Genomic DNA, 576,716 nt, shown 5'->3' with positions numbered 1-576,716 from the left:
GGTTTTATAGTTGTTTAATGCTCTGAGACGGGTGCAAAGTGAAGTTAACATATTAAGAAGCCAGGCGCTATAACACTGGTAGAAAAAATAGGCATCATAAAAGTGTACGCTGTTGCATTCAAATTTCATCTATGAAACACAAACCATTTTATTTACTCTGTGTGATTATCATCCAGTTGTTACTTATCACATGGTAACAAAAGACATTTTTTTACAGTTTGGTTAATGAAGCTATATTTCAAACAAGGCTGAATTTCAGGATTCAACAGGCTTTCCAAATCTATGATCTGGTCTCAAGTGAGCAGTTTCTAGGGAGGAAAAGGGAAAGCTAAGTTTGAAACAGTATGCTTGTGGAAGTAGTAGTGTTGTTTGTCTCCAATGCTAAAGGCTACAAGTACTTTGGACGAAATAATCTGATTCATTAATTCTTTTAAAGATGTTGTTGCATCTTTAGATATTGTAGTTTCACATCAACCATTTCTGCACCTTAACAGTGAAACACACATTAGAAAAGAGCCTTTTCCCACCTGCTTTCAGCTGCAAAAAAAAAAAAACTTTATCCTTAGTGAGTTGTCTCCGTGCACTAGGTAAGCATATTTTGTCTGATTTCTGATTTGATCATCAATCTCTGGTAGGGAGAGCAATCCTGAAGTCCTGTTGACTCAGATAGAGTCTCAAGATGCAGCTTGTCCAAGAGTCATGCAATGATATGAGAATCTTGGGATTAATTTAAAAATCATTCCTATCCAGCTCACACAGAGTCAAAGAAAACTTGAGACCTTCAGAGTCTCAAAACCAGGAGGCAAATCAAGCACAGCTTCAAACCTAATTATTAAGTTTAAATTTTAAAATCTAACACCTTTATTTTTGTTTTTATTCATTCAATATAATAAAGGTACTGTCCAGGTGGCAGCCCCTGCTGTGTGTCACCACAGAGAGGCAAGATATCACAGCCATGTGGAGTGACTTCTCCAAGAGTTACTCCTCCTCCAAGAGTTACCCCTTCACGTGATGGGGTAGAGGGTGCACCAGCCAAGGTCAGAACAAGCAGAGCAGAGCTTCAGCTCCTGCTTTAGCAGGCTCTCCAAGTCAGAGGAGCCAGTGTGCAGAGGGCAAGGCCCCCTGTTAGAGGTCTAAAGGAAGGTTATTAATTTCCTCCTGACAAGAAATGGCATAACCAAGAACTACATGGTCACTCACTGAGATATTATCTGATTTCTGACAAGCTTTTCTGCTACTAATCATTAGATGCCTTACGCCTCTTACCTAAGTGCACTCAACTGAAGTGCTGCATTTTGGAAGCTGGTTCCCCTTGGCAATCATTAGAGAAAGGCAGGTTCTTGCCAAATATTCCTCAAACCACCTAATGACCCCTCGGCTGCAATTATCTTTCCACAGACTGCACAGGCATACTGAGAAATTCATGTTTAGGTACCTGTTTTGTATGCCTGCATCCTAGCAGTTTGAATACCCTTACAGTTACTTACAGTTTGTAGGAAAAAGTCTTGTTTAGGCCTCCCTGATCCACATCAGGACAAGCAAAATTCTTCCCAAGACATTGGATTTGGCATCCTGTCACTTACATCACACACTTCTGACAAAGATAGCCTATCTTCTGCCTACTGATAGGGAGACACAGCATTGAAGTCAATGAATCTTTCATACAGGAAACTGTAATTCATCACTCACTAACATAATGTGGAACAGCCTCTACCCACTGCAAGTGTGATTTTCTCGCAGGTGAAAGGATGCCTATTTCATCATTGTGTCATGATATTTACACTTTTAGAGACAGCAATGATATTTTAAAAATAGGAAATAATGGATGTATGCCTCTAATAAAAACTGATAAGGAAAAACACACTCAAGATAATAACAATTTGTACCAAGTTTCTTCTGTTACTTATTTCTTTACATATAATACATCAGAATTCCTTCCAGACGAAGGCTGCAAGAGTCAGAGAGTCTGCGTACCGATACATTGCCCCAAACCCTCCCACCTCACTAAGACACCTCAGAACACTTCATCCAAGATCTGATACTCTCCGTGGAGGAAACTGGTTTTCCCCATAGACTACATAGGAGAACAATGAGATATGACATAATTTTAGTAAATACATTAAGTTACTTTTTTGATCGGTTAATTGCACAAGGACCAGGTACTTTTACAGACCTAGACCTATTTTACAATTTGAAAGGTTCCACAGTGATTTCAGTAGCTTTCGTATAGAATAACATCTTCGCTTTGCCATTACATACACTGACACAACACGTAATCCCAAATAATCACATGAAATCTCTTGTACTGTAGAGACTGCAAAAGGATAATAGATCAGCAACTGGATAATTGAGATCAAAATACAGAAATACTTATGAGAAAGTCATAAGGGGAAATGCCAAATTATGTTAAGAGTGGAGTTTAAAGTGATAGCACCAAGCAGCTAGATGCTCCCGCTAAAGTTAGCAGAAATATTTACAAGAGTAAGGCACCCAAAAACCAGACCATTTAGTAAGGTGTCAAGAATTAATTTAGAAGACAAACAGGACTGGTTTTCAAAAGCACCACTTGTTCAGGCTTTCTCTCCAAACTCCAAAGAAACTGCTAGAGTACAGCTGTTGAAAACAGGGCATTTAACTGGAAAACTCAATATGTATTTAAGGCACCAAGTCTCAGCCGTTTCTTAGCAATTTAGAAAACCTTTGTCCATTTATTTTCTTCTATAAAGCAAATAAAACCAAACTGGTTTGGCTGCCAAATGTGCTGGGGGAAAGTGAGACTCTCTTGAAACTAAAAGTTATCATCAGTAAAATATGGTCATATATTTTGTGTCCTCCCAAAACAAACCTAATCATTTTATATAAAACGTAGAGAAAACAAACAAAGTGTGGTGTGGAATGCTACAGAACACAGGTAAATACAACAATTTGTAAATGAGACTTGAAGCTCAGATCCAGTGAGGCTTTGGGCCTCACTGAATTTTTGTTTGAGCACAGTGGTGGCTTTTACTACTTCTCTAATTCACAGGACTGTGTCCTAGAGAAGGCACTGACAGCTATTTTCCTCCTGGGTATATCAGAGTAAGACAACCAAATGGCTTTGCAAGGGAACTTGCTTGAGTGCAGCCAGTGTGTCACAACAGACAACGTGTATGCAGTAAACACCATGACCTGTATGTACTGTCCTGATTCTCCCACATACATAAGGCTAGAAAAATATAGCTCTTATTTTTGTTGTCATCTTACACGTTGTTTTTTTATCTGAAAAGACTCTCATTACAGACCAGTAAACGCTGAGTCCGGGGATCTTCATTCCCTCTGAAGTGATAAATGGCCAATTCATAACAGGGTTGGTTTGAGAAGCAACAATCAGACACTAAAGTATGGTTTAGACAAACATTCCAGTTCTTATCGGTGTGCACAGACAATGATAACACAAAAACACTGATACCAGAGTATTATGTGGCTACCTCATCGCTCCTTACTAGGGGACACTGCCCTTCATCAGAGTCACCAACAAATCAATTGGTCATTTAAGAAGATGTCTGTAAGTGCTCATCTTGTCTCTTGCTTGAAATGTATTGCAACCATTTTTCCGTTTAGTTTCACATAAAAAGGATTTGCTGAAGCTGTGCAACTGGGATAAACCAAAGAACAGATTTACTAAAATAGCTTAAAAAAGGTTTAATATTGCAGTGGTGTCAACAAAGCAGATTTTAAAAAATTTCCTCCTGACAGCAAAGGAAAAATATCTACTCCAAAGTCACACATAAAGTGAATCCTTTTTTTAAAGTTTTCCACCTGTCTAAAGGTGAAAACAACATTCACCTGAAGGGCTTTGAGATCTACAAATTAATGTGGCACCATTAACTGTATTTTTAAAAGTGAAGTGACAACCAATATCATAAAATAAAAATATCTTCACCTTAGCAAACCTGTTGGAAGAAAAATATGAAAATAAATAGAAAAATAATGAAGCAATGCTTAGTGCTTCCACAGAGTCTCAGCTTTTGTAGATACATAGTCATTTTGACTCCTTCAGCAAAATCTCCATTCCTACCATTGCCAATTTATGACCCACTAAAGGTATCTGAAAGGTCTGAATTATTGGCTTCAAAACTGTAATTCTAGTGTGTTTTCTCACTGCGTAGGCAATGGAGAACCAATATTCATGAGAGTGGCTTTCCGAATATCTACCATCTATACCTCAAAGGACTAGAGCAACAGATCACAAAGTCTGAAAGTCCTCAGCAGGGACCACGGAAGCATCCAGTTGTAGTGTCAGGCTATCCACACCACTATTCAACTGATGGCTTCCAACTCACCTGGACAGCGAGACTCCAACATCATGTCTTTCTTATACTTCCCAGCACTAGTTTGTGGGCTTGAAGATGTAAGCTAACACCTTCTGCCTTCCATATGCACAAGGCTGCCCCATATGCCAGGTGCACAGTTCCCTTTCTGTAGTTAATATATAGATAATTTTGTAGCAGATTGTCTTCTCACACATTGTTTGACAAAGGCACTTTAAAGACCCCTCTGTACTATTTTACTTGCTGTAAGTGGAAGCTTGAGATTGTATCACAACTGTAAGTGTTGTTGAGTACAAATATTAGAAAATAAGTTTGGAAACATGTTACTAAAAGAATCATAGTCAAATAGTAAAACACCTAATTGTCATATATCTATGCAGGATTGACCACAGAAGCCTTACCACCACTGAATAACAGTTTTGGTTCAGTACTGGAGACCGTGAAGCACAAGTCACAACACAGTAGGTCTTCCTGAAGACAACAAAACCAGGTGTTGTCACAGGATAAATTGTCACATCTTGCAAAAGCACAATGGGAGTGAACATATTAAACTCAAGCATAGTCAAAAGGATGAACTATTACATAAAATCCATAAAAATAATGGCTTGCAAAGAAGTTTACGGGAGTCACCAGTTATTTAGCCTTTTATATAAGGGAAACGTGCTATTTTAAAGGTATCATCACTAAATAAGATTTCCTACATGCACATAATGTAAGAGATCCCGGACAATATTTAGCTCTGCAATATAATATGATCATAGTAATGATAATCCATTCATTTTTATCATTTTTCACAGATGTCTTCAGCATCATGGAACATGTGAACCCAGGTCTGGGGATCTGTCTATCCCATTAGTATGTCTATACCTAGTTCTTCAGTCCTGATCTCAAGACCTCACCAGCTGCCTGGACTGACACAGAACAGCTCTTACTAGGATTCCATATCTTTGACTGTCAAACCATCTGTAACCACACTGTCTGCAAAGACCATAAAGTATTTCAGCAAAAGACAAGGATTCTGTTTTCATGAATGACAAAATTATCTGTATTGAGGCAGCTGAGAAGGTGTGCATTATAAGTTCCATTGGGTTCAATATAAACTATTAAACTGGTATGGTAGCAGCTGAAAAAATATCTTTAACATCTCAGGAGAGGAAAGTAGATTCCTTGGCTGATGGGCAGTCTTTCACACCTGCCCATATCAACCACTTATTTCTAGAAATGCATTGCCATCTATAATACTACAATAGGCAGTGAGTATTAAGCAATGATCTTTACAGGGAAAGCTGCCCAAACTGTAGCTAAAGCTCTAGCACTGACTCTATTTCAACTTGGACAGATTCTTTGTTTCACAGCTTTTCTTTTTCTTTATTCCAGAGATGTTAGCTGAACCTATCTGTGCTCTAAGAGCAACATTTTCCACGGCAGATCACAAGTTTTAAGCCTTAGCAATGGCCATCAAACTTGGTTGGTTGAGGTACCACTCAGAGCCCACCCATGCAATGCAAGGACTGTAAAACAACCCAGCCTAAACCTATCCTGCAAATAGGAAAGAAGAGTTTGTACTTGCATTTATCTGAACTTCATAAGTAGTTCCTTCACTCAGTGGTTATTAAATCAACCTGAACAGCAGCGGAAATAGAATTAAATACTCAAGATTTTTACACTCACTATAGTTTATATCATTTTCATATTTGCTTCTAACATCATTTTTCTACAGGTTCCTCACTACCTGGTTTACAACAACAAAACAAATTAATTAAAGAAGTAATTCAATAAAAACTGAATCTACTTTAGACAAAAAGATAAAGGTTTTCATTTTCTCAAATTGGTATTTCGATATGGATAATTTTAAAGACTGAGACCTATTATAGATTGAAGGACCATACAAAGCTTTGTCCTTAGAATAATCAAGCTCCAGTGAATGTTCTGAAGAAAATGAAGTGTTAATAACAGCAGAGAGTGCAAAGCTATTATATATCAAGGGCCAAAGTCTCCAGCGCAATGAAATAAGCAGAGCATGTCTGCAAATTCAGGCAAGGTAAAGGCAAACATTTCTATTGCACATTTCTTTAAGAGAAGATCAAGAGCACTGAATCAATAAATCACTGAAAAGATTATTATTTAGTACAAGCTGAAGGTCAGTGCAGGTCATTCACACTAAAGCAAACAGAGTTTGTTAATTTAATCCAGCAGATTTGGCAAGGAAACCAAACAGGAATTTAATCAGCAACAGAAGGTGGTGAACATCTATGAAAATTGAATAATCATTGTGCCAGACAGTAAACATCATTATGGAAGGAAAAAAGAAAAAACAAAAGTGTCCCCTTTTCACTCTGTTCATTAACTTCTTCAAACAGGTAATAAATGATTTAAAACAACTGTCTCTGGAAAACAAAAACATCACATATAAGAGCAAACGGTCAATAGTTTAGCACATTTATGACGATATTAAACTTCTCTTAACTATTGCACTTCCTTCTCCTGTATTGTAATTCTTTCTTTAAAACCTGCATTGTGAAGTAATATTGCTATTGCTCTAATGAAAAGAGATTCATTTACTCTTTCAGCTCTTTCCATTTCACAGAAAGAAAAAAAGCAAAAGCTTTCAAATACATTTTCCTGTATTTTGCAAGTATTGCCAAAGATGAGATACTGAGATCTGAAGCTCTTCAGCACAGTATACGCTAGTATTTTATTGGGGCTTTAGATTATTTTTTCATTTTCACAATGCTGTATTTGCAACAAAGCTATCAGCATTTTATTTCAGAGATGAAGCTATTTCTATCACAAAGCTCTTCTCTAAGTCAGTCTTTCTGTTTCTACCTACATCTAATTAATTTGGGGTTTTCCCCATATACTTATTATATACTCGTAAGAGGATAAATTCTGACCTTAATAAGCAGAAATTCAGGTAAACTGATGTGGTAAAATAGTTCCTGCCTTCCACTGAAATCCAACTAAATCCTTGTGGTTTACAAAGGAAATTCATAAAAAGGATAGTTATATTCTAAATTAAAATAAATCGTCTGGTCAAATCACTCCAATGATCCTGTAGCCAGTAAAGTTACGTCAATCTGCAGAGACCTCATATTCACTGTATTTAAAGTTCAGACTTCTGCAAATATAAAGAGAAAAAAATCTGTATGTGAAAAGGTTTTTTTGAGACAGTATTCTCTTTATACTGGAAAACTTGGTAGTTCAGAAATCCAAGCTTATATATTGATACATCAGAGTTTGTAATTTCTCCATTTCTCCACGAAATGACATTTCAAAATTTGCATAATATTAATTACATCAAAATTTCCAGAAAACCTTTGATCAAAATCTTAATCTTCTATTTTTAGGGAAGATAATATTTTTTGATGTTAAAAACAGAAACACTTTTCTGTTCTAATGTGAAATCAGCAGATTGCTACTTATCTTAAAAAAAAAAATGCCAACCAAACAACTTTTTCTGAATGAAGGAGACAGCCAGCCACAAACTAAAATATGCAGGTTTTTCACCTCAGTTAAAATGAATGTGAGACTGGTAAAATAAATAAGAGTTTTGTATTAAACATTATAAATTTATATTGGTAGCTTAAGAAAACTTTTAAATTTTCAATGGATTCTGTTGATCTGACCTCACGCTTCTTTGGTTGCTTAAAAGGAAGCTAGGCAAAGTCAATTTTGAGGTTAAAAATCCCAGCACTTCCTTAATTTAGTGCATATTTTCTTTTGAATAACAGAAATAGGTATGGCGCTAGTGAGCAAAAATAAAACACGCTGAAATCACCTTTGATGATGCTCAAGGTGATGATGCTCTTTCATCTGAAACAATTTAAAGTACTGCAAGCATCTTGCTGTTTCACCACAGAAACAAGATTTCTGCTCAACCTTTTGGCAGTATTCAGTGAGCACACAGCCTAAATGAAATACTACTGATATAGCCAAGGATACGGAGCCAAATTTCAAGGTACTATTAACTCCTGCAAACAGGACCTCCACTTCTTTAATCAATTCACTTGTGGGAACCACACTTAGCATGTTGCCATCATGTGATGTGACTTTACCAAGTGCTGCTGAGACAAGCAGGGGGAATTGCAACATTTCACAAAGAACAGGTTTGTTTCTGGGGTATTGCACTGATTACACATTGTTTGCTTACATTTTTTCATGCTGTATTCCACAAAGAACCTGAAGCAGATCCACTGCTGGTGATGCATGAAGAGGACCATCTCAGAGGCAGAAAGCATTTCAAAGATGCCATCTGTCAGAGTGGATACTGCACAAATGATTTGTAGGGTACTTCCTCACTGCTGTTTCATTTCACATTGGGAAAGTACTTTTGAAGAGAATCTCCAAATACTGTTCCCTCTGTAATCTCTGAGAATGGTCTGGGACCAGATCAACTAGGGCACTTGGGCTGCTAATGAGGTCCAGGGCAGAGGACCAAGCACAGAGGCAGCAAAAACCTGAAGCTCTCTGCTGTGCAGATGTCAGGTCCTCAGCACCGACTGTCCTGCCTTGCAGATCCACTCCTGCTGTGTCAGAAAAATTGCAAACAGAAATACAGCCAGACTGTTTTGGTCTGTCTGGGATGGACTTCGACAGTAATCAATGGCTTCCTTCACAAATTCTGGAATTAACTTGCAATGGCTTTTTTGCGCAAAAAGCATTTGACTCAATAGGATGGATGTACTTTATCTACCATAGTAATTTCTCCAGTGTAAACATGGTGTCAGAAAATTGTGATTTTCTAAATAAATGAAACAACAAAAACGTAACCGATTTCATTGGAAACTGGGCATCTAAGTCCTGTGGGGAAAATCTTAAGTTTATCATGTGGTCTGTTCACTAAAATGTCTTTTATTATCATTTTTGCTGTAAAAGAAAAATGCATGCAAGGAAAAATGCTTTACAAGCAAACCCACTGCTTGCTAGAAATTCCTGGTGATTTGATACCCCATGCTGTTCACAGCTTTCTGCTAACAATGATAATTGAGTCAGGCCTTTCTATTACAAAATGCAAAGGCAACTGCAAACTTGTATTCAAGAGCATCAGCTATCAGTATGAAAAGTTTAAGATGCATGGCATTGCAAAACCAGTATCTGTCAGGGTAGGCAGCACCCCACTAGACATTTCCAGTTCTGTGTCTACATAAACATTTTTTAATTCAGTGTTGTACTTCACTCTATTTGCTTATAAAACCTTTCAGGTAAAAACAGATACTTCAAATTTTCCATGGTTTCAACTTAGAAAGTCTTAAAATATGGTGTGTAGGATAATTACGTAATCACTCAGAGTTAGAACAGAACATCAAGACTCAAATTTTGCAGAGTTTATAAATGTTTTGTCCTGCAATTACCATTTTTTCAGATCTGATGAAGTCCTCTTACCTTTGTCATAATAAAATATTTTAGAAAGTTCAGTTCAATGGCTCCATTTCACAAAAGTCCAAAGCTACATTTTGTTCCTGAAGTAAAATATCGCAAAAATAATGCTAACTTTTAAAACTATTTTCAAGATAAATTATTCATATCTGTTGAGCTGTGAAAAACTGAAAAGTTACAAAGGAAGAAAGGGGGATGTAGTGGATTTAGCAGAAATGCCACATGGTTCTTTTTTTAATGATGCTGATATTTTAATCCTAGAACAAGTTTTTGCAAGGTTCCAAATGTTGGTTGAGAAATAAAAACCTGCTAATTATTTTGCTTTTAAAATAATACATTTCATCCTTCAATATATCTTTTTAAAAGAAATCATCTGAATATCAATAAATTGGGGCTTTTTAAAAATACTGAGATTCGATAATGTAGATCACAGCAAATAAAAGAATCTCTTCATCTTATTTTGTTGGTTACTGTTCTTTTACAGAGTTCTGAACCTTTATGTATTTTCTCCCAGTATGTTTTGTTGAAGAGTTCTAAGGTTTTGCTCATGAAAATAAATTTGAGCACTGGGTCACCTCTGCATCTAACGGCACACAGTATGGCAAAAGGCTAACACAGTCCATGGGGATTGAAAGCTCAATGGACAAACATCACCTTAGTGGTTTTGAAAATCATATCCCTTAGAAAACATGTACAATCTAAACAGTGGCTGTGCAAAGTCTTACTTGCTTCACCTCTTGGAAAGAATGCCTTCAGGGATACTCTGAATCCATCAGATCTCAGCCTTTCCTATTTGTTTTCTGGAGAGATAATGGTATACTGATTTTTGTATATACTACTTTACAGCTGAGTGAAAAGGAAAATCTATGGAACTGGTTATATTTCTTTCTGCAAAATCCAGAAAAACTATAGTATAAAAATCATTTGACTACCTCTTCCCCTTCTTTGAAGGAGATAAGGTTGATGAGAGGTTACTATTCTGCTTCAACTTCCAAAAACAGAACAAGAGAAATATCCTTAGACTGGGGGCCTTAGACAGGGAGAAATCCAGACAGATTATCTTTATCTTTTGTAGAGCACTGAAACATTTGCCAGGATATCATACAGTGCAGAGAGATATAGAGATGATATCCTAGATTTCAGACAAAGTGGAAGAAGGGATTCAAGATGAATTTTCAGTTATCTTTCTGAAGGTTATACATATTCTATGTAAGAATCTGCTTAAACACATTAAAATAATTATTTTTATATATGTGACGTGGTGGATACAGATTTTGAGAAAGGGTTAGCCCTAGGAGGGGACCCTGGAGCACATCCTCCTGACAGTTTAATTCGTCTCAGCATAAACAGGGACAAGCCAAGGAATACATTTTCTATAGACTTTCCCTAACTTTTCTCCTGGACTCTTAACTCTGTTTGTGGGGGTGGAGTTATCCTAAAGTTCAACATAAAAGGCAGGAAAAGGTGATCTATGTAGCATCTTGCTCCATAGGTAGGAACTTAAAGGAGTTTTCCATGTGGCCAGTAGTTTGAGTCTTTGGAATGCTGTTGTGTGCCCTCTCGCTGTCTTCATGGCTTCATGTTTTCATAAGTCTTACCTTCTTGAATACCATGTAACAAAATTTGCTAACAAGAAGAAAGAAAGAACTTTGAAAAAGCAGAGGTAAGCTCACATGTGAAAATAAATAACAAGAAAAGCTCTGCTTGAAATGCACCAGGGAGACCAGAGCACAACAAATAATTTGTTGATCTCCAGTTATACAACTAAACCTACTGAAAACAGACAAACACTTGCAAGGTACTTTTTTCAAGTTGTTATAACAAGCTGTACCACTTTGACACTATTTAGTTGTTTCCAAAGGTTTAGAGACAATATTCTTATACTTATAAGGTAAGATAACACAGCCTATGTGTCATATATGAACTACACAGTGAGTCAGAGCAGTGTCTACCTGCCCTTATCTCAGAGAGTTCCTTACTGATAGAAAAAATCTAATCTTTTCTCTGTTGCTGTCTAAGGGAATCAGTTGTCCTTTCATGGTAGATCGTTCACTCTATAATTTAGCTTATAGGCATAATCACATGAATAAAAATGCAGCCTTAAAAGGTTTTGAAAAAGATTTTGCCTTCTCATGGAATGCAATGTCGAAGTACAGATAAGTGCCCTGTGTGGAAGCCCTATTAAGACAATACATGATTTTGATTTTGCATATATCCTTAGCTGTTCTACAGAACACTGAATTTAATTTAGTCCCAAATGTGAAAAGCATGAATTAATTAAGCAATATATTATATTAACACAGATATTTCCAATCCTATGTCTTAGCTTTTCATGGTAGAATGAGCATTTCCCTGAATTAATGTACATTGTTAATAACACTCTTTAGAAGAAATATATTTGAAGATGTAACAATTTATTTGAAGCAGCTATTCTAATAGTAACATTTAAAGGCCTGTACTAGTCATATGGATTGTGTCCCTCTTCACCCTGTGGAAGTTTAAGCAAAGCACAGGATTTGTTCAGGAATGGGGCAAAATTATTTTCAAGTTGTGAAATACCTTTCTTGATCTCCCTTATTTTATAGTTTTGAATGAAACATTGACGGAGAACCTGTTCAGGCAAATCCATGTCTGTAAAATGGAGATCTACCCACAGTTACCTTCTAACACTACTGGCAGGATTCTCTAAGTGTACAGGATTTGTCAAGATTATCGGTGTGTGCCTCTAAATGAGTTTCTGCTTTCAATACACAAGAAAGAAGTCTGAATTCAGATAGTATTACCTTGCTTCTAAACATGCCAAGTCCAGGGAAGCTGCAGTTTCAATCCTTAATGCAATTTAGCCATGCAGAAACAAATGCTAAAATGGCAGTACTCGATAGAAATTTTACACTGCACAACTTCTCAAATTTTGGCCCTTTTTAGTGGAAGCAAAATGGCTTTAAACTGGATAAAAGGGAAGTGGGATGATAACATATGCTGCAAAAAATAGTCGCTAGTCATGTTAAATCTAGCTGGGACATAGAGTTCCCTGGGACATGTATGACATACAGCTTTTATACTTCAACAACTCTGTTTTATGAGAAATATTTGCATTGTGATAGGAAAATGGAAGGAAAGAACTGTACATACATGAACAAGAAGAAATGGAGCCACCAAAGAAACAGAAATGGAAATAATACAGAAACAAATTAAAAGAGGTCACAAAAGCTCTAGCTATTGCACTCTGTAAGGGAGCAGAGTTATGAAAATAGCCCTTTCTGTGAAAGGTATTTACCTCCCAATCATTCTTCTCAACTGGGCCCATACGAAAAACAAATCTCTACTGAATACAACCTTTGGAGTTCAATGTGCACCCACTTCTGCCTACTTTGCCATTGGGTCCTAGATCATGTAGGGTCCTTCACCCCAATGTCCTTTATAAGACTGTACCACTGAAAAGCCTGCCTTTCTTCTTATAACCTCTCTTTAATTTCTGATTGCTTTCTTATGTTTTGATTAATCATTTTAAATGACCAGACTCCATTTGCTAGTGCAGACAACCAGCTCATTTAACCAACTGTTAATGTGCTGATTCCTTCTTTCATTTTTTTGTCCAATATAATATTTAATGAAGTTCAGCCTTACTTGATAGATAGCTTTTCAATTTCCTTCCAATTTAACAAGCAGCACTTCAAAGCCTTCCTTTGAACCTGGAGAGGTGGCTACACCCGAGCCTTTTTGCATACCTTAGGAGAGAGCTATAAAACACAATTTCACTGCAGAAGGCTTCCTTCTTTGCTTGTGCTGTGAACAACTCTTCTCTATGTCTATCATCTGTTTTATTAGTTGTGCTCCCTACCTTTGCCTGAAGTGTTGTTTATTTCAGATTCAATTTATCTACTTATTTAATTTACACCTGTTAGATGTGCAATTATTACTTGATTCTAGATCTTTTGGTGGCTACCATTATACTTTTTTCAGTTACAATGTGAACAGCTGGAAATGCTTGTACATGGCATATCTGAAATATCTGAAGATTTATTGGCTTTGCCCTTCTCATATAAAATAAAAGTTATCCCAATAGCAGGAAACTGGGATACCATATAAATATGGCTATGTCTTCTAGAGATACTTTGAAATGTTTTGAACAAATCCAGAGCATTTAATGGAAGAGATCAATATGGAAGAACATCCAGCATTTGTTTAAGTAAGAGTGATCCAGTTTTGTCTATCCACCTGCATAGCACAGGTGTGTGAGCACTGGAAACAATTTCTGTTTCTGAACAACAGTTTCACAGAGAGACCTAGCAGCAGAGAAAACCTCAGATGTAGCTCTTTCTGGTGTTTTCTACCAGCTGTCTTCAACGACTCCCACATGTGCTCTATCATAAACCCAAGGGACATGACAGCTCTCATTTTCTATGGAAGCAACTTAAGGACCTGAGAGGCTCTTGAATTCCATTCCAGCATCTGACTTTGCAGCTTGGGAGCACTGGATGTCACAATCCACGTGTCCCCTCCTGTGGATTTGCTTATCCTATAATAATGGGAGCAGGCTTGAAACTGAACTGAAGAGAGGATGGTATCCTGTAGAACTGGCATTAGAATTATCTCCACTTATCTATATGTTTTTAGCAACAGATTAGTGCAAGACATATCTATCTCAATCCACTTGAATTATAAGAGGATTTGCTTTTAAAAGACAAGATAACAAACAACACTAGTTTTGATCTTGCAAGAGAATACTTCAATCCAACGCCATTTCTTTTAAACTATTTAATGAGTAAACAGAACCTGGTGATTTTCTGAACCTAGCACTAAATTAATGTGTTCGCTCTTCACAAGTATGAGTGCCACCATGCAACACACCCAAAACAGCATAACATAACAGTATCCCTGTACAGGAACCAAGGTCTTCGTCATACAGACCAAAAATGATTTTTTGAAATAAGGCAGAATATGAAAAAAGTGTTAAGACTCTGTGTGTGTGTGTGTTATTCATAACCTTAGAAAGGTATCATCTTGCTCTGTATTCTAAGGGTGCTCAGCAGTGTCCATTTCTAAAAGTCTCATTGACTTTGAAAAAGGTTGATTTTCAATGAAAATAGTGCTGTTATGACATACCCGTGATACGATCACAGTGTACTGTAAATTATCACTCTTCAGGTTTCATAACTTCTTCTGTTTCTGCCATAACTGATTGTATTTGTGAATATTATTTTTCATTTCAATTGAAATTTTGTCATCCAATTCCAGTATTATCATCCTTTCTCATTTAAAAACCCTGTTAGTTGTTTTCTAGCATAAACTTCATGAATGGCAATTGAAGGATATAAAATGCTGTAAAAATGTTATGTTATTATTTGCTATTATTCCATTGGGCCTACAGCACCTTTCTTTCTTATTCCTCACAGTCATATTTCCTGCAGACTGCTTAGTGCAAGATAATGGAAATTTTTCCTGGATAATGCCAAATTTTCCTGATGTAAAGAAACCATTTTACTCTCTTCTGTGATCAACTAGATTCAAATATACATATGCAACCATGTTTAAACTCTCATCCTCTTTTCAGATGTCCTTTCACAATCTACTTATAATTAGCTACCTTCATGAGTTTTATTCTTTTCTAGCTCCCTTTAATTAGAACTTCCCCAATCCGTTCTGCCTGTTTAGCATTTGTCGATATCTGTATGACCACTTACTCTCATTAGAAGAACATGTGAAAGTGCATGTACAATGGTAGTTACTTTAACACAGTGAATTAGGGCTGCTGGGGCAACACTTGGTCTTGAAGTGGGGAAGGAAGCTGAAAAGACAATGTGCAGAGAAACACAACCTGAAATTGTCTGGCAACTAAAGGGCTCAGAAGACAGTAGATGGCATGAGAGAGACTGAAAGTTACTAACTGACAAATGAGGAGGAAATGTTTATAATGTTTATACAACAATATTTAATTGAAAGTCTGTTCAAGTAGAATGTGGAAAGCTTTCAGGGTCACTATCATGGTTTTTTTAGCATTTCTTCACTCATTAAGTAAATCTGAACACCTCGATGTCTGGGCAGTAGCACTCAAAAAACTAGCAGTTACCTAGTAAAGAGGGCCTCAGAATCCTTTCTTGTCTGTTCCCATTTAAATCCTTGGGAGAAAAGAACTCTTAACACCTATAACAATAAAACATCAGTCACAAATTCAATGTGAAAAAGGAATGAATTTTGTAGTGCAGTACTAGCCAGGCTAGCATGACCTTGATTTTGAATGAAATCCTGAGAGTAAGTTGCACCAGCACAGGATCTGAGCTGTATGATCTCCATGGACCACACTTAGATGAAGATCAGATAACTCTCTAGATGCATAGTAATGTCAACCATACAGGAGTGAAGGTGTTCTATGGGTCCAAATCAGAGAGATATCGTCATGTTTACTATATTCCTTCTCCAAAATAAAAAACAGAATAGGAAGAACACACAAAAACCTCTCCATTGAAATGGTGGAGCTATGGTGGAGATAACCAGTGGATGGACTCACAGAAGAAAAAGGAGTAACAAGATAGGAATGCTCCAGACAGAACAATCTGTAGCCAGTGGATAAGATATGAAAGGAGGAATCTGACATTCCATTTGACTTAAACTACAGGGGAAAAAAAAAAAAAAAAAGGCATTCCTGGATTCCCAGTAGGGTGTGACAATGACAATTGCACAATGTGTATATTTAAAAGGATATTGTGAAATCCAAGGCAAATATTGAAGAGGTTTCAATAAATTGAAATGGAGCTGTTTCATAGAGCTGCAACATAGTAAATATAAAATTCTAGCTACAGACAAGAAAAATTATTGTGCCACAATTCAATAATATTAATGGCCTGGTAACCTTGAAAAATTAAGACTTCAAATAAATGAGGTGATACAAAAATCCCACATGAATTTACTAAAGATAAATCATACCAGATCCTTTCTTTGATAACTGATTAAGACTAAGAACATATGACCAAAGTTCACTCCAACAAATTTTCTTATGTTCACTCTAAGAAGACTCACCAGTTAAATTGAAGACAGAGATTTAACTACAAGAATTGCAAGTAAGTAAAAAACTGGTTGAAAATTAATGAATTGTTCTGAAAAGTATACTTGTCAGGATAGTGGAATTCTTTGATAAAGAGTCACCATTAATGACCACAATATGGTGACATTTTCTGCTGATATAATGATTGAAAACATGATATGGGATGACTGGAAACTTACAGAAGAAGAAAATATGTACTAGGAAACAAATAGAATGCGTATAGAACAAGGTATAAGGACACACACAGAGGACATAACAAGTAGTTCTGCTATAAACTGGGAGCTCATTTGTGGGGAGGTATGAACAAGGAAAGAAAAGAACAAGGGTGTCTTAAACTAATGGTCAGGTTTAGGCTGAGAATTTGCCTCCTGGTGCAATACCTCCATGGAAAGCACAGCTATGATCCTAGGTTATATCAGATAGAGCCAGCATCCCTGTGGGAGTATGGAAAACTACTGCTATTTTTACAAGGTGTCACTGAGACCTCATCTAAGTGGACATCTTTCTTTTCAAAAAATATGAATGTGAACTGGAATGATGCCAAGATGATTAGGAAGCTGGAGAAACCAGTACTGCTAGAGAACACTATAAGGATTTGGCCTGTTTAGCTTAGCAAAATGAAAGTTAAGAGTGAGTATTAGTCTCCTCATCAGAAGGATAAAAAACAGAGGAAAAAATAATTGATGTGGACAAAAGGCACCAAATGCACTGGTAAAATGGATACAAAGTGGTTATAAATAAATTTAGTTAGGAAATTAGGGCAGGTTCTTGCCTACGTAATAGCGATGATTAAATTCAGAATTCAAAGCATATCATTTAAATCAATTTCTGGTCAAAGATATGAGAATACAATCACTTATCTTTGGTCTGCTGCTGCCTACTTCGTGTAATCTTGGGGAACGTATTGCACCCATGTTATCTAATGGTGACTACATCCACAAGTAGGAATTTTGTCTCCATAAGGACAACAAGTTAAACCCTTTAGATACAGAAAGGATAAATTTGGAACAGAGTAAGACTTAGACACAGGGGGTTTCAAGAAACTCATGTTTTAAAAATTCTGACACTTACTTGAGGCTCCTCTAATTCTTAGACCCAATTAGAACTCACCAGCAAGTCCTATGCTTTCTTAGTATTTCCATCTAAAAGCTACTACTGTGCTGTGCCAGGAAAATTGCTTGAAAACTTTGTGGGACTGTGATTCAATTTCTCTTTTATCTACAGAACACCTTGTGGACCTGCTCACCAAAAATACCTTTAGCAACCCTTGAGTGTTAACCAAAGCAAATCATTTAACCTGATGGATAAAGTGTCTGTCATATATTTTAAAGATATTGTGTTCATGTCCTGCTGGGGTTGTATTTTCATTAAAAATTCTTTATGTATTTCTTTCTCTCAGTGTCAAAGGGTTGTCAACATACCGATTTATTATTTATTAAACAATTCCAGCCCTCCTCTGTTTTTATCTTTATTTTTTAATCCAACGAAATGAATCATGTCAACACAAGAAAAAAGTATTAAAAATGAGAACAGACGAAAATAGTATCTCAGTGATTGGATGCCCATGTATTAAACACAGTAGTCCCTCTGCACTGATTAATACAGCATACACTAAAACAAACAGACACATACGGCAATTCAAGTCAGACAGAAAAATACACAAAGTGAAGAAGAGCAAAAGAAAACAGAGAAAAGGGAAGGAGACACATGGATTTAACTCCAGCTGTTTGTCTAAGTCTCTAACCATTAAACCCTTTTGACAGATTGAAAGGGACTAAGACTCCTTAACAACTTCTGTTCATTCAGCACTCTTCCTTGTCACATCACACAACCACCAAAAACTTAGTAATTGTCTGGTCTACAATATTTAGAGACACCGTTCATGAAGGTCAACAAGGTATATTACAATTACACCAGTATCCCACCAGAACTTTGGAAGACCGAGCATGAACAAAAAACCTACATGATATTTCCTCCCCTACACCTTCAACAGCAGTCAGCTGGTTCCGCTTTTATTTCATAAGGCCCCTGAAGTGGCCAAAGCATTAAAACAGTATTTCTATTAAAACGGAATGAGATACAGATGATGGTCAAAGACTGCTCCTTTAATCTCTTTGGTTGCTCTATTTCATTCCAAGTGAGCAAGATGTTTCTTCCGAATTGTCTTTACATTTTTTAACTTTATGTGTGTCTGTGTATACACATGCATGTGTACATGGGTGTTTATAAATAATCTCTGTGTGTTTATAGTCTTATAATTCATAAAATTATTTAAATATAAATATATTTCTATATTTCTAAATATAGTTCTGTGTGAACTTTGGCACGTGAGTGGAAACTAACACTCTATAGCTGGTAGTCTGTATATATAGTATCACATTCAGTAAGGAGATGATTTGGGTAGTTCAATGTCACAAATATTTTGGGGCTTTATTCTGATGGAAGTGCTATATCTAAATATATCACCTTATTTCAGTACATGGTAGACTTCTTGGCAGCTCAACATAGGTGGAATCCAGGCCTCGGTTACTAACCAAGATATATTTCTGGAGGTGTACACATATCTGTGTGGCAGCCAGTCTTTTCTCAACCTTTCCCTTCAATTTATAACTTGAAACTTCCTCCACATGGGATGAAGCCTAAACTGATGTTGATACACTAATCTGGCCTTTATCTGACAGGTTCAATGAATACTGAAGATCAACTAATATTCGAAGTCCAGATTCACAGTATAGATAATGGAACTTAAGCATATAGGCATCGCATTTGTGATAGAAAGTAGACACTGTATGGCCTGGTTTATTATAAATATGATACTACTTCAGCTTTAGAAGTCAAATGCTGACAGACAAGCAGATAAGGGTAAGAAGGCAGTTGCTATTTTTAGGGGTATCTCTGATTTTCTGAAATTCGTGTTGAAGTAGGAATATCCCTGAGGCCTTACTTAATCTCTGTAGAAATAATAATTTCCATCCTTCCTTTCTCCCTGAGTCTGAGAGGAAAAACTTTTATTTAACCAATTCTCAGATAGTACTTCGAGTAATAATGACATTGATTTAGCTATTTATATTTCTTAGCATTAATATCCTAGATATTTCAATGTCGATTGCTAAACCTCAAATTTGTATTTAATCTATTCCTTAACAAAGAATTTTCTGTAACATTTGCAGAAATATTAAGTACACGGTTCTCACTGCATTCTCTTCGTTTGGAAACAGGTCTTCATGGGTTTTAGAACCAGCACATTCTCTGCATAAAACTTTTTGTTCATTTGTTGCATGCGTAATTTATATAACACAACAGCTGTATTGCTCTCTGGGTTGTCCTCACTAGTATTGCCAGCAGGATCTGGAAGAGTAGCAAGGATTGTCCCCCTTTAATGAGAAAGATTCTGAAATCTAATTATCTATTATTTACCCTAATGAAGGGTTAGTACATAATAATTTATTCTGATTCCTAAGGGGAGCATTGAATCCTTTTCCTTCAAGGGTTAGGAAAAAAATCCCAAGCAACCGTCTTTTTTCAGTGTCCAGCAGCACCGCTACCGAACATTCCTTCAAGCACAATTACAATTATATTTATGAGTTGTTTGCTTCTTGCCAAGAGCGAATAAATCTGACCTGAATTACGTGTCTAATTAGAGTAATAAGAGATTTTTTTCAGTTTACAAGCCAAGGGGTCTGGCAAGAAGCTTTGTGCCACAATAGATCAAGTAAATTGAGCAGTAATTTGTGCCATTTACAGGTAGTTTCCAAACTTCTGTAATGAAGGTCCTTCAACTTTCTAAATTGTTCCAACTCTGTAGTAAATCCTGGTTTTACTTACCATCATGTCTTTTTCTGTGGAGGACTCACATGTGCAATGGCTAATTCTAGACAATGGGTTGATTGTATTAGCACTCACTTAACATTGGTGTGTTCACCAATACAATTTTTCCTTAATTTAATTTTAACATTTTTCTTTTTTAAAAAAGCCAGGTTCACAAGAGAAGATTCACAATATCTGCACCTATCTACAAAGTAATGCTATGTGCTTTGAATCCATGGGGACCTCTAAAAATAAATCAAAGACTGCACAAAGTTTGTGTTCTATCGTTGCAAAGAGACGGAATTAAAGGCTTTTGGTTTTGGAGGTGGAAGTTACAAAACAGAAGTTGAAAGCTACTGTCAAATGGAACTCTCTGACTTAGGCATGGTGACAGGCCAAATCCCCAGTCTTTTTTGAGGATAAGATACGAGTTAGTTATTGTAGCTTGACTCTACTTCAGTCCAATTGACCATAAGGTTAAGCAGACCGGATGACACAATCTTGAAGGAACTTGCTCCATTCCACACATTTAGTGGTGAGTTCTCTCCATGGCCTCCTGCCTTCAGGACAGTTGTTCACTGGACCAACTTCTGTATTTAACAACCTGCATACTAGCTCTTGTAGCTTTCTTAAAAACATGACTTCACGTGCAGATGGTCTCAAGGAAGCTTCTTCACAGAGATTCTTTTCATTTTTGAAGAGATTATAAATACTCAAATTCTCATCTTCACCCAGACTCCCCCTATAATGATATGTATTAAAGGTTAAAGCACAATAAAAGCTGATTTATGAAGATAAAGTTCACACAATTAATTACAAATTTGTAAACTGGATTGTAAATAGTAAATACATTTAAAATTACATACCTAAAGGTTAACAGCAAAATCTTTTCTCCTTAGGTGCTCAAGAAACAAAAATCACCAAAAAATTCTTGTTGCAAAAGCTAAGGGTGCCAAATTCATCAAATGACTCCATCTGCTGGGTGACTCCCTCCAATCCTGGATGATTTCTCTTAGACTGTGTATTCCTGTCCCTTTTTAATGCAAATGGAACATTCAAAGCTTGATCACTCTCCTTTCAAAGCAAGTGAAATATTCAGGGATTGGCTTTGATATTCAAAGCACTTCCTGGAATTATGACTCCCTCTTTTCTCTCTCCATTTCCAGTTTAAGAAGACCTTTATATTGCAATTTTAACATATTCTTTCTTCCACGGAAGGCACAAGACAAATGTTTTAACGCTTTCTTGACTTTACTAGCCTTCCTATGTTGCATCTCATAAAAAGTATAACTTATACAACAATTTGGCTAAGCTTTTGATTTCTGGGTTGTTGCTGTTGTTCTATGGGGACCATTCATGACACATTAGAAATATACATGTCCTACTCTGTAAGAGAGTACTCAGACCTTGTGGCTCCCTCCCACTCTTCACACATCCTAACCCTCCTACTGAATAGTCTTCCCTGGACTCTGAACTCATCTGTTCTAAATAAGATGCTGCAGCAATTCTACTTTTTCATAAGTCAGTGTCTTCCTGCATCTTATATTCAGTCATGTTCATTCAGCATTCATTTAGCACTGCCCCAACACACCCTTTTCAGGATCTGTCTGCAGGTACAGATTTATTCTGTACAGCCTTCTCTCCATCATGCTTTTCACATCCTTTGCTGAATATCAGCACTGCTGCCCATCTGCATCCCTGTTCCTCAGGTTTTGATGATAACTCTCAGAGGTGACACTTCATATCCAAATGTCTCCTTCAAGGCTCCCATTTAGGGATCATTTTCATCCTGTAGAATCTGCATCCCCTTATCTTCAATGTCTCTTCCCTTCAGCAAGTTGCCTTCAATTCTTGCCTCTGAAGCATCGTCATTATTCTTTTTAGCCCATGTCTTCAAAGAAGGGAACAATCCTTCCTCCAAAGTCCCCTCCAGCTGGGTCATGGTTTTTGGGTTTATTGGTGGGAGTTTGTCTATTAAGCCTTTTGCATAGGCTAATTCTGATCCCCCTTTATCTTTCATAATCATCCATGTACCAGCAGAAACTGAAAGTAGGAAGCCCGCATCACATCCTCACCTACCAAACCACTTTCTCAGTCATGACACACGGCCCCAAAACACAGACATCAAACCAGTCATGTAGACACAGATTTGCTCTCTTCCTAGGAATAAAACTTACACTGCTTGCATTCCAAGTACATTCCAGGTGAGCAAGCTCTTGGTCTTTTTTCTGCTCTCTTTTCTGGTTTCTGTGCACAACAAACCAAAAGTAGACTGCCAGAAATGTGAACACTGGTCTACTAATAAACATGTGTTTGGAGACATAGTTACCTTGTTTAACAGAAGTTACTCTTCAGCACAGACTCAGCAAACACATTGTGAAGCTTTTTGCATTGAGACCATCTATTACAGCACATCGATACATCTGTATTTAACCTGATTCTGCTTCTATTTTGTTCATTATGTTGAGCTAGTACACGAATAAATAAAAATATACCTCTAAAGAATCAATTGTGAAACCCGGAAAGTACAATTTCCTATATTAAATAATCACAATCTACATATGTCCTATTTTACATGAAGGCTTTGAGGGGATGTAGCTGTAAGATCAAAGCCTTTGTGGTCTCCAATATGTTTCTCTGGAATTTCAATCTTTGCAGGTAAGTGCATATTCTATTGAAGAAGTAAAACACAATGAGCAAAAATATTTGCATCTTCAATCAGGATTAGGCAAGCTAAAAACCAGAATTTCCATCCCAGAAGTCCTAATTGATCAAGAAAGACAACAATTGCTAATTGTACCATAAGCAAGCTGCAAAAAGTCATATTCTTCACTAATAAAATAACAGACCACTAAATTAAATGCACTTGGGCTTGAAACTGTCTTAGTGAATGTCTAGGTTACTTTGACACTAAATGGATTACACAAACTATTTTAGTGTTCACTACTAACTCCTGCCAGACTTACCAGCCAGCAATAGTGATCTAAGGCATCATATCATGCTTGGTGTCAGTTCAACTAAGCAAGGTATCAGGCATCTCGTGATCTTTTTGTGTTGCTTTTGCACACAAGTTTTGAAAAGGCTCCCATTTCAGGTCATGCTTGTTATGGCTGAAGCAAGATGGCCCTAGATAAGAGTCACCATATCTTTTCGCAGGTTTCATCAGAGGGACCTGGTTCAAAACACTTCAGAGACAAGTGATCTGGCACACAGATAAAGCCTAAGCCTGAAATTCACAAATATTTTTATTAGTTTATGGCATTACGAGGTTGAGGGCAACACTAACATATGGAAGATCTCAGTCAATGCTTCTCTACAAAGAAACCTGTGCAACCCAAGCTGTGGATCACATTACTTCAGGGAGGAAAAAAATGCAGAGCACAGATAAGAAACTGAATCAATATCCCTCCCTGCCAACCCACCCAGAGCAAATTAAAACTGCCTTCCCATTTTGCAAGCCACAGAGAAGAGTAAGACAGAATCATATATATTGCCTTGAAATGAATCCCCTTAGCACACAGCTAGAGCAGCACAACAAAATGTAATTTATGTCTTTTAGCACAAGCTTGACTTAGCAGAGTTCAAGGACTCAAGCAGATAAAAGTTCCTGACAGGACCAAAGGGCAAGAGATCACCCTTGTTCAGGTAAAGACATCCTTACATTTCCATGCACCGAAGAAAGGATAGAATAAACTTATTGTGGGAAAAGTAATGTGGGGAAATTAAGACAGAAAAGACACAGGGCAGATGCAATGGTGGCATTTATATAGGAATTTGGTACATTGCTTCCTACACTCTAATAAGGATAGCACCTATTCAGTAGTGGTATTTCGTCTCTTTAACAGTCTGTTACATTTCAGGCACATATCATCAACTTGTGCTATTCTTACTATAAGACTCAAAATTCTGCATGGTTCCCCAAGCAAAATTGTGAAGAAATGACCTGTCTGCAAGAAAAGCATCTACCAGACTGAAAAGGGCATACCAAGTTCACACAATAATACCTTTAGCATCCCTTTATAACTGTTCTTATGAGACATAGTGTATGAAATTACATTTAAAACAGGCTTTGATACAAAAGGGGTGTTAAATATGAAGATAATACCATATGAATTCTTCACTATAATAATCTCTAATAAACAGTCCTTGGTAGACCAGTTAAAGAAGAAGATATTGAATTGAGACACTGAAATGTCTTTACAGTGTCTTTATTTTCATTTTGTCTCAGGAAATTTGCATAATTAATTGAAAACACCATCAATGAGACAAATTAAAATATTGCTGCTTCTTTGCCTAGGAGATAAGTGTTTATTTAGCTTAGGTGGAGCAAAAATGTTCCCTTAATACTTACCAGTTGGGAAATTTAAAGGACATGTGAAACTTAAACGGCTCATGCTTGCATGTGCACAGATCCTGCATTTATGTAGTACCCAAGTTTCTGATACATGCATAACTATTTCTGACCCAAACCCACCAACGCTTTGAAAAACATGACCTGAAATAACATGTTCCAACCTTTTCACATCTTCAGTATGCTTTGTTTACTCAGAAGAAGATCAAGTAGATTACCTGCAAGTGAGACATTTTCTATTCCTGGAAAGGTCAGTATCTCTAATCTTGTAAGGGGATCATCTTATGAGTATGGGACACTGATATGTCTGTGCATCACCAGTCCATCTGTCCATGACTACAGGGGAGGATTCAAGCACTTCCACCTAAATATGAGAGTCTTATTGTATCAGTGTGAACTCATCAGTTAACGTAGTCAAATAAAGCTGGATTAAGTCATGATAGTAATGGAAAATAAGATAATTGAAGATCTTCAGACAGGAGGTAGCTATGGAGGATTGACTAGTGAGTTTACAAACTAAAAAATTAGCCCAGTTTCATACCTCCATCTGACACAGAAGCAGAGGTATCCCATGTTCCACCTAGAAGCAGAGTAACTCTGAATCTGGGTGCAAAAAGAGACTTGGCATTGTGTAGAAGAGGTGTAAAAGTATGTAAGTTCTGGTTGTTCTAGTTTGTACAAAGTGGAGAGCCCAATGATGGCTCAATTGGTTTGCCTGCCTGGGCAGCATAAGAAGAAAGAGGGAAATAAAAGAGGCAAAGAGTCACTGTGGCCTCAGGATGCCATAAAGGGTGCTCTTTGTAGCAATTCCATGTAGTCTCCTGGCAAAAAAAATACACTTGTTCTTTCCTAGAAAAAGAAATATTTCTGCAATTAAATAACATGTGTGTCAAATAAGATTCCTCAGGTATCACAGTTCAGGTGTCCTGTGTCTACTTCTTGCTGTCATTCATGCATACTGTATAGTCTCGAAATGCTGTTTTATCACCAGCACATCAATCGTCTTGCTAATTCGAAAATAATGTAACTAAACTGAAAGTGAATTACCAAGTTCTGCAAAAAGCACTTATTCAGGTACTGAAGTTCATTGCAGAAACAGCAGCTCTTCAGAACCACTGCATGATAAAGCACTACAATATTCATACAATTTCCAATTTCCTTTTAGGCAGAACCTTTTAACTACACCTTTCTCTAGTGCAGTCCTTTAATTTAAAATTGATTTCCCCATAAAAAAACGTGGTCTAATTGTATAAAAGTCTCCTTAGTGCAAAGAACAAGTAGTGGTATTCAGCATAAGCTTTTCAGTCTCAAAACAGCACATATCAACAGCCTTGCAGATTTCAAAGATATACAAATGAATGACACCATCTGAATACCAAAAAGAGCCTGGTTTATATTAGTCTAACAGCTAACAAGAGCTTGGTTTATATTTTGAGCAATATGCATTTGAAAACAACAGATCACTTCTCACTTAGAAATTGAATGTTCTTTTTATTTCGTTCTTTACCACCACTTCCCATGGTGTAAGAAGTAAAGTTTGCAATAGGAAGAAAGGTAAAGCCTGCTTTAGGCTCCCAACATGAAGTCTTATACCAAGGGTATAAGAAGGGATGTAAGAAATTGGACAAAAGTGTTTGTGATTGTTTAAAGCAGCATTAAATGTTAATAAAATTGGAACACTTTGAAAAAAATATAAATGCTCCTGTTGGCAAGAAGGGATCCAGCTAAGATAAGCTCTGCATAAAAGTACCTTCTTATCATTAAACATTTGTAATTGACAGCTCTAAATTGTTGTTTCCTTATCCCCCTATATGCTGCTTTCTTGGTTACAATATTATTGGCTGCTAATTTTATTTTTGTCCTGTGATAATGTAAGAGAGTTACTGTGAAACTAATGTGAACACACCGTGAGTTTAATGTGCATCTCTTGCTGTTATCGGAGAGGGCTGCAGGGCAGGCCTGCTTGGGTTTGCTGCATGGGCATGTTTTATTATGTAACAAGGACAGCTAAAGCTGGTAACAGCTTTAGATAACTATCTAATTGAAGATATTTTTCTGTCTGCAGGGGAAAGTAGAAAACATTCGCTATATACCTTGAGAGGGAAATAAACAGCGTGAACTAAGGAGGACGACCTGAAGAGAGATGTGCTTTGTACACAACAGGACAAGCTCAGTCATCAGTCCTTCGCATAACAGGAGTTATAGACAGAGACTAAATTTATTATCCAAAGATTTATTCAAATCAACCATTACCCAGAGATGTACATCCCAGTTTGAAGCTTTAACAGACACCAACAGCATTACCACCTCCTGACTCGGCTCCAGTTATTTGGTAAAAGTTACATTTATTTTGCAGATTCTCTGTGCTTTCAGGTGCCCAGTCCTAGGCACCATTTACAGCAGAGTCAAACTCTTTATCGTGGCCAGATCCAGACATACATCTCGTCAACCCTCAGCACTGCAGTTTTCACAGGGGGGAAATCCAGGCATGCTGGCCAACTATCAGCTATGGATAAAGGCAGTCAGTGTTGAATCTTGACTGATACTGGAATGTTTGGGAGATTTCTGTCCTTAGCATAAATTTTGAAGTGTTTTAAGGAAAGCTGTGTTTGAAATGATAACCAACTCACAGGATAAAAGGGCAATATTACTGTAACATTAATGGGACCTTCGATATTCGATAGCATTTTCAAAATCAGGACACCCACATAGGATTTCAAGAACTATGCTTTAGATTAAAAACCTTGAAATGTTTGTACTGATAAGTGAAACGAAAAGGGGTGTGCCTCATGAGTAAGATTAAGGGCAATATGTAGCCGGATACTCAGTTCCCAAAGAAATTCACTGCAATTTGGGCACAAGTGTCTTCTTGACATTTCAACTTACAAATTGTCTTTGAAGCTGCTCTAAAAATACCACAGATTGCTTTCCTTTCCCCAAAACAGTCTGTATGACTTCTCCTGGTTTAATTTCTTTTTTCACTATAAGAAACTCCATCCTTCTCCACTCAAATGTGAAAATCTCTCTGTTTTCATCCACATAAATTTCTTTCCAATTGGCTGGGCTTCTTTACTCCCTATACATATATCAAGATAAGAATTTCACATCACCAGTGACCTCATCCAAAAGCTTTAGATTAAGGAATTACTTCAAGTTCATGTGTAATAATAGCAATGCAACTAAATGCTTCTTCATTTTTTTAAGTTGAAGGTGCCTCACTCGACATGAACTTAATGATATTAATTTCAATGTGTTGGTCTCCACAGGTATTTAACTATATGTTTCTGATTTCTTCATCTCATTGACTTCATTTCATCTGCTCAGCGTTCATCAATAGTTCACAAATAATTTAATTAGGACAAGTTAGCTAAGTATTCACAATTGCTATAAAATACATTCCAAACTGAGCTACTTTAAGAAATCTATAGCTTTGCGTCCTTAGAAGAATAAGAAACCCAAACCGCAGAAGCTCTACAGCATCTTCATTTAATAGAATTTCTTTTTATACATTCAGAAAGAGATGTTGTTCAAGTAAACACATTTAGTGCATCTCCTGTCAGTGGCTTCCCCGGTTGTCTTGAATCATAGTAAGAAAAAAAATTCTTAAATAAATGTACCGAAAACTGAGAAACAGGAAAAGCATTCTCCAATTCCCAGTGTGAAATTAAAGGATTGCTCTTAGTAGAGTAAGGATTGATTTTCCCAGCTTCAATGTCAAGCTAATTTGTTTCTAATTTTAATGAGATTAACCTATACAAATTATCCTTTGGCCAGTAAAGGCTTCTGAGAATATAGCATCTTATAACACTGCAGCATTTGAACGTTTAACTTCCAGTTTTTACAGGCTTACAAAACAGTGGTTAGTATAAACTATACACAGTATCTTTTAGGATTTTGCAGTTTTGGGGTTTTTTTTAATTGGGGCCTGTTGAATGTCATGTGATGCCAAGGAAATCTGGGCTGCATGGCATGAAAGCTTCCTTGCAAAGAAATCTATCACACAGTGGAGCAAATTCCCAGAGGACAGTCTGTCAGTTTTTTAAACTGGCTGGATCAAACAGGCAGTAGGATGCTGGTGAACAGTGTTATTTATCCTATTTTCACACGGAGGACCATTCAGAGATTTCAAATAAATAAATAAATAAATCGTAAATACATAAATAAATAAATAAACGAAGACTGGCTTCTACAGAGTTATCACAATACCTTGTCATTTCCAGCCAAACAAAAATCAGGCCAAATCTTGAATATTCCCTTTTATTTTTTAACGTTAATTGCCCACTATTTTATTTCTTTACTTCCTTGTTTATATTCCAATGACATTGTAGCTGGTTTTTTACTATTTTTTTCCAAGACAAGTTTTTAATGTCTTATAGATCGACAGTCATCCATGGATTACAAGCTGTGAAAAGCAGCCACACAGATAAATGGAGCTAACTTTCATGATATATATTGCCCCTAGTTTCTATAATATATTTTACTAACATTCAGGAGGAAATGCATTGAAAAATAGACAGAGCCACAAAAGACATTTACAGGAATTTGACCTTATCAATGAGCTAGACCCAGAAACAAAATCTGAGTGCTTCAGCAATGACATTTAAAGATATATGTGTGTGTGTACATCACATTTTATGCTTCTGTTCAAATGAGGAACAATTTAAGAATGGAAAAGGAAACTAAGCCTTAGGGTATAACTACTTGAGGGAGAAGCTAACTTTTTAATTAGTATTTTCTATAGACCATAGCTAGAGTATTTAGCTGCAGTCATAACTAATAGACAATGAAGGAAAGCACATTTTTTAAGATAAAATCAGTTGCTGGGGTAGAAGAGTATGATGTGGTATGTGTTAGTGAACTGGATAAACGTTTGGCAGACACAGCTGAGGAAAGGCCACAGATCGTGTACCCACACCCAGAATATTGAACCAAACATCCTTACAGACTACAGCCGAGAGCACAGCAGACACAGATTTCAGCAGGGTCCAGAGAGCCCAAATGCTCGCTTAGCCCTCTGCTTCACCAGTGGCTCTCAAACAGAGCTAGAAAAGGAAGAGCAAGAGAAAGGCTGTTCAGACGCAGAGAGTGTGTGTGAGGAGTATGGATGAGCGGTGCCTTGGGTGTTCCCACCTCGATAGGAAGAGCCATCTGAACCCTCTCTGATCTGTTCTCCAAGCAGCAGGAGACCAGATCAAGGCAAAGCCATTCTTTTCCTGTCTCAGACACAGCTCACGTACGAGTCAATAGCAAGCTTTTATCCAGCAAGAAGTTACTTCAGTAAATCAAACTCCTTTCGGAGTTTTTATATTAACATGCAGCCTAACTAGTAACTTTTTTAGCAATAATGCTCTTGAAACTTAAGTGAATTAGGTTTTTCTCCTAAACAGTTTATTATTCAGATGCAGAATGGTATATTTTATGTGTCTTCACTGCCACCTTTTGGTCATGTTTTTTTTCTGTTTTTCTCTTTCAAAATTTATTTTTAATTTTATTTATTTTTAAATAACTACAGAAAGAGCAACATAACTAAACAAACAAAAGAAAAAAAAAAAGCTCAAAAGCATATCCAGAGCAAGGGAATGTCCAAGATGACACACATACAACTTTTTGGTATCAACATTTTCAAAACCTAAAATAAGAAATAAAGAAAAAGAAATAAAGAAAAAAAAAGTTACCAAACATCAACAGAGTTATGGTAACTTTACATGTGCCTGTTCTTAGTGCACAGCAGATGTGAGATATTCCAGCTTAATATAAACCACAAACTACACAGAGAACCAAAAAACCCCGGCCTTATACCTCAGGTGCCTCTGTGGAGTGTCAGCTCAGCACTCTGTGTGCTCATCATGGAAATCACAGCTACTGTGTGATTCTTCTGTAGTGTTCAGCTTTGGAGGAAAGCAAACATCAAGTGTGACATCGACATTCACTGAGGAGCTTCTGATGTAAGAGCTTCTTACGAAGGACCAAATACAAAGTCTGTTGAAGTGAGTGGAAAAATATCTTCCCTCAACCTCAATGATCTTTTGATTGGGCTTTCACCCCTACAAAAACTACATGCTATTTCAGTGTGAAATGGATTGGTGAAATATTGACATTCCATCAGAAGAAAGAAGGTCCTCTCAAGGAAAGCAGCATGCTTGATCACAGGCAACCTCCGGGAAGTGAGGACCACTGACTTGTTAAGTCACTTCAACTGAAAGCTTAACTGATGCAAGCTGAAGGGTCTTAGGGCTGTATCAGTCTGTGGGCATGTTCTGGCACTGTAGCTAATTTAGTAATAGTACTGGGGGTGGAGAAAAACAACTTGCCAGAGAACCTAGACTAGATAGGTAGAACACTGTGTATTTGTTTGTTGCTTTTTTTTTTTTCTCACCCAGAGCTTTTCTTTATCTTATTAGACATGGACTTTGCGCAGGTTTTTTTCAAAATGAAGTCATGTCCAAGTTTCAATTTCACACAAATAAAACAAAACAGATACATCAGGACAATGGGAACAGCTTCTTCAGTTTGTTTTTAGTCCTAACAACAACAACAGCAAAAATCTTCTGCTGAAGTTTTACTCTTCAGGCCATAGAAGGTGGCCAAGAAGGTAGGGTGGGGGGTGGAAGAAAAAGAAGAAAGTAGAAACTGTTTTCCAGAAACAGAATAATTCACCATTTCCAAAGTATCTTCTTCTGGAGAAGAAAGGTTTTCACAGGGGAACATCTGGCTATGGCCACGTGTGGAAAAGGCAACAGATGGGATAAAGAGTGAAAATATACAGGAAGCAGTTGGCTTTTTTTTCCACTGAGTCAAAATATAACTTTGTGTGATTCAGATAGATTGCTTGATAGACTGGGAGGAGGAGGAGGACTGCATGTGTAAACACACACACAAGCACAAGTACGCTGTTCCAATTAAGCAAGAGCAGTAAGGTCACCAAAATGTTCAGGATTTGCGAATGAAAATAGAGTTGGCCAACATGACATTAACAGGACATGCTATTTCTTGGGGCAGTTTTGCCACTTGTCCATGTCACCACATCTTAAAAGCTTTTTAGTAGAAAAGAGGGCTTGGTAGCACAAGGATTAACATTCCTCCTGTGGATTACACTATAAAGTGCTACTATTCCATAGTAAAAGTAAAACTAAGATCATTTTAATATAAAATTTAAAGCAGCTGCAAGCTTTCTCAATATGGAATAATCTAGTGGTTTACACATGAATGAAATTGTCCCTTAATTTACTGAGGAATTTCCACAGAGGATAGTCTATAGGGGTAAGTCATGTTCTCTTGTGAGGCAAAGTATGGAACAATTCCAGCAAAAGTAACATAAGACAACACTAGTGTCAAGCAGATTTGATGCTGAATCAAGTACACAATGGTTGAATCAGGCATCCCTACAAATCATTTTCAGATTACTAATTCAATTTCAAATACAAGCCAACTTCTTCCTCTGCTCCAAGGTAGTCCCATTCATTCTAAATCACATGCACTACTCTATACCAAACAGCTTCAGAGTTTTATTTAATATTTCTGACCCTGCAATATAACTACCTTCTAGAGCAGGAAGAAAGACTTGTATGAGGAAACAGTATTTCTTTTCCTCTTCCACAATTTATATCCTTTTTCTTCATTATAATTGTATGTATATATATACTTAGTACTGCTACAGGATTTGACTGATTTATGAAAATCCCTGCAACACCTGAATGTTCTGTGTAAACTTGTATTTGAAATTAATGTATTAGCAAGAAAATTTATTTCATCACCATTTTACTTTGCTCTGCTGATCTGCGAAATGATTTGCAACTCTCTTCCTTTCAAAGGCATTACAAAAAGACTGACCTGTCATTTTTTCTAGAATTATGGATAGCTATGCATGTTTTCTACAAATTAACTGTGCAAAAACATACAAAGGAAGCATTTGGTTTTTTTTCTTCAGGACCAAAGCAGTAATAGTGGGACAGAGTTCAGCATCAATAAAACCACAACTGGACAAAGTTTTGTAAATTTTTTCTATGACTTTGCAAGCACCTTTATTGAACTATAATCAATCCCTTCAACTATTTTTATACCAGCAACTTTTAGATAACATAGAAAAATGTATTTTGAATTATTTTTAAACAAGATAGTCAGGAAGAGTGAAGAAAATCAAGATTTCCAATTTCTGTCAACATAAAATAGCCCTTGTGCGTCCCAAAAGGTAATATTATAGACTACAAACCACAAAGAATACTAAATTGCAGCTTTTGAAAGTACATTGTTCTAACTTTCCCTTCTAAGTTTCGTTCTGGGAGTGTGTATTAGGACGAGTTCTCAGGTTTTCTGTTTTGCTGAAAGCTCTAAATTTACAACAGGTGACAGTCAGTAGAACTGGGAACAATTTAGTCATGAGTCACCCAACAGGACTGTCTTCTTATGGACAAAGATAAGAGATTAATGGTTTACTAAGCCAGTTTATTAAACAATATTTATTAAATAGTTCTATAGCAGCCATTTAGTGAAGTTCCTCAAGGATGCTAAGGCATCCTTAAGCGTCTCAGCATACTTGTTTCTTAGGTATGTGAAGCACTAAGACATCTGAAAATTAGACAGATGCCCTGCTGAATGGAATTCACAAAGCTCTAGGCAGTTGTAGGCAATGAGAAAAAAGTGCATGTAAACATAAGAGATCTCTTAAGTGATAGTAAAGGATGAGTAACAACACTCAGCCCTTTGTAGATCACTTAATAACATTCAGGAGCATAGATCTTTGAAGTCTCTATTTTTTTCATGAACTGTTGACTAAGGAAGTCAGGGCAATGTTGGTAGCCGATACAGATTAGGAAGGAAAAAAAATTGTAATTTATGCCAAAGCCAGGATTGTTACAGATCCATATTGACAATCAGGAAAATATAATAACAAATTATTTCAAGAAAAACTTGTTTCCTTAACTTTGTTGCTCTTCATGGATGCTCAGAATGAGTTTCTTTAAACCACTTCAGCTTCTGATATTGTTTGTGAAAATAGATAGGAGACATGACATATGCAATTTTTCTGCTGTCTAAGTAGTTTAAAGATTTTCTGGCTTGGCTATCATCTCTTTGTGAAGCTATTGCCAAGCTTTCATTTGGTAGCCTGCAATGATTAAATCCATGTCAGTGTCTGTCTGTGTTTCACTGCACTCTCCCTGCCTCCATTTTCCCTGAAATCTCAAGTAGAATTGGCAGAGGCAGAGTTCTCAGAGGGCCATTAATGGTAAGTCACCTTAAGTGAACAGCTCCAGTAAAACAAATGTGTCAAAGAGAGTAGCAAAATAGCAGAAAACCAGACTTCTACTCCAGACTTCAAGTAAGGGCAATAATCAAACAAAAATTACCTGAAAGGAGATTTCTAAGTACACTTCCTATTTTATGGATTTAGAGTTCTCATCAAACTCTTCTGCCCGTCACTCAACATCCATATTCAAGCTAGTGCACTGTCAAGTCCCATTCCTGAAACCATCCATAGTCATTAGGGTCACATATTGCTGCGGAGTTTGATATCAGTCTTTTCACAATTAATGCACCTTCTCAGTCACAGCCAATGAGGATTATTTTTCTTATGTTTAAATGGAATTTCCTGAATTTCAACTTGTGCCCATTGCCTCTTGCCCTGTCACTGAGAAAAGCTGGGCTGTTCTTTACTCCCTCCTGTCAGGTACTTATACACATAGATAAGAGGTCCCCATGCCTTCACTTCTCCAAGCTAAGCAGCCCATCTTCTTGTATGTCAGATGCTCCAATCCTTTAATCATCTTTGTCACCCTTCACTGGACTCATTTAGGTATGTCCATGTCTTGCTTATACCAGGGAGCCCTGAATTGTACACAGCACTCTAGATGTGGAGTGCTGAGCAGAGGAGAAGGGTAACCTCCCTTGACCTGCTGGCAACGCTCCGCTTACTGCAGTCCAGAAGACTCTTGGCCTCCTTTGTTGCAACGGTGCTCATGCTCATTTGGTGTCCACCAGGACCTCCAAGGCCTTTTCTGCCAAGCTTCTTTATGGCTGTTTGGCCACCAGCCTGTACTGGTGTACGGGTTTATTTCTTCACAGGTGCAAAATTTTGTTGAACTTCATGAGATTCCTGTTAGGCTGTTTCTCAAGCCTGCTGAAGCGACTCTGAATAGTAGCACAACCATCTGTTGTAACAACCACTCACTCTAGTTTTTGTCACCTGCAAAGCTCGTTTCTGACTGAATGGCTGTTGGATGGAAGCTTATTTTTCGCTGGAGCCTGCAGCATGCCAGAGCCTGCTGTTCTTGTCCAGCCTGAGCTCCCAGTCTCTGCTCCAGTCCTGCCTCATTTCCTGCTCAAGTTCTTCCTCAAGTCCCTGCACTGCTTCTGGAGCAGATCAGTGTCCCAGGCAGCAGCAAAAAGCCTAAACAAGGATCTCAGCTCTTGGATTATTTCTGACAATTAACTTTGGCTATCTGCTGCTGTTTGTAGCATGTAGTTATTCATGCAGTATAACTAGCACTTCTGGATGACAGGAACATTTTAATTCTGACCACGGATAGTACTTTCAAACAGTCAGAATCTTAAGCTAGGTAGTTTTGGACAAAAGATCTTTTTCTTTTTAAGTAATAAAACTGTCCACATTTTAAAATACTCTCTCTCTAAGAACTTAAAATTGATATAAAATATCAATATTAGCACTTAAATCATTGAAAATAATTCCAAATCTGGCAAAATGTCCACCTTAACAAGCTCTAATTCGCACAATTACTTCCATGTTGAAGATAAATGTGTAATTGTGTTGTCAGTCTTTGTATGCGAGCAATAATTCCCTTGCCAGTCAACCATAATACATGTATTAATGCTGTAGTGGAACACATAAAAAATCATTGCCCAAAATCTCATGGCAGACAACTTTGAAGCATTTATTGCTTTATTTAAATTAATGATAGTATTATTTAAATCATTAATAATGACTAAATTATTTAAGTAATTTCAAATGTATTGGTAGGTTCTGTTACACATTTATTTAGATTGTATCAAATTTATAACAACTGTCTGATCACTTAGGGGGGGTTTTAAGTACCTCAATACCCTTAACGTACTCTTTTAAGTATTTCTTACATCTGCTCACTTCTCAAAGACAACCTGATAACTAAGAAATGTCTTTTAAGTACTGACAAAACTTATTCCTTGTCTTCCTTCAAAATCCTTTTTAAAAGTAGGAAGTTGTTGTTATTACAATGACATCCAGCAGTTGGAAGTGCTACCATCACACTGGAGAGAGACCACCACAGCCTGCCACCCTAGCCATCATCATGTCATCAGGTTCCTAAAACAGTGTTCAGCCCTGCTCATTCCCTATGTGCTTGTAACACCCTCTCCTATGTTTCAAACCTGAAACCTACACTGTAGCCTGCAGAGAAAGTGCTGGTAATTTGTGGCTTCTGTTTGCCTGACATCTAACACTGTGGACTATGATGTGGTTTGTAGGCACTATGGTAACAGACAAAAACCTGATGACATAAATGCAAGGTATACTGTCAAAAAAAAAAAAAAAAAAAAAAAAATTACAAATGTTAACGATTTAAAAATATGATATTGCAAGCAGTAAGGTTTTCTGAAAAAATCCTGAGGTAGAAGGCAAATCTATCAAGGAGCCACAGCTATAAGCAACAAACCACACTAAACGTTTTCTTACAAGGTATGTTCCAAAGTGCCTTCATTTCAAATGACAGTTGTACAAATATTCTAAAAATTTATCTTTTTTAACTATTAGAGGTAATGAATATCTATACAAAACACAGCAGAAAATATACCACAACCATTACATAATCAGACTTACATACAGTGGTTTCCTGTAGGAAAAAAGCAGAGGCAGAAATGTAAAAGAACACCTGAACTGGAGTGGGTCGAATGCCTACCCACACGCCCAGTAATCTTTTACTCGGTAACCCTTCCCCCATGGCTCTGTTCCTCCCCCCCTATCCTTTACAGTTTACAGCCTTGAAGTACTGTAGCTTTTTTTGTTAATCTATATATAAATTACTATCACTTTTATTGTACATATTTTAGAGCAATCAGCTCTATACTCCAGTGTCATGCATGCAGGGAAATTGTGAAATCATCAAACCACCACAAGCAGAGAAGTATCGTAACTGCTTCAAGGGATAACAGTACAATTTTAGGCATTATATAAGTAAAAGTAACAAACACAATGAAAAAGGAAAGCATTACTTTAAGATTGCCATTATACACAAAGAATATCACTATGTATGATTCAATCATTTTTTCTTTTTCCTTAAATATCAATCAAATTCTTCTGTGTTGCTTCCAAGAAACAGCATGCATTATCCAAAAGGAATTCTGTGAAAGGTGTTAACTTGGGAAACTAGAAGTGCTTTCTGTACTTGTCTATAAATTATATGCTTGAAATCCAGAATGTAATTTCTTTTACAATGAATAAGAAAATGAAATACTGCTATTCTCCTCTAGTTTGAGTTGTTTTCAGCTCATTTAATTGAACTTTAACTGGAGCAGTCATGTGGTCTTTACTCGTATTTTCGACAGTATCTAAAAGTATCACTGTTAAAAAAATTATTTGGGTGTCATGGCTCCTATTGATTTCTCACAATTCAAGAATAGTAAGTAGTGCATAATTTTTTTTCTTATATGCATTGGAACAGATTGAACAGCTCTCTCAAACAATCTTGAGCCTCTGGGTTTTTTCACTGTATTTCCTTTCCCCAGCTTCCTGTAACTTGGCACTGATGACTTAAATCCTTCAGAGGAATTCTAGTACTTCAAGTAGTTTGAGAGCCACTTCTTTGAATCAGAATTTATGTGATAAATCCTGGACGTTAGACATTTGTTTGACTTTAACAATGTTACTCACTTAGAACAGTTGGTCCTTCATTTCACAGTCATGCAGCAGGGAATACAGCAGTGGTCTGTTTATATCTGATCTCTTTCTATCGTATTCCCTTGGATAAAGGAGCTTATTGAATGACAGCAAATCAAATATGTTGTCTGGTGTCCCTGTTCTCAGATGGCCTTATCCTACAAGGAACAAGAATTCCCCACCAGGTGCATCTGCAACTCCCACTCACAATATGAACAGAGGACTCTTATCACTTCCATTCCCAGCTCAGCTCTGCCGTATTTAGAAGCCAACACTGCAGTTTCTTATGCTGCAGTTTTCAAAATCAGGTTAGGTGTGACTGCATTTCAAAATTAATTTTCAAATTATTTCATAATTTTCCAAGTTCATACATGATTCTTTGTAGCATGTATTTTTCAATATTCCTTTTCAGAGATTTCTGGGGTTTGGAATTTTGGGTAAGAATCTCCTTGTTGACATCCACATATCTTCATGGCCAAAAATGTTAATGCAGTTAAATTTTGTGTCCACTGTCCCACCCAAAGCAAGACCCGTGCCAATATCAGATCAAGTCCTAGGCTGCATTAGGAAGAACACTGCCAGCTGGTTGAGGCAGGTGATCCTTCCCCTTTTTCCAGAGTCTTTGAGACCCACCTGCAGTGCTGTGTTCAGTTCTGGACTCCCCAATACAAGGAAGACATAGACATACTGATGTTACTTCAATGCATGTCACCACAAAGATGATTGAGGGATCGGAGCATCTCTCCTACAAGGAGAGGCTGAGAGAGCTGGGACTATTCAGCCTGGAGATGGGAAGGCTCAGGGAGGCTCTTAACATTACATAAAAATACCTGAGGGAGGAGGGAAGTAAAGAAGACAGAGACAGATTCTTCTCATTGGAGTCTAAAGAAAGGACAAGAAAAAATGGGCACAAACTGAAATACAGGAAATTCCATTTAAACATAAGGAATTTTGTCTGATCATAAGAAAAAAATAATATATATTTACTGTGGTAGTGATCAAATAACGGAATAAGTTGCCCAGAGAGGTTGTGGAGTCTCAGTCCTCAGAGATACTAAAAAAAAAAACAACAGGATAATGCTCTGAGCAACCTGTTCTGCTAACATTGCTTTGGGGTAGGGGAGTGGAGGGGGTGGACTAGATGATCTCCAGAGTACCCCTACAACTTCAACAATTCAGTGATTGTGTGAAGTCAGCCATCACCCTGTATAGCACAATTTTGAAAATTTCCATGATTCCACAATCCATCTGGATTTTCGCTATGCCCATGCTGAAGAATTTTTTCTTTATATCCAATATAAACCTTTAAGCTGCAATTTGCGATCCCTGACTGGCACCACCAACAAGAGCTGGGCTTCATTACCTTTTTACCTTCCCTTCAAGTATTTGAGGGTTCCTACTATATCAGTCCCTAGTCTGCTTTTCACTAGACTAACCAAGCCCAGCTCCTCCACATCTCTCCTCAGGAAGCACGTGCTGTTAAGCCCTTCACCACCTTGGTAACCCTCTGCTGAACCCCCTCCAATGCCATCCTGGAAACCCAGCCATTGTTTCAATAGCTGAACCAAGCCCATTTATTTAAATTACAGGGAATGGTTTCCACCCTTCCACACCACCTCCCCCCATGCAGCATCATTTCTGAGTCACCCAAGGGCATGCTAGAGTCATCTTGCTGACAGTAACAGTTACACTTAGCTTACTCAACAAGTTCAGAGCAAGACTAAGTGTTAGTATGATTATATGTAGGCCTATGTGTTACTGGAAGACTGCACCACTTTTCCAATCGTTTAGCAATAACTCCTCATCTAAAGAACAGCTGCAGAAGCACATGAATTGTCCTGACCACAAACTTCTCCCTGTATAAACTGTGGTGAAAATGTTCTCACAATTAAAGCACTGTCAGGCAATCTTCTCAATGATGCAATAGTATTTCTTTTTTTCCTCCAGAAAATGCAATCTACCATTCCCTCACATCCTTTGTCAATATCACTAGACAGACTCTGTCCAGAATGAAGGACTAAAACACAGACAGGTTAAGACAGAGTCACTAGAGTGTTTTTCAACTCTGGAAAATGGCCTGTAACACTTCAGCAACCACAGAAACATTACTCTTTCTCACCCAACTCATGCAATAGTTGAAGAATACTGACACTCTTCTAAATGTTTGGAGCTAACCAAATCTGCACAGCTTTAAATTTTTATCAGTGAGATCATTCCCATTTGGCATGTGCCAAAAGAAATTATGTCATTTTGAATAAATTCCTCATTCCTGTGGTGTTTCCTATCTTCAGTCTCACACCTCCTGCGTAGCACTTTGCATAAATAACAGTTCAAAGCTATCAGCATGCAGTGGAATCATCTACATGTGACAGTCTGTGAGAGGACTGCCATTCAGTTTGCTTTCTAGTAAGCACTCTAATACAAGTAGTACTTTGGATGATGTGGAAGTCACACCTTAGGATAGTCATGAATGCAAAATTTTTCCTAGCATCTGAATCTACTTCCACTTTGTCAACACCCACATAACATGAGCTTTTCATTTTTGTTCACAGACAGTCAACTAATAGTACTCAGGATGCAGACTCAAGAAGGGATTGCCTGGCCAGAGATAACTGGAGCATCTGTGCTGAGCAGCTTACTCTTACTTAACAGTCAGAGTCACTTTGGCTGACTTTTCAACTCATCTTCTAAGAATGTTTATGCAGAAACTTAGCTCTTGAGTGTCTTATAAGAAGGCTGGGGATATCTTAAGGATATCCCCAAGATGGGATATTCAGATGCTGAAATATCTCAGCATCTTGGGCTACCTTTTGCTCTACAAATGGAGTCCTCATAACACCAGCTTACATCAGGGCTTCTGAGGAGAGCTTTCCCATGGAGTTCACTTGGAAGAAGGGGATGCTTTTAGTCCTTTGGACTACAAATTCTCATGTAGTCAGTATGTGAGAGCAGCCCGGCACACCTTGTTTGCAGCCTCCTCCCCTGCACGCCCACCGCCAGGCGTCAGTCTGTGGATGCTCTGTCCTGGGAATGGAAAATAAAGCCCAAACAGACAGTGTAAAAAAAAGAGGAGAAAAGAAAATCAAACAGCACTTTCACAAAATAAGAGCATAAAAAAAGTCAGCATCCCTTGCAAAATAAGTAACTAATGGAAAGCACATGGAAAATAGCTTTCATGCAAAGCACAAATACTCTAATGAAGGTAACTATTAAATAAAAATAGAAGCTAAGGTTTTGTTTTAACACAGGAGAAGCAATTACTCTATCTTTTACCCCCTTTAAGACAATCTCCTCTTTCCTGACAGATGTAGCATTCAGCTGGAGTCTATGTTGACTTAACATATACTGAAAAAGAAAAAAAAATGTATTCCCAAGATATATAACAAAAGAGACTGAACTTGGCATCATTTACGTCGAGAAATCCTGAGGAAGATGCAATGAACACTCTGTAAAGAAACAAAACCATTTCTGAGACAGACTAGCCTTGTTTTCTGCAATGATGGTAAGCCACTAAATGCCGAAATATCCACTAAAACAGAGCTTTCATAAGATAATGATAGTTCACACTACCGTGTGACTAAACTTCCAGGAGACAACGAACTTTTCAAATTCACCAGCACAGAAAAAAAAAAAGGTACGAGGTCATGGTATTTGGGGGAAAAACGGTAATTTTTAAAGCGATGAGTGCACGTATGAGAAGCAGAATTTACTAAAACATTTTGACAGGCTGGGAGAGTGACAGGTTTGGAAGAAGTGGTAGGGAAAGGAGAACGAACCGAAAGGCGAGGACAAAGTGTCCCGGGTAGGGACTTGAACGGTGCATTTAGCTGGCTGCTGGCGGGGCGGGACAGCCCCTGGGTCCCTGGAGCGCCGCAGCGCCCTTCGGCAAACCCACGCGTGCGCGCCGGCAGGGGGAGCGGAGTTGTTGGCCGGAGCCCGGTTCGCGGAGGCGAGGGGCGCCAGGGAGGACAGCGCACCCCGGCGCCTCTTCCTCCCCCTGCGGGGCGGGGAGGCCGCAGGTGAATGCGCTCTTTGTCCCGCCGAGCCCTCAACAGACCCGCGGCCGGACGCTTCTTGGGGCGGCAGGCTCGGGCACCGCGGCCACGGGCAGTGCTGGAGGGAAGACCCCGAGGCCGCTCCGCTCCGCCGCTCTCCGCCGCGGCTCGGGACTGGGGACGGGACCCCGGCTCGCAGCGGCGCGGAGGGGAGCGGAATGGGTGCGGAAGGCGGGGCTGGGAGGGGAGGTGGAGGCAGCGGCCGGGCCCCCTTGGCCGCTCCCCTCCTCAGAGTCCGACAGACGCTCCGCGGCTGACCCGAGTGCGCTTTCGCCGACGGAGCCGCGACGCGGCCGGGCAGCGGCGCCCGCACGGCCCCACCGCCGGGGTCTGAACCCTACGGACGGAGCCGAGCCGGGGCGCCGGCCCTGGGCGGGAAGCAGAAGCAGCGCTGCCGGCGGCCGAGGTGGGTGAGCCCGGGGCGGCCGTTGGCGGAGCCGCCGGGAACGCGTTCGCGTGCGCCCGCGTGGCCGGGCTGCGGCCGGGTTCCGGCGCGGGGCCCCGCCCGCCCCGCGGCCGCCGGGCCGGGCCGGGCCGGGCCAGGTGACCCCGGAGGGCCCAGCCTCCCCCGGGCAGCGGCGCGAAGCGGCCGGGCATCCTGCTGGCAGCACACCCGGCCGTGCCCCGGGCGCGCTCTGAGCGAGGAGAAACGCCGAGGGGCGCTGTCCTGCTCCAACCCCCCGCGTTTCACTAAGTTTTCTGCAGCGCTCAGCAGAATGTTTGAAGAGCGCTGAGTTGATTTACTCGTGTCCCGGGTGCTCACACCGCCGTGCCCGCTGCAGCAGGCACTGAGCAGCGGGACAGTTATCCCTGGCCCTTTCACGCTGTCATTTTCCGGTGGCGCCAAGGGAGCGAGATGTGGTCACTGTCCCGTGCCACTCCCATCACCTCATCGTTATCATCATCGCCTGTTTATTTTACCCAGTTTTCTTTTTCCGTGGAGCCAGCCCTGAAACCACTTACTCAGGAAAACCTCTTACTGACTTTGGGTGACGTTTTTTCGGGGTAATGCCTGCACAGTGCGGATCCCCGTTGGCTCAGTGGTAGAATGAGCCTGTTTTCTCAGTACAAAATGCGATAGTGCACTCACAGCATTGGAAACTTGGCGTTGTGCAGCTGGACATCCTCTGCTCTCATTCACAGCTGCCTCCCAGAGCAGCAGGGGTGTGCACTGAGGATGGACATTGCTGCAACTGTTTTCTTTCATAACAGTTGTGACTTAGATAGGGCTACGACCGATTAGTTTCTGTCTCTCACAGGACTCCTAATTTTTTTTTTTTCTTCAGATGTATTCCAAAAAGACACATGCCATAGATTACTCCTGTCTGAAAATTCACAAGGCACTGAGTAGTAGAATTATAAATTTCTTGTATTTGGGGTTTTCCCAGAGTATTACTGTGCTTTGTTATTGGGTATACCCAAGAAATAATTTTATGTTAACTCTGGTATCAGAAGCCAAGTGGACTATTATAGTTCAGCACTTATGTTTCCTTGCATGCAGTTGCATGGCTATAACCCGTATTTACACAGAGGAGCGCATGCATTCATTCACACACACTTTCTTTTTTATTTGTGTTTTTTTTTCTGCTGAATAAACCATGAATGCTGTATTTAACATTTTATTAAACATTATTTCCTGAAAGAACCAATGAATCAGCTTTTAGGATCAGCCGCTGGCATTTTAGCTCATGAATTATTTTTTTTCACATCATGGTATAATTTACTACATCCTCATCAATACAAACCTTTAGCTAGAAACTATTACTGCACTGTTCATTTCTAAATTTTCTAAATTTAGCATGAGAATCAAGTGAGTCAAGTTCTTCCACACAGAGCTTCCCAATCTAAAACAGACTTCTGGATCCCCAAGATAGCGTGGTGGCCAGAAAAGGAGAGTTACAAAGTTGTCAGGATCATTGTGTAAGCTCATGTAGATTGGTGGTGTTAACAGTTGAAAGCTCAATGAAGATCAATACAGAAGAACAAAACAAGCAAACAACAAAACTAAAAAGCAGCAAAGATCTGAGCCACAAACTGTTTTAACAATTTTAAGAAAGGGGTTACCTAAAAGAGAAAAAAGTCAGCCTATCAGTTTACTTTATTTTTTTTTTTCCACACCAAACTTTAAAAATTAGGGGGTAGGCCTCAAAAACAGTGTGACTGCTCCTCTGGGTTCTTTTAAAAATAAATCTGAGGCTCGCTGCAGTTGTTATCAATTTTTTCCAGGTAAGTACCCTGTGGTGAGTTCTGTTTGTAAACTATTCTCTGCCATTGTAACAGCTAGAAATACAGTGCATTAAAACATACAGAAGCAGAAACTAGTCTTGGGACTGCAGGAGCTGAGGTTTTATGAAGATATCTGATACCCCAAAACTTGTGATAAAAACACTGCGACTAGCCCTAGGAATAGGGGGAAAAATAGAAATGTGCTTTCAGCAGCCTGTGCTTTCTTGTGTGCAGGATATACAAACCATCCATTGGCTGGTGTGGGAAAGGGTTAACAGTCTGACCTTCAGACAGAAGCTCTTGTTGACCCTACTCTGCAACACTTGGCTGAAAGGTTATGCCCAAAGGGAGAGCTTGCTAGCATGAGGGGAAAATCCGCAGAGAAATACCTAGCAAAAGAATACTTCTGTTTTAGGAGTCTGGTGGCCTGGCATAAAGCAAAGCCCCACAGCAGGCGGTACAAGACTGTAGGACTCATCCACTGAGGGAATCAGACACATTAATAAAAGGACAATTGTCAAAGTCTGACTTGTCCATACAATATCCCAAAAGGTGTATGAATATAAAAGAATCATTAGTTAGCAAAACAGTTTCGTATCTAGTAATTCAGCTGTTCAGTAGGAAGGTACATGAAGGAGCTTCCTGGTCATCACTGGCTTAAAGGTACCACAGAAAGTCACACCGTGCTTTGGCACGTTGAGCTCCCAGTGGTGTGGTGCTGGTGCCTCCTCTCCTGCAGTGTGTGACTGATGCATGCATGGGAAGTCCTTGTTGCAGGGTCCTTGCAGTCCTTGTAGTTATTTTATAGCCTTCAAGATACTGTCTTTCCTGCTATCCTAGGATTTTTAGAAACATCTGTTTATCCATTCTCTTCCTTTTTTTTTTCTGGATTCTGATTTCTTGTGGTCCTTAATACCTTCAAACCATTTCTGCTAGTATTAATACTTGTGAGTGATCAGTATTGCCAGTGTACCTTGGAACAGCATGAGTGAAGCTCCAGCTGTAGTTTCCTGACAGTCTCGAAGGGAGAATACTCCTCTGAAGCCAGGGAGTGACTGTCAGATAGACGAATGCTGAAACCTAAATCCTAAGCCTAAAAAGTATTAGGAACAACACATTTCCATGGGCTTCTTGCATCAGCAAGTCTCATGAACTTACCAAAATCCATCTTTGGATCATTTTACAGGTTATTTCTGTAAGTTGCTTCAAACTTCTTTGTTGTTATTTAAGAATTTTCCACCTGAATTAATGCATTCATCCCACTTGGCGACATGGGCGTTTAGCTTAAATACTATTTTTCATCAGTGATTTTGTTCTGTTGATTCATAACCTTTCTTAGTATCTGCTTTACTTAAAATCAAGCTGATTTTTTCTGTTCTCTTCTCAGAGGACAGACTTTCCCTAGCTTGTTGTACCTTCTCTGGCAAATGGGTGAAGGAGAGGGAAGAAAACATTTTGAGCGAAAACAGACCTCAAAGTTCCAGTAGGGCATTTCAAAACCTGTTTTACATCCTGTGTTTGTTTTGCAGGGAGTTTCCGCAATGGAGAAGAGGGAAGGTGATAATCATGCCATTGATCAGAGTGCAGGTCAGAGCATCGTGCCGAGAAGAACTACAGGAAACCTTAGCAATTCGGTAATGTCTTTGTAAAAATGTAGCTCATATGTCACACAGAATATTTCAGTCTTTATTTGATTTTGTCCAGAAATGCCATGTTCCAAATACACTGACATATCATCATACTTATAAAGTCTTGTCACAATAATGACATAAAAGGATAAAGATCATCTCATTCAATTTAATCACAGTCCATGCTAAAAAATACACGAAAGTGTTGGCCAGCAAAAAACTATTTGAGGTTAGTTGTTAGTTGCATTTTACCATATTAGCAAATCACTGTAGAAATAATTTGGGATTTTTATACAGGTATATAAAATTTGTATTCTGAGAAGTCTTCATAACTGCCACATTGCGTTTGATAAGTTTTCCACATCACATAAAAAGGTCCAGAAAAAAAGTCCATTCCAACAGCATTTGCTTCTGTGACTCCTGATGCACAGAAGTGTTCAAGCTACAACTCTCTATTCTAATGTAAACTGTCTCACAGGCTGTGAAATATGGAATTAGGCTTTACAGACTCTCTTCAAGAAACGGGTATCTCTAGGTGAAACTTCGTACAAATGCAAATCTCAGTTTGTATAATTCATACCAACTTCTGATTCTGCAATGCATGGACTACACTCTACTTTACAGATTAGGGAATAAGTTACTTAGGCTACACCTTTGCTATGGCAAAGAAATGTTTTTATCATCAGATAAACATGTATTAGCCATTCAGCTAAAAAATCCTAAAGAAGACCATGCCCTCTAATATTACTGTGAGGTACTGGTGGGAAACAAACAGGCTACCTTGTTTCTATTTAGGATTTTACAGCAAGATAGCAGTGTACACTTTTTATCTGTGTTAAAACACAACACCTACATATAATTGAAGACAAACGCAAGACTTGCACCCACTTACCCTTGCATGATTGACGTGTAGTACCTTGCTTGAACTGGTGTCTTAATGAGCTTCAATGTAAAATTTGATTCTTAAGAATAAGCCAGAAAATGTTGCTGAGATAGGAACATCTCCTGTATTCTAGCAGAATACTAACTTACAACTTTCAAACTACTAATATTTGTCTTCTGCAAAACAAACAGTGCCATTTCATTTTCTGGCGATCTGGACATCTGTCACATTAGCCACTCTAAAGCTGAGTCTTTGCAACATCAGTTTCACTTTATATTTCATTGAAATATTAAAGGAATTAGGTGTTTATTACCGAATGTTATCAGTTCTCAGTTTTCCACCCCTGAACAACTGTCTGCTGCATCAAGTGCGATGTCCTTCCGTTGGTACACATGTTTTCATTTTGTGTATCTACTGATCATGTACCTCCTCCATGAACTATAAACATGGGACAATCTTTAAATATATTATCTCAGTGTAAAACAGTTTATAATATTACACTAAAATTTTTTACTAGCTTAGCTCCTTCTAAAGTCTGTGACAAGTTCTTCTGTAAGACTACAATGAAGCCGTACCTGCTTGGCAGCAGAAAATTCAGCTTTTTAAGCTGAAGTGACTCGGTTTCACAAGGTTTCATAAAAGTTAAGAGGACACTATTACATTTGTGAAGGACAGGAAGAAGACCATTGGACTTGATGCTGGAGTTGACGGATGTGCAGCTGATCTAATATGCTGGATCCCAAACATTTCTAATTACATCCTTATTCCCCCAATTAAATGTCATTAAAACAGCAGTGACTGAATGAAATATTTTATTGTCTTGACTCTGGTTCCTGTTGTTGTGCATATTATTTGGGCTACATCAATAAGTCTGTCGCTGAAATTTGACATTTGAAATCTGTTGCTCGTATCATAAGAAGCTGTAACAATGCTTCACATAATGTAATCCATCTTCTTTTACCGTGTAGTTAACTTCTTGGAATTAAAATCTATTTTGAAATCACCACAGGTAATGAGTGAAGAATGCAAATTCTATGCTAAAAGTGCCTCACTCAACTATTGACTATGCTGTTTGAAGTGTTATGTTTTCAAGCTACCGTGTCTTTAATAGTGTGTACGTTTTGTATATGGTTTCAGTGCAGTATGGTGGGATAGCCATGACAGCAAATACTGTTATTACTGAAGTTTTTAATCTTATCTTCTCTCTTCTCTTCTCACTTCTCTTCTCTCTTCTCTTCTCTTCTCTTCTCTTCTCTTCTCTTCTCTTCTCTTCTCTTCTCTTCTCTTCTCTTCTCTTCTCTTCTCTTCTCTTCTCTTCTCTTCTCTTCTCTTCTCTTCTCTTCTCTTCTCTTCTCTTCTCTTCTCTTCTCTTCTCTTCTCTTCTCTTCTCTTCTCTTCTCCTCTCCTCTCCTCTCCTCTCCTCTCCTCTCCTCTCCTCTCCTCTCCTCTCCTCTCCTCTCCTCTCCTCTCCTCTCCTCTCCTCTCCTCTCCTCTCCTCTTCTCTTCTCTTCTCTGTCCTTTCCAGAATGTGGATATGCAAGTCACCAATCCATCTGAAGCAGCTGCACTTTTTACTTTACATCAAGCACACCATTTTGGTGAGTTTGAACACTCTTCAGAACAACACTGCAAGGAGGATCTGTTCCCCAAGTGGCACTTGCCAATGAAGATAGCATCTGTGATCTCATTATTAACATTTATTTACACTTCTATGAGAGATGTCATATATCCTTTTATATACAGAAAGGAAAATGTTTTCTATAAAATTCCAATCCTCGTCATAAACAAAGTTTTACCAGTGGTTTCAATTACCCTTTTAGCACTAGTATATTTACCAGGAATATTAGCTGCTGGTTTCCAGCTGTACTTTGGCACCAAGTATAAAAGGTTTCCCCAGTGGCTGGATAGATGGATGTTATCAAGAAAGCAATTTGGACTTCTCAGTTTCTTCTTCGCTGCAATGCATGCCTGCTATAGCCTGTGCTATCCAATGAGAAGATCATACAGATACAAGCTGCTGAACTGGGCATTCCAGCAGGTATGATGGGCATGCAAATGCCAGCCTTTCTGTATCCAGGAAATCCTTGTTTTGGTCATTCAAGTAACTCTGGATGGGGGGAAAGCCATTTTCTTTGCCTTAGTTTGATTCTGAAATAGATCCCTACAGAGCACTCTTAAGAGCTGGAGCAGGACCTAGTTGTTAAAGCATGTGATGGAGAGTCAAGAGTCATCACAGCTGTGCCAGTGTGAATTAAATAACTCATTTTTGTCATGTGAGATTTTTTATCTCTCTGTAAAATGTACGTAATTATACCTGCCTCACAGGAACATTTAAGTCTTTGGGACACTATTAATTTAACATGGATTAGTCTTCTCTGCACCAGTGGAATCTATCTAGAGAAACAGAGCTCACACACCGTTTTTAGACATCTTTGTAAAGTGAATTAGCCAGCAATGAATGAGGGCTGAGCTAAATCACAATGATCTGTATTTGCCACGAACTAAATTCATGACTTCTGGTGGCTCCACAATTGGGCTGATGCACACTAACTTGTTAAAAGAATTTCAATTGTGCTTTTGAGTCATGGGCAACAATTGGCTGCAAAGCCCTCAAGATCCTCTGCGACCAGAGCAGGGCAGTCAAACTCATTTTCACCGGGAGCCACATCAGCCTCGCGGTTGCCTTCAAAGGGCTGAATGTCATTTTAGGACACTCCTAAAACTGCGAGACTGATGTGGCCCCCGGTGAAAATGAGTTTGACACCTCTGGACTAGAGAGTTCCTAATACTTGCATATAGCCTTGAGTGCCATGAGTACTGCAGTATAAGGAATATTCCAATATAAGGTATAGATTGCAAATGTACATTTTTATATCCCTCAAAGTCTAATCTGGGGTTTTATTATAAACACAGTATGATGTTAGCAGCTTCTTAAGAATTCTGTAAACAGTCAAACTACCTGTTGAAAACTCTGAAATAAGCCTTACAAGTAATCTGACTTGAACGGATTACCATAAATTTTCTTGAGATTCCAGTCCTCAAGATGAAGAAGCTATCGTATGTGGGGCATATTGTGCCATAGTGATCACTAGCAGCATCAAAGGGCTGTTGACATCAGTTTATTAAAATCATGACCTTTTCATCCATGCCAACCATTGTATTCAGAGCAGTTGAATGTACCAAGTTGTTGCTTTTAAAAAAACAGAACTAAACAACTGTCCTGGCAAGATACCATCATTAAGAATGCCTGCTGAATTAGGTCCCTAAAATAGTGCTGTTAATAAATTTCCTGTTGTTATAATCTCCCAGATATGGTATTTAGCCATAGATGGAATTTTTTTGTCAAAGAACAAGATTTCTCCTGCTGTGAGGTGAGGCTAACCAGCCTCAGAACTTGTCCCTCCTGGACCAAGACTCTGATGAAGGGTAAATTCTTCTCACTTAAAGCCCAGCTTTGCTCTGCAGATACTAGTGGAGACTTTGTCCTTGGAAGTAAATAGCAGTTACAGTCAGAGAAATTCAAACAAAGAAAGATACTGTTTTTCTTGGCTTGTTTCCTGAATATCATGGTGAAAATAGCTGTATTTCACACAGATGGTTGTGTTCTTTTGTCAGGTCAAACAAAAAAAAGAAAATGCCTGGATTGAACATGATGTTTGGAGAATGGAGATCTACGTGTCTCTAGGAATCCTGGGACTTGCTTTGCTGGCCTTGTTGGCAATAACATCAATCCCATCTGTCAGTCTCTCTTTGACCTGGAGAGAGTTCCACTACATTCAGGTACACATAAGCGTCATTATTGTGTGTCATCAGTCCTCATTTGTAGGACTGCATGTTATCAGTTAAGACCATTAGGAGTTAGAAATATCAAACACAGAGGAGTTGGTGAAACCAGTCTCAGAGTTTGTTCTGTACTCTTTGTTAATTGCTTTGCAAGAAATGTTCATTTCATTTGATGGTCCATCAGGAGAAAAGGCTGTCATGTTCAGGGTATGAAGTGGGAAGAAAGACAACTGCTTTTTTGTTCCTCTGACTCCATGACCAGCAGCAGTTGTCCCTTCAGGACCAGTTCTTGAATTAAAGACCTCTGGTGCTGAAGGAATTTCAGTTGTTTTCTGGGCACCTTATGTTCCAGGAATGCCCTGTGTTCTGCTGAACTGGGAGTAGGTGGTATTGAACTACCCAATGCTGTTGGTTATTGCTCCCTTGGAACTGTTCTGGCAATTCTTTACTGCCTGAGCAGTCGTACCAGGTGGCTGGGAAGTCCAGAAGGCTTCTGTGCAATAATACGTGCAAAGGTCTTCCATCTGCAGCATTATTAGCTTCATAACCACATCCGAAAAGGTGTATTCTGAAATGGAGACATCTTAGAACAGATGTATAATCAAATCCAGCCAGTCCTGAATTTGTTGCGGATGTGCTTGTTTCATTCACCCGAGTATCTGGTGTGCTCTTAGTTCTCCTGTATTATATGCAGTAATAATCAGGGGTGGTTCTACTGACATCAACACACTAGAGTTAAGCAAATGCTGAATTAGGACTCCAAACATCAAAATCTGAAAATTCAGTGACCTACTAAATATTTAGTGTTTGAAAATTTTACCTGAATTTGAAAAGTAGCTCTGAAATGTATCTCTTCCTGCAATTAGTGATTTGAAAATCTGCCCACTCTATAAAGTGAATCATTTGCAAGAAAAGTTTTCAACTCTACAGAAGAGAATCTGTACGGACAGTTCTAGCGCATGATTGCTTTCAGTATTCAGTTAGCATGGTGAATAAACCCAGAAGGGTAATACTAATCTATTGGATTAGTTTTGTAAACAAATAACCTTTGTACTTGATAATCAGATTCTGTAGATACAGCACTTGGAAAGGCAGTGTTTGGCTTCACTGATGACTAATTCCATTTTTCTAACAATATCAAGATTGCTATGCAACAGGAAACTCAAAATTACTAGTAACTCTAGCATAAAATTTATTTTACTCCTGAATTTCATAGACATCCTAAGCCAAAATTATCACTTTGAGTGGACTGTAAATGGACTGAAAGACTTCAGTTTCCTACTTTCCCACTTTTGTCGTAAACTTACTAGAGTTTCTGATTTTAATTGACTTTATTTTTTTTCTTTGCAAACAATTAAGCCATTTATAAATATGCCTTTGAACTCATAATAATTTATCACAGAAATAAAGGATACAGATGGCATCTATAAACTGAGATACTGAAAATGGACCCTTTTTCAAGAACAGTCTGTGATCCATGATCTGTTCTGTACATTAGCTAAGTATCGTAGCAATAGCTGAAAAATGTGCCTCATCTGCTTCCTGTTATGGTGGCACAGAGGGCTACAGTTGGGTCCTGGAATTATAGTTCTTAAATTTTAGTTCAAAGCAAATAGTCTTATTTTCTTTAATTTAAGTGTGTTGGTTGAGGCCCTTCCTGATTTCCATATTTGCATAACAGCATACTCTTTTTGTCAAGTTGTAAAAAATAAATAGCTTACTATTTTCTTTCTCTTTTCAGAGCAAGATGGGATATTTAGCTCTCCTGCTATGCACTGTTCATGCACTGGTGTTTGCTTGGAATAAGTGGGTTGATGTTAACCAATTCATCTGGTACACACCACCTTCATTTATGGTAGCAGTTTTTCTTCCTATTGTGGTTCTGCTTTGTAAATGCATACTGCTCCTCCCATGTTTTAGGAAGAGGATAAAAAAGATCAGATGTGGCTGGGAAGCTAACACACAAACCAATCAAACCAGCATGACTTCTAGACTGTAGATCAAATACTGTCTTTTCCTGTCTGTGTATGTAAATATGCTCAAGGCCACGAAATGTTCACTCGCGAGCTCTGTTTTCATAGTTTCCATGGATGTTTCTTTTTCACTTTTCATTTCGACTTCAGGAGTATGGGATTCTGCACCTTTGCTAAGACAGAAGGTGGAAACATTCATTTCATGCTTTAATCTGTTCAGTGTTCTGGTATTTGATCATTTCTTTCCTCTGACTCACTGCTTTTAAAATCCAAGGGCGTCATTGCCTCCATCATAATTCTTTTGTAGGCAAAAGCAATCATAAATCAGTGCTTCAGATGACCACAGAAAGTAAATAAATTATTACACCACAGAACCCAGGAATGCTTTCTGCTTCCCACAGCCATGTTTGTACCTTCATTAAATCTCAGTATTATAATGGGACAATACAACTAGAGTATTTATCATCCAATTCTCCCTTATCACCTGCATCCTACGTTTCATTCTCCGGAACAGGGACCTTGACACATGAGCCAGACAGAAGCTGTGTGTTCCCACCAGGTCTTGAACTTAGACAATTGGGCAAGCAGAACCGCAGGGAACTTTACAAGGTAAATCCCCTGAGGCTGGGGCACAGTCTAAAAAAAGAGATTTTAGACTCCGATCTCCATCTTATACAGGACTAGGTGTGTCTCTGTTTACTGAAAACGATAAAACATTTCCCATTTTTTATGCCACGAGCATGTTCTTTTGTTTCTGATGCTGGAAATTTTCCATGCTTTTGACCTAAGCCTGCAGCCCTTGACGTGCTATACTTTATTTGCACAAATTATTCCAGTGGGATAACTCACCTAAGGTAAATGTGTTTTTCTGTTTACTCTAGGGCCAGCACAATTGTGTGACTGGAAGAAAAACATTAAAAGCAGACATTTGAATCTTGACAGTGATTTGGTGAAGTTTTCATGTAAAACAGCTTCTGAATGAAATTGCTTTTACAAAAAATTTCATATAAGCTAATTAAACCTCACTCTCCTTATGTTGCATAGGTTTGGTTGAATGTCTTAAATGAATGATTCATTTGTTAGTATCTATTTTTAAATATGCTGTGCAGTAGTTAGTATTTCAACTCAGTATCAGGAATATTTCTGCCAGTCTCTCTGCATGAGTTGACTATGACATGGACTGATGATGCCACCTATTGCTGGGATCATCTGAATGAAAATTGTAATTGATAGTGGCTCTGGTATTAAAACAAACAGGAAAACAATGTATGCATAAAAAAACATGTAATCCATGGTGCTAATGATTCTGTAGCTAATAGTTCTGTTGTGCATTTGTGGACTTGGTACACTGAGCATAAATAACAAACAGATTAAATAGCTACAGGGATAGTACATTTTGTATTTTCCTGGTTATAACTCCATTCAATTATTGCAACTTAAAAGTTGGCCTTCTTAATATTTGCACTTAACGTAGTACTGTGAAAATAACTGGGGACATGGTGGGCTGTATAATATAGACTGAAGAGAAATGAGTGGCATTGTGTATTAAATCAGTAATGCATGACAGAGGCAAACACTCTAAAACACAGGAAGCTGGTCTGCAATGTTAACCTAAGAAATTTCTAACAGAACAGGAAAAGTGTGGTTGTCAATGCATTCGTATTCACATTTTTATAAATGAAATAAATCTTTTAGAAGTTTTATTAGGGATAAAGAATAATATTTGCCAAAGGCTTATTCAGAATATTACCTGCAGTTTGTTGCCCGGAGTCATAAAAAAAATGATACAATTATTTTTCTAATGGAACAGGTTGAGGCAAGCGCAATGATGAAGAAATCCTTTTGTCTTCTGTTTTGTCCACTAGCTACCCAAAAAGTGTGCTCAAACTTGCTACTTAGAGCAAAGCTGAGACTGTAAGTATTCCAAGCAACACCTGTATGCATCTATTGAAAAGAATAACATTTGGTTTTATCAAAGTATATGCTAAATTATGTTAAATTGTGCTCTCCAAAATTGGCCCTGCTGCTCCCTTACTTAAAAAGTCTGGAGAACTGAATTCCATCTCCAACATCATTAAATTCTAGTCAAATAGCTTGACTAATTGTTTACAGCTGGTCATGGAAGCTAGCCCTTTGACACGGAGGAGTATGAACAGCTTCAGGGGTAACAAAACATGCAGTACAATAAAGCAGAACCTGACCCTTGATAACTGAAAAACGGTGAATGAAGACACTTCTTGGAAGAAGCCATTCCAAGCTATTCGTATGGCATGTATAAAACAAAATCAAGGCAAATGTCCCATTGCATTTGGAGAGCAAAATAGTTCAAAGGAATGACAATGGGCTTCAAGGCTTTTCACCTTATTATCACCATTACCAACTGTAATCTCTGTAATCTTTTGCACGTGGACTCCATTACAGATCACCTCGATCAGAGAGCACTGAGTAGAGGAGTATGGTCAATATGTTTCTGAAACTAATAGAAGCTGGAAGTTAAGGTTCTGTGCCTTTGGAGTCTGCATCGTACTGCACAGCAGTAGGATTTAGGCCACTAAGTCACTTTTGAAAATGGGGCTTTAATTCCAAAGTTGGTTTAGCTCTTCTGAAATTTTTGTCCAAGTTCTTAAAACCTTCTCTCTCTGAATGTGTCAGATATTGTTCAATTTGGAGACCAACAGACAGATCCTTATTGCAGAAATCACTATAGGTACCACTGCTAGAAAAAAGAGACCAAGAACTCCGCGCACATATAAACAGATTACCTGTATTCAACACTTCGTAAAAACTGTTTGAGCCATCTGTTCTAACACATCTTTATCCAGGCAACAGAAAGGAACTGGTGTCTGCAGCTTTGTATTTAGTGTGTAAAATCAGAACAAGGCACATCACAAGCACAGAACTCCTTTCAGAAAGTACTAAAGAACATGTACATCTTTATCTTCTATTTGAGTGCAACAGTGATAAATTTAGATTCATCCCTCTTCAAGTGGTTTAAAAATTGTGTCCTAAGGAAGCACGCTACCGTAATGCCCTACTCTGTGCACTTCTTACACAAGGTGGTGCAAACTAGCATAACTTAATTGATTTAAATCTTTTAATATGGGTTGAAATACTAACATAAATTACAAAAGAAAACCAATTTCAAAATTATCACATACTATCCAAACTGACCTTTACGCCCATTGTTCAGCTGGGGACATTAAGCACACTTCAGATTTTTCTCTCTAGCATTGCTTAGGGGCAAAACCAGAAGCGTCTTCTATCAGCTGGAATTTGCATACTAGGAAAGCTACTCCTAAGATCACACATGACACCCAAACATCCAAACAGCTTATTTTCTACCAGTTCTCTCAAGTAGGAGCTAGGTTTTCTGCATCACAACCAGCCGTTTTTCTAGAAAACACTGTTGAGTGCTTTGAGCCAGAATTTGAGACCTTGTGTCAAGACTCTTCCCTGTTGTTGAACAAAGTACTTCACCTCCCAATCTGCAGAACTGGAGCAGTAACACTTTACAGGACATTGCAACAGTATGTTGAAGCTTTTAAGGCATTCAGTGGGGCGGGAGGGTCATGCAAGGGCTATAAAGGGCTACAGAAGAAAATGCTATTGACTATTTTATTTCTCCTTTTGTCATAGATATGCTTTAGTTCAAAACTTAATTAAAATAATTGCATATGTACCTTTTATGTTTACATACCTATTTCAAAATTCAGTGTCTTAATATGCCTATATACTGTGCAAATTTTAGGCACTTCTTTGTATAACATTGATTACTTTTGTAAAACTATGCATCATTAAATACTTCAATGTATGCTGTATCTGCCATTGTGTCATATATATCCAGAGTATAAGGGTAAAAAGGTACAGTAGACTCTAGAAGAGCTGCTGCCACGAACAATAAAAATGGCTTCAGTCAAGGGGAACCGTTTTCCCCATGCTGGTGCAGAGGCTGGAGCATCCAAAGGAGAGAAGACAAAGGTATGAAAAGCAAAATGGACACTTTCATAGAGGGATGTAATGAAAGCAGATTTTTGCTGACAGATCTTTTAACTGACAGGCTGCATATTCTAGCATTCAGAGATTTTGTGAGAAGGAAGGGAAAGCTGATCTAATTGTAGAGTGCTTTGAAATCCCTATGATCCCTGAAATCACTGATTAAAGACCAGGAAAAGCTCAAGAATGGTGAGGGCATTGAGGAAAGGAATAAAGGCATATTTTGGGGTAATAATCCATCACTCTAGTGTGAGTGGTTTTGCAATGCCTCTACAAAGGCTGCAAAGTACTTCAGTTGTTACGTGTCTTTGGTGTATTCAAGTCAAAGACATAGAATTGAAACTCTGGAGAGATACTAATAAATTTTTGAATGGACTTGAGTGATTTTATGCCAAGTTTACCTAGGGTTCCTAGATCCCAGAATACTATTCCCAAGAAGTGGTACCAACAGTCAGTGCTTAGGAAGCCAGAGCTAGGGCTGTGCTGGCTGTGGTTTAGTGTAAATTCCCATTGACAGCAGCATTTACTGTAAGCAGTCCCTCCCTTTGGCCACTCTTCTCTGTTCTCACAGTTCTGCAAGTGTTCAAAGCTGTGAAGTTAATCAGCCCAAGGAGCTGGATCCAGATGAAAAGTAATGCAGGGAAAAGAATGATTCAGCCAGATCCATACACAGCACTGATTCACCTCACAGCCATGCACATATGCCAGCAGGAAGGACAGGAAGAGGAATGGCTTAAAGTGGCAGCTTAACTAAAACCAGCTTAAACTGCATGGTTCAAAGTACTCCTAAAATTCAAAACGCCAGTTATTTCATCCTATTTCAGTAGCAGGAATGTTTCATTGCTTCACTTATTTGTCATGTTCTTAGTTTTCCATGAATCAGTAGGCAAAAATGTGTCCTAGAGACTGCGACTGAAAAACATACAAAGCTGACTGACCTCTACGTGACTATGGAATATGCGGCTTCATTTGCAGAGATGATGAGCTCACGTCTTCTTTTCTGCCACATCCATAGTTTCTAGTAGTGTCCCTTGATAAGGTGAAATGTTATGTTAACCTTTTTTGAAATCCAGACTCATTTATTTTAATCCGATTTTCCTTAAATGGCATTAAAAGAATCATTTACAAGAACAAAACAAAACAGAAAGATTTCTGAAAACATACTGGATCCACCCCTGGAGAATGTAGTCTCCTGTAGTCACTGTGTCTGGCAATGGCTGATCATTGCCACTGATTTTTCTTCAGTAAAACCCTGTTTTCTTGATACCATCAGCATGCTCTGTTGCTGATGGCAAAATAATTTCTTTCAGTGAGACCTTGGACTCTTAAAAAAATCTCATTGAACTCAGTTACAGCAGGGTTCAACTTTTGCATCATTGCTTGAACTTTTTCATAGATTGAATGTAACATTTGAATGGGTATAGTGAGGCTAATTCATTATCTATTATAAGTTCTTTGAGATTTTCAAATGAAAATAAATAAAACAAATCAGGGAACCAAACTCTATAAACTTATAAAAAAGAAGACCACAGCTACTTCCAATAAAGATGATGCAACAGAAGATACAGTTGTTTTGTCTTTTTTTGTTTGTTTCTTTTTATGTATAATCTTTGTAGCATAAAAGTGTATTGCTGAGATAAATACTCCATATCCTTGACTTGCTTAAAGACGTATAGTTCTTGTGGGACTGCTAGAATACTAACAGTGCTATTGATGGGAGTATTTGGTCCTTAAATTCCATCCTCTGGGCTCACTATTAAAAAAAGAAGTGAGGCAACTGTGGGGTTTTTGAACTGATCAAGTCAATCTTGTAGTTTGCACTCATGTGCAGTCTGTATACATGCTTACACTGTTTTGTTGGGAGATACTCTACTGAAAAAAAAAAAAGTTTTCCACGTTAATGTCTCCATTACTTGAAATACTGAGAAGTACTTTATTGCTGGACTTGAGGAATGGCCACATAACCCATGTCTAATTTTTTATCTGCCTTTTTCTCCAGTCCTGTGACTCACATGTACAACTGAATGGCATTTCTCTCTTGCCTCTCCACCTGTACCTGTGCATATACCAGGCCCTTTTGAACAACGCATCTCATTCATTCACTTAAAAAAAAAAAAAAAAAAAAAAAGCCAGAATGGGGAAAAATATTTGCTGCTTGCAGGGTAGCTCAGGCATCTCTGCAACAATTTAGCAGCCTAACAATTGTTTGATGGCACCCATAACTAAAATAATGATGGCTTTCTCTTGTGCCTTCTAATTTGCAATAGACTTAGTACTCTCACAAGGATATGAACATCCTAAATTATTTGTTCCGAGATAATTAATGACAGACAAAAGGATCTTCTGCGGCAGCGGAAGGCTGCAACTATGAAGCTATGCAAAGAGGCATTAACATGGAATGGGAAGGAACAGGACAATGGGAGATCTGGGACAAAGAGGAAAGGAGACACTGCAAGCACTCAGATTTTCTTAGAAGTAAAGGACCCAAATGGATGTTAACAGGGAAAAATAAGTAGGTGGAGAATACTGAAAGAGATTAATGCAACATCATCATGGTAGTAAGGAACAGAAATCTTTAGTCAGGGAGATGGGTAAAATGGAGGGTGAGTGAATGACAGAAGGCAAGGAGTCTGAAAAAACTGCAATGAATCTTTGAAACAGGGGGTGGGAGGGAGGGCTGGTTATCCATATGGAGCTGGGTAATGAAATGAACTAACACAAAGAGCCCAGACGTGTGCAGAGTTTGGCCTGCAGAACCTATGAAGTTGCAACCACTTCTCCATCCCTAAAATACCATTTGAGGCAATTCTGGGGAAATCTGTTCAGATTCCACTGATATGTATGAACACCAGCTAGGTTAGAAGTGGTTCTGTGATGTGGAGGAATTATTCTCTGAGATGTAGCCCTACAATTTTATTATGGATGATGAACATACTGTTTCTGAAGCTGCGGATACATGAGTTAAAGATATTGCTGCACTTTTCATAACAATCTAAACACAAACTGAGTTATCTTCAAATAAATTGTACTTATAGTGAAGCAGACATGGCTGCTCTACTTCCTGGTAAAGTGTATAGCACGTTGTGCTAAATGAAGGAAAACATTTATGTAAGACCCCATGAAGCTAAGCCACTCTTAAACATTAGTTAGGCAAAATAAGAAACCAACTGAAACCAGAGAATTAGATGGTGCATTAGACTATATTCAGAAAAGTAATTCCTAACAACTTCAGTTTTATCCTTGTTCTTATATCACTATTCTCTTGCAAATATTTAATCCTCACCATTTAGTTCTTGCAGAGGCAAAATTCCCAGTGAAATCAATGGGACTTTTACAGAGCTATTCAAAGTCACATTTGTCCCCTGCAGTCACATAAATATTTCAGGTCTGCCTTTTCCTTGACACAATTACCAATAAATTGTTCACCTTCTTCACTGTTTGGCATGGACTCTATTCTGCCATGTACCCTTCATCAAGCCAGCCTTATCAAGGGAACAGCACTAAAATTTATTACCATTTCTCCATTACCAGAGACTGGCCTGGAGCACTCCATATCACAACACAGCAGCTGAGCCATGAAATCTCCTCCTTATCAACTGCCAAGTTGCATTCAGCCCTGTTTTAACATCCTATGATTGCTTAGTTATTTCTAAGTTCCCACCTGAAAACTCTTCCATATAATTGGGTCCTTTCATGTTTCTGACACTGAGGTGTAAAAGAATAAGGGAAAATTGGTGGTGAGGCATGCCAGTGGTGAGGAAGAGGAAAATGAAGTAGGTAGGATAAGTGGGAATGGGATATACTTAATTATCAATACTAGAATGATGTGAGGGTGAGTGATTAAATCAGGGGGAAACTGAGAGTCTACAAGAAGTTTGGAAGATGGAAGAGGCGGCGGGTGTATCATGTACTGAGTGGCCCTTTTGATGCCATTTTCCCTTTGAGTTCTCATTTTTAGTCATCCCTGATCCACCTTGATCCTTCCCTTTCTCCAGCTTTGGTCCTTTCCCTGAACATCTTACGGTAAGTCTTGTACATTCTCACAATCCCTTTAGAATTGCCCATAAAAATTTTCATACAATTCTCTTGCCCTTGCATACCATAACAAGGCCCACATCCTTTTAGGAAAGCACCTCTTTATCTTGCATTACACTTCAGGGGAAAGAGTTTCTTCTGTTGATCACCTTGATGAGTTTCACCCCAGGGACAATGATCTGGTCATTCTCCCTGGTTTGTCTTGGCAGTAGGCAGTTTGGCTCCAGTTTCACTGATTACCTTGCCGGGTTCCTTTGCCTGTAACTACTCCTCTGACCCTCATTGGGTCTTTGTGTTCACCATGATTAGCCTTTGATCATTTAACCTGACAATACAGAGAAGAGTGTCTCAGATGACCAAGGTATGGAGCAGCTGCTTTACAGGGAGAGACTAACAAGGTGGAAGTTCTTCAGATGAGAGACAAAGGTGAAAGTGGATAAAATCAAGGTTTATAAAATATTGAAGACAGTGGGTGAGATAAACACAGAACTGTTTTTCACCAAATCCACATCACCAGGACTAGAGAGGATTCAATGAAACGAGTAGAAGATCAGTTTACAACTGATTAAGGAAGTGCGTCTTTATGCAGAGGGCAGAGCTTGCTGCCATGGAGAGCTGTGGGCGCAAAAGGCATCAGGAGGTTCAAAAGAGGGTCAGAAAAATTCAGAAACTACAAAGGACTTTGCAGGCATGTACCCTATGACATCACTAAGACAAATAGATATTTGGGAGGAGAGTACAAAATACAGCAGCCAGGCTTGCATGCTCTCCTTAAATAGCATTTTCTTTTGCTACTCTTGAACAGGTATTAATGGGTTAGACAGGCTAATCAAGTAGGGTGATTGTTACCTTCCTATAGGTAGAGAGGAAATCTCAGACTGATACACTCCTCTAAGTTTTACAGCTGGAAAACAAATGTGTTGGGAATGAAAACTTAAATCCTGAAGAAAAAGCTATTGCCGTGATCCTGAAAATAACTGCTTATCTCTTGGGCTCTGTAGCAACTCACTGGCCTCAGCTCATTTCTGTGGAACTAACTACATAAATCTTCACAGAACTGGGAATAGAATTAGTATTTCATTGATCCATAAAGATACAGGTTTTCCTCTCCCAGCGCTAAGTTGTTGTTGAATTATCACGGTTTCATTTTTATTTGTCAGGGAACATTTTAAATAGCTGGCATGGTCCCATTCAGTGAATTCGAATGTTCAGGGTAAACTAACTGAAGACCTAACCTATAACAAGGTACATGTAATAAGAAGGTTGCAAATATTTTACGTGTTAAACAGTACATTTTCACCACCATGACGCTACCTACTACACAGTGTGATCTTCATGACTTTTCATTTTGCTTCTGCTCTTAAGAAAAAGCTGTGGTCTGCAGCTTTGTGACGGAAATTTGAACTCAGAGAGCTAAAATTCTGTTAGTAAAACAAACACAGTAAGTCTTGGGCTGTCAAATGGTGGTCAGGCCGCAATCTAGCCTGTGCATTCCTCAGCTACTCTACTATTCCGGGAAGTACAGGGAGTTTCAAAAAGATGGACCCAATTTCAAAGCAGTGTGATTTCAAGCTGGGTCCATCTTTTTGAAACACCTTGTATTACTGTCTTTTAAATGAGTTTTTCAGTTTTGCAATATCCATGCTTCCCTAGGAAGGATGTATGTCTGTTCTTGGTTAACAAGTCAACTGACTGAAAGTTTTGCTCTGGATTCAATTGCTTGTATTATAAAAATAATCTATTTTTCCACTGGCTTTGGGTCCAACAGTTATTACAGGCACAAGATCACACCTTTAGAACCTACTGTCTCACTTTGTAGATGCCTTCTAAGATGTGCAGGCACAAACCAAGAAGAAATATTCTGATCTTCTGTAACTTACACCACAAAGCAAATGTTGTTTCGGAGTTACAGGGAGAAATAGGAAGGTCATACATGACCTTGTGCTCTACACAAAGCCAAGGACAAAGGTCCTGAAACCCCTTAACTGGGCTTCAACAATAGCTATGGAAAACCACAGTCAGGGAAAGCTAGGAGAGGTTTCCTTCCTTCAGCTTCTTTCTGGTGACTAAAATTAATTTACTAGAAAAAGTCCTCACTGTTTTTCTACTTGGATTGCCTTAGAAACAGAATGGTAAGCCTGGATGTCCTGTACTTTTAGGTGTTTTGGGTTTGTTTGTTTGTTTATTTGTTTGTTTGTTTTGTGGAGGTCCTCTGTTTTGGTCAAATCACCCTCAATTTGTAATTCTTCTTGGGAAGTAGATACCATGTCTTTTTTCACATTATTTTCTAGGATTTCTCAACTACGATGTATTCATTGTGCTCTGTAAAGGGTTTCCTTGTCTTCCCTTCATTCTGTCTCCTCTCCTCTCCTCTCCTCTCCTCTCCTCTCCTCTCCTCTCCTCTCCTCTCCTCTCCTCTCCTCTCCTCTCCTCTCCTCTCCTCTCCTCTCCTCTCCTCTCCTCTCCTCTCCTCTCCTCTCCTCTCCTGTCCCCTCCCCTCTTCCGTTTTCCTCCTCAAAAGAATATGAGTGTTTTTATTTATCCATTTCAGTTTGTCCTTCTTTCCTTGCTTTTAAGTACTGAAATTCAGAACCTAGAAGCTCTAAAGGGTGAGGGTAACAGAGCACTGGAACAGGCTACCCAGGGAGGTTGTGGAGTCTCCTTCCCTGGAGACATTCAAAGCCCGCCTGGACACATTCCTGTGTGACCTCACCTAGGCGTTCCTGCTCCAGCAGGGGGATTGGACTAGATGATCTTTTGAGGTCCCTTCCAATCCCAAACATACTGTGATACTGTGATACTGTGAAATAGTGATACCTGGACAATGAAAAGGAAACACGACAAATTGACAAAATCCAAAGAATGAAGGAAGGGAAGATATTTTAGTTGAAGTATTTACCATTCATTTTTGTTCTTTGTTTAGTTAGTGGTTAGATTGCATTTTTTTAAATACTATCTTTATTAAAAAACAACATCTTTTCAAGTAAACAATGATATCAGATTAATTAAGAAATCAGAAAGACACAAGGAACAAAAGTACAATTTGTTTCTACCAAAAAAGAAGGTAAAAATAGGTTTCAATTTTCCAAATCTCTCAGATCCATTTGTCCTTATAAAAAATGGGTAAGAGGTCTAAGTTTTATTTTTAGAGTAATTGCAGGCTGCCATAAGAAAAAAAAAAAATGGTTGGCTTGAATGTTCCTGGCTGGGAAATGCTGTATTTTTCTGCTAAGTTACGAAATTAACTGTGTTGAGGGTAGTATGCCAGAAATAATTGTATTTGGGTTTGTTGCCCTGATAGGAAGCAAATTTTATGTGTTTGTTTTCACTCTTTTTCCATGGGGAAATCCCTGGGGCTTTGTTTTCCTCTTGCCAAGAGGAAGAAGCAGAATATCTGTTTCCATTTGCCAATTGGAAACTCCTTTGTTATGCTCCATCCCTTAAAGGAAGAAAAAATAATGCTGCCCTGGACTTTGCTAAAGAAAGAAAAACACCTGCTAAGAGAAAATAATCTCCTTTTTTAATAGATCGTTTAAGATAACCCTTCAACAGAATATCTGAGAATTATGTCACCCACAGATTTTTGTATATAATTTGAGAAAATGTAACTATCCAATTGCATCATCTCACTAAAGAGACATGGTGCAATTTTTTGGAGAGTTTAAATGTATAAAAGGCGTGTATATATCCTTGCTCTCATGGTAAAATCCATGCAAAACAGGGGCCTCCTTATGCATCTCCTGCTTGAATGGATCAGTTATACAGCAATGGAAGGGAGGCTGTAGTCTCTTTAGTCTCTATTCCAAATGAGAATATTCAAACTGCAAAACCTCAAAAATACGCAAGGAAAATATAGGATCAAGTGAAATCCTCCAAACTGCCTTGATTTGATCTTTAAATGTACCAGATATCATGTTAGTTGTGTCTGTTCAACATTCTGGTAAATTACCATGACTCAAAAATTTCTTCATCTGCCCCTGCACACAAAGGCTAAAGCTGGGGAGGTATGCACATAGCAAAAGGAGAAACTACTGGATAAGAAATGAAAAATATAGGAGACATGGGAAACTGATTGACATCTGTGGGACCCAGGTGGGTTAGGCAGGAAGAACAAGGGTCAGACCTGGCACACTGTACATAGCACAGGCTGTGTCGCTTTCACATGCAAGATGTAGCTAGTGAGCAATTGCAGGCCAAACAGCTGAACAAGAAATGGGTATCAGAATTCAAGGATCATTAACCATACTGCCTGCATAAGCAAAAAGCCCTCTCCTCTAATGCATCATCTCCTACAGGTCTGAGTCTTCTGTTCAAGACTTTATGCTGCAGTAATAATATTTTAAAAAATCCCACAGGAAAACAACCACAAACATGCAGATTTACAGCCTTCTTATTAAGGCTATAGTTCAAATAAATCAAGACTTACAGGATCGTCACTACTCACATTATGTATGATACACTATCAATTTGACGTGCATGAGTTAGTCTCGTGACTAAATAGGTCAATTTTAATGTAAATGCTCTTCTGGCTACAAGAGTCACACAAAGTAGCATATAAGGAAAATCAGCCACAAAATGCAGAAAAGAATTTTCTGCTTTTTTCTTTTGATACATTTGTTGGTTGTGCTAAAAGATTTGAACTTGTACTACTGTAGTTGTACTGGCTACAATAAAAACAAGCCTAGGATGACAACTTTTGGATCAATAGCAAAGAAAAGAAGAATATTACAATAAGAAACTGAAGGGCTGAAATGCTAGTTCTCACAATGGAAAGGGTGTTTCTCAGTAGTCTGTCAATGGTCTCACCTTTCCATTGACTTCTGTGGAGTATCAACCCAGCCCTCACTATCTGAAAGTAGAAAATGCATTCTGGAAAACCAGGCACTAGGTTTTCTGTGCACCTGTTTACCAAATCAATAAATACTTTAAAAATATAAGTTTTCAATATCAGGAAAATGACTTTTTTAATAATTGGGGGGAAATGGCTTCTGAACTACAACAGAAGCCCTCTTTTCAAATTCTACAGCATGGTTGTTTGTGGTACACTGAAATGAATGTTTGAATTGTTTATATGGCTCATTCTGCATAAGTCCTCAGTTCATGCACTACAGAAACAAGTCAGCATGCACCTACAAAGGATGAAAACAGGTATATTCAGTGTTTCTGAGATCATATGACTCCTTTTCAATCATTTGTGCATGTGTTAGTCTTTTGCTGCAGCATGAACGCCATACTTTATATGTGTTGATCAGTTTTAAATGTGTTAAACAAATGATTGAGGGTTACATATTGTTACATATACAATATAGCTTAATGAAAGATGGAATTTGTTTGGTAAATCAGAAAATTTTAAAATCAGAAGCTATACTTCTTCAGGAAAAAGCTCAATTTGTCTTCAACTGGAAATGTCCTTGGCCAAGCAACATGTAAGTCAGTTTAGCTTCACTTTTATGTGGGTGAATCCTCTATGTCCTCTCATTCTGTGTAACACTGAAATCAGAGCACAACTCCCAATTACACAGAGTACACCAGGTACACAGCAAACATGGGGAGTGACCTCTCCACTACCTGTACCCAGGGAAGCCAACAGGGACACCCAACACCCATTTTACAATGTGTTATAACACTGGCCCAGGTTGCCCAGAGAGGTGGTAGATGCCCCGTCCCTGGAGACATTAAAGGCCAGGCTGGACAGGGCTCTGAGCAACTTGATCTGGTTGAAGATGTCCCTGCTCGTGGCAGGGGGGTTGGACTGGATGAGCTTCGAAGATCCCTTTGAATCCAAACTATTCTGTGATTCTGTGAGTCTGATCCTCAACGGCGGCCCTGCAGCCGGCACCAGTTGAGGGCCGGCAGCACCGTTCTGCCAGGGGAGAATAAGGAAGAGTGGCCGGAGGAGGGTTCGTGCTGAAGAGCAAACCTGGGCCAGAGCAGCAGAGGCCCAGCAGGGCCCGGGCAGCAGAGGGGTGTGTTGTGCGCTCAGGACCGTGAGCTCGCCTGGGCACCGGCAGGGACCCCTCGCTGTGCCGGCGGAGCCCCGGGGCCGGAGCGGTGTCTGAGGGGCTTGTGTCCGGAGCGCAGCGGGCGGGGCCGAGGGCAGGGCGGGGCCGGCCGCGCGCCCCTCGCTCCCCACACGAGGCCAAGCCCCGGCGGGCGCGCGCCGGTGCCCTCCCGGGCGCGGTGTCGGAGGGGCCGCAGGGGGCGGGTCGCAGCGGCAGGAGAGGCGCCGCCTTCCCGCCCGCCACTGCGGGGCCGGAGATTCAGGAGGAGTCGCGGCGGTGCTGGACCTGCTGCCGGGCGGTACGAGGTGAGCGGCGCCGAGGCCGGGACAGGGGGGGACCGCGTCCCTGCTGGGCGCCTCTTCAGGCCTAGCGTGCTCGCCGCCGCCCCGTGGGGATTTCCCCGCTGCCCCGTGCCCTGGCTCCCGCCGCTGCTGCCCCATCTCCCGGCAGGCTCTGGCGGGCCTGTCGGTGGCGAGGACCCCCAGAGCGGGTCAGGTAGTGGGGCTGGGTGCGGCCCGGCAGCCAGGACAGGCGGCCGCTGCCTGGCGGTGGCGCGGGGCCGAGCATCCTCCGGCCCGCGGCGGCCGGGCCTCGCAGCGCTGCCCCAGCTCTGCCAGGGTCACGGAGGCGGCCGGGCGGTGGGGTCGCCGGTCTTGTCACGGACGATGTTGTCGTTGCAGCTGGAGATGCCGGCCAGGACCTGGGCCCCGCCGAACTCCTCTGGGGTAGATACCGGCATCGCCCGGCCGTCCACTGCCCTGCCCTGGGGGTACCGGCCTGCACTCGGCGTCCGGTCGGCCCCGTGCATCGGCTTCAGCCCGCGCCCGGTGAGTTCCCGCCCGAGCGGGTGGTCACAGATTCGGTGATTCATTTTTCTCCTCCAACAGTCGTTATCCAAGAGCAGGTTGTCACGTCTGTGTCACCTGACTGACATAGCTCTGTGGTGTTTTCTTAGCTTATCTAAGGGCAAATGTCAAGTTTATATCGCTTCTACTATTTTTTATATCTGTGAGGCCAGATATTTTGTAAATGAAAGTTGATTTTGTTGCAGTCTGTTCCTGAACAACCCACCTTTGCTACTTCTTATCATCTGCTTCCCATCTAACTGTTTACAAATTGATTGTTCAATAACTTGATGTAAAATCTGTCCAGAGGATGAAGTTAGGCTGTTTGCTTTCCTCAGTCCTCCTCCTACCCTCTTTTAGAGGTATGTATTATTCTGCCTCTCTTGTCCTCTCAAGAGTTCTCAAGATATCATTTCAATCAGCATTTTAAGTATCAAGGGTGGATTTCATAAGTGTCTACTGACTTGAAAATCTTTATCTTATATTTAACTTTATCCTTTGCTCTTAACTTACCTTTTTCCACTTTGACCTCACCTTCTGTCCCCCTATAAAAGGAATTTCATTAAATATCTATTCACAATTAGTCTTTCTTCTGAAGGATTGAAATAAATAAAATATTTAACATTGTGTGCTATTTTGTTTCACCTATAATTTGTTCCTTTTCCTCTAAAGTTATAAACCTTGTCTTTTGTCTTTTGTTGTATTTATGGGACCTTTTCTTGTTACCCTTTATGTCCTTCACTAGTTGCAACTCATTTCTGCACCGTTGCTGTTCTGATTTCATCCCTACATGATAGCAGTGTCTCTTTATGCTGGTCATTAGGCATGCATACACACCCTCCCCTTTTTTTTTCTTTTTACTTTTTGTGTGATTTTTCAGTTCATTAAAGTTCTCCTGATGCAGTTAGAACAGTCTTATATACTCTTTTTCCTCTGAATTGCTGTTTTCCATTTAATGTAGTCCTTTACAGTAGCTGCCAGCTCTCTGACCTCTTCCGAATCTTAGATTATTTGCCCAAGAGTCATGTCTGCCTACTCCCTGGGGGGTTTTTATGAAGTCTGTTAGTTTAATTCTGTTCTTCACACACTACTGGCATTGAGATCACCAGAGCAATTCATCACGTCCAGATTGTCGATGCCCATTCTCCTAAGGATTGTTTGGACAAGAACTGAAAGGAGGCTGCAGTGTGGTTAAATGATGCTGGTATCCCATTTCCTCATGGTGGTCCCAGTTCTGTCCCAAAGTTTTGTAGCACCTTCACGTCATGTGACATGAACTGAAATGGGCCTCTGTAATCACGTGGTGAATGTATATGTGTTCTATCATATCCAGTTGATGTATATTTCTTAACTGATCAGAATACTGCTATTCTCATTATGTTCCTGGGTGAGAACTATCATAGTACAGGAAATACTGGTACTTTGGTCATGTGTTAGATACATTTCAGGTCATGTGATAAGAGAGACGTTTTTCAGTGCATACATAAAAATCTACATGGTCTGCCTCTGCCAGAAAGATTCACTCTTAGAATCCACTGGTTTTGTGGTCACTTTCACATACTGGTTTTTGTCCTTAGAGTCTCAGTCCAGTTTCAGTGAGATTTTCCCTTCTAGTCAATGATGAAATGAAAGGTACCCATTTTTCTGGTAGCTTCCTCCAGCTTCTGAAACACAAAGCTTGTTTTAATTGTGGGAGGTTATTCACCACCCATAATGTATTCCTAGCTGATGGCTGGGTGAAGTGCCCCACTGGTGATTAATCACCATCATATAAGCTATTGGATGGTGGCTCAGGAAGATGTTTTTTTCAGCTCCTTCTTTCTATGTAGTCTGCTCTTGATTGCTCCCAAGAGAGCAACCTCACGGTTGCTTTTCCTCATTGCTTCCTTCATTTTCAGAACTCATTCCTGTTCTACAGTGCAGAACCTCTTATGTCATAATTGTGGTTTCATATGAAGTCTTCTTTCCCAGGAGTTGTTTTGTGGGTTTTTATGTCTTTGTTACAGCTTTGCTTGCGGTTATGTGACCTCTCCAAAACTCTAGCAGTATTTCTTTAAATTTTCTGTGAACCTTAGCCTCTGCTCTTCTTCAAAGCCTTTCTTGCTGCACTGAATTTGAGTCCTATGATTCTCTTCCCTTTTATTACTGCGTGAAGTCTATCTCTTCCTGCCATTAGATTTTTTGTGGAATGCTGTCCCATGTGTTTATCTCCAGGATTTATCTTCTCTGCCTCATCAGAAAAATTCTGTTAGGCTTATTTGCGACCCGTGGCCTTGAAGCCTTTACCTTTGCACCCACAGTTAATCCTTATACATCCATGGCCAGACCTAGCAGTCTGACCTACCAGTGTCCTTAGTGATCTCATGAATAGGCCTGGACAAATTTCCCTTATTGTCTTTGCCATTGGATCTATATGTACTGCCCAATTCCCTGGCTGATAGTTGAGTATGTCAGATGGATGTCTGTCATGGTGACAGCCATGACATTTGCAGCTTTGAGACTTTGGCATACATTCCTTCCTGGCCAACTATCTCTACCTTCTAATATTTTCCTGACCAACTATCTCTACCTTCTAATATTTTCCTGACCAACTATCTCTACCTTCTAATATTTTCCATAATTACCCGTTTTTCTTTTCATGTTTCTCCTCATCATTCCATTGACCATTAGTTTTAGGAGCACAAGGTTATGTTGTGGTCCAGTAGTCTGGGGCAGTAGAAGACAGGGAATAGGAGAAGATGGGAAAAGTATCATTTACTTCTGTGACTGTATTATTGAAGTGCTTGAAGTATTTTATGTTTCTCCTTGTATTAGTGACACATTGCAAGACAAAATTGATTAGTGGGTACTTCATTAAGGAAAAAATATAACATGAATCTTGGAACCACGTATTTTGTTCCCAGAGGTGTTTATGGATTCTGATGCCTTGTAACATTGTGTGATGCTACATTTTTCTTTCTTTTGCTTTCTGCTTTTTTTTTTTTTTTCCAGAAGAAGTCCTTGTAGGTTTGGTGCCTTAAAAGTATGGAATCAATCTCTATGATGGGAAGCCCGAAGAACCTCAATGAAACTTTTCTGCCAAATGTTGCCAATGGCATTAAGGATGCCAGTAAGATCACAATAGGCATAATTGGAAGTGGAGACTTTGCTAAGTCATTGACAATTAGGCTAATCAGATGTGGGTACCACGTCGTCGTAGGAAGCAGAAATCCTAAACTTGCTGCCGAGTTTTTTCCCCATGTGGTTGATGTTACTCACCACGAAGATGCAGTAGCGAAAACAAACATCATTTTTGTAGCTATACACAGAGAACATTATGCCTCTTTGTGGGACCTCAAGCATTTACTCGCTGGTAAAATTCTGATTGATGTCAGCAATAATACAAGAGTAGACCAATATCCTGACTCCAATGCAGAGTATTTGGCATCACTTTTCCCAGATTCCCTGGTTGTCAAAGGATTCAATGTTGTTTCAGCTTGGTCACTGCAGTTAGGACCAAAGGATGCTAGCAGACAGGTAAATCTTATATTTGTATTAATTTCACTTGTGTGTGAGATGAAGATGACAGAAACTGAATGTAAGCAGCCAGATCTCATTGGATTCATCCTGCCTGAATTAGCGTGCCTAAAAAGTTGGGCCTTTAGTTTAAGTTTTAGTAGCCAATTAAACTTTCAGAGTCTAGTTCATCCACTGTAAGACATATGAAGTGGTCCAAATTGTCCTCTGGGCTACCTGTTTATCTTTAAAGATTGCAAAGGAAATGCGGATACTAGCCTTGACTAGACAACTGACCTTTAGATGACTACAGATAGAGGACTTGGGTTTTAAAATCTTCTGTAGGAAACATGTTAATTTTTATCTTTATGCTCTTGCAAGGATAGAAGCAGTCTTTCCCAGTGTATTTCAGTTTCACAATTGGTTTACACAGAGTGAACCACTGGAAGAGATGCACAGAAATCTCAGATCCTGATCCCAGGGCTCAGGAGTCAGCTGTTCTAAAAATACTTGGATTCAATGTAACAAAGAAGTGAAAGAAATTATCTAGGTTTTAGAATGCCCCAAGATCATAAATATGAGGAGGCAGAAGGAAGCACATATGTTTCTAAGTGATCATTCATTTGAATCAGAACTGCTTGGGAACATCATGTTCAAATTCCTTCCTAGTGTGGTCCCTAAATCCATCCTGCATATAGAAAAGGCAGCTTTATCATTTTCATGCTTTGCTGAAATGATGCAAAGAATTTAAGCCTATGCAAGAACCCAGTCCTTCATGGCTTTATGGTCTCTGAGAAATGCATGCAAAATGACTGGTGTAATGTGACTACTGGAGACTAAACTGAGATTTCTGATACTTCAGGTAGATTTTTTTAATGGAATGAAACTGATATAGAATTAGCATAATTTTAAAAATAACCTCACTGTACTATTTTTATCCCCTTTCAGAATAGCACTGTGCTATAAGTAATTAACTTCTGTCAAAACTGATCATGTGTGCTCTAACGCACATGGTCAGCAAACAGTGTTGAGCAAAGTATAGTCCACTGTAACTTTTAAAGGAACTTCAAAGTACTTTGTAGTAGTGCATTTCTTTCACTATGTAATAACTGGTCTTTAGAAGGAGTTCGTGTTTGGCGGCTAGTTTTTGTCTTTTCTGTTAAACATTCAATTTTTGTGGAAATTTGGATTGTGAAATTAAGCTAAACTTGTTAGAGAGGTGATACAGTTCTCTGCTTTGCATTCTGTTTAGGCTACAGTTGGTTTATAGTCATCATTCAAGATTCCAGTGTTTTTTAAAGACTCACGATTTTCTGAAACGCTTTTAGCCATTGTTTCAGGTTTAATCTGGTCCTGTAGACATATCATTTGAGGGGCAGATTACCAGGGCATCCCTCATTAGCTTGTTATTAACTCCAAGAAAAAGCCAATTTTATTTTGGTCACTTTGTTGCTAAGTCAGTGTGCATATTTTCACTTTGACTGGATTTGTATGTTGTTTCATTCTCATCTTGGTGATATAAGTTGGGATAACAATTTACCCTTTTAGCAGTAGTGCTGTGGTTTTGTCCTGGAGGCCCTCAAGATTTTTTTTATGTTTTTTGGGTGGTTGTTTTGTTTGGCTGGTTGGTTGGGTTTTTAACCTTCGAGTCTCTTTCTCTGACTACTGACAATTCACATGACTTTCCCAACAGGTCTATATATGCAGTAACAATGTTCAGGCTCGCCATCAAGTTATTGAGCTTGCCCGTCAGCTCAGTTTTATTCCTGTTGATTTGGGAGCACTGTCATCTTCAAGGGAGATTGAAAACTTACCTCTGCGGCTGTTCACTCTGTGGAAAGGGCCTGTAGTGATTGCAATTAGCCTGGCAACATTTTTCTTTGTCTATTCCTTCATTAGAGATGTAATCCATCCATATGTGAGAAATCAGCAGAGTGACTTTTACAAGATCCCCATTGAGATTGTGAACAAGACTCTACCAATTGTTGCAATCACTTTACTTTCTCTAGTGTATTTATCAGGACTTATTGCAGCCGCTTATCAGCTTCACTCTGGCACTAAGTACAGGCGATTTCCACCTTGGCTGGACAACTGGCTCCAGTGTCGAAAGCAGCTTGGTCTGCTCAGTTTTTTCTTCGCAACAGTGCATGTGGTGTACAGCCTCTGCTTACCTATGAGGAGGTCGGAGCGATACTTATTCCTCAATATGGCATATCAACAGGTAAGCCAGTCTTTAGTTCAGTAAGCCAAAAATGCCTTGACTGTATGCATGTGGCTCGTGAATACGATATATATGTTTTCTTAATGTGTTCCACTGTTTTCAGTGGAGAATGTTGTGGGTTGTCTTATGTATAGCTAGTACCAAGTCAGAAGGGGGACTAAAATAAACACTTGTGTGTTGTGCTCACCTTCTCAGTCAAGCTGTAGTCAAGTTTCTGTGGTATGGAGAATCAAGGAGGTGTCTTCCTTAAATCCCTGATAGTAATATGCACAAGGAGAATGTAGGATAGACAGGATAAGAGCAACAGCAGGAAACCTTTGAGTTTCTGAGGTATGTTCCTCTCTTTGTGTACTTAACGTATGGGGAAGTATGTATATTATAAGTGAATTTGCAAGTGTGAAAAAGGTATAAGGGTAGATACTGTAATAGTGCTTACAGATACATCTATGTTTACAAAATGAAAATTGTGTTACTTTGTATTATTTTGGACCAGTGGTAGAAATAGTTTATTCATTAAAACTTCTGTGTACATAATATATTGCAGGCAATAGAAATTGACTCTCAGTTCCCAGGAGCAATTGGTCTTGCATAAACCTAAAACAATCTTTGTCAAATCTGTCATTCTTCAAAAGAAGGTCTGATGCTCCTGTCTGTCAGTGGGGTAGTTTATTGTCACCTTTAAAGTGGTAGAAAAATAGAACTGCCAGGAAAGCAGCATTGCCATTCAGCACCTAAAATCTGCAGGAAAGAGAGACGTGATCAAACAGAAAGAAAAGCAAGCTCAGAAGTCAAATGGAACAAATTAACAAGGATTGGGTCCACAAATTCTGAAAGAGCTAGCATGAAAGATTTAACTTAAGAGAAAGGCAGGAAGAGCAAAACTATAAAAGGTAACAAGAAACAGTAATTGCTCACACTCTGTATTAGTAAAGGATCCATTGATACTTTTACTGAGAAATTATCTTGGTTTTAATAACATTTTAAAACTCTCACTTGCTAATATTTCTATTTCAAGACATGCCATATCACAATAGTTCACCTGAAAGTGGAAAAATAATTGAATGTCCAAGTCTCTTAATTATTAAGGACATGAGTAGTTTCTTTTTTTTTCTGATAAAGCTCTCCAGTGAGAACAGTCTTGGATGTATTGGATGTCAACAGTGAAAGAGGCAAAATAACTTGTACTCAGCATAGGGAGCTGAAGCAAAACAGGAAATGATGCTGAACTATTTCTAAATGTAACAAACTAAAAAAAGTTACAGCTTTTACCCAATTTATATTGTAGAATTTAAGTTTCCAGGCTCTGAAAACCAGAGCTGTTTTTCTGCAGCATATAGGAATGTGCAGATTTATGTGGTTTTATAGCATGATTGTTCTAAATAGTATATAATGTTACATTTTCTTTTAACAAGTCATCTAAGTTTCAATGTTTAATGTATTTTTAATCTAACAAGAGCCAATGCCAACAGTAAGGAAATAGTTGTTTTTCTGCAAGACATGAGGAAAGCTCTGAAGTATTTGACTCTTTTTTATAGTTGTCCTGTGACTGTAGATTTTTACTCAGCTAAATAACATCTGTTGATATTTTTAGTATCCTGTAGAATAAAGTGCTTCCTTTGTGCTCTTTCATCAGGTTCATGCAAATGTTGAAAATTCTTGGAATGAAGAAGAGGTGTGGCGGATTGAAATGTATATCTCCTTTGGAATAATGAGTCTTGGATTGCTTTCTTTGCTGGCAGTAACTTCCATCCCTTCAGTAAACAGTTCCTTGAACTGGAGGGAGTTCAGTTTTATTCAGGTGAGTTACTTTTTAAATAAGGGGGTTTTGTTGTTAATAAGAATTCCTTGATTGTGATGATGATGAAGAACAACACTTCACAAGATAAGAGAGCCCCCCCCCCCCCCCCCCCCCCCCCCGCCCCTGAAAGTTAATAAAAACAATGTATCTTTACTTGGCAGATAAGTTAACATGAAGGCACATTAAGCACTTCATGAGTGTTAGAATAGGAATTTCCATTTTACACTTCTTGGTCTTAAATAACCAACACAGCTAAGAGCAAATGAGCACTAATCTATTCTTTTTCCATTGTTAGAATTTCTTACTAAATTCCAATTAGATAAATTTGGGCACGCTCGCTAAAGGCAATGATACTGCTGGGATATTACTAGATGTAGATGCACACAACTGTTAAAATTGAAGGCTTAATTTGTCCTGCAGGATTTTTATTGCACAGCCCTCTGACAACCACGGTATCATTGACTTAGTTTTGCTTCACTCTACTGTGTGGGAATTAAAACAGTTCTCAACTGTGTATTCCTTTTGCTGAAAACACCTATTAGTAAAATATAAAGCTTTGTTTATTAAATGCAAAAGCTTTTCCAGGTCCTGGCATCCCTTCCATTTCCCTCCTTCCTCAGATAAACATCTACTACAGGCAGACCTAACCAGCATAAAATACTGAGAATTATAGGCTTTAATAAACAGCTTAATGTTTGCTTCCAAACAAAATTGCCATTAGTTCTAGGTAGCAGTCAGCAATAAGAAATTTTATTAGAATTCAGTCTTGTGATAAATTTCCTAAGTGTGCACATGCAGTTCTGGGTTTTGTTTTGTTCTCTGACTTTGGATTCAGTACTCTAGTCCTAACTTGGTCTTTTCTGATTAATGGTTTTTCAACATATCCACTGTAATAATGTTGCCTAATTCTTAGTCTGGTTACAAATTCCTACCTTCAGAACACAGGCACAGACTTTACTGTTCAGGACTTGAGTTGCACTTCATAATTTACAGACATTTTAAAGGGGGTGGTTGGGGAACACTTTGGCTGTAGTTGCCAGAGGTCTTCTGTCTGTAAGTAATGTCTTCCGTTCCCGTAAGGTTTCTATCGATGGAACACTCCAGGTAGGCCTCCAAAAAGTTTGCTGAAAAATGATTCAAATTAGAGTTCCCCTGACAGAACTGTTTATTCTTGCTCATGGTTTAGAGCCTTCAGAGGGTGTAAATACCCATTTTGTATTGTTACACCAACCCTGCCATCCAGAGTTCTCTGTGCGGGAACTGCTCTTGGGTGATGTAAAACATTAATGCAAAAGGGCAAAATACATATTTACTCATGAGTGAGGTGATACCTTTATCCAAGAATGACTTCTATCCACAAATCCAGCATTTGTATCTTATTTTTCCTTACTAAAATTTCCAAAGTTCAGGCTTGTGTGACTGAGTCAAATCACACAATGATCATATAATGATGTGTCTACAAGGACATTTTTATTGTGTCATGTTTACTGCGGTTATTTCCACTATAAATAAAGTCAAAATAGTTCCAAATTTAAATAATTATGAACTTTCATGAATCATCTGTCAGTATTTTGAGGAATTTTATTTGGAACAGTTGTCTGTTCTGAAGTTATGTTACAGTTGATTCTGCATTACATGCTCAAGAGAACTTATATTGGTAATTAATTATGCCTGTTTGCAATTTTTTCATCACAAAAAATATTGAACTACTAAAAATTTACTTAAAGTTAATGATCATTAAAGGTACTTTGCTTTGTCATTAATTGTTTCTCAGTATGTAAGTTGTTCTTCATTTAGTTTTTTTTCCTCCAAAAATCCTCTTGCTTTATTCAATCAGAAAACGGACTTTCAGTGATTCCTCACTAGATTTAAGGGGGTCTGCATTTCTGCACAAGCTTCATCATACTCAGTGTGCAAGTAGAACAGATAAAACATCATAATACTTGCTGTTTATTTTTCTTCTACTGAAGTGCAATGTGATGAAGTGAATTTGAACTTAATTTTCTCAATCCTCTCCAAGTCACAGTGGAACTATTAGCCCATCATCTCAGTGCTGCTTTTTTTAACTGGGAAAAGCAACATGTCTCCAGCTTTAGTCTTGAATCTCAGATGATTTGCCACAATAATTGCTGAACTTGTTTTGCATCTGACAGATGAAGAATCAGTCGCAGTCATCACTGGCACACTTGGCCAGTTTTTCAACTCAGAACTTCCCACTGAGAACAACATACTATTGCTTGCTCATCTTAGTAAATATAGTTTCATCAAAATAAGGGTCTGGCCTCCCCTAAAGAGTTTCACCACTAAAATATACTCAGTCTTGAGTCCTACTAGGAAAATCTGAGTTTAGGCTAAAGAAATTATTAACATACACAGTATAGACTATTTTCTATTCTTCTACCAGTAGAACAAGCCCCAGGCAGCATCTCCCATAGCTACAGTGATTCAAACAGACCTCTACCACAGTCTTTGTAATACTGTAAAGAATGTCAAGTGTGAATGTTTTTGCCCAGAAATCATTGCTGTCTTTGATATCTCCCTTTAAATCAGTGCAAATCGGGCATTTACACAGTATGAAGCTGACCTTTTTGTGAACATTCTTTTTGTCTGCTAGCACAATCCTAAAGTTTTCTGGAGACAGTATTACTTTGTTTTGGTTTGGTTTTGTGCACACACTGTAAGGAGGGCTGCCTTGCCTTGGTTTTCCCACAAGAGTAGGGTACTTTTCCCCCAGAGTAAAGAAGAATGAGGCCTGAGAATTTAGCAAGTTTATGAGTAAGATTCCAGTCAGAATTGCTACAGCATGTTTGTGAGTTTAGCAATACCCTGTTACTGGGGAATCTGAAGTATACCTTGCATAAACAAAGGCTTTGGAAAATACCTTTTGTATATATAAATCACTTGGAACTACTTGACCATTTTGAAGGTAAAAATTCCTGAAGCATTTTTGTCTCACAGCAGATTTGTGTCTTTTTAGATGTACATCTTCCTGGTAGCATTTTAGGGATTTTTCTCCTGCATCTTTCACACTCCTCTAACACTTTTATTTTTTTTCCCCCCAAACAATGCCAGTTTGTCCAGTTTACCAGTGGCCTTGGCTGGCAATCTCTCACATTAGCTACAAAAACTGACTTTGATCCGGAAGGAAGAGAAACAAAACAGGCAAAACTTAGAGAAAAACTAAGAGATTGGGGAGTTCATAGGAAATGTACTAATCCATTACTCAGCTTCCAGGAAACACAGTATTATGGAAAATAAGGAAGCAAAGTAACCAAAGATGTTCTTTCCCTTTTCCCAGCAGCCATCCTAGAGCCTAGGCAGGGGGCTCCCAAGACTTACAACTGAAATTGCTACTCAGTCACCAATGTGAATTTACCAGTGAAGGACAAATATCCCTTCTTGCTGCTTTCAAATGTCCTCTGCTCTTAAAGAAGTTAGCATCCCATGCCTGTCCTGGCCTCCCTGTGATAACATTTGTGTAATTGATCTTCCAGCTCTCGTAGACATATTCATCCCTTTCTTTTTCTGTCTTATGAAGCCAGGAAAGGATGACAGAAATACAGTACTTGTATTCCATCTGAAGCACAACTGCATTTCAGGAAATCCATTGTCTTTAATCCCCGTATTCCCTCCTACACATTGTCAAGTCATAAACCTGTGCAGAAGAAAATAACCTTGCATACCTGAATGACAGCAGCTCTCTCACCTTTCCAGTATTAAACAGATTGCTTTCTAGCAATTAATAACTTCCACAGCACAATTATAATTTATTTCTCAATGATTGAAACACCTCTTATGTTAGCATCCTTAGGGGTGGTCAACTTTGGAGTATGGCTTTCTGCTGCTACCGCTGGCCAAGATTTGTAGTATGATCCAGTGCCACCAGCTGATGTTATTTTTACCATTCAGCTGCCCAGCAGTGCGTTTTCCTGCACTAATTGATGTCTTTTTGTCCAAGACTGCTTCAGTCGGTTCTGAGTTTCCTCGTGTTGCTACTGTATAGCCATTGCTGTAGCCTTTGAATATTTGCAGATACAGAAAAATCAAGTCTTTATAATAAAACCATAGAAATTTTGTACTGACACAGCCTCCTGCAGTGGGTTTTATGTAGGCAGCAAAGGCAGCCAGTCTTGCGCCTACTTCTGGAAAAGCCTTTGTCAGTAGCTGCAAGCTGGGATAAAGGCTCTTAATGGAACTTTCTAGTGCAGATCTGCCCTGACTGAACAAACCAGAGACTGCAGAATGCTAAGTTGTGTGGAGAACATCCTCTTTCTAGCTATGTGGTGTTATTACTGTCGAAAGTATAGCACAAAAATAGGTCAATTAAGGGCCTGGTAGAAGAAAATACCATCAGCAGCTGACAGAAGCTCCTATAGGAGTGTTTTTATTGTCAGGTTTTTTTATGTGAGTGGTTGAAATGGTCCAGTACATACTAGCACATGCCCTACCAACCCATCAAAGAAACATATGGCAACTTTCCACAGGGAAAAAAAAACAACTGAATATAGATGGATCATATGTTTTTCTTGTCCTTGTGTCCAGTTCAAAATGTACTGATAGATGTCCTGATGGACTTCTTAGCTTCCATTTTGACCATTAGATAGAAAGATATACATACATGTCTCAAAACTGTAGTTTGTAGATGGAATTTAAATAAGCATTTTTTTATTTTTTTTTTTTAACTTGGGAAGAATCTGTATAACATTTCCTTCCTGTTTCTTTTTCAATAATTGTTATAGTTCTCATCAGTAAGCCTGATGAAGAAATGAGGGATATGATTCACTTGTGCCCTTTTCTCTGCTGGCAGTGATGTAACAGCACTGAATTCAGGACAATCACACCAGCAAAAATCCGCAATAACATACTGAAACATCAGGTTTGATAGTATTGTTTGCTGTCCAAATTTCCTACCAGAACTTCCGTTCAGATACTGCATATGCCATTTTCATATCCACAAGTGACTGTCTAATTGTTCTGTCTCTTATGGAATATGTTGGCAGAAAATTGTTCTTTTTTAAAAAAAGAGTGTGGCATATCTAAAATGTGCCAACATGGCTCTGAAATCACTGGCAAAAATGCCTAAATACTGGCAAGTTAAAAAACATGGTACTGATCGGTAGAAATTAACAAAAGTATTTTCCTTTTTATACTGTTATAATCATGAGTCCTTGCAAACAGTATTAGCTCAGACATTTTCCTTTCCCTAGTAAATGGTTAATCTTGAAGCAGAAAGAACTAATTCTTTCACTTATTATTAAAGACCATTAGGCTGCATTTTTCTGTGCCTCTCTGTTTACTGGAATTAAAACATAACTTGGTAGTCAGTTACCATTCTTAATATTAATTTTCTGTTTCAGTGATTTTCTGCAAATGTTTCCCAGCCAACTTAGTCATTACATCCGTTTTGGCTCAAAAGTGTTTTTCTTCATTTGATCACCATTAGAATTCAAAGCATAGTGGTCTTTTTTACCATGGTTTGGGAAAGTCAAAGTTAATACGTTTAACTCAAGTCTGCACAGCAATACAACTACAGGCTTCTTAAAAGGCAGATTCACAGAAATGGTGGATGACCCCTATTGGCACCACCTTCCGTGGCATGCTCTAGATTGCATGAGAAGAGGTGGGAGCCTTCTCCTTCATGTTTCATCCAGCACTACCTGTTCAGGATAATCTGCATCATTGCCTTGTGCCCAAGTCCTGCAGTCCATTAATCAGGAGGCAACAGCTGCTGGAGAAAGGCGAGGGATGATTTGTGCTAACTAGACAAGAGGATGCAGGCCATTGTGAGGAAGAAGCAAACTGCACCTCTCAGACTGATAAAAATCTGGAGTGATGGGCCCAGATCGCTTCCAGCAGAATTGCACCATTCCATAATCGTAAATATTGGAAGTGACCTACCCTCCTAGTTTAGAAACAGGGGACTTAACTTCCAATCACAACTGATGTTGTTCAGCAACTTCACTGGGATTGTTCCTTATTCACATACATATCCTGAAGTTGACTTCCATTACGTAGAATTTGGGCAAACATCTGCATTTCAGCTTTGACTAAAGGCTGTAGATGCTAGCAGAAATATGTTGTAAATCAGTGTTCAATCCGTAGTTTTCAGCACATGAGAACTTAAAGCCACATATTGATGATTCAAAATAGTGTATAAGTAAGAGATTTTTAACATGGTGCCTAGTAGAATTGTTAGAGTAATGGGTTAGAGCTGTTGAATGAAGGACCAAGTACTATTATCTCTTATTTTTTTCCCTCTTTTCTCTTTTTTCAAAGTCTACACTTGGATATGTTGCTCTACTCATAAGTACTTTCCATGTACTGATTTATGGATGGAAAAGAGCTTTTGAAGAAGAGTACTACAGATTTTATACACCACCAAATTTTGTTCTTGCCCTTGTTCTGCCTTCCGTTGTAATTCTAGGTAAGATCATTTTACTCTTGCCATGTGTAAGTAGGAAGCTGAGGAGAATTCGAAGAGGATGGGAGAAAAGCCATGTTATAGAAGAAGCAAGTGGATCTCTTCCACATCTCTCTCCAGAAAGGATAACTGTGATGTGATGATAGACTAATCTTTGTTAGCACTGTTCTAAATGTTTGAGTTGTTGGGGGTTTTTTTTGTTTGGTTGGTTGGTTGGGGTTTTTTTGTCCTAAACTTCTATTTTCAGGAGATTAGTTAACGAATGAGTAAAGTCACTGTGGACTTGCTTGGCATGTAGTACAAGCTCTTAACCAACCTATGAGAAATTTATAATTAGAAGACTACTCCTTTAGATAACTGCAAAATATTTTTGGTTTGAATTACAGAGGGCAGATGATTATGAAATCAGAAATTTTAAATGCTTCTTTGCACAGTTATATCACAAGAGTATTTTATTATAACCATGCATTCCAGATATTTCTTTGACTTAGAGCGTATTTGTCAGAGTGCTACTTATTAATACCACATTTTCTGAACAGTATTTCTTTTATTAAAACCACACTTCTGGGATAGTGAATTCAGGATATAGACTAATAGAGTGAATAATTTAGGAAATAATCAGGTATTGAAACAACTTATCTTAATTTGTAATGATGTATTGCACATGTACAGTATATTTATTTGGGTGTGGTTTTACACCATTCCTTCATTTGAATATGCAAAACCAGTTTCAATGATGTTATCATTGTACATCTTGTAAGCAAACGATATTGTACTAACAGGGTCAGTGTTTTCAAAGTATCACATAGGATTTTAGATCTTCAGCATCTCTTTATTTCTATACATCATACAATGTAAAACACCATTTTGAATTTTCATGCATACAAACACTTGCAGATATGTGTGCAAGCAAGTAGTTATTGATTTTGGAATGATTTTGGAATATCAGGAATTGTTTTAAAGCAAACCAAAACAAACTGAGAAATCTTCAACAACAAAAAATCCATTTTCACTGTGAAACTTCCAGTCTGTTGGTACAACAGGGAAGCATCACAACACTCATGTTCTATATGTTTCTACACTGGAGTTTCTGTTATTATATATGAATTTCCCAGAGTCTGTCTTAAATTCGTATTATCTTTTTGTGTAAATCCAATCTTCTATTTTTATATAAAAGTCTTACTTTTACAAGTGTTACTGGGATATGCCTGAATTTTTGAGAAACAAAATGATTATTCTTATACTTAAAAATGAATTATCTCTAAAACTTGACATTTGCATTTCCTGTGAGATTCAAAAGAACATTTGCAATTATTTATTACTACTGCTTTGTCAGGTTCTAATCTTCTCTAACAAAATAGCCAAACTCAACTCATACCTTCCAGCTACTCTTGCTTAATTAGCAAAACCTTCATTTCAGTGAATCAGAATGTGTAATTTGTCCTAATTTTCTTGTATGAAATTGTATTTTTCTTATCTGTATTTGCACTGTTTAGGATCTTTTGACTTTTATAACTGAACCTGCACTACTTATTTATTACTTTGCAAGAGTTTGTCATCGATGTCATACATCAGAAATATACAGGACTTACGCTTGAATTTATCCTTAAACATCACTAGTCCTGTAAATCTCATTATCTCTGTAATGAAACCAACAGTTCAACAGAACTAGAGAATCTAGACTCAAACTCTGCCTCCAGTTACACTAGCCTAAATCTAAAGAGTTAATGTTAGTTGTTCTTAATTACATTAAGAGGATTTTAATGGGATAAATGCTATGCTACATTCTGCCCCAGTCCTGTGCAAGAAACCTGATTAAGCTCACTAGAATGAGATGGTATAACTCAGATCAGAATTGCGTACCTCTGAAGAAATTTAGAAACCATTACTGTTGACAATCTGATTACATTCCAAAATTAAATATGCTGCTATTATTTTATAGTAGTTCTACACTTCTATAGAATAGGTAATTAACATTATATAATTTGATGCAATAGCGATAATATTGCAGACCTAGGATACTGTACTAATTGAAAATTACTATCAAAGTCCATATATGTACTGTAATGCAACCACTGACAGTATATACAGAAATGTATTGGCCCTCTTTCCTATGCAAAAAGTTATTTCATAATTAAATTCACTCAAGAATGTTTAAACTGTTGAATTTTGAACTGCCAAAGGTGTCTGGAGAGAATAATGTTGTGTTCCTTTTTTCAAACTGTGTGTGCAGAAAGTTAAAAATGTGGTTTGATTTTATAAGTTACTTGAAAGACTGAAATATTGAAGTATTAATAAATATATTATATTTTTAGATCAAATATATGAAAACATTTTGTTAAATGTTTGTGCTACAAAATTACATATGGTTTCCCATTAGGCCCTGTAGCTTCTAAATGGAATAATAAGTTGACTTGTGATTTAATACTTTGTAGTGTTCTTCAAGGGCCATTTACTCTAATGAAACACTGTTAAGTCTGAAAGTAAAATGACACGCATGCATTTACTACACCTTATGTATCGTATCATGCACATGTTTAGTCACGTAAGGAATCTATTCATGTGATCAAAAGTATTGATTTCTGTAGAAGAACTCACATGAGGACTTCTCACTGGAAAAAGACCTGAGGCTAAAAGTTCAATTTCAATTGCCTAAATAGAACAATTAAATTCATTTAAATGTTTTAGTTACTTAGGAGAATAAATATATATTTTGAGGAATAGCCTGCTATAAAAATATTTTTTGTGTGGCTTTATATAAATTACTGCCTAATGAAAAATGAATGATGAAATAAACATAATATATCTTTGTTACTGTTCAGTAAAAAAATACAGTGCTAAATATATAATACAGAACAGTATACATCATGTTCGAAAATTGAGACCTCTATGTATTTAGCAACAGATTGTTTCTACAGATATTAAGGTATTCTTTCTTAACATTGTCTAAAATACAGTTCTGTTTCAGATTCCGTATGTGTTATTAATTTTATCTTACAATTCTATTAACTGGCAACTATGTACAAGTTAATTAAGTACTCATGTTCTTGAATTATTTAGAGATTAATTACTTTGTAATTGTTTTGAAAGTTCTTTGCATATCTAGCTTGTGGTAATGGTTACTGTGAATTGGTGCCTCGTTTAACTTTTTGTTCCAACATTGTGCTTTATATGAAGTGCCAACGTGAGAAAACACACTTGTATTTTTATTTGGCATTAATTGCCTATAAAATTGTGTGTGTGTGTCTATATGTGATTAGCTATACATGCTGCCCAGCCTAGCACTAAGGGGAATTATTAATGTAAAGCAATGAGTTTCCAAGTGGCTATAAATTTCACAGATATGAATATAGTTAGGAACCATCTTTCCTCTGAATGTGAAGATTTCCTTTGAAAGTTATCTATATTAGGTGCATAAAAATTAGATAGAGTTTTTCAGTATAATATTTTCATATATGCAGTGGTAATGGATGCATATGCATAGTTCTTTTCAGACAGTGCATCTCCTAATACACAATTTTTTTATTTCTTGCCTATTCACCCTGTAGTATTTTCCATCAATGTAATGAGTAATGTTGCAGTCCTGATATTGTATCATGATATGATACTGCTTGAATTAATTAGATTACAGCCTTTAAAATTAATGACACATTGAACTGACTTGAACAATGATCTCTATCATTATGTATTGTTCCTCATGCCTTGCTGGCTGTGTCTTGCAGTGAGCATATTATGTCTCCCATGTGCAATATTCTCTTTGTAGTTGTGTTTGTCAATTTGTTTGTGCAGTCTCTCTGAACAGGGCTATTATAAATTATTAGCAATGCTTTTATCTATTTTTCCATAGATTGTGTTTTACACAAAAAATCAATAAAAAGTCAATGTCGGGTATTTGGCCTTTTCTTCTGTGTTTGTGTGTAATAAATTTTAGCTTGCTTCTCTTTATAATACATGTGTGCTCCAATGAACATTTTTTCAGAGGTAGAACTTGAGTGTGTGTTCCTAAAAAAATTCTGAAGGGCAGTTTGTTTCTTTTGCAATGGCTGGGTAACACATATTTCACACAGACATGCTGGAAAGCAATATCCCATCTTCTGCTCTAAGATATTCTCCATGTTTTCAGAACACAGAGTGAACACTACAGTACTGCCAGCATATATTTAGTCCACTTCTAATTCAACAAAATTTGGCAGAAGTGAGACTGCTAGGCACAAGTAAGTTTGCCAGGTGGAGACACTCTTCCTGTGTGTGAGAGAGAAAGCATTACTGTTCAAATGAGAAAAACAGGTGAGTCACTTTGCAGTCCTTCATTTGGAAATATATAACTTTTTTCAGAGAGGCTTATGCCAACATAAGAGGAAGGAGGCAAAGAATACATGAGAGGTGAAATCCTGCCTAACTAGAGGTCAGCAGCATAAACTGTTCTCAGTTCAGATGTCAAGATGCATGAGTGAGTGAAGCTGGCAGGATTTGTGTTGCTTTCACATTGTTACATAGCCTTTCTATATTCCCAAACGGAATTTAGGTATTTTTAGAGTTCAAAATATTTAATACCTATTTGTGCCATGTCTGATGTAAGAGTAACATTTTGGTCCTTGAGATCTGTCTTTCCTTAGGGTTTTTTATTTTAAATCCCACCTTGTTTCTCTGTATTGCAGTGCTTGTTTCACTGAGTGCTGATACAATGCTAGCAGCTGGGGCCCTGGACTTACACCTTTGTCCAGCTGTACTTTGTACTGTACAAAAGTGTAAGTTTTGTCTACTCTGACTTATTGCACTTCCTTAGAATAATGAAGATCAGCTTGAAAGTACCCCTTAAATCTATATCACCCAATGACCTGAACACTGTGTTTTAATAGTATAGGCAGATATATCCAGATAATGGAAGCTCTGTTGACTTCACAGGTTTTTAAGGTTGAGTTGACTGCCAGCCACTTCATGGGTCTTTTCTTTCTTCTGGGGATATCAGACACTGGAGGTCTGGCAGGACAGTTCTGCACTATCCCGTTCCTATACCCCCTCTTCTTTTTCCCTTCCTGCTGACCAAAAAAAAAAAAAAAAAAAGAAAAACGAGAATGAAAAGGAAGACAAGGAGTCAACAGACTGATTCTTAGAAAGACACTGATTTCTGTACTATGAGGAGCTCAGTGTTGTATTTGATAAACAGTGCAGGTGGCTTTGGAAAACGTCTACAGATTTTTGGAAAAAGTCCACAGGTTCAGTACAGCCAAGGACAGGACATCACTTGAGTAGGGCTGGAGACGGCCATTGCAACACTTGTAAGGTGTATCTTGTACTGAATAATAGTCCTTCAAAACCTTGCAACCTAATTTGTAAAAGAGCAAATACAGAGTGGTAGAGGAAATCATTCACTCAGCAAAGTCAACAGGAGATAATGGCAGACCTAGATATGCTACCTTGATCTTCTAATGCGCAGCTGTGTACTACACATTTGATTACACAGTCCTGTCGTTTTATGAATTTTAACTTTACCTAAAGAATAGAGTTTGCTGAAACACCAAGAGAGTGTGTCCTCACTCAAAACAGAAATCCTCTCTAGATCAAGTCTGCTTTTTAAACATATTTTTTAGTGTTTGTAAGAGTAATATTTGATACATGTGAAATAGTACTCTCAGAAGTAAGGTACTGTAGCCTCCATGTCTTGAATATTATTTGTTACTAACTGAAGAGGTGTATGTGGTAAAAATATAATATAAGCCTGTTTAGGGTAGAAAACTGTTAAGTAAATATTGTCACAGTTGATTGCAGGTTTTTGAGGATGGACGTTTGCCATTTGCCAAGGACAGCAGAACCCCTGTAGTCAAACCTGCACAGTGTAGCTTTCATCCCGATTTTTAAAAGCTTCAGTGATGAAGAAGGCACACAGTGAGCAAATGGAGCTTTGCAATATGATCTTTGGAACAGTCAGCCAACAAATGGCATGTGACCTAAGCTTATAATTTACAGACTAAGTTGCCCAGTTTAGGTATGTTCTCTATATATTTCTCATTCAAAATACAAGCAACAGAACTTAAAACCACTTAAGCCACAATGAAAGAAAGTTTCAGTGCTTTTTTTTTTTTCATAAGCTTAAAAACTTTGATTACATACACCTTCATTAAGTATCTGGGCACCAAGCAAAAAAATATAATAATCCAGTTTGTTCAGCACTAACTCCTTGCAGACTTCTAAGCATTGTTGTTACAATTAACCTCAAATGCTTAAGCCCGGGCTTTGTACTGCACAGGGGTGTGGAAATTATTTTCTCGCCGAAGAAGTGTTTGATAACGGGGCACGAAATGCTATCACTGGTGGGGGTGAGAAGGGCGTAAAACACGGGTGTCGCGGCAGAGGTGTGGAGATGTAGCACCAGAATGGGGCAGGAGGGGCAGGGCTGGGGCCTGCACGCCGGGGAGCGTACGGCGGGCCCAGCACTCGACACCTCGGCGCTGCCCTCAGGCTGGGGGTGCCGGCGGGCGGAGCCGGCCCGGCGCGGCCGTTCGGCCTGAGCCTCTGCGGCGGGAGGCGGCACCGCCCCGCTCCCATGGCAACGGCGCGGGCCGCGCTGCGGAGCGGGACCATGGCCTCCCTGACCGTGGCCGAGCCCCCCGCCTCACGGGCGTCCTCTCGGTCCCCGGCCCGCTCCCCAGCCCGCTCCACGGCGCTGTCGCCTGCCCCCGGCCCCTCTCGCTGCGGCGGAGAGCGGCACAGGAGCCGATCGGGCGCCGGCCCGGACCTCGGCGCCGTTCAGGTGAGCTCCCCCTCGGCCGGCAGTCACCCCCAGCCCCGCCGTCTGCAGCCCTGCCGGCCGGGAGGCCCTGCCCTGTGCCGTGCCCGGTGCCGTGCCCGGTGCCGTGCCCTGTGCCCTGCCCTGCCCTGCTCTGGCTTGGCCGCTACGTCGGGCTGAGAACAAGCTCCGGTTTGTGCCCCACACACAGGCTGGATTTACCCGTCCGTGGGTAGATTCATGTTGGTTCAGCGCGGCACTTTTACATTTTTAAGGTTTAAGCACTTTTAAAGCACAGTCAAAAAAAAAAAAGAAGTTAAAAGTATGACTTTTCCAGGATGCACAGTTAAGATCAGTGGATCTGAATCACGTCATCGAACTGCTGGAAGATTCAGACCCAGTAAGTAAGCACAATACCTCGTTATTTCAGTTGCACAGGTAGTCACGGGGCTTAGAGAAATGTTTTACAGAATTGCTTTAGTACCCGCCCTGAGTAAACCAGGTGGCACTGGTGACTGTGGCTACAGAGCACAAAGCTGAAGTTTTTGTTCTGATATTTGAACACCACTTCTATATATGGTCATTGTAATAGACAATAGTATCAGTTATGCTTTTATATTAAAAAAAATACATATGTATAACCAAATACTTCCTCACACAAGCGCTTAAAAAAAAATAAAAAAGACCAAAGTGTGTGCATTTGAAAAGTAGATGTAGAAAATTTCTGGCTTATCTGGGAGTTTGAGAAACAGAAATACATACAGAATTACTGAAAGGTATGTCAGGAATTTATTGCCCAAGTTAACTGCTAACATTTCTCCAGGGAGGTGATTTTAAAGGAAGTAGAAACATATGAAGTTCAGTGCTGAAGAATATGACCACCTAGTTACACAGGAGAGCAGCATCTCATGGACTTCCACAGACTATTTTTGGTCTCCACAAGAAGATTTGGCAGATGAAATTCACTAAGCTGTCAGTTACTTTTGATGTAAAAAACTAATAATCTATATTCTCAAAACAAGAACTTGATTAAACGTGCTACATTTTACATTAATGTCCCACAAAGAAGCAGCGTGTGTCTCCCTCTGCCCCCTTTTGATATAGAGCTGATGGATCAAACTTACTGACTGAAGAAAAATATGCTGAATGGTATTGTTTACTGCTTCTCTAGACAGTGTAAGATCTATGATAAAATGCCCTTAGGATTCAGGGCTTGTAGATTCTTGAAACAACTTTCTGGCTGCCTGAAGTTGCTGAGCTCTTGCCAAGCATGGGAGTACTTAGAAGAGCTGGAATGAATGCTGGGTGTCACTGACACACCCTGACATACCCTCACTTCAGTTGTTTTCAACTTTGAACTTGCAGACTGTTTCCTAGTGGTGGCAGAGCTCCACTTTAAGCCACTTAGATCTACATTTTTACATATTTACATCACGTGTGACATAGGTTTGGTTTTCTTAGTCATCTTTCATAGAATCTCAAAGAATTGCAAGAGAAAGAGCCCACACATTTGAACAAAAGGTTGTTTTAAAAAGCCTCTTCAGTTACAATAGCGCAGAGTCTATACTTAGAAATGGGGCTTGATCGAGGAGCTAATCCTGTTGCAAAGCACTTTCAGAATTTCATTGTGCCTTGTGATTTTTTAATCTGTTTTCCACTTCCATTTAAACTTAAAAGGGGATAAACACAATAATTTAATGTTCTAAGGCAAACTGCAATTAAAACCTGCTTTTCATTCCTCTACTTAAGAAAGATTTGGAAAAAGAACAGCTGAAAGCTCTCAAGAAGGTAGTCAAGCGTTTTGAAAATGGGCTTGTATCCTTTTTTGCCACTGTAGAATTCTGAAGTCGTGGTGTTTGATATATGATAATGCTCTGATTATTTAGCAAAGCATTTTGTGATGTTCTGTGCTTCCACATGGAGAGAAGAAGGGATGGTCCACGTGCATCCTCATCATTGGCCTTCTTGTGCACACATAGCCAGGTCGGTAGGTTTAGGTTAGCAAGATTCTTGTATGCTAGATTCATTTGTCACAGAATTCAATAGAGGGATCTCACCTGTACAGTAGTTGAAAGTGTTGAAAATGTAATTAGTGTACTAATTACTCAAAATAGACCTAGCATAATAATTGTCACTACTTAAGAATCTGCAGATAAAATAACAATGACTTCCAGTAAGGAAACATTTTAAAGAAAATTAGACTAATTTATCTGGATTTGTTTTTCATATTTTTTCATATTTACAATACAAATTGAAAGGCCTCCAATAATCAAAAGTACTAGGGAGGTTGTGGGCATATGGAAGAATGTGATTAATTTCATACAGTTCTGCCAATTGCCACAGTGATTTACACAATTGACTTTTGGCTAAGTACTCACAGGCAGTTTCCATGAGTCAGTGGATGGTAGTAACTTCTCAGTCTCAATGATCTGTTTGATTTTGGTCTTGGGCCTCTACCCTAAATTAGATAATCTCAGTATGTGGTTGAGTCCAAATTTTCAAACTTTACGTAGTCACTTGGGTCTAGAGTAGGAAAGAATTTAAACACCTCAAGGCTGTCTCAGAATTTAGATAGGTAAATCTGACACTGGGATGTAAAAACTTTTCATCTTGTATTTTTAGATATTCAATGCTGAACTGACAGTGTGTTCATCTGATAAGAAAGCTAAATTGGATTCGCAAGAGTTGTACTTCTGTAAAAGTAGGGCTGCTTCAAAAGGCCTAAGTATTGACTTATGTGCTTCATATTAGGTACCTAACTTTGAAAACATTGACCTTGTTTTTTCTTGGTTGTGTCTTATACGTGTGATGAATATGGTTTTCATCTTTTTCTTCTGACTCATACCAGTACAATCTGATTTCCTTAACTTTAAATTAAAAGCCCCTTAAGGATTTAGCACAAGTAGTCGAAATTCTTAACCTATGTGCAGAAAAAGTGTATGAACAAGAAGCTTTCACTGAGCCTTTATGCGAACTTATTAAATTATGCGGGTAAGCCCTTCAGCCCTTCTTTTAGAGATTTATATGCTGCTTATTAATATGTTTGTACATTTTCAAACGCAATTGACATATCTGTATAGCATCTATCTTCAAGGCATCTCTATCTGCAAGGCATCTATTATATCACCCTTCCTTTTCATGAAATGTGTTTTCCTTGAGTCCAATTCCTATTGGCGTGAAGGAGGGACCCATTTTAGCAGTTCAGTATCTGTGGAGCTACATATTACATCATTGGAAACTGTATGGTAATTGTTCCAAGCTTGCTTGGAAACAAATTTCCCCAAGGTATCTTATTGCCCAAGTAAATTGTTCTGGGACTGCTGGCCTCAAAAGATTCAGCAGCTAAGTCCTGCTGTGAGGTATGTTCTGCTGTTTCAAACAAGCTCTCTGAGTTTAAAAACCTGAAGTGACACAAAGACACTTTACTACCTGAAAGTAAGCTGTACAAAAGGACAAGCCATATGGCAGAGAAGAATGAGCCACAACAACTGGAAGATTTGGGATTCCTAATTAATTTAAAATCATACGGCATGAACTTTTAAGCATTTTCATTGTCATACTGTACTTTAAATTATTTGTAGAATAGAATTTAGGTGTTATCCACACTTGTCAGTAGTTTTCTCCTTCTCAATAATTTAATTAAGTTACTTATGGAGTCCTTTTAACTACAGTTACTCCTGGTTTTAATTATAATTGGTGAGAATAAGGAAGAGAAGAATCATGCCAGACAGAAAACTAGTCACATAGTAAGCCACATATTCAAATAGGTTCTTTCTTACCTTCCTCTCATCTGTTAGGTTTAATAAAAATAGAACTTCCCAGCTGAATCTTTTAGTTCTCTGACCATCATCAGTTGTGCTGCTTTCCTTTGCTGCCACACAGTGGAGAATGAGAAAGTACATCACAAAGTTCCTTTTTCTTCAGTGTTTGGCAGAAGCGTGACAAAACTGAGAATGAACCTATGAAGTCAATAAAATGTAGTTGTGAGTAAGGCTTTTAGTCTCTTACTGCAGTTCAGCAATAATTGTAGTTTCTGCAATGAATATATTTTGGGAGATTGCACCCTTGGGTTTTGCTTTAATTTCTGTACTATGGAAATTTCCCCACAATTCACTACTATTTCAGATGACAGAAAAGCCTACAAGTAGAGTGAGGGGCTGTTATTTAAAATTTCCTTTTAGATACTATAACTTCTGTAGTAAAATTTTCCACTCTTTCATAACTGCATCTGATTACCTGTCTTCTCACTCTTTTCCAACGTCCGTTTTGTTTTGTTTTGTTTTTTTCCCATTCATTCCATTATTTGCTCTTCTTTTTTTTTTTTTCCTCTCTGTCTATGTTTACAGAGGTAAACCTACCAGAAAGCTGCTTCTACACTATGAGCTGCAGAGACCTTAGCATAATATTGTAATGTTTACTATTGGCAAATTTTTAGCACTTACATGTTTATGTCATATCTGAGTATTTTGCAAATGTTATTGAATGTTTCTTAATATCCTGTTTTTAAAAACAAATTAGTGGTTGGGCTATTTGGAGTCAGTTTATTCGTTTTATTTTTATCCATTTCAAGAGGTCTTGCCTGGGGACATGATCCATTTTTTCCACCTCCGCACATGTCTATCCAGCTCTGTGATAGCGTAATAGTGCCTAAGTTCCAGGATTTAATCTTCCACATTTAAATTACATTTGTTTATTCAATATTTCTTCTTGCACCAAATATGAATTATACAAATGTTATCTATGAAGGTGTACCACTAATGGCCAAAATGCAATTGCCAGATTATGGAACTGGAACTTTCAGTGTAGAATTAGCATTGCAAAGAATGTATTTGTCCTGGGAAAAGTGTCCTTATTTGCAAAAAGAGTCAAGGAAGAAATGAAAAGCTATTGAGCTTTTCTAGTGACTTGATTAAAGTGTTCTTCTGCAGTGTTTGAAGCCTAATTGTAGTATCTTTTAATTTAATTGTTCAGGTTACCATTTCAGAAAAAGAAATCATCTGATGAAGTAAGCTATTCTGTGGCAGCTTCAAAATCCATTGCCCAACTGGGTGAGTGTAAAATAATATACCACAATAAAATTTTTATTTTGCCATAATAAAATTGACTGTATTATTAGCATTATTGTAATTGCTCGTTACCTCCTTAGTAAATGTAAGTAATTTCTTTCAATTGTTCATTCAGTCCTCTGTGCTTTTTAGCATTAGAAACCATTCTTATTTTGCTGTGCAGCTAACCTGCAGGTTAGCCAGCAGAATTACCTATGTGCCAATGTCAGAAGCTACATGAGATAGATAACTTTATCATTACAGCTGAAGAACTAAACCTGTCTATAGCCTGTTTCACTTCATTTTGCTCTGAGAAATTAGGTTATTACTATAAATACTGAAGACTGGGTTAAAGGGAAAATGTATCCTTCCTACTTCTTTGGAACCAACTGGAAGAAACAAGTGAGAAACAGTAACTCCTGGCTCAAACTTTCAAAACCTAAAAGCCTGATACCTGTCACAAAGGAAAAATACAAGTCAGTTTAGTGCCATACCTGACTAGGAGTAGCAGCTTCTGAATTCAGCCTCCTGCTGCATCTGAGCCGTGAGCTTTTGTCTTTCAGAAATCTGTTTTAAGAGAGCTCTTGAGGAAAAACTGTCAGTCATATCTTAATGTCACCGGACCTCTTAGTACCAAAATGTGTTTTTATGATTTTGCATGTCACATTTGTAATTTTCAAAGAAAATACTGTGAGCGTGGTAGATCAAAAAGGATTCAGAATAAAGCAGGAGTAGAATTTAAATGTTGAAGAGGTAGCACAGTCAGCTTGTCACACCTGGAAAAAAAAAAATCCTTGAAATGGTTGAGTAAAAAATATTTTTACAGTCTTTATTTTCAGAGGTCCAAATAGACAGCAGAATAGCCTCCTGGTTTCAGATAGTTCTAGATTCTCTTTAGAGTAACACATCCAAAAAGACACTAAAATCTTAAAGATTCCACACTACGCACTGGTAGCTCTCAGTGCAATTCACTTTTTCTTGTGGGAAAAGGTCTCTCTCTGTGTTCCATTTATGTCATATCACGTCTGCTAGAAGAAGAATTTCTGTCATGGTAATGATGACAACAGACTAACAGACTTCGGAATAACATCCACTGTCTTATATGGATCTGTAGCCATAAAGCAGAGGAGGTCACTTTTTCATTAACCTTTTGTTATTCCTACAAGACCCCCTTGTGCTCTTCAGTGTAGGAGTCCCTGACCCATGAGTATTTTATAATCAAACTTTGCATGAAATGCAAATAGTCAATGGGGCAGAGTCTAGTTGGAAGCCAGTGTCTAGTGGAATGCCTCAAGGGTCAGTACTGGGGGCAGTATTATTTAATATATTTAATATATTCATCAGTGACTTGGATGAGGGAATAGAGTGTACTGTCAGCAAGTTTGCTGATGACACCAAGCTGGGAGGAGTGGCTGACACGCCAGAAGGCTGTGCTGCCATCCAGCGGGACCTGGACAGGCTGGAGAGTTGTGCCGGGAAAAATTTAATTAAATATAACAAGAGCAAGTGTAGAGTATTGCATCTGGGTAGGAACAACCCCAGGTTCCAGTATAGGTTGGGGAACAAGCTGTTATAGAGCAGCATAGGGGAAAGGGACCTGGGGGTCCTGGTGGACAGCAGGATGACCATGAGCCAGCACTATGCCCTTGTGGCCAAGAAGGCCAAGGGCATCCTGGGGTGTATTAGAAGTGGGGTGGTTATTAGGTCGAGAGGGGTTCTCCTTCCCCTCTACTCTGCCCTGGTAAGACCACACCTGGAATATTGTGTCCAGTTCTGGGCCCCTCAGTTCAAGAAGGATAGGGAACTGCTGGAGAGAGTCCAGCACAGGGCAACAAAGATGATTGAGGGAGTGGAACATCTCCCTTATGAGGAAAGACTGAGGGAGCTGGGTCTCTTAAGTTTGGAGAAGAGGAGACTGAGGGTTGACCTTATTAATGTTTACAAATATATAAAGGATGAGTGTCATGAGGATGGAGCCAGGCTCTTCTCGGTGACAACCAATGGTAAGACAAGGGGCAATGGGTTCAAACTGGAACACAAGAGGTTCCATTTAAATTTGAGAAGAAACTTCTTCTCAGTGAGGCTATCAGAGCATTGGAACAGGCTGCCCAGGGAGATTGTGGAGTCTCCTACTCTGGAGACATTCAAAACCCACCTGGACACATTCCTGTGTAACCTCATCTAGGTGTTCCTGCTCCAGTGCGGGGCTTGGACTAGATGATCTTTTGAGGTCCCTTCCAATCCCTTACATTCTGTGATACTGTGACAGATTTTTGGTGAATGTGACTAAAGGAAACACTAAGTACTGTAAATAGATTATAAACTTTGTAAATAACATTTTTGTTTGTTTGTTTCTGGCAGGTTATCTGATGAGGGTACCAAGCTCTCAAGTTAGAATACAAATCTGTAAGTGTGTTGTTAGCTTTTATAATATGGAGCTACCAAGCAAACTACTTCCAGGTAAAACACAGTATTTTCAAGTGTCACAAGAAACCAAGTGTTTATGATCCCAGCTACTTTAAAATGGCTCTTTCAATTAGCTATGGATTAATTTTTCATTATAACTATAGTTACTGTATCTCATATGTTAAATATATAACATTGGCAAATGTGCAGTTCACATGTTTTATAGAAATGCCTACTCAAAATCTGAAATTAGTTCATCAGTGTACAAGGAATTAATTATTACACTTATGGGATTAGGATTAAAAGCACCCAGAAAATGTGAAGTGGCCACAAGTTTTCTGAAATGTGGATAATGGAGGAAGAAAGACTAGTTAGGATCAGAATTATAAGAAGGAAAATGTAATTTTCAACTTCGTGTATATAGCCTGGAGAGAAGCAGCTCTGGTTTCACTTGTGTGAAACTTCACAAGCAGTGAGGAATAGATCTGAGTCCATCTAAATTTGATCGAGTTCATATTATATGGACACATTTGAGCATAGGCTTTTAATAAATTGTGTGACTTGTCACTGCAGAAAGAGGCTCATGATGCCTGTGTGTGAGCTCAAGCATGATCCCCTGGTATTATGGACCGGCATGAAACTGTCATCAGAATCCACTCCTATTTATTCCTTTGTCCGTTATGACGGTGCCAGAGGCTGTTCTCAGGCACAGTCAGTCATGGGTCCCTTCCTAGAGGGGCACAGGCAGGACCACCTGCTGGGAGACACCACCAGGTCCACTGGCAGATGAGTTACAGATGGACATTGTCGCAGCACGGATCCAGAGCAGAGGCGAGGGAACGTGCTGGATGACAGTGTGCTCCCTTGCTGTCTTCCTGTAGCCTGGCACTCATTCCTCTGCACTCTTGCTAGTTTTACTTTATTTGAGGAGGCCTAAAGAAGTTGCAGCTGCAACAGCCATCACAGGATTCTAGAAATATAGAAGCATGTAGATCTGTTTTTACCTTACAAACAAGCAGCTATTTGTGCCTTTAGTTGTATATCTGTAAATTGTTCCGTCAAAATAAGTGAATGTTAGATATTGAGAGATTTTACTATTTTCCTCCGGATTTAGAAAATAAGATATGTTATCTCAAAAATGAAGAATGTTTTTCAGTCTGATTTTTAAAGTCAAACTCTTCATCTCTAACCATTTATGTAAATCTTGCCAAAGTTTAATCCTGCACTTCATGTCATTTGATATATATATATTTAAAGCTTTTTAAGATAAATCTTACTTTTATGAGTTAGCATATATAAATATATATTTCTTTTCTCAATGCTCTCCCTTCCCCTGTAGTTCGGTAATGAAATATGGATTTGCATATGCGTGGGCAAAGTAAACACAGGGACACGCTATAAAGTCAAGCTTATAAATCAAAGGTTGGATTCACATATTTTAAGCAACACGATAATAGAAAGCATTAATTCTCTAGTGAATAGGCTACAGAAGAGAACTATATCCTGAACCAACAACTTATTGCATGATCTGAAAAAGGTTTTTCACCTCACTATAACCCTACTTACTCTTTCATTCTGTAAATTCTAGGAAACAATTAATTTGTTTATATAACATTTTAGTCTTCTTGAGGGTAAGTCTGTTGGATATGCTTTAGGCATTACTAATACTCAGGTATAAGAACAGCAACTCTAGTTGTTTATTCAATTTCTTTTTCAATTGTTTTTTGGACTAAGGAAATATAATATTCAGTTCTAAATCCTTTCTTGAGAAGGGATTAATATTTTATGAAGTAACCAAAATTCTGAATATTTACTGCATTATAACTGAAGCTATTTTATGTGCAGGTTACCAGCCAACAAATGCAAACTATAAAATTCAGATGGCTGAATTGGGAGGATTAGCAGAAACTCTTGTTTTGTCACTAGCATTAGTTGAAAATCATCTTACTGAGAAATTGTGGGTACTTAAAGCTCTCCAGCATCTCTCCAGCTCTGGTTAGTACAAACTGTTATTTCAACAGTCTCATTACCTCTGATCTTAGATCATTTATCCTCTGAACATGCCTAAAACAATAACTGGCCTACAGGGAATCAATTAAGATTTTCATAATTTCAGGAGTAAATTGCGGACTTATGATGAAGGCCCAAGCAGCCAGCAGGCTCTGTTTATATCTAAATGGTGTTGATCCCTCAGGACAGCTGGTGTTCCGCTCCTCAGAAATCCTATGGAACCTGTTAGAAAACACCTCAAAAGAAGTTGTTATTAATCAGCTCAGTAGCTTGGAATGTGTACAGTAAGTACAGGGGAGCATTTTATGAATTAATACTGTAATTTTGGAGACATCTGAAGCACTGCTATTGTGTTGCATTTGGTTTGAAATGAACTGAGAAAAAACACAAAAGGGGAATTGAGGTCTGTCATTAAGTCCTCATTAAGTTTTCAGTATTTACACATCTGATTCTCCAGAATAGAAGCACTGCCTTGTCAGAGCTCATAGCCAGGCAACCCATGATTTAGACCCCTCAGGCAGCTGTTTCTGTTTCAGCAAGTTAGATAGCACTGTGGCCTGTGAGATGCCAGGAAATTATATAGGATGTGAGAGGTGCCTGCCAGGTAGCTTATAAACTTGGTGGCCAGCGTCCAGCTAAAAGCACATCCAGTCAACTCCAAACCCATTTCATGTCTATCTTCTCTGTATTTCATTAGCACAGAGATCCACCACCAGTTGTTTCTGTTACAGAGCAAGTGGGAAATTAAGGTGCTCTGCTGCACAGTGCAGGAGGTATAGCCCTATCTATTTATTTGTATGATGAAAAAGTGAATTGCACCATTTTTGAGCTGACATGTTAGGCTCAGTAGGCCAGTATTACTGCACTGTTGAAATGCTTCTGTTCTGTTGAAAGGCTTAGTTCTAGATCCTCTGCTGGAGTAAATAACAGGCTCTCTTAGGGAGTTACACTGTTTTAACTGTTGAGAATTAGACCATTTCTTCTCAGTAACCATTCAACAACATTCAGTTCCATCCTTGAGTAAATATTACGTTTTCCTATTAATTAATTATAACACATACAGTGGAAGGTGCAATTTGTAATACATGCACCTTGCATGGATGCTTAAATTGAATGTCTAGTGGTTCACTATTTCTCTTGCAGCTATACCCTAAGGCTTCGAAAAGTATGATACTGAATGGAGATTCATATACCTAGAGCTGTATAAAATTAGTATATGAAAAGAAAAGATAAAATGCATTTCCTTTCTTTTAAGTGCTTTGAAAGAAACATTTGTAGACCTTCTCCTGCATGGTTTCCGGCATTGTGATCGTCAGCTACGGAATGACCTCTTGGTGATCGCCACATTACTAGCTGAAAACCCTGCAGCACCTATGATTGTAAGTATTCATAGTTATATTCCAAAGACTAATAACTTCTCCTTTGCTGTTATTTACTCAGTATTTTTTCACATTAGGGTTCTAATATTTGTTGTACTCTGCCTCTAGTGCTTTCTTTTTTTCTTAGATTTGCTAAGCAAGAAACTGCTTTTCCTTCTGCATTTCCCTTTATGTCAAAGAGACTTGAAATCTAAAGGTCATCAGCTTGGAGTACTAGCATCAACCTTACTTGATACTTAGAAAATTACACTCACACTATACTTGTGCAAAATTTAAAGTTAATTCCAGTATTCTTGTGCAGATTCTCAGACGTACCATTCTGTTACAGCGAGTTTTGCACTAAATCTCATTTGTTGTTTGAAGATGTAGGAGTGTAGCCTGTATTCAGATGGGCCAAATTCAAGCGAAGTGTTTGTGCCTCATAACCAGGAACAAGCAGGGTCCTCCAAAATCAGCTCAGAAGCTCTAAATAACATGCTGAAAAAAATTTACTTAGGTCCAATTAATGAGGCACATAAATTCTTTCTAAGACTAAATCAGTTAAATGTAGTCCAGAATGCACTATCATGACTTGCCTAAAAAGTAGATGACTCATTCTGCTGTAATACTTGGGAATTTTAATGAGGAAATTGCATAGAAATTAACTTTTTGTAGATGTTAACATTCTTTTACTCTCTTGTTTTATGGTTGAGATTTATAACTTTAAATGAAGTCGTGACACATACTGAATAATTGAGCAATCAGATTCCTGCTTATGCAGATCTGTTGGCTGTCCAGGAATGCATTATTTCCAGGGAATTCATTTCTCAACTTGAGTAAAAGTTTCCTAATTGGCTGTATTACTAAATAGATTTTGTAGTCTGTAATGAAGATTACAGATTTTTTATTCAAGCTTTTCGTTTTATCATTGACCATTAAGAAATATCTGTTTTACTAATGCAGCAACACATTTGATGTTTAAAACATTAAAATTGTTTATCTGGCTGTAGAAACAGGGCTGTTTTTTTCCTGCAAGATAAATAACCAGGACACAGTATTTTAATTCCTTATGCTACACAGAAGAAAAATTGTTTCAATGCAAGGAAAAAAATTAATAAATTTCATTTATATTCTGTATTCTCAGCCTACCTAGAGATTTTATTTCCCTTGCGGAGATAAGCTACCAGGGATAAATATCAGGTAGACAAAACATTAACATTACCATTGGATCCTGCCTTGTAGATAATACCAGTGTAATTTTCATCGGAATGTTCTCTCTTTTTTTCTTAATATACTGTGCAAGCAACTTCAGAAAACTCAGTCTTGTTTTTAACATAATTCAGAAATCAGCACAGAAATCTGAGCCTTTGAAAATGAAAATAATTTTCTCACCACAAGTAAACTGGGAAATACATATAAAATATAGCATAAAATGGTATTATTATTATATCTGTGTTAAGAACGAAACTATTTGGTAATTGCTTACTAGTTTCCATCTGAACTTAGTACTGCTTTAATCAGCAAGGAGAAAATATTAATGAGTTTTAATGTTGTTGTTTATTTAACTACTTTGCAATGGCTTTTTACAGAGAATATAGATATCATAGAGACAAAGGCTAATAGGCAATATAGTTGTCTCCTTCAATATTTTCTTCAAAATTATTTTTGCAATATTTTTCTGATTTTTAAAATCATTTGCATGTATGCTAACTTGCAGAGCTAGGCCAACTGAATCTGAGCCCAGCTTTTCGGGGATGCATCTAAAAAGCTTCTTCAAAACCGAAGAACTGCTTGATTCTATGGGGATAGCTGCGTAGTGTTCTGTGAGTTCTGCTCCTGTTGGGAGCTGGTGAGAGGCTCAGTGGTGGCTTTGCTTGAGTACTGAGGCCAGCCTTATGTATCTTGTTGCTCAAGAAGAGCAGTGTCTGGTAACCAAAGCTTCTAATCATCTCAAAAACAAAGCTCTTTTGCCTTTAGTGTGCTTTGTAGATACACCCTGACCTTGGTTTTATCTGTAGTTATATTAGACATAATTATCCTTCTGTTAGCTCTCTAGGAGCTGTGAATGACACGATTTTATTTTCAGAATTTTTAATATGCATTATTTTTAAATGCATATTGCTCACACATGCAGTGTGCTTACTTATAAAAGCACTGAAGTTGGATATAAGTGTGTTAGTACACGCAACTGAAGGCACAAAATTGTATGTACTGATGACCCTGAGTATAAATTTACACATCCACAAATGCATGTTAGAACCCACAATTCTAACAGAACTGAAAATATGGTTTTCATATGTGGTAGATTATAGTAGTGAATACATGTGCTTGGGACTTCCCCATACAAGTTCCAGCTTGTACTGAATGACACATGGAGTTAACTACTTGCTCCCTTAGGACTGTAGTTAGTTAGTATTGTACAGTGTCCAAGTGGTTGATCTCTTCTTTGATAAAATTCTATTCTGCTATAGGATCTGTGTTTTGAAGAAAAAAGCAAAGCTAAAATTAAACCATAGGTATTAATTTCACTGCAGTTTAATTTATGTATTTTTTTTTGAATGCCTATTAGGAAAGTGGATTTACAAAGCTGTTAATAGTACTTGCAACATTTACTGAAGGTAAGAGATTCCATACTGCATAATTACACTCTTTTTACTTTTAATGATGATTTTTTTGTAACTTATCTACAATTTCCTTCATAGTTAAAATTCCCAACCCCTTGGTGAAAGGTCTTAAACTTACCTATGGTTATGAGGACTTCGAGCTGAAGAAGTTACTATTTAATGTAATAAGAATCTTATCTAAAGACCCATGTGCTGTACAGGTAAGTTGTAACAGAACAGAAGATACAGTAAGGAAAAAAAAAAAGCTCGAAAGAGTCACAGGAATATTATTTAACTGTCCAGGTGGCATAGACCAGTAGACTGAAACCAGCTCTTCTCCAGATCAAGAGTTCATACACGGCTTCAGGCCAAGCCCTACTGTTTGAAAATAGCATACAGCTTCTATTTTAGAAAATTTACTAACCTACACCATGCTAGGAAAATGAGCTCACAAGTAACTGTAAAGCATTATTGAAATACATGTGAAGAACATATTAAATTTTAACAAACCACAGTCTGTGGGAATGCTACAGAATATAAACAGTTTGTCTGTACTTGTAGCATTCATGACATACTGTCTCAATAAAAAAAGTATTTTCTTAGTGTAGGACAGATAAAGTTGAGTCATTGATTTAATTTTTTTTAATTTCCATATGAAACCTGTAAGATGTCTCTCTCTTTGCTTTGACTCTGCAGCTTCTCAGTGAAAGTGACGTCATGCCAGCTTTACTTTATTATGTAAAACCAAATCAAAAGCCTGGATTTAATGACTGGTCTGCTGCCCAATATGAAGAATTACAGCTTCATGCAATTGCTGTTTTAGCTTCAGTGGCTCCTGTGTTAATAGATAAATATTTGTCCTGTCAAGCGAATACTCTTCTCCTTGTGTTTCTAGAATGGTGTGTAGGCCAAGGTCAGTAGATGCTCATGGCGTTCATACATAGTAATCTCAAAACACAACTCAACTGGACTTTCTTTGACAGAAAGGAAATATGTAAAAAACCCCTGAAGTCAGAATTATTATTTTTCAATAGGTCACTTAGGAAGCTATTTTTCACAGAATGACAGAGTGTTAGGGATTGGAAGGGACCTCAAAAGATAATCTAGTCCAACCCCCCTGCCAGAGCAGGAACACCTAGATGAGGTTACACAGAAATGTGTCCAGGTGGGTCTTGAATGTCTCCAGAGAAGGAGACTCCACAGCCCCTCTGGGCAGCCTGTTCCAGTGCTCTGTGAAGAAGTTTCTTCTCATATTTAAGTGGAACCTCCTGTGTTCTGGTTTGTATCCACTGCCCCTTGTCCTATCATTGGTTGTCACCGAGAAGAGCCTGGCTCCATCCTTGTGACACTCACCCATTACATATTTATGAATATTAATGAGGTCACCCCTCAGTCTTCTATTCTCCCAGCTAAAGAGCCCCAGCTCCCTCAGCCTTTGCTCGTAAGGGAGATGCTCCACTCGCTTAATCATTAGTCATCTTTGTGGCTCTGCGCTGGACACTCTCCAGCAGTTTTCCTAAAAAAAAACTTTTTTTTTTTTTTCTTTTTCTCCTGAAGGATAAGCTGGTTCCCCATTCCCTGTGTCCCACTACACTGACACTTCCTCAGTTGTGTGGCAGCTGCATGTCTCTGCTGCCTGTGTTTGAAGCCACTCAGATACACTGACTGTGGCAACAGGTCTGACCAGTTATTCCTGCCACAGGGCAGAACGAGTACCCGCAAATTTAAAGTGGTACACAGTACCTTCCAGACTACAGCTGGCTTGTGGCCACCAGCTAAGAGTATGGGGCAAGCAAAAAGTTAACTAGCTGCACCCAGATTCATGGTCTGGTTTTCTGGGGATGGATAGTTTTTATCATAAAACTGATAAGATTTCCTAGGAAGAATTTTTCATTTGAGTCTAATGGAGATCAAAAGGTTGACATTTTGAGTTTTGAAGACTGCTTATTAATGTATTAAGGTTAAAACCACAGTTGTAGTAATAGCCCCACACAGAAAGGCTTATTACTAGCTGGTTTTAAACAAGGAGCCTTTCTAACCTTAAGGGATTTGTTTGTTTTCAGCTTACTTAGACTGATAAGCCTTCTTTTTTTTTCTGAACATGTTATTTTTCTGAGCAGTCTGCCAGTAAAAATATTCTCTGTGATTGCTCTACAGATCCTTTCTTTGGTCAAGGTAACAGTTTCCATGGAACAGGTGGTCGTGGCAACAAACTTGCACAAATGCGCTACAGCCTGAGAGTGCTGAGATCTGTTGTGTCTCTTTATGATGATGCTGTGAACCTTAATTTGTGTGACCAGGGAGCCATTAGCCAGCTATTGGGTAAAGCACAATCTATATTGCTGCACTGAAATTGGTACATTTTTGTTGACGCTAAGAATGCTCATGCTTTTTTGCATGCTGTGGTTGTTGTGTGTTACTCCTTTGACTGCTGAAAAACTAAAAAAATTAATCCAAGATGTAATTGATTTGATTTTTAATTCTGTCACAGTTTAACAGACAGAAATGAAGGAATTATGCAAAACAGACAGCTGTAAAAGCTTAGGTGTTAAATTTCAGAGTGAAAGCTGCCTTTTCTCCCTTTATTATACTGCATTTGTTACATCTTATTTTCATTGTGGTAGCAACTAGGAGCTCCAGCCATGAGTGATGTTCTACCAACGTCTATTATGGTGTTGCTTTCCACAACTCCTCTTTAGAGTAGGAGAAAATAACATTGTACTTTTATATGAATAACATTATGAAGAATAAAAGCAGAGTAAAACTGTTTAACCACTGGTTCTGCACTTTATACAATTTTATTGTTCAGTAACACATACCTACTGTCACATTTGGTTTTAAGCTTCAATAACACTGTTCTAAGTTCTTTTCTTACAATTATAAAAAGTTTCAAGTACTCTGAAAGAGGCATATGGAAAAAGAAAAAAAATGGAATTCAAAGAGTGTGTTCTAATATAAAGTGTAAATAATAATAAAAAAAAAAATCCTCTGTTGAAAGTTGAACTCCAGTGAAAACTCTGTGGAAGCTTACAGGTTTTAGGGAAAGCAAAATTAGCACTATACCTTACAGATCAGATTCAGGAAACCTTTCTTACTTTGGCGGAGTTCTGTGTCTCAATGTCGTCTTTCACACAGTGGTTCCAAGGCTGATTTTCTCAGCAGTGGTGGAATTTTATGTCTCTGCCACATTTCCACTGTCAGTACAAATGTTTGTGAGGCCGTATAGTAGAACGAATCAGTGAGTGCTTTGCCTTTTTCTAAGAGTTCCTTAATTCAGATCAGTTTCCTGAATTCATTGCACTGGCACAATACAGAGACTGAGAAAGGAAGAAGTCAGTGCCAGCTGCTGTCTTTAACTCTGTCAGCAAGAGTAAAGTCCATGAAACTACAGCATCAGAGTGCTGCACTTCTGCAAGCTATTATGAAACACAGGAGATAAAATTGAACAGCATAAGTAGATTATTTTTTAAAATCCATTGGTGTAAATTTGATTTTTTAAAAAATCAGCAGCTGTAATAAAATTCTGAATTGTGTATGGAACATTCACGTGTGTAAAATATATTTATTTATAGACATTCTAAAGTATGCAGCAAACAAATCCAAAGAGAAAGAAGATGCCATTCTACTGGAAATCCAAGCTGATATATTGTTTCTCTTGTCTGGTCTCTGTGAAAATGATCTCCACAGAAAGGTGTGTATCTTTCTAGCTCATACTGTGCAGAAAATGTCAAAACATGGTATATTTTCATTTTAATGATACCACAGGTTTGTTTTAATTCAAAAGTAGATGTCAACTGTAGTTCATTACTAACAAATCAGGGCTGATAGCTGGTTTCTGTGACAGTTAAAATACAAAATCACTCAGAAATCCACTAGCAAGTGTCTCATCTATTTACATGCTAATTTACATAATTTAAAATTTATATATATATATAAAATATTAATGAATGGGATTAGCATACTGAAAAATGCAAAAAATCTCTTTTTGTATGTATGTTGTAAGGAATATATCCTGTTCTAACAAATGGGTCCAATTTATTACAATATAAATATTTATGTTTTTTCAATTTTTAAAATTTTCTTGTGTGTAGCTATTCAGTAGACATTGTTTAAGAAACATATTGCTTTAATTAATGTTTCCACAGGAACTGTTCAGCTATGAAGGAGTTGATATACTTATCCCATTCCTTCAAATGGATCCAAAGAAGTTATATAGTGGATTAGGCCACAATCATCTTCTCTTCAGTGCACTTGACTGCTTGTGGTTAGTAAAGAAATATTTTAGTGACAGTAACCCTTTAAAAATGGCAGGTCTTGTATTTTGGGTCTACAATACCATGGCCTTTCTCTGCACATATAAGTGTTTCTTCTATTTAAAATGCGTAAAAATCCTTCGTACAATTTGACTAATTAAGAAAGACACAAAATAAACTGAATATTCTGCATGTATTCTCTTCTAAATAGGGGTTCAGTATGACAACCTAACTCCCTACACAACAGTCTAACTCCCCACACAGAGTGATCTCCTGACATGCAGAGTTACCTAAGACTTTCTAAGAGAAGCATATGGTTAGAGTCTGTAAATAACTTCAGAGAACTAAACAGAAGGCAAGGATAGACCAATATTAGCTAAAAACCATGTAAACATAAGAAAGGGCATATGTAAACTGGCTATATTGGGCTAGAAATTTTTAAAAGATTGCTATCAGCAAATGCCAATGCATAGGAGGATAACCAAAAGGTAATTTGTTTTAAGGTAGAGGTTGATAAATGCATTGAAAGCCAAATGATAAGTTTGTGTGGGAGAAAAGACTCTGATGCAGGATATCCCTTCAGTTTCTGTGCTAAAGGCCATAAGTGAGGAAATAGGAGAAGGAAGCAATAGCACTATGAATGCTGGTTTTGATCATTTTAAGTTGGAAGCAGCAAACACTTTGCCAGAAGAAACAGTCTTGCGTGTCTCACCCCCTTGATTCTGCTTGCAGAAATATTCATGCAGCCTTGCAATAAGCTAGATCAGGTACATAGTCTTTCTAAATTTTAGCCTCTTTTACCGAGTTAGTTTTAGTTCTAATCCAATTCACTGTGGACCTGACAAAGTTCTTGAGCTGCTACAAGGAAGGTGTGCCACCTGCAAGAGAAGAAAGAGCAGTCAAGTAGGGTATATTCAGTTATACAGTGTAAATAAAAAGGGATGTGAAACATGATTCTTCTAATCCTTGAAGGTATGAAGCATACTGCATACCAAATATATTGATGCAATTCCATAAAATAAATGAGATCTTTGTACAATGTTCTAAAGCATAAAAATGTTTCTACACAGTGAAATTATTTTTGTTTAAGGTCCTGTGTCATTGGATGTTACATTGCAGAGGATTATTTTCTTGAAAAACAAGGCATTTTCCTCCTTCTGGATTTGTTGGCAGTAGGTATTCTTATTATTGTTGTTATAGAATGAAAGAGTAGTAAAACAACATGGAAAAGTGCATATTTTCTCTAATAGTGTCTCCTAAGACTATAATAATACTTACAAAAAGAGCAGTATATGTAACTCACTGCAAGAGGAAGGTAATCAGATGCGGCGATACCAGGTTACCTGCTCAGAAATGATTGGACAGTTCTTCCATGGGTTTTTTTGGGTTTTTTTGGTGGTGTGTTTTTTTTTTGTTTTTTTTGGTTTTTTTTTTTTAATAAGTATTTTACAGGGGGTTTTAAATTTACCAAAAATAAACACTTTTTTTAAAAGAAAACTCAAACTAGAGAAGCACCTCAGTTCTTCGTCTTGAGAGAGCAGAGTTAGTAGATACTTCAAGGCTTTAAGAGTTTTGATGTTTAATGCTACTTTGTACACATATTTTGCATGTATAACTGCTTCTATGGGTCTTGGACATAGAGCTGGCACAGAAATTTCACCACTCTCAACATAAGCATGCACCTCCCTTGTTGCATTCCCTCCTCATTCTCACCGGTCATACCGCCAGACTCCGATGCGCTTGCAGTGCGAGGCTGCAGACCCGTCCCTACCCTCAGCTGCTGCTAAAAGATCTGGCTGCAAAACGGAAGAGGTGCAGTGTGGTATTGCTCAGCCACTGCCTTCGGAGTCTGTTTTTTACAGAAGTGAATCTTGGTAGTAGTACATTTACCAGCATATATGCCTGGATGCATGTATACAAAACCTGTTATGTAAATCTACACACAGGTATGTGCAACTTACATGATCCTACCCTCTGTTCCATTCATACTCCTTGATTTATAGAACTTTGCAGAAACTTGAAAGATCTGCACGTTTATACACCAGTGTTGTGCAAATAGTTATGATGAAAATCTTGCACTTACTTGATTACATATTAGATAATTAGTCTTTTTTTTTTTTTCAAGGTAGACATCTCTGTGTTTTCAACAGTTTAAAACATTTTTTTTTTCCTTTCACCAAGTTAAAGCAAAAGAACCTGCACAATATAATTCTTGGAATCTTGGTTGAATTTTGTGACAACCCTAAAACCACTTCACACATCAGTACCTGGCGAGGGGAGAAAGATCAAACTGCAGCTCACCTTCTAATAGAGTTATGGAGGCAGGAGGAGTTGGAGCTAGGAGTCAAACGGGATCGATTTGGAAGGATTGTTGGTAAGTTTTGTGATGCATATAGAATTGTGAACAGTTCCATTGAATAAAGTAAAACAAATACAGTATTTGCTTTTGCAGTCTGAATCCTGATGAAAGTAAATTACAATATTTATAGCTTTATGCTGTAGTTCTTGCCAAACCCCAAATACCTTACAACTATTTCGTTAGAGTGTGGCCACTAGATGTCATTTTCTACATCAGCTGGGAGTGAACCAGCTGTTCTGTAACAAACAGAGCCATAACGAGCGTCCTGAACAGCTTTTCTAATGCTGAACAGTTAAACCATTTAGTTTCTTCCGCAAACGGTACTGTGTTTTCTTATATGTTGTAAAAAAAAGTAAGGAGAGTGCTATGGTCTTGTAAATCTTTAGTCATGCTAATTAGTATTTCCTAGTCCAAATTATGTTCAAATGTTTGGCCTAACTATCAAAATGGTTTACATAGTATCCACAAAGATGGAACTGCCTCCTTTTGGAGGAGTCATCACAGAAAATAATATGTCTGAAGCTTCGTTTCATGCCAAAGATCCTCATACTTCATTATATAGATAGCATTTCCTCTAAGTTTAATGGCTTTGGGAACATACTACCCCTTCATTCTTCACTCTTGTTTTGTATTTTGAAATTATTAGACATGAAGCGACCTATTGCTAGCAGCTTCCAGAAACAGCAAGAGGTTATCCCCTTGCATGCCAACTGTCCCAGCTTTGCCATTGTGGAAATTTCAGAAAACATACGGGCAAAACTTTATTCATTATTGTGCAAACTAGGTAAGACGAGTTAATTGCCTTGTCAGTGTCATATTTGCTGTTAAACTGAAGTTGTTCACTGGTAATTAATAAAGTCACTATAAAAAAAAAAAAATCAAAGGAAACATCCTCAGTACTTTACTGCCCCTACGATGAGGAAGAGTTTTTCTAGAATTTAACCAAAGTTCGGTGGAAATTTTCTGTAATTAGTTTTCCCACATGGAGTATCTCTTCCACATATTTTAACACTTTTATATTTAACTGTATTTCCCTGGAATAAGAAATACTACTTTCTGCAGATGTTACAGATCTCATTTTGTATCATAACCTCTAACTATTCTCATTGTTTTTTTCTTGATTCTTTCTAATTGGTTCATGTTATTCTCCATCTGTGGTGTCCCAAAACAAAACACAATACTCTAGCAGAAGCCCCACTGCCAAATAGACATTCCTCTACTCATCTTGGAAATAACCATTCTGACATTAATATAACAATCGTTATGTTCACAGTGGCATGATATTGTTTACTCTTTTGACTTAGGATCCTGTACAATTATCTACCATCCTGGATTTGTACAGATGACTAGTCCTACATTTAGAATTTTTTATTTGTCCTTCCTGAATTAATTTCTGTGGGCTTAGATATTTTTTCAGATCAGCAAGATTATTTTGCATTCTAATATTTTCCTTCAAAATGCTACAGTCCCTCCTAATTCTATGTTGTTTGCACACTGAAGTCAATATTTGTTATACCCTTGTCTAAAAACCTAAACTGAAGTCAAGATACATGATAAACTCTTCCACATCTGTAAGATTTCTTACCTAGTTGTAAGCAAAATCTAGGTCAAATGACATGGTTTGTTTTTCTAATTCATGTTGCATATTAATGTTTTCACTGTTAACATTTAGCTGCATAAACATTATTTGTTTAATTATTTGTTTCAGTCTTTTTCTCGGGAACTGAGCTGAACCAATATTTTCTGGCTTGTCCTGTTCCCCTTTTAAAAATAGGCATTACGTTTGTTTTTCCAAGACCATCCTCCACAGGTTCAGAGATGGTCAGTAATTGTTCTGAGACTGCTTCAACCAGTTCCCTGGGTAACCTAGAGACCCAACTGGTTTGAAAACATCCTTAGTTTCTCTAATAAACTGTAGCCAGTTCCACCTCTATTGTAACAAAGGTTCTTACTAATTTTTATTAGTTTTAATTTATTAAAGCAAAAAGGCATGGGACTTTGTTACAGCTTTCTCCTGTATTCACATACCTAATGTTAGTTATATACAACGTAGCATCTCCTGTTAGGTACTGAAAGTACATGAAAGTGGATAGTAAAAAATGTGAAATATTTTTATAGTCTTTTTTCAGCATTTTCCTCTTACTGTAGTCATGCTCCATGACAGCCTGTAACACAGTGATGTAGAAAACTGGTGTTAATTGGTCTTTATTTATGGTATGTCTTAACTTCAAAACATGATACGATTATACTCTAATAGATAAATGCTACATTCCCAGTTATCACACAGATGGCATGATGAAGTCTAGAATGAGATTTGATAGACTGTATAGTTGTTGTGTTGTTTTGTTTGGTTTTAAATCAAGTATAAATAACATTTAGTGGGGGGAAAAAAAAGGCATAGAATCAGCAAACATATTTCTCTACCTTATTGTTTTACACATATTGTAAACATATTTTTTAAAAGACAGAATCATTATGCTCAAGGCTCAGATCTCTAAGATGGCAGAGACCCTTATTACACGTCTTTGAAACAAAATACAGGAGACCCTGTAAAGGATCCTCCTGTTGGCTACTTCACAGCTAAAGCAAACTCTATTTGTGCTGAATTGCTTCTTTAGAAACTGTAAGCTGTGGACTCAACTCTTTGTCTGCTTTAAGGGAAGATCAAGCTCTTAGCACAAAAGCATAGCAAATATAGTACTATCCTGTCTTTCCAAGTGATTGGGAATTTGCTGGAGATATAAGTAAATAGTATAGAGTGAATTTATTACTTGAAAAATAGGTTTTTCATCACCAAAAGCTTGCTGAGCATTAAAACAGTGACTGACTGGTGCGTGTGTGATGAAGATTTTGCATGTGATTATGTGATAAATAAGATGTTGTCTTATTTAGAATGTTGTATTCTAAGATAAATTCATCATGCTGCTAATGCTGACATTATTAATATTCCTTTAGGTTTTGAAAATTTACCTGGCTTATCTGCTAAGGATTTTGTCACACTTCCCATCATACGGCATTATATTGACTTTAAAGTGAGTATTGTGGAAGAAAATATTACTGCTGTATTTGCACAACTATATCTCAGGATGCAACAAAAAAATAAAAAAGCTGCCACCTATGTCACAAGTCACCTATTGTTTCATGGAGTATAAGTTGGTATTTTCCATTCAAATACACAGTCTCACTTCCATGATTCCAGAACTCCCCAGACTCTTCCTTTGTACTGCTACAAATGTTTGTGACTACATAGAAAATAAAGACTAGAAATCAATACTAGTTAAAAGTATATCAGGAAAAAAAAAAAAAAAAACACACACCAAAAAAAACCCCCAGTTTTAACTGTCAGCTCAAGAGACCGGGATGTGCCAGGATAGGAGTAAGAAACTGGGGAAGGGCTGGAGGGTAGGACTGCCTCTTTGTGCAGTTAAGTCAAGTTGTGTGAGAGGGGGAAGTGGGGTAGTTTGCTATTAAAAATGACATTAAACACATATTCTGATAAAACTTTTTCTGTCTTTTCCCATCTTTGTCCCCACATGCAGTATCTATCCATACTGTCAAAAGTTAAAAAGTATTGCACCCACAGGAAACAAGAACAGGATAACGAGCTTTGTGGGAGCCACTCTGCTCAAAAGATGCTTCAGTTTCTGCCAATTTTCTGCTTAGGAACAAATTCTGCAAGAACTTGAAGTGTTCAGGAATTAGCAAGACTGGATCTTTAGTTGATAATTTCAGCTTCCGTTTATGTCTCATGCTGCAGTTTGCCCTTGTAATGTGCACAATTTGAGATTTTACAGAAAGCGACAGTAGGATGCAACACTTTACTCTTGAAATTTGGCATCTAGTAGTGATCTGTATTTCTTCTGAGTTTCTGTAGTTATCAGTGTTCCTGTTACTGCTCTGTGGAGTCAAGCTTGGGCTTGGGAAGGCTTAAGGAGGATTATCATGAATGAACTTGGAATAACATTACTGAAGTCTAACCTTGCATAACAATTCTGAGAAATGAAACAACAGTAAGGAGAGAGATAGTTGTTCTATTATATTTTGAATAACTGGAACTGAAAAAGAGATAAATATCAAATAGTGTGTTTTATGTTTCACACACAGGTTGGAGAAGTTTGGAGTGAAATGTATGCAGAAATAAAAGAAGAATTCAAGCCTGTTTCATCAGATGAGGAAGCCTTGAAAATTATTTCAGAAGTGCCAGAAGACACTGGAAGAATAGTTGCTGCTTTGCAGACTGAAGTGCTTGAAAGTCAACATCACCAAGAAATCCAAGAGGAGGAAAAAACGTATAAAAAGGTAAAACAAGGAGTATTTAAACAAGTATTATAAAGCATGTGTAAAGATTTTTTTTGTCAACTTCCATGAAGATTTTCTTAATCTATAATGTTGAGAATTCTGTATGTTTACAGTGCTTGAAGGTATTTTAATGTCTCATCAGAAAAATTTTAACTTTAAATTAAATTAGGTTAACTTCAGTTCTCCCAACTTACATAATTTTGCCAATATTTAGAGAGCAACATGAAAGAATGAAGCAGTATCATCAGTGATGTATCAGAAATGGTGTAACAAGAAACAATCATTATGATACTATAAAAGTTGTACCTGTGTTCATTTGTAGCAGATAATTTAAAGTTCTTATTACAGCTGAATCTGCTTCTTAAAATGAAACATAAGGCTCTGTTATAAGCTCCCTTCGCTGATTATTCACGAAGCTTCAGTACTTCAAAGTGTAGTGTTTTGTGCCTCTCAGCATGCTGAGAGTGAGCAGGTACAGACATTTTCCAGCTTTGGTTATAAAACAAGCATTTGGCATTTTTGCTCATCTACTGTCTCATCCTCTCCTCCTTTCTGGGAAGTAAGATCAGTTGATCCAGTTGTATAAAATCTCACACTAGTGTTTCTGAGGGGTTGTCATGCATTATGACGCCTGCACTTTTGCCACCAGAACTGATTCCATCTCTGTTATTCAGCATTTGAGAGTTGGAATATACAGAAAGTATTCCTGAAAGAGTTGGGGCTGTTCCAACATCTATGTTGGAAGAGGGGAAAATTTGTTTGCAACAGAGAAGGTAAGCATTTTTTTAAGGCAGTATATGAGTGAAGTCTTTAAAGGACAAGGACATTACTACAACATTATCATCCAATCTCAAATGAGAGGGATGAGCTAAGGTAGCCAAAGGGGCACAGGTGAACTTACTATCCAAACAGCACAAGCCAAAAGTTCAGGGAAGCTCATGAGAACAGGATTGTGTTGCATCACGTAACTCTCATTTATATTACAGATCCAAGCTATCCATAAGCAGAGAGAAATGGTAGCTAAATCTTGGGAAAATTTCTTGACTCGGACATCAGACTATGAGGCATTGAAGGTAAGAAATCTGAGTGATGGAGCAAAATGTACCTTCACAGTGTAGTTATAATAATTTGGAAGTTCCAAACAGATTTCTTCATGAATTATGAGGATATTCGAGTAGAATTTATAGTAAATCTTATATTCACACAGACACAGAATAATGAACCGTAAGACGTATTGGCAAAGCTACACAATTTTTGATTTTTCTGTGATTGCAATTGGGCGTGTGTGTGTATATGTATATATTTGTCCTGAAATTGCTGAAACTAAAAGTCTGATTATTCTTTATTACTTGTAATACTTCATTCTCTATTTTTAATAAGGCAAACATTTTTCAAGATGGGACATATTTTATGATAGAAGGAATTTCTTTTAGCAATATTTGTGCTTTCCCAAAATATCATAAGAAATACTAGATTCCTAGTTTAAATGATCAGATGAAGTTGGAGAATGAATGAAAACAAATGCTTTGGCAGCTGAATTTTTCTTCATTTCTCAAAGGACATTCAAAAGAGAACCATTTTCTTCATGTGCAAGCACCTCACTGGCCTATGGTAAAGATCTATGCTAGAATTAGAAATTAAAAAGGGACAGGAAAAAGATCTGGAGAACTACAAGCTGGTTTGTTTTAATTGAGACCCTGGAAAGCTGTTTTAGGCACGTGAGGGACAAGAAGGTGATTGGAAATGGCTGCCATGGATTTACCACAGACAGATCATGCATTGCCAACATGGCTGCCTTTTGTGATTAAAGTTATTAGCTCTGGAGAAGGAGGAAGATGGATGTCGTTTCCTTGTCTTTAGCAAGGTTTTCAGTACAGTCTTGTGTAGCATTCTTGTAGCAAAATTGGAGAGACATGGTCTGGACTACATGGAGGTGTTGTTCACTACAGCTGGACTACAAGTTGGATGAAAAACTGGCTGAACTGACGGGCTCAAAGGACAGCAGTCAGTGATTAAAGTTTAACTAGCAGTCAGTTTTGAATTCTATTTCTCAGAGTTAATTATAGGGTTGATACTGTTTAACATTTTCATTAATTACTTGGGTATTGGATCAGTATGCAACCTCATCATATTCATGCATGACACTGAGCTGGAGGAAGCAATCCATGTGTTGGAAGGTAGAGTCGCTATTCAGAAGGTCCTTGACAAACTGGAGCAATGGGCTGACCAAAACCTCGTGCAGTTCAGGAAAAGAAAACGTGCAGTCATGCATCAGGGCTGGATCGAAGTTGTCATACCTGGGGTCTGATTCACTGGCTAAGTAGGTGTGTGCTGTGGATGAGGTGACAAGCTGAACATGAGGCAATAGTGTGCTCTTGTGGTGATGAAAGATAACAGCATATATAGCTACATTAGAAAGCATATAGCCCACAGGTCATAGTAAATGCTCATTCCCTTTTTGTCCTTGTGAAGCCTGGTCCATTTATTCTGTTTTCAGGTCCCCAGTACAAGAGACAGTCACAACCAGAGGAAGGGTACTTACAATTAAAGGCCAATAGAATTATCACCTCATTTATTGTGCCATTTCATTTGTGTGTTTTCTAAGAAGTGCAAATGATACAATTCATTCTGATGAGAACAATTTTGCATTTTTTCTAACTATCTTTAGAAAGCAAAAAAGCTTCAGGAAAAATCAATAGAGACTTCCAGATCTAAACTGAAGATTGAAAATGGAACAGTCCATTCTACTGATATCAAAGGCCTTACTACAACAGTAAGTAATCCCAAAAGACACGGTTTTATTTTCATTAATGTGTAAGTGGTTTGGGGTTTATTCTGGCTGTACGTGTGCTGCTGCTTACTCTTCCTTTGATTACATTAACAAGCTCCAACTATATAAGAAAGAATCTGTATCTCCTGCAAAGCACCACTTCCCTTTCTGACATATCCTCAGACAACACGTAGCTGGTCAGAATGAGATTCAGGTCTGCAAATTACTCATAAGAATTGTGAGCAAGATGGTCCCTGTGCTATTTGACTTGTACCTCTTGTGGGACAGCCTTTCATGAAAACCTTGCTGAGGTCAAGAGCTTCTTCATTTACGTTGGGTACATATGTGTAAGGAGAAACAAGGAAGAAAAAAACTTGAGGTGCTATTTTCAAACTTGTACAAAGATGAGAGATTCTATTATCATGGGCTCTCTGGCATGAATGAGTACTGACAACTAAGGTGGCTGCATCCTGAAAAAGAAAAGAGGCAGTTCATGTTTGGTGTGATGAAGAAAGGAGGAGCTTAACAGAAAGCAAGGGGATGGTTCCAGGGTGCTAGACTAGGTTTTTTATCATATCATCTTTGACCTAAACTTCTGAAATATATGGAGAATATATGTAGAATATATATCTCTGAATGCAAGATGAAGTGGGCTGAAAATATGATTCAGTTACATGCAGTCATAAATCAGTGAGACTGTTAATCAGCAATATTTTGCAGAAAGTATCTGAAAAATTTAGATATAAACATGAGTATTCTGGAAATTGTTAATAGAGAGATGCATTATTAGATTTTATTTTAAAGACTTGGACCTCAAGCCAAGATTATTCAGTTCTCTGGAGGGGGAGGATTTAACAAGAAAATATCTTCGTGGTTCTATAATCCATATTTAAACAACTGTAGACAAAAATGATGAAAAGGTTATTCCAATTTGCAGAATAAGTGTATTAAGAAAACGAACACATCAGCAACATTAGATAAAATTCCTTGGGTACATCGCTTAGAAGAATTACAAATTATAAATATGGCTGGCAGTTTTTTCACGGAACAATCTTCTTTCCTCCTTTCTGCCAAACACCCTTGGTAGGGATAGATGAAAATTAAGCTAAAATGGTTGTTGCAAACCAGTTAAGGTCAAGTAAACAAACATGCGAGCCACGTGCACCCAAATAGTTGCATTGTTTGTTTTAGCAGGTCATGGTTAGAAGACAGAGGTGTCACTCAGGGACTTTTATTCAAAGACCTGAATCTATTCAGTATAAATAGTATTAATGAAATGGGGAAGTGTAGGTCTCTCTCAGACTTGGAGTTTTCCTGGAGCAGTAGTTATAGACAAGTGCATTCTGAGAGAAATGGGGTCTGTTATCTTTTTTTTCTTTGAAGTATTAATGTATAGTGAAATGCTAAGGACAAAAACTGTGGCTGATATATACAGATTCAAATAACATTGCACAACAAACTTCCATTGTAATAAAGGTTTTATTTTCTTTTCCTCTATTCATAAGATCAGACATGCAGGCAGAAAAGCAGAATACATAAAGGTACCTGCTGAACACTCTGTTTTTTCCTTTGTATTGATGGGAACAATTTGTGAATTTAGTATAAAGGATAGTTTGAGTGGATCTTGGAAACCTCAACATGCACCTCCACCAGCTGAATAATATTTTTGAAAGACAGTTCATGATTTAACTCTCATTTTATTTTAAATGCTAACATGAATCCCAATGCATTTATTTTGTTTTTCAGGTTGGATCTGGTCGCTTAGTAACTGTTGAAAGTACACCTCCTCAATTAATCGGAGGGCCACTGGCTGTTAGAGACCTTTCTCTTAAAAAGCCCGCTGTTTGTGAAAGAGCCTTAAAAAGCATCAAAAAACATCAAAAGACTTAAAACGTTGAACTCAGTCAAGAAAGGTTCGGTACAGGTAGAATAGTGTTCTGAGCAGTGCTTTTAATATTTTAGTTAACTGTATGTGTATTTTAGATAAAAGATAAAATCTGCTTTGATGAATTGCATAGAACATCTGGAGAATACAATTATATTTTGTCTTAACTAATAGAAACATGGGAATGATTTATTAATGAAATACCCTGTACAGTGTGGTACAAAGGTATGTTGAGTCTAATAATTTTGTATGCTAGTGTCAGGCTACCCTGATCCACTATCACTAAGTCCACTATTTAGATTTCCAGCTCTTGTTGACACATTCCACACTTCACAGTTTAAGTGTCTTTGAGCAGCATGATGAACCTTCACATAAACACATCCAGTTCTTCATTTTCCTGGATATCATACCCATGTGCTTTGTCCAAGTCCATTTTTTTTCCCTTGAATTGCTGCCTTTAGCATCAGGACTTCTGTTCTCTCACTTTTCATCTAAAGACTCACTAAGAAGCTTCTCTGTGCCAACAGTTTCCCTGAGCCTGTTGGAGAGACATGCTGAAATGTCTGGCTCCTTGTCGGTTTCTCACAGTTCTTACCAGATCATACTATTCTAATTATTTCTTGGGTTATTGCTCATATTGTCTCCAACAAGAATTCATCCTCATTCACCTTAGCACCTCTAGAATACCAAGATAAACTTGTGAGCAGCAGATCTTTTTGTAGGTGACTCAGTTTCTAAGCTATTGTCTCCTTTCCAAACTTGGGAAAGCCAGAGTTTGCTATATTACAATAGAGCAAGATTCTCCCTGAGGCCGTTTCTTCAATTTAAAACCAGTTGCAGTCCAGTGCTATAGCATAAATTGCTGTGACATTGCAAGGGGTTCTGTGACATACAAGCACGTTGTCTGTCATTTTTGCCTGTAAGAAATGTTTCGAGAAAAGCACAAGCTTTCACTTTCTTAAACTCCAACTTGAAAAATAGAAATAAATTTGAACTAAACAGGTAGAATTTAGTTTCCAGCACTGTTTTCTACTTCCAGAAAGGGGGACGTGCTGGGGTAAGGGGCATGTATAAGCATCTTAAAAATATGCTTGTCCCTGTAACAAGACATCACAGTGCTGGCATTAAAAATTAAAGCAGATATTTTTGTTTAAAAATTGTCTACTTAAATTCCATAAAAAGGAGAATCTGAAGGAAATTATAAAATATGAAATTGTATTTAAATTTTAGAGAAATTTCCGCATGTTTAGTTTCCAAAGATCAGAAGCATTTTCTTATGGGCAGTTCTGTTAAGCATTATATTGTAGAGTAAGATAGTCATCTAGTGCTTAAAGCTAGAGAAATTAAATTGAGCTATGCTAATTTAATTGAATTTTTATGCTGGGTGCTTGCTCACTGGTAATTTTTAGGTATAATCTCATTTAATTATGACTTTTTTTTTCCAAAAATTATCTGCACAAAGTTGAAGCATGTTTTCTTAAGCAAGCCTGTATGCGTATTTCTTGCCTGCCAGCAAGCAAGTTCAGCGAAGGTATAGAGAGATGATCTAACTAAAGTCCTCTATGTCAAGTAAAGTCTTGCTTAGCTGTTTATATTTCTCTGACAACTCTTCAGCAGCCATGCTGCTTTATTACTGTTTTAGATAATGTCAAAATATATCCACACACTGACGCCACAAAAAGTATGCTCCATTGTCTTTTCACAGTTAAAACCAAACAATAAATATGTGACCAGGAGAACAAAGACTATGACATTTAGAGGTTTTTTACATATGTGAACGTGTGGGTGACTCGTTACTACTGGCAGCAAGGCAAAGGTCCATTTAAAAAAAAAAAACAAACGCATGCATAAATCCTTCAAATTTCTGAACAAAAGCTATAGCAGTGTAGTGTAGCCAAGGTAAGGATATAAAAGATCTCTTAACTGACAATCAGTTTATATTTATGTTTATGTAAAAACTTTAAATCAGACACAAATGAGCGCCACAGAATTCCTCCCTCAACTGCATTGTGCTTCTGCTGCAGACACACAGCCATTGCAGGCAAGTAGCTGCAAATACTCTTATCAATGGTAATAAAGACTGGAGAAAGAAGGGGATAGAATTTCCTGAAATGCTTACACTTGCACTTCATGAGTGAATACTAACACAAGGCATCAGAGCAGCATAGACAGCATTTGATTTTGCCAGCCAGCCAGGGACGATGGTCTGGCTGCCAGGGCAGGGGAGGACCCAAGAAAACCGGGCTTGCTGTTTGTGCTGTAACCCAGGGATGGAGAGAGTGCTGAGAACTACGGGGGGAAAGATCATCCCATTCGCTGTTAATCCCTCTAGCAGAGACCCCAGGAGTAGCCAGCTGCCCTTCCATGGCTCTGTCTTAGACAAAACAGGTACGTCCACCTGGAATTTGTTTTGCTGCTACTGCTTATGGTGCTGTGTTCCTCTTGTTCACAATCACCCCACACTTTGACAGATACTGCAGGGTGACCATACAAATAGATTGTTCAAGCATTCCAGAGCCAGTTATGGGAGATGCTAAGCACCTTTGTCTCCTATAGAAAACTAATGAAAACGAAGACTTACAGTCTGAGGAAGGACGGAGCTTTTAAAACCGCATAGGATACCTTGCTCTGACACTCCATGAAAAGACCACTTATATAGAAACATTACCTTTGAAATGTTATTATAGTTTTACATTTCTGTAGGTGATTAAAATTATTTGTAGGTGTGAATTTATTTACAGGATTTTATTTATCATAATTTATTTATCTGGTTTATGACAGTTAAAGCACTTTGTTGCAAATGCAATACAGTACACACCTATATAAACTGGATATTGCGGGAACAGATTAGACAATAACTCTCAAATAGCTGCTCATCATGATGTATCAATTCCTGAAACCTCTGGGTTTGGGTCAGTCATGACTCCCTCTATTTGCTCAAAAGAAAAGGTGTATTTAAAATATTTATTGTATCATGAACTTACAGGGATATTCATGGCTAAGAGAAATTTCTCACTACTTTTGTACCTGCTCCAGAACACTGTAGGAGACATGTTTTACAAGATGCGGTTCAATATTGTGTTTACCTAAATGAACGTTTACACATCTATGAGAACTGTTGGATATTTTATGAGCTATGTATGAGCTAGGCATTATGTGGGATGGATTTCTTGTTACTTATGAAGGTTTATATGCTGTTGCTGTAGAATGCTGTTTCCTACAATAATTAAATCCAGTTGGGATCTCATCACAGGCTGGAACACAGCAGGGACTGAACAAGCTGCCTTGCCCAAGAAGTAAAGCAGAGAACAATCAGCATCCCTGATTGTTCCTATTTGTTCTCAGGCTTTCTGTGCTCAGGAGAAATGGGTTAACTAGATGGTTCATCTCCCTGAACCAGCTCACCCATGCTCGATGGTTTCTTATGTGGGAGCACTGGTCAAGCCAGTCTCTCACTCTTTTAACCCACTTGATGCAAGGTCTCTTCTCAACTGTGAAGTTGCCTGCTAGGACAGGGATGGATTGTATCATCTTATTTACCTGTATGAATGTGTAAATAAAGAGCAGTCTTGTGTAAAGTACTGTTCTTAATGCAATGTAATGATGGTTTTGCAAATAACATGCTAATAGAAGAGAAAATTACTACTATTCAGACCTTGCTGCATAGAAAAATACTTTAATTAATCCATAGCCTAGACTACACAGTGATAAAATACAAAGTTTAGACTGCACAGGACATTACAATGAGCGTAATACTTTCCTTTAGCTTGATGTCACACTTTTTTGCAATTCTTAAAAGTAAAGTTGATTGTATGTGCAAGACAGTGTATAAAATATGTTTGTTGACATTTTCTCCATTGCTTAATGTATAAAAATATATTGGGTTTCCATCAAAATTAACTTTTTAAAAAGAGAATCATTGGAAAAGATGAGCCTCTACAAAAATAGACACTGGTTCAGACTTACAAGCTTACCTGAGAGAACAAAGGTGTTGACTCAAAACATAAAAGCATTCACACATGCAGTGGGGAAAAATGCAACCTCGGTAGATTGCAAGGCAGGAAAGCAAAAGTGACAATGTGGGAGCTCACACACTTATCAGGTTAGCAGTGATTAAGTACTTTATATAGAGGAAAAAAAAAGGTTGAACCATGCCAATGGATTTGTCTAAGCATCTACAGTACATGCTGTACTTTTTTGTGCCACTTCACTTTGATGTTGTCTTGCTGAGGTATCTTCATTTTCTCCCCTTTTGGCCTAAAATGGGTTGGTGAAAGCAGACCCTGCAAGATTAGGAAAGAAAGGTAGTTATTTTCCAAGCAATATGGTCAGGTATGCTAGGATTAAATCATCTCCATGTTCAGCCTGGAAATTTAAAACATCTGATTGCATAGATCAGGAAAAGGACTATTGCCAAGGAGGAAGGAAGCTCATGGATCTAGGACAGGTGAATAAAACGTAAAGCAAATCACCTGTATGATCTCAGTTCAGACTCATGCCAGACCATGATGACCAGAATTTGTCACCATTTGGTGATTCACATCGACCATGAGATCCCATTAGGTGTCAATGGTTTTAATGGGAAGAACAGGGTTCAAGCAGTCAGGGATTTGACCTTCCCCTCTCACAGAGGGTTGATTGAGACTGAATTTCAAATGCCAGAAAACTTTTAGTGTTATAATGTCACTTACATGCACACAGTGATAAACAGAAAAAGCAGCATCCATTTCCACACACTCCCACATGCATACCCAACACTTTTTACACTTCGTTAAATATGGAAGTGTCGTACCCTAGCTACTTTTGACTCATGTATTGTGAAAGTAGCTGCCATTGAAAGATGCAAATACTTTTGACAAGTAGAGACAGAAAACTGGAAATGACTATATTGAGTTGTCTATACAATCAAGGACAAGGATGAAACAGTGGTTCAGTTTGATGTTGGTACATAACAGGCTAACACCATATGCTGTAGTTACCTTCTAAAGTTCTATGTGAGTATGTGGAAGAATATTTGGGAGACATTAATTGTCTTCTGCCCATCCCATGGGATCTTGAGAGCACACAGTCCACATACATATCCCAGAAGTTCTGGGCTAAATCATTGAAGAGTTCGTTGTGCTTGGGCTTAGGGGATTCCTTTAGAAACATCATGAAGTCCCAGAGAGCAATGACTGTATCTGCTACCTTGAGTTTCTTCATTTCCACCAGCCCATGGGATGACACCTCCCAGCAATGATGGTCAATCTGACCCAGGCTTGGAGGAGTTTCTTTTTGATAGTCTAGATTGGCATAAACCAAATTCAGTATCAATATACAGCTCAGCTGTAGATACCACCTTCTTTTCCATACAAATTCCATACTCCCAAGAAGATACCTGAAAGAAAGCATATAAAAATCACAGTGACTATGCCATTATGTAGTTCATTCTCACATAACTTTCAAGGATACCTCAAGAGATTATTTATGCTTTGTGATTCTGCATAATACTTAATTATTACAGAACAATAATTCTTATCAAACCATGGAATAAATACCAGTCAATAAACCCTCACACTGGAGCTAGGTTTGCACCTAGCAATTGTTAATGCTGTTTAGAATATGAAAACCTGATGTAGAAAGTTTGAAGTGACTGTAGCCAATGTCAGAACTGATCCTTGAGCTCAAGACTTCTTCCCTTAAACTCCTGTGCTTAGATCATGAGTAAAATCAGATTAATAGCAGATGATGAAAGCATCCTAGTGGTATTCTATTTTAAATTATTGCAAACAAGTAATAGAGTTATAAACAGCCAGCCTTTTATGGAATGGTCTAACTCAGAAAGGCGGTAATGAAGGAACAGTAAACCAGACCATTACACTGTATTGGGTGAGCTTAGGTAGGGCTATGAACTTACTCAGTAGCTGTTGCAAGACCAGAAGAAGGTGTATTCATTTCTGGCTTGTGTTAGAAAATCAAGCAAACTTTTGGCACAAGTATTTCTAGCCTATATGCAAAACACAGAAACTATTTGGAGAATTAGAGATGGAAAGGGGAATAACACAGGAGGCATAATCAGAACTTCAAATGCTACAGAATATGTAATCAGTATTATAGTTGGATTCCCTCTTGGAAAGCTGCAGTTCTCCTGTGATGCATATTCCATATGCTCGAAGCAGGTTTAGACAAAACATCACTAAATAAGAAAGACAAGTCAAGTCTCTCAGATAGTGCCCCTTATTTTGGTGTCTTAAATCAATTCTGTGTCAAAAGTTGGTGCCATGCTCATTCCGTCAGTTTCCGATCCCCATGCCAACTCAGAATGTAAAATACAATTACAAAGTGATGTGAGGCTCTGGGCAAATTCAAGGCAATGTTTTGGGCAACTATGCAAATTTTACTGATAACTTGGCCAGAAATGCAAGTGTGCTCTCTCACTCAGAATATCTTTGAGCACTGGCAATACAAAAAGTTAGTCTCTGATGTCATCAAAGTGTTAACACTCTGACATTCTCTCTGTAGCTCCTAGAGATGCAATTAAAGAAAGGACAATCCACAGATAATACAAAATATATGTGAACTGCCCATAAGAAGGCAGAGCTGAGACGACACCATGGAGTTCACGATCACACCAAGCTGGTGTGACTTTCGCTGTAGCCTCAGGGTTCTGGGATGATTTTTAGTTTGAATGTGCCATCAGACTGCTGCAGCCATCTGAGATCCCTAAACTCATGTATTCCTTTACCTCACCTTCAGGTCTCAAAGGAATGAGCCAGGCAGATACTCCAGCCTAACTCCTTTCTAAAACTTCACTTGCTACATTTCAGCAGGCAGGATTCCCTGCCTCAGCATCCCAAGAGCTTATGAATATGCACTGAAGTTCCTCTTCCTTGGTTTGTTAGAAAATAGGCTCCAGCAAACAAGCAGGGACCGAAATGCTTCACCTCTCACTTCCACTTCATTAGGCACCAGCATTCAGAGGAAGGACACATGAGCAATTCAGCTACAAATTAGAAAATCGGCAGCCAGGAAGACACCAAAATTTTGAGTTGTTTTGATTTCATGTTTTAATCCAGCTAAAAACTGAAATGCTAAGGGTCCATTTGAACACTGCAAACAGGAGCAGAGACCACAAGTAGCCTCACAGAGACTTGAAACTAATAACTCTGACTATTCAGTACATGACAGATGAGTTTCACAAAGACGATAACTGAAGAGCCAGAGCAGAAGTTATACTTACAGTGTTTCTGTGATGAGATGAAAAACAGTAGCCTTGAAACAAACAACAGTAGTCAGCCACTTGAAGAAAAAGAAATCCCTGAGAGGGCTGCAAGTGCCCGGCAGCTGCTGGATGCTCCGAGGATGCTGGGATTACACCGCACAGGGACGGCTCTGCCACCGGCAAAGCGGCAGCGGCAGCAGCAGCAGCATGAAATCGGGTCAGTGGGGACAGCGGGAGGTGCGCTGGCAGCCCAACCACCTGCTGGTGCCGAGTGCCAGCCCAGCCTGGGCTGGGGTCTCACCTACAGGGGCTGTCTTTGTATAGGGGTGGGGTGTTTGGGGTGGGGAGAGGCAGAGGGCTGGCAGAGGGAGGAAAATACAATGGATAGCAAATCTTTCTCCAAATCAGCAACATGAATGCCCTCCCCATTTTATAAACCCAGGTTTCCATCTGCAATATTGTCTGCCCACGAAAACACACACTCATCAAAGACAACATTTCAAAATAAGGGAAAGTGGATGCACAGCCCAGAATTTATAGGCACAATGTGCATCCACTATTCCAGTTCCCTTTTGGTTGAAACTCCCTGACTTGAGATTGATTTTACACTATTTTTCTAAATGTCCCACAACTTAGTTGCCAAAGAGGATTTTGATGCCATTTCATTTGTCCTCGACCACATCCCCTCCAGAAGCTGGCACTGGTGCCAGCCGCTGCGCCCTGGTGTTCTCGTCCCACATCTCCCAGCCAGCAGCAGCACAGCTGTGCCAGCGCCTACAGACTCTTCTGTTGTTTTGCTTGTGGCCAGTTATTAATATTTTCTGTGATAAGGAACTAGGCTCATGCACATGTTTAGAAGAGCTCTATTTCCTTTGAGGGAAGGAAGCTTATGAAAGAAGAAGCTTTCTTAGTTTTCTAAGTATTTCTTCAATACATATTCTTATCTTACACCAGTTACGATGTCTCATCAGATTCCGAAGTGTAAGACCAAAAATAGATATTTTTTCCAGCTGCTGTTCATTTTCCATGGGTCTTTATGTTGCAGATTAGCCTAGCCAGGCTTCTATATCCTGCTAGTAAAATAAGGTTGAAAATACCGCTTGAATTAAGGGGTGTCAGGGAGCCCAGAGCATTAAAATCTGTAAAAGGCCTTGACTTCCCATAATGGAAGATCCTCTGTTAGTCCACAGTGTTTCTAAGGGCAGATTCCTGTCCATAAATTTGAAATTCTGTTTCTCCCTGAGTCCTAGCACCCCTTCCTGGATGGCTTGGACAACTCTATATGCAGCACACTGGATTTCTGGAGCCTGTTCTATGTACTTATTGTGCCTAATTCAGGACAGGTTGCCCAAAACTGAATTCCACAAGGATGAGGATTATCACAGCTATTTTGTCTTGCATAATTAAAGCTTAGATTTCTTTACACAGACTTCTCTTACAAATTTCTCAACGTGTATACTAAAGCACCTCTTAGATCATCAAGGAAAATGGATTGGATCATATTCTGAAATGCAAATGGTTTTTTAGAGAACCCTTCAAGCATACATGCTTTTTAAACTCTCCAAGGAGATGGCTGCTTTCAAGGAAGACCATCAGTTTTTCACTTTCAAAGGCACTGGAGTTTATTCAAAGTTTGTCAAACTAAACCCATCGGCAGCCAACATCATTAAACTCAAAGCATTTTTGCAAATACACTAATATTCTGTGTTTCTTTCTACCCTGTTGTGGTTCAGTGTCAGATTATAACTCTGAATGTAGCTGTCCCTCTTTATGTCACAAATTCCTACAGCTGGGGATATGCAATAAAATTGGTTATGAAAAATGGCAGTGCTCTCCATCACGCCTCAGAAATGTTCCAGGATTCCTGTGCCCACTTCTGCACTAAAGGACTGGATCTTGAAACACTAAAGTCCCCCACTTCACTGGTGTCTCAGTGCAGCTCATCACTGTGCAGAGGAAGAGTTCATCACCTGAGAACTACTGCATAAGGGACGTTTCAGCCCTTTTCCTATTGCATATGATGGAAGAAAATCATTTTACTCCCTCCTCAGCTACTGAGGGCTGGAAATGGCTCTTGCCAAGAGAAGGCGGCTGGGAGTTCTTGTGACCCAATGCTACATACTCTGGAGTGGGTTTCTTCAGCTACTACACTTCATCTGTCTAGACACCCACTTACAAAGAATAACTTGCAGACCTGGGACTTTTACCAGTGTGACTGCCTCGTCTATTCCAAGAACAAAGTCTGTCCTGCATGGTGTGAGGATCTATGAATGTAAAGTGTTTTGAAGACCTATGGCATAAGGAGTGTTAAATGGGGCTACTCTACAGAACCAAATTTGAAAGACAGAGGAAAACACTTGCATGGACAGCTCCAGTAGAAGACAAGTTTCTTTTCCATACACAGTCATTCTAGCCCAAAGTGGGGGCAAATACTTCATCTGCAAGTAGCATTCAGGCAGCTTAAAAACAAGTGCTCTGAATGTCATTGGTCTGGTGGCTGCCTCACAGAAATTACCTCTTTGTACAGCCTGTTCGAAGGGTCACAGCAAATGTCAGGTGTCTGAGACACTGGCAGGACTTGGGCTCCGTCACAGCTTCACTCTTTAAACACATGAATTTCAGAGGGCTGCTGTTCAAACTACAGTGAAAAAGCTGCATCAGGCACATAGCAGAAAATCACTTCAATTCTGCAACATGGGGTCCTTGTAGAAATCAAATCCCTCTGAACCTACACACAAACTCAACAGCTCTCCTCAAGGCTGCATGTGTAGTTTGACGTCAGTGACTCTCCCGCATGAGATGTTGCCTGAAGGAACCTGGTCTGTGCTACACAGGAGAGGGTGGAGGTAACTGAAGTGCGGCTGCAGCTTTTTTGAATTCAAGTGTCACCCAGCAGCTCAGGACTGTAATTTAAACTTTATTTTTGGTGCAGTACATTATCACATGTGGAAAATACTGTGCCCAGAATCATGACGTCTGAAGCACTTAAGTATGTAAAAAACTGTTAAGGGTTCCAGTTCCAGGGAATCTCCTCTCTCTAAAGGAAGGCATGGCTGATAAGAACATACATAGGACAAATATGTATTAAAACTGGGTCTATCTGGGTTTCACAACATGCTTTGGTGGAACACAACATGACAGGAACAGCCTGTCCTTTCAAGTGGAAATGTAATAATTCCTGTCATTAAAACAATAGACACATTACTGAAAGGCAAATAAAAACCTGCTCTGAAATGACAGTATTCAGAGTAACCAGCTATATTCTGGAAGCCTTTCCAGCTCAGCAATGTAAACACTGTTTTAAAAAAAAAAAAAAACAGAAAGAAACAAAAAAAAGCCATGTTTGAACCTACACAGCTATATAGAAGAAAACATCTGCAAGACTGGAATACAGTTAGCTATCTCTGAACTCTTTGTATCATTGAAAGAAGCTAAAGCTGTATTACATGTAATTACTGCCTGAAATTCTAAAGCAGCATTCATAACCCAGGATATGAAAGCGTTAGGAAGGCTGTACAGGGAACCTACCTTCAAGAAAGCTCCTTCACATCATTAATCAAAATAGCTTTCAGAAAGTTTTCAAGTTAAGAAAAGCTCTTCCTCTTTTTGTTTGCTTTATACACTATTAAATTTATCAGTGTAATCAATCTCACAATGCAAGAGCTAAAATTTCAAAGGCATTTTAAGGTAGGTAGAGAATTGGGCAGCTGCACAGCTGTTTGGACCCCACATCAATTCCTTCTTGTCATCTGATTCCTGCTTCAAACACCAAGATGTGGTGGCACCAGACACTGGTGCAAACATGGTGATTTCCTTCTGTTCCAGCAGCCACTAAAAGCAGCCCTGAATCCCCTTTATTCTTCATGCAGATTTATTTTTGTCATGCTCCTCTTGCTTTTCCTAATCTAGTTAATAAGGTCACCATTTTTAATCTTAAAATGAGGTATTCCCAGAACACAGCTATAGAAATCACAATGCTAAGCAACAGATTTTTCTAAGGAAAATCCTTTCATATAAAAATTTCTCCTTTTAAAGTGCCACCTCATCAACAGTGTTTTCTTAATCTATTTCTGTGAAAATTCTTTGATATTATCTAAAAATTCACCTCCTCAAGTGAAAATGGTTCTGAATGCTGACTTTCGTGTTTCATTTTCCTATATTGTATTATGCATCTTTGTCTGTCAGGCACTGAGGGATCATCACCCGTGGGAGAATAAGACCTGGAATAAGGATTAACCCACAAATTTAAACTGACAGAGATCAAAATTATTGGCAGCTAACAATCCTGCAGGATGTTACATGAAGTTTCTGGGATGGAAGCGCCATGAAGAAAGACACTGATCATGTTTATGAGGTAAGTATTGTTATTGCAATTTCTATTTCAGAACAGGTAAGGTCAAGGAAAGTCAATCTGTGACATCTTCACAAAATGTTAATGTACCTAAAAGCTACACAAGAGCTTGGGTTGTAGGTGAAAACCGTTAAAATCAGAGAACCTCTCCATGTACTTGGGAAAGCGGATTTGTTTTCAGCTGGTGACTAAATATAAATGGGATTTGGAGAAAAAATTGGGTGGTGTTCTCCATTCTGCAGAGGTTCAGGAAGAATTCCAAAGATGTAGCATACACCACATGTAAACCCACAGACTCCAGCACAGCCATTCCACATAATAAGTTTTATGAGATGGGATCAAAGACAAAAGTGGCAATTTCTGTGATTTGGAGGTTTTTCATCGATAACTAAACTTGGGAAAAATAATATGTCTCCCTCAAAATTTTTCCAACATTGTTAGTTTTTTTATAGCATGAGTTTTGAACTGTTGCACTTGAGTTTATTAGCTTATTCTTTCTATCATTGCAGTTGAGGTACCTCCATCTAGTGGCTCATTATTGTACTGAAGAGGATATCCTTGGCATTGGTTAAATCTCCTTTTTTGTTGTTGTTGGTGGTGGTGGTGGGTTTTTTTGTTGTTGTTATAGTTAAACTGTAAAGGTAATACATCAATTTTTTTAGAAAATTTGGACCTTGGATATGTTGGTGTAGTTATTTCTTTCAACTACCTTTGTGCCAGCTTCCCACCATTGCAATGAACCGCTGGGTGCATGTTCCAAAAGGCAAAGCAAGAAAATTGACTTGCATTTTCTAATTATTTCAACTCTACTTTAAAATAAAGTTATGTTCCTAAAATATTTCAGTTTAATTTTTAAATATTTCCACCAAAGTTAGTTCTTCTCTAGACTGAGAAAAACAGCACATAAAGTACCAATTTCAAAAAAACTGCTGCTGAAAGCTTTAAAATTGTTGTGGAAAGAGACTTTACAGCTTCTTCTTGTTAGAGCTGATGACAGCACAATACCTAGTGATTTATAACATGAAAGAACAGAAACAGAGTGGTAAAACCATGATTTGATGTAGCAGTACCCTTGTGATTTTCAAGCCATCATATACAAGTATTTGAAGTACACAATAACAACAGAAAGAGCAGGAACTGGAGCATCATTTAGCATGAAACTCAGAACATGCATTGACTAATATAAATCAGTTTGGAGCATTTTAAAATGCTGTCAGCCTTTTGTATGACTGAATTACAGATATTTCTGTGACCACACATCTGCACGCTCTTACGTAAAGAGGATTCACTGAAGATAAAGAATTGAGTCACCCTCTGCATCACTAATTAGCAGCGTCTGAAGTAAAGAAATAACAGAGCGATGTTCTATGATCAGGTTTGACAGGGAAGTGCTCATAGCCTTGTTACTTAAATTTGCGTACAGCAGACTAGCTAGTGATTAAACAGCCAACGCAAATCAAAAGACGATAGAATCAGTACTGCCCTGGCAAAACAGCACAGCTCTTCAGGTGACCAGATACATTTTTGAAGCAAAGTATTTAGAAAAGAAACCATCTAAATAGCCTCAAACTTCAGAGTTTTAAATTATTCATTTTCAGTAATTTTTAGCACCATGTATATGCGATCATGTACTTACTGGTATAAAAGGTTCCAGAAAATGCACAATGGCACATTTCAAACGAAATGTTACTTAATTCCCTGCTGGTATGAGCTTGTTGGTATGAGCTTGCTCAGTGCTGAAATAAATCTAGTGATAAGTCAACTTACAACATACACAGAGGACCAGTTTTTCTTATTTCTCTTTTTTGAGGCTGAGCCGCAGATTGATTACATGAGTTGAATTAATTAGTAGCTCTGCTGGCACCTCTGGACCAGTGTGTGCATTAACCTGTTGTTGGATGTGACCTGCTGCTGTGTGTTGTGGAAGTTGAGCACATTGAACTTAAGGCTCTGCTGAGCTGACCAGCTACAGACCTCGCTGCTCTCAGCAGCCGTAACGATCCAACAGCATGAAATTCAAACCATATGCATCACAAAACAAAGCACAAAGCCATAGGGTAGCTGGATACACATGTGTTTGTATCCAAGCAGAGCTCAGGGCCTATGACTTGAGCCTTGAAGAACTTTGCTGATAACGTTCTTGCCACTTGCAACTTCCCCATGCTTTCTTCATCTCAGTTAAAGGTTCTTTTGCTTATCTCCTTCTTTCTACTCCTTCTAGTCTTTCTATTCTGGACAAAATGTTCTGCTGTGTGTAACATGAATTGGCATGGTAATGCTGAACACAAAGGTCCTCCTGAATGACAGGGCCTAGTTCCCTGTTGCTACAGAAAGCTCTGTTGTACAATCACCTCATACATTTATCAAGTGCCTTATTAGAAACAGGTATATTTTTGTTCCCACTAATTCCACGGAAAAGCTGTTTCAGAATTTGATTGCTGTAATAACTAGAAACATTCTTCTAATTTTCTGATATATTTATTAATGAATAGTACATATCTGTTTGTTCTTGTGTCAACACTTCCCTGCAAATTAAATAGTTTTCATCCTTTATGCTTGCTTCCCTGATATATTTATAGACGGTACTTGTATCTCCTTTCTGGTTTTGTTTTATTGAAGTAAACAAGCTGAGCCATCCTAAAATCTGTTTGTACAAAAGGCCCTCGGGCTCTCTGCTGATGTGCCTAACCTCCCTCTATCCCTCTTTCTGTTCAACCTTAGCTCAGCTATAGCACAATTAATTAGGAGATTTCGCAGTATCACAAACGAGATTTCACTAGGGCCTCAAATAATGCCACTAATACCTCCTTACTGTAAATGAAAGTACATTTCCTGATATATTCTCTGTACTTATGATGGTTCCTAAGTATATATTACCAGATTTCATCAGTATGCTCTGATTTTATCATGGCTACTACAAAAAACATCAAATATGACCATCCTAAAACCAACTCCTTAAGCCTGACATCTTCCTTTTCAACCTTACTTGTGGTTACCTCACTTCACAATTTCTCTTCTAACTCCCCATGTTCTCATTACTTTCAAGGTGATACCATATCAAATGTCTTATTGATAGGCTATTAGTATGGCAAATTTGAGTTTTTCCAAAGCTTTGAATGCAACTGAGACCAGGCTTTGAGGTCTGTGGTTGGCCAGGCCATTTTTCTTCTTTTCAAAGATAAGGAATCGCAGTCCAGGTTCAACCCACCCACCTTCAAAGACTTAACAGAGAGAGATGGGGATCTACAGGGAGCCATTCATGATGGGGCTTGACCCCCTCAGTTAAACACCTCAAGTACAAGGCCAGACTCACATCTGCTGTTTTCCAGTCATCTTATAACATTCTTAACAGATCTGTTCAAACCACTTGCTGGTAGATTTCACATATCACCTGTTTCAGAACTGCAGATGTAGTCCTCATGATGTAAAAGCATGACATGGAATTTTGCATTTGTCACTCTTGTAATAATTCCTGTTCTGCCATTCACATGATGCATCTTGCCTTTCTCCACGTTGTAAAACTCCTTTGGCACTGAGGAAAGGCATACTTTGAACTTGGGCTCACTAGATGACAGTCACATCTTCTCCTGTTCTCCCATTTATATCACTGAAAAGTCTGCTCTAAAAATTCCGTAACAGTACAATATAAGCATGACCAGTTGGTAGGAATGAAAAGTATTTTTAGCTGGAACAGAATACGTAGTTGATTGGTAAAAATAACATACAACAGCAGAAAAAAAGCAGGTCAGTACTTCTAAACAGAGTGAAAAGCTTTTGAATTTGTTTTTTCTGTACATGTAGGTGGAAAGAAAACGTTCTTAACTGGACTCAAGCCTTCTAAAAATACTACTAAAAACTCCCATGGAATATGATTCTTCCAGATTAAAAAAAAACCCAAACATTTTGTACTGTAGTATCTTGTAAAACTGTATTCAATTGAAGTATGTTATTATTTTATTCATTCATCAAGACCATCAAAAGCCATCAGGAATAATCATTCTGAATAACAGTCATGCTTCTTCTGTACCTTCTTCTGAGCAACCCAGTTACATTATAAACAGTTTGCTTTTATAACTTGAAGAGAGAAGTGTGGGTCAGCTGAAAAGCATAGGATTAGGAATTTGGATTTTTCATTCTTCCCTGATTAATTTTAAAAATATTTTCCCCCTATTTTATGTCTAAAATTTTAGCAATTGAAGGTCTTCTACTCTAATTAACCAATGATTATGTAGAACTACATATAAGTAGTTTTTTTAAATGTAGGTTTCAGCCTAACTTTTATAGTCTACAAAATAAAGCAAAATTAGAGCAAACATAAAGACCAAAAAAATAATATGCAGAAGAATCTAACTATGTAACTACTATCTTGCACCTGTTTTGTAAATCCAGTTTCCAAATATGGTGTCCTAGGCCATTACGCAATTGAGAAACGAAATAACTAACAAAACCAAATTTACATTATTAAAATGGCACTGGACAACACTCACATGTTGTGGTACATCCTGGATACTGCTTGAATGTTCTGTTGGGCCATTTAGCACATATATGGCACAACACTGTTTTCTAGATTATTATGTAACAAATAAAAATTTCCATTGCTGAACCTATTTTTAGTGTTAAATTACTGGAAATGTGAATGATTCTCCTCAGGTAGCTAAGAACTGCAACTGAGAATACATGACCTTGTGTAAAGGATGTAAGAAGGAATACAATAATATTTACTTTTTCATGAGAATTTGTGCTTTAAACAGACAAAAACCACACAGACAAAAACCCACAAATCCCACACCACTGTCTGAAAATACCTACTAAATAAAGACTTGCGGAAGAACTTACTTGGGGGCATTTTTTCACCAATTTTACCCCTCTGACCTTGCTGATGTCATGATTTACAAACTAATTTCTCATCTGTAACCATTTAAGAAAAGCAAAGCCCTGTAAGCCTTATTAGAGCCGTGTACTTTCAACATGCTCATCCTTATCCTGAAAATTCGCCTCGCTGACAAGTCAGGTCCCGATTTCTCGAGGGACAGCACATCAGCAACGTGATCAACAGGCTCTGAAGGGTCCAACTCATGTGCAGGGCAATAGCAGCCGTGTCCGACCGGCACGCAGCTTCAGGGAGCACAGGCTGCCGGACACCGCAGATCTAGCCCGAACCCTCCGGCAGCCGTGTCCCTGCTCTCCCCTCAGGCGTCCCTGCCCTGTCCCAGCGCCTCTCGGCTTGGGACACTTAGGGACGGGAGAGGCTGCAGCGACAAGCAGCTGGTCAGGCCCGTCCCTTGCCGGGCCAGCAGTCCGGGACCACCAGCCCCACCAGGCTGCAGCGGAAGCCGGGCAGCGGCCACCTCAGCCCGGCGCGGGCGGGAAGGGCCGCACATGCGCAGTTGCGTGGAACACGGTCCCACCTGGCACGGCGCGGCTGACATGGCGGCTGCCGGCAGGACGGGAGCCGGGGTGGTTTTTCGCTTCGCTTCCGCGCTCCCTCGGCCGGCAGCCAGATCTCTGGGGCCTGGGCGCTGAAGCCGCCTGCCCTCTTGCCCTGTCCTCCTCACACAGCCCCTGGGGCCCGGGCCCGCCCCCTCGCGCCTGCAGGCCGCTGCTCCCGCCCCTGCTGTCAAGCCGCCACAGGTCGGGCGTGGGCCGCGGCTCCCAGCATGGTGCGGTGCGGCGGAGCGGCCCTGCGGAAGGTCGGTGCTCCCGAGCCCGAGGAGTGGTGGGGCTGCGGCGGGGAGAAGGGCTGGCGGAGTTGGCGTCCCGCTCCCGCGGCCTCTCTGGGGCGGACTGGCGGGTCTCTCTTCCTCCGGGCTGCCCCGCGGCCCGCCGAGCCCCGCACGTTTCTCCGCCTGCATTCGGAGGCAGGAGCCCGCCGGTGCCGAGCAGGGCGCTGTGAGGCACCGCACGCGTGTCCGTGGGCGCCGGGGCCCGGCGCAGGGGCAGAGCCGCGGCCCGTCCCGCTGCCTGGGGCTCTGCGGGCCGGGCGGGCCTGAGGTGTCACTGCCGGGGAGGAAACGTCGAATATTTGTTAAAAATAACGTCTCAGAGGGTTACACGACTTTTCTGAACGTTCATTGTTGCCATCAGAGAAAAGCTCTATCTGAGCAGTTTTAGCCGCGTTGTTTGTAACAACGAACAAAAAGAAATATAAACAGAATGTAATACTGATATGAAACTACTTGTTTTGTTAGTATGGCAACTTTATAGACAATTTACGGCTCTATGTGAGAGGAGGAACTGGTGGAATGGGTTATCCTCGGCTAGGCGGGGAAGGAGGCAGAGGTGGTGATGTGTGGTTCGTTGCCGAAGAAAGAGCTACCTTGAAGAGCATAAGGAACAGGTATCCCCGGAAGCGATTCATCGCTGGAACAGGAGCCAACAGCAGGTAAGGGTCTGTTTGCTGAAAGTTCTTACATACCTCTTGCAGAAGCAAAACATAAGCTTAAATGACTAAGCCTCGCTTAATTTCTCCCAGTGTTAGAGCACTAAAAGGTGAAAAAGGAAAGGATTGCGAAGTTCATGTGCCTTGGGGAATTTCAGTTCTTGGTGATGATGGCAAGCAAATCGGTAAGAGCTTCCATTTTTTTTTGATGTATCTAGTAGATACTGTCATATATATTGATACCATCTAGCACACTTCTAACACTGGGACATTTGAAGGTTACATGTGTTGCAAAATATGTGTGTTTTCCTTTGTTTGGATGAAGAGTTGACAAAAAATACACTGTAGACATTTTTGGAAAAGCAAGGACCCCTTCCAGAAGTTAGTAGTAGTTTGTATCACTATATGCAGCAGAAACTACTGTTGAAGGCTGGAAGCCATACTGATCCTCTACGGAATCGTTAGTGACTGTACATAATTATGTGTCCATAAATTCAGGTAAGTGTCCCTGTAACTCCACTGAATTATGACATTGCCTAAAAGGCAAAGGTCCTTGTTGAGTGTCAGCATTTCAGGTTATCTAAAATACTTATCCATTTTTCACTCTTATTTTAAAGAGTGGTACTTGGTAGTAACCAGTAAGATCTTCAATACAGTGCCCTTGGAATAGCTCTCAATGGTTCCTTTGCAGTTTCTCAGTTTTTTCTTTTTATACTGTTCAGAGTTCACACTAAATTCACAAATTATTCCAATTTGAATGTTTAACAAAAATGGATGTATGGTAAGAACTTTTTATGATGTAGGCATGTCAGTGTCTAAAGGTGTCCTTAAACTATGTACCCAAATGTTGCATTTTTATTTTTTTTAAATTATTCTGACATTCTAACCCTATAAACTACTACAACCTGTATCTTCATGAAAAAAAAAAAATGTAACATCTGAAGAGTTTGCTATAGCCGTATCTCTATCAATGCAGATTTTTCCCTGCATTCTTTGAAGTATTGGAGGCTTCAGATCTACTATCAGTTCAAGAAGGACAGGGAACTGCTGGAGAGGGTCCAGCGTAGGGCAACAAAGATGATTAAGGGAGTGGAGCACCTCCCTTATGAAGAAAGGCTGAGGGAGCTGGGTCTCTTTAGTTTGGAGAAGAGGAAACTGAGGGGTGACCTTATTAATGTTTATAAATATATAAAGGGTGAGTGCCATGAGGATGGAGTCAGGCTCTTCTCAGTGGCAAACAATGATAGGACAAGGAGTAATGGGATCAAGCTGGAACACTAGAGGTTCCACTTAAATTTGAGAAAAAACTTCTTCTCGGTGAGGGTGACAGAGCACTGGAACAGGCTACCCAGGGAGGTTGTGGAGTCTCCTACTCTGGAGACATTCAAAGCCCGCCTGGACACATTCCTGTGCGACGTCACCTAGGCGTTCCTGCTCCAGCAGGGGGATTGGACTAGATGATCTCTTGAGGTCCCTTCCAATCCCAAACATACTGTGATATTGTGTGATACTGTGATCTTGGCCATACTTTGCCTGCCTGTACTTAGCACTTTTCTTGAAGTGACTATATGACAGGGGAATACTGGGGTGTGTTTTCTCTCATTTGTTTCCAAAGAAATAAAAAAAACATGACCCTGAGTGCACAGGTCTTCCAAGAAAGCATACGGAAAATTATCTTTTAATGGAAGATGGCTTTAAGTGGAAACTCACAACTGAACTACTGCAGGGGATTGTGCTTTTTTTTTTTACTAGTGAATTTATTTTCAGGAGAGCTTAATGCAGCAGGAGAGAGATTCTTAGCAGCTCGTGGAGGTCTTGGAGGCTCTTTGGCCACAAACTTCTTGCCTTGCAAAGGTCAGAGCCGAATTGTTCGTCTCGATTTGAAACTTATAGCAGATGTTGGCTTAGTTGGGTAAGTACTGTAATTTGAGAACTGACATTAGGAAACAAAGTAGTAATTTTCAAATGAGATTTCAAAGAAATTTGGGAGTTTGGATGATGAGCATTACTGTACATTTCCATTTCCACTTATATTACTTGCAGTTTGCAGATCAGGTAGAGTTTAAACCTATTAAAATTATTTTAAAGTTTTGAAAGTATTGCTTATGCTTTTGTGGGTGAAGGGTTTCATTAATCAGGGTAGTATATAATTATTCATATAATTGATTTTAGCAATTGTAGTGATTATCAAAATACTATTAGCTAATATTTATGAAGTAAGCAGAAGGTGCATAACAGAGCCAAGGACACTATCCATATTTCATCTTTGGCTTTATGGTGCTGGCACAAGTAGACCCTTTCAGTAATAGTCGTAAAGAGAGTTTCAAAGGCTACTTAGCCCACTCTTCCAAATAAACAGCTTGGAATGTTGGAAGGAAGTAATAAATTACAAACTGGAACAGTAGGACTTGCATTTCTTTTGCTGTGGTGCTTTTCAATGTTACTGCTTTAAGACAATGCAGGTAAATATATCTTTATTTGGAGAAAGCTTTCAACAAACTATGGTTGTAAAAGTCTTGGTCTGCTCAGCATCTACTACCTCTCTCCTTCTGCCCTGTGGTCCTTATAAATAAAAAGCATAGGAAACGTAAAATGACAAGGCGTTTGAGGTGGAAGCAGTATGGTTGTTATATATCATAAAGAATGGAAACTTGAAGATAGCATTGTTTTCTGTTTTGCTCATTAAAAATAGTTCTGTTAGTATCAGATTTATGTAAAGTTATGTAATTTTCAAGTAGTCTTCATTAACTACACGATAGAGAGAATATTTTTCTTGTTTTAGACTGTGTGAAAATATAGGAGTTTTGTAACACCGTTGTTGCTTTAATCCTGCATTTCGGCTGAGGCTTTCCCTTTAAAATGATTTTTTAAAAAATCATTATTAATTAGAGGAGTGTATTATTTTCTTGTTACTATCAGAGTATGAATCAGCCTCTGATAGTTTGTGGTTGTACTTTGATCTCTTTGTGTTTGTTATTTTTACTTCAGTAGGTTTGCAAGTGTTTGGCTATTAGATCAGGTAAAAAACATACAGACTTGAGAAAGGCACATCAGGTTTGGGTACAGGTTGTAATGTGTAGTGTAGGTTGCAATTTAAACTTCAAAGCATGTATTGTACCTCAGTGGAAACAAAATATTCATGTGAGTAGCTGACCAGAGTAACCTTCCAGAATGTCTTTAAGTCACCTTTCAACATCAGAGTGCATTAAAACTCCCTTCAATGGTTTTCCTGTTTTTAACAAGACTCATTATGTCTCTTTATTTTTCAAGCAAGCCCTGTATACAATCCCTTTATAAAGCCCATCAATGTAATACTAGTCTTGTTTTTCATTAGCTCATGTTCTTACTAGTTGTCCCTGCCAGCAGGTTGTGATTCTGCATGTATAGGAGTATATGGTTTTCTGTGTAGCACCTGCCTTTGTATCTTGGAACCAGTGTTCAGTTGCCCATAGTGCTAAGAGGAATGAAAGTCTTTCAGAATCCCCTAGGCCTAATGTGACAAGACTAGGCCTAATGTAACAGAAACCTAATAGAGAAACAATAGCTCTATAGAGACTGGACATGAGGCAAAGCAGGATGTCCTTGGTTTGCAAGCTGGGAAAGCGGAATGTTCCACTAAATGAAGAAAGAGCAGTGTGACTTCTGCTGTGTAATACCACAAAATGACAACATGCATGCTCAAGAAATTAGATCAAGAAGCCAACACTTGGGGGACACCAGGCTGCAAAGACCACTGGGGGCCACTAAAGACCCCCAGTGAAGTCCCTCAAATACCAAAGATGGACTGCTGGCAAAGGATGTGATTATGTAAAGAGCTTATGTTAAATGCATGAACTAAGCAGTAGAAGCAAATGAATATGCAATTGGTATGTGTAATAAATACCAAGAAGTGCAAGTCATGCATACAGTTGATTAGAGGAACTACCCTCCGAGGATCCAGTGCACTGCAATGAAAGTGCCTGTTTTTTAACATTTTCAAAACAGTGTTAAGGAGTCTTTTTGACGACTTTTTGGTATCACAGTAGGCACGGTTTTCTTTGATCATTGTTGCACTGAAACATTGTGCCGAACAACTGTCTGTGAATTTGACTGGAACGCTAGACTTGTGTGGTCTTCCATATGGAGCAGGTGCTATAAATAAGGACTATAGCTTCTCCTCTGATGTCAGCATTAGCTTCAAGTTCAACATGGATCAAGGCTATTGTGTCTTTTACAGCTCAGATTAATCTTTAAAATAAGCATGTTTTATAGTTTCAGTTTTAAATTAGGTTTCCGTTTCAATGGGTAGATATACTCTGTGAAGAAGGTTTTTGTAAAAACTACCAAATCCCTTAAGGAACTTTTTGTTGCAGTGTGCAGTTATAGCTATCCCCTGGGAAGGGAAAAGTTCACAACAGTCAAGTCTGCACAGACGAGCTCCTAGGGCTTCACTGATATTCTTTTTGGTTTACTTGGTAACAAAGCAGACTAGTCCTAATTTCAGGATCCATCATAGAACTTCATTACCTTAAAAACATACACAAACTGTGCATGTGTGTCTATATACACAAAGTCTCTTTCGTTCTTCCTCTCAAGTATATATATCTGTACATAGAGTGTTTACATATGCTTTGCTATATCAACTAAACTATAGCATTGATATAATTTGTACTGAGATCATAGAATGTTTCATTAACCATGATTCGTATACCAAAAGACTGTAAATCCCACTGATAGATGTATTTGCATGACAGGTGTTTAGAATATAAATGTAATTTACAAAATCAATTGTAGCTTGTGAAGACTGAATTCAAGTAGACCTGGATGCTTATACTCTATTTCTGTCCAAGTGACTTTGAAAGATTTCCCTTTAATCTATTACAATTGTATTTACATACCTCTCTTCCATGCATCCTTGGGAAGCATTGTTTGATTTAGAAAATTATTCCAGTTTGATTAATCATAATGACTTTGAGGGTTTGTTTTGCTTTTGCTTGTTTGTTTGTGTTAGTTGTTTTTTTTTGTTGCTGTTGTTTTGTTTTTTAATTTTAAAGTCTGAGTAAATGAGTCTGCAGAAATTAGATGGTAGCACTGAGTTTGACTAAGACAATATAGGGCAATTTGGTAATAAAATATACAGGAATCACCTGTGCTTATTCATATAAAATCCAACTTTCCTTCTAGGTTTCCAAATGCAGGAAAATCATCCTTGTTAAGCAAGATTTCTCATGCCAAACCCGAGATTGCAAATTATGCATGTAAGTTCATACTCTCATTTTTAGAACAGGAATATTTCATGAGAGCAAGAAGTCTTTTCTTTGACTTGGTTTACAGGTTTATAATAAAGAATAGGAGATAAACATGTTACCTGCTAAATACGTTGCACATAATTTTAATTATAAGAAGTACTTCAAAGAGAGAACTTGCTGTTTAAATGTCCAATTCCTTTAACCACCTCAGTTTTTCATGTGTGCACCCTCATAGTGCTTCAACTTGCAGGGTCTATTTAGCATTTAATTTAGTCTCATCCCATTTGAGCCCATCTGAGACTCTGCATGTGTGCAATATCCTCAGTCTACTGAAAATGCACCATCAAGTTTCTTTGCATGAGTATCATTATGCTTTGGAAATGGCTACCACCTGTTCTTGCAATAAAGTAAGGTTATAGTTTTGAACCTGTCCACTGAAAAATGCCATTTTTATTAGTTTTCTTTCAGTAAATTAGCATTAGCCATCTGATCATGCTTTAATTAAAATGCAAGAGTACAAGTACTGGTAATTCCTGTTGACCTTGCACCGTTCTTGATTCTCTACAGCCTTTTTCCATAGCCTGGATAATCCTTTTTGTGTCTGAGACTTCTCGGTGTCCTCTGTTCCCTTTTTGGGATGATGGGAACAGAACTGCACACAGTACCAAGATTTGGTGAACTATTGGTTTTTGAGTGTTCTGATTTTGTTCTCTCTCGGTTTTTTTCTTAATTCATTTTCCAGTGATTCTTAACATTGCATTTGCCTTATTTTTTTCTGCTACTGAACATTTGTTTTATTTAAATATGAAGTGAAAAGTCCTGCAACATTTGAATGTTTGGTAACATTAACATATTTTAAAACATTAAAAACAGTTTTGTTTTCTTCCTCTCCTTGTTTTGTTCTGTGTTGTAGTTACAACGATACAGCCTGAACTAGGAAAGATCATGTATGCAGATTACAAGCAGGTTGGTATGAAAGTTCATTCTGGTTGCTTGTTGAAGTTGTATATAATGGTTAGTTATATTGCTTAACATAATTTCAGAAAGAAAAAGGAAATTTGTATGTTTTTTCATATGTGTATCTATAATGTATGCATATAAAATGCAGTTACATGGACTTAATTAAAGTTGTGGAGACAGAACTATTTTTATAAAGTAATAAGAGAGCATTATAGCCAAATGCAGTAATATGACATTGAACTGATTTCAGGTCATTTGAATAATGGCTTCTCATTTTCCATTGTCTTTGTTCTCTGGCTCTAGTCCTACTTTATAATCTTAGAGGTGTGAGCTCCTGTGTGGAATTGAGATTGCTGTGTCCTAGTATACTCCTGTTAAGTTTAGGACTTTAAAAAAGATCTTTGTTTCAGAGACTAATCTATTATTTTTATGTCGAAGAGGCAAATTTTCTGCAAGTTGGCTATACAGAGAGGTCTGGAATGAGTAGTTTTCAGAATGGATTTTATACAGGGGCAAATTTCTCCAGTAGCTCCAGATCTGCAGCAGTGAATGACAGGGAATTCAGTGAATATAACCCAGTTATCATAACTTACCGTTCTGGCTTTCCAGGTTGGCTCCTCAAACTTCCTTTCATAGTTTGGTTCTTGCATTTTGTGTTTGTTTGTTTGTTTTTAATGAAAAGTAAAATAGTATTAAGTGATAGGGATTGCCTGAACAGCAAGGATAGTACCCTACGTGAGAGGTGCGGTACCTGGGTCCAGTTCCCTTTGTGGTAGGCTGTAGCTCTGGAGGACTGGTGGAGATACTGCCCTACCACCTGAATTTTTGTGAATCTGATTCTACCTGGCTTCTTCAGACAAAGTTGTCAGGTAATTGTGTGGTGCCTGGAATCCTTTCTACACTATCCACTGGGGGGGGAACCAACATTAAATGGGAGTCTTCCTAATAGATTTTGGACCCTGAGTTCCTGTAGGGTTACAGCAAACATTTTGATTCTTCAAGCTTGGATCTTCTTTGATGTGCTTTTATTTTGTTTGTGAAGTGTATGATACATGCAGTACTGGACTCATCACTTCCAAGATAAAAGGCGAATGCATAAAAGGGTTTCAAATGAGTTAGCCAGAACAGCATCTTTCAGGTGTGAACAGACAGAAAATCTTCTTTTCACTTTCAGAAGCAATAATTGTAGGGGGATTTGGTAGCTGCTGCTTGAAACCTTAATTTAACAATCTTTAACAAAACTGTGTATTAAAGGAAATAAGTGTAGTTTGTCAGGTTCCCTGTAGGGATGCACACATCTAAGGGAAATTTTTTGTATAATCATTTTATCTGCTAGTTTCTGGTAACATCCCAGAAAGCTGTGCTGCAAGTAACAGGATTGTCTATAGCCAAAAAAAAAAAAAAAAAAAACCCAGAAGCTACCTGCCATGGATCAAGACCTTTCCTGCTGTTCCTGGTGTATCTTTCTCCAGCAGGAGAACTACGTGCACTCCTGGCTTCCTTTTCTTCAGTCTGTTTCGTGTCATATGACCCTTATTTTTGGCTGTTTCTTGCAGTTCATGGTTTTTATATTAGTGCTGGGTGCTTTGTAGGAACTACATACTTTCTGAAATCAAGGGAACTAGTGATTCTGATCACAGGGAACAGTTCAGCTCTCAGTATTGCAACTGCTGAAAACAAAACAATGTAAGCAATTAAGAGCAATAATTGAGGTGACTGTCCTGTATCACCAAAGGGGAAATGGCTCATTAAATCTTTTAACCTGCAGAATGTTGACATTTTAAGGAAATAGTTAGTAATTTCCTTATTTGTATTAGTACATTCTAAAGAAGAAAAGTACATGCAAGTTACCTGGTGCTGTCTGTCATTACTACTTGGAGAAGATACAAAAGCAGAGGATCTGAATATGGATCTGGGTTCAGGTCTTAGTACCAGATCATGCAAACCTGCAGAAGCACTTACATTTTCTACCAGAATATCTGAACCAAGTGCCGTTTTGAGAGAATATGAGTTTGTTCATGAGCTACATAAAAAAATATATTTTGAAAGAGAGCTAATGTTGGGGAAAAAGGTAGTGATGCTGGTACTACAGCACCCTAACACATCACACCAGCATGTGGATGTTTCTTTTCTAATGCTCCAATTACTCTGTCCCTGTTTCTAGTTACAAGTCTGTGGTTTATCCAGCTGTATCTCATGTCTCTGTAGAAGGAAAATTCTGAAGCAAGGCTTCAAATATTTAGGAGATGCTAATGGTTAACAATTAGTGTGTCACATGAGTGGGAGTGTAACTCATAGCAGAAAGCCTCCTTCTGCAATAGGTAGAGCACTGGAAATTTTAGCGTGTGCTGGCTTTGGGCACTTTTAAATTGAATCCAGTTACTGTCTAAATGGGTATATGATAGATTTGAAGACCCTACTTTTGCTCTTCTTCGCTTCAATATCTGTCTTAGCTTTCTGTGAGTTACTGAGTAGATCCTTGGGGGTTTTAGTATTCTGCTCCTTTTGATCTCTCAGTTCTCCTTTACAACAGTGTACAACTCTCTTAACCAGCAGAGAAAAATGACAATATTCTTGTCCATTGTAGCAGTCTTTGCTGGGCTCAGGTTCGAAGCTGAAGTATTAATCAAAATCTCATTTCAGTTGAAGAGCAGAAGATAAATTCTTGGAGCTTCTCACGCTCAGGGGAACAATATTAAGTGGGTTTGCATTTGGAATAATGATCCTCTGTAGCCACAAGGAACAGACTTCATTTTCTTTTCCAGTGACAATTTGAATTCTGTATAAACGTGATGGCATAATCTTCTTGCCTTTCAGAGTCTGTTTTATTCTGAGGTAATAGGTGAATTTTGCAAGATCTCTGCAGAGGTACTATTACCCTCTATTTTCTACTTTACAGACAGCTATAAATAAATAGATGGGAACATGGGCAGCACAATGTCTGTGTAATAGTAGCATTTTGTTTAAATCTCCTTCTGCTGATAGATTCTGAATGTGTTGAAACAGCAAATGTGTACCGCTGGAGAACTGATCCCCCATGCAATTCCAAGGAATACACATAGTTGTAAAAGGAGTGTCTCAAAACAGATATTCCTGACATTCGTCTGTGTGGGTTCTTTTTTAATATATAAAATGATAATGTGTTGATAGTTTGAAATCACCATTTTTGATTGTTGGAAATAAGTTTGTTTGAAATGTTTATTTTCCTAGATTTCAGTAGCTGATCTCCCAGGACTGATTGAAGGTGCACATGCAAACAAAGGGATGGGCCACAAATTTCTCAAACATGTAGAAAGAACCAAACAGCTTCTCTTAGTTGTAAGTTAAATAAAATTTACAGCTTACTGAAGTCAAAGGCAGTGCAGTAAATAAAATGCATCTTAATTGCAGTGTAGTTGGAATTTAGGAAATCATTTGTAATTTGCATGTTTTATGATAAGTGTAGCTGTAATAGTGTTTTAGAATGGAACACTCAAACAACTGATGATAAATCTTTAAACAGAATTTATCATTAAAACTTGCCAATTAATTTAGAGCAGTCAAGTGTTTCAAAAGCGTGAGGTGATTTTCTTTTTCCTCCTCCCTCTCCTCCCTCTCCTCCCTCTCCTCCCTCTCCTCCCTCTCCTCCCTCTCCTCCCTCTCCTCCCTCTCCTCCCTCTCCTCCCTCTCCTCCCTCTCCTCCCTCTCCTCCCTCTCCTCCCTCTCCTCCCTCTCCTCCCTCTCCTCCCTCTCCTCCCTCTCCTCCCTCTCCTCCCTCTCCTCCCTCTCCTCCCTCTCCTCCCTCTCCTCCCTCTCCTCCCTCTCCTCCCTCTCCTCCCTCTCCTCCCCTTTTTTCTGTAAGATGCCCTTAAAAGAGAGGTTTAAAAATCAGACCTTTGAGAAACACTGTATCAGAATCAAACAGTTTGTGTTTGCAATGTCTACAGTGTCACTTTAGTGTATATTAATAGTTGCCTTCTGTTATTTGCCTAGGAATGAGAGCATGTATGTGGGAATTTTACTGCAAAGTAGTTGATGGAGAGTACCTTGATACTGTAACATAATTTAATACCACAAAGCTTGTTCTTGTGTAACTTTTTCAGGTTGATATTTCTGGGTTTCAGCTGTCTACTAAGACTCTGTTCAGAACAGCCTTTGAAACTATATTGCTTCTAACAAAGGTAAGTTCTCATCTTCCTAATTGACAGTTGTAGTTATGTGTGGAGCCAAGAAAGAGGCTGAGTTTTGATCAAGAACTTTCAAATATCAGTGTGTCTTCTGTATTTATAATATAAGGCCAGTTGACAAGCTTAGGATTCCCTAAAATGATGAAATCATTATTTTTAAGTGTCCAGATGAATCTCCTCTATTGTATGTTGGGCATAACTGCTCCTTCATTAATCTCAGCAGCATACAGGATGTGTCTTGGAGCCAAGCAAATGTGAAAAGCCACATCATTTTGAATTCCCCAATCTTGTTATATTTTAGGAAGTAGAAATACATGGGTATAGTTAAATGCCTGCCTTTATGCCCTTGCTGCATGGAATAATGGAGATGAAACATCAGACCTCAGTTTTGCAGACATTCAGTGTTTCCATCTCTTACCATTGCTTCTGATTAAAGTAATAGATCTTATGTAATTTCAAGTTTAACAGCTGTTTTCTCTCTAGTTATATGACTTAAGACAATGTATCTTCTGAATTTCAGCTATTGCTATTTATTTTTAGCTTATTCATGGTTGTGTTTTTATTTATTGACATTAACCATTAAAATGCTTAAGAATCAGAAAACTGTCCAAAGAATTTTCTTACATGTTTCATAGATCTGAGCTTTTTCTGAAATTGATTTTGTGTTTGTGGATATCAGAAAAACAAAAACAAATCTGTCATTCTTTTTGAAGGAGGCAGTTTCAGAATTGGCCAGCCAGTTTATCTGAAATATCTGTGTTTGAGCAAAAAATCACTCAATCACTTAACATTATTTTCTTGTGTTAGGCTGCCTTCATACATTAGCCTTGAGCACCTGAGTCAGTCTCAGAGCTGCGTAGGCATGAAAGACTTTAGGCAATTAAAGAAACAAGAGAGGAGATGTAAAATTGAAGCAGCACTTGTTAAACTATGTATTCTTGCTAAGACAAATATACTTGTCATTTAAGGAATTGGAGCTATACAAAGAGGAGCTTCTAACAAAACCAGCACTTCTTGCCGTTAATAAAATGGATTTACCCTGTGCAAAGGATAACTTGAATGAACTTATGAAACAGCTACAAAATCCTCAAGGTAAATTAACTTTCAACAATTACCTTTGACAAAAGTAGTAATAAGATTTCATCACGGCAACTCGGCATTGAAAAGGAGTTGGATGAAACTGAAGTGAGGTATTAAATTTGTTATTTGAACATATGTTTTAAAAGCACTTGCTGCATTTGGAGCTTTGTTTATGTGCATTTGTAGTGCTGGCTTTATTGTTGGGTAAGTATTTTAATAAAATAGAGATATGCTAGAAGATCCTTCTAAACCATAATATGGGAGAATATGTTTCCAGTCTAGGTATCTGGGATAACAGTAACCTCCACTGAAGGTACCCTTACAGACACTGATGTATATGCAATTTATCATTTGACTTTGGCCAAAACACATGAAAATTCTGGACAGGCCCATGTAGGTTTACTTGAATTTTTCTATTATATTAGGGTGGATGTCTTTCTATTTCCTGGAGTGTATAAGAACCATGAAGGGTTAAAACATCCATCTGTCATATCCTACAACTTGGGATTTCTCTGTAATCATCTTAAAGGAAGGGTATAGAATCTTCTCATGAGTGTGTAAATATGGTATAACTGCTATGTTAGTGCTTGTCTTCTGAGAATTTAGCTATTCTTTTAAAAATTAATTAAGCAAATAATACTTCTATATTAATTGCAGTTATGTTTATTACTGTAATTTATTAAGTCTGTTTTCTAAATTTAATGGGATTCTGTGGGCTTTGTACTGATACAGTATTTGGGGATTGTACTAATTCTATCAGTATGATTTTCAGACTTCCTACACTTACTACAGGAAGAAATGAGTTCTGCAAATATACTTGAATTCAAATATATAATTCCTATATCTACATATACTGGAGAAGGAATTGAGGAACTAAAAGCATGTATAAGAAAATCCATAGATGAGGAAGCAGAGCAGGAGAATGAAGAATATCGGAAAAAGAAACTACTGCTTTTACAGACTTCAGAAGAACAACAGATGAACAGAAGATAGTGTTCTTGGCTGGATCAAACACATTTCAAAATTTTTAGCATGCACATGAACCTGTTGCTATGCAGACCTTCCATTCAATTTTTCTTCACCAACACTGCCCAGTTCTCTGCTCCCTCCGTTGTCTCAGTTTCTTTTGGCACTTGGGTAGCAAAGTGGAGAAAAGAACAGGTTTTTTGATTTATGTTGGCTACTGACTCAACAGAGTAAAGACCAAAGTATGTGCAGCTCAAAGCACAGCTTAAAAACTGGTCATCCTTGGAGTATTTTTCTGCCAAATGAGAAGAGTAGAAAGAATATAACCTGCACAGGTAGCAAAGGAGCAGGTTCAACCACTCTGCATCTTCTTCCACGGGCATTGGAAACAACAAGGGAGATTTCTGATGGAGCAGTTTTCCAGGGTCTAGTGCTTCAAAGGTGAACCAGTTTTGCTACTTTGACAGGTATTGGATTGTGAGGGTTTAGTTATTTTTAAAGATTTAAAGGAAAACACAAATAAATGGCCACAAGGAAGTGACTTGTAGGAACATGAAAAAGCAAGGCTGGTGTGTAATGTTGGGGTGTTTTTTTCATACCTGCTGGTGTTTACTGTATTCCCTTTGGTCATATAAATCCTGATTCCCAATTCCCAAACTTCATTTGGGATACCCCTCTTACAGAGTTCTGGGTATACGTTACTTTTTGGTGAGGAAAATGGTTACTGCTTTTCAACAGAGCTGTACATTTTTGGGAATAGTGTTCCAGTTTTTGTATTGCAAGTAGGCACACTTATATTTTAATTAAAAAAAAAAAAAAGTAAGTCCTTTATTGTACAGGGTGTTTTCTACCTCTAAACTATTAAGTTGTTTGCAAATCAAAATAAGACTGAATACAACAGAGGCTTCTCAACTTGGTCTGGTTTTGTTTTGTAAGTATACTTGTCCAGCCCTGCTTCTCTAAATTTCGTTAAAGCAGTCACTGGGAAGAAAGGTATGATTTCTCATAATCCAGTTCTTTTATCACTAGTATCGGTTCTCATTTTTGATTTTTTTTTCTGTATTTTTATTGTGTTTGGGGCTAACATGGTTTTGTGAAAGCTAAATGTGGGCTGTCAGCAATTTTTGATATGCCATTTATTTCGTAGTCAAAAAAAACATTTTTTTGCTGCACTTCTGGAACACCAGTCTTAATCTTATACATAAATGAGGGGAAAAAAGTTTGAAGCAGGAGCCAGGTTGGCTTTATTTCAGTTGTGTATGAAGTGTTCTATGAGCTTCAGCACTGAATGGATAATGATTAATTGCAACACAGAGCCAGTCGAGAGCTGTAGCTTGCAGGACTAGTTCCCTTTGCACTTCTGGTGGAGTTGACCCATTCTGGCAGCAAAGTGCCCACACAGCTGCTCATGCCCCAGGACTGGGAAGAACAGAATGAGAAAATGCAAGGTAACTTGTGGGTTCAGGCTTAATAGGTGAGGGAAAGAAGAGGAAGAAAAAAAAAAAAAAAGGCAAAACCAGGCACTTGATACCTACCACCCCCAGGCTGATACCTGACGCTCTCCCAAGGAATGGCTTTGATAAGACCAAACCCCAGTTCAATATATTCATCAGTGACTTGGATGAGGGAATAGAGTGCACTGTCAGCAAGTTTGCTGATGACACCAAGCTGGGAGGAGTGGCTGACACGCCAGAAGGCTGTGCTGCCATCCAGCGGGACCTGGACAGGCTGGAGAGTTGGGCAGGGAAAAATTTAATTAAATATAACAAGTGTAGAGTCTTGCATCTAGACAGGAACAACCCGAGGTTCCAGTATAAGTTGGGGAATGACCTGTTAGAGAGTGGTGTAGGGGAAAGGGACCTGGGGGTCCTGGTGGACAGCAGGGTGACCATGAGCCAGCACTGTGCCCTTGTGGCCAAGAAGGCCAAGGGCATCCTGGGGTGTATTAGAAGGGGTGTGGTTAATAGGTCGAGAGAGGTTCTCCTCCCTCTCTACTTTGCCCTGGTGAGACCACACCTGGAATATTGTGTCCAGTTTTGGGCCCCTCAGTTCAAGGACAGGGAACTGCTGGAGAGAGTCCAGTGCAGGGCAACGAAGATGATTGAGGGAGTGGAGCATCTCCCTTATGAGGAAAGGCTGAGGGAGCTGGGGCTCTTTAGCTTGGAGAAGACTGAGGGGTGACCTCATTAATGTTTATAAATATATAAAAGGTGAGTGTCACAAGGATGGAGCCAGGCTCTTCTCAGTGACAACCAATGGTAGGACAAGTGGCAATGGATACAAACTGGAACACAGGAGGTTCCACTTAAATTTGAGAAGAAACTTCTTCTCAGTGAGGGTGACAGAACACTGGAACAGGCTGCTCAGGGAGGTTATGGAGTCTTCTCTGCAGACATTCAAAACCCACCTGGACACATTCCTGTGTAACCTCATCTAGGTGTTCCTGCTCCGGTGGGATTGGACTGGATGATCTCTCGACGTCCTTTCCAATCCCTAACTTCTGTGAAGTGCTGGTGAGAGTAACGGCGCCGGCGCCTATAACCGTACTGATGTATTTGAGGAACGTCTTATAAAGCATCGTTTTTGCCAGCCGCGGGGCTGCGTGCGGATCGCGCACCGTAGCGACAGACGCAACCGGGCGTGCAGGCCGCCCCGGGGAGCCAGGGACGGAGCTCTGCCTTGCGGGGCGTGCTGGGAGTTGTAGTGCGGGCGGGGTGTGGCTGCGGGCAGCGCGGCGGCGCGGGACTGCAGTCCCACAACCCCTCGCGCCTCCCGCGGCCCAGAGGAGCCGGCGGCGGCGATGGGGCCTGTTCGGTGCGCTCCCGGGCTCTGACGGGACAGCGACCGGTGAGAGCGGGCGGTTGGTGTGGGAACGGATGCGGCTCCGGCGGGAGCTGCCCCGCGGCCGCCTGGCGCAGCTGAGGGGCTGCCGGCCCGGCGCGCTGCCGCCGAGAGGACTGTGCGCGGGGGCGCCCGCCGCCGTTTGGCCGGGGAGTGGGGGGTGGCTTCTGCGGCCCTTCCCGGTTCTCCCGGGCAAGTCTGGCTCCGCAGCGCGGCCGGTCTGGTGCGCTTGGGCTGGGAGTTCGCTCCCCGCCGGTGGGTATCGGATGGCGGGGACCCGCTCGGCAGCTGCCGGGCACCTCGGGGGGAGCGGGGGTGTGTGTTTGTTTGTGTGTGGTTTTGTGTGTCCTCTGCTTCGGCCTCGGCCGTGCGACATGGGTTTTTTTCCAGATCGACTAGTAAAACAGAATTACCTGTGCTGCAAGTTTTTCTCGAAGCTCCTAATGTATTTACTAGGAATGTTAATTCTAATCTTTTATGTCTGGAATCGGTTTTTAATAGGAGTTTTGTAAAATTGAAACTGTGTGATTGATTTTTTTCTAACAAAAAAATTGACTTGGTGGCACTGATTCTGTATAATTTACTCCCAGTTGGTTTCCTCTTCTTGGTGGTCAGTTCTCTACAACTCTTAATACTTTTTTAAACTGGTAATACTGTTGTGGATAGTTTGAGGATGCATTTGTTGATAAGTTGTGTTTGTCGTGACCTCCCTCCTGCAGGGCTCTGGAGAACAGAGGTGCTTCTCAGGCTACGATCTTCTCAAGGCCATGCAAGGGAACAGAGCTGGCTTTGCTCATCACTGAGCTGTCTCTCTAGTAAATACCTTTTTAAAATTTGCTTTGTTTTTTTAGCTTATAGGCTGTTCATGATTTACCAGCTTTAGCAAGAATCTCTCATTACAGCAATGTGGATCTTTAAAATAGGAGCTGTGGTGAAATCTGTCCCTGAAGTATTATTAGGTATTATATTATTATTGTAGTATTTTAGTATATGATATTATATAGTATTATTAGGACTGGTAACTTTTGTGGATCAGATATAAGAGCTGTAAAATGCTTGGGGTGTAAGAAGCATAAGTCTAGAATCTAAGACAAGAGAAAGTTTCACCAATGCTGGCTGAAATGTGCTTTCTTCCCTTGGACAGCTAGTTCAGAAGTGGCTGAGGTCCCTAGTTATTCAACACCACTAGAGACAGCAAAATGAAGTCAGATGGACTAAACAGCTAAAGGAAGAGAAAAAAAAAATCTCGATATCTGCAGAAAATGAGTCTTTTCTGAGTTGGATTTTTTCAAATATTTAATATCTGCCCTGCATCTGTTTATTACAACAGCTTGTGGTCACAGGTTTTCATTATTTAATGGGAGTGACGTTTGGGCTGGACACAGCTCCCTTTCTGACAGGTTTGTTTGCCAATAGTAATTTTCTAGTTAATTATGGTTGTTACTGAGCTCTGGCTGGTGTTTAGGGGTGTGAACCTGCAGAGGGAAATCTGTATGATTATCTTGGCTTCAGTTGCTGATAAATGCACAGAAAGCTTGAAAATTGCTCAGAAGTGTTAGTGAATAAAAGCAGCCGCTCTGAGCTGTGCAGTAATACTTTTTTTTTTTTTTAGATCCAAACTCTTCTTCTTCTAAGTTTATATTTCTTCTCCAAATGCAACTGAATGTGTTGATGCTGACCTCTACAGCCACACGTTGTTAGTTTGCCCAAACTGCTTAATTTACTCAGAGCAGCTTTGGTTGATTAACATAGCCGTAGAAGCGGGATGCTTCATTTGACTGTGTCTGAGCTTCTGTGTTTTATATGCAATTGCATTCATATTGGAGGACTACAGAGTTTGAAATGCACTTTCTCATTTAGTGAAAAATTTGGATTGTATGAGTGTGTTCTGTAAGGTCACTCTCTTGCCTAGATGGTTCGATAAAAGAATTTCATTGATGTTGCATCCCAGAAGACTACACAGATATGGATGTTATGATGCAGGTTTTGATGTAGGTCACTTTGAATAAACTCTTATGTTCTCATACATGTTAGTACAGCCAACTCACCTTCAGATTGTAGCTCTTAAAGTCACATGATGACATGCTTGTAGGCCTGACACTGTCCAGTAACAAAGTTATTTTCTTAGTATGACCTGCAGAGCTGCTCTTGGACTCTGTGGTGTGGATCCCAGATGTGAGCGTAAGGAGCATCTGTGAGAGGATCCTTTCTCTTCCTCTGGAGAAGCTGGACAGCCATTGAAAAGGCATCAGCAGTACTTCCTGCCTTTCTCCTTTTTCCTTCAAGCCTTTGTGTAGAAGCCAGGAAGGAATAGAGAACCACAAGTTTATAAACAGTTCAGAGTCAGTGTTTTGTTCTCTGACATTAGAAAAATCATTGCACCCCTTCCTCCCTGCTTTCAAGTGCAGCCTGAAACCTAGCATCTGAAATAATAATTTTATATGACTTTATATGGATTTCTTTGCTAGAAACATAAAATTCAGGATGTGAACGTCTCTGTATCTTGGAACACCCATAAGAAAGGGAGTTTTTTGCACCCTTCTTACATGTTGCATGAACACAGATGAGTAGACAGAGAACATGCTCTGGGAGAAGAAGAAAAGTAGTTTGAGTTTTGCTTTTTTAAATAAGAAAAAATTGTAGAAAGGCGATGGAGTTGGCCTGATGGAAACATATCTGAAACATATCCTCATTTCTGAATTACAGCGTAAACGCTGTTGCTGGAATAGCATGAAAGAGATGTGATGTTGACTCTCACCTTGTTCTGTTTCCTAGATCCAGTAACACCTTTTTCCTGCTTCTAAAAGTTGCTAAAGTTTCTCTTGATTTGAACACACCACTGGTGAGTACACTGAATCCTTCTTAATTAAGACAACATCTGTTTTGTTACTGTCTTCATCAGGGATTTGTAACTGAAGCTGTAATTACTGCTATGAAGCTAGCAGTATTTGCAAGATGGAATGGCTTTCACCTGATGGGGGGTGATCATGGATAACTTACCTACGGATTCAATTTTCCTTGGTACCCCCTAATGGGAAAATGAGCTATTTTCAATGTCTTTCCCTTCCTACCTGAAGAGAAGCACTGAGGACTTGTTTTGTTTTTGTTTTTCTTTTTTAAATTTTAAAAACAGGGAAGAAAACCAACACAAAACATCTCCAAAAACCAAATAACAACAACAACCAAAAAAACCCCAAAACAACTCCAAACCAACTAAGCAACCTAAAAAAAAATCAACAGTAATAAAAAACCCTACCCTTGGTGCATCTTCCAGGAATGGCCAGCAAAATCAAGGTATGCAGGGTGGCCTGAACACACCTGACAACCGCAGGATCAACTAGAGACTAAAGTCTTCTGTCCGTGTAACTGGTACAGAAGAGGTAACAGAAAACCACAGGTTTTCGCATGCTGCCCTGAATTGTGGCTGTGTAGTACTTGGCGTAATTATATTTTGATAATGTAGAAGAAAATACCCAATTTTTGTTCTTCACTCCTCTTGTATTAGAGAATATGGGTGAACCTCACTTAACTTTTTGCCCACCATTTGTTAACTCTGCCCAAATTTTCATCGTCTACTATTGCAAATGAATTTGCAGAAACAATGGTTTCTGAAAACAGTCACGCTTGTGCTTATTGCAGCCGCTCTCTCAGAGTCTGCCCTGCCTGCATGGAAGTTTTATCCAGGCAAAGACAAGCCCTTTATGGAAGAGTAGAACTATCAAGCTCAAGGAGAACAAAATTTGATGCTATATTAGATTTACCCCTCAAGCTCATTTGTCATAGTTCTGTTTCCTTGAAAGTTGGTTGCGTTGACCTTACTGAAGATGAGGTTAAGCATACTATTAAATCAATTATGATGGAAATAAGTCTTAGGTCCCCCCTACCTGGAGGTATTCTGTTAATGACCCGCTATCTGAAAAGGTTACTGCCATAAGAACAGCAGCTTGCCCACGCTCAGCTATTCTTAGCAAAAACACAATGCCATCTTTTTGATGAATAAGGTGCGTTTTTAGCAGAATTATGGTTGTTATTTCTTTTCAGCAATGCTGCTTTAAAAGATTATGATGAGCAGTTAAATGCTACCCGCATACAATTGCAGTCCTTCAGGGGTAGATGGCAAAAAAAGTAAATAAAAATCCTTTCTTACAAAACAAATTTGGCTTTATTTGTCTATAAATCAATAAAATAGTGACTAGCTGTGTAGCTTGATAGTGCTTGTAGTCTGCTTCCAGTATACGTGGAAATTCCGTATCTGAAAAATTCCCTTGGCTTTTGAAGTTTGCAGGTGTAGAAAGATAATAAGGGATCAGATCTGATTTTTCTCTTTGGTTGCAACCATGTCTGTGACTTTTTGGAGATTCAGTTATTTGTATATGCTTTAGGTAGAACTTCTGGTACCTAAGGAGTTGTTTTGTGACTTTAGACAAATCAGCACAATGCAGAATAATGATTTGGAGAAAATTTAAGTACGAGTTTATGACTCTGAGAATTGTCAAAGTTTTTGCTCATGTTTAGGTACTACAATTTTTAGTGTCCTGCTTCAAGTGGATGTGGATGCTCAGTGACTATTATGTATTAGGCCTCTTTAAAGTATCTTGATAATGTCGAAGAAAATAAAATACCTAATTTTTGTTCTTCTGTCCTCTTATATTAGAGAATATGGGTGAACCTCACATAACATCTTGCCCACCATCCAGTGACTATTATGTATTAGGCCTCTTTAAAGTATCTTGAGCACCCAGAGATGGGATTACTCAAATTGAGTCTTTTTAAAATTTTTTTAATTTTTTTTTTTTTTTGAAGACCTATCATTGGGGCTGTTTCCCTGGATCTCTGCAGGCAAGAGGCTACACTAGGTACACAGACAGTGGTTACATTGAACAGGAAGCTGTATTCTTTAATGCTTCATCTGAAGAGGAAGATATGAAAGCTGAAAAGCCATTTGCTTTCTGGAATTGTTCATGTGCTTGGACAGCTGGATTTGAAAGGCAGAAGTAATGTGGAAGAACTGTTAATTGTTTTTGAAAAAAATACTAGTAAATTACTTCACAGAGCCTTCTCTGCTAGGTTGCAGCTCTCATCAACAATTTGGCATATAGAAGATGTGTATAACTGCCTGGATGTGTGTTTCTTGTCCAGCCTAGTGATGGTGGTTTTAAGTAATTCCCTTGTACTCATGCAGCAGTGTGGTAGGACTGAATGCATGCTGTATTATTATGTTATGTATGGGCTAGAGAGAAGGAGCTGCCGGTTGAGGGGTAGGTGAACTTCTTACATCAAGTGCACTTGGTGATTCACCTTCTCCACCCAGACTCTGTTGAAGTCCATTCAGTGGCACAAGGTGAAAGGCTGTGTAGGGTCACATGTTGAAATGCTCCTTTTTGACCTTGAACACAGTGAATTTAGCCATCTGTCAGCTGAGTGACCATAACAATCTGTGAAATAATCTGAGATTTCATTAAAGCATGAACTTGGAAGTGTTACTTCCACGTAAGTGTGTAAGACACAGAAGGTGCCAGAGTTACTGCCTACCAGCTACCGCACAAGTTTATTAATCCAGCACAAGTCAAGTGGAGTCAGTCCTGTGTCTATATACTTGCACCTACCGATTTTTAAATTCTTAATTTTTCTTCTTAGTTGCAGGAAACAACTTCCGTGGGCAAGAATGGGCTGCCGGGATGTACATGCAGCAACAGTACTGGCTTTCCTCAGTGGAACAGCCTCCATAGCTGGACTCCTTGCAGCAGTTCTGCTCCCCAACTGGAGGCAAATGAGACTGTACACGTACAACAAGAATGAGAGGAATGTGACCGTTTACACTGGACTCTGGATTAAGTGTGCTCGCTTTGATGGGAGCAGAGACTGTGTGATATATGACCCACAGTGGTACACTGCTGTCGATCAACTGGATTTGCGCGTTCTTCAGTTTGCCCTTCCACTGAGTATGTTCACCGCTGCCTCAGCTCTGTTTCTCTGCCTGATTGGCATGTGTAACACAGCCTTTGTATCCACCGTGCCAAACGTCAAATTGGCCAAATGCCTTGTAAACAGTGCCGGCTGCCATCTCGTGGCAGGTCTCTTGTTCCTACTTGCTTGTGCCATTTGTCTCACTCCATCCATCTGGGTCATTTTTTATAACAATTATCTTAACAGAAAATACGAGCCTGTCTTTAGTTTTGACATCTCCGTATTTATTGCCATTGCCAGCGCCGGCGGTCTGTTTTTCACTTCAGTTCTCCTGTTCCTGTGGTACTGCGCATGTAAAAGCCTCCCTTCCCCTTTTTGGCAGCCCCTCTATTCCCATGTCCCCAGCATGCACAGCTATGCCTCTCAGCCATATTCTGCACGCTCTCGCCACTCTGGCATAGAAATTGACATTCCTGTTGTGACACATGCATCTTAAGATACAGTGTTGGAAGCCAAGTTGTGCTCATTCAAACTGTGAAAATTGCAGGCTTGATTCTCTCTGCTGCCTTGCACTGAGCATAATCCTTTGTAAGGTGAAGTTTCTAAAGGTGCAAAGCAATGGAGACCTGAGTGCAGCAAGTCCATTGCTGTTCTCATGTGTTACTTTCTGACCAACTTCTTTTTTCTTTTTTAACTCTGAGCTCACTACAGACAAACTTGCTGCTAATGCTGGGACAGTGCACTAACAATAGGATCCGTTCATCCTCTCTGCTTAGTGAGATCAAAGCGGGTTGCTATTTGATAAGCTGCTATTAGATTCTGATCCTGTTGTAGGAGCTACACAGGTTGACCTTTGCACCCACGTGTTACACAAATGCAGACAGTGGAACTGGGTGCAGAAGGTTCACTGAGTTTCTTGTTCATCTAGACACACATTTTAAGATGTGATGTCTGAAAAGGGTATTTGGCAGACTCATTCAGTTCTGTAGCACTGATCTTTGTTTTCCACTGCATACACAAAAAGCTACCCGCTTATGAACTTGTGTAATAGAATTAGTGGCAAATTACCTTTTATTTTCAAAGTAGCTATCAGAAGAGATAAAACTGATTTAACTAATAATGTTCTTCTGTACTGTAGTAGCACTTCGTGAATTACTAGAGGCTAGAAACTTTTTAGTGGATTTTGTTTCTAGCCTTTTTTAATAAGTTAGCAAATTCACTACATCTTTTTTATTCATTAAAACAAAACTCACTTGTATTTTAAAATTCTTTTTAGAAGCTTGAATATTGTATTTGAAGGCCATCTTAAAGATGGATTTTAAAGTAGGCTTTAAGAGTGTTATTCAATTCTGGAGAGAAATGTTACTCACTGCAAAATGGATTAAGAAAACCATGAATTCTGAAGGCTATGAAAGATTCTTCTGGAATGCTGTACACAAGCTAAAACAACATCTCTCTAGGAAGGGGATTATAACCCTGGGGAGAGATTTTTTAAATCTAGATACTTTTTTTCTTTTTAATGTATATAGAAGTAACAGTGAGCTTGTGTTTTTTTCAGGGTTGATCTTTATGGTTGTTGGACTTTTCATGCTGTAGCTTATTTAATTACTGATTAAGACTTAAACTTTTCAGCCTTGTTCTTCAATACCTTTTAAGTTGAGCCATTTTAAAATCCAGTTATTTCTTTTGCTGCCACCCCACAACTGGAAAAAGTTTTCCATTCCTATTTCCTGTAAGGTAAAGTTTTGAATAATTTGTGAGCTTTACCTTGTTGCTTTACAAGGATGAGGAGGGATTACAAATTCCCAACCTGGGATGTCTTTGAATCATTTTTTTTTCCCTTCTAGAATGCAAAGCAGCTGAGCCCTGAGGATCAAAGCTTTTAAATGTGGGCACTAAAATTACTTGGAAGTTTAATGACAGGGAGTTGAACAGTGTTATAATTAAGGCAAGTATTTGATTTGCTCAGATTTTTAGCAAATTGAGATCTTGTGTTTAGGATGTCATTTCAGTAATGAAAGTTAATTTTGATTGGTGGCATTCTGGAGCTTTGTATTTCATTAATCCCAGAACAAAATTGCTTTGCTGGAAAAAAAAAGTCAAATAGAGTTCTTTAATTCCTGCAAATTCATCTGACGTCCTGAAAATCAGTGTTTCCTTCTCCATGCATTAGAAATAGAACAAATGCTGTGCTGGGCAAATCTTGTTCTGTTAATATACTGTTATCACACAGAGTGTAAGAGGCATCATTTTGTCTTTACTGGTAGGACTTCAGTGAACTGAGGAAGCTGATTTCTGTCATAAATTCCCAGCATAGTCAGTAAAATGACAGGCCTTTCAGGTGGAGTGCTTGGTTAAATTGCAGTCTAAGGAATGAACGCTGTAGATGATAAAGAATACTTAAGGAGATGAGTCTCCAAAGTTACCTGAATTTAGTACCCTTTTCGGTTTACAAGGTATGATGTTAGATGAAGTATCTCTTTTGTTTTAATCAAATAATGACTTGTATGGGATTAGAACATGAAGCCTGCTTTTTTTTTTTCCTTAAAAATTGAATGTTGCTTTACAGTTACTCTGGTTCTCCAACCTTAGACCCAGTTGCTGTTTCAACTGCCTGTGTCCTCAAATGCTTTGTCAGGTCAAAGCAAAGGGACCGCTGGTTTGTAATTTTATGTCAGCTTGCTTCCTCATCACTCACAGTGTCTTTTCTTCTTTGTGCCTTGCTTAAGTTATGAGTTGGCCAGTAAATGTTCGTTTACAGTCAGTTTCTGGTATGCTTTTTGAGCCTGTATTTACAAAGCATTTTGATAATTTTGAAGGGATGATGAATACATCTCTCGATTACTTTAAAAGGAGCTGATTCTTCAACATCTCCAGAGCAAGAAAGGCAGCCTGGCAAACTGATGTTTTTTACAGAGAGTAAATGCAGCCAGTGTTTTGTTCTGTATACTTTAAATAACAGATGTCTCCAACAGCTCTTTTGTATTCTGACTTTGATTTTTATGCACTAGACTTTCAATCAGTATTTGCTGCTGCCTAATCTGGTAACTTGTTGCTTTTAAAATTGTGTCTTTTCAAAAGTCTGAAATGGATCTGAGTTATGAAAAATGGGGATCCAAAAGTTAGTGGATGCCAGTGTAGGTTTCAGTTAAGGTCATCTTTATCAAAGAGACTGTGTCATATTGCATCACCAAAGCACAGCTGGCTTTCTTTCAGCAGTGCTGTTAATGTGAGTTTCTGCTGGATCCTAAGTGAAATTAACTGCAAGTGCTGCGTTGTTATTTCTCCTCCTTTACAGAAGAGGTAGCCAACCTGTGACACTTGGGCTGAGTGCCATTCCAGCATGTTTCTCTTGCTAAGGTCACCATCGTGCCCAGCGGCAGGGCTGGGGAGGGGGGACAGGCCACTCTGTGTTTGGGGAGAAGATATGTGTGTCCTGCATGTATCTGCCGAGGTGCAGCCGCTGTGAAGCAGTTGCCATGTCTGCCTCTGACCAGCTGCTCCTGCCTTGGCACTTTGCTGTGTGCGGGACAGTGCTCTGGGTCTTCAACACAGGGAGATTTTAATTTGTGGCTCGTGCAGTTACAGGTTGGGTGCTTGGGGTTACAGGAATCTGTATTTTTTTTCAAGCAATTCCTGTCCAGCTTCTTAAGTTGTGTTTAATTACAGTGGTTCTTTTTATGTGCAACACAAGATATGTATTTTTAATAAAACCTTCTCATAGAGATGCAGTTTATTTTGATTAATTTTGTGGAAAACAGTAAATGCTAGCATATGAAAGACTTTACCTTTTTTGGTGTTGACCAGACTTGCCAGACAATTTCAGGTGCTTTAACAGGCTTAAAATGTTGGGTATACTGCATTTTAACTCCCTAATTTTATAGGACTCCTGCTTTAAACAAAACAACTCCAGAAAACCCTGAAGCAACCCTTCTGCTGCCTTCTGAAAGCTTGACTGTTATTTATAATTGCCATTTACTTTTATTGTAAGCTAGTCTTAAGAAGTTCTAAGATTCCTTTTTCCTCTACAAGTGCAGAGCTGAGAACGTTTCCCTTGCAAGTAACTGGGAGGCTCAGCCTCACAACTGGCTCTGCGAGCTCAATGGCACAGCGGCAGCCGCAACATGGGAGGTTTCTGGCGTGGTGGCTTTGTGAATACAGAGGTGCTGGTGGGGCTTTCAGCAGTTCTTTTGTCAGCTGTCACTGGGTTACAGAGTTCATCATTCATTATGGTACATCAGTTCCAGTTAGTTCGCATGTGCACTCCCAAACACCATGTGGCTGCACCTTAATTAGCCAAGGAGTTATGAGAACCTTGAGAACCACTAATCTTGGCAGCTGATGCCTGTGTGCCTCACTTGAGAAGTCATCTGAGAGCTGTAATTCTCTCAGGCTCTTGGCACTCATCTGTTTAGAGCTCCTGTAGGAGATCTTGAACACTGGGCACAAAAGAATTTGCTTGGACTGAATTTCAGTACTCACAGTAAGATTCAAACACATCACACAGAATTTTGGGTTTAAAACGCAGGGAAAGAACTCAAAAAGGTCTTACTAGACAGATAACATGAAAACAACATAATTTGATGAAATATGCCTCTGAGCTGCTTGAGTATGCATACTGAAGTACAAAAAACCCTGCAGCTTTTGAGTTTGACACTCAAGTCAGCTAAGCAAGGTACTGTTTCTTAAGAAAAAATGTTGCCTTTGACAGTTTCTGTCCCTAGAAAACTGTCCTTTTCTTCCAAGACCCTTTCTATATGTCATAACTGCCTTTGTTTCATGGGCAACCCCATTCCCGAAGGAATTCCCAGCTTTCCAAGCCTGGGCAAGTCTGTTCTCTGGGTCCAGGTTTCCACAGCAGCCCTCAGTAGGCATCTTTTACAAGACACTGTCTCAGGTGACACTTTTTTTTCAGGGCACCAGAGATGGCATGAGGGTCTGGAAAAGCTTCTGTATGGTCTATCGTAAATAACACAGCCTACAGCTGGACTTGCTTGAATGCTATTGTAAATCAGCAAACTAAAATTGATCATGCTTCCTAGATTAGCCCTGGAAATTATTTTTTTTCTCAGAGTTATTTTTACAAAGTTTTGTATTTCATTTTGTTATTGATAATTCTCTACTGTAGCAATTTACCATATTTTATTTGGTTTATTTCTGTGCCCAGCTGTCATTTCTTTCTCCTAACAGGAATAAACACAAGTTCCTAATGGCTGAAAGCTATTCATTTGTTTTCTTGAGCTCTTAAACTTTCCCATATGGCTTGAAGTGATTAATATGTTTCCTGAAAATATTCTCAGTGTCCAACCACGATGCATTTTGTGTCTTTTGCTGGATAAGTGTGTAACTGTGAATGAACACAAGAAGGGAGAGTGTAGCGGAAGGCACAACTTCCTTTTCCATTGGCACAAGCATGAAGGAAAACACCAGAAATTTGGACATCAGGTTTAAATTGAAATTCCCCATTTGGTATATGATCCAGCAGTAAACAAATCTGTCACACACTGTTTAGAAATAAATGGTCTGTAAATCAAAACAAGGATTTGATCAGAGTTGTTTTGAAAATGTCCTGTGTGTAAAAGCAGACATTTGTGAACTCAGAAATTCTCAACATTGCGCATCCATACCACAAGCAAGGAGATTTGGGAAAGGTGCTGTGTCCACAGGAACACTTATAATGCTGTTACTTGCTGAAACAGTAGTTCTCTGCTTTGGATAATACAAGTGAGCCTATAGCGTGAGGCTTGGTAACGTGGTAATCAACAGTAACTTCTCTGTATCTTAACTTCTTCAAAGGAACGTGATATAAGTAATTGCTACTGTCAAGATTCCAGGTCAAGTAACTCTGGGATGTATGCTGTAATGATGCATTCCTATTTTTAAATATGGGAATATTATGTTGCATATGAAAGAATAGAAGGGAATCCTTTTCTGTGATGGTGTAGAACTGGTATTGCACAAAACTCCTGGAAAATAATCAGATACAGATACAATTTCTTCTTAATTAGTCTGAATTAAGGCTGTGGGGAGGAAGAGACGAAAGCTACAGCAACACGTTTTGGTATTAGGATGCTTGCATTACTTCTGTTGATTCAAGGAGCAAATTACATTAGCACTGTACTTTGAAAATAGTCAGAACAGAGATATGTGAGACATCAGTACTACAGTCTTCTCAAAGCTATACAGCATCCCGAACCAAGACTGAGTGTGCAGCAGGGGCAGGAAAAGCTGAAGTGCTGACAAGCCAGGGAATGCACAGTATCAAGAAAAAGATCCAGTGTCCAACTGAAACAGTATGTTAACTCATATGATACAGATTGTGAAATGCTGAGAGAAAATCTGATCCCCTCACAGTTTAGAAAATGGACTAAATTAGAGCAGCTGTGTGGGTAAATACTTTTCCCATACTTTGGCATTAAATTGTTAGCTGATCTTTATCAGTTTTAACAAAAGCAATCTTTCCAAAGTGAGATAAGGCCTGGGAAATAGCAGTAAAGAGATGTTTTCTGTCAGTTTATTAAGCCAATAGCTTAAATCAAGTGGAGTTATTCATTGCTGGAATGCAACAAGACCCTTTCGTTGGGCTGCTCCATTTTGTGATTCCTGTTTATGCAGCCCCAACTGACTGGAGCTTTACAATGTCTCTCTTGCCTCAAGTTATAACTGAGCAGATCTAATAAGGCAAAGCCCGTGATAAATACAAAACATGCAATTAAGTCTCATTACATTAATTTTTTTTCGCAGAATGTTGGAAAACAGATTTCTCTAGAGGGTGACAGCAATTTTAAACAGCAGAAAGCAAACCAGTGTGATCCATGTGGCAATACAGCCGTGTTCCCAGGGACAGCTTGTGCCCAGTTAAACCACAAGACAGAAGGCAGCTCACAGGAAATCACGAGTTGCCTATCTGATTTCACAGCTGGATGGATGCTGTTCAGCAGTTTTCAATTACAGAGGTGCTGTGCAAGAGCTGTGGAATTTAGGTTTTATGTGAGACATATGGATGAAAGTCAAGCCGTCCTTTAGCTATAATTGCAGTGTACCTGGGTGTCAGGGCCGCCCCTGCTGCACACTCAGTGCCCTAAACTCATTAATTCCCTGGGTGGTCCAGGAGCTCCTCAGATCATCCCTGCAGAGAAGAGACACTCAACCGAAAAAGGATAAGGTGACAGACCCAGCTCTTCGTACCTCCACAACAAAGGATTTGACTAACTCTTGTGGGAGATCTTCACATGGGGATTTCAGACAGTCCTGAAGATTCTTCCCAGGCAGTTCCTGCTGTGCCAAGACAAATTTTGATGCCTAAAGTTGTCATTTAACATTCTGGGTGGAGAAATCTGGCCCTTCCAGAGGTGGTTCCTGCTGCAGAACTGACAAGATTGCATGCAGATAAGATGCTGGCAAATAGTCTGTAGAAGCTGTTCTTGTAGATGCATAAACAGTCACACAGGACAAGTTTTTTGTATATAATTAATACAATAAGATACTTCAGCTTAAAATAATCTATAGCAATGGATAATGTATGTGCTGGAGTAGTTGCACAGGATCAGGGGCCAGCTGGGATGCGAGAACTGAGCGGAGAAAGGGTCAGGGGAGTCTCATGTGATCCAGCAACTCAGGTCACTGCTCAGGATGCAGCCAACGGGCCTGTTTGGGAGATCTTAACAATATCCTTTGTACCCTATGCCACGGTGCCAATCTTTTTTTTTTTTGAACAAACACTCTGTCCACTTTTTGGCAACACCACTCAGCCAAAAAACAAACCAGACCTTCCATCCAAGAAAAGCTGCATTGAATAATTAGTCTCTGTCTAGATAAGTCCAATGGTTTTCAAAATGAATTAGTTAGCTGTGGTAACAGTGATCAGTACATGTTGTATTAGAAAATTCATTGCTCTCCCTTGCTTGAAATATTAGAGAGGGCTAAATGTTAACAGCTGTTTATGCATTACCAGATTTTACTCAGATATGAGTTCTGAAGCACTTGGCTTGTTATTTTGGTTACAGTAGTATTACAGTAAATCTAACAACAGACTAAAATTCAATTAGACTGTGATTCAGTACAATTACCCATTCTGCAGAACAGTGCACACAGCACTATTTGCAACTGTTCCTCTTCCAAAATAACTCACGTGTAGCATGAGCTGTCAGTCAGAAGGCAAAACTTTCCACTTTAAGGCTTTTTTGATGAGACTAACATTTTTATCTCTCAGTATAGCCACAAGATAATTGAGTAATTAGGTAGATAGTGTTTGAATGGTGTGTTCACTCCCTAAATATTGTGTCATCACCTGAGAATTGTGCAATGAGGAACAAAGAAAATTAGCTGCTACTTACTACCACCTTTAGCAGAGATACTGAACAGATCCTGTATATTCCCCGAGGCTCACTCTTTGCAGGTCAAAAATCACAGCATGTGCAAATCTTATTTCCATGACAGCAAGAGTCCACATCAATTGAGAAGACTGACTTGCTTTAACTGTCCCCGTAGTATTCAGCTGATCATGCCTGAATTTATTAAGACCATTTAACAGCCAATTTAATCTCTGGTTTAATCTCAGGGTTTGCCTGAAAGATGAAATTGAGCAGTTTTATTTATAACAAAATTGCAAAGCCTTGAATAAAGTATATCACTTCCCTTCTATACCGCATTGTTCTAATCCCTGCTGGTATCAGCTCTCTGTGTATTTGCAGGACTGGAGCTAACCTGTTTATGATACTTACCACTTCTAATTATTAGTTCTGTTTCAGTGAAGATTATTTATGGAAGGGTGGTTATTATAAGACAGAAGGTGGATATTGACCCGGAACATCTAATTTTCTTTATTTGACCTTGAGAAATCACTTGAACTTGTGGCTGCACCTTTCCTCTATAAAATGGCATTATTAATACCTTGAATTTTAAGAAGATAGCTGTAAGAGCCAATTTATTAAAAACTGAAGAGATTCTTAGTGATGACTATAGAAGGGTACATATTCTTATTCAGCAGATCTGCTCTCTGCAGGTATTTAATCACTCTTAGTATCCCACTTTAACAAAATACTAGACCTCACGTGTACTTTAACAAAGCCTTCATATGAAGCCAACATGTAATTACGCTGGTCTTGCAACTGACCAAAATAAAAAACAAAACAGAGGTCCTTCTTCCCTGGGATATTAGTTGTGTCCTCACAATTGTCCTCTGCTGTGCCAGCACAGGAATTTGTGCTCAGTGACCCAGATAAAGTATCACTGGTGTAGCTGAAAAACAAAATTTCAGCTGCATCAGTTCAGTACAGGATGGCAGAAATGTTTTTGTTCATATACCATAGTGTGTGTTGGACACAAGAACAAGCATTCAGGGAGAGAGCAGCATAGGCTGTTTTTTCGTGGGAACACTGATAAAAGTGCACATCAAATTGCAACCTGAGGATACATCCATGCTCCATCCAGGCACAAACTAAACCAGCGTTTTTGAACAACGTATTTCTGGGGCAGAATGCCTTTTACTAGGGCCTATGTCCAACAAGCCCAACACAACAAAGAAAAAAAATGTAACATTCTAATCACTTACATGATTTATCAGCTGAATTATTTACGCATGTTGTAATCAGGCAAGCTGGGTAAACTCATTCACAGTGATGAAGTAATACCATCATTAAGGCAATCAACTAAACACACACAGACTTTGTAACTCATATGTCACCTTTGAGATTGCTAGCACTGGTAATAATGAAAAATAAACCAGCTAAAAAGACAAGACCCTGTCAGCCAAATCCTTTCTTTGTTCAGCTACCCGGTGAATGGCTCATTCCGCTGTTCTATCAAAAGGGAGGAGCTGGAGCAGAGATGAGTAGAAGGGACCCTGGGCAGAGCTGCTGCTGAAAATGCATGAGCAGAAACGCTGTTCAAAACCCCAGGCAGAATCTACAGAACTCAGAGAAAAATCCTTGCTGTCATTTGAAATGAATATGGAACTATGATAGAAAAAAGCAAAATCTGCTTAAGTTCTGAAATTTTGTTTGTAATCTTAATACATACTGCTTATTACCAATCCAGTTTCTTGGTAGATCACACTTTTTTCCTGTCTAGTGGTTACCCAATCAAGAAAAAAGTGATTCAGTACCGTAGATATAGCTATTGTGAGAGAATTATGTAGCTGTTTATAAATTACATTAATGTTTTTGTCCCCCAAAGGAATAACAAAGCTAGATCAGAGAAGATGTATGTCACCATAATTCTGAAGAGCTCTCAGTAAATTCTTTCCACCTCCCCCATTCCATAACCCTTTGCTCCAGTTAAAAGATACTTCCTTTAGAATAACCATGCTAGAAGTAATTCAAGGAAAAATCACAAACTCTGGCTTGGAATTTCATCTGGTTTATGCAAAGTCATTCTTCATTGAATACACAGGACCATGCAAACGTGAGATACTAAAAATTAGCTAGAGGACTTTCCCTCTGCCTCAAACATAAGTCAGCATATTTAATCAAAATCATGTGGAATACAACACAAGCTTTTGAGAAAAAGAAAATTATGAACAGCAATATAAAGTAATTTCAAGTGCACTTTTAGCTCAGAATCTTGCCTAAAATGGCAGTCATCAACAGAGACCTGAGGAAGAGTGTCAGAATAAGGCAAGCATATAATGCGTCTTCCTTGGCAATCGCACACAGCTTCTGGCACTGTGATTCAGGGACTTCTTGAAACAAAGGTGGCATCTTGATATTTAATAACGGTTAGGAGACATATTCATGGAAAACAGATCCCATCTTTTTGGACTAATCTAAAGTTTTAGTGTCCTTAATATCCGAAGAGAAAGAGTTTTACAACTTAGCTATACTTTAAGCACTTTATTTTCTTCTAAGTAATTCTGGTTTCAGTCTTCTCCTTAGTAATTGTGTTCAATGAGCTCCAGGTCTTGTATTAGAAAAGACAGTCATTTGGTGTTCACTTTTTCTGTGCCACTCATGACTTTATACATCTCTGTCATACGCCTCCTTAGTGATAGTCTATTGAATTATTACTCTCTGTGTAAACTGTTTCTTATCTTTGCTAGTCTTTGTCACTTATCTATATGTCTCTACTATTCCAAGAGCACATTCCAAGTGGCTCAAGAACAAGGCAACAAGAAGAGTGTTTCAGAGCACAAAGGTTTATAGACCTGAACACATTGCAAAACCTGGTCTTCAGATTTCCCTGCTCATTGCAGGGGGTTGGACTAGATGACCTTTAAAGGTCTCTTCCGACCCAAACCATTCTATGATTCAGCCAGCTGAAGAAGGCTGGAATCAGCAGTCAGTTTTGTTCTGCATTAAGCTCAAGTAAAAACATCTTGGTTTCCATATGGCCCATATATCCGCATTTTGGCTTTATTTTTCTAACACTCATTGAAGAGTGAGAGGCAAGGACTCTACTGCTGCTGGCAAAAATCAAAAGATGATATTGGCAAAATGAAATGTAAATAACTTTTTAATGCACAGGTTGGAACTTCATTTAAGGCACCTTCCAATCAGCCCCTGCTGAAGCTGCCCAATCTCTCTCACACAGCTATCCTGGCACAGTACAGCACTCTGTTAGCTTTGAAGGCCAAGAGCCTTACAACCAAGCAACAAGACTCAGGTTTGTTCCCTCTAGTTTTATGTACTGCCCTAAGTTACTGGAGTTACCAGCAGTTATCCTAATTCCTTCTGAACTGTTTCCTGGAGCCACTCACCTCTTGCTGTGTAGGATTTTAAGGATATTAATCTCTGCAGTAAGGTGAATCAGGTGTTTGAAGTTAGATGGGATAGCAAGGTCAAGCACTGAGAAGAGCACTCATCTTACTCCTCATTAAGGCTCAACTGCATTTGTGAAAGCATCTCAAACAGCTAAGATCTGGTGTCTCTATGCCCACGAGCCAATTACAGTACTTTCAATAATAACATTACACAAGACTAATAAAAGTGGTCTGAATGCTGCTGTGTTTGCGAAGGAAGGTCACAAGCAACTGGAGTCACTGCTGACTGCAACAGTGCCATACTTGGAGAGTTTGCATCCTACCTGCAGCAGCCTCATTCAGCACTATAAAAACCTACACCAGTACTTTGACTATTCATTGCTCAGTACAAAACTTCCCATTCCTGAACATGATTGCAGAGACACTAACAAAGCTCAGTTAATTTATTTAATGAAAGCAACATTGGCTGTCAAAACATGGCAAGATATCTCACTTCATTGGCCATTAAGGACTTGATTTGATGCCCAACCACAGCTGTCTAGAGCTGTGGAGAGGCCCAAAGTTTCCTGTATCCTTACCCTGCCATGTCAGAGGGTTTGGGGTCTGTTTCTTTCATTCCTGTGTCATCCCTTACAGCACTACCTGGGTGTTCTGTGTGCCCCTGGGCCCCTCAAAGAACACCATGTGCTTCTGTAAAGTCCTAAGAGGTGGGTCACTGTGGAAAACCATCAACTCATTTATCTTTTCAAATGAAGTCATGGCAAATTTTCACATCTGTCTCCAGGGCTACGGAGTTGATGAAGGGTTTGGAGAGGAAGCCATATGAGGAGCAGCTAAAGTCACTTGATTTGTTCAGCCTGGAGGAGTCTGAGGGGAGACCTCATCGCAGTCTACATTTTCCTCACAAGGGGAGGAGGAGGTGCATGCGCCAAACTCTTCTCTTTAGTGACCAATGACAGAACCCAAGGGAATGTCAGGAAGATGTGCCAGGGGAGGTTTAGGTTGGACATTAGGAAAAGGTTCTTCACCCAGAGGGTGGTGGAGCACTGAACAGGCTCCCCAGGGAGGTGTCACAGCTGCAAGCCTGACAGTGTTCAAGAGACTGGACAACACCCTCAGACACATGGCGTGAACTGTGGGGTTGTCACATGCAGGGAAAGGAGACGGACTCGATGATCCTTGTGGGTCCCTTCCAACTCAGGACATTCTATGATCTCTTTATTCCCTTCTCTGGCTAGCCCTGACTTGCCTTTGTTGGCTTAGGCAGCCCGTTGTCCAACCTCACTGACTAAAACCAGCAAGCAGGAGATAGGGCAAGAGATCTTCCCCACCTCCCAGCTCTCACAGGGACGGGGAAAGTCCGCACAGTAAAGGAAGGAAAAGAGGGTAAAATCAAAAGCAAACTATGCCTCGAGGGAGGGGAAACAGCCCTCTTACTGTATCACACACCTGAGCCTACAAGTGACGGACTGACTCCGGGCCGCAGGGCGGCCGCTCGCACAGATGCGCCAAGGGGACACCGGCACGGCCAGCGCAGCCACGGGGAGCTCAAGAGCAGTAAAGCACCGACTCCCAGCGCCTGGGAGGCCGCGGCCCCGGCTTACAAACCCGTTTCCCCGCCTTCCGCCCCCGCTGGCGCCTGCGCGCGGCGGGTTCCTGGTGCGCGCGCGGCCTGTGCCCGACCCTGCTCTGCCCCGGCCGGCGATGGCGGCGCCGCGGCCGCTGTGTCTGCTGTGGGTGCGGGGCCTGGCGCTGCTGTGGGGCTGCGCCGGCGTGGGGCTGGCTCAGCTCACCGCCACGGCTTCGCCAGCACCGGCACACGGTAGGGAGCCGCGGGGCAGCGCGTAGCCGTTCCCTTCCGCCGTGCTGGAGGGGCTCGCCCGTGGGCGCGGGCTGTGGGGCCTGCCCGGGTGTTTCTGTTCGCGGGGCTGCCGGAGGGACGGGCAGAGGTCCCAGCTCGCCTCGAGGCCTCCGGGCGCTGAGTGCCGCCCAGGAGCGGAGAGCTGGTGGAACGCGGGAGTTCGCGCGGTCCCCGGCCTGCGAGCGGCCGGGTCCCTGTGGCGGGAGGGCGGCCCTGAGGTCAGCTGTAGGGAGACGGCTCTCGCCTGCGTTTGCTCTCCCCTGGCTGGTGATGGGGAATGTGGCTTGGAAGGAGAAGCTGATGGAGATGCTCTTGCCATCCTGGTTCTCCTGGAATCGTTTATCTCAAAGCTGCTTTTGGAAAACAGTCAGTGGAGCTTGTCCACAAATTTGTTTGCCACTAGTAGATGTGATGGAAAAGGTACACACTAGGTTAGTTTACGCTAAATTAGGGACTGTCAAGTGGACATTGGTGTGCGTTTTTAGACTCCAGTTTGAGGTATTTTATTTCTTTTATGGCAGGGTTTATACTCAGAAGTATCTAACTTTGAGATAACTAACTTGATGTAGAAGAGGAAGGGAACGGTCAGTGTTTCTGAGAGGAAGGAACAAAAGGTAGACCTGCTAATAACTGCAAGTTGATGTCTTTCTAGTAGTTCTGAGAAACATAGGTGAAACCAAAGGGTTTGCTTTGAGCTCAAAACTGGGCTGAATGGATTCCCTAGGAGAGAACTTTTCACATGCTATTACTGATATGTGAGTTAGGAATTTGCTCGTGACACAAAGTTGGTTGTTGATATGGAGAATGATCATTATATTGTTTAGAAAGATGTGGGTGAACTTAAAGGAATAAATATTGGTAATAAGCTTAAAGTGAAAAATTAAAAATCGATATGCTGCGTGACTAATATTATAATTTTAACCTTAAATTGAAATAGTTGGAAAAAAAGTAGGGAGGTAGACTTGTTGACTATCAGATGCATATCAATTACTGAAGTGATGCTTTTGTGAAGAGACTGCGGTTTCTGGTAGTTCTGGTAGACCTTGTGTGCCATCCTGTTTAAATACTCTGCAAGTTCAGCACCTGAGCTAAGTGAGTTGGGCTGGCATAAAGCAGGGCTACAAAGGCTGTATTGTTTCTTGTTTGAGGAAATACCTAGAAAAGTATGGCTTTAATTGCTGGAGCAGAAGGAAGATTGAGGGGGAATAAGAGCACTTGGTGAAAGTACTCTTATACCAGTAGGAGGGAACAACTGTTGAAGAAGTTTTATCCTGAGAATGGGTGCAGAGAACACATTAAAATAAACTAACTATGAGCAAGCTTAGTGTAGGTGTTGAATGGTTTCTGACTGAGCAGTTAGTCACGCTTTTTTTTTTTTTTTTTTGTTACAGTGGAATAGTAAGAGATGCTCCCCCTGCTGCCCCCCTCCTCCCCCCCCACCCCGTGCTATTCTGTTTTACCTGTATTTTGTGGAGGAACAGCCGTTGTTATGTATTTGTGCATTGTTACTCTGGTCCATGAGTATGTCTACTAGAAAGTGAGGTCATCGAGATAATCTATGTATCATTAACTTAGTGCAATTCCTCTCTGTGTGGGCAGAATTCTAATAATAAAAAAAAAAGTGTAGCATGAACAGTGATAGCTTTTTCTTGTGAGAAGATAGTCTTGCTACAGCTCTACAGCTCATTCTTTACTAGGTGGGACACAAAACTATTTTGGTAAGAATTATGCTGCTTATTGAAGTAATGCTTCCACTGCTTAGTAAACCAGGCTTGGCATGTAAAAATGATTTTTTATTTTATTATCCATTAGATGACTAATGCTGATGTTATATGCCAATATAGAAGAAATTATTGTATTTGATAGATACTGTTTAAAATACAGTATGAATTATTTTTGGTAGTGGTGCTATGGCTTACATTTATTTTTTTCTAATGATAATCTTCCTGTAATATTACAAGTGAGTAGTGTATTATCAACTTGATTGTGTTGTGGGGGGTGTGTGTTTGGTTTTTTTGTGTGGTGTTTTTTTTTTTTTTTTTTTTTTTTAATTGCTGGTACACATAATGCTTTAGCAAAGTGGATTGATGGGGTTTGTTGGATTTTTTTTCTTTTTCTGTTTGAGAAGGGTTTTGTTCTATCCCTTTGCTCTTGTGGAGAACACCATACTGGTGGGAAATTTATATATCTTCGTAAGTTAAGTGACCTAGAGAAATACATAAATCAGAATGGAAAAAAAAAAAAAATTATCACTTATGTTAATGTTACCTTTTGTAACAGCAATACATAAAGATGTTTTGATTGAGATGTGATTATGTATTTTGAAGTATTTTTCATTAAGACCCTTCTATACTGTTCTTTAGCAGAAGCATCAAGAACAGAAGTCTTTTTTTTTTTAGTAGAATTTAAGCCGCAGTCTTTTGGTTAAATGGCAATACAGGTTCTCTGTTATGTCAGCAGGAAGGCAATTAAAGATAATGTGAAAAGCTTGTGGGATTACCTCCTTTGGTAAGAATCTAAGGAACGTTACATTTCTTCATGTTGCTGTAGATGGTTCAGTTCCCGAAAATGTAACAGAAACCACAGAGGTCCTTGATGTACTTGCCTGCTTCTGGCAGTACGTTGCTAATTCATGTTCAGAAACCTGGTTTGCTTAAGTGTTTTAAATCTTAAATTGACTGAAAATGTAATGAAGTATTTTTGTAAAAAAGCATGATGGTACTCCATGTAGAATAATCCAATTTGAAAGCTTTGGAGCTTAAGATGAGAACGTCTTCTGAATTTTCTTTTCACATTTTTTCCATGAATTGGTAAATGTGCCTTAATGCTTAGGCTGTTTCTCAGTTAATTGGTACCAGTACCAATATTAATTCTTACTGGTTAGATTAATAAGTGCTTTTTCTAAACAGATATATTAATTAAAGCTAAATACACTGGCACTTGAGTCACAGAATGATTGGTGATGGAAGTGACCTCTGGAGATCATCTAGTCCAACTCACCTGCTAAAGCAGGTTCACCCATAGCAGATCGCACAGGAACGTGTCCAGGTGGATTTTTAATATCTCCAGGGAAGGAGACTCCACAACCTCTCTGGACAGCCTTGTTCCAGTGCTCTGGCACCTCATATTCAGATGGAAACTCCTGTGCTTTAGTTTGTGCCTGCTGTCCCCTCAGCCTTCTCTTCTCCAGGCTGAACAGACCCAGCTCTCGGTCTCTCCTCAAAAGAAAAATGCTCCAGACCTGTAATCATCTTTGTAGCTCTCCGCTGGACTCCCTCCAGTAATTCCTTGTCTTTCCTAAACTGGGGAGCCCAGAGCTTCGTGCAATCCTCCAGATGTAGCCTCACTAGGGCAGAGTAGAGGTAGAGGATCATCTCCTTTGACCTACTGGTCATACTTTTTCCTAATGCACCCCAGGATACTGTTAACCTTCTTGGCAACAATGGCACATTGCTGGTTTATGGTCAACCTGTTGTTGACCAGAACTACCAGGTCCTACTCTGCAGAGCTGCTTTCCAGCAGGTCAGCCCCTAACCTGTACTGGTGCCTGGGGTTAGTACTCCCCAGGTGCAGGACCCTACACTTGCCCTTGTCAAACTTCATGACGTTTGTCTCTGCCCAACTCTCCAGCCTGTCTAGGTCATGCTGAATACAGGCTTCGTGTGTCAACCTTTTGTCTCAGTTTGGTATCATCAGCAAACTTGCCCAGGGTACACTGGGTCCCTTCATCCAGGTCATTGATGAATAGGTTGAACACGAGTGGACCTAGTACTGGCCCCTGAGGAGCCCCAATTGCTACAAGCTTCCAGTTAGACCCTGCGCTGTTGGTAACCCCCATCTGAGCTCTGATGTCCAGCCAGTTCTCGATCCATCTCGCTGTGCACTCAACCAACCTGAGCTTACTTAAAACACATTTAGTGTTAGAATTAGTACCAGAAAGCTAAAATACTGAATTATGACAAGAAAATTTTGAAATATGTGGTTATCCCAAAACATGCCAAGAATGTAGCTCGAATAGATAACTCCTTGTGACTCATCCACTGTTATTCATTAAAAATAGAATAGGATTCCTGATTTGGAGATATTTTCCCCTCATATTTATATGATGTCAAAATAATCACAAGTTAGTTTCATTAAACAGTATTAATTATCATGGGAATTATCATGATAATTATAGTGGGAATTTTAGTTATTGGAAGAAAATCCAGGTTCACTCTAGGAGAGGAAACTCCACCTCATCTGTCAGGTAGTTCATCTCGGTCAAGATTGCGGCATATACATGGTCCCGTGGGCAACAAATTGTTTGTGTTGTGGATAAAAAAAGACTAGCCTGAAGACAACAAGCGTTCAGTACTTCTAAATGAAAGTAATAGCATTTGGCTGGAATCCTCTGAGAATGTGAACACTAGTAAATATTTTCTTAGGATAGAAGGTGTTTTTTAAAATCCAAAGAAAATATTAATTAACTCCTTGTGCATTACTTGGATTTTCAAGTATTTTTTAGTTGTAATTTAAAATCACGTTATTTGGACAGCTTTTTTTTTTTTTTTTCCAGACTTCCCCAGAAAAAGGGGATCAGCCTTTGCTAGGCTTCCAAAGCTGCAGAATGTGAAGTGTTATTTAAATAGAAGTGTAAATGTTCTAGAACTTCAGCAGAAACACAGGGAAGCTCTTGGGCTGCATTTCCTATGTTGGCCTTAGAGAAAGCAAATTGAAGTTACAGGTAAACTTAAATTGTTTTCCTGTTTCAGAGGTCAAACTTAACTAGTTTTTTATCTGTTTGCTACAATTCTCTTGAAGTGGAAATAATAAACTAATTGTTTCAATCAAAATTGTTTCTTTCGTGTAGAAGTATAAAAAAGAAAAGGCTAAATATTGTGTTAAATGCTTGACATTACTGAGTAAAAATAAATATATAACCTGTGTTTTGTGTTTTCTTTTTTTATAGCATGTTCAGAGTTTTCCCAGAGGTCCTGTGAAGAATGTCTAAAAAATGTTTCGGTAAGATTTTTAACATTCTTTTTTAATGAGAATTTTTTGTTTGTTTGTGTGTTGTTTTTTGTTTTTGTTTTGGGTTTTTGTTTGTTTGGGTTTGTTTGTTTGTTTTTTAATATGAAGTCAGATGGATGGGATTGGTTTGGCTGTTTGGTAGGAGTTTGATTTTGTTTTTAATGACAAATCTAGTCAAACTACCCTTAATAAGAGAAAGCCCCTGTTCTTGTTTAAATGGTGGAGTCAATGACGTGCTGCTTCCCCTCTGTCACATGGATGCATGCCAGTGTGCTTTCTCTTTGCCAGGGTTGTTCCATGATCTGATCACTGGGGGTATTTCCCTGCTTTGTCTGAGGAGGATGGGCAGGGTGAAATCCAGGGTTCCAGTTTCAGCATGAGCTCAGTGCTTCCACAGCACAGTTGGTGTTGCTGCTGGTTTAGACTTATCCTCATTTTACAAGCAACGCTAAGTTAAATTTCCGTCTTATACAAGGGGCTAGGTAAACTGAATCTTATGTGTTGAAAATGCCTTGTATTTCTCTTATGCTGAATAGGAGAACAGGGAAGTTAATGTGAATAAACTAGAAGAGTCTTTCCCTAGATTTGCACCAAACAATGCATTTAACTGAGGCAAACTGGGTCAGTACTTTGTATAATAGATGTTCAGACCTGTCACTGCTCCACTGACAGCATCAGGTCCTAAGTGTTTGAGACTACCAGGCTGGATCACTGTTCTGCTCACAAAGTGTTTAGATTTCTAATGACATTGCCATAAAGCAGACATTTAAAACAATACAATTTGTTTCTCTGTCCTTACTCAAAGTCTTTTTAGCTTCACAGTAAGGGTTGTGATAAGTATGCATAAGGTGTCTGTCCCTGCAGAGTAGAAGAAACACTCGTATAAAGTGAGAGATTGTAGTGACATCTGAAGCTAGAATTCAAGACAAAGAAATATTTCAGTTACTGCAAAACTTTTTCAGTAGGGGAAATTGAGAAATATCCAAATTTACCTGTTTTTTGCTTGTGTGTTTGGGTGTGTTGTTTGTTTTTGTTGTTGTTGGGTTTTTTGTGTTGTTGTTTTTTTTTTTGTTTGTTTGTTTGTTTTTTGTTTGTTTGTTAGTTTGTTTTTCTTTTAGTGGAAAAACTAGTTGCCATGCATTGATAAGATTATTGTGTGTTATCAGACCTGTATATTTGTTGTAATGAGCATGGCATTGCATAGAGAACTTTTCATCTTCAAAAGTATAAAGAAGCAGAAAATATGGATCATTAAAGATTAAATGTTCAACACTTAAAACTAGTGTGGCTGCCACTTCAAGTAGGTGCTGCTGCAGATAAATGAGCACAGTGTTTGTTAACCTGAGAGCTATGTGTTGACCTTATGAGAGAAATAAATCCTTTGTGTTTGTGCACTGAAGACATTAACAGTTATAGATACGTTATTTTCAGAATCTCTCAAACCAATGACAGTGTCCAGGCTTGTTTTGGTGACGGAATGATGGATGATTCAGGGCAACTGCTTCAATAGCATCAGTGTTAACCTTGAAGAGAGGAGTTTAGACTTGATTCAGATAGTTTGCACATTAAGAACAAAAAAAGGCTACATAACAAAGCCATTAGCATTTGTGTGAGCAATACAAAAGCAAAAGATTTCTGAAACTATTTAATTGATTCAGTAGAAAAAAACAGTTTGGGTCTTCATACTGATGATAATATGCATAGCAGCAGATAAAATTGAAAATTAAACATTTGGTGAATAGATAAAAACAATTCAAAAAAACCCCTAGAATGTAGTAATTTCTTGTAGTTCAACAGAATTATAGCTCAAAATGCTTGAATTTTGTTTATTGTCATTGTAATTGGGTTGGTTTTTTTTGGGTTGGTATTTAGAGTTGATGAATACCTGTTTTCTTGTGGTTTTTATCAGTAAGTTCTCAGTGATAATTTTATAGATATGCTGTTGCATCTAATCTTATTGTTTGATGTACCATATTGTAAGGAATAACGCATAAGGATTTGGTTTTAACTGTTGAATCCTGAAACTCAATTTACTTATTTCAAACAATAATGCTATTACTACAAGGTTGCCAGCTGTATGAAAATTTAAGAACTTTATCTGTTACCAGATAATATCTATCGGTTAATATCTTGAGAGAGTTTTCATGTTTCTGACTCCATATGACAGTCTGTAAGACAAAGTATGTGCCACAAATACTAGTTAATAGATAGGACTACATGTTAGAATTTGTGCGCATGGAGAATTTGCGTTCTGGAGAATTTTCCAAGGTCTGATTTTTAACTTCTGAGTAATCCACCAATACACTTCTCATCAGCTATGTATTTTTGTCATTCTTATCTTTGTCCTAATAACAAATGTACAGAATCTGAATTCTTGTGGAAAATAGATTTTAGGCAAGCTATGTATGAAAAAAAAGAGGAGCTAACAGCTACATGAAATTATATGGTCAATAAATATAGTTGTCCTTTTTGAAGGAAAGTTGGAGACAGTTACATGCATACACCTATTTGATTAAAGAGGAAGGTTTTGTATTTCTTGTCAATTTCAGTAATTCTAAACCTGAAGCCATTTTATCTTCTAGTACACAGAGTACCTCTATGTTCCCAAATATTTTCAGGCTAGTGTAAATATTTATTACCTTAAAGTACAAAATTCAGTTTAGGCTTATTTAGGAAATATATCAGGACTTCTGTAGGTTTCATACTAAAAGCACTTCCAATATATCTATACAGTACTCTACTCAACAATTGTCTGTGGAGAGGAGCACTAAGCTGTAAACAATTTTTCCAATTTTGAAGATGAATATTTTTTTTCTTTTGCACAGTGCCTTTGGTGTTACACCAACAACACTTGTATTGATTACCCTGTGAGAAGCATCCTTCCACCGTCTTCATTATGTGCACTCTCAAATGCTCGATGGGGAGTTTGCTGGAGTAGGTACTAATTTTACTTTTGCTATAGAGGATAATTTGAGTGTGATTAACGAAGACTCTAGCCCACTAGAGCTCTTTCCTGATAATTTATTTGGAGGAGTGGGGCAAGGAGGCAACGATTGCGATTTAGAACCATGATCCGTGATCTTCTGAACTTAAAAACCAGTCATTGTTAAGGGTCCTTTGCAAACAGCCAGTATAGTTATGCTGATCCAATGGCTTTAAAGTATTTAGGATGCAGTGAAGTTCTGTTGATGCTGAAGTTTAGACTGTGAATCGTGATGTTAGAATGTTATGAGTATTTTATGTACATAGTCAGGATTTACCTGCTGAATTGTACTTCTGAGGTACAAAGAAATAAGGTCGTTCCTTTTTGACAATGGGCAACCATTCTTACATTTTTTAAAACTTCTTAAAATGTTGGATGAAATGCCTGGATCCACAATTGTTATAATATGTTCTGGTGGCAGCAGTGGACCAGTACGACAGGAATGGAGCCACCTGAAATTTCTTGAATGCTGTTTTTCCTTAAGCAACTGAAAAAACAATGTGGCCTGTGGCAATGCAGTTAAGATTAAAAAGGAAGCTGTGGAGTGCCGCTGTAGTTTGTAGTGCTGCAACTTTTTTTCAGTTTCCTTTTGATTTGCATTTTGTATCATAAAATACAGTGCAGTGCATATGCTGCCATGGGGACAACATCTTTGGAGCTACTTTTGCAGTACTGTGTATACGAGTCTAAATTCAGAGTAGAGTGGAACAGAGAACAAATGAGATGTTGGAGAGCTTGTAATATGAAATGAGAGTACAACTTCAGTCCAGCACAGTGAAGACTTGCTGCTTTCTGTGTATTAGCTTGTGAACGCAAGGAAACTGAAGAAGAAATCAAGTGGGGATGAACTATCAGTGACTATGTTAACTGTAAGTTAAGAGAAAGTTATCACACTTAGAGTAGTGAGATTATGGAGTTGTCTTTAAATTAGAGTAGCAGAGGCAGAAGATTGCTATTCAAATGAAGCATACATGTTTTTGAACGCTACCACATCATATCCCTGAAAACTAAGGGACTGTGTTGGACAGTACAGGAGAACTTTACCAATTCTTTGTTCTTAGCAGAAGGGCTCTGTGCTTTGTTTTGTGAGAGAAAGCATTTATGCTTAGACTGTTGGAGTTTTTTAGAGCTACAGAGGATACTTTTCACTGATAAAGCATGCTTTTAAAGAAATTGGGCTTTCAATATTATAGTAGATGCTGTTACTATGAACTGTTAGGTAAACTTTTTTTTGGAAGTGTGGTAGGTTAACTCCTGCCAAAAGCTAAGTACTCACACAGCTGCTCATTCCCTCCTTCCCACTGGTCTCAGTGGGATGGGGGAAGAAAATAGTAAGATCAAGGAAGAAAACTCATGGACTGAGTTTAATAGGTGAGGGGGGATAATGGGAAGACAAGAACCACCCCGTCCCTCCCTCTATCCTGCAAAAACACAGAACCAAAACAAAATCCCCACAACCACAACAGAAAACCACAATCCACTTTTTTTTCCTTTACCTCAGGTTTTATGGCTGATCATGGCATTGTATGGTGTGGAATATCCCTTTGGCCATTTTGGGTTAGCTGTTCTGGTGGTGTCCCTTCTTGACCTCTCCATCTCTTGCCTGTCCCAGCCCTGCTCATCTGCTCACTGAAGGGAACAGAGTCGGGGAGAAAAAGGAGAAAATCTTGATGCTGTTCAAACCTGTTCAGCAACAGCCAAAACATTGGTGCATTATCAGTACAGTTTTAGCCAGAAATTCAAAATAGCATCATACCAGCTATCATGAAGAAAGTTAATTCCATCCCAGCTGTGTCCTTCTGCAGAGCAGTGATTACTGGTTTCTGCTGATACTGAGAGTGTTCTTAAGAGCTTACTTCTGCTATAGAAATGGCTTCTAGCTTGGGCACCATTTATGTTTCTAGATTGAATGTAGCTTAAACACAGAATGAAAGCTTTGTAGTGGAACACATTCTCAGGGAAGAAAAAAAAAAAACAACAAACAAAACAAAAAAACCCCACAAAACCAAAAACCCCCAAAGAAACGCAACACCAAAAAAACCCCAAACAAACAAAAACCCCCAGATATGCATTTTCTTAATAGATTTTTTTTTTGACGAATTATAGGCAGGAGAATGCCATGGGGATATATAGTCTTATTTGAGACTGTCCCCTTTGGACACAGCAAGAAAACTAATTACCTTGTGAGCGTGGTGGTGGTATTTTTCCTTTTTGCAAATAAAATTAAGAGATGAGTGTTGGCTCAGTGTTGCTGAAAGTGAAGGTGAATATTGTGGTTCTCAAAGTCAAAAACAAATTACTTGCTTCCAGTTTGAATTTTCATGGAATAAGACATGTTGACAGGTTATTAACCAGCAGTGAAGAAAAAATAACAGTATAGAAGCAATGTAATACCAAGTGGCTTAATTATATTATTTTTCTTGAATAACAAGCAAATGAAATAGATAGTGGAGACAGGAATGCAGGCTGAAAGCTGATGGTCTTTTTCTGCACTTTGTTAACAGGTTCAAAATATTTTTTGCTTCAGTTAAAGGACGTTTAAAAAAGTAAACAATACAATTCTAAAAAGTTAAACGGAGGTTAAATTGAGGTTTTTTTTTTTTTTTTTTTTACTTGACTGAAGGAGGTATATTGAATTGCTTGTGACTTGCAGAATGAGAAAGGTGGTATGGTGAAATGTTACTTTTAGAATTTACATGTTCAAGATTTACTTGTGTATTGTAACTAGAAACTATGTATTAATCTGGATTATAAACTGTACCCACTAAGTCACAACACACAAGCAAAAATATTTGCTGGGATCTAATCTTTGGGAAGATCTGCAAAGGATATGTATTGGCCAGATGTGAGTTGGTGACATCTATGGAGAAGCAACAGACTTTGGCTTGTGCATGTGATCAGAGAGGACAGACCCTCTGAACTTGCTAAATTTGACTGTCTTATCACCAGTACCCTGAAGCAGTAAAAAGTATATGTGCAGCTGCTTAGTGTAACTGCAACAGCATGGAGCTGCTGAATCTGGCAGGGTTCAGAGGGATTTATGTGGGAGAAAGGAGAAGAGACAACTTCCCTGCTCCCTCCCCTTATCACATGCTTTAAAATACAGTGTTGAGGGTATGTGTGGGTAGAGATGTTAATTTTATCATGTGTGTTGTTACAGTTTCCCTGAATGATTTATTGTTGGACTTGATGATCTTAAGGGTCTCTTCCAACCAAAATCATTCTATGAATTCATTTTGTCATTTAAATGACTCCTCAGAGTTGCGTCTATAGCTTTGCTGACATTGTAACTGTTTGATTTCTTCTTGGGCCTGGCTCTTTTCCAGACATTGCGTTTCTGATTTGCAGGCCTGTCCTGGTTTAGACCAGCTACAGTTTTCACGGTGTATGCTGTTAAAATAATGCCCCTCCCCAACCCCCCATTTTTGAATCACACTTCGAAAGTAGATGATGTCTCTCTTTGGACAGAAACAATTTAGGGAGTTTTATGGAGAGTTTTGTATTTGCTTCTTCAAATCCTCTATCTTATTTTGCTCATTCTCCAATTGCTGCATGTAATGGATGTACATTGATGCTGCAGCTATGTGACTTTTGTTTGTGCTGTGCATTGGCTAAGATTGTGATTGGGAAGACAAAACTGTGGAATCACATCAGTAGCTATGTCATATAAATTATTACAGGATGACTTTTAATAATTTGGTATATGTAAAGTGATTCTATTTAATGTATATTCAGTGTAGAGTATGCATAATAGCAAAATTCTAATGTGTTATGCTCAGTTTTAACTGAGGTGGTTGCACATCATTGTGTTTGGGTTTCTTTTATGCAGAGGTGAAAAAATGTGTGGGAAGGAGGGGACAAATTATCAGGAAGACATTAATGCTGGAATCTAACAATTTGATTATATTCCTATTTTTCAGTAAACTTTGAAGCTTTAATTATTGCCATAGCTGTAGTAGCTGGACTCATTCTGGTGTCTGTCACAGTCTGTTGCTGTTACTGCTGTTACTGCAGAAAGCGTTCCAGGAGGTAAATACACATATTTGTTTCTTTTACTATCTTTGACTGCTGGTCTTCCCCCCACCTACGATTTCTACTCTCCAATATACTATAAATCTTGATTTGGAAGCAATTTTGGTCACTTTAGTTTGTTTGAGAGACAACCGAAAAAAGAGATGTTTACTGACAGGCATGGCACTAGAAATTATGCTGGAATGACACTGAAATGATGTTATTAGTGGTAGCATCACAGGTATTTTCTTTAAGTAAGCTATTGCTTTACACTTCTACATTTTATACTTCCTCATTAAGATTGGACATGAACTATTTCAATGGCCAAATAAATACTTGTTGCTTGTCATAACAGAACAAATACTTATTTTAAGGCAAGCTTATGGTACAGAGAGAAGGCACCAGGTGGGTAACAAGTAACTGAACAGTAATGTCCTACTGTGCTTGGTATCCCTGCTTCAGAGTTTGTTGTAGGATGTGTCAGTAGATGGTCAATATCTAAGTGATTAGCTGTCTTTGCCAAGTCAACAAAATATTCTAAGATGATTTTTTTGCTCTAAGATACTAAGAGTGACTGACTTATTTTTCAAGTGAAGTAATACTGGAAAAATTAAGTGTTCTTTAGATCTTGGAGGATTTGTGAAACTTACCTTTTTCTACTGTCTTTCCTAATTGGCCCCCTTTGAAGGGAGGGAAGTAGTTAATGAGCAGCTAAAATAGGTAAGTTGGTGCTGCCATGTGATACAATCTGTGCTTATTCTCTAATGAAACACCTGGAAAACATTGCTTATTGGGACAGCACAATATACTTTCTTGCATTCACTGAAGCTTTAGAGTTCAGGTTTCTGGGCAGCGTAATTTTAGGTAGCTCTGTTCCATTGGTCCTTCAGTACTTCTCACGTGAATAAAATGTAGATCTTATTTCTTGATATGAAATAATCTCAATACTGTTTCAAGTACCTGTAATTCGTTGTTCTTGTTTGAGGGTTGTTTTTTTAAATGCATTTATGCAGCTGTACAGTGTTTAGTGCTGACCTCCAAACCAGAAATATCGTATATCTGTGGCTTTCAAAAAAGGAAAAAATTTTAAATAACGTGTCACTCCCTTCTTTTCCCTGAGGAAGATGGATGCACCTGTTCTGCTGGTAGACTGACCTACCAAATCTCTCCTAGTGCAAAATTTGATAACTCTTTAGCCCTGTGCTGATAAGTCCTGAAAATACATAGATCTGTTCTAGATTTTATGTAAGATCTGCCATCTTCCTCTGCACAAGAACCAAGTAGGCCCCCTGTGGCTGACATACCAACAAATAAAACTTGATTCCTGTGAAAAGAGAGATTTGTGCCAGACTTCAGTTTTAGTAGCTAAGTTGTCAATCAGTACTCTGACATCTAATCCTAAAAATGGAGGGTTAGTTGTGAGTCGTCTTACGCTAGAACTCCAAAGATGTCAAGCTTAATCTTCTGACACTCAGAGAATTGAAAGGTCTTGTCGGAGTTGGGTCCAGCTTGTTTTGGGAGGATTCAGAATGTATTATTACAGTGAAGCCTGATACATTACTGACTTTAAAGCCACTGATTCTCACTAGGAATTCTTTTGCTGTCTGCTTCTTCAGTTTGGGGACTTCTTTTCCACAAAAGAAACTTAAAAAAAAAATTAATTGGAAGAAGGAAAATTTGTAGAAATGTAATATTAAATCTGTTTTACTGACCACTTAGATGAAGTGCAACCTCATTTTGCAAAAGCATCAGTACTCTTTCTGGGAATTTTCAAGCTGTGGGTTTCAGTGTTTAAGAAGTCAGCACTTACCTTTTCCATAAACACAGAATACTTAGATGCGTTACTCTCCCAATCAGTGATAGAGCTGGCTCACCTGAGTCCCATCCCTACAACAGGAATCCTGGGACTATTGATGCATTGTTTCAGTTCATTATTTTTATCCTGTGTTTGGACTTTGAGGCTAGTTCCATGTACTTGAGATGTAACTATTCATGAAATTGTGTTAAATAGACTGTCCTGAGCTTGTTCAGTTTAACAACCACTTTTTAAAATTTCAGATTATCTGAATTCTGAATAAAAGCTCAATTCCTTCAAAGAGTCTAGAAATCAGAAAATATTTTATGCTGCATTTAGTTGTAGAGAAGAAATATGTTTTCTGAATCCTATACCAGTATTTTGATTTGGTGGGGTTGTATTTTTGCAACACCAGTGTGAAGTAAGACTACTGCATAGGTAAAAGACAATAAAGTAGCTTTACAGAAGGATGCCCAAGAATGGGAGTTTCTAGTCTTCCTGGGGAATTGATTAGTTTACAAAAGGGCCTAACATACCTTTCTAATAAAGGTGACCTGTTGCATGTGTTTCCTGCTGCTTAACTTCCCCAAGATTTTTTTAACTCTTTATGTGGAAACAAAAAGTAAGTACTAGAAAACTTGTATGTGAGCCATTACACAGGTTCTGAACTACTGGGTTGTATTTAAATGACTCAGATGTTCAAAGATGTGTATGGACTAATTGAGCAGATGGAGAAATTGAGTTCAGATTTCTAGTTCTAGTATCGGTGAATTTTATCTGTTAAAACATTTGACATGCTATAATTAACCACTGGATGTCACTCTTGCGTAACTTGTATGTTAATTGCTGTAGATGGTACTATCTGTCTATTAGCAGGTGTGTTAATGTTGTGAATATTCATATCAAACATCTTTAGTGCATTCAGTACTGAAAAATTATTAGCATCTGGAAAAGCATGGCAAGTGTCCTTCCACTAATCCTGAGGAATTGTCATTAATTCTGTCAGAAAAAATAAGAGACAAATAGTATTGTTTGGCACTTGCTTTAGAGTTTTACAAGTATTATATGGTCTATCTAATGGTTAAGTGAAGCAGAGCTTTCTCCAAGGCAGGTCACAAAGCCTAAGTGCATGCGTTCATCAGAGCATATCTGTACATGCACAGCTCAGATGTCCTGTGTGGGCTTAGCATTTCCCAGAATCATACAGCTGATACACTCAGGTACATCCTTGCTCATTCCACAACAGGGAAGGCAGCTGCCAAGACAGCTCATGCAGACAGCTTTCCTGGGGGCAACTTGAGATTGGATAGTGATGGTTGTTGGAAAGATAAATGGTTCTGGCATCGAAAGCTTATGAACCATCAATCTTCTTCTGGGAGGTAACAATGGACTTAACTGTGCATGTGCAGGATGCTTGTTCTAAGGTGGGGAAAACGGCAAGTAGGAGTCCTGCTTCTGGAACAGTCTGCAATCTGTTCCATAGACACTTTAAATGGTCTTGTGGAGTCTGAAGGACACATTACTACAGTGAGTGAAACATTTGGGTATTATAAAATCTGAAAGAGTAATCCTATAAATTTGTCAATTATACTTATTCAGCAATGAAATTTTATGTGGCTGTGAAGAAGTATCTCAGGTCAGACTATAAATCCCTTTTGAAAATAAGTGACTAAATAGTGATTGCCTAGCACTGAAACTGCTTTTTCTTCCACTTTCCTTTCCTCCTTATGTTTTTAGTACACCAGATGAAGAAGAGGAACAGCTAGCTAGGAAGAGAGAGGAACGAAGACTACAGTCTCTTCAGAGGTAAGTCTTAACGGCTTGATATATAGCTATATGCTTCCTGGTGATATAGGAGTATCCTACCCTTCTAAGGAATACACAGAGCACTAAACAAAGAGGCATTATGGAGTTAGGCCTGACAATGTCAGATTTTAACAAAAAGGGACTTACTGTGAGACTTGGAAATTTGATTAGGAGCCTGTATTTCCATAAATGAGCAGGGAATGTGTATGTTGCTCACTGTGGCAGCCAAGAGCAAACAGGAGGGCCGAGCCTGAAGTCTTGTCTTGTCTCTCCTGGGCTGATGCTTGTCTGTGGCATGGGTTAATGCCTAAGAGAGGCTGGGATTCAGAGGAAAGAACCACTTTTTGGATTCATTTGGTAACCATTTATTTTTCTTTTTAAATCTGTCTGGGAAAGGTAGGGAAATTGATAGTGAGATACTTGCTAGAATTTTGCTCAGGAAATGGAAGACTTTGGCTTAGATCTCATTTCCATCCTTTCTATTAAAACTGTGCCATGGTGTAGAAAGAAGTGCAAGAGTCAGCAGTGATACAGTGCTTTTCAGTGAAAAAAGCATTCCTTCAGATGCAGGTTTTTGTAGCTTAGTTCTCCAGTGACTCTTCATGGCTCGTACATTATTCTTTGGATAAACAATTTTTATAGGTAGGACCGTGATACCTAGTACAAGTCCATTGTATCTTTTGAATCATCCTTTCATGGTCTTTATTTTGGAGATTTACAGTGGATTAGCTTCAGCAAGCCAAGAGGAGAGTCCTAACCAAACTGAGGCTAGCCTTGGAGCTGTCATCTGTGGGTTTGGATCCCCATAGACTGACAAGGAAATTGATCCTAGGTTTGTCACGTCCTGGTTATGTTATCTAAATACTGAGCTGCTGAGTAATAGGTGGGCACCTTTACTGCCCAGCTGATGCCTGCAGTTTTCTCCTGAACTCAGATTCATTGTTAGTAGGAGCAGGGGCTGCAGGGAGTGAGACATACTTCCAGATAAGACTCCTTGTGGAGCTTTTGAAGACATTAAGTTTCTCTATTACTAATGTGCATGACAAGACAAGGTAGGTAGGCAAAAATGCTTGGTTTCTTCAAACGTTACATTTCTGACTGGTCACAAAAATGGGAGCCAATAGAGTTCTCTTACGGATGTACTTGGTGTTGCTCATGTCTCTGACAGGAGCTGTGAGAATTGCTTGTCTTAACTCCATGAAGATCTGTTTTCTGACTCTAAACTGCCAGGTTGTATAAGCAAGTACAGCAACTGTTTGCCCTGAACCTGACAATGGTTATAGCTCTGAAGTAGGTGTTGGGATATTAGGAAGCAAAATAGCTTTTGTTGTAATGGTCTAAATTGATGTGTCCTTTAGCTTTGTGCAAAATTCCTAAACTTGTTGGCAATTGAAAGAATTAGAATAGGATACAATGGGGATGTTTAACAAGAAAGACTTGTTCAGAGCTTGACTTAATATGAAACTTGAATGGTTAGTTTTGTTCTGAAATTTTAATTTTGTTTTAGAACTATTGAATACTAGCAGTTTAGTGTATTTTTTCTTTTGTGGGTACAGCCTTTCAGATCAGTTGGTAATAGAAGGACAAGCCTGAACTTCATTCTGTGTGTGTTAGGGAATGGTAAAAACAGAGTAAGGAGGGCCAATTGTATACTGTGTGATTAACATAAGCTTCAAGATAATTACAGCACCTAGCATTTTTTTGGCTTTTCAGGCACACAGTAAATGTCTGCTTTGTAAGTTGAAAATTTGTTTGTGTTAAAACTTGGTTTGTTACGAATACTTAGGAAGTGTCTTTTTGGAATACCTAAATGACTGCTAGAATGAGGAGTAGGGGTAATGATGCTGGCCCTCTGCTTGTCTTCAAAAGGAAGAAACTAGCTGTCGTTTTGCTTAGAAGGTTGACAGTCACTGGTGGAATGTAGAGTTTGCACTTAAAGTGAGGGGCAGTCAAAATCTGACCTCCAGATTTTCTTCTAAAAATACTGAAAGAAAACGGGTATGATATTGCATGGCTGTAGTCCTTTATTTGACTTCATGTCACCTCTAACATGAAAAATAATTTTAAAATACAGCATCAAGTAGTGAGTATTTTTGGTACACTTGTTTATTTATGGATTTATGTAATTTATAAACCATGATATATATGTTAGAAGTTGACAAACCCATGAAAAACCACGAGATCTTCTATGAGACAAACTGCCCAGTACAATTTGGTCATCTGTAATGGTAAGGGAGAGCAAGGGGGAGGGGACAGAAAAAGAAAAGATTGCAGATCACTTGTGAAGAACCAAGTATGGAAAATCATGACGTGAATTGTTAGTATCAGGAAAAATACCTTTTTGGCTTACAGTAGTGGGGGAAACTTGCATGAAGAGCCAAGAATTTTGCTTACAGAAGATGGAATAATAGCAGTAGCATTTGGAAACAGAGCCAACTCAGGAGACTGTAAAGTGACTTTGGTTGATCCTAATGTAAGATGTGAACGATACAGTAAAGCCACCTCTGGATGGCTGATTCAGTGAGTGCCTGTTCAGAACTGTGTCTGGTTCTTCTCAGTTGTTGTATACCTAAGCTTTATTTGCTTTATTTAGTCATGGGTGATATGGTATAGTCATGGCTGCCATCGAAGTTCTGGTGTTTCACCAATATTAATGGTTTTACCCATCAAACAGTATAAGAATTTTAGACTTTTTTTATAACCTGGGGATGTATTCTAAATTGTTTCTGAGGTTTAAGACGGTTTTGTGGGGTTTTTTTTGTTTGTCCCTTGCCTCTACCCCATTACTCTTCTTATGCAGATACTTAGTGCTTTTTGTATTTAGGACAGATTCAGAGTGACTGCTGAGGTACTGAGACTTCAGTTGAAACTGCAGCAGTCAGTGTCCATTATTTCAGACAGTATGCCAAACAGTGAAGAATATGCCATTACTACCACCACTTTAAAAAAAAAATGGTTTGAGGTCAAAATGTGTCGTGGAAAACTACACAGAAATAAGGACTGGTTTTATACAGGAGAAGGCTGCTTTAAGTGGAATCTCTCCATTCTCTTCCTGAGATCCCTTGCCTTAATGTCTTCTTCTTACCCAAAACAGAAAGCAGGAATCCTGTGGTCAGGTTACCCTTGGTGGGTAAACTTCTCTTCTTTTGGATCTCTTCAACCTCTCAGTCCTGACTTTGCTCCTCTACATGAATTTCATTTTGTCACCCTGATTCCTCAGTTCTTCCTCCTGCAGTGTGGCCACGTTGCTTTGTTTCTTGTGCTGCCTGGTCTGAATAATGGAAAGGGATATAAGGGAGGTGGGTGTCTCGGGAAATAGTAGTGGAAGGTTTTGAGTCAGTATCTCTTATTTCCTTTTCTCATCATGCTTTATCTGCATGTTTTCCAGAAGTGCAGTTGCAGGGAAGGAAAAGCCAGTTCAGCCCTTCAGCTCGGTAGGAAGCAGAATAATTGCTTCTGAGGACACAGAGAATCTGATTAGCAGTAGGAATTGTTTGGAGGTGGGATGTGCACAAGCCAGATGGGATCTTTGGTGAATTAAGCTGTCAGTGCTTAACAGCTTTCTGCTGAATATGTGCAAATTAGAATTGGACCGACTCATCTAACTGGGTTGAATTTTGATGGGGCAACAAAGTGTCTTTTTTTGTTAGTCTTTGTTTTGCGAAATGATATATCCTTTCCTCAAAATAAATAGATCATGGATCATCCTAGTGAAACAATTGTGTAGGAGATTTTTTTGTTTTTAAACTGAGCAAAATAGATATTTTCTTCGCAATACAGGAAAATTATTTGAGGAATGATGGAATAATTTGCATTTAAACTTTATTTTTTCCCCTTCACCTTTGCAAAGGGGAAGAGAAGAAGGGGAATAAATTGATTTGTCAGATACTTGGTTTATGTGAATAATTAAAGTTTGGCAATATTAGAGAGAGTCTGTTTTCAAGACAGTTTTCATGTGTTATGATTAGACAATATAACTAGAGGCATTTGATTTTTATATAGCACAGTATTTGAAGTTATCCTCTGCATGGATGCCATGCTGAATTTTAGAAATTAATTGGTTTCACTTATACTTGCTGTACTGCTTAAACAAAACATTAATACTACTTTTATATTTTGAAAGTTATTATATTGAATTAGGATTCTGAAGCATGCTATAGAGCTAAATTTTACAATTATGTTTCCTGCTGTAAATCATTAGGGAGTCTTCAAATAAATACCTCAGTGTGTGTGTACATATATATCGACACATGGCTTGTATCTAGGAAAAACACAAGACATATTTGCAAGCATAAAGAAAAATATTGTGTTGACATAATTGATTAGTGAAAAGTTATAGGGAATCTTAGATACATAATGTGTATACAGAAAGACAAGATATATAACTAAATGTGATTTTTTGGGTAACTTGTAATTGTGTACTAATTTAAAGTGCTATTGTCTCTTTCACATGTAGTTATCACATTTTGCTTACAGCTCAAAAAAGGCTTAATATTCTTATGCCTTTATTTGTTGTAGGAAACATGAAAGAAAACTGAAGCATGATGAAATACGCAAGAAATATGGTAGGTGGTAATGTTATTTTGATATGCAGTATCTAAATTGATTGCTTTTTCTTAACTAGTATTAAAATTCACAGCAGAAACAAGCTGCTTTATGAGTAACAGAAGTAATCAAGCCCAGTTTCCTACTGATGTGTCTGTCACCTGAACACCTGATCTCATAATTATGTTCCTGTTATCTTTCTGCACTGACTCTCTCACTGGGCGAGACACAATGTACTGGGTGGTGTGTTTGCTTGGGGTGGGCATTTAAATATGTAAATTAAAATAAGTAGTTCTTTCTGGCTCTTCTGAAGTAAGAGCACTGATTTTGTTGTTTTGATTTTGAGGGTTTTTTTGTGTGTGTTTTGTTGTTGTGGTGGTTTTGGTGTGGGATATGTGTGTCTTTTCTCTTTGTTCCTGAATTTGATAAACAAGTCTAGTTGAAATGGGCTAGTAGACTCACGGTTACTGAAAAAGGGTAGACTAATCTTATAGCAGATAGCAAACTTTTAAAATGAAGTTTGAAAGAGAAGGATGGAGGATGCAGCCTAATGTATGGATTAAAATTGTTCTCTTTTCTTTGTTTTTAAGTTGAGCTGTGGTCCAGTAGGAGAAGCATATCGCAACACTAGGGCCTGCTGTGTTGTATGGGAGGTTCTTATTATCTAGGATTGTCAGTGCTTGCACTTTTGATTTGATTTATTCATAGGGTTAATAGTACTGTGTATTCAGAGACAGATATGCTAAAACTGTTCTGCACTTTTTATTATGCAAATTGCACTAATGTCAGAGAAGGTGATTCTAGGGGTCTGAACAGTCACTCAAAACTGTTAATTTTCATCCTCTTGTTAAACTGATTGGCAGAGTCTGGGAATGTCTTCACGAATTTTCAGCCTGCCCTTTGGCTGATGCAGCAGTGATACAAACTATCTCTATAGGGAATTCTCTGCCTGGGGAACATTTGCACAAGTGTGCTCCTTTGCTGGAGTAGAGGAAAAACTCACTGTGAAGCTTGAGCTGTAAGAAGAAGAGTGTTGTTTGACAAAAATTACTTCTAGATTCTACATCAGTCATGAACTTCAGTCCTGTGATAGGATAATTGACCTTGTATCCTTACCACAATTTGGTTTCAAGAGGTTGGTTTGAGTGGTGGACAACAGTAGTCCAGAATAAAAAAAATTCAAACAACATAAAACACAACACACTTTTTGTTTGTTTCTCTGCAGAAGAGACCTTGATGGCAATCTCAACAAATTTGAATTGCTGGGATAGATCTGGTGAAGAACTTAAGAGAATGGCTATGTCTCCATAATAACATGCAGCACTGCACAGATACACATGTAACTTTGAATCTCCTTGAGGCAGTGCAGCTACCAGGAGCAAACAAGGTCCTGAATTCAGTATAGCAGTTGCTGTATGAAAGCACTGTGTTGTGATTAAGTGGTGTTTCAAAAGGCTGTGTTCTTTGTGTTCTTTATGTTCTGCTTGTGAAACTAGTTCAGTCGTCTCTGGACGGTTCTACATTTTAGTGAAGACACTTCTCTTTCCTGAGTGCTTAACTTTCAGACCTTTGCAGAGTGCTTTGTTGGATCTTGTTTGAGTACTTGAGTTTCCAGAGGAATGTAACTGTGATTCTGTGTCTCTGGAATACATACACCAAATTCAACAAATCTTGCTTATAGCTGTAGTCTGCACATAGTCATGAGAGGTAGTGTCACTTCACCTTCACTTGAAGCATTTTAGTTTGTCAGTGACTGAATTAGAAATAAGTTCATACATTCATTGTGTTAGAAGAAGGCATAACTGCTTATAAGGGGTCAGGCACATTCAAAGATCATAATTCAACTATAAAACTTAAATTTCAATAGCAAACTTTATATAGAGGTTTAGCTATTGACATTTTCTTTATTGCATATTCAAAGATTAATTTATATTGTCAGATACATCAATTTGAGACCTGGTTTCTCATAATTCTTTTTTATCCTAAAGTAAAACCTATCTCTTACTTGAATAGTTGGCACATACTGGAAGGATGTATATAACTAAGGCAAAATGAAAGAAAATATATATACATTCTGAAATTCCCAAATATTATTGCTGATGTTTATATAGTTTACATTCTGGTAACATACAGATAAATGGATCTTCTGTCTTCATTTTTCACTGTATAGCAAATACATATGTTAGCATATTAAACATAATATAATAAAAATTGCTGCAAATAATTATGGAGACACTAGATTATTTTACACTTTTAAGCACTGCAGAGAGGATTCTCAGTTAAGTAGACATGAATGAGTGGCAGGATGACAATGACTTTGTTAACCTGACTCTGTAGATTATGATGATCACGCCTGAAATTTCAGTATTTGGTTGGCTTTGAGGGAATGCCTTTTTCCATTTCATCCACCAGCTTTCCTTACCCCATTTAAATGGTAATTACACATTTATAATGCATTGCAGGTGTCACTCTAGCCACAGTCCTTTGGGAGCATTGGAAGCCATAGAGAGCTTTAGCAACCATGAATACACACTTGGAACTGTTTCTTTGTTGCACAATTTGACAGTATTTTTCATTTGCTCACATATGTGAATGCAATATGATTACACAAATTATATGTTGACTGTTAGAAAACTTTAAAGTAGAATTCAGAATACTTCTACAGCTTGTATGGTATACAAAGGAACTACAATTTACTTGCTGCTGAATTTGCTGCTATTGTATGATCAGTAAGAAGCTGCTTTATTATTTATTTATTTATGTCAGGATTTTGTCTGGTATTAGTGCAAGGATTCTATCTCTTCATTTTTACAAAATTACTGCCTTTCATGATTTTGGACTTCCATACCACTTGCTTCAGTTCTGCAAAGGTTTTGATCAGCTATTTTAATGATATGTAATCCTATCTCCTTTATTATGTGAGATGTTGATTTTTATATTCAGTAGTTTGTCACAGTAGATGTTCCTTCTGTTCAAGATAGAGAATCTATTTTGACCTTCTTTAGTGTTCTGAATGCAAAGCAGGGAAACGTTTTATTGCTATGCACTTAAAGCTATTTAGTTTGTATGTTAAGAGTAGAGTTGTTAATCTGAGGGTTAAAGATAAAAAGTGTAATAAGGGATGAAGACATAGCAACTAATTCATTTTTTTGCAGCATGTACAATGTCTTGTAAGTATTTGACTTTCTAATTGTTTTTGGACAGTGCTGACGTGATGAGAGTCAAATCTCAATGACTGAGAAGCTGCATAGTTAGCATAGTATATATTATAAATATGCTAGAAAGAGGTATTAATTTCATGCAATTGCTTTGTCATTTCACACGTTAGGAGGCCTCATTACTTCATACAAGCTAATGAAAGATACTTGACTACTATACCTTTAAAATTCAAGTGTTTCTAAAATACTGCTAAGTAGATCAAATATTTACCTCAAAATGAAGGTAAATAGAAGTAAGATGTTAGAAATTCTTGTAAGTGTCCTATGTGTCAATATTCAAGTTCAACAGTAACATGTAATGGACTTACTGCAAACAAGACTCCTGAGCCTGCAAACATCTAGCTTCTCTGAACCTGTAAAGGTAAATTACAAGTTGGGTAGTTGCTCTCATGTAAAATGGGAAACAGTCAAGAGAGACAACTCATGTCTGATTCAAGGCAGCACATGAGCTTTAGTTGAACCAGACATGCTATTTAATTAGCACAGACTTGCAGCTCCTCTTGAGTGTCATAGTGAAGAGCAGCTGTGGCAGCTGACAGGAGCTTTTTGTCATGATTCTTTTTTTCATGTCTCTCTAGATTGTTTTTGTCCACTTACTGGAGCCTGATACAACTTCAGTAAGAATTGTTGCAAGTGATGAGCTGCTGTCTCCCTCCTCTCACTTAATATAATCTTATGATGTACTTAGAATGCTGAGGATAAAAGAAATTTAAGGCCTGGATGCAGATTTGAGAGCAAGGTTTATCAGATATTGTAACCTCTGTGGCTATCCTCATTTGGAAGGAGGGCTTGCCATTTCTCTTGGAGTACTTTCTTTACTGGGAGATGAATTTCTGGAGTTCTGTTCCGTTCAGTATTGTGCAATAAAATGGATCAGAACTTTAAGTTACAACATACTAATGTCTGGTGGTAATTTTATGTATTTGTTAGGCATAATCAGTAATATTAAAGCAAGTACTACTGGGAGTGGCGTTTGCAGTAATGAGTAAAAATTATGCATTCACTTGAAAAATGGGGACTAGTTATCTAAGATGGCTTTTGGCTGAGTTTTGGTGGAGGGGCAGATAAGTATATTTGCTCCTCAGAGAGGTATAGGAAAAGTTTATCAGGAGACTTATATCATACTCTGATTAATTTGAAATGGGCACTGCTGGATGTAGAGCATAATTTCCATTGGTTTTCAGCTGTTTAAACTGTAAGAAAAATGTCTAGAGTTTTACAGTGCTACTTTCTGAGCTATGAAGTGTCAAGTCTGTGTCATGAATGAAACACAAGAAAGACATAATAAGCGCTTGTCAGACTGTATAGAGAGAAATATGCAAACTAAGATAATTTTGTCAGGGAATCTGATCCACCTCCTGCCAATTTGTGGAGAATTTTTTGAAGTTTGGTGCTTTGATTTCTAAGTGGAACTTAATGAGTGCAGGGAGTTTAACGTTTTTATTACAATTGACATTGCATAATTTCTGGTGCTTTTGATTTTCTGTAAATGTTGTGTTAGATGCATTTTGTATTTGGAAGGGCTGAAATCTGCAAGTCCTGCAAAAATTTTGGAAATTGGACTACTCAGTTGTCTTTTGGGTAACAAAATATGTAAGGATCCATAGATTCTAGCTGCCAAAGTATTAGTATGTCTGGAGGGAGGAGGAATTGGTGGTTTTCTGGAAATAAAATACGTGTTTCTCCTCTCTGTTTGGGTTGGGATTACATTAACGCAGGACTGTTACCTGAAAGTGCTTAATAGTAGACCAAGGGTAAGAGCTCTTTATTGGGTAGTAGCTTACTTGTCAGCTAGATTAGACTCAACAGATATTACAGTTTTTGTTTAAATGCATGGAAGGTAAGATTAAAATTTGAGAATAACTGCTTTCTAAAAGTTTAAAAAATATACAAATTTCAGGAACTTAAAATATTGTAGATAATTCTTGACAATGCTGTTATCTAACCATATTCTTATTGCACAAATGGTTAAAAGCTTATTTTTTTAAAGCAATTACAGAAAGGGGTAGTAATTTGATGCAAGGTTCTATACCAGGTAAATAGACTGTATTTCATGTTACCTGGCTGGAACTTTATAAATATGACTGGCTTGCCCATAAGTAAGGGCCATAATGTATGAGGGCTGGTTTTGATTTTAACTTTTTACAAAATTACTGCTTGTAATCATGTCAATTTCAGTAATTATAGGATTTTTTTTCTTACTTATTTCTTAATATTTGCTGTTTCTTATCAGGCAGTTGCAGTTACTGATACAATAATCAGCACTAAGCAGTTGTGCTTCTTGATTGACATCTTAAAATTATGTGGCAGTTCAAAAGAAGTGCAACTACTGCAGCAAGGTAGACAAAAGTACAGGCTGCTTTCAGTGCCATCAGCTTTTAGCTTTCTGGCAGAACAGTGAGTGTACAATATCTGTGTGCAGGTGCATGTGGAACAGAGCTGTGTGGTATGAAGAGGTCTGAGGGGAGTTCTTACAAGGTTTGAGTGGGCAGTGTAATCTTTCTCTTCCACTGTTGCGAAGCTGAACATGTGTATGGAGGTTGTCTGGCTTAGCTGCCTTCTCTCTCTGTGTCCGAAACAAATGAGCTAGAGAAGGGTCCAGGCTTGCCAGACATCAGTATAAAAATCTTGGTAGAAAAGAGAGCAGTAATGTTTCTGTTCTTTCACAACAAAAGATCAAGCTATAGACTCCCATGGGACTCCTTTATTTTCAGCATGCACTTCTGCCTAGCCCAAATCTGGTGTGTGGTTTGCAGTCTCTTTGAAATAATTGCTATATGGAACAGTGATTGCTCAACCAGCCCTTACAGAAGATGTTATGCACATCCATACACTTGGTGTAATTGGATGGCTTTGCAATGTGTTCTGTGACAGAATTCTGGTAAAAATAATTGGGAAACTTCATAATGGAAACATGCTGCAGCCTGGGTTATGTGATGCTCTTGTTCTGGTCCTCAGAGATTTTAGTACATGTAGAAGTGATCTTCATTTGCTCTTGGAGATTGTCTTGCTGCAGAAATGCTGTGAGTGACTGAATGTGACAGATGATTCTGAATAATCAAAGTAGAACTAAATCAAAATAGCAGCATCTTACATTTTGAAAGGATGATGATCTTATAGTAACTTGAATTTATAAACCGACCAGTTTGAATCTGTTCTTCTGAGCCATCTCTGTGCTTAGATTCTTGTAGATTTGACTCTCCTGTAAATGCATTTTGTAGGGTATACCTCACAAATGAGAATGCTTTTTCCATAAGAATTTTTCATAGAAAAATGTTCTCTGTGAAATAATGAAATACCTATTCATGATAATAGTCTGAGAAATAAGAGTACTTAAGAACACTTTGAAATTATTATTATGCTTGAGTGTTTGAGTAATAGAGGAACTATTGCAAGAAAAGAAGTGCCTTTTGGTTCTGTTATTTGGAGTATCTATTAAAGTAAGGTCACTATTTCAAGGTGTTTATATAATACTGGTGAGAAAATGGTAAATGCGGTCCTGTTTTGTTTTGCAGGTCTTCTCCAGGATTCTGATAATCCATACAGCAGATTTGAGAATGAATAAAGCTGAGCACCTTCCACTAGAGCTGTAACTGCAGAATACAGAAAGATTGTTTTCATTTGCCTTTTGGGCTCTTTTCTGCAAAGGTTTTTGTTTTCCTGTCTGTAAAACTAGGGGTAGATAAAGAGTTCATGAAATATATATTTCTATCATCTACGTATATAGAAGTAATTTTTTTATAAATGCTTTTGGTTGTTGAAATGGTTTCTGTATTTTATGGTGACATTTAATTGTGAAATAGTATCTTTCCTTATCTTGAAACTGTGTTTCTTTACTTGATGTAGATGACTTGTAGTTGCAATCATGTGTTTGAATTCGGTCTTAACTGAATAAGAAATCTTAAAGTTTTTTCCTTGCTTTATATTTGTTTGATAAAAATAAAAGGCAACAGGGAAGCACAGCTTCACACAGCAGAAGTAGCTGATGTTGGTATTGATGAGAAAATACACCAGGCCTATTCTTATGTACTACCATAGTAAGAACTGGGTGGAAAAAGATCTTCAAGAGTGTAATGTCTGAGGATTGAGGGGAGCATACTTGTCTTTGAATAATTCAGCTCAGTTGTGGAAATGTTAAGGTGTACTTTGGATGTATCACTGATGTGAGAAAGAAATTACTTCTGTTTGCAAATTGGAAGAAGTCGTTCTTGAAGTAAATGTAGTTTGTTGCCTACATTTAAGAAGAAACATCAGCTTGTGTGAACACTTTATTCTGGTAAGCTTAACGTATAATTAACAAAAAAAAAGATCCTTCAGTTTACCAGGGTTGACCCTGGCCAGCAGCTCAGCACCACCCAGCTGTTCCCTCCCTCCCTGCAGTGGGAGGGGGGGGCAGAATGGGAACAGCAAAAGTGAGAACTCTTGGATGTGGGGATCAAGACAGTTTAATAAGTGAAGAAAAAGATGGTAGGGGGAAAAAGTGATGCATAGGCAGTGGCCACCCCCCAGGAGCAGACCTCTGCCCACCCTCTTCTCAGTTTTTGTTGCTGAGCATGATGTTGTATGGCCTGGAGTATTTCTTTGGTCCATTCTGGCAAGCTGTCCCAACTGTGAACCCTCCCGGCATCTTGCCCACCCTTGGCCTACTTGCTAAAGTGGGTGGAGTGGGGAGAGATGAAACCTTGGGGCTGTGCAAGCACTGCAGCGAGAGCCAAAGCAGGGGTGTGTTACCAGCACAGACACAAAGCCAAAGTGAAGCACCATTTGGGCTGCTGTGAAGAGAGTTACCTCCATCTCATCCAACCCCAGTACAGTAAGAAAGCAGTATTTTTTTTTAAACTTTGATTGTTCTTTTGATATTTCTATAATGTGATTTATTTCCTCTGTCTTTTCATAGCAGTGTTTCATGAAGCATTTTTACTAGCTTACCAGTATGATGCAACAAGCAAAGAGCTCTTCCTGCTAGTCTCATGCAAGTACCCATTTATTCTGTACAGTTTAAATAACTTCCATTGCTGTATATTATCCAGTAAACCAATGTATAATATTGAAGATGTTTGTTATTTTTATCAATGCTCCTAAAATAAACACTTTAATTTGGTTCTGTTGTTCTGTATACTTTTAGATTAACTTGGTTTAAAAGAAGTGATCAGTTATGAGTTTGGGAGAAGGGAAAGGATGCATTTTTGCTTTTGCTGTTTTTCTGACAGAGGAATAACATCTTAACAGCACATAGGTGTGGTGGGAATTAAATCTTGCCTGTGGGTTATGAGGTGGATTGCCATTTCTTCCAGAGCCAAAGAACCTGCCTCTGCTTTGGCTTTAGTAAGTCAGTGCTGATTTTGGTACAGTGTTCCCTTCCATTCTTTCACTGGATATACCTCTGTGAACAGTTTGTGTACCTCTGTATACAGTTCTCAGGAGTTTATATAAAAGTTTCCTGGTTCCTGAATCTGTACTGCAACTACTGTTAATGGACTGATGGTCCAGTTTTCCTTTCTTCCTCATTCTTTAATTCCTATTCAGCACTTTATTAGTAGGCTCTGATTTATTTTTTTTTAATATATGTTTCTTCATCTGTCAGCTCTTATCAAGTCCAAAGTATTATTCAGATGGCTGTCTCTGAAGAATGATGATCTGTGATAAGAGTGAGTTGATAGTGTGGAAATAAAACATGCTGATGGTTTTCCCTGGAGATAACTTTGGCAAAAATGAAGTTCTGTCTGGTGTCTCACAACCCAAGGAGTGACATTCCTGACTTAATAGAAAAGCATTTTTCTTCAACACCTGCTACAGTATGTGAAGCGCTGTCATGTATTCTAACAAAAGGGGGAGGAGGGACAACCTTTTTTACAAGTTCAACAATAGTGAGGTACTTGAATAAAATATTTTGAGAATACAGAATGGGTACTGCATTGCTGCAGAATAGTTGTGTTACATCTGAAGAGAAGATTGAGTGAGTCTGTGCAATCTTATACACTGTGTTAGCTTGGCATTCCCAAGGTACAGTCGTGGGCAAAATTATCTTTACCTGACTTGCCATGTACTAGACCTTAACTTTGTAGTGTGGGCTATAATTTATACAAAATGTCAAGATGGACCTCTAATATTCTATAATTTTACTTACATAGTTATGGAAGGCTGTTAATTTGACTATCATGGACAGCAGCCTTAAAGCTTAATAGAAAATGCAAAAATCCCCAAACAATCCCCAGACTTTTTAGATTACTTAACCCTTTTTCGCTGTGTTCATTGGAGCAGTTAATTGGATGGAAAATATCCTTATTTCAGTATATTAATTGCAGCCTTCTCTGCTTTCCTGTATGTCAGTATCTCTTATTTTTACAGAAATACTGGATTTGGCTTATCAATAGAAAGGTTGCTAATTTTTGTATTTCAGTGTAGCCACAAGTAATTGGGAAAACAGCTGTAGAAAGAGTTAGCATGGTATCTTTGGTTCTCAGGTGTGTGAACAAAGGCATTTAGCATTTTCAGTATAAGCTTCCCCTCCTTCATGCTTTTTCGAGAGAGATAGAAGGGATGCAATATATAAACAAAACTAAAGTAGGAAAATGGCATAACCTAAGCCTGAGGGCCATAATATCTCTGCTAATACTTTCTCAGACTTCCCTTTCATTCACACTCTATTCTCTCTTTCCTCTGTTTTCACACTTTCTATTTTAGTGGGTTTTGCTTGTTAATTTTAGTACTGAAGGTATTGCTATCTGAAAAGAAAAACAGTCTCAGAAGGGAGAAACTTACAATGTGTGTTTATCTTTCAACAGAACTTCCAGTACTGAAACCTCAGTGAGTCAGGCTTAAGAGTAATGTTGCTAAGTGTAATTTATGAATGTAAAGAGAATTGTAGTAGATTGAAGCATGCTGTTTTACCTTAATACAGGAACATATTTGTTGCCACTTCTGAAATACTGGATTTGATGATGAGTCCATTAAGTTGTTTACACCATGGTCTGCTTCATTGTTATTTGATTAAGTAGACATATGGAAATAATTTTGAACAACAGTCAATTTTCTGGTGTGTTTTTTTCCTTACAGTATCTTTGTTTCAGACTCCCATACATAGTTTTCATCATCTATCCTTTCAAAGAATCAGTATGCCAAACTGCAATTCCTTAGATGAGGAAGAAATATTTTACAATGAGGTGGTAAAACACTGGCCCAGGTTGCCGAGAGAGGTGGTAGATGCCCCATCCCTGGAGACATTCCAGGTCAGGCTGGACAGGGCTCTGAGAAACCTGATGTAGTTGAAGATGTCCCTGCACATTGCAGGGGGTTGGACTAGATGAGCTTCAAAGGTTCCTTCCAACGCAAACTATATATGATTATACCAGTTATGTGCCTGAAGGGTGGCTCTGACTTGGCAGTGCCCCCAGCTGAACTTGCAGTTCTTGAGATTTTTTTTGTTGGCCCAGTAAGATGTGGGATAGAATCAGCCAGCATGCTGCTGTTCTCTTCCCTCTTCTGAGTGTCAGGGGCTGAACAGGGACAGAATGAAGAGGAAAAAAAGGATACTCAGAGAGGAGATGATGGGGAGATGATCAGGGTGGGAGTTGGGAGGTCAGTAGCCTGGGGAGATGGTAAAGTTGGCAGCAATTGCACATCTTTGTTATGTATCTCTGGTTATGTGTGAGTTCAAGAGCATTTGTCTTCAACAACACACTTTAGTTATCAAAAAAAACACAATCTCTGCTTTATTTTCTGATGCTGAGTTCATACAACAGATATTTAATATCAGAGAAGAGAACAAAATTATTTGTTCCATTCTGCGTCTTTGCTGCTTCATTAAGCCATAGTGAAGTGGTGAAGGCTGCACAATGTGCAAGCAGTGAATAAACCAAACCATTCATGAGCAGGAAAAGTTGTGAAGGGAGGCAAAAGGGAATAGGTAGTGGAGAGACAATAGAGCAGTGGTCAAAAAAAAGTGTTTTCTTTTGCACATCTGATGAGCTTTGCTTTTGTATTATGTCCTGTCATTTAAAATAGAAATTGAAATACACAGTTTATATTGCCATATTGAGCATTCCCAGGTTGATTCACTTACTGTATCAATAACCAGGCTTACTGATTATAGGAAGACTGGCTGAAAATTGCAAACTTTTCTGACCAATTGGACACAGTTTACAAATAAACTATTTAGTGGTGTCTTAGCTGAGCTTCCATAAAGTGGGAAGGGTAGAAGGTAAGTCTAGACCTACAGAAATTGCTAGTGGATTTCAGCAGCTTAACAAGTTTATCAGTCTTCTGGCTGAATGTCTCCACCATCAGTATATATTATTAATCAAATGTTGGAGTGGCTTTTCTCTTGCTGATATAGCAATTGCTTCTCAACGAGGAAAAGTAATAGAGGGCAGAGCGTTTGAGCTGTCACTTTGAGTCAAGTGCTTGTGTGGCAGATAAATGGGTAATAGCAAAGTCACTTTGAGAACCATGTAAGCTTGAATCTGTTTGTGTATTAACATGATGAAGTAAGATGCAGGATGAAGATAAAGTTATTTGCAGTTGGTCCACAAACATGTTTGGTTTTGGTTTTTAACTTTGACCTTCAGTCCAATCTGTGCAAGGAGCTGTCAAGTAGCAACGTAGCAAAAAGGATTAGGAAACTTTTAATTACTCCAAGTTGAGGTGGATTTTCACAGCACTGTTTCTGTCACAGTTTCTAAGCTAACTATGTCTCTGACCTGCATCTCAAGGACAACCATTCTTATACCACTACTTGTCACCTGGCTTGAAATAGAATCAGGCACTTGGTGTTCTCAGACCAGCCCTAGTTACTTATTTCCGGTGCATCAGTTCAGGAATCTCTCACGCACACTGCTCTTGCCCTCAAAGACAATGTCCTTCTAGCTCCCATAACTTCTTTTAATTACTTCTTTTTCCTTCATATGAACTTGGTGCTTCCTATAACCGGATGACCTCTCAAGTCCTCAACCATGGCAGAACAAGGTTTGCAACTTTTCAAGATGCAGTGTTAATCTCCAAGGTAACAATTTTACCTATTGCACTGCACAAGTACCAAAGTTTTTCTTTAATGCTGCAGGCTTCTTCCTGTATATTCTTGAAATACCACTAATCTACATCACCACAGAGTGAATTCAGATCAGCTAAGCACTGGACAAATGAGATTGGTGTGGAAAAGAGCTTCCATGGCATCTGCAAAGGGAAATCCTGCCTTCCTGACCTCCTGGAGTTCTAGAAAGGTGCCGGTGAACACACAGGTAAAATCGGTCTATTGAGTATGATACAGCTGGATTTTCAAAAAACCTTTGACAATACTGCACACCAGAGGTTACTGAAGAATTGTGTTCTTCCAGTACTTAAAAGGAGCCTATAAGAAATACGGTGACAGACTTTTTAGCAGGGCCTGTTTTGCTAGGACAAAGGGTGATGGTTTTAAACTAAAGGAGGGGAGATTAAGGTTAGACATGAGGAAGACATTTTTTTATGAGGGTGGTAAAATAGTGGCCCGGGTTGCCCAGGGAGGTGGTAGGTGCCTCATCCCTGGAGACATTTAAGGCCAGGCTGGATGGGGCTCTGAGCAACCTGATGTAGTTGAAGATGTCCCTGCCCATGGCAGGGAGGTTGGACTGGATGAGCTTTGAAGGTCCCTTCCAGCACAAGGTATTCTGTGATTCTAAGAACAAACTTTGTCTGAAAGCTTGTTAAAGGATAGAGAGCAAATAATTTTCAGAACGGTGATGAATGAGCTGTAGGGTATCCCAAGGATAGGCACTAAGGCCTCATGCTGACCAAGAGAAGGGGGTCCACAGTGAGATCTCCAGGTTTGCTGATGATAATGCAGGACCAGTTGTGAGGAAGTCTGTGCAAGACCTTACGAAACTGAGTAGGTGGGCAGATGAACCTCAGCATAGAAAAATGTAAAGTAATGTAGCAAAGGAAAAATTCTATGCATGTGTGATGCAGCCTAGGAGAAAGATCTGAGAGTCATCACTGGCAATTGTCTGAAATCATATGGCAGTCAAAAAAACCCTAACAGAATACTGACTGTCAGGAGGGGGATGAAGGGGTCTCAGTTTTTTGCTACATTAAACCTTTTGCTTCATGAGGAGACCCTAAAGGGCTGGAGCTTTTCAAACTGGAGGGAGAGAGATAAGCGAAGTTTACAGAAATCAGGGTGGTGGGTAAGGCGAGTACAGAACTATAATCCCACATTACCAGCACTAGAACACACTCAATGAAACTAGTAAGAGATGAGTTTGAAATAGATAAAGCGCTTCTGGAGCTAGCTGCTGTGGAGCTAAAGAGACGGTGCCTGAAGGTTCAAAGGTGAATTATACAAGCTCCTGGACAGCTAGTCATCTTCGCAGGCTCTATGACATTGTTTAATAAAATTGAGTCTCAGGGATGGTGTGAGGGGAATGGACTGCAGAGTTTGCATTTTCTCCCTAAATGTAATTCCTTTTACCATAGACTTCTAATTAATTTACAAGTACTGAGTAGCTTATTTTAAAAAGCATGTTTTGTGGCAGAGCTGACATTGTTGCAACAGACCAGTGAACTGCTTTGAAGCTTTATTTGAACAGCACATGGCCAGAACTAGCAGGACAAAGGCTTCCCTTTGCTCATTTTTGGGATGCAGGTTGTGGGTACAGCTGCACTTCTTTCATGGCAGTTACAGAGCAAGAGGAAGCAAGTGGGCATCTGCATGGCACCATTTTGTCGTGGTTGCATTTCTGGGCAAGCTAGTGAAGGGATGGCTCATTCCTGCCCCCACACAGCTGCAGTGCCAACTGCAGACCCTGTGGTCTGAAAAAGCAATATTTCCATCTTTCAGCACCCACCAGCAGAGCTCAGCTACTGCGCATTAGGAGGGACTACTTCTTTCTGAGTTTTAGACTTCATGGTCTCAGTTATACCACTCATTTTCCCCTCACAGATAATTGTTTGCTGGAGTTTTGCAAAGATCCAGATGTTGGCACAGCAGTGTCAGCCTCCTGAATGTCCCCAGGCAAGAGGAACACTGGCCAAAGGGGCCTTTGATCTGACCCAGGAAAGAATTGCTTGTATTTTCAAGGCTGCTTCCCATTCCTCCTGTCTGAAGTCACGTGTGTAAGAGTTGCAGATGATCCTTTCTGCTGTGCAGACAGCCAGAGCTAATCTCAGCTTACGCAGGTCAGAATAACACTCACTGGTGAGAAACTCTTGGGAGGGCAGAAGTCAGTGCCTAAGACCAGGGAGCATTCTGCAAAGCATAGAAGACTTCATAATCTGCAGTAACTTCTACTTTTTTTTTTTCCCCACATCACCTTTCCTTTTCAGCTTGTCACTTATTACAGCTATTTCTTTGATTCCTTGTTTATCTAATAAGAGCCTTGAAATTCTTCGTGCTGCTGCAAGGACCTCTTATCTCCCATGTATTCTGAAAGTTTGCTTCAGATCTTGAGACACGTCTCTTGTCATGATGTACTTGGATACCTTCACAGGTTTAACCTTCTAAGATGTAAGTAATCTTCTCAGCTGTGCTGAACTTGAATTTTCTGCCATGTATGTTGAAGAATTTAATCTCTATTTATTCATATGCCATTAATTTCTACAAGGCATGATCTTCTACCTCTTCTGCTTTTCTGTGGTGTTTCACAGCTGAATGTCTCCAAGATGAGAGCCTTCTTTAAGACTAAGCCATGTTCAGATGTGTATTTCTGCATGTGAAGGCAGCTGCAGAGACCATGCTGGAAAGAAATGAGTTTGTAGGAGTTGTGCTGATAGAAACTTGGGCCAGAAGAGCTAATGTGAGCTCTTCCAGGGTGGTGGCGAAAGGTGTCCAGAAGACACTGTAACCAAAATCAAGTATCTCACTGTTTTCAGAGATTTCCATTCTGCTTTGCACTTTTCTCTTTGTTCATTAATAAACATTAATATACATTAATATAGTTAATATATATTGTTCATAATAGCACTAGAGGCACTTGCAGAAGTCCTCTATCAGGGCTAACTTTTTACTTCTTAATGTGCTGTTACACATACGGAATGGGAGCTTTATACCTGAATAACACAGAATAAAAACATTTAGGAAGATATTTTTTTAAAAGGTGGCTGAATATCTGTCCTGGGGTACTGGAGTCATGGCTAACTGTATGCTCTGATTAGCTCCTGCTTCTGCTGAAACACACGCTTCATTTCAGTGCTCGGCTTGGTCCTGGACATTAAGTTGATTTACAGGAGACCAAAACTTGGTGTAGGTTGTTACAGTGAATTTGAGTCAGTGGGATCAGCTGGACTATGGCTTCTAAGGGACAAATACCTCCCATATACCCAAATTATGAAAGTAGTTAGGATCCAAGCTAATTTCTAATTTTACTGTTATAAAAATTGGTTTGTTACTGTTCCCATATCTGAGGAAAACAAATGGATAAATATGGGGATATCTGCATAAGGCAGAACCCCTCAGCCATGATCACTATTGTCTTTATTAAATATCTACCTTCTAGGAATATCAGAAGCACCAGCTTCATCAAACTGTAGTGTGCTTGACATTGCCCAGATGTGCTAATAAATTGTTCCCTGCAGCTTATCACACTTACCTGTGGGCATCTATGTCATATTAAGATTGTGTCTAAGGCTCAAACAATGGGGCCACAAAACTGACAAAGGAGAGTATTCAAGGCTGCCCCAGTGCTGAACGAGTCTCCTCATCAAATGTAGAATATGAAGGTGAGTCAAGGCTGCCCAGAATGACGTTATTCCAAACCTGGCAATAAAAAGGTTAGGTGCAGAAAATCCTCTAGCACAAAGGTTTTTTGCTTCTCAAATCTGAAAAGAGTAAGGGATAGTATAAAACCTTGTTCCTAGAGGGGCTTTGGAGAATCCCCTTTTTGGTGGGTTCATTTCCCTAGACCAGCTGTACTTTGTTCAGGGGCTTTGCTCTGGGCTGCAGTGCACTGTGCCAACCCCACCTAATTCTTAACTCTGGATTTCATCACTCTCTGTGTGTGTGTGTGTGTGTGTGTGTGTGTGTGTGTGTGTGTGTGTGTAAAAATGTTACTGTCCTTTTAGCTAATTTCTTTTTAAAGAACTTGTAAGAGTTCCATTTACTCACCCTATATTCCTATGGATGGCACAAAAACCCTAATCACCCAATTAGAATGTGTAATGATATTGTAAAAATCCCTATTAAATGAAGCAAAGGAATATTTAAAAAAGCTTTTAATAGTAGTGACTAGACATGATAGTAGAAGAGGGAGGATAGAAAAATGGGGTTTATTACATGCATATATGGTACTTTCTAAATTGAACTTCAAAGGACTATGACCAGTTTATTAATTTAATTCACTATACAAAAAAATTATCAGAATATAATGAATAAATTTAAAATGTTATCTATACAGTGTGTTATCAGTCTAATTCTCAGACTGGAATTTAAAAGAACAGAAAGAATTACAAGAATTTAGGCACTCATTTTCATGTTTGCATAACATTTAAAATATGTCTAGACCCTTTGTTAAAGTGTATTATAAATCAGATTTAGATAGTGGAAGACAGAAATCTCTTTGCTTTTATTTGGAAGCATACATGGATGTAGTAATGTTTTCAGACATATATTCCTGGATTTGGCAACTTGCTTGATTTCTTCTCTGAATCTATCATTTATTTATAAGCTACTGTGGAGGAAGAGGTGAGTAAATGAAACCTTTCAGATCCGTTTGCTTACCTATACTCCAGGGTAAGTCCTGCCACATATTGACCTCGGGAAAGTGTTCTCCTTTTGCCACTTTCTGTATTGTTTTGTCTTAAACCATTCCAAGTTTATCAGCACGCCTATTATTAACAAGCTCTCCCCGCTTGGCCCTTTTCTCTCTCCGCAGTGTCAGCAGCAGAAGAGGCCATGTGGTACCTCAGTGCAGAGTCCTCAGCTGCCTGAAAATCAACCATCTGGTGGGGGGGGCATTAACTTTTGGGGGAATCCATTCCCTGAGTGGTTCCTGGGGCTGGCACAGCAGCCTGGGGCTGATTCAGAGGGAGGACAGAGCATGCAGCCATACAGGGCTGCAGTGGCCCACACCGGGCCTGGCCTCTCTCCCTGGGGAGTTTGGTCATTGGAAGGAAAGCATGGCACTGGCTTAATTTTAATTCACAAGGAATGGTTTTTCTTTCAAAAGGAAAGATATTTAACTTTGGAAAGCATGAATATATAATCCCTGCAAATATAGATAAATAAATCAGAGAAGATATTTAGTGCCCCCAGGGTAGAGAGGGTATTTAATGCCCCCAGGCTAGACAGCACCAGCTCTGGTGATCAGACAGTCCTGTGATGGACTTGGATCCTGAATATGATGTAATAGTTCTACAATGTTGGTTTTAATCATTGCACTGTTTATTACTTTTCTTAAATGAATATCACAAGGGAACTGTCATTTGAAGGAGTACAAAATTAGACTAGGATGTGAAGCAAAAAAAGGAGCCATAAACCTATATCTCTTATTACAAATTTCCTTCCTGACATTATTTTCAGTACACCAAATAGATTAAAAATATTTTAATGTTTTCCTTTTATCTGCTGGTTGCACCACCTGATGAACTCTTACTCTAAAATACAGATACATGACTCTACTTGAATGAAGACAGATTAAAAATATACTTAATGAAGGAACATACTGAAGCATCAAGGATCATAACTTGGAAATCGGGGCTTCCAGCAAGAAACAAAGTATAAGTTAGCTTTTAAATACATTTTGGACACAGTAAAGCAAGTCTTGTCTTCAAGTTATTCTCGGAAGATCTATGATACAAAACTGTGCTAATTTACTTAGTATGAAAGCTGCTTAGCTGGACAGGAAGCTAGATGCAGCCTGAGCCGTTTCTTATTACTGGGACTGATATTCTTGTTGACATCAAACACGGACCATGAATCACAGCAGCTGAATTCTCTGTTTGAAAAGATAGATGACCTTTGGACACCACCGCACCACAGAAAGCCCTGCTAGGTCACTGGCTATCACTTTCCAAGGCCGATCTTTAATCATCAGTGTGAAAGGTGGGGAAAAAAAACAAAACAAAATACACAAAAAACCAACAATGCTGTGGAATCACCCTGGTTCTTGTAAACAATAAAAAAGTACATTTAGACACCATCACCTGAAACTGAACTTGGTTAAGTGAGAGAAAATGTCCATCCCTGTACAATATTTGGAGCTGCAGAATTTGATGAACCCTCTGAGGGAGGAGGAGGTCTGCGTGGTTGCCATGCCTTGGAACACACTGGCAAAGGGTCTGGCTTGTGGCAATGACTGGGCACTGCAACACTGCTTGTTTGAGAGTCCAAAACGATGAAGAATCTAGAGGGAGCCAGAAACAGGAATGTCTCTGTCATGCAGTAAATAAATAGTGAGAAGTTACCCAAGAAGTACATATCACTGCTGAGAAGTTATTTTCTTCACTCTGATAAAGCTGGCTGTTTGCAGCTGAGGATCTCTTTCTGTTCCTTGAAGGACCATGTCCTTTGCCGCCTAATCTGTTTTATCCTGAAGAATGTCCAGAATATACTCCCTTCTCTTCTTGATGATCTTTTCTGTCTGCTGTTCCTCTAATACTGAGGAGATTTTTGTGAGGACATGGGTTATTCTGTTTTACTGGTTTTCTATGTTTCCTCTTCTTGTTCTCACTAGCAATTGAGAAATAGAGCGTTAAATTCTCATAGAATCTAAGGTTCTTCTACAGCAAATAGCTGTCTATGAACTGGAGGAACCAGGTGAAAAGGTGGCTCTAAGGCAATACAGATTTTGTTTCATTTAATTGGGGTGGAGGAATGAAGGCTTAGTGTCACCTCCTTTGGGATGCTTGGAGCACGACATGCAATTATGAGAGCCTTGTTTTGTGAACTCAGGAAGCTGGAATTATCAGGGGCTTTCCTTAGGACTGTATAACCCACAAAATTTTTTTCTGAAAGACATTTTTCTTAACAGGGACTCTGTCAAGTGAAGCTTTCACCAGGAAAATTACCTTGCAGGGAATTTGTCTTGTGAATTGCTCCCCAGGGACCTTTTTCCCTGGGTATCCATACCTATTTATATTGTGTATCACTTTTTATAAATCTTAGAGATACATCAATTCTGGATGATTGTCACTGCAAGAGGAATTTCAGAAATAATGTAAATACTTTAGCAAATAATGTGGGATTACTTACTTTCTAAACTCTTGCTACATTAAACCGAAACACACTGAAAGTCCTGCCCATTTTATCACATTTTATAAAGGAGGAACATAAAATACAAGTTCTGGAAAATCCTATACAAGTAAACTAAGTCCTGTTAGAGTACCTTGGCATTGGTGGATTTTTCTTATATAAATTCAGAAATAAGCATGGGAATGAGTCCTGAATCGCCTACTTATTTTCACCAATTAGATAAAGAGTTTAGGTACTTAATTTCAAGCTTGAGGTTAGCTGATGTGAATGGATATTAGGCTCGAAATCTGTTGTTTTAAAATTTGATCTTTAAAGTCTCGGATAAATAATCAAGAGTTATACACTTTGAATAAAGTTAGTTGCAATATTGCTTGTGTTTTGGCATCAATTCATTACTGATGCAAGCAGACATATCTCGTAATAATCCATGTTTGCATACAGACCAACACCAACAATAACGAATGTGGTAGGTCAGTGATGTACTAGGACCTCTTAGTGCCATTAAATTCTGAAGCCACTGTGCAATTCTGGCCAGCAGCTTTGCAGGGATGAATCACAGGTCCTCTTCTCTGTGCCAGACTGACTCCTTCCTGCTCAGATCTCAATCTGCTTCTGACACTCCTCTTGTGTGTCCAGCCTAATGGTCCCAGTCCACTGCTTTCCTCTTCATGTGATTTTTCTTACTCACTAGTCTCTGACTCACCTCCTTGCCTCCAGCTTTGGTATGTCAAAAATGCATGTTTTGAATAGACTGCTCGGCGTTCGGAGAGCACTCCCTCCACCCAGCACCTCTTCATAATATTTGTCCAAGGTCCCATCCTTTCATCCCCTGTGGAGAGCTGTGTGTTTTAAGAGGGTCTTCAAGAGGCAGTGAGATCCCAGTGGGACTGTTGCAGAGCAGTATTGGTCAGCCAGGGCTCAGGCAGTGGATGAAATGGACTCTGGATAACTCAGGTTACAAGGGGTGAAATTAACAAAGACATCATTAAATCTAATGCAGATGCTCTCTGTTGTGACTTGTTTCTTGCTAGTCTATATGAAATGCACTTCATTAAAATAACTTGTGTTGTCACCTGGCTTATGGGTCAGCCACCCCGAGTTTTCACAGCACTGTCCTGACAAGACTGTTACAAGTACCATAATTAATTGGTATGCCTGCAGTCAGTCACAAATTTAATACAATAACCTGGGCTTTTCTCCTCCTAATTTTGCAGGAGGTCTCACCTTTTAGCATTTACTCCATGCTTTATTTAAAAAAAATACTGAGGGAACTGTCACATCTTGTTTTTCACAAAGGTCCAGGCTCTTCAAATCTGGCAGCACCTTCTTACCAGTGTGACTTTTCCTCCACGTAGCTAAAACCTTCATCTCACAGATTGGCTGCCACAAGCTCCTGTCCCTCAGTTTTGATAAAGGTTCTTTATCCTGTTTTCCCAAACCTGGTTTATAGGTCATCTTTCCAGCTTATCATCCCAAGTATTTCTTTCCTGCTTTGTTTCTTTCTACTGCCTCTCTATCTTCTGCTGTATTAAACACCCCCACCTTTTATTTCCTTTTAAAACTTCCAATTACATAAATCCATGAACTACTTAAGTTCTGCTGTGGCACCAACTCCTACCTCTAATTAGTGTCGTCAGCTCATCTTCAGTCGAATTTTCTTTAGAATGTCTTTATACATTCTCCCTAAGTCCTGGAAGCAGGGCTTTAAACATGCACAAAGCCTCTCTTTCATCTTCCTCAAAACCTCATTTTTCTTGGGAAATATATGCCATAGTGGCCAATTTGCTGTGCCTTGTGCTTCTGACTCATTTTGCAGATGATGGGTACTACCGTTCTCCAACTATCACATGTACTCTGACAGTCCTCCATTGTAAATTTTGACTGCAACACTTTCGTGACAGAGACCATATCTGCATTATCTGCATAGACATCACTTCTATAAGACCCCTTAATCACTATATAAGGCCCCTAAACAGCAACCAGAGCCTATACTGTGACTGCATTGTAAGAAAGACCTGGATTCAGCAATCTGGAGCACTGGTTTGTGCTGACTCTGTGAAGACCAAAGATACTGCAAGTGAAGGAGAGTACTCCATTGTGGTTTTGTGGTACTTAATTTTGTGCAGTGCTTCGTTACCACAGTGATAGAAACTAAATAAAACTTCAAGATACAGTTTCCGAAACCCTCTCTCAGTGAAGAGTGGCATGTGGGCTGAACTGTTTTTAACTGGCTTAGGTGCTGATTTTGGGATAGAACTGAGTGGAAAGAACAAGTGTTGTTTGAACACATGCCTGAAGTCTATCTAGATTTTCACATTTAGAGGGTAGGTCTCCATTTTGACAAAGCAGCCTTTCATGTATAACTCTTGCAAAGGTTTTGTATTATTTTGGGGGGGAGAATTTCTCTCTCTTTGTGGAGGTAACATTCCTGTTATGCTCTGTCCTACAGACTAGAGCAGTCCTAAAAGAAACAGAGGGAGATGAATAGATAGAGTCCATCCAATTTGCTGCTTACCTAATATGTCTTGTCTAAACGATAGTCATTGCAAATGATTAAACTAGATGAGATATGGGGAAATAATCCAAAACCAAACCAATAAGAAGCTGGAGAGATCTTAGAAATAAAGTAGGGTTAATATTTTAACTTTGTTTTCATGAGATATCAGCACATGGGTATATAATTTTACAGGTAACACTTGAATATTCACACCCAGAATCAACTGGGTTTGAGCGTCCATGTTTTCAAAATCATGGTTTACCAACGAGAGGATCCTTGCCCATGAGAAATTGCCCTTGGCTGTGTATGTTAAGTCTCATATTTTCCCAGCCCGAGTCAGTTGGGCTTCACATGCATCCAGGCACAGACCTTTGAGTTGCACAAACAGTGCTACAGTGCTGGTGATAGCCAAGGGTTTTGCTGCAAAGAACAGTTGTGATGTTACAGTAAACACCCTTCATTAAATATTTATGATGAAATGTCATGATTCACACATGCTTTTTGTATGTATCGAAATGGATCAACCTCAGTCCTCCTGATGTTTCATTTTGCATCCTTAGGAGGGTGTTTGTTGAACATTTCAGTGACTTCAAAACATTGGGGTCTGATGTCACAATGGTTGAGGCCATTAGATTTCAAATCCCATTTTCTCTTTTACTAGACTTTTGTCAAGATGGCACAAGAAAATGAGCTCATTAAAAGATTTTTCCACTTATTTCACAGAAACAACATTCAGCATCAATGCTATGTTGCTAGGTAGCCAGGTGATCCTAAACTGGAAAGCATCTCAGCTCATATATTCCTGCAAATCTAACATGTGTATACTTGCCCAGCAGTATCTCTGAGATTACACAATTTATAGTGTGGCATACATTGTAAAAGCTTTAGTTTTATAAATGATACTTATGTTACTTTGTGAGTTTGAAGTATGTAGGTTTCTGATGCATTTTCATTCCTGATTTTTTTCATTCTGTTTCAGTAGTGTGATTCCCTCCATCTGTGTGTACAAGGTCTGGCTGGAATGGAGTTAATTGTCTTCACGGTGGCTGGCATGGTGCTATGTTTTACATTTGTGACTAAAACAATGCTGACAACACACTGATGTTTTAGCTACTGCAGGGCAGTGTTTGTACAGCATCAAGGCCGCCTCTGTTTCTCATCCTGTCCCCCCAGTGAATAGATTGGAGGTGTACAAGAGGTTGAGAGGGGACACAACCAGGCAGATAACCCAAACTATCCTCATAATGGCAAGCTCAGAAAGTCAACGGAGAGGAGCAGGTAGGTTAGCCATTGTTTACTCAGAAACAGGCTGAGCATTGCTGTACCTGTGGGAGGTGATGACTGATCACCTTTGCATCACTTGTTTATCCTTTTCTTTCTTTTTCTGCTTCTCCTTTGCTTATAAAATTATCAACCCATAAGACTTCTTGGATTTGCTCTTCCTTTTCTCTTCAGTTCTCAAGGCTGGGCGGGGGTGGGGGGAGGAGAGCAAGTGGCCGTGCAATTCTCAGTTGCCCACCAGGGTTAACCTGCAACTCTGTGTCATGGCCAAAACAGAAAGAGCTCATACTTCCTTAGCAATGGAAGTGTACTCACTTATGCCATGAGGAGGGTGCCTGACAGGGACAGGAACTACAAGCATCAAAGTTAAAAATGCTGTGTACCATCTGCATCCATGCCACCTCTGATGCGATGGTATAAAGAATGAAACATAAAACAAGTAATCCACATGTTAATACATGAAAAAAAGTGACCATGAGAGGGTACTGGAGAAGTAAAACCATGGATGATTCAGTGGGTCATCTCTAAGCAGCAGCCGGCCACAGGTACCAGGAAAACCAGGCTCTCCCCATTGCACCTTTGGAATGACGTTTGTGTGAGCCCTAACTTATCCCTCCCTACCCCATGAAGCAGGCTCTGGCAATGGCAGCCAGGCTGGAGAGACAACATCTGAGCCTGTTTGTCCTCCTATCATCAGCAGGGATGCACAGAATATCAACAGGGGAAATTTCCTCAGGTTAATAAATGCTGGGATTTAATAACACTTACCAATAAGGCAATAAATGATATGTCAGCTCTGAGAGCTTTTGGGGGGTAAAGTTATGATGTGGACATAGATTATGCAGGTACTATTCTCCTGTTGTTGTTGCAGTTTAATTTTTGTCACTAACACATTTTGCTAGTAGAGCTTAAAGGTCATGTCCCTAAGGACACGGCACCGTTTGTGTTAGCAGAGCTTGGCTTTCTCTTTGGATAACAGTCATCTTGGATTGAGTATTACTAGAGGACAAGTGAAAGTGAGACTGTGGGGAGAGGGAGAGGAGGGTGAGTGTAACATCCATCTTCATCACTGGAGGGTCACAAAAGGACTGCTGTGTTAACAAGCAACACAGCTCCTAGCACTCAGGTCCCAGACGCCCCAGCAGAGAGAGATCTTTTCAAGGTGAGCAGACTGGCCTAACAGAGAACATCTCCAGCCAGGGAGATTTATGAAAATCTACTTTATACTGGCAGCAGAAGGGCTGGCAAGACAGTCATACTATTTCATCCCCCCAGACAGCCTTGAGGCGAGGGCTTACTCTGCCCACCTAACGCTCCAAAGCAACAGCATTAACTACCTCTTCCACAAACACACACTGCTTGTTCATGTGCTCCTAAGGTTTCTGAGATTCAAACACTTGGCCCAAGAATGTAACCTAAGTAGGTGCACTGCCTTTCAAGAGCCCCTGAGGAGAAATGCTGGGGGGGGGGCGTGGTGAACCAACACAGAGGTTTAGAGAGCTCAGACCATATAAAATCACTTTGTAAAATCAACAGCAAATGCCCTGAGATCTGGAAAGGGCACAGCTCTGCATTACACTCTGAGCCACCATCTGCACCATGCATCACGGATTTATTTTTTGTTGTCTCATCTTACCCTGCAAGTAATGAATAGGGCAACCGTGGCTGCTCCATCTGCAGCAAGGAGACTGCTGGCACACCCCGTGCTCCAGGCCCATGACCGCATTGCTTATAGCCTCAAACAATATGTTATTTTACACAATAATGAACAAACTGCCAGCCCTGCTGTCTCCCCTTCTTCAGAAATAAACCCAACTCATACCTCAGCGCGAAACATTTAAATGATTAGGCTCGCTGCCTCACAAGATGTGTGGAGACAAATGTTTCCTGTTGTCCAACTTGCCAAGTGATATCTTGGCAAATATTTTTCCTGAACTTGATAATCCTTACATTTGCAGAGTGATTCAGCATGACTCAGTGGCAGTGGCAGAGGTCAGGATTTGTAGTGAATTCTTACCAAAGCCAGGTAAGGAGATGCTGGAATCATGAAGTAACTGCAAGCAGGTTTTTATTTAGTGTGTATCTTTGCGGAGCTGATGTGAGAAAGGACGCTGTACATCAAGTGCCTGGCTTTTTATAATCCAGGTGCCTCACTAAATGCAAACATGCTCTAACTTTGTACAGGCTTGTGGAAGAAGGCAGCAAACAGCAATATTATTCAGCATTTTTTTCATGTCAATTTTCTCAGGCCACAAATTGCAAGACTTAAACATAAAAACAGAGCTGAAAGCCTGCCCCTACAAGGAAGCAAAACATCATCAGTAGAATAGCTGCTATCTCTGTGGTTTGCTAATTGCGCATTTCTGCTTTACTGGTTTCCTGAGATGGGTGATGGAAATACAGAAAAGAAAAATAAGAAACACCAGCTTATGAGCTTGATCGAAGCTACAAAAGTGATTCCACATTCCTGAATTCAATTAATTTTCAACACCAGTACCCTTGGAAACAGAAGAGGTTTGGGTGGGGGAGAGAACAAAGAAGGACTTTAACAGAAATATTTCTATCAACTAAAGGCCACTGAGGGAAGAATAAAACAAACTGCAGTGTGCAGTTTGAGGATCTGTGCACAGCTTCAACCTCATCCTTCCTCTGCTGGAGAAAGTCTGTGTGGCATCTCTGCAGATTAAGGTTGTACAATTTTCAGAAGATGAGGCCTGGGTTTCTCTCACTGGCACCACACTGATGTCTAATTTAGGCAAAATTTTCATTGATTTAAAAGACACTGACATATTCTTGTAGATCACTCCCAAGCAGCTGCAAAGCCAGATGCTTGGCAGAAACTCTAGGTTGCCTGTGCTTCTGTCCAAGACAGCTGAACACACTGTGGTAGCCTCGCAGAAGCTTGTCCTCCACAAGTGACAAAGTCATAGTTTATCTAGAAATAGGGGAAAAATGGGAATATTGGTCCAAATTCACTAGGTCCTAGTATCTAGGCTAATTCACCAGGTAAGACAGCATCTATCAGTTAAGCACAGTTCATTATGGGTTCCTTAGAAGCTCTCAGAAACTATATACCTAATTGTCGAAAGCAAGTGGCAGACTGAATTATAGCAGTGTTGATACAAGTCTCAGCTGGGCAGTGGGGCTGCCCAGTGTGAATGGCATGTTTGGAAAGTGTGAAGGGCTTATATGCTAAACTTAGTTTCAGCTCCTGGACCAGAATATTTTATCTATGATGATGGCATTTTCCTCTCCACTCAGGGTAGAAATATTCACCAACAGTAATGTCACATTTAAACAAAGGTGAAACTATCAACTTTTATTAAGGACTTACATGTCATTTTTTGCAATGACTGAATAAAATATCCTTAAGTGCTTATGTCCTCCCTTCTTTTCTCTTTCTTTGTAATTTTTATCTCTCCTCTCTTTCCCTGCATTGCTATTTACAACCTTTCAGTTTCCACCTTCTTGCAATTTCCTTCCATAACATGACATAGACAACATTAAAAGCGCCATTTTAGCTCCTATTTCCAAGATGCTAACAGGGTCAACAGTGTTCACACTTCTGAAAGCCTTTTTATCAAACTGTCTGCAGATTCAGGGGTTGTGCATAAGATATTTCACCAGGGTTATTGTATTGCTATATAGCAGGACAATTCCCCATTATTTTGTATGCCACAAGAGATACAAGTATAAACACATATAGTAGATTATAGTAGAAAATAGACAAACTTCCACCATGAGATGCTACATATTTGCCACCTCTGCTGCATTTTAATAGAAAGGTCTGATCCCAGAGCTTAGAGTTACAGATGGCTTGAAACCAGCCCACCTAAACACTTGTCTAGACAAATGTGCTTCTAAAATTGAGTTAACAACTCTTAGCTTGGACACCATCTAATCCCAGCAAATTGTGTTAGTTAGCCTCATTAAAACCCAGGTTCGTTTTAATCAGATAACATGCATTTAAACACATTTTAAACCACACAAACCTGGGCTTTAAAATGTGTTACATAACATGTATTGCTCTTGAAAAGTACCTATTTTAAATTTTAGACTAGACATGGCCATCCATCTTGATGGGTTAAACTGATTTATTTTTCAATAATGTTGGTTCAATTGAGTTAACAAGATCAAAAGCTCCCAACACTCATTAAGCTGCAGACTAGCGCACTTGAAGGCATATTATCTGGCCGTGCTTTGAGACATAAATGGAGAGGAGCCCAAATTTCAACTTGAAGGGCTGGGTGTACACTCACAGCAAGGGGCCCTTTTCCTACCAGCCTCACCACGGCTGATGGGGTAGCATCCCAGCCAACACCCACCCAGAAATCAGGCCGGGAGGGCGGCTTCTTCCGTCGCCAAACCTACACAACTTGCACCGGCCTTTAAAACCCGCGCTCCGCGGGGAGCAGCGGATCCCTCGCCCAGGAGCGAAGCCCTTGGCGTCCTCGGCGCGCCCCGACGCGGTGACTTCTGCCGGCTCGGGGGATAAGGCAGCGCGTCCCCAGAGGACCGCGATGCAATGGGTTGGGGCGCCGACACCCCGATGCACACGATGTATTCGTTCCCCAACCAAACGCCACCACAAACATCTTCCATGCTGCCCCTGCCCTAAGGGCTCCCGGTGGGAACTGCCACATCGCTCCCCCGCTCGGGACGCGCCCGGAGAGAGCCCGCATCCCTCGGCCCGCCCGGCCTAGCTCTCCCCGCCTTCCCCCATCACGCCGCCGCCGCCGCTTCCTCTCCCTCCCGCCTCACCCCGGTAACCGCCCGTCCCGCCGCCCGGGGAAGGGCGGGGCGGCCGCGGCTGCGGCGCGGGGCGGGCGGGGGCGCGGCGGGGCTGGCGGGGACTCAGCTCCGGCGGCTGCCAGCGCGGGCAGGGCCGGCCGCCTCCCCCGGCCGCGACAGGGGCTCCCAGGCCCGCCCAGGCTCCGCCCCCTCCTTTCTCTCAGCGCACCCTCCCTCCCTGGCTTGCTTGCTTGCTCCCTCCCTCCGCCGGTGCCCGCAGCCCCTCGCCAGACTTTCCTTTCACTCCTCTGTCTCTCCTCGGCGCTGCTTTCCCCCCCTTTCCCTCCCCGCCGCATCTGGCTCTGCCGGGGCAGCCCGGGCAAGAGGGGCGGAACGGGACGGAGCGATGAGCCGGGCGGCGGCGGCGGGGAGCCGAGCGGCAGCAGCAGCAGCCGCCGCCGCGGCTTAGGGCTCCTTTCTCGGGCGGGACCAGCGCTGTCCCGCTGCGCCCGGCGGCTCCCCGGGACAATTGGGGAGCCCCGGAGCGAGAGAAGGGGTTGTCTCCCCCGGAGCCAGGGGAGCGGGGGTGGCGGCTGGCTAGCGGGGGGGCGTCTCCCCCCCATGTGTGACATGATCGACTCGCACTCCGCCGAGAAGATCAGCAGGATGAAAAAGTTGCGGAGAACTTTATCGGAGAGCTTCGGCCGAATAGGTGAGTCCTGCACCCGCAGGGGGACCCCGACGGCGCTGCCTGGAGCCCCCGGGGGGGTCCCGGCTGCGGAGGGCAGGGGGGTCGGTTCGTTGTCGGGCAGCGCCGTGCCCGCCGGCGGAACAGGGGCGAGGGTGCCCGGCGAGGAGTGAAGGGTTCGCTCGGTTGCGGGGGCTATAGGTTGAGCGCTGCAAGGCTGGAAACACCCGAACCAACGCTGTTCCAGAAAAACGTTTCTTGGGAAGAAATCTCGGGAAAATAACAGCTCTTTCCCGGCAGTGCTGCGTGGGTCTGTAGTGGAGTTAGCCCGAAATAGGCTAGAAAAAAAAAACCAAACTATAAATGAGAGTTGGCTAGCGTGCCTCTATTGCCGAAGACAAACCTTGGCAAAAACCAAATCCTTATTTCCATTTTGTTGCAGGTCTGGTAATTTATTGTTTGTTCGGGCTGCACGTTGTTTTAAGTTGAGGCATGAGATGTTGAAGCAGATAGCGGCGGCCCAGTGATTTAGGAGGCCAGACAAAAGAAGTCTGTCATCTGCTGCAAAGTCTTGTCGTTCTTTCACTGACATGAAGCATCCTGAGGTAGCGTTATCTGAATGCTGCTGCTGAGCGTGTTATCTCTTGCTATCACCATGCCACTTCTGGTTTTGGCACCAGTTTATTTTGCAGTCGCATTTATTACTGAGAACAATGCCAAAGAGTTCTGGTCTGCTCAGGCTGGTGCATAGCTTGGTCTTTGGCACACTGCTTTGCTTAATTCGCTGTATTAATTCCCACTGACAGCATCAACATGCAGTGGACCAGGGAGAGAAGGTACCTTGCAGGAGGTGTGAGGTGTCCCCGGGATTGGGGGGCAGAGCAGCTGGAGGCAGTGCCAGAAAGCTGGTCAGCAGCTGAGACAGGTCAGCAGTCCCAGCAGCCCCTGTCCTTGCAGACCCTCCATAAGGACCCTTCTGCAACCCTCACCCATTGGTCGTCCCACTGGGATGTTTTCCCTTACAGCCAGTCTGGCTTGCAGACATGGGTCAACTTTCAGAGCTGCTTTGTCCCAGTGAGAGCATGTGAAGTGTCTGTGCTGCGGCCGCGAGCTGTAGTGTGTGATTGTCCCTCCGAACCCCTACCAAGGAGGTGCACTAAAGTATGTGGGCATTATAGTTTTTCATGTGTTTCATATGCATTCACTGTACTACTTTTAGCTTTTAAGGACTGCAAACCTTAAGCATAGGATAGCATTTGAAATCAGGTATGTTTTATTGTAATACTGCAAGATGAAAAATACTGACAAAAGCTCATTCGTATTTGTAAACCAGAGAGCTTCAAGGGTAAATGCTAAGTGTCAGTTGTGAAGTGAATAGCAAGTTGTAATCTCTTTGTCCCAATATGAAAATAGCTTTCCCCTATCATCAGTCTTAAACTTGTAAAATGTATTTAACTTTCTTTGATTAGGAAAAAAAAAAAAGCAGTCAGGTGTTTGGTCTGTCACGTGTCTGTGTGCGAGTTTATAGACACAGAGAGACACTCATACAGAACTGTGGAAAGGTTTCACTAATGGCAGAAGTCATTAAAAAAAGAAAATATTTTGAATGAGGATGCTGCTTTATTGTGACAGTGATAGTCCCATTAATGCCTTTTAGGGAGCAAAGCACCTCTGGCTGGTAATTTCTGTATGTTTCAGTTGGCTCTGTCGTGTGATCATCTCTTTTTGTCATTTTTCACAAATTAAACAACCTCATAGTTTCCTTGGGAGCTTTGGCCTGATTTTAGGGACATGGATGTCTTCCAGCTCCTTGAGTTCTTTGTGTGTTCAGCAGTATGGGAGTGTGGTTGGATGCCTGGTTTATTTGTTTGTTTGTGGTGGTTGTTTTGTGATTAAAACCTCAGCTGTTACTAGCAAGACTGTTCGATCTTCAGATGTTCATCACTGTAGTGACTGCGCTTTCAGCAAAAAACCTCTAATTTATCAGTATGAGGTTTGAACATAGTCCACTCCCTGATACCCACAGCCACAGATAAACCCAAGCAAAGTAAGCCTATGTTTAAAAAACTCTTGACTTGCATACCAGGAAATCCTCAGTTAAAACACATGCTGTACTTAACTCTTAGTTTGAAGTGAAGGAGGGAAGACCAAAACCTCATTAGAAAAAGTCTTTCTGAGTATTTGTCACTCTGATTTTACAGCTTTTTTTTTTTTTTAAAATAGCTGGTTCCTTCATGAGATTAGCAAATGACTAATTTAATATGTGTCTAATCTGGAATTTTATCACTCATCTGTTCAGTCGTGATGTATTATAAATAATGGTGATGATCTTAACTTTTCCTGTTCTGCTGCAATTTGTGTGTTTTCATAGGTTTAAGTGCACAATATAGCAACATGAGCATAACCATATAAGTGATGCAAGAGTAACACGGTATTGGAGTCAAATAATTAGCAAGTCCAGCTCTCCTATGCTGCAGTAGGGAACACCTGATGGCCATTCTTGGCATGGTGCAGCACTGCTGAGCCTCCCGCTCTGTTGGCAGCATCCCAGCTGCCAAATACAATTCTTCCAATACTATGAGACCCCATCGTTTTGATGCCAAAGTTTATGTTAGCCTGTTGGATGGGAGTGATGGAAATGTATCCTATTTGTCATTGGCAGTTTGTTGTTTTTTGTTTTTGTTTTTGTTTTGTTTTGTTTTGTTTTTTTTTTGCTAGGGCTTGCAGGTTAATACTCAATAAACTACCTTCAGGACCACCTTCTCCCAGCAAACTAATCCTCTATTTGAGAGGCTATATCAGCAATGAATTTATTAGGTGAATTTGTTTGTTTTTTTACAGTGTGCCACAGTATGTTAAGTAATGTTTGAAGCTATTTCCCCGGCATCTTTAGATAAAAGAGGAGGTAGCCTTAAAACCAGATCAGTCATCCCTGGGGCACAGCGAAGGGCCATTATTTGGTACCAACAGTAACCCCAAGACTTGGCCCATCTCCTTAACTGTGAACTGATGCTTTCCAGCCACCACATATGGAGACTGGCAGAGGGTGATGAAGAATTGGCCGTATTATACATACATACTGCAAAATTATGATCCAGCCTGCAACTGTTACAGTACCTAGTGCTAAGAATGTTTGTTTTGCTCAGCTGAAAAATGTGATGTGTGAAATTGTTCATCTCTGAGCCTTCATCCTGAGCACTTGCTTTGTGCAGGTCTGGTAAAGGACGATATGGCACTGTGGTGTGTCAGACGAAATTCATATGGCCTATAGTGCCAAACTGGAGTTAATATTCCAAGATAGGATGGCTTTTTACTACAGAAATTGCACACTCACAGTTCGAGAATAGTAAACTATCTTTGCAGCTAAGGCACCCTTTCTCCTAGCAGAATTTTTCTGGTGTTTCAAGGAGTGTCCCTCTTAAAACCTTGGCCATTGTAAAGAACTTACACTACTGAGAATCTGAAAAATTTACAGAATTCTTTTTATTGATAAGTTCCTGGCAGCATATCCATTTTTATACAGACTTCCAAATTAGTTTAAAAATTCTGATTTCCTTGCTTACATACTGTGTCATTCATGTGAATGGATGTACCATACTGTATGCTAACCAACTTCCAGAGATTCAGTTGACTCATTGTTTATTTTCACATTTAAACTGTTATTGGATTTGGTTCGTAGTTTTATGCTTTGATAATTATGTAATTAAAATTAATAATGAGTAATTTTATAAAATTACCATCATATTTCAGTTATGTAAAGAGTTCTTGGCTATGCATTTGTTGAATCATACAGTATCAAAACCATATTTGAGAACTCTTCAGCTCATTCCATTTAATTCCAGTTTTCTTATGCAGTATCTTTAGTCAAAAACTAACACCAGAATAGGAAGAAAGGAAGGAAGAAAGAAAGAGAGGGAAAACATTGCTGAGATTGCTCACAGTGCACCAAGAGCAGTCTGTGGCCCTTCTGAGCATCCCTGGGCTTTGTTACCAGCTCCTCACTAAGACAAAGGTCATCTCCAGTAATTGCCTCTAATGTACACTCACATAGCTCACATACCTGAGATAATGAGAAGTTCATTTGTAAACAGTTTATTTTTAAGTTCAGTAAAGGTTTTTTTAGCGGTTTAAAAAGAAAAGGATTGAATCAATGACAAACAAACAAAACAAGCAAACACCCCAAACCAAACACCAAAAATGTTTTTAAGACGTAGCTGTATAAAATGTGCTGGTTTGATGATTTCTTTTGAAAATGCTTTGTGGTGCATTGGTTGCGAGTGGAATTATTATTAAACAGAATCTGATTGAATGAGTGGCCACAGCTCTCATATTCTTTTTGGAGAGTCTTAAAAATTTAGTCAAAGGTATAAGTTAAGACAAGCCAAAACTGCACACTGAATCACAGATTCCAGTTTTCTCTTGTCTGTTACATTGTAAATTTTGTTTGGCTATTCCTGGAATGTTTTGGTCATGTGAAAGTCTTGTGTTTTGGTAAGGGAGAAAAGCTTGTCAGCATAACCTAGGTGTGTTATATACTAATTTAAAGCTTGTATGTCGTTGTGACCTGAAAGTTAAATGAAAAGATCAGAAGCGTGTTCTCAAGTGTTCCATGTCAGGGTTTTTTTGTTTTGTTTCATTACTGAGCATGAAATCTAAATGAGAAATTGTAAAACAGTAATCTTCAAAGATTTGAGGGAAGATGCGTTTGACATCCCAAAGCAATGGGAATTGGCAAGCAAAGGGAGGCTGGACCATCCCTGCTGTTCTGTACAGGGGATCTGGGAGTTGTGCCTTGCTGCACATGGCAGAGGTTGTGGAGATAGAGCACTTTTTGCAGAGGTGTCCTGGTCCTGCCTCTGTTATGCCTCTGCTACAGATTCCACCGTTTTGGGGTGTTTTTAAATTTTTTTTTTGAGTTGATAATGCTGTTGCTTCTGAACTTCAGAACTATTAATGTCTTAATTTTCTTACTTTACCAGATCACATGATTTCTGCACTGTTTTCCTCTTCCTTGTTGATTAGTTGCTGACAGACAGAAATCTCTTCTGCTTTCATGCAAGTCATATTGTAAAAAAAGCCCAAACCCAAAACCAAACATGCTACAGTCTTTCATAAAGATTTAGTACTTGACAACGTGAACACATGGTTAGGTGTTTATTATACTTTTCCTTTTTGAAGTTGTCAGGTTCTCCATAAAGTGTTTTCACTCTCACTAGGAATTAAACAAAAAACAACCCCAACCTTGCAAACTCTTATTTTCTTTAACCTGAGAGGATAATATTTTTCATAAATATGTAAAAATACTTTCTTGGAAACATGCTGTGCAGTCCTACATTCCATTTACAGATTCAGATTTTGAGTATAAAATTGTTATTCATGCCAGCCTGTTCTTTATAACAGGAAAATGCTGCTCTGTTTTTCTCTTTTCTGATGTTAGTTACTTTGTGCTCATTGAAATGCAGTACAGATAACTATTTCTTTTTTTTTTCTTTTATTTTAAAGCCTTGAAGAAAGAAGATAACAGCTTTGACGAGGTAGGTTAAATATCTTTGTTCCTTGTGTACTCCAGATATGCCTTAGTATTTCTCACTAGTGCTAAAAGAAACCCATAGATAGTGTTGAAATGTCCATATGTGTTAATACATGCATATTGCTTGAACATATTTTCATTTTCCAAATAACTACCAGATGAATTTGTTGGTTAAAGGCTCTGAATGGAATGCTTAGGTTTTTCTGGAATATAATAAAACTGAATGTTATATGAAAAGTGGTCATTTAAAAACATCCCATGCAGAGAAATGTTGCATGCAGAGAAAATACTTTATAGAACTTTGCCCATGGTAATTCTCGTAATTGTAGGCCTGTACTGTAACAGACAGTGAAAGAACATCACTCTTGAGAGGACACCTTATATAAAGTGCCGCTGCATTGACGTCTTGCTGAATATGTCAGCTGAGATTGATGTTCCTTATGAAATAAAAGAAAAAAACCCACCACTACAAAACCAGCAAATAGCTGTATTGGTAAAACTGACACTTGGTTATTCAGTGTAATTAGCTTGTCCTGACCGATCTGCAATATGATAGGTGTGTTGATTTGTAAAATATACTGCTCAGGATTTGTGCTTGCTCTTACTTCTGGTAGGCTTTGAGAGGTTCAGGTCCGTGCAGGTTGTCCTGCAGCGCCAGTTGATGCAGGAAGGAGTGTAGATCTTGGTGTGATGGCTTTGTCACACTGCAATCAGTGCTTGCCTTGTGCTTCCCTCTGCCACCATTACTGGAAGCAAATGGTGATATTTTCATGTGTTGATGTTATGCTTCTGGCATTTCTGTGTTTTCTTCTTCATTGTATGCTGTAAGCTTAAATTCTTGGCTGATTACAGTGAGATAGCTGCTGCGTAATGCCAGATTCTAGAATAAATAAATGATGATGTAATGTCCTTGATTTTGGGTCAAATCAGACTTCATCTCTTTTTAAACAGATCCCACTGAGTTGTATACTCCTCTGCTCAAATTCAGTAATAGCAATACAGATGTTTTGTGCTTTTCTAACGTGTTGCAGAGAGCTGTAACTCAGCTCAACCCCTCTGAGGTCTGCAGTGAAGGTCCTGGGGTCAGACTCTGTTTTCAGGAACTCTTGTCGGATCACTTGGTGGTCCCAGCTATTGTAGGTCTCTTACAACACAGGTAGAGCTTGATTCCTCCCACAAATTTACACACATGTGGATATGTGATTGTTAGACTCTGAATCCTTGTTTTACAAATCTGGCCTATTTTTGTCCAGTGCTTTCTTCTGCTTGCTGCAGTGGTATATCTGTGGTATAACCCACCCAGTAAGTATCTTGTATTAAATTTGCTACAGGATTCAAAAAGATCTATTAAAAAGTGCTGTCGTAATGAAGATGGAAATTTTTCTGTCTCCTCCCCTTCCCAGGATTGTTTATCTACAGGTTGTCTGTGTTTTCTTTAAACCTGGCTTCAAATTTGAACGGGAGACAACTTGAGCAAATTTTTGTTTAAATTCAGGGAGTTTGGGGGAAAAATAATCTTTCAAATATGTTTTGAATGGAATCAGATTGTTGATGTGAACTACTGCAGAGACAGTAAGAGAAGGCTAGTGGGAAGAGTACACAAAATAATTTTCTTCTATCTCCTGTAAACAGGGAAGAACTTGAAGTGACATTAGTACCAATCATTTCCATAGTTTTAGGTGATGGTTCTTAGAAGAAAGGTGTGCTGAGATTTTTTTATTGTCCTTGTTATCTCTTCGAACTCAACACAATGGTACTTGGCGATTATGTAGCCTAAAGTGTCAATCACTGAATGGGCTGTACCACGTGCTACTTAATTCTTTTCAAGCATCCTTCAAATTAGAATATAAAACAATCTTTAGTAACAATACTGTACCTGATTGTAATGACACATGCTTCTAAAGAAGACAATATCTGCGAGCAGAGGAGTAGGCACATTTGTTGGTCTCAGAAGACTATCCCGAAAAACACTAAGACCATACCATGATATAAAAGGAAAACAGTCTAGACTTCTAGCTAGTGTACATAGTATTGATTGACAGTAAGTGGGAATATCAGATGAGAGGGAGAGAAAGGAGGTAGTTGTCCAAGCACTCTTTTACTGCAATGTTGTAGATCTACCACCAGGAAAAATGATAATAGCCAACTATTGAAACAGAAATTACATTGAACAAGCAGCATGCTCTCTCTGTCCAGTTAGTGAAAAAATACTCTTTCTGCTGTCACGGTGCTGAAGGATGCTATATATCTCCTCCCAGCATGTATTTCCCCATTTCTGGAGGGAGGTTGGCCTGTGAAGCAGAGCTTGAAAAAGTAGCAATAAACTTGTGTGGAAGGGCTCTGTGCTCCTGACACCTCAATAGAGATGCAGTTTCGTGTTAACCTTTCAAGTTGTGACCAGAACACCAGCAGGAGAAGCTGGCCAGGAAGGACCTGCAATGTCCGAAGTTGGGAGGGAAACTGGGATGAAGAGGAAGATGACCCTTCTGAAGCTGCAGGGTTTGGGTTTGCAGCTGATCAATTATCAGGTTAATCTGTGCATTGTAGGTCCTACATGAGGTGCTTACTTGTTTGTCCCTTAGGAACCAAGAGGAAAAATTAAGCTGTTTAGTGGATCTCATTCTACCTGCTTTAACTTGCATGCAGTAGCTGAGCAATGTACAGCACTGCAGGAGGACCCTCCAGGAAATGAGGACCAAAAGAATCGTGAACAATGAAACCTGTGAATAAGTGGCATGTCGGAAAATACTTTTAGTTTTTCTAGAAGTGCTTCAGGGATCTTAGTGGTGTGTTTAGTCCTGCTCATAAGCTCAGAACACAATAGCGTGAAGGAGTAACGTAGGATTTGTCACTTTTTTGTCCTGTTATGTTGCTTTGATTAAATTTTGAATGAAAAAACTTTTATGTAGATGCTGCTGGCCTTTACTTCAGTCTGTGAGAACACTTGAATGAATCCATTTAAATCCACTGGTAGCCTATTTGCCTTCCTAAGACCTTATGACAACTTCTAGAGACTCATGTGAATAAAGGAGTAGGATACAGACCGCTTTTTGAATAGTCTTTCATTCAAAGCAGCAAAGTAATAGTAGTGTGGGGTTTTTTTAAACTTTAGCCTTTTCCTTTTTGTCGTACCGGTCACATTGTGGGAACTGGAACATGGGCCCACTCCAGTACTTACTGAAATCAGCAGGAAGATTCTCAGTGTTTTCAATGGTTTGTGGCTTGGTTTCTTCTATCATGAAATATTATTGCGGGGGGAGGATAGGCTCTTCTTGGCTGTTTTCAAAGCTTTTTGAGTGGGAGAGAGTAAGGCATCTCTATGTACCCACTCTCTGAAGAAGGCAAACTGCAAAAAAAAAAGAACATAAAAGAGTTCCCTTCTTTTTCAAAGCAACCTAAATTTCACTCTCTGAGGGTAGGTTCTGGCACAGAAAGCATCCGCTTCATTCTTTTAGGCAAAGCACTGATTATCTACTCTGGATACAAAGATAGAAGACAAACACCTCAGAGCTCCATACAAAGAGCTATCTATAAACAAACATTTGGCCCTGGAGTGAATGTTTTATTTGTGCTCCAGTAGTTTGTCAAAGTTTAAATTAATAACTTCCAACTATGCAGGATTGCTTTGATGTCGTCAGACTGTTAGTGTAAGAAGTGTCCACTCTGTCTTATAATGATGGAACTACTTTCTTTTTCACTTGAATGTGATCGAGGCAAATAACATGTGGCTGAATTGCAGCATGTTTGTTGGAATGACAGTGTTGATGTTGTGACTAACCTCATTGCAAGGCTGGTAACCTGTTCCTTTGGTTAGCTGCTTGCTGTTATGATTTATTTCTAAATTATTGTCAGTCTTGAGCATCTTTTTTTAAGGCCACCTTCCTTGGGAAATTAGGATATCATGACTGTGTCTTCTGCATACATAATACGGTCTGACTCCACCCAATAACTTTGAAGCTGTCTGACACTAGATGCATAGACGCTTGATGAAAAAGCATGTGAGTTGGCTGAGGGGTGGAGATAAGAATCTCCTCTGATGGAAAAGCTGGAATGCAAGTTCTGGTGAATATAGGGGAATATGGAGGTGTTATGAATACTCTGACCTCAGCAAAATCCTTAATACTCAATCTGCTCCTTACTACGTTTAGAGCCTCCAACTCAGAGGAAGCCAAATTTTATTTATTTCACTCATGGAACAATTTCTGCATGTTTGAAGTGGGAGTGTGTGAATAGGTAGGGAGTTTTTGCCCAGTTACTTCTTGATTCTGTAATGTGCTTGCTCTTGCCCTCTCTCCCTCTCAAAACAACAACAACAGAAGCCCACAAAAAAACACCCCAAACCAAACCAAACCAAACCAAACCAAACCAAACCAAACCAAACCAAACCAAACCCACTACTTCCTCTGTGAGATGTTGCCATGAAAAATGCCTTGGTTTAAAGGACACTCATCTCTGAACCAGAACTCTTGTGTAGAGAACATTTTGAATTTGAAGAGTTAAAGGGAGGGGTGTAATTGGAAGTAAGTAGAGCTCTGTAAAGAATGGACAAGAGGAGTATGAATGCCATAATGCAAGAGGCACACAATACACTAAATAACTTCTTTTTAGTTATAATAAGTAGCTTGAGAAAGAAGTACATGCAGGAAGTACAGATATGAAACTAGACCTTCTTCTCCTGCAGGAGAGAATCTGGATTGTGGGAGATGGAGGAGAGAGAAATCTAGCCCTCTTGAGACTCAGTGTTACGTTTCATAGGATCTTGGAATAAACATTGATTATTTAAGTTCTGAGAGACTTAAAAGGTGGGGCTGGTATGTTACAGACTTAGGGAAGAGCCTGTGATAAAAGGGGTTTTGGAAGACTGTTTGTTGTCCCTCCTTCTTGGGTGTGGTAATTCTTTATTGATCTAGGTAGAGTAAAATCATTACAAGCCATGGTGGAGCTGTCTGTTTCTTGATGACTTTTTTTGTATGTCGGAAGCAGGAGACTGGTGACTATGGAACTATTTTATGTTGTGATGTGTGCTATGTTGTGATGGAGAAGTTCAGAGAAGTGTCTATGGGTAATGTTTATAAATGACCTGAATACCTCTTGGGTGGGGGTGTCACCAGTGCTGAGAATTTGGGTTTGGCTTAGGGTGTATGATGACTTTGATGCAGTTCTCATCTGCTTAATGGTAGGACAAGAAGGTAGTGTGTGGTTATCAGTTGTGACAGGCTGATGGGAAAGAGATGTAGGAAGTAATGCTAGAAAATAAAAAAAAAAAAAATTGGAAAATGAACATAGAAGTAGAGGTGTCAAAGCAGTTTCTAAGTAATACCAGGGAACTGGGTCAGAAAATCCACATCTGGTGGTTTAAGTTACCGTGACGAATGTGTAGAAAGGTAGTTCAAGTGTCTTGAGAAATGGATCTGTTCAGATGCATGTCAGAAACCAAATAAGAGGAAACATAATTCTAGGCAGAAGATAACTCAGTATTGGAAGTTGATGCTTATGAAGTGTTACTTGACACATGACACAGGCAAATTTTTTTTGGGAGGTAAGAGGGAGGTAAAAGCTCAATAATAAAATCTGATGCCTATTGTGGGAGGCCCACCTTCATTTATGCAGTTCTTGGATTCATGAGGTCTTTGTGTGTTGGATAGAGATTTTTCCAGTCTGCCACCTTTGGGAGAGAAGATGGGTGAGGATGAGGTTGTCTCAGGAGCCTTCCTATTACAAAGGTGATTTCCCAGCATATGATTTGGTGGGTTTGTGTTCCTACCTCTCATAACTCCACTTCTTCATCCCCCCAGTACTGTTCACCTACACTACTGAGGATCTGGTGTTGGTCCAGTCGTTCCCTAGTAGCAGAAGGCTTAGACATTGGCTTGCCCAGCAAATCTACTGGTCTTTGCTGCTGTGTCTTTGAGGCCATTCCAACTATGAATCTGAATTATGCCGCTAGTTCTTAGGACTGGTGTGTGATGCTGGTGTGTGTGCATTTGTAACAGAATAGTGCCAGCACTTCAGGTCTTATAAAGCCATTCTCAGCTGCTTAAAAGGAATAAATGTTTCCTCTAGATGAGGACTGATAATATTGTTAGCAAATGTGTTTCAGGCGAGCCTGAGAATGAAGATCATGGATGGAAGAGAGCAAATACTGCCATTTGTGATAGCTTCTTGTTTTATCAGCTGTGGGACAGATGTGCCTTTCATCAGTCTGTAAAAATGCTGGTTTGTGAAACTTCCGGGGGCTTAAAAAAACCTCAGACAGCCTTGCTTAATTTCTCAGAGGATTACCAATATTTATATGTTGACTAAGGATTCCTATCACTTCCCTGTGCTGTGTTGCGTGTGGAAGAAAGTCGGGTTCTGGAAGACGTGACACACTTCAGAACCAGGTCTAGGTGACCACAATGCAAGCTAGTAATTGAGAAGTGGTAGGAAAGCCACCAAGAAAAACTGACTGCGGGATGGCTGTGGGGTTGTGTTCGGTTTCAAGGCTTTGAAGCAAAATCTGAGACCATATGGAAGGTTTTGAGATTTACTTGACAGTGACTTTTTACTCCTTCAGAACAGGAATTGTTCTTAGTGTTGGACGATAAACCAGGGCTTTACGAGACCAAAATTTGAGAGCCTTTCTGTTGTGGTTGGGGAATAGTTTTAATTTCGGAGCATCCCTCAAACCTGTTGAGTGGCAGTGATTTGACTCCTTGCCCCAGCCATCAATGTGTTCAGTTGTGTGTTCTTCTGCCTGGCATATTGGTGATACTGCATCCATTTACCTTCCAGAAAGTGTAAATTATTTTCATGGAGTAAGAAAAATGGTTAAGCCAACAGTGAAACTGGTTACTCCATTTTTCTGCCTTCTCTTCTCCTGCAGACGCTCGATGGAACAAGGGTTCATGTAACTAGTTAATATGTATGTGTCCTTTGCTTAATTTTTCTTTGGAAGTGGACAGAACAAAGAAGCAGAACTTGGTCTGAATCCATGTTCACAGCAGTGACTCGTGATGTTCTGGCCAAAACACTGACATATAGAGGTCTGTTCTGGTCTGCAGGCAGGTGTTTTAGCTGTCAGAGAGGCATTGCAAAACAAAGGTGAATTTCTAGGCCTACTTCTCTTGCATGTGTATTTTTGTGTTGGATGTTTCTGTTTATCAGATGAGAGGATATGCGCATTCCAGAAATGTGGAGTCTGAAAGCAAAATATTATTAGTTCTCTGAAGTATGGTTACGTGTCAATTCTGCTGTTTATTTTGGGGGGATATATGTAATATAGTAATTTATTAGTAGCTTAAATAGAGTAACAAAACATAGGATCGGTAGCTTCTTGTTCTTGGCCTTGCTGGGCAATCCCCTGATTGCGAGGTAAGAAGTAATTGTATGACTTCCTTGGTAGGTCTGGCTCTTCCATCTTTGTACTTAGACTTTATTGCTTTTCCTTTCTTCCAAGCCACACTATTAACAGCCATATGACTATGTTTAAATCTTCTCATGAAAGGATATAAGTGAAAATGATTTTTGTCTACTTTTTGCTTTCCTGAGATATTCTGCATGTATGATGCCTCATCTGCTGTGTGTCACAATATCACTGACAACCATGTATTTGCAGGATCCCATCCACAGTAATCAAGGTTCTGAGTCAATTGACATCTCTTGCTATTTATTTATAAGGGATAAGGAAAGGAGATTGCAGGCTATAACTACTTTATTTAACCATAGTGGTTTTTATATGCACAAAACAATGTCATTTTGATGACAATAGGACATAAAGTAATTGTCATTCCCTTACATTTCCTTCTCTATATTCTGGAATTTGTTTATCCTTTTTTTCCCTTCCAGAGTCCTGCTAGTACTTCTTTCAGGTACAGCAGTTCTCCATATCAACTGGAACTATTTGTGTTTGGTTTCTCCTGAGACAGTTACCTAACCTGAATTAAGTTTCTTGGTAGGACCCAGGTGTTCACCTTTTTCAGTGCTGAGAAATGAAAGCACCATTACTAGCTTCAGGAGCTATTCACTGCTGTGCTAACCCAGGAAAACCAGCGGCTTGCAATATTTTTCCTGCTGCCGTGTGCTCAGCAGGGCTTTTGTTTGTATATGAATTTCTTAGTCTGATAGCTCACATATAGAAGATGTTTTTTCATACATAGATGTTTGCGGAGTCTTCCTGTTTCTTTTAGTGAGAGTAAAATGAATTTCTTGTTACCAGTGGATTCTTACTTGTCTGCAGTCACACTCAGTGCTATTTTGTTTTAATGGATCTTTGTCTTCCTTTTCCTCCACTGACACTGCACATTCAGACTTGGGCATGGGTTGTAGCCACAATGATCCTGAAACTACCTGAGGCTGGCTTCATGCTGCTCTTGAACTTGTTTGCTGACTTCATGTCTTGAAATTTCAGCACTCTGAAGGAATTTGTCTGGGGTCACTTGCTGTGATTAGTTAGGTCACATATGCCCTTCAGCTTTGAAATCTGGAAGACTCTGTTATCCCAAGAATGATGCAAGTAGTGCAAAGGCTGGGATGTGTATTTTGGTTCATATTATTTTTCTTAAGTTAATACCCCCTCAGCTGAAGCTTTTTTCTTCACCGTGTTTTAGGCAGTTACAGAAAGCATTTAGCAAAATGTATTGAAATTCATATAGAGCTTAATCAGCAGCTCCGTGTTTTTGTCTCCATCTCTCTATTAACTTACAGTGATTGTTGCTTTCTCACAGAGAAACAAGATATTCACAAGTTATTTTTTGAACCCCCTGGACTGGTTTGTCCAGCCTCTTCTGTGTCTTTTGGAATTAGTTGTCCTCTTACTACAACAGTTTCTGTTTTCATTCTAGTTATTTCCTTTTATCCAGTACAGTGACAAAAACTGCATCACTGCAAATATGGCGCCAGTAGCTGTTGATTAACTCTTAGGCACAGATACAGTTCTTTGATTTCTTCTTTTCCTCCTGTTTTGTGCCTGTTTTCATTTATAGCTTAGAATCGGTGTAATTACCTGTATTTGCTATTTATCTTTCTTATGTTTATGTTGCTCTTAAACTGTCATTGTTTCTTTCTCTGTGGTGACAGGGATGCTATCAAAGTCTTTGTTGGTTGTTGAGGCATCTGCAGGGGACATGGGAGCACAGCTGGGATGGGAGCTCGTGTCCTGAGTGGGATGGACAGGGAGAGGAGGCAGCAGCTGTGGGCTGGACAGGGATGCTGGCACAGAAGCCATGGAAAGTGTGGTTTGTTGGCTTGCTTTTATTTATTGGCCTTCTAAACAGCTAGACTTATTAAATGATCTCCAACCTGCTCTGCTTTGCTTTTGCGTTACTGATGCAGTTTCACAGTTAAAATAGTGATCTATGCTTGCGCAGAAAACGTTAGGTTTTTAGCTTATCCATGCAAAGAATGATGCTGATTCCATTTGTCAGATTCATTATCATTCTTACCATGCCTTGGCTTGTTTAGATGTGGGAAGTCTCTCATGACTGCAGGTTTTCTCAGTTTCGAGGGAAAAAAAGTTTTTTGTTTACAAAAAAAAAGCTCTATGATTTATCTTGGCTCTTCATGCACAGAGAAGAACCACATAGAAACAGGATGTTTGTTACAGGCATCTCCTGCTGACCTTGGAGATGCACAGAATTCCAGAAACTGGACGACAGCATCTGGAGAAATACTAGAATTTTTTTATTTAGGTTGTTATTAGTGTGGCATGGCTCAGTTAAATGTAATGTGTCTGGCCATCATCAAATCATGACAGAAGCCCAGAGAAGATAAAGGAGTATGCCTGATTTGCTTGCCCCTCAAAAAGGCATGCTCTAGCGTTTCAAGACTTTCTGTTCAAATCAGTAAGAAAATGGTATTTGTATCTTTGAAAGTAAGTTTGCAATAACTAAGCAGTTATGAGTTGGACTAAGCATAATATGTATATTTTTTATATCTCAAGAATAGGTCTTTTCAGTGGTGTGGAGAGAATGCTTTTATTAAGACATTAAGACAATGGGTTCAAACTATGACCTTTAACAAAGTGATGTATTAAACAAAATACTATTTCAAAAGTAAAAATATTAAGTCACAGTTATGAAAAAGAGTTGTAGCATATTTGAACAAATACCACCAGGGAACCTGGGGCTCTTTTTCTGAAAGTTCTGTCTTTGGCATTAATTTCAGCAAACTTCTAATTGTGATGCTCTGCTAGGTTTATTGCCAACATTAATTATTTCATTTTTCTGGAGGTGGGTGCAAATGATGTAGATTTTTACAGTCAAAGTGATGTTTCATTTTGTTGTCACCAGTAAAGATTCAGAGAGGACACCTATGTGAGTCTGTGTCCATAGGACCTAGCAGAGCTCATGGGTATATTTAATACTCATTGCTGAGGAGGTGAGCCCAGGAGGTGATTTCAAGAGGCTGCTGGGGTTCAATGATGATGCAAGAATTGGGAGTAGATGTTCTACTGTGAGTGGATCCTCATCTTGGAAACCTATGTGAGTTTGGTTTATTTTATCATTAAAGTTTGGAATAATGCCATGGTTATCTTCATTGCTTCGTTTCTATCTCTTGTGAAAAATGTAAAGAGAAAGCGTCTTGGAGATGAAGGCAAAAAATGGAAAATGTAGTTCTTTTTTCTTTTGCCAAAGAACATAGATAGAATTGGAGATATTCAGTGGGAATAATTATACTCTGCGTCTGCTTCTTAGCCTACTTCAAAACTTCAAATGTAGATATTAAGTCAGGCAGAAGTTAGACTTAACTTTGAGGATTCACATCCTCACTGTCCTACCACACCAACTTGCACTCATGGTTTGTCAGTAACAGTGTGAGCCACTCTGAGAGAGCATACAGAATAAATCCTATGTCAGCCAACACAGCCTTTAACTGGTTACAAGAATAAATCCAAATGTTAAGATTCTCTGGAAATATCTGTAATAAAAAGCTTTATCTTTAGAAGCTCATTCCTATCCTCTGCTCATCTGCCAAAGACACGTTTGGAGAAGTCCTTCTGTTTCTTTCCCTCCTTGAATCCCAACACTTGGTGCTTCAGAGCAAGGAATGCAGAACTTATTGCTAGGGTTTGAATTCTTTTATCTATAGAAATTAATAACCTTGTCTCTTATCTCCTGTTTCCATGAGGAATTAAAAAAAAGGGGGGGGGGGGGGCTCTTGTGCTGTTTATTAATATGCATAATACCCATTCCTGCTTTTCCACAAGGTTAGTTTTAAAAGCAAGAGGCTTTGAGGGAGTAACCTATAGATGGAAACCACATGCATTTATGAACCTCTAAAAGAACTACATGCTTCCAACAGAAATAAAGCTTCTTTTGCCTGGAATTATTCCTCTGCAGAAAACCTGTGCAGACATTTTGGGGCTCCCAAATTATTTATCTGGAAAGAGGAAACATTAGCTGCCAAAAGCATGAGAGCAAAAGTAAGCTTTGACATACAAAAGAAATTCTGCACTGCGTCTTGCGTTCTCCCTTTTCAAAGGACACTGTAAAGTTGAGGGAAGGACAGGGTTAGAGAAAAGTGAAGAACTTCTTTCTTGTGTCTTGAGTAGTAATGGTTTTAGGCAGTAGAGTGGGAGGGCAGATACTGATTTTAACATATCATTCTTCCTCCATAAACCTAGAGAAAGGGGGAATATCCCATAACGTTTACTACCTGCCATGTGTGTTTGTTTTCCTTGGTTTTCTTATTTAGTTATTCTTTAGATGCATTTCAACCTCTTCTTAAATACACATCATGTGGAATTGTGTGGAGTCAGTCCAGGTTAATTGAAACCTCTCGATTTTTGATCTGAAGTGTGGCCTGTAAGTGCTTCTTACAGTGAATTGCTCTGTTCATGGGTTTGCTCCTGAAATGTTTCCAGTTCTGGAACTGGCATTAGCATTAAGAAATATCATGTGGAAAAAATAGCTGGAGAATTAGCATCTAACTAGAATTACTCATTTCATCTTACTGGCTGTCAACAGGACTCTTGGTTGTAATTCTGGCTTCAACACTTCAAGATCTAGCAAATTGATGATGATAACGGGCTGTATTCTTAATTTGAAAAGGATGTGTTGTACCTGTAACAACTTCTGTTATGCATAAAGCTGCCATCAACATCAAGAAAGCACAGCTGAATGACCTCTATTTTTGAGGTCATACCTTTATTTCAGTTTTCTGCCCAAGACTGGCACATGATTTTTTTTTTAATTTTTAATCTTTTTTACTTTTAAGGGATAAACTACCTTATATTAGCTTGCATTTGTGTGGAATTGCCCCCTACATGCTCTTATTGTGGAGCAGCTGCCATTTTCTCATAGCAAGACGGTGTGCATCCTGCAAACCGGTTCATGAAGTTCTGTCCTGAGCTCCAAACTTCTTCAGTAGAAAAGTTCAAAAGATTGTGCTCATTATGCTAAAAAAAGGTAGCCCTAGGCTTCTGCTTGATCAGACTTGGGGATGCTTTAAAACTAGGCCATAATTAATTGTGCAGTAAACCTGACTTATCATTAATTTATGCTTTTAAGAGAAGGGGCTAAATTATGTTCACTCTTTCTGTACAGTTTTGGAAAAGAAAAGTATGCATTAATAAACAACATGTCTGTAATTAATTAATGATCCCCTGGAGAGGGTTTGCTCCCTAACTAGCTAATTACTATGTAAAATACTAAAAAATTAATCCCAAAACACATGATGAAAAATCAGCTATGTGTTACTAAATTGTGGTGATTGAAACAGATTTGTTTATTTATTTATTCCTGGTCTTAATGTCTAAAGTTAACAACTGAGACAAATGATAAAATGTAAACCAAAACTCCAGTGTTGAGGTGCATTTTTGCATTTCTAATTAATGAGGTCTGTGCTGTGCCACTAAAATATCACTAGAATTAGTGTGAGATATAATCCTATTGTTTACTCTGGATTGATTTGAAAAAAACTATTGATTTTTTTTTTTTTTTAAATAATTATTACTTAGAAAGACCTAGGCATGGCCTAAAGATTAAAAGTCCTCAAATTAATTGCTTCCTACCTTTTCTGTCATCCTTCTTTAATCTTCTGCTGTTTGTCATTTTTCTTCCTCTTCAGACAGGCTTCTAGATCTCTTGAATTTAATCACAAAAATAAATTTCAGAAACTTGCCATTCTGTTAACCTAGATGTGGGCAGCATTTTATCTTTTAATAAACAGGTCACCTTGTTTTTCTCCTTGGATTCATGTTATTGGTAACTGAAATAGATTTGGTTCCTAATTGCTTAGTAAAGTTTTTGCAATGCACGGAGTGCACTCTGCTTTGTGTGCCAGGAGCCTCACTGGCTTCCAGGGAAATACGTGAACATGTCAAAAATGTGAGTACTTGTAGAATCAAAGCCTTGATTTGTAAAATGATACTTAATAAGAAAAACAGGCACAAGCTAGTAATTTTCTTGTTGAAAACAATGGTTATTGCTCAGGTAAATGTTAACAGCATTGATTGATTGCTGACAAGAGGTGTAGAAGTGATTAACATGACAATGTACAAATCATGTCATAAATTTTTTTGGTTCCTTGCAACTGCGGCAGGCATATAAACTAGGTTTTCAGGTTTTTACTTTTGGGGAAGAAAAAAAGTGGGTTACAGAAAACTTGTGAGAGAAAATTAGAATTATTCCATACTTAAGTTTTCCTTATGAAGTCTCTGCTTCAGCCTAACTGATCACTATTTCTTTTAAACTATTTAAGTGAAGCTTTGATGCATGCATAGGTACCCCACCACCACTTCCCTTCCCTGCTCCTAAATTCTGTTGTGTTATGCTTTAATATGAGCAGATTAACCTTTTTCTATGCTGCTTCTCCAGAAAGTGAGTTTTCTAACTCGCTCTGCACAAGTCTGACTATATATAATCTTAAAAAAAGGGCTTGTTTTAACTAAGTGTATGTTTAAGAAGTAACTAAGGACATCAGAAATAGGCATAGCATGACTTTCAGTTTTTAAAGGTAATGAGTTAGAAACACTTATACATCTGTTTCAAAATATAAGTGAAAATTTGGTATTGACTCTAAGCCTATTAAAACCAGTTCTATCTACAAATGCATAGAAGTACAGAATAAATGAATTGCGCTCTCTAAAATGATATATTCGAACTAGAGATATCCATATTAAGCAGGTTTGGTTTTTACTTGCTCCTTTAATCCTGTCTCTATCTGTTATATGTGTTGTATATAAACGTTACCATATTTACTTGATACAAATAATTTCCCTGGTGTTAACTCGAGGGATTTGGGAAGGGAAGCTAGCAGCTGTGTTGCTACTGTGTTCTCAGCTGTTACAGATAGTGGAGACACTGCCCTGTTTCTTCTGACTTTAACGTGAGGCTTTGAAGGGATTGGGGAGGTGACAGCAGAGGAAGTCAAAGGTGTTTCTTCCTTAGCATGCCTTTACAGAAGGAGTCACCACTTTAATTGTTCTCTCTTTGGTGATCTGTCAAAGTGCCTTTGGAGTCCCTCTTGGAAAGGCTTTGCTAGAACTGAAGAGCCCAAGTAAGGCAGTTACGGAGACACAGAGCAGCTGTGTTGTAAGGAAAAATCCAGTAGACTAGGATTGTTAAGCCTGCAAAAGACCACTGAGGGAGAATGTGACAGGTATGCAAAACTACAAATGATGTGGAGGAGGTGAGTACAAAAAAATATTTGGATGGAGGGAAGTTTTCTGTGGAGACCTTGATTGAACTGATCTTATTGGCTCCGCTTGCTGTCTCTGCCTTCTCGCAGTAAAGGTGCTCCAGGGCTGGTTCTGAAGGTAAAAGCCTTCACAGGACTTGTGATGGCGAGGATTTTTTTCCCAAGATTTGGAAGAATAAAGCATTTCTGGGCAACAGAGCAGATGTTGGAGGAGGGGACAAATGAAAAACATCTGGAGGTGGCTCTCACTGGAAGGGTATGTGCACTCTCAACAGAAACCACGGAGTTTATCTATTGATAGTCAGAGAAAGTGCACCAGGCTGAGTGGTTTCATCCAATATTGGCATTCTTATGTTTGGGTTTTATTGCTCAGAGCTAGGGACACATAAAAATTGCAATAGCATGGTAAATTTTCTAAGGGATGATTTTGTTGAACATTGTTAAATACTTCTGCTGGCAAAACTCCAGGCATAGTCATAGCTTTGTATTGGTTCATCTTTTGCAGTTCATGATTTATCTTATTCAGATACCTGGTATAAATGAAGAGAAGAAAATCTTAATAATTATTTTTGCTAAAATGAGTTGTCTCTTAGAAGTCCACCTGATCTTTAGTGCAGTTAACAAATCCATTGTAGAATATGCAGGAGTCAAGAAAGGAGGCATCTGGGTGTTTTCAAGGGAGGAGAAGATGTCTTATTACTTATATAGGATTCAAAATGTGACTTAGTTGTCTAGAGAGTTACAAGCTTCACAGAAATGCTAATGAAAAGCACGTGTTTTATTATGAAGCTGTATTCTTTCTGCCTTCTTAATAATTCTTAAATACTTTAAAATAACTTACAATTAAACCGTTTTCCTCCAGCTCCTGTTAACATTTAGTTTCCATTTCCATTCCTGGTCAGTATAGTTTTCACCTTACAGCTTGGGTTTCCTCTGAAGTATTTTCAACTGGGACCACAGGGACTTGTCGTTTTAATTTGTTTGTATTCTGTTTCCTTCAAGCTTGGATATCTCTGTGGGCATTTTTCTTGTGTATGTGTGCATGTGCTTTTTTGTTTAACACCAGGGAAGAGTAGTGAGTAGAGGTTCCTTTGCTCTAGAAGTGTAGTAAGCTTTACTCTTTGAGCTGGGAAATAAACATTTTATCTATCCTTCAAAGTGTTGTGATTTCAGATGCTTTTTTTGTATGTAACAGGATCAAAAACCTCTGTATTTTTCTTAAAGAAGGATGATGTGGAGAAAAGCTGATAGTGTTTTAGCATGTGTATCTTACAACCCAGCTGAGTTTTGTGATCACCAGCTATTATTCTGTTTTATGGAGATGAAGAGGCAGATCTAGCTCTGATTTTAGTTCTGAAAAATCCTTTCTTAATGGCAACTTTCCTGGAATCATTACTCTTCTGCAAAAAAGTGGAAAATTTTTCTCCAGCCTAATTTTCGGTATTTTTCTATTTCTTGACTTGAGACATATAGTGCTTTGTATTTAATAAAGATTATGAGTAAGTTTTGACCTCTTTCTTACTGTTGTGCTTATTGTCTGAATTTCAAAATCTTTTGTTTACAAGAGTTCAATTATCTTGCTTGCAGCTCTCATAGTAATATACCACAGGCTATTGTGTATGTCAGTTTAGCTTTTGTACTATGTATGTCTAATTTTGTGGAATCATTTTCATTTCCTCTTCTCTTTATGTTGGTTCTTACACTTTAGAGCACTGCTTGTCTCAAATTAGCTTTTTTTTTCCCCAATTGGGAATATTAGTTTTTATTTTCACTCTGTAGCATTGGAATTTTTGCAGTGTTGGTGGTTGCGCTGCTGTTCTTAGGGGTCTGGCAGCTCTGCCATTAATTTCAGAATTTGCGTGAGTTCATAATTATGCAATAAAATAGCTCTGTGTGGGAAAGTGGCATACAAAAATTTCATCTGAAAGGAAATAATGAAATAATTTAGTTTGGAAGGGATCTCAATAGGTCATTTTGTTGTGTCTCCCAATTAAAAAAATTCAGAAAAAATCGCGTAGAAAATACTTAGAAAATAAGGGATGCTGGAGAGGTTGTAGTTCTGCTCTACAGGTCACACATTTCTGTTGGAATGGAACCTCTTTCTACAAAAATGTTATCATTTATAGTAGTTGCCCATATTTACACAACACTGGAGCATAACTATAGTTACAATATTATTGGGAAGAAGTATTAAACTTGCTATTTTTTGTCTCCGGTTGTTTTTTTGCTAAACTTTATTTTAAGTACTTGCAACACTTCCCAAAGGTGCTCTGCACAACAGCTTTCATTCACAGTGATATGTTTTTCAGCAAACAGGGGATGTGAACCCTGAAAGATGTGGATCCTGAAATCACTTTGTAATACAGAATCTCTTTTTATTCTTAAGTATGCTCTCAGTTATATGTTAAACACTATATTTTGATATCAGGATTTTTGAGAATATAGTACTTCTGCTATTTCATTTCAGCAAAGTCTTTAGTGGGGAGAATGAACTGCTGCCTGTAACAGATGTATACTTTCAGCAGCATAATAACTTCAAATTGCACATGTATTTACGTTATAATTTTTAAAGGAGACCTTATGTGGTGGGTTTAACCCAGACAGCAACTAAGCACCCACCAGCCATTCACTCCATTCCCCTTGCAGTGTGATGGGGGAGAGAACTGGAAAAGCAAAAAAAACCTTCTGGGTTGAGATAAAGACAGATTAATGAGTGAAGAAAAAAATCCCAAAACACCACAAGTGACGCAAAGGCAATCACTTGTCACCTCCCACAGGTAGAGTGATGCTCAGCTGGTCTCTGAGGAATGGCTACCTTGGGAAGAACAAAATCCCGTTTTTTGTTGCCAAGCATGGTTTATATGTCCCAGAACATCCCTTTGGTCAGTTGGAGTCAGTTGTCCTGGCTGTGTCCCCTCCCAGCCTCTTGGTCACCCTCAGCGTACTCATCGTGGGGGCAGCTTGAGAAGCAGAGAAGTCGCAAGGCCGTGCAAGTGCTGTTCAGCAGCAGCTGCAACGTGGGTGTGTTACCAACACTGTTTTGGCCACAAATGCAAACAACAGCGCCATATGGGCTGTTATAAAGAAAATCAACTGCAGCCAGCCAGAGGCAGAACGCCTTACTTTGTTTTCCAGTTTATATTACTACAAATAGCAGCACTTAAATGCTTTGGAAGTGCATTAACCTTGACTGTGCAGGACTCTAGAGGCTGGAGCTCCTGTTCTGACAGCTTTAAGGGCACCATGTTTCCCAGAACAGCTGGGTTTTATGAAGGAAATGTTTTCTGCGGTTAATGTCAAGTGAATAATGATATCAAATGTTGTTAACTGTCTGGTGGCACCTGAAAACTTTTGCTGATAACTGCTGTTTCTTGATACCCTTTTCCTTTTAAATTTAATATAAAAGATATAACTTTACTAATGTCACGACAGATGATGTGTGTATGAATTTTTATATCCTGATCACACTTCCATAGTGCGTTTCATGGTGTGACCTGAAAGTTTGTTGGACATTATCTTTGTGTACCTTTCTTTGCTGGCATGAGTGCTATGTGGTAACTTATTCTAAATCTTCATGGGATTTCCTTGCTGAGAGAGGGCAGTCTGAAGCTCTGAAGGAAAAATCTCAGGATGCTGAAAACATCAGGAGACAGCATCTTAGTTCCCTTTAATTTGTCTAGCAGAGCCACATTGTCCAGGACCGCTGTAGTTGTTTACAGATCAAAAGAGAAACAGTTGACCTATTCATGCCTTCTGGCATAGTGGCATCTTGTGTCTGTACTCTCATATCTGCCATTTTCCCAGGAGATTTTAATGTGCTGAATAATTTGCACTCAAGAGAGAATAATTAGAGAACACAGAGTCTTGCACACAGCCATTGATATGGAGACTGTAGTGAAGGGGAAAAGAAAGTATATTGTGTAGGAATGTCTGTCAGAAACATCGAAGAAAGAAAGGAGGGTGACTGGAAGTGAGTACACCCCATCTTTTATCAGTGTAAGTGTTGGGGAGAGATACCTGATGAAGGATCAGAATCCTTACAACATGGGCTAGACGGGTTAGTGGTGGTTGAATTGGCAAACAGAAACTTGAAGAGTCATTCAGAGAGTTCGACTGCTTCCACTTCAGACAACGAACTGAAATACCAGGAGACAAAGTAATTAAACGGGACCTAGATTTGATCTAGTCTACTGAAATGTCACCTGTTTCTGGAAAATAAAGTCTTTCATATGAAGTGAACCAGAATTTTATTACCCCCAAGGTAAAAAAGTGGGAAAAAGAGAGGAAGTTAGGAATGGTTCTTTGAGTGCACATAAGAAAAAAAAATCTTCAAAAGTGATTAAGTACTTCAGAAATGTCATTTGATCTAGGAATGGGGTTTTTGACAAGAAGCTCTGAATATGACACAACAACATAGACACTTCAGCTGCTGGGATCAATGACTCCTTCAATTGTTTTAAGTTGGGGAGTCTTGTCATTTGGGAGGTGCAGTTAACAGGAGACAAATTTCTGCTCAGTGTGGTAGGGAGAAGGAATTCTTGCACTTTTATATAGCATCTCATTTCACATGCATCCCAACATTTACTATTCAAATAATGAAGTAAAAAATAGCTCCCATTAATTAATGAGGAAAAAAAAAAGTTGGCTGTATTTGAGGGACCTTTGCCCAGAAGGGAATTTAAACAAATTTTAGAACATGCATGAATAATCAGAAACCTATAAGTTAAAGCTGCATGAAAGCCATTGTAGTAGGACTGTTTTTGTAGGTTTGTTGCCATCTTTATTCATTAATGCATAGATAGTACAGGTGTAAGTAGGCAGCTGAATGGGTTAATGTTGGGGTGCATAAGCATACTTGGAGAAAAAGACCTCTTGGCTCTTAGAAATTGAATCTGAGCTGACTAACAGGGCAGGAAAGGCTGACTTCTCTTTCAAGATCAAAACAAAATTGAGAAGAGCAAATGTGTTAGTGGTTTCCAGGCAGTTTGAATGTGCAGTAGTATAGGAAATGCCTTTATAGACAAAGAGTTGGAAAAGTTTATCAGTTTTGAAAATGTAGTGTGAGAAAGGAGTTAACTAATTTATTGCAGGTAAGTTAGTATATGAACTTAGACTACAAGTGACATCAGCAATTTGACTGATGTGTTTTTTTAGCAGATCATTTTCTCAATATAAATAGAAAGTGTTTTCATTGTTTTTTGGGGGCTAAAGTTCAGGCAAAGTAGAGTGACAATATGTCACTTCACCAGCCTAATTTCCTACCAGTTGTGGTCCTGAGAACTTGGCGCTGGTAGATCTGGTGAGGGAAGGTAGTGAATTTGGGTTTCTGAACTCTTCCTAGCTCAAAGTGCTTAATGCAGAAGGATATAATTTTCTGCTTTACTCCCACCAGTAGCTATTGTGTGCATAAAAGCAAGAAAAGGAAGGAAAGAAACAAAATAGTTAGAAAATTGAGATTTTTAAAGTGATACCTAAAATTCTTCTTGAAATATTTTGCTGGTTTTTTTCTTCATAGGTTTTTGGCAGCAGTCTTACAGATAAACGCTGCTGCTTTAATGTTTTTTGTAGCTGTATTCCGAAGTTTTTCCTAGTTGCATTTCAGGGTTGATTACTGTTTTAAAGCTCTCATCAGTCATCAAAAAGCATGAATTTTCTTGACCGACAGTTTTCATGTACTAAAGTCTCCCTTGTCTTTTTTTTTCTTCTGTTGTTGTTTCTTAGTCAAATGATACAAGAGAATTTATGATTCTCATACTTTAAAAATACAAAATGAAACCAAAGCTTACTAAGGTTTTATGGTGGATACGCCAGTGAAATATATAGATAGTCTCCTCGTTCTCACTCCTTCTTCCCCCTTAAGGATGAATGCTCACCTTTTTCAAACTGGGGAGACAGATTGGAGCACTTTTCTGTCACCAGAAATGACACAGAATGTAGTATTTATGTGTTTTTGAGGGCAGTAGTTGTGGGACAGAGACTTACTGCATGGGAGTCCCAGGATGTTTGTTTCTTTTTCTTTATTCCCCCGGTTCTTCTGGACAATGTCAGCAATCTGAAGTGAACTCTATACACTCAGAAAGTAAAGCATTTCCTGAAGTAGCTCTGCAAAATGTACAAATAACACTACTTGGCAGAAGGATGCTTGAGAAAATGTGTTATTTGGGATATTTACTGTCACTTCTTACAGTTTTGTAGCATTAGCAAGAACCCTCTAGGATGTTGTTTTTCTACATAAAGACTCTGTTTTGCATTCCTAAGCAATAACACATGGTAAAGAGAATGAGTAAGATACTATAACTTCTTTCTCCTATCAGTAAGCAATACTTAGAGGAATTAAGCAGATTCTCCTAGAGCTGCACTCAGCATGTTGGAAACAAATAGGAAAAAGCTGCCTTTCCAGTACAGAAGACAGGAAGTAGAGTGAGAGGAATAATAATAAAAAAAAGGTGTTTAGCCTGGCACGGTTGCCAGAGTAAGAGAATCAGCAGGGAATGACGGAGAACACGTGGAAGAACTTGGAAGCTGAGGTGCTAATTGGGAATGTGTAGAGATGCTTTTAATAGCATGCCTTTTTGGGTTTTTCCCTTCTGAATTGTGTCATATCATTCATGGAGAAGTCTGTGAGGAAAAATATCCTCCAACCTTTTGTGGTTTACATGTGAATGGAGGCAGCTGGTGGGAGCGATGCCAGAGGTTGTTCTGCTGTCCAAAGCAATTGCCTCTGAATTGCTTGCAAGGATTGAGCAAAATAGAGCTGGTATTGCTTTACAAAAAGAAGTTGCTCTGAAAAAGGTGTTCCTGTGATTCTGTTGTGAGTCTCACAAGCAAATAGTATATCAAATTGGTGCCCTCTTTTGAAGACTAAAGAGAAATATTGAGACTATGGTAGTAAGAGAAGTAGAATCCCAATTGGTTTCTTTCCTAATAAAATCATAGTTGATGTGTCACATTCATGATATATGTGAATTGTTCTGAAGGCAGCTCAAGTCTGTGGTGTGGGTTATGGGCTTGTGTGCGGTGTCGCAGTCTCTTAGATCAATGATCTGCCTCTTGTTTCAGTTTGAAGCGTAATACATTCAAGCAATATTGACATGCACACTGTGTTTTGCCAAGGCCACTTATTGTCTCTACCAGCCATTGCTAGGAAAAGTAGTTTATGTTATTGTTGATGTTTTCCAATCTCATGCCCTCTGACCTGTTTTCAGTTGATAAGCTTACTCATTGATGCATAGCACCGTGTGCATCTTTAGAAACGAAGGTGAATCCAGTATGTAATCCTAAACAAACCATTGGTTGCTGGGTCTGTGTCAACCTGTAGCAGCTGCTGGTTTTGAACTCAGAAACAGACTTGATTAACTAAAAAAGTGGTGTTAGCAGTAGGATTGGGACATGTATTAAGCACCTGATAGGAACAGATTACAAATGCACACAGCTGCAAGGTAGTGTCTGATGTACACGGGGTTGAGATGAATGGGATGTACTCCAAATGAGATTAGGTGAAGCATCCCTTTTCTAATAACTGCACAGATGACTCATATGCATGGGTATTTGATAAACTTGTGGTTAGAGCTGGAAAATATACGATGCTCTACGATAATTGCTTGTCAGAATCTAAATGTCAGTGTGGAAATATAATGGGTTACAGGCCATGCATGTGCATCCCTTTGCATCCTTAATTTACGTGCACCTATGCAGTGTCAGCTGTTGCCACATCTTTTATGAGTCCGGATAATTCCTTGTTCTTGTATTTCACTGCCACAATATTCATACACTGTTAGAAGGTACTTTCTCCCATTGAGAAGTCTCTAATAGCAGCCAGCTAAATGAATTACTTCTTTGCCTGAAGAGGTAAAGGCTTTTGAACAGGAGTCCTGCCTTCAAACCTGGGCAACAAATGCCAGATGTGCCTTGCTTGTGCTTTCCTTCTCAGATGTGGTAATTTAGAATTTAATCATGTGAAGGATTGTATTTATTTTACTCATGTGTTACTAATCTGTGTAATTTAACAGCAAGTAGGGACATAAACTTCATTAAGATCCAGATGATAAAAACAATATTTGGCTGAGGTCCCTCCTCTCATTCTAATAATACTGAAAGCAAGACATGGCACTGGGAAACACAAAACTGCTATTACAAAATCTGTTATTTTTTGCTGATTACTGCATTATAATCTGGGATGATGGTGCAGTGCTGCTAGATGTGTCTTCCATTTCTGCAGTTTGTATCCCTCAGTGTTTGTCTACTATGTATTTAGTTTGATTTATGTGGTTGGTTGGTTTGTTTGTTTGTACTGGCACTCAGGATAAAAATGAGTCCTTAGGATGGCTGTGTGCCTTTTGCCCCCCGGTCGCAGCAGAGCAGCCTGCTGGGGCTGCAGCAGGTGAGCATCCCTTTAGCAGCAGGCACAGGAGGCTGAAGAAGCTGGTTGTATTCTTTGATTCTTCATAGAAATAAGAAAACCCTGGTTTTTATGTATACTTTCATGCTTCCTTTTGGTGCCAGGCGTAATCCATTCAGAGAATTCCCCAAAACTATGGTGTTTGAATTTGGGGGTATTTATTTGAACTTTTTGGTACTTTTAAATACAGTGTTAGTTTGAATCATTTGATAAAATTTAATTCCAGTTGCTTTTATGAGGTGATTGGGGAGGAGAATTGAAAGAAACTAATGTTACCTGCTTGTTTCAGCACTTAAGTGTTTTTAAAGCTCTTAAATTATTTATATTTTTGACAAAATCATTTGATTACCTTAGAGTATCTCTGCACAACAGTAGCTTGATGTACAATATTTTATATCTCCTACAATGGTGTGGAAATTCAAAATGTATTTACAGCTGATGAATATTTCATGTGTCTCTTTTAACTTTATTCTTTAATATTCACCTCAGGTACTGTAGCTACATGATATTAAAGAGATTTTGGATATTTTTTGACACAGTGGTTCAGTGGGCTGTTTGAGGCTGTTAAATTTGAGGATATGATTTCTCATCAAAAGGTACAATCAAAATCTGTTCCTCATTTTTACCTATCCCAGACTTATTTCTGTACCAGTTACAGAAATGTGTAGCTGCCTGTGTTCTGTACAAATGAAAGCATTCATTTGGGAGTGCAGGCTATGTGTCTTCTAAGGAGAAAACATGCAAATCTGTTTTGTAGAAATTATTCTCCTTATTTTCAATAAGCAGTACCTAATACTTAAAAAGCATTGTGTATTTTTTTCATAATGAAACACTTTATTATTATTATTTTTTAATATGGATAAATGGTATGTGAGAATGCAAATAAAGGAGTGGAAGGTGATCTGAAAATGAGGATGCTTTAATTTGGTTTATGTTTGTAAGTAGAGGAAGCTACCTCATCAGCAGGAAAAGAATTAAAGACAAAGGAATGAAGAGGCCTGGAAAGTTCTTAATTTGTGGAAATAATTGCACTGAATGGGTTCTGGTTTGTGTAAATGCGTATTCCTTTTTTTTTCTCTAAGCTTAATTTTGCATAATTTTATGCCCTTTAATACTTGTTTTGAAATCAGACTTGAAAATAACTACAGCAGCACAGATCACCACCAGCACCCCCCTGGGCAAAACTCACTCCGAAGCACAAGCAGGTGAAACCTGGGGGCTGAGATCTTGGGTTGCTGCCGCCTGAGGGAGGTAACCAAACCAAGCAACAGCGCTTGGAAGTTTCTGACACAATTTCTCTCGATGTTTACAACTTCTTGAAAGTGGATTTGTCGTTCTTGCGGGAACTTTTCTAGGCTGAATGGCTTGGATATCTTGGGTGTCAAACTACCTGAATGCAGCTGGTCTCACATTTGGGTAATGGCTTTAGAGAGCATGAAATATATTAACTACAAGCACATATTTAAAGCCTTGATGAGATAAAACTGAAAACCCTCCAGTTTGTATACGTCTGCATTTTTTTCTTCTATTTTCTGTACAGATAGATGAGGCTGAAGTCAATTAGATTGAAACTGAAATGTAAAAGCTACACAACAACAGTATCACAGAATATGAGGTTGGAAGGGACCTCGAGGATCATCTGGTCCAACCTTTCTTGGCAAAGCACAGTCTAGACAAGATGGCCCAGCACCCTGTCCCGCTGAATCTTTAAAGTCTCCAGTTTTGGGGAATCCACCTCTTCCCCGGGGAGGTTATTCCAATGGCTGACTGTTTGTATCGTGAAAAGATTTTTCTCTTGTGTCCAGTCGGAATGTCCCAAGAAGTAACACGTACCCACTGCCCCTCGTCTCTTCCTTGTAAAAAGAAAGTCTCCATCGTCTTTGTAGCCACCCCTTAAATACCAGAATATGGTGATTTTAGTATGTCTAATGGTGGTCGTATGTCACATATTATTTGAGGAAATTTTTTCGCCTCATCAGTTAAAGATTTCTAGCTCTGGAACTCAGGTTTTGAGCTACTGCATCCGATTTCAGTAACTGATATTTTTTCTTTGTCTGAGCAAGAATGTTTGATTTATTTTCTCTTTTACTGCAGCAGTTTTTTTTCAGTATATAAATCCCTTTAAAAGTAACTATGCAAAGGAGGTCTCATTTCTGGCAGTTTTTTTGGGAAGTATGAATGAAGTTTAAAAATATATCAAGTACACAATTTAATGAAGTTTTAACATGAAAACCAAATATTAAGTTGTCTATATTTGCTGTCAGTAAAGACTATTCAATGCACTGAGATGATATTTGATGTATACCAGCTATTGCCAGAAGTCAGTGATTGTCATTCAATGTATTGCTGTAGGGTGGTAAGATACTTTTTTTTTTTATGAAAGTAACATATTTTTCTTTATTGTAAAATTATTTTTCTTACTGACATAATAGAGCCCTGAAAATAGGTGCCATGCATGTATTTGGCTGGCAGGGTGTGAGTTTAATGTAAATTAGAACTTACACTGTGACTGAGAAAGCTGGGAAACTTTTAGTTGTGTCCAGTGTGCATTGATTTAATCAGCTACGTATGGCCTTCTGAGGTTTGAGAGTCTGACATGCCGTGGGTATATTATACTGTGGGAACTGCCTTTAAAAACAAAAGAATTAGTCATAGAAATCTCTTGTTGAAAATGAATGCTTTAGTTTCTGCTTTATAAAATAGTTGTAGTCTCTGGGGCAGTTCTTTCTTCCTGCTTATATCCCCTTTGGATTTAAAATGTTGTCATGGCAGTAATTTGTAGGCAAAAGGGCTGTTTTGTTTCTGTAGGGTATTTTATTGTACATTTTGTTCTTAATTGTGCAAGTCTCTTCAACAACAACAACAAAAAGATGACTAATTCGTAGAGAATGTGAGACACAGCATGGGTTAAAGCATTTGACAACCTAGTTGATTAAGCTGGTTTTGGCTGGATTAGTCACATGGCATTTGACGACCAGTCTACATTTTTGCTTTTGATGAGTAGTCGTGTTTCAGCAAAGTTTGTTTGAGAAGGACATTAACATTTTACGACTGTGGACTCTGCAGACTTCCTAGTGGGCAGACCCTGAATTTTGCTCTGAAGATTTAGCCAAGCTTACTCAATTTTATTACTGGGCAATTTAATGTTTGGTATCCCCTTTTTTCTGAAAGGACTCCTTTGCATGAAATTTCATGGTCACAAACTCTCTTCATGTTTGTTACATTAGGTATTTTAAATTATTAAACTTCACAAGGACAGATAGGTAATAAAATAGATTAAATAATTCAGAAGAAAACTTAAAAGGCTGTTTAACTCTTAATCTGTCTTAAAACAAACAGTTCTTTTTGATAAATCAACTGTCATTTCTACTGGGCTTCTTTAGGACAGTGGAATAAACTATCACATATGAGAAGGTGACTTCAAGGCAGAGTATATTAAATTAAAATGTTGGCAGGCAAATGAGTTCTCTTTGAGTTTTGTTTTTTGCTATTGAAGGCTGTGCCTCCTGCTACAAAATAGAGAGGCCTTCATTGCTTCACTTCTAAGGGAACAGCTGCTTAAAGTCAACGTTTCTGTTAACTCTGTCATCCAAAGAGAACAGTATCTTCTGTTTTACAAATTGCCTTAAAGTCTTCTTTTTCATTTGTAAAACTGTTCTTTCTGTGTTTAGTACCAGCTGAAGGAAAAGACACCTCTCTGCGTTCAATACAGGAGAATCAAGTTCAGCAAATAATGGAGTGCCTCAGGGGTCAGTACTGGGGCCAATATTATTCAATATATTCATTAACGATTTAGACGAGGGAATTGAGTGTACTATCAGCAAGTTTGCTGATGACACTAAGCTGGGAGGAGTGGCTGACACGCCAGAAGGCTGTGCTGCCATCCAGCGGGACCTGGACAGGCTGGAGAGTTGGGCGGGGGATAATCTGATGGAATTTAACAAGGGAAAGTGTAGAGTCCTGCATCTGGGCAGGAACAACCCCAGGTTCCAGTATAGGTTGGGAATGACCTATTAGAGAGCAGTGTAGGGGAAAGGGACCTGGGGGTCCTGGTGGACAACAGGATGACCATGAGGCAGCACTGTGCCCTTGTGGCCAGGAAGGCCAATGGCATCCTGGGGTGTATTACAAGGGGGGTGGTCAGTAGATCGAGAGAGGTCCTCCTTCCGCTCTACTCCGCCCTGGTGAGACCCCATCTGGAATATTGTGTCCAGTTCTGGGCCCCTCAGTTCAAGAAGGACAGGGAACTGCTGGAGAGGGTCCAGCGTGGGGCAACAAAGATGATTAAGGGAGTGGAGCACCTCCCTTATGAAGAAAGGCTGAGGGAGCTGGGGCTCTTTAGTTTGGAGAAGAGGAGACTGAGGGGTGACCTTATTAATGTTTATATATATATAAAGGGTGAGTGCCACGAGGATGGAGTCAGGCTCTTCTCAGTGGCAAACAATGATAGGACAAGGGGCAATGGGATCAAGCTGGAACACAAGAGGTTCCACTTAAATTTGAGAAAGAACTTCTTCTCAGTGAGGGTAACAGAGCACTGGAACAGGCTACCCAGGGAGGTTGTGGAGTCTCCTTCCCTGGAGACATTCAAAGCCCGCCTGGACACATTCCTGTGCGACCTCACCTAGGCGTTCCTGCTCCAGCAGGGGGATTGGACTAGATGATCTTTTGAGGTCCCTTCCAATCCCAAACATACTGTGATACTGTGATACTGTGAAATAGTATTTGAAGACCACTGTATATAGTTGTTGTGGTTTAATCTGAGCTAGCAATATAACCATGATAGCCACTCACTCACCCACCTCCCCACCCCACAAATAGGGGAGAGAACTGAAAGGAAGAAACTTGGATTGAGATAAACACAGTTTAATAAAATAACAAAATACTAATAAACTACTAGTAAATATATATATAGAATAGAAATAGAATATAAATATTTATACACATGTGGCTAGCTTATCTACTATATCACCCTTAAAATCTGAAGTTACTGCAACTGGATAAAGGATTTTAAGAATTGTAAAGGAAACCGGGACCCTCAAATATATTTATTTTCCTCCATGATACGTTGGAAAGTATAAAGAAGTCCTATTCCTAACAGTTATGTTGCCGTTTGAGAGTTATCAGATGACAGAGAAAGTGTAACTTATCGTGATCAACAAAACTCCCCTTGCCCCCAGACTCAATTAGCGCTGGTAAGAAGCAACAGCTGGATTCTAATTGTTTTTTGGTACAAATTGGAAAACTAGAAAAGCTTAATTTCACCTAATGGTCACTGTGGATATGAGGGTGATGCTGTAAAATTGTGACTAGTGGGGATGTGAAGGGCTTTGCTGACTCTTCCCTACTCTAATGGAAAAAAGTCTTTCTCCTTCTCTCAAATTTTTATATTTTCGGTGCAAAATATTTTGATGTGGCAAAATTATAATATACCCGATACTGCCAGTAATTATTTTTGCAAGGATATTTTAGGATTACAGTGAGCATAAATGCTTTTGTAAAAGCTCTTACTTTCAAGCAGTTGCGTCCTACCCAAAACTGATTCCGGAACTATGATCTGGGAGTCCCTACTGCATGTAGATGTCGTTCAAGTTGGAAGAAAAGATAAAACAGCTACTGTTTAATGTGTTAAATACCTTCCCTTGACTATGTATGCAAAATAAATTTTAGCAGTATACTGCATAAAGAAAGGAAGTTTAAATAAAATGGATGTGCGAGAAACTGTCTTGGTTACTGTGACTGAATTAAATAGTGGTGCAGCAGTTCTTCATAATATCTTTTAGTTTAGATTAATTTAAAAAAGTAAAGTATGCCTTCTAACACAAAATTTGCCAATATTTTGCGAATAATATTTTCAGCTGCCTTGTTATTTTTCCGGTTTTCTCAAAAGAATGCAGCATTCTTTCTCTTCCTCTGCCAGCAGGAAGTGTGTATTTATTGCTTCATGAAATAGTAGCAGGTTGAGATCTCATAATAAACAGCTCCAAGTGTTTATTAAATCATGTTAGATAACTGCAGGATGCATTATTTAATACCACATACAATTTTATATATGTTAAAGTGACTGAACCAATATGTCTTATGCACATCTTCTTGTTCTCTTGCTGTCTCTCCAACACTTATCCCTCCCCAAATCCCAAATCTCTCACTTCCCTTTCAAAACGTCTTTTGTTTTCCCCTCTCTCTCTGCACATCTGGTTGTCCTGCTCTTTCCCCTTCCCCCCCTCCAGCTTGATAGTCTGATTTTTAAAGCTTTGTTCTGCAAAGCACATAATTAAGCAGCAAGACACGACAGGGCATGAACATTGTTATTAATTGAGGGGGGAGAGAGAAAGAAACCAAAGGAAAACTACAGAGAAACAATACCAGCTGGCACTCTGTGGGTATATAATTTGCAATTCTTTTAGGAGGACGCTTGTCCGTGGGGTAGAATTTTTGTTGGAAAGGGATGGCCAAACGCATGCACCAGGTGGATGCTTCTCAGCCAGAGCACTTTGCTCTGCACTGGGGCAACATTCTGGCAGCAGCTCATGCTGGTCAGACCTGCTCCCATCTCTACTGCTGGCCCTGTCCCTGGAGGGGCTCTGCAGCCAAACCCCATTAACTGCTCTACAGAGATAGATGGCTGCCTTTGAAGGAAGGGCTGTTGCAGTGCAAGTGACATTTTTCTGCTGAATAGCAGGTGTTAATAATATCATTCTGTAGTTAGTCAATGTGACTGTAACATCTGTCTGGGTGCTTGTAATTGTACCAGCCGTTTCCACTTGAAAATGAGCAAAGAAAATACTAATGAGTGGTTGGCAAGGGCCTGCCAGTAGAAAGTCTCTCCTGCCTGTTAGTCCCAGTGGCATACAGTGAAACTGCCTCTCTGAGGAGGAGGGAAGACGGAAAATAAAAACTCTCTCCCACTAAAAGAGGGAGCGGGTCTCTTTAGCTCGGAGAAGAGGAGACTAAGCGGTGACCTCATTAATGTTTACAGATATATAAAGGGTGAGTGTCATGAGGATGGAGCCAGACTCTTCTCAGTGACAACCAATGATAGGACAAGGGGTAATGGGTGCAAATTGGAACACGAAAGGTTCCACTTAAATTTGAGAAGAAACTTCTTCTCAGTGAGGGTAACAGAGCACTGGAACAGGCTGCCCAGGGAGGTTGTGGAGTCTCCTACTCTGGAGGCATTCAAGACCTGCCTGGACGCCTTCCTGTGTAACCTCATCTAGGTGTTCCTGCTCTGGCAGGGGGATTGAACTGGATGATCTTTTGAGGTCCCTTCCAGTCCCTAACATTTTGTGATTCTGTGACATGTAGTTGAATTACTTGGGTGCTGTGCAGCTTGTCTATGTATGTATGACTTCTGCATGGTATACAAAATTAATGTATTTGTATATGATCAACAAAGCTCTGGCCCCTTGTTTCAATGCTGAACATCTTTTTTTGTTTGTTTGTTTGAGAAATCGTAATAGTTTGTAGTGTGAGGGACTTTTAAAAACGAGTTATGATACTGGAGCATCAGAACCATAGTAGAACCAAAATTTTTGCTGGCAGTTGTGCTGTTCAGAAGAAATTCCAGATAAACCTTCAAGCCTCTGCTCAGGGATTATCCCAGGCCAGAATAGGAACTGGGACCCACTGCGCTTTCATGCCTTTTTTTCTGGCTTCTGGAAAAGCCAGCGTTGTTCTAATTATGTATTTAGACCAAACATGATCCTTTAAACTCCATATTACTCATTTTGGCCACCTTGCTTCAAGTGGTGATTTTGACCTTCCAGATTTCCCTACATTGTACTGATTTATTTTGCCTTATCTCTTGTAGGAAGGATCATACTTTAATTTTTCTTATCCATGTCCGGGGGCTGCGGCTTGGATGCTTTAAGGTGCATGTGCTCGCACTTGGTGTGCTTGTTCTTGTTCCTTGTGAACTGGGCTTCATTCACTTTTCAGGTTTGTAGAGGCTTGTGATTGGCATATGTGGGCAGTGCCTGCTGATGTGACTGAGAATTGAATGTGGGTATACGTGGGCAGAATGTGGATCTGGTTTGAAAACTGTTGAAGTGAATTTGTTAATTTATTCATCCTGTATTATACTAGAGCAGCTTAAAGAGCGTTGTCTTGGTCTCTCGGGAGGAATTCCTTTATAAAGATAAATGAATAAATAATGAAAACTCATTGAGTCATCTTTTCAGTTACAGGAAAAAAAAAAAACTCAGGAGATTTCTTTTATCCTATTCGTCTTAAAAAGTAGCAAACGAGGAGGAGGAAAAAACATTTTTGTCTTCATTTTATGGTGTTTCTTCTGTCTAGGTTCTGTCATTGCTGCTTTATAAAGTATCTTTTGTCCACATTTGCATCCATAAATTGCGATAGACCTTTCTGAATCAGGGTATTTGAAAAAAAAAAAGAAAAAAAGAAAAACAATATTTATTACTTTCCCCAAGGATTTAACTGTCCACAGCACCATCAAAGGAATGGATACTATGGATTTTGACTGATATTTCTGTAGAAGTAGAGAGGAAACAAGGTGCATTCAGTTGGTTTCATGCCTTCTTCTGCACATTAAAGTTGCAGAGCCCCGTGTATCGATCTGTCTTCCAGTTAAGTGTCCTTAAACCTTGTGAGGTTCTTGCTGCAGCTCTTGGGTTTTTGTCGCAATAGTTCCTGCTTACCCCTTAAGACTTTGTTTTTCACCACTTAGGTGAGGATGCATTATTATTCTCACTTGTATAAGGGAGAGTGTACCCAGCATCTTAGGAGCCTGCATGTCTCCCTATTCCTGTAAGTAACTGAACGTCAAATTGTTAGATATTTGTCCTTCAGCTTCTGGTAACTCTCCTTCTCGTGTCCTCCTTTCTTTCCAGTGCTCTGCCATGTGGCAACAGATGCCAGTTTGATCTCTGTTACGTTTTCCATGTTTTTGCTCACCTGTTTTGAATACGTATAGGAATTCAATAAGTTTTCCTTTACAATTTTAAATGTTTCAGGCTTTGTGGCTTCTCCTTTATAACAGAGTATTAAAATATACTTTCTTTTTTAGTGTGGTTTTGTCTTGGATCAGGAAGGTTCATATCCAGATTTCCCAGGGGTGAGTAACAGATAGGTTTCTCTGGACTCTGAGTACAGGAAACAACACAAGAGCAACAACATTTGTGCTCTGCTTTTGTTGTTTCTTCCTTATTGCCATAAGAATAATTTCTTAAGCTTGTTATATAGTGGTGCTTCATTTTTTCCGGATCGTAATGAGAGGGGAAGCTCTTTCTGCCCACCTACCTCTTGTGATTCATTTGGTTCTAGTTTTTACCTCATGACTGTCATATATTTAGTGTCTTTTGTATATGGGTTTTTATTTATTACACAACAGGAGAACATTTCTTGTTTGAGAACATGATCTTCATTGAAATAATAAAATCAGGAAACCCAAACCCGGATTTCTTATGCTGGTAGTAAAATGGCTAGAATTGATCATTCTGTTGCAGTATCCTTTAGCATGTTAAAGGTTTTGGTAAGCAAGAAGGATTTCAGAGACCAGTAGCAAATAATGAAATATTATTTGGACTGCAAAAACCTGTGTCAAGCTACAGCAAAACTGGCTGCATTGGGATGGATATGAAAGGATAACTGTTCAAATAGTAATAAACATTTACATGTTTGAAGTTAAAGATGGAAATAACCATAAGTCAATATAAATGTTACAACAAGAGAGAATTCTTACCTGTCTAGACAATCTGAATTAAAAAAAAAAAGTTTTACCAAATTATTAGTTTTTGGAAGTACCAGTGCAGTGTTAATGCCAAGTTAACAGGCAATTGCTGCACGGGGATTAGATCTTGGGTGCACTGTGCATCTCTTTCCTGGGCTGCCAAGTTTTTCTCTTAACTCCAACATGATGTCCTACAATAGGAGAATATATTGTGGGAATGGCATACACAGTTGTAGCAGAAAGCATAATTCATATAAGAAAACCAGCCCATGGAAGGATGGGTGAGGGCAAGGGAAAGAAAAGCAAGGGGAGCAAAATGTGTTCCTATTAAATAGAAATATTTCTGGAATGAAAAATAGAAAGGCTTTAATGTTCTTTATTTTTTTTTTTCCTACTGAAAAATCAACCTCTTTTTCATAAGAATAGAACAACCTCGAAAAAATCTGCAACCAGTTTTCATTAAAAAAGAATTTGTCTGGAATTGTTTTCTTCTTTTGGGTATGTGTTTGTGGGGCGAGATTGGTTGAGGTTGGCTGTCGTATATTTGTTTGTTTTTTCTAACCATCAAGAAAGAATAGTGTAGTTCTGTAATCAGTTTTCTAACAGTATTGCAGAATATCCACTATTTTAAAAAAGCTTAAAAACTGGTTGAGGTGAACAGTTGTCAGAAGGGATTTCAATTTAGGTAATTCTCCCCTGGGAATGTCTGGCTTTCTATAATAAGATGTTTAAGGACCAAAGTAGTTGCTTTCCAGCCAGTGGAAAAAACAAGGTGCTGCAAGTCTTCAAAGCTGTGAACTACTCACCGTGCACGTAACTTCACAGTAATGTAGTGGGCAGAAATTTATTCCTGATCTCAGCTGGTTATAAGTTTGTGCCCTGGAGCATGAAGATTGAGGTTCTCGCAATTTTTAGTCTAGTTACAGAGGCTATTAATCATTATGTTCAATCCCTGCTTGAGTATTGCTAAGCTCTTTGTTCAATATGTTCTGAGCTATTGAACCTCACAGGTCAATTACACAGTGTTTATAAAGCTAATTCTAGATTTTGACCAAGAGTGAAAACATAAGCCTCAGTGGGACCAGGTATTGCTTTTGAGTCAATTGTTTTTTTCTAACGTTATACAGGTGAGAGGAGAAACCAACAAAAAAAAATGTTAAGATATTCAGATTTCACAGAGAGGGAAAGGCAGCTGAATGCAGATGACTTTTGAAATTTCTCAACTCTTACCTTTGATTCTGTTCAGGTTTTTCAATGGTAATTATGGGGTTAATGCGAATTCTTAACAGATTGTTGACCTTCGCTGTCACAATGGGTGGTTTATTCCAGCGGATGGATGTCGTCTGCTGCTGCTGCAGTGCTGGGATTTGAATCCCTCCATCTGGAGCACAGCGATGTGCAGCATGTTTAGGTAGTGTGGAATTTCATTCCTCATTCTCCAAAAGGTGAGGTATCTGAACATGGAGGGCTCAGATAGAGACCTGGGTCACAATTCCTCTGTTTTCCTTGTCTTCTTTTTCTTCAAATCATTGATAATTTCACAAGCCTAAAAAAACCCCAGTGCCCCCAAAACACCTCAAAACCCAAACAAAGCAAAAAAAAACCCACTGAAACACCCACAAATGCAAACAGCTGGCCCCCTGTATTTTGTTTTATGTTCTGAAAATGTCAGGAAATCATGGTTACTGTTAGGATAGCTGTCAATTTATAGAAGGACATCAGCTTTCCAGCCAATTTTGCAGACTTTGGGAGAAGACCATCTGGAGGAGAAACGGAGCATATCCAGCAATTGCAGAAGAGAATCATCACCGGTATCATACTCAGTTAATGCAAATGCTCAGCTGCCAAGTTGCTGCATAAAAAGCACCTTGATTTTCCTTGGGGAAAATTTTAATAAAACATCACCCTATTCTGGGAATGGAAATTGCCTAACATTAAGAGCATAAGCCAAAAGTTACATGTTTCTTTCTCTTCTAGGAAGTGTAGTAGTTGCCTAATTTGTGTGCTATAAAATGAAAATTTTCTCATGAGCCTGCCCATAGTGTAACATGCAGTTCATCACAGTAAAGTCAGTAAAGTCTGGAAAGTTTTCTCCCAAAATCAAAGATAGCTATTTTAGAAGATATTTTTCCAGTCTGAACAGGCACAGACTACATTCTTTCTTTTGAGGTAGTAGATGTTCAGCATCTCTGAATCAGTGCTTCCACGTATGGGAAGGGACATTTGCATTCACTTACCCTGACTGGCCTCTGCAGTGAGTCTGTTTTGGATCTGGCTGATTTTTGTTCATTACATACGAAAGATACCAGACTCACAAATGCTTTCATTTATAGATACTAAGACATTTTACAAAATCGAGAATAAGTTGTACATCACATTTAACTAAATAGGGATTACTTGATTTGCTTTGTGATTTTCTAAGCAGGACAAAGTCTTTCAAGTATGAGTAAATAAGCCAGACTTGAGTAGTCCAGTTAGTATCATTGCCTTACTAAATACTGTGTCCTTTCAGCTTCTCAGTCAGTGAGTTACGAGGGAGCATTTTTCTGCAGAGATAGTCTTTTCAGCAGCAGAAAAAATACTGTGGAACTGTAGAATAATTCAAGTCAGAAGGGACCCAACGAAGTCTCTTGTCCAACTGTCTGCTCAAGGCAGGGTCAGCTATAGAATTGGACCAGGCTATGCAGAGATTTATCCAATCATATCTTGGAAACCTCCAAGGATGGAGACTGCACAATGTCTCTGGATAACTTGTTCCACTCCTTGACTGTTAACAGGGTGGAAAAGTTTCTCCTTATCTTCTGCCTGTATCTTCTTTTTCAATTTATGCTTGTTGTTTCTTTTCCTGCCACCATACGCTATCATAAAGACCTTGTCTGTCTTCTCATAACCTACTTAAAGATACTGGGGAGCTGCTACTAGGTTACCCTGAAGAAGTCCCTTCCCCAGGCTGAACAAATCTTGAACTCTCAGTCCCTCCTCACAGGACAAGTGCTCCAGCCCCTGACCGCCTTGGGTACCTCACCTGAACTCTCAGTTCTGTCACTGCCTGTCCGCTACTGAAAGTCCCCAAACTGGCCTCAGTAATCCAGATGTGGTCTAATGACTGCTGGGCAGAGGAGCTGATCATTTCCCTGGATGGGGTACCTGTGCTCCTCTTCCATCTGTTTGCCCCCACTGCTGCTGGGATCATGGGGCTCTTGTGGGGCTGCCCTCTGCTGTGTCCCCCAGGGCTGTGTCTGCAGAGTGGCCCATGTGCAGCCACCCCCAGTGTGTAGCATTGCATGGAGGGGACTTTGTTCTCAGGCGCTGAACTTTGTTTATGTGCTTGTTGAATTGCATGGAATTTCCATCTCCAGCCTGCCCAGATCCTTCTGGATGGCAGCCCTGACATACCAACTTCCCCACAACATCAGCTGCAAACTTGGTAAGAGTGTTCTCCATCCTCTTCTCTACGACATTTCCCCAGCTGGGGCCCTGCAGTATTTCATTCATTATCAGCCTCCAGGCAGAGTACAACCCATTGATCACTCACTACCCTCTGGCAAGATTAGCAAAACTTTTTTTTAATCCAGCTAGTTGTCCACCCATTTTGAGTATAACATCTGAATACAGGAAAGCTGTGGGAGACTGTCAAAAGCCTTGCTAATGTTAGCCATGTTCACCACTCTCATGTTGTCCAGAAATCCAGTCATTGTATCAGTTGGTCAGGCAAGATTTACCCCTGGTAAATCCATGCACACTGTTCCTAGTCACCACAACTTTCATGTGGCTGGAAATATACTCCAAGAGGATTTGCTCCACAGTTTTGCCAAGGGCCTAAGTGAGGGTGACCAGTCTGTAGTTCCCTAATTGTCCTTTTGGTCTTTTTTTTGAAGGCCATACTTTGCCTTTCTCTGGTCATCAGGGACCTTTGCAACCTCAGTTCCTAAGGGATTGTTATGTTTCCTGAAGTGTACTTCAGGCAGATTTCAGTATTTAGTTGTCTGCTTTGCAAGCCTGAATTCTTACTTTCAAACTTCCTGAAAATACTCAAAAGAATGAAAATGTTCTTTCACTGTTTCTTCTAGAATTTAAAATATTTTTAATGTGTTTCAGGTGTGTCTTTCCCCTATACTGTTTACTGTAGAAAATGAAGTTTATGGTTATTACGGGTGGTTTCAAATAGAGTGAAGGCATTTCCAAGTTTGTAATACGGTTGATGGTCTGCTTATATATCTAACCACTTCATTAGCTGGAAACTGCAAAAACTGTCATGCAGCACACCTCAGACTTTCTTCTATAGCCAGAGTTTGTCAGGGATGCTGCGGTTGCCGTGACCTGTTTAGATCAGGATGCCAAGAGCTAATGCCAGATCACATTGCCAAGGAAAGTAGTGGGGTTTGGTGTCTGACAGCACTCCCTGTTCTGTCCTTGGAGGGGAGGTTGGCTAAGATTCTGGGGAAAAGGGTGGTAGCTTTAGTTTTGGTGGAGACATGCTGTTACACAAATACCCGATATAAAAGGTGCATATACATTTGAAAATAATTGTGTGTGGATTTTGTCATTAATGTCTGATCTCTCTCCGTCATCACTTGGATCTTGAGTGCCAGTAGCTGGTGTTCTGAGAGAGCTTATTGTGAAGCATGAATCAGAGCTCTTACAGTCTTGTTTATCTGAAAGAGGAACCTGGATAGCATCTACGTCTGCCCAGCTCTTTTCTTGACTCTGAGCATTACTCATTTGGGTGAACATTTGTTTCACTGACTCGTTTGCTCATAGTAGACTCTGGGATCCTGGAATGCCTGAGCAAATACTGTGGAGATCTTGACCTGTGTTTTAACTAATATGAGCAGTGGCCTTCAGGTATCCCAGAAAAGGCTCTCTGAATATTGTACAGAAGCTGAACGGTGGACATTTTAGGTAAGGAGGATGTAAGACACATGGATTTGTCCATACACAAAACATGAACATCTCTGCTTTGCCTCACAAGGGTGTCTGTTACCATTTGCTTGTGGCTGGTCTGACCTGATGATTGTTCTGATGCTGAGCTGCAGTGATGGTGCCTCGTGGTGATGGTCCAGAGAAGCGGTGCCACTCAAGGCGGTGCGGGCTGCCTCCATGTACACCTGCTCATCCTGACCCACCCTTGGGTGCTTCGTACTCAAAACCACCTTTTAGTGTCTCTGATATGTACCACTAACAGTTGTGTATGTGTGGAATAAAGGAAAGATATTAAATCTAGAGTGTCTTGTTTGCCCCACTTCTATAAACAACTGGAAATAAACTGCACTATTCCAGATGCAATAGCTTGTAAAAAGATGTGGTAGAACTTCAACAATAGTGTTTTCAGTATTCTGAGAAGCAGACATTTAGCCATACATCATACTTGCATGTTGAGGCTATTAAATATGTAGCCTCCTTTTGCGGTGTGCACACATACTCTGTCCTTACAACTACCAACTAGTATTTGTTGCAACCAAAGAAACAGTGTGATTAGTATTTAATACGGATATAAACACTGACATCCATATTGATGGTTAGTGTGCTGTAAATGTGTAGCATGGCCTTATATCCAGCTAATGGTACATTGAATTAATAACTTGTTTTCCTGTGTTTACTTAGAGAATAAGAAAATTATTATGGAGTATTCAGTGAGAACATTTGCACTGGGATAAATGCTGTTTTATAAAAGTGCAATTGGAAATTAGGTCATTAACTAAGCTTTTTACTGGACAGTCTTCTTAAAATACTGCCTGCAGTGTGGTTGATGCAAAATGAAAGTTATTTCATAACAATATATCCTACAAAAACTATTTCAAGAAAGGTCTGTGGAGAAAATTGAAGATGTTTTAAAGAAAAGTATATTTTGTTCTATTGTGTAAAAAAATTAGATCGAATTAGTCCTAATCAGTCACATATTTTGCCTTGTGGGCAGTATTTTATTTGCTAAAATACATTTAGCAAAAGGCTAATTTATTTATTTAAAGGCTACATGTCAGTAAAAAGCGTATTTTTCTTCTTCAATTCTCAGTCATGTGATAGAAACTACTAAAGTGTTCTGAATGCCTTTTGTTTAAGGATTTGCAGCGTGTCATTCTCAGCTTTTTCATAGCTACCAGGGAATGGTTTAATGTGTTAATTTTGATGTATAAATGTGGAAAATCTCCAGACCTTTTATATGATAAGTTTTTTTGCTGCGGTATTTGGTATCCACGATCATTTTCTGAGTTGTTGTTCTGCGGTTCCTGCAGTTAAAACTGTTACGGCATGTACAGCAAAGCCCTGGTACTTGCTGGATCCACTTAAATCAAATTCCCAAAAACTACAGAATGTAGTATCACAAATTGTTCATTGAAGAGTGATCCTTAAATATATGTGTGAAGGAATGAAGTTTAATGTTTCTGTTTTTTCCTCCTCTTTCTCAGAAAAATTATGGAAAAATGGGCGTCCTCCACAATTTCTGACCTTCAGCCAAAATGTCATTAAAAATAGTTTTCTTTGCCAGCTGACAGTTTTTTCTACTGGTTTGCACACCCTAAACTCAGTCTGGCTTTTGCCTCATAGTTGTTAATGTCACCTGTGAGTTAGGCCATTTTGAAGTCTTAAGTCTTGCAGATAAAGAAGGTTCGTACATATGGTGCTGAGCTTTGATTTCTTTGATACAATACTGCAGTATCTTTCTGAAAGTGAAATGAGGCAATTGGTGTTGGGTTTGTTTAGGATAAAGCCTTTTAATCCCCATTTCACCTTAAACTCCAAAGTCTTGGCTTCAGAGGTCTGCAGAACCCGACTGCATCTGTCTATCTCTGTTCTCCTTGGCAAAGGTATTCTTTGCTTTCCTTCTTTTATTTTTAAACTTATTTTTGGCATTTCTACATTCTCTGCTTTTGTCCCTTGACCTTTCCCTCAAAAAAAAATCTGCTAAAATTGCTTCAATGTTTTTTAAACTATCCTGCTTTTTTGCTATGTTTACTAACTCTCTTTGTGTGTTTGACTCTGTGTTGCAGAATAATACAGACCACTCTTGTCAGATTAGTCCATTTAAGTAAACAAATGTTCCCAGTTTGTTATGGTTTTCCAGTGGCATGCTGTATCAAATAGTGGGTCTCAATAATGTGTTTCTGAGCAGGAGACTATATTAGCTCCTTGAGTCAGTGATTTGGAAGGTGAGTGTCAGCTCTTTGTAAAATTGATATCTGCTCTGCACAGGAACAGCTGAATCCCCTGGGATACCAGCTCTTGCAGTGGGTAAAATGGAAGCAGAGGGTTTCGCCCATGCCAGCTGTGCAGCGGGGAAGCAGCTGGATTGCTGCCGGAGCAGTTGGCAGCATTGAGCAGTGACAGAGGGGCTTTGGAGTCAGGCAGGAATATAAACACTTATCTAGCTGAAACGATTAGACAAGTATTTCTACACCTCCATTATTAACTGATTATGAAAAATTGAGCTAATGTTTTAACCGTAAGCTCTGATATGACAAACAGTCTCATGAAGAATGGAGCTTATTTGGGAGCGCAGTGAAATCAGTGGAGCGGAAGCCGATTTTTTCTCTATGTTTGGTGGAGGGAGGTGGGAATGTCATGGAAGTGCGCCACCGAAAAGTGTTTTGGGTAAGGTCTTATTACAACTAAACTAACTTAAGCATTATGCAGACAGATGGGTTGGTGGAAAAGCATTTTAAAGAAAAATGATAAATTTTACTTTTTTACGATGTTATGACAACTTATAAAGTACTATGATTTGCTATGGTTTTGACTAGAAAAAAATTGGAAAGTTTAACTGGGTAGATGGGGGAATAAATACCTTTCTGCTGAAGTTCCAAGTCAAACTGCTAACTTCTTGAATGCTGAAGCAGCTTTTGACAGTAATAGTTATTTCTGCAGAAATAAAATTTTCAACAAATGTTTTCTTAATTAAATAACTAGTTTATACAGAGACTGGAAGCTAGCTGGAAGCTGAAAATCGGGATGCTTTGTTAGGATCTTCAGTGTATCAACCAAAATGAGCCTGAAACAATGAAATATACCAGTTGTTCAATCACAAAACAAATATCAATGAGAAACCTTTCAGACTTACAGTCACTGTAGACAATAATATACTTGTTAAAAGATAAAACATATTTTTGCTTTTTCTTGTCTGCCATTTAAAATGGTTCTATTTACTAAAAAAATTTAACTCATGGTATTAATGTATTTTAGTTCCAGTTTCCCTTTAAATGCTGCTTAAGATAAATTACATGGAAATATTTTTTATTTTCTTTTTATTGGACCTCAATTACATGTTTCTTAATACTAAAATGTACTAAAAGGTGTAGTTGGGGAACCACAGCTCATCTAAGGAGCCAAGAGCTGATGTGTCTCAGAACAAGTCACTGGATTCTCATTCGGGGGTTAATTTTCTTTTTGTAGAGTACAGTAAAAAAACCAGTTTTAATTCTATTAAGTCAATGCTGCCATTTCTTGACAAAGTCCTGTACTTATTACAAAATGTTTTCTCCTGATGACCTTTTTGCTTCTTATGTAACTGTGTCTGATCTGTGGTTCTGTTTGTGTAAAAACAAGCACCCTTACGTTAATTAAAGCAATTAAAAGCAAAAACAAAACCCAAACAAGACACACACACACAAACCCCCTAGGAACTGGATCTATTGTGCAGGTTATATAAAATGTACTGATAAGTAAAGTCATGACTTTCACTGTTGTGACAGAGGTGAAACAAAGCCTGGAGTCACGTGCAATGACTTGCCTATCTGTCTTCTGAAACCTTATTACACTTTGCAAAGCTATTGCCTGTATTAATGCTGATCCACTAATGCTAATTCTTGTGAGCTAAATGTGATACATTTCTGCTGTTTTCTGACTGTCTTCAGTAAACATGAAGTTATTACTTATATCCATATTTGTCAGTGTGTTCTTTGGGGCCTTTTATTTGCAATTGCTGCTATTCAGGGGGAAGCTAAATTTTTGGTGACTTAATTCTAAGCAATGTTGATGTTCTAGTGAAAATTTTGGGACAAAAGGCAGTGTTAGTGCCCTGAAAAGAGATAGACAAAAGCTTTTTTTTTTTTTCCTAATATGTTTAACATGAAATATGATAGAGACTAGGAATTAATGTTGAATGATTTAAATGCAAATGATTGATTGGTGTAGCTTTCTAATGTTTAAGCGTAGCAGGCCATGCTTTATCAGTGCCAACCCTAAAACTGCTTCAGAAGTGTTTCGGTAATACGCTGTCTGTGCGAAATGTGCTTAAATATTTTTGAGCAACCCCTGGTTAGGTCAGTCAGCCCAGATGACATGGAGTGTTATTTCATGTAGGACTGGAGTAAGATGCGCCTCCGAGTTGGCTGGCTGCATTGGTGATTTGCAAACATAAATACATTTGTGTTTATAGGTATGTACAGTTGTGCATGCACATGGGTAGTGACCCAGTAGAGCTCGCAGAGTTATATTTGGAAAGCTGCCTTCTATATTTTTGTTCAAAATCATAACTACTAAATTTTCTGGTTGAAAACAAATACAAATGAAAAAAAACCCACACTTTATATAAAATTTATTTTGAAAATGCCTACAAGGATTCAAGAGATGATGGAGATGAAGCAATGCTGACCCTGCACTACCTACAGTGCAATGACCAAGCATTTCCATAATGTGATTACTTTTTGCATTAAGCTGAGTGAATTACAGCATATTTTCTCTGAAATGTGGGCTGTAGTTGGGGCATGAGTGAATTCCAGGGCTTTTTAAGTATTGCAAGTGTTCTGTAGTAATGGCTGCTTTGCAATCAGTTGCAGTTCAGCACTTGTTAAGAAACATTTTCTTTTTTTAAGTGAATGTTATGATAGAGGCATATCATAATAGATTACAGTGAGTGAACGAAATGATGTTTTTGTAAGAAGAGGGCAAATGGAGGGAGTGAAGACATCTTTATGGTATTGTTCATAATGCCTTAAATCTAATTTTCTTTCATGCCTTTGATACTAATTGTTGATGCTAATGTTAAGACAAGGTAATAGTTTAATAGCAAACCTTAAAACCCTAAGGTTTTCTACTGAGTGGAAGACATTAAAATAACATCAAAGAAAATGCTGTCATTGGAGTTCACCAACCTGCTAGCAGGCTAAAATTTGTATAGAAGGCCAGGACTAAATGGATGTATCAGATTTCGCAGCGTTTCTAACCTCAGAACCAAGCTGCATTCAAATATAGTTTCTTTTCTTCTGGCGGAGAAAGCACTGCGATGCTTTTGGCAAGTTATTAAACATCTGAGCTTTAATTTTCCATCTGAGGGAGAAGGAAATTATTATCTTTCTCAGAGGATATTGAAGATACGTTTCTTAATATATCTTGAAGATATGCGGATGTTACAGTACTGGAGAGGGAGAATGGCTTTGGAAATGCAAAGATTAAGTCAGACAAAAGTTATTTAGTATTGCTTCCCTTTGCCCCCATAACACAAAGAAGTTTTATTCTGTCTAATGTGGTTTTTGGATGGTTATGGTTTTTTAGCCTTTTGTTCAAAAACAATGAAATGAACCTCTGCTAAGATGGATGTTTGGCAGCTTCTTGTGAAAGAGCACTTTATTTCTTGTGTTTTAAGTATAAGGGCCTTCATGCAACCTTCTACAGAAAATCTCTGTTTCTACTAGGAAACAGCTAACTTAGTTGTGTTAATAAGAGATTTTGTTATAGTAAAACTACATTTGGCAGTGCAAATTAACAGGTTACTGTCTACCATCCTACTGTTTCCATATTTCCTATGGTAAAAGAAATAAGAAGAGTCTGTTTTAGTTGTTTACTTTGAGAATAAGGGGTGTATTCATAATATTTTCATGTTAATATGTTAGTTGGACTGATGCCAAGCTTATGTTAATATCTTGGTTTGGATTTACATGCATTAAAGTATGCTAGTTTTATGTAATGTGTGATTGAAGGAAAGCTTATGCACTTCAGATTTTTTGAAAAAATTAATTAATTAACTAGTTTTTTACACTGTGTGTATTAATGGTTCTGTTAGATTTATCTTATTCATTCATGCATTGGCCTTTGCTAAAGGAAGACCCAGGTTTGTGGGTTTAGAATTTATGCTTGGATAGTAAAATGGGTGTTTTTAATCTTCTGTCTTTCTTTTCTTACATGTATTTTTAAAACCCTGCTGCTAGATTTCTTGTTGTACTGCTGATATACAGGTTTCACAGTGCTGCATATGGAAATGGTTCATGCTTTTAATTGGTATTCATTTTTATTGCTTTGACTTAAGATTTTGGTTGAAGAACAGCTGTTTGATAAGGGCAAGCTTAATGTTGTTTATATTACCTGGGTTTGAAATGAAAAGCAGCAATTAAAAAATGTAAATGAATATTTCTGGAAAGTGACCCCAGGGATGCACTTGGTGTTTGTTGTTTGCTACAGTTGATGCAATGGAGGCATATTACACAGTTTAATATTCAGTGATATCTTGCCCTCTGCCTTTTCTAAAGCTGAGCTTTAGGGGAATACAGTTGGCAGAGCAAGAATAGGGGCCGAAGTATTAATTTAGAGCAAGCAAATCCCAAACCCCCTGAAATTTGAGATCATATCAAACAATGCACTAATTTTGAAACCTCTATTGTCTTTCCTAAAGTTGCACAAAGACTGGGACATACTCTCACCTAGTAGCCTCTTGTACTCCCCTTCTTGTGAAAGGGCATCTGTAAGTTCTTCATTTGCATTGAAATGGCTTGGGAAATGGCAGGGCTCAGGCCTTGCATAATCCTTGGAATTAGGTGGCTGTAAAGGGTGTTTCATTTGTTTTATGATAGACACCTGCTACGAGCAGGGAAGAATAAGGATGAGATAATGACAGTCTGACTATTTGGGCACAGGAAAAGAATTTATTTCAGATCTCTGTATGTACTACTGGCAACATTTGCTGGTAATCGTGATTTTAAATGGTCCTCAGTGTGCCAACAGCATTAAGCTACACTTTTCAAAGATAGATTTGAACTGCTTGACTGCCAAGTGCTTTTTAAAACACAGAGTCAGTAAGTAGGCCTATCAAGAACTCCTTGTGCGAGTCATTTTAATTTCAGTCCTTGTTTGAAGCAGAAATACACCAGCCTAGAAATGAGTGTTGACTCTGAGGGAGGAATGGAGGGCATCCTTTATTCTGAATAAAATTCCAAATTACTCTGCATGTTCGTGAAGGAGTACAAGTGCAGCCTGGAGTCACCATGACTCTGTGGTGAGGCGGGAAGAGCTGGTCTTCTCCTCACTGGAGAGCATATCCTGTCTGTGGAGTCAGGGTGTTTGCTGCATCACTTTGTGGATGACAGTTTTCAGGAGAGTTCAGCAGGTGTAAGAATGATCAGTAATTTAAAAATTACACATCCTTATTACCTCTTTAAATTACCTCACCGAAAGTTTGGCAAAAGACAGGTTTAATTCCAAAACCGGTTTTTCTTCTACTTTCATTATTTTATCCAAGTTTTCCCAAACTTGGTACCCTGGGAAAACTCTTAATGAATGCATGTTGGAGATTTGTTAAAGCATAGCTAAAACTTTCTAGGATTTTATGTTGTAGAAGTATACTGCGACTCCTTATAGGATCTGTGCTAACTTGTCCATGTATATGTTGAAGCATGAGAAGGGACTTTCATCTGAAAAGGGACAAAGTTGGTCTGCTGCTGTGACACATCCCCTCAGGTTTCAGATGATGATCTTGGGCACCTGGAGAAGACGAAAAAGGATCCTATTTTTTTCCCTGAGAGTATTGATTATGCAGGAAAATGAAGCCTAACAAGGAATTTGCAGGGTTTAGAAAGGTGTTGGAGAAGGACACTGGTGTTCATGGTTATGTATGCAGGCTAAGGGCAGCGTAAGAGTGGGTGTGAAGGGCTAGGAATGAACATGGGATCAGAAGCAGTTTTAGGGAGAACAGACAAGAGTTTGGGAGTTGGGGGGAGATGATGATCTCTAATATTTGGAGCACAAGGTCCATTTAGGAATTGCAATGTTTCTGTCGAGTCTTCTGTCTCTGTGTCTTGTTTCAGCAGGTCGGTGTGAAACTAACTGATACACATGCCCTACATACAACTGATCCATTAAACTTAATTACAGGAGTCTGTGATCTAGTCCTCCTGTTAACAATGTAGCTACAGATGAACCTATATGAGAAAGGTCTGTATAATCAGATATTTTAGAGGAAGGAGTGATATGATATGCAATGAATTTGAACCAAAATGTCATGTTAAAATATAGCTTTAGCTGCAAAGACTGTCTCTTGCACTTATTTTACTAATTTTTTATAGTGGGGTTGCAGTGTTGCCAGTCCTGATAACCCAAATGTGAGTCTCACAACCTCTGTTCTTGTTCTGCAATGTTTATAATTTCGTATTTATGTGACAACCTTCTTAGCATTTCAAAAGTAACTAAGGAAATCAATGTGTATGCTGAAGACCTACTTAAAATTGCATTAGCCATATTGAATGTGTCTCATAAACTACTATAAAACTTTTTTTTTCTCTCTCTTATTTTTTGACCAAGTGGGGCAATAGGACCCAAGGGGGCTGGACACATGAATTCTTGCGCTGCTGGTACTGGCGTTCAGAGGAATTGAGAAAGGTGGTGTCCCCCTTCCCAGAGCTGTGAAAACTGTGATAAAACCAATTAGCCATCTGTGCATGTGTTGTAATCGGTAGTTCTTGCTGTCATGGGCAGTTAAAGAACAACCAGCCTTTCATGTGTTTATCTCTCAGTGTATTGGTTGCACTGAGGTTAATGAGACTCCCCAGGAATATAAACATCTCAGATATAAGTGTAGAGCATGAGGTGTATATTTTTATTGTAACTTTTTGAATGTGGTTGGCATGTGAAAATCAAATGCAGCCATAAGACATTTTAAAGTGATCTTACACTTGTTATTTGCATCACTGTGGCTTCAGTGGAATCTCAGATGGAATTTTTCTTGTCTGCATTTTTATTGCTTTAGTAATCGTATCTGTTAGTACTCAGTCTTTTTACCTTTTAAAATACTTCCACAGCCTTTTCTGAGGACAGACAGATACTCTATTAGACATATAGGCCCTCAATATTATAAGCTCTAAAAGCATTGCAGGAATGTTGTCAGTCATTTTTGTCAAAATTGTGTCAGGCAGCAGCCATAATGTTATGCTAGTGTACCTCACGCATATACATTCTTTCAAAGGCATCCAGTTCTGTTGAGAGTCATACCTCAGAAGAGTTGTTCTGCAGCATTTACATTTCTAAGACCTTCAAACCTTTCCTCAGTGAAACTTTAAGTTGCAGTTTGTCCTTGAAACACTCTAGGGGAAACATAATTTATATCTTTTGATGCTCTCCTGTTCTAGACCTCCTTTTCCACTTACTATTCTTAATTAAATATGGTACTGGTTTTTATGGTACAACTTTTGTTCCTGATCCTGTAAAAGATTTTGTAAACACAGGGCATTATCCAATAAAATGGGGATGTACACATAGAATCTTAGAATATCTTGAGTTGGAAGGCATCCATAAGGATCTTCGAGTCCAAATCCCTGCTCCTCACAGGACTACCTAAAACTAGACCATGTGACTGAGAGTGTCATCCAGATGCTCCTTGAATTCTGAGAGGTTTGGTGCCATGACCACTTCCCTTAGGAGCCTGTTCCAGTGACCAGCCACCGTCGCAGTGAAGAACCTTTTGCTGATGTCCAGTCTGGACTTCGCCTGATGCAGCTTCGTTCCATTTTCTCATGTCATATTGCTGATCATGTATATCTGTTTGTAGGCTGGGTTATTTTTCTTTGGGTGACATCTTAAAAGCTGAGTACTGATTGCCTAATGTTACAAGGGAGGCGTATTTTTACCCATTGGCATTACATGGGACAGGCACAACCTGGCTGACGATGGAGTACTGTATTTGAATAGCAGAAACTAGAGAGCATGAGAGAAACAATTATATAAAGTCACAGCAATTATATTATTCAGATTGCAAACTAAAACTATTTTTTACAGAAATAAAAGATATATTACGGCCAAGAGCACATAACTAAAATGACAAGTACCTTGTTTCCCCGAAACTAAGACAAGGTCTTACACAATTTTTTCTCCAGAAGGTGCTTACTTTTTTACATGTATACCTACCTGGAGACTACTTAAATTGACTTTTTTTATGAATTGTAACTAGGGCTCATTTTTTGAGTAGAGCTTATATTTCAGTCATCTTCAAAAATCCTGAAAAATCATGCTAGGGCTTATTTCTGGGGTAGGTCTTATTTTTGGGGAAACAGGGTACCTGTCTTGCTTCAAGTTTCCTTCTTGGCTTTTTCTTGTTAGTAGTTAGTGTCACTACAGTTTTCTGAATCAGTTCTCCTCTTGCCTCTCAACCGTTCTAATTCCGAATGCCCCCACTGAAGCAGAAGGCATGGAAGGGCAGGTTTCCCTCCCTCTTTCAATTGAAGTGGGGGCAAACTTGGCCATGGATGCTCATCTCATGTCTGTCAATAAAGAGTCTAGTGTAGTGGAGTCTTATTATAATGACTAGGCTGCTAGAGTAATACTGATTTTATTCCTAAGTTTTAATTAAGAAGGTATTGTACTAATTGGAAGAGCAACAGAACAAACAAGCATCAGTGATTCTGCTTCATAAGAGAAGTTTCTTAATATCCACAATGTGAACAAACTGTGTTCACTGCTGCATAATTTTGTCCAAGAACCATATAGCTCATGCTACCTCATTTTTTGAGAGTTTATTGTTCCTTTCTACAAAACAATGTAAGATTTCTCTCAAGAAAATATCTGAAACAATACATTATTATTATTTTAACTGTGTGAAGATAGTCATGGGACCTCTTGGATCATGAGAGTGACTGATTTAAGGGGGGTTGCTTTGTTTTATAGTACAGTAAGGATTCTTTTCATAGTAATCTTCTGATAAATCAGCCAGATATTAAACATAGTACTAGGTTTGTTCTTTCCCACAGAAGATTTTGCAATTGGGTTTAATCTTGTGTGAGTTCTGAAGAAGTTAGTGTCTGAGCACCAAGGCAACCACACTTCAGGAGAGATGCGTGGCTGCATCATTCTTCTCCTGCAAAATAATTTGATGTGTGCAGAACCAGAAGACAGGGATGGGGAGCAGAATGAAGCCCCAATAATCGAAGGGGAAATGGTTAGCGACCTGCTACACCACTTGAACACCCACAAGTCTATGGGGCCAGATGGGATACATCCAGGAGTGCTGAGGGAGCTGATGGAGGTGATCACAAAGATGCTTTCCATTATCTATCGGCAATCCTGGCTAACTGAGGAGGTCCCAGTTGACTGGAACTTGGCAAACATGATGCCCATCTACAAGAAGGGCCAGAAGGAGGATCCAGGGAACTACAGACCTGTCAATCTGACCTTTGCCCCAGGGAAAGTCATGGAGCAGATGATCTTGAGTAACATCACATGGCACACACAAGAAAAACAAGCCATCACACCCAGTCAGAATGGGTTTATGAGAGGCAAGTCCCGCTCGACCAACCTGATCTCACTCTACGACAAGGTGAGCCACCTAGTAGATAAGGGAAGGGCTGTGGATGTTGTGTACTTAGACTTCAGTAAAGCCTTTGACACCATATTCCACAGCATTCTCCTGGAGAAGCTGGCAGCTCATGACCTGGATGGGTGTACTCTGTGGTGGATAAAGAACTGGCTGGATGACTGGGCCCAAAGAGATGTGGTGAACGGAACCAAATCTGGTTGGCGACCAGACATGAGTGGTGTTTCCCAGGGCTCAGTACTGGGGCCAGTTCTGTTTAATCTCTTTATCAATGATCTGCATGAGGGGACTGAGTGCACCCTTAGTAAGTTTGCAGATGACATCAAATTGGGTGTGAATGTTGACCTGCTGGAGGGTGGGAAGGCCATACAGAGGGATCTGGACCAGCTGGATCATAGAGTTGAGGCCAATTGTATGAGATTTAACAAGGCCAAGTGCCAGGTCCTACACTTGAGTCACAACAAGCCCAGACAACCTTACAGGCTTGGGGAAGAGTGGCTGGAAAGCTGCCTGGCAGAGAGGGATCTGGGAGTGTTTATTGACAGTGGCTGAATATGAGCCAGCAGTGTGCCCAGGGGGCCAAAAGCATCCTGGCTTGTATCAGGAATAGTGTGGCCAGCAGGACTAGCGAAGTGATTGTGCCACTGTACTTGGTGCTGGTGAGGCCCCACCTTGAATACTGTGTTCAGTGTTGGGCCCTTCATTACAAGAAGGACATTGAGGTGCTGGAGAGAGTGCAGAGAAGGGCAACGAAGTTGGTGAGGGGCCTGAAGCACAAGTCTGATGAGGAGTGGTTGAGGGAACTGGGACTGTTTAGCCTGGAGAAAAGAAGGCTGAGGGGAGACTTTATCGCTGTCTACAACTACCTGAAAGGAGGTTGTAGCATGTGTTGGTCTCTTCTCCCAAGTAGCAAGTGGTAGCACAAGAGGAAACAGCCTAAAGTTGTGTCAGTGGAGGTTTAGATTGGATATTATGAAAAATTTCTTCACAGAATGGGTTCTCAGGCATTGGAATGTATTTTTTTCATGTCATTTAACCAAGAGAAGTTTCATCTGCATTTGATTTTGTTAGATTGAAACAGTGTGTTTCATTTAAAAATTCTTGTTGAAATTCAGGAGGTTACTGAGTATCTGAAACAAGGTAATGGAAATTCTTTTCCCTCTCTGAAATGAATTTTAAATTATTAAAACCTTTGAGGCTTCTTGAATTTTTTGATAGACCACACATTTGCTTTTGAGCTGCATAGAACAAATCTGTTGATGTATAAATCCATTGCAGCCCTGTGTAGCCACTCTGTGCTCCATCACATGAAAATCCATGGTCTTCTACTTCACAATAAGATGATATGGCACAATATCTCCAGAATGTCTTTTTAAGAACATGATCTAATGGAGTCTAGATCCAGAGATGCTGATAGAGGTGGTTTGAGGAGGAAAAAAATATTTAGTTGGAATTTTCTGTGAGAATGGGCGCTCTGTGTAAGCTGCTGTAGCCGTGCTACCACTAACTGTATTTTGTGGAGATAGCTTTTATAGTACAAGGAAGAGGATTTCTCCCTTGTTCTTTCTGAAGTTTTCTGTGTTCACCAGCTCACTCCTCCTGAGATGCTTTCTCCTTCTCACCCAAGAGGTCCTGGCAAAATAGATAAGCTGCTCAACATGCATTAACGCTTTATCAACTTCTGAACTGAAGTGCCCTTCAGTGAGAATACCCTGGTGAATGCAACCCTCTTGTTTGAATTACTGAGATAAAATGGGACAAGAAAAGCAGTCTGCAAGGGGCTAGTGACCCACATGTTCAAGGGCTTTATAGGTCAAAACCAACACTTTGTATTTAACCAAAGAACAGTTAAATATTAGTGCAATACCTGCAGTTCTGCTGTTTGTTTCCTGTGAGCATTTGACTCAGCATTGGACCAGGTAGAGGTTTCACGTGTCTTTTTGATATACATAATTCTGTGCCAATTTAATTAGAAAATAACAAAGGCATGGGCAACTGCAGTGAAACTCTTGTCCAGTAGGTAGACAAATATAGCTGGAAGGAGGAGAGATGTTTCTCACAGGTGCTTCTCATATTTTATCATGAAGACCAAGGTTATTCTAAATTAGGTATGACTTGAGTGTTTCTATTTAATTTTTGTCAGCAACTTCTTTGATCTCATAGCATACTACCATCTAACCTAGTGTTTTGCTGTCACCAGATTTGCCAGTCATTCTGATCTGCATGATGCTTATACATTTTTCACATCTTTTGTGTATGCCCTGCAGAACAGATAAAATACCCAGTTTTGAGACTTAGAGGGGAATGGCAACTAACTCTCTAGGTAGAAGACAAAGACATGGAAGTGGGATGAAAAAATTGGCACATTTTAAAAAGCTGTTGTTAGTTGAACTGCCAACCAAAAGTTACTCAAGGATTTTACAGTTTAGAGTGTTTGGATGATAAAATGATAATAGCATTTTATGCTGATATGTACAAGCTGATGCATATGAAGAACTTAAATGCAGCTCTGAATTTGTCATGGTGAGTGTAAACAAATTACATTATTCTGGGTAAGAATTACAGGGTCATTGGATAATAACTTGAAGATATGGACTCAGCAATAGGAAAAGAAAGGAGAATAAAGCCAAATTTGCAGAAATCCTGTTTGTGTAAATATCATATCAAAGATTAGCCGTCATATAACAGAAGTGAGATAGAAGATGGCACAGAAAGAGAAGACAAGAATGATCAGTTAGAAGAGCGATATAGCTTCCATCGAGTTGAAAGTAATTGATTGTGACCGATTAGAGTGTAAAACAGGGGACTGAGGGAAGATGAGATAGTAACCTGTAAGATCACAAGCTGAATTTATGCTGGTGAAGAGGGAATAATTGTGCAGCATTTCCTTAGCTCCTTTGTAGTTCCTACTCAGTGAGAAATAATCAGACATTTTTTTTTTTTTGGTTTGTAACTGCACAGTTCACCTGAACCCTCATCATTGTCCTTCACTGAGAAAATACAGTATAAATCAAATTTTAATGTAGATTAAATTTTGGGCTTCAAGTCAATCCAAGAACACCTTCTCTAGCTGTCTGATATCCTATAAGAGTAGTTTCTATGTGTACTGTAGAGGCCACAGAGGAAGCTCTCAAGAGTTCTCATTAGTTTTCTGAACATAATGTAGATGATGCCTGAGGTAGTTGGCCATATCATCTCACTTTTGGGATGCCTTCAGAGTTTCATCATTTAGGATGCTTATTTCAATAGAGTTTCTACACTTTCCACAGAGGACACCAGGAAACTTGAATTTGTAGATCACATGATCTTTTGCTGTGATCCTCGGTGGATTTTTCACCAGAAGTTTTGATTTACCTCGCTAAAGAAGCCTGTAGGGCAGGGACAGAGGCAGCTGAACAGTGCTGGTGAGCTGAAGTCTTAAACTTGTATGTTGGTAGTTCAGTTCTGGTGCAAGATCTGTGAACATTTGTTCCCATCTGAGGATGGTTGCTCTATTGTTATAATGTGAATTCACCATTTGTGTTGTGTGGCAAACTCTCAGATATTAAAAACCTTGGGGACTGAAATTTTGGCTGAAATGAACAATGCTTAGTGAAGAAGAGTAGGATAGATATGGATTTTTCAAAGTGGATACTATAAATACGCAACTTATTCTAGCTTCTTGTCTACATCATAGGAATGTAGAGGTTGATTTGGGTCTGTATTTTTTAACCACCAGAGGCTACATGTTGTGCATAAATTTTTTTTTTTTTTAAATTTAAAAAACCTGAGTTATGTTTTTTCCTTCGCAATGTAGAAAGACATCAGGTGAAATAATAATAAAAAAAAAAAGAAAAAAAACCCACACAAAACCCAACAAAGCCTTTCATGTGACTAAATCAAAGTGAAAAAGATGGGAAACTAAAACATGTTGCTTTGAAATAAGACAAGAATTTCAGTGCATGGCATATTGAAACTTGAGAAAGATGAAGGTGAACTCATCTTTTTGTGTTAAGTTTTAATTCATTCATAGAAAGCTTTCTTCTCCTAGCTATAATGCTATGACTTTGAAATGGGGTATCATTGAGTTTCATTGCTGTATGAGATGAGCTGTAGCAATATATGTAACTTGAAAATGAAACATTTTCAGGGATTCTTCCCTGAGGAAGGGATACTGGTATATATTAAAAAGCTATTGTTAATTCTTTGTAGCTCTTCCTAAAGAAAACCTTTGTAAACTGTGAAACTGCGTCTCTAGTATTCATCACTAAATTTGTGTCACAGAAATATTACTACATTTTCCTGATTATTTAGATTTATTTATTGAATTTTTTTTTTTTTTGGTCAGCTATGTAGTTGTAGGACATGTATGCCATTATAGATCATACAATCATAGAATAGTTTGGTTGGAAGGGAGGAAGGGACCTACAAAGGTCATCTAGTCCAACCCTCGTGCAATGAGCAGGGACATCTTCAACTAGATTGGGTTACATGGGTTAGTTTAATTAAAACTACTACACTAAGGCATCTTACTGATTCTTATTGTCTTCCAGACTGAGTGTATACATTAGAATTTTATACTGCTTAGGTTCCTTGTGGACTTTTTGAAAAATGATTGACTGAGATGTTGATTTAAATGTTTGTTTTTTTTTTTTTTTCTTGAGTAGTATAGGTTGTGCTGCTTTTTACACAAGATAGTAATAACATTAAGACTTAGCACCTGAACATGAGGTTATGTGTATATACAGGTACATCATAAGTCTTAGGAACTATGGGCATTCTTTTGTCTAGAATTTTATTCATGTATTGCAAAGATACCTTCAGTTCTGTGGTGAAATGTTGCTACTGCTGACAGCGCACGTAACTGTATGATGCTGAAGATGAATGACTCTGCTGTCACTTACTGTCTCTCAGCTGTGGATGAGGAATTTAGGCAAACAAGATGCAGATTATTTTACCTGACACTTAGTGTAGGCTTCAACTCTTTCCAGATAGGCATTTTTTTACAGTGTAATTTGAAAATATTGTAAATGCATGAACATATACTAGCTGAGATAGAATTCTGTGTGTAATAGCTTGGTTTGTTTTTGCAAGTATGAGTGAGACATGACAGAGAGAAGACTTATTTTTATATAACAAGGCATGCTTTATTATTGCAGGTTAAGGTATATTGGTGTCCTGCTTTCTATCTAACTAGATGCCTACCCCCAGTGGAAAGGCCTACAAATCTTTCCTCTCTTCAAAAGTATAATAATTATGAAGTTCCACACCTTACCGAGCTCTGCATCTGGCATGTGCAAATATCAACTGCCAATCATGCTGCAGATCTGAATGCTTTGCACCTGTAAAGTGTGTTTACCTTTTCCTTTTGTATTCAAGCTGTAGTTGTCAAAATGGAAGGGTAAGTGTTGAGAAGCAGTGGCTCTTCTCAGTCATGGAGTTTCTCCTGTGAGGAGAAAATAGGCTCATGTGGACGTATGATACTTGTACAAATTCCTGAATGTGGTTATTCCTGGCAAGGGAGGAAGAGTTAACCACCTTTATCCCTTGCTTCTGCTCTCCCTTCCTCTGTCTTGGGTGATTTAATGTAGACTAATGGAAATAGGACATAACTTACAAATTGTAATTGAACAGTATAAAGTACGACCACACAGAACTCAGGGTAACTACTGGCATTCTTTCCACTATGCCATGTTAGTAAATGATGGTTTGCATGTTTAGGTAATTGACCGACAGAACTGTCACATTGTGTAATCTCTGTTTTAAGCATACCAGTTTGCAGATGGCTGTTTATCTATTACTGTGAAAAGGGCCAAGGATGCCCCCTTATAGGTGAGAAATTGTTCTCAAGTACCAAAGAGCATTTTGGAGTCTGCCCTGAGATGAAAGTGGTGGCACGACTTAGAGTACTGATAATGTGAAGCTAGTATTTATAGCTGGTTTCCATGCAGTGTTTTAAAACCTGATCCATAGGTATTTGACTTTTTTTTTTTTTTTAATGATATTGAAATGTCTTTATAGAATCACAGAACCACATAATATTAGGGATTGGAAGGGACTTCTAAAGATCATCTAGTCCAGTCCCCCCGCTGGAGCAGGAACACCTAGATCAGGTTACACAGGAAGGTGTCCAGGTGGGTTTTGAATGTCTTCAGAGAAAGAGACTCCACAACCTCTCTGGGAAGCTTGTTCCAGTGCTCTGTTACCCTCACTGTGAAGAAGTTTCTTCTCATATTTAAGTGGAACCTCTTGTGTTCCGGTTTGTAGCCTTTGCCCCTTGTCTTATCATTGGTTGTCACCGAGAAGAGCCTGGCTCCATCCTCGTGACACTCACCCTTTATATATTTGTAAACATTAATAAGGTCACCCCTCAGTCTCCTCTTCTCCCAACTAAAGAGACCCACCTCCCTCAGCCTTCCCTCATACAGGAGATGCTCCACTCCCTTAATCATCTTTGTTGCCTTGTGCTGGACTCTCTCCAGCAGTTCCCTGTTCTTCTTGAACTGAGGGGCCCAGAACTGGACAGAATATTCCAGTTGTGGTCTCACCAGGGCAGAGTAGAGGGGAAGGAGAACCTCTCTCAACCTACTAATCACCCCCCTTCTAATACACCCCAGGATGCTCTTGGCCTTCTTGGCCACAAGGGCCCAGTGCTGGCTCATGGTCATCCTGCTGTCCACCAGGACCCCCAGGTCCCTTTCCCCTACGCTGCTCTCCAGCAGGTTGTTCCCCAACTTATACTGGAACCTGGGGTTGTTCCTGCACAGACGCAAGACAGTTTTCCTTGTATTTCATTAAATTTTTCCCCAACCTGTCCAGGTCTTACTGGATGGCAGCACAGCCTTCTGGCATGTCAGCCACTCCTCCCACCTTGGTGTCATCAGCAAACTTGCTGACAGTGCACTCTATTCCCTCATCCAAGTCATTGATGAATATATTGAACAGTACTGGTCCCAGTACTGACCCTTGAGGGACTCCACTTGATACAGGCCTCTGACTAGACTCTGCCCCATAGACCACAACTCTCTGGCTTCTGTCCTTCAGCCAGTTCAGAGACCACCTCACTACCCGATCATCCAGTCCATACTTCCTCAGTTCAGCAGGAAGGATGTTGTGGGAGACTGTGTCAAATGCTTTTCTGAAATCAAAATAGACCACATCCACTGCTTTGCCATCATCTATCCACCTTGTTATGTGCTCATAAAAGGCGATGAGGTTGGTCAAGCATGACTTCCCCTTGGTGAAGCCACGGTGACTGCCCCTAATGACCCTCTTATCCTTGATATGCCTTGAGATAGCACCAAGGATAAATTGTTCCATCACTTTCCCAGGGATGGAGGTGAGGCTGACTGGTCTATAGTTACCTGGGTCCTCCTTCTTGCCCTTTTTGAAGACTGGAGTGGCATTTGCTTCCCTCCAGTCCTCAGGCGCCTCTCCCATTTCCCATGACTCAGCAAAGATGATGGAGAGTAGCCTTGCAATGACTTCCGACAGCTCCCTCAGCACCCGCAGGTGTATCCCATCTGGACCCATCGATTTATGGACATCCAGATTGCTTAATTGCTCCCTAATTCAGTCCTCACCAACCAAGGCAGACTCCTTTATTGTCCTGACTTCCTCTGAGGCCTCAGGGGCATGGGGCTCCTGAGAACAGCCTCTGGCAGAGAAGACAGAAACAAAGAAGGCATTCAGTAACTCTGCCTTCTCTGTATCTTCTGTCACCAGGGCACCCACCTCATTCATCAGTGGGCCTACACTGCCTCTGGTGTTAGTTTTATCTGCCATGTATTTGAAGAAACTCTTTCTGTTGTCCTTGACCCCTCTCGCAAGATTTAGTTCAGCTACATTTCTACCCCCTTGGAAAACAAACCAGTACCATGGTGCAAGGGGCACTGTGTGGTCCATCCATTCCTGTTGTTGCTCTACACAACCTTTGCCTGCCAACCAGGCTTCCCAGTCCTCTCTGGGGTACCATGGGCAGCAGTGGAGCATGAATTTGTGTTCAACCACTGTCTGCAAATGAGGTTGGGAGTAGAGAGGGCTAGCACAGAGGCAGGAGGAGAATAAGGATAGTAGGGAGTCAAGCAAAAATGCTGGGAAGCCTCCATGGATGAACAAAGAGTTCCTAACAAGTCTCAGAAGTAAAAAGGAAGTGTGCAGCAGCTGAAAGTGGGGACAAGTAACTGAGGACATCTTCCAGGCATGCAGAGCTACACTTAGGAAAGCCAAAGCTCAGCTGGAATTTAATCTTTCGAGGGATGTCAAAGGCAACAAGAAGGGCTTTAATGCAGTCAATTCAGATTTTTTACTTCAGTGAAAGTAATAAACTTTAAGGAAGGATTTGGCTTCTTTGAGTCAGGTCCCATTACTTTGTAGGCTGTTTGCCTTGTTCTCGGTCTCTGTGCCTTGGCTCAACTCCTTGCTTGCTTCTGGAATGCAGTTCCCTGTTTCTCTGGCTGCCTTTTGTGTTCTGTTACCCCATGGCTGTCCACCACTTCCCTTTAACATGATGCCTTTGTGGCACATATTCACTTTGTAGGTTCTTACCAGCCTTTTTTTTTTTTTTCCTGAGGATCCTTCTGTCCTGTTCTCCCTCAACCTCAGGCAGATTTGAAGTTGACAGAATAAGGGCAAGAAATGTAAATGTTTTGAATGCATTTTCTCATCATTTCAACTGGAAGCTTTCTTTTCATGCTTTCTTTGGGCCCTGATGCTTGAGATACCTGAGAAGAAAATCTGGGCCTATGGAGCAGAAGTCATATTTTTTTGGGGAGAAGTGAAGCCTTCTATCTGCTTGGAAACCAAGCTAAGAAACTGAGTAGTCTTCTGGAATATCCTTCTGTGAATAAGGTTGGGAAGTAGATGAAGGTAAAAAATAACAAGTGTTACTTAATTTTGGGAGCATCTCATGGAATTTGCTCATGCCATTCAAGTCTTATTGCCACTGAAGCCACTGATACTAGATTCAGCTGTGAGCCTTAGGTCAAGAAGTATTTAAGCATGTGTTTAAGACTTGGTGGCTGTGGTGAGACTTGAGCAAATGTGTGGAGTTCAAGCACACCCTTTCTTCAAAGTGAGACTCTATGAGGGAGCCTGTTTCTGTTGGTCTTGTGACATGGGCCACTGGGGCTGCCCGGGGTGTGAGCCAGGACTGTGTTTCACCTGCTAGTCCCATTGCACCTCCTTGTTAAGTAAAAAAGAAAAATATTTCTGCATATTTCAGGATGTCATCCCAGCTGAGCTGCCCAGTGCTCCCCCAACCCCAGGAGAGTTCTGGGGAGGCAGGAGCCATCTGAAGCACAGGCCAGCAGGGGCTGCTGTAGGAGTAGGAGATGGAGATGATTTGCTGCCTCCCTTTTGGAGAAGCCCTCCTGGAGGGTCTGCTCCTGATGCCCTCTATTCCCTCGTACTACACCCAAACTCGCTTGGGCTGAGCAGTGGCTTCCCAGCACAGAGTAGGTGTCTGTCGCTTACTCACAGCTTTGCATATTTAGTATGTTCATAAATTAAACACTATGTTTCATCGTTACGATGCTAGGATTAACTTCAGAGGGCATATTTTGGCTCAATAAATTTTAAAATGCTTTTTCGTGTTTATTGTTGCTGTAAAAGTGGACAGTGGCATTCATAATGCTATTTCCAGATGCCCTTAGATTATGGCTTTAATATCATTTCTCACTCAAGAACTTACTGATTTCCTTCAGTTCTGGGATGTAATTGAGTTGGGGATGATTACTTGTATCCTTTTGATTGAATGTTGAGTTTTTTCCTTTAATTCCTATGAAATAATCATTAACTGTTTTGGCCACAGTTCTGTACTGGGTTGAGGCAATGTTACATTTAAATCAATACATTTTCCAAAAGATTGCTGTAAATTGCCTAGATAGCATATGCATGGTTACTTTGGCTGCAATGCTGCTGCAGAGCCTGGATAGTCTGCCTTTCTGGGAACTCCACAGGCAAGTCCATCATATATTGTAAAAAAAAAAAAAATCTTTTTAGAAAGAGCATGGTATTGCTGGTGAAATTCAGACAGAGGAATATTGTACCCTTGGTGCTCATCTGTACCTTTTATATTTTACTCCACTGGGATTACCCTGTCTTGAGGGATTTCTTTGTTTTCTGCTTTAGATTTCCCCCTTTCTTAGCTGTAGTACAGCCGTACCATCTCAGCTTGCTAGTGCAGAAAGATGTTGTGAATTCAGTTGCTGAATGAGCCCGGCCTGACTGCAAACACTAACATTGCTAGAGAGATGCCAAAGAGTTGCAGGTGAATCTAACCTGATCTGGACAACAGCAAAACGGTAAGATGGGGCTTGTTTAAATCTCTGGGATTAATTACGTGCTAGAGTTTCCTGTTTGAAACCAAAACCCAGTTATCACATGCTTCCAACTTGAGCAGGATTCATTCTGTGCATGTCAGGGTGGGTTTTCTCGAGAATGCTTAAAATCCAGGCAGAGGGAGGCGGTGGGAAGCTTGGAACGCCACATGAGACCTCTCGGCAGCCACCCTGGTGAGACTCCCCGGCAGCACTGCCTGCGGCTTGTAAATACCAGGGAAAAGGTAGGGGATGGCTTAAAAGCGATGCTTTTCTCGGTACAGCTTGGTATTTCTCTCTCCGGCTGCCTTACTTATTATTGTATTAAGAGAATAGTATGGGCAATTTTTTCCGATGTATGCTTGGCTGAACGCCCTCTGGGACGAGTGAGTGAAGGACGTGATCAGCCACTTTTTCATCTTGCTAACAAGTCTGTGCATCTTGCAAGATCTGAATAAATGTCTTTATATGTTACAGATTTGCTTCTTGGTGGAAAATAAAATGATCCTTTATAAATACATGCTCTATCATGGACATCAGAATATCTTTTTGCCTTGTTAACCTCTGGGATTATTTTATTTCTCTTGCATGCTATCTTTATTTAATAAAATAAAAAATGAGGTAGTCATTTTAAGTAATCATTCTTGAATGCTCGTGTAGAATTGTGTTGGCAGTGGTTTGGATCTTAGTGGAATATTTCAGTGTATGAAAGCTTAGGGCAGCAGTGTGTTCACGGAAAGAAGAGGAAAAAAGCAGCAGTTATGATTAGTACCGTACAGAAAGATTAAAATGTGGGCATTGCATGGAATAATTTGAATTATTTTTGATGACTTAACTGACAGCTAGTGTGCTTTAGTTGTATATCAAGCCATATATTAATCTCAACAGAAATCCGGTGTAACTGAACAAAAAAAAAATATTTCACCATATGTTCTAGCATTTAAAGGAAGCCAACTGTGTTAGTTATGGTGGAGTGCTGAAGTATGTTTTTTGCTATTACTAGTTAAGGGCAAAAGCAGAGGGTTTTATTTCTAGAGGAGCATGTTTATACTTTAAGCAGTATGTGAATTATACTCCAAAAAGAGATCAGTTGTATATCAATGTGGGATCAAATAACTAGTTTGACAGCAATTCATGCTTGCTTTTTCTGTACTTGCCAATTAAGGGTTTTTTCTTCTTAGTCACTGACTATGATTAAAGGAGGAAGGTTCAGTCCTATCTCAATTATTTTCTGAAGATTTCATTATTATTTTGCTGGAGTTCCTTATTTTAAAAAATTGTTTTCTAAATGTGTGACACTGTATGTACCGCAATGCAAGTGCTGTGAAGTGGGCTCTTTCACACTTTATAGGAACTTAATTTCCATAGTTGTATCTCAGAAAGTAAAGATGCCTGTTTTGTTTCTTTTTTTTTTTTTTAATCAAGAATAACCTTGAATGTTTCTATTACCATCATTATTTCTCCTGCAAACATTACTTTAATAGAAGTTTTCCTTTGCTTATATTGTTATAACTATGAATAAATTGCAAACCTTCAGTGCATTTGCCATTGTTTAATGCGTAGAAGTAATCCAATCATTTCTGTTTGTTCTCATGTTGTACATGAAATGAAAGTCCATAAACTCTTAGATTCATGGGATTTTTTTAAAGTAAATTTTAAATCACAGTATTTCTAAGTGGTATTTTTTAATCTACATATATATATGTGAAAGTTGTTGCTTTGTCCAGCTTTCTTCTTCCAAGTGTTGTTGTTTTTTTTTTTTTCTCCCCAAATACAAAACCATCAGCTCTGTTCACTGTGTTACTACTATGTCTGGGGTTCTCACATTTTAGTTTTCTGAGCTTAAGAAATCAATATTGTTTTGTACATTTTTTTGTTGGTAAATAATATTCCCTATGGTAACATTTAGTTAAACACAGATTTGAAATTAACTACGGGGGAAAAATATATATATCTAAAGTGGAAATGTGGCCAAAAGTTGAGAATGCATATGGGGAATGTAAGAAATACATAGCATAATAGGTGGTTAGTGCTGGATGCTCTGTAAAGATTAGAGTCTTCTCTGTGTGGATCAGTTTTGTGGTGAGGCTGACGCCTGTCACAGCGGGATATAAGGGCTCACCTGAGGAGTGAATGTTTGCTATAGTCTCCTTGGTGTCTCTGACTTCAGAAAGTTGGAGTTGAGCAGGCTAAAAATCATCAGTGTCACATCCTGGTGCAAGGAGATTAGCCGGCCTTTGAAGTCCTATAGCAAAAAGGGTCACCTAACTGTGTCTTTTAAAATTATTTTGCAGAAGAAATCTTAAACAAAACCAAAAAAATCCCTAACACCAAACATAACACACAGAGTTTTTAACATTTTTCCCCTCACACTGTAAGCCTGGGTGGGCTATTTAAAAAGCGGAGCTCTGAGCAGGTACTCTGCCTCAGGCAGGTGGTTCTTGTTTCTCCCAGATACCCCCAGGCAAGAAGATGGATAGTACCAGTGAAAGTGCCTGAGATCAGGTCTCTCTCAGGACCAGCGTGCCCAGTCGATGCCAAGGGGTGGCTGGCTGGGCACTGGGCGAGTGGGTCACGCAGCTCTCTTGGGCTCCAGCTGCCTGAGGTAAGAGATTATGTCCCTTAAGGGAAATCCCGTCATCATGCTGGCTGCCACCAAGCTTTCACCTCACACCAGTTTGGACATGTTGTCCTGGCCTGACCTGCGTGGTCTGTAGGAACTTGCTGGGGTGAGAGCTTGTGGAAGTGCTTGGCCTGGGTCAGTTGAGGCTTCAGGCTGTCAGCTTTGGTGACTTCTCTATGTGGGAGTAGATGTGCCCCTGGAAGCTCACAGGAGCTGCCAAGCAGATCCAGACAGCTTTGTTGGACTTATGTCCCTTTCAAGTCCTGGCAAAATATTCAGGTGTCAGGTGGTACTATACATGGTTTGTAAATTGAATTTTGTAATACTAGGGTTAACATTTTCCTAAATGTTTCAGTTACTGATACAAGGATTACTACAGTTTACAAACCATGCTGAAATGAAGGAGAGTATCCTGACAAATTAATCGAAACAACAGAGAGACCATGAAATACTGGTACTCCAAAGCCTGCTTCTGAACTAAAGAAAAATGTGGTTGGTGTTCTTAAATCAGAAAGAGCAGGTTAAATATTGTTTTCTGAGTTTGCGTTCCCTTAGGTAGGTGCAGATTGGCTTCCAACATCTTTGGTTAGGTTTGTGTTTTGATACCCTGGCAGCAACGTACATGAATAGAAAGTTGATTAGTTATGGAGCTGACTCTTAAGGACTTTATTTTTTTAAGTCCTACTATCATAGCGCTAACATCAGGACAATTTATCCAAGCAGCAGCTCCATGAGTCATGAAGTGCTTCTTCTATGTACATGATGTCTTCTGGGTTTTGGTATAGTTTGGTAAATACCTTTCTGTGACTACTTTTTGCCTTTGAGATAAGTTTTTTTTTTATGTTGTCAGAATTATTATTATATGCATCTCTTTCATGTGTGGCATATTTTTCACTGATATCTTCTATTCTGCTCCCTACTGCAAGCATAGATATAATTCTGGATTTAACATAGTGCTAAATGTTGAATTCAGGGGGGCGATTTTGTGTTACAAGGTTTTTGAATCAACAACATAAACAGATCATTTTGCCCCTGTAGAAGTAACTTTCAGGCTTTTCCCTCTGCTGCTGGTGAACTGAAGTAGTACTGTGATCTTGCTCTTTTGTTTATCATACTACTGGGTGGAACTCTGAAGTTATGGTCTCAGTTCTGGACTGGCTCAAAGATGATGCAGAATCTGGAAGTTTTATCTGTTAATTGTCTTACTCTATGATGGTACACTAGTCAAAAATGGTGTGAAAATTGTGGATGGAGATTTTTGTTTTGTTTTACAAAAATTTTTAGAATTTATTATTAGAATTTGCGTAAGTTAATGCTACAGTAGAACTTGCTATCTCATCCTGCAGACTAGGAGATCTATTGCAGCTTCTGATTGTAAAAGATTTATGATAAACTTCAGCTAGACATTATATAAATGTAATCTCAGCAAACGTCATACCAGCAAGCTTTTGACCCATTCTTTATGATTCTATCCTGGAAATTTTCTAAGATTCATGTTAGTTGTATTTTAGTTTTGCCATGTAGGTTGTTTATAATTTAATATTAAATGGTATACAAGTTACCTGAACAAATGTTGCCATGTAAGCAGTGAGAGAATAAAAACACCAGACAAAAGCATAATACCTGTTAAGATATGGTGAAAGCTCAGCTTCATTTAGTTCATTTCTGATGCTTTTCAGTCTGTAGGCTTAGAACATTTGAATACATCCTCTCATAGTCTATGAAATGTTTGTGTAAGTGCAAAGAAAATGTATTTAAACCTGCAGAGAATATGTCTAAATTATGCTTGCCCAGACTTCCCTGTAAATAATGGATTTTTTTAACGAACAAATGGATTTTGTTGATAAATATTGGCTATGCAAATGTTATTTTAATGTCGTGCAGAGGAATTGTCTTGAAAAGTTCTAGAGCTTAAGGATGGGAGTGGTTGGTTTTGCTGTTGCCTGGGAAGGCAGTGGAGCCACCACCAATAACTTTCAAATTAGTGAGAAATTCCCCATATTTGGCAAAGTAGTCCAGATGCATAAAATTATATAATTATGAAATGTGATTATATTGTTGGGAGGCAGCCGTGAAGGAAAAGCCACGCACGATACTTGCAGTCAGTTTCAGTTTTGTGAAATATTTTCATGAGAAGCTTAATGTGCTGTAAAACTGGAGAACTTCTCGCTGATAGTCTGACTTTAATGGTAGGTGTGATTTTTAACCCATTTGATTCCTGGGATTTGTTCTTGAAAGTTATTCAAGATGAACTCACAGCTTTGGAGGTGCAGATTGCCACCAACCACAGAAAGCTTGGCTGGTTTGTGCTGTTATAGCTTTTTCTTTGGAACTGATCTGAGCACAGTCATAACTCTGCTGCAGCACATGTTTTTGCTTGAACACATCAAAGAAGCAGCAGTGGTTTTCACTTCTCAGTTGAAATGCCTAGTTGTTTTTTTTTGTTTGTTTGTTTGGTTTTTTTGAGTATTATCTTTATGCTGTTCAAAGAATTATTCTTATAAAATTACAGTTGTCCTCCTTATGAAGAGCTCTTCTATCAATTTGAATCCTCTCCATTTTAAGTTTTATACCTCTTTGCAAGAAAAGATATATTGGAGTGTTCTTCATATTCTGAGTAACTTCAGATGCTATAATCTTCATTACAACCCCCTGACAAAATTCTGAATTGTGGGACATGATATGTCTGCAGGGGTTCTGCTATTTTTTTCCAGCATGACACATTATGTACTGAGAGGCAAGTTCCATGGTGCTTTATTCCACCTTTTTGCTTTGAAAGTTATTGTGCTACTGCAAGTCTGACAAACCTGCAGTAGCTTCTGGAAAATTTGAAAAATTTTTTTAAGACTTTTCATTGAAGTTTTGTAGAATTCTGTAAGCAGATCATTTATCTGAGGAGAAAAAAAAAAAAAGAAAAAGTTAAAAGAAGAAATCAGGTGTAAATGAGGTTGAAACACAAATGAAGACTCTCTCCGTTTAATTGTTTGTGAAGCTGGACTTGTCATCCTCACCCGAACTCTCAAACTTCATGAAAGAAAACAATGGCAGAAAGGTGCGTGGCTGTTATTAAGATTTCTGGGAAACCAAGTTGTAGTATAGGTTATTCAAATCTCTGAAGAGTACTTGCACAAGGGAATAATGACAAAGGTGAAGCTCCTTTTCTGTCTATACCTTTATACTGTGCTGATTTGATAGAAGATACCTTGTCAAATTCAGTGGTTTGGAAGATAATATGTAAGAGAGCAGATCTAGAAAGGCTCAGAGAGCTTGTCTTTCCTTGTGGCATTGATCTGCCTTGGAAGCTGCATTTCTCAAACTGTAGGGTTCTTGACCTCAGAGATGAAGCATCTAAGAGCAGAAGAGATTTCTTTCTTGGTAGTTGAACGAAACTTCAAAATGCATTAGCAGAATAAAATAAAGAACTCTCATTACCTAGTTTTTATTCTAGCTTTTGCTAAAGGTAGTAAAAAAGGAGCCTTGGAAGAGAAGGAAGGAAAAAAAAGAACAAATGCAGAAAAAAGGGAAGGGAATTAAGTTTTGTTTTGTTTTTTTTTTTTTAAATCAAAGAATTGACCTGAATGAAGGAAGAAGAGCCAACCTAGTTTACCATTCTAGGCTTGAATTATTTCTTGGAAAGCCCTTTTTGATAGTCTGTTGAAGAGAATGTAAGACACCCATTGATTTGTAAAGGATGGTACAGCATGCTGTTTCAGTGCAATGAAGGTCGTCATACCTGAAAGAAAATGGTTGTAAGACTTTTCCACCTGAAAATGCATGTGTTTGGCAAAGACAATTCTATAACTCATCCTGTTAACGTTTTTCTTTTTATAAGAAAAGTGCTTTTCAGCATATATATGAAGATCAGGAAGATCAGTTTTGAGTTGTTAAACTATCTTTGTCTGACTTTTCAGTCTGAAAAACACTCTCTGGTTCATTATAATTATAGATGAAGTTTTTATCTCATCATATCTCATTACTTTCATCTGACTTCTGGCTCACCAAATAGAATTTAGCTGACTTCTTAGCTGGGTAGTTGGGCTTCAGTCTTATATTATCAGTTGCATGACCAGATCTGACCAATAGCAGTATTTCTGTTGTAGTCCCTGCTTGTAGGAGAACAACTCTAGTTTTTATTTTGCAACAGAAGTACTTGATGGTGCCTGTGAAAGAATCAAGAGACTTGCTAGGATAGGCAAAGGAGCCTAAAGGAATGAGGTAGAACCTATTTTCAAGTCATGGAGTTGTTTACCATTTGTTTTCTCAAAAAACCTTACCAACACTGCCTCAGAATTTAGCAAGAATAGGCATTTTGCTGTCAACTCTCTCAAGATTTCTCACACTTGAACGTGGCAGTGGGAAGACTTACTGCACTTATGGATACACTTTAGATAACTTCATGATTGAGGGGAATGTTGGAGGATAGAATAAAATTATAAACCTGTAAACTCAGAAAGACTTAATATTTAATGTTCATACAGAACTACTAATAATGTGCTTATGGAAAGAAAACTGTATGAATTTGCACTAGTGCATGCAGCCATCTGTTGGAGCAGGAGGCTGATATGGGAAAGGGATTGAAAATATTTTTTTAATCTTTATTTTTAAATGCTGTTCATATGGTTACAGAGGAGGATAGACAACAGATACAAATGGGTAACTAAGTAAGAGTATAGAAACCACCTGTCACAATTTCATGCGAGAGTGTTTATGTACAGACACTTTCTCCACCATTTTGCTGGTTACCAAGGAGTTGCTGGCTGGCGCCTGGTGCTGGAAGCCACCTCTCCCACATGAACACCTCTGCTGGTCCTCTCCTCTGCCTTCCTGTTTGGTTCAGTGAAGGAATGACCCACCTGCTTTGGGATGCAGTAACTCTTGAACCAGGTTAATGGAAGCAGTAGCTTGGTTTGAACTGCGGGAATAGCTTGAATGCCCTATTACGTGCCACTTACTTTGAGGGAAACCTGAGCATCATGCAAATAAAAGGAAGAATTTATTTGCCAGGCTTTATAGCTAACGCAGTTATTGTATTTTGGGGCATAAGCACAGAAATAGAGCAAAACGCCCCTTTAGATCAGCTCCGTTGTGTTTCTGTCTCTTTTCATGTACGTTACAGGCTGTCAGGACTTCTGCATGACCTTTAGCTGAGACCCTGTCCTTAGGTGACTCCTCCTGATGACTGTTATCACAGAGCAGGGTTTTACTTTGAGGATATATGTGGGCTTTTATAGACCTAAGATCTAATCTGGGTTCTCTTCAAAATCAGACTTTTTTTTCCTGCAAGAAGAGGAACATCTACTTTAATGAACTGAAAACTCACTTTTCTGAAGTTAGGCTGTGCTATGAACAGAAAAAAAAAAAATAAATAGAAATGCTCAGCTCCACCTTCCCATGTCCAAGGGATATACAATCATGTGCAGTAATTCCTAACTCCAGGATTGTGATTGATTCAGTAATTATTCTAATACTTATGTGTTAATTTAGCAGAATAAATATGTGACATAATTTAGCAGAATAAATATGTGACGTATTTGCAGGTCTGGCACGGTTGGAGTGGTGGTGAGAGGAAAGAGTTGTGTGAGCCCTGCCCATAAAAATTTCCAGTATAAAACTTTATTTTACCTCAAATGAGGTGTTTGAACTTTTCAGATTTGTATGATCCTGGGATTCCTACTCCAGGTCTGATCAGTTGGCCTTTCTGTGAGAGTGACTTGTTTCTCACTTGACAATTCAGCAGACATTTAATCTGCTCATTGAATTCAGTGTTTCAGACAAACACAGAGAATTAATGTCAGAGCTTCCAGTTCAAAAATTCCTCCATCTGGCACTTCAGTGACCTTTTTATATTTGCCTTCTTCCATATGACATAGACAGTTGGTTTAACATCAGCTTCAACTTCAGAAATAAAACAGCCATTTTTGGAGAGTGCCTTTGAGATGGGCTGTGGGAGATGTACGATAAGTTTGTGGTGGGTACAGCAAATAGCACACCCTATTCCCAGATACCATTTTCAGTCTCCAAGCTCTGTTTTCAGTTGCATTTGTTAGTTCATAGCTAGCCTTTCTGGCAATCTCCATGCTAAAATAAAGCTGAACAAATAATACTCAAGAATACAAATTGTAGTTCAGGGGCACAGTTGAGCATGTTACCCCTGGAGGTTACTAGGGAGAACTGACAGGCCATCAGGACAGGAAAATAACAGTGTATTTTACAATAATCTTTTTCCTCACATCTTCTGTCCTTCCTTGTGTGACTGTTACTCTATTTCTTGTCCTTTGTTTTTCTCCTTTACTTTTCTATCTTACTTAAGCTCTTCTGCTGCTCTTTTAGCTGTGCCCATCAAATGTTCAAACCAAAGAGGTGGTGCTGGTGATTACAGGGAAGGGCGAGTGTTGAAGGACGTCTTTCACATTTGGGCCTGATTGCACTGGTAGTTCTGGTATGAACTCACTGGTGATGTCGTGCAGCATTACATGCTCTACTTCCCCTTTCAAAATTGTATTCGCTCCCTTATCTCATCACTCGTTCTTCCTTGATCTTTTCCTGCATGTAGCTTTCTCATCAACTGAACTCTCTTCTTGACCTGTTTGTGTTTCTGCTTGTTGACACAGCAATATTTGCTGACCCTCTCTTCTCAGCAGAGTGCTACCAGCCAGGCCAAGAAGAAGTGGACAAGGCCTGTGGTTATAAAAAGAAAGAGCTGTCTCACTGCTTTGTTCTCCAAAAAGAATAATTCTCCAGGCAGTCACATTTTTATTTTGAACAAAGCTGCTTGTAATACTCCAGAACATTCCCAAACTGTGTTTTATAAGTAGCAAATGTCAAATTCCAGTGCTGCCAGAATCTGCAGATGACTTGTGTAGTTCTCAATTGCCATGGTACCAAGGCATGATAGAAAATAACATGCTTATGAAAGATAATGAGAACTCATATCCAGATAGGATTTTTTCAGTGAAAATGAATGCTGGCCTTACGCTTTCATCAATTCAGCTGTTGGGTTTGTAGTCACTTGGCTATTTATGATTTTTTCTTTGTACATCTGTCAGCCAAATGCAAGTGCTATGTCCTGTTCTCTGTAATAACGAATTTGCTGTGCTACCTTCCAGAGGGCTTTGGCTCTACAAATTAGAGTCTTTATCTTCATAACATTTCACTTTAAAAAACCCAAGTGCTTTACAAAATTACTTAGTGCTCCCAGTTTCTGCTAGTGATAGGGGCAAGATCATTATTATGAACAGAAAGATGGAATTGTGAAGAGGTTAAGTGGTTTACTTGCCTCAGGTCACTCAGTAATTTATTTATTTTTGCTTGGTGGATGCTAGATCTTGGGTTCCCTGTGTCAGATTCTTTCATACTGCTTCTCTTGGAATGGTACAATTGGGGGAAATTCAGATATTTTGTTCTAATATTTCAACAAGAATATTGGATGCTTGTTATGGTATTTACCCAACCAACCACTTTTTTCCCATGATGTACACAGTGGCAATGAACAATAGCGAATAGTAGATGGATGGCAATTTTTTAATATTTTTTGTAAGCTTATAGGTACTGCATGACCAAAGTAAACATTTGTAGGATGTTAAATGTAAGAATTAAAGAATAGATATAATGCATCTCCCTAAAAGATGTGATGAGCTTCAGAGTAGTATGTTTGTACACTATATAAACATCTTTAGTTTTTTTTCTTCTTTGTGGTAGGATGTCTGGTCTGTCATGCCAAAGTTGATTCTTATTTGTTATTGAAGATATCTTTGTACATATGAGTAAATTCCACTGATATGGGACAGCCTGTCTTTCACTAAGCACCCTAACAGATGATTAATTCAAGGGACAATCATGACTGGTTTTAAAATTCATGAACTGTAAGGACTAGAAATTACTTACATGTTTTAACTGATCACTCTCACTCTTTAAATGCTATATTACTTTAAACAGTAAGTGAATTAATCCAGCAACCTTTAAGTCTAAGAATCATGTTTGTTTGGAACCACTTAATTTTGCTGACAGTGATGAAGTGAAAAAAAATGAAAAAAAAAATCCTGCATTGAAACTGTATCACAATAACTAAATCTGATAAACCTTTTTTTTTTTTTTTTTTTTTTTTTTAATTACATTAATCCCAAATGCAGATTAAGGAGTTTTGCTTGAAGTGATATAAGGTAATTCAAAGAGACATCTTTATTTAGAAATGGGTCCATTGGTGTTTATACTGATTATTCTTTATTTAATGGGGCTTATTATGGAAATTATGCATGGAGCAAAACCACACTTGTGATTTTTGTCTTTCACCTTCAGCAGTAGTCTTTATGGAAGAAGTATGGCTGTTTGCAGACATTAAGTCTTGAGCTGTGATAAGTACTGTGAAGTTAGGATGAGGGCAGAAGGAAACTGTGGCCCAGTGATCCTTACTGATGGAATGATGACTATGGTTGTTTATCCTAGAGAAGCCTCGGGATCATCTCAAACTGATTGTAAGACCAAGTGGGAAAGAGGGGAAAAAAGACTGTGAAAGCCCTTTTGTTGTCTGTCTGTCTTCTGATTCTGATCAGCAGCTAAGAAAGTTGCAAAATACAAACTATGCTATGCTTTTATGTGGTTCTAAGATTAGGATTTTTGAAGCGCCCTTTCTTTAATGTTCCAGATATGTGGTAGTCACTTTTTTATTTTATAATAAAACCACAGAGAAACACTAAAATAACTTTTAATACCCAATTATACTAACATTTATGGGGTTAATTTTTATTTTGCTTTACATTTCTACAGTCTGTGACAGCACAAGGAATATTGGAATTGACATGAATATTCTGATTTTCTAGGTATAGCGTCCCTTTGCTGTTTCTTTCAAAAGTAAAGAAGAACTCTTCAGGCAACTGCAGTGACTATGCTGTAGGTTTTAAGTGGCAAAATTACTTCTGTCTCATCATCTTTCTTTTAGTCTTACCTGTTTAGTTGAGACTGAGTAAATAATTGTGGAGAAATTTAAAAAGTGGGTTTATTTCAGTCATCGGGGTGTGAAGAATGTGCGAGATACCAGTGGTTGCCCTGGTGACTACTTGGTGTACTGGCATAGCTGTTTAGCAGCAGAGCATGGAACAACTTGGAGAAACACAACTGTGTATTTAACATTAATGATGCTTATGTAAGAAATGTAACAGGCAGGATTTTCATAGACAGGTGCTTCTCTTGGATCACCCCTCACAGACATCTTTTCTTGAAGACTGGCATCAGGAACTCTCAACTACTAATACAGTTACCTCGATGGGTAGGAACAGTCATTGCTATTTTGAGATTAAATCCTTTCCCACAAAGACACAAAGTACCTGGACAATTTCCAAGTGCTACTTTGGAGGTGCTTTTCCAAACAGTAACTTCAAATACAAAAAATGAGTTTCTGTAGGACCTCTCTGTTCTCTGTGGAGAAGAGCAAGATTCTTTCCAAAGGCACGCTGGATGTTGCAGCCTAGTTTAGGTTTTCCAGGACTTTCATCTCGTAACCAAAGCAGACACTTGGGGGATGAATCTCGTACATGTGAGGTTCTCTGGTGTGAATACCGTACATACCATTACCATTGCTTTACCTTTTTTCCATGTAGTAAATATATATATATATATCAATAGATTAATTTATCATCTACCCCTTGTTCCTTCCCCTCTGTTGCCATTTTTGCTAACATCTGTTTTTCAACCTGCTTCTCCAAGGTACCACTGTTGGGATTCCTGCCAGGCAGGACTGTAGGTGGCACAAAGCACCTGCACCCTCAAGTTTCATGTCTGGGGCCACCAAATGTGCCCAAAGTCAGAGGTGGTGAATTGGTTAGTGAGTTCCTTGAGCCTTTACTACCTGATATAAGGTTTGAAAGGATGGTAATATGTGCTTGAACAATCCTTACATGAGACAGTTTTCTGGCGTATTACCTGTTCCACTTGTAATAATCTGTAGTTGTTAAATGTGTTGATTGGCCTATTTTTAAATCCTGTTTCCTATAAAGAAGAGAGAAAGCATAAATGAAGATCCAATTCCTCTGCTGCCCATAGTTGTGAGATTTGCTGGCAGAAATACCCCTTCTGAAAGTGATAACTGTGATTTCATTGCATCACTTTTAAAAGCCAAATAGCTTCTGAAATAGTTAATACTTCTGAAAGTTATGCTTTGAATGTTGTTTGTGGCGGGAGGAGTATTAATACCAAATCATGGCAGTAACTTCAGAAGGGCAAAGAATCACTTAAAGTGTTGACAAACTTTAGTGTTTACTTGTATGATGACTTTTGTTAAAGAAACAGTAATTAAAACTGCTTAAGGGCTTATGCTGTTTGATAGACAGAAGTTTCTTTAAATGTATATCGCATTAATACTGAAAAGTTCTTGCCTCTTCTTTCTCTTGATTGCATTTTATAAAACATACTTGTCATCCTGTAGATGACAAACCAAGATGTCACCTGTATTGTCTCTATGTACATTTGAGATAAGTTCTTGTAGTAGTTAAGATGCCATTGATCACATCTTCATGTAGCATTGGTTTTAGGCTGTGGTGGCATTTACAGCATCTCAATGAGTGTCTGGGCTCCACTGTTTTAAGTACAGCATTACATAGGTTAATAGAGCAAGGGCAAGGCTCTTACTCTTGGGTGTTCGTTTTTTTTTTTGGTAACTGTAGCTAATGCAGATATTCAACAAAATCATGCAGTTTTGAGGCTGCACTGCTTTCTGGATTGTCATCTTCATTGGAGTACACAAGGGTAGTTCTGTGTGTACGGTTAGTAAAAGAATAGTCCGCACTCTGAAGAACCTGTGTCTTATGCAGATAAAACAGATGAAATGGGGTAAAAAGAAAGGTCCTGTCTTAGAGAGAGCAAAATGGATGCAGAGGAAAATTCTGACTAGCCCAGAGAATCACATAGGCTCATCTAAAAGAGGCTGAAAATGAACCTGTGTCCTTTGTAACAAATATTATGCTTTAGCTGGAAAAGGGTCCTTCCTCTCTTAGGGAAAAAAAAAGCTGTAAATAAGAGGCTTGGTTAGGCTTCTCCTAACTACCAGCAAGGAATTGGCAGGTGGTGGACAGTGGTTTACTAGTCTAAGAGCTTCTGGTGCTAAGTATTTGAATATATCGTTTGAGACACTGGAATTTATATGAATCATTTGTTATGCAGTACAAGAGAAAAATGATACTTCAAAGGCTGAATTAGTGTAATAGAAAAATTCAAACCTATACTGTTCCCAAAATGCGATCTGGTCATGCTGTTGAGATCTGAGATAATTTATATGTGCAGGAAAATCTCCAAAATATGTTATACATCAGTCTTGCTCAGTAGACTGTTGCTTTTTTATATGATGAGTCCCTATAAAGTCCTGCCATTAGCTGGAGCACACGAGTGGCAGGTCAGGGCACCCACAGCCCAGGGCAAAGCAAGGCTATGGGCAGCTGAGCTCTTGCTGATGGAGGGAAACCTGAAATTACCTGAAATTAGCTGTGTAATTTTGAAGTTACAACCGGCGGTCATTACTGACATTTTAGACCTGCTCCTTTCAGAGTTCACCAAGCAGAGTTTGAGTGTCAAGTTGGACTTGGCCAATCAATGGCAGAAAAACAACCACTTAAATATAGTTTCTCTTCAGAGTTTTATAGGCAGGGTAGATGAATTGGAAATGTGTACCCTTCAACAACAGCGTAAACTCAGCTCTGTTTGCTTCACAGTGCACTGTGGTAGCAGTTGCTTGGAAAGAATGTTTTACTACTGTGAGGGTACTATCAATGTAGGTGAGAGGGAAGTGATGAATGACAGCTCATGCCAGCACGGGCAGAAGCACTGTGGTTGCAGAGTGGCCAGAGGAGTGTGGGGAGTCCCCTTGCTTTTCTGCTTCTCTGCTCTTCAGTCTTTTCCACTGGTGCCACTGGTGTTCAGCCTGTGCCTCCAGTGCGGCGTTTGACTTCTGAGCGGGGGGCTGGTTGATATACGGCTTGGTTTTAGTCTTTGCAAGGTTGAAGCTGGCTATTAGAAGATGATTGTGGGGATTTTTACCCTACTCCAGATTTGGTCAAGTTATCTGAAGATTAAGTAGTCTCCCATCAATATCTCATTCTGAACTACTACTGCTTCCAGTAGAGATGATCAATAGGAACAGATGTCTTCCCTCCTATTTTTTTTTTTTTAATTTAATGCTTTCTTAGCCCACATTAGAGCTAGACATGGAGATTTTTCCAGTGAAAAAAGAAACTAGAAGCAGCACTCATGGAAGCATTATCTATAGTATGTTTGTAGCTGTGGATTCTGAACATTTTAAGCTGTCACAGGCAGCCTTTGGTAGTTTGAAAGCAAAACAAATACAGCTTTTGAACTTTTTGCCCCTATCTCCTGCCCTTGTTTTCTGGATCACAGGATTTCATAGGCTGAGAAACACTGATTTATTTGCAACCATGTTGATTAAGCAAAATGAAAGCACTGCTATTTGAATAGTAATTTCAGTTTACATTATGTTAAAACATCTTTGTTGGTAGCAAGAACACGGATCTGGAGAGGACAGTGGGAAGTATGTGGGTGCATGTCTGTGCATGTAAGTTGTTTAAGGGAAAAGAAGCCAATTAGTTCTACAAGAAGGCTAATTAAATATTCTTTGTGCAGCAGCTCTTTATCTTTTCTCTCTGAAGTAATATATCTTTTCTCTCTGAAGTAATAGACCAAATTACATAATTGCCTTAATTTTGGCCTGAGAGGGAATTATCATTTGTTATGAAAGGGGGCTATTCCTTTTCTCAGTTAAACCTTGGTTAAGTTTTAGTCTTGAGAGCTACTTTAATGAGAAGAAATGTGAAGCTTTGTAAAGCCTGGTTTGTAATGCTAGTAGTGTCCTTCATTAGAATTGACCTGGTGCACAGATGGCACAGATGGCAGGAAGTGTACTTTACATTTTTAATGTACAATAGAAATCTTCGATCTACTGTTACAGTGGATCATCAAACCCACAAAATATCGAAAACCCAAGGTATAGCCACCTGGTATTTCTATAAACAAGTGAAATAATATGGCTTTGAAGGCAAAGAATTCCTCAAGGGAAATGGCAAAGAATAATTTATTGGAAAAATTTGTATTGGAGATATTTTGGGTTATGTGTAATGGTAAATATTTCTTTTTTTCTTGTTAACTATTTTATGACAGCAAGTTTTCAAAAATGGTTAGATTGTAAGTGCTCGAATGGAACATTAGACTTTTAAAATTGTTTGTATGTGAACAGTACAGTTGACAGCAAATTAACACCATCTATCCTTAAATACTGGCAAATACCTTGGAAAAAGTACATTGTAGATTCTTTTGATTTGCCTTATGATTTAAGGAGCCTCTTGGGTCTGCTTGCATCACACTTTGTAGCTTTTCCCTGTTGCTTGAAAGCTAAAATTATTTCTTTTCTTCCCAAGTAAAAGTTGTCTCTTATGGGTGACAAGAGAAGCTGAGGCCTCAAATACAAACCCCCACCAACTGTGTGATTTCAAAAAAGGTCTTATATGTTGAAGTGTATTAAATTTAAAACCGTAAGTGTACATGACTGGAGTATCTAAGCTTGCTGTTCTGCTCATTTAGTTCTTTTGAACTAGCAATAGCATATTTTGGTAGCTCAAGCAGCAAACTGCAGTCTTCGGGGCTGGCAGAGTCATACTTCACAGTAACAAAGAATTGAACTTCTCTACTTTACTGTGCCATTAAGCTGCAGTCTCACGTTTCACAGCCTGGGAATTGATTTACTGATTTGATTTCCTGAGACATATGGTGATAATAATAATAACAACACTGTATAAGCATTATTTAAAAATAAAATAATATATTGGTATTAGAGCTTTGGCAGACCAGCATCGAAATGCACACACAGACTACCATCATTTATTTAAGCTAAGTCTCATCCAATTTTAAACAAATGGAAGTCAATACTGCTTGTGGATATCGGTGGCTAGATTGGAAAAAGTAGTGAAGTGATATTGTTGACAAGAATGCATTGTATAAGAAAATACAAATGTATGAATTTTATCTATTTTATCTATCTGTCTTTTTCAGGATCTTTTAGTACACTACACAAAGACAGGCTTTTTATTGTTATGGCTGTGGTGTGTTTCCCCTATGTAAAGTGCATGCCTATGTAAAATGCATGTGGTGTTCGCAATTTTAATGTAGAAATAGAAAATAAATGCTTATGGAGTCCAATGCCTTTTTTATGCTGGTTGATATATGGATCGACACAGACTTTAAGCCTGTTATAGTCAGTGAATGCTGTTTTTTTTTCCTTTCAGATATGTGTCACAAAGATGTCTACACGGAACTGCCAGGGGATGGATTCAGTGATCAAACCTCTGGATACAATTCCTGAGGATAAAAAAGTCAGGGTTCAGAGGACGCAGAGTAGTTTTGATCCATTTGAGAAACCAACTAATCAAGTCAAGAGGGTTCATTCGGAGAACAACGCTTGCATTAACTTCAAAACTTCATCTGCAGGGAAGGAATCACCTAAAGTCAGGCGGCACTCCAGCCCCAGCTCTGTAAGTGCACAGTCCTGACACCTGCATGTCCACCAAATGGTGGAATTAATAACACCAGAGAAAGGTTTTCTTTATTAAGAAGGAATTGATTCCTTGGAAACAAACCAAAATCTCGTGGCTGCTATTTAAGATGTTTCCCATAAATATTTGTAGTGTTATATAGGAAATGGAATATAAAAACAGAACTTGAAAAAAAAATTTTTGAAATTCCTCTCACATACTATCTAGGGTGTCTTATGGGATTTCCAAGCATTTTCCCCTCCTGTTCCTGATATGGCATTAGAGCTGCTAGAATGTTTATGTTGCAAATTTTGCAAAGGATTGCTTATTTATGAAGAGGCATTATTTCCCGTGAAGTTTAGGAAACCACATTAATTGTCTTTTTGATATTTAGATTTAGGTTTTAGAAAAACATATCAGATTTGAGAAAGTTTGTTTATATCTTAAAATTCTGTTTTTAAAATCAAGTAGTAAAACTAACATTTATTCCATGTCAGAAACTCTGTGTGTGTGTGTGTGTCTAAAAGAGAGAAGGGAGAGAAACGACTGAGAAGGGCTTGACAATACATCATCATTGTTGTTTTATTCTCAATTATTTTGAAAGAAACTAGATAAATAAAATGTCATACCTTTCATAAATAATGCCCAGAACAGATTTCCCCCAAAGACTTTCAAAATTATCGAAAAACTATTTCTGTTATGCTTTGGCAAGAAAAATCCATAGTAAATGTGACCTTTGAGTTGAAGACTATAGATCTAAGCAGAATGGATGTAACACTTTGAATCTTAGTTGGCATGAAATAATTTAAAAGGTTGATTGCCTTTTTCCTTTTCTTTCTTTTTTTTTGTTTTGTTTTGCTTTATCTTCTGGACATCTTCTGTCCTCCCTACAGAATTTTGACTCAATCCTGTCAAGCTTCGAAGAAAAAATGACAGGAATTCATTTTCTATAGATGAGCTTTGTTTAACCCATGTGAATTTAACAGATAAGATGTCGTGCCTCCAGGGGACTGTCCTTTTTAGAAAAGGTTACATTTTAAAGTGTAACCACCCATAGCAAAAACAAATTTGCTTTCTCATCATTGCCTGGCATTATATAGCTGCTGCCAAAGATGTCTCCAGTGTGTTCCAGATGAGCCCGTAACAAGGAGTTCTTACCATAAAACTTTTACAGTTGTTAAGGACGGATGGAGCTGTTTGCACCATGTTTATTTGTGTGTGATGCCTGATTATTGTTTGGCACCATAACTGTCAATTTAAATTACTTTGGTTTTTTTTTGAAAGTCCTTCCATAACTTTTTTGCTGTATTAACTCACTCCCTATCTTTGCTCTTTTTATCTTGTTCCTCCTAGAAACTATTACTGATTTCTGTTAATGCTTTATGTACTTCTTTTCTGTTAAAACTGAAGGTTTTTATTTGCTTCATTTCCTGAAATTTGAAACAGGCTTTTTTTTGAAACTGTGTTATTGGCATCTTGTTCTTTTCCAGAGACCTGGTACTCTACTGGTCTGTGCAATCTCCTGTGATCTCAGTATTTTCTCATATAGATTAAATGCTTCCTCTACCGGTATGATGCTGATTAGAGCCTGAGCTATTATATATACAAACATACACTTTTGCTAATGTTCTCCTATGCTGACTCACACAGACTTGCTAGGGTGGTCTCATGTGTTAAAGCAGATGCATAGGAATTTCCTGAAATACAATTCTGATTTTTTAACTTCCCATAATTCTCCCTGATTTTTATAGCTTTGTTCAGTCAACTCACTTCTTCCTTCTGCTTGAAGGCATTGTTAGTCAGTTTTTTACCCTTGCCCACAAAGAGTCCTCTGAAGAACATCTGGCAAGGAATAATTTATGTTTATTACACATGTTCATGTCAATGAATAAGGAAGAGCAGAAACTGCCAACAAAAGCTGGTGTTAGCCCTCTGCTGATTGCAGGTCACTCCTGGTCCTGCCTGGACCTAAGTTCAGATGCCCAGAGCCCAAATACGTTGCCTCAGGCAGGAGGTGTTCTGGTGCACTGAGCATATGCCTGTGGGGTTAGTTGCAGGAATTTGTCATTCTCTGGTTTTGAATTACACTTGAATTGACAAAGGGTTTTGAGTTTCATTTTTTTCTAGTCCTGATGTTGTGTAGCAGATGCCTTTCCTGCTTCCTCTTATTTTTTCTTCCATGTCAGAGGACTGCTACATATTCTCCCTTATTGAGCTATAACTTGATTATCTGGAAATTCTTCTGCTATATACATGATACCAGTCTGAATGGGCATTTCAGTTTCTGTAAATGTTCTTGAGCATGCTATGCCCTCTGGGTTGTACTGGCTACAGTTGTGTAGTTGTGTTTCAGTTTTGGCTCTGCTTTCTATAACCTTTTTTTCAAAGCTACTCTAATAGACGTATTCTACCTGCAGTTTGTACTTTCTACACTTGATTACTAGAGGAACTGAATTAGAAATACGCTTCTGTTCAGTCTCTTCCCTTTCATTGTTTAAAGTCCTCTGTAGCCATCAGGTGGGGAAGTGATGTCCTAGGTACATGGATAAGGCTTGCAGTTTCCGTATCACTGCTTCTGCTCCTTTATCTATCATCTCAAAAATAACGTTTTTCAAGATGCAACCTGAAAGACCTCATTCATAATGTCTTGGAGCATTAGGTTCTGTTTTGATTAGTCTCAGAAGCCTCATTAGCTCTCTGACAGATATCACATTCAATGTTTGGTGAAGATTACGAAATAATACTCCACAAGTGCCATGTTATCCATTTTGTGTTTTCGGTACCTTCTAAATGCTCTACACTTTGTGATGGGAAAGATGGCACACACACAGTTTTGGGGAAGCTGGAAATCCTTGTCTCTGCCACAGATTGTCACTTGGAAAATAAATAATTTGCTCTTGAACGTGAAGTATTTATCTGCAGTTAATGTTACACCTCGTTGCAACCTGGTAGAAGTCCTGTGTCGTTAATTAGTGCAGTAGCATACAGACAGAAGTTAGCATGCTATTTTTTTGTTCTTACAAGACAATTTTTACACTTAGAGTCTTTCCACCTGACATTTACATACTCTTTACCTAATAACAGTCACATTGCATTGCGTTTTCTTCCCCCTTTCTTTTCAACATAATAAAACATCTATGAGTGTGATTTCCAAACTGTTTAAGCTGGTTGAAACTGCTGTTGTTCTGGAATGAAATTTCCAGCAGAACAAGCTTATCCTTTTATCACATCAGAATGATGGATAATATTGACCTTGGAGGTAGTGAAGGAGGTGTTTGCCTTCCTGTGTATCACCTGTCAGCCACTGTTAGAAGAAGTGAACTTGGCTTGGCAAACCTTTGATACAGCCCAACACAATATGTATATGCGTATATATATTACATACACATAGCTATAGTTGTGTGTACTTATCTATGTCTATCTTCATAAAAATCTTTTGCTGATTCTTTTGCTTTTCAAGGGAAGAAACTTGCTTTTCTTTTCTCCCTAACTGAAGAAATGTTAAAACTACAAAATAAACTTCAAACCAAACCAAACAACAAACAAACACACCCCCCCAAAACCAATCAAACAAACCCAAACAACAAAAAAAACCAACCCACAACCAAAACCCCACAACTTAAAAACAAACACATCCCATTCTTCCCGAAATAACGCTGACTTTGGCAGGTGGTTTGCCTCTAATCCTATGAAAGTTTTATTTGAGATCTGTGCCCTTTAGGCATGTGGCCTTATTTATTTTTCTCCAGTGCAAGGTGGAGTTCTGTTGTATTCAGTGTACATATTTATACACTAAAATAGTAGTTTTGCACAGTATGTAAATAGAATATTGCAAGTTTTATAAGCTAGCCATCTGGTCAAGATTTAGTTACTTAGTAACACACATCAGTTTGTTCTCTTTGAATGACTTAGGATCCATGGCTAAGGTGTATGTATTACCTTTCGGTTACCTTTCAAAGACTAAATGCAGCAAAACACTAATCTTCTACCAACTCACCTAAATGTAATATTAAATGTAAATATTCAGATAAAAATTATTCAATAAATGATAGATTACTGCATTGTCTCTGGCCTCTTTTTGGGAGAGCAGCTTCTCCTCTTTTTCTGTAACCTCTATTAATTTTCAGTCCTGCATGAACTGATCCTATTAACACGTAAATCAGTTGCATAAGAAATCTAATTTTAAAGCAGACACTAAAGTCAGATTTTTGTCTAAAAGGTAGGCATCATTTCTGTCTGCCTAAACGCTTGGTGTGCTGTTTTTGCCTGTCTTCCTCTTCAGGTGTATGCAACCTTCCCCACTTTTAGGAGCCTGTTAATTACTAAGGTAACTGCATCCTTCCTGGTGGGTACTTTTTACTGAGGCAAGATAATTTCAGGGTTTAGTGCACAGAGTGGATTTTTCTGTTCTGGCACAAGGGTAGCTTTAATAGTCATTAACCTGGAGATATACTGTGGCAGTTGGTCCAGTTCCCGTGCTTTAATAGCCTGGAGAACAAGTGAACAGCTATAAACACAGCACCCAGCCCTTTAACAAAGAGTTCTATGGTTGCTCTTGCTCAGGTTGTTCTTAATTTAGGGCTGCATGTTATACAGTTAGAAAGATGCCAACAACAGGACAGGATCAAACAGTGGTACAGCTCAGATTAATACTCAGTTGTTGATTGTTGAACATCTTTGTTTCCCTTGAACATTGCTCTAGAAAACAGTCCAACTTGCAAGGTTTAAAACAGAAAGAAAAAGGCGTGATCAAACTGACCTGTTATTGTACATAGGATAAAACCTTAAGAATGGGAGTTAATTACTGTGAAACGTGAATGGTTTTGTAGAAGAAACTTTACTGTTGTGTCAAAGAAGACAAAATATACATTGGTTAAAAAACCCCAGTATCTTCCATTCTTGTGATTTAATCTCAGTTAAGCCTCTTGGCCCATGTTTTACTTTCAAGTTTTTTTAGTAATGAATTTATTTCTTCAGAGGCATATAACAAAATGGATCTTCAGTTTTGATTTTCAATAATTTACAGTGATACTGTGAACATAGTATCTTCCCCTCGAGGATAGTTTTATATTGAAGTTTAATATCTGGCAGTTTCAGAAAAAGAAAAAAAAAAAAGCTATTTAAAACTTAGGCTCAGGAGTGTGCCAGTTAAGTGTGACATTCACAAGCTGTTTTGCAGTTATGAAAAATGCATGAGAACATAACCCACACAGCTTCTATAAGAATAGTCAGGTGATTTTCAGTGTAATTTTCCATTAAAGCTTTCTTTACTACATGGGTTTTGAAAATTTCCAAGAAAGAGAAGTATTCACATGGCAAGGTAGTGCAAGGACTCACAGTGCAAGATCTGGGATTAAACCTGTTATCCTTTCTGCATTCTGTTTCTATAAAAGGGCTATTTGAAATGACCAGGTCAGAAGAGACAGTTTCCTCTCATTTCTTTTTTTTCTCTGTTATTTTTAATACTCTCACGTCAGTTTGAAATACTAGCTTGTTCTATTTCTGTATTCACCAGTTTGGCATACTCTTTCTATCCTTGCTACTATGATCTGTATTTCCTTAACCAGAGGGAAAAAAAAACATCTAATCTTGGTTACTGTAAGCCGTGCTGCTAAAGATGCTCACTCCCCATGCTCAGTGGTGCTCTTAGACTAGTCTTGCACTGGAAAAAAATGTAGACTAATAAGAAAAATACCTTAATAGATGTATTGTTTTCAAAGAAAGTGACGCATAAAGGCACACAAGCGAAACTCCCAGTGCATTTCCTGAAGGGAACATGCACCGTTCTACATGCCAGTTGCCAGTGTCCTCTTGGGGATAACATGATCCACTACAACCTGTGCTGACTTTCACAGTGACTTGGGATTATGCTCAGCTCTTCAGAGGCATGAGGGTCTTACCTCCCTTCTATCTTAGTTATTTATCTATCTTTCCTGTTTGAGTTGTCCGGAATATTTCTCCCTAGCATGAAAATTAACTTTCCAGTGATTTTCCAGTAGTATCAATTTCTTGCTGACTGGTTGTTTACTGTCTATTTAATTTTTGCCCATTAAATAGTTCAGTCTCAGCCACACATTCACCTGTGTTTTATTTTTTTCTTAGCTTTGGAAGTTCATTTTTTTTTTGTAGCAAATATGAAGCTCTAATGCTGAACAACAGGCTTCTTTACGCCTAAGTAGTCCCACTGAGATCTCCCTTTGGCTTGTATCCAACAAATAATGATGAAATCTTCCTAGAAAAGATTTGAAGGCTTTAATTAACCAAACAAAAAATTAACATATTCAGTAAATAGCCAGTTTTCAGACATGGCAAAGATCGTCTTTTTATCACAGTCACATTATGTCATGACGTGTTTTGGTCAAAAGCCAGCTGAATATGGGCCAGCAGTGTGCCCAGGTGGCCAAGATGGTCATTAACATCCTGGCTTGTATCAGAAACAGTGTGGCCAGCAGGACTAGGGAAGGGATCATCCCCCTGTACTCGGCATTGATGAGGCCACACCTCAAATCCTGTGTTCAGTTTTTGGCCCCTCATTACAAGAAGGACCTTGAGGTGCTGCAGAGAGTGCAGAGAAGGGTAACAAAGTTGGTGGAGGGTCTGGAGCACAAGTCTGATGAGGAGCAGCTGAGGGATCTGGGGCTGTTTAGCCTGGAGAAAAGGAGGCTGAGGGGAGACCTTATTGCTGTCTACAACTACCTGAAAGGAGGTTGTAGCATGGATGGTGTTTGTCTCTTCTCCCAAGTAGCAAGTGATACAATAAGAAGAAATGGCCTCAAGTTGCATCAAGGGAGATTTAGATTGGATTTGAGGAAAAACTTCTTTGCAGAAAGGGTTCTTAGGCATTGGAACAGGCTGCCCAAGGAAGTGGTTGGGTCACCATCCCTGGAGGTGTTTAAAAGATGTGTAGATGAGCTTCTTAGGGACATAGTTCAGAGGTGGACTTGGGAGTGTTATGATTGGACTGGGTGATCTTAAATGTCTTTTCCAACCTAAATGATTCTATGATTCTATTTCGGTGTTTTAGAGGATTAAAACACGGCAAGGAGGAGTAAGAAGAAAGGAAAATTAATAGTGGTAGAAATATTGTAATGTCAGGTCTTCAAAAAGTAGCTTTGAACAAGCATCTGTCACAATGTCTGCATTCAACCAAAATTAGCTGAAATTAGAGTAAAGTTAATACTCTATTCTGTTGCGAAATCTTGTCTGGGTCAAATGGGAGGGTTGCACCAGCTTTCTAAAATATAGGGGAGCTGGTTGTGAGTCTGCTGCTTGTGAGATATGCCAGTGACTGATGCAAACACTGTACATCTATAGATCTCACTCGCTACATGTATTTTAGTCAAGGCATATGTTTTTAACAGAAATGGTTGAAAATGATAGCATAATGTGGAGAAATCTGAATAACAAAATTCATGGCCATGAATCTGAAAAAATAACTTTATGGAAAGGGGAGTGCAATAACTAAGTGAAGTAGCCTGAAATGGTTATAATTTTCAGCAGTCATATAGAGCTTCAAATTATTTAGATACATTCTGTAGTCTTTTATTTACATCCTTTGAAGCTTAAGATTTTCGTATCTTTGCATTGTCTCCATCAGTCTTCACCTCCTTTATAGTCCAGAATCGAAAAAAAAAAAGTACCTGAAATTACTACCTTTGTAAGCAATTTGTAAATGTAGGTTTGAATTAAAGTGTGAGGCTTCATTAAATAAAAAACAAAACAGAAAATGCTGGAGAAATGGTAAATTTGTCCCTCCATTTACTAAACTAATTGCATGTGCTGAGTGAGATCTGTCTTGGTGTTTCATTAAGAAATGCCATGCAAATTAGTTTGCAAAGTCTTCTGTTGCCTCAGAATTTATTTAAATTTTTGAGGTAAAATGCTCTGAAGTGCTTTTCTACACCAGACACCTTCAAAAACTGGAAGTTTTTAAAGATGACAGTTGAAGGAACAATAATGTGTATTTCCACAAAGGGAAGTCTAATAGTGTGAGAACATGGGCGATCCAAACTGGTGATCCAGGTAGACGAGAGCTGAGCTCCACCACAGACGTACTGTACCCTGGAAAGAGGAGAGCATCGGCCACGGGGTGTTACTGCACATGGGTGGCTGATGTGTTTGGTTTCTGGTTCTTTCTGGTCTGCTCTTGCTCAGCATGAGCAGCAACTGAGTAAGTGGTCTGGGCTGCTTGAGGAGGGATTGCTGCTCCAGAGCTGAGCCCTGGGCACTGCGTGGTGTTGCCCCTGAGGACAAGATAATGGAAACCATCACCTGTTCAGCAGCATCAGGTTGAGCTCTCCTCCCCACCCTGCCAACACCAGCTTTAGTGTTTTGCCTTTCTGGGTGAGGACACAGCAGCTTCCAGGAGGAGAATGAGTGAAAAGACATGACCTGCAATCTGTGCTTCTGGCAGCTGGGCTACAGAGAAATGAGCTTGAGGTTGCACGAATAATTACTGTAGATGATCTACTGTGTGGTAATGGATTAAAGGTATCCCATTTCCTATCAAGATCTTAAGGCATTACAAGCTGTTGTGACCTTTATATTATGGTTTCCAGTGATATAAAATAAACGCAATCTCAGTATAAAAATAGGAATGGATGTGAAACACATGTATAAACTCTGTCCTTTTTCTTTCATGCTATGATGAAACCAACAGTGAACCGTTAACTAGGGCAGCATTTCCACTCTAAACAAAGCTACTCACTGTGCGTTCACTGCAGCCTGCCATTTGGGAAATACTTTGCCAACCCTCTTCATTATATGGGAGACACTTAAAAACATAACCACTTTTTTCTATAGTTTTGTAATGTTGCATTAGTCCATAATTGGATACTCAAATTAGGTTACTTGAATAAATATTTTATTCACTTCTATTAGTGATGTGTGTAATGAAATGGTGATTAAAAAAATAAAAAGTTTTTTTCTAACAAGTTAGAATGAATTTTTCAAGCACAGATTGGGAACTGAGAATGTTACTGCCTTATCTATAATGAATTGTTCCAAACAATGTAAGAGGAAAAATATCGATGAGTTCCCATATAGCAAATTTTCATCAGTCTAATAATACTTTGGAATTGAATAGCAAGATAATTGTTGTTCTGGATATTAGAAGGAGATAAAAGGGCTCAGTTTTGCAAACATACCTGTGTATATCCTGCTGCTATTCAATAGAAAGCTGGGATATTAGTCTAAAAACGGTATGTATATGCCAAAGTGCCAGAATTTTGGTTTAGGACAAATGTAGAATAGTTGAGTAAGAGAATTTTTGCATTTTCTGGCTAATACTTAATTAAGTGTAGTAAAGAGGTATGAGGTACCAAGTCATCTTACCTGGGATGTTCTTGCCTGTTTAAATAGAAGTAATTTTTAGGCTCAGTTGATTTAAAACTTTTGACCCTGGTTTTAAAGGACTTTATACAGAGGTGTGTCCTGTACTGAAATGTTTCTTTCCTTTCAAAAAACTGAAACTTCAGTACTTTTTGTAAATCAGGCATAAGATCCTAAATATGTGTGTACACTGTGTGCAGCTGCTTGAGAGTCTTCCAGTTGAATTCAACCCTAAACATGCTAGATTTGCCTGGCTGTTTTTCTTTATAATGTTATAACAAGCGTACTAACAAATCAGTCACTGTATGTAATATGAGCATCAGTGCTGACCCTCCAGAATTTCTGCTCTGTACTCTTTTGGTGGTTTAGGTACAGGACATCTGAGCACTCCAGTCTAAATAACATGTAGATAATGCTGAGGGCAGCTGCAGGTCAGTTTTTGCAGTGTCCTTCTGGTTTTGGGGGGGGCTGGGGAATGAAAGGCTCTTTCCTTCTAGACATCTGAAAAATGGGGAAATTTGGGAAAATACGATGCCTTCAAAAAACTCAAACATTTTCTGAGAACTTAATAGGAAAGTTTTCATATCAGGTGAATTCCTGTTTTTGCAGTGTTGTGGTGTTCTCTCCCAGGGCTGTGTAAACATGGGGACAGTACCAGTCCATCACAAAGGCCAGCTGAGCTATCTGGCCCTTTGAGCAAGAATCACTTATTTGGTTGGTGCAGTTTTAGACCCCTCACTTAGGCAGCAGATATTAAGGTTGCAGGATTTCATTCAACTATGCTGCATATACATGCTACTAAAAGCATAGTGTGATTATATCCATAATCTGAAGACTGTAAACATAATTCAGAATCAAGATACTCTCATTATTGATGCTTTCCTGTAGTATTTTGACCACTATCTGAACAATGTTTGATGTACGAGACATTAAGTACTTAGAGCAATGCTTTTGGATGGGCTTTAGCCTAAAAAAATAAGCAACTCTTTAAAATTGATTTTGTACGGCAGATTAAGATTGTTGCTTAGATCTCTTAACAAAGATAAGATGGCTTAGTTGTTAATGATCTTTTTCCCTGTATGAAGTTTATATGTGAAAAATAAAACAGAAAAGTCTCTTTGATTAAGAACAAAATCCTTTTGATAGTTCCAGGGATGTAAGTGTATGGTTGGTATCAGCAACCACCATCTGGGGTGTTGAATGATGTTTTATTTGAGTAGCCTATTATATTGTTTCATTAGCTCTGCTATTAATTATTTTTTTTTATTGTTGGCTGCTGAAAACATACAATTCTATGAGTTTTGATTGTGACATTTGGTCTCTAAAGGCTGAATCAAAGCTGTTAATATTGTGCGGGTGCAATACGTGCTCAAAGGCCATCTTTTTTTGTTTTGTCTAGCCTACAAGCCCTAAGTTTGGAAAAGCAGACTCATATGAAAAACTGGAAAAACTTGGAGAAGGGTCCTATGCAACAGTATACAAAGGAAAAAGCAAGTAAGTGATTTTTTTAAATTTAATTTTGTGTAGAAATGAAGGTAAGCAGAAAGTATTAACTCTTGTTGCGACACTTACACAAAGATTGTGATGAATGAATGCACAGTGCTACTGACTGCCAGGTGCTCTAGTGAAAGAGGCTGAGACCATGTCACATAGGGAACATATTACCTTTGCATCAGAACAATGTGAGATCCCAACTTGTTAATCTGATATTTTGTTTGCACTTTAAGGTTGCACTAGGGGTAAAAGCACAATATACTCTCAAGTAGATTCTTCTGATGTTCTGAGAGCAATGCTGAATATATGCAATCAGTTGCTATTGTTTTGTTTGTCATTATTAAAAAACTAGAATTAAATAACCTGAAAGGAAATTAATGGAATTTTGGACTACTGGAGATTTGGTTTGTTTACAAGAGTTTATTTACAATCATTGCAACTACTCTGGCTCAAGATAATCTACAATATACATGTCAATTTTTTTACCAGCCAATTTAATGTTATTTTTTGCAACTTTTTTAGCTCCAAGGCCGTAAGTGCCTCTCTATTGTATAAAGTAAATCAGTAAGCACACTTAAAATATATTTGTTGAGCTAGTGCTTCAGTTGTAAGTTATCTTTTGTCAAGCATAAGGTCTTGTGCAAGTTCCTATATTTAATGAAACTTTCATGTTCGAATTTTCAGTAATAATAAAGTAGTTCTGAGAGAGGGATTGGCTACATGCCATATCTTTATTTAAAAACATTGTCTTGTGAATGATAGTTGAGGCAACTTACCATTCCCAGCAGAAAGAATATTATGGCAGTCATGGGACAGAATAACTACTGAAACAAGGAAATACATGTTAACATTTTACAGGGTCATTGTGTTAGGTAGGTACTGAAAAATACTTTTTTTACTGATTATTTGTAATAAATCAGGATGAGTAGTGTCCTCATCTCTCAGTAGCTTTGAGACTGATGAGTGTAATGGCAGCTGATGTGAATAGAAACATGTTCTAAATGTAAAAGAAGTATTTACACATCTGCCATGCCCGTGCATGTATTGTCTTTCACTGGCAGCTTTCTTCAAGAAAATGCAGTTACATCGTATTGTTAATGGTTCAGTTACACATCACCATAAGTTCCAGACATTATACATATGCAAGCTTTTTATTGGGGTCTACGTAATATGAGAAAATCATATAGATTTCAGCTTGTGCCTTATTACTAAAACCCTTTGAAAATCACAGCACATATCCAGTGATAGTTATCCCATATACCTTGGCTTTCTATAAGACTGAACTAAGCCAACAGGACTACTACATGTCCTGTCAATCAGTGGAACAGTCTCAAAAAAAAGGCAAAGCACTTACTTGTCGCTATTTCATTTAGTGGTGATTTGTGAATGTGTTATGAAACATAGATCGATTAGAAATATTAGTTTGTTTTAGTAGAGCTGACTGCAGATTTGTAAGAAATATGATTTTAATGATTTTAATGGTAGTTGAATAATAAATTGAAATTACTGAGTTCTACATTTCTCCATTATAAATAACAAGCTCTACAGAAGGGTGAATTATAATATATATATATATGTAACTTTATTCTGCGGCCTCGTAACATTTTTTGCAAGGTCTTTAAAATGAATTTTGAAAAAAGTGTGTGTAATTAGGATGTGGATAAGAATGCAAACACAGAGAATATTCCTAATGTTATAGTAATATTCTTAATGTTATAGTAATATTCCATCACCTTCTTAATTTTCATGGAATCGTAGAATAGTTTGGGTTGGAAAGGACCTTCAAAGGTTATCTAGTCCATCCCCCTTCCCTCACAATGAGCAGGGACATCTTCAACCAGATCAGGTTGCTCAGAGCCCCGTCTAGCCTGGCCCTGAACATTTCCAGGGATGAGGCATCTACCACCTCTCTGGGCAAGCTGTGACAGTGTTTTACCACCTCATTGTAAAAAATTTCTTCCTTCTATCTAGTCTACATCTACCCTTCCTTAGTTTAAAACCATTACCCCTTATTCTGTTGTTACAGGCCCTGCTAAAAAGTCTGTCCCCTTCTTTCTTATGGCCCCCAAGTACTGAAAGGCTGCAATAAAGTCTCCCTGGAGCCTTCTGTTCTCCAGGCTGAACAACCCCAACTCTCTCAGCCTGTCCTCATAGGAGAGGTGTTCCAGCCCTCGGATCATTTTTGTGGCCCTCCTCTGAACCATCTCCAACAGGTCCATGTATTTCCTGTGCTGAGGACCACAGAGCTGGATGCAGGACTCCAGGTGGAGTCTCACCAGAGTGGAGTGAAGGAGTAGAATCACCTCCCTTGACCTGCTGGCCACAGCCCTTTTGATGCAGCCCAAGATACGGGTCAGCTTTCTGGGCTGCAAACACACATTGCTGGCTCATGTTTGGTGTTTCATGCACCACTACCCCCAAGTCCTTCTCTGGAGGGCTGCTGTCAATCCCTTCATCTCTCAGCTTCTAGTAATACCATGAGTTGCTGCTACCCAGGTGCAGGACCTTGCACTTGGTCTTGTTGAACCTCATGGGGTTAGCAGGGGCCCACTTCTCAAGCTTGTCCAGGTCTCTCTGGATGGCATCCCATACCTCAGGTGTGTCAACTGCACCACTCAGCTTGGAGTTATCTGCAAACTTGCTGAGGGTGCACTCAATCCCACTGTCTATGTCCCTGATGAAGATACTAAACAATACTGGTCCTAGTACAGACCCCTCAGGGACACCACTCACCGCTGCTCTTCATCCAGATGTTGAGCTGTTGACCACTATTCTCTGGATGTGATCATCCAACCAATTCCTTATCCACCAAACAGTCCATCTATCAAATTCATCTCTCTGCAATTTAGAGAAGGATGTTATCAGGGACCATGTCAAAGAACCATGTCAAAGTCCAGGCAAACAAATATCCCTAGCTGTTCCCTTGTCCACTGATGTAGTCACTCCATCATAGAAGGCCACTAGGTTGATCAGGGATGACTTGCCCTTGATGAAACCATGCTGGCTGTCCCCAATCACCTCCCTGTCCTCCATGTGCCTTAGCATAGTTTCTAGAAAAATCTGTTCCATGATCTTCCCAGGCACAGAGGTGAGGCTTTTGTTTGGTTTTTTTTTTTCCTAGCTGAGAATTGAATAATTCCCATATGACACAGCACCACCCAGATTCAACTTGCCCAGTCCAGACTTCTTGTTCTTGAACTAGAGAAACAGTTGAACTACATAACAGGATGAGGTTATTCCTTAAGAACAGGGGGAACACTAAAGGGGCTGTCTGCTGGTTCAAAAGGAGTTGTTGGTTGAGATAATGTGGCCCTGGTACTTCATCTGTCCCCATGAGAAACTGAGGAACCTCTGGCCTGGATCATATCCCCCAAGAAGAGAGACCATCACTGCAACAACGTAGTATTGGGGAAGATAGATGGACAGGGGGTGGGGAATGGTTGGGCCAGCATTGGCTCCAGCCATTCCATGAGAGCTTAACTATGCTGCTGCTTTTCTGGCAGATTGGCTCTGACTGTTTATAGCTTTATCTAAAATGGCAGAGGAATAGATACAGGGAGTTTTTTCTAGCATCTGGTGTAGGTACATAGGATGAGACTGTGATGTGCGTCACTGTACTCCCCTGGCTACAGGCTCAGAGGGAAGTAAAATGAGCAAAACAGGTCGAAAGAGGGCTGTTTGTTTTGACATGTGCCCAGTTTTGGCTGCTGAAAGATTAAGCCTTCATGGCACACCACAGAATGTAAACATGATGTGTATTTGGAAAAGGTGGTAATACTTGCACAAGTGCATTTAGGTAAAAAACTTTGAGAAACCCTAATTCTTAATCAACTCTAATGTTTGGCTTTCTCATTTTGCCAAAACGTTACTGAGATGTGTCCTTAACTGTAGTTGAAGATGGAGGATTAAAGGTCAGACTAATCTGTTTTGAATGATGCTTTGTACTCAGAATTATCGTGCTTAATATTTATCATCAGCTGCATATGGCAAGTAGTGGGGTTTGTTTTTTTTTAGTGTATTGCCTGAGATATATTTCAACTTTTTAAATTATTTCCCCTGCTAATCATCGTGATAGAATAAAAAATTTGTGATCTTAGCTTACTGTTTGGAAAGACTAAAAGGTACCTACCTGCATCCAAAGACACAAAATCAGCCATTCCTTTCCTAAAATTTAAAATAATGTGTGCAGTAACATGCTTTCAGGCCAAGCCTGGCTTATTCTAACTTGGAGCACAGTCAGTGGTAGCAAGCCCTTGATTTCCTATCAAACTTTTCTGCCTGTTGGAGTATTTGCAGCAGTATCCCAGGAAAGTGAAATGAAGTGGGTTAATTCCTCTTACTGGATGATGGATTTCTCTTTTTGTAGTCAGATAAAAATGATTCCCTGGGGTGAGGAAGCAGCAGAGTGAACAAGACTGTGTTATTGAGGAAAGCGAAGCAGTATTCTCTTAGGCTGGGCTTTTTTGTTTATTGGAGAAATAGCCAAGCTGCCATTTGTTTCTGGCTGACGGTTGCATCAATAGGCAAATCTATTTGATTTCACGTGTTGCACATCAGGCGTGAGTAATGAAACTCATCTTGGCATGTTCATTTTCTACTTTCGTTCAGCCTGGCTTCTCACATGTTACTTTGTTGTAGAAAATCCCAAGAGGCTATTTACTGCATGAAAATCAGACCACTTTGAAGTGATTTCTGCTTTTTTTTTTTTTTTCCAATGTAAAATTTAGAAGGCCTAGTAATATACTGATAACGCTGTAAAAACTGATGCAAGTTCCATTTACTCCGTGTTTGGCTAGCACCTTGAACATTTGCCATACAATAGGTGCCTTTTTAATTCCTATATCATTTCACTGTGTGGTTGAGCTGAAAAAGTGCTATCTGACTGTATCAACACGTATATCTTCCTGCTGCCATTGACCTTCTCCCTCTTGAGCTTGATTATAAATTTACCTGAATGTACAGCAATGGCATCTGGCTTGATCTGTGGCACATAAATGTTGATGTGAGTTACGAGAGTCTGGAGACGAAGCTGGTGCTGGCACAGGGGAGCTGCTGCCAACCAGAACCCCTTATGCAGCAGTGCAGAGGCCTGGGAGCTCTGCATATTGCACTTAAGGCAAAAACCTGTGCTTTTGGCAATAGTATGAGTTGGCAGGGTTTCCATCCTCTCCTCCCACTGTGTTCAGTTGCCCTTCAAGGCAAAGAATTTAAAAAGATTACATCGGTTACAGTGATGTGATCTGTGACTGCTGCTTTCACAGCATGTGTCTGTGTTTTGAGAGGCAAGCCAATGGTATCTCCACTGCTCCTGCCCTGCTTCTTGCTTGTCCAACTGACTTTTACCATACCTTTACTTTTATTGGCACCACTATTAAGTTGTATGTGCTCACAGTATTACAAAAATGTGTAGTATTTGTAAGAGAGAGCTCAATCAACATATTTTTCCCTAATTTTCCTGCCACAAAATTACATCATTTCAATTTATCCCTAGTAAAATGCTTGTCCTAATTCTGGTGCCTATCCCTTTTATCTATTAATATGACAAGTTGGTAGAATACTGAGCAGAGCACAGTAGAAGCTGATGCTGTCAAGGAGAGCTTGAAGGCTGCAGAAGTGTAGAATAGTTCTTCAATCGAGGTATCTTACCTGTTTCTGTTTGAAAACTGTTTTGTGTGTGTGTGTGTCTGTTCAAGGTGATTCCAACATGTACCCAAAGATGAAAGTTATTTTTTCAGGTAGTCAGGTCATTTTATGTTCATATTCATCAAAGGCAATTCCTTTTATGAAACCTCCATGACTCTTTCATTGTCTTTTATTTTGTTTTCTGTGCAATCTATTGCAAGTTCCATAGGCTTTGAATGGGCTGAAGAACTTGCCGTGGTTTTGTCTGTCATGCTGTCACATTTTTGTCATTTTCCTATCTTTACTCCATGCCCATGTGAGGTATGTTCACATACTCCCTGATACATTTGGTGTGCACCAGTCCAGTTCACAGATAATATTTTTTTCATGTTTTGGCCAATTTATTTAGACTGAACATTTCAAAATTGCTCTGATTTGTGTTGCATTAGTGACCTAAACTTTCTGTGTTTTCCTGTATTTCTTGCAAACTGTGTGAAATCAGTGTTCATCTACAAATGAAATTATTTTCATCTGGGGATACCAGATGTCTGGAAAAGGAATATACATTCATGGATTATGAAAAAGCGCTTTATGGTTACCTATTAGGGCTTCCCCCTTTTTTTTCTTCTTTCCCCACCCCCTTTGTTTTTTAACTAATGTGCTCAACTGATTTTTGTAGGCTTCTTTCTACTATACATCTCAATGTCATGACATAGGTTTATGAAGTATGTACATGGATGCTTTTAAAAAAATCTCTAGCATTGTAAATCTTTAACAAAAACAGGATCTTCAAGTTGAACTAGATGCAAAACTCATGGAAACTGGAAGTTGAACTAAAATGCCAAATGGTGGAAAAAGTTACTGAAGTACTATAAATACTAAAATAAGTTACTAAGATTCTAACTAGAAAATGAATTGTTGACTACGTTGACCACTTACTGAGTGTATTCCTTAGTGTTTAAAAGAAATATTGGGAGATTTTTTTTCCTCTATAGTTGGATCTATAAAGAGAACATTACATTATATATGCTGTTCTTCAACCTGCAAAGCAGTTTACAGAAGTGACTTAGCATTATCATCTCTTGTGGCAGGAGACAAAACTGAGGAAAGAAAATCTATTCTGTTACTTACCCAGATTGCAAAAGAAAATGTGGTAGAGAAGCTAGGATAGAACATAGTTATTGGGTATAGGTGTTAAAAGTTGTTGGATAGTAATTTATTGGCACTGACACATATATGCATGATTTGAATGGTAGAGCAAATGGTGAGGCAATTTGCCAAATAAATGCCATTATGCACCAATGTATTTTCCAGTTAGCTGTGGAATGGCATCTCTCAGAAGGTCCCCTGCAACTGTCACTGTGCAGCAGGGTTGTAAGAGGCCACTTTACTTGTGAGTGATATCACTATGTTTGTCTTCACATTCTCTTTATGTGAAAACAAGTTCTTTATATGAACATCAGCGGCCCAAAGGAGATGCAGGGTATATGGAGGAGGACCAGAGCTGTGCATTGCTCTCCTACTGCCAGTCCCAAGTGATTTGCTTCCAGCAGGCATGACGCAAGTGCAGGCCCTGCACTTGGACAAGCAGCTGATGAGGTTGGACTGAAGGATGTAGGCTGGGAGGTAGGGACGATGGACCTGGAGGTAAATGCTCCGATGCTGCTCACCTGCTCCTGTTCAAGTGAGGGCTGCGACATCGTGTGAAACTACCTGGAGTCCTGTGAAGAACAGGATCCCCGAGTTCCAGTAACAACACTAATTAATAATTTAAATCCTTCATCTCTCTTGGAACTCTTTGATCTTCTGTTTTTCAGCCCTATTAATTGTCAGCATTATGAAGTATCTTTAATCCACTGGCTTCTTCTAAAACAAGGTAACTTTTGTCTCAAATGGAAGTTAGAACATGGTGGGAGTCAAAAAGAGAACTTGAAGGGCCATGTTAGTCCCTGGAGTATTTGCACCTTTGGGCTTTAGTGGAGCTGTAAGTGATTTTTATAAACTACAAACATAAGTCCTTTTCAGTAAGAAAAATATATGATAAACCATGTTTACATGGAACTATCTTTTATGACACTGATTAAAAGAAGCGTTTCCATTATGTGTAATTAGTTACTCGTTGATAGAATAATCAGAGGCAACTAAACCTACAGTGAATTTGTCTCTGTCAGGTTTCTTCAAAGGAAAATTCTGGAAGAGCCTGGTTTCATTAGGCCACTATGGTCTGTTTGGGGTTTTAGATGCCTGTTTGTGACATTAATATCACTGCAGAGTAGGTCTAATTAGATATTCTCAGGGTTTGATCATCAAACCTTGAGCTTTTTGTCTAAATAAATATTTGACAATTGAGAGTTACTTTTCTTCATAAAAAATAGTTTCTTGAAATGTGTATCACAAATAAAAGCATAGTCCAGTTACTGTCTACTGATTTTTCTTTGCAGAAATGCTCCTAGGCCTAGCACTTGCTTGAATTATGAACTCAGCCTCAACTCCAGACAGGGGTAAAACTCTGTATAAAATAAACAAATTGAAATCAGAGTGGCAGATTTTATGTTAATTGACTCTTTTAAATATGTCATATTTAGAACGTGTATTGTATCTAAATATAACTGAAGAACTTGAGAATATAGTGTTATTGTACTCTTCTGTTCTCTATGTGCCATCATCAGGATTATCCCCAGTGAAGCCAATTAAGTCATTGGTTACTTTGTATTCATCCATATTATGTGTTCTTAATGATGCATTAAAGCATTAAATAATTTCTAATCTTCTCTACTTTCTCATAAATGGACATTTTTATAAATATATTTATTTTGGTAATGCTGATATGTGCTGTTTTATAAAAGGCAGAATAACACATTGTATTAGCTTTTTTGTAATTTCTGGCTCATTTGTACTTTTTATAATGTACAGACTTCTACTATATGCCACGGAAAACAATTTGGACTAATTTTTCTTTTGCCCACATTGCATATAAAATCAGAAATTTATTAGAAGAGATTATGTAACATTAAAATGCTGAATTTCCATAAATTAGAAAACTGTCCATCAGCTGTTGGTGATTTGCCTAGAGTAAACTAGCTCAGTGTGATAATTAGAGAGGCTTCAAGTCTTCTGTCCTTTCTCTGAAGATTTTTTGGATGAGAAAGAAGAAGAGAGCGAGTTAGTTTAAGAAGGAGGATGGCTTGTAAGTTAGAAAATAGGAATGTTATAGTCAGCATTGTCCTTAATAGAAACTAATGGTGTTATTGGCAGGATGGACTTCAGATGATAAGTGAAATCCTTGACCCAGTTAAGTGTATTGTTTTGAGAAGCTTTGAAATTGTTTACTTTGGACAGCGAACAAGAGAGGAACATTCTGTGATTCTAAACGTTAAAAGGGGCAGCAGCATTGCCTTTTCATTGTCTAAAATGCTGCTACCTGTCAGTTTTTGTACCTATATTTGAAAATAATGAAAATACTGAGCATGCTTTGAAAGTTGTGGAAGACAAATGTGAAGTAATATCTGAAAGGAATTCTACACACCTTATCTGATCACTATTGAAGCCTGCAAAGACAAATTCTGATATGCTGCAGAGGAAATTTTATCCAGGTCTCTCTTTTTCAATGCTGTTTCTAAGGAAATTGCCACGTTATTTTGGCATGTCATCACATGATTCAGGGCATAGATTCATGACATAGCTGGCTTGATCCCATGGTTTGCTGCTTCTCAAGAGGTGGTCCCAGTTCTTCTCATATGTTTTCTAGCGGTTTTTGTTTTTGAAATGTGGAAAATGCCTTCATCATTTTTGAAAATATGATTTAGTTCTTTTGGGAAGGCTAGTCTTCTCCTATTTAAGCTCCCTAAGCAGTCTCACTGTAGGGTCTGGCAGTAATGACGGCAAATAAAGGACAGTGGCAGGAGTGTGTGGCAGGGATTTAGCAGGAGCAAGGCTATACCCTACAGTAGCCGTTAGCTCATCTCTGCAGCATCATCTAACTGCATCCTGAGATTGCATCAGTGGGAGAATAGCTAAAAGATGTTAATATACACACACTTCTCTCTTTTAATTGATGATACTTCATCATTTCTCACATCTCCAGTCTTGCATGCTCCTGTCTATAGAAAATGAGCTAAAGCCAAGATTTTAATGGCTGTTTTATTCTGAAAGTTATAGGTTGATATATTGGAGATAAATAATACTAAAGGGCAGAATGAAATCCCAGAGGAACACTCCTTGAGATTAGTTCGATCATTTCAGTAGTGTTAAGAGTTGCCATGATGTCTATCAGGATGATGACAGGTACCAATGACAAAGTGGCAGTGATAACTAAATAACACAGCCCACCTACTGGGTTTAATTGTGAACTTTCTGTATGAGTTCCATACTATTGCTGTTTGTGTTATTTATTGCTCTTACTGAATTAATGAAATGTAGAACTTCGGCTTAAAAATAACATAATCTACACAATGCTGCATGCTATTCACCTTTCTCTCTGGCAGGAAACATCCCTGTTTCCTTAGTACCTCCTTGGTCTGGTTGTGTGGTTTTTTTGTTTGGTTGGTTTTTTGTTTGTTTGGGTTTTTTTGTGTGTGTTTTTTCGTTTGTTTGTTTTGGCTTTTTTCTTGTTTTTTTGTTGTTTTTTGTTGTGTTGGTTGGTTTGTTTTTGTTTTGTTTGTTTTGTCTTGTTGGTTTTATTTTGGTTTGGTTTTTTGTTTGGTTTTGGTTTGGTTTTCTTCCTTTCTTCTTCCCCATTGAATTCCGCATTGCCTTCTCTGAACACAGTATCTGTCTTGCTCTGGATCCGCAAAATTATATTACTTATTTAAATTCCTCCTGCACAGTTATTTCATATATTGTAAAATAATCAAGTTTTCCAGGTATGTAACTTGTTTATATGTATGTGATAGGTAGGGTGGTGTATTGATGAAGGAATTGAAAACTACATATATATATGAACAACATGTCTGTCATCAGTCTTTCTGCTGCTTTTATTATGGTTAATTCTCCTGTCTGTGCATGACAGGTGAAATTACTTGGGGCAAGACTTATCTTTTTCTGATGCCAGAAATTCTGTTTAAGTCTAAACAAAAGTATATGTAAGGTAATTATAAGGATAAATCCAGATAATCCAGTATCTTTAAGGTGATCATTATCTTTCAATGGTGACTAGTAGCCTGAGACTTAAATTGCTGGTGCCAGTCTGAAGTATTATGAATAGTTGCAAGGTTATGAGTAAGCTATCTTTTGCTAAGCAGGATTTCTTAAGTCACTTGGAGTAATTATGGAATAGTGTGTATAGGGCTAATGAAATTCTGGCAGTTGTAGAAGAAAAATAATCACAAGAAACAAGATGGTAGCCATCCTGCCACTGAAGTCATCTAACTGCAAAAATTAAAAGCCTGAGGGAGAAGATAAATTCAGACTTGGTAGGTGTCTGTATCATCTTCCTTAGAAAAATGAATACATCTTCAAGGGCCCTGTACAATAGGGAATTGCCTCCATGACTACAAGAGTGTGAAAGCTCCAATTCTTCCTTGGGCTTTGTGGCTGTAAAGGCTAATTTCGTTTTTACAGAAAGAAATTGGAATTTTTTTTTTTTTTGGCAACTGTATTATGCCTTTTCAGTGATCTGTCCTTCCCATTGCTTGTCATACCTGAGGAATCTGTTAAATTTTCAGAGTATGAGTTTGTTCTTGCAGAGGGTAATCATTATCAGTCTTTTTCATTCAGTTTTTGTGAGATTTAATTTGGATGAACTGAACCAACTGCATTTTTTTTGCGGGACCTTGAATATGATTCATGTGTGGTGAAATTTTGAATGCTAGAAGTGAAACCAGCCAAATAGATTTTAAACTACAGTGACCTCTTGTGAAGTTTTGTCCCTTGGAGCACAAGATATCTTTAATCTTATAAACGATAGTCATTATAATCTAAAACTAGCCTGGGCCATGTAGTCAAGGATGTACCTTAGGGACTATCCTGCCATAATGGGGTATGGCCAGAATGACCTAAAAGATATCTTCCATCTCAAGCTTCCATGGCTTTTTGAGTATAATAATTATGGGTGTGAGGCAGTGGGAAGGAAGCATCACTATGAATATACTACAAGTAGGGTGATTGATGAAAATCGTATGCCTTTTTCTTTGAACAATGTGATCAAGCAAAGGACAGATAGTTTAAAGCCTTATTTTACAATGCGATACTTCTTAACAAAGCTTCAGTTTAGTGCTGTGATAGAAAGGAAACAGACTGACTCACAGAAAGCTGAGATCATTTCTTGGATTGCATCTGAGTGTGAAAATATAAAGTTGACATTATGGAAGCTATGAAGTGTTTCTTGCAGTGCTATAAATGAATCACTGGCATTGACAGGAAGAAATTGAATAAGTACATGATGGGAAACAAGTTCTATTATGAGAAATACTGTTTCTCCTTTAATTTTGTTTTTTATTTCTCCTTCCCCTTTCCTCTTTTCTTTTCAGGGTAAATGGAAAGCTGGTGGCATTGAAGGTAATTAGATTACAGGAAGAGGAAGGAACCCCCTTTACCGCTATCAGGGAAGGTATGCACTCACATTTCATGATTATACATGGGTTTATTTTGTAATTACATTGCATTTCTTATTTCTCTGCCATGCTATAGTGAATAGCTTGAGAATTCAAATTTTATGCTTATGTTCTCAGTAGGAAGAGACTTTGGTGCTTCAAAAACAAAGTGTCTGTGTGGGAGTTCCTGTTAAAGAATGCAGCTCTGCCTCTGCTTGGGCTTCTGTTAGGTTTACTATACAAATGAGTACTTAAGAGCATGTTTAAAGTGGGTGTAAGAAGTCACTCTGGAAGATGAGGGAACTGTGTAAGTTGTGCTTCTTGCCTGCAGGCAGCACCGAAGATGAAGGTAGATGTAAGATTTATATATCTGCAGCATGAAGCGAATAAAAGTGTTTCTTGACAAAGGCAATCAGAAGATCAGGGAGTGAAAATGCAGGCATCTTAGAAGCTGTGTGTAGTTTGGGACTAGCTTTTGTTTGTTTTTCCTTCCCCATGGACTCTAACGTGCATGGCTTGGGAATGATTCTTATCTAGTGCACTCGGAGATGCCCGTTACGCTTTCTGCTCTGCTCCTTCATCCTTCCTTGTCAGCCTCTTGTGGTCCCTAGTGACAGCTGCTTTATCTGAGCCTGCCTGTGTTGAGCTCCTTTGCGGAAATGTGAGTCTCCTCTGGTAGAAGACACCAAAAATGAGCTCTGCTAGAGAAATAATAAACAATTTACCAAATTACACCACTGATTCAGACTCATCTGAAGTTGATAGTGAACTAAAGAGATGAGACTGTTGTGGGTTTTGAGAGACCTTTTAAAACTGTGCTGACTATCTCATCGTAATTCCCAAGGTGGGAATGGCCAGGGAGGTACCAGAACATCAGCCCTGACAGTATGGCCCCACGTGGGAGGTGTGCAGCTTCGTGGCCATCACAGCCCCTGCAGCTCCAGCTCCCTCATCCCTCAGTCCAGCCTATGTTCCTGCAGCTATCTGTATGCTGCACGTCTGTCTGCACAATAAGCCAGTTTTGGGGTGGACTGGGCAAAAAAATTCCATGTTTCATGTGATTGACACCGTGAAGCTAGAAAAATTGAAGTTACTGTGGATTTTCACCCCAAGGTTGTGCATTTTAAAGGAAGCTCTTTCACAAAGGAAGGAAACCATGGGTGGCCAATTTATGAAGGAATTTCAGCAGTTCTTCTGTACTGCTTTGTTTGAGCAATAATTATTGAATGATCTGACACATTCATAACAATATATATTTTATGTGAGCCGTCTGTCCCTGCAGCTGTGCCACGATAATGAGGTGTGCAGCGGGTTATGAGTGCAGATTTCAATATTTGTAATGCCGAGTTTAAGGCATAACAGCCTATGTTTCAAATATGTTTATTATTCTCTAGGTTTTTAGTTGATATGGTAGTGACTTAATAAAAAAATACTAGATACGGCTTGTGGCTTTCTTGTGTCTTTTTAGTGACACTTAAAAGGTTTTTTCAATATGAGCTTGGTCTAGATGAAAGTTTATAGCATTATAACTGTCAAATACAGTATAATGTATTTTCCTTCATAAATAGTTTGTTGTGTGAGCTCATTATAAGTTAAGTATTCTTTAGGAGCAAGAACAGAAATTTTTCCACTTGATTTTTCTTTTCAATTATAAAGGCACACTTGCATGAAAATACTTTTCATGCTGTCATTGGAAAAGTTTTCGTTTTAGCCATGACTACAGCACTGCTGTTGAAGCCAGTTAAAATTCTGGTAGTTTAATATTAGTATAACAAAGCTCTTGTCTAGAAAAGCTCTTAAAGTTATTAATTAATATACATTTTCTTAAGTATGCAGTACATCACTGATTTTGATGGGACTATATGTATTGATTGTATTTCTAAGTACTCATCTAGGATGGGACTAGATCCAAATAATATTAGGCTAATGAGAGGGTTTTTGCTTGACTTTTGTAGACTCTTGGTTAGGTTTGGTCAATCTCGGGTTGTTCGCGGCCTTTTTTGGTAAATGTAATTCTGTCCCCTAGGTAGTGGAACTTCATTTAGATTCGTGGAAGCAATCAGTAGAAATACAATCCTGTATGTTTTCATCATGTAGAAGTTAACATGATACATAGAATGGGAAGGGGAAAAAATCTGTGATTAGTTTGGCTTTTCTGCCATTTGTTTTGATTTTGTCAGAAACCAATATTAGAACCAGAAAAGTAAGAAAGGCTGTAGTACAAATGTAACTCTCAGAAGGTAATCTCAGTGATGTTGTGCCAGACCCCTATTATTTGACAGTAACTCTACAGCTGTGGACTTCACTAGCAGGACCCGATGAAGCTGTTAGCAGCATCTAATCCACCTTGGGCATGCTGGGTTCTGTAATGCAACTGTGGCTAATCTTGGCTACATGGGAGGAAAAAAACCCCAAAATTAAGAAACACTTGTATGTTATCTGATAAGTTTGAGACGGAAGAACAGTAAGATTGGGATCCTGTGTTAAGTAGATTTTTCTTGATTTCAGCTGACTTTGGGCTCCAGTCCTATGATTTAGACTAGAAGCGTTAGAACAAAGGCAAATACCACTGAAGATGAGGTCACCTTCTAATTTCAGTTATCTGAGTAGTAGTGTTGCCCTAGTAAAAAAATACATGTATGCTATCTTGAGTGAGAGGTCTGTTAGGGGGTGTTACTTCCAAAGGCTTTCATAATGTAGAAACCAGGCGGATTTTGACCCCAACTTGTTCCTTCTCTAATTTGCCATCAATGCAAAGAAAAATTCAGGCAGAAATCTGGTTATATGTACATTAAAACTACTGTAAGTAAATTGTTTACCATTTCTTATGGCTCCTTGGGTAAAGCAGCAAGCATTCCTGTGCTGTGCTCCTAATGGGGATGCTGCGTGATGTTAATTAGGAGGAAGTTATAGACTGAAATCTTAAGCTGAGGGAATTTTGTAGCTGTCCTATATAGGGAAGCATATTGCTACTCTTGTGACAGCAGCAGAATGAGACTTCAAGTAAAACAAAACTACCAAAAAAATATTAAGATAAGTTGGAAGATGTAGGATATAAATATGGAATGTGTGATGGCAGAAACAAGGGCTAACTTGGTTGAAACAAAAAATGGAAGAAAAGACAAAAAAAAAACCAACCCAGAACAGTCAAGCAGCATAAGAAAAGTCATTGTTAATGTTAGTGACAGTGTGAGGTTCAGTTGAAACTTTGATTAAAGTTTCTGCTTATAGAGTAATTCTGCTTCTACAGCACGTAAGGGTTTGTGTCTTCTACAATATATAAAAGTTACATAGGTTTGAACACAAGTAGGTAAATGTGGCTTATTTATCAGTGCTGCTCAGCTCTCTATTGGATTTCTAGAATGAAATTTAGAAGTAGCCTGTGCTGAATGTTCTTTCAACTTGGTCTGAGTCAGTCACACTAACTTATTGATGCTTTTATTTAGTGGCATGCGTTTTTCAGGATGTTTCACTCTGAATTTAACTCATTTAGTCTGGGATAATCTAAGTTACTTTAGAAGAGCCTGTTAAGAAAGGGGAGAGGAAAGTGGCGGGGGGGAGAAAAAAGGCAATTGATTGGATGCATGTAAGTGAGTGAATCAAACCTGTGTGATTTTTCTGATCATGTATATATGAGTGGTACAGGTCATCATGTTGCTATTCTATCCTAGACGTTCCTGCCACTGTGGTATTTGAGACAGTGGAGTTAGGAAGTCATTTACACACTATTTTTTCATTTAAACTAAATTTGGTAGAATACAGATTAGCAGATGATTTATTTTCTGTGTTATTGTAGTTGTAGTTTATTCTTTTACTGTAACTCTTGTTATCAGCTGTTCAGAGATGTATCAGCATCAGACTTGAAGTGTTATTAGATCCACTGCAACCAGCGGAAAAGTTCACTGACCTTGAATTTTGTCACAGATATTTCATTCCCCTAATTTCCTGTAATATCATCCTTTCATCTAGGCTAAATACTGAACTGTGTGATAGATTCTAATGCTGAAAACAGTTTGATTTACTACTATGTAGTTATCTCGTTTGATTTCTGAGTAATAATATTCCTTATGTCTAGCATGACAAAGATTCTGCTTTTTGGGTATTTCTGTAAACAAACATCCCTTGGGTTTATTGCTACCTTGCTTGTGAGGTTAACTTGCTTACTGTGTTCCTTTCATTTTGCATCCTTGGAAATATCGCCACTCCTTTAATCTGCTAAATTTGATTGACTATTGGTAATAAAACTCTATTCTAGTGTTTTAGTATACGGTAATGTTTCATTTCTCATAGGTCTAGATGATGTTTCAAAGCATCATCCTAACCAGGTACATGTTGTAGGTATTTTTGTCCTTTGCTATTTAAATGCGATGATTAGGCAACTTTTAGTTTATTTCTCCATTTTTTTTTAAAAATAAAATTTTTATTTATATCCTGTAGTTGATATATATTGGTTTTTCATTTGCGTTTTACATTTAAAGTGATTAACATTTACTTGTGTTTTACATTTAAAAGTGTTCAGGTCAGAAACTATCTCTGTGTCTTCAGTCTGATATTTTCCATCTCCTCCAGTGTTGAAGGCTGCTACCTTAATGCCAAATACGGATAGCAGTGTGGAAAAACAGCATATAAAATCTTTGGAAAGAGCCAGCTGTCTTGCATTAGAAAATTACAAATAACACAGGATTTGCTTAATGAATTTCTTTAACTTAAATTTGTAAAGAGCAGTTCAGTATGCATACTGAATAAGCTTGTTTTGTGACCAGAGAAAACTTAATGCATTTGGGTGCTGCTATAGAGGAGGGAGGAGAGATGTTTAAGTCTTGACCACAAAACATCTTCAAAAGTCTTCCAAGTTTCAAGCCTCTTCTGTCAGTATCTCACTGTGTGCTAGAAGGGAAGCAGAGAAACAAAAAATGAAAACCTTAAAGAGTCTTTAAGAAAGAAATGTGAGTCTGCTTTTATGCCCCAGGCTGGATGGACTTTCTGAGATTGGGAGGTTTTGTGAGGTCTCCCTCTCTGAAGTTGTTGAACTGGAAGGGATAAATGTTCACAAAACTTTTATCTGTAGAAACTTGAAGCACAGTAACGGCTAAGAAAAAATGCAGGCAAGATCAGTTTGCCAAGAGACATCTCTTACCTATGTGAACGTGTAACTTATCGCACCGTGTTCCTAAGGGTGCTCAATGGAAAATACTGCTTTGTAGTAATAATGCTGCAAGTGATGTAAAACAGCTGTGCTTTTGTTATGTCCAGGAGAAGTAGCACAGTCTGTACCTGTACCATCTAAGGGAGGGTTACAGAAAATTATGTTTTTACTTAGTAGATAAAATTCTTGTGACCTCATATGGAATTATTACCTGAATTATTGCATGCACTTCCCGGCTCAGTCATTTTTGACTGATATATATCATAACGGTCTTTACAACTTTAAGTCCACAAATGACCTCATGGCAGTAGTTAGATGACTCATGGTGATAAGCCTCCTATTCATTGTATTAGAGGAGGTCTGGAAGGTTGTATGGTGTAGGTCAAGGGCACAGCGAAACAGTATCTGGTTATTTTCATAAGAGTCATTGTTGGTTGACCTACTGGTAGAAGGTAAACATGAAAATTGCAGTGGGAATCCTGTATCTCTGTCTACCAGTAAAGAATAAATTATTCTTTTTTTTTGTAAGTTCAATCATCGTCTTATAAAAAATAAGCCTATTCTTCCTTTTATGCCGGTTTATTTATTTATTTATTCATTTATTTATTTATTTTAATTAAGGAAGCTTGACAGCTACTTTCTTTTGAGTGATAGGATTTTGGAGGACATTCCTATTTCCTTGACCAAGTCGAGTCAAGAAATTTAAATTTCCACAACTGAAATGCCTAAAAGCTTCATATGTGTCTGGCTCAACAAGCCTCAGGGAACTTCAAGAGATTACGTTTCAGATCATGGAGATGTAACTGTTCTGAGCATGCATGTCACACGAGTTACTATAGGGGCTTTGTACCTTTATGTTTTTAGAGTTTAAGGATAAGTTCACTCTCCCGAAAAGCCACATTGCTTTGGAGCATTTAAGTAAAACGACAGGACAGTAGCTTGGCAGTAGCTTGGGGAACTTTCTCATTGCCTCCAGAGTTGGCAGAGCTGGTGCCTCCTGCAGGCTAAGTGGTTATAGCTCAATTAACTGTGAAGTCCTTGCAAAGCCAATGCAGCTTGTAGTCATAACAGCTTTGTTTTTCGGGGTTGTTAAAAATAAAACACAGAAGCCAAGAACCTCTGGGACACTTTGTCACTGGATATGTACAGTCAAGAAATATTCAAAAGTAAAGAAATGCCAACAATTTTAATTTCTCAGTCTGGTCTCATGCCATTATGGGCATCCTGCAGCCTTACCCAAACTGTATGCTTCATCAAGATAAAAGGGGAATACGAGATTTCCAAAATCTTTAAAAACTACAGTACCTTTGGAAAAGGATGTTCCTGGTACCTTTCTTAGGAAATGAAGTCAGCTTTTACAGTTTTCAAGACTTTGCATTTTAGTTATTAAATACACTATCATGTTGTAAAGAAATGTATGTTCATTCTTACTGACCATTAATAAGAGGAAAATTACCTTTAATTTCTGGAGTTTTTATGACTGAACTTTTTTTATATAGCTCAGATTTTCAAGCTGATTTCATTTGTGCTTTCTGCTGCATGTGCGTCCTTCCTGCTGTTCTTCCCAACCCTGACTGTCTGTTAATCGTTTTTTTGTTTTACTGACAATATTAATTTGCCTTTCTCTGAAAGCAGTTGGACTGACTGGCTGAAACAGGTGAACTGAATTTGTGGTCACCTCAGATGAACATGGGAGAGCTGATAGTTTTCCAATCTCAGATACACTGCGAGTGTTTACTGTGGTGTTATTGTATCCTGCTTTTCAATGTGTCCGAACTGTGCTCTGCTCTCCTTCCTCACTTATTTTTGGTGGACTGAGCAAAGACTTCTGTCCATGCAGAGTGCTCAGAAATGCTAGAGATTGATAAAGTCTGTCTTGATTGTTTCTTTATTCCTTGCTATTCATAGGCTGAGCATAAACTTTCCATTCCCACCTTCTTTTTTGTTTTGTTTTGTTTTGTTTTACCCTCTAACGAATTAGTGGTTCTCAAAATTATAAGACCTTCAGGAGAGCTGAGATTACATAAATGCAACATAAAGGATGGTGTTTCCCTTTGAGAATTGTGATATAAATTTTAAACTCTATAATGAAACTCCCATCATGTGGAAAAAGTGTCATGCTTTTCTGAAAAGTGCAAATAAAAATTCCAAATTATCCAGGTTCATAGAGCTAAATCTGTTCCACAGAATATTCCATCCCCTGTGTCCTCCTTCCATTCCCCCTCCAATATTTTTGTCTGTAGCTTGCTGAGACAGAACATGGTTGTATCAGTTGAATCTTCATTCAGTACTTCTGATGTGCAAGATGTGACCTTCTTCTGGCTTTTGTTCTTGGGCACGGTTCAAACAAGAAAGCAATGAGGTGACACATTGAGGTTTTTTTTTTTTAATTTAATATCATCATTTTGCCATCAGGAATCCTTTCCTCATTCTTATTATCAGTTAGCTTCCTGTCAGACCATTCAGGAGTCTTGCCTTGCTTCCACTGAAGAAGTTGTCTGTGTAGCTTCAATGGAAGGTGTTGGATAAGGGATTTTGTGCTAGTTTCAGTACTGTAAGATTACAAATCCAGTGGTTCAGGGCACTGTTGAACCCTTCTTAGTAAGACATATGCCTACGGTTTCCTCTGACCTGAGTTTCAGGGCTCTCTGACTTGGCCTTTGGCCCTGCTGGGGCCTCCTGCTCTGAGCAGTTTTCTTCTGCTCAAAGAATATTTCTTGTGTTCCCTATTTAATGCAGGAGTTGGGACTGTTGCCTTGCAGATTATTCTGGTCTGCTGCTCTCACTGTGTGATGGGAATGGCAGAAAAAAGATAGCAATTACAGAATATGAATGGGAAAAGGAGGCTGGAAATCCTTTCTTCATATATAACTGTAATATGTAACTATAAGTCATACAGAAACCTTATGCAGCCCTCGTGGCTTTCTTGTTTGAGTAGAAGTTGGTGAGGGTCAGTCTTTTTCTGCTGTATGCAAATTTAACCCTCTCTTATAGCACATGCTACCACCATAAAACGTAGAGCTAAGTTAATCCTGCTTCAGGTAGCTTTAGTTTTTACCCTGTGACCATATCACCATTGGAGTGGATTGAATTGGTGATACAGGTACTAGCTGGTTGTTAACATGAATAGAGATGCTAGCAAGTGACAGCATCTCAGCTTGAATTGCTTGGAGACCCTAAGGCACCCTTCCAAGTGCCAATATCTTCTGTGGCCACCTGGTGAAATAAAACTTTGATATCATCTGGTGTTAAGGCAAAGAAATGTCTCCTGAACCCAAACAATTCTTCAAATATTTTTTTCTTTGTTATATCTCCCTTTTGTGAAAGGAATAATCTCAGCAACAGTACCATTTAGCCTTGTGATTCAAGCTGGGACTTGAAATCTGCACAAAGACATTCGTCTTGTCAAGACTTCTGAGTGGTTTTGTGTGTTTTTTCACTGCTGCCTCTTGGATTTTGAAAGTACTAGAGCAAGGTGACAATTCAGTGTTTAAACCGGCTCAGTCAGCTTGAGTTTTCTGTGTATTCTTTTGTACATGTTAAATTAGTAGGTGACTGTTGTATCTCAGCAGAACTGGTTCCAACTTTGGGTAAAAGCAAAATAAGGATGTGAGAAGGTTGCCTATTTTCCTGGTATTGAATCTCTCCACCTTATAGGAGATACATCACTACATGTATGGAAGAGAGTGTGTGGGTGTGTATATACATTGTGTATGCATGTGTGTTCTATATAGCTTTAAGACTTGACATAGAAAGCCAATTGACCCTGTGCCCCAACCAACCAAATCCTTTGGGAAGAGTTGTGTACTGGCTTGGATCAACCCACAGAATGTCTAGTGTGAGTTGGGCATGTACCCACACCTAGATAAAATGCTTCCCATGAAAGGTGTCTGGTTTTGTCACAAGTTGTGTCTGAGAGATGACCATTTTCTTGTTACTGACTTCACTCATCATTTATAAACACACCATCAGAACAGCTTTGTGTGTTTTTAACACAGAAAGTTCATGAGTCAATTATCCTAGTTCTCCCGATGTGTGTAATTTATTCAAAAATGTGGTATGAAACAGCCTTGGTATTTTAGCATAACAATGAGGATGTGCATGTGCTATTGCTGGCACCACAACAATGCCTTTGTTTTCAATGCTTTTGTCCACATGCCCATGGCACAATAACTACTTTTGTTTCTTTATTTGTTTTCCTTTGAAAAAACACAACTAGTTCATGGCAAATTTGTAACTTCTTTGTAAACAGGTCCTAAAATGATGCACCATCAGTCTCTTTCCAGATACAAGATACCGTTCTGTTTTAGTGTCTATAGAAATCACTCCTATATCCAAGGGAGAATGATCCTGATTTGCAAATGATGGGGCCATGCCTTCAGAAGAGGCTTGCTAGTTGAGAAGACAGGCAGCCTGAAAGTAGGAGAGTACTATGGTATTATGTTTTGCTGTCTTTTTTTTTTTCACATATTTTGTGGTAATTATTCAATTCTGCCTTAAATATGTCATCTATTCAGCGAAGGAAGAACCCCAGTATGGTAAAATGCTACACTTAGATCACAGTACTTTGCTGAAAATTTTCAGCATGGATTGTTTCTAGACTTTGAAATACTTGGAAAATATTTTCAGTAGCCTGCGTCTTTGTACTGGGATGAAATATGGCAGCAGTCACTGTAGTCAATAAGAAGCATGCACTAATACCTTTCACTTTGGTTGTAATAAAAAACATGGAAAACGTATTAACAACTACATCTTATACTGAAGTTACATATGTGAGTAAAAAAATAATTTTTTTCTTTTCGTCCCTTGTTTTTGTTTCCTGTTTCTTCACAGGCTGCTTTTTTCTTTGATTTAGCTGCTGCTGGATGCTGCAGGCACACTTGTCTGGGTCAGGCCATTCCTTTGGGAGACAGCACTGCTCCTGTTCCTCTCTTGTATTTTTCCATAAGCTGAAGATTGTGTTGCAAACATTCTACTTCAGTTTTTCATGTTTTGCTGGGAGCGCCTGGTGATTTATCATTCAGGAATTATGTGGAGCTGAAATATATGTTTCATAATGGGATCTCTTTTTGCAGCATGGGTGGAGTTACTGCTTTCAGGCTTTATAATCAACATGAAAAGAGTAGCATTTTAAAATTTGAAATTGATCTTTACTGTCTTCTTCAAAGCAATGAAAGTGAATATCCACATTATTTTACTTTGGAATGTTTCTCCCGAGTAGGCAATATAAAAAAAAGCTGATAATGTATCACATTCTTCTGCTGAGAGGAATGGGAACTGGATGGTTCAGAGACTGGTAAAATAGTAGGACATCATGACCTTCCACCTCTGACCCATTTATTAAAATACAAGACATGGCAGTGGTGTCTAAAAGTCATCCAGATGGGAAATACAGCTGTAGAATCTGAAACTGTGTATTTCTGCATTTTTAAAGTCTGGGCCACTTATCACAAACTTCCTCAGCTTCTCAGCTGGCAGCAGATTTAGCTGGAGCTGAGAAATGAACTAAGAACAAAATGAAGGCAGGAAGCTTTGTAAATAAGGATATATTAGCTGTGCTAAACTTGGTGTTTTGTGTCTGTTCTGGTCTGATGTAGCTTGTTTGTTGTCCTTGTTTTATGAAGCTTGATTCAGAGTTCCCTTATCTGGTGCAGAAGTGGTATGGACCAGGTTTTTTTGACTGATACTTTGGGATGTTAGTAAGAGGTTAAAGTGAATAAGGATGCTGTGGATTTTGCTCTGAGAAGATGCTCAGAACTTGTACTGTCAGTGACAGCTGACTTTAAGCATGTAAATTTTTGCTCTGGATCTCCTGTGGAAGCTTCTTAACACCTTTTTTTTTTCTCTATAGGTAACTTAAGCTGAGAGTTAGTTCTTTGAAGCCCATCTTAGTTGTACAGGTCAGGTAATTATATAGCGAATATCCTCAGTTTTTATTTAGTCTTAATTATCACCTGATTTTCCCTGAGCAGAACCAATCAAGAAAGTCAAGACCATGGTAGGAATCTTGATGTACTACCGTGCTAGGTTTGCAGAGTGCTAGCAGTGCCAGGGTGGCTGGCTTCCATCTGAAAACATCCTCCCTTCCCTCGTATCTCCTAAAACTTGGGAGGACAAAGTAAGCCAAGTTACTGTGATAGGTTAAATACAACTGAGTAGAAAAAAAATAATCAAAACTTGCAAAGTAAAAAGAAAATCTGTTACGTCAATATAATTTGAAGTTGCAGTTTGGAAGCAGTCAAAATTGACCTGCTTTTATGTGGTCCAAATATTTCCAAAAAGTATAATTTATTATACTTTTTACACATTTCACTCTCAAATGTCAGGATAACATACACACATACGTGCACATGCTCACTTCCCTTTCTCCCTATTTCTTTGAAATCCAGAATGCACACTTACTTTTTTGTGTGCTGCGAGGACTTAAAAAATGTGTGTAATACTGGTGGGACCATTTTTATACAACCATTCAAGCATGGAAGGTTGTCAGACATTGGAAGAGGATGCCCAGGGAAGCGGTGGAGTCACCATCCCTGTAGGTGTTTAAAAGAGGCATAGATGTGGTGCTTAGGGACATGATTTAGAGGTGGACTTGGCAATGCTGGGTTAGTGGTTGGACTTGGTGATTTGAAAGGTCTTTTCAAACCAAATAATTCTATTATTCTATTCACTGGATTGTATGAGGGTTTTATTAAGATAATGAGAAGACACAACCCCCAGATATTTAGCACATTAAACTCTGGAGAAGATAAAAATTTGCTTTTGTTGTTTCATTTATGGTTTTCTCAGCATAGCAGTGATGACATTGCTGCAAGTAGGAACCTGCCAATTTCTGAAGGGGCATCCAACTCAAAGCAGGTCATAGGCCCATTGACAAATAGCTGTAAAGAACTTTCGCACGCTTCCAGGTTTACTTTATCTCAATGTATTTCTGGTCCTAAAAGTTATTTTTCAATTTGCAATTACATGTTTCTCAGGAAGTCTTGGTTATAAAGCTGACATGGTTGAAATACTGGCTTTGTGTCAAGATTTCTAACAAAATTAACATTTGAATCACTTGAGGTCCTATTCACAAAGCAGAGCACTATTTGCATAATCAAAAATGCTTGATTTTGCATGCCGGAGGAAAAGCGAAGGATTGTAGCTGTGGCTCACAAACAAAATTCAAGTGACCAGTATTGATGTGTGTCTGTATGCTGCTATCTCTCCGCCTTGCTTGCACAAATGAGTACAAATCTATAAAAAGGCAAAATAAAAGGTTTTGGAGCAATATATAGTCTCTGTTCAAAGCCTGATTAAACAGGCTTCACTTAAGTTATCAGTGTAAGGATCAGATGGACTGCCCGCTCTACCAAATGTGGATGAGGGTTGGGAGCACTTTTACGGTTGGGTTGTTGCGAGAGGATGGATGTCTTTCTAAAAATACACTCAGTAAAAATTTATGAGCTTGAAAATTGCTCCTTCTATTGAGGAGGTCAGACTAAATAAACTATAAGAGTATATATCTGTGGATAATGAGTTCAAGATATTCTTAACACCTTTCTGTCGGATTTCTGCTAGTAGTCCAGGAGGCTTATTAATTGCATTAGTAAGCTTTCCAACTCAGCATCAGCCCATGCATTCATGTTTTTTATCTATTTTTATGGCTGTGGACAAGAGGTAGAATGTCACATTCAGAGATTGTGTTTCTTTGCATGTGAATAACTCCTAATCAGAGTTCAAGAGTACGAAGCTACTTCTGACTTTGCTGAGGCAATAGGAAACCTCTGGATCTAAAAAATACCCCTAAGTATCAGCTTATTTTATTACTTTATTTTTTCCTAGAATGAACTTCTGATGTGTTATTGATGTTAAATCAAGTTCTTTAGTGAAATTTGGAAGATGGAAGTTTTAGTTCCATGAAGAATTTCAAGTTACCATTATTGCAACTTCAGATTATTTGACCTTAAAAGAGAGTATGATGTGATCTAGCCTTTAACTTTCGGATGTATGTCAACCAATTCAATTAAAAAAAACCTGAATTATGACATGAAATTTTAAAACAAATTTTATGACATTTTCAACTCTTAATTGACTTTCTTTTAGATGGAGTGGATTTTTCTTTTGAGTAAAGGACTTGGAGCTTTCTTTATCAGTGTTATTTAGTTCTAACTAAATTGAATTGTTTAAAAATATACTAATTGAAAACCTGAGGTTTAAATAAAAAAATAAAAGAAAGTGAGGATTAAATTAAAACCATTTTGGATAATAGATATGCCTCTGGAAAGGTAAACTATGGTTTTCAGCATTCAGTATCACAGTATGAGCTTTTCTTCTGGTGTTGGTTTGCTATAAATTATACCTCTGGAGTAGAAGTATTCATCAAATTTATCTAGGTCTGGCAACTAGAATAGAAATTGCGTTAATCTCTGTTCTTAGGATTTTAGGTTTCAAAATACTTCAGTCTAAGCACACTAGTAAGAGGAGTAAGTCCCTTTCTGTACATTGCTTTGGAACTGCCAGCAAACAGGTGAGTTTTACCCCAGTTCATACATCCAAGTCCTTTGCAGTGTTTGCGGTTTTTATGGTTGACTGAAGTGCATAAATTTAAAGTAGTTCAGTTTCTGATTCGTTTTAATTACAGAAGCCATTAACCTTCTAAAATCATTGACAGAATTATAAATCCACCTCTTTGAGAATTATGTAAACAAGTTTATAAAAGTTCTTCAAGTGAAATGAAAGCCAAACTGTACAAAAGGACCAGGTTTTATTAGCAGCACTTGTTGAAGTCCAACAAAATGTTGGAAAAAACCCTGCAGATAATTGTACTCTCCTTCATGGCAGTGGCACCACTGCAATTCCTCATGGTATAGTTAAGGTTAAAGATATGTCAAGATATGGATACCCAACCATAGTTTCTTCTCAAACAAATGGTTCTTAATATTTTACATGTAGCTTATTGTGGTCACAGAGAACTTTGGGAGAGGAATGTCTTTTACTGCCTTGGATCAGGTTTGTTTATCTGTGGAGATCTCATCTGTTGTTTCAAATGCTGTCAGGTTGTCAAACGGCAGCTTCCTAACCAGCTGGGCAATTTTGATGTGCCTGTGAAAGTCTGTGATCTGTCATCACTGGGATGCTGGGCCCTAATTAAGAAAAATGAGTAGTGTTTCTGTGCCTGTTTCATAGACTGATCTTTCCTATTTCTGTTTGGGAACCTTTCTGTTCTGCTTTCATGGGGCTTAGTGTTATTTGAAATATTGAACCAAGGTGAGAATTTAGGGAGGATGTTTAGCCTTGTAAGTGTTAGCGCTTTGGCTGCCACTATTTTAATATGCAACTCTGAACTGGAATGTACTCTTAGACGGTTGGATGTGATTAGTTGTTGGTTTTTAGCCAAAGCTTTCTGGCATGTGTTGGAACAGGGACGTTGTATTCTGCATTTAATAAGTTTGTTCAGAGGTGCAATTTACTGTTGCAGTGTCTGATGTAGCAAACACACTGACCGGCAGTGCTGCTGAAGGAAAGAAATTCATTATCGTCTATGGCACTTGCTGCTGTCCTAAATCCTGTGACCTTTGTCAAGTCAGACTGTGTTGCCTTGCTAGAAAAACTCATCCCACAAAATCTGGTGTATTTGAAGTCATTCTTTGATTTACTTGAGATGAGGTGATGATGAGCAGCAAATCACTAGTGAAAAGCTCCAAGGACTTCACAGTGCTTGAGCTCTGTTTTCCTGCATGTAAAGGTGATCTCACTTTCATTGTAGAAACTAAAAATGTTTTTGACCTTTTGCCGAATCTCAAAATACTGTTGCAGATGAACTTCCTTCAAAAGTTGCTTGGAAAAGGCTTATTTAGAACAACATGCATTCCAAAGACTTTCAGAGGTTCAGAAACTGCTTCAAAGCAGCAACGGTTTTGTTATATTCTTGAACTCTGTTCTTATGTGCACAGTATGGTTGCTTACACTGAACTTAAACTTCTGTGCAGTTGCACAGCACTAAGGAGTCTTGGGCAGGTTTGTTTGGCTTCAGTTGGTGCGATGATAAGAGTCTCATCTTTGACCACACGACACTGATACATTTATAGGGAGATTATATCCAGTAGTTCTGTGATGTTCAGGTCCTGTATTGGGAACATACTGATACATTGAGCAGTCTGGTCCAACTTGTGCTTGGGAAAATCAAATTAACAGTGAAAATTTGATTTTTCTCCTTACTTGATTTTTGTAAATACAAAGGAGCTCATCATTTGTTGTTGCTGCTGCATGTATTGATTCAGTCACACAACCTATTAGGATTTTATTTGCTTCAGTCTTTCTCATTGAAGATGGAAGCTGCAGAGACATAGAGAGGTTTGGGCATGTTGTAGTTCTCCTAGTTCTGCTGCTTGCTGAGGTGCCCTACTTGTTTTCTGTTCCATTTTTCCTCAGGGACAAAAACATTCATATCTCGTGTGTTTGGTTAGCAAGTCACTTTTGTGTTCAGCTATAATAATGAACAACACCTCTCCTATGAAGACAGGCTGAGAGAGTTGGGGTTGTTCAGCCTGGAGAAGAGAAGGCTCCAGGGAGACCTTATAGCAGCCTTTCAGTACCTAAAGGGGACCTACAAGAAAGCTGGAGAGGTACTTTTTGCATGGGCATGTAGGGATAGAACAAGGGGTAATAGTTTTAAACTGAAAGAGCGTAGATTTAGATTTAGATATAAGGAAGAAATGCTTCACCATGAGGGTGGTGAGGTACTGGAACAGGCTGCTCATAGAAGTTATGGGTGCTCCATATCTGGAAGTGTTCAAGACCAAGCTGGATGGAGCTTTGAGCAGCCTGATCTAGTGGAAGGTGTCCCTGCCCATGGCACGGGGGTTGAAACTAGATGATCTTTAAGGTCCCTTCCAACTCAAACCATTCTATGATTCTGTGATAAGACAGATTCAAAGAGATTCACTAAAGAGTTGTCTTTATTTCAGTGCTCATGTACCCTGTGGGATGATGAACAAAGATTTAAGCTCTGATTTGTTGTTTGTTGGCTTGTCCTAAGTTTATGAATGACATTCAAGTTTACTTGTGAAACTGGCTTTTTACATGACAAACTTCATTGCAAAAGTGTCAACCCCATCCCTGCCCCTCCCCCCCCCGTATTTTGTTGTGAAGTTTTTTCTGATATTGACAGAGTGTAAAACTCTGCAATACATTATCCATGCATTTTTGTCCCATTTTTCCTCCAGTTTTCCCTCCAGCCTTCTTGCTCCCCTTTCTGCTGTGCTCTGGCAGACTGGAGAAAGATGACTGCCCCAATGAAGTGCTCAGTGCTGCCTGTGCCTGGGCAGTATTAGAAAGAAGAACTGTGAGAAATGGTGGTTAAGAATAGACATTGGTGTGAGGATGTCAGGAAGAGGGTTACAACTACAGCAGTGGGTCTGGAAGAATGCAAATTACAAAGGCCATTCAGAGCAGCACAAGGTGTAGTAGCAGGAAGATGGGAAGGGTTGGTGACTTTGGCCTCAGCCAGGAGCCAGTGGGATGGAGATGGGGAGTCTACTTGAACAGAGCTGGTGTTTCCCACCTTTTTTTGTCATTAGCCAGGTTGAAGAGAGGGGGCAGCAGAAACAGGGCAAGGGACTTGGAGATGTGTTCAGCCAAGAATAAGTCTGGGATTGTGATTTTGGGGAAACTGTCAAGAAGTATTTTGCTTCTGAATCTGTTCCATCTATAACTGATGGATTTCAGACTTCTTCCCACAAGCTTCTTCTGCTTCTGTCAAATATCTAAATGTTTGAGCACACTGGGAGAGAATGGGATGGATTCTCTGGGAGATTTTAATTGCTAAAGTGCAGCTTTAAAGTACAATTTTCCACTCACTAGATGTAAACTTTGACAAATTGGACAGATTTTCACAGAATGAGAAAAAGCATGTCCTTGACCTGAAGTGTAACTTTTGAAGGCCACCTTTCAACACCAGAGATCTGAGAACTCTTTGAAGAAAAGGTCATCAATATTAAAGAGCATATTTATTCTCTAGTCCTCTCTTGGGAAAGGCTGACCTGTTTTGACGGGAACAAACACTGTTAGACACAAACTGTAAAAGATGAGGACATTTGTTTAAAGTTTGGCAAGACAATGGTGTCATCTTACAGGAACTGGTACTTTAAGAGGTAGTGCTATCAATTTTGCTGCTGTCATTGTTAATTACTATGATTCCATAAAAAAGAATTTTATCTGGAAAATCAAACAGTAAATTGCTGTAATTCTAATTGATGCATGACACACCAGGATGGAAGAACTGAGTATATTTTCAAGGGTGCTGAGAAGTGATGTTTTATATATGCACATAGTAGACAGACAAGCAGTTGGCTGCTGAGTTGGCCTTTTAAAAAAAATTCTTACCACCTGTGGTGTTAATGGGTTATGCTGGCAGATCCCTTTAATGTATTTTCTCACATTTCTTGGGTGAGTTTTAATTATGTTGTTGCTCAAAATACCTTCCATTATGGATTTAGATCCACAGTTTGATTGCTGTCATATATACACAGGTAATTGTGTATCTGTACTTGAAAATTGTGAGGATGTTTTTAGCAAAAGTAGGAGGATAGAAATGACTAGGTTACCTCAACTAGGCCTCTTTTAAGCATCACTTAACTTTTGTATCACCCTGTCACTCTCAGCTGTGGCTGTCAACTCTGTGAAGCTGAGACATTCCTTCAGCCCATCTTTTCTGTTCTAGCACCTCTCCTGTTCTCTCTGAGGGCCAGCTGCTTTTTAAAGAAACATACAGGGCTTACCATCTTCCTTAAAGGAAAATTTTTGTTCTTTAAAATACAAATTTCAAAGTTGAACAATATCCACAAGATTTAAATAAGCACATGCTGTTTAGACAGTGACATGGTAATACAGATCTTCACTGTCATTTAAATGTAAATTTGTAAAGTTTAGATTCAGTTGCATTCCAGGGCGAATAAAGCAAAAAATCTTGCAGGTCAGGGTTTTCTGTTTCCTCCTATTTGCTCACACCTTAAATTCACTTAATGTTGTTGATGGGTGCTATGAACTGTGAGAGAAATGACAATTAAATGACAGGATAAGATCTGAGACAATACCCAGAAACCACAGGGCCGAGGCAGAGGAGTACAGCAGATCTGTTTCTTGTGAGCTGGAAGGACCTTTACATGTGACTAGAACGCTTAAACCATGATGTGATTGCCAAGTGGATGACCAGCAGTGTTGGCACCAAAAGGCTTTGCTGTTGGTGGTGGTACAGCAGTACTAGCAGCTTCTGATACAATATCTTTCACCTGATTTAGTCTGGAAAAAAATTAACCTTCACTTGAGTTATCACTGCGTTTTGCTGCTGTAATGTCTGCCAGCTTGCTTCATCCCTTTTATTGTTTTTTTTCATGTTGGAAATTAGTTTACAAGTTACTTGAGGGAATCTTGCCATTTTGTAGTTTGCATGCTTAACATATTTTCGGATGGAAAGAAAAATTTAATACAAAACCTATGCTAGGCATCAAAGAGATCTAGCTTGAATTGAAGTTATTTCCTGTCCTTATTATTATTATTATTATTATTGTTATTGTTATTGTTATTATTATTTTAAATGTCTGTCATGATTTAACCCAAGCTAGCAATACAACCATGACAGCCACTTGCTCATTTCCCCCTTGCCCACCCCTGAACAGGGGAGAGAATTGAAAAGGAAGGAATAAACTTGTCGATTGAAATAAACATAGTTTAATTAAAAAAACCCAAAAAACAAAACACTAATATACTACTACTACTAACATATAAAAAATGGAAATAGAATATAAAATAAAAGATACTCAATGCCAATCTTTACGAACTCCATCCACACTGAGCAGCCAGTCCCAGGTAACAGCACCTGCTCCTGAACAGCTGATGCTGGAGAGACAAGAGAGAAAAAGGCAGAAAGGCTGAGAGGCCTCTGCAAAATGGCAGGATGGCAAAAGACCAAGCTGAAGAAAGTGCCGAACAGAACTCTCCCGAACAGGTCTCTGTCCCAGCTCCAAACCACTCCCAAGATTAGCTGGAAGATCCCAACTTTCCTTAAAGATGAAGCATGACGATAATGGCATGGAATATTCTTATTGATCAGTCTGGATGTCAGTCAAGCTCTGCCCCGTTATGCCCCCTTCCAGCTGCCTCGTAGCTGTGGGCAGAACTCAGAGGCCTTGGCTTCCAGAAAACAGCAATTAAAAACTTTAAGTCTGTCCTGGGGTGTTATCTCTTGTTCTCAAACTAAGTCCAAACAATGACCATGCCAGCAATGAAAAATAAAGGTTTCCAACTGCATGAAGAAAAATAACTCACTTTCAGTCAAACCAGCACATTGTTACAGATATTATTCATATTGTAATTATGCTTAGAAGTCTAGCAGTTCATTATTTATAGTTGCTTTTTAGTGCAAGTTATGGTATAACTGGATTTCATTCACTTTATTATGAAATCCTTGTTCATTTCCCATACCCACTCCACGTCGTTCTCTTTTCAGTTACAGAACAGTATGCCTTTTTTCAGTGCGATTGGTTTTGTTTACTAAAATATTTGTAAAAACAAATAATTGCTAGCTTTCTACTGAGACTACCTTTCTTTAACCTCTACATCATTTCACAAGAGACAAAGCTATGCTATGTTCATTCCAGCCTTATTTTCCATCTGTGGGCTAAGGGGCATGTTTTTTCCTGCCACCTAAAGTGTGTGCTGATAAATATGTCTGCTTTTTGTGCAGCTTTTTTGCTGAAGGAAATGGCCCACTATGAGATACAGCAAAAGTAAATTATTTTTATAACTGCTTTTCTGTAGAATTCCTCATTTGTAAGTAGTGGTTAAAGTATGCTGGTAGGCAACTGGGTTTCATGCTAATGCAATTAAATTATTTCCTAGGATGCCTTTCTGTCTTCTGTGTACAAAACCATTATTCATTGCAGGTACATATGATTAAGTGATTTCTTTTCATATTGATGCATTAGGAAAACTGAATAACAAAGCACAATGACTTCAACGGGGCATGATTTTCAGTACTGGTACTCAGTTATTTAGTCCCTCATTTAGACAGTGTAATACTAATTTTGCAGGTATACCACTTGAAGGAGAGGATCTTCATTGTGGCTGCAAAGTCAATCATTCAGAAGTTGCCAGAATTAAGTTTATTTGTGAAAACTTAATTTGGTCCCTCTATTTGTACTGTTCATTCCTTAATTACACAACAGCACCATGTTCACTCCTGCTGTGTGATCTCTGCCTGTGTCGGATGATGAACGATTAATTTAATTCTGTGTTCTTGATGGGTGGCTCTAACTGTATGCACCTACTGTGCGTTATTCAAACACAGATGGTTTTGAGATTTTCTAGAACACTCATCGTTGTACTCTGGCTACTTAAATATTTGTTCATCTTCTCAACATCCCACTTGCTGAGAGTCCTTTTAAATGATGATTTTGAGATGACTTTCCAAGTACTTGCGTAGCATTGGGTAATATCAGTGTACAGCGTTGCTTGGGGTACTGTAATAATTTTGTGCAATCTACAGTTCTGATAAGTGTGAATGAAGATCAAAAGTTTAAATGTCCAGAAAACGAGGAACATGGTGATTATATCAGCTTTAATTACTTAATGAGATGCTCAGCCAATGGCAGAGGTGAGGGTAAAGATCAACTTGATTTTCTTCTGACCTGATTCTGGTGAATGTTTTGGCTTCTCTGATGGATGGATACGGTCCTGCCATTGAAGCTTGACCATAGAGCTGGATCAAGTTCATACCTGGGCCTATATAAGAATAAGATTCAAGTAACTACTTCTTGCCCCTGTGAAAAAAAATGAAAAAGCTGGTAACAGTTAATGGCTACGAGCACATAAGTTGGTAACTACAGGATAAGCTAGTCTCTGAACTTACAAGTTGTCAAAGTGCAAGATAAATGCAAGATACATGCGAAGTAGCTGTGCACTGAAAGCTCGTATCCTGGCTTATCTCACAGTAGTGACTTCAGGAATGTGTATCATGGAGAAGCTGAGTTAGCATTGCAGAAGTCCATATAATTGTAGTCTGCTTTGAGCACTTCCCATAGCTTGCTGTATTTTAACTCAGGCTTTTACTTGAGTAATTTTCTAAGTGTCAGAAAAAGCAACTGGAAATCCATATTCCATTTTCTGGTCTTACATGTGCACCCCAATGTCTCATCATGCTTGCAGGCTCTCATATGAACACATCCTGCTTGAAGTGACATGGTAGCTGGTAGCTGTCATAGGTTGCTTCTCTGAAAACTGAAATTGGAGGAGAATGTGGAATACTGCCAGGCATTTTCATTGATTCCTGCTGAAAGCAGTGGATTTCTAATCTTTGGGAAACTTGCTTCTGATGTGAGGATCAGTGGAGAACACATATGAGTGTCTGTAGGCTCTTGTCTGCTTCCCCATAAGTGTGGGTTCTTGCTCACCCCATGCTCTGCAGCCCATCCCTTTTCTGTCTTGTCTACACGCACTTACTTTCCACTCCCTGTGAAGACTGTTTGGTTGTCCTCTGGCTTTTCTTTCTTCTTACCCAGCTGTCCTAGTTTCCACGGTGGATCAAACCTTTTGTGCTATCTCCCCTTTTCTCTATTCCTCCTTCCTTGCACACGGCTAATAGTCAGTCTGACCCAAAGAGGCAATTTCGAAAGCTTATAACTTGACCAATTTTAGAGGATTTTCATGGAGATGGCAAAATTTGTACTCCTATTTTAAAGGCCTCCATATTTCCAGATTTTGTCTCTCTACTCCGAAATGCTGGGTTTAGAGTTATTGTGGTTGGTTGGTTAGTTAGTTAGCTAGTTAGTTTCTTTCTTTTCCAAAGGGGAAAGTTACTCAGTAGGTTACAGAAATGGTTACTAAAACCTGTTTTTTGGGAGATGGGAGAAACTGTTTAGACTGAAAAATTCCAAAAAGTCATCTTGAGTTAGATTGATATTTATATGAAAACTGTGTGTGAAATTCAGCAAGATAACAAGACTAATAACAAATGGTGACAGTTTTATTAGTAAATTGTGCTACTAGTCCCAGTCATGCTATGCTTGCATAAAAAAGTAATGAAAAGACTCCTGCTTTCACATGCTATCTGCATTGTCAACTTGTTTTCTGTACACACTGACATGTTTTGGGTTTACACAGTTTCCTCTTCTTGAATACTGAAACGGACAGTGAAGGCAAGATGTGACTGGCTGCTACAAGATAGGAGTAGCATATTACAGTCTTTCTATGAGATTCTGGCTTTAATGGGATGTTGTCTCATTATTTTTAACCTCCATCTGTACTTGTGTCTGAAGAGCACTGGGAACAATACACAATGCATAAATTTATATCTAGAACATAATGAAAGAGACATTCATTTCATATTGCAGCAGTCTGCTGTATATCTGTTAGAATAATATATTGTAGTGCTTTTCGGAGCTTATTTGATCAGTCCTTCCAATGCTTTGTTCCAGTTCAATAGGCAAAGAGGTTTCAGCAGGTTTGTGACTTACCTTTTGCTTTAGGGGACTACAGCTGTAGTGAGAGGAACCTTGGAAGGTGCCTGTGTGTTGTTACGCAAGCTCTTTTTCTGTATGTCTTCTTTAATAACATACTACATTTTCAAGTAGGAGCAGCAAGTAGAAGTTTCACAAATAAAAATAGTACTTGGTGGTAAGTTCAACCCACTCGTGTCAGCCTGAATTTCAGCCTGAGGAGGCAGATGCAGCTAATGTGATCCATGTAATCCCCGCAGCAAAGCAGTCTACAGTTGAATGGCCAACAAATCCTTTCTTGCAAGGATGTGAGGCTCTGTGCACTTCCTTAATGCCAGAGTGTCTTTTTTTTTTGACTTAATGAGAACTAGAATAGGGACCATTCAATAAATCAAGAAGAGACTGTCATAAGGTTGGAATTGTCTGTAAAGAAGGAAATTCAGCTAAGCCTATGTAATATCTCATTGGAATGATTTAATGCTTTTCCTGTTCTTCCTGTAGCTCACAGATTCTTTTGAAATTTGTTAAGAAACTTCCTCCTAGAAATTTTTCAAAGCTGAACAGTGACCTATATAACCTTATTGCATTGTGTCCACCAAGATCAGAGTGGAAAATGACCAATTCTATGCTTTTATAGTTGTGCAGTTCAAAAATCAGTTACAAATAATGGTCACTCTGCAGAATATAACCTGTGGTGTGAAGATGGGAAGTCTGTGGTCAATGTGGTCTTACCTAGGATGTAGAGTCTTTACTGAATTGAATTTTGTCATATTAGGGTTGTAGGAAAGCGAGGTTATTTCCTCATAGTAAATTATTTCAGATGGGTCAACTGGAAAATAGTGAAGTGTGGATTTGGGGACTGCATTTCTGAGGAGGAAATTTCGCACATTTATTACTGAGAAACCAACAGAGTGCTGAATTCCTGTTTCTGTGCTAGAATTGTAAGTAACGTTTTGCACACAGAAAATCATGCTGTGTGGGAGGTGGATGAGAAGCATAAGGGACATTGTGCTCCGAGGCTAAATTTTAAAAATTGTTATAAAAGATGTGTGGATGGAAACATAAGTTGCTGCAAAGGGAAGCAGAGCTTCTGTAGTTTGTGCAGGCAATAAGACATGTTTGAGTATGTTTGTTCAGAAGACATGATGAGGGAAAAAAAAAATTAATGTTTTCTCACTAAAGATACTTTGCCAGGAGAGCTCAGAGACTGAATCCAACTGTTTATGTGAGGAAGTTGGCACACTGTCAGAGAGCACCATTGAGTCTGCAGAGTGTGACAAGCCACGGAATTTTACAGATATGTTGTTTGGCTCTGAAGCCTAACAAATTACGTCCTTTCACAAATTTGTGTTACTGACTAGAACGTGCATTCTTTGGTGTCTCAGAGATTAAACAGGGCAGCAAAGATGCACAGTTGCACTAACAATATTAGGTGCAAACTGCCATGATGTGCTGTCTTCAAGGATAAAACTCTCCAAATTAGAGATGTCCTCTTAGAGTGACAGTGAGAAAGGGTGAACACTGTATGTGGACTAGCATGGGAAATGGTGAGCACTGGTGCACGATAGCCCCAGAGTACGCCTCAACTACTGAGCAAAGCAGGCATTTTCATAGCTATACTTTTACAAAATGACAGAAATATCAGAGCCTTTGCATGTAATAAGAAATCCAAGAGAGTAACAGCAGCAGTTGTACATTACCGTGGATCTGAGCAGTATGAGGCTGAGTACTTCTGCTACTGCTGAGAAAAGTTTCCAGGTCACTGAAATGTCAAACAATTTGGAAATAATGGATGATTCTTCTATCTAAGGCCAGAGGGGATATTTGTGGTTTTTCACAACATGAGAAAGAGATGATAGTCAGGAATTACAAGACTGAATTAATTGTGGTAGGATGATCCAAGGATCATAACTAATGTTCAAGCTAAATGTACTTCCTGTGTTCGAAAGCAGCATCTTTGCTAGTCCTGCTAGTGAGAAGTTCTTCCTGCATGTGGCTTGGGGTCAACTTTTGTTGATTTTGACATACAGCTGTGAAATGTTATTTTATGGGCATGCTGGAATAGCCTTTTTCAAAACACTCCAAGACTTTTAGAGGTAAGTCAAGGCTGATCTAAAAGTCACAAGGCTTTGCTAATGGAGTGTCAGTCTTGAGCTGATACTGTAAACCCTGCAGGGAGCAAAGTACTGATTTACTGATGCTGCTCAGGTTTTGGGTAAGAGTTGGCTGCAGTCCATCTACTTGCCTTGCTCGTGGAGTGAGCATACTTTAGAACCCAGCTCATCTGGGAACAGCAAAAAGCTCCTTGACCAACACAAGCAATAAGGCAGCTTGCCAGGAGCTCATAATAGATGAGAGCATCCCCTTGTTGGAGGAGAAGTCTGTGATGGTTATTCAAGCAGATACAATGTGTTTCCTTTACATATGCAAATATGGTTATTAGCCCTCGATGGAAAAGTGCTGAGTGTTGGTACTTTAGTGGCTTAGACCATGAACTTATGTACAACTCACAAAAATTATCATCTTGGATGTCATTAATTATTGAGGTATGTCAGCGATTCCTCTGCCATGTTTTTTACAGCTAGAATTTGTTGTAAGGGAATGTGCAAACATGGATGACAGAACAAGCACCTGCCCATTCAAATGCATACAGTATTTTGTCCAGAGTTCTAAAAAAAGCACTTTAGCATTATTTGCTACTGTGCGTCCTCAAAACTGTTTGGGGAAATGAATTAAAAGTGCTGCCATCTGTTTATGTTACATTTAATACCAAGGGTAAAAAAAAAAAAGAGTGCCAGCAGTTTTGAAGCAGCATTATATAATTTTTGTTTTTAAAAATACATACTAAGGATACAGTGAGTAATAGTGCATTGGTCCCACTTTTGTGAGTTGTTGCAATGCATTTTCAAAAATATTTTACTCTTTTTATCTTAAAAGAAAACAACTCTGTGTGAAATCTGTGGGTGATAATCACTGGATGGAGATGGCATTCACTGGAGGAATTATTTTGTTCTAGAAGTAACACCAGGCTCTTGCTGAGCACCAGTAGCAGCTGCATTGGCAGCTTCAAAGATGAAGTCAGGATTGTCTCTGCCTGATGCTGATAGATTCCATGGACTCTTTCTCATGCTCTTTTTTTTTTTTATTTCCTTTCTTCATCCTTTTTTTTTTTTAGCAACAAAGCAGTGTTTTCACAAAGACAGGCAATCTTACCAGTGAGAGTCCTGATAGAAGAGCATGCAGAGTAATTCTCTTACTCTTACCAGTTTTGCTTGGTTTCTTACAATATAAATTGGTAGTGGAATTGCTTCTTGTTTCCACAGTGTAAAATTAGTGCAATTAAGATGATTTCACTCTCTGTGCTATATTAGTTCACTTGGCCTGATGGAGAAGACAGAAATCTCACCCTTCAGGTGATTTTTTGTAGTTCTTGTAATACACGGTAGATGTTAAATACTGAAGCTGTAAAAGGGGAGAACTGCGTATTAGAGAAGATAAATAAGAGTGGTGTAGGGGACTGAAGAGGAGAGACAGTATTTGCAAAGACCATGGGGTGAGTTGCGTTCAACGTACTGTTTAAGCTTTAATGACCCACATACAGATTTTTAGCAACAAAGTAATGGCCAAGTAGAGCAATTAAGGGCCTCAGGTGATGATCAGAACAGCAAAAGCTGACAGAGGTCATAAGTAGTATTACAGTTTGACACAGGCTCTGCTAGGAGGCAGTTCTTATGTTCCCAGTCTCTCTACATGTATGGTCATTTCACAAGTTTGAAGGAAAAGCTGGTAAAAGCTCGGTTACTGCAGGTGAACTCCTCTGAGGTTTCCTCAACATTAAAAGGTCTGATTTCTGACAGAAGGTACCTCTCAGAACAGTTGTTCTGATTACCTGTTATTTGCATCCATACCTTTTTCAGAAGAAATTTTGCATTGTTGTGATTTAAGTAAAAAACAATATATCCAAATCTCTCTGAGCTTTTACTCCAAGACATTCTCCAGATTTGAAGATGAGGATCCTATGAAAGTTGGACACAGGTCTTCCTTGGAGAAAAAAAAGCTTCTACTTAATTTGTGGAATGTTAAAAGTTCCTAGACATGCACTGATCATATATTTAAAAAGAATAATTCTAGTTGCAATAGCTGATTTATAGCTCAGTGGCAACATATTCAGAGAATAGGAAAGTTTCCTTGGTGCTGACTCTCTGAATAGCATGAGTTGTGGAGTGAAGGCCAGAGCAAGCTCTCTTGAAACATTTCTTCTCACCTCTTCAGCCAGGTTGAAGGGTTGCCTCATTTCTGGTCATGGAGGTTGTTTTCAGGTTCACAATCCTGTCATAAGGATGTCTGTGATACACTCACTTTGAAGCTGGTCTGTGGTATTTTCCCTTTCGCTGTCTACCTTCTGTCTAGTGTTAGCTGAAAAGTTTTGCTGCTGTGTTTCTTCCTGGAGTGATCAGATTGTCAGATTGATCTCTCAAAGACCAGTGTGAGAGATGAAATATACTTACCCAAATTCAAAGCCAGATGACCCCTGGAGTTACCTCAGCCTGATGGAGCACCCTTGGTAGGACAGAAAGCGGTAATGGTGCCATGGAAGCCCCCAGTTTCCACTTCGCACAGTAGTGGAGTGAGACACACATTTGATGTTTCATTATTTTCTTTGACAAAAGAAGAATGGTGACAGAAGAAAATTCCACATTATTAAGTACAAAATATGCCAGTCATTTGCATGTCTTTATATCTATTATTTACTGGTGACTGATAGTCCTGCTCAGTTGTATACATGAGATTACAAGGCACCAATGACAGAATGACATTGGTAACAACATGTGGCTTATCAGCATGTATTGCTAAAATATGCCATATCTCATGGAACACTAAATACGTAATATGGTATGAACATTAAATATGAATTATGGTATAAAAGAAACTTAGGGAAGGAAGTCACCTGGAAGTTCACTACATAAGTTGTTATTTGTCAGTAGTCTGAAAACAGGTACTAGTGCCTTAAAAATATGGTGAGAATATGTCATGTATTGATTCTCCTGAGCTAATACAACTGATTCCATCCAACCTATGTTATGTTTGAGAGAAAGGAGAAATATTGCTTAAAACACTTAATTAGGAGAGAGGCTGCACTTTGTTTAGAAAGCAGCTCTGTTGTGTTGAATAGGAAAGAAGATATTTTGAAAAGTCAACTTGTCTTTATCTGAGACAAAAAACTGTCTTTGAGGTTAGAAGTGAACTTGCTGTCTGGTTGATCAGATGTGATTGATTTGCTTAGACAAGGTTGCATAAGTAAAGCCTGTCTAGCCATAGCTCATTTTACCTTAAAGTGTGGTTGAGTTTGACTAACAAGGTGGAGAAAATAGCACTGAATGGGAGTGATCTTCAAACACACTGAATGTGTGGAACTCATGGACATAGAAGATACTAAAGTACAGCTACTGGTTGTCAAGTTATAAAACTCAGATGTCAAAAAAATCTAGATCACTAAAAGACGAGCCAATCAATGTAAAGTATTTGGATCCTTTCTAAGATAACATGTATGTTCTGTTTTTCAGCTTCTCTTTTGAAAGGACTGAAACATGCTAACATTGTGCTGCTTCATGACATCATTCATACCAAGGAGACCTTGACACTTGTGTTTGAATATGTGGTGAGTAAAATAACTAATGTTCTGGATATGTTCCAGAGTGTATTGCAATTGATGGAAAAGCTCTCTTTACCGTTGGTGATCTATTATGGATCAGACCACAATAACCCTTTACTTTCTTCAGGAGAGAGGAGGCTATAAGAAATGATGCTTTGTAGTGGAGTGGGCTCAAAGTGGAAGGCTGGAATAGACCAGATTCAGAAATGGAGAAGTGGCTGCTGGAGCTCTTGAAGGACCTTATACTGTTCAGTTGACTTTTCAAACTGGTTCCTTACTCTGCTTTCTAATTTGCTTATTAGAGCTTTTTCTTTATGATGTGACCAGTTAACTTTAAAACAGGCAAAGATGAACAGGACTGATTTGCTTAACAGGTAGTTCCTTTATCAAAAGCATGTAACAAGTTTAAATGGCTCTTGTTGTGACGGACTTGAGCAGTGTCTTTTTATAAGCAATGCCAGTAAAAAACAAATCTGGCGCATGCAGTTTAGAATTTTGAATTATTATTTTTTTTGTTATGACTAGTGTTTTACCTACTAATTAAAACTTCAATTTACATAGTACCCAGTGTAATGATCTAATTGTGTTCAGAGTATTACTTTCCAAAGTCTTGGGCTTGGCCTTCTGTTATAATTAATTTTTTCAGTTTTTCTAAGGCAAACATATGGCATTTATGGAGATCTACTTCAGCATTTAGCTGTGGAATTATGCAATGCGCTATCATAATTAACCTCCCATTTTTCACAAATAAGTCTAAGAACATGTAATTTAAAAGAAACAAGTGAGTTTAGAGAAGGTTAGACTTTCAGTATAATATCTGTTATTCTGTTGTAGTCAGTAAGACACTGTGTTTATAAAAGTACAGTGATTACTAGTTTTAGTATGTCACTGCTTAAGACAGATGGAGTTGGTTTTTGTGTTTCTTGGGAGCATGCTTTAATTTTTACATGATAACGCAGACAGTGTCTTGTCTGGATAAGCCATTCACCTTGTCCGTTTACATAGAAATGCTGCAGTGTAATAATGTGGGTATTCAGCTACAGGAGCCTGCAGGGCAGTTGCATGCAATACATACTTTTACATCAGGTATAGGAACACTAATGAAAATTTAATACTTTTCTTAAAATTGGTTATTCTTCTGTTCCTGACCGATACACTGAATCAGCATAGGAAAAGCCTTGATATTTAATTTTATGTAATGGTCATTGCAGACTCATTTGCATAACTTTACATGTATACTTTTTGCAATCCCTTTCATCATGCTCATAACATCTGTTACCTGCAGTGTTGCTAGATTTCAATCCTGTCCATCTTCATATGTCTCCTCTCACCTTGATGGGGTGGTGCTTACCCAGGTGTAGGTAGAGTTTGGGAGCTACTGAAGAAACCTGAGTTAGAGCTGGTGAGGCGGTACCTGGTCACCAGAGGAGTTGGCCAACAGGTGTGGGACCTGTCTAGTCTTGTTCAACCTATTCATCAACGACCTGGATGAAGAGACTGAGTGTACCCTCAGCAAGTTTGCTGATGATACGAAACTTGGAGGAGTGGTTGACAGAGCAGAAGGCTGTGCTGTCATTCAGAGTGATCTGGACAGGCTGGAGGACTGGGCAGAGTAGAACCTGATGAAATTCGATAAGGGCAAGTGTAGGGTCTTGCACCTAGGCAGGAACTATGGCATGCACCAGTACAAGTGAGGCGGTAACCTGCTGGAAAGCAGTTTTGTGGAGAAGGACCTGGGAGTCCTGGTGGACAACAGGTTGACCAGGAGTCGGCAATGTGCCCTTGGGGCCAAGAAGGCGAATGGTATCCTGCAGTGCATGAAGAAGAGTGTGACGAGTAGGGGTCTGGAGCATTTTTCTTATTAGGAAAGGCTGAGAGAGCTGGGTCTGTTCAGCCTGGAGAAGAGAAGGCTGAGAGGGGATCTTATGTATGCTTACAAATATCTCAGGGGTTGGTGTCAAGAGAATGGGACCAGAGTCTTTTCAGTGGTGACAAATGACAGGATGAGGGGCAACTGGCACAGACTGAAACATAGGAGGTTCCATGTAAACATGAGGAGAAACTTCTTTACTTTGAGGGTGTCAGAGCACTGGAACAGGCTGCCCAGAGAGGTTGTGGAGTCTCCTTCTCTGGAGACATTCAAACCCACCTGGACACCTTCCTGTGTGATCTGCTCTGGGTGATAAACCTGCTCTAGCAGGTGGGATGGACTAGAGGATCTCCAGAGGTCCCTTCCAACCACAGCTGTTCTGTGATCAGCAGCTGTATTTGGCTGTGTTCATCAGAACTGGTTGAGAAATGAGATATATAGAATATGTTTCTCCATAAAATAGACTTTTTAACCTATTATACTAATACCAAATTTCTGGATTTTGCATCCAGTAGGAGCACTTACAGACTCTGTTTCCCAGCCATGTGCTGTCTGTGATAAGTGCAGATGTAGATTAAGCCTCATGCAGTGACTGGTTCTTCTGGATTCACTGAGCTGTTTGGTTTTCAGCAGGGTGGTGTTGGGATCAACCCTGCTGGTGGCTGTACCTTTTTATTTCCATGGTGCTTGGTAGCTTATGAAACTGTTTCAGGACCTCATTTAGTAATGGTTTCTAGCAACTGATCCAAGTAGTATTTTTGTATTTTGGCTGGTGGGTAGAGTCTCTCAAGGTGGGTGGTGTTTAGGGAGAAAAGGAAGGATGCTTTGTTGTCTCCAACCATCCTAAGGAGTGTATTGTAATGATGTTGTAACTTCCTCCTGTACCTTGAAATGACAGAATTGCTTAACAAAAGTCTGTTTTCATTGTTAGGTAATGTAAAGTTATAGGCTGATCAAACAGCTGAAGCTATCTGCTTGAAAATGCCTGTGTAATCTGAATTGAATTATTGTGGCTGTGCATGATACAGATTTTAATTGAATGATTGCAGTAACCTTTTTTGTTCCTTTTGTCAAAGAGCTCTCGTTCAGTGCATAATATGAATGTGCAGAGGCAAAAATCACAGTTACCCATTTTACCCATTTAAACGTACAAATTTTGGCTGCTTGTCCATGCATTCTAGCTGTGCAATTGGTGTTACTGAACTCTATGTCTGTAATGTCTGGTTGTGTGGTGGTTTGTTGTTGTTGTTGGGGTATTTTGTTTGTTTGGTTTGGTTTTGGTTTTTTAATACCCGTACATGGTTTAGCTCCCTAATATGACTGATTTGTACTGAAACCAGTAGAATTGTTCGTGCAATTAAAATTACACAGTGAAATACATTTTTGAGTGAGTGAGGCCTAACAAACCTAAAAGGGATTGAATTTTATTTACTTCATAAAGTGACAAAATGGAACTGATACAGTATTGCTATTTATCACTCTTCACCATTTCATAAATAGTAAAATCCATTCGAGTGAGATATCATGATTAAATTAGGAATGAACAGTTAATTATCCAAGAGTTCTCAGAAAATGGAAACTCTGGGTCGCTAGGTCAGTGACAGTTCCACTGGGAAATTAATACTAGTGATACCTGTGAGGTTATCATAGGTGTTCGGTTTCAGCATTGGCCCTGGAAAAGTAGAATGAAATTTCATTTCATTTAGCACCTTTCATTGCAAAATACACTGCAGTAATAAGTTAAAAACTGAAAGCAGAATAGCCTCTGAAAGGAAACATGGCAGTGATTAAATTCTCTGGATACCTGAAGTTAGAATTGTTTTAGTATGGAAGTCTGTCAAATGAAAACATGACAGAGCTTTTTAACTTCAGCCTTGGTGGTCCCCAGAAGCAAGAAAAGTCAATCTTTAAAAATTCTGACAGTTCATTCTCCATATAAACATTTTGGTGGTGAATGTGAAGCTGTGCATTTCTGTGGAAGAAGAGAAAGGTGACTTGCTCCTTTTGAATGAAAGAAATTGAAAATAGTGTAGTATATACAGTACCCTGTTAGTAGAGCATAATTTCTTCGTATGCTTTGGTTGCTCCTGCATCAGCTATGATTATTGTTGGTCATTCAAGCATACTGAAAAGGGAGCTTGGAGCTCAATTTCACCACTGGATGACTGACAGCCATTGCTCGTTACCTGAGGAGTTTTGAGGATGAGCTGCTTGGAATCACATTTACAAAACCTGAAGGCCTGATAGTCTTTCATGTGTGAATGGTAGAGAAAATGGTTTCCGTATAGTTAACTGGTATGTGCTAAACAAGACCTGAAAACAAAGTGTGAAATTTTGACACATTTTGCATATGGTATCTGAGACTGCAATGACTTCCAAAAGGAAAAGGTCAGTTCAGTTTTACAGTTCAATGGAGGAGTATGACTGTTCACTTAAGTTTTGTTCCCCTTGTTTCCAGGCTCTGTTTAGGTGTTAGTTAATGTGACTTTGTGGGTGCACCAGCTGTAGTGCAAGTGTCATCGATATAGCCAACTTTGCCCGAGGAAATTATTGATTTTACAGGTGAGATCTCAGATGTATCGAGAGATCTTTGAAGATGGGTTCACATCTATTCATTCTAAAGTGATCATTAGCTGCTACCATTTGTTTCTTCACTTGTTTGTTTAAGAGGAAGACAACTATATTTAGAAACACTTAATTGCTAAAAGGCAATCCTAACAAATACATATTACTAGAGGTTTAGTAGAAGGATAATGAGGTTTTTTAGTATTATACATAATTATGTAACTATGTTATTGTCAATAAATGAACCTGCAACTTGTTCTATTCCTGGCGTATTAAAGTGAGCTTGTATAGCAATACTTTACCTTATGCTTTCAGTATTTATGGACTAGATTTGAAACAAGAACAGATACATTTACAATTGGAAGTATGAGTAATGAGTAATATTATGTCTGCCTCAACAGTAAAAAAGCTCCGTCCTAATCTAATAGTGTAATTTAAACCCAAACATTTTCAATTACCTTGCCTATTTTAATCTTTGTGCATGTTTGTCCTTCTTAAAAATTACTTTCCATTAAAAAAGAAAGTTTAATTCTCATTGCTTCATTACAGCAGCTAAAATAGGTTGTTATACAATGAGTTGTCTTAATAAAGTTCATTAATTACATTTTCCTCCTATTTCCTGTAAGAAACAAAATTGGTGTGTGTTTCTCATTTTAATGCTAATTAGAAATTGAGATATTTACTGTTTATCAGATTTAAGAGTTACAGATCTGAAGTTTCAAAATCTGAGATGTTGCATTTGTCATATGACATCTTATAAAAGTATTATGCAAGAAAACGGTCAACACATTACCTATAAGGATCAATTTTTGCATTGGAAATGTTGAATTTCTCATAACTTTTGATAATTTGGATCAAACACTCTTACTGCTCTTCTGTTTTTATTTGTTTTATTCAGGAATGTGTTGAAACTAAAGGTAAGGTGGCACTGCTTGTTTGTGAAAACAAACAAAAAAAGCCACACTATTTTAGTGCATGAGAGAGCAGGGAAAATCAGTAGAGTCCCAGGGTTGCTTTTGAGCTCTGATCCCTGGAATCATTCAGCAGTGCTTAATACCTAGAGAAATTAGGGAAACTAGGCACAATTAGGAAGAAGGGGTCTTCTAATCCTTGACTGAGAGTGAAACTTATTTGGAGTCTGCATTACCTTAATTTGATGTGATAGCAAAATGATGGGCAATTTTCTTCCTCTTTGGGATCAAGGTGCTTGTCTAGCCATGTAAGCAAGGACTGAAAGCTCGTGAAGCTCTGCAATAAGCCAGATGCCTCTGGCCACCCTCTCAGCAGACACCTCTGCTTGCTGCGAATATGCTTCATCCTCCCTGGGAAGGAGCAGAGCCGTGGAGGGCTCCCAGTGTGAGAGCAGTTGAATTTGGTAGTTTCCATTTGCCTTGACTGGAGAAGGAGCCATTCCCCTGTTAGTATAATCCCTGCCTTGTGCACCAGGTTTGCCCCAAATTGTGCTACTTAAATTGCAGTCAAAAAGACAACAGAACAAAGCTGAGGGGAAGCACAGAGAAAGGAAATCCCCTACCATAGAGATGAGGCAGTAGGGGAATACAACTCTTGGGAAAGCCTTGTTTTTCAAGTTTTAATGATCAGATCAGAGCCAGGAGCTGCTGATGTCCAAGTATAGATTGGAAATACAAACAAAGTCAGCTTTGGGAGGTAGGGATCCAGAAGGGATTTCAGAAGGAAATTGCCTGGTGCTTTGCCGAGAAGTAAAGATGGTGCCAGACATGGGAATCAGCAGGAAAGAAGGAATGAGAGATTGTATTTAAATTTAAATAATAATACTCCTGCTAGACTAAGAAGTTTACACAGGTCTGGCAGGAGAAGGAAAGGTGTTACTCAGTTACTCACCCTGACTTTGTAGGATCTCGGAAAAGTTGTGTAGGCTTCATAAAGAGTGTGCATGCTGGTGAACAGATGTGTTAATAAGATTAATCAAGATTTACAGTCCAGCAGGTTGGAGAGGTTGTGTGTATCTGAATGTCTTTTCTTTGTACAGTTTACTGATGTTTTTTGTAACCTTAGGAGATATTGGTTAGATTTGCAGTGTGCTTTTCACCATCTAATAATGAGCATCTATTATATATTCTTATTTTTATTAAGTATTAATAAAATGTGTAAGGGTTTAAAACAACCCACAATAAAATCAAAGCATAAAAATTATCCAGAGTTGAACTGGCAGATGGTACACTGGAAATCAGATGAGATATTCTACCTACTGACAGATCTCAATTAGTTTATTTCTGAAATTAGAGACAAAAATTTGAAATGTCATTGTAGTCCATTAAAAACACATACATGTGGTAGGATGCATAGGGCAGTGATAACACTCTACTCAGTACAGGTAAGGCCACTACCTGAAATGGTAAATTTGTACACACAAAGAAAACATGAATCAGCTGGAGCTCTGAGGAGGGAAAAACTAAGAATGAGCAAATATCTAGAATAAAGGCTTCTGAGGACGAGTCAAAGTAGGGCTGTTCAGAGTTGGGGAAAAAAAGGATGAGATGACTACAGATGTTTAAATATATCATAAAGAAAGACAGTAACCTATTTCCATGCCAATGGTAAAGAGGATAAAAAAGAAAATCTGAAATTGCAGTAAGGAAGAGAAAGCTTAAACTATAGGAATGCCTCTTCAATGGCGACAATAGTAAATCACTGAAGAAGGTACAATGGGGTGATGGTTTCTTTGATACTGGCAGTCTTAAGAACAGTTTAGACAAATAAGCAGCAGAATGACATGTAATTGATAGTAGATACAGCTAAGTTGATGATTTTGTCTATTTTTTAGGTCTTTTCTATGTGTATCTTTCTGCATCTTAATATTTATCAGTTAAATATGAATACATGGAGTCTTTCAGTGAAGTTAATGCACTGTTACTTTCTGTATCAGGGACTGAAGAAAAAAATGTCAGTTTATTTTACTACTTTAAAGAAAATGAAAAATATCCTTCTAGTTTTAGGTTCTTGTTTTGTTTTTAGTAATTTATTATTTCTATGTTATAGATTTCTGGACAGCTCTACCATCAGTAATATTCTGGTGGCATCCCACACTTTCCTTATCTTTTAATTTCAGTGATAAACTGGCTTTGTCCAAGTCCCTCTGAGGTGAAATCTGACAGTATCTCAACTTACACTAGAGACTGTTCAATCTAATTAAACTTTTTTCTCAAATTCTTCAATAATGTGGGTTGCAACTGCTGTTTAATTTCTCTTAAAATAAGAAGCTCTGGTTTATTCAGTACAGACTGAAAAACAAACTACCAACCAAAAAAATGACTGTTTGGAGGGTGATGATTGCCATAATTCTAAGTTTTAAAAGTAGATTTTTCTTTCCTGAACTAGCAGTATGCAGCTTCATACTAATTTAGTTATATTGATAAAAAATACATCCAGGAAATCTTTAAAAACAGAAACTCGGGGTGAGCAATACTGGCAAAATAATAACGGTAATAATTCTGGAGTCAGAATGAAGAGATCAGTAATTACAGATATCTTTATAAAAATTTTATAGTTTTATTATATGAAAAAAAAATAAGGAATGGTGAATAAGGGGAATCAAGAATCAAGCTGGAATAATAAACAGGGACAACACTTGGAAGTTAAAAAAGAGGATATAATTCATGAAAGCATGATTTTTTCTTTTGTGCACCTTGCAGTCTGGAATGCAATTTTCCCTATAAAAGTTTTATTAATCCTACACTCATGCATGGACAGTTGGGATTAGGAGGTATGGCAGAAAAGAGTCATTTGAACGGTGTGAAGAGAGGTCTACCATAGGATGCTGAAGCTTTTAGAGTAAGTGTTTGCGCCGCTGTTTTCCTGCCTTGAAACTGTCATTTTTCTTTGTAGTTCAGCACATTACCAGAGCAATGGCTCTTGTGGCAGCTCAGCTTGTGTACATATGTCTGTAACGTCCATGGCCAATGCTGCACTACTGTTGGTGTGGATGCTCAACATATTGTGGCTGTACATGGACCGTCAGCCTCCCAGCCGTGTTCACATTCTGCTTGTGTGGTCCTGGAGTGAGTACTGTCACCATGAGCATAGGGATATCTGTCGTGCACTAATGAGAAATTTTTTGTATCTTTAAATTTATTTATTTTTTGTATATGTGGATATAATGGTCAATGCTGTGGAAACCTAATGACATAGCAAATTAAAGAAGAAGTGCATACACACATCTGTGTTGGCACATGTGTTACAACTTGCTCAGCATGTAAAAATTGTCCCAATACTGTTGACTTTAGGGACTAAAAGTCCAGCACAGTTTACACAAGCTGATGATCTGCTGCCAGGTTTTGAGTACACTAAACACAAATTCCTACTGATTTTTGAGATTTCGTTCTTTTGTTAAAATAATCTCACTAAATTAAGTGTTTGCTGTCTCTTCAACCTGATTTACTAAGAAAACAAGGCTGTTTGCACAGATTGTTCTCTGTACAACAGAGACTTTGCATCAATCAATAAATATATATTTTCTAATAGCACCTAGAAGCATCTGTTAGCAAAATTGTTTCCATTAAAGGTGTCTTGTGGGATGTTTTTTTTTTTTTCTTTCCTGAATTCCTAATATATTATCTTTCCCCTGCTGCTAAGCCCAGCTGCTGCTGTTGCCTTCTGCTCTTTTTTCTGGAAGTGGCTTAGGTATCACCCTGAGATCTTGTAGGGTATTTTTCGTTAGCATGGCTGACACAGCGCCGTGTCATAGGGGGGAAAGATTGAATTATAAAAAGCCATAGAAATACTAGAAAATGAGGGTCTATGACACTTTTGAAAATACCAGCAACATGAAATTAGTTTAAACCATGGTACAGTAATCTGCAGAGTGCTTAGGTTGGAGAATACATGCCATTTAAATAGAATTAACTTCTCTTTGTTCTCCTGTCACTTCAAATATTCCTGCTGCCTGTGCTTTTATTGGTAAATTATATTATCAGTTTACGATTTTGTTGGTGACAAAAGGGAAAGTATTTTAGTCAGTAAGACTGCTAGGGCATAAATAATGTGTGCTCTCCTTTGAACAGAGAAGAATGGCTCTCAGCAGCCTCGCTGCCTCGGTGGAGCAGCACAATCTGTCTGCTGCATGATGGCATCGCCGGCAGCCAAATACTCCCGTTTTTGTTTTAATGGAAGGGTTCTTTCACATTGCTGGTTTTACATGATGGGAATGCAGTTGGAAATGCTTCCTGTTCCATTCACAAGCCCCAGGCTCTCCGTGCATTTCAGCTTCAAACATGACAGCTGAAACCAATTAGGTAGAATTATGGGACAGCTAAGTCACATGGAGATTTATCATGACCAAGGAAGAGGAAGGAAAGAAAATGTATTGCATGGGAAGTAGAAATGACTAATTTAATTAGGAGAGAATGACAGTCAAGTTATTATTATGGAAAAGGGCTGGCGAAGTAGAGCTCATTTCATGTCACTGGCCATGCCTTTGAAAGGAGACGTCCTGCCCTTTGTCTGAACAGGTTTATGTTTGGTAGCAGAGCCTCTGATTTCTGTGCAAGATAACTGAGCAAAATAGTTGACATTAAAGTGAAGCATTGAGCATATCTGAGGACATTTGTAGCTTGTGGTTTACTCATCTATTCATAATTGGAATTCCTTCTTCAAAGGGAGAAGGGAGGAGTCTGAACTATCAACATTTAGCTCACTTTTTTTCTGTTTGCATACTCTCCCTCTTCCAGAGGTAGGATGCGGTGTCTATAAACCTTGCTTCAGCTGTATAAATATAAGCCTGGATTCTTTTCCCTTCAGCAGATGCTTATACACAGTATGCTCACAAACGTAAATGTTCATGTGTCTACTAACATAAACCAGACTCTAGCTGAATAGAAATGACCTTCATACGCTTAGACACTGCCACAACCTTAAAGGAAAACCTCAATTCATATTTTCATGTGAGCTTGGAGACAATATTTCTTAAGGCAAATGAAACAAGCTTTTTATGGTATTGTCGTGGTAGTTTATGGTGTGGGAGAGAAGCGGGTGAAAAACATTACAGAGAGAGTCTGAGCAAGTGTAAGTTTTCCCTTTCCCTTTTTTTTTCCTGATGCTATATTGGGTGATTTTGTTTGTTTGTTTGGGTTTGTGTTTGGTGTTTTTTTTTGTTGTTGTTGTTTTGTTTTGTTTTGTTTTTTTACAATTCTTGTTCACCTTTGTTGATTTTTATTTAGAATCTGAGCATTTATTTTGGATAAGTAGCTTATCTCTCCTTCATTTTAATGTACATATAGGAGTTGTGCCATTTTTCTCCACCATGGGGAGGAAAATATTCAAAATTCCTTGAAGTTTGAGTCAAAGCTGGGCATTCCATGCTGTGTTTCTCCTACAGTTTGGAAACTGGAGAATGATGGAACTAGCATAGCGGAGCAGGAATTTTCTCTTCCCTGTCCTAAGAGACATTGACTCATGCCATCCACGCGAGGAGGGGTCAAGAGTTTCCTAGTGGAGGTCTGGTTGCTTGAGATTTAGACTGAGGAAAGGGTTTGTGTTTTAACTTGATGAAAGAAGGTAGCACACAAAGGCTTGACAGAGCCTTCTCAAGGATGTGGAGCTGTGTATGCCAAAACTCTGAAGTCAAGTCACAGCCCTGGGGCAATGATGTTCTGGCATAATTAAGTAAACTGCAACCAGTTGAAAAAGTAAGACACCAAAGTGTGTTTCAAGTTGTCTGTATTTTTTTTTAAATTTCAGCCAAAATGGCCAAGATATCTTAAAACTGTAGCTGAAGGACCCTTATTGTGAATATTCAAACCTTGTAGCATGGGCTTGGAATTTTAAGAATGAGTAGACCTTTTGGTGTGGCTGGCGTTAACCTACTCTTTTTCAAATTGCTCCAAATTTGGTCAAGAAAAATTGTCATTTGTACTGAAGTACTATACCTTTGAAGATTCCTCCTCTGAAAGTCTTGTCTTTAGTTTTCAACGACTTCGAATACTTGTATTCCCGGAGCAAGTGCAATTGCTTCTGAGGGATGCAGTAGTGGGAAGAAATATGAAATTGTTCACTTTAAGCATAAATAATTTTGCATAAAATATTGTATTAATGAGGTCATGAAGTCAAATTCTTAAAATTGGAGAATGCCAAGATGAAGAAGGCTTATGTAATCTGCTTTCACCCTGCTTGTGGAAGACCCTGTTGTGCAGCTCTGCAGAAGAACTGTGTGATGAATGCGTGTGGTGACTGCCGAACTTTTCTTATTTTTGTGAATGTTGGAACCAGGGTGTCTTCTGGACTTCCTGCCTCATTTAAAGTATCATTTCAAGGTAAGGCAGGTAATACTGCTGTAGAGAACTGGGTTCTGTCCCTTCTACGTTGGAGATCATCACCATCACCTCAATTTTTATGATGTTATCACAAATTGCCGTCATTGCAATTCAGATATTACCATTTTTTTCTATTCAGCATGAGATTCTCAGTCTCCTTTGCAAAAGCGTTATACACTCACAGCTGTAACTGGAGTCAGTGAAAACACAGAAAGTGAAATAGTGCCAAATACTCTGAAAAGCCTAAGTGCTGTAAACTGAGTTTTCCAAACCAATGATACTTAAGATTTTTTTTTCTTTGCCACAATTCCTTACCTGATAACAGGGAATATTGCCACATGTCCCCTGGATTGCTATGAAATTATTTTATGTTTTTGAAGCATGCAAATAGTGTAGCAATAAGCAGGGCAAGAAAGCCTGTGAGATTAATATTTCTGCCTTCAGAGTGCTAAATAAGCCAGAGACTGCAAGTTGTGTGAGAACAGAAAAAAACTCACAACAACAAACCAAAAAAACAACACAGCTGCTCTGTAATCAAGTCCCTCCTATTCTGTTCAGTATATCTGATCCTGTGAAGGGAAAAAAAGTATGTGATCACATTATGCCTTTAAAGAGTTATTATAACACACATTTTTTGGCAAACAAGAGGTTAGATAAACCCTGTTGATTCTGGACCTTGTTAGCTTTTGAGTTCTTTGTTATAGAAACTTGATGTAGCTCTATTTAATGGTTTTTCTTTTTTTTTTTTTTTTTTTGTAGCCGTTATGAACAGATGAGTGCTAATGGACTATTTGTACATATAGATGTGGGTAAACTGGTGGAGTTTTAAGAGCAGGAATGAATGGGATTTTGAATTCAAGCTAAAATATACATTCTGTCAGCATAAGATTACTGGTGATGATTTATGTGTGTTGGGGATTAACAACATGCCTGACACAGCTGTTAAAAGCTAGCTTGAAGCAGACTCAATCTAGCCAGGCCCACCTGGGATCAGGATGTCTCTGACAGATATTTGCGATTACTTGGAAGTCTCTGCACCGTGTTCCCAATGTATCCCACTTCCCTCTGAGGTGTCCTCATCCTCTGAGACAGGGGAGAAAGAACAGTAAAAGGAGGGTTGGTCAGTTTGTTTCTTGTCTTCTACCTTGTTTCAGCATAGTTCTATGTTACATTCAAGAGTACGGCATGCGGTATCTGCAGCCCCTGTTCTGCTTGGAAAAGCATGTTGCCTTCTACCTCAAAGTGAAGAAGAGACTCTGGTCTTCTATATAGTGCCAATTTCATGCAATACCATTAGAAAACTGCTTTCATCCAGTTTCCTCTCTGGTTTTTTTTTTTTTTTTTTTTTTTTAAGCTATCCTGAAAGTTGCATTCGAGTTGTCTTCTTCAATGTCAGTTGAGCACACAAGCACCGGAGCAGACACTTGCCCGTCAAAAGAGAAAACAGGTTTAGAAATAGCTGTCCCCGCAGCACTGTCAGCTTTCCTGGCTGTACTAATATTTAATTCAATGTGCACTGAGTCCCTACCTTGGGAAAAGTAGAGCAGCTGGTGCTGCCTTTGCTTTACCTCTACCTTCTTTTTCTTAAGTGAGGAGCAACGTACTGTCACTTTGAAAGTTTCTTTCCCAGTTCGTACATAGTGTCCAGTTGCTTTGGTGAGAAGGAATCTAACTTAATTATATGAGGGCAAGTTCTTGAAAGATTTGAACAGAAAAGACTTTGCATTTCTGTTTGTTGTCTAAATGAAAATTTAGTAGAAGTATCTCTGTATCTGTAGCATGTGTACGGAAAAAAATAGATGCCAAAAGACTACTGCACATTTGACTCTATTAGGATCCCAGGATTCTGTAGAAATTAGCGCTTACTTTAAATTTTAGGTGGACGTGAGCAGTCAGTTTTTGGCATTGAGAACTACTGATGCAGAAAGTTATATTGAGCTGCCTGTAGTCCTCGTCCTTGGGGTAGGAAGAGGAGGTGAATGGCATGTAACACAAACATAATCATAGTTCATGTTCATGTATGGAGGAAATACATCCAAATAATAACAGAAATAAAGGTGGAAGAAAATGGGTTTATCCTCCCAATTCATTAAAATTATATTGGAAATAAAAAGACAACTTGATGCTGTTACTGGTTATGTGACTCTGAAGAGGATGTTCTTAGAAGATTTTTGGTGAACAGAAAAGAACAGCTAGTGCACAGTTTGGATGCCAGGGTGTCAAGGGCGGGACCTTCGGAAGTAGTCCTGCTGGACTCTCTAAAGTGAAATTTCAGGCTTTTCTTCAAACTTCTCCCAAGAACTGCAGGTGCTATCCCTATTCAAAGATTTGTATTTAAGTTAAAGAACAAAACCTGTTATTCCACCAGGCTTCTCTTCAATAACAGATAACATTTAAATTAAGGAAATCCCCCCAACTTCTTATTTGACACCAGCTATCACCTGTAGTTATGGTATTTCAGCTGATATTTTGCTGAAGACAGACTCTTGTGCTGGGGTTAATAAACCAAACCTGCTAGATTTTTTGAACAAATTACAAGGTTAGCAGATGACTTTTTCCAGTATGTTTTCTTGGTTCTGATACAGTAAAACGAGACAACTGTGTGGTGTGTACTAAAGGATGACTGATCCATTTTTGGCATGATTTGTTGATCCAGTCCCAGAAAACTAACTGGGAGAATAGAAGAGGAATATGTACCTGAAGTGGCTAAAAATTTTACAGAAGCTGGGAATAAGCTGGGAGCTAAACATAGACTTCATGCAAAATGTACTTCACTGACAGTAACTGTTCACTGGGTGAGGTGTATTTTTTAATTTTCTTTGTCAATGCATTCACTAGTGTGTTAAGTATAAATTGAAGTATTGCTTGTTGTCCCCTGTGTTTTGGAAGAAGCTCTCTTGTGTTGTATTTAGTGTATCCTCTGCACTCGTGATACCCACACGGGTCATTTTGGGACTCAAGTGATTGGCTTCCTGCAGTCAGGGCACTCATCCTCTTGAAGCCGTGTAAGAATTCCTGAAAAAAGTTGTGCTAGTGCACAACCTAATCAGCCAGTGCATCTTACTTACATCATTGCAGTGTTAATTCTACATGCACAGGGTGTTTTCGTAGTTTATGACTTCACAAGAGAAGATTCTACAGAACAGTTGTGACTGGTATGAATTTTGTGTCTTAGAAGATGTGAACTTTCCTATGTATTCATATAACTGTGCAAAAAGAGCACTAGAGAATGGCTTCTGGACTGGGAAATGTTGCACAGAGAAACCATTCTGCTATGTCGAAGGCAACTCTTGTCCAAAACTCTCACCTCGAAAACTGCCTATATTTCAGTTGGCCTGTTCTGTATGTGAAGCAGGTATTGCCAAGTAGCTTTTCAAGGAATGCTGGATGATTTTTACCAGATGTGTTCAGAAACCAGATGTGGAAGGCTCTGAGTTTTTGTTGGTTAATCTAGTGCATATTTTTGCTTTGTTTATTCTGAACATAATTCCAGAAGCTCGGTTGTGCAAGCAAATCAGAGAAGCAACATGCCACTTCACTGAAGGCGTGCTGCTGACTGGTACAAAACTGAAGAAATGCAAGAGAAAAATTCAGAGAAAATAGTATTTCCATAGTAAAAGCAATAAATACTTATTAATTAAAAATAATGTTAATTTCTACATTGCAAGCCTGCTTATTTTCTGAAGAGAGTTTATGGTATATTTGCAGGGAATATAGGCAACTACGAAGTGAAAACTTTGTTTTGAGTCTTCAGTGAAGATGTTTTCTGAAGTATCTGTAATTAATAGCTGTACATGTGCGTAATATGCACTTCTTTTTGAACTGGAAACTATCATTCAGTATGCTGATATGCATACTGAATTCAGATTTATTTTCTAAACCATTAGCCATCTTAATCTAAAATCGCTGTAACGTTCTATTTAAAAGGCAGTGTTTCAATGTGAATAATTAGAGTGGCATTTGAGCTTCTCCCTTTAGGTTCCCCCTCTTCCTTTCAGGTATTACTTTTATGGTGTTGAAGGTGATATGGTCCTTACAAGGTGTAAAATTATACTAAAATTCAAGCAACTAATTTACCATACACAGGATGTTAGGAAAAAAATGTAGTTTACATTTGATGAATATTCATATCAGTCAAGTTGCCAAGGTTGTTAAAGAAAATGAAGTGTAAAGGTACAAATGTGCATATGTACACATGACTGAAAATTCTCCTTATTTTCCATTTGTTCTGTCCATTTTTAAGTAGAAGGATATTTATTGCTGCAGTCATACAGATATTAATATACCTTTTTCCATCTGGCTTTCTTTTAGCACACTGATTTATGTCAGTACATGGACAAACACCCTGGAGGGCTCCATCCAGAAAATGTGAAGGTAAGAGTCAAAAAGAACACACACTCAAGGCAAACAGAGTAACAGTAACTTTGTCTAAAATGTCCTGTTAGTTGTTTCATAGAAACTGATTATTAGCTAAAGGGAAAATGATTGGCATATGGAGTACATTTTAAAATATTTCTTTTTCTTTAAAAATAATTTTAAATGCCAGTATTTGAACATTCCCACAAAAGAACTTTTGAAGTCTGTAAAATTGATTCAGAGCCAGAATAGATGAGTAAATACTGTTACAGTGTTGGTAACCCCTCCTCTCTGTTCAAACATTTGCTCTTAAGACAAGGCAATATTGCCCTAAAACCCCTGAGTAGACATACTTTAGGCTGTCAGTTCTTGATCTTTGGTCAGGTAAGTCATTGTAGGTTCACTGAATTTGAGGGAACTGGAGTGAATTATATTAGCTGAATGTACTGCTTTTTATATGAGCATATAAAATCTTCCCTAGTCTTTTTGCTCACTTATTTTGATGAAGCATTTTCATAGCTGATCTCACTTTTAAAAAATTTTTTCCTTCTAAGATAGATGCTGAGAATCGTCATGCAGGAAGGAGCGAGTTTATTAGCAGGATTTAATGGAAAGATAGATTGGTAGAAACTTGATCCAGTTAATTTCTGGGAAGTCAGCCAGATGATTTTAGCATCAAATGGAAGCCAATCAGACATGCAGAATGTGTCGTGTGTGTATAGATCACCCGGATGATATTTGTTACACTTGTCTTGCACTTTGACATCAGTCCCATTGTTGTTCCACTTGGAAGTGTTTAAATCTTCACTTGTCATGCTGAGAGCTTTATTCCAGTATTTATTTTCTTGCAACTGAGAAGTTAATGGGAAGAAATAAATCTCTCTTTCCTGGAAAACTCAGAAGGCCAGTTTGGTTTAAGAAAAGAAAATATTTAAAAATAGGGAAAGAATTTCTTTTTTTTCCAATGGCTGATCGTTGTTGTACATCAACTAATTGTACAGTGTAGATTGATGAATTTTCTGTGTTCTTTCACTGTAAAGTGGCCTCTGCAACCTATGAACTTGGATGAGAATCACTGCCATCAAATTGGAAGAATTCTTCCTTACTGCATATATTTGGCCAAACTGGAAAAGAAAAAAAAGGTTTATGTGTATGTTGCAAGATAACATCCTTGTAATGTGTGACTGCCACTCAGACATTTTGGCAGCATAGGCAGGGGTAGCCCCCAGGTCTCGGCCCAGTGCCAGCTTCACGGTGCCTCTGTGAGAGTAGCACTTTGAAACGGCTGAAGGTGGGTGAGGTGAGACTCGCTTTTCAACCGCTAAAACTTTCGAGCTGCCTTCACTGCTCGGTTTCCCAAGCAGTTTTATGTGCTGAATGTGCTTGTTAAAACAATGGCTTCACATTTCATTTCCCTGCATGGATACTTTTACGTTTGGCTCTCTGAGGTTTGGGATAAGCTAAGACTGGCTTTGAAAGTTCTTCGTGCTGCTTCAGATTTGTAAGACCTGCTCCAAGACTGCAGTGCTGTATAGCTCAAGATCTAATACGCAGCAGTCATTGTAGCTGTAATTGTTCCCCACTGAGAAGACATCATAAGTCACGTAACTCTTCTTTTTCTTGATCGTATCAGGGCCCAGCGAGCTTTTCTTTGAGGAGAGGCATACGCAGGTAATTGGGCTTGCTAATACATCACTCCTTTAAATCCCGAGATACCTGTCTTCTAAAACAGAAGCTGCGGAGGGAGCTGCAGCAGCATTTCCCTTTCAGATTTTGCCATATGTATTCCTGTGGTGTCTTTTACCATCTAACAACAGTGTTCAGCAGCATTTCCGATGCATAGGGGCACATTAGAAATATTTCTTTGAATAGCCAAGTGTAGAGTCTTGGTGTACTGCTAGTTTAAGCTTTTTAAAGTCCAGATGGATTATTAATAAAAAGGAAACTGGAAAAAAAGAGAAAAAAATGTTGGGAAGTTGGAGCAGATGTAACTACTCTTCTAACATGAGCATCCCATTGGACAATATTTTTTTTCTGTTAAATAATATTAATGAAAATGGGTTATACATATTTGGTAGATGCTTGTGCCAGGCCAGCAGCAAAGGCTAGCTTTAATCTACAGCAGTACTTAATTAAAACCTAGCATGATGATTTGAGCTCCTACCATTTTATAACTGAATCAACACACCTGGAGTTTTCAGTTAAATACCTGCTTTGAGTGAAAAATACCTGCTTGGTTCAACAGAGTGATGTCTTCAGCTGGGAGGACAGGAATTGTAGAGAGAACAGAACCCAGTCACATACGCTAACAGCTCTCAGACCTTCACCAGCATGCAAAAGTAAAAGCTTGCGCTGCCCTCTTCTTACAGGGGAGATCAGATGGTTACTAGATAATATCTTAATGCTTTGTTGTGCTGTACTCAGATTTCCAACTTATGTAATTGTGTTTGTGAGGCTTTGTCACCTATTTTGGTTTTAGCTTCTGGACAGAGTTGTCAGTCTGGAGTTTCAGCTGATTTTTGAGGGTTGAGCTGAGCCATGTTAATTAGCCCTCTCTCCCTGCCAGCCCCTTCTTGCAAGAGGTCCTTCAGGAATTCCACTCTTAGTCAGACTTTTAGACAGTGTTTGTTCAGAATCACTGGTTATGTGATCCCTAAATCCATTTGAAAAAATTTCCAGTTGAGCAATTATATTCCAGTAGCAATAAATTAGTCTCAGGTCTCTGGGGCTGACCTGTGGGATTAAGCCATTGATGCTCTCGCAGTATGACAGAAGGCCCCCCGCCTTTTAATTTTGTTCTTGAGGAAGGTATTGCCTACTGGTGAATATTCCTTTCTGGCTTGTTGCCAGTTATTATAAATACGAAACCACATAATCACACGTCTTTCTTTTTCCAAAGAATATTATACAGTAGTTCTTGTAAAACAGTACTTTATGGGAATGGAGAAGCAAAGCTGCTACTTACAGCTTTTGTTTCTATAGAACATCTTCAGCCTAATTATATTTCTGAATTTTCTCTGTATTTACAAGCTAAAGAAAATGCTTGTTCCCTCAGGCTTACTTTTAGATAAAGGGTCATAAACAGAATAAAATCCAGATTACTTTGATGGACACACATATTGCTGTCCCCTTGGGTGTTGTGTTTGACATTGCCTTTCTTTATGGCTTCAAATAGGCTATTCACTGTCACTTAAACATTTTAAATAAAGAGTAAGAAGAATATTATAAGTCTGTGGAAGTATAAAGGCAGATGTTTCAGTTGGCAGTTGTAGAAGTCTTTGGACAGTATGTTTAAGCAAAGAAAAAATATTGCTTCCTGAACTATTAGGTTTAACATTTTTAGTGGTACATATGTATTCACACATAATGATTTCAGAATTTTGTAATTCATGTGTGGAGGCCCAAGTCTCACAAATAACATCAGGTGTTAAACCCTTCCAAGAATTTGTGTGTGAGGCTGAGACATTATTATTTTAAGTTATTTTTTTGAGATACGTGGCCCTGAGAATGTTGAACTAAGTATCCTGGTGACACAAATGTGATTAGGTACCTGCAACATCTTTATCGGCTAGAAGGGAAATTGGCAGAAGTCAAGTTGTGTCAACACATAGATTCTTCAAACTCTGTTAGCTCCAAATACGCAATTATATACATCTTTGGTAATTAGCAAGCCTGCATATCTAACATTTATTTATAACTATATGTTAATATACTGTGTACAGTATTATAGTTAGAGATCAGGACAGAAAAGTTAATTGGTCAACAAGTCTCTATTTACTGGGCACAGCCTCATCTTCTCTAGTTTTGAAGATGTCTTTCTCAGTCTTTCCAAAACTGAAGGCAAGCAATAAATCTTAGGTACATGGCCTCACATATAATTATGTGTCTGTTGGAAGTTACTGCCACAGCCTGCACACGGTTGGAGCTAAGAGTTGATGGGTAGTTGTGTACCGTGCAGTGCTTGTCAAACTCTAAAATGTGGCTGTGGCAAACTGAGGTACAAGACTCGCTCCTGACTCTCCCTGTGCTGTTCCTCTTGGCCTGGACTGCTGAAGTCTGCACTCCTGGCTTTCTTTCTACAGATCTTCCTGCCTTCAGAGGTAGTTCATCCTTCTTGGACTCTCAGTTGAAACATCTGGATTGCTTCCTAAAACAGGAACTCTAATGGTCACAGCAGCGAACTGACCCTGCCAGTCATTTTTTTATTAAGACCTTCATTCCAATTTATGCTTCTTTCTGTTTGGTACAGGGCTGTCTCTACCAGCCTTTTCACTTGTCATCTTGTTTTTTCTGTACCTTTGTTTGCAGCTGTGCATAAATGGTTTTTGTTTTGTAAATTCATAATTTAATTTTTAAGTATCATTTTTGTACATTTCAGCATGTTCTGTGAAAATGTAACTGGTTTAAACTTCTTTTAACCTTTGAAATATCATCTTTCTTTTAACTGCATCTTTTACTCCATATTATTACATTCCGAGAAATGCAAGTAAATTCATCTTTATGTTTTGATGCATTTGTTTTATAGTTGGGCCTGTTTTCTGTAACTGCTATTACCGGTGGAAAAAGTGGAGCACAGGCTTGGCTCTGTCATGCCTGCATTGCTTGTGTGCATTCCTGCCGTAAAAATAAATCTATTAATGAAAGCTGATTTGCTTTTTAATTAGTGATGCTGCATTGAAATATCTGTAGTCTTTTGGGAAAAGCATCCTCAGTTTTTTCTCTCTACCTTTTTCTCTCTACTTCCAGTATGAGAGGTAATACCGATTTGTGTGAACATTTAACTTCAAAAAAACCACCTTTGACAAAATAAAAAGACGCTTGCCTCTGACCCACTATTCCTTAATCCATGCAACACCAATCTGAATGACAAAAGGTTTGTCAACCAGACAAAAACTATCTTTGTCTCTTAATCACTCTGAAAATCTTTTACTTCGGGCAATTTGGAAGGCTCCTGTCATCTACTGTGACCAGTGGGAGAAGCAACTTTCAGTTTGTTCTTATTCCATCTAATATTGCTGCTCTAATTTGCTGTTCTCCCTGAGCACATTTTCTCTTCCCAGGGCCAAAAAGTGATAACAAGAAACAGGCAGACCCTCTTGTTGAACTTTGCACACATGGAACAGCAATATTCAGCCTTCTCCCAGGCACATTCAAGACTTCAGGTCTCACTCATCTCAGTTCTGAGCCTTCCTTGTGCCTAGGAAGCAGGACACAGCAGTTTTCTATGCATACGTGATGGATATTTTTGAAGGCACACCTCAATCAACTTAGCCCCACGCCCACCACTACCTTTGAAAATGTGTTTTATCGCTGTAATACTGGGTCAGAGAACACAGTTTACTCTCCAGGTGACATGTAAACGTGTGTGGCAAAGTGTGGAGTGGAATTTGGATATCGTTTCCTAGGACAGCCCAATAACACCATAAAAAATATGCTTATGTTTCAGTCTTAAAACTTCTACAAAAATAGTTTAAAAGAAATGTAATTAATAGGAATTATTGAAGCATAATGGGATGCTGCAACATTTTTCTGTGCTAAACGCTTAAGAAGAGATTGCTCAACTTTATAGCACTCTCAGTTAAAAAACAAACAAACAAACAAAGCCCCAAATCCCAAATCAGATATAATAAAAATATTGGATATATTAAGCCAAGATTTTAATACTGGCCTCCTAAACAAACATGAAGTGTGCACATTGAATTGAAAATGTTGAAATACAGTGAATGTTATCTGATGTTATCAGAAATCTCTGGCACATAATCACTTGTGGTATTCATTTATTCCTCTCCATACTGCAGTACTGTGAACATTTTCCTTAACAGTTGCAGTTTTTAAAGTTGAATCTTTTTTGTCAGATGAATGATTTGGCCATTTAATGACTAATGTGAAAATTAATAATCTGAGTCAAAGCCACAGGGTAGTTGTCATCTGATGTCTTTTGTAAACGTAAATATTAATCATCGGACTGATTATAGCTTTAGGATAATCTGAAGCACACAGGGTAGGGAAGCATTCAGAATGTAGCAGGATTAGGCAGCTCCTGCCTCCCATCCATGTGAGACTTTACTGCATTTGATGTGCAGCTGCTTGAACCCTGGCAGCAGCAGCATGTTGTGTACTGGCTCTTGCTAAGCAGTAGCTCCATTCATTATTAGTAAGATGTAAAAATGTATGCTTGCTAATAAAGCATAGTATCTGAAAAGTATGATAAAAATGATTTGTAGGTTACAGTTGTGTTATCGATGTAGACTTCCCTGGTGTGCTTCTATTTTCTTTCCATCCTGTGATTGTATTAATGTCTGTGGCATGGACAATAGATTTGTGTTCCCTTTTTCTGGGAAATGTGTGTTGAATCCCATGTCCAGTCCTGCATCCACCTGTGACAAATGTGTGATTATATGATGTAGGGGAAGCTGTGGCATGTGAGCACCTGTGTGTAACTACAGGTGTCTGACCAGAACGTTGACTGCCATAGACTTAGGTATACAGGAACTGGGCAATTAAACCATGATAATACATCCAGTGATGATGAAATTTCATGTCTTGTTTCACCTATCATGTTGTCTTACTGGAGTTTGGAGAAAACACTCTTTTACTGTAAGGTGAATAGCTGCTGTGGTGGTCCTTTTAATTTTATCGGTTGTTACTGGATAACTAATGTCATACTTTTGAAGTTTCTTTCCTGTTCACTGAAATTAAGGAAGCTGCTTATGTAGAGTTGAATTAAAAACATGTTTCGACAGATATGCTAAGTAGGAAGCAATGCTGTTTAATGTGGTTGAGAAGTTGCTATTTTTCATTCCCTATTCAGCGAACAAGCAGGTGTACAGCAGGCAGAATAATGTTATGCCAAATTAAGGTCGTCTTTTACACATGGCATTGAGAATTGATTATTTAAATTAGACTTTTTAGTTATCAGACATTAAATATGGCATCAGCATTTCACTCTATGTCAGTCTTGTCACTTTAAGTAATGATTTGATAATATGCACAACTGTGAACAGTAAATGCAGAATCTTTATCAGTATGTTAAAATTCATGCTAGAAGAATGTCACTTTCATATCTACTTTGTGTGTGTGTGTGTAATTTATTGTCTGTGTGATCCGTATGGTTCACATATGGCAAAAAACCCCACAAGAATATTGTAAGGATGAAGAAAACACTTTCCAGTGTCTCTAAAATTGGTGAGGCACCAATTGCCACCCTGAGCAGCATGGAAGTGAACTGGGGAAAGGTAGAGAAGGAGATTTAATTGAATGGAATTTATTTTTTCTTTGCTATTCAGGAGAAAAAAATCTGAGTGACTCTTCCGCTTATTGAACACGAGCAGATGACTATAACTGATCATATAGGAGTGTCCTTACACTTATTTAATTAAGCACACCTTCCTCATTGCAAATGGCTGTAGTAGTACCCAGAGGGGGCAAAAAATGATTAAAAGAACATCAAAGGGAATAAAAGTTAACAAATTAACACTTTCCAATCTCCTTCCTTTGCAGTTTTGCTGCAAATAAGTGGAAAATCTCTATTTATTTATTTATTTATTTATTTATTTATTTATTTATTTATTTATTTTTGTTTTGAATGCATTTTTCTATTGAATCCATTTCTGTATGATGTTGTCTTTCATAAGACTCTCATGTAAGGAATGCAGAAACAAGTTAGAAGCCCTTATAAATGCATTTTGGAGTGAATGATTTTAACATTTTTGTTGGAGAGAACACAGTTCCAGGGAGGCTGAATAGGAGAACCTTTTATTGAAATAAAGCTTGTTATGATCATGAAAATAATGCTGTTTCAAATGGCTAACAAATTTTTATTCAGACGGGATCCTTTATTCCTAGGGATGCAATTTAATCTCAAGTCAACACTTGTCCATTAATCTTTTCTTCTGACAATTTAAGCAAGAGAGTCTACAAAGCTTTGACCAAAAAAGGTCACTATTTCCCCAGGACACTGTTAGAAGTGGCAAGATGGCTTTTATCTCATGGGTATTATCCTGGTTGGGAGGGGTGCAAAGAATAGCAAACCAACAGTGTTAAAAAAGATTGTACTTGATGAGCTATTGACATGCTAGCAGAAGTCACAGCGAGACATTTCTCATTGCTTCTGTCATAATACGTATTACCAGGTACTTTTTTCTGATGTTGATGGTTTAAAACAAGTAGTTCTAAAACTCCCAAAAAAACCTAGTAAACTGAAACATAACTGGGCATTGTGTTCGGTTGTTATTTCCAAGGCTGCGAGATAGTACTATGGGGATTTATTACCTCCTTTTGCCTTTGTAAGTATTACCCAATAATTCACAGAAGCCTGTAATATCCTCTGCATGACAGAAGAAGTGCACTGGTTGCAAGCATGGGGTGAGGTGTCCTGGGTTGGGTTTCTTATACTGGTATTTTTAGATTTGATGGCCTATTAAGATTGAATATGATTTTGATTGATGCTGAGTGCACACAAAGGGATTCAGGTGCTTCTGTGACACCCAGCTGGTGTGCTTTGATACATAGAGCAAGCAGGAGCATTTGCGTTATCGGTGATGAGTGATAATAAAGCTTGTGCAGTATTGTGTACCACTTTTCAAAAGTAACTATGCTAATACAGCAATATGAGCTTGATAAAGGACCGGCACATTAATCTAATCTTGCCTTCAGCTTTCTTCTGAACTGACGTGAAGTCCTGGTCCAGGTTAGCTCAGCTCCATTTGCAGTCTCTTGCTGTGGAGAGAACAGAGCCGAGAGTTTTGTGCATCTTCTATAGACTAGAAGTTTCCATGTAGCTTTTTATTTCTGTATCTAGGGCCAGGTCCTTTATTCCCACATGCAACATGTAGTAAGGGAGCTCAGATGCAGGCAATCATTCAGAAATCCCTCTGTGCCATCAGGGAAAGACTTTAAGAAGCCTCCCACAGGCCTCATTAGTTCGTGCTCTTGGGCAGCATCCTTCTTGTCATTGGGGTCCTTCATACCTCAGGAGATGCTGTGTAGAAATGGTACATTTTCTGGAGAATCTCTCTGGTCTTGTTGCGGATTTCTTTCTGCTTTTCACTTACCCCTCCATCCTTTGCCAGGAACTCTGTACTGTTTCTAGGAATGGAGAGCAACTATGTGGAGTCATCTGGGCACTTCTACACAGATGACCTGTACATGAGCATCCCCCTTTATCATCACACTAATCAGAGCTTTCTGAACCTAAGTCAGAAAGTGTTAGCTCCCATCAGTCCCACTCATTAGATGTGCTTTGGATAGCCTGTGTAAGTATTCACCTTATAAGCTCATTTGGATGAGAAGGGCTCAAGATCCTGTGTGACATTCAGAGGCCAACAAGGTAGTAAAGCATTCTGCTGCACATGAGCCATCTTGCATCTTTTAGTTGTGTGCATGTAATGGTTGGTCTAGCTCATACACTCACCTACGCTCATTAAAAACACCATGAAAGCAGGGCTGTTCATCCAGGCAGCTGTCAAGTCTCTCAGAAAATGTAATTACTTTAAACAAGAATTTGGTCAAAGGCTGCGTGCAGCTCAAGTGGCTCTCCAGGCCTTAAACTTGAACTAGACTATGTAGGTCCTAACCTTTTTGTAGACTTGAGAACTTCTTCATATAAGTTTAAACATTCTTTTAATATTGCAGTCTGTAAACCTCAAATTAGCTTTGACCTGCATGCATTTTTCTCACTGACAATGAAAACTCTTCATTAAAATATGTTGCTTATTGAAGTGAGAGCTGCATAACTTTTAGGGGGCAAAAGGGTACTATTTCATGGCTATAATAAAAAAGCAAGGCCTGAAGCACAGGTATTAATCTTTTTTGGTCTGAATGTAAAGTGTTGAGCCTCTTAATATTAAGCCTTGCTGAAAACCTGACTTCTAGAGGCAAATCTCATTCGTGTTTTCTGTCTTTTCCAACTCTTATCAAAATAATCCTTGTAATTTTGTGAGTCTCTCATTTTAACACCAAAACCCTTGTTCTTACTAATAAGCTACATGCATATGAGATTTGCCATTGCCTGCTTTTAGAGTTGTCCTCTGGTCTGCAGGGCTGCCAGCCCATGACCTTGGAGAAATGGCTGTTCAGTTGCTTGTTCACAATCTCCAGGCTGACGTTGCATAGTGGTCAGAATTAAGTAAGGGGGGGAAGGAGCAAGTAAGGTCAGAGTATGACCATGATAGGTGATTTGCCTATTTCAGATCAGCTATATGGGTAAGAGGTGGTGGTACCACATCCAGCAGTGATATCCATCCTTGCAAAGGCAATGCAGATAGTCTTGAAGGGGAACAGGTTTCTTGGAGAGGGCTTTCCTCAAGGAGAAGGGAGGGAAATTATCTGTGAGAAGGCAGAGGTGTTTCCTGAGCTGTCAGAAATGGCTCTTTCCAATTCGTCTCTTCTTTTTGTGAAGTGGGGAACCATTGGGAGTGGAGAGCCTCTTCTACTGTTCTCTCTTCCTGAGCAATTCCAAAGGACCTGTGATTTGCAGAACGCTCTCCTGCTGGGCATTAGGCTTGTGTTTTAACTTAACTCTTTTCACATTTAATATTGCCAAAGAAAAACAAAGGTAAAGAGAAAAGAGAAAGCAACCAAACAATAGCTGAGTTTACCCTGTGAAAAATTCAGGGAGTTTTTTTCCCGTTCTCTGTCATGATCTTCCTCAAAGGAGAAAATAATTGATACAGTGTATATGAGTGAATTAATTGACTTTTGGGAATGTACTTGATGAGTACAGCGTGTCTACAAGCTTGAAATAAAACTATGTTCCAAAGCTGTCCTCAAGAGTAGATGCTGCTTCTGTTGAGCTGTGAAGTTGTTGGCTTTATTTCTTAGCACGTTACATAAAATGACTTGACTCTTTGCCTTAAAGCCAAATGAAAGCCCACATTAATAAATATATTTTGAGTTATAAAAATTAGAGTGCTGTAGGATAAGGTGATAACTGAAATTTCTTTGCATATTTAAAAATAATATTTGAAGTTAAATACCACTGATTTAGCCTCGTGAACTGGATATTTTCCCTATCTTTTAATTTTAAAAAAAATATTATTTTGAAGTAATTTAATAGAAATTGATTTAGATTTTAAGGCTGTAGTAAAAGCCATTTCTGCTTCCTGCCCTTATTAAAATAGTTTTTGGTACCATGAGTTCCGTTTTAACCACAATTCAAAAAGGAATGTGCATGTTACTCATGACTTTCCTGCTATTATTTCTTTTGTTTCTGTATTTTGCCTCAGCACATTGTTAGACCCAGCCCTGGTAAGACGGTGATTGATAGGGCCCTGGCTAAATAGCTAAACATACAGTGTATTGTGTCTGCACTCGGGGAAAAAAAATGAAATGCAATTAAATTTATTTCAACTTCAGTAACATGACATTTCTGTTTCTTTCTTGTCAGCCTTTATTCTCTTCTATGATCAGATTTTGTAACCCTTTTTATAATGTCTCCTCACTTCAGCAGTCACTAAATAGGATGCTTGTGTTGCAAGTTAATTAGAAATTCTCATATGCCTGCACTGACTTTTCCCAAATCTTTGCTGTAGTTTCCACATATTCCAAGAGAGTGCATTTCACCAGCTGCTGAGCTGTGAGGTATGAGGTCCATATCCATTCTTGAATCCTCTGTGTTTGGCTTTGCAAAGGCTTTTTGCGTTCCCATTTGGAAACTGTAGTATTTCTTAAAATATTTCAGGCGACAGGGAGGGTCTGTATATTAGGAGAGATTTTTCAAAACTGTGAAGAAAATTCCTGGGAAACAATAATTCACTCTTTGTATTGACAGTCTATGAGTACTGCTTACAGCCTTTAACTGCAGGTGCCAATAACAACGCAGGAGAATTATAGGAGAGCAGTTGAAAAGTGAATGACAAAATATGTCCACCATCCAGCTCTTTGTTTGTAACTGTGAACTAAAAAAATACACAATGTCAACTGTTAGCTGCAGGGAAAGCATCTGTAGAGTCCAGTGAATGGTTAAAAGAAACACAAGGGTGAGTTAGGGTCCCATCTACATTTACCTTAAAGACTATTATACGTAGGTTTCAAAAGTCATCTTTAGGTTCAGTGAGAATTATTATTTCCTAATGAAAAATACATAAGCAACTCCCATTAAACGAAACTTTGAAGGAGAAAGCCTATCATACTTGCAGATTTCCTTGGATACACAGGCATTATTGTTGTACTATTAATCTCTTTGTTTTAGCTCCAGTGCTCCATCCCCCAGCCTTATCTCCCCATCCCTATCCACCCTGTACTGTTGTTTCCTATAATTAGTGAAGATACACATCTGTCTTCAGGCTACCACCTAATCTCTAAGGCCATATGGGTAAATGGAATATAATTATAATTTGGTAGAAACTGAGCCTTCTGCACATGGTTGTATTACTCTTGTTCTTTTTAAAGCAGGCAAATTGAATCTATGGTATAGTAGGGCTTGGAGGCTGGGGTTAGTCCTTACAAAGTACATACTTTTTTAGAATGAATTTCTGTTGTGTTAAATTTGGGTGGGAATTAACGCCAGTTTGGGAGGAATTCTGACACAATGTTACCACAATATGCAAGCACCCTGCATATTGTGAAGAAATCACCTGTGGTTATATGCAAAATATTAACAGAGGTCATTTTTTGTCCCCCTCTTTTTCAGTTATTTTTATTTCAGTTGCTGCGAGGACTGTCTTACATCCACCAGCGTTACATTTTGCACAGGGACCTGAAACCACAGAATCTTCTGATCAGTGACACGGGGGAGTTAAAGCTGGCAGACTTTGGTAGGCAAGCAGTTAATTACAAGTCTCTTATAATGTTGTAGGAATGTCAGACAGATGGTTCCATTGATTTCTCTTCCCCCACCCTATTCCTTAGACACACCTTCTTCATTGTAGATAATTGCACATTTTTCTCTTGAGCGAAGAAATTGATTATGGTCAACAAAATGCTTGATTAAAAGGGAGCAAGTGAAAAACAAATATATACTCCAGTTCTCACCAGGAAGATAATGCTGAAAGTATTTCAATTTTATTTACCAGGAGACCTCTGAAGTAGAATTCGAAACCTTTAAAAAGAAAAGAAAAAAAAAAAAAAGAGAGCAAGCTGAGGAAGTACAGAATCTATGAAGAGCACAATCGCTTTATGCAAGCAGCTCTAGGGTTGTGGAAATCTGCATGAAATTTCATAAAATGGTAATTGAAAGAGACTGAAGGACACAAGAATACATATTCCTTCTAAAGAATAAAGGCAACTAGAATCACCTGGACTCCTTTATGTATTCATTAGGCCCTCATGGGGAAGCTTTATGTGGAGTATAAAACCAGGAGAAATAGTCCACTGAAAGGTTATCCTTTTTGCTTTTTTTTTTTTCCTCCCCCCCCCAATACTTTTTAGTGTCTACACTAGGGCAGTACTCTTTCCTCTGAAAATCATTGTGAATGAAGATGTGGAAAATGGCAACATTTCTTTTCAGTAATTTTTACAAAATGTTACAGGAATTTCTTTCCTGTGGGTCACCTTTTCAGCTGATTCCAACAGAACTTCTGAAGTAAGCTGAAAATGTGATCCATCAGCTTTTTTGAAATCCCTTTTATTTTTATGACTGGTATCACATTTCATTCACCAGCAGTAATGAGGTAGCCTTATGAGCTAATTGGCAATGTCACCGTTAATGTAGTCATTTTTTTTGTCTTTTAATTAGCATTACTGCAATTAGCAGCTCAGTGTGTATTTGCTATGCTGGAGAAAGGAACAGGACTTCAGGTGGACACAGTCCATAAGAACCTACTAGCCTTTGAATTGTAAGGCAGTTAGAGAAATAGTATTAGAAATAATTATTATCTGGTTTTACATATCATTTTCTGTTGGTGTTTTTCAAAATTTGGAAGATGCCAGAAGTGTTTTAAAGATATGCTTAAAAAAGCATTCTCACATGTTGCATTTTACTGTGAGACTTCCTCTCTTAAATACATGAAACAGGTGAACTGTTAAGTGTTTTTGTAGTGAAATATGGGTTAGTCCTCTGTTGAGGGTGCTGTGCTGTTTGAGACAACTGGTTTTGTTGTATCATTTATATGTGTAAAACACTACGACCTTATCTGACTTCCAAGTATTGCCGTGTGTTAAGTCCTTCAAGAGACTGTGATGATGGTGCTCTAGCTTTGGCGGACACTGAAAACTTTTTGTAGATGATCTTACGAACATTTTTGACTGTAAAATGTTTCATATGGTATGTGGGTTTTAGGGGAGGGGGTGGCGCTGGTGAAACCTTATGGCTTTTGTGACTGGGGAGAGGGGAGCTGCAAACTTTTCAGCTGTTTTAAGAAAACAACAAAGAACATATTTCACCAGCCCTGTTAAATACCTTGCTGGAGGTGTGAACAATGAATTGTCCAGCTCAGATGCAGGTTGATCTCTCTCTGTTGTAGTGCCCGATGTTGCCGTAAAGCAGAAGAAAGGGTGGGATGTTTTGTTTTGCCCTGCTGTAGTAGGAAATGTGACCATCACTTCTGATGAAGTTATTGCCTCACTGTGGCACCAGGCTAAACAGGGATGACATCAAAAGCAGATTTTCCCAGCTTTGTGTTAGTGGGAATTTAAAGTTGACTATTGTGTATTATTTTGTGAGAGAGACTAGACATGTGTAAGCGCAATGAAAAAGAAATATCCAGTAGTAGACAAATGAATTTGTAGTATCGTGGAGAGGATTTCTTTTCTTTTGTAAGTTTGTCCTGACGTAATGGAAACATCTGCATAATCTACTCTTAGACACTGAGAGAAGATTATATAGCTCCATTTTTTTAAAGCTATATTTTCTTTCATGGCTCATGACCTCATAAAATTGAAAACCAGATGGGTTAAATTTCTCTTCTGAGAACCAAGATGAAAAATTAGAAGTGATGAGGTTAAAGTCTGAAGGGTCATGACCTCTTTCACTGGAGACATGAGAAATGAGAGCACACCCATGTGCTCTCTGTGTGCACCCCTGTGCGTATTTACTTATTTAAACACTGTATTATTACAGCCCATCTTCCACCTTCCTGGTATGAAAGACTCTTCTTAAACAAGATGTGAAATACAGTCCTTTTTATGTTTTTCTCCCACAAATGACTAAATTGAAGTAATGCACTTGGAAAGGAAGCCGGTTTAGATTGTATTTTTTGATTAATTACGTGAGGAGCAGTATAGAAATTGGAGAGATGGGTGTTTTGCTTTCAAATGCACTCAAGGCAGGAGAGAACCTATCAAGAAATCAGTTTCTGTCAGAGATAGGATTGACTTTGATAGCACGATAAATATAAAATCCTAGAGCAAAGGCTTTTTAGTCTCTAAGGACAAGACCTTCAGATTTTGGTTTCATGAGTTTACAAAAAATCAACAATGTGGCCGAAGTTTTCCATTTGGCATCAGGTTTATTTAATCTCCTTAGTGTAAGATATCAAATACTTAGAAGCAGACTGCAGTAGATCATAGTTCTTGAATAAACAAGGTAAAAGAAAGGCTATTCATGCCTGCTAGTGCATTGCACTGCGGCTGAAGTGGAATCTCTGAATAACCGTGGGCATGTGTTTTTCTACAGCACGGCTCCCAGACATAGCTACTCCACTGTGTGGGAGTGTCTTTGTTCAGATGAACGGTGGTTTGCTTTTCTGTTCATTGTGCTGTAGCTGCTAGGAAATGAACATTTATGAGAAGACTCAGTGATCAAATGAAAAGGAAGAACAGAACATAGAGGCTTTATCAAATTAAAAATGGGTGAGCTGTAAAAAAATGGCTTTCTGGAGAAGATATAACAGGGCACACTATATCTTGAGTAATTATTGCTATGAAAAATAGTCCTTGAACTCCATTCCTGCATTCTTTTTTTAAATCTAATTAAAATTCCAGAGGAAATTAAAGTATATTAGGAATTCTTATTAAATGAAGTGCAAGAATGATTTCTGATCCAGTGGTGTGAATTTGTCTATTTACAGGTTTGTTTGTTTTCCCCCTCACATATGTCTGTCTTGAGTAGAAATAAAGTAATATGAACCTTTAACGAGTAACACCGTAAGCAATTACAAACTTAAATGAATAGAGGCGTGTGCTTAATGCTAGTTACCACACAGACTGAGGTTTATAGCTGTTCCTTAGCCTTTGATCAGTAATTTCTTCACTTTAACTTTTCTTTACACTGTATACAAATGCATTGATTTGGCCTTTGGATGTGTATTGACTTACAAAGAGAAAATCTTTGAGCCTTTGTTTAGGAAATTCATCACGTAGTTTTAAAACCAAGATAAGTTTCTGGAAATAAATACATTTATATTAACTATAAACAGTGTCAAATGGCTGTACAGCAGCAGATAGGAGCACAAACTCAAAGATCAAACACTAAGAATTTATTTTTTTCAAGAGTTAGTTGCAATCAGGTGATTAGTAATGTAAGCAAAATAGTTATCTAAGCATATATGTGATTTGTATTCATATTGAACACCTAACCAGTGCCGTATGCCATTTCAGTGATCTCTTATTTTCAAAATGTCTTTTTGAACCTCTAAGAAATATGTACCAAAGCCTTTAGGAGCAAATATAAATTGAAAACACCAAAGGAACAGAAAAGCTTTGCCAGGCATATAATATTTGACTGCATGAGGATGCTTCTGACTGGCCATAGGCAGAAAGGTCTGAGGTGTTGGAAGCGGCAGAAGCTCTGTGAGGAGGTTGAGACACCTGGGAGGAAAATGTTTTCAGGTGAAAGAGGAGTGTTGAGCAGGCAAAGATCAGATGCTGAAAAAGAGTAAGGGAAAGAAGCAGTAAGTGTAGAAAAATGTAGGCCCAGTGCAAAGTGGGGCAGGTGATTTAGTCACAGCAGACTCTGATAAGGCTGAGGTGCTCCATGACTTCCTTGTCCTGGTCTTCATGAATAAGATCTTGCAGGCTTTTGTTCTCAGAGATGAGGTTGATGGAGGAAAGGGCTAAGTGGAAGAGTTAGGGATCTTCTGAGAAATCTTGACCTATGGAAGTTCATGGGTCCAGGAAGGAGGCCTCCTGTGGATACTGGGAAAGGTGGCTGATGTCATTGTCAGGCTGCTCTCTATCACCTTCGAAAGACTGTGTAGACTGGGGAAGGTCCCAAATAGCGGTTAATGCTGTACCCATTTTCAAGAAGGGCAAGGAGGAAAGTCTGGGGTACTGCAGGTTTGTCAACCACCATCCCTGGGAAAATGATGGAGTAAGTCTGTTTGGAAGTAATTCCTGTACATGTGAAGAAAGTGTTTGCCAGTTTTAATTGAGGTAAATAATGTTTGGTCATTGGGATTGCCTTCTGTAATTAAATTACTATCTTTGCAGTCTCCCTGTACCTAAGAGAGGATTACCAAGAAGACGGTGGTGCACAGCAGGAAGGTGCCCTTTACTGAGGTGCACAGTGGGAGAATGAGGGATAATGGTCATAAGTTGAAACAGAACTGAGTATTAGGATGGAAATGTTCACTCTGAGAGTACTTGCGTTGGAGCAGCCCAGAAAGGTGGTGAAATCTCCATTTGCTTCACTGACTGGACAAAGCCTTGAGCAATCTGGCAGATTGGACTAGGCAAATTCTCCTTGTGTGATTCTGTGACTGAGCTTTTTTATGTTTTGTTTTGAGTTTTCATGATTTGGTATTGGCATTTAGCTACTGTGTATGGTGATATAAATCAAGATTGGCTAATCAGTTATGTTTGCATCCAGATTATCATACTTAATAAGCTCCAGTACAAAGTCCCTAAATAGCTGATAATAATCAAGTAGGAGGTGGATTCCACCTTCCATGTCAGATTTTCCAGGAAGGATTTACTCTTTTTGTGTTTGTTTCTTATTCTTCGTCTCAAAACATCCACTAACAGCCTAATATTCTGACGCTTCCAGGGGCAATACGGAGTTTTAATCTGATTGTGGTATGGTTACACTTATATATCCTTTAGTTAGAATAATCTTCTGCTTTCTGGGTTGGAAAATGCATCATTACGTTTGTTATTAGAAGTTTTTGGATAAAACATTTACATAGCTTTTGAAGGTAGGCACATTGACATCACCTTTCAGTGTATTGAGAAAATCCTCAGGGCACAGGTCTAGAGAATTTAAACATTTAAACTTAACTAGCATGTGGGGCAGTGGTAGCACTTCTGAGGCTGTGAGAGAAACTGGACAAATTATTGATGACGCCCCTGTCCTGCTTTATCTGTGAACTGATGAACCTGCTGCTGGGTATTGTATTTCAGGGGATTGCTTGTTTGTGAAACTTCCCTGCAGCTGCCTTTCCCATTTGTCTTTTCTGCTTGGCCTGCAATAGAAATGAACTGCACAAAGAGTGTGGATGAAAAGTTTAAGGACCTATTTGGTCTCTATTTTGAACTATGCTTTTATTGTAAGTGCAAGTAGCTGTGGGCTAGTCACATTCTTAATTGAGATGTTCTTTTTAGTGTGTACACCGACCATTTCACTGTGCCATGGCTCCAAGACATAATGCATGACTGGCTGTGCAGGTATCTGAGAAGCAGAAGTGCGAAATGTGATTTCAAAGAGAAAAACAGCATGAGAATCTTCATGGAAATGTCTTTGCTTTACTCTCCCAAATAACGCTGACCCTGAAGCTTTTCCTGTCAGCTTTTTGTTGTCTTTGAGGATCTCCTTGAATGAATGAGGAGCTGCAGGAGGTCTGCATTATGGTTGAAGGTCCTACCTTAAGCTTTCAGAGTTTTGTTAATATAGAGTCCTGTGAAGTAGTAAAAGAAAGAATCAAGTGTGAATGAACCATGCATCCTTCTAGATATGTATGATGATTAATAATAAATAGCAGGAGTAAAGAGGCTTGAGGTTTGTAATGAAGAGAATTACACTTGATGGAGTTGCAGTTTAAAACTGCAGCTGAGTATTAGAAAAAGATATTTCCATGAATTTCCATGTAGATTTTTCTGTGGGGAGCATGTCAGTGATATGTCACAAAGGACAGAACTATTGCTGTATGGTTTGCTGTTAAAATGATTAAAGCTATGTTGTCAACTTGAAAAAAAAAAAAAAAGAAATTGTTCTTTTTCGCAGTAAGAATCCCATAAGGAATTTCTTTATAATGTACCATATAAGATCCATATGAGAGGTTGTATAGCATAACAGATTGCTTGCATGGGTAACTGCTATGTTTTTCTGTGCAAATGCTCCACAGAGTGTCAGTTCTTGAAGATGCTGGTATAAGTAGTTGTTGCGGTGCCTGAAGAGCTGGTACTTTACATTGTTGGTGATGCTTGATGAATTGGTTTGCAGAACTCTTCCAAGGTTCTCTAGTTGTACAGGCTGGCTCCCTCTGCTCTTCCTGGCTTCAGGTGAGCTGGAGGCATGTGGTGTGGCAGCTGCTGGCAGTTTGGGGTGAGCGTGGGAGCAGCCCCGGTGGCTCCCAGAGCAACTCACCCACAGCTGGATCCTGTGACCTCCACTGCAGGACTTGTCAGGGCTGGGGAAAGCGTGGAAGCTGTCTGGGATTTTCTTATCAGAGGCTGCTGCTTATAAATGGAACCACCTTACCCTAAATGTAGGTCAGCAGACCCCCTAACACCCAATTTGAATTGAACAGAGAAAGAAAAAGGCATTTCTTTCCCATATTCACCTGAGAAGTTGATGTTTCTCCAGGTGCAGCCTGTTCCCCTCTGAGAACAGCCTTTATAATCTGAAGAGTTTGTTCTCATAACACCCAAGAAGGTCAGTAATGGGTTTCTTTGAGGACTTTATATTAAATATCAAGAAATGAAGATGATGTCAGTGATGATGTTGTGAGTAAACTGAAAGAAAAGGAAGTGGGAACCTGGAAAGTGAAACCCAAACTGCTCAAACCTGAGTTAGCTTGCAGCTTGTCCTTTATAAAGGACAGCAATTAACTGTAAATATAGTGTTTTCAATTGAGAGCAGAAGCCGATGCTGCTGTTTGTGGTGGCAGCTGGGCTGGAGGCCTGGAGCAGCAGAGCAGATTCTCTGCATTTGTCCTGGCATAACCTCATTTGCACACTGTCAAGTTTGTGGAAAAAGCCCTTGCCATCCCCCATGCTATCTTGTTCCAAGGAAGGAAGGACAGAGCTCAGTGGAGGAGTTGATAGTTTGCTAGGGGACCTTCAAATTTTCTCTCTTGGAGGAAATATTAAAGTTGTAGGCTGTGAGGGGTGTGGGCACTGTGGACCCAGAGACCTGTGACAGGCTGCTGTGTTAGTTATTTGCTGTCCCAGGATGACAGGCTTTCTCTCCATTTTCTTCCATGTTAGTTTCTAACAATATAACTGGCTGCTGTCAGGGAGCAGCCAAAGCTGCCTCCTTCTCCTCCCCTCCCAGGAGCAAGGGCTTCACGTGCTCTGACCTCTCATCTTGCCCAGATCTGAGGTGAAGGACAGGAGATATGTAGGTGGCAGGAAACTTCAAGTAACAGCAGTGCGAATGGGTAGAACTGATTTCTGGCATTTGGGCTGAAGAACTTCTCTGTGCGTTGTTTTAGAGGTGAAGATGTAGGAGAGAATGCATGGTCTAGTGCCACTGCAGATGCTTGCTTCCCATATCTGATTGGTTTGTCATCCTCATCGTAGACCTCCGTCTAATTTGCTTCGTAGATCTGATGGTTTCATTGAGATATCAAGATAAATCTACATAGAAAATTGCCATTGTGAGAGTTGAAGAATACCTTATGTACAGAAACTGGGTTTCATAGTCTATGGCTGAAGAATAGGTTTGACATAGGTTTACTATCTGGAGACAGCAATTTGCAAAAACTCTGAGGTTCCTTTTTCAACTAAGACTTCAATTTCTCTCTACTAATATTAAATACAAACTAGAGCCACACATTCAGGTTTTGTCCATGATAGCTCTTTAACAGTTGAAATTAAAATTCTTGAACTATCCCAGTCTTTTCAGCTATTAATAAAGTAGATGCTGTAACTTAAGCTCTTCCCACTGAGAAGCACTGTGTAAGATTATTGGCTAATCGATAAGGACTTTAAAAAAAAATAAATTATTGAGGATCTGCATATTGGTGTCACTCACTAAATGGGTCCCCTGTTAAACACATCTCAGATTACTTACGTTTCAATCCAGTTTCCCATTGTTACAAGTTAGAGGGATATTGAGCCTTTAAATAGAAGGAAAGCATCTTAATTATCCATTAAAGGCAATAAAGGAATTTGGTTATGACACCATTAAAACAACTGTGATGAAAAATCTGTTTCAGTGTTGTGTTCTTAAGAACATGCCCCTGTATTTAAAACAATGAACCTTCTTTAGACTTTCTTGTTCTGAAGCTTCTTTGCTTGTTTCTGATACAGCAATTATGGGGGAAAAAAACAGCTGTGGTCATAGAATCATAGAATGATTGGTTGGAAGGGACCTTTAAAGGTCATCTAGTTCTACCCCTCTGCAATGAGCAGGGACAGTAGAGCTTTCTAATATAGCCGTCCTGGTTGATCCCATAGTATTCTCTGTTTTTGCTTTCTTGGTCTGATTATGGTTTTGTTTGATGTTTCCTTATTTAAGAGAACTTACTGTATTATACAGTGAGAAAATTATGACAAATTTTAAATAATTTTAATTTCATTAGTCTGTTAATAGTTATGCAAATATATTTTACATAGGAAGTAATCAGCTATGTGGAAATTAAAGGGTAACTAGAAAAAGGTGTGGATTAGAGAAGAAAGAATTCATCATAACTCAGAACAAAAATATTGATATGCAAAGAAAAAGATTATCATGAACAGAGACTGGCAGTTCATTAAGAGTAATGTGTCATTTAACACGATATGAAATAAATCCGTAATTGAGATAGCATTTTAAAGAAGCGATGGCTCTGTGATTTATACCATTGTTTGTTTTGCTCTAGACAGTTCAAAACCTTGCCTTACTGCAATACAGTCCCTTCTTATCTAGCTCATTTTTAATAATTTATTCAGGGTTTTCTTTATTCTTTCTGGAGGACAAGGTGCTGGATATATTAATATCTTTATAGATGCAAAATTCATACTGATGTAAATGAACATCATACTTGCGGGTCTACGTGCATTAATATGAAAACTTCCCCTGCAGCAATTGGCCTTCATGACAGCTAGAAGAGGTCGGGCAGTGCTTGTCTCAGTCATACTTAACACTTCTCCAGAGATTTACATTTCCAAAGAGCTGTACAAATAAATGTTAACTCCACATAACCGCCTTATGTATGTTACAAATAACCCAGCTTTGCCTCTGGGTCTTACAGTTCGAAAGAGACAAAGTTACCCATATTAAAAGTGGGAGATCAGAAATCAGCAGCTTTTTACCTGGGTGAGATGGGAACATTAACAATGGTTTGCGTGGTTGAGAAATGCTGCTGTGTTACACAGTCAGGAGAACGGCTGGTTAGATCCTCACCTTGCTAATGGTGCCCAGGGTCTCCTCCATGGTCAGTTGAACCTTTCTCACTTTTGGCTTTTATGGCTTATATGGCTTAGATATGTCAGATATTATAGCCTTTTTTTTTTATCCTGTGGTCATTTGAAATAAGGGAGAAAATTTTCAGGTGTCATCTCTTACTCCCACCCACAGCCATGAGCATAGTCATATACTCCTTAGTGTAGCAATTTTTAAGTCACTTGGACATCAATTTTTGAGTTACATTTGCTCTTGTGGCTATATTTGCTTCTAAATGTATTTCTTTGCAGTGGGTTGATCTGATTGTAGAAGCAGATACCGAGTACAAGGTACTAGAAGGGAAAAACTTTTTATGTCAATACTGTCATCACTGATATTAAGTTGTGGAGTCTTCAAGCAGCCTGGAAATTTGATTCAGCTTTGAACTGTCTGTAGACCTTTGTAAAAAAAAAAATGAATTAAAAAAAAGTAATAAGAAAAAAAGTGTCTCACTAAAGTATACTTTATAAACACAAATGCCTAATATTAGCTTCTTGAAACTTTGTCAGTTCTTTGCCCATTCTGTCTTACAGTGCTCAGGATTGTCGCCAGCTTTGCTACAGAGGTTGCAGGATGTGATGCTAAATGAGGTGTGCCCACCTGTACTTACAATTTTCTCTGCACACAAACTTGAAATAGTAAATGGTTTAAATGAAACATGAAATGTTTCAAAGGTACTAATAATATGACAGTAGTATTTTGTCTGTAGCCAAAATACTGTTAGGGATCCTTTGCTTGCAATCTACAAGTAGTTTTTATCAAGCATTGCCTGGAGAAGTACATCCATGGTCCTTAAGTTAAATGAAAGAACAGATGAAAGAATGGCTTGGTTTCAGTACTAATAAGTGTTCACTTGTTTTGTTCAGGTACAATACAGGCTTCTGTGGTTCTACTGACTTAGTAGGCTTGCAACTGTACATAATAACTAGATTTGGTCATATAGCTCCAGTTTTGCCATCTTGAGAGGGGCATTTGTTTCAGTATCACTTTAAAGATGCAGCGTGAGGAATATTTGCTTTTAACTAAATATTTTCAGAATCATGTGTTAAAGCACAGCCTTAATGGTCTTCTAATGTAACTTTTTAAGAAACAAAAATTGACTATTTTAATTTTTTCTTTTTCTGTGACAAAATTGTATTAACTTATTAGGTGGCTCTGCAGGAATACAGATCACAGTATCACAGTATCACAGTATGTTTGGGATTGGAAGGGACCTCAAAAGATCATCTAGTCCAATCCCCCTGCTGGAGCAGGAACGCCTAGGTGAGGTCGCACAGGAAGGTGTCCAGGTGGGCTTTGAATGTCTCCAGGGAAGGAGACTCCACAACCTCCCTGGGCAGCCTGTTCCAGTGCTCTGTTACCCTCACTGAGAAGAAGTTCTTTCTCAAATTTAAGTGGAACCTCTTGTGTTCCAGCTTGATCCCATTGCCCCTTGTCCTATCATTGTTTGCCACTGAGAAGAGCCTGACTCCATCCTCGTGGCACTCACCCTTAATATATTTATAAACATTAATAAGGTCACCCCTCAGTCTCCTCTTCTCCAAACTAAAGAGCCCCAGCTCCCTCAGCCTTTCTTCATAAGGGAGATGCTCCACTTCCTTAATCATCTTTGTTGCCCTACGCTGGACCCTCTCCAGCAGTTCCCTGTCCTTCTTGAACTGAGGGGCCCAGAACTGGACACAATATTCCAGATGGGGTCTCACCAGGGCGGAGTAGAGGGGAAGGAGGACCTCTCTCGATCTACTGACCACCCCCCTTGTAATACACCCAAGGATGCCATTAGCCTTCCTGGCCACAAGGGCACAGTGCTGGCTCATGGTCATCCTGTTGTCCACCAGGACCCCCAGGTCCCTTTCCCCTGCACTGCTCTCTAATAGGTCATGCCCCAACCTATACTGGAACTTGGGATTGTTCCTGCCCAGATGCAGGACTCTACACTTTCCCTTGTTAAATTCCATCAGGTTATCCCCCGCCCAACTCTCCAGCCTGTCCAGGTCCCGCTGGATGGCAGCACAGCCATTAATGAATATATTGAATAATATTGGCCCCAGTACTGACCCCTGAGGCACTCCACTAGATACTGGCCTCCAACTGGACTCCGCACCATTGACCACCACTCTCTGGCTTCTCTCTTTAAGCCAGTTTGCAACCCACCTCACTGCTCTATTGTCTAGACCACACCTCCTCAATTTAGCTGTGAGGATGCTGTGAGGGACTGTGTCAAAGGCTTTACTGAAGTCAAGGTAGACCACATCCACCGCTCTGCCATCATCCATCCACCTTGTTACATTCTCATAAAAGGCTATGAGGTTGGTCAAGCATGACTTACCCTTGGTAAAGCCATGCTGACTGCCCCTAATGACCCTCTTATCCCTGATGTGCCTTGAGATGGCACCAAGGATAAGCTGTTCCATTACTTTCCCAGGGACAGAGGTGAGGCTGACCGGTCTATAATTACCCGGGTCCTCCTTCTTGCCCTTTTTAAAGACTGGAGTGACATTTGCTTTCCTCCAATCCTCGGGCACCTCTCCCGTTTCCCAAGACTTGGCAAAAATGATGGATAGCGGTCTAGCAATGACTTCAGCCAGCTCCCTCAGCACCCGCGGATGCATCCCATCTGGACCCATGGATTTATGGACGTCCAGACTACTTAATTGTTCCCTAACCCAGTCCTCATCGACTAAAGCAAACTCCTCCATTGACCTGGCTTCATCCGGGGTCTCAGGGGTACAGGGTTCCCCAGGACAGCCTCCAGCGGAGTAGACATAGACAAAGGCGGCATTCAGCAATTCTGCCTTCTGTCTTCTGCCACCAGGGCACCCACCTCATTCATCAGTGGGCCTACATTGCCTCTGGTATTAGTTTTATCTGCTGTGTATTTGAAAAAGTTCTTCTTGCTGTCCTTGACCCCTCTCGCCAGCTGTAATTCTAAGGAGGCCTTGGCTACCCTAGCTGCCTTCCTGCATCCTCTAACAGCAGCCTTATATTCCTCCCAAGTGGCCAGTCCCTGCCTGATTACTGATGTAAAACCAAACAATCGTTTAGACCTAAGCATATTGGAATCTCTCTCACATAAAACTTTTCTTCTAAGATTTGTGATTCAGCTATACATTAAATGAGTTTTGAGGAGCGATTCAATTGAATGGGTGAATCTGAGTCTCCAGAAATTCCTGTCGTAAGATGTTGCTTTATGATGTTGCTTTACAGAAGCAACAGTACTTACACAGGTTTCCTTAATGGTTTCACACTTGAAAGAAAAGTGAAAAATCACTTTAAAATGTAGTGAAATCTACTGTAGAAGTTTTCTATAGTTATTTTATTCTTTGATGCGTTTCTAAAAGCTTTGAAATAACTGAAAAATAAGTTTTAAAATTGTGTTAGTTTTGCATTTTTGCAGCAATGTTTGTAGTGTACTCTACTGATATTTTTAGATCGCTTTTCTCTGACTTAAGCCAGTGCATTCAGATGTAGTTTTAGATGCTGTGAGTGTTAGCTGGTATGTGACCATATGTACTAATGTGATAGCACATGAAAAACCTACTGGAGTTATTCCGCAGAACAGCCAAGACAGTGTTTTACCTGCTAAGGAAAGACATACGCTGCAGAGTATAGTGGATTGTAGCAGTACCAGAAATCAGCTGAGTATTTCTCTTGTCTATAAATAGCATGTGTCGGCTACTGGAAACAACCTGGATTAAACACCATGATCACTAGAGAACCGCTTGTGCCAGGCAGGGCAGCCGTGGTTCAAAAGACAAGGCTGGATAATAGAACAAATGCAGCTGTGACCTGCCTCAGAGAAGTGTGTTCTCAGGTGACATCTCAGCAGACATCAAGTGTAGTTGCGTTGGCTGTGCAGCGCAAGGGCCAGCGGTACAGTGCCTGATGGTTGCAGAATTGTGCCATTTATACGTAAGTCAAACCTTGTGCTATAAGAACTGATCGTTTCAGTACCCATGTCGTCACAGTTTTTCAGAATCACAAATTCTGCATGGTAATGGCAAGTGGAAGTGTTGTTTGGTTTAGAAATAGAACTAGTTGTTAGACCTGCTTTTCAGAAGTGCTGTTTGTTTGTAGATGTCAATGTTGTTCAAATGCTTGCTTCTTCAAGTAGCCCTGTTCTTCTTGAATTTACTGTCCCAGAGTCATTCCAGGGATCTGATCTGTTTGTGAATATATTTCCAAGCATTCAATGTGGTTTTTACCAGTTGACTGTGACTTCAGTTATTCTCTTAATCAAATTTCTCCAGATACGTTAGCTCTAGATTTGAAATGATGGATCAGCAAAATAGGACTATCCCGTGGGAAATAACTCCATAAAGTGACATCACAGTAGTGAGGTGACTGTTGTCTTTGATCAGTGTTCCAGCACTCCACAGACTAATTGCACTGAGTAGTGGTTGCCATTAATAGATGGAGAGAGTGGTATGTGTTTGCTGTGGCATCACGTTGTCCCTGCCAGTGTTGTACCGTCATTTAAGAAACAAAATTACCTGAGTGTAAATAACTGGAGTTAGTTGTTTGAATATAAAACTCCTGGTGAAACTTTGCTCTTGTGTTTCTATTTAGATGACGGTGAATCACCACAGTAGCACCAAATTGTGCTTATTTAACAGTTCTTCAGCTGTCAGATTTAATGAAACATTAAACTGGAAGGATTTAAGTGGCACTACTGCCCTGTGTACAATGAACTTGAATCTGGTCTGTGTTCAGTCCCATTAACACCCAAATGAAGGGGAAGACAGTTTGTCTACATGATGATTTTCTTAAAAAGTCTTGCACAGCACAGAGCAAGCATATTTCTTTGCAAATACGTTGTATTTAGCCTGTCGCATACAATATGTCAAGTACCCACTGCACTTTTATCAAGTGATAAGTTATCAAGATACCAATTGATAAGGTTTGGTTCATTTTTACTTAAAACCCAGATGGAGTAATCAAAAAATGGCTCTTGAAGTCCTGCTTTTAGTTGTGCAGATGGGGATCATGCTAAATTGTTATCTTCCTATGCACTAGTCTGCAGTAACTTATCAACTTCTATGCTCAGTGCTTGATGGGCTATTACATTTCACCAAATTGGACATCTGTAGTTTTCCATTTGTCTCCGTACAACATTTTTCCCCTGGATCCCACCCCCCCCCTTTTTTTTTTTCTGAATTCAATTGATTTGTTAGGGCAAAATCCTAATGACAGTGAAACATTTATACCTCAACACTGTAGGCAAGTGGTCCATTGCCTTTCTTGTCTTCAGCAAGTTCATTGCTCATATGTCTTGAAAGTTCACATATATATTTTTTTAAATATTATTGTTCTCTTCTAAACTCATAATTGTCCAGTATTTTAGCTGCTTCCCAGTTTTCTTTTTTTTTTATTGAGGAATGTTAAAGTATCCTCAGATGCATTACCTCTCGTTTTCAGTGGAGAATTAATTTCTGCCTGTTTGTTCTTTCTCATACTTCCTCCCTGCGCTCTGCAGATCTTCCCAATTTAAAACCATCTGTTCAACCATTGTTAACTCTTTGCTTCAAACTTAATAACTTCACTGTGGAATGAGTAATTCTGACATTTTCACTTACAGCTCTATTAGCAAAGTGGTGTGTTCTTGCTGGGACATTGTTAGGAATAGAGGACATAATCTTCTCATAGATACGTGGGGGTTTTTTTTGTGTTTTTTTTTTGTTTGTTTGTTTTTTGTTTGTTTGTTTGTTTGTTTGGTTGGTTCTTTTTTGTTGTTGTTGTTGTTTTGGGGTTTTTTTGTGTGTGGGTTTGTTGTTTTGTTTGTTTGTTTGTTTTTTTTTTTAATGAGATCAGAAACTGAGGATCATTAAGTAAAAATCCAGAATCTGGAAAGTAAATCAGTCAACTGTTAAGGTATTGTGGGTGCATATACCATACTTAAAATCAATCTATGTATCTTCACTAGTGCAGAAGTTGTCTTTGATGTGAAATTCCTTGCTGTCCTTGAGTTATGTTAGCTTTCGTGTCTGTGAGTATGTTTACACTGGTGGGGTTTTTTTAAATTGTTATTTTTATTCCTGTCCACAGTGTTATTTTTCTGCTTCCAGACCAGCAGAGGCAGTTTGCACATATTCATGCTGACCCAGAAAACCATGGGAATAGATATGTTTTCCCGGTGTTGAAAATGGAATGTGTATTTCTTCTGCATTTCCATACCATTTTTTTATTGGAACAGAATTTTTAGTGTGTTCCTTTATGCTAATAGAAAATGAATGAATTTTGCAGCCATGATGTATGTTCAGCATTAGTGGGGTTTTTTAATAATGATTTTAAAGCAGAGAAATAAACAGCTTTATAGCTAAGATAACTTTCGGTCAAATTAATCAAACAGACCTTTACTATAAAACCAACAGCTGAGTTCTTTCTTGTATTCAACTTTTCTACTGCCTGTGATCCCTTGGGAGGCTCAGGAGGCAGACAAAAGAGATGGTGACGAAAGAGGTGATGCTGGAGTTGTTGACAAAAGAACAACACATTTTATGAGGGCTGGAGTCATTCTTCCTGTTAGCAGGAAAAGTATTCCTGCATCTTCCCTCTCTGTAACTTGTGTTTGTCAAATTGATAGTTGAGTCCTACTCATAGACCAGAATAATTACTGTCTGTGCTATTGTAAGTGATTGTCTGAAGACATACATGAGATAAGATTTGCAGGGAATAATAATATTTTATTAGAACAACTGATGCAGCTGGAAAAAACAGGCTGAGAGGCACCCATGCCTTTTGCCTTATTGCTCTCCGTGTCCTGGAGATTAACTCCTGCACTCTGGTTTGGACAACTAGTCATTACTCCAGTGCATTTTTGGAATATTAATTGGGGAACCTAATTAGGCTGTCCCTGACACTGGGTAACTTTCATGAAAGAATGTCATTACCACAATCTGGTGGCTGTATTGGGACTCAGATGTAAGGTCTGGAGCACAAGTCTGATGAGGAGCAGCTGAGGGAGCTGGGACTGTTTAACCTGGAGAAGAAGAGGCTGAGGGAAGACCTTATCTCTGTCTACAACTACCTGAAAGGAGGTTGTAGCATGGAGGGTGTTGGTCTCTTCTCCCGTGTAGGAAGCAATAGGAGAAGAGGAAATGGCCTTGAGTTGTGCCAGGGGAGGTTTAGATTGGATATTAGGAAAAGCTTCTTCACAGAAAGGGTTGTCAGGCATTGGAACAGGCTGCCCAGGGAAGTGGTGGAGTCACCGTCCCTGGAGGTGTTTCAAAGACATGTAGATATGGTGCTTAGAGACGTGGTTTAGTGGTGGACTGAATGATCTTAAAGGACTTTTCCAACTCGAATGATTCTATGTAATTAATTAAGCTGTAATTAATTTATCTTATTTGATAGGAATGTAATTCAGATGCTCTGGTGAGCATCTTAGAGGCAGATGTGTTCAGGTAAACAGTGAAATGACCTGAAGGCTGAAGGACACTTTTCATTGCCAAGAACTGACTTCTGGACTAGAGAGCTGACTGCTTCATTGAAGCAGTGTCTGTGTTTCTGCCCATTTCACTCCTGTTCTGTTGTGGTTCAGGTATTCACTGAATAAATGTGCTTTTATTGGAAAAAAACTAGCTTAGTAAATGGATTAAGTGAAGTTGACAGTTCATGATCTACAATAGAATACATTAACAATAATTTAGTGTTGTTACCGAATCACAGTTATGTTTTTAATGAGCTGTTTACCTCAAACTCTAGGTAATTGTAATAAGCAGGAGGCTAAAAAAGGAAGAATGAAAAGAATCTTAATCAAGGAAAAACAACAGAAAAAAATGCACCCCCCCCACCTTTTTTTTTTCAGCATACCTTGCTAGAGGTCTTTCTTGTTATATCTAAATTGAAATAGTAATCAATTCAAAATATATAAGGTATAATGGAAAAGGAAACCATGCACAGGGTTGGCAAGCCCTCTTTTTTGCAGCCATGGCTGGTTTTCTCATTTGCAGAATCATGTTCACTGTGAACAAAGGCTTCCTGATTGTCATGTGAACTTGACTAGAAAGCTATCTGGCAGCTAAAGAGATATCAAATATTAATATTTGTGCTCATGTAGCCAAAGGTGCACATATTGAATAGGACTTGAGTCTGGATATAGTAATTGCCTCTTGTGAAAGCCAAATACAATTTAAAAATTAAAGTGATATATGCAATGTGTTTTGTTAATAACTGATGCTAGGTAAAATCAGATACAACCTCTGAGTCTGAGATAAAAGATGAAGGCAGATGAAGCAGAGAAAATTATATTTACCAAGGAAGGAAATAGATCTCTAAATATACATAGATTTTTTTTTTCTTTTTTTTTAATTCAGAATAGGAGGTAGCAGGAGGTTTTCTGCATTAAAGACATATGTACATACATAGGTATAGATCATGCACTCTGTATTTTAAATATAGAGCATTGTAGCATAGCCCAAACCATTGCTTAATGAAAGACTTAAAAGCAAGTTGTGCTTTGTGTCACAGCACAGGTACATGTTGTTGTGCAAGCCTTGCAGTATGTAGTGTATCAGAACAGTTTCTTCTTTCTGTTTGGATAAATAATTGCCATAGAAGTGAGTGCCTGGAGAACATTAAACAGTGTCTGTTCTTCCCATAATTACACACAAGTTCCCCAGTGGGTCTGACGCGACCTGACTTTTAATAACTGGGCCTCATGCTTGGCTTCCTGCTTTCAAAATAAGGCTGCAACAGCAGGACACGTGTTGACCTTTTATCTTTCAGAAGACACAGGAACCAGAAGGGAGTTCATGGCCTGTCAGGAGGTCCTCCCACCACCTTCCCAGGCCAAAAAGTGCTCAAGCAGCAATATGTAAATACTGAATGCTCACCTGGTGATCTCTTCATTTATCTTCTGGATTTTCTGCACACTAGCCATTAAGGTTTGAAGTTTTGATGATCCCCCATAAGCTCAGTCTTTTTGAAATGAGATTGTCGCTCTTCCTGTAGTGTAACCATGGAAACAGACAGGGAACCCTTAAAGAAAGTGATCGAACATGCTGTGCTAATTAATCCTACCCTTCAGTTTTCTTTCAGTTGAAGGATGTGGTTAAATAAATTTTGCATGAGTAAGCATATTTGGATGTGCAAAAGGGTACAAAATATGTAGGAAATTTTCTTGCAGAATGATATCTGAGAAAATCCCAACTGGTAACTGTTGTCTGTTCACATCTGGAGCATCAGAACAAGAAATGCAGTATCTTGTTAGTGTTTCACATATATATGTTTTGATACAGTTATTTTAAAACTGTAAATATATCTGAAAGATGAGGTTATTTTTTCCATGCCTTAAATGTGACGAGAGACATTTACATTAATTTGGAGTCTTTGAGTGAAAGTGTTCATAATTGCAAATGCCTCATTTATGCAGAGCGTTATTCAGAAAAAGCAGACTTTGCTCCCTGCCCAAGACAAAGCAGCTTCTCTGAGGCGTTAGTCATTTCAGTTCTGCACAGGGCGAGTGAGTGACAGAACAGAGGGACTGTGCCAGATTTTCCTCTGCCAAATTTTAGCCTTTGTGAATATTTCCCTGGGTTGTTCACTCCTGCTTTCTCCAGTCTCCAAAGTAGTGTATGTGCCCGACTAGGAAACCAATTGGCCACAATTCAAAACATATGGCCTGTACCCTTACACCTCTTAAACCTGGTGATGCTGTCTGATGCCAATGTATGGCTTCATCTTGCTCTTACAAATTAAGGGGTTTTTTATAACTTTCTCCATTCCAGTTATGATCCTCTTATAACTGTGAAACCAGATGCAGCATCTAACCTCAAAGGTTTTCATGTTGTTTTGGAAGTGAAGAGCAGATTAAAGAAAAATATTTAGTTCACCAACAGGCTGAGTTTAGCCAAAAAGGACCATCCTTTGAAAACTGGTTGGATTTTGTTTAACCTGGAATAGACTAGAGGTGGAGGAGATCTAGAAAGAGCTGGCTGAGGAAACAGGGTGGGCAGCAGTCCCAACAGGATGGGAGGACTGGTTTATGCTGAGCAGTCACACAGGAGGAGGAAAGGTGTACTTGGGCTGACTGTAGCACTTGCGAAGCTCTATCCTGGCAAGTAAAGTGGCAGAAACTGGCAGGGAAGCATGGATATTGTATTGTTTGCAGTATGATTTCTGGTATGGCAAGTTGGGTGCTTATTGCTCTCTACATGGGAGATTTCTTGAGTGTGTGAATCAAAAACTTTATGTCATGGAGTCCTTAGTTCATTTTTCACCCCACAAGCTCTGACGTTATTTGACAGTTTTCCCAAAGTCACATGATGTTGCTATCTTCTTAAAAATGCCTTTTCCCTGCCTGCCTGTGCTTTTTCTCCTGTCAAAGCTAGGCAGCAGATTAGAGAGTAAATAGTTTCATTGTTCCTCAGGCAAGACTAAAGGGAGTCTTAGACAGGCAAAGAAGGATGGGGGCATTCACCATCCAGGCTTCTTAAATCTTTTCAGAAGTTTTATTTAGCTCAATAACAGCAGGTCCATATCCACAATCTCAGGGATGACTGTTTCAGTTAAGTCACCTGGGATATAGGTGCTCAGAAACTCAGACTTGTTAATGTTTCTCTGGGCTAGGAATAAGAATTATTCACCAGTGAAAGCGCTTTGTGGTTTCTGATCTCCTAGAAGCAAAACATTAATGTGGAGGCTGAGGTGCTGCAAGTGTGTGACGTGACTTGTCCTCTGGCCTCTGTGGGGCTGTAGTGCACTGACCAACACTGAGTTGTCTGTGTGAGTGAAGTTATTTGTCAGTCTGGTGGCCAGGTGCACAAACATTAGATGGAAGTCTGAAAACTTAAAATAAAAATGGTTATTCATGTTTGAAATGTAATTTTTTTTAGAAGAAATTCTGGCATACAAGTCAAATTATTCCCCTACACTGGTCTAATAGCTATAATCAGCTGATAATGCAATCTACTGGCAAGATTTGCCATCATTACTATGGAGATGTATTGACTGAGATTAACTGTTCTTTATTAACTTCTCCAGTGTACTCAGAATAAAGGTGCAAAGGGCTCTCATCTGCACTCTTATGTGAATTCTCATGTTGCACGTTTCTTTCCGAGAGTATGACTTTGCTTTTTGGTTTCTGTAAGGTCTAAACCATGACCTTCCGTTTGAGTAATTTCATTTGTTTTGTGAAAGGGAAATCAATAGTTCTTTGTTTAGGAAGACACAAAAAATTCCAGTGGGATGTTCTTCTGATTTCCACTACTTGTGCATGTCCAGTGTTCCCAGCGAGGGAGATGATGGTCTCAAGGCAGTGACCAGCTTATTTGGAAAAAGTGTTTGCAGGCACATGATGGGAACAGTTGCCATAGCCCTGAAAATCTTTTTCTGTTACCTGGAGGAGGGAAGCTTCTGTAGGGGAACCATTAGAAGAGAATTCTTTACTTCTGTTTTTAGCATAGGAGAGTCTCTCCTGAAGTCTTTCCAGTTTTACATGAGACAGATTATGGTTGTGTAGTAATGTGAATTATTTCAAATGGCTGACAAGCTTAATTATTGTCAATAGTATATCTTTAGTACACCACAGATTTCATTGAAATTATTTCTACTGCCAAGTTTGATACATTGCCAATATACGTTTGCCGAGAGAGAAATTTGCACGTACCATTTTCTGATGTATTGCTGCAATATTAATATTTATTTGAATAGTAATGTGTGGGTGAGTCTACTGCTTTCAAATAAACTTGAATAAGCAGACTGATGTTTGCAGTGTAAACTGTGGAAGGTTTCCTTAGGCTCCCCTGAAAAACCAGATCTCATCTGCAGCACTATTTGTCTGGGAGTTTTCTTCTCATTTCCTTCCTCTAAATAACACTGAAATGGAAGACTGTGGATGTCTAAGGATGAGCAGTTAACAGAAATAGAAATCTTTGTTTATTTGTCTTTCATTTAGGTATACCACAATGCATCGTTGTATCCCTCCTGGACCTGTGATTGTCATAATTAAAAACATATTTTATTATATTATTCCTTCATAATATTCACAGCTCTGTTAAGCCAGGTGCTAAATGATAGATGCTACCATGTTCTTTCATTAAGTAACTTAAACCACTGTTTGAAGGAAAAAATACTTGCAACATGCCATCATGTTATGTGGTGTGTGCTCATATATCCTTTAAGGATCCTAACTATACAGCAAACTGTTACTTTGTTTTGTTTTCATTAATTTCTTTGTATTTGCCCCACAGGTCTTGCAAGAGCTAAATCAGTTCCCAGCCATACATATTCTAATGAAGTGGTAACCCTGTGGTACAGGCCTCCAGATGTCCTTCTGGGATCCACAGAGTATTCCACCTGCCTTGACATGTGGTAAGCATAGCATCTTCACTCAAGAGTCTGTGTAGGTGCTTTAGCGCTGATTTGCTTTACATGTGTAAAACAAATACATAGTGAGGTTAGTGGCACAGGTCAAAAAACTTGTGTGTAGTAATCTGTGTGGATCACTCCGCATCTCCCTAATGGAAGCCCCTTCTGCCACCTCGCTGGTTGGCAGTTGGTACCTGCTCTTGACACACCACTAGAAGAGCCATTGGCGTTTTGCAAGAAACTGCGTTGCTGTTGCTTGACTTTCATAGTCTTAATGTGGCAGTTTGGTATTACATGGTATTTGTTTTGCAGAAAATAGACTTTCTCCATGACCAGCTGTATCAAGGACAAACATGGGATTCTCTGGCTGTGAGAATGCAACCTCAGTTCTTAATCTACTGTACTTGTCAGCAGTAAATCAGTGTGTGGCACATCACTGAATAGTTTTCTTCCAAACCTACAGATTTTATTTGGACCTGCAGGTTTGAAAGGGCAGTTTGATGTGTACAATATAGAGCACCTTGCTCTTTTTTGATAACATCATTGAGCCCTTTGTTGAACAGAGAAGGTATTTATTTTTTTGACTGCTGGAAACCAAGATGGAGGCTCTTAATTTGTCCTAGTAGGTTCTGAAGTCACAGGATCTCTGTAATCTGCACAAATTCTGTAATTAGTAAGAGCCTCAACTGCGTTAAGAGAAGCAATGCATTTTGATTCAAGAAACAGAAATGTGTAAAGAAATATTTTTCCTTACAAAGACAGTTTCATGCTGTGGAAGATGTTATTTTTTTTTAATGTGTATTTGACTTTTTAAATCTATACAACTCATTTCATTTGAGGAAAAAAAATATACTGAGTGAGTTTCAGAAAAATATAATGATGATTTTTTTTTTTGCAGTTTGCTGAAATATCTTTTTTTAATACAGGCATCCTAAATTTAGAATTATGATGATGTTAAAGTCTAGAGGTAACTGTAAGATAAGGTAAAAAGGACTCTGTGTTTTCATACGGTGAGTGAAAAATATTTACTGAGGTAATCTTGGAGCACAGTACTGAAACTGATGACCTAACAGGAACTTTTTTTTTTTGCTACAGACGGGAAGTAAGCATGGCTACGTTGTGTGTAGTCCTGTAGCTGAGATCAGAGAATGTGGGATGAAAAGCAACGTTTTCCTGAAAATCTCATCTAGGTTTTCCCTGTAGTGCTGTTAAGACCTGACTGCTGGGGGCAGGAGTTAGACACTGCAGGATTGTTTCACTTGATGGGGTTACAGAGTATAAATACTGCAATATCTAATTCTGAAGAGGGTGTTTGATATAACTGGACCTCTGGCTGTTGTAGTTCCTCGACTTGTAGCAGAATGTGAACCAAGAGGCAGGAAAAGGGAGAGTGAACAAATGTCTCCAAATGTGAATGTTGTGATTTTGCAACTGCAGCAGATAGGCAAAGGCAGCATCTTCTGTATCAGCTGTCTGCTTTTCTTCGAAATGTTCTCCACCTAACACATCTAAAATAGTTTCCCCCAGAATCTCAGCTTCTCATCTACCCTAAAACTGCCATGATTTCCCAAAGATCAGGTTCAACCTGGTGTCTTCACAGCCTGTATTCAATCTCTGCATCCCATCTGCTTGTGACATTTTGCAGTCACCTCTTTTCCCAGATACACCTCTGACACTCTCAGCAAGAAGCTCGACTTGCTTGGGGTGAGGCAGCACAACTGCATCAGGGGATGGAAAGAGCTGGCAGGCATAAATAGTTCTTTCTGCTCATCTTCTTATAGTTCGACCTACGTGTGTTCAATTCTTGCGAGTCCCACACCTTTGTGTACATACGTACGTACATGTCCCAATTTGCAAAGTACAAAGAGAATGAGACAATATATGGAAACCACGAACTTTTTAATGCTTAATAGAGCAAACTGCTCAAGAAATCCTCTAAAATATTTTTTTTAGTCAAAACATACATTGCATTTTTTTTAACATTTACCAGTTAAAAAATTACTGCACTTCTATACTAATGGGTTTTTTTGGTTGACCTTTTTCAACTGAACAAAGGATTTTAAAACATATTTGATTCTCATAGAACTTTTTCCACAAAGAAAAATGATTTGCTCAAAAGTTTAATACATCTTAAACCCAGTAGTTTTAACATTCCTCCCAATTATGATTTTAGTAAAAGTATAGTCCTACTATGTGATGTTACTGTGTCAGAGATCAAATTAACCCATACAACTAATAGAAGCATTTTAAATCAATTTTAATTGCAGACTGAGCATTCCCTTCATAATCATGTTTATATTCAAAACTACATGAACAGGAGGAAAGAGCAAGGAAGGACTCAAAATGCCACTTCAGCAATCCAGGTCATGTTTTTGTCAGGACTTTGATAATGATGCAAGAGTATTGAGGAAGAACACAGTTAGATCTTCAATGATAATAATAAATTATGTCCTCTTGTAGAGAGCATAAAAAAGATCCATTTGCTCAGGGATAGATGTGGTGAGTTTTGTTTCAAATAAAAAATTATGTCATACTACTCTTGTACTAGATTTATAACATAAATTTTTCCTGCCCTGTACAAACTGAAGAACTATGAAAAGCTTAAAAAAAGCCTTAGTAATATGGTTTCTTTCACGTGGCAGGAATTTATGTTGAGGCTCAGCCACTACCACATCAGAAGTCAGATTAGAGCAAGTGTATATTGTATGTGACAGAAAAGCTTTAGGTTTTTACTTCTCTGCTTTGCTGGGTTGTCTGAGTGCTTCCAGTTTGATTGTGAGAGGTGTAGTTGCATGTTAAGGTCACTTATGCTTATTTGGCACGTCCAACAGTGAGCCCTGCTGGAACACAGGCAGGCTTGGGGCTTTATTTATCCAACGGTTGTACATGGCTGGACCATAATTACGTTAAAACCACTTAGTGTCTTCCCAGAGTAGGAGGGAGATGCAGACAAACCCACCTACCATCAGATTCCAAGGTAATTTGGTAATTTGTTATCTAAAGTGTGTTTGTAGCATTAGCATTTTTATGCAATTACTGGCATTATGGCCTTATGGCAGATAGTGTGTGCTCTCCTGTGTCCTTATCGATGATCTACATGATGACAAAACTAGGCAGCCACTTCACTAAATATTTAAATAACGTTGAGGTAGAAAGCACAGCTGTTTCTTCCATTTAGAAAAAAAAAAAAAAGACAGAGGACCTTTGCTATAACCATGATAAATGACATTTCATGCTGGTTCCCCAGGAATAGAAAGTGGGGCTCCTACTGAGTAGAAGACCAGCTGCATGAAAAAGGAGTCCAAGTATTAACCACTGGACAGTGTCTGGGAAGCAGGTGGTGGAGGCTGTAGGCTATTTTTACACTTCACTTGCTTGTGTAGGGCATTAGGATAGTAACTAAAAGCTAATGATCCACATGCAGTTTTACATTCTCCTGCATTCTTTTTTTAAATAGCCACTGGCAATAAAATAATATTAATGAAGACATACATGCATTAGTGATGTCGGGCTGGTGGTGGAGATCAATGCAGTGGGCTTTGTGATTTAGTGCTGACAGCATTTGATACAGCAGCATCATGTGAATGTATTACACTACCCAAGACTGCATAAAAGATTTGTGATAACCTTTGATTTTATTTTTTTTTTTTCATTCTCCTCTTGATCACGACTTACTAGTAGCTAAGAAAATGGCTTTTCATTGCCTCTGGTGTAACTTGTCCCAATCCTTGAATTTTACAGTCCTTTGAAAGTCAATGCGAGGAAAATAACCTTCAATACATAAAGGGTTTATGAATTGCTAAAACCCATATATAAGTAACACAGAAACATAGGGGGAAAAAATGCCCAAATGAACCTATTTGTTCCTTACAGGAAGAATACAGTATTAGTAAATGAAGCAATTTAAACAGACTAATAAATTCTTTTTCATTCTGGTAATGTACTGCTACATCTGGGTTGCTTACATCAGGAAGTCACAAGGGATATTTTATTTTGAAGTACAGCTGGCTTTAAACTGTGTTTGCTAGCAGCTGGCATTTTTTTTTTTTTTTTTGCATATCCTGTTGTTTTCCTTTTAAAAAATACACTCTTATTTACCTTTCAGGTAACTTAAGAACTTACAGCCCATGATGTATTTTAAATTCACTTTTATTAACTAACATCAGCTATGATTAGTGCTGTGGAAGAAATCACTTAAAACTAGGCCAGTCAAATGTTATGAAATTGCTTATTAAAACACTGTTATTTAACTTTGTAACATCTGGATTGGTATACATGATTTCAATTTTGTTCTTAATTTAGAGAAAGCTCTTCTTGTGGAGTTCTTCTGTCTATCCTATTGTTAGAAAAATAAATGGTATTTTTCAAGAATACACCACTTTCCACACGTAGCCTACTGTGAGTGCATATTTGGGTGTTCACTGTATCTTCATGCATGTTTTCATTAATAATTTACCAATGAAGACCTATGACTGTAATTAAGATATTTATTAAATAAAACTGATCTTATCTTAGACACAGGTGCACCAAATTATGTTTTTACACAGGGGACATTACAAAGGCATCTTTATCCTGTATCTGCTGTAAACAGTTTGCAGTGAAAGATCCAAGAGCAGGAGTCCCAGTACACCCTGAAGAAAGACTGCTTGGGGCCTGAGAGAGAAAACAGCGTAGGGTAGATTAGTTCTTTTGCCCTTGATGTTCTTTATGATTATGACTTCCAGTCCCAAGAAATGCTAATCTGTAGGATTAGGATATTAAGGTGAGGCTATTGCAATAACTGTCAAGATATTGTTAATTAAAATTCACTTGTTGTCAGTGAGTTCGTCAAACGTTTTTTTCAGCTAAATTAGCTTTTGATTGGAGAAATTCTCACAGGGTTGAATTCATAGAAACATCACGTGTGAGGAAACTGTAACTATTGGAAGGGTATTTCTGTTCTAGTATAAAAATATCTTTTATCTGTTTGAAACATCAGATTTACTATCGCTTCTCCGCTGCTAGAATTATGTTTTATGTGTGTCAGGAAAGTACCTTATAAAGGTAGCTGGGTCTAGAAGAGACAACCAGGAAGAACACATGCAACAGGAAAATAACCTCATGGCAAAATGTTGCTCAAATTTGAAGATTATTTTCTTGAGCTTTTTTTGGCTCCCGCTTTTACAGAATAAGGGAGTCTAATACAAAGATTGTTGCAAAAAGAGTTCATGTACATTTTAGTCCATCATGGATATAACATTTCTTAATGTAGAAACTGAGCATTGCTACGGAGGGTTGGGTTGCAAGACAAATTTCTGGAGCTTTTATTTCTGGGTAATTCAATGACAGAGGCAAGAACATGAGCACTCTGTTCACTTGCAGTTACAATTGCTTCAAGACAGACTGTAAAGAAATACATTGAACTATCATACTTTCAAGTAAATTATTTTTCATTCATTGCATTTGCTTTCTGCAGAAATGTTCATGTTCTTTGTCATAATGGAAAACAAATATTGCTTCACTCATTACTTCTTATGTGAGAACTGTCATCTGTTTGCCTTATTGCCCCTGTTCATTGATCAGACTGTACGTCCCATCGTATGTTACTTTTCACATATTAAAGTGGAGCGTACTGAAAGACAAATTACAACCAAGTTCACCATTTATGAGTATTCTGGGACTTCAGAATTAAATCAGATTTTAGTCAATTAAGAAGACAAAAGCCCCTTGCTTTTCATTCCTTTCCCCCAGAATTTGTTTTTGTAGTTCTGTTCAAAAGAAGGATTATATAGGAACATACTTTTTTTCTGAATAAATCAGACAAGATAGAAATCTCTGTCCCCTTTCAACATGTTGGATATCACTAGTGGATTTTATGGAAGAGGTTCCAGTATTACATCTTAGTGACAAATTCATAAAAACACAAGTAGTTGAGTTTTGAGAGGGGGCATGTATTTTGTTTTTGTCTAAGTTCTGATATATTTAACAGTACAAACTGCATGTAGTTTGGGAAACTTCAATGAAAACTCTACTGTTGCTCTGAATTTCAGAAATCTCGCCAGGAAGATTACTGGAAGCAATTACTTAGTTTTCATAAAAGCCTTGCCCCTCTGAAGCCCAATCCTGCATGCTGAAAACAGGCTTCATGACCAGATAGAAACTTTCTGAGTAGATCCAGCGTAGGCCTTCACTATAAAGAACATGCTGAATGTTATCACCTGTACTGAGCCTGCTGGAAAGCAGATCTGTTCAGGACATTTAAAAGATATATAATAAGCATATAGGCCTCTACAAATCTTGATTTAGGTATAAACTAAAGCCTGGTTTGGAAATAACTCATTTCAGAATGTGTCTGTAGTCTCTTTTATGGATCCATCAAGAAAAATCAGAATATTAACTGAAGGAAACAACCCTAATAATAGTTTATAGATTGTGCCTCATCGAAGCTTTTGTTTGGTTGGGTTTGGTTTTGATTTTTTGCTGTATTCAAGTACAGATAGGCTGGAGATTCTTCTTTTTGCAGTAAGGGTCTTTTTTACACAGAGATGGAAATGTGAATTCTTAAACAAAAAATATAAAACCAACCCACCAGTAAGCAAGTTAATTTTAAGGGAATACCCTCTTGGATCACAAAAGCTGTGCAGATGAAAAAAAACGCAGTTTTCTGAGGCATCCAACATCATTTTTACAGGCTCATTTACTATGTCAATTCAAATGCAAGAGTAACTCATTTAGCTGTGCTATTAACTCTTACTCCATAGAAGTCTGTATGGTGACAGCCAAAGTCCCAGAAAATTAAGGAGAACAATAGAAGAGCAATATTAGATGGTATGGCCACATATGGTCACATCAATACATCAATAGGTTTAGTCACGCTTTTTGTCATCAGAGGGTAAGCCACCCATTTCCACACTAAATGGCTGTCACTTTTACTTTGTGAGGTGATTCTATGCTGTTCCATTGGAAAGATCTCTTAATGAAGTCACAGCATTTGGCTTATTTATTCAAAATCAGAAGTCCTGTAGAGATAGTAGGAAAATCTGAATCGAACACACTGAAATATGTTAGGCTAATGGTCTTTTGTCACAAATTATTTCCCAAGTTCTGCCTGAAAATGGCATTTTATGCTGAGTGTGCACAAATGATACATAAATAACATATCCTTGGAGATGTGTGAACATTAAAGCCAAGTTAATTGGTTGTATTTCATATCTGAAGAAGTAATGTTTGCATCATAGAAACTAGAGATGGGAGTGATCTGTGAGATCATCTGATCCACCCTGCTGTTAATGTAACTCCATTCCCTGAAGAATATTAAGTGTTTCAGCTTGTCTAGTTTTACAGGACTGTAACTATGGAGCTTCAAGTCCATTGGGAGGCTGAGGTGTAGCACAATTGTATTTGTCTAACACTCACCCTAAAATTTGTATTTCCTAAAGGCATTTTGCTATTTGCAGTTATACTACCTTAGATCTACCTACAGTCCTGTGGACTACTAAAATCCTAATCAGTTCTTCCTTGTCCTTCATTTTGCATAATTTTAAATACAGAGTCATCATATTCTGCCTGTCCCTTGTGTTTTCTTGTAGCCAAGACTGACATAGTTTTCTTAATTTTTCCTTACAAACTAGTTCTTTTGGCATGAAAATAATTTTTACTTTGCTCAAAAATCTCTCTAATCTGTTTGTTTGTGAGGTCTGAAAAAAACAAGACAAAATTTCAAGGCCTTGTAGAGGATTTATTTCTTTTCACGTTCAGTGTCTCTGCCCTTACAGTTTGTGATTCAAGGATCATATTATATACTCAGTTTCTACTTGCTGTAAGCCTAAAATTCACTGATACCACTAAGGCATCTAAAATACCATCCAGTCATCTTGAAGCTTTTGTGTGTTATTATGGCTTTTGTGTGTGTGTGTGTGTTATTTTTTTTTTTTTTTTTTTTTTTTTTTTTTTTTTTTAGTATTAATTTATTCTTCTCTTTCTATGGACTTATTCTTCAATGTACTGAACACCATAAGCTTGCAACCAAGGTTAGAGCCTAATTTTCAAGTGCGCCAAAGGGAACAGCAGTCCTCCAGGTCAAACCCTGAAGGCTGTTTATGTTTCTCTCCTTGATGTTTTTAATAACCTTTGGATTTTTAAAATTATTTTATTTAACTCCAGTACTCTTTCACTCTCACTTCAGCTTATGACTAAATGGAGCACTAGGTTACACAAGAGTTCAAGACACATCATAAGATTCTTTTTTTCAAAGGAGAACATTTTTCTTCGGTAGTATTGTTTGCAGTTCTTACTTGATTTTTGGGTCATATTTGTGTTAGACCCACTAGAAGTGGAAAATTTTGTAGACCCGTTCTGTGAAACAATATATAATTTGGCAAAATCTTCCTGTTGCCTTTGCAGCATTTCTGTTCAAACAGCTAGCTGAAGTTTCTCGGCAAATAGTAGCACATGCTCTCAAGTGATACACTGGTTTGATCGAATGTCTGTTTTCTAGTTGCAAGAATAGAACTCTGATCCTATTTTCTTTAGTCTAAATTCAGTTGGTTTATTTCTCATCTTGAATAAATGGCTTTTGACTGAAATCTTGAATTTTTCCTTGCCCGAGATCCTGATACTATTTATAAGTATTTGACTAAGATGTATTGTGCCTGTCTGTGCCTAATGAAGCACTAACCAGACTAAATGATGAATGGCAGTTTAATCAATTCAGTTCATTTGGTAACCAGCAGAAGCATATGGAACATAAATTTTAAACTCTCTTTTATAAACACCTGAATCATTGTGAAATAACTGTGCTTTCCAAAGTTTTCTTCCACTTTTCAGTGCCTAAGGAGAAACTTCAGTAAATATATCAATGCTTTGGGACACAGAATTAGAAAATAGTGATATATGTTTAATTTTCTTCTTCAGCAAATTTGACTATCAGCTCTCATTGTCATGGAACATAAAATTATTTCATTATTCAGTAGTGGTCAAAGCCTTCAGGGACGAATAAAGCTTGGGTTGGCTGCTGATAATCTTAGTTAAGTGTATCTATAAATACTCAGCCCTGGCCTTAACAAAAATATGCAATCTATTTTCATTTGGTTGTCTTATTCTAGAACCACTTCCTCACCAATATATGCATACATATCCCTAAAATTAAATGCTACTTTCTGAATGCATCATCACGATGCATAGGCAATGAAAAGGTCTATAATTACTACGTTCTGAATAATTTACTTCTAAACCCAAAGTGAAATTAGAGGTTATTGCTTGGATTTTCTGACACAGAAATACAAGTCACAATTTCAGGAAGAGGTGGTTCTGTACTTAGTTTTGCAAATTCTTGGTTCATTTTGATGTATATTTTGGATTATTGAATTGGCAGTTGTTTTGGGTACAGTTTTTTTTAGTGTGGTTGCTTACACAGATATAGTTATCCAACATAGGGAGGTGTTTGCATGCAGAAGTTGTAGAAAAATATATGTACGAAAGTGTAATTGAACAACTTAAAATACATAATTAAATTCCGCATCCTATTGGTAGCCAAGTGGGATGTTTTCTCTTAAAATTATTTTTTGCTAAGGGAATGGGGCGAGCAGACCCCCAGAGCTATGGGCCTTGGGCTTCCTTCTGTTATGGTAGAAGAGGAGAGAGGAAAGCCCAAGCACGCCCATCCCAGAGGTCATCTGCATTAGGGCAGTGGCTTAGTTCAGTGGCTTTGAGCAGTCAAGTGCCCTTTTCCTTTTTACTCATTGTTTTCTAGAGTCTCCTCCCATGCCAGACCCTTCCAGTGTGCCTCCATGCTGTGGTCCTGTCCCCATTCAGATTCGCCCAAGAGTGCTCTCCCTGTCATTCTCACATCCCCAGAATTTATTTGGGAGCATGAGTATGCTGCTCGGGAAGCACTTGTGCAAACAGAGAGAGCTGCTGTACCTTTATTGGTCTCAACAGCTACCATCCACCTTACTGCTATCTCTGTACTCACCTTCAAACATCTGAGAAGTCTTCATGTATAGACATTGGCTTTAGTATACATGCATGCTTATCCTTCAGGCTGGCATTGGTTTCTTAAAATAAATGAATAAATATTATTCAAATACTGGTGATAGATATGAAGGCATTGTTGTTGGCCATTTAAACTGTAAGAAATCTCTCTAATGTTGCATACTTTGTTTTGTTTGTTTTTCCTCTGTAGGGGAGTGGGTTGTATCTTTGTAGAAATGATTCAAGGGGTCGCTGCTTTTCCAGGAATGAAAGACATTCAAGATCAACTTGAAAGGATATTTCTGGTGAGTTCTTTATTGCTGAAGTAATGTGCCTAAGACAACAAAGGATTGATTGATCAATGTTGACATATTTCTTTGCATCAGGAATTAAATTACTGATAGAGCCAAAGATCAGAAGCCTAGTCCACAAGATAAATACAGTTTACCTTAAATATTCTTGAAGACTGTGTAGTAAGTTCAGATCCAAATTTTTTTCAATTAATCTCTTCCAAATAATTTATTTGGAAGTTTTTTATACAATTGTGGAAAGAAGCCTTCTAAATGTAAGGTAATGGAAATCCAGCCAGTTTGTCATCCATACATTGAAACTGATCAAAACTGATGAGTCTGGTTGGTGTTTTATTAATATTATGCTAATATTGTAATGTTATTGCTATTGTTATTCAGGGAAGCCACTGCTCACCCAGGTAGTAGCCAAGGTGACTCCTGGTACTGCGGTGGGGTGGCCATCAGGGAAAGAATTGCAAGAGCAGCTTCTTCCCTCAACCTGGCAATCTCTTTTGATTCTCATCACAAATTTAAGAGAGAACCATGAGCATACCCTTGCTTTGAAAGGTTGTTGTGTTAGTAGCATATATTTCAAATGCAGGGGGAGAGAAAGAAAGTCTTTCACGATGTTTTTATAAAAGTTACATTCTTTGTTTTACTTAGACTTGCTTTTACTATATCTCTTTCTTGGGGACATCAGAGAATTTAGCAACTGTGTTTAGGAGTGACTCAGAAAAAATATCTCTCTAAACCAAGACCTTATTTGACTATGATATAAAAATATCCCATTTTATGTAAAATATTTTGTTATTCTGCCTCTTGGCTAATATCCTGAAAATTCTTTGCTGTGGAAAGATGGCTGTGCCACAATGTACACAAGGAACAGCCATACTGAGCAGCTCCTGTGACGTGTCTCATTGCTTTGTTTGTTTGCCAGCTTGTGTATTTTAAGCTAGCAACTTCTGCATCAGTTTTAGGGGTTTGCTCTCTTAAATTAGGCTTCTCATTTATTGAGATTAAATTTCCTCTTTATTTATAGAATGTGAAATTTTGAAAACAATACATTCCTCTTTGGGGCTTCATCTCGTTTATTGTGGTAGAATCTTAGTGAGTGTTTTTGATATGAAAATTAAGTAGAGTTCTAACAGCAGAAATCAGTGCTCCCTTTAACGGAGCCTTTTTTCACTGCATCATATGAGATTGTAGGATAGCGCGAAAGGGAGTAGTGGCAGGTATATCATATAAATCTATTTGTGTATACCTTTTGTATATTCATATTTTCTTTTCCCTATCATCACAGTTATTTGTGTATTAAAATGCCAAGATAAATACACCCCAGGATGAGTTTTGAGGCCTGCCAGTTTTTAAAAATTCTGTTTTAAAACTACAGCTGCAAATATTGAGAACAGTGTTGAAATAACAAGGGATAATTTATTGCTACTATTTCTTCAATTTGATCTTTTGCAAGCATTCAGATAAAAAGATACAATTTTGGACTGGGTAGTGTTATGGTCTGTTGTAAATCAGAGTTAATTTTTAAATCCAAATTAATTAGGCTTTCTAATGGAAATGTCTAGTTACCGTTAGCTAAATAGTTTCAGTGAGTGCCTTCCTAATGTACACTAAGCATCATTAAGAATTTAAGTTATCTGTTTAAAAGTTATAAAACAAAGGATTATTCCTGTTTGGTTTTGTATTTGAACAGAAGGATTAAATTCATTCATTCTCCAGTGAATCATGTATAGTTTGGTAGTTAATAGCACTGAAATACAAAATTAATCAGGTTGCTACACCAGATAACTAATACAATTAACTCCCACACGGTGAGCAGATTAACCAATAAAAGACTTTTCCACAAAACCATCCCATAGTTCACATTTTCAACATCCAATAGTGATGGTTTTGTTGTAACAAAGGTTAAGTCTTCTGAAAATGGTGTAAAGTACAGCCTACCTTCACACTAACTGTTTTGTTCTGTAGTCCTCTTCTCAATTACACAACTTAAAACAAAAGGTGTATTAATCATGTCGTATCCATTGCCATTGTTATTAGTCATAGCTACACATCCATAGTACTAAGAGTCCAGGTTGCAGCTTGAGGCCTTTAGGGAATCAGTTACGTGGTAGGAGGGAAGTCACAAAATGCTAAGAAATAGCAGTCAGGAAAAATGAACAGAATTTAATGTGAATAACAGTTTAAAATTCTCAAGTGGCTGTTTGATTTCCTATTGTATAATTTCCCGTTATTATATAAATGAAATTAAAATACATCATATAAAGACTGTCTCAGTGATTATCAAGTGGAAGTCAGAGATACTCTCTAAATGCTTTTTTGTATCTCTACCATTAGTGTTCTTCACATACCTGCCATAGCAAGAGCAGATGCAACCCTACACACTTCTTCCTTATTACAATTCATGTTTATTTATGTTTAATAATGGCTTAATTGATTGTATAGAGTAGGGTACGAATGGAGTTTGATCTTTCAGTTTCAAGAAATTTTCTTTTTAAGCCTGTGTTTCCTGACTTTTATTGTTTTAAACATTTGTAGGTTTTTAAATGTAATATACACTGATTCTCTATTTCTGTTACAGTAATTGTTTGTAATAGGCATTCTCAGGGTCTATTACTGCAAATAGACATTGATAAAATAGCGAGGGTTTATAAACCAGGATCTGTTCTCAGAATTGGACCAGCACTTAGAGATGTTGATGAATGACCAGGCTGCAAGTTGCTATTGTTGCACTTTGGATCTGACCAATGGAAATATGAATTCTTTTTCCCTCCTATACTTAAAGGTTTGAATAACCTATTTTTTAAAAAAAACCTGTACTTACCAAATAAAATGGAAATAACGTGTATAAATAGGTTGCTTTTTCAAAGAGGTTTAACAGTGAATAAAATGTCTCAACACACAGATGATTCGGTTTAATCAGTATGCTATTACATCTTTACTCCTATTCTTTCCTGCATATAGGAACTGAGGTTACTTTCTGCATAGCACTGCATCATAGAAAATAAAAGAGAAAAGTAATAACAGCCTGTAAGAGCTAACAAGTCTTTAGCCTCAAAGAATCAAACTAGTGATGTATCATCATCATTTCCAGCACAACCGAGAAGATTCAGCAAATGGTTTTGCCATTCTCTGAGGCAAGCACCTTCAGGTTTTGCTGCAAGGTGCTAGGTCTGATGGACCAATAACCTGATACAGTAATCTCAGCATTTCTATTTAGTCTTGTAACATGTATGCAAGACAGGACAAAGCTTTGATCAAGTACATACTGATCAGTAAAACAATGGGAATAGGAAAAAATATGTGAGGCAATCTGTTGAATCAAAATAAAACTACACAGAGTTTGGAATATCATTTGGCCTCTCATATGGAGTAGCTAAGACCTTTATCAGTAGTTAATTCCTATTGATCATTTGTTAATGTACATTTCTCTAGTTGCAAACTTTGAGGTTTTCTGTATCACAGAGAACCTGCCATTGTAAATAAACTTTAGTTATGTCTAGAAGTAAAAGCTGCACCAAATGCCTTCAAGCTAGCCCTCTACTGGGGAGAACTGACAGTTCCCTGGATCTGGTAATGATCAGCATGAATTAGTTGAGTGTTAAAGCTGATTGCGTGGAGGAGCCTGCAGTATGCCTGTGCATGCCCTGCTGCACTGAAGGTACCAGCTTGGTTACAGCTCTGATTTTGATTCAAGGATGTGCTTTTATACTTGCTGTTATGAACAGATTCAGACCAGATCAGAGTTGAATTTCTTGTACTGGCCTGATTTTTCGTCTGGAGAGATTTTAAGTGGGAAGGTATTTCTGTCTTTTCCACTTTATGTGAGGTTTCTGAGAGCCACTATAGATCAAAGTGAATTTTCCTCCCAGGGCTCTGAGGCTTTCTCAATAAGGGAATAATTTGTGCATTGGCTGAACTTTAGTCTTGGTGCCACCTACACTGAAAATTACATTTTGCTGCAAGAATAATGTACAAAGAGTTCTCCTGATACTTTGTAGATTTCTGCACAGGCAGGACAACAGCATTTAAATGCTGTTTTACCTGTGAATGGGCATTCACTCCACAAACATGGTTGCGGGGTGTGTGTGAGCTGCAGGAGCCTCATGCTCCAGGTAACGTGGCACAGCGGGAGTGGGTGTTTGCAGCCTGAATCTCCTGTCTTTCCTGACATGCATGTTGCAAAAACCTGAGGACTGCTCTCTGGCATTGGATGCTATTGCTCTGTTGGGTGCCATAACACACAGTATTAAAAAGTAATTAAAAGAGAACAATATCCATTTGTTGAGCCCAGCAGCCTGGTATGCCAAAGGGCGATGCCAGAAATGTGAACTTTCTGCGTAGAACTGTACAGCAAAGACTCGCAAGAGTTTGCAATTTCAGATAGCTATGAAAAATGGCATTTTCCTTCTAAATGGGAATGCAAGTATTACCTATGTAACTGAAGATTTAAAAGGCTTCCAATATTTTTCTTATATATATATATCTATATAAGTACATATATATATGCCTGAAGTGTCTTGTATCTTGTATCACAGCCTAATAGTGTTTTTTCCATGACTCTAGTGTTAACAGGCATTTGTGAAGCTGTGGAGCTTTCTCCCTCTGGTTCTATACCAGGAAGTTTGCTTCATGTCGTTGACATACTCTAAAGCCTGAAATAATAGATTTTAACAGGCCTCACTTTCAGTTGAGCTTATGCAGACCCAAAGGAACAGTGCTTTCTGGTACACTGAGCTAAAGACATCTTTTGGGAAGCCAGCAGTGCTAAACCCAAGGGAGGAATATTTTTAAATATGGGGGTTTGAAATTCACCTATGTAATGAGGTATTTAGTTAAATTTATTGATCTTTCATTCCTGTTTCATTATTTAATACATGTTTTTCTGTCACTTGATAAATACTTTGGCTCTGAAATACATCTTGTTCATCTCTGATGGAGTAGAAGTATTTGTGAGGATGGACCTGAGCTGAAACTTTATTTTATGAAGGCATGGTATCTATGGTGCCTTATATGTTGCAAGTGATAAATGTGGTTGGAGAAAATGTCTTCGTTTTTGTAAAATAGACAGCTCTTGCTTAGAGGGGGAAAGTTTTCTATTAACAGCTTGTGTTTTCCTCCCATCTCTCTCCATTTTCCTCCCACCAATGACTTCGTGAGGAAATGAGGGTTTTTTTTGAAACCAATTAAGTAGAAACCTGACTGCTGAGTTTTGTCTTCTATAACACAGCATGTAAGTAGATGAGAGAAGTGTAATGTGTTATATCCTGCTAATGAATTTACCTCTGCTTTGCTTTATTATAGCAATATGTAAAATATTTCATTTCAGCACCACTGAAATTAATTAAATAAATAGCAGGCTTCATTACCTGTGGGTCTTCTTTTTTAAATTGTTGGCACTTATTCAGTGTTTCACTGCAGTTGCCTGCAAGTTTTGCACTGATACAACTTTTACAAGGCTCCTTTCTGGGCTTTATGTCTTATGCCAAACTTCACATGAAAGTAATTCTAAACTAGGCGAGTATGAGGTGAATTATCCTTAAAAAACAAGGTAAATCTTCTATTTATTAATGTTTCGTAAAGGATTTTGGATTTTTTCAGGGTTCTTTTTAGGAAGTTTCAGCTCAGTTTTAGCCCTCCGACTACACTATATTGTCTTCTGTATCCCTGCACATGTAGTATTTTTCCCTTACTACAAGGCACAAGGTACTTGCTGCCAATTCGCTTTTACCTCTTACAAAGAACTCCCATCCTTATCATGTCCGAGTAACCATAGTCTGTGTCGTTCTTTGCCTTATATCTTTAAACCCGTATGGTATTGGGTAAACAAACCAGGCTTAGGATTTAAAAATAGCAATCTTGTAAATGTGTAGGAATCTTTCTTGCAGAATATTGCCTATGTGTCTCAGGAAAGGAGGCTTTAAAAATACTGAAGTTATATCTCACACTCTGTTAAAAGTTCTTTTAGGAAAGGAGACATGTAACCTCCCATTCCTCCATCTTTACTGTCTTAAAAATTCCCAGCAGTATGTGATGGGGCAACTACCAGCTGGTAGTGGGAGGAAGGAGGAGGAGAGGAAATAATAAATTGTGTGACCCCATCCTCGACTTTCAAGGGCTGGTTGGATGTCAGACCAGCCAGTCACTCGACCTGATGCACGTAAGTGTCATCTTCTGCTTGTGAGATGTTCTCATCCAGCTGGCTGACTCTCAGCAAAACCCTGAGCGTGGCTGGGATTGCAAGAGCTTGGCTTATTAGCAGCTTGATAATGCAAAATGTGAAGAGTAATTTGCTATCAGAAAAAGAAAACAAATTAAGACATTGTTCAGTGGAGAAAAAATGGTTTTGTGGTTTTCTTCGGAATCAGAATGTTTCTTTAGTATCTGTCATATTTCAGTTGCTGAATGAGAAATGAGCTATAACTATAAAAGAGCATTGAGCAAAGGCTCAGCTCTGGCCTTTGAGAGGGTGGTTGCAGGCAATATATTGGAAGAAATGTGCTGGGACTCATCTGGTGTAAATCAGTGCAGCTCTGTTTACTCACATGGGTGTACATCTTTGCAGGCACCTTCCTTGTTGGCTCCATACACCAGAAAATAGATTTTTTTGTTTTTTTCTCTGTGTACAGGCTGTGTTCACATGTGGTATGGAGCTGTAATTGCAAACTTTTCTGCGTGCAGGTGACACTGAACAGAAATGCAGTTTCAAGAAAGTTGTGCATATTACAAATGAAGCTGAGGCCCATTCTGAACAAAAGCCTTGGTCTGTTATCCAGAAACTTATGCAACAAAATAATATTGTGTCCTATAAAAGCACAGGCTCATTCATAAACCTGCTCTGATATGTTGGCTTTATTTACTAGGCAAGATAGTAATCGATCAGACATAAAATAGTCATATTGCTTTCTCTCTCCCTTTCATAAACAAAAAACCAATGTTTAATACACTTGAGTCTTCTCTTTTTCCCTTTCCTCTTTTACTTGTGTCTGAATTGTACATCACATGCCAAAAGCAGGTTTTCTGAAGTGCATCTTGATTGCCAAAATTGCCATTTATAATCTGTAGCTCAACTTCAAACATCCTTAAAGCTGAAAATTTCTAAAAATCAATGGGCAGTTTTAGATACTGGTTTAAGAGACGTATTATGAGAATCTAAGATTGATAAGCCTTAACTGTTTCTTAAAGGATTCAAGGATAATAGCTGATTTTTTTTCTGCCCTCCTAAGAACTAGTAAAACTATATAGCTTTTTCTGTCACATCAGCCCAAGCACATGCCTGAGGTACCATTTGCAGTAGTCCTAATTTGAATAAAGGTAGACCTTAATACCTGTTTTAGTGTTTTCTGAATCTGTGCCCTAGACTTAGATATTAATTGAGAAAGATGCTGAGCATTCACCATAAAATTGCGTCTCTTCAACCACCACTGCCATTTATACAAGCTGTTGATACTCAGTATCTTTCTATAAGCTAAATGTGACCTTTCAGACAAGTGTTGTGATTTCAAGACACTTCTAATTTTGAAGGGCTAACATTAACCCACCTTGATCAGGACAACTGCTTTTGTAGTTCATAATTGTCTATGGTTAAGTAATTTAGGCATTTAATTTGACTTACATTGAAAACTTTGTATAATCTTGTCTGAGTTTTAAATATGCATATAGAGCAACAAAAAAAAATGCATTAGGGCAACAAAGATGATTAAGGGAGTGGAGCATCTCCCTTACGAGGAAAGGCTGAGGGAGCTGGGTCTCTTTAGCTTGGAGAAGAGGAGACTGAGGGGTGACCTCATTAAAGTTTATAAATATATAAAGGGTGAGTGTCACGAGGATGGAGCCAGGCTCTTCTCGGTGACGACCAATGATAGGACAAGGGGTAATGAGTTCAAACTGGAACACAGGAGGTTCCACTTAAATTTGAGAAGAAACTTCTTCTCCCTGAGGGTGACAGAGCACTGGAACAGGCTGCCCAGGGAGGTTGTGGAATCTCCTCTGGAGACATTCAAAACCCGCCTGGATGCCTTCCTGTGTAACATGATGAAGGTGTTCCTACTCCAGCAGGGGGATTGGACTGGATGATCTTTTGAGGTCCCTTCCAGTCCCTAACATTCTGTGATTCTGTGAAAAATGTTGTCACACAATTTCTGTGTGTCCACTAATTTTGTGTTGCCATTATTTATGTGACTTGTACAGAGAAAACAAAATCAGAAGGAATGCATGTCTCCTGATTTTTTTAATTGTATTTTTTTTAGTTGTTATTATTTTCTTTTTCTTATAAGAGAAGAGTAACCAATAGGAAAATAAGTTGCATTAGTTTGAACCTGCCTTGAAAAGTACTGGACAAATCAGTATTAATAAGTAGGAAAAAGAAAGAAAAAAGGCTACATAAATTGAATATATTTCAAAAGAAGATGTCCAAAAAAAGAGGTCTCATACAAGATCTGAGAATAAGACAATTACCGGTCTAGGATCTTAAAGCAGTAGGTATTCTGAACTGTGAAACAGAACAGGCTTTGAATTATACAGTATTATGTTTCATTCTTGTTGCTTTGGTTCTTCCTTCTTTGTTCTTCCAAGTGCCACATTTAAAATACCATGGAAGCCATAGCAAAACTGGATTCTCCAGCTGTCAGTTACAGGAGGAAAACTGTCCCATGTTCACTCTTTGTCTTTACAGTGTGCGTGTATATCACTGCATAGCAGTATTTCTGGCAACTGAGGTCTGTTTCTGAGTACATCAGAGAGAGCAAATAATATGTTTTGTGAGAACAAAATGAGAATTCTTCATGGTGCTTTTTTTGAGCACAACATGATCCAAATGGCCATGGTGTAAACTCTCAAACCTGTCAGTGATGGAGCAGAACAGCATAAAGCAAATTCTTAACAGTGTGTAGTATGCTGCAGTGGGAATGTTCTCACGTAAATATGATTGCCCTGATGATGATTACATCCAGAGGAGAAATCAAAGGAAATTTTAGTCATCTAGTTATTGGGCTGAAAGTTTAGGGTTGGATTTCTGTATCTCTTGGTGGGTGAGAAATCAGTTGACCTTGTAAACTTTCAGTTTGATGAAACTTTTCTGGGTCATAAAGAGGGATTTATGTTTTTAGAATAACTCTTGCTCAGTTCCTTTTAAAGTTATTTAAAAATATTCCTCAGTTCCTTCCCTTCTTGTAACTCATTTTCTTCTTAGAACGTAATATAGTTGTGTATTTTTGCTACTATTCCTCCATTCTCTTGGAAGGGGCAGAGACGAGGTCCTGCTGACCTCACTGCTTCTTATCACTTTATCAACCACTCAGCAGTTCAAAGCAGGGTAAAACTGTAGCCAGGACAAATCCTCTTTTGTTTGTTTTATGGAGCTTTTCATAAAATCTCTGCAGTACTCCATAAAAAAAATAATTTATCAGACCAGTGAATGTAGCTGAAAACTAAGGATAGTGAAGCACCTGTTTCTTACTAGAGTAATCTCTTCTTTGGGCTTCATTTACTTTCAGCAAAATGTGCTTTCAGTGCAGATTCCTACCACTTTTGTTATATATTATGTTATTCTTGCTGATACTTTCATGGCTTTGTTGCTTTTGCAGCCTTTTAACTAGCTTAATGATAACATCGTGCTGCTCATCTGCATTCTTCACATAGTCCAAGAGATCAGCTGTGCCTACACTGTTGAGAAGTTGATTTTTCTCTCTGATAAGTGGTGTAGTTAGTTTTCCTTGTTTCATTGCTGCAACATCTCCCTTGCTACTAACTCAGTGAGATCTTTAAAATTTACCTCTGAAATGTTATGATTTTCCTTGTAAGAGCAACATTGCTCATGTTAAAGAATGAATGCAGTCATTTTACTGTTCTTATTCTCGATCCTCCATCATTTTTCAGTCTTCGTGTTGTCTGTATTTCAGGCCACGAATTTCTGTGGACCTTAATTAATTGGGGGTGGGTGATAAGGAACTGCAACTCCATTCTTTTTCTTACTTTCCATCATTATTAAATACTAGTGGTACTGAAGCTCTCTGTCACGTGTCTTTGCACATTTTCGTTTCTATATTTGTAGATCCTATTTATTTATTTAGCTATTTCCCCCTCTGGTTTGTTTTTTTTTGTTTGCATTTCTGAAGAAAACAGTGGACCATGATATGCAGGTGCTAAGCAGCTCCAATCTTTTGTGGATTTGCCTTCATTTATTCACATTGTGTCATTGATTGTTTCAATGCAAGCCCCCTCAGTTCCTTTTGGAGCTGCAGGCAGTTACGCTCTCCAAATCCTGCCAAGTCCTCCCAGCTCCAGTCAGTAGAGAGGAACAGTTCCAGCAGCTCCAGGATGTAGCCCCTTTTTGCCCAAAAGTGAGGCTGCAAAGAGTGAGGACTGCAACTGCAACCGCCCTGCACATGGCTTAAAGCAAGTTTAAATGGACTGTACACCCTAATCCCTCCTGCCTGGTGTGTTTGAGAGCTCAGAAGTCACAGGCGAAGTTACTGAGTACACTAATGTCAAAGCAAACAAATGGGTTCACTGAATCTGGGAGCGCAGCTGCCTCTTCCAGTTGGGCGACACATGCTTTCACCTTCATTTAAATAACCAAAATGAAAAGTCTTACACCACCTGCTAGCTGATTGTTAAGCCACAGCTGCTAAATGAGAAATAAATGGTTAAACTACACAGTTTCCAATCTGCAGAAAATCTGAGTGTCTCAAAATCTGGCACTCTTTCAAAACCCACTTCTGATCTCTGCATTTGGGCATGTACCTTGTGGTGTCGGGAAAATGAACCCATCCCTCTTACTGGACTTGCAAGGAAATGGATGAAGAAAGTGTCAGGAGAATGGGTAGATGCTCTAGTAAAGAATTGACTAGAAACTTCCGAAGTGCTCTGGAGTGAGGTGTGCCAGCTCACTACACTGCTGTGGGATGCAGTTTCTGTTCAGCCACAGCCTCCCCATTGATCTTACTGTCTTCTGGATGAGAATGAGTATCTCCCTGGGATTCTGCCCCAACCCCACTTAAAATGTCTCTTCTGCTTTTATAGCCAGTGACTCTCCATCAAAAACAGGCTGACATTTCCTCAGTTTTTAGGAAAAAAATATTTCTGTAATACTTAGAGTTTTTCATTATTCATTCTGCTTGTCTGTTCTGTTCATATGATTCAGAAGGATAGAAGTATAAAACTCTTGCTTTTTTAGCAGCAAAATACTGCTGTTTGGAATGAATATACCAAGCATCATGCTGCAGTAGTTTGTAGGAGGCACACTTGAAACTGAATCACTTGAAATAGATTTTTAGTGATAAGGTTAGACATTTTTTAAAATGATTTGCTTTGGGAATTCTGATAAGGTTCAGTATAGAAATCAGCAGGATACTTAGACATCCAGGAAGAGTGCTGATATATCTACCACATGTACCCAGCACAACTGGAGCTCATTATTAATGCACTCACTGTTTCAGAAATATTGTAACACCTGGACCTGCACATTCTTCAAATGGCAGCATGACCGGCTGCCTTCATTCTCTGCAAATTGAACAAACGGTTGCTTGAAAAACCTTGACAAAATACCCACTGCTTCACTGGGCTCCGTGTGGCTGCACAAATCTATTCAAAATTGAGATTATAACAAGATCAAGACCTCAGTTGGCAAAATAAGGAGTTGGCAAACTCTGAATGATCTGTTCAGATTCTGGTATCACGCTGTTCTGTGAAACCGAGAACCAGGCTCAATATATAGGTCTCAGTATACGTTATCTCCCTAGGACTTTTAGGTGAGACAAAGAATTTGCATTATATTAACTTTTTTTTTTTTTTTTTCAGATAGTGAGCTCAACAGCTCAGTTAGCCCAGCCATAATATTCCATCTGCCTTAGTATAGCAGTTTTCCTCTCCACTGCAAATGTATTTCTGTCATGCAGGGAGCAGTTATGGGCTTCTGTTGTGCTGTGCGGATGCTGTTCCGTGTGCACAAGGGATGGCAAGTCCTGGGATGCTGTCATAATGTGATGGACTTGTTCCTCCGATGTGTGTGAATGGGCACCAGGTCAGAGACAAAGGGTTTCCAGTATCTGAGCAGTACAGTTTACTTCACTGCTTTGGAGTGGGGTTTTGCTCTGAGTAAGTGTGGATTGGTTTCTATAAAAGCCATTGGGTCAGTTCCCAGTGCAGTGTTGATTCTTACTGGGAATGGATGTGATCCTGAATATGCTGGTTTGTTCAAATAGTTGTAGTTAAATGATGGTACAGTGAAGAAACATAATTTTATTTTAAATAAAAATGTTTTCCTGGCTATTTTTATGATGATTCAAAGGAAGATGCATAAATTTGGTCAGTTAATTATTTAAATAAGCTCTCTGTCTGAACGGCAGCTTTAAGGCCCTTAAGCGTCCCAATGCAATGGTGTAGCTTTGCCCGTGCCAATGGGATTGGACACTGTGACACTCAGTAGGAATTCATGTGTGTTAACTAAGCCAGGTTTATGGTCTTCAAAAAGACCATAAAGCCAGCTTTATGATCCAAAAGCAGCATTGCTTTTCCGATAAGCCAGCGTTTCCAAAAAAACCCTGTGTAGTGCATACCTGGAATTCAAATGAGCCAGCTGCTGAGCCAGCACAGCAGGGTTTGTGGAAGTACATTTCATAAAAGCCTCCCACAGGCTTTTGGCCTTTCCACCCCCCCGCCTTTTTTTTGGTTTAAAGAAAAAAATTCAGTAAAAAAACTTGAAATAAATCTTTAAAGAGCATATTTAGGAGAGGGCTCTCTGTTCGGGTGGGTTATTCCAAAGGCTTTACAACTCAAAGAGGATAGGGAATCTGAAATGCAGAGTATATGCCTTTCTGTACAGAGTAAATCAGAGGAGATTTTAAAGGATATGTAAACAAGCATGGTTTGTGAGCCAGGGGGTCCTTCTGACAGAAAATTGCCATCTTCCTTCTGCTCAGCAGTGAAGAAAACCATTCTGTTTGTTCCCAAATGCTAAGGAAGAGACCTTCCAGCACAGAAATCAGCAGCAGCTGCTTCTTCGCATGTATTAACACTGAGATCTTCCTTGGTGAAATCATTCTCCCTCTGTAACTTCACTTGAGAGCTCACAAGCTCTGGCAGTGTCAGAAGAGCAAACTTGCCTTGTTGAGGTCAGCTGTAGTCTTCTGCGTGAGTTTTCTTCCCAGTCTTTTCCTAATCCACAGCTTTCAGGTCTGCAAAAACTTTCGAAGTCTCTTCTTGCTAAGGATCAGTTTCATTCTGTTGAGGTGTTTTATAGTTTCTGCAGGTCCAAAGCAGATATCAGAGACACTAAGTCTAGTTCAATGTCAGAATTTTTTGTTACTGTGATGATAGGATTGTTTGCGGACAGAAGGAGGCTTCTCAGCTCAGGTGGCTGGGAAAGCAGGAGGGACAAGTTCTCAGTTCTGCTGCTTCAGCATGGAACATCCTCACAGAGGAGCACTCTTCTCACTTTGGAACTAAACAGTGTCTCCTTTTGCATGTGCTACACTTCTTAATTAACTTGTAATTTAGGTAAACTGCTGCATCGTGGCGCTGGTTTGAGGGAAAGTGCAGCCTCTGTCAGAAGTTTTTATTTTTTCCTTTTGCTGCTAATTTCAGATCTTCCTTCTCCAGCATAAGCCCCTTGGTTTTCAAAATAAATTTGCCAAATCCTCTTTTCCTAGCATTTTTAGCATTCGTCTCATTCACAGAAGTAAGAGTTGCTAAATAAAAACACAGTTTATTTCACTAAATGAACCTTTATGAAAGTTGTAAGTTACTATAATAGGGTGTTACGATGAGATGTGATTACCTGCAGGAAGAGGATGCTACAGTTCACACTTGTTTTTTTCTCATTGTGAAATTTAAATTAAATAACTCTGTTTTTTCTCTCTCTCCAATTTAGATTGGGTTATGGGCAGATTTAGTTTTTAAAAGTCATCTTAGTGAGAGCTGTTTCTGTGATTTCAAGTGTAGTAGGTATTCAGTAGGTCCTTTTTGGAATAAAAAAACCCTCTCCTCTGGCTGAGCAGTTAAGGAAACAGGCATAGCAAACCTTGATAGTGCTCTGTTGTCAGGCTGGGGATTTCATTTAATCCTTTCCTGATGGTCTACAGCGCTGGGTCTGTGGTGATGCCTGCTCTGTCCCTCCTCCTCCTCCTCTTCCCAGCTGCTGCACCCAGCTCATGCAGAGCGAGTAGGCAGAGCCAGCTCTGCGAAGGCGGACGAGTGTGGTTATGAAGCCTCTGGTCTTCGTCGTATTCCTCGTGTTAGCACAGTTGCAGAAGTGTCTCTACCAGGGTCCCACAAAAAGGTAGCTGTGGTTACCCTGGGTATGAAGAGAACGATGAGTTTGTTTACTTGAGCTGCAAACTGCATGGAAACAGTGTTGGGATAAATGGAACTTTTCGATCAGGTAGCTGCTCAAATATCATTTATATACACAAAGTGAGGTTGGAAAAATCACGTATTAAAAAGGTTTCCTGGCAAGACTTCTTTGTATTTTGCTTCTATGGGGAAAGAACATTAAGAATGGTTGGGTCCTTTACTGTTTCAGGTACCTCATTTTTCATCCTCGGCAGAGCTAAAGCACAAATATTAGTTGAACTTGATTTTCTTTAATTAATGTGTGTTGTTAAAATTTTGTGGGAATGTTGATACTAATTTCATGTTTTGCTTCCCTCATCCACACTGGCACATTACCTAAATGTTTTAGAAGCCAGCTTCATCATAAATCACTCCTTATGCTCAAAGGAAGTGTTTTTATTACTCATGTACAATGGAATGACAGTATTCCACTCGAAGACTGAAAGAGCTGGCCTTTTGCTCTAGGCGAACCTCATTCTGTTCTTACTGGTTCTTTTTGTCACATCAGAGAATAAGCCTCAGTAACTTATGTTTTTTCACAGAACAGCATTACTTCACCTACAGCAGAAACAAGTGAGGAGGTGCCTTCTCTGTTTTATGTTGCTGTTGTGTCCTGTACTCATTATCTGTGTAGCAGAGACTTAGATCTCTTGAAAGAATTTCTTACCTTGCTTTTTTAAAATTTGTTGTTGTTGTTGACAATGCTTATATCATTCACAAAATAACTTGCAAAAGAAATACTCCAATGAGCTTGTTTTCTAACCAGCCTTGTTTTCTCTTAAATCCATAATTCTGATTTAATGACCTAAATGAATGCAGGTCACATTAAACATTTTCTGTTACACTTTACCTTTGTGCATATGAAATGGTTGCTGTGAATTTCTTTTTCCTTCTACCTGTGTCATCACTGCAAGTTTTGGTGCCTTTTTTTTTGATGACTTTGATAGCATTTACAGGGACATAAGGAAGCAAAAAATACAACCTCTTCTATACATAAGAATTTGCATGTCTGATTTTTGTCTGTAAAGAGCTAGGGGCTCTCGTTTAAGACTTTTGTTCTGAAGAGGAATCATACAAATTACATCACTTCATTTTCTGTATGCTTAATATGTTGCATCTCTCTTTGGCTGGTATTTCCTTTCTTGTCTGTATGGGAATAATGAAGGGTTGTTTTGATGACAGCTGACTGAAGAAAGTACAGAAAGAGTTTTCTAAGAAAAAACATTTTAACTAGAATACAGTTTTCAGGTGCTGAACAAGGCCTTTAGTGTTTTCCACATAGGATAAGACTGCCTTGGTCATGTAGTCTTATTCCAGTTGTTTTACATTTGAATTGATGTGGATTCTTGGTTTAGGAACTATATATCATTTTTGCCATTCATTTAATGAAACAAGGCTTCAATAATTTAAATCTCAAAGACAATGCATAGGCATACGGTCTTTATTTTTTGTTAATCCAAATAAATATGTTGTTGACATCTCAGCTGATAGATATTTCAGTAGCAAATAATGAGGTGACTTTTTCAATGCAGCTCATAATCGTGGAACACCCACAACCTTCCCGAAGTTAAAATGTGTTTGGCCTCTATCTAACAAATGCATAAGTGCATTACACAAACTGGTAGGTTTATTGTCCCTATGAAAACTGAACTGCTAAGCTCCTGATGTGAAGAAACGACTGGTATTGAAGCAATTTCATTTCTGTCGCTATCTTTTGGATATTCAACTTGACACTCAGCTGTCATCCATCGTGCCCAGCAGAGAGTCGCAGGAAGCCTCATTGCAGTTGTCACTTGGCAGACTCTGAGTCAGCATGCATAATACACAAATAGTTGCTGATATTTTTTAACCCGTTATACTAAGACGAAATGCTAAGATGAAGGATGAAGTTCCTCCTTCGGTCTTCACTACTACACATGTTTTGTGCTCACTGACATTATCAGGTACTAACACAGCACTTTCATTGGTTGTGGAAGATGAGATTAAGATGTACCCAACAGTGAATCCTCCAGAGAGGAGTGCAGCAATAATTGGATCACCTGGGTAGATGGCTTAGCACCAGGACAGACAGCAAAGGAGAACAACCACATAAGGTTCTCTTCTTCCAGACCAGATGGGACATTCCCTGTTTAGAGGTGGCTCTGGGAGTGATGGAGCTTCCATAGCGAAACTCTGGAATTTGTACTGCTTCTCAAGAGCCAAATCTAAAGCAGCAACACACTTTCCTCTAAGGAAAAGGACTCCTAGGTTTTCAGCTAAGTTGAAAGTTTCATTAGAAATACCTGTTTTGGGACAATATAGCAAATTATTGTTGGAAAACAGAACATTTGAAACTTCCCTGTCTCACTCAAAAGAGAGAGATTGCTGGTTGGGAAATGGCTCTGTGATACTTTTTCCTCTTCCTTTTTTTATTAAGTTCAGTTCCTCAGCTGTTGTCTCCTGTCGTACATCATAGCCAAGGACTGACTGAACGCAGTATGTTTTACCCATCAAATAGGAAGAACAGAAAGAAATCATGATGATCCTTAAAAAGAAAAATAAAATAAGAAAACTTTTCTACATACATCTTGTAACTTTTCCTAGTTAAAATTCTATAGCATTTTTCAACAAAACCCCCTTTTTATCAAAAGAAAAAAATCAACACTCTCCTGACATTTTTTGACTAAACTTTGTTTAGTCAAGTTGACCTAATGTGAAAAAACTTGAAAATTCAGAAAATTGCTTAGCCCGATTTCCATAATGTTGTCAAAGGAAAGGCAGCTGATTTGCATGCTGCTCTTGTCATACTGTTCTGTTGCTACAAAACCCCCAAAAGTACCACTGGCTGCATAGTCTTTGTCATGTTGAAGTCCAAACCATTGCCTTTCTTGACGACTGTCAGATTTTACAAGGTTTAAAGCATTATTTCAGTAATATATGGATTTGCATATTCAAAAATTGTAGTGGAAATGGAAATGCTTGTTCTTTATGAATTATGCGAGCATTTGGGAAGGAGCTGGTGGGAAAGATTTGCATTGCTGCGCCTCTCCAGAGATTCAGGTGATCTCTCTGGACAAATTGTTACCCAGAATAACCTCATTACGTGGCAGTAGTAGGGAATGCTTTTGCATTCAAAGCAGAATACAGGACAATATGACTAGTTCTGTTGATAGAGTGGCATAATGCTCACCATAAAATAATTACTCCCTTGGACACCAGGGAGCATTTTAATTAGGGGAATGATGAGTCTTTGTAAAATCAGACACAGAAAGCAAACAACTTCTTTTTTTTCTATTAAAAATTTAAGTCAGTGCAATAGACCTTAATGCATTAGTGTTGCGTTTCCTGGGCAATATTTTTATGTGGAAACTTGAAGGAGACGTTCTGGTTTTGTAACTTTCTGCCAAACTATAACAATGTCTGCTGGCAGTGAGGGTATTTGGACCTCAGTACCCTGATGTAAATCTATATTTTCCTATAAATAGATTTCTCACCCTACAGAGTAGATTAGAATCTGATCCTGATTTTGAACAGCAAGTTTCAAATTAGAAGGTCATTTTATCTCATTAGTTAGGGACTAAAAGAGCCCAGAGTGGTTAATGTTACAACTGTATGTAGGGTGGAACAGTAAAACCCCAGTAGGGTTTGGAGTTTGCTTTGCAGAAACCCCAACCATCCTGGTCCCTGGAAAACATTAAATCCATTCAAAATTTGAGAACTGTAGATTATTCTTGTGTTAGTAATTCAATTAAAAACATAGGATATCAAACCATGCAAGTTTGATGTTCACTGAGAAGAAAATTATCAGTAGAGAAAGCAAACAAGTTAGTCTTATTTTTTTCAAACAATTATCAGTGGTAAACATAAGCAACAATATCAAGTTGGGGCTTCACTGCTCTGGCAGTAGTGGTTATTTTTGTGATTTTGGAGCACGAAAGGGAAAGAAAAACTGTTAAACTGTAGAAGAGACAGAACTCCTGGTGGTGTGGTTGGGATGAGAAGTGGTGGGCCAGGAAAGGATAGTGTAGGGCTAGGAGGTCACCCATGAAGTAACAGTTCCTGTTGTTCAGTTGTTGTCCCCAGCTGCTGTATCTCCTGTATCTTCCACTGCAGCTGGTTGCTGTAAGGTTAGACTTGCTCTCCAGCACTGGCTGGGTAACCACTGGTTTGCTACAACCAGCTCCCTCCTGTACTCAGTTAGGTGCCAAGGTGGTGCCAGTGGTTTGGTCTGGATAATTAGCCTTAACTGCTAACGGACAGTGTTTTGGAGTAAACCAGAAGACTCTTGGGTTCCCCCTTCCTCCCCTGCTTTCCTTTTCCATATTAGTCCCTTAATTCGCTTTTGTAACCCCCAAAACAGGCTTCACCACTGGTGTTATATGTGAACTCCACTTTGCTTTGCTCATAGTAGGTTTCAAAACTCCTTGCATTGGGTTGCCTAATCCTATCATCAAACCAGAATTGATTGCTGCTTAAAAGCATCACTTGCAAAATGATGCTTACAAATCTCTTTATGTTGACTTACCTGTGGGCAGTGACCATTCCATCTTATCCAAACCTACAGCTGTTTCACTGCTGTCTTCTCCTTGTTTGCTGATCGATAGTCCCATATTGTGAATTTCTGTGTTGGGCATGTGGAAAATCACATGGAAGAAGGATGATCTTTATACTGTTTGTACTATGCATTAAAATACATTGTCTGGATCCTCCCCTGAACTACCAAGTGGCCCCTACCTTGAAAATGGTAGGTGTTTAGACGACAGAAAATGACCCTGACAGCTACCCTTGACAGAAGGTGTAAATAGTGGAGGCGGTTTGAGGACTCCAATGCACAGAACTTGTTCATAGCTGGCTTTTAAGCAGTGTAACAGCAGATGTGCTAGAATATTAGAACTGGATTGGAAAACTAGTAAAACAACAAAAAAAAGTGAGTCACATAAGATTCATTAAAAGTGGTCTCCCATGAAGCCCTCTGTTACTGGACCTGATGGTACCTTGAAAATCAGAATAATCCAAGTTCTGTATTAAACTGGTCTGATAAATATTGTACCTTTCACTGGAAGTTTTAGATTCTGTTAGCTGGTTTTAACATTTATCTGTACAGTCCCTTAGCTGAAAATGTCTCATCTAAAATAATATACAATTAAGAACATATATTTAGAAGGATGTGGCTAATTTTCTTATATTCATTACATTTCATGAGAGAATATTCCTTTGATTTTCTAAGTTGCAAAATTGAGGGCTGTATTTCTTAATTTAAACTGATGCAAGAATCTGTGTTTTTAATCCACGGGCTCCCTCTCCTGGTCTGGAAGGCACTTGGCACCAGGAGTTTGATTAATACACAAACCAGGTGAAAGTTATTTGCAAATTGATTTAATCATGGCATAGTGTCAACAGTGTCTCCTAACTTCTTCTGTGTTTAATCAGAGAACTGTTCTCTCACTAATAGCAATAAGGAAATTAATATGGGTGTTGTGATGATTGAGGGTTGCAGGGTGAGGTTTGATCTTATTCAAATGCTGATTAAGGCATGTTTCATGAGGACTGAAAGCAATGTCCTACAAATAATATTTACAAATAAAATCAGTGAACTTGCATGTCCAAATAACCACATGAATGAATACTGTCTAATTGAAATGATACTGTCATTTTTGTTTCTCTGACACCATCATGCTCTGCTTTCACCTCCTCTTGGTCACACCACAAATAAATTGGACTATTTGCTTATTGTATTTGATAGTGGAGAAAGATGGTCTTTGCATTAATATTCTTACATTAGAAACACATTAATATTGTAAATTGCTTAATATAGTTGAGTCCCTAGAGTTGTAAATCACACCTGGAAGGTACGAATTGTATCTAAGAGGTCACTTACTTTTGCCTCAAATTTTTAAGCCAGTTTCTAAATTTCATGAAATCAATTTCTGGCAGAGTCCAAGAGAAATGCTTTGTGGTTTAGCTTCCCACTCTTGCTTCTAAGATTCTTTTTCTAAGCTTGAATTTATTGACATGAACATAGTTTACACAGTTCAAGAAGTACAACACATATTCTAGAGCAGTCCTTCCTTGGATGCTCCTGACACATATGTATATTGCAGCAGACACAATTAAAAAAAAAAAAAATCTTTGGCTCCAAATGACTGGGAGTAGATGTTTTGCATCCTGCCCTGGAGTGTCACAAACTTGCACATACTTGGACCAAGGATTTTCACACTAACTTTGTGCTTGTTTTCTGCTTGTGTGAGTGACCACAGAATATCACAGTGACTCTAGATATACTGATCTGAAAGAATTTATTCAGAAAATTTGCAGTGCAGGTAGGAGCAGGGGATTTTGTACATTTATGACAATGCAAAACAAGCACCAGCTAGTGTGAAATGTTTTCACATTAGAATATCAGCCTTTTAATCCAGGGCCTGAGCTTATAGCAGATATTGAAAACAGTCCCTAGCGTTTTCATTCATGTTAGAAATTGGGTGCAAATTTGTAACAAGGAAGATCCTGCTAGTGAAATATCAAATTCCACAACTCATTCAGAATGCATGTGTTGAGCTGCTGCATTACTCAATTTATTTATTATTTGTGCCAAAGACACAGGGGTGACATTTTCATGTGTGCAGAGGTTGGAAGATGCACATGAGAAGTGTTAAATACTTTGCTGCTGAAAGTCTGAATCATGCTACAAGGAGGACAATTGAAATGAAAAGGAACAAAGCATAATGCATGAGTCAATAGAATTTGTATTTCCTAAAAATGTGCTATTTTTATGTATACTACATCCACTTAAAATGACAATTATTTACTGTGCATTCTTATTCATGCCATCCCCTTGGTCATCTACCTCACTATCTGTGCAAATCTTCTGTCCTAGCATCTATTGGGTATCTACTCAGTTTATTTAAATTTACAGGGATTGAAATTATTTCTGAGGTAAAATATCTAGCCTGTGTAATATCAGTGCTCTGAGATATGCAGGTAGCTTGACACTTGTCATTGGAAAGTAGCTTTAACCTGTATTGGTTAAATAGGCAACCTGACAGGAACACAGCACCATTATGTGCTTTATTGATTCCACTGGTAATCATCAGACTTTTTGTACTTTCTTCCTCCCTCACTTCCCTCAATGATCAAGCCTATTTAAAGTTTAGATTGTAAGGAACATTGAACTTTTTGGAGGAGTGGCTTTATGCAATGCTATGTCTTTTCCATTAAAGCAATGTGTGTTTTTTTCTTTTTTTTTTCTTTTTTTTTTTTTAATTTTATGCACAGGTACTTGGAACACCAAATGAAGACACGTGGCCTGGAGTCCACTCTTTACCCCATTTCAAACCAGGTAGGTCAAGTTCATACAAATTCTCTTCCTGGAAATACAGGACACAGACAATTACAGTCCTGCCCACAAGCTTCAAAATGACCTGGTACACAGTACTTGAACCACAATGCACTTTTTCCCAGCTGCAGATTTTTTATTGTGCTCAGGGTGGTTGTTTTTCTTTGAATTTATTTGTTTTCTTTTGCTTTCCTTTGCATTTTCTCCTGTTTGTTACAGTATGAGCCCTGACCTCCTTGCATTCCTCAGCCACTGAGTCTTGTACCTTTCAGATTGCTGGTAGGTTGATTTCTGATCAGTATTACTTTTCTTCAGACCACTCTGAACTTTGTGGAACGCTAAAGGAAACTAAACACTAGAGAAAAGACTTTGCGAAAGGTGAAATTACTACTAGATCATCTGTTAGTACCTTTCTGCAAAGGTTCCATTTTTTAATGTGCATTGTACTTGAAATTGTCATATTCTACAAACATTCTTGAAAAGCTGTTTTACCATCTGATACCTTTGTGTAAGAGGAAGCAGTTTGTTCTCTAGAGACTGTAAGTGTGTGGTCAGCTTCGTTATGCAATATATGTATGCATGTGTATTTATAGAATATGTATAGTCTTGTGAACTTTCGAGTCAGAATCTTAGAAACACCGTTTTTTAAACATACCGAGCAGGCGAGTGAGTAGGAGACACATTGGCTGATGAAGATGTCAAATACTGGAACTGCCTGTCCAGAGAGGTTTGACATCTCCATCCTGTTTAAAACCTGACCAGACAGGACCTGAGCAGCCTGAACTTGTTGGACCTGCTGTGAGGGGTTTGGACTAAGCAGCAAAGAGAAGGTCACTAGATGTATTCAGATGAAGCACTTAATTGACTCACAGTGTATTTTACTAGGATGAGTCTTCAGTTTATAACTGTATGACTAAAGTCTGGGAGTGACAGAATTGACCCAGGAATCCAATTTCAGATGTTTTTGTCCTCACAGGCCCAAGATCTCTCAGAGAGAGACTATCATCTCTCAGGGATGATAGTCCTTCCAGCTTTTGTCATAAACTGTGTGAAACTGGCACCATTTCAGGACAATGGAGAAGTTTGCCTTGGTTGATGAGGACTGGGTTAGGGACCAGTTAAGCAATCCGGACATCCATGAATTCATGGATATAGATGGGATACACCTGTGGGTGCTGAGTGAGCTGGCTGAAGTCATTGCTAGACCACTATCCATCACCTTTGCTAAGTCTTGGGAAACGGGAGAGGTGCCTGAAGACTGGAGGAAAGCAAATGTCTCTCCAGTCTTCAAAAAGGCCAAGAAGGAGGACTCGAGTAACTACAGACTGGTCAGCCTCACCTCCATCCCTGGAAAGGTGATGGAACAACTTATCCTTGATGCCATCTCAAGGCATATCAAAGGTAAGAGGGTCATTAGAGGCAGGCAACATGGCTTCACCAAGGGGAAGTCATGCTTGACCAACCTCATCGCCTTTTATGAGGACATAATGAGGTGGATAGATGATGGCAAAGCAGTGCATGTGGTCTGTCTTGATTTCAGTAAAGCATTTGACACAGTCTCCCACAGCATCCTTGCTGTTAACTGAGGTAGTGTGGACTGGATGATCAGGTAGTGAGGTGGTCTGTGAACTGGCTGAAGGACAGAAGCCAGAGAGTTATGGTCAATGGGGCAGAGTCTAGTTGGAGACGTGTATCTAATGGAATCCCTTAAGGGTCAGTACTGGGACCAGTACTATTCATGATATTCATCAGTGACTTGGATGAGGGAATAGAGTGTAGTATCAGCAGGTTTGCTGATGACACCAAGCTGGGAGGAGTGGCTGACACGCCAGAAAGCTGTGCTGCCATCCAGCGAGACCTGGACAGGTTGGAGGGTTGGGTGGGGAAAAATTTAATTAAATATAACAAGGGCAAGTGTAGAATCTTGCATTTGGGTGGGAACAACCCAAGGTTCCAATGTAAGTTGGGGAACAACCTGTTGGAGAGTAGTGTAGGGGAAAGGGACCTGGGGGTCCTGGTGGATAGCAGGATGACCATGAGCCAGCACTGTGCCCATGTGGCCAGGAAGGCCAATGGCATCCTGGGGTGTATTAGAAGGGGGGTGGTTAGTAGGTCAAGAGAAGTTCTCCTCCCTCTCTGCTCTACCCTGGTGGGACCACACCTGGAATATTGTGTCCAGTTTTGGGCTCCTCAGTTCAAGAAGGACAGGGAACTGCTGGAGAGAGTCCAGTTCAGGGCAACAAAGATGATTAAGGGAGTGGAGCATCACCCTTATGAGGAAAGGCTGAGGGAGCTGGGGCTCTTTAGCTTGGAGGAGACTGAGGGGTGACCTCATTAATGTTTGTAAATATGTAAAGGTTGAGTGTCACAAGGATGGAGCCAGGCTCTTCTTGGTGACAACCAATGATAGGACAAGGGGTAATGGGTTCAAATTGGAACACAAAAGGTTCCACTTAAATATGAGAAGAAACTTCTTCACAATGAGGGTGACAGAGCACTGGAACAGGCTGCCCAGGGAGGTTGTGGAGTCTCCTTCTCTGGAGACATTCAAAACCCAGCTGGACGTCTCCCTGTGTAACCTCATCTAGGTGTTCCTGCTCTGGCAGGGGGATTGGACTGGATGATCTTTTGAGGTCACTTCAGATCCCTAACATTCTGTGATTCTGTGATCCTATTTTAGTTCCAGCCTGTCATATTAGTCAAATCTGGAAAATAATAGTGGCTTCTTTGGGGCAGCAGAGAGGCAGGAGATGGGGCAGGGGAGTTGAAAAGGACAGACAGATCTAGGCAAGTCTCAAAATAAGAGAGATGAAAAAATATGTTGTGGGACTTATCCTGATAGTAACACAAAACCTCAAAAAAGGGGAAGGCAGACAGCTTTCTTGGACATTGCTTTTTGGTCTCTGTCCTAGTACTGTCTTATTGCTGTATGGTGAAATGTCTCTATATTACTGTCTGTGAATTAGTAGAACTTTTTTAACAAGTACAGTTTTTCACTGAAATACCAAGAATACTACAGTTTTCTTCCTTAAATCAGTGTGTCATTACGTTTACAAGCTTTTGTGTTTTTCATTCTTGCTACTGATTAAAAGGTGAGCATACACACAGAATCCTTACAGAAATATAGTGGGGTTTAACAGCAGTCCAAAGACATCGTGTTTTAGCCAAGAATAGTAAAGAGGAGGAGAAAACCTGGAGATGACAGTAAGTGGTCTTTGGGTTTGTTCTTGTTTTTATTCTTCTGTGTGATACAGAAAAGTTTTGAACAGTAGATGGCAGCCAAGAAATTTCCTGGTTTCTTTTTTCTGTTTGACTTCCAAGTGTTTTAAGGGATGGGGGTTTATTACCACAGAAGAACATCAGGAAATAAATCCACAGTAGGCACTTCATTAAATCTAATTTTTATACAGACATTGCTTTTATTTTCTCCATCCCAGGCAATGGATGTTGTCAGCTATGAATACATAGTATTTATACAAATGCAGAACTGGGACAGGAGGAAAGATTGCCCCCAAGACAGAAAATGGTCACTCAGTATTTTCACCATTTCTGCCTGATATGGTCTTTATTCTCTCAGATCCTTTCCACATCTGTGAAGTATGTGAATTTGCAAGTCAGAGTAATTACTATTCTTGTTGGCAATTTACTCTTTTGAGGGCCTGTTAATGCAAAGTCCTGAGCTCCTTAATTCTTGTACACTGTGGAAGTCTGAGAACACTCCAAAGGAAAAAGCCCTCTTCTGCACACTTACTATGTTCTGGACTCTCTTTGTACCACCCCATATCCTTCATGGATTTGGTAAAAGGATTTTTTTGCTTGTTTGTTTTACTGTTCCTTATTTGCTGATTTTAGAAATTACAGCAATAGAAAGCATAATCTAACTGGATGACTAAAACTTGGCTGACATACCCCAAAACTGAGTAATTGGACTTTTTGTTGGTGAAGTGTGGAATTGTTAGAGCAGCAAAGCACATCACTTCTAGGATCATACTAGGGTACCAGTATCTAAAGCATGCTCTGTACAAAGTGCTCTGACCTGTGGGCTTGGCTGGAGTTAAACTATGTGCTCGTGCCATTAGAGTCACTGGAGCTGTTTGGTCATGGATACTAGGTTCTCTTTTGCTTCTTAAAACCCTGATTTCCTTCATGCCATTCTGTGCACAAAAGTTTTCTGGCTACGGCAAGGCTTCATTGTCACCTTCCACAGATGCTCAGCCAGTCATGCTCCCCTCCCTGTTGGCCTGAAATTGTTGTTAAGCCCTAGAGAAAACTTCCTCAGTGTCTGGGACTGAAAGGCTCTTCTGACTGACTTATTTGGAGGAAAAATGGAGGTTATTGCTTTAATTATACACCTAAGATGGCTTAGTCTTTTTCTTTCTTTAGCAGAAGAATGCAGGAGAGAACATGAAATGTCTTGCCAAATCTGAACGAATTCTATTATTCCTTAATATTTGTGAAATCACTGCATTTAAATATAGATGATATGGGGTTAAGTAACTCCTGGGCTTTATGTGTCTTTGTGAGTTTTAAGACTGATAACTGCAAACAGTAAACGTGTGATAAATTGAGAAGTACAGAGAGTACTGGTGGTGAGGATATGAAATCCACTCACACAAGGCTTTGATGCTGTAAAGTGAGTTGTGTAAGTGTAAAAGAATGGAACTTGAACAGAAAGTATCAGTAATAAATAGTTACTGTAGTTCAAAAAAAACTGGGCACATTAAATGCCTGTAAAGTTGGAAAGAATGTTAAGAGTAGAAACAAAAGGTCATTGGATTTCATGTTTGCATACAGACTTAAATAACTAATTTTCATGCTGTGATTTGGTAGGGCACAGTCCTCTGCTGCAGAGAGTCAATCACAGTTTACTAGGAAAACTTGTCTGAAAAAGGTGGCATTAGTCTCTTTTCCATTAGTGTGGCCAAGTGTCTGATTGTTATGGAAAGCAACCAGTGCATAAACAACGACGATCTCTGACATCTTAATATGTGGGAATGTTTCTGAGGCTGAATAAGAAATGTGTTCCTAAGGCTGGCTGTGGCTGGCTGTACATCATCTAAACCGCTAACCTCAGTCGTTTTAGCAGCTGAAAATAAAATTATTGTAATTTGTTTTGCCATTTAAAAAGTTGGAAAACAACTTGTATTTTATCTGCCTGCTTTGAGATCTTAAATTAGTTTCCATTTTCCAAATACTTTAAGTAATCCAGGAGATGATTCAAGCTGAAAGTTGATCTGGTCTTTGAGTTTCCTCTGTGCCTCAACCTCGGTCCTCTCAGTTTATGTACACAGACACACATGTACTGCTTAGTAAATTACTTAAGGATGAACTAAATAATCCATCTGAAAATTCTGAAATACTCTAGAAGTATTTCAGTAACTTCAGGTTACCTTTGTGATGTATTTTGTGATTGTTATGACTGCTATAATCTTGAGTGGGTCTTCCTGTACTTATGTATTGACAAAGTAACCCAGCCATTCAGAATCACTGTGGAAGTAAATAATCTGTCCTTAAATAGGAAGGCAGTTTGAGGAAATTATGACAAAGCATTACTAGTTGTTTCAATAAAATCTCAAGGTTTCATCCAGCATGGAAGCCTCATTTTACAGGTTATTGGACAGAGACACTGTAAGCGATGAACATGACCCTCTGACACGTGACTTGGAGAGCATGTTTTCACTATTTATTCTTGTGTTACAATATTTAAGAAATATGTAGATTTGCTGCACTAAAACAGATCCAACCACCGGTAGTATCACCTTACTGATGTTTCCAGGAACAGAATGAAAATAGACATCTACTGTCTCATCTGCATGAGTGTAGATGAAGCAGTATTCCAAAAGAAGCTGCTTCCTTAACAAACTTGTGTCTGAGTCTTCCTGATTTTTGTGTATTATTCTCTCTACTGTCATTAAATCTCCTATTTTTCTTAGTCTGGAGTCTTCCTCTCTCCTCCAGCTATTTTGTCTGGATTCAGAGTCCTGTCCAAATAACTGAGCAAGATAAGACTTTCGTATCAACATCTACATTGAAGTTCTCATTCTTCCTACATTCTCAGTCAGTATTTGGGATGGACATTGTGTAACTTCCATCCTGGGAAGTTAAACAAAGATCTATCAGAAGATACTGTCAGTGGGCACAGTGGTAGAAAGTAAGATTTGGCCACAACAGAAGGTAAATGAGGTGATGTTGGCCACAAAGAGATGGAGAGGTTGAGGACAAGTAGTAACTTGTTAGGTAGAGAAAACATGAGAATGCTTTGCAATGTTCACTGTGCCTTAGTTTCATTACAATACTGTTTCTAGGTGAAAGAAAGTTAAATATTCAATCTTGAGCTAATGACGTGGAAGCCTGAACCTTGCTGAGTTCAAGAGATGATCAGATATAACATGAATTAATATACCTGAAAAGGTGCCTTCATGAGACAGCAGAAACATCTGCTGAGTACTGGTTTTTAAGAGAGAATCCTTAAAGTCAGAATGGAAAGAGTTAAGAGAAAGAAACTCTCCTCAAGGAGAAAGCAGAAGACAGAAAGAAACCAGAGAGAGAAAACAGCATTCATAGGAAATAGTGCATAACACAGAGTCTGCCAGAGATTGACAGATACTTCATGGATTTATTAAAAAATCTCGAGTCTGTGAATAATGAAACCACTGCAGAGCTGGTGTTCTGACTCAGGAATTCTGTTTTGCTTCCCAGGTGATCGATAAATATAGATTTGGTTTAGAAATATGATCTGTTTACCTACATCTTAACAGCTGATTGATAGCCAAGTTTTTTCAAAGGATTGAGTCTTCATTTGGAGTAGGGCTGAGCTGAGAGACTAAACTCCTTTGCCACAAACCCATGGAAATACTGTATATGAGGACATGTGGCTTCTCAAACTTTCGTAACAGTTTTTGCTATAGAGTTTCACCGAAGTCTGTCAACAATTTGTTACACACTGAAGCAATATCTTGTTTATTTACATCTACACTGATGCCAGTGGATGTTCCCAGGCAATGTGGGAGTCTCTGCTGTTAAATTGCTGGAGCAGTCTTTACCATGCCTTTAGCTCACGACAACTAGCACTTCCAAATAATTAATTCCTGGGCATGGTTTGGGAGTTAGTGTGGGCTGGGGACTGTTCCCAGTAAGAAGTATGCCTTGTACTTATATTGGAGGATGGAGGAGGAAGGTTGATGCAGAAGTATGGATATGGACAGCGATGGTGTCTCAGCCAGACAACAGTGCCAAGTACATTTAACTTACTGTAGTCTTCAGAATTAGAGTGCTTGAAGTAAGGAAAGAGAGGGATCTATAAAAGAGAATTAATTTAAAATTTCTCCCCCTCTTTAGTTTTGGCAAAATTGTAACAGTCAGTGTTTCCTCAAGTCTCTGGTATCCACAACCCAAAGGAAGCAGAGTTGTCAATGTTTTCACCATTCTTTAAAGAAAATCACATGAAATTGAAAAGTTGAAGTAACTACTATATATGCAAAGGAGCCAGGGAGGGCACTGCTAAAAGGTGGAGATATTTACTATAAAAGCCCAGTGCTTTAGACAATGCTGATTATTAGAATTACATTTTTAATCCATGCTCAGTAGAGAATCTAGAAATCAGCATTTATCCTTCCTCTTTACACAGCCTGTGCTCTGCTAAAGCAGGTGCTTTTGGGAGGAAGGAGTAGGGGATAGGGATAGAGGGTGGGGAATGGAAGTAATTTTTCTCAAGGCACTTGGCATACAAAAGCAAACTTTACCTCATGATTGTGATAAAACTCCAGCTGTGATTGGACTTCAATAAAAACTCTAATTGCACATTAGGACTGCAAATGGTTCTCAAATTTTCGTTGTCAGCATGGATGCTTGTCTTTATATCTTTAGCAATCATAATTTAAATATTTTTAGGATTGAATCTTTTAATAAAAATAGCATGGGTCTTACATATCACAGTACAGTTAGTCACTTTAGATTTTTAATTTAAATGTAAAGAAAACCCATTTAAAGAAATCATGCATTAGACTTTTCAAAATATTAATGATGGTGATGTTTAAATATTTGCATTTAAGCTAATCACATTTGGCTTTAAATAGAGTAGAACATTAATCAAGAAATGCATATTAGCCAGCATGTTTTGATTAACAACATAAAAATGCCTTGAAGTCAAACTGCATTTTAAGTTTTTTGGTTTAGACTAGCAGCTGATTATCAATAGTGCTAAAAAGGAGCTAAAAAATAAAAATGTAGTCTGCTTCTAATTCCTTACATAGCTTTTCTTGCCTATTCTAGGTCCTTTCAAGGCAACTGTGGCAAAGGTATAATAGTTCTTGTGCTTTTCTGACTGATAAAATAGAAAACCCCTCATCTTGTTTCATGTTACTTAAAATGCAAGTGCTTGTTTTTTGAATTCTCACAGCAGACCGGTAGTTCCTTCAGTGGTCTGCTAATAAGCTCACTAGTGAGTTCTGCTGAAATTCACTGCTGTTTGAACCTGCCCTTGATGCAGGGCTGTCAGATGGAACGTGTTTATCAGGCAGATAATGATGTTTGCAGTGGAGAGCATGTAGGTTTAGATGTGGGCACAGGAGCGAGTACGCTTATAGAATGGTGTTGCTGTATAGCCCTTGTCTAAAGGAAATAAGAAATAGAAAGAAATAGAAGTACTGTCTATTTCTATAAGAAATAAGAATACTGTTGTTTCTAAGACCGCTTAATCCAGCTGGGTGTAATGGATGAGCTTTTTGGCACAGTTGTGGGGTTTTTTTTCCCCCAACCCTTCAAGCTGAGTACTGTTTGTGAGCAGTTGTTTTAAGAACATTGTTTTTTTTGATGCATCAGGCTTGTCAAATCACTGAGCTCAAGAAATTTTCTCCCTTTCTTCCCTCTGGCTGCTCACTCTGCTTCCATCTTGTAGTTGTTATTCCAACAGCTCCATAGATGCTCCTGCTTGTGGGATGCAGTCGCAAAAACTTCCTTGGCACAAGAGGCATTAAGTTGTGCTGCAAGGTCTGAAGCAGAGAGCAAATCAAATCCATTTACTGCAGGAAGAATGTTTGTGTAGTGGCAGCCCCAGCATCTGAAAGGGTGATGGGTAGTGCCCAGCAGAACAGCAGGTTTTGAGTCTGAGGCTGGGCTCCCAGAGCTGCAGATGTCGTATATTAGCCTACTCCTTTGCTATACTCTTTTAAAATCTTAAGAGTAAATGGTATGTTACAGAAAGATCACGCAATCAGTACTTCTTTACAGTAAGGAATATGAGTACTGTGTGTTTGCTCTCATTTAGGCTGTCCTACGTGGGGATTTCATTACACGGCAATTAATTAAGATTTGGCTAACTTGGTCTTCTAAGAACCAAATTATAAACACTTTCAGGTGCTGTGGGATTTAAGCAAAAACAAAAATATCTTCTTTCTTTTGTTTCACATAAGCAAAAATCACCTTTGACTAGTGAAATACAGCACCCTTGTGAAAAGCCAGCTCTTTAACAGTGAGACATGTGAGGATGATGACTGTATATTTGGGATAAAAATGCAGAGGATCAAATTTTGTTACCGCAATTTGTTGCCAAAAGATTTGCAAATATCTAAGTGTTTGCATAGAGGAAATTAAAATAACACTTTTTACTTTAAATTTCAGATGAGTTTACTGTGTTGGTCTTCCAGTGTTTTTATTCAAAATAAGCACATTTAATAAGAATAATCTGAAAAGATTTGAACTCTAGTATATATGCTCACAATTTGAACTGTAAGAGTTCAAAATATATCTGAGAGCACGTCTTGATGTGTAAATGTATTTTCAGGGGTCTTTAATCTCAGAGAGTGAGCAGCTGCCTCAGCGAGACAGTCTGACTCACGTTCCTGACAGCGGCTTCCATGTGCTGGAGGGTGGGTGGGTGGCAATGTGAGCGTCTGCATGAAATCCTTGCCTGTTTGCCTTTCTGTTCTGAGGGAGTGGTAGTAAGCTTTTGCTATACAGGGTTGCTTCCACAAGGTTGGACCAAGATTTGGTTTGCCAGTGCTGCTGCCTTGCATAATATATGCCAGACAAATATTTCTTTTTTGGGGGAACATTCATGGTAATTCCACAGTACTTCTAGGATCACACACACAAGACCTATTGGCTGATATTACTATTTTTTGTGGTGGAATCAATGGGAGCATCTCAAAAACAAAACCAAAGCTATATGCTTGAAAGTATCATAAAAGGCAATTTCATACAGTTGGTTGGAAACACATATGTGTAGCTTTAGATTTAGTTGTATTAAATCCATCTAGTACAAAGGTATTCATACAGCTGTGTGAGTCATTCACTCTGAAAAGTAACTTAGAGACAAACTTGGGGATATAATTGTGAGACTGGATTGCAGTTCTGCCATTGATTAGCCACAAGCAGGAGATCCTCAGATAAATGTTGGGAGCTTAAGCTATCTCTTTTTTGGCCTGTGTTGTGAATGCAAGATTGGTGTTCGTAGATATGTAATATTGTGATTTCACAGTTCTGGACTTAAAAAAATGGAGCACGATGGACAAGCTCAAGGACAAGATTGTTGTAGCCTCTCTGTTGTGGCAGCTCTGAAATCAAAATCAGTTGGTTTTGTTATTCTGGTTTTTATTCTCTAAAGAAGGATTAATTCAAGACCGTACTAAGAGCTGTACACAAGGCTGGGCTTAATTACCACAGTAGTCCCATCTAGTTATACTGTCCATGGAAGTTAGCTAGACTGGTTGACCTAAAATTATTTAGAAAAATGTGAGCTGTATTTTATCAATATGCTATTTCTTTCCTTAAAAATAATTTAAGAAGCCTCTAATCTGCTTGGAGAAGGGAGGAAGAGTTGATACCAATGGTTAGGAGAAGCACGATCTGCAGTCATACAGCATATAAATGGAGTTTGAAATTAAGGATACAGGACTAACATTTGCCTCTCCATACACAGGGTTTCACCCTGTGCATGTTTTTCCCCTAGTTCTCCTTTGCTTTGCTTGATAAATGTGGAGTATAAGATATTTATTTGAAAAGAGGTTTAGAGCTGAGCAGCAGACTGAGTAAAGAAGGAAGATCCCTTCGCTAAGTTTGTTCATTTTGCTTAGGTATATCCCTTATGACAGTATTTACATAGCTGGTTCCAATGTATCACTTTTTCAGTAAAAACTCATCTGGCATAGCAAGTGAACGTCTGACAGCCCAGTCAAGAAAATATGTTGTATATGATCCTTCTCAGCTGTTTTAAGTGGATGTAGCTATGTTGAAGTCAGTGTTGTTGTGCCCGTTTGAACCAGCTCAGATAAAATAAAAATCTCTCTCTGTCCCCGGGTCTAGGTTAGCTTTTCAGCAATACTTCGAGTCAGTTCAGTTCTCTTTCCGCGCAGCACTTTTCTGCACCAGAATAGATTAACGTGCAAATCTGCACTTCATCAGCTAAGTTTTATGTGTAGCTCAGACTTGTTGTCACACAGCTCTGTCTAGCTGCATCTTATTTTTCAGTCCTTTGTCATTGTCGAGGGTTAAGATTGCGGGGTGACAATCAAACCCTGGCAGATGTATTGTTAACCTCCTCTCCCCTCCACTTTCCCCTTTTTCCCCTCCCTCTCCCCCCTTCCCACTCAGGACAGGCGATCGGGAGGGAAAGAAGGACAGAGAGAAGAGAGTTGGAAAAGTTAAAGATGTTTTACTAATGCTACTAATAAGAATAGAGAAAATAATACAAAATATACAAAACCAATCTTGAAAGTCTCAGCAACTGCAGAGCCAGCACCCAAAGTCCTGGATTAGACTCTGTAGCCAATCGGAGCTGGATTCAGTCTCTCACTGGGTCTCAGTTCGCAGGGACGACCAGCAAGGTCCTCTCCTAATGTCAGCCATGAGGAAAAAAGGAAAAAGGAAAAAGGGAAAAAAGAGCCGAGATCCTCGTGATCTCCCACTTTTATATGAAGTATTCACGTGAATGGAATGTTATACACCGTTGGTCAGTCTCTCGATCATCAGTTTCTCGTTGCCCCTCTCGCGAGATGTCCATCCGTGCTTATCAATAAGTTTGCATTCCATTGCTAGGTTTAACCAAAACACGTGTTGGGTTCTCCAGGAAAATGCAGCTAACATGAAGGCTTTAGCTGACAGGCAAATTCACTAAAAGAGAAACTTGTTTTTAACAAAACCAGGACAGTCATAAATGAATGCACAGTGCTATGGTTGGACTATTTACTTATAAAGTATAGAAAAATCTTTATTTTCTTCCATTTTTTATGGGTATCTGCTTGCGTATATGTTTTTAATTCACATTTGCAAGCTGAAATTCCAGGGTGAGCTCAGGTCTCGCTGAGGCCAGTGCAGCTTGGTTGTTAACCTTACTGGAGCTCAGGAGCTTCCTCTGGAGAGCAGAAGCTGAATTAGTAAACCACAGGTACAATTTGAATTGTAACGATCCTCTCCTTCTGAAGTTTGGGTCACACTCTCAATGCCAATAGGATGCTTGAACTACTTACGGCAGAATATGTACTTCAGTATTGAGTTTTTATTTGTGCTATTGGATACACTGACTGCAGTGCCACATTACTAGTACAGGACCACGGTTGCATCTAATAATGATCCTGACTATTTTGCTTGTTTCATGTAAAGACCTGCCTTGGGGCATCAGAACAGCTGTAGTAGATGCATTGCATGCAATGTATAATAGAGATTTAAAAAAAATTGGCACTTCCTGTAGTTTTAATCTGGATGCCTCTGGTGTGATGAGTTATTTTGTTGTAGTACGTGAACACAGAAAATTGTAAGGAAATCTCTTCACTTGCGGCTCTCAGTAAGAACATACCAAGGAGCTTCTTTTTTTCCCTCTCTTTAACCCTTGTGTTCTGCACTCATTGTGGTATTGAGACTTAACAGAATATAGTGAAAATAACTACCTCAATGGTTTAAATTGCTTTTCCTTTTCATAGTATCCAAGCTGCTGAGTGCCTGGGATAACTGACTTTACCAGTAATTGGAAAATACTGTAAAGCTTCTATTTGCAAAATTTAGGATAATGTCAGTAGTGTGGCATTCAATCTAAATGCTTCTCAAGCTCACTTTAAATAGTATGGTAGCATTTTCAACAATAAGACATATCTGAAATGAGCTGAAATGTGTTAAGAAGTGTGCACAAAATTGGCAATAAAATACTTTATTTGGGGAGATATATTTATAGAGCAATATATTTTCTGTCAGTAAAATGTACCACGTGACCTATAATTTATTTCTTACAATATCCTAGTCCTAACAACAAATTAAGTTTTATAACACTGTATAGCATAGTTCATAAAAATTCAACCTAATAATTTTAGTTTGTTAAGAACTGTGTAATGGTGGCACATCTGAGAGTTGCTGAGAGTCATCTCTTTTCTTAGCTAAACATCTCAATCTTATAGGGAAAATAACACAGGGAAGTCAACTAGGTGCTATTTTAATGATCATCTACAACAGTCAAATATTTTCCAAATGCAGAAACCTTTTGTTGATAATACAGGAAAAAAACCCAAACAAACGAACAAACAAAAACACCAACAAAACACCACAAAACCAAACCAAAACAAACCAAAAAACTTTACAAACTTTCATTTCAGATATTTATCTACATCTGAAAGCTTTTAACAGTATGATTATGTAGCTACCATTTAGGGGTTTTGCTAAGGAAGTTTTTTGAGTAAATTTAGACACACTATTACAAAAGTTATATTTAAAATTTACATTGGTGCTAAAACTAGTTATAGTCATGAAGCTTCCAGTTTCCAATACACTTGTCATACATATCTAAGGAGGAGTGATTTCACGATTTCATTGCTTTAATCGCATCAGTATGGTTAAAGCAACAAAATTTGCAAACGTGAAGTGGCCCTCAGATGCATTTTGCAGGTCTACCACTTACCAAGACTTCTGATAGCGATATCATTGAGAGTTGACTTTCTGTCTAAACCATTTTAGATAAAGGAAATAAAATTTTTTTAAAAAACAAGAAAAGTGTGAGAAACAAGATCATCCACATTGATGCTAGGATTTTTTATATGCCATAGTTTTTGCATAATTGTGACATCTTTAGAACTGACTGCCTATGACATATATGAAAAGTGTACGAATACAGGAATTTGAACATAACCACTCGCAACATGATGCATGCATATGTGTGATATGCATATATATTTATATAGAGAGAGCTATATATAAATATATATAGATATATATATTAATATATAAAAATACTGTTTTAACTGTACAGTGTGGCTATTAAATGTCCTGCTTATAGGTGGAGAGAAAGTAAAACTGATTTTTGAGATTTTATGGAGTACTTTGTAAGTTTAGGACTTCTTCACAGCAATGAACACCATCACATTAGGGTGGCTGACCAGGGCGAATACCAGTCTATGTGGCAGAATTTCAGTGTGATGAGGCTTAATGGAAGATGTTATTATATTCTCCAGCTGGATTGCATTTTATTCCTCTGAGGAGGCACTTAGCTCCTCTTCAAAGGACTAAAAGAGGTCTGGCTCTTCACTTCTGCAGCAGCTTTCGTAGAATCTTCCTCTGACATCTAGGGTCCTACTGCAGAGGCAGCATTTTCTTGGAGATGAGAAGGGAAGTACTTATATATGAGCTTAAGAACTTAAAGTTTGAGTAAATGAGATGTCATTGTACTTGTTACTTCTGCTCATTATTTGTATGTGTTCTTTAGAAAGTGAACTCTTCTGTGGCCATCATGTTTTTTGTGTCTCTGCATTTCACACAGACTCACTCTTACGCCCCTTGAGAAGCACATAAACATGACAGTGAGATCACAGAGAGTTGTATTTGTGACAAAGAAAAAAGATATTATATTTCAAGCTTCTTTATTTTCCTCCAGCAGTCATATACAACTTTAGAAATACAATAATTGTAAAAATTTCCATTTCTCGTGATGCCACAGTAAATGAGCTTTATGTCATTATAACTTTTTGTGGTTTGTTTGTTTGTTTGTTTGTTTTAACAAGCTGGGGGCTTGGGGTGGTTATTTTGGGGTTTGTTTGTTTTGCTTTGGTTTTTTGTTTTGTTTGTTTGCTTGGGCTTGTTGGTTGGTTGGTTCTGTTTTTTCGGTGGTGGTTGTTGTTCTTGTTGTTTTCTCTCCCTGTTTGTATGGCAATTGCTCCTGTACAGTTTTTCTTTCCCTGTCCTGGGACTTGAGCTGCAGTAGTTACATAGAAACGATGAAATGATGAAAATTGACTGCAGATAATTTTTTTTTTTTTTAAATCTTGGTTTTAGCATGAATAATAGAATGTGCCTCTTCTTTTTCTTACAGAACGGTTTACACAGTACAGCCCTAAAAATCTTAGACAAGCATGGAATAAGTAAGTCTCTTTTTTTTCTTAAAAAAAATTACTCTTTTGACTCTTCAAGGATATGACTCATGTCAAGCTGAAGTTATCACAGTTAACTTCAAATGGCTTTGTCCTTTCTAATTGCAGTGTTAATGTGTAATTACTGAAATATTATTCTTTCCTGTTTCTGCCAGTTTTGAATGTTTTTGAATTGCCAGCTACCTGTAAATAGGGAGAAACTATATAGTGTAGTATTTTCTTCTTGGGGATGTCAGCTGGCAAGTATCAAACTCGTTGAAAGATGCTGTGTTATTGCTTTGGGCCATCAGTTTAGAACCTTGTTTTCTCTCTTCCACTATAACAATTAAGATACTTTTAAATAATACATTTTTAATCAACTTTGAGTGTTGTTTCCACATAATCAACCCCTGTTGCCAGGTCCATCTGGTCATTGTTGTGAGCTGATGACCATACTGCTGTGTATTTTAATGACCGAAAAAAGTCAGTGTTGTGAATTCACCACTTTTTTTTCCTTTTTAATGTTTCCCGAAATTCGTCACATTTACATCAGGTGGACACTGATATAAAAGTACTGTGCACAAAATGCAGAAAGGTTACCTACTAAGCTGGGAATGCCAAACCAATCATCTGTCAAAGTTTACCAGAAAATTTCTTAGCACATGAAGAATCTTTGTAGACAGGGCATTTAGACAACACTGTATTGAGTGATTAACATCTTCTGTATTTTGAAGAAAGCATACACAGTTTGAGTTGCAGGAGCAGGATTACAGCTATGTCAACAACTGGTCTTGCCAGAAAAATTGTTAGAATTTTTCTCCACTCTCCTGTGACCAGCATTTTTTTGCAACAGGGCTAAGCCTTTGTTACACCAACATTGATGGGTTTTTTTCTGATGCTCATTCCAAATGTTATTGTTGGTACCAGCAGGCTGCCTTGTTGGTAGTTTACTAGGGAACTCAAAAGATAAATTAGCAGGAGATTGAAGCATCTCCTCCTCCAAGTTCACCACTGAAGTTGAAACCTTTTGGTGAAGGAACTTCTTTGTTATAAGGAAAAATGTTACTGGTAGAGTAAAAGTCCAAATCTTTTTTCAAAATCCTAACTTATGTTAGGAGTGTGTGAACACCTCTAAAATTAATACCGTGGTCACTTGCCCAAGATGTGATGAGGTTTATACTCGCTTTGACATTCTACTTTTCCATCCACTCTTTCCCAACACGATTTGGTCCAATGTTTTGAACTGAAGCACAAAGGTGTTTTTCATTAAAGGAAAAAACAAACAAACCAAAACCCAACACACAAACAAACAACAACCTTTTGAAATTGTGGTTAACTGAGGAGAAATCTCTTAATGTACCAGGTTCATAGTTAAAATTAGGTGCTGCTTCTTGGATGCGATGCCATCAAATGTTCATTCTTTGAGTCAGAACCTGTATTTCTGCAGTGCCAGGCATCTTTCCTGACCCTGTAGCTCACTCTGCATTATTACTGGATCCTCCATGGTTAGGAGTAACTTTCTGATTCCTGCAATGAGACACATACATTTTGCAGAACTGAAGCCAGTGAGCCCTTCACAAAAGTTGTCACTGAGTTCTTTGACTTTCAGCAGTCTATGGAAAAGTTCAGACTGGAAGCCTAATTTGGTGGCTTTCATGGAAGAGTCCATCTCTTATTTACTCTAGAAGAAGCAATAGGAATATTAGCTTCACTTACGGTTAACTTTTGTGAATATCTCAAACAGTTTTGCCAGCTCTTGTGATCCTTGCAGGCATCTTGCAATGTGTGACTCTACCTCAGCCTTCCTGTTGAAATAATGTAATTCCCTGAAAGTCACAGCTTTCATTTAAAAAAGTAAGTCACTAGAATTGTTTATTTTCTGTCCTTTAACAACGAACAAACTTGCAAGCTCATCTTTTCTTTGAAAGTAGTTAATGAAATCCAAAAGCTTGGAAGAAGCAATTATATTACAACATGGGGATCTGGATTGGGAAAGAGGGACAAGAAAGCTAATATCGATGTGAGTCTATTTTCTTGGGGGCATATATACGCGTAAGTAAAGTGAATAGATACTGGCACACTCTTCCATCCGTTCTGTTTTTCTATATTTTAACAGCAATTAGTCCTAGCAGTATCTGCTATGTATGAATAAGTACAAGAATAGATTTGAATTTAAAAATTTGATATTTTATACTTCCTTCAGGAACATGGGATGAAATTTCTGTTTTTGTAAAACACAACAAAAAACCAAATCCCAGTTTACTTAAAACAAGCCCTCAATCTCTGAGACTTCATAATTGACACAAGTTATGATCACATCACAGGCTGATTCAAATGAGAGCTTTTTCATTTTCTAAGAAACGTCTTCAAAAATATTTGTACATCTTCAATGCTCTGTGCATAAAGATTTTCAATTCTTCAGCATCAATTGAGGGGCTGAAAGACCGAAAACAATGACAATACATAGAGTTCAGCACTTCACATATGCAGTTCTACTGTAATGGGAAATATTCAGTGCCTCAAAGTTATGTATCATTTACATTTGAAATGTAAGGGATTTTCTCTTTTTCTAGTGTAAGGCTTTGTCTGTGGCTGTATTAGAGCACTGTTGCTTTCACAGCTGTAGTTAAGGGTGTATAAACATTTCTGTTATAGACATCATATTCCCAAGGTTTTATAATTCAGCTGTAACACTTAACACATAGACTGATTCATTCTAGAAATTTTCTTTCTTAGCATAAAGCAGCAATCACTAATCTTAAACAAACAAACAAACAAACCAACAAAGAAATACAACAAACCAATCCAAACCACCTTTGAAGACTGTTGATGACACAAAAGTGTCTCATTTGAAATAGAATTGTTTCAAGGGTATTTGGGATAAAAGTGAGACCTAAGATGTGGACAAAACACATACAGCCTTTTGTTTTTAGATATGTATTGGTTTTGTTAGGGAGTTACTTCTTCTCAACATGTCAGTACCTTTGAAAGATATACCTTAAAGAACAATGTTTATGGTCTCGGAAGGATTAACGTGTGTGCTCAAACTCCTCTGAGTTGAAGCCTTGTTACTGCATTTATTAGAGATGGGATTGAGAAACAAAGAAATTACGGAATTTGTCACACAGAAACAGCCATAGAAACTGTAAAACAGAACACAGCAATTAATTTTGTGCTCCCAAACTGGAAGAAAACACCTTTAATTTTCTAAACATAATGAAGCTTTCACCATCTACTGTTCCGTCTTTCAGGCACAGTCTGGCCCTTCATCTTGCTCATACGTTTGTTTTGAGACCCTGTCATGGAAGACTGAGAATATGGGTTTAGAGGTGTTCAAAGAGGCTTACCTCAAAATGTACATTATAATGCAGTTTATGTAAGGAGAGGTTACTAGAAGGAAGAATAACACTCTTCCAACATCTACAGAGCCAGCTTCATGTCTGCAAGGCAGAAGAAACAGAGACTAATAATTAGACCTCAAACCTCCCAAAAAGCCACAGATGTAGATTGGGGGCAAAATAATTGCACCTAACTGACTACACCAGCTTCCACAAGATGTGAATTTTAAAGGCAGAGCCAGACAATGGAACAATGATGGATACAAGCCAGTGGCTCTTTAATTCCCAGTCTAACTGGAAATCAGCTGAAAGCGTGGAATGTGACTGTAATGACGAAGTGATACCCAGCAGGCTCATTATGTAAAATGTCAGATACCTAAAATTTTTAAGATAGAATTGGTCAATATTAGCAGCTACCTTTGGGAAGTGTTTGAGGGAAATAATGTGACTATCATTCATAGTGTGTAAAGTTATTTGGAGATTTTACAGCTGCATTTCTTCACTGATTGCCAAATTTCAGAAAGATTATAAAGAGAATATTTGCTAGATAAGGAAACAAAACTTGCATTGACAGTTGCTTCTATCTAGCATGAAGCTTCACCTACATTGCATGATATAACATATTGTGGAATGTGATTATAAAATACTGGTCTAAAAAGAATTAAGATGTGATAATCCAGTCTTCCTGTAGAGTTCATAGTGAATGATATTTTCACCTTTTTTCCTGAACTTTTCTGTTCAATTATCTCTACACAAAAAACCCAAGAACAGCTCTGCCTTCAGAATGCAATGCAACCTCTTTCAATTTGCAAAAGCTTCTCCACAATAATAAACCCTTACAGAGGAATAACAAAAGAGAACTAATTATCCTTGTGTATATTTGGTAGGATATAAAAAGCTTTTTTCAGATCCTTCTGTCATAATGGCTTGCATTGTGAGAAATTAGATTGGAAAGACAAGGTGCAGTTGAAAACAAATTTTGCTCTGCATAAACAGGGCTACTACTTTGTAATTCCCCAACGTGGCAGTATTTATTAAATAAATAAGACTTTATTCTCTCAGCTAGTCTCACTGCTGGGGATTTCTTCCTTTAACAGGACAGCCTCTGTACTTGAGGACCCCCTTTCTGAGGCCAGGCTGTTTAAAAGTTGCATTGCATTCCAGGATGGACTGGCCTGTTTTGGAACTGTTATTCAGTGAAAACTTCCTGAAAAAAGCAGAGCAAGTGAATAGGGATGAGTCCATGTATTTCAAGTCTGTATTTAATTTCAAACATGGCATCGACTATGGAACTGTTTAGACCTGAGACTTGGGAAGGGTTTTTGGTTTGCATTTTTCATGTTTGTTTTTTGTTTTCAAGAAAATCTTTGCTTTAGTGGGGTTTTAACTAAAGACAAAACTCTCTTCTAATTATCGCTTCTGTCCTCTTTGTTTCCTACCCCTTCAGCAGCATTACTCATTGTAATACAGTCTGTAGTGCCACTGAAAGAATATTCAAGCCCTCAAGCACAGTAGGATCAAAAAGCCATAGTGTTGTCATTGCTAAAACCTTTCTGATGCATAAAACTAAGCAGTAAGAATTTAAAACTATACCTGTGCAAAAGGTGGGATATATGTGCAGGACTGTGCAGTTCGAGCATGTTGAGGTTGCAGTGGGGCTGTTCCCTCACTTGCATTAGAGGAGTGACCAGGAATCATGCCGGAGGGAGAAAGGATGGAAACTGGACACAAAATGAAAAGATTTTGTGGAAGTATTTGTGATTTAGAGGCGTACAAACCTTCTTCTCTCTCATGATGACTTGCAGTGATACCGCTGTACTGTGTAGATTGTCTAGGAGGCAGATTTACCACCCACATGCTGTAGCGGTGGGCTGTGACTGGGCTTTCTCAGGGGGCCAGCAGAGGCAGGAAGACTCTATGTGCTGTGGGAGACATCAGAAGAGGCCAAAAAGTTTTACAAATGTTTTCTTAACACTGATTTTTTTCTTTATTTCGCTACTTAATGGCGTTTATTAAATTAATTTCAGGGTGGTGGAAGCTGCTTGTTTACACCAATGTGCCTTTTTTGTGTCTACTACTGTACATTGCTCCCACTTAGTACCGTTTTATATGTTTCTGGCATCATAAAGAGGCTCAGCTGTGAAAGTGCAAAAGGCAAAGTTCTCAGCGCAGCTCAGGAATAGTTAATGCTAAGCTGAAGTGCACTGCAGGTTTTGTCAGCTTTATGGTAATGAATTATATGATGCTGACTGAAGCCAATGACTGGAAAAGATCTCGAGTTACTCTTTTTATCCTATTGCCAAGTTCAAAAATTCTTTCCCATTTCTATTTGAATGTTTCTTTCAAGTTGGAGCAATAGTAAATTGCTCAAATATTATACCTTTTAAACATTTTTGGGGAAATTATTCCTAACAGACCTAATCGCTAGAGTGTTTATCCTGACATTCAACTTATTTTTCCTTTATTCTAAATACCCCCTCTTTTGCGTTGCTAAGCTTTAGGTATTGTGTTACATCTTCTTGGACCAGTTAGATATATTAATAAACCGCCTAAACAGGACCACAAAGGCCTTTGTCCTCTTTTTCAGAGTGGTAGTAAGTGTGGTTTTTTCGTTATAGTAAAATTACATTGTTACCCTCCTATATATTTCCCTACCATGACAGCTGTGAGTATACAATCCCAAAGTACATGGATGTTGTTGTCTTGTGCAAAGTCTAATTCAGTTTCTGGCTTTATAATACAGTTTGTTGGCATTATTATCTCTGAACCTACCCACATTTTGGGTTATTTCTCCCTGGAAGTAACTGTTTATAGTCCTCTACGCTCTGTCTTTGTGGTAGATTTTCTGCCTGCATCTCTTATTTCTGTTAGCCTCTTTGTCTAATCATTTTGTCTTCTATGGTGTTTTCAACATTTAGTTTCATCTAAGAAGTCATTCAGTATGCAGTGTATCTCTTAGTCCAGTTCATTAATAAAGATGTTAAATAAAACTGTGACTAACGCTAATCCCTGTGGCACACAGCTGGACACTTCCCTTCCAACTCAAGACACTGCCACTCATCATTACCCTTTGCCTATGGTTTGTCAGCCAGTTTTCAGTCTCTGGAATAGCATATCACATCCCAGCCCTTTGGAATTTGTCCCCAGAGCAGGAGTTTTCAGAGAAACTGCATCAAACCTTGTCTCTTGTTGCTTTGTTCCACCAATGTTTAAGTCACTTTTAAAAAATAATAAATGTATCTGATATCTTGTTCATTAGTCATCTCTTCTTTTGGTTGCCACCTTGTTTTAGATTTTTCCTTAAAACTAATTTTGCTTCCATATTGTCTGTATTTTGTTTCTATCATCTGTATTTTCTTCTCTATTGTGTGTCAATGTCCTGCAAAAGGTTTGCCAGGATTCTTCTCCTTACTAGAAAACCAGAAAGGAAGCCTGTGTATATATTTCTTTAAGCCTAGTAAAATACTTTGGAATGCAGAGCAAAATTAACTAACATTACAGTAACTTATCTACAGTAATAAGCCTGTAAAAAGAAATGAGAGAAGAGAATCAACTTTTTTGTGTAGACTTCCTGAAAAAGACTTTTAAAAGGTGCCTTACATTTGTTTGCTGTCCTTACAATTCCATAAGAATTCCTAAAGATATTGAGACATATATTAGATAGACATGTTTATTTGGTGTTTCCAGGTATGATTTTTTTTTCAAAGTATGTTCTTCATTAGCTTCTTGAGTACTTACTGATCAACTCTTTTCAGATGTTTTCTGTTGTTCTTTTTCTATATTAATTTCTACATGGCAACATTTTATTAATTTCTCAGAATTATGTTTTGGTAGTCTTTTACTCATATATTGCCATAGTGTTTGTGTTCATTTCTTGGTCTGAAGTCTAATACTTTGTTATCGGAGGTGCCACGCATCATTATATCCTCACATTCCTAATTCTATCCTCCTGCTAGAGTTCTGTACCATTGGCCTCTGTGATGAAATCTTCTCCAGATAATGACATTGCTGACAAAACTGAGTCTCTGAGATGTGTTTTAAAGATATTTGTCTGAGGAGCTGAAGACATACTGTGAAGGCAGTAATATAAGTGAAGTAGACCTTACTGATGAGACTGTCATTATTTACATGTGGTTGTTAAACGTGAGAGTTTTCCAACGTGAGAGCCAAAATGATGAGCAGCTTAAGAATTGGGATGGAATTCCAAAGTGCCAAGTGCTAGGTAACTGTCGTTACTGGCTTGATATTTTCCAGTGCTTTTTGTCATGTATCATGAATAATTTTTCTTTAACTCAACAGCTCCTTTGATTCTCAGGTTCTCAGAAATGTATATGATTTTGGAAGATGGTGCAGACAGGCAATAAGTATAATAATAGAAATAATGCTACGGAGTTTTGTCACCTCTGCAGATAGTTTAAACCAATCCTCAAACCCATGCCATTTGGCCCTGTCGCTAGCCAAAGACTTACAGACGGTAGTTAAGGTTTCTGCAGTGGTACAAACATCACAAAGTGTCTTTACCTTAGACAAATACTTACTTTACTGGCTTTTATGATGATTTGATGTGGGTTTTTCAGCATAATTTTGACCACCAACTTTTCTGTGGTAGGATGACAATCATAGGTATTTGGATGTTGCCATTTATGAGAATCTCCTGTGATAGTCTCCCAAAATTCATCGCAATTTTGTCAAGAAAATCTTAATTTGTTCCTTTCCTCTGTTTCTGGCTGTTACACTTCATGTATCTGCCTTAAGATTTCTGACTTCTTTCGTGCCATATAGGACAGAGAAACAAGAATTTTTGCCTTTTCATGTACTTTGCTTGAATTAGTGATGCAGAAACACATGGCATTGTAGGAGACAAGTGAAAACAGTGATTTGTTTCAAAACTTGAAGTTATTTGCTAGCCAAACAGTTTTCATAATTAAATTTCGCAATTTCTTTCAATAAATAACCTAGCTTAGAAAGTTGAAGCTTTTATTTGAGCATTTGTGAAAGATGCTGGCTGCGGACAGATCATCATGTATATAATTTCAGTGCCTGCTTGACCTGAATGTCAGAATGGAAAGATAGGAGACAATAATCCTTGCTGATGCATTGAAATGGAGAGGTTAGATTGCACATCTTCAGCAATACCCTGTGAATAACGAGCCTCGGCGCAGGGCTGGTGCACCTGTCATTGCTGGAGGGCAAAGAGGCAAGTGGTTCCAAAGGGAACTGACCTTTTTCTTTCAGGCATTGAGTCAATCCCATATCCTAAGGCACACATTCTGCGTTAAAATTATTATAACTCTCCTGGTATTACGCCTACCAACAGACTCTGGTGAGAATCTATGGAAAAAAAACAAAACAACATAACATGAAACGATGGTGATGGTGGTTTGTGTATTGTTTTTAATTAAGCCTTTATAGAAAATACATTCTGTAATTTTGAAAGACATCACTAAAACAGCTAAGTTCTGCTCTGATCAAGATAAATTTAATTGAAGTTTAAAATAAAATTCTGAAATGTTCTTTGTCTGATTTAGCAGCTTGCTGGATGCCAAAATGTAAATGACAATATTTATCACTTAACGTGATTCACAAAAAACCTGCATCCTTTTAAATAATGTAATGTATAATACAGTGTATATCCATTGTCTGCTGCCTCAACTGAGTTTATATGTGTAAGATCTGATTTACAAATAGAAAACTTTCTGTTAAATTATTTACATCTCATAATAATTGATCTTACACAGCAGATCTTATGCTGGAGCATATTTGATCATAAATTCAATGAAAGCAGCCACCATTTTTGTGATGTTTGTCCAGCTAAACCCTTCAGTGAATAAAATAATAAAGATGCCAGCTGTGTTTGTTTTATGATCACTGCTGCAATAGGAGGCTGTAAATACAAATGAATAAAAGCTCTAATTTTATGTGTTGAATTTATAAACTCAGACTCTTACTGCAAAAAAATAAATTGAAAAAGTACAATTTTTACTTCTATCACATTCTTGTAAATGTAATATTTGCTCTTTTTTCTTGTTGCTTAGGAATCCAGAATAGTTTTACAATATTGCTGTTGTTTGGACACAAGCTTACTAAATCCAAGGAAATTATTAAAAATAGATGAAACTTATGCTTTTCTCTCCGACACCATTGCAAGTTAAGAATGGACCATTATTTTTTGCATTGCCGCCTTTGGTTAGATTCTGTAGAAATCTTAAAGCTCTGTTTACTACTGTACTGTTAGTAGTGTGCTTCAAACTAATTTCACCACCCTGACATAAAAAATCATGCTCTGGATTATTATTGGCCTTCCTTCATCTTTATGACTTTTGTAGAATAATGTTATATTCCTTTTATTTCTTTCATATTTGATCCTTAAAGTGCCCTTGAGTCAAGCTTTATTCTGCAGCCATGAGGGCATGAATCTTCCCTGAGATGCTGACAGACAGTGTTTGGTGAATCTCATTTTTCTGTCAGGTACAGCCTATGTGTCTGCTGCTAACTAAAGCAGATCCAGGACTGTCTTCTGGCCCTGGGGCCATGTAGCAGACCTTGGCTGCAGCTGCTCTAAGTAGCACCTGGGCATGCACCTCTTGAGGGCTTTGTATGGTCCCCACGCAGCTGCAAGCACAATCATTATTTTTGGGGTGTTGACTATTAGTTTTTTAATCCAAAATTTCCAGACTAGCATAAGACCAACGCTTCAGACCATAAGAACTGTATTTTCTAGCATAAGATTGAAGTTAATGTATTGCAGACCCTGCTTGTAGGAGGCTGGTACGTGCTGCCTTTTGGGAATGGTCTGTGGCATGGGTTGTTCCCTGAACTGTGTCTAGGAGTGGTTTTGGAAAATACTAGTTGGCATGGACCAAAATAATTCAGGGGGCAATGTGGAAACTCAGTAGCTGAGTGGTCAGGTGCTCTCCGTAGCTCAGCTTAATTAGGCAATACGGACTTAACAGAGGCTTACTGTTCCTTGCCCTTGCACACTTGAGCATATTCCCCATGAAGTTTTTGCTCTTACTGTAGTTCTAACATTCTTTGTCATCTAGGCCTGAACCCTTAGGGATGTTTTTTATCATTCCTTTCCAATCCCATGCATCCAGACTGCTATATACATTTAGCAATTTCTTTTTCTTTCCAGCTTTTTCACTATACTTTTTTTCCTTCCCCAACCAACTCTGTCACGTGATTGATTATCGTAATATACTTCTTATGTCCTCTCCTGACCAATGCCCTTCTTCAGATCATATAAAAAGCAACCAGTGAATTCAATGTATTTTTTTTTGTGGATTGTTTAGTTCCCCTTCCAGTGCTGGCTGTTTCACTTCATCATTTTCAGGCTCCTTCTTATTATTTTCAAAATCCTCCTTAATTATGCCTCTTCCTCTCTTCCTTCACAAATCCATAGATTTGCTCCTGTTCCCTAATCTTAATGTCAGTGATCCCTTACTCATGTTTAGGCCTTCTCCTGTCCTCCTTTCTGGGAATCAGATGGGCTTGTGCTCAGATAGTACATTACCAGTTGATTGTGGTTTTTTTTCTCCAGGCTTCTTCTCAGTTTGGAACCTTCTAGGACTAGTCCTTGTCTGCCTCAAACACCTGCTTTCACAGAAGCTTAATATCCATTTAGGACCCTAAAATGAGACTCAGATGTTTATTTACCTGCCTGTCCTGTTTTGGTGACTGTGCACATGACCAGATATATTGCAAAACACCATAGATTTCACAATTCCATGTGTGCAAAGTCTTTTGAAAATCCACCTGCTTATTTTGGGTCATTAGAAGTGGCCCAAGTTCTGCTGGCAGTCAATATTTAGTGATAGCTGCTTCTTTAGGAAATCTGACCTTTAGTGGTCACTACTATAGAGAACAATTTTGATTTAAGTTCTTAAATCACCTATGCTGATTTATGTCTAAATAGCAGTAACTCCCTGCTTAGCTGTCTGTCTTCCATAATATTTCGACAGGATGTATTTGCAAAAATAATCCAGGATTGAATCCTTCCCTATAGCAAGCCAATTTCTGAATGTCAGATACATAGCACTGCATCCTCACACTTACATGAGTACAAACACTTAAAATCTGCATATTTCAAAAACTGATAGCTAAAGTACACGGAATTTGTGGTTTGATCATTCATCTCCAACCTGTTTGTAGTTAAAAAAGCATAAACTATTGTGTTAAGTGTGAGCAACTTTTAAAAAAGACACTTCAATACAAGTATGTGTGGATATGTAGTGTTTCACTTAAAAAAACCCCACTAAACAATGCAAAATCATGTTGTTTTCTCCAAATCACATACTAGAGATAGATCACCATTTTCTCCTTCTATGATGGTCTCTGTGCCAGAGAAACCCTTGAATCATTAGCCTTGTTTTTTTTTCCTGTTCCAGTTCAAATTCAAATTCAGACTTCTTTTAATTGGCACAAGCATTTTTGTCACTTAACAAGTATTACTGCTGTTGGTATCAGGCACTGGATTTTCATTCTCCCTACTGGAAGATGACCTACTGTATACGCCTCCCTTGATGCAAAGAGGAGTGGTGTGTGAAATGACAAGAGTGAATTTGGAGTAGGAATGGCACCTTCTGCACTATGAAGCTGGAGTGAAGTCCTATATTGTGTTCTCTTCTAACGTCACCTGAACTGGGCACCTTGGGGTCATGGAGCTGCACTAGTTCTGTATTTTATAAAACTGTTCTAAGTATATAGGCGTAATGCATGATAAAGTATTTTTTACTGCGTAGCTTTCAATATATTGCCCATATGCTCTCATTATAAAAATCTTGATCTGCTCCTCTCAGTGTTTACTACTTCTGCATCATTTCCCTGTCATGTCTTAGCTTAGGAGCAGAGTTGCAAAAGGATCAGCATGTCTTTTGTATGCAGTTGCATTAGGTTCAGCCAGGCAACTCGTATACGTGAAGTTAAACACGTGCATATGCTGGGGTTTGTCTTCCTGAGCTTTCTAAGCTTGGGGCATTCTCTCTGCCTCCAAATCTCTATCCACCTTTAATGAGCTGTATAAATAAATACAAAGTACTCCTGTTCATTCCATATCCATAAATGTATATTTTATTAGCTGAGAGGTATACAATAATAGAAAAGATCATCCCCATCCAATGTTTAAGGGGGCTGTGGGAGGACACAACAAGTAGTTGCTTCCAAGTGGTCGATGGATCTGAAGCCCTGACAAGACAGATTTGTAGGTTACCTGTGATAAATGATCTTGGGCTTCACTGATTAAAGCAAGGTCAGCATTCTCGGGGCACTGCCTGCTTGCTGCAACATTGCAGCAAATTGTTGTTGAACTACTGTGCAAACAGACCAGTTCTTATTTACATTGGAATGAAATTAAGGCTTCTCAAACCTGAGATGATAAAATATCAGACAAAAGGACGGAGATTTATAAGGCAGTGCTAATGTTTATTTACTAGAACTTAGTTCTGTCTTATTTTGGTTTTAGTTTTCAAAAGACAATAGGTCCAAAAAGAGAGTTGGTTTTTCTTTCTGTAGTCCTTTCATAAGGGAAAATAGGGGAAATTTTGTTTACTGCCCTAGAGGCTGCACCCACTGATAAATATGAAATTCAGAGTTTGGTTGTTTTTTCTTTGGAGTATTTTCTGCTTAGATTTCTTTGGAGAGGGTGAGAGAAGGAAGAGCAGAAAGCTTTGACTGGATTGTGTGCCAAAGGTTTATTTCAGCTATTTCTACATTGGGGGGATAGGAGGGCAGGTTATTCTCTCATTTTCTTTGGGTTGTGTCCAGCCAGTGTGGAAATATATATGTGAAGAAAGAATGCTATGGAATGTTAACTTTGCTGCCGTATTTTCTTCCTTTTATCATGCCCCAAGATTCAGTGAAGTTGATATAAATTCACCATGCCTTCTTTTAAAAAGCATAACAAAAAGGCATTCTTCCTTCAAGAGTCAGACTGTAAAAGGTGATTTTCTTTCACTCAGTTTGGTTTAAGCCTGTAAAAAGCATTAAGTGAAAAATCTGATATATTTGTTAGGGCATTTATTGCATTACTAACTTATATTTTCAGTTCTCAGTGAAAGGTTTATAGCGAACATAAACCTTGACGAGTTTTTGTTCAGGATTAAAGATATATTTTCTCAATTTTTTGGTGAAATAATAGCTCATAAAATGATTGGGGTGTTAGTAATTATTTTTAGCTCTATTTAGTGTCTAAGGATATTTTGTTCAACTTGCTGAGTTGCACAAAGAAGGCCTTTAAAAGACTGCTCTCCTTGATCAGAAGATTCATGCCCTTTAAAGAATTTCAAAATAATCAAAAGCTTCTGATTACATGTATCTGCCATGTTGTTGTTCTTCATTAATTACACTTACAGCAAGAAAAGATCTTCCAGTAAACTATAAACCTAGCATATTCACTAGTAGTCTGTTGTGCAAGTAACACCGTATGTCTCCCATAGTTAACATTCTAATACTGGGCTAACTGGGATGCTGAAAGAATTAAAATAGATGATTATTGGTGACTTGTGAAATCAAAAAGAAGTAATTGCTAAATTCTTTCTAGGGCAAAACGGTAAGGTGTGTTCTGATTAAAATTTCTTAGGAATTACTTTTTCTGGAAAATATCTGTATCTGAGAGAAACTGCTGAAAACTGAGTGAAATAATGTGAAATGCTTCAGGTATTCTTTTAGTTTAAATAATTAGTTGTGGTTTTAAACAGTAGCAGAACACTGTACCCAGCAGTCATACTGCCTGGAATTTCACAGGCTCAGAATTCCAAGGAATTAGGGAAGTTATGTAATCATATCACAGAAAGCCACATTCTCGATAGCTTAAATTATGTTGTCACTGGACATGTATGTTTGCGGTTCAAATAGGCTTATTTTTCTTTTACTTCTCTTTAATGTCTGCCATGCAGACACCATAGTTCTTGCTTCATTTCACCCTCCAGCATATATTATCCTGGCAAAGAGATACGTAGTATCAAATGTAAACCTTATTCTGTATGCAAATGGTATTGAAGAAGTGGGGGAAATATCTGTAGTATTATCAATGAACAGTATGGGCTTTGTGCCCTAAGCTCTTGATAGTTGGCACTGGGTTTCTTTGAAAGGTTTCATACCCCAGCCTATTTATTCTGAGGCATCAGAGCAAGTGCTGGCCTGGGTGGGTCAGCCTATAGAAAGACAAAACCCAGGATACTGTTATGTCTGTTGTAAATTGACTGATTCTCTTTAAGCTTAACATTTAAAGCTCAAATCAACCAAATTAAATTTTTAGAGGTGTGTTCTCTAAGGGTGTTAATGTTCTGCTTCCTATATGAGCAGACCTTTCAAGCTGGATACCTCAAGCAGTGTTGTGTTATAGAAATACAGTAATACATCCGAAACAGACACTAAAACACATCAAATCTAGTGCAGAAAGAGCCAGGGAGAAACAGACTCATATCTAAGTTTTTGTCTTGACTTACATTCAGCGATGGCATATACAAATGATTTTATGATCTAGTCATGACTGAGCTTAGTGACCATTATCAAATGTGAATTGCTGTGAGAGGTTGGATCACTTCATTGTCTAGCTTAGGTGTGACCAAACAGAGTCTCTGAAGCTTCAAGTGACTTGTGAGCAGTTTATGTATCTTAGTTCTCCAGTCTGAGAAGTTCAGGAGCTGCAGTAGATTCTTTTAAAAATTTACGAAGTGTATAAAAATTATATACCTAGAGGTAAAGCTATAGTAATTAAAATAGAAAACAAAACAACTAGTTGCCTATATTGTTAGAACCTTCATTTGTTACATTCTTTTTTTCTCATGAAATGCCGTTTGCCTTGGCTGCTTTCCAGCTAATGGCATATGTGCAAATGTCAAGTGAGAATTAGTTCAGATAGGTCAGGGTTATTATTACCTTTCTGGAATGCACTAAATGAATGTATCTCCACAGCTTTCCAGATGGGGTTCTGACCTCTTTTGCATCACTGGTAACAGCAATATCAAACACCAACACTTTTAGATCTGTGCAATATCAGTGAATAGTTATCATTTATTGTCAAGCTTTTATTTTAATAATAAACATTTAGACCACCTTTTCAGTACTTCCATAGATAAGACTGCTGATGCTGTGGTATGGTAATATCATTAAACAGGATCAAAGTAATTTCTAAATTTCCAAAGGGATCATTTTGTACACCCTTACAGAAATCCTGAAGGTTTGGAGACTGTGGAGTGCAGTGTTGTGCAGGAGCACAGATGCTGGGAGTGCGATAATCACGTTACTGTGGGATTTGCCCCAGCTGAGCAGGATGCTGCACTGATGTGGCAATCTTGCTTCTACTGAGGTACTGAGCTACAGGAGTACGAAGGAACCGATGATCTAGGGAGCCTGGTAACTGTTCTTTCCCACCTTACATGTGTAGAGAGCTCAATGTTTCTGAATCTAAACTGCTGCCAGCACCCCAATTTGGGAAGAGCAAGAGGGGCACTGGGTGTTTGGAGACATGCCTCTCCTGCAGAACAACCCAGCACAGCGTTAGGACTGCTGTTGGCAGCCTCACGCAGGTGTGGGGGCAATCCCAGCACTGAAGTGTGCATCCTGTGCTTCTGTTTAACTGTAGTGTTCACTATATAGTTTGCCTTGAAGTACCTCTACGCTGTGCTGTAGAGCAAATTCTGTATTTTGTGATTGATCAACAACAAGGTAAACCCTGCTTCAGTGAGCCTTCAAAAGCTTTTGTCTCTCTTTGTTCATCAGTTTTAGTCCTCAGTACCCTCTGTGTAAAACACTGAGAAAAATGTTAACGTCTTTACTCCGTTAGATTCTTGTCTTGAGGTGCCACTTTACGCCTTCATCTGTATCAAAAGCTAAAAGCATCGCATCAAAACTTGCGTTTACTTGTTGTGGTGGTTTCATAACGGCTAAATAAACTCTACAACAGCTCCATGGAGGCACACCAGGCGCGTTAGGGAAGAAGCTTCTGCATGCTGGAGCTGGCACATCAGGTCTTTGAAGACAGTAGGTGTTCTCTGCACGGCTGTAACAACAGAAAGGCTGTTGATATTTAGTAAAAAGGAAATGTTACTTAAGGTAGGCCCTGCTCTGATTTGTGTGCTGCTTAGCTGCTGCTGGTAGGGTCGCGCATGTATTCAGAGATGCAAGCTATCAAGGCACGTGAGGGCACATCCGTATCAGCTGGTCAGAAGATAACGAATTTACAAAGAAAACATTAGCTAAAATATACGGGATTTTGAGACTGAGTTTTGTGTCAGAGCTCAGGAGGGGCCTAGAGCCTCGGACAAGGGGAAAACACTGCTATCCTCAAGCAGACTTGGGTGAAAATGGGGAATATGGCCTTTGTGGTAGTATGATGGTAGGTGAGACACCACAGGGGCTGTACAGGAGCCCTGTTGTTGAGGGAGCACGATGTCCTCTGCAAAATGAGCTGTGAGGGTTACCATACAGCCTGTCTGATTTGCACCAAAATGTGATTTTTTTTGTTTATTCTCTTGCCATTACACTTCAAACTCTGCCAAATGGTGTGGTTGTTCGGGTTAACTGTGGTTTTGCCTTTCAGCACATCAAGTTGCAAGGGATTACCTAGAATAAAGAAGCAGAGCTGAGATTTCCAAAGGGAATTAGGTGCCTCACTCCTCTAAGCCATGCTGTAAATGCCAGTCAAAAAATGAATTTACGATACACTGCAAGAGTCGTATCTTCACATGGAAAATATGCACAGTAAATGATTTTTGCTTTGGGAAGTGTTTACCTCATGCTGTTAGGAGTATATAGACAGTATATTATCTCCATTTGTTTTAATACCCATTTCTCTTAATTATTAATGTGAATTTGAGCTGCCTTCTTCATTGCATTTAAAAGCAAATCACCCCAAGTTCAGAAGTTCACTGCACATGCCCCAAACTTTTTTTTTTCTCAAGAACTTAAACCAAACTTCAGTAATTTTAGTCGTGTTCTGCTTGACCAAATACTGACCTTCCTCTGCAGTAGAAAGACTTTTAAGCCTGTTTTCTAAAATTAAATCAAATTCTTGTAATCCAATGAGATTTACAACTGCTCAAGTCTAGTCAGATTCAAATATGTTTAAAGTGAGACATTCATATGGTGTTTGTTTTTCTTGAGCTAACACCATACATAGTGTTTGGGATTAAGTTGAAAATCAGTGTGTTTCACAAATGTCATCAGACTAGGTCTGTAAAAATATTCCCAATATTTCTCAAAAAAAAATCTACATATTATTTAATACTCATACCCAGAGGTTTCTCTGTATTCTGCTGTATGCCACATTTTCTGAAAGTATGTATGCTGTCATGGCGAGTAACTATTCCTCAGTGATTAGTGTGACAGTAAGTGAAGCGTGAATATTGAAACTTGCCATATCATGCATGCCAAGTTCCTATACGGCCCAACTGCTGTGAGACAAAACATGCTATTGAGTTTTAGACACAAAGCCATATTGTATAAAATTCCATCCTGTCACATACTGAAGGAGGTGTATTTAAAAATAAAATATCTTTTTTCTTTAGTTCCTTTTGTTAAATTTCCTGTACTAGATACTTAACTAAACCCCATCAGAAAATTTGTCCCTATTGAGGAATCATGTTTCAAACTGACATCAGACAAATTGTTAACGTTTTAAGGAGGCTATTTTAAAGAGATTATTGGGTAAGGAAAAAAAAAAAAAAAAAAGAAAAAGAAACAAAACCAAATGTTCTGATGTTCCAGACCACTGAGGTTATGCACTGAATGGGTTTCTTCAAACAATTTTGATACAGTAGATATCATTTAAATACTTGATCATACAGTGCATTTTTCATAAATAAAAGAATAGCTTGCTCTCAAAGCAGCAAAATTAGTCATGCATTCCACTAAAGCATCAGTTTTAAGACTGACAACCTTAGGCACACACATGCATATGCCTTTTGCAATGCACACTGATTGCCAGTAGTGACCTTCATGGAAGACATGGGTTTTAGAGAATAATCTTTTCATTGCTGAGCAAAGCTCTGTAAACAAGACCAGAACTTTGATGCAGAAATTTAAAGATGCAGCTGAACCTAGCTAAAAGTGATAACTTGATCCATGAGTTACTTGGATGATCTTCTTTGGCCTCTGTTGCACAGGAGGTGAGACTGGATCATTATGGTCCCTTCTGAGTTTATAATCTATAAATACTTGGGAACATAATGTTAATAATGTAGCAACTGGAATCTTCAAAGCACTGTATGAACAATTAACATCCCCCCCTGCCAGCACTACTCAGAGTATTATCAGGGCAGGTAAATGTAATAATTATAGCAGATTAAACTATTTTTGCAGGCTGTGCAGTGAATTTGGTCTGTTTTTTTCTATTTGCTAATTACAAAAACAGTTCTATTTTTGACTGATTTATTCATAGTTATTTCAGTAGTTGATGTGGTTATGTTGCAGCCCTAGATATTTTAGTTTGGTTTATATTGTATTAATGTATAATCTGCTGATTATTTGATATTTACCTTTGGCTTCTTGATTGATCTCCATAAACTAGTATCTTTTCTGTTTTTAAACTGGGAGGATAACTTTGGCTTCCTAAACTGTCATTATCTAAAATATTTTCAATTTATGTTCGTTAATCAGATTTTCTTCTAAAAAAAATCTTAGCAGTGTGCCAGGTGTGTGGGTGACCATTAATACAGTCTAAATGTCAGCACAACTGTGTTCAAGAACACCGAGGAACTAGGGTGTCATCATCCATAATTTCATATGCAATTCAGAATTCATCACCATTTGAATGTTCTTTTCCTATTCTTTGCATCACTTAGTTACCACCTTCACTACACCAATGGATTAGCTAAGGAATGGTACAGCTCTTATATTGCAGGGTAATCTTCAACTACTCATTTAAGTAACCTCATTTTTCTGACTTAACAGTAGCTTTCATTCAAGACAGAGCAACTTTACTATGGCTCCTAAAAAGAATGCAGCTACCTCTCTGAGGAAAAAAAAGTACATTGGTGAAATTATTTGCCAGGACCTCTGAAAAAATAGTTTGTTAAGAATAGCCTTTTCTCCTGATATTTGTAATGAACTTTTCTGTAATTTTCACAAAAGTTTAATGAAAGATTTTCTACAATCTGATTGCTTAAGGAGTTTGGAGTTAATCTAATTTATAGGCAAAGATTGTTACATTCAAGATGCCTTTATTTTGTCATGAACTGAAAATGAAAATAGAAAAAAGGGTGCCCATCAGAAACAGTGGAGTTCAGCATCTGTTTAACCTGGAATGGCAATTCCAAATCCTGATGCTGGGAATTCTGTGAAATTATAGCTGTTGAGAAATCATATCCTAAAGTGGTCAGCGATTCTGGGCACTTCATCCCAGAATTCATCATTTCTGAACAAATATCCTGCCAGTTCTCAAGAAGAGATCAGATAGGCACAGTATTGAAAAAAAATCCTATCTAGTGTACAGTTGCTAGAAATTAAAAAGACAGCCAGTGGCATATTTTTTTGAATCGTTACAAGTATCAGCATATCATACATGTGCCAGCACATAATTTAGCAGAGATGGCTTTGACTTTTAATTTTATTTTTTTTTTCTTCACACTGAGTGTAATCTGACCATGGACAAAAAGTTGTGTCTATGACATTTGTGACTTAAAGTTCTCACTGTAATATCAACATTATTTTTCATTTAGTGTTTTCAGTGTTATCTGTTCTTTTTTGTAGAGATAGTTTTCACCTGTGCATACAGTGATCCTTATAAATTATACCATGTCAGCCCAGCATTGAGTACATGAAAATAGAAGAGTAACCCTGTTTAATGAATTGTCCTTGAATGGTTTCCTAGAAAGTCAGCTTAAGCTGAACAAAAATAAGCATTTGCATGAAACATTCTCTAGGATTATTGATTTTAGCAAATAACACCATGTTTTTCAAATACTGCAGTATTTTGGACTGTGGTCTACTGTATCTGTTTCAGGAAACCAGTGCATTGAAAAATGGGAGACCTTTTGTACTCTTTGGCATTTTACCTGATATGAGATCTTTACTGAGCAAAGACATGGTTGAACTTCTGAAGTTACCTGCTACTAATAGCAACACAATGTCAACAACATCCAACACCTCTTTTCTGTCTACGTATTACTAAAGTTTGCTGGCTTTGGAAGTTTAGGAGGCAGCTGTAGGTTACTAGAGCCAAGCCGCCATCTTGCTGATTACTGCTTTACTCTCTACCCTCCAAATCTGTTATTTTTAGTCTATATTTTCTTATATTATTCCCAAGCATATAGATCGCAGTAAAACAATGAATTTTCTCAGAATTCCCTCGGTAGCATAGAAAAGATAATTCACTTTAACGTTTGCATTTCATTAACACCTAATGAAGAGTCAACCCCCTGCTATGTAAAGATACGAAAAAATAAGAAGTCAGTGCTTCCCGAAAGAAAAATGCATTTCTGAAACATGATGCATATGTCACATGTTAAGAGTCATTGGATCTTAAAATTTGATACTTTGCAAAGTTGTATGAATACTGCTGTTATTTTAAGCTTGGATTTCATGGGTTTAGACAGTAATAACCGTTTATTCCAGCGCTGTACATTTTCAGTCTGTCAGTATGCTCCAATAAAACATAACTGGAAGAATCGAAACAGTTGTTTTCAAGATGCTGTTGTTCATGATCCTTCAGTGTACTAGGTGGGAGTTATGTGAAGTGGTGTATCTGTATGCTCTGTATTTGTAAAATTTGTATGAATTTTGAGCTGTCAATCCGCTAGTAATTCTTTGATACCCTAACCTGAGGAATACCTTTTCTGGTAGTGCTCCCAAACAAACTGTCTTTATCCTGTTGAGCAAGACTCAGTGTTTAAACTGTGCTGATTGCAGATGGAATTAGTAAACAGAATAATGAGATTATTTTTCAGAAAAACGTTCTTGTTTGTGTTTCAGGCTGAGCTGTGTGAATCACGCAGAAGATCTAGCTTCCAAACTACTCCAGTGTTTCCCAAAGAACAGATTGTCAGCACAGGCAGCCCTGAGCCATGAGTATTTCAGTGATCTGCCCCCACGGCTATGGGAATTAACTGATAGTGAGTATGACCACCTCCAAATCGATTAAGAACAAAGACACTAGTTCATACAGATGCATATGTGTATGCTAACCCTCACATGCAGATGGCTTCATGGACGTAGACAGCCACACACAAAATATGTGAATGCAATTGTGTGACTTGAAATTACATAGTTAGTTTGACATAGGAAAAAAAATGACTTTTTTTTTCTTCTGCTATCTCTGCTCTGCAGTCTGCAGCCAGCTATCTTTGTGTTTGATTGTGTGTGCAGCCAAGAGAATTATCTGAATTGTCATAAAGCAAAAGGAAAAATATAATTTACATATTTAGTACTTTTCACTTTTTAACGTGCAGCACTTCTTAACTAGCTGCAGAATACAGGATAAAAATCCAGCCGTATGATTCACAGAATCTCTATCTGTTATAACAGTAACCTTTAAGAAACGACTCGGCATTCAGATGTCTGAGAAACACAAAGTAGACAATCAGTTAATTTGCTGAATTAGACTGTTCAAGAAGAGGATGGCAGATGATACGATTAACTAAGAACGCTTTCAGTATTTGCATACATCTTTTTATTTCTTTCATTAAACAAAATACATTCCACTTGACTTGGAAAAATTGTTCCTATCATCATGCGTGCTGTCAATTATCTTTTTAATAACTGTGAATAATTTGTATCATACCTGTCCATACCATTTTCCATTGTTGAAAGCACACTACTATTTGTTCTGGGGAAAAATATTATCATGCATTATATTTTTGATTCAGTGGTGGTTCTGTTATTAGAAATAGGTTACACAGGGGAATAACAATCAGCATTTTGCTTGAATTCAGTGTGATAAAGAGAAGCATGCTTGCATTAGAACAATGTACATTATTTTCTGCTTTCAAACATACATCCGCTAGCAAAAGACCTAAATCCAGTACTCCGAGGCAAAAAGTTCAGAGATGGAACCATGGCACGTGTGTGTTTAACTTTGGCTGATTTTAAAGTCTGCTTGTTAAACTGAGTTCCCTCTCTGAATATAAATCCACAATAGATTCTGTTTACATCAGTGTCATTATGAAAACTTCTTATCATCTTTTCCAACCTTGCCAGCCATTGTAGTCACATTTTGAGCTGGTTCTATGGCCTGGCTGCCCAAGTATCCTACTCCCAATTCTTCTCTGAAGAACACTCTCCCTTTTGCAGAATATGAATGTTAAAATCAAACTAGCACCATTAATTTTTGTCCATCACTGGCTCTGCTGTAGAATGCGTCCTTACTCTGCAAGAAGAGCCCCATTTTCTTCTGCCTTGCTAATCCACCAGTCAGTTTGGTGACTGTAGTACTTTAAAAGCTGAAAACGCAGAAGATGTGGAATAAATTATGGCTGCTGCTGAAAGTCTGCCTTTGCTGGAACTGATGCAAAGAGATTCATTTCTTCAAGACTAATGAAACATCAAGAATGCCAGTTCATTTATCCTTTTTTCCACTAAATGGAAAACAAAAATCACTCTGCAGTGGTGACATCTCAATCCTTCTAACTGTGTGATTTAGTCTAGCCAGGATTTTGAATTCTGAATTCTGCAGTAGTACTTTTCTGTTAATATGGACTTATTACCCACTTGCCACTTAGTTTATCAGTCAGTGGCTAAATCCAGTTCTATCAGTGAAGTAAATGCCTACACATTATCACTCTGCAGCAGGCTGCCAACAGAGACAGTCTTGTCCTAGTCATTAACAAGCACAATGTATGCAGAACACCAGAGGGGAATTAAAACCACAAAAAATACCTCAGGGTGGTATTTTTAATATGAGAATTTAATTTGTAATTTCACAGATTAAGAATTTTGGCTGCATTAATCCTTTTATCAGCTCACAGCAGGTTATTTGCAGAAGCATAACCATAAGGCGATATTCATTGGCAGAAACACGTCTTTGCATAACGTTAAACATCAGGAGCAGTGAAACCTTTTGAAGGGGGGAGAATAAAGATGAAAAATCATTATATTTTAAAGCAAGGTTCTTCTAAATGCCTCCAGTAAAATTTTGAGTTACAGAAAGACTATTTCTGTGTCTAGTAGATAATCATTATGAAGCATAAATCCAGATGCAAGAAAGGACAATCCCAGTATCAAATACTACAATCGTTTCTATTTAGTATGATTTGGATATACTTGTAAACATATTTAGAAAACAAAGAAGTCATATACTTTGGAGAGCTGGGAAAATGTTTACTGTGTAACCAAATTACCAATTTTTGTGATTCTGGGTTTCTGAGCTAATATTTTGCTTTGGGAAGGACTTGCTATTGATAGTTAATTAAATGTAGGTATAAATACATCGAGACTTTATGCACAACAGGACTATATGTACAGACAAAATCTGCTGCCTCCTAATCAAGACAGTAATGTGACTTTACAAATCTCTGATGTATTTATCATGGACTATGTTTCAGGATTTAGCATTAAAAGCCAGGAAAAGACTCCCAGGTGTGAAGAAAGAGAGAGAGGGGAAAAATAGAAAGTAAAATTATTTTTCCATCAGAAAATATTGTTTCTTTGAAATGACAGTATTTCACAGAAGTATGCTGTCTCTGTCTTTGCAAAAGTCAAAAAGAAGTGTTTCACTTTATCTTCTTGTTCTGACTTTAGTACTATGTATGTATATTCCATGTAATATTTTACAGGACAACATTTTGATCTTGTGTTTTATTCTAAAAATATGTGCAAAATGAGTTTACATGAGAAGCAAAATTTTGATTTTTGATTCAGTTTGCTTTCCAGTCAAGGCATCATTTCAACTGAATTAGAAATTCAGTTTCCAGATGAGCTCTGTCTACCATCTAGGCACTTTCATTTTTAAAAAATATTACATTACAAAGGTAAGAGTTGTGCAAGTCTGCTAAAAAAAATATTCTCTGGGAATACAATACAGTTGATGAAGAAACACAGCCTTCATTCATCTCGGACCTGGGCAGTAATTGTCAGATTAACTGTTGTTACTAAATATGTGTACTTGTTATTTTCTATTGGCAAAACACACACAAACACACACACACACAAAGAAAACAAACGAACAAAAAACCCCACAAATAATTCCTTCTCCTTTTCTGCTTTGATATTTGAGAGCTCATGTTGATTAATTTGCATAGAATATATGCTGCTCATAATGTATATTATCCAGGACAGTGGAATATCAAATGCAAGTTGAGATGTCAAAAAATACAGTGGGAAGATCTTGTGCATAAAACAATAGCTGGGTCTTTTAAATGAATTCACTTTTACAAATAAAAGAGTAACTCCAAAATCTTAACATCTGTTCTAGTTGTTATTGTGAAAACTAGGAAAACTGTTCCAGCCCTCATCAATTCTTTAAACAGTTTATTACCATTTCCTCATGCAATCATGCAGTGACAGCTCTCCAAGAATATTTTTATATGGACATTTGTTTTCAAAAGGTATTAGAAGCCAGTGATTTTTCCCCACCAGGCATCCTAAGTAAAAATTATTTTTGTATCATCAATGTGTGAGTCCTTAACTATTTTCAGTTTGATCCCTGTGATTATTATCATCATGTTTACTAATAATTAGTTGCCTAGTGTTACGTGGAAATCTTCACAGTTTTTGTAGCTCATGCAAAAGGGGGTTGCTTTATGTAAAAACTTTTTGAGTTGTTCATGTATTTTTATCAAGCCTAGTTAATTTAATAGTTAATAAAATGAAGTAAAACAAGATATCTCAGTTCAACTAGCACCAGGATTTTGGAGATGTAATATGTGATGTCACTGAAAAACCTTGCTGCATTTCTTCACTTTCTTACTTATTTCTAAATGCCCCAGAAAGGAAATTTTAAAACTGAAAATATGAACTATATAGCAGTGTAAGGACAAGCAAACACACATACACACACCTTGGAAATAGTTTTCTCTTCAGATAGATGCAACTGAGAACGTTTGCATTGTACGTCTTCCATCATAATGAATGCAGGTTCTTTCCATTTGGAATTTTTACAGTGCTTACTTGCATAAAGAGGTGGTATATGTAAAAGCTGTATGTATGTACTCAGTGTTGTGTTTGCCATGAATGCTAACTAGTTATTTTTAAATTGCTACTTTTGTGGAAATAGTGGAAGTTTCTAAACTGACACTCTCTTTTTGCAGTGTCTTCTATTTTTACTGTTCCGAATGTAAGATTACAGCCAGAGACTGGAGAAAGCATGAGGGTCTTTGGAAAAAACAATAGTTATGGCAAAGGTGTATCAAACAGCAAACATTGAAGAGTACCCATGTTCACAACAGGTAATGCAGGTAAGACATAATTATTGGAAGGTGTATCTTTGAAAATACTGTTTACTTCAGATCTCTTCAGAGAAACAAAATATAAAATTCAGCTACATGTTTCTTTAATTGCTTATGTTCAAGCAGATAATCTGTTTTTGCAGTATAGGTGGTCAAGTTTCTGGCCTTGTAGGCAGGATCAGTGTCACTGACAGGTTGAAAATATTGCAGAAGTTGGTGCCAGCAGATTAAACACTAGATTGCCTTTAATGTGGACTGATTTTTTTTCCCCTGGTAAGATCTGGTGAGATAAAATATCTCTTGCCAGTCCTGTTGTTAAACTTTGGGGCAAGGACTAAAAATGATTCTTTTAGTAGGTTTGGTAACCTCAATAGCAGAAGCATGTTCTTGATAAAGACAGAGGTATTGTCGTGTTAATTAATTTGATCTATATCACTGGATTTACCAGATCTGTTTTTGTTCTTGGATGGTTTTCATTCAATACCCTGTCTTTTTAACCCTAGTTATTCAGCAGTGAAATAGTGTGTAATATGACTTCAGATATTCTAACATTATAACAGAACCTGAGAAGGGCAGGTGAGTAGAGAAGCTACTTGCTAATTTGAAGTAAGGGAATGGTGGTTATTATACCATAAAATCATAGAATGGTTGGGGGGTGGAAGGGACCTTCAAAGGTCATCTACTCCATCCCCACTGATATATCACAGCATTAACTCTCTTCTGCCTGTATGCACCACACCAGAGTTGTTCAGTGGGATTTACCGCTTGACAGACTCTTTCAGATTAGCAGTATTCCCTGATAGAGCTGTTTTGCCTATTATGCTTCTCTAAATAGTTTCAAACTCAGTGTTTCACAAAATACCTGAAGTGCAGATTCATTTCATTGAAAAACTTAGGCCTACCTGTTTTTTTTTAAAGTCACGATGGCTTTTTCATGTTGAGTCCATTATACCAACTTTTTATGGAAGTTCTAGGAGCTGAGAGAAATGCATGTGCTGCTCATGTACCTGTTCAAAGGTAGTCTCAAAAATAGTTGATATTCTCATGAAGTGTATCTTTACAGTATCAGATATAACTTTCCCTAACGAATTATATTCAGTTTTACTGTTGTATGTTCATGTTCAATGTTTGTGATGTTACGGAGGTTCTTTGCGTGACAGGCAGCAACTACTGAAAAACAGAAATGAATTGATTTAGGTTTTGACAGCCTGCCCCAATTTTCCACATGCTTTTTGCCAACAAACCATTTAAGATTTTCTAATGTCAGAAATGAGGCTGCCTCAGAGCAGTCTGTTTACATCTTTATTGACAAGCTAATCCCTGCTTTTTCCTGGGGCTGTGTCCCTGCAGACATCTCTTCAACCTTGTCTGTTCTAACGTGACATATCATCCATCTAAAGTAAATTTAGAATATACCCATCTGTGCTAAAGACCTTTTGTGCGGAAGCTTATGTACAGAATCTCATTTCTCACGTACAGAATCTCCTTTCTGTTGCTTCCAAACAAATGTAATTTTTCATTTATACAATATGCAGTAGAAAGTTTGTATCTGCAAACAAACACGCAAAGTAGCACAAAAGAGAACCTTTTGATCATTCTTACTGAATATCTATCTAAGCAGATACAGATGACTTCTTAAAATTCTATATGCAAGCAGAGAGCAGAGCCATGTGTACCCTTGACATACATCGGAGTACTGTTGTGGCTACTCAGCAACAGCTTTAATACAGAATAGCACCTTTCATTGTGTAAGAACTGGAGGCACATAACAAATATTAAGTTGTGACATGTATACATTATTGATTACAATTTTCTATCCAGCTTGGGATTTTGTTGTGTTGGGTGCTTACAATGCAATAAAAGATCAGCTCCCGGTTGTAGTATTTTACTTGTAATATAATATAGGGAGCAGCAGATAATACTGGAAGAGTAATAGTACCAAACAAAAGTCCTCTTACTTGTAGAGCACTGAGATGAAACTGGAGTAGCAGGGGAGGCAGAAGAAATGTGGACACAAAACCTGGATGTGGGTGAGGAATTGTTAGGATGGGTGGAAACCTTTAAAGATATGAGACCACCAAGCAAGGGGAAGCAAAAGTCAGTGTGGAGGGTGAAAGGAGTTGGAAAGAAAAGACTGCACTTATGATAATGTGAAAAGGAGGTCTGGTGAAGGCTTAATCTGAACACCAGGTGGCTGTGATTTTACACAGTAGAGCAGTGACTGGCAAGTAGGATGTTCAATTAGTAAAATGGAAGAGTTAGGAGATGAGTCAGTTATTCTAGCAGAAGACTGGAGTTGCAATAAGCAGGGTGGCAGCATTAAGAAAGCAGTATTTATTATGAGATATTCAGTTAAAGTCTCCATTCACAAGGCTCAGTGAAGCAAGAAGATTCATGAAAAGGCAGAAGAAAAATTACAGTAAGTCTCCAGGGCCATGAAGTTAACAGGTAAGTGAGACATATAGAGTTAGAGGGATGGAAGCAAACAGTACAAGCTGTTAAAATATCAACAAGCATGTTCAGATAACATCACAGATAGTGGGGATAAAGGAAAATTAAAAGGTGCCAATATTGCAAGGAAATAGATCAGATTATGGGGAAAAAAAAAAAAACAGAGGCAAACAAACACTTATAGCTTGTCTTCTGAACAAGGCGGGTACGTATGTGTTTTACCCATCATCTTGAATTGACTTTGTGCATATATAGAGGTGGTAAGGAAGTTAAGAAGGGATGGAATTTTGAAGTATTTCAGTATTCACCAGGAAGCTGTGAAAGATAAATATTTGTAGATAGTTGCTCTCTAAATCCCTGACATATTTGTGGAGGGGAATGGTTCTGTTTTTTAAATATATTCTATATATTTTTATACATGTATACATTGTAAAGGAATTTATTAGAAGACACACACAAAAAACCTGAACAAGGAAACATCTTCAGCCACCTCCAGATGGTGTTGAAGGAAATTCTAGTCTTATGTCTTGTGCCTGGTCTTTCCTTCCAAGCGTTTCTAATTTCCTTTTCTTCAGGGCTGGAATATGAAGTAAAATATAAAGTGCCAATAAATAAACTGTGCCAAATCTTGCTGTGATAGTTGAAGAAATTATCGCCTCCTGCTGTTCCCTCCACACACTTCCCAGAAGTCACTGCCCTAATAGTGCGCCCACTGGTTTAAATCCACCTCTCTTTAGGATTTGGAAAGAAAAAGCACTGGGCTTTGCCCAGGAGTAGCTGAGCCACAGGCAAGTATCATCGTCTGCCAACTTTGGAAGCAGCAATTTCTGACAGATTGTTGAAGGAGAGAAGCTAAAGGCAGTAACTTTGTAAATGGCTCCATCATGATTTGTTAGAGCTTATCTCCTGCTCTCAGAAATAGTTGTGAGGAACAGCTGAAGAAACTGGTGCATCCCTGAGGATGTCTACTGTCTTTGAAACCTGGTTGTGCTTCAGCTGCCTGTCTGCAGCATAGCTGCCTAGAAATCCCCAAAACTCCCTGAAATAGCAGTAACCTAGGACATGTTTCTGAAAACCTAGATAATCCTTGTCAGACACGGACTACTAATAGGGTCTTTGTGGACTACACTGTGTCATTGTCATGGGCTCCAAGAGAGAGACACAACACGTTACTTCAGTGCCCATGGGGAAAGAGCTGACATTTGGAGTTACCAAGGTCAATCCTGAGACTTCTCCTTACTGGAGAAAATTAGCAAATACGTGGTAATGAGCTCCGTTTTACACAGAAGAATCTGTCAGCAGTGAATTACATGCGACCTTTGGGGGAGAAAGAAAAGAAATCTCTTGGTTATAGCCAAGCATCCTTAAAGCTCTGCGATAAACAAAACATTTTTATTTTGTGCCTGATGGTTTTCACGGGTACTTTTTTCTTCCCCATGGGCCAGAAGCATCTCTGTGGAAGCATTCCCCATCTCTACATGTATTGTTGAGATATGTTGCATACCCATCTCTATTGTTTTATGGAGACTAAAATAGAAGAAACTCTAGAGCTGTGTTTTCCATTGGCCGGGGGAATATATGGCTGGAGCTTGTTCCTCTCTAGAGAAGGATGAGTCAAATTTTAATTGAAAAGACAAGGCATTACCTGATACCAGATAGCACACAATGTTTTCTTGTGGTGATCTATAATCTCTGGTTCCCATTGGTGGACCAGAGACAGGAGATGTGTTTCTGGCCTATTGTCTGCTTCCCGGAGCCGGCAGGGACAGCTTCATTCAGGATGGTAACACCATATGCTTTTAAAGTATTTAACCTGTATTACCATAATGAGATCGCCTGGCTTTCTAAATCTCTTTGACAATTCACTGGAGCAAAACAAAAAGTGGTCTTTATTTGTATTGCTTCACCACACGCACATACATCTGAGCAATCCTGAATTTCACTCTCAGGATGCTGAATTCTTTCTTCTGTGTCCATTTAAGCCAGCAACTGTCAGTCAAAGGGACGATAGCATCATTAGGGTCAGCTCAGCTGTGTAAAACAGAATAGAGTTGAAGAGGTGACCGTTACCACTATAATGGCAAAAAAGTGCTAGTTACTGATTCGGTTGCTTCTGACCAGGGATGTTCAGCAGCACAGAGTTGTTATGTAAAATTACCTTTTCCTCTTTCCTAACCAGAGACATGACTGTTGTTGCATCCCCATCCAAACAGCTTCATTTTTTATTTTTTTTTGTCATCCTCAGTTTTGCATTTACAAATTGTGTCAAAGTGCCTCTTCTGCACTGCTGTGTGGGAACATAATTTTTGCCTGCTTTGCCCTAGTCAAGCTGCAGGGAAGCTGTAGTCCAGCAGTGTATGTTTCCAGCAGTCAGCAATGAAAAGTCGTTCTCATTCACAGCTCCCCTGCATTTCTCTGTCCTGGGTATCCCAGCATTGCTGAATCACCATGAAGAACTATATATTGTGCTTCTAACTCTTCATATTTCCAGCTTCAGGGGATAAAACTGTAGTAATTATAGTGGAAAAAGGCCTGATAAAAGAGAAATTCTGGACTGACTTACTGTGTGTCAGCCAGATTTTGTCATTGTTGATATAATCAAAAGCTAAAAGTAGCCAGTAGTGCTTCATAGGTGTGAGATATCGAATTTCTGTGTAAACCTGGCTTGGGAGAGAAAAGCAGTGTTATGAAAGCACACCAGTTAACAGTTTAATTTTTTAAATGTATTTCTTTTTTTTAATAGACGGATTCAAATAGATGTGTACAAACAGTCATTGTGCTGCTGCAGTTGAAAAGATGGAGGCCTAAGCACTGAAGATGAGAGGTTTAAATTTCTCTTGCATCTTTTAGTGCCAGACAATGTCTATACATGAGTGCTGAGGGTCAGTTTAATTATTTAACTAATACTGGATTTGCATAAATTGGCTTTCATGAAAAGGCTAATAAGATGCAGTTGTGGTGGGCAGCTGAAAGCAATTTGGGTTTGAGTCCAGTAATGACTGTACTAAACACAGCTGAAATTGTAACATCAGTTTTGTAAAATGTGAAAGAAAACTGCAGGATTCAAGGTATTTTTTGGCTCTATAACACTTTTAGTGCCATTATTTTCCTATGTTAACAACATAATGGTTTTATGAGACTGTTCCAGCTGTGCTTGACTTAATATCAAGGAATAAGATCACCACATTGATAGAATATGCCCTAAATTTAACACACAAGGGAAAAGCTCCAGGCATTGGTCTACATTCTCCTCTTGATATCTAGGAATTTATTATATTGCTTCTACTAGTCTAAAATGAGTTATGGACTGAATTTTGCCCTCTATTCAGCTATAAAGAAAGGCCCCCTCTATTCAGTAAACTGTGCAGAGGCTGAAATGGACCGAGGGGATAGCTGGCCAGTGCAAGGCTATCTTCATATAAATCCCATGTCTCCCTGAAGTGACACGCAATGACTGAGGATGGAGAAACCATCCCTAGAGAAGTCCATCATGTCCCCCAGTGTGCCACAGTGAAAGGGACCCACCAGCTGATCAAACTTGAAAATGTGTTCAGTGATGTTCCTGTGTCAGTACTACCATAGCTCGCCTTGTCTGTTGTCATGTGAAATGCACCCTCGCTTAATTGCACTTGTTATAAGAAGTGGAATATGTGGTCTCATGCCTTTTATCATAGAATTCCTTATTCGGAGTCGGTAACCTAATGCACAGAGGTGTGGAAGGTGAATCAGTGAAACTCTCCTCGTGGTCCCGCTAAGCCGAGAGCTTGTCCCATCTGTAGACCAAAAGACCAGGACAGCAACTATGCCTGGAAATAAGTGAGCATGAACAGAATTTCTGCAGTGATGGACAGGAGTCTAGGAGGAGATAGTTTGGGAGTTTCTTTAGGGATGAAGGCAGAAGAGGAAAAGAAAGGAAGCAGGACAGAAATAGGACTTTGCATTTATTGTTACCTACTGTACTTGGTAGGACAAGTATTGCATGGCTAGGAGAAATTGATGTCTTCCTTGCAATTATATATTCCATGTTATTGTGTGTGAAATTAGTGACTACATACTTACAGGATTTTTTTTTTTTTTAAGTTGCAATGTTTCGTGGCCAAATCTGCTGCAGAGCTAGCAAAAGAAAAAGGAAGCATTACTACTACTGCGGATGAACTTTTGTCAAGGGACAAAATATTTTCTTGTACCATTGCATAGGCTGAAGCCTATTTTCAATTCATGTCTAATGCATTGTAACTTGCCTTCAGCACTGTGAAGATTCATTTAAAAATAATTTTTAGTGCAGAGGCTTTTAATTTAAGTTACTTAAGCTGTAGGGAAGATGGTATTTGCATGAATGCACGTGCTCAGTTGCAGGGCTGTTTATCTGTCTTTGCAGTTCTCAAATTTAGGAGACAGAAGGTGGAATCCTCTGTGCCATAAGTGCACTATATTGTATTATTAATATTGGGAGAGCAAGCAATTCCCACTAGATGGTCTTTGTGGTCCCTTGATGATTTAAGAAGTGTCTAGGCATAAAAGGCCATTTAAGTTGCAGTGGGCTGATAGTCTGGGATGACATTTGAATGTGGAGAGGACAATGTATAAATGACAATGAGTGTGGGGGAGGCAAAGCGGGTCTAAACTCCCCGTACTCTCCCATGGACAGTCACCTTTCCTTTAGGATTATTTCCTCATGTGACTCCTCAGTTAGGCTTTGTCTAAGAGGAAAAGTGGAACCACTGAAGGGGAGAAACTGAGGCTTCCAGACAAAGCGGAGGCTTCCAGTGCTGACACTCGGCCCGTAACCCAGAGAGACGGCAAAGCTAATGAGAGGCATCGCCTCTCGGGCTTCATTTGCAGCTTTCAGAATTAACATGTTACTTTCAGCCAAATCATAAACAAAAGATAAATTTTAGTAATGCCATATACCAGAATTGTTTCCGTGGAGAGCAAGCTTTGTGTTGCTATTTTGAGCCTGTAGTTTACATTGCCTGATTCTCCATGAAACAAAGAAACTAAACCAACCACTGCAAAATTGGCTCTGAAGGCAACAGCCATTAAAGTAAATGTGCACTGAATACTCCTAGTTGTGGGGAGATTCTTGCCTAAAAATGCAGCAATAGTTTACGACTCAGTTAATAAAAATACAGTAATATATTCTGCCCCATAAGTCAGGGTGAGCATGGATGAGTTTCCAACATGCTCCTATTGTTAAATTGCTATGAAAAGTCTAAGGAGGAAAACCCCCCAAAATCAGAATAAAATACTAAATTCTCCAATAAAAATGTGTAATATAGAAGAATAACACTGAAACAGTATCTTCAGATATTTTAAGAAGCGGAAATACTGTTGGGTATTGCCATAATTTTGTGGTCTTGTTATAAATTATTAATGTTGTTTTGGAGCATATATGTATTTTGAATTAGTAAGTAGGGGTGATCATTCTCTGCCATTAGTACCTAGCTATCAATTCTGTACAGCATTTTCTGTAACTGTCTTTTGACATTAATGTAAGAATTAATTGTGCATTATATTTTCTGTCATGTGTTTTGGAACAATACAGTCACAGCATGTAATATGGTATAAGCCTTTTTTTCCCCTGAAATTTTTACTGTATAAATGCTTTTAATGCTTCTCTTGTTCGGTATGTGCATTGCATGTGTATTAAAATTTAGTTAGTTTACAGTCCACCTGCTAAGTTTGATGAAGAACAAAACTAGTTAACTGAAGGCTAAGAAAATCTACATAATTAAATCTGTCCTTGTGTACTTGAAAGATTCATCAGTAAGGAATCTGTCACATCATAAACTGAACAAAATCAAAACAACTGAGTCATTATCATGACTCTGCTTGGTTTCAGCCCACAAAGTCACACCTAGACTATGTAGATACTGTATTTGTTGTTTTATGTATTGGTGTGCAGATACTTGTACATACAGAGGTGTAAATGCTGCCAACATTTAGATTAGGTTAAAAATGCTATTTATGGCTTGCATCAGCAACAAAAAAATATTCATAATCATCCCTAGGAGAAGACGCTCATTTAACAAGCTTACAGCTCCTAATTAATTCTGTAAAGAACGCCATTTGGCAAAGCAGAATTATGAGGTTTGCATATTGATAGTGGCAGGGAAAAGTATATCTGTTTTCTATTTATGTGGTAAAATTAACTTGTGTTCTCCAGAAAATGGCACATCTCGGAGGTATTGCTCTCAAAATGATCTCAAAGTGGAAAGAAATCAATAATTGCAGCACCAGGCATTCAGTTCTGTCCTAATTTTCCCACCAGTTTTTCAGTGTTTCAGCTGCCTCCGAGACTCAAAGCGCTCTCATTAGGTCGCTGCAGAGGCTGCCTGCGTGCCTGCTCCATCACTCTCTCACCAGCTTTCTCCCTCGCTCCCCCCATCTCGCTCTCCCTTTTTGTCCCCCTCCTGCCTTGGGAGTGACTGTGAAGATCATTTGCTGGCATGATTGGCAGGTTAGAGGATTCGATCAGATGAGTTCCTCTTAGTGCAGGTCAAAAAGGCTAGTTAGCAGGAGCTGTCGAAAAATGCCAGCAGCATTCGAAATGGGAAATGTCATGACTTCCAGGCAGGGGGTGCCACCTGGAACAGAGAGCCCCCAGCTCATTAGCAAGTTCCAGGATGCAAGCTTAACTGGAGGGAGCAGAGGAGGAAAGATAATACCCAATAGGGAAAATTATTGTGAAGTGGAATTGATTTCATGTATAATTTGTTTATCACTAGAGGGGACAAATGCTGTCCTCCTGACATGTGCGGAGGAGTGTGGACTATGAATGAAGCAATTTAGCATAATCTCCAGGTTGAGCTCTGGGTTTAAAGAATGCCAACTTCTTTCTTCCCAGCTGTGGAAATGATCAGGTCATGTTGTATTAATTAAACCTGACATACTCTCAAATGGTTTATCTGGGCAATTTTAGCAATTTAACAGAACGTGGTAGATATGAGCTGCATTCATTATCAACACAGCGCAGTGTTTTGTTTTCTGGATGTGGTCGAGCTGGGGTTTTTTTGCAAGCTGCTGTTGTAAAAGGACACGTTTCTGTTGCAAGTTAAATTATAACACAGCTCATTTTTAATGCTCAGACTGCATAAAATCAGAATGCAATGCCAGTTGCAAGTTCATTTCCAGGAAACTCTACACACCCTTAGAAAGTATGAATTTTAAAACAAATAAAGCATTTAGGTCTTGTGTATAAAATTTAATCTAAAATGAAGACTACAGGGTCTGCTGCCTGTCATGGACTTACATAAAATATTAGCATTATAAAATGCTTACTCTTCTCTGAGACATTCTGCACTGGTACAGTTGCAGGCAAACTCTTAATCCCAGGCAGATTAGCTAGCCTCTTGCTATTGATGTTGCTAACCATTCATTTGCTTCACTGGTCTGTATTTTCACATAAAAAGCATAGTGCCTATCAGTAGAAATGAACTGCATGGATTCCCCCCCACCCTCCCACCCCGCCATAGTTCTTTTCAGAAGTATTAAGAAAATAAGATGGGATCATGGTACCTTCCAGAGTCTTTTATCGAGGTATCTTTGTGAGGCTTTGAGTCTGGCTCTGCTCCTCCTGAAGACAATGGAGAATGCCAGAGACTGCAATGGGAGCAGGGCTGACTCCCTTATCAAAACTAACATAGACACAACAATACCATCTCAGCCTGACTAAATGAGATTTAAAGGCTGCAAGCTGTTCCTGAAGAACTATTTTGAAAACCATATATCTTCTTGTTAAGGAATTTTGTCTTTTATATTTTAAACGTGTACTTCTCAGAAGTTTGCAGCTCATGCTTAAGCAGTCTCTTGGTTGAATGCTGAGGAATGTTTGCTTAGTGTTCGGATCTTTGATGATTTTTTTTCATCTTTCATTTTCTTCCATCCATCAAAGTTTTAAAGTTGGTAATGTAGTAGCAAGGGTTTGCTTTATTGAGTAACCACAGGCTGCTGAATTTCCCTTTCTCCGCCTAATATGAATCAGAATCAGATTTTTTAAAAGGACTTTCTTAGTCAAAATATTTGTACAGAGACTTACAGATGAGTGTTTTCTGTTTTGTGTTTCCTATAAAAAGCTCAGCATTAGCGGTCTGCTAGTTTGCCAAAAAGAAGAGTTACTAAAGCGCTGTAAACACAGGCATTCTTTAGCTTTCAGATAACTTTTTAGTGCAGAGTTCTTTCAGATAGGCACTGTGAATATTGGCTGCTGTAGTCTGTGCTAGTCCTTTGCAGGCTCAGTCCTTTGCAAAGTTCAATAAATAGGGCAGAATATCAGAATAAAAATATCCTCTATGCAGATCCCATGTGAGAATTTTTGCCACCTTGGGTAGCTTTCCAGGTACCCATCTGCTATTTAAGTAAAAAACGGGAAATTAGTTTGAAAAGATCAGAAGCTATTCACTACTCAGTGTCTGCTCTGGTGCTTTGTTTGGTGATATACATATAAATTATTTGAATAGAGTTTGAAAATGAGACTTCTATTCAGAAAAGAGAGCAAGCTCTCTGGGAAATCTCCAGGTCTCTTAGCTCAATGGAGTACAGACAAGGGCCAGTAAGCACTGGACAGACAGGCCAGTCTTTAGCCCTGAGTATACTGGAGGGACCTGTGGTGACTTCCACATCTCTCTGCATCTGGCAGCCTCTGCTTGGACAGGAGCAGAAGGGTATTTTGGCTGTGAAGTCAGGCAAGTGCAGTTAAGTCTTTCCTAGGACTGTGTGTGTCACAAGTTAGTGACCTGTGCGGTCCTAAGTTCATGATCAAAGAAGTTATCAACCAGAATTAGAAGAAAGTAGTTGAACAACTAATACTTCCCACATACCTACGTTTTCTGACAAGTAAAAGAAACAGCCTGAAACAGAAGAAGGAAATTAACCATCACTCCTCTATTTCTTTTTTTAACCAGACAACTTCAGTTTTTTCAAAACTGACTCAGTGTTTTCTTAGCTTCCAGGAACTTCATAATCCAAATGGAGAATAGTAGCCAGGAGGAAATTAGTAAATACCTCACTATACCTCAGACTTATTGTTCCTGCAGTTGTCTGTCATTCTCTACCCTGAATAAATCCTGGTTTGTTCCTTGACTCTCTAGTGAAGATCAGGCAGGAGCAGTTAGTGGGAGAATCGCATACGCATCATCTGCTTTGTACATCTTTGCTTTTCTCCCCCAAATTTCTGAGAAGTCACTGGAACTTGCTAGTGTGCATTCTATGAAGTTACCCATCTTTGTGAATCACTTTTCAGCTGAGCAGAAGCTCTGACACATGGTCCATATTCCATGTCAGTGAATCCTTTTATCGTTTCTTGTGTATAAGAACACTTGCTGAATTAATTGCCTGTGTCTCTTTTTGAGGGAGATGGATGCACAGAGCATGTTGGGAAAATCCCGTGAGGCCTGAGGTCATCTAAACAGCTCTATGTAACATGAGCAGCTGCTGATCATTCAATCAGTAATATTTCAACTTTCATTTTATGTACTATATTTTAAATTAAATAGGGCAGTATAAAACAATCCACAAGTTGACTCTAGGACTGGGCAATGTCATTTTTCTAGTGTGTGTCTGTGGGCCTTGACTTTGATATCATTCACTTTTTAATCTTTTTTCCGTCTGCATTGTTAACCATGGGCTGCAGTAAACTGATATATCTCTCTCTAAATCCTTTTCTAAGATTTTGCCTCACCACGTTTTTGGGGTTTTTTTGGTGTGTTTTTTTTTTTTTTTTTTTTTTACTAAGTCCTACCTGTACATTAAGTATCCCACAAGCTATTTACACATATTACTAAATCTTTATAGAGGTATGTTTAGATAGATTGAGGCACATTGACCTGACCCTGTCAAAATCCTTGACCAGGAACTTCATGCATAAGTCTCGATTTTGATTTTTTGAGCAGATGGAGCATTGCTTTTGGATCATTAAGCCTTGCCATATTTCCTCAGAGAACTTAAAAACTGAGACTTTAAGAATTGTCAAGTCCTGGACTTGCTTTCTTGTGTAGGCTGTACTCATCACTCCCCAAAATAATCTCCAAACCTCACTGTTGTCTGGGAAACTACTGTATCAGCTTGTGTGGTATCAAAAATAGGAGCATTACTAATAAGTCACAGCATTGCTTATGTCACCATATTCAGGACGTAGTCATCTCTCCTTCTACCATGCTCCTAAATGCAGGGTAGAGAGCCTGCAGCACGCCTGGGGATTTATAAAGGCGTTCAAAATGTACCTTAGTGGAGCAGAGTGATTTAGAAACCTAATTTTCTCTCTGTGAGTTACTGTGAAAGGCAGAGGATAAAGGCGACACAGTCTGGATGCATGGGTACGTAAAGCATAAGAGGTAGAAAAAAAACCATCTCCAGCTGCAGGACTGTAGGAAGCAATGCTGCTCGGGAGCAGCTAGAATGCTGCAGACAGAAAAGCAGGAGCTCTACCAGGTGAAATCTCCACAGCTTCTTATCTATTTTGTGTTGCTCGTGTATTTTATCTGCATGAAAACAAGCATAGTTTCTTGCAAACATTGTGAAAACATAAAAAACTTCCTCTCCTAAGAAAATAAAAACATCAGACTGTGATGATAAAGTAGCTGACCATCTCGATTTGAATACCATATGCAACAGCTTGCCAGCTTGGCTCTTAGTGTGTTTTTGCCTGCCATGACAAACCGCATTGATCCACAAATTTGGTATGGTCTAGAAACAGAGGGAGGGGAAAAGGATTTTAGAAGCATTTTACCCAGCTTAGTCTTTAAGATTCATTCTTTAAAATGTGGTTGTACTCTAGTGTTTGAAGAAAAAAAAAGCAAATCTTTTTATTCTCAACCATTCTACAAGTTTAAAGCAAATGTAGTATAAGGGTATGTGCTAAAGGTAGGTGTATGCTACTGAAAAGTGAAACTAGAATCATTAGGATGTGAATGTAAGTAAAATGAGTGGTTCCATGACGTTTTTGTCTGACACTTTGCACCCTCTCTCCCTTATCTCTTTGTTTATTCACTTTGTTTCTTATATTACAATTGAAACCTTGAATGTAAATTCTGTAGACTGTGGATTTTACTCACCTTATTCTTGGAAGGTCTGCCACATTTTGCTATATAATCATAAGGAACCTCAGTACTATGTTTGCGTCTTTGGCCACAGTTGCTGAATTGGCAACGTTAACACCCCCCCCTGCCCCGACACACACACACACACACACTCCCCTCCCAGCCACATCGTGGATTCTTTGCAGAAGCCAGTGATTTCTTTGCTCTTGGTGCATGTCCAAGTGGAAAGGAGATTGGAATGTGAAGAGGTTTAGCTTTGTTGTGATTTGCTTTGTATATGGACTACACACATTTATGATGGATAGGTATTCTATATGTCTCAAACTTTCTGAAAAGCAAAAGAATTCCAGCAAAGTCAGTAAGTAAACGGAGAGTGCTGCCAGCCCTTCCTTCATTTAACCTAAACCAGAAAACAGATAAGGGCAGACTTGAGGTCACATTTTGCCTTTTAAGGTAAATAATCCATGTCGGCTTCCCAAGACATTCCCAAGACATCTCAAGAGAAATAACTGAGGTCTGTGTATAGGGCTGGGTCCCCCAGTCCTTCTTCCTGTGTGAATTTCTGCTGCACACGGTGGGGCTCGGTTTGTACGTGTGTTGTGGGGAGGGGGCGTGAGTAAAGAGCATTATGTCTGCACAACTCTTGGAGATTTTAGGTTGATCAAATAAATAAATACTCTGGTTCTAATGGAAACAGAGATCATGTATCACCATATCTAAGGAATTAGAAATGTATATTCATGACTGCTTGTTACCCAAATAGGATGTCCGTCATTGTGTATTAATGACATAGCTATATTCTACTCATTTCATTTGTCTTTGTGTTTTACCCAGCTGAATAGCTCAGTGCTGCCATGGGGTCCTGTATCGTATGGCAGACTTTGCCTTTTGAACTGCCTGCATCACAGTTTTCTGCAGCTCTCTATCTCCACTGTCATTCCTTTTCTTTACTCTAAATGTTTCCAGGGAGGAGGAGAAGAAAGAAAGAAAATATATTAAAAAAAAAAAAAGAAAAACCAAAACACACACCCCAAAAAAACGAGGGGGAGAAAAAGACTGCTGTGGAAAAATGAAAGTTTAAAAGAAAACCAGAATGAATGCTTCACTTGTTGGCTTTTAGCACAATTACCATACCTTAGGAAATATGCAGGGAATAGTTAATTATGACTAAATGAGCTCCTTTTAGAGTTCGTGGCAGGCCCCAGCATCCAACTGTCAGTGTTGTGAAAGATATTGAATTGGAAGGCTGGTCTCCCTGTCAGCCGGTGGGATGGTCTGCTGGAGTAAAATAGACAGTGAAAAGATAGCTGGGTTAGAGTAGCCTCAGCAAGGGAAGCATGCAGAGCATTTGCATACTTCTCCTGCAAAGGGGGTTTAATCCGAAGAAAGGAGGAGATTTTGGTATTGTCAGCCAAGGCTTTGTTCAGGGTGAAGAGCAGAAGGAAATCTGATGAAGGGGCCTTTCTGAAACCCTTGCTCACAGACTGGAGGTTGGTCTAGTAAAGTTATGTACTTTCGGATTGTTTACACACTATTGTCTGTTGGAAGATTCTCTAAACTGAAAGACTCAAAGTATTCCTCTTTGTTAACACAAAAGCAGGGAATTTGTGTGGTAAAAATGACTTACGCTGCAGAACTGAACAAGTTCTTTTCATTATCTGCACAAAATACCCTGAAGTTCCTTCTTTGGTGTAGACAAAGTTCCCTGCTACTTCTCGGCCAAACTCATATATCACAAAATGTTTTCAGACTAGGAGAAAAACAAGAGAATTGTGTTCTCAAAGTTGAGAGAGCAGAAAAATCAGGTACCCTTCAGGCTTAAGTCAGCCAAATTCTTGCTGCTTCTTCCAAAACAGCTCTTTGTTAATCAAATAGACAGTTTCCTGCCAACTAAAAACAGTGTTTTAATATTTAGTTGAGATAAAGGATTGTGCCTTTACTAAGATCTCTTCTGCACTTTGTAATATTTTTCTCACCTGAGAGATGAGCCGCAAACTAAACCTTTTTTGTAGATAGTTTGTAGCAGAACCAGTCCATTCTTACAACTTTTCCAGATTAAAAAAAAGTGATTTGTGTTTCAAAAACAAAACCTATTTAAAACTGTTTGCAAACAAATAGCTCCTCTTTGGAATGACTATCCACTTACAGGGTATACTACCACCTTCCAAGCTTTTCACATGGGAAGAAGTGCATCATCTCAGGAATATAATTAATGTTTAGGAACCAAATAGGCCATCTAACAGTGTAGCACCTGAAATAGATGGCTGTAATTTTTTTGTGATTACTTTCATCTTAAAGGTTTTAGATAATATTTAATTATTTATGTGGATCACAGTAAAGATCACATTACTTGTGGAAATAGTTTATATATTATAATTTTTTTCTATAAATATATCTGTACATATTTAGTTCTTTTTCTTATCAGCTTTGTAGTTAACAGTCATTGTAAAGCAAAGTATGTTTCCTTGTCATGCTTTGAGGGTGCAAGGGACAGCAAATTTTCTGAATTTTCTATAATAAAAATAAGCACTATCTTTAAGGCTTGGCCAAATTCTGGGACAGAGCATGAAGCAATTTCTAAGATACCAAAGAATATGAGGTTGGATATATCTGTATGGATATATTTGTGTTCACTCTGCAGTTGTTTAATAGTTACAATTAAGGAAAGAAATTACAGTCCTTTTAGTATTAATAAATGACTACGCATATGATGCAATTTGACGCTCAGTTGTACATGCTCTGACTTGTTTGGTGGTTTTTTTTAGCCTCAGATGCTTCCTTACGCTCCCCCAGAGACAGACATTGGTGTTTCAGCTTAGTTTTTGTTCAGCTATGACAAATGTGAATCATTAAATACTTAAACATCCATTCGCCTTGTTTGCTCCCACATGGTTGCCATAAAACCTCACAGAAACACGTGGCAGAAGCCGGTCTGGGAGGGATGGGCCACAGGGCACCGGGGCACCTCTGGTCTTCAGAGTGTTGACGCAGCTTAAAAATCAAGTGCCAGAAAGGGGAGGTGGTTGATGGAAAATGTGCTGTATCCATTTGCTTGCCGAGCATTATCTGCCATCTGGACTCAAGAAAAGCCTGATTGAATTTCAGCATCTCCCTTTCTCTTCCACCCTAGAGAAAACTGGAAGAAGAGATCAAATTTTGACCAAAATGGGAGCTGCATTGGGGCATCAGCTGGCACTCAATGTGCAGTTAACGCCTGCTTTTATTAGTTTAATTTATACCTTAAACTGTTTATATTTTTCCAGCTGATGTGAGTAGTAGGAAATAGGGTACGGTGTGTTACAAGGGTTATTCACCAAATGGTATTTACTGCTGGGAAGCATAGCAGCGCCACCTTTAAAATAGGTTTTGCCTCTCTACAGAGGCAGATAGGTTGAATCTGACTGGGGTATAATGCACTGTGCAATTTCCTAACGGTTATTTTTATATGAACTAATAAGTTTTTATTGCTTCATAAGAAAATTATAACATCATCCTACAGCTTTTACCTCCTCAAGGAAATAAACTCCTGTGACTTTCTCGCATGCTGGCCAGCCTTGTGCAGCCTTCCCTGGCTATAAAGAACTCATAGTCCAAAACGCAGTGTTGGGAAAACAAAGGACGGACCATGGCAGTAATAAACATGTCATTTAAACCTTACAGGAAAATGAATGTGGTTTATTCAAACATCCCTTCTAAAGAACAGCTAATGATAATATTTTAGTAACACAGGGGGAGATCTTCTAACGCTCCCATTCCTGGGCTCTGTTCCCACTGAAGGCAGTAGGAGCTGCACGTACAGATCCAGAGGGTTCGTGTCTCAAATTCTATCTAATATGGAGTTGAATAGTTTTAAAAAATAGGAACGAGGCTCAGTCCAAGGCTTACAGCCTGCATGTAGTGCAGTAATGTTTTCACTTTTCATCTCTTCCTTTTTGTTTCGCGGTAACGGTGCAATCCCCAATTAGAAATGACCCTTTGTTAGCAGAGTCGACGATGCCTCGTCCCGGTTTGCGTTTTTCCTGTGAGAAGCGTGTCAGAATTTGGGGGAACTAAATATCCTTCTTTGTTGGCGAGCTTGTCAAGCACCGCGCCGTGTTCGCTTTCCCACCAGGAAGGTCAGGCCGCTGGGGGGCCGCGCTATTTTCTGCAATGATCCCCACTGTCTGTCCATGCTGTCTGACAGATTGAAACAGTTGTCTGTGTCACCGCTTTCAATGCTTTTTGAATGCCTCACTTTCCATGAAAGACGTAAAATATGTAGGCAGTGGGAGGGGGGAATGTAAAAGGAACTGTACTTTTTCCTGTGTAAAGAAGTATTGGGTTTTCTTTTCTAAAGTAAAATTAATTTTAGTTAAAATATGTTAATAAGCTGACTCAGGAAAAAGAAAAGAGTCGATCTGGAAGAATGGGTGAGTCGCAGTTTATATATTCTATTTCTGAAACTTTGTTTTAAAATGAGGGTATTAAAATTAGTAAACACACACTCATTCAGTAGTTGAAGTGAAAGAGTAAGGGGGTTTTGTTCACTTATATTCCAGTTTAATGTATTTTGATCTGAGGTATGTATAAAGCCTGAAGAAATTGGTACTGTGCTGAGCCTTCAATACTCTCCAGATAATTGAACTAATTAAATCTTTACCAACATTAACACAACTCCAGCAATCCTTGGACAGTGGTTAATTATTGCATGAACATGGCAAGCTTAAACTAAACAGATGAAAATAGAGTCCTGTGGAATGGGTATTGAGTTTATTCTTTATTCATCTTTTGATAAGGTTTAATTAAAACTGCCTCTCTCCATTGTGGTGAGAATGAATGTGCTTGTTTTCTTAGTGAAAGCCAAATTATTCACTTCAGCCATGGTTCAATAATCAAAGCCTTTGCAAAGTTTTGGGTTATATTGTAGCTGTGGAGATATAATTGCTGCAATTCTCTATGAAGGCTTTATCTTTTTATTACATTTTATTTTATTTTTTTCTTCATTTTTTAGAAAGAAAATTAGAGCATACATTTTCTGATGCACTATTTTAATGTTTTAAGCAGGGCATTTTTGTAAACAAGGAGTGAGCTGTTGAACATAAAATTTAAAACAAATGACTTTTTTATAACTGGCATGCAAAAATTCCTTTAAAAACATCTAAATTCCAGTCTTTTAGAGTAACACACAAAGTAAAATTTAAGCATACATCAAAAGCCATCCTTATCAACTGTTGAATATTAATAAAGGAACGGTTATTTCTTTTTATGACAGTAACAGTAGGGTGGTTATGGTGACTCACCATGCTTGTACATTAGCTAATTACTCACTGGGCAAAAATTGTTGAAAGAAGCAATGCCAGCTCATAACGTTAGAAGATGCAACTTTGTAAAGTTGCTAGAGCTACCTAACCATGTGTGTGAAGTGCAAACTGCAGCACCAGTGTTATGATGGGGAAAACAAATCCTTGGGAATCATGAGAAATTTTGCTCAAGAGCAATGGAGTACAGCTGAAGGAAAATGAGACCAGGTATGCATGCATGCAGGCTGGATTCGTGTGTGTTGCCATGGACTTGCCTTTCCACTTGGAAAGCTCTAAACTGTAGAATTTGCTTTTGGTTTCTAAGTATAAGCTCCTCTTGCAAATCCACACACATTCATTGAGAAATGACACAGCAAGTAAGAAATGGATCACTGTTCATTTAAAAAAAGTTTACTGCTCTCCTTTCATACATTTCTGCAGGCAGCTTAGATGGATCACCAAAAGGTCATCAGAAGAGTTGCACAATTTTATTTATATTCTGATTGCTCATTCTGGCATGTTTTGGAGCAACATCATGGCAGAACCCTGAATTCCTGTCAGACTTCTGCTTTTCTATTTACGAAATATTAATTTCATTTTCTGTGATTTATCATAAACAACCATTATATTGTTCTGTCTTGGGCTCTTGTTGTCATGAGGAGTTTCCAGGCTGGCACAGTGGTTTTGATTTAAGGGAGGAAAAAACTGCTTTTGTTTTGTTTATTATTTCATTGTTTCTCTTACAGTGAATTTCACTGGATAATAAAAAAATCTAAGACTTTGAGTCAAATCCTGTGTCTCTTGAACCTGGAGCTGGACTTAACTGGTAATTCTTCCTCCATTTGAGTGATACTCTGAAGCACACGTGGTGCATGTCAAGCAAATCCAGAGCTACAGATTGAGAGAAACACAGTCCCTGTGCTCTTTGCCATGAAGTGATAGCATTTGTGTCCCAGCTAACCTCTGTAAAGATTCTGTAAGTGCAGCCATTTATTCAGGCTTTACATTGAAGTCAAGATTTGCTCTGTTTCTTGAGGTATGGGAACGTCCCTCAGTCTCGAAGAGGGGGAACACCATGTGTCAGCTTTGGCACACAGTCATGCATCTTCTAATGGTGAAAGTTGTGTTCTACTTTCCTGCTGACAGAGTAGAAAATTCATTAGAAATCCCAACAAAATATGTTAAACTAGGTCATTCTCTTCAAGTTTTTTTCTAAATGGAGCTTATCAGTTTTCTGAAATTTATATTTATTTGGCATAAAGGAAGTAGATATGGCAGAACTGTTATTTTTTTCTGAGCTCTTTTCTGCTTCATTTTTTCTTTCAAAGCACTGGAAGTCTGGTGTTCTAGGAAATAGATTTCTAAATAATTTTCCGGGGTTTAATGTATTTTTGCATGGATTTCACTCTGTTAGGGGTTCTGTACATTTATTGCATGTAAAAGTTTTACAACATTTACTACAATTAGGCTGTGGTTCCACATGCATTGAGATGGGATCTGCACACTCCTGCTTTCCCAACACCACAAATTTTATCTGGACCAAGAATGGACACCTGATCTCGTTTATGGAGAGTGCAGTGGCTTCATGCTGGTTCCTGGGGAAACACCATAAAACTTGCTGGTTCAAAGTTAACCCATAAGACTTATTTTTTTAATCAGGTTTAAAACAACAGAGTTAGATTGTACTGGGTCAGCATGATTTTCACTCAGTCATAGGAGCTTTAAGCTGGATTTGCAGCCTTGTCACACATAATTCTGTCAATCAGATTTTCCTGAGCTCTTAACTAAACAATTATCTTCTAATATTTGGTTACATTAAAATAATTTTGCTGCATGATTTGTTTTTAAATGGTGATAAAAATCTTGAATCAGATAGGAAAAACCTGATGTCCTGGAAATGAGAAAGGGTTTCTGATTAGGGTTGCTGAAAAAAATGCTTGCTTAAGAGATGGTAATCTAATCTGAGTGGATTGAAAGATTTGAAAATGTCTTCTTTAAACGTGAAGGGATTGTTGCATGTCAATTATTTATTAATTCATGTGGTTTAATACCCATTAGCATTTTTGAATATGGGCTATACTGCACTGTGACAGCTTTGCATGTCATCCCCACAGATGTCTCAATTTAGTGAGATTCTTAAGCAGTTGGCTAACACCAGGCATACACCAAAATGTGTATGGAGATGTTTATTAAAGAGCTTCCCAACCCTTCCCCAGTAGCCATTAGGTAAAAGGTGCCTTCTGAGGTGCAAGAGGACAGACTGAACTATCATGACTTTTGACTGCATTAATTCATTTTGACATTATGTGATTTTTTTTTTTCAAATTATGAGACTCCTTCATGTTTCTTAAAATTGCTACGTAAGCAAGAATAATTCTGCTTGCTTCCTTGCTTTTTTATTTGGCACAAAATCTACAGGAGTGCAAAAAGGTGATTTCCCTAAAAGCAGACCCATGTATAATTTACAGGGCTACCACAAAGAAATACTAATGACTTACACATGCATTACTATTATTAACTTGCCTCCAGCCACAACATTTACATGGTAATAAGTTGTCATCTTTATGCTATCAACTACTACTTGATCCAATTCAATCTCATATTTTCTTTTCTTTATAGTTACTATGTCATGATGATCAGTCATTGTGTTTGCTGTCAACTTTGTTATTCCTTCTTCTTAGCAAGTTCTTCATGATCTTCAGAATGTGGCTGGTCATTTGCCTGAAGTGGAAAACAGGGTTCTGACATCACAGTATTTAAAAATGTGCCACATTTTTGCCTCTAGAACTTTTGGGCTTTCTTTAGGAATGTTCTCTGTATTATAGAAGAGCAATCTCATTATTTTACATTTTAAGATTTCGCTCCCATAGAGCAGAACAAGGCTAAGTTCAGTTACACTAAGTACCATGCAATCCTATATTAAATAATATTCTTTCTTGAAAGATCTTGAGTAATTATTGAATTGCTGTATCTTATAAAAAATTCTACATGCCCTATGCAGACAGATAGGAAAATAGCATGTAGATAAAAAGAATATTGCTTTAGGAGAAATGTTAATTAATGCACAATTGCAGACAACCCTATGAATGCATATTATTCATAGAATTCACATTTTTATGAAGAACTAAAAACTGAGACAGAAGTAAATAAGTAGCATTTATTGAACTTTCTTTACTCTAACTATTTGACCAGTGCAACAAAAATATAACCAAATGAAGCACTTTTTTAGGCTACAAAATGTTGTTTCTATGTTTCCGATGTAAAGACTCTACTCACTTCCTTATCTCCTTCCATGAAAGGAGTCGAGGTCCAAGCTTCTTTGTTGATGGGAAGAACGAACAGGAGAGGTGGCTGAGGGGAGGAATTCAGTCCATTTCTTGAGAACACTGTCAGAAATGTCTGTGTATCTATAGAAGACAAGGTAGCCCAGTCTGTTTCAATTGCTACATTAAACAGGCTGAATTCACTGTTTTAACTATCTTGGACTTGATCCTCTGAAACAGGAAAGAGAAAGTGAGGCCATTTTAGAAAAGTTCAAGAACCATAAGCCAATAACAAATGAAAATGTGTACAAAGCTTGCCTGAAAACAGAATATACAAACATGCCTCTGGTTAACTCATTTCGAAGGGTCACAATTAGAAAGACACACTCTATTGCCTCCAGTCTTTTATCACTGCAGGTATTCCAGTCTTTACCACTGAGTATATCTAATGGGCCAGTAAAATAATACTAAAAATGCTTCAGGAAAGCTTGGGGTTTTCCCCCCAGAAAATACCCAGAATGCTTGGCTCTCCGTCCCAGCCGTGCCAGTTATGCGTAGAGCATTAGTTATGTAAAGACCATTGCTGGAAAAGAGGAAAAAAGTTAAAAAAACAAGTGAAAGGAAGATCCCATGCAAGTGGTGATGCATTTCATTAATGGAAGAGCTGAGTAGTTGAAAATGATATGGCATGTGGGGACTAACATGATACCATGCAGCCCAATTACCATCACAAAGGGGCAAAATCTATTAGAGATAAGCAACTATAATGAGAGAACAAAAACATAGAAAGGCAAATGACCTTGTGATATACTTGGATGCAGAGTAGGCCTTAACAGAGGAACAGGGCAAAACAACCTTTCAAATTCAGAAGCAGAGGACACACGTATCTGACATTCTGTAAAGTGTGCTTGACAGAGGACTTCTTAAAAGACAAGGCTGCATAGCTTACTGTCACATGAAACTTAGTGTACATATTTGTCTGAATGCTTTAGCATTGAAGGGATTCAAAAGATTGTCTGAGTATAGATAAACTATGTTCTTCAACACAGCTTGAAACCTTCCACTAATCTTTCACTGGTCCTCAAGCCAAGAACACCCCCATCCCCTACCAAATCTGCAGACATCATTTTCTTAATGAAGGGAATTCAGAAGTGGGAGTTAAACCTTTCCGTGTTCCTTTGGGTTTTATACAATCTTTCATCATCCCAAGGAAACCAAGTACTCTAAGTGAAGAATCAAATCTCAAAGCACTGCACGAGTAAATGAAATCTCTTTTGCACACTAGGGACCCTTTCATCATAGTTTTGTGTTTCAGGGAATTTCACAACCTTTACTTGAGGGAAACAAATATTCAAATCCCAGTTAGACCAGAATAGAGGAAATATGCCAGGTTCAATTACCAGTGGAGTTATCAGCCTATGAGATTTTTCTCCATTTGTATCTTCACCATCTTTTTCACAAAGTTCTGCATAAGCTGTTCCTGGGATGTGGGAGTGCAGAAAGGAACTGGCCACTAATCAGAAGAAGGAATCTGCTGTAAGTCTCAGAAAGTGCTGGAGTTCTGAGCAGCATGTTTCAGGTATGGTCTAACACTGATGGTTTTTAAAATCTCCATTCCTATTAATTTTCTGGATGTGAAAATCCACCTGGATTTACAGACACATATACTCAATCTTTTTTTGAAGACAGTGAATTTGCAAGAAGCATTTCTCAATTTTTTTATTATTATTTTGGATTAGATGAAACGTATGAAATCTACTTAGTGTTGCATGTCCTTCACACTCAAAGAATAATAGGAGAGAAATTATTATCCATTAAAAACAAAATCAAATGAGCAGAAATGACTTTTGAGATACTTCCTATTTATAGAAATGCCACAAGATAAGTGGTGACGTCCCTGGATATGTAACATCTATGGATGGTTATGATGATGACCAAGGAACAAATGAGACAATATGGACTGTATTTTCTGTGGTTCCTCTGTTGTTTGGATCTGGTGCAATGTAACAGTATTTTGCTCACTGTGGCATGGACTACGGATTTTCTGGCTATTTGCAGCTCTGCGTAATCTGCTGACTGCATGTGGATAGATTTGACATTTTCAAGTAAGTATCATTCTAGATTCTGTATAGCTTCAGGGGCTTCTGACATATTTTATCTATTTCTTTGTCCTTGGAGACTGATAGATGAGAATGTGATTAGCTCCCATGCTTATTAGCTCTCATGCTAAACCTGCCCCCCGTCTCTTAATAATTTTGGAATACCCTGTGTAGAAGATCTTACAGCCAGCCTTAGTGTACTGTGTCCTTGTTTCTGAGGCACTAAGTACTGCAGTATTGGTTATCCTGTTTCCTCATCTCTGGTCTCTACTGTGGCTTCCTCTGATAGGTGACGTGGACTTTTTCACAATCTCGAGCTCCACCTCTGTACACAAAGAGAAATGCATTGGGAGAAAAAGTTGACAGTTGCTGAAAATTGCAAAGAATGTTTCTACTCAACATTTTTTTGCTTTTGCTGCATATAACAGGACTCAGATTTTTTTAAAAAATAATACAAGGGTTGATTTAAATCACTGCTATTGCCTGCTTTAAAGAGGTAAGAACATCTTCTCAGGAAATCAGCCGTGCAGCACAGTGGGAGTGTAGACCCAGTCTTCATTTGTGTAAGAAATGTGGGTTCTGATTGTCCTCACACTTACTGCAGGACAGGGAGGAAAAGCTCTACTGCAGTCAGTGAAGTTTCGCCAGTTTAAAAATAACATGAGGTGAGAAAAGAATCAAGCCCTAGGGCATTTCACAGCTATGTGCTGAATCACTGAATCATAGAAAATAGGGCAGGAAGAGCCTTGAGAGGTCATCTCGTCTATCCTGCCTTCCCCAAGGCAGGATCAGCTGTATCTGTGTTATTCTGACAGATGTTTGACTAACCTGTTTTTAAAAACATCCAATAATAGTGATTCCACCACCTCCCCCAGGCAGCCTGTTCCAGAGCTTTGCTGTCCTTCCTGTTAGATGCAAGAAAGACTCCAAGCTTGGCTGCTCCTGCTGTGACTCACGTCCATAGTTACTTCTTTTTACCGCAGACACAGAGAATAGTTGGGTTTGAAAAAGCCATTTTAAATATCTAAACACTGCAGTCCTCTGTAGATTATAAAGCAACTTTTTGTTTTTTTTTTTTTTAAATCTTGATAAAGTATTTTGACTTTTTGAACTCTATAGGACAGAGATGGAGGACAGATGATATGTTTGGGATTTAGGAGAGAAAGACATGGAGAACTGAAGTTACAAATGAAGAGGCAAATTCCCACCCAGCAGTGAGATGGGTGACGTTGTTTGGACGAATGAGTGGATGCTGTTCTGGTAGAAGAAATAGTATAACAATGCAGACCTTTAGTAAAGTCACCATTTTCAAGGGTGTTTGTATCAGGAGAGAATTAGACCTTAGGCTTTTAGCAAACAACTTACATAGGGTAAAATGGTCGGTAGGATTATATTCAGCACTGCTCTAAATCCCTCTGTGATGACTGTCCTCTAGATCAAGGCCATTATTTCATATTAGTATTACTAATTAATAGTGATTCTCCACCAAGAGCCTTCAGGCATAAGAGGTTCAACTTGCATTGTAATGTAGCTGCTCTGAAATAAGTTCACATCTGACACTATTTGGCTTATTGCATGAATAATTCCTGGGAGTAACAGTCTTTGATGGTACGTAGTGATGGTTGTTTTCAAATACAGGAGAAAAATATTATTTCAGACAAGTGTTTGATTATGCAAACAAAACGTTTTTAAAATCATAGAATCATAGAATTTCAGTTGTAAGAGACCCTCAAGATCATCGAGTCCAGCCATAACCTAACTCTGGCACTAAACCATCTCCCTAAAATCATCATGTCTATGTCTTTTAAACACCTCCAGGGACGTGACTCCACCACTCCCTATGCAGCCTGTTTCAGTGCTTCACAACCCTTTCCATGAAGAAGTTTTTCCTAATATCCCATCTGACCTTCCCTGGCACAACTTGAGGCCATTGCCTCTCATCACTTCTACTGGGGAGAAGAGACCAACACCCTCCATGCTACAACCTCGTTTCAGGTAGTTGTAGACAGCAATAAGGTCTCCTCTCCGCCTCCTTTTCTCCAGGCTAAACAGCCCCAGTTCCCTCAGCTGTTTCTTATGAGATTCATTGCCCTTCTCTGAACTCTTGTCAGCACCTCAATGTCGTTATTGTCATGAGGGGCCCAAAACTGAACACAGGATTCGAGTGCAGCCTCACCAGCATCAAGTGCAGTGGCACAATCATTTTCCAGTCCTGCTGGCCACACTATTCCTGATACAAGCCAGGATGCTGTTGGCCTTTTTGACCACCTGGGCACACTGCTGGGTCATATTCAGCCACTGTCAATCAACTCTCCCAGATCCCTCTCTGCCAGGCAGCTTTCCAGCCACTCTTCCCCAAGCCTGTAGCGCTACCCGAGGTTGTTGTGACCCAAATGCAGGACCTGGCACTTGGCCTTGTTAAGCCTCATACAATTGGCCTCAGCCCATCAATCCAGCCAATAAATGTAGATATGGGCTTTATTTCCACTACCAAATTATCTTGATTTATTATCAGCCTTCACGTTAGGGATCATTACCCTGCCATCAAAAAGGTGTTCAGGTTAAAGCTTGCCTAGTAAAACTGACAGCAGTCTGTAGCAACCACCTTTGCATTACCAATAACTTTAGGTATGTTTGGATCTATGTTCAGGCTTTTCAGCATGGTTCAGGAAAATGGGTAGTCCAATGTATACTGCTGTCATGGTTTAACCCGAGCTAGCAATATAACCACAATAGCCGCTCACTCACTGTCCCCGTCCCACACCCCCACCCCCCCACCCCCCAATAGGGGAGGGAATCGACACAGAAGGGAGAAACTTGGATTGAGATAAACACAATTTTATAAAATAACAAAACACTGATACACTACTAGTAAATATATATAAAATAGAAATGAAAGATACTCAAGGCAATGCCTTATGAACATGCCGAGCAGCCAGTCCTAGGAAACGGCACCTGGTCCCACAGCTGATCCCAAGGAGAGAAAAGAGAGGAAAAAAGGCAGAAAAGTTGAGAGGCTTCTGCAATATGGCAAAGGGCCGAAATAAACGTCCTGCACCAAAAACTCCACTGGCTGCACCCCAGAGAAAGAGTAGAAGGGCAGAAGAGAGTGAGAAACCAGAAGGCCCCACTCTTAAATCTGGAGCATGACACTAATGGGATGGAATACTCTCATTGATCAGTCTGGATGTCAGTCAAGCTCTTCCCCATCTCTGCTCCCTTTCCTCGATGCCTCATACCTGTGGGCAGCGTGCTCAGAATGTCCTTGGCTCTCAGACCAGAGCAATTAAAAACATTAACTCTGTACTAGGGTGTTAGCCGCTTGTTCTCCAACTAAGTCCAAATAATGAGCATGCTAGCTATGAAAAAGAAAAGTTTCTAACTACATGAAGAAAACCCATTTTCAGTCAAACCAGCACAACTACTACGCTAAAAACTTATTGGAAATGGGTCAGAGTAACAACTGTGTTGTGGAGCAGATTGGCCCTGATTCTCAAGCTAAAATATACCAGCTTAGCCCTATGCCTTTATCTAATCCTCCTTCCTACTAATTAATGCAATGAAAATATCATCTGGAAAATTTAGCAGTTTAAACCTGATGCATTTAGTCTCCACTTAATGTAAAATGATGTCATTTTTTAAGGAATAGTAAACCTTTCGGATGTCAGACAGATTATGCTACTAGGATACGTCAGTGCAGGCTGTACAGATCACTTTGTTGTGTCCAGTCTAATGTAAGCTAGCATTCAAAGGACGATATTAACCAGTAGGTTTTCTGCATTTAAAAAACTATATCAGGAGCTTATTTTTTACAAACTGCACATCATTATAATGAAAATAAGCTTATAGCTTGGCAGAGATTTCGTAATTCTCTGCTGCTATGTCCATTTTGCTCTGTGTGCTTTTTTCTTCTTGTTGACCCTAGCGTACAAATCTGTAATGAAAAAAATTGATTGACTCTGAGAGTAGGGGATTGCAATGTCATGATTTCACGCTTGGTTGTTGGCTAACCAGGCTCTGTAGTTTTTATTTAGAGAGGCCTAGTGTGAAAAAAAATGAAGAATTGTGTTAGTCCCAGCTGCCAAGGTTACAGAGCAAGCGGCTTAGAGGGCTCCAGGGTTCCAGGCGAGAGAGGGATTGTCTCTGCCCAGCAGGTAAGGGATAGAGCTAGACAGACACTGTTGTATGCAAGATGCTGACTGACCCCAGCAATTCATAAATCCAAAATATTACAATGTCCTCTGCTTATCAGTAAATGGAGCAGACAGTCAGCTGTGTAATTAACCCTTTGAATGTTATGGCTGTGGTGCAGCCAGCTCATTTCAAAGATGCGTACCCTTTTCTGAATGCCTCTGTCGTAACATCTTGATGATACCTTGAATAGTTGAGGTACTCACACACTACCGGCAATCTGTTATATATGATACTTAAATACTTAAAGTAGTTCATATATCCATTCTAAGGATTGCTTTTTCTTTGTTCTTATATTTTATGCTTTTTTATAATATATCTTTCCATGCATCACTGAAACGTTATACTAAATTATCTGAACTGTTTTAGCTGCTTTGGGCACAGATCATGGAATATATGAAAGTAGCCCAGATGCCCAGTCCTTACATGGCTCAGTTTCAAACAGATTTCTGATTTTAGTTGATGGAAACCTGCCGTAAAAAGTCATCTGTCAAAGTTGCCCAGCAATTCTGAGTTTTCATTTTGTCTACTCACAGGCTTTGCATGAGGCACTAAGTTATAAGTTGCAGATAGTTTTATATACTTAACCTATTTATCTTATATTGTTTTATTAGTGTTCCACTTTAATAATTTGCTTTTTAATAAAGCCCTGTGTTACTAATACTCAAAGTGTAAATAAGAATTTGGAAGGCCATCAAACTCTGCCTTTGCATACCACCACAAAAATCGTTGCAGGTTTAAAAAACAATAGGAAAATAGCAGACAGCTACTGCAGCAATGCCAAGCCTCCATGGAATTAGCAGACCCATATAAAATGATTCATTTTTTTTTTTTTTTAATGAAACTGTCTTCTGACCTCACTCTCTCTTTTTTCTTTTTTTTAATCTTTGTAAGAAAACAACCTTATCAAGGTATGCCACTTACTGTCTATCATCGGGCAAACTTGTGTATAGTGAGTACATTTTTCCCCTGACCCAAATTCATCCCTAAAAAGAATTCCACAGAATTCTTCAAAAGATTCTCACAATGTTGCTTTATGCACAATCCTTCAGTCCAGGTAACAGCTAAACCGTTAACTATGGAGTCAGTGGGAATACAGGAAAGCATGGATTTGCTCCTTCAGTCCGTCATAGCTGAATGGAAGGAAATCTGCAGGCACCTGGGCAAGATATAATACTTTTGAGTGAAAAAGCTCCTCTCGGTGTTTGCTTTGCCCCGTCTCCCCAGGAGGAATTACTGGCCTCTGATTCTGCATTCCCTGTGCATCTCCTGTGTGTAGCTGTATATTACTAATTGTGGCAAACCAAGAATATCCATTAACTCAAGCCAATATTCATATAAATACATCGTCATCTTTTGTGGACTTTGTGAGGTTTGGTAATCTTGACCAAGACAACAAATATTCTCTCCTTTAGACTTAAGGTTTCTTTCTTTTTAATACACCTTGGTACTGTATTTTCTCCCACAACAACTGACACTCACTGTGCCTTTACCTTCCAGATGTCATTTGGTGTTACCCAGGTGCTACTTTCCTATAATTCCACTCTATCAAGATGCCGCACTCTCATGGTATTTGGGTGCAATTGTGACATTTGAAAAAGTACATTTAAGGCAGCACGCTTCCCCCACCTCTCTGAAGTATCTGTTGTATCATATGTACTTGCTTGTGTTTCGTTATCACCTACTATTCACATTTGCATTTATAAATCATGTGTGAAACTCTGCAGATCTGCAGGCCTTGTTCTTCTGCAATATCCTATACTATAGTTAATATCCTTTAACATAAACTAGGCTGCCCTTTTATTGTGCCGCTTCATATCACAGTTATAGGAGATTTCCAGGATATGACTTTTTTTCTTCTGAAAGCCTGCAAAACTGTGTGAATATTTTTAAGACCATTCTTAGAAATCTGGAAAAAATGCCTGTATTTCAATACAGTAAATGCTTGCCAAATTCTGCTTTTGAAGGTAAAGCTACTTTTTAAAACTATACATGTGTAGCAGACGTTCTTATGACCACAGACATTTCCATTTGTTTTGTGCTCATGTCACTTACAGTCAGCTGAAAGAATTTTTTAAAAATACTTCCTCGGAAAGATTTGGATCATTACTGTTATTTTTCAGGTGAACTTCAAATCTTTATGCAAATTTTTTCAAGCACTAGAATGTGTTGCTTACCCTATCAGATAAATAACTATCTAGTTAGCTGAACAGAAACATCAGGCAGTATGGTATTTCTGATCCGATGTTGCACAGCATATTGTTTTCCTTTTAATTAAATTGTTCCATGGTGTTCCGTCCTTAGGATTGTGCGCTTGCATTTCATTATCACTTGCTATTCAAACTTGCATCTCATTTGAAATTTGCAAACCTGGCAGGTTTTTTCCTGTCTTTGTTATAAATTATTACTTCATTTCCCATATCATCTGTTAAGAGTGCAGACTATTTTAATGGTGTTTTCTCATGTGTAATGTTTCTCCAGCTCTGGATTCAGTCAACTTCGACTTCATTTCCCCCTACAAAGCTTGCTGGATCTCCATGGTTTTATTACTTTTGATTTACTTTCCTTATGCAGCTTCCACCCTGATTTGCTGTTCTCCTCCTGCTGCCATAGAGCACTTCTGTTAAAAACTCCTCCTTCTGGTTCAAAATAAATGAAAAAGGAAGGAAGTAATATGAGATTTATGGAGTGAAAAGTACACTGGTTTGTTTAAGAGGGGGCAAAAGTGTAGTTGGTTCCTGTCAGCAAAGAAAGAAGCTTCTAGCACATAGTAAGTTTTTATTTTATCCACTCTAAAAAGGCTAAGAAATCTGTACAGCTTGTAGCAATCTGTACAGCTTGTAACCAAACTAGGTACAATGTATTCAGCTTCCTATTAAATAATATGTATTGTTATCTGCTTACAGAACATTTAGGAAACTACCAGCCTCTGTCATTCTGCCATTAAGTTACATAGTAAAATTCTTTGGTATTTGGATTGCTTGGTTCCTTTCCCATTTGCCTGGGATGAGAGCAGAAGTTGGTCCCATTTTTTTTTTTTAGTCATTCCCTCTGTTCCCACCACGTGTGTTTATGGATACTTAAAATTACCCATGGAGAGCTGGAGAGAGCAGCTGAAACCGAGACGCTGGATAGAAACTGCAGGAATTTCAAAAGAAGCCCCTGAGTGCTATTTCACCCTTCAAATGCTGTTTCTTTGTACAAGATAAAAACTGTCATGTATGAAGCTATCCTCAATCCATTTTGCATTCTGGCTTTGCCGGTTTTTAAATCCAGCTGTGAAGTGTACGTCTTGAATGCATGCCATGTACACATAGCTTTCAATATTCATTCTGAATTCGCCATGCTGTGTTTTTACAGCCCCACTGCAGGCCCCTATGGAAGGACCACCATAGGAGCTAGCTGTGAGGGAGAGGGCTGCGGGGCTGTTGTGTGCCAGCTTAGCCCTCTTTCGGCATTGCTCCTGGGGGCTTCAGCTGCCCTAGAGCCCCTGACAGAGCCTAAAGCTCTTCTCCCATTACCCCTTCAGGGGGAACCCCATGGTAGTGACAACAGGCAGATCCACTCTCTTCTGCTAAGAGGAAAGTGCATTTTACATCTCCAGGGCCAGTGCTGCTGAGCCTGGTGTCATGAGTAGAGCAGGGAGGCAGGCAGCTTTACAGAGAAAGCCTTTGCCAGCCAGCTGAGAAATGTGTGGTAGAGTTGTCCTTCTCCTGCTGGACTCAGGAGGAGTCAAATCCACACTGTAGGCATTCATGCCAAATGTTGTCTGTCCATATGCCAAGGAGATGCACTCCATGGGATCAGCTTTTGCAGAGCCTTGGAGGCAGATTGGGCGATAGGTAGAAGGTGAGGAGAAATAATGGGTTTGCAGCTATGTGGACCAACCAGCCATTCTTCATTTCCTACAGGGTGGAAAGCAGAAGGAGGAGACTTGTCTCCAGAACAGTGTGGTCCTCGCCTGTGCCAGTTTTTAGGTGTAAGCCTGGCACAGGGAGTGAGAGAGGGCTTGTATCTTTTCTGGTTATACATGCTCAATCCTCTTTCATTTGGCTTACAATTTAGTTATTAGATATCTTTCTGGTTTTTTGTTGTTGTTCATTAGGTCTTTAAGTGACACAGGAACTCAAGATGAAAAGAAAGATTTAATAAATTGTCATTTTTAGGAGAGGAGAAATCTTTAACCTTAATACAGGAAAAAGGCATACTGTGGAAATATTTGTTATAGCAAATACATCTAATTTAAAAATGACGAAGTAGATGGATAAAACCTGTCTATATAGAACCAGATTGTAAAGATTAAATATTTAAATGCACACCTCAGAACTGCCAATAAAAAATGGCAGTCACATTGCTCATTGGTGTCCTTATCCGCTTAAGGGAAAGGCTTGTATATAGTGTTAAAGTCTGTGAACACTTTGTTTAATATTCAGCAAACATTATATGTTGGCAGTAGAAACAACATATTATAGACTTGTGGTTTGAATTATGGTTATAGTGCAACACTGATCTTGCAGTCAGTTTGCTACGGAGATAGCTCTCTCAAATGAAAAACAGCACCATTTTTTGACAAATATTATCTGACACCTTTGCATTGCTGTTAACTGAAAATATAAAATACTTGCTTAGGTGTCAGGTTCACTGAAAAATGTAGACTAATGTTATGGATGGTATGATGAGAGGAAATAGATGGGAATTTAGGACTTTAAGTTTCTCAAGTATTTTTTCCTGTTGGGAAGCCCCTGGAATGAAATAGTGGGTTTTTCCTTCATCACTTAATCTCTACTACTGTAACTGTGAGGAGCCTGGGCATGACGAGAATTTAACATGAACTGTCATCCAGAGCTATCTTTAACTCAGAGGATCTTCCATATATAGCAACATTTGCCTCAACCATCCTCATCCTACTGTCCGCATAAGTGAGAGTATTTTTTGGGGTGGGAGGAGAGGATGTATAATGGGAGCAAATATGTATGAAAAGCTTCTTTCTCATCTTTGCCATATAAGTAAAAGAATTGACTTGAACTTTGTACGTGGCTTCTAAGGCTTGATTCTATCTCCAGCTTTCGATGTTTCATGTTCTTAAGAGTGTGGCTGATGGTGCAGATACTTGTGCATGGTGCTGCTCTTCCAGCATCCCTGGTCCAGGAGATGCTGGGGATGCCGGTTGGGTCTCCTGCCTCCACTGGAAAGCATCAGCCAGTTAGAGAAATACTGAAAGGGCTGCATTGCATCTGTGATAATGAAGCATAATAGTTGGAGATTTTGGACATCTAAGGAGATTCGTCACACACTAGTGGGCAATGTTTAATTACCATTGATGGATTTTCTTTGCTGATTAACTTATAGGCTGTCACAGATGATCAAAATAATTTTTGTTGTTAGTATAGTGATATGAGTATTTTTATCTGCTATGGTAAATGCACATTCTTTTCATAAAGTATTGTGTTTGATTGTAGAAAAATGCAATTTGTAAGACACATACTGACATTGAATCAAATCCTGGGATTAGGTATTTTGTAGTCATCATTATAAAGGAGTTAATGAGTTAACTCAGAAAGCACTGAAGTTAAGGATTAGCATAAAATATATAGAATTCTACATGAAATTTAGTGTAAAAATACCTGTACATAGCTACACTACGACTTTTAAATTATGTCCTAGGCTTAAAAACTGCATTTCTCAAAAAGTAACTGAGCTCACTGGACAGGCAGATTACCTGAGTACTTGCATAGTCTCAGAGTTTCAAGGTTGACTGGCTCCCAAAGCAGAGTTTTCAAGGCTTCTGCAAACATGAAAACATCCATATTGAGGCACACTGAAAGTCCATCGAGATGAATATTTTGCCCCTGGCAGCTGCTGTTGGCGGTGGGGAGGAGAGCAGCAGATGACACAAATATATAACACTGTGTTCCCAGTCTGCCTCCCAAGAAATCTTCAGTGTAGAAACTTCCAAAGACTGAATCCGGAGTTTTCTAGCAGATCACATAACCGCTTCCACATCCTCTTCTAAACCAACCTGTTTCTATTTCGTGTCTTCCCCTGACCCACTTAACACTGGGATAAGCTTTTTCCTAGTACTGCCAGTTCTGTAGAGAAGAAACACATGTTTTTGACAATAAAACTGGTTGTGAATTATTTTTTTCCTCTAAAAATACTTAGGATAGTAGCATAAAATGCAAAAAAATCAGCAGTACTGAGTGTTCCTACCTATCATAGGTACAGGGCATGTCCCTGAAAACACCTGAAATTTCATGTGAAGTAGAGACACACTTTCACTGCTTTTCTGTAGGGTCTGCATAATTACTGTTTTCTGTTGCTTTTTCTCTGTCTGTTAAACACAGAAGTTCCTCTGGGCACACTTTCTCCTGTACCGAAAGACAATGAGCAAAGTTTGTAAAACACACCAATCCCTATCTCACCACAGTCCTGGCTGGTGATCCATGGCTGGGGGTGTGGAAAACAGAACAGAGGAAAAAAACACCCCAACGTGCCACTGATAAGTGTACCATGAAGCAAATATTTTTATTTAAAAGACAGAGAGCTGAGCAGCAGTTATTTGATCCATGCCACTCAAGGGACAATGGGGAAAAGGGTATTTTTGTGATCGCTCTTCAAAGATTCCCGGTGCAGCCTTGTGGCTGCAGCTCCAGCAGAAACTGGAACTGCAACAACAACACTGCAGTAGGCCAGAGTTATGTTGCAAGCATTTTTGGAGCTGTACTTCACATTCACATCCAGTTTGATTGCTTCCAGACCTAAGACATTTAGTTTGTTTTAAAAAAAATAATGAGTATGAAAAAATAACCAAAGAGCTTTATCTAGCTGAAAAGAACTTGCACACTGAATAGCACGTATTTACAAATGTGAACTTGCGAATTAAGCAGTTCCTTTGTTTTGGAAGTATTATTCCTATTGTTGTCATCAACATTTGTTTTACAACAGTGCAAAAGGGGCAGTGAACTGTGCTAAGAAATCCTCTTCTCTCCAGGGGCTGAGACTGAGTACCTTTGTGTAAAACTGGTGTGCAGAGATGCACGTACACGCCGAAGGGGGTGGACAGAGCCTTTGGGTGTGCTCAGCCGTCAGATAATCTATTGCATTTATACAATTTAGTCTGCTTAAAGCGTATGGGTGAAAGTGGAAATGTGCTTTGTGTTTGTATACATGTATGTGATGTGTAAATAAGAAATACTTGATCACATGGTATTTCAGTGTTCTCTTTGCATAACCCACCTTTATCGCCTTGCCACTTCTGAACTATAGTACCATCCCTGTTCCTGTTGACAGCACCTCTAGCTCTCATCCTACCACTAATTCTGACCAGGCAACATGAACTCAAATATGTAAGAAAATGAAATAACTCCCAAGTAATCTAAAGTAGCAACTGTTGAAGGTGGGGGGGTTAAGGATGGTTACTTGAGTTCTACACATACTAATATTTCCTATCTGTCCACTTGAAAGCAAATGATGACCCCACTTCAAAATGTGGACATCCCACTTACCAGTTGCTAGTTCTTGAGAACGTGCAATGTTTGACCTCAAATCTGAGGTATTTCTGCATGCCATTTCTGGTCCCAAACTGAATTATTTAGAAGGCACATCTGGCACTGTCAGCCTGCAGAGCAGCTCTGTCACTGTGAGACTTTCTTTTCCTTCCCGGCTCTCCCAGACGTGCTGCAGCGTTTCTCACCCAAGTAGAAGAGCAGACAGGGAAACCAGTGAGAAGCAGAGGATGACAGTACAAAGGGAAACAGGAAAAGAAGAGAGGCACTAAGACTGTGGTTATTTGTTATTCTGTAGTAATGTCTGAGAATTTTCCCGAAAGATTTCTACACACACGCGGATATTATCAGCATCTTTGAAAGAATCTAAAATAAAAAGTTTATCTTTTCTTCGTTGTGTAACCAATAAACGTAGAATTTTTGCCAAATCCACATCTATTCATTTTGTAAAATCAAAATGTAAGCAGCATAAGGAGTTTTTAAAATCTATTACAAAGATGAAGATTGGTACAAAAATATTCTGCTACATGCCTAAATTATTGCATATATTGTAAAGGGAAGGAAAGACTGTTCTGCAGCTGGAGACTTTTTTGTTAGTGGCTGCATCTCTGTTTTGGAAGCCTGAAAGTGTTTGTCCTGAACATCTCAGTGGGCCTGGCCTATATGTGCAGAACTATACAATTTAGCTTTATTTATTTTGAAATTAAACAAGTGCATAAATTCCAGGCTCACATGGAGATTGCTAATCAGCAATTCTCTCTATAATTTTAGAAAAGAAATCATGAGAGCTTTGTGTAAGAAAACAATCTGCCAAGTAATGAAATCATTATGAGCTAATTGTAAGCTAACTACTTTAAGCTAGCTACTGTTTGCCCTACTCCTCTCATATGGGTTAATAATTATATATGAAATTATGTTACCAGCATAACATAATAATTATAACCAGGATATTTTTAACATAGAATTATTGAAGAATTCTCAGTCTCCCAGCTCTGTAGCCTAAAAGGGGAGTCTTGCACAGGGCTGTGCTCTGAATCATCGCTTTGGTTGCTTCTTAAGTGGAGCTTGTAGTGGTGCGTGTTGTTAATTACAGTGTTTCGGATGTCATTATCGTGCTTACGGGATGACTCTTAGGGCCTGCTGGTCTCCATATATTGATTATCTAGTTGGTTGACCCATCCAGTGGAAAAGTTGTCACACCCCACAGAAAAACATGAAGTATTCATCCGTCATGTGCCCAGTAAAGTTGCAGGAGGCTATGTGGAAGTTGGGAATTCAGGTATGCAGACTCGGGGCTGTCTCCACGTGTCACTTCTCCTCGGCTCCCGCTGTGCCATACGAACTGCAGGAAACTGATCTCTGGCTGGAGAATAATGCGAGAAGAAGGAACTGATGGGAAAACAATATGTACTATACTATGGTTTTGCAGTAGAGGATGTGGGAGAGAGAATTTCAAAGTGAAATGGGTGACCGGATTTCTCATAATTCTGATGAAAAGCTTTTATTCAGATATGTTTGTCTTATGACTCTTTGCCCCTTCCACTTTCTCTGGAACTTTTCCTTCCCAAAGAACGTGAGTCCTTAGGACATATTAAAATTTATAAAAAAATAAAAAAGCTTGAAACTTATTCCTACATGAAGATAAGGTAGAATTTGCAGATTTTTTTTTTTTAAGACTGTGGCTTAGAAGAACAGTCACAGGGCTGAAAGCCATGGGTAACTTTCTGCTTTCTCTTATTTCTGCCACCAACTGTTTTTAATCCTTTTCATTTATTCAGGCATCTACAAAGATAATTCGCTTAAGAGTGAGAAGACATTTGTAAAACAGGTGAAGTATTATTCGACAGGTAAATTAAGACAGGCAGCACTTGTGTGATCTTTCCTGATGCCAAGTACATCACTTAAGGTACGGGTGCGCTGGTGTTGCCACTCGTGGGAGGGAAGCATTGGTGCTTGGGCAGTAATGGTGGCTGTAGAGCTGCAGAAGTGGGGATTGTACCCGGGTCAGCGGTGGTGGAGCCGAGGAGACACCTTGTCACTGCTGGGAGTATTTGCCTGCATTTATTCTTCAATCCAGTCTTGCCAAGTCTTGCTTGTCCAGTGTAAGGTTAAGCTGTTCCCAGGAAGGCAGGAAGAAACAGTCCAGTATTAAAGCTTTCTGCTTAAAATGAAACAAAACAGGAGAAACCTGAAGACACAAAACCCCTTCATGCTGAGCTGTGGTGGCTCAGGAACCTCTCAGCACCTCAGGTGTATTTGGGCCAGTGGTTAGGAAGACAGGGCTCCAGTGTGGGAAGATGCGAAGTGGAGGAGGATGCCTGCAAGCGAATGGGAGATGTGTGTGTCGGGGAAGGTTGGGTAACGACTGGGCGAGGGCGGGATGGTAATCTGCTGTGAAAAATAACTGCAAATGCATGTGTAAGTGAATGCCAGGCATGAAGGGGTTTGTGACTAAGAGATTAAAGGGCTTACTGTGCAAGTGGGTGTTGGTATTTATGGTATGCAGAAAGGGACATTTGTAATTTATTCTACTTAAGGTGGTACCTTTTTTTTTTTGACAACTTTGCAATCTTTGCTAGAGTAGAGCAATTCTTAAAGCATTCCCCCTGCCCATGGTGGATGTTCCATAGAACTGCATTAAACAGTAAAACTTCAGAAATTTTTAAAGGAGGTCTGAAGGTCGCAGAGTCCTGTTGGTTCAGATGTTTGGAAGGGTTTAGTCTAAATCATACCATTTGGATTGTTTCAGCAGTTCATACTTCACAAGTGAACAGTTTGTAATCAAGATGCTTTCTCAGTGTTTTATTCTTTACACCTATATTTCATATTTTCTATTGTTGAAAGTGATTACCAGTAAGTGTAAAATTGTGGAAACTATTTTGAAACAGCATAAAATTGTTATAGTGTCATCATCTTTTTATCTTTGCAGACAGATGTGGTTTGATAAAACCTTGTTGTCTGAATACCTCTACCAGCTTTCAGCTTGCACAAGATTGCCAGAAGTACGAGACGTCGTTTACTGTCTAGTCATCTCATTTGTTCCATATTTCAGCCAAAATAACTTCTGTGTTGCCCTACCCATTTCCTTCTTTCCTCATGCAAGATGTCAGCGCTGTACCTTTTTTTTTTTTTCTTTTGGTCAGGGAGCATAGTTTAGTTCATCTGGTTGAAGCACCTCAACAGTGAGCATTACAAACACCCAGGTTCTCTGGACTGTCTGCAGCCCAACAGACACTTTGTTCGCTCTCCTGTAACTGTCCTCTGAAACAAGCAGGTTTGGAGGTGATTTGTATCTACCCGCAAATCAGAACTACATGTTTGCTACCTATCTACCCTAATTTTAGGGTTATCTTGAGATGATAAAGCTACTGATTTCATAAAGGTGAAGTTTCATGAGGAGATACTGACAAGCATTTTATGGGAAACTATTGACCTATGTATACAAGAACAGATATTTATGTATATTAGTGTGTAGGATTCAGGAAATGTGGACATCTGGTTTCTCTTAATAGTCTCTTCTACTATTTAATTAATAAGAATTATTTTGATCTCATTCATGTCTGACCTGAAGAATTCATGAAATGAAGTTCTCTCTTAGTCAACACATCTCCACTGTGTATACATATTCAACACATCTTTGTGAACTTAGTAAATCCATCTGTTTGAAAGGACAATGTGAAATTCTGTGTTAAACTGTGGTCTGCTACACACATGTCCATTCTCCTTTTATTTTCTTTGAACACAGAACACAGTAAAATGTATTGTACGGCGTACCAGTTTGATATCACTTTGATAGACATGATGTGACCTTATATACACACTCCAATGTACTCTAATCCGTGGTCTCCCAGCTGCCACTCGGCAGGATTTCTGCGATGTTGATGGAACCCTGTGATTTCGCAGAGCAGCTGCGGTGACCCCTCGCCCTGCTCACTGCTGCTGACAGCTGCCTACCATGTGTAGAGGAAACCTCACAGACTAAAATCTCCCTCATAAAGCAAATATCTTTAGATAAACATGCAGGTCTGATCATGCTACTACTTTAAAAATAAATAGTTTAAACTCAGAACTTTTTGTGTGGCGCTAAAAGGGTGGTAGCTAGATATTCAAGGCATTCTGCCCGGTAAAAATAATGGATGTGTGACACAGTGTCTCCCTTTAAAAAAAGAAAGAAGAAAGAGTTCAGTGTAAACAATGAAAGGCATCCTAAGTGCAAATAATCTGCATAAGAAATTAGTTAATCTGTCTGTTAGGACAGGTTTGACTCGCTAAGCAAGGCTTATCAGGTTCTTCTGGTTTATGTTCAAGAGTAGTGTCGTAACCACCTGAAGTCAGAAAAACTAAGTCATCCAATAATTCATGTATCAAATGCGAAAGGCTGATTTCATCTGAATTGTAACTTTTACCCACACGGTAGATTTACTTTTATCAGGATTTTTATTTAGGAAAAAATGAAATGGAACAGAAGGGTGGGGTATAGAAGTCAATTGAAGAACGAAGCTGAAGTTTTTTTGTTTGAGGTCTTTTAAATACCAAAACTTGAAATGATAATTACTTAGAAACAGGTTGGCATTGTCCTTCTTAAGGCATTTCATTCCCATACAGACTAAGAGTTATATCATTGCTAATGTTTGCCTGCTGAGCTACCATCATCTTTTGTCTTGCTGTCATAATATTACATTGATGTACCTTCCCCATTTGGGTAGAGGTCATTATCCTGGTGCCCGGTTGCGTTGCCTCTGCTGAGCAGGTTAACTGCTTGAGGTCTTTTATCTAGACAAATGTTTTACCAGCACTTTTGCTCCATGATGACACAAACTGCTCCTCAGAGGTCAAATCCAGCTGAATTAGCAATGCTGTGATAGCATGTTCCCTACACATTCACACACTCATTCAGACCCTTGGGAGTAAGGTATCAGCTTTGTGAAATGAATAAAAATAGTGGTTAAAGTGTCCCTTTTTTTCAATATTTGCTTCTCCCAAGTAAGTACTTGTCTGTTTTCTTCATTTAGTATTGTTAAGTGTCACCGTAAGACTGGATTGTCAAAAGAATGACATTTTACAGTGAATTTTGATGACTGCATAGTAATCATAATAGCCAATTCTCACAAATAAAATAAGTACCTAACGAGCACAATTCATAGTTCACACATTTTTGGTGTTTTAGCTAATTCTGTCAATATATCTCCTTAAAATAGTAGCTTTGAGACTCAATAGCCATTCCCCGGGCCCTTTTTTGTGGTTTCTTTCTATGAAGAGTGATAACCAAGAGGCCAAATTACAAGTGAGAAAATGCTCTAAAGCTTGCTCAGCTGGGCAAAGGTTTGACAACATCCAGGTAACATGGGTAGTGCACAGGCAGACAACATTAAAACAAGATGTAAGAGCCTGTTAAAATGCATTTTTAGGTTACCAAGAGATGAAGTAGAAGTTAATTTTAATGTTCATTTGTACAACTTCATCTTGAGTGAAATATAGATGTGTATGTTTAACAGTAAAAGAGGTGGGAATAGGAAGAAAACTTTGTTGTTTGGAACTACCTTCTATACTATCAATTTTAGGTAAAAAGGTCTAACGTACTTCCCATGTTCAGGGTTTTAGCAGATTGTGTCAACCAAAAAAAGAGCTAATCCTCTGCATCTCTTCATAGGAATTTGAAGGTATTCCTTGATTGGTGAAATAATATTTGATATGACCTCGCCGAACAGTGTGATGAGCACTGTAATTTCTCATACAAAGAAAAGTTTCTTTTCATCTCCTGTTCATACAAACCTCAGTTTAGGAATGTAGCTGAACAAATATTTAGCTTTAGGGATGTGATTAAGACCTACTGAAGCAAATGAAGTTTTTGGAGGTGCCAGTGTGGGGAACAGGAATTCTTCTCTCAATCTGGACTACATTTGCTTTAGAATTTAAAACTTCTAAGCTTAGAACGACAGAGGCAGGATTGAGGTCACTTGCCTTCTCAAAGATCTAAAAGGTATCAATGCATAGTAGGATTTCAGTATTTATTGCTTTAGCCGCCAGTATTTAATTTATGTTGAAAATACTGATACACAAATTTAACTCAGTAATTCCCATCTCTTCCTGTCTCCCACTGGGAAAACCACATTGACTTCAAACAAGCTCTGTATGGGTACCGGTCTCTTTGCAAGGGGTCAGGGCTGCAGTCTTCATATGGTAGTAAAACAATGAAGTTCAGTTTTATCCATGTGTGCACACAGAAGTAGAAATACATATATATCAAGGTATGTCTTGTTGCTTCATAACTTACAACAAAGTGCACCTCTGAGCTTTGGAGCCAACACTTACTGGTCGTGGGTGACGGCTGCAGTCGTCTTAGGAATACACGTGCTGCGTGCAGAATCTGAAGGAACGTGATGTTTGTATAAGCAACATATCCTTTCTTTTGTTAGGGTGGGTGCTGGTTTTGGCCTTTTTGTTTTTTAAGTAGATCCTCTTTAGGAGCACACACAAACAAGTTTTTGGAAGACTTTTTGTGTGTGAAAGCACTGGGAGACATAGCGAAAGAAAACTGTTCAGTCTGAATAACAATTTAGGCCCGGCAAAGACTTAGTTCTTTGGACCGGTTTCACTCAGAAGTAGAGGAGATTTTCAGGTGAACAGGAACTGATTCAATTAGTGCTTAAATTAATAGGTCATGTCTTTTCTCTGTCCGTTGTCTCCACTGGGGATTAAACTCAGTCTGCTGGGAAGGATACAGAGCTCATCCGAACTACTGAGACCATAAGGATGCAGCAAGGGTATAGACTACTGGTATTTTTATTTTTCAGTTAGGGCAGTTAGTTGTTTTAGCTTAATCATGCTTGGTTCTCACAAGGAAATTTTCTGCTTTGGTACTAAAAAATGATCAAAGACTGTCAGGAGAATTTGATTTTTGTTTGTTGTATGAGTTCATTAAGAGTATGCCAGCGGCTGCTGCAGCCAGTGAACCTAAATAAATGTCTGTTGGATATCTATTTAGCAGCAGGCTCCATTTTTTTCAGAACGGTCTCCGTGTAACCTTTTAATCTAGTTCTTGTCTTTCTTTTTCATATTTTATATATTTAACCCCTTGATGCAGATATTTTGCATTAAGTGCTTTAGAAATCCTGATTTACTGCCTCAAGGGATTAACCAGAATTCCAGTATTCTCGCTTTATCTACATTCATTTATACAGCCCCTTTATTTCTAATAAATACATTGGCCAGATCATATTTCTCTCCAAACTCTAAGTCCTGAAAATAAATTTATGCAGTGACATAATGAAAACAATAAAAACTGTCTTGCCTATTACTCGTATTCTTGCTTTAAATATCAGCTTCCAAAGACACAGTGGGTTTATATTCTCCAAGTACACACCACCTTCGAGGTTTGTACTGCAAACTCTCATTTTTAGCTGACTTCTAAGAGGATTTAATCAAACTACAGGATATATGATTCAAAGCAAAAAATGTAATTAAGAAAAATCTTTTTCTGTAGGCAAAGAGCAGCTTGTTTTCATTAATTTTATGAAGAATGTTGTTTTTCTTGGCTGGAAACTTAAACTCATGGGACAAAGGAAGATTTATGGGGTGATCCACAAAATCACACAGGTTTTGTGTTGCAGTGCTGTTTTTGCAGTGACCGCTAGAGTCCCTATAGCTGAAGGTTTATCAGTGTTTCTTTTTATAAGTCTCTATTTTCAGAAAGGGCTTTTACTTAGAGATTAGCTTTGAGCTAAATATATGCACACCAAGTCTCAGTATATATGTAGTGTGGTAAGCATATATATTTTAATGTAAACAATTTATACTACTTTAAGAGCTTTTACATTACTAGAAAAATGAAACTGAAGTAAGGATGGATATTTAGACCTCCCATTCATATACTGCATGTGCTGCTTTGTCGTTATGCTTTATTTATACATACGGCAAACTCCGCAGCAGTTGCTGAACGCCACTAGAATAGAAGATCAGAGACATGATGTCTCTTGCCCTAATCCTTCAAGGTGTTAGCACCACTTGTGAGGTGCTTGGGCTGAAGATCTGTGCCTTGTTTCACGTTTTCTCTTTTGTGGTCATTAGGGTGCAGGTACGGAGCCTGAGATGAGGCTGGGTTGTTGGGTGGCTGTTTGACTTACTTCTCTCTTCTTAGTTTTGACCCCTTATATGTGAAGTTCAAATTCAGCTTTAACTTTGACACACATATTTTTAAACCAAATAATGTTTATTTAGTTCACTGTGTCAAAAGAAATACTTTTTGTATCTTTAAAAATTTCTCTTTAAGAAGATCAGTAGTTCACGAACAATAATGAAACAAATATCTTAACAGAATGCTCTTTCATTACCCATAATGTCAAGCAAGAGTGTCTACTTGTTTAATATTGCAGTAAACAGAAAAGTTCATGGTTCAATGCTTAAGCCTCTGAGCTGTCTCCCCAACTGTTCCTGGCTGCCAGTATTTTACTTACTCAACATGAAACTAATTTAATTAGTACAAAGAACAGGCCAGTATAGATGCCTGTATGAAATTCTTTTAGTTTTTAGAAGGCATATGCTAAACTCCCTCCATTACATGGAAAAACAGAGATCATAAAATTTACACAATGGAATATCTGTTATCCTGTATTATCAAAGGTTGCTGCCTCAAATTATGTTACTGTGGTCTTGCAACATCAAACCAGACAAAATATTTCAGTTGAAAGACGTAGAAGCTGATAGTAAAATTGAGCCAGGCTTATGTTTCATATTACAAATCTCTTTATCTGGTTCTACCCTCTTCATCTCTTCCTTGTGACTAACTCGGAATATGTAACATTAGCTCTTAGCAACACTCTCTTCTCCCAAAGTCTGCTTCAATAATTTTACTAGAGGGACAAATTCAAACAGTGGTTCGGAAATACAATAATTAAGGTTTCAAATTTAATTTCTTCCACCTATGGTTTATGCATTCATCTACAGTCTTCATTTGCAGGGTCATATACTGTTGTTTCTTTGGCATCTCAATTGCCTTTTTACAGGATAATGGATTGTGGATACAGACGGATAGTTAATGTTTATTTTCATCTTCACCATCCAGTAATTAATCCTATTCATTATGGCTACAACATCCATAGCTTGCATCAGATATGGAATCATTAATTTCCATGGAGGCTTTTTGTGATGCATAGTATCTTAGTTCCTTGGCAGCACTGGGAAGCCACCTTCACAGTACCTCCATGAGATCACAAAATCATAGAATGATTTGGGTTGGAATGAACCTTAAAGATCATTAGTTCCAACCCACCTGCCATGGGCAGGGACACCTTCCACTAGACCAGGTGAGTCAAAGCCCCATCCAGCCTGGCCTTGAACACTTCCAGGGATGAGGCATCTACAACTTCTTGGGCAACTTCTTCCAGGGCCTCACCACCCTCATGGTGAACATTGTCTTCCTCATCTCTAACTTCAATCTATCCTTTTTCATTTTAAAGCCATTACCCCTTGTCCTATCACTACATGTCCTTGTAAGAAGTCCTTTTGCAGTTTTCTTGTAGGTCCTCCTTTAGATACTGGAAGGCTGCTATAAGGTCTCCCTGGAGCCTTGTCTTCTCCAGGCTGAACAACCTGAAATCTCTCAGCCTTTCCTCATAGGTGAGGTGCTCCAGCCCTCTGATCATCTTTGTGGCCCCTTCTGGACTCACTGCAACAGGTCCATGTCCCTCTTATGCTGGGGGCCTCAGCGCTGGATGCAGGACTCCAGTTGGGGCCTCGTGAGATTGGAGTAGAAAGGGAAAATCACTGCCGTCAACCTGCTGGTCACACTTCTTTCAAAGCAGCCCAGGATACAGTTGGCTTTCTGGGCTGCAAGTGCACATTGCTGGGTCATGTTGAGCTTCTCATCAACCAGCAACCCAAGTTCTTCTCCTCAGAGCTGCTCTCAATTCATTCTCCACCCAGCCTCTATTTGTGCTTGGGATTGCCCCGACCCATGTGTGGGACCTTGCACTTGACCTTGTTGAACTTCATGAGGTTTGCACAGGCCCACTTCTCAAACCTGTCAAGGTCCCTGTGGATGGCATCCCTTACCTCCAGTATGTCAACCACACCACACAGCTTGGTGTCATCAGTAAACTTGCTGAGGGTGCACTCAGTCCCGCTGTCCATGTCACCAACAAAGATGTTAAATGCGATGGTCCCAATAGTGACACCTGAGGAACACCACTCATCACTGGAAGTGGTATGGAGGTGTCCATTTTACTCAGTAGGAGCTGAGGCACAGGTATTAAAAGGGCAATTGTTAAAAATAAGTCAGTTCTTCTTGTGTGGTTTCTTAGAGCTTCTAGCATCTTTTAGTGCGTAATGTGCTCGGGTTGGATTTCATTTTGCACTGACCTCAGTTAGAGCAGTGAATGCTCAGTGTATCAACAGCTCAAGCCAGGGACCATCTTGGATTATACAGAAAATGAGACTTGCAAAGTAAATTCCTGTTAGAGACAAAAAAAAAAAAAGTTAATAAAACTTTTCTAGAATCACGTAGGAACTCTGATAAGGCTTTTCCAGCATCTTGTAGGATCTATGGCAGAAACAGGACTCATATGCAACTTTTTAGGCATTCAGCTACTGAAACTTTATTACTTTTTCTTGTCTCCTGCTCAACTTACTTCAGACCTTCCAACTTCCACAAAAAAGAGTCAAGGGTCTTATTTTCAATAAAACTCTTTGTCTTACAAAACCAGCCTATAATTTGAGCAGTGAATGTGGCAAGGTTCTCATGTGGAACAAGAAAATGATCACGTTAAAGACTACTGCAGATGTAGAAGGGATTAGATGCAATATTGCACAAGCATTTTTAACTCCTTTCAAGAGTTGTAATTCCCCGTATTTTCAGAAACTGAGGAAGTGAAAGAAAATAGTTTCAGTGTGTGGAATCATACCAATGCCTTCTTTGACCTTCATCAAGACGTGTTGTCAGTGGGATTTGTACCTTTCAACCCGCAGCGTGAGGCCCGTAGGTAGCAGTAGGAGGTGATTATCCTCTGTGTCAGGCTGACACAAGAGAAAACACGGTGCACTGTGCAAACAAGCTTACCTGCTGTTTGTTGGACAGGAGATAATGTTGTGTGACCCAGGAATAATAGGTCCTCCTGCCGCTGCTGAGAAGATGTGCAGCCTCCTGGCTGTAAGCTCTTTGCTGTCTGCCCTCTGCCTCTCCATGTCTCCTTCTGCCCCTTTTCCTGACAGTCACATCCCTGTTCCCTAACCCGATGCTTCAGCATGTTCCCCCATCCTTGTCAAAACCGAGTCAGCTGTAGGATTATGCTCAATAGTGCCTGTCCTGATTACTGAGTGTTTGACTTGAAAGGTATTTTTAATACTGTTCTAGTGCTTAACCTCCCCTTATTCCCTTCCCTCTTCCCTCAAAAAGAAAAAAAGGAAAAAAAAAAAAAAGGTATTTGCAAGGATGGGAAGAGGATCCATCCCTCTCCTTATCAAAGTTAAATGTTATGAAACTTGGTTCTTTCTCTTTCAGCATGTTATCCTTCTGTCTGTTTTGTTTGCCTGCCTGTCCTGGTCAAAGATTGAATGACTGAGAACATGTCAAATACTGGCTTTCTCATTTAACCGCTATTAATCACTTGACATTGCATTTAGAGCTAGTTTGCACAATATATGTGGAAAGCAAAGAGCCTCACTCACATGCTGGCTTAACTGCTGGGAACATTTTCCCCTCCCATCTGCTGCGTTCATTTTTATTTAAAAGCAAATGAGGAGGCAGTGTTGGATTAGCAGAGTGGGTGGCACCAGTGGAAAACAAGCTCTGTGTTGCAGTCACCCTGCCAAGTTCATGTGAAATTGCCCATTTCAGCTGGCAGCTTCAGCTCAGCTTGGTGTGATGACATATGGGCCTGGAGGGTAAGAGTCTATTTCCATATTATAGCAGCTTCTGCTGCACAGCCTCGTATTTTGTAGCTGTGTGGTTGCCTGGCTTTGGCTGCAGACTGCCCTCCTGGTCTGCTCTGCGGTGCTGGACTCCTCGGCTGTCGTCTCAGCTTTTCCCCGAGGTCCCCTCGGCAGCTCTACCTGTGTGTTAACACCCGGGTTGGCCCCGGCTACTCCCTTGGTCTCAAGCCATAAGCGTGTTCAATGTCAAGAAGCAAAACAGGGAAGCTCATAAGCCCCTCACTGTGGGGCCCCCAGAACCAAAGGAGAGAAATCAAGCCCTTGCTTTAACTCTTAAGGGTCAGTAGTTTCTCAAAACAGTGGGGATATGTATTTTATGTTTGAAAAATAAATAACGTAGCGTGTATGTTATACATCAACTCTAAACTCAATCACCTCGTAAATAGGCAATTACAAATGAAAAATTAACTTCTTTAAATTAATAAAAATCCTCTGTTTCAAATATTAGTGTTCTAAAATTTTCCAGGATATGATTTCAGCATCTAGTGTTGTCTATTGTACTTCTGCATAAAGGAAGTTTTGGTGCCTTACATTGAAATCCATGTGACACGGATACCACCAACTTAGTCAATTCTGTAAAATAAGTTTAAAGATATTTCAGAAACCAGACTGCCCCTAAGTCCCTCAGCTGTGATTAGTGAGTTAACAATAACATTTCTTATTTCAGAAATCTCTTTTTCATCCTCTACTTACTATATAAGGAAAATAATTAAAATAACTCTATGCAAAGCCCTTTCAAAGCATGAAGTATGCATCTCTCTCTGAGTTTACAGTACTGTTATTGTTGGTTATTACTTGTAAGGATAAAAATGTTCTGAGGAGGGAGAGTTACAGGGTGTTGACATGCCTTTAAACTATTTATTATAATTTCCAGAATTTCCAGTGCCTTTTTTTATCACTTTTTTTTGTTTGTTTTTTTAATGTTAGGCACACTTGACTAATAAACCTTAGTTTAGAAACCTTTGTTTCAGGGATAGTGAAGGGTGGCAGAAAAACCTCATTGTTCAGAGTATATAAGCCACTTTCGTGCAATGTGAAAAATGGATGAGTTTATTCCTATTGATCTTTGTTATCACACCCTGTGCATGAAAACGACCCTGGTCTTATGTCATTTGACAAAGGTGGACAAAGCATGATGTGTGATGCCATTAAAAAACCCCAGGCACTTGTAGTGAGGAGATCAGATGTACCTCAGAAGAGCAGAGTTGGGGCAGGTCTGTCTCCCTACCGCTGCCCGTCCCTCTCTGCTTGTGCATGACGTGGCTGTTAGTGTCGTCTTCCTGCTGTTGGTTCAGCGATGATGTTTTGAGAGCAGTGTCAGGAAATGGGTGCACACATCCCAATCAATGATGAAAATTGCATGCTCTTAAATATGAATATGTGTGTATCCCCAAATGGCTGTAAAATCAGAACATAATGCACCAGTAAGGTGGTTATACAGTATCACTATTAATACATCAAACTAAAGGCCTATGTTTTGGAAGGATTTCACACCGTAATGAACTTAATTTGTGAAGTCCCCACTGGGGGTGGGAGATGTGATGAGTGCTCAGGCTCCAGCAGCAGCATCTTTGTTGCTGCCTCTGCGGAGACCTGACCACATCACTGAGGCGCCGAGGGGCAGCTTCAGTCTTTGCTCGCTCTTTGCGACGTAGATACTCACTTCATACATAACTATTATCATCCTTCATACCTAAATTATACTTTATCTCTGGATTAAATAGGAGTTGAACTCGATTATACTTGTGGGTCCCTTCTTACTCAGCGCATTCTAGGATTCTATCAAATTTAAAGAAGGCTATCATTTTTTGGAAGGGTCTCATAATCTGAGATAATAGGTGATGTTTATAGTCAAAAGCCTGTATTTTAGGTAAAAGGGATAACTGTACACATAAAATCGCACTGATCCAGAGAGCAACACAATGTACTCCTGGTGCATCTATTTCAACTTCTTTTGAAAATTAGACCCAGAACATGTCTGTTATATAAATGCTGGGTATCATTCTGTATTGTTATTATCTACCCATCTGTCCATCTCTTTCTTTCTCTTCTGTCCTGTAACAGTTTTCAGCCTTCAATATTTTTCATAGAGACTAACTACACTTCACATGACTCATAAAATGAATATAGGCTAATCAGGTGGACTGGACTTCAGTCTCCACGAACAAATGAGGGCTTACTGTAGTGCACTGCTGTTCAGTAACGCTCGAGAAGTTTCAGTTTGAGAAAAGCCATCGTAAATGAATTTATGTGCCCACCCAGATTTATTTTAATTAAAATCATCCATGAGTCTTGGCTGTTGCTTTGACTACTAAGTACTTACAAATAAGCTTAATAGACATGTTTGTTTTTTCCACAGCTGTAAAAATACATATTCTGCTACATGATTGTTTTTTATCTGATTTATTTAAATAGAGTTAGGTAAAGATGCAGTTTATATGGAAGGTTAAAGGGTCAAAATCCTATTTAATTAACTTACACCCACTGGGAAGCAGCCAAGGTAAAAGAATGCAGTGAAAGTAAGCTTCAAATAATATGAAATCTTTGAAAAGGACTAACCACCTTTGGTGAAAGGCTTTCCTGTTCTTAACCTTGTGTCATTTAAACTATTTAAATGAGCTATGCAAAACCTTACATTTATAATGGAGCTTCAAAAAAAAAAGATTAAGTATTTCTTGCAGTTACAAGAAAACTGATGCTTATGGCAGTGAAAGAAAAGCTTTTAGTACTCCTTCTTACCATGATCCCTGCCTTTGCATACCACAAAATGCCTGGTATGTTGCACCTGATTTGACATCTACTATTTCTGCCACATGTACGAAGCCTCTCAAGTGTGTGAGACTGCTTTTTAAAAACATTCGACTCTTTCAAAAAACAGCTAGGAGTGAAGGGGAAGCCTCTGTAGTATCTGAAGGAGGCCTCATGTTCAACGGGTGTGGATGCTGCACAGTTTCTAAAAGCTGTGTCTAGGGGAAGTACCTCATGTTGGATTTCCCAAACCATGCATTATATTTCAACATCTTAGTCATACATGTGGAAAAGGTTCTTGCCACAGCCAGAGTGGGAACTCTGAGAAATAAAATAACTGAGCTGCTTTGTGATCTCTTTATATGCTAGATAGGATATCCTCATTGCTGTAGTGATGCTCTGTAGAGGTGCCAATTCTGGAACATTTTTTCCATTCAACGCCACAGAGACCACACTGTGGAAATATTTCTGTTTCACAGCGCTCCATATGGGTTTGTATGTAAAAATGGAACTGGCAGGGAAAAATGCAGCTGGCCTAAAGCTGCCAGTAACTATTCCTAATGTCATAGATTTTCAGCAAGAATCCCAAATGGGAGCTGTATAGGTAAGTACCAGCAGAGCCTACATGGAATGAGAACGGAGGCAAGCGGTATTCCATATAGACACCATTGCATTTCCTGAACTGGGACGTTTTTCTCCCCTGCTCCATTCCAGTCTTCAGAGCTGCTGGGCTGGGAAACAACTCAGACTTGAAAAGGTCAACTCCAAAGAGTTACTGATCTCTCTGTCAATACCATTGTGTGGCATTCATGGTGTGGGTGGACACATAGCTTAGAGCTTTGGACACAATGGTATTTGGAAATATACTCTGAAATTTAAATACAGCTATTACTTAAACTTGCCATTAATTCATATACTATAATTGTGGGAAAGATCCTTCTGATTCAGCATGTGAGGTCTGCATTCTGTCTAATTTTATGTGTGCTTAAGGGTTGCAGTGCTGTCGTAAAAAATGTATTTTAATTGACATGACCACTTTGGCATGATGATGCTCAGCCTCTGAAAAGTCACAGCAGCAAATAGAATGTATAACCAGATGGTGCTTAGCTAGAAGGATCTTTGCTATCCAGAATGAGACTGCAATGATGTCTGTTCTGTCAAGCTAAAACAAAGGCATTCGTAACTCTACATTCCAAATTAATTAAGAATTGCTTGCTGGTTTGAAAAGTGCTATCCTTTTTGAAAAAAAAAAAAAAATCTTGGAAAAACACTAACAAAAATAAAAATACAGGTAAGAAATGTGGTTTTTTTTTTCTTCTTAGTTTGCCCATCCCTTTTTTTTCTTCCTTTGCTATCTGAACATTCATTCTCTCTTCCCCATAGGAGAACTAACAAACATAAGCCTACTACAATGATTTTAGTAATTATAAACATTCAGACTTTGTTTTCTCAGTGTTTAGCATTTATCTATGGGGACTAAGGTAGTTTATAGTGTTGTGATCCCTTCTGGAGGGAGTTCCAAAGAATCTTTGTTTCTGTAAGCCAGCTAGCACAATGTCCCACACCCATCTCAAGACTATCCCACAGCTACTTTGCACTGATTACACTAGAAGAATTAAATGTGTTCCAAGAGCCCTTATCTCTCAGGAACTAATTTAGGTAATATTAACAATCACACGTATACAGAATGTCCTGGTTTTAAGTACCTGTGGATACTTTAATCTTTGCATGAGGCAGTGCATAATTTTTGGGAGGAGGTGAATGCTAATGAGTCATCTGGTAGGCATTTAGTCTATCATGTGTCATTTTCTCCAGCAGACTTTACTTTGGGAATAAAAACCTTGATGGGGAAGAACAGGAATAAATTTCCAAATAAGTTCTCTGAATTTATTAAGTTGTTGTGCTAGATGGGGTGAGAGGAAGGAGGTGTTCAGGTACATCATCTCATTTGGCTTTTGAGTTGGTCAGCTGTTGTGCTTCAGATAGGAGAAATATGCTTAGGTTTGAGTCGATAAATAGTACTGGTAAATAACAGTGACTATCAGTCCTGAGACTGGCGGTCAATAAGTTTCATTAATGATATTTGGATTTGAGTAGAGTTGATCTGCTCTGCCTGAACTCCAGGGTTGTATTCTTCATTCAAAGCTAGATACAGACCTGTAAAGAGTCAGATTATATCCCTTCTGAAGTCTCTGAACTCTGGTTAAATATGACTTGAAGCTTCAGAAACTGTTAAACATTTCCTTGACATGTTGGCAGACCAACATATTTTTATTGCTCAAAAATGAAAACTAACAAAAAAATCCAAGGCACTTTCAGTCAGAGGCATGGGCTCTCAGCCATCTCTTGTTTGCTGCTCCCTTGAAACATGTACAGGAGATTATCCTTATTAGGCAACCTTATGGGTATTCCCAGATCTTTTGAGTATGGTTTTCTTCCTTTTTAATTAGTAGGTCATTATGCAGCAACTTCTGTCTGCTCTACTAAGTGGACAGCTAAGGCAGATTTCAGTGTGTTTCTGGATACCTGAACATAATTAGCCATTTGTGAGTTGGGAAGTGGCTTCAGACATTAGAAAGTGAAGCTTTGTTATGAGTAATGAACTGCTGTTGATGAAAAATAAGGGTGTAATTCCACTTCCTTGTCTTTGCAGGCAAAATCAGCCTGATAAATTTCTGCCTAGCTCTAGCCAGGCAGTTCCTTCTTGCTCCCTCACCAACTTCCAATCCCGTTAGTCATGCTGGTGCAACTACTTATAAATTTGATATAAACTGGATCACTGAGATCTACATTAAAAAGAGTCCCACTTCTGATACTTTTAATGATCCAGTGTGCAGGAAGTCCCACAGTTTGATAAAACTGTGACAGGGCACATGTTGTAGGGTGGGAATAAGGAGTGAGGTTTGCAGGCAGTGGGAATTTCTGAAGTTGGCTCTGCCACCAAGATGAGACATGGTGGCAGGGAACCACAGCTCAGCTCACTGGTGCCCATTGCTCATGGTTCAATCTCCAGTCCCTTGGCTGTTTGGTTTAGCAAGAGAGTGCAATGAGAACTCTCACCAGCTCTTCCCAGTGCTCCTTTTCTGCAGAGAGGGGTTCAAACCAGTAATAAGGCTGTTAAACAGAGCATTAGTGGCTGTATATCATCTTCCAACAGGTATTTCCTTTTCTGAGTTATATGCAACCATGATTAATAGGCTCCTTTGTATTTTTTTTAATTATTCTTTCAGATGTTTTAATTAAACTACATACAAATTTTGTTCAAGCATAGCATTTACTTATCTGTTTCAGAGTAGAGAGCTGGTACTACAGCTGAGATAAGGATCCCATTGTGTCAAACACTGGTAAAAATTGTAGGTTTAGCTTCTCTCACTATAGATCCAGGGAGACAGCATTTCTCCAGTTCACATTCAGTCAGTTCCTCTTTGGCAGGCTTTTTTGCAAGTTATCAGGGTGAGAAACATAGCAATTTAGACATGTTACATTAGTCAGGAAAAAAAAAAAAAGGAAAAAAAGAAGGGGGAGGGCTTGTTTGGGTTTCTTGCATATTGGAATCTAGAAAATCTTTGAGTTGTATCCTTCAGTTTTTTAAACTGATATAATCACAAATGAAAATTTATGCCTTTATATGGATTCAGTTTCAGAGGAGACAAATCTTTAAGCCATTAAAAAGATAAACAATATACTGAATCCTGAAGCCTTTGGAAGAGGAAAAACAAACCAGGAGGGTATAAGAAGTTGTAGGGATTTGGCTGTTTGTCAGGTTTGAGAAGCATGTTCTTGGAAACAAGTAGCACTAATATTTTTCTGGTCTCAATGTGTACCAAAATCCTCAGCTTGCTTTTTTGTTTTTAATAAGGTTTCTGTGGCTTTGCTTGCAAACTATATTGAGCTCAATAACACTGCTATTTTTGTAGTATCTTCGTCTGAAGTATTAGCTTTCCCAGAGCTCCCTCTCAGTGGGCTGTGCTTTATTCTCAAAAACTAGAAGACATGTAGTAGATTCAGTCCTGGCCATTTTTCATGTGAAGCCTTATTCAAATGGTAATTGTAAAAGGCTTTGTGGACTTTGTTCTCAACTCAAAGAAAAAAACTTCAGCTGGGGGCAGCTAGGGTAGGAAAGAATTTTTCCTGAAAGACTCAGAGAAAGCTAATTTGGAAGTTACCAGAGCCATTCTAAAGTTAAAGGTATACCTACAAATCAACACTGAAACTATTAATGTTATCTAATATCACTGGAAGTGAATATTGTGAATATATTACAGTGAGGGTCGGGACTTGTATTCCTTTTTTTTTTTTTTTCCCCCTAACAAGACACACTGTGAAGGAATTCATTACAATATTTTGAAGAAACCTGTGTGCAAAGTATGCATGATTGGTTTGCAATTATTGATATGCATATACGCTACTTAGCAACTGGTGTATAATTTAGGTCTTGGCTCTTCAGAATCAGCCTCCCAAAACGGACTGTTGGATGCATGTTTACAAAGTCCTAGGTGATGTAGGACTTCATTTTGGACTCTTATTGTTCATAAAGGTACAATTTGGAAAACTCACAGTCCAAGTAAGGGTTTCAACTTCCAAAGTTTGCAGCTGTTCTAATATTGCATTTTTGTTAAATTTAACTGTATTTATGCAATTTGAACTATTGGTGGCTACAGCTAAAATTGGGCACTCATTTTAAGAGACATTCTAAACCCAGAAGCTGGGATATAAAACAGAGCCCTTGTTACAAAACAGAGGTTACAGGGGGATAAAGTGACTTGCTCGTGGTCACATTCACTAGCAAATCCAAAATTTTGGTTACTGCTTTGCAGCCCCGTATCCGCTGTACCACAGGGTATGTCGTCACTTAATGTACATACATTCATAGAATTGTTTAGTTTATAATTGTGTTGCTATTAAAATGCGTTTGTTTTTTATTTTTTTCTGACTAGTTTATAGTCCCTGTCTAGTGCTCACTTCTAGAGTCATCCCCTCTCACCCACCCTGAAACTGCAGTCACCTCCCAGACACAAATCCCTTTCTGTGGAGTTAAATTCTTAAAACAGGAATATGTCCATATGCAGTCTGTATTATGATTCATACATCAGAACTGTGGAGAAGAATATGCAGCCATTTTTGTCACTGAAGACATAGCCAGTGTATGTAAGAATACCAGTGCAGTATCTAAGACACAGGAGAAAAGAGCAGGAAAAAAAATAATCAGTAATCCTTTGTTGCTTATTTTTCAAATGTGATTTAATTTTAATGACTGATAGTAGTAGTTATTATAATGTGTAAGTATCCTGTACCATGCTGTGTCTGTGAAAGAATAACAGCCAACAGTCACCAAGATAATCCAGAGGTGTCATTAAAACACTAAATTAGATTAAATATTGCTAAAGAAATGTAAAGTGAACTGGAAAAGATGTGGCCCACGTGAGGGGAGGAAGGTGAGGATGTTCGCTCTTTATTAAGTTATGCCCCATCCTAGCAACAAGATTGGAAGTCGCATTCATAGTGTACTTGGCAAAGGAAGTGACATCTGATGTCTTGGCCACACAGATAATTTGTGTGTATTTTGCTAAGGTTTCTTTAATTCTTTGGTTATAGTGGCACAGGATTCCAAGTTGACATTATGAACCGACCATGTCAACAAGGGCTTTGACACAAGCTGAAATTAAATTGTACTATTTCGGCTTCATCCAGCTCCTGAGAGTTGATTTGTAGACACATCACAGAGAAGGTATTTTGTTTCAGTGCTATTTTAGAAGTGATGCAAACCCACCATTTTCCTGTGTTACAAGGTATTCGAATTCAGCAATCACATACCAGCCTATAGCAGAAAATATTTTCTTAAAACCCTCCTCAGTTTGTAAAAACATCATAGTTTTTTTAGTGTCTTTTTTTTTTTGTTTCAAATAAATTTTTAATGACAGCCTCACGTCTTGCCTCTCCTGTGTGTTTTGGGGCATGGATAACTAGCTAAAACTAAAGCCCAGCAGAAAGCAGTTTTAGTAATCTTATATATAGCCTTAGTGAACAGTATTTCTTGGGAAACCACAAACAAGGTATAGTCCATCGAAGAAAAGCTTTCAGCAAAGCCAGGCTGTATACCGAAATAATCTTTGAACTAACACCTCTGAAGATACGCCAAGGAAATTTATAGGCAGCAGTCAACTGAGCTCTGTCTGTGAGGTAATTCAGAGCCTGAGCTAACAATACTGCAGATGATTTATTTTCCATATATTAGAACAACTGCATTTATTTTAAATCTCATGGAAGTAAAACTTCCCTGCAAAGGGCAGTGCTCTCTACAGTGTGGCAATTCTGTATTTTAAAGCATATGCTTATAGAACTGTCTTTATGTACCTGTACTTGTCACACGCATTCAGACTCATACGCACGTTATTCTTCTGTTTGCATTTGTGCACATATAGACACAGATACAAAATAAGAAGTGTATGCATGTATATATGTATTATATGTATATATATACTTGAAAGGGAAAAAGAATTTATGGAAAGCTGGCCAGATTTAATTTGTGTGCTTGTATTTAGCACTTAAGGGCTTATATACTCAGTTTGCTCAAAAGAGTGAAGAAGTACTCCTTGCTTATGCCTGAAATCAGAAATGCATGAAGTGCAGCTGCAGAGATAATACATTCTCCCCAAAGGCTTTGGCTGAGCAAATTAGGTGTCAATGGGGTGCCTGCGCAGGCAGTACTCTCTCTAATTAGTCTCTTGAGCCTAGTTGGTGGCGGGTATAAGATGATCTAATCAATTGGTCTGTGTCTGATGGTACGTGTAAAAATCCTGGCAGGCAGAGCTGTCTCCCACAGGTCACTCACCTGCACAGTGGGAACGCTCATTTTCATTTTTCATCTCTTCCATCACATGATGCTGACAGTTGGTTTTAAGAAAATTGAATCCAAAAAATATCTAGTTCATAGGGCATATAGGTCAGAATAAAGTTGCATTATGGGTATTGGTGATCCAATTAATTAATATTTATAGCAACGAGTTGCATATAGATACTATCCGAGTGCAAATAGTATTGATAATGTTTGGTTGGCTTTTTAAAATGAGTTCTCTAACAAAGGTAGGAATAAAAGGTGTGGGGAAAAAATTCACCTGTTAATAATATGCTTTTTTAGAGGGGATGAACAGTATCTGTGGTGTGTGCCTCTCTGGTGGAGGCAGAAGCAGAAAGAATATATTGTTGATGATCTTAAATACCATCATGTTTCAGCTTATAGAGAATACAGTATCTCCAGTTGTCAGCTCACATTTTTATTTTAAATCTGGCGTTGTAGAGTGAATACTCTTATAATAATGCTAAATCAGCTGCAACATAAATAGACCTGCACTCTGAGTGTGCTTTGCATGCTAAGGACTCTGTAGGAGCACAGCTCCTCCCTCTGTGATAATTTCTACAAAAATTAAAAGCACCTAGAGAAGGATGCTGGTGCTGCCAAATGGAGCGTGTAGTGAATTGGTGATTTGCATTTTTACAGGAAAGGACATTCTTTTACTAATTAAAATAAAGAAAAATATTTGGGATTTAGTCACACTCCTCTGCCTCATGTCTGAGAGCATGATTAATGTTTAAATTACAAGCTTCAGTATCCCTTTCTAGAACCATGGTTACAACAACAGCTACTGCATTCTGAAGTTGGCGTCTGCTGGTTGTAAGGTGGGTTAACACCTTATTTTATCCCATTTGGGATCTGGAACAAACAGGATGTATGCAGCAGATGATTTCTCTAGATAACAAACATACAATTGAGTTATTTGATTTAGGTCACTTGATACTTCAAGCACATCATTAACTTGCTTATAATCTTCTGCTAAGTTTAGTAGAGATGTCATGAAAACCAAAAGCAACTGGATGTGTGATGAAAAAAATACAAGTTCATTTTTAGGGCAGTCTGTTATATTTCAGTTTTTGTTGTTGTGTGGGGTTTTTTTGGTCTTTTGTGGGCTTTTTTTTTGTTTGTGGTGGGTTTTGTTTGTTTGTTTGGTTTTGGTTGGTTGTTGTTGTTTTTTAAGGAGATCTGAAAGAACCCCATTTTGTTCTTGGGAAATCACGAATTCTAAATATTCCATTTAACAATTTACGCTTTTATAAGCAAAGCTATGACCAGAGGCCATAAGCACAACCTGCCAAGTCACCAGGCAAAACTTTGATTTGTATGATCCGGAAAATGTATTAAATTCTAAGCAAGGATATTTCTAAGATATATCCTAAAAAATGCAAACGTAGAATATTGAGCCATCTGGGAACTGAACGGCAGCACTGTGTGGAGGGCCCTGCCTCGGGTCCTGGTTGTGTGAACAACTGATGTTTCAGTTCAAGAGCCCCACAGAAGAAACAATGCTTTTTTATAAAAAGATTGGTTCACACCAATCTAAAATTTCCTTTTCGTTTTATTGCGCGTTTCCTGCTGTGGACAAAGCGACACTCTCCTCTTCTTCCAGTTTAGGGGAGGTGTCTATTTGGTGTGAGGCTCACCTTAAACAAAACAAAAAGCAAAGAGAAGGCGTCTCTGGTCCCATAGCACAGCAATTACAGGGCTCCTCTGAGAAGTGATGTGTTCAGATTCTTCCTCTGCCTCAGGATGGGTTGCCCTCCGTTCCCCATCACCAGGGAGAGAGAGGGCTGGCACTCCGCAGGGGAACTCCAAGGCTGAGGGAAGGGATTTCACCTGTTGACTTGCTTTGAATTGACAATAAACATTCAGGGAATTAGGGATTCAGATGCAAATGTTACATATTCCCTGTGTATATATTCCTAATCACCGGACTTGTCTGCTATATCAAAGAAGGTGCAAGGATTTTATACACAGTGGAATTGTCTCAGCGGCCAAAGCAAGGGTTCAGCCTCAGAACACCCTGCTGTCAGGGTGCTGCTGCGAGCAGCAGGTCCATCACGCAGGCTGCTCCCTGACCCAGGCAGGCCATGCATTTCGACATGTCGTCAGGGAGATCGTGACCACCAGCCCTTCCCTGGTTCCAGCTGCACGATGTCTGCTAGTGTTCCTCAGCCAGAACCACTGGGGAAATGTGTCATCACATCATCTTATTTTCCAGTGAGTTTGCTGCTAGATCTAGCCTAAATCTTGAGCCTTTGCAGAAGGTGAGAGGTGATGTTGCCCACCACATGGTTACACAGGTTCTTGGCTTCAGAGGAAACCAGTTACCCTAGTTCCAGTACTGGTACAGTGGGACCCAGCAAAGCTGGAGCTGATGGAGTTGTGATCATAAAACTACCAGCTGCCTTATACTGAGCCAGAGTAAGAAAACAACTGGGGTTCAGCAAAAAACTCTGCAATCTCTCTTGCACATGTAGGTAACCTCCAGTACACTTTCTTGGCCCTCTGTGTTCTTCCCTTGCTCTGCATTGGTGCTGGCAGCATCTGCCAGTATGCAAAGGGATTTTTTTTTCCCTGTGTTAAATGGTAGTCTAAGGAAGCTTTTAATGTTCTAGGGCTTGATTCTAGAAGTGCTAATCTTTTGATGAAGGTATTTGCCATTTCACAGGCTCAGGCTCTGCCCTGGAGAATGTGTCATCAACTTTGCCTACAGAGCCAAATTGGGAGTCAGAAAATGGAATATTGTCACTGGGAAATTGTAGCACAACTCTGGGAGAAGTGTGATGCTCACTTGCTTTAGAAATTGTCCTGAGATCCACTGACAGAAAGGAAAAGTGATGTGTAATTACTGTAATTGCAGTTATTCTCAAGTCTGAGCAATTTGGTAACTCCTGGAAAAGCCTCCATCCAGAGGCTTTTTATCCACCTAATTTCATTACCTGTTCTTTATGACCCTGCTGCTTATCCCAGTCTCTTGAACTCCAGCAGTGTGGGCTTAGCCTGAAATCAGGCCAGCTGTTCTGGGCCTGGGCAGATGTGACTTCCAAACTGCAAACCTTCCATAGCTGTGGTGTGTGGGGTGGAGAAGGAAGATGCAAGCTCAACATTGGAAGGAGCTTTGGGAGCCTAGCTGCTTTTTTAAAAGGAAGAGGCTCCAAAAAGTTCACCCCTAAAAAGTGCTTTTGAAAGAATGGAAATGTGGAATTTGGGGAATATTGTCTACCGTGTTTCATCACTGAGCAGTTGTGAATCTCTGCATGTTCCAAACACTGCTTTTTTTGCTTAAGCTTATGAAGGATAAATGAACTGGGGTCAACTCTAATGTATTTTTTGAAAAAAAAAAAAAAAAAATATTTATTGGCACTTCAGCCAAGCCCCTGGACCCTGGGCAAAGTGGGACTTTCATGTGGAATAGAAATTCCACGTGAAGTCCAGAGGCATTTAGGGAAAAAACCCAAGCAGCAGTTGAAGAGGTGGTAGACCAAGCTCCAAGAGGGCCCAAGATGCTGCCGTGCATCATTAAGAACAGGCTTTTGTTAATCCAGTTCAGGTATTCTGGTGCTTAAAGGGCAGAAAAAGAGCTCTCAAGAACCACAGCATGAACCCTGGAAATTGTGAAAGTTAGATGTTGTGTAGAGATTAGGCTGTTTTGATGAAAACCACAATTAAAATTTTATGCTTGAAACGGCAGTTCAAAACTGATGCCTTGTTTTCTCCTGCTTTTGAAATGAGGACTAGACTAGATTCACTGGCACCTGCATCCAGTTTGATTTAAATAGTTTTAGGACATGCTAATACAAACCAGTTCCAAGCTCAATGAATATTTGTGTTCTTTTTCTTAAGTACTGAAATTCCTCCATGGCTGACTGTCTTCCTGCAACTTTTAAAAAAATGTAACAGGTCTGTAGTTAAAATCCTTGGTCTTAAAAAACCTTGCAAAATAAATATATTTTGAACTTCAGACAACTACAGAATTTCTCAGAAAGTCTCACTTTATTCCCTGGCATAGAATTCTACTTGGACATTTATGAAGAGCTAAATATGTTAATTATAAAATCCTTCCGATGGCTTCAGTCCATCTAGCCTTCATTTAGCCTTCACCTGGCTCTTCTTTCAGTTGTTGGATGTTTCGTTTTAAAGTGATACTTCGTTTTAAAGTAATACTTCCCATGTTCTCAGCCTGCCTCCTGTTCTGTGTTAAGTCTCAAAAACACCATGGTACCTTCTTGCAAGCCCAGTTGCTGCTTTGAGCCTATACAAACAGGAATCATCACCAGAGTGAAAGACAACGTAAGCAAAGTTATTGATATAGTGTTTATTTTTGGTATATGAAAGGAAAGGTTTTTGTTATCTGCCTGTTAATGGTCACCAAAATAAATGTGAGTATGTCTAAACACAGCACAACAAGGAGCTCCATAACCTCGTTATGTTTGCAGAACTGTTCATGATGTGCCCCAAGGCACCTCAAATAACTCTTGGGAAGCAAAGCTGGGCAGACCTTTTCATAAACCAGTCGCAGGTATTGCTGTGAAGGTGATAGCTAGGGACTCTGTGAGAAAGGGAGCAGAAAGAGCTCGTAAAGTCCTCAAGCTGTGCCAGCATTTAGCAACCTTCCTTTGCATTCATGGGGTGTGACCACCTTTAGAAGAGTCAACTGTCTACTTATGGCTGTCTATAATTTCCATGGAGAATGTGAGTGCTGATGGCACCTCTGAAGATTAGCACTTGGGCCAGAGATATGTGAATATGGATTAATATATCTCATTTAGGCAACCACCCTGAAAACACTGGTGTTTTAAGTTCATTTTCTTGAGATATCAGCTCTGAAAGTGCTTTGAAATTCTGTCCTTTGCTCTGAGGCTTATAATAATTTGTACTGTTTCCTTACAGGATTAAATATACCAGTTTGGAGGAGGGAAACAAAAACCTAATGCGGAGGCCGATACCAGGAAGGAACTGCGGCCTGTTTCCTTTCTTTCTCTATGGTGGATTTCATTCAAAAGAAGACTGAAGCTGGCAAGACCCCTTTTTTTTTTTTTTTCCCTGCAATTTATTTAAAACCTTGCACGCATTTGGATACCTTGTGATTTCAGAGAACTATGTGAAGATTAAGCTTTTGCTTACTGATACATGGCATGTACTCTTTCAGTCTTTTGTGTTTGATTTTGATTTTCCACTGCAGTGCTGCATCTTTGTAAGGTTTTTTATGCTTTTCACCAGCAATGTCTTAAATACATTAAGACAACACATTTGGTGTTCACCCTTCTCCAGTAATGACTTCACAAAAAAAAGCCAACGGCAACATAAAGGACTGTGTATTTTCTTTGAGAGTTGTGCATATTTTGCAACCAATGGGAAGACTGTTTCTGCCAGAGCAAGCCCAACTTGTCTGATCGGCTGACAATTACAGCACCTTGCCATTATTCCCAGAGTGTTGTTGGGTTATTTCATTTTTCATTATCTCCTCAGACCACTCATATCCATTTTAAAAACATGGCAATAATTGCATGTTTACTTCAATACTCTGAATTTGGTTACTCTGCTTAGGCTATGTAGCATGCCAGTTTTCAAAATAGGCCTGTGAGAAAGACAAAGCAAAAATGATGAGATGTAGGCAGCTGACATATACAATGAATTCTTTATGTTTTTTCTTCCCTTTAAGAATATTTCTTTCTTTTATGGGTCTTGGCTAGCATCTCTTTGTTTTTCCTCGCACTATTTACCTTTTAGAATGTTTTCTTGAAAACAGAGATGATGAAATGGTTCTGTTTAATTCAAGGCAGATACTAAGGTACAGAAAAACTTTGTTGGATGAGCCATTAAAGATAGCTGTATTACTTTGCCACATACAAAGCAAAGTGGAGAATGTTCCCTGTCCCAAACTGTTTGCTGTTCCACAACAAAGCAGCTTTCAAGTTATTTTCCATATGTATTCTGAGCTGATTGGAAGGCACTACCAGATATCTTTAGATAGTTTTTCTGAACAAATAGTTCAAATGCAAACTTTGCAAAAAACAAAGTTGTATGATTTTAGAAAATGAAGTCCCTGCTACATTTTGGTTGGGGAGAACATTATGTTCAGGGATGCGATAAAACTGCCCTGACCATATACAATGCTTTGCATTCGGAAAGGGCAGATACAGTGCAAAACCCACTGTTGAGTTACAGTCCTGCTCGGACAGAAATGCTTGCTAGGCAATATTATTCTACACATAAATTTGACATCCTTTGCATGCTGGATGCATTGAATTACATTTTTAAGAAGTGTGGTAACACTTTGGTCAGTTTTCAGTGTTTAAAAGGAGGGGAAAGGATTTGTGCTACTGCCATCTTATTGAACTCCAGCAGAGTTTAATTAGGGAAAAAATACCCCCCAAAAAGGCAAATCCTTGAATGTGCAAGTAGCTATGAAGGGCCTCTTAATGAACTAGGGTACAAGTCTACTTTTTCAAAGAGCTGAACTGTGAAAATATTCTCAATATTTGCACAGCCATTAAAATACAGTTTTCCCCAATGGCATCTGTGTTTCAGGATCTGGCAAAAGCCATCTGAAAGCCACTTTCAGTCACAATCCTATTTAGAACTTAATACAGCTTTTCCCCTGTGTTTATTAGGGGGGAAAAGTGACCACTGAACTTTCAAATTTATCACACACTGAAACTGCCTTAGACTAGGTTTGTTTGGATTTCATGTTTCTTTTTTTGGTAAGAGAAAAGTCTTTTATACATTATCTTTGCTACTTAAATCGTGTGCAGTTTGATGATTGAAATTAGCTATTTTTAGAAAAAAATGAAACTTGCTGCAAAAATCTGAAGAATTTTTGAAACTGTAACAAATATTTCAATTAGGAATATAAGGGTAGTTTTATAGACGCATCTACTTGGCAGCATAAACTGTGAGGCAAGCAATTATGCTGCTCAACTAAACATCACAAGGTTTAATATAGAGAGGAATTCCTCAACTGTTCCCACAAGCCTAGCACATTACTATTCAAAGTGACTCACGTACAGTGTTTGCTTAAGGTATGTATGTGTTTGTGTGTGTGTACACACATGCATGTGAGGTTATCTTCTCTGCCCCATTCCCACTTTTAAGCAACCACTGAAATAAAGTTGGTCCAAAAATCTTCAAACTCAATTGCCTCAAGGAAAGTGGATAAATATGTATGTTCCTAAATATTAACTTGATTTTCAGCAGTGGTGAGGTTATCTCAGCTACCGATCAATTAAGGAGTGACCAGGATCTCTTACTTGTGCACCTGCCTCCTGGGCGCCCCAATTGCCTGCGGTGACTTGGGTTTGCAGCTCTCTGCGGAGGCGCTGGGCCCTGGGGATGCTCGCCTGGCACCAGGGGAACCTGGGCTCAGCAAGCTGGTGCCATTCGTGTGAGTGCTGCAAATTACTCTTCTGCAACATCAAATCTGCTGGGAACCATCCAGGTTTTTTTGAGAAAGTAGAAGCACGTTTGTCCAGGGAACTGACAGTACAGCTTTATTTCCCTCTTTCTCCTTCCAGCAGAACCTTTCCATGCCTGGTTAGCCAGATTGACGCCCATCAGTTAGGACCCCCTGGCAGCTTGTCCACTTCTCCAGCATCTTGCAAAAGTGTGGTTTTCCCCACAGCTCTTCTCAGTGTTGCAGAATGGACTGTTTAAACCACACCAGTGCTCTTGAGACAGCTTCAGCAAAAATCAGTAGTGTTACCCTCTTGTCCTCTCATCCTTCCCAAATTGGTTCCCCACAGAATCTTCAAAGAGACAAGAAGAAGTAGCCTGGCCTTTCAGAAGTTCTGCAGGTGCCAGGAATGTAGTGTTTCATACCGTCAGTTGTAAAAAATGAGCCTAAGTGACCAGTAGTCTCTAGGGCACAGTCCTTGAGAAACTGTGGGACTTGTTCAGAGTCAATGGCCGGTAGCAGTACAACTTTCACTTTCCTGCCGCTTGGCTGAGCTGCAGCAGATCATCCTGATGATGCTGAGAGGATGTGGCTTTGCTGTGAGGAGGGGGAACAGCCACAGGGCAGCAGGAGAAGAAGGCACATAAAGGTGGGAGGGCATGTTCCAACTCTGTAAGAGATCTAATATTAAGTGAATGGGGAAGGGGAAGGGAAGATGGTGATAGAGATGGTCTGGAGGATACAGAGATTCCTTACAAGTTCAAGTGCACAGAACCTGACTTTGCAAGTCAACCAGCTGGAGATGGCTTGGTCCTCTCTCCTGCTGGGTTCAGATCAGCTCCAATCCACATCCAGCAGGCACCGCACGAGTCAGGTCACTCCAATAATGCCAGCACTATGTGGCTGTACAGTGTCCCGGATTGGCTGGGTCCTCTTAATTCTCACTATTGTTTGTAATCAGAATCACGGTTTAGGCTAAGTCATTAGTACATGCAACACTGAAAATTCCATCTGCAGCAGACAGAGGCACCAGGGTCTTCACTTTCTCTTTGCTCCGCACGGGTCCTGCGCTTCAGCCCCCTGGGGAAAGAAGGTAGGACATTAAATTCCCTGCAGGCTGGTGGGTGACATCCAGCTCTGTGTGCTCTGTGTCAGTGCACGCAATCAAATGTGTAGTCAATGCTCTGGTATGCTCATATACAAAATACTCATCTGTGAATCTTATTTGGTTTGGAATCTTTGTTATATAACACATTTTGGCTGTACAGACTGGGGAGCAAAATGCAGACACCCCATATAAACAGAATTACGTTGCATTACGGAGCATAACAATACTTTCCCCTACCAGCATCTAGGTGGAGTGACTGTATGTTACTGCCTTGCATTTTTCACATAAGCAAAAAATGTAAAAGTAAAGGATGCACTAATAATTCCCATCCCCCAAAATGCATTTCAATGGTGCTGCATACAAAATCCCTGCTTGCCAGCTTCCATGTGGATTTTTGTATGGTGCACTAAGAGGTGTTCTTTTTTAACAAATAAAAAGGGGAGGGCTGGTACATGAAAACAATGTTAATGTAATTAAATATATATATATATATATATATACTTCAGAAGAACAGCATAGTAAGCAGTACGGTAAAATAAATGTTGCATTATTTGTTACACCTTGTAATTTGTCTGTATTATGAAAGATGTAATGGTTTGTCAGCTGTAACTGTTGTTTTCTTGTAACATCATATTGAATAAAGCATAGCAGAATCTCTCTTCTCCTTTGTATATGTGATCTAGGCCTAACCTAGGGAATAAAGCCTTTCTTTCACTTTTTGTTCTCAAAAAAATGAGCAAGGAAATGGTTGTAAACAACAGATTTTTAAGGAATGAAAAGTACTTGGAAGCAGGCAGGCACTAAACAGTAATTACTTGAAAAGATTAGGCACTGATTCAGTCAAACACGAGCTTCATCAAAACTACAAGGCAATGCTGACTACACAAGGTAAGGTTCCTCGCATTTCTGTCTGTACTAGTTAGTAAGTTAATTACTCAATGTCTCTTTCCATTTTGTTATATGTGTGACAAGGGACCTATTTACAGTACACTGGGATTTAATTGAAGTAGTAGAAGGGCCAGTTTTCTGGAGGAAAAAAAAACAACTCTGATTTTTATATATCATTATATGGAAGATAAACTCTGGCTTATTGCAATTTATCTTGACATAAAAGCCTGATAATTCTAGTGGAAAATCAGGCAAAACATATACATTTTTCATAACTTTGATGTAGCAGTATGCTTGACACCTATTTATACTTGGTTATTTATCAGAGTCAATGAGTATGTTCTGCTTGGATTCTTAACCTGTTTTTATTTGTGGATTATAGTATTAGACAGCCAAGTTCTTACTCATGTTGAATATAATCAATATGTGCCTTCAGTATTTTCTCCTCCTTTCCACTGCTTCTAGCTTTTTTGGTACTGGCATCTTGCTAGGACCTATTTTTAGACAACAGAAGTTAAATTGATGCAGCTTGCAGAGACTTGATTAGAATATTTGACTGAAATGCCAGAATATGCTGTCTTAGAAAATGTAGAAATCTAGAGGAATCTGTTGGATTTAACATCATTTTGGTCTGCAATGGCGGATGGCTGGAGAACAAGTGCTTCTGTTCTCTAGGGCGATGGGGAAGCCACAAGCCTAGAATATGAATATGAATAATGGACCTAAATTCTGGTCTTGGCTCCACCTGATTAGGAGTAATTAAAACGGTCTTCGAGCTAGCACAGTATTGGCTTGTTGTGGGGCTTCGGTGTCCCAAGTTTTATCAGGTTTAATCATGTTCTGGCCCAGTTCTAATGGCAAAACTCTTCGAATTCCCACTTCTAAATCTAGAAAGTTGCTGCAAAATTACATCATCTGCACCTTGAGGGCATTGCACAAAACCAGACCAAGGGAAACGCATCCATGTTCATCTATTTCTGTTTTACTCCAGCTCTCACTGGCTAGGGCAAATTCAGGAAGGTGTTGCCTTTTCATAGTCTAGATGAATAATGGTGCTTTCAGCTGAGTATCTGATTTGTTTGGAATTCCTGAAGCACTACCCGTGTGGCAACTTTAACCTGCAAATCTCTCAGATACAAATGAGGACCAAGAATTATTACCTAAAAAGGTTTGTATATTTGAGCACCGGATACCAGGAAGCATATTCAGAGTGAGCTTTTAATTATGTAGTATAATCCTTAAAGCTGTCTCCTGACCCCCTTGGCTGCACTCCTAGCCTGTTTAGCCCCAAGGTCTTCTTCCTAAACTAGCCTGGCAGCTGCAGCAAAGCAAGAGATGCACTGAACCAGAATAGCAGCCACCCCTTCCCTGATAAAAGAGGGAAGGTGTTGGAGCAACCCTGTGCCACTAGGTTAACATGTACAGTTTCTCAGCAATGCCTCTCATTGTAAACCAAACCCTACAGCTGTGGAAGGGCTTGCTACTAACAGTGGGGGGTGGTGTCATGGACAGTAGATTTGAGAAGCTCATATAGCACATGGGCGAGAATAAAGGGATACAAATCAGAAGGAAAAACAAACACAAACAAACAAAACAAACAACCTGCACATACACATACACACATACAACCTGAAGAGATTAAAAAAAAAGTCCAGGGCCAAGTATTTACTGTTCATTCCTGCTCATTCCCCTTGGTAGTGGTGTTCTATATTTTCTGCAGTGAGTCATGCTGAGAGCGAGCCAGGCACAATAACTGAGAGCAGTCCTGCAGACCCTTCATTATTGCCTCTGCCAGCTGATACTGAGTTGGGCAAAGGCAAGGGATTCTAAAAGTGGTTTGTGGTTTTATTTTTTCCCCTTTTCTCCTGTTTCCCAAAGGACCTGGTAGTGATTGTTGAGGCAGTATTACCTTGAAAGGACTGCTAAACTAAAATCAAACATATTTTAAAATCAACTTTCCAAGGATCGATGCGGTGATTCAAATAAAAGACATAACAGCTTTAAGTGCTACACAACAAGATACTGCAGTGCTACGTACACTAGCAAAGTCTTGAAGCCTAAGGAGATTTATGATATCACAGAAACTTTTCAACCTCACCTTTCAACTGGAATTAGGACTACAGCGTAGGTTTCAAAAGAGTAGGTGTTCATCTCACAATCCAGCTAATTATAATAGCTTGCCCCCAGCTTCCACCTGAGGTGCTCAGAGATATTCATGCATTAATGAAATGAGCTGTACACACAGCCCTGGGATATACCATGTAGATGTAAAGATCCATATTTTGTAAAATGAAAATAAAAACCAACCCACCCCAAAAAACAAGGCACAGATTCAGTTCTCTATTTTCAAAGCTTTGCATGGGCATAAGCACCCTAGAGAGTATTTCAACTGGTATTTGGCAAAGACTGAGCATTCAAGATACCTTTTAAGCAAAGTTTATCACAATAACAAAGAATTGTAACTTCTGTGTTCAAAACAAGTCATCTCACTGTATAGACAGATGGAAAGATTCCAATACATGACACGACAAAGAGCTGTGATCTAAAAGGACTGTGAAGAGTTATTCATTGACCAAATACCCAGCAGCATGGCAGTATGGAGCAGGAGAACTTGCATGTTCCCTCATGTTGGCTAACCTGTGAAATACTGTAAACATGAACTGCTGCTTGGCTGCATCAGGAGACACAAATATAACTGTCAAACTACTCAGAGAGATCTCAGGTGTTCCTACATACTCCTTTTTTTTTTCACAACACACAATACAAATCACAAAGCAGAAGTGACTTTCTGCTTGGGAGGTATTGCTCTATAGAAATAGCGCCTTTCATATAGGTAGTTAACATTTTATAGATACTTCTCTCCCAGCATGCTGTTCTGGCCCATTACATGTAATAAATGCAAACCACTATAGCTCTAACATGCCCTTTTCATGTAGCTGGCTGCTACAAGTGCCTATCTACTGAGTACTCAGAAAGCAACCCAGTGCAGGGTATTTTGGAACGTAACTGCCTCTTCGGCGTGAATCGTGGAAGAGCTGCAGTTTGGTCTCCCCCAGCCACTAGGTCCTTTCCAGAAATGCTTGTTTGCATCTGAGCAAAATCTGTGTTCTCACTGATGGCTGTTTAGCTTGCACTCGTGCATACGGAGTGACTAACGTGGAATAGCAGGAACCTGTAATTTTGGGAGCAGCTCCATTAGTGGTCAGAGGTACCCTGCTCTTCTGCCAGCCCAGACAGCAGCAAGTGAGCTCTGTCTGGCAGAGTGAGGTTTTGCTGCTCCACAGCTCCAGTCACTCTTCTGCGCTCCGCTCACACACAACAGCTGTCGGTGTAGCAGGACTGGAGCTGAAGCAGCAGGAGAGAGCGCACAAGACAGAGATGCATGTGCAGCCTCAGGGCAAGGCTATGAATCTGGCAGTGGTTAGGACACAGTCATAGACAAGTTCCCTTGATTTAGAAATCTCCTGAATCTTCACCTTATAACTCTGTAGGCCCTTCTTTTATAACTCCCACATGAGAAAGGGACATTTGGACATCCTCACAAACCCTTTCCCCAAGCAACTGCAATTTATGTGTAGGACAACTGATCAATCAAAGGGGAGAGTCTCCAAGGGTTTCGGATAAGCCCTTACAAGCCCCTAAATATGACAAAGTGTGCCGTACACTCACCATCTGCAATAACATGGAGCTTTGAACACCCCAGTGTGTTTCTGCAGCGGGATTTCCTATGCCAGTACTGCTGAAGTAGAAACAAGACCCAGATTTGGGGAATGGAGGCTTGTGACAAACCCCAGTTCAGCCACAGTGCCAGGTGGGCTGGTGGAGATGCCACCTTCACCAGAGAAGAAAGGTACTGGGGCCTGGAAATGACACCAGCCTCTTACTGGAGGCCTGAGGACAAGCTGGAGCTCAGGTGGCTTTGCTCACTGCAACCAAGGCTCTCAGCTGCTCATTAGCCCTGTGTCCATTGCTGTGCAGAAATAAAAACACCAGTGGCTTGCTCGTGTTCTCTCATCCCGTCCGACAGGACTGTGTGAGGTACAAGGCAACTTTCTGGCAAGAAATGCGCAAAGCCCTTGAAAACACCGAGCCCGGTGAATTCCCACACCTGCGATTGGGGCCGCTGGGCTCCCTCGCTTTGCACCAAAATATTTTGACTGCAGGAATCTGTCTGGTAGGAGGATGTGCCAGGATTGAACAAGGAGCACATTTACGGTCGCTGGCCTTGCTGAACGCCACTTCAGATGCCCCGTTTTGCACAAACACATGTTTCTCAGCAGCTCTGCTGGCCCAGGCCCAGGTGCTGCGCAGGGGCCACAGGCGCGACGGTTCGCCTGGAACGTGAGGAAGGACGATGGGAGAGATGAGACCTTAAACCATCGTTCAAGGGCAGTCCCACGGAAGATGGAAGCTGTGCTGTGCCAGCGGACACAGTCACCGCTATCGTCCAGGCCCGGCCACTGTGCCGCTCCCACTCGTCGAAGGGAGAGTGGGGCGGCCCCGCGCCGCCGCCGCTCGCCAGGGGGCGGGAAAGGGCCGGGCCGGGTCCGACCGCGCTGGGGCAGCGGGAGCTCTGGCGCCAACGGGAGGGGAAAAAAACACCGGAGTACCCGATGCAGAGCGGGAGGAGGAGCTTTACATCCCGAATCAGCGTGGGCGCGGCCTGCCGCTGGGCTTGGCACGGCGGAGGAGCCGCCTTGCTGTGAAATTTGCTGCATTTTTTCAGACATTTTACGAAATACTGCCGTGAATGGGGGTTTTATTGCCCTTGGCCATGGCTCGGGGCTGCCATCGGACAGTGTTGGGCGGACTAGACGCTGGGTGTGGGATGCTGGGACAGCCCGTGGTCCCTCGCTCCCGTCGTGGTGTCCTCTCCCCCAAACACATCTTGGGGGTGTCCCGCACTGCGAGCGCAACCTGGCCGCCAGCACCCGCAGCTGCCCCCGCATCCCGCCGTTCCCCTAACAGCTGCAGGGGACCCCAAACCCTCCTCTTTTCCACATACAGCCAATACTGTTACCTGCCAGGGTTTCCTCTGACTCAACGCATCTGAAGGCACTTTGCTACCCCCCAGCAGTTCATGTGCAACACCTTCAGTCCTGTTCACTGTATTGCCCGAGATCCAGACTCTGCCCTCAGCTACATCCATGCAGCAGCTGGTGCAGTAACAGGGTGCTGGTGTGTGAACACCTGAAGGTGGAATTGGACTCCATGCCATCTGTCAAAGACAGTATCAAACTCACAATTGCCCCAGACCCTGATCTTTTATTAATTTCTTCTACACAGAGAAGAAAAAAAAAATGCAACCAAGTTCTTTTAAAGATATCTCTGGAGCCCAAGTTAAAGAAATGGCCTTAGGTGGATTTTTTTTTTTTAACTTGGACATTTACTACAAAGAGAGAAAGAAAAGGTGCTGTTTAATCTCTCTTCTCATGTGATCCTCAGCCTCTACCTAGTTTATTTTCCCCACATATGATCTCTCTTTGTTCTCTGGTAGTAGTCACCTAAACAAGTGATTAACAGCTGAAGGATCAGCCTGCAATGCTCCTACTGCAGGATGTGGTGCAGGGAAAAAAAAAAAAAAAAAAAAAAACAAACAAAGAAATCCACACTGCTTATTTTCCTGAGGTGCCCCGCAGTACTCCATTGTCCCAACAGAGAAATGGTGCTGTTGTAGCAGCACACACCCCTTTTTCTTTTGAGGTGTCCCTCAGCACTTCCCCAAATCTCCCAGACCTCCCTGCACCTTCTTTCAATTAAATTGTTTAATTAGAGCTGGTTGGAAGTTTCTCCCAACAAAGCAAGGTTATTCAGCAGCTTTGAAAACCACTGATTTATCAGGAGAGACTGACTTATCTTTCAATTAACTTCCTTCACCTGTGGGCTGCCAGGAGCTCAGGTTTCTCAGCTCAGTGGCAGGTTTCCATTTCAATGACTATAGAGCTGGAGACGTCAGGGATGCTGGGATCCTCCGGTGTGTGCAGCTATGGGTCAGTGCAGATGCCAGAAACTGGTGTGAATATTTTGGTTTCAGACACCACAGGCTTATGTCTTTAACCTGGCCAAACTGCTGTCCCCAGGTATTTCAATATTTCACAGTTTTGACACAATATTTCAACTCCACAGACATGTTCATGGTTTTGCTTTTAGTTTGGAACGAAGCATTTCTAGAAAGCATTTCCCTATGAAAGAAGGAAAAACTGATCATCATTAGCAATGAAACCTATCAAAAGGGGATAACAAGTTTCACTGGCTGGAGAAGACAGTAGGTAATTTCAGACTACAACTAAGATGTATTATTTCTATAGAAATAACTTAATAGATCATCGTACCACTCATGCAGGAGACATCTGGTTTTTAATCCAGTTTGAAATAAATTGGAATCCTGGCAATCCTGAAGAAAATGATTTTTTCATGTGTGTGTTTCGATTTCAATAGTGCTAGGACTTTATCTGGGATGACTTGCTAAGGTAGACACTGCAATTTAAACACAAATAGGAGCTTGAGGCTAGATTCCACTTTGTGAATATTGGTGGCTTATGCAAGCAGGAAGTCACACTTGATAGCCTTATAATTTGTTAATTATGTAAGAGGTTGCAATGGCCACATAGTTTACTAGTGGAGAAATTTAGATGTCTTCTTTTTTACATATTTTCAGATGTTACTGGTACCATTGCTTCATCTTTTGCCCTTATGTGATGACAGTTTGGTTGTTTTGTGTACGATAAATACAGATATATATATATATTTCTGAGAAAAAGAAATGGGATTGTCTAAGCAACGCAGTTCAGAAGAAGGAAGCCAACCTCTATCCTGTGCCCAGTATCACATCATTTGAAACAGCGCACTATCTCAAGATCTTCTGAGGACAGAAACTGCGTCATAGTGGAAAGCTTGAAATCTTGATTTCCAATAGCATAAAGGTCCTATTTGCAATTTGGGGAAAATCCAGTTATTCTGCTTGAAGCCTATTCTTGTTACAGCAGTAAATGCTATCTGTTGTAGCCTCAGTACACAAGGAGAAATGCCATCTGCAGAAGGACATTATTTAATAAAAATATAACTACTTCTGCTAATTGTTCCTTTAAGAAAGCATTTATTGAAACTACATTGAAGGAGGGTGTAGGTGACTGGATAGAGGGTAAAGTGAGGCAATTCGCATTTAATTTGTTTGTGCTCAGAATTGGTTACAACCTTTGCTTTCTGCTGTGATTTGCCTCTAATCAGCATTCCCACTGTTCTAAAAATTGATTTGAATTTTAAGTTGATCTAGGAGACGCATATAAACAGATCTCACCTCCCCTCCTGTGAGGGCAAATTATGCAAAATAAGTTTAGGGGCTCTGGGATTTCAAGTTTACTGACTTTTGTCTGTGGGAACTGGAGTGCCTCTCTGCACATCGTGAACATTGTCTGTGAATTACCTGCCTTAAGGGGGATTGTTAGCACATGAATCAAAAGTGGCTGACTAATGTAGAACATCTCAAACATAAGGATTAGACAATAGCTCCGATGCACCAGGATGCATTTTAAATCAGCTGGAGTGAAATTAGGTGCTTTTTAGTATAAGACTGCTCTTAAGTACAATGACTGTGAAAATAAGAAGATCTGGGTACCCTCATTTTGCTACAGAGAAGATGCCATCTATTTTTTTTTTTTTCTCTTTAAAGGCAGTCTACTTCCTTTACCCGTGGTAATGGTGCTTTCTTAGTCTTATGTGTTCCACTCACAAAGGAAGAGCACTCCATGCCACAAAATCCATAGTGATTCTCTTTTGATTATGTAGGTAACACTCTGGGGAATGAGACGATTATGCACATGTACTTTTGTATATTTTTATATCCAAAAATAAGTTTTTTTCAGGTGCTCCAGAGTTACTTTCTGCTGCCATCAAGGAACCTTTGCAGTGGCAGCCTCAGTGTGATGCTTGTCCTTGAGAATACTGCCACAAAAGACATCCATGCCTGAGCTAAGCTTGGGTCATTTGGGACGTGGGATCTTGCAAACACTGTGTCTCATCACTTCCAAACTTTCAGGGAAAGTTTAAAGCATCAATGGGCTAAATGCTATTCCACTTTTGACAAATGGAAAAGACTGATTTAATCTGGTGTAAGGAAAAAACGAGCTGGGTCTTCAGGGTGACTCTTGGGTGTGAAGATGATGCCTGATGCATGGACTAATATGCTGTCTCCCTCCTCTCCAAGCCACACACCATGGGAGTCTGAGACAGCTGAAATTCATTGGTTTTGGCCAATTCTGATCCCGCTGAAACAGGAGCTTCATTCGGCGGGGTCAGAATTTGGCCTTTAGGCAGCAAAGGTGAAGTGTTTGAGCATTTCTTTGATAACTTTAGAAAGAGCATAGAGAAGGCAAACTACTGCTGCACAGAGTAAGTATGGCCACTTTGGGCAACAGCTTTTAGAACCAGAGTTGAGCAACTAGGCTAATGTTCTCAGCAAAAAGCTAGTAATACTTATTTATTTTAATTAGATCCGCATGAATGCCTAGTCCTATTTGGAGGAAAACTGTGCTGGCATTGTGAAAAAAGGAAGGCTTTTTTCAGGTTGAATAAGGTATTTCACACCGATTTGGAGCATTTCTAAAGAACATGAAAGCAACGTGAAAATAAACTCATGCTGGGAACAATATTCACAGAGCTGAGGAAGGGACATCCCCTTTTGCACCCAGCAGTGCAAACTTTCGCTCTTTAGGTGGGAGACTCAAACTACCCAGTAATCCCCAGATTTTCCTCTTAGAACAGTGTCCTTAATGCCAGGTTGTAAGGCTGACTGCCCAAACTGTGCCTCAATGGCCGATCAAATGAAACTCCTGCGATGGACATTGCCTCAGAAAGTAGCTCTGCTGGATTCACAGCTGCTGGGCAATTTGTGTACCATGGGCTGAGACAGGTAAAGCAGCAGAAGCTGTGGTGGTGAGCTCTGCCACCAGCCCGGCCCTGCTCCCTGGTTTCTGAGAGATGTGGAGCTCCTGACCACTTGAAGGCATTGTACTTGGGGTGGAGCAAATTCACTGTGGCAGGTATAGAGGATACCGGGGAGCCTCTCTCTTGAATGCTGATGTGTCCAACCTCATGTACCTCATGAACGTTCACTGGGTAAGAAAACAGGTGGGGATTATGATATAGTCTGCTGTCCAGGGCCCTCATCTGCTTCCAGGCATCTTAAAAGTTGAAGGTGTCCCACTAGAATCAGCATCACCATGAAAGAGGTAGGAGGCCCATGATTTTAAGACCTAGCTTTAAAACAATTAGAAAAAGGAGTGGATATTTGCTTCCAGTCTCACAAAATGTAGTTGGTATGGCATCAGGATGCTCTTTTCTCATTTTCTGTTGTTTCAGAAATTATTTTCAAGTCAGCTTGTAAGTCTTGCCTGAAAAGTCAAAGCAAAAAACTATTGCAAAGCCACCAAAATAATCCCTTCCACATTTTATTTCAGGTGAAACTGTTGACTAAATTTGACTTGACATTACAAGTGTTTATGTTTTTCTGTGACTAAGTGATTCCTTACACGCTCTGTGCTCAGCTCTAGCATGAGCTCTGCTGTTAGTTCACCCTCCCTGTATTCGGCTCTGGGAGCATCTAGGAGAAATGCTCCATTGCTGAGCTGCAGGCTGCTTTGAAGGGATGGTTGGACATGCAAGCTTTGTGATTGCACCAACATTTCCAGCAAACTGGTTTCCATGATAAACACCTGAGGTGCTAAAGAAATGCGGCTTCAGTCCTCCCCTTCCAAAATCCTCATCAAACAACTGTTGCTTATATATATTCTAACCTAGTAGACATTTAATTCACTCTATAATCTGTGGAAAACATAAGTATTGATCTCTCAGCAATGTTGCTAAAAGCCACAGCAACTTTGCTTTGTTTTCACTTGGAGAGTGTAAATGTCTTTTTGGCAGATTTGATTCCTGGGCAGCTCCTGGCTGAAAACACTGTCGTGAGCAATGGCTTCCCTCACGGCCTGTCACAGGCAAGCCATCCTCTGATCCAACAGCAGCCCACAACTGTCAATATCTATTATTGGACTTCTTAGCTGCTGTGCACTGCTCTTATACTGAAAGTAGAGATGGGCCAGAGGCAGATCTTCATCTTCAAAACGTAAGACTTCTTCAAAATGTACAGACCTTGGGCTCATTTTGAGCCATGAAGCAATAAAACTGTGTTGTTTTCTTGTACCCTGGCACTCCACCCCCACTGAGGTGTCACATCTTGCTGAAGGATTTTTACGTGTAAATCTGGGCTGCCCTGTGGCTCCCCTTCCTCTTCTCTCCTGCCAACCTGGCGTCTTATTAAAGATCCCACTGAAAGTGTGAGCTCAGCTGGAGGGGGATCTGTCTCCTTTTCCAACTTGCTATAGACCGCACATCTCAAAGCAGAAGAGAGGCGGGTGATTTGGCCCCTGCCCTCTTCCAACAGCTACAGCTTCAGGGAACCACAGGAGGTGTTTCCAGCTATGCTGCCTGCACTCCTCGTCTGACAAATGAGCAGGTTTTCTGCCTCGCTCCCAAGGCTGCCTCTTTGTCCAAACCACCACACATGGGCCATCCTTTTGTCACCATCTGTTGTTAGCTCTTCCTCTGTGACCGTGTGTTCTCCTGAAAGTGAAGTGGCAGCTTCCTTGTGGCAGCTTTGCCACCTGGAGCCCCACAGCGGGCAGCTCTGCTCCCACAGATGCCCCCAAGAACTTGGCTGCCACTGCACGGGGCTTTCAGAAGACGGAGCCCGTGTCTGTGCTGTGGGTCTTGAGAGCACTGAACACCTTCTGGGGCTCAGTGTCTGCCATGGATATCTCCTGCCTCATGAAAATGGCCTTAATTCTTGGCACAAAAGTCCTCCAGCCTCATACCAAGCCTGCCAGTCTTCCTACCCCCTACCTGGCAGGCAGTGCCTGAGGAAGGCCATGTGAGTAAAGAAAGCCCATAGCAGTATCTCGTCTAAGTAGTCTCCTAGCTTTCAACAGTGTCCAGCTGAAGTATACCCTGAGCTGGTGGTGTGGGCTTGTCAGGGGCCGGTGAATACCATTTTACTGCCCCATGAGATAGAATGTGGATGAAATCGCCAGAAAGTTCCCTAGCAAACTGACTAGAGTGTGCCTGTCCCTCAGACCCACAGCCATGCCTAGCACTGCTGAACACACCACTTGGCTTGAACTCTCTCTCCTCCTTGACCTTTACATTCAGATGTCTGAAGGGCAGAAGCTGCTTCCTATGCAATGTAGTTCTGTGCTGCTGAAAGAAACCTGGAACTGTGCTTCATATTTATTAGATCACCTTTAATTTGGGACATCAGTGAGGGTTTCTGTGTGTTCCTTAGTTGCCTTCCTCCAACAGCTTCTGTCTTTGTGTATAAACTCTACTTCTCTGCTTTTCCAGGCTGTAGCACACATACGCCTCTTTATTTAGTGCTGTCAGTGAATATACATAATTCTTTCTGTTAGCTTGTGCTGGATATTTCTAATTGCCAAAGTCTCTTAGTAGTCTTTAATTGTCTATTTTATATGGTCACATGGTAGATCAGAAAAACCCATGTCACACTGTAGACTGGGGATCAGGCTGGAGATCATGCAAAGACACAAACATGCTGAGAGAAAAATCAGCTGTCACCCTTGTGTATTTGAAATCTGATTCTATATCTCGATATGCCTGTTGTTCTATATTGCAGGTACCCATGGCAGGAATATTTCTAAATCCCATAGGCCTGGTTCTCTGTTTTGCTCTATCTGTTGTAAAGCAAGAATATGTTTACTATAGTTAGCCTCAAGTCATATAAATAAAACTGGGGAAATGGAAGCAAGCCCTATGTTTTTAAATACTCATGTGTATCTCTGTCATAATAATGACTTCTGTAGCATCAAAAGGATCTTCCTCTTTATGCAGCTGCTGTGCTAGCTTTTATCTCAATTTATAGGTTGAGTTTTGCATTATGCTGTTCGTGAGCCTACTGCTTCAGCAAGGCCCAAATAGTTGTTGATCATCTGGACTTTGTTATCACAAGCTTACACTAGGAGAAGGTATTTTCCCTTCATTCTCTGCAACTTTTTTCTCCCTTTGTTTCTTTCAAAACACATGAACCACTATTCTTTCTGTGGTATTGCCTGTGACTCTCCTCACCTTTGCATGTATGTTGTTTTCTGACAAGTCAGGTTAGAAAACTCTTCTCCAGCGGCAAGTGAACTTTGAAATACTGAGTTATGCTGGACACTGTATCTCTCAACTGCCATTCATTCTGTTCTAAACGAGAGCAAACCTGCTGAGGTGGCTGGTTCTGGCTGGGTTTGGGCTTATTGAGATCCTCAGAAATGATAAGTTTCTGAAGTGCCAGCCCTGTACCTCTGGTGAATGGGCAAACTTACCCTCTGCCTGGACTCCGTCGGGGAGAGCAGCAGCACAGGAGCTGACAGCCCGGGGCTGGAAGCACACAGGGGGCCATGTGTAACCCTCTTTGGGCTTTGTCATTCAGCTGAGATCTTCAGCAAGATGGAGAAGACGCAAAATCAATTTCTCAGCTATGGAATTCCTGTTGAGGATGAGATGTGTTGAATCCCCATCACCGGGGAGATTAAGGAACTGGTGAGCATCTGTGTACAAACTAGATATATTACAGCCTGCTTAGCACAGCTGATTTCCTGAGAGTCCTTCCAGCCCTCTTTTCTGTGACTGAATCTGAGAAAGCAGCCGCTTGTTTAAACTATGCAATTAAGGGTAGGGGGAACATTAAGAGCCATGGCTGCTGCTTGAGATGCTTCTAGTGATTATTTTGTAAATCACACTGTTTTGTGACTGAACTCAGAAACAAGATGCATCTTAAAAAAAAGCAAACCAAAACAAAAACCTAACAAAACAAAAAACAAACACAACACACACTAACAAAAAAACTCTGTGCCATAAAGCAGGAGCATTTAGAGTCTGTTGTTAGAGATGAGTCTGTTGTTAGAGATGAGTCCCAACAGCACAATCCGGTTTTCAAAGCAAAGTACAAGCTCTACTCATCCTTTGCTTGGATAAAAATACCGCTTGTGAAATGGGAGGTGGGATCAGCAGCCAAAAATGTAGGTGTTTGGGGTTAGGATTTTAACTCTAGCCTATCAGTACTGATTGCTTTTACAGATATTGTATTAATGCTAAGGAAAAGAAGAACAGAGTATAGCACATGAAAAGAGTGACCCCTCTTCCAAACACACATGCCCTTGTTATAAAATCATATTATGGGAAGATATTTCTGCTTAGGGTTGATTTACCGAAATGAGATTTTCATTTTAAGTGTCATGGACACACATAGTATATTTTGTGTTGGTTTGGGTTTATTTTCCCAGTTGCCGTTCATTTCATGACATTGCCTGGGACTTGGAGATGCAGGCAGACAGATCTGCTGAACACATGAATACTGAGGAAGTGGTTTCCCTAGTAACAATAAGCCCGTAACAGCTCACCCAACTTCCTGCCCTTCCTTACGGGATTTGTTTGTTTGTGTGTTTCTTGCCGGGTCAAATGGAGGAGCTACCAAAATTGGAGCTGGCTAAAAGGCGTCCGGGATGAGCTTACTGGAAGTGGGGAGAGCAGAAAAACCAACAGCTGCATCTGCAAGTGGTATCATTACAGAGTTTGGCTTTGGTTTGGTTTACGCGAGTAATCCAGGGGCAGGCTCAGAGCTGCCTCTGAGCATGGACTAAGCATCTCTACTACAAGTCAGATTCTTTTTTCAGAACATCTTTTTACAGATACTTTTTTTTTTTTTTTAACAAATGAAACTATTGTCATAATGGCTAAGTGCAGCTTTGAGACAGTAATCGATTAATGGAAAGCAGAGTGGGGGAACAAATATATACATTAAGTATGCAATCTCAGTGCAGGACTTAATTGCTAGCTCTTTAGAGAAGGTGAATTAGGCAGCATTTGTGAACGTGGATGATGTATATCTGAGCTCAGACTGCTAGTAGGGAGTTGTCTGTCCGGCATGCTTTTGCTGTCGAAGAGGAGGGGAGATTCATTCTCTTATACATTGCAAAGTATTCCTCAAAGAAAGTAGCTATATCACTGTTCAGGTAGGGGATCCTGGTAGGCATTATGTATGATCATTAAATTGGATTATCTTTAGTCTTCTAATCAGCTGGTCTGTTTAGAGCTCACTTGAAGCCAGGTGGAACAATTTACAGTACTAATACCAGGTGTAATATTTGTTTCATCAGGCATTGTAAAGCTGAATTCCTGGATTTCGTTACCCATTGTTTATATAGGTATATTAAATGTTGTGACCACTTTTGTGTCACTTTTTTGTATTAAAAAGGCACTTTTGCTGAAAAAGAAAGGTTAGTTTTACCTGTCAGCTCTCTGTAAAGCTGTGTCTTACTTAAGATGGGTCTGTTACTGAGCAAGCCGAAATGATTTTATCCGTTGCTAGAAGGAAAAACTGATAAGGGCCAAACTGCAATCAGCTGTGAGTTTACTGTTAAGATAATAACATGAACAGACACTGTGCAGAGATCAGCCATGCTTTGCTTTTTCAAGATCTTTGACCACAATGAAATCATTACATTATCTCAAAGCCAACACATGTAACTCTAGTCATACAGATATTTACAGCTAAAAATGATAAGCTTGATCCTGAGAGATGGTGGATACACCCATCCTTGCTGCTTTTAATGGCAGTTCTGGGCATTCAGAACCTTTGGATCAGACTAAGATCGACTCAACAGATCACAGGGAGGGAGACAGAGAGGAAATGGCTATCAGAAAACCAAAGACAGGCCAAGATTTTATCCTTATCAGACTGAGATGAGGTGGTTCAGAGCAATATACTGATTCTTTTCCCAGGCTATATCAAGTATCCAGCTGACCAATGCACTTTAGTTCAGGATAATCATAGAAATAAGCATGACCACATTTGTAATTAGCACTTACACTCTTCTAGCATGTATAACTCCACTATCACAACATTATCTTCCCGTCTCAGATAGCACATTATAATCTGGGCATTTTAAGCAGTTGTAGTAGGGTCTCCTGCAAACCAGCTGTGTTGGAATCCTTATCAACCAAAATCAGTGTCAGACCTGTGCACAATGTGATCTTGGCAGATAACAACACTGTTTTGTGCTCTCAAGACCCTTGATGGTAATGAAATAATGTTGTTGGCTTCCAAATTGAACACACATTAAGTCCAGTCACATGAGAGCACATTACATTCTTAGATTAGTAAGAAAGCAATGGTTAGTAAAATTTACCTTTTGATTTTACAATTTCCCTGAAGGTACAGAGTCTTCCAAATTATTGCATGCTTTAGAGAGGTTTGTTTCTGTTTGCAAAATAAACTTTTTTATTAAAACTGAATAATTAAATAAATCCAGTGGGTCTACATGTCTGATGACACGTGCACATCAGGAACAACCCTATAAATGCATAGGCAGATGTGAGAGTGAATTCAGATGAGTATGGGAGCATGACTGTATTTCATTCTGAAAATAATAATCCAGCTCCTAATTATGTAAATGGTTGGCTATGCTTATGTAGTCCAGTATATTTATTCTCTGTTTTCTAACTGTATATCAAGGGACCTAAAGACTGTAAGTTGCCAATATTGTATTGGATGTGCAATAAAAAATTTAAAACACTTACTGTTTTGTTCGATAGCAAAACATTATTGTTTTCACAGAGGTGTAATATGGATCTTACAGTGTAACAAGAGCTATGAATCATTTGAAAAGGTGCGATATCTTTTGTATGTCACAGACACTTTTCTCATTAAGAACTTTTCACTGTAGGAAGACTTTTATATGACTCCAGCTTGTTTCCCAGTCTATTTCTAGGCTAAATTTACTGTAAAGAGAGAGGTTTTGCATCTGCCTATGTCACTTCTCCAGTGTATTGAGGTCAGCTTCCATTCTCCTTGGCTCTGATGCCTGACTGTATAAATACAAATTCCATTTCCATCCTATTATTTTTCTAATCAAGGGTTTGTCATGCAAAAGAAGATCTGAGGTGACTGTGTTTTCCATTATGCAAAATATGCCATTATGATAATATCTTCAGGACAGTCTTATAAAAGTGCCCTGCCCAAAGAAATCACAATGAGAGCAGTGAAACAGTAGACAAATCCTGCATAATTTGCCCTCTCATTTAACATTCAGGCCACAGAGTTCACCCTAATTTGCCATACACATTTCCTCTGACATTCTCGATCTGTACATACAGTAAAAATGAGAATTGGCAGCTTTCACTGAATAGACTTCTCTTAAGTGCTTATCAAAAGAAGAAGAAAGGGGTTGTAAAATGCTGTCATTTTTAGTACATCCTTCGCTTTTTTTTTGCTTTCTCTGCTAAACTCACACTTAGTAAAATCTACAGTCAATTAAATTTACCTTTTGAGCTCAAGTTGTTTCCACTCAGAACAAAGTAAAAAATATACCAGCAAAGAAAACCTGATATTTCTTAGAAATTCTCCTTTCTTATGCCAAATCCCAAGGGGCAGGGCTCCACAGAAAGGGAGTTTATTTTCTAAATCCTTTGAACACAAAGCTCTTACATTTTCTAGGGCAAGATGTTTTCCTAGACAATCTCAATATTGTACCTTTGTATTAATACTTTTGTCATAAAGGTGAATACACACTTGTATTTTATTGTATGTATTTAATTTCCATTAGATGTCATTTCAATTATTCAAATATGAACTGGCTTACAAGCAGACTCCTGTGAAGACTTGTGTCTGAGTCTTGGCAAGCACATCATATTTCTGCAGTTTCTGTGTATTTGATTTGCCTGTTCTCTCTTCTTACCATGCAAATGTGTGTGTTGAATGTGCATGTGTGTGAAATTCGTAGGACAACGAATCTGCACTGACTTCTTTGTTTGGCAAAACTTCTGCATTTGTGGGGTTTCTACAAGTTTTTAATGATGATCGTTGTTTCTGACTATTTCTATAGCCAGCCAACTAAATTGTAGGGCTGTAGAAAACTTAGGCATCTTAATTATCATCCAAAATAGGTAAATGATCCTCTTCTTCTCTGGCTGTTCCAGTGTTCTTCCAGATTTGGGGAACAGTATGACATTGCTGGTCACTCCTATTCAGGGATTATTCCACTACTAAACAGAGCTTTACTTAATGCAATGTTCAGTCATGAACTTGATATCAGCTTTAGGGCCTTGACTGCACTTCTTTTTTGCCTTTTTTTTTTTTTTGTGTGTGTGTGTGTGTGTGTATCATATGTTGGTGTGGTCTGGTGAATCATCATCATTATAATATTTTAAATTAAAGTCAATCCCTTGCCTTGGCTTCTTGACTCAGTCTCTGATCTATTCACATATTTTCCATTTCTACCTGCAGTCTTTTGAATTGTCTCAATTGTCTCCAGTCTCCTGCAATTTTATCTCATTTAATGATGCTCACTTCAGTCCATGAAGGAAAAAGAAATTTGAAAAAACCCATATGGATATGAGATGTATTATCCTTATTGATCCATAATCTCATCAGCTTCTGTGAAGCGTTTGTGACTAAGTTGCATGACTGTTTTAATTCATCTTTACTGAACCACTGATGCTGATGTGAATATAACTACATGTACGACTAGATTTCTCTGCGACTTCCCTTACGTTGCATGTCAGCACAACATGTGCTCTTCCTTCTCCAAGATGCAGTTCTTGGAACTCCATTTCATCTTCCAATTACTGAAAAGCTTTGCTGTAGATTTTTCAAAATTATGCCCTCCAAGCCATCTAACAGCAACATTCAGCTTCATGATGAAAAGTGAGTGTGATTCTATGTCCCCTACTCCTAAATAGAACTTTTACTTACTCAATTGTTTGATTTTTCTACCATTTTGTACTATGCTGTGAGAGTCTGGGTACGCGCCTTTTATAATTACAGTTATCTGAAACTCCACATGATACCTGCACCCTCTGTATTGTATCCACTCAAACCAAGTCAGCTGTTTTCCTCCAAAACCTTTAATCCACCTTTATTACTCCCCTCCCACCAGTTGTAAGGAGTGATAATTTGATCAATATAGCTTGCATCTGCTGTGGAGTCACACCATTTCTGGCCCTCTGCTTCCTCTGAAACTGGCCTTAACCTGTTGGTAATTTATGTTCAGGATGATTTTGTCTACCAGTGACTAAGGTTAAACTTCTGTAATTATCCGGATCAGCAGGCTTTTCCTTTCTCTAAAGCTGGTACAGGTATTGCCTTTAGCTGCTTCCCTGCTACCTCCTCATGCTCCTGTACGTCCATGTGTATCTGGTTTTTGGCTGCTTCATTGTTACTTGCACAGGTGGCCTTCAACGGCTTCGCCATTACGCTGTCCCTGCAACTTTCCCCCTTCTGACTGCTTCACTGGTCTTCTCGCTTTTCTTCATCTGCAAACATAAGAACCAATATATTAAACAGCATAGCTACCAGGACCTTTCAAGTCAGTGATGTCAATCTATTTTGCACTTTATTAAAAAACCCCACATGATCAGAATTATTGGACCATAGCCCAGTTTATCACATCTGTGTGCATGGTGAAAATACCCATATTTCTGCTCTGGTTTTGAGGTCCCCAAACCAGGTTTCCATCTTCATGGGACATAAGAACACAGCTTCTGAAAACCATCCCACATGCATGAACGTGCATTGTATTGCAGCCTGATGTAAAATTCTTGGTTGGAGCAGGCAGTTGTATGAAGCCTGAAGGCTAACACAGGCCATGGAGTCTGCTCTGTGGATCTCCATGGTTCAGCAGGAACTGTTTGGATGGAGCTTGCTGCATCCGTTGCTTCTTCTGCCACCACTGCTGCCATAGCCACTGCTCCTCTGCTGCCACCGGTGTTCCAAAATGCGAGCCAGCACAGCATTGGATGTAATTGGCTAGCAAAACACAGCACTATCTGCTCTCTTCTCCCTAGTGGTTCTGACCTTAGATGAATTTGGCTGGAGAAAATTTGTGCCCAGATCAGCTACCAGAGCGTAACAGGTTGCTGTGCAGCTGCTGATCTGTGGTAAGTGCTTGTTCTTAGCTTGTGAAAAGTGCAAAGGAAACAGGGATATGAAACTGTAAAAACTTGTGTATCCTACAAGCAGTGACTCTGTAGTTGTGCTATGGTCACACACACAAAACCCAAAGCCTCTCTGTCTGCAGTTCTGGGCATCCAACTTCAGGCAGATGCTCACTGGAAGAGCTTTTCAGATATCATTGTATCTTTACTAATTCTCCTTGACTTCTTTTACTCACTCTTCCTAGCTGCCACACTATCCAAAGCCAGCAAAACAGACACGCTTTCTAAACCAAACTGAGGAGAAGCTCCAGCCAGCTCATGGTTCCACTGTGCCTGGTCAGAGCTGGGCATCTTCTGCCCAGGTCACTTCAAACAGCACCGGTGCTACTTCAAACATTGCCTGTGCCAGAGTGCAGCAGAACTGTGAGGTGATGCAATAAATGAGACGACATATTCCTCATCCATTGCTGGATGAATTTGAAGAGTGGCCCTGTAAGGGAGTGTATTCCACCTGCTCAGTACCAAGGGCTCAAGTACCACAGTTTATTTCTTGGATAAATTGGTTGCAGTTTCTTGGCTATGAGCATGTGAACAGAGCTGTGTTTTCTGTTCACTATCAAGACTATTATCTGTAAAAGTGTACATTCCTTTAATTAAATAGCAAAGAATGTGTTTGCTTAATTCTACTTTCCATTGCAAAAACATACAATAGTGGAAATGATGGATTCTGATGTCTGCCAGCTCCCTGATACCCTTCTGTGTTTTAGAATCTAGGCAATTAGAGCATTCATGTGGTAATTCCTCCATTATACTTTTCACATTAATATGATAATTTTTTCTGAATTGTTTAGCCAAATTAATTGCATCGAGCCTCATTTTAGGTATACCGAGGATTCTTCTAAAGACAATTATTAAACTACCAGTTTTTATCTCACTTAACAATTGCCTTAATAACAACATTCGAGAAAACTGGTTCATGATCTGATATGCTGATAGCTCCAATTTTTATATGTGTTGTGTTGTCAGGCAGCTTGTGAGACAGTAGAAATGATCCACTCTTGGCTAGGGAAAGGATGAGATGTGAAGTTTTCTCTGCTGGAGTGCATATGCCTTCAGACTTCAAAGCTTTTACGATTTTCCATAGAGCAGAATGGAAACGGGACATTTTATCACCTGGGGTGCTCCCTGCTCCCTACTGCTTTGCCTGCCCAGCAGCTGCCCAGGGCGGGAGCAAAACCAGTTCAGATCAGAGGCCAGAAGCAGGGCCATACTCCTGGCTATGGCTGTGGGCATCCGCTGACAGCAGAGAGATGCCAGGATGAAAAATAGATGATAACTGTTTTTCTTGGGAACTTTATAATGACAACAAGCCTCAATAAAGAAGCCCTATCATGGGAAATTATAAACCAAACACCTGCAGGAGATGTTTTCTTCACTCTTTAAATGCTCTGACCTTCAACTGCAAATCTATCTTCTCCTTCAATATGGCATAAAAATAAACCGCAATCACGTAGCACTGCCAGTCTGCTTTATAAAGACTATAAGATAAGCTAGATGTCTGCTTACAAAATGGGAATCTCCTAAAATACACACCCAGTTTCTTTGTCATTAACCTACAGCAACATGACGAAGCTGCACATAAGGGGTTCAGGCACGACGTCGGCTGCACAGAACTGGTGGTCAGGGCGCAGCAGGGAGAAAGACTCGGTGGGCTCCTGTCCAGGCGAAAGGGGTTTCTGAACAACGTCAGATATGAATTTGGAAGGGTGACATTTTTATTTATTTTTATTGGGTGATTATCCACTTATGAGAAATACAGGCCAAGACTTGGGTCTGGGAAAACTAATGATGTCTGGAATTTATCTTGATAAAATATAAAGGCAGATTATGTTCCCTGGGTCAAAAGCTGTTAGCATAAGTATGAGATTATGAGTTCCTCGGTTCTTTACTGTTTTGACAGAGAGAGATATTTTTTAAAGAAAAAACAAAAGTAGTGAAATAATGACTATATGCATGCAGACAGAATATGTTGATTAGGCTGGTAAATACTTCTACAAAATATTATTTTTGCTGATTTTAGGTGTCATGTCCATTACCTCAGCCCAAAGGCTGTTATCACAAGCTCTGTAGTAAAGAACCTTCCCCGTGGTTTGTCTTGTTTCTAAAAGATCATCTGATTCTCTTGGGCTGAAAAGTGGAAAAAGTGGGAGATGATCCTTTTAAATGCAAATGAGATACTGAAGAAAAACTCATTTTCATGTGCTGTCAACTGCAGCCAAGGTACCGCTTTCTCTATACAAGAGAAGGTGAAATATTTGGGTACACACTAAAGACGGTGTACCCAGGAAACTTCCACTTCATACTCCAGCCAGATCCTCTCTAGTCAGATAAATAATCACCCAACAGAGAAATTAACACACCCAAGACACTAATCAGCCAAGTTAAAATGTTGGCTTTTTTCAAACTTCCATATCTCAGTTTCTTGCCCAATATTTTTAAATGTAGTTTAGATTTGAATCCTGAGGATGACAATCTCAGCCTATGGTTGAGTTATCATATTGGTGATCATAATTAGTGACCATCTGCCTCTGGTCAAATTTATTTTATTAAAACTTCTAAAATTTATTCCTGGAGGATTTGCTGCATTGTACAAGAAATACCCATCTGTCAGTGGCATGGTCTCAACTTCATTGGTTAGAATTGTTGAGATACAGTTAGGACTCTTCAACTCCTAGCCACAATGAAAAAGGCTTGTGACTCCTCTTGCACCATTTAATCTTGACCAAGGGCTCCTTCTTCTCCCCTGAAGAGACATGCTTCATAGTGTCAGTAGTGGCACTGGGAGATCCACTAACAGTAGATGTATCACAGCTGATCTGGCTCATAAAGTAAGTCCATCTGCCCAGTCCAGAGTTTCTCAGCAGTGGGCGTCTACTCCCTCACAGCAACAGAGGAGTACAGCCCCTTCGAAAACAGCGATCTGCAACCCAGGTCAGTAGAGATGGCAAGTCTGCTCTGCACCACTGTCCTTGAGGTTTCCCCTCCTATTAACTGATACTGTGTGTGCTGCTTACACAGCCTGATACGCACTTAAATTGCTATTGACAGTGGCATGCTGAGAGAGACATTTATTAGCTAGACCATAAAAGGGAGGTAGGGAGAGGAAACTGGGGATGCAGCAAGTAAGCAAATAAATAAATAAATACATGCTTAGTCAGAACATTCATCTGTCATTTTAATTGCTTTGTAGATAATAGTTATTAGGAAGCTTGTATGCTACTATGAGAGAATAGAGTTCAAGGTGATAGCCTGGCTACAGACTAATATTATGACTTTAAATAAATCCATTGTAAAGACTCCTGCCATATGTAGCAGTGAGGAGGTGATAAATGATGGCCTCAAGTGTTGTTGCCCCTCTTTTCAGGGGACTGAGTCAACATCAAGGTGACTCAAGGCCTTTTGTACTCCCAGATCCCTCAGCCTGATGCATCCCTTTGCAGTAATGGAAGAAATAAAGACAAGAGATTTCTCCCCACATTTGTCACCTCAGCGGTTGGTCCAGCTGTGTCCAGATTTTTTTTTTTTCAGGTCAGAATAACTAATGATTAAATTTATTTTGTGAAGGTGCAGTTCAAGCTGCAGCTTCATGGCCACTTGAATGCCCATCAAAGCTGGGGCTGTTGCCAGCAGGACTCATCCCACCCTCTCCCATCCTTCAGCTCATCATGCCTTCCCTTTCCCTGGTGCTGTCAGCCCCTGCAGCTGTGCCAGGAACTGCAGAAGGGAACTGGTGCCGCTGGGAGTGCAGCAGGTTTTGCTGGCAGAGCTTTCAGTGGGGACAGCCCAACACCCGCATCCCACCACCCGCATCTCCACGCTGCCCGGGGTGCTGCTGCAGGCAGCCCGAGTGGGAGAAGTAGCCAGGAGTAAAAATGCGGGACCATCTCCCTCAGGGGCCTTAAAACAATTGTGATTCGCAGCCCTCCAGAGCTTTCCAGGGAGGAAAAATAGGCCTCAGGAAAAAGAAATGTGTGTGCCAGCTTTAAGTTAAATTCCCTTTTCTGTCACAGACTTCCTACCTCACTTTGAACAGGTCATTCTAATATCTTTCTGCGTTAGATTCCCCCTCCAAACCGAAGACAGAGCAGTACTTTTATCTTTCAGAACAAACACATTTGAGATTTTGAGGTGTTGAGGTGCCCAGGTACTCTGGGAATAGGGGCACGGAAAGACTTTTGATAGGTCTGCAAATATTTTTAAAGGGCTTCTGCCTCAAGCTTCCCTTTTTAATTGCCTTAATTGCAGACAGCACAGCTAAGTTCTTTGTAGCTTGATATTTTGAAAGTATCCACACTTTTGAGAAATCATTGGTGTAACTGAATTCCAGATAATAGAATTCAAAGTATAAAGATGACATACGGCAAAGGATGGAAGGGCTTTCTCAGGCATTAAAAATGTTTTCATTGTGTTTCAAGTGGCAGTAACTTTCAGCGGCGTCACTCAATGACAGAGTGAGCAAGCACTCCGTGGTGAAAGCAGCAGCTGTGGTCTGTTTTACACTCAGTTACCTTTCAATCAGTTGTACCACAGCACTACTCACCCCATTCAAATCTCAGCCTGATCTGAGATCAATGCAAGCACATCAGACCTGATATTGTTATATTCCTTTTCCTGCAGAGATAATGCATATTTTAGTTTGTGACCAGACTCAACACTTACAGGACTTCAGACTAATAAACTTGCTTTAACACAGAGCAGATGGAGTGGTTGTATGGACTATAACTATTTTTTCAGCAATGGATGACAGTACTGTACCAATACTGTCCTTGTGGTCCTTTTCCTAGTCTAGAATGTCTGATGACAGAGTAATAATTGGAATGTTTGTTTCTAGAAAAAAATATATGTGGTGTAGCCATAACAAGTGGTAGAATATCCCTTCTGCCTCAGAATTTGAGATTTGAATGTCTATATTTAGAGCTAAAGGAGAATGCCACTAGAAATAAATATTTACTAAGGTGGTGATTTTATTACAAGGGCAGATCTTCATTCTAAAAGAAAAAAATCAGATTTGTATTTACAAAACTCAAATGAGAATTTACAGACTAGTTATTTTGGGATCCATCTGTCCACTTTGGCAATCTGACTTTAAGGGGCCGATTACCACACAGCACAGGCACCAGCACTTTTTATATATAAGGTCCCTGAGAGATGCTGGGACCAGGGGCATTCAAAGGCCTTGGTCTGTTTCTGAAACCATGTCTCTACATTTTCTCTCCGGCTTTACCACAGATTTTTTGTTTTGTTTTGTTTTGTTTTTTACCTTGGAAACACAGTTCATTTCTCCACATTTAAGTTCCTTCATTTAGAAAATGGGGATTAAGAACACAGATGTAAAAGTGCTCTAAGTTTATTGATATTTGCAGTTTTCAGAGCTGTAATGCGTGGCACTGTACAAACGCAAAGTGTTCTTTACATTTTACTGAAGTGATACATTTTTCAGCTCGCCACAACATTGTACTGCAAATCGTCAATAAGTGCGGACTTGACAATTTGAAGAAACAACTGATTTAACTAAACGGTTTTTCAAAGATATGTAGAGAAATTGGTGCAACCCCATCACGGAGATAAACTTCTATCAGGCTGAGTGCCTCGTATTGATTAAGCTTATGTCAGCAAGGAATCAACTTGCTAATTCCATGAAAGGCACATTTAAACTGAAATAGGAACATCTACACAGGGAGGTGGTTTAATACTGGCACTTTTTTTCCCAAATAAGACAGGCCTTTAAGCCCCATATCCCTAGTGCTGTGCATTTCAAAGGAAAAAAGGAAGGAAGGAAGGAAGGAAGGAAGGAAGGAAGGAAGGAAGGAAGGAAGGAAGGAAGGAAGGAAGGAAGGAAGGAAGGAAGGAAGGAAGGAAGGAAGGAAGGAAGGAAGGAAGGAAGGAAGGAAGGAAGGAAGGAAGGAAGGAAGGAAGGAAGGAAGGAAGGAAGGAAGGAAGGAAGGAGAGAGAAATGGCATAGTAGATATGGAAAAATCAGTTAGGCTTAAGATACATCCTGTCCTTGGCACTCTGAATGCTACATTGGCTCAGGATTAGGCTGGTTATGATTCAAAGCATCTTTAAGTCTGCTGCTATTTAACACATTATGTGAGAACACAGTTCTGTCACAGTTTTTCAGTGGCTCAAACGACAGTGACTGGCATCTCCCAGAGATGTTGGTTCACGGTTGTGGTTCCATGACAGCCTAACTTCTGCTGCAGATCAACTCCAACTATGAAATCTTTGTATCATGCAACTTGGAAGCCACAAATACATCATTCGTAAGAAGCAGAGGAAAGTGCCTCCCAAAGTAGTTCAGTAAACCCATTTTATGTGCTGTGGCAGTGGTGTAGATAAAGTTTAGGATGAGCTATGGTTAGCCCTTCTCTGCCAAAACGAAGACCCAGACCTCCAACTCTTAGTTGCCCTCACATATGTACTTGGAAGAAGGCACGTGTAGGCGCAGTGCACTGTATCACAGACTTTAAAGCAAATATTTAAATCAGTCTGCATCTTTAAAAAGTCATGATGTATTCAAAGAAGAAGCTATATAATTGTAAAAAAAAGTATATAAATAGAAATATAAGAACTCAGTGGCTTAGCATAAATACTAACTTTTTCTGTCTAGCTAGCTATAATAAATAGCAGAGCAACAGTGTCCAGAAGAATCACATTAGCAAAGCGCCTAGTGAATTTTAACCATTATTTGAAGATTATTTTTTAGCAACACATAAGAGCCAGAAAATATACAATCCTTCTTTTCCCTTCCTATCCCTTTCTATTGCTTTCTATTCAGTGTTCATATTTTTATGTATATCCTTCCTCATGAATCAAAGAGCTTCCGGAATTTAAAAGTAATCAAGAAGTCCTTGTCTCCCTCACTTTCCTGGTACAGTACCTAAGGGTGGAATTTCCCTTGCTTTCCAAGGGTGTGACTGGACCTTGCTTCCTATGGTGTGACTACCACTGGGAGTCAAAGTGGGAAAAAGAGCCATTGTCCTCTGAAAGCACAGAAAGAGATAAGCATGCCAGAGTCTTCTGGATGTCACAGATGTAGGCAGCCAGTTGTTGCACCAGCTGTATCTCCTGCATATGGGCTGATTCCTGCCCAGCAGACTTGAGGCTCAGGGCATTCCTGCAGTGGTTTGCTGCTGTCACTGGGCCATGGCTGCCGACACCAGCCATCCCTGACATGACTCGGATCAGTCCAGTGTCAGACTCTGAGGGAAGGAAGAAAACCTTGATAGACTCTATATTCGGCATGTGGCCAGCTGAAGACCTGGGACACTGAGATGACGTGGCTTGTCCTGCTAGTCTTCAGTGCTGGGAACTCCACGATAATTTTCTTAATGTCAGCAATACTACATGAAAGTACGCAGAATTACAATAATCATCTCTGCAGATGGTAAATGTGTGGCTTTCCACAGATAGTTCCAAATCCAGTAAAAATTACACAATCTTATTAGTCACTATGGAAAACGGAGACGTCATGAAATCGAGAAGCAAAGAGTCCAGATGCACACTGATGTGCGATAGCTTAATGTTCTGACAGGGATAACAGGGGAGGAGGGGCTTGAACACTTTGCAGTTGGGCTATATGTTGTGACTGCATATGTGAGCTACACAGAATGACCACCTGTGACAATGAGGAATGAAACTTTATCATCCCTAAGGTAACATTCGCTGCTGTGAACTTTGAGATTTTTCTGAAGTCCTGCTTCTCCTCCTTGACCGGTGTGGGATCAGACAAAGGATGGTTTATCTGGGGCCCATGTGAGATATCCGATACACTCCTAGAGGTGCCGCAGTGCAGCTGGGCTCAGCAAGTAAGGGAAATGATAATTAGAAAAGTCAGATATAGCACTAGGGGAAGGTCTAGAAAACGAATCCTGTCTATCTGTAAGACAATTCCTTTCACGTAGCCAGCCCAAAGTTTCTGAAAAGAATTTACTTCAAAATATGGCTGACCCCTCCTACATGAAGAAGAATGTGTTTAGTGGAAAAGTGCTTACAAGCAGATCCTAGTGGCGCATTCCTTTCAGTCTTGCTGGGCAGTTTGCCTCTGTTTACACTGGTTTAATATTTAAAGCTATCTTTCCAAAGTAAAGCAAAAGCCCAAAAGATTTCTTCTAAAGTGAAAGCTGAGATTGTCCTTTAACACGTACCAAGCCACATTCCTCAGAGAAGGGCAGAGGCAGGCGGTGAATTACTCCCTGCTCTGATCTCATACCACTCACTCTCTCAAAAACATTCATGGAAAATACATGCACACCTAAAAGACATAGAAAAACAACTTTCCTCCACTCTATCCCTCCACCTCACACACATACCTTTTCAATTTGTGTACCTTGAAATACTAAGGCAGAAAATATGATCTGAATGTCATTTACATCAGTGGAAACGGGGAGTAATTTCTTTAAAAGAAATGCACTTAAGGCATGGCAAAAACAGTATGATTCCAAAAGTAAAGGCTCATCACGTAATTTCTCCTTGCATCACAGCCTTGTGAAGCTCTACTCGCTTCCCTTGCATCCGTGAAACCAGCAGGTCTACTCCTGGGAGTAAGGATTGCCGGTTTAGGCCCTTAAATCAGCCTCTCTGTGTTTGAAGAACAAGAGAGAGTCTGTGTTTTCAGGCACTGTATGTAACTGTAGAACTCACTCAAGAAAGGGAAATAAAAAGAGAGTAAAAATGTTCGCATTCTCTCTGAACAAAATGAGCTGTGATCTGCAATTGCCCTTTTAAGAGTTGTGACTTTTTCTTGTTCTCCGGAAAACCTCTGGCAGCAGCAGCCAGGCTGCAGCCCCTGCGCCTCTCACCCCAGCAGAACATGTCAGGGGAGGCTGGCAACATACGGCTTCAATTTGCAAGGGATCATCTACATTTCTTCTGAAGAGAAAAAGAAAACCAAATCAAATCTCCACATACTCAATCTATCTTGAATAAACAGCATTAAGGGAAAAATGCTGTGGGTATTGGGAGGAAGAGACTCTTTGTAGTCTGCTTTGACTGCGCATACCATTTCTCCTCATGCCTCTTTCAAGCATATAAAATCACCGTAATGGGAGGCTGACTTACACACAGTGCTAGTCAAAGATTGCTCTTTATTCCTAGCCCATGCTACACGGTAGGAGTTTGGGTTACAATAGGTGTCACACAGCAGGAGTAAATTACCACTGACTTCAGTGGCTAGTGCTGCATTTCCATTCTATTTCTCCTACTCCCACAAGCCCCAAATACAAATAAAAGTACAATTTTTACCTAAATTGACAATCGCAGACTAATACAGTCAATTAATATTAATAAAAGGCAGATATAAAGGCATCTGGGATGAATTTAAGGATAAGATGACCTGGGCCACCTGATGGTAAGAGAATTACTTGGTATCTTGTCAAATGCCTGTTAATAACAACTGCCCCCGCATTGAGATGACTTTGTGAGTGCTCGGCTGTGCAGCCTGGAGACCCTTCGCTGCAGGAAGGATTCTGGCTGCTGACTGCACCATCACCTGGGGTTCCCGCTCAGCTCCTGCTGATTTTCTTTGCCAGTCACTGCATGTGTTTGTTATTTTTGTCAGCACAGGCACACTTCCAAGAGTCTTCTAGATGTTCCAAGAAATAGTCAATGTCCAAGGTAGGCATTTACATTTTAAAGACTTTTTTTTTCTTCTGGCAAGACTAGAGCTGTGAGACGCTGTGGTCCATGGCTCTGGGGCAGATGGCTAGGTCACTGGCACGTTGCAAAGTGAAATATATCTTACCATGCAACCGTAAAACCTGCTTGGGACTCCTGTCCAGGTAATTTATCTTCAGAATTTTGATCTGTAGATCTGTGTGTCAAACAATTTAGTTTAATGAGTTTGTATTATCTGGATTAAGGCTTTTATCACCAAAAATATATGGTAGTTTTAACATGACAATGTAAGGGAATACTCCATTTCATCTTAAAATTTGAGATGTATGACACTGTAATCACCTCTCCTTCATTTCACTGCATTTACCCTGTTCATACAGATTCTTCAGCAAGCATCCTTGTCTGTGCATCATGAGGACTAGTGATGTGTACTGCCACTGTTGAAGAGATGCCAAAATGAGACCCAGCTGAGCTGTAGACATGTACTGTCTCATTTGGAACCCCTTAGGTCATTCCGAGAGACTTCATAAATATAGTATATACACTGCTGCCCATCACAGATTACATACTTGAACTCTTCTCTCTACCAAACTATCAAAAATCCTTTATTTCCATCCAGAACTAACACCCCTGCCCCCCTCCCCCCAACACTAACTGTTCTTATCAGCCAAGATTCATGCCCAACAGGAGACAAAAATCAAACTTGTCACGTTATGTATTATGATGATCATACTTTTAACCTCTTATTTAAATTAAATAATGAAATCTTGAATCAGCTAAAAAGCTAATTATCTGAGTGTAACTTTTGCTTTCATTTAGCAGACAAACATACATGTATGTTATCATCTGTGTTTAAATTTTATTCATTTGGGTGGTCACCAGCCTTACTATAAATATTGTTTGTGCTTATATCGCACTCTCTGTATGTAACATATGTCTGTGAGATAAAGCTGAATAATTTTCTTTAGAGAAACAAGATTTTCTGCTTGTGGAAAGGAAGCACTCTAGCCTACTTCTGACAGCTACTTACAGGAAAACAAGAAAATATTCCAACTACTTCTTGCTTTGCTCCTTTCCAAAATTACAAATTTGCATAGTTGCTTTTTTTTTTTGGCCAAAGATTTGTGTCCTCCCTGCACCTACGAAAACAGTACAAAACAACACCCTGAGAGCAGCAGCATAGTGAGGATGCTACCAGGATATAAACAATGTAAGACGACAAAACTCAGTGCTCTTCCCATCTGCCAGAGTCCTAACTTCCCTGACTGGCTACAGTACCAACAGCGCATTGTTCTGAAGTAAAAGTTGAAATTTCTTTTAAGGTATGACTTCAATGCACAAATTTTGGTTTCTCTTGGAACAGAAGGCTGTATTTCCATGGGAAGGGGAACAGCACCTGTGGTTTAAGAAAGACACTATTTGTCTGTTTAAGAACATGATCACCATTGTGCTGACCCAAGCAAAGGTGGCATCCAGTCCAATCTCCTCTCCTCCATGGATACTTAAGGGATCATTAAAAGAACAAGGCAGACACACAGTGATATTCTGCTGTGGATGTGATGTGCAGTACTAGGGTTGTACAAAGAAGCAGTATATTTTATTAGACCAAGACACACAGGTGGAAAAATCAAACTTTTGGCCATACAAACTTTTCTGCAGGTTAGAAACACCAGTTGCAGTTCACAGTTAAGAACAACTGCTTAACATTTACTAAGCTATTTATTAATTAAACCAGCTCTGAAAGGAAGAAGATGGTAGATGTAGAATAGAGAGGATGTTAATTATGCAGAGGATGTTCAGGATGGGAGAAAGAGTGGCATTTATTAGCTAAGCAAAAAGGAGAGACAATTACCTTACAGGCTGTTGATACGGAGAGAGGTAAGTGGGGGGCTGGAAGCAGAAGGAAATGAATCTACTATCAGACCAGCATCTCTACTGAGCCCCTGTTTTGGATGCTGGGCAGAGTTAGGAAACCTAGTTCCCATGCTTACCTCTGTGGGACAAGTTCTGTAGTAGCAGATGGGCATCAACACATCTTAGGTTTCTTGCTCAGGCATGGTTTAAACTGATCTGGTGTTCTGGACCACAGAGAATTACTCTTCTAGTGATGCGTTTTGTGGTTTTGAGTGCTTGAAATGTAGGACAAGTGCTTCTGGGAAGATTCTTTCCACACAGTTTAACAGTTAAAACCAGCAAGTCCTAGGAACTTTCCTGAATTTAGCAGCGCTCAGCCCTTGTTCTTCCCTCACAACACCCCCTTCATTCCCCTTTCCACTTTTTCTTTCTTAGCTGGTCTCACTGATCCACCCTTATCTAAACTCTAAGCAGTTCTCAAGTTGCATTTAGCTTTGGCAGTTACAGCTTCAGAACCAAAAAAATAGCTTGTGACTGATAAATTTCTGTACCTTTCCTTCTGTACCAGTTGGTCTGAAAAAAGCTATTACCTACCTCTGCAAACCTTGTCCTGTATACACTGATCTTTACCTTGGAACAATCTTCTGGCTTGTTGCACATAGTAACTTAGAACAGTGACTTTTCAGTGTTTTCCAGTGAGAAGTGAGTATTTCCTAAATATTTCAAATGCAGACCTCCATAGATAGAATTTAAGTCAACTGATGATGGACTTGGGTGTCTTAATTGCCCTTCCTGGATTGTGTGATGCGTCCCCAGGCCTAAAGACTATGGAGACTTCCTGAGACTAGTAAAAAAAATGACACACATTTTTAATGAGGCAGAGCATGTATAATAGTTGTTCCTATCTGGAGAGCCAGTGTGCAATTGTTTTATGATGAATAGGAAAACATTTAGGGCTGAATATAAATTAGGCTTTGTGCTAGAAAGGAGTTAGTATATTGATGTAGATCTGAAGAGGGAAATCTGTAGCTTAAAACTGTAAACACGATCTGCAAGGAATCAAACTTTTTTCAGCAGAAGATGGAAAAAGATTTCATTTGGGCATATCATTTTTGAACTACAGTCCTCTGAGAAGAGAGTTCTTGACAGAACGGAATGGACCTCAGTAAACGAGGACATCAGCAATTGACATATTTAAGGTCATGCAATTTCTAAACATGATCCCACTCCTGCAGTCATTACACAGCATAGATCTTGCTATTAATTAGTTCAAATATGGGACAGCACTGCTGGGAGAAAGTGGCCTAAATAGCATGGTCCAAATTTTATCTGTAGCTATCCAAGAAATATGGATGTCTTTTATTAACCCTTGCCACCTGTGACAGCTAGAAAGAAATGCTGGGCTTGTCTTAGTCCTAATGGATTTTTGCAGCTCATTAGCATATAAAGTGGAAAGGGGGGGAGCATGCTGCAGAGAAGGAAGACAGCTGGCCGGAGAACTTTCATGACTAGTTCAGCTCTGAATGGCAGCATTAACCATTGGACAAATGTGAGACCATTCATGTCCATGACACAGAGGCTTGGTTACTGCATGTTTGGAGAACGTGGCAGGATTCTCCTCCTCCTCCTCTCCAGGAGCATGGTTTTATTATTCTTATTGAATTCCAGGGAGTACAATAAATTCCTCATTCAGCCTCCATAATTTTTCTGGACTACACATTTTGGAAGAGCCAACAGGACCTCCATTCTGCGAGAGCAACGGGGCTTTAGACAGAAAGAAATGGCCACTGTTGGTGGTCACTGTATGCCCATTCACCTCCTCCTCAGAATATAGCAAGTATTTAAAAAACCTGACAGGAGGTACTTGCAAATCACATAGTGTTCATCTGAATTAAGATGGAATAGCTGCCTACTGGAGAGGGAGGAAGGGGAATGGGAAAGCCCTGTTGTGATTATTTTCGTATCTCAGGCTGCTACTGTGGACTTGATAGGAGGAAGACGCACATAAAATCCCGGCAATAACTCGGTAGCGAGATACTCTAAGTGCCTCTGGAGGGAGGCGAATTTGGCCGCTCGCACATCACCGGCTGCGTGAGATGTGAACATCGCGGTCTGTGCCTTCAAACTGCCGCCGCTCCTGCCCGCGCCCCGAGTTGCTACAGTAAACCCGTCTTCCAGGTTTCAGCCTTGCAAAGATGCTCCTCGATTGTTCACTGTTCCCTGCAGCACTGGCCACCCCCCCAACCCTGCCCTTTGCTCCGTGGCAAATAACGATCCCCCTCGCACCCCCCGGCCCCTGCCGCGCTCTGAATGGAACCGAAATTAGCACAGCTGGCTTTCCGCCGGGGGACATGCTGAGTTTGATGGGCCCTCGACCCCTCCGAGGTGCGCAGTTCAACGGCCATAACTATCGTCATCACCGGGGAATCCAAAAACACCCATCGGGACAGACCTGACCCCTCTACCCGGCGGCTCCGCCGTGCAACCGCCGCCGTCCAGCCGACCCGCCCCGGCGGGCCCGGCCTCTCCCTGCCCCTCCGCGCTGCCGACCGAAAAGGCACGACCCGCATCCACACCCCCACCCCCCGCTCGGCTCCGCACGGTCCCGTTTCCCCCCCGCACGGCGGGGCCCCCCTTCCCCGCCCCCGCCTTTGTGCGCGGCGCGGGGCAGCCCCGCGCCCGCCTGCGCCCGCCCCCGGGTGAGGCGTTGGGAGACGGTCCCTTACGCAGGAAAGTTCGGCGTCTGTTTCAAGGCTCCTCCCTCCCGGTGAAAGGCAGACTGCGGGGCGCCTGGAAACCGGTCGGAGGGAGAGCGGCGCGGCGAGGGGCGCGGGCTCGAGGGGCCGGCACAAATGGTCAGGCGGCGGCGGCGGCGACGGAGGCGGCGGTAGTCGGAGGCGCGGCGGGCGCTGCCGCCGGTGCGGGCAGAGCTGCGCGCCGCGGCCGCGCGAGTGGCGGCCGGGGCTGCCCCGTCCCTGCCCGCCGCTCCCTTCATGAGTCGCAAGTTCGGGCCGGGAGGAGCAGCGACAGCGGCGGCGAGACGGGAGCCTGGCTGGGCAGGCGGTACCGACTGAGCATGGCTGAGCGGCGCGGGCCGGCGGCGAGCGACGGCGGGGAAGTTGACGGCGGGCGGCGGGCGGGCGGCGGCGGCCGGTGCCCGCGGCTGCCGCCGCCGCTGCTGCTTCTGCTGCTGCTGTGGGCGGCGGCGCTGCCGGCCGGGGGCCAGCCGCCGGCACCGCAGTACAACGGCGAGCGGGGCATCTCCATCCCGGACCACGGCTACTGCCAGCCCATCTCCATCCCGCTCTGCACCGACATCGCCTACAACCAGACCATCATGCCCAACCTGCTGGGCCACACCAACCAGGAGGACGCAGGGCTGGAGGTGCACCAGTTCTACCCGCTGGTGAAGGTGCAGTGCTCGGCCGAGCTCAAGTTCTTCCTCTGCTCCATGTACGCCCCGGTGTGCACCGTGCTGGAGCAGGCCCTGCCGCCGTGCCGCTCCCTCTGCGAACGGGCGCGCCAGGGCTGCGAGGCCCTCATGAACAAGTTCGGCTTCCAGTGGCCCGACACGCTGCGCTGCGAGAAGTTCCCGGTGCACGGGGCCGGCGAGCTCTGCGTGGGCCAAAACGCCTCCGAGCGCGGCACCCCCACGCCCGCCCTGCGCCCCGAGAGCTGGACCAGCAACCCCCACCGCGGAGGCTCCGGCGGCGGCTCTGGGGGCTCGGGACCTGGTGAGTCCCGCGGGCGCTTCTCCTGCCCGCGGGCGCTGAAGGTGCCCTCCTACCTGAACTACCGCTTCCTGGGGGAGAAGGACTGCGGGGCGCCCTGCGAGCCCGGCCGCCTCTACGGGCTCATGTACTTCGGGCCCGAGGAGCTGCGTTTCTCCCGCACCTGGATCGGCATCTGGTCGGTGCTCTGCTGCGCCTCCACCCTCTTCACCGTCCTCACCTACCTGGTGGACATGAAGCGGTTCAGCTATCCCGAGCGGCCCATCATCTTCCTCTCGGGCTGCTACACGGCGGTGGCCGTGGCCTACATCGCCGGCTTCCTCCTGGAGGAGAGGGTGGTCTGCAACGAGCGCTTCTCTGAGGACGGTTCCCGCACTGTGGCGCAGGGCACGAAACGGGAGGGGTGCACCATCCTCTTCATGATGCTCTACTTCTTCGGCATGGCCAGC

General features: G+C 39.1%; 9 protein-coding genes across 24 annotated transcripts in view; 8 read left to right on the top strand and 1 right to left on the bottom strand.

The window, feature by feature from the left end:
- Positions 1-41,655: 41,655 nt before the first annotated feature.
- Positions 41,656-56,107, top strand: STEAP1 (STEAP family member 1). 5 transcript variants are annotated; one of them, XR_011737754.1, is made up of 6 exons: positions 41,656-42,209; positions 45,559-45,663; positions 48,066-48,578; positions 50,156-50,320; positions 52,065-52,905; positions 54,107-56,107. XR_011737754.1 is itself a non-coding variant. In XM_065832789.2 (6 exons), exons 2-6 carry the CDS (start codon positions 45,571-45,573, stop codon positions 52,817-52,819), a joined length of 894 nt encoding a protein of 297 aa, XP_065688861.1. In that variant the 5' UTR covers positions 41,656-42,209; positions 45,559-45,570; the 3' UTR covers positions 52,820-56,107. The 5 variants fall into 5 exon arrangements, 3 of the variants coding, with proteins under 3 accessions (XP_065688861.1, XP_065688860.1, XP_071661251.1); XR_011737753.1 differs by having other exon boundaries at positions 53,178-56,107; XM_065832789.2 differs by having other exon boundaries at positions 52,065-52,178; positions 52,811-56,107.
- Positions 56,108-66,459: 10,352 nt separating this feature from the next.
- STEAP2 (STEAP2 metalloreductase) lies at positions 66,460-84,997 on the top strand. Of its 2 annotated transcripts, none has more exons than XM_065832035.2 (6): positions 66,460-66,631; positions 67,007-67,153; positions 70,166-70,687; positions 72,360-72,887; positions 74,521-74,685; positions 80,962-84,997. In XM_065832035.2, the coding sequence occupies exons 3-6, from the start codon at positions 70,196-70,198 to the stop codon at positions 81,244-81,246; spliced, it is 1,470 nt and encodes a 489-aa protein (XP_065688107.1). In that variant the 5' UTR covers positions 66,460-66,631; positions 67,007-67,153; positions 70,166-70,195; the 3' UTR covers positions 81,247-84,997. The 2 variants fall into 2 exon arrangements, with proteins under 2 accessions (XP_065688107.1, XP_065688106.1); XM_065832034.2 differs by having other exon boundaries at positions 70,163-70,687.
- A 2,653-nt stretch (positions 84,998-87,650) lies between these two features.
- CFAP69 (cilia and flagella associated protein 69) lies at positions 87,651-119,555 on the top strand. 2 transcript variants are annotated; one of them, XM_071805148.1, is made up of 23 exons: positions 87,651-87,857; positions 88,171-88,233; positions 89,583-89,648; positions 90,715-90,824; positions 92,805-92,881; positions 95,240-95,338; positions 97,130-97,279; positions 97,401-97,578; positions 98,550-98,673; positions 101,222-101,270; positions 101,355-101,476; positions 101,952-102,168; positions 103,413-103,577; positions 104,828-104,946; positions 105,401-105,519; positions 106,599-106,680; positions 107,690-107,882; positions 108,514-108,651; positions 110,823-110,899; positions 111,972-112,166; positions 113,153-113,239; positions 114,835-114,939; positions 116,683-119,555. In XM_071805148.1, the coding sequence occupies exons 1-23, from the start codon at positions 87,651-87,653 to the stop codon at positions 116,824-116,826; spliced, it is 2,886 nt and encodes a 961-aa protein (XP_071661249.1). In that variant the 3' UTR covers positions 116,827-119,555. The 2 variants fall into 2 exon arrangements, with proteins under 2 accessions (XP_071661249.1, XP_071661250.1); XM_071805149.1 differs by lacking the exons at positions 87,651-87,857; positions 89,583-89,648; positions 90,715-90,824 and having other exon boundaries at positions 88,019-88,233.
- Positions 119,556-120,519: 964 nt separating this feature from the next.
- On the bottom strand, positions 120,520-122,182 carry FAM237B (family with sequence similarity 237 member B). The gene is made up of 2 exons (XM_065829888.2): positions 121,801-122,182; positions 120,520-121,104 (listed from the first exon to the last, which is right to left on the bottom strand). The coding sequence occupies exons 1-2, from the start codon at positions 122,180-122,182 to the stop codon at positions 121,079-121,081; spliced, it is 408 nt and encodes a 135-aa protein (XP_065685960.1). The 3' UTR covers positions 120,520-121,078.
- Positions 122,183-133,752: 11,570 nt separating this feature from the next.
- On the top strand, positions 133,753-148,064 carry GTPBP10 (GTP binding protein 10). 2 transcript variants are annotated; one of them, XM_065832825.2, is made up of 10 exons: positions 133,753-134,063; positions 134,562-134,755; positions 134,846-134,937; positions 136,520-136,664; positions 139,916-139,989; positions 140,894-140,946; positions 144,151-144,258; positions 145,023-145,100; positions 146,075-146,198; positions 146,959-148,064. In XM_065832825.2, exons 1-10 carry the CDS (start codon positions 134,031-134,033, stop codon positions 147,177-147,179), a joined length of 1,122 nt encoding a protein of 373 aa, XP_065688897.1. In that variant the 5' UTR covers positions 133,753-134,030; the 3' UTR covers positions 147,180-148,064. The 2 variants fall into 2 exon arrangements, with proteins under 2 accessions (XP_065688897.1, XP_065688898.1); XM_065832826.2 differs by lacking the exon at positions 146,959-148,064 and adding an exon at positions 146,612-146,896.
- Positions 148,065-149,868: 1,804 nt separating this feature from the next.
- Positions 149,869-161,123, top strand: CLDN12 (claudin 12). 4 transcript variants are annotated; one of them, XM_071805145.1, is made up of 4 exons: positions 149,888-149,999; positions 150,713-150,808; positions 152,769-152,835; positions 155,631-161,123. In XM_071805145.1, the coding sequence occupies exon 4, from the start codon at positions 155,659-155,661 to the stop codon at positions 156,394-156,396; it is 738 nt and encodes a 245-aa protein (XP_071661246.1). In that variant the 5' UTR covers positions 149,888-149,999; positions 150,713-150,808; positions 152,769-152,835; positions 155,631-155,658; the 3' UTR covers positions 156,397-161,123. The 4 variants fall into 4 exon arrangements, with proteins under 4 accessions (XP_065687464.1, XP_071661246.1, XP_071661247.1 ...); XM_065831392.2 differs by lacking the exon at positions 150,713-150,808 and having other exon boundaries at positions 149,869-149,999; XM_071805146.1 differs by lacking the exons at positions 149,888-149,999; positions 150,713-150,808 and adding an exon at positions 150,151-150,248.
- Positions 161,124-169,086: 7,963 nt separating this feature from the next.
- On the top strand, positions 169,087-197,928 carry LOC136098863 (pituitary tumor-transforming gene 1 protein-interacting protein-like). The gene is made up of 7 exons (XM_065832608.1): positions 169,087-169,420; positions 174,408-174,460; positions 177,295-177,403; positions 181,373-181,481; positions 184,996-185,064; positions 189,583-189,629; positions 196,343-197,928. The coding sequence occupies exons 1-7, from the start codon at positions 169,102-169,104 to the stop codon at positions 196,390-196,392; spliced, it is 756 nt and encodes a 251-aa protein (XP_065688680.1). The 5' UTR covers positions 169,087-169,101; the 3' UTR covers positions 196,393-197,928.
- Positions 197,929-217,708: 19,780 nt separating this feature from the next.
- Positions 217,709-541,800, top strand: CDK14 (cyclin dependent kinase 14). Of its 6 annotated transcripts, none has more exons than XM_065830694.2 (16): positions 217,709-218,207; positions 223,686-223,717; positions 255,762-255,809; positions 300,126-300,371; positions 311,101-311,195; positions 323,285-323,364; positions 351,532-351,626; positions 367,656-367,718; positions 380,332-380,455; positions 402,294-402,414; positions 412,574-412,667; positions 434,247-434,310; positions 449,591-449,639; positions 470,876-471,015; positions 475,147-475,284; positions 537,528-541,800. In XM_065830694.2, the coding sequence occupies exons 1-15, from the start codon at positions 218,117-218,119 to the stop codon at positions 475,260-475,262; spliced, it is 1,458 nt and encodes a 485-aa protein (XP_065686766.1). In that variant the 5' UTR covers positions 217,709-218,116; the 3' UTR covers positions 475,263-475,284; positions 537,528-541,800. The 6 variants fall into 6 exon arrangements, with proteins under 6 accessions (XP_065686766.1, XP_065686765.1, XP_071661245.1 ...); XM_065830693.2 differs by having other exon boundaries at positions 217,711-218,207; positions 475,147-475,293; XM_065830695.2 differs by lacking the exon at positions 255,762-255,809 and having other exon boundaries at positions 217,714-218,207; positions 475,147-475,293.
- Positions 541,801-575,612: 33,812 nt separating this feature from the next.
- The window catches only part of FZD1 (frizzled class receptor 1), a 3,673-nt gene continuing 2,569 nt past the window's right edge, over positions 575,613-576,716 (top strand). Inside the window, exon 1 of the mRNA XM_065830806.2 lies at positions 575,613-576,716. This exon is cut by the window's right edge and continues 2,569 nt beyond it. Coding sequence (XP_065686878.1) covers positions 575,613-576,716 — 1,104 coding nt within the window.

Source organism: Patagioenas fasciata, chromosome 2, assembly GCF_037038585.1.
Source record: "Patagioenas fasciata isolate bPatFas1 chromosome 2, bPatFas1.hap1, whole genome shotgun sequence".
NCBI classification, from domain to species: Eukaryota; Metazoa; Chordata; class Aves; order Columbiformes; family Columbidae; genus Patagioenas; species Patagioenas fasciata.
Note: the sequence above shows the minus strand (reverse complement) of the source record. Positions and strands in the feature narration are given on the sequence as shown.

Bases quoted from the DNA above. Each gene is read 5' to 3' on its own strand.
- STEAP1 (XM_065832788.2), top strand. From the start codon at position 45,571: ATGGAGAAGAGGGAAGGTGATAATCATGCCATTGATCAGAGTGCAGGT. The intron at 45,664-48,065 runs GTAATGTCTTTG...TGTCCTTTCCAG, and splicing joins CAGGAAACCTTAGCAATTCG to AATGTGGATATGCAAGTCAC. The intron at 50,321-52,064 runs GTACACATAAGC...TTCTCTTTTCAG, and splicing joins GAGAGTTCCACTACATTCAG to AGCAAGATGGGATATTTAGC.
- STEAP2 (XM_065832035.2), top strand. From the start codon at position 70,196: ATGGAATCAATCTCTATGATGGGAAGCCCGAAGAACCTCAATGAAACT. The intron at 72,888-74,520 runs GTAAGCCAGTCT...CTCTTTCATCAG, and splicing joins TCAATATGGCATATCAACAG to GTTCATGCAAATGTTGAAAA. The intron at 74,686-80,961 runs GTGAGTTACTTT...CTTTTTTCAAAG, and splicing joins GGGAGTTCAGTTTTATTCAG to TCTACACTTGGATATGTTGC.
- CFAP69 (XM_071805148.1), top strand. From the start codon at position 87,651: ATGGCAACGGCGCGGGCCGCGCTGCGGAGCGGGACCATGGCCTCCCTG. The intron at 89,649-90,714 runs GTATCCTTTTTT...TTAAATTAAAAG, and splicing joins AGCGTTTTGAAAATGGGCTT to CCCCTTAAGGATTTAGCACA. The intron at 102,169-103,412 runs GTCAGTAGATGC...ATTGCTCTACAG, and splicing joins AGAATGGTGTGTAGGCCAAG to ATCCTTTCTTTGGTCAAGGT.
- FAM237B (XM_065829888.2), bottom strand. From the start codon at position 122,182: ATGGAATTTGTATGGAAAAGAAGGTGGTATCTACAGCTGAGCTGTATA. The intron at 121,105-121,800 runs GTAACTACAGCA...CTAATCTTGCAG, and splicing joins CTCACATAGAACTTTAGAAG to GGTCTGCTTTCACCAACCCA.
- GTPBP10 (XM_065832825.2), top strand. From the start codon at position 134,031: ATGGTGCGGTGCGGCGGAGCGGCCCTGCGGAAG. The intron at 144,259-145,022 runs GTAAGTTAAATA...TAACTTTTTCAG, and splicing joins CCAAACAGCTTCTCTTAGTT to GTTGATATTTCTGGGTTTCA. The intron at 145,101-146,074 runs GTAAGTTCTCAT...TTGTCATTTAAG, and splicing joins CTATATTGCTTCTAACAAAG to GAATTGGAGCTATACAAAGA.
- CLDN12 (XM_065831392.2), top strand. From the start codon at position 155,659: ATGGGCTGCCGGGATGTACATGCAGCAACAGTACTGGCTTTCCTCAGT.
- LOC136098863 (XM_065832608.1), top strand. From the start codon at position 169,102: ATGCGCCAAGGGGACACCGGCACGGCCAGCGCAGCCACGGGGAGCTCA. The intron at 174,461-177,294 runs GTAAGATTTTTA...TCTTTTGCACAG, and splicing joins AATGTCTAAAAAATGTTTCG to TGCCTTTGGTGTTACACCAA. The intron at 177,404-181,372 runs GTAGGTACTAAT...CCTATTTTTCAG, and splicing joins TCGATGGGGAGTTTGCTGGA to TAAACTTTGAAGCTTTAATT.
- CDK14 (XM_065830694.2), top strand. From the start codon at position 218,117: ATGTGTGACATGATCGACTCGCACTCCGCCGAGAAGATCAGCAGGATG. The intron at 300,372-311,100 runs GTAAGTGCACAG...TGTTTTGTCTAG, and splicing joins GGCACTCCAGCCCCAGCTCT to CCTACAAGCCCTAAGTTTGG. The intron at 323,365-351,531 runs GTATGCACTCAC...TCTGTTTTTCAG, and splicing joins CTTTACCGCTATCAGGGAAG to CTTCTCTTTTGAAAGGACTG.